Source organism: Aythya ferina (genome assembly GCF_964211825.1).
Source record: "Aythya ferina genome assembly, chromosome: 17".
In the NCBI taxonomy this organism is placed as follows: Eukaryota; Metazoa; Chordata; class Aves; order Anseriformes; family Anatidae; genus Aythya; species Aythya ferina.
The window spans coordinates 3,442,016-4,018,731 of record NC_140316.1 but is presented as its reverse complement, the minus strand read 5'-3'; the positions used below and the strand labels follow the sequence as shown (position 1 = coordinate 4,018,731).

General features: G+C 43.8%; 1 protein-coding gene and 4 long non-coding RNA genes across 15 annotated transcripts in view; 4 read left to right on the top strand and 1 right to left on the bottom strand.

Moving 5' to 3' along the window:
- The window catches only part of LOC311446080, a 42,548-nt gene extending 35,272 nt beyond the window's left edge, over positions 1-7,276 (top strand). The window contains exons 7-8 of one of the 2 annotated variants that reach the window (XR_014698744.1): positions 1,436-1,694; positions 6,343-7,276. This is a non-coding gene — a long non-coding RNA (uncharacterized lncRNA). Of the gene's footprint in view, positions 1-1,435; positions 1,840-6,342 lie in introns of those variants that run through there. The other variant, XR_014698745.1, reaches the window with a different exon arrangement.
- LOC311446083 lies at positions 448-2,047 on the bottom strand. The gene is made up of 2 exons (XR_014698748.1): positions 830-2,047; positions 448-585 (listed from the first exon to the last, which is right to left on the bottom strand). It is a non-coding gene; the product is annotated as an uncharacterized lncRNA (long non-coding RNA).
- Positions 7,277-10,143: 2,867 nt separating the features above from the next.
- On the top strand, positions 10,144-16,146 carry LOC311420577. Of its 3 annotated transcripts, none has more exons than XR_014684377.1 (5): positions 10,144-11,110; positions 11,341-11,699; positions 12,242-12,355; positions 14,185-14,412; positions 14,928-16,146. It is a non-coding gene; the product is annotated as an uncharacterized lncRNA (long non-coding RNA). The 3 variants fall into 3 exon arrangements; XR_014684378.1 differs by having other exon boundaries at positions 14,555-16,146; XR_014684379.1 differs by having other exon boundaries at positions 10,157-10,232.
- Positions 16,147-94,323: 78,177 nt separating this feature from the next.
- Positions 94,324-98,456, top strand: LOC311420617. The gene is made up of 3 exons (XR_014684431.1): positions 94,324-96,151; positions 97,008-97,095; positions 98,204-98,456. It is a non-coding gene; the product is annotated as an uncharacterized lncRNA (long non-coding RNA).
- A 24,846-nt stretch (positions 98,457-123,302) lies between these two features.
- Positions 123,303-555,790, top strand: GALNT9 (polypeptide N-acetylgalactosaminyltransferase 9). Of its 8 annotated transcripts, XM_084491673.1 has the most exons (15): positions 123,303-123,470; positions 248,856-248,952; positions 268,057-268,247; positions 318,830-318,909; positions 350,413-350,560; positions 437,416-437,596; positions 461,473-461,639; positions 463,805-463,979; positions 475,721-475,918; positions 485,252-485,369; positions 540,913-541,098; positions 544,564-544,701; positions 547,389-547,484; positions 554,748-554,915; positions 555,455-555,790. In XM_084491673.1, exons 5-15 carry the CDS (start codon positions 350,545-350,547, stop codon positions 555,599-555,601), a joined length of 1,590 nt encoding a protein of 529 aa, XP_084347799.1. In that variant the 5' UTR covers positions 123,303-123,470; positions 248,856-248,952; positions 268,057-268,247; positions 318,830-318,909; positions 350,413-350,544; the 3' UTR covers positions 555,602-555,790. The 8 variants fall into 8 exon arrangements, with proteins under 8 accessions (XP_084347799.1, XP_084347800.1, XP_084347801.1 ...); XM_084491674.1 differs by lacking the exons at positions 123,303-123,470; positions 248,856-248,952; positions 268,057-268,247 and adding an exon at positions 313,738-313,933; XM_084491675.1 differs by lacking the exons at positions 123,303-123,470; positions 248,856-248,952; positions 268,057-268,247 and adding an exon at positions 411,419-411,573.
- The last annotated feature ends 20,926 nt before the right edge of the window (positions 555,791-576,716 follow it).

The window sequence follows — 576,716 nt, the reverse complement described above, 5'->3', positions numbered from 1 at the left end:
TTCAGTGCCATTTATGAGTAAGGTTGGCTGCGAGCCGCTCACAGCTCGTGTGTGTACCTGCAGGCAAGGTGAGGATGTACCTGTGCGCAGCAGAGGTGGCACATACCAAAACGAGCAGGCCTCTTTCATGCTATTCTTTTAATTCCTTTTTGCTTTGGGATGGGGAGAGGTGGTGTAAGAGGTGGGGAATTTGCTCCAGTGTGCCTGAGCTGCACCCTGAGCATCATTAATCTCTCTTTGGCTGGAGGTCAGGAATCTTCCTGTACCCTCGCTCCTGGTGCGAGGCTCTGCCTCCGCAGTGGGGTCTCAGCAACCTCACTCCTCATCCTCAAGCAAGTACTGACAGCCCCCTCGTGTTAAGTTTTGTAAACACTAATTTGTGACATCTCCCGTGACTTAAATCAAAGCACTCAAGTAAAAGTAATAATACCACTGTTAAAGGGAATGCTGCAGGAGGAGACGTCTGTCACCTGACGCTAAATGGAGACGATGCCAAGCGTGTTTCGGGAGCTGTTCCTAATGAGGAGGCACTGGGGGATGTAGCGCTGCTTTCTCAGCCCTGAAGCTATCGGCTCTGCGGCCTGCCTGGCAGAAAACAAGAAGGAAGAACATTGCTTATTTCAAGTCTGTTTTTGCGTTTTGCTCAGGTGCAGATAAAAGGAGGAGAATGACCTGGCTCCTGCAAGCACTCATTTGAATTGCAGCTGTGCAATCTGCTGCTGCGCCTGATCAAAGCGACCAAAGCCCTGTTTGTGCTAGGTGCTGTACAATTGCAAAGGTTTCTCCCTGTCCTGTGAAACCTGCAGTTTAACAGGCAGGACAGACTTACCTTAAATCATGCCTACAATATACAGCTCCTTCCTATTTGTCTCTCTTTTCATAGCCAGCCTGTTTGCCTTTCCTTCAGATTTGCATTGGTTGAGTTGCATGCATCATTCTTCCTTTTCCTTTGTAATGCCATTAACTCTGTCGTGTTATATTAACTTTTCATGTCTGGCAATAATGGAAACAATAGAAGCTCAGTGGTGTTAATTGTCCAAGAAATTTCTGTAAGCATTGTCAGTATAACCAGAACACAAACTCCTAGGCAGGTAGCTGAGCTGGTTGTACCCATCTGCTGTATTCAAGCATGTTGAAGGATAAAGCAAGCCTCTGTCAACATAGAAGAAGCCCAAGCAAAGTGGGAAAGCAGACAGGATTACCACTAAGAGAAACATCAAGTTGTGTAAATTCCCAATGCCATGAGAGGAGCAGGCAGCAGGAGGAAACGCCCAGAGGCATTGCTAGTGTCTGAGCTGTAGGCTGGGAGCAGGTGGGATTCAGCCAGCAAGGCTCACTGTAGAAGCCTGGCATGTGTCTTGGTGGGGGCAAAGCTAGCAGAAGACTGGAGTTACAGCTCTCCAAATCACTTCTGCTTCTACTCTCCTCTATTTAGCTTCTTGGAAGTGGTATCTGTTGGAGAATGCAGAGCTGGATGTGACTCCAGGCTCCTGAAATCCGTATCACCAAGTCAAATGGACCGACATCTCACCGGGAGCTTGGTCTGAGCAGTGATCCTCCCAGAACTGTCCGTGTATCCTCTGACCTGAAAGTGTAAGCAGTGACTGCTCCGTGAGGCTGCTGGAGTTGCTCACACACCCACCAGCCTGAGCCCTGGCCTGGCTGCAGCTCGGCGGTGGCGGCGGCGCAGTCAGGTACGTGGGATGGGCACTGCCGCCCATCCTGGGGCCAGGGGCTGGCTTGGAGCTGAGGTGTAGAAGACTGGTGCCACATGCTGCCTCTACCTGTTCCTAGTGCTCACAAATCATTTATTAAAAGGTTATAAATTTGGGCCGGTGCTGTAGGTGTCAAGAGTGTTTCCAACATTTTGCCTTTGCATTTCCTTTTTTTTTTTTTTTTTTTCTTTGTAACTGAAAACCCACACTTTTTGGATGCCTCTATTCCTTGATTAGGGGAAAGCCAATCTAGTAAGTCAGAGTGCTTCTACCATGGAAATATTTAGCACCAGCTCTGGCATATTTATGTTGGCTCCCTGATTAGACAAAGTGCCAGCCTGTCCTTCGCAGCCTTAATTATCACAACTTCAGGCCAGTGTTGCCTGCTTGCAGCATAATCCCACGGCCTAGAGTGAACTCTGAAAATGCTTAATTAAATGACATTCCACAACAGATTAAAGAGTCAGAAGCAGAAGATAAAGCAAATGGGAGGCTGTGACCAAAGGAGTAGCAGGTGCTCTTCCCTTTCAGGATAACACTTCTGACTTTGATTATTTCACCTTGAGCATGTTAGAAATAACAGCACTAATTGATAATGTTTGAGGGTCTGTACTTGGTTGCTCGCATTTTCTGTGCAAAGCGGTTCAGAGGTGTCTCATCTCTCCTGGCTGCTCCATCAACAAGCTCTGTGGAGCCTCCCTGATCTGTGTCAGCTGTGGATGCCTCGTCTCTGCAATCATGTAAATTATGACCTGACCGTGAAGCCCACTTGTGTGAGCAACCTCTGTATGCCAGGTCATTGCCTCTTTTTTGTTTGATATTAAAAAGAAAACCAAAACCTCTCCCTAAAAAAAAAGCGTGCACATATTTGGAACAGGAGTGATCAGCTTGTGTTATGGAGTCCCCCTGGGAGCCACAGCCTACGTCTAACCACAGCATATCAGCATACGAACGCGGCAGATAATGTTACACTGCATAGATTAGGGCTCAAATCTTCAGCAAATCTGTTCGTAGCAAGAAAATGACAGCAAGGGGGGCATGTGTGGTGCACTGAGCATATCTCATTCAAAGGCCAATCTGTAAAGGCAGTTAACACTAATATTGTGTTTTATCATATTACTCTTCAATTATTTGCTCCAACAGCTCTCTTGTCTTAGCTGAATAAACTGGCTGTGCAGAAGCTGACCTGGAGTAATTTCCTCTTTGCAAAGAGAGGTGGATCATGGGTGGATGTCGTGATGTTTCTGCGGGTTTGATTTGTGTGCTTTGTGTCCTTCTCTAGTCCTGTAACGTAATTTCAGCAATTAAACTACAGGAGGGGAATGAATTAAATGTTCGTGCTAACACAGGAGCCATCATCGGGAAATAAAACACAGAGGGTGAGGATGCTCCCAGCCAGAGCCCTCGGTGGGTGGGAGGTGATGTGCCAGGGTGGTCAGCACACGAGGGCTGGAGGGGGCTGTGGCTGGGCACCATGGGGGGGTCGCATCCACCCCCAGGGACCTGAGCCTGAAGCATCTCTCTTATCTTGCAAGTGGAAGGGCTTTAGCGGTCCCAGCCTAATCCCCAGTGCATATTTTGCCCACGTTACAAAACATACCACCTGATTTGACATGACTGGAAGATTTGGGTGAATGGAGGCAAGGATTTTATTTTATTTTTTTTCCATTTGATAGCAGAAAGAACGCGGATTATTCCCAAACTGCATCAGCTCAGATGTGCAGGGGAGTTTAGCACATAATTTTGCTCTCTCTGAAATGGAGAAGATAGATATGTATTTTTGCTGAGCAGGGCTATTCAGGTGGTGAGCTCTTAATGCCAGGGCTGGCAGGCTGCATGCTCCTGCTTTGGCTGCTTCAGCTGCTGCCCCATGACTGGTCCCCGCGGGGCGCAGAGCAGCACCGTGGAGCACATACCAGCATCAAACCAGCCCTAAGCCTCGTCTCCACTGGGGTTCGTCTGCACGCTGAGACGCTTCCGCAGAGAGCAGTCATCTGCCTGAGTGCAACATGACTTTACTGAGCACAGGGCATTTACCAACATTAACATTTATCATCTGCTATCACAGATTTCCTTTTTTTTGCAAATGCAAAGTAGAAGAGTTTAAAAGAAGCGAGTGAAATCTTACAGCAAAAACCTCTTTTTAGGTATTCCATGGAGAAATAACCTGTGGCAATACATGTGGCGTTAAGGATTTTTTTTACTTAGAGGTGTTTTATGCTTGGAGCCAACAAGTCTGCACTGATTCCTATTCAGAGCTTTACAAGTGATAAAAAGCATCAGTGTAGATTTGTTTCCTTTATTCTATATTTACAATTTTTCCTGTAAATAAACTGTAAGCCCATCTCGCTCCAGTCCAAAGCCCCAGTTAGAGCACTCTCTGCTTCCCATGACATCTCTGCTCCATCTTGCAGTGTGCAGCTCCTGGCTGCTTTGCTCGTCGGCTGGGTAGAAGATCAGCCTGAGTCAAAGCCTGGGGCTCTTGCCCCTGCTTAGCCTGCATAAGGCTTTTTTTTTTTGTACGATTGCATGTACAAACTCGGCCTCAGCACTGGGCTTTTATCCTGGCCTGCGTGCAGCACAATGTGCAGACCCCGTCCCAAGGCCTCTTTTGTGGCTGGAGCAATACAAATGTCTTTGGATCCAGCCTTCATTCTTGAAAGCACTTCTTTGAACTCTTTGGACCTTCACATGTCCTCCAGACTTTCGTTTAATGCACTATTTTGGTTTGCGTTGTTTTGTTTTAAAAGATTTCAGGTAAGATTTCAATGAGCTGGGGATGTATCAAAGTATAAAATACTTGCTTGAGTCTTAATCAATCCAAACTGTTCTCTCAAGAAGGAAACATAAAGGCTGTTAAAGCAGGCCAGACACTTACAAGGCAGCAGATGTTTCTCTTTATTGTCAGAACAGCAATCTTTATTAAATACCAAAGAAAGCCCTATAAATCCGGGAAGGCGGTTGGGTCTATGCTGAGGACACCTCTTCCTCAAGCCAAACAATCTTTCTCTAAGTCTTTTTTTTTTTTTTTTTTTTTTTTTTTTTTTTTTTTTTTTTCCGGCTGATCCTTCAATGGCATTGCAATGACATGAAAGCAAAAGGGAAAAACGAGTATTTAACCATGGAAATAACCTGATGGTTTAAGCTTGAGAAGAGACGGGAAGCGAGGGGAAGAGCTGACACGGTGCCTTTCACAGCCATGCTTCCTTCCTGCTGGTGCCAGGACGAAGGCAGGGCTGTTCCAGGGGGCCCCTGGAGATGCCCCAGATTTAGCAGTGGGCTGGTGCTCATGGCCACGACACAGTTAATATCTTGGCAGATCTTCTCCCAGAATGTGTCTGGAGAAAAGCAAACAACGTGTTGTTATTGCCTGGGAACAGCAGGGCTGGGCCTCTGCAGGATGGGGAAGGCTCTTCCTGGGCGAGCGGGAGAGCGTGGGGTGTAATGAGCCTGGTAGTTTTCATTAGCATTACTAACAGCATCTTCCACTTTTAAGAAACAAGAACGAGATTTCATGAATTAATAAAAGGAAGATTGTGATTGACTAAGCAAAGGGTGTGCCAGTCTGTGCAGCTGGTCCGTCTTAACTAGGTAATGTCCATAGATACGGCGTTAATTCAATTCTCAGTTGAAATACTCCAGAGGAAATGTCAGATCAATAATGTAGAAAAGGGCAAAGATTTGCTAAGCCTGGCTGACTTGCGTATGTTAACTACCGTGAGAGAGATATGGATAAATGCTGAACATTAAGGTGAGTAATCACAACTGTCTTGGGTGTCTGAAAAAATTTTCTGCATAAAAGCTATACAAAACAAACGTGTTTCGGGCGCGAAGCTGGGAGTTAAGGCAGCAGCTTCTTATTTCACGCACAACTCCGCAGCTAACATCCCGGGGGTTGCTGCTTTTCTGGAAGAGCACAACAAGCCTTGCAGACATTGTCCCACCGTCCCTACCTGATGCATAGTCTCTGATCCTGCCCCAAGCCAGGGCCCTGCACCAGCACAGATCTGAGCCGGCGTGTATACGCACCAGCACTAGCTCTTAGTTGCTTTAAGCCTTGGTTTGCAGCATCTGTTTTGTTGCTGTTGTTGTTTTGTTTGGGATTTTTTTTGCCAGCAGGTTGTGTGGGTGCAACTCCTACTGGCTGCAGCCTGTGGCCTGGGAGATGCTAAGGAGATGAGAAACCTTACGCCTGTGCTCTGGAGCTGCCGTGAGCTCTGTTTCCTTTGGAGCTTTCTGCTCGGTGGTGTGGGCTGCTCTGCCCAGCGCCAGGCAGGGCTGGATTCACCCCTCAGCGTCCAAACCTGGCTGGTCATCCTGGCTGGAGCCCATCACGGCCTGGAGATGAGCGGCATCCTGAGTGTCACTGGCTGCAAACACTTAAGGGATGGGCAGGTTCAAGGCAAATGCCTCCTTCCCTCACCCACAACCTCCTCTGTGACCAGAAGCTGTGCCAGCGCAGTCACGGCTAGCAGCCCTTCCCTCCAGTGAAGACAAGAGCAGACAACTTTTTTGGCCTTTGGGCCTGAATCTCAGCAATATAACAGTTGCAAAGAATTTCTTTTCACACAATCTTTACTAAACCATTCAGAAACCTTGAGATTTTTTTTAATTTTTTTTTTTTTAGATAACGTGATGTCTTCCAGTACCAAGAGCAAGAGCTCTCCCTGAGACAGTGCCTGTGTGGAGGCTCTGGGAACGCTGTGATTTCAGAATTGCCAAAACAAACAACAGGTGCCTGCACTATTTTGCAAGTAGGAGCTCCTCAAATGTCAGGCTTTGGCAGAGCAGATGCTTCCTTACAACACCAGTCTTCTTACCCCAAAGGCCCCTAGAAACTTGGGTGGTGTATTTACAGTAAAGAAGGCAGAGTTGGAAAATATTTTGAAATCACCTTTGATGAAGAAGTCTTTAATGTGCCTCCCCAGCTACTTGTTCAGCTGCTTAATTTCTGCTTCTAACAGAAGTATGGATCGGTATCAGGTTGAAGAACAGCCGGAGAAGGCACACCGTGACTCAGAGGACTCATAATAGCCTTTTCCCTTGGGGCTTGGCTTACCTGCTCTGGAGAAGTGTGCATGGGTGAGGCTGCACCGAGGTCGCTGTACCAGTACAAACCTGTGGTTCAGAAACACGGCGAGATCGGAAAAAGTGCTTACAGCCCTGCAATTAGTCCTTATTCAGGTGCTGCACGAGCCGCGCTGATAACCAGAGTTTGCTGTGGGGGTCGCTAACAGCAGGCGTGCTGCGGTGGGCGAGCTGAGCGGTGCAGCCCTACGAGTGGGACCTCTTTACTTCTGCAAGGGATAAAACTCCAGCCTCTGGCTGCTTTGGGAGCCAGCAGCACCATGAAGTGATCTCCCTCTGCTCCAAAGGGCAGCTCGTGCCTCAAGAGCCTCCCAGCTCGGCGCTGGTTTCCTAGTGGGGTGGCGATGGGCAGGATTTGTCCCCTCTGTGCCGGGGTGGGGAGAGCAGCACCGAGGGGCCGGGGTGCTGGGGGCTCCCTGTGCCTGCTGGCCTCTGGCTGGGCTGCTCCCAGTCACATTTTAAGAGGAAAGAAAAGAGCTGACAGAGCTGGAACCGCTTTAAGGTGGAACCGAAACAATAGCTTGTGGCCGTCTGAATCAGTTCCCTTGTTTCATAAATTTGACTCAGAGCTGAGCATTTCAGAGCCTCAGAAAGAGAAGGCTTATTTCAATTTTGGTTCTAATAATGGGCAAAGGTCACGGCAGCTGGGAGGAGAGGGGAAATGAAAGGCATGGGCTTGGCTATTTTCTCAGAACCAGCTTCACCCGTTCCTGGTTACGATCTCAGCAGAATAACAACTTGATATTAAGCAAAGCCAAGAAATGAAATTAACACATGCAAAATTACATTACAGCCATGGCAGGAGTCCTAGTGCTGCGCGGTGCAAGGCCTCCTGGTGCAAAGTGGCAGGGGCAGCGAGGAGGAGCAGAAGGCTGGGAGCTGAGCATCTCCCTGCTGCACCCAGGCTGGCCCCGAGCTCCTTGCTCCTCTGGTCCCAGAGATTTTCTTTGCCTTCTTGGAGCTGCCTACAGCCTGTTTGCTCTTCATCCACCCCAGGAAAGCAGAACCCAAATACCTGCATGTGCTCACTTCCAAAGCGCTGTCCCTAGGGACTGCCCCGAAGGTTTGTGACAGCAGCTTGCCTTGCAAAGTCATTAATCCAGTGCTGGTGGCCAGGGAAGCCCAGCGCCTGCTGCCCTTGCCAAGCTTCCTAGAGAGCCTGCTGGAAGTACAGCACATCCCTTGCTGTCCCCACACAAAACATGGGCAGATGTATGGAAACAAGGAATGGGAGAGCAGGATGCATTTCTATACATGTTAGTAAGAACAGGACACCTCCTAAGAAGCAATTATACCTGCAGAGGCCAGAAGAGCTGGAGGAACACAACAGCCCTGCAGCCACGGGGAGCCTGCCCAGCCTCCCTGCTGCTGCCCCAGGCTCCGGGACACTGATGGGTGCTGCTGGAAGCTGTCAGCAGTAACATCAGCTACTGCTCCTGGGGAATTAACCCAGCACCAGGTGCTTTTGTACCTCTGACTGCCTGTCTGAAGCCATCGCGTGGGGCAGGGGTGGGCAGATGTACCAGGCTGCCATTTCTCTGCCAGACTCGACTGCTGCGAGCCGCTGCCAATGAGCCGATGTGCCAGCTTTGACACCTGTGGCTCTGGTGTTGCAAACCAGGTTTGCAGAGAGCCGAGATGAATACGGGTTTTCCCGTGATGTGGTTAACAACATCATTTACTTCGGAGGCTCCTGGGACAGCGCTGACACTCGCTTCAGCAGCTGAAGTGTTTAATGTGTGCTCCAAGATGCTCTCTAAACACAGATAGGACTGAGTGACACAAATGTATTTGCTGAACATTTTAGGGTTAGCACGCTCCACAGCAGCACAATCAAATAATTGTGAGTGTTGGAAGCGGCTCTGTAAGAGGATCATGATTCTGTGAGTGCTCATGATTATTAAATACATCACAAATTTCCCTCTCTGTATTTTTCATACCTTCTTTCTCAAAGTATTACTCACATAATTTTCCCTCTGAAAGCTATTACGAGTGAATCACCTCTAGCTTGAGCGAGCAAACATGACCAAGTGTTTATTCTGTTCACAGATGGGCAATTTTAAGCCCAGATCCTGACCTTAAGAAAGTCCCCGAGCAAGGCTGGTGGATAAGCCCTGGCAATACACTGGTCCCTGGAGCATCGTGACTCAGAGGCACATTTCTTATTAAAACGTTTCTGCTTTTACCTCGAGGCCGTCGCGTCCTGCTGACCAGCAGCCGTTTCCCATCCCAGCCCAGGCACCAAAGGGACCCCAGCCCCATCACCCTCGCTGCTGTCAGGCCGAGGGCTGGGAGAGCAGGGAAGTTCTGGCTGCTTTCTGTAGGCAATGAATCCAAGTCACTGCACGTCCACATGCTGCTCCAGTGGGAGGAATACAAGGAGCATCCCCAGGGCAGCTGGAGGACAGGGAGCAGAGGCTGAGCCTCAGCTGTGCCGCCCCCGCCCTGCCTCCCAGCCCAAGTTTGGTAGGATTTGCTCCTTGGATCAAGCTCTTTTTTTTTTTTTTTTTTTTTTTTTTTTCCATTCCTTTGGCTCCCAAGTTCAGCAAATTCGTTCTGCAGTGACAGCTAATGGAGGGCAGTGTGTGCTGCCTGTGAAAGCCTCTTTGTCGCCTGCTGCTAATCGGAGCCGTTTTGCAGCCTCTCTGAACGCTTTTGTCTCGAGTTTTGTTTTCAGTTCAGGTCTTGCCACCGATCTCACATGGTTTCCTGGCTGGCAGAATAATCTCTAAGCTTAGCAAACAGCAGGCTTACAGCTTGTCAAATGAGCAGGTGAGGGAAACCGCACGCCCCGCGAAGGCAGGCAGCGGGTACAGAGCTGCACGTGGGCTGGGGAGCCCGGGGGTCAGGGCAGGACTGGAAATAAAAACCAGCAGAGCAAAGGCTGGTGGCCCAAACCTCCCTATGGACAACTTGCAGGGAGGAAGAGACTCTGGCAGGAGACCAAGAGCTCTGGTTGCTGGTGCTGGTGTTTATCTGTAGCAGCGAGGAGAGATAAAAGGGGAGAACAGCAGGCGAGGCGAGCATGGGGCTGGGGAAGTCGCAGCCTGCACATTGTGCATTGCCTGGCCATGGGCAGGGTGGGCACCGGCTGCTCGGCAGCCCCCCGAGACCTGAACATGCTCAGCCCATGGAGGCTGGCCAGAAGGAGGCTTTGTCTTAGCTTGGGAGCAGGGGTCCTAAAAGCTCCTGAGCTTTGGAAGTGGGGTTTAATTATTAGCTAATTGGCTGGGGTGTATCTCGTTTGTAATGAGCGAGGAGAGCAGGGACAGGTGGCTGTGGTCAGCAGAAGAGGTTCTGGCAATCTCCTACTTAAGGCTGTAGAAGAAGCCCCCCAGGCTGGCTGGCTGGCTAGCTGGGATTTCTGGGCTGCTCTGGGGTGTGCTCTCAGCCTGTGGGGTGGCTGTGGGCTGGGGTCCCTTGCTTTGGGTGAGGCTTTGGTGATTGTTTGGATGGAAAAGAGTAAGGTAGCATGCATTACCTTGGGGAGGAGAGGGCTTTATAAGCTAGGTAACCCACTTTTGGGAGGGTCAGAGGGAGAGTAAATCCAAGTGCTTGCAATTCTGTGAGCCTCAAACTCCCTGATGAGGCTGCTGTAGGGCAAAGTATGGGTAGTCCTAATCTCATGTTGGTTTTTGCTTATGGCATGTAATTTAACTGTTTGTTAGTATAATTTTTGCATGATATAGCTGTGAGATGCTGTCTCTATAAAAGCAGTGTAAGAGTGCCCTGTGCCCAAGGGGCTACAAGGTCAAATCCCAGCTGATATCTTACAGGAGCTTTGGGGTAGCTGAAAGGGTTGAGGCTCTGTCTCAGGATGTCTCTCCTCTTGCCCTGCTGTAGGTGTGCTGGATAGCAGCTAACCAAATAATCTATCTGTGCTCCAGCCTGTGCTGGACAGATGAGAATATCAGCAGTTGGCTATCTTATGGCTCCCACGTAGATCGGCCCAGTAAAAGTTATGAGGGCGTGGTGATGGGATCAGTGTTAAAACATGGGGAAAAGTTGGGGAGGGGGACAAATCAATAGGATTGACTTCAGGGCTAAAAGACAGCCACTTAGGGTTCAGACCTGGTAGCACTCTGTAGTATTACAGGGTGCCCATAGGGGTCTGCCTGAAGCTGGGGTGGATTTGTTGATCTGCTCTTACCTTCTGGGATGGCTGATGTTAACTGAGACTTGTGAGGTGCCCAGACACTGCAGCGATGGGTGCTGTAGAAATTGGAGGCAGTGGGAATACTGGTATTCATGGAAAGCTTTTATAAACAAGCCCTGGAAAAACATGGGAAAAAACTCTTCATAAATAAGTAAATAACTCTTCATAAATAAGAAATTCTCTCTTTTTTTATAACTAGAAACTTTAAAAAGTAACTATTGGCCAAAAATGTACTTTTGTACACTCTTTAACAACCCCCTTTGTTTTTCATCTTATCTGATGGTAGAACTGATCAGAATGAACACTTTCTGATAACAGCTGTGTATTTGCCAATTGTTTAAACAAATGCTTGCAAGCTCTCCCTTCAATGTTTGCCTTCAGGGGTGGCAGAGGACAGGAACTGCCTGTGCCCGCAAGCTGTAAAGACCCAAGGGAAGATGCACAGGGCCTGAAGGGGAAAATACCTCATGTACAGGTCTAGGCTGCAGTTCAGTTCCTGGCAATGATGTACAAAACCATGAAAAGGAGTATATGGGGCTGGAGGAAATGGAAGTGGTTCCCAAGAGGCACATGGAGCACATTTAAAAAGCAGCTGTGTGCTTTGGGAAGTTTTGCAGCAGCATTGCTCCCCTGCAGGATGGATACTCCCTGCTGCCTGGCTGGTTCTCCTGAGAACTGGGAGCTTCTGACCTGATGTTGACTTTCTGCAGCTTGAATCCTGGTCCTGAAACAAGCCTCAGGTGGGTCTGGAGCATGGGTGAGTCTGTTTGTCTCCAGCTTTGGGTCAGCTAATTTTGCTATGTCTTTTTGTTTTGCTCTCCAAGCTTCACCATCGTAGCCTGTCAGTATTTTTAGCACAAGGAGAGACAAAGCCTCAGATTTGGATCTTGGAGATAGGTGTGCAAATGAAAGGTTTGTTCCTGATAAAACGCAGAGACTAGCACGGGGAGAGAACAGTATGTGCCTGAGCCACTGATGTCACATTTGTTTGATATGTTCTTCTGGATGGCAAGGGTAGGGATGTGTTTGCACACGTTGGTATTTGGCTGCCTCTGGTTTGCTTTCTGCAGAAGCAGTGATATGAAAGGGAAAGGTGAAATGGGAACTGGGAAGCCTGAAGCTTGTGCAATTAAAGAGCAAGTCATTATGCCATAATCTAATGGAAACTAGTGGTACAGTAGGTGCCAGTAGATAAAACTTCTAGTTTTGGCTTTGCTGCAGATCAGCGGGGTAACCTTGATTGGCATTTCACCACTCCTTCCTTCTGCCTGTGCTGCTTCAGGGTCTGTGCCGCTGCTTCTGATGATGTGAGCTGTCTGGGTGAGGAAGAGGTTCTTGAGCTGTGATGCTCAGAGGCATTGTGGCAGCCCCAGCCCAGCTGCATCCTTTTTATGGGGTAAAAGTGTTTCTTTATCCTCTTTCTCCTTGCTAGAGCTGCTCCTATGGGTTTTCTGGGGTGTTGCAGTGGGGAGGGCACCGAGCATCCCAGCAGGGACTGGTGTTAGCAGGAGCGAGGTCTACAGGGCCACCTGCATCTCATCCCTGTGTCCTCATCGGTAGCACAGAGCAAATCCCTCACAAGTGAAGTTCCTAAACAAACAAATGTGGAGCTATTTATTTCTATTGTTGCAGAAGTGCTGCGGTCTCAGGCAGGATTTTGTATTCACTGTTTGCATCTGCAGCCCTGCTGTGCTGGGGGACGCGCTGCCTTCCCTTGCTCAGCCTGGCCACTAAAGCACTGCAAGAGGTCCCCTCCTGAACCCCCCCCCCCCCCCCGAGCCCCTCTTTCCCTGCAGCCCCCAGGCCGTGGAGCTATGCTGGCCACCTGCTGAATGGGGCTGTCAGAAAGGAACACGCTCTCCTCTTTGGGTGGAGGGAGAAGAAAAAGATGAGCAAATGCCGTTCTCCCTTGGAGCTATAATAACACAGCAGTGCAACTGAGGATGCAGCTGTGGTTCAGAGGGGGTTTATTTTTATTTTTTTAATACCCCACTGGGAGTTCAAACAATGTGCCAGGGCTACGTTGCCTTTTGTGGGGAGCGGCTTCTCTCTCCACCCTCTTTTTTTTTTTTCTTGAAGCATTTTAGTCATTCCATGGCAAACATAGCTCATTTGGATAAAAGCCTCTGCTGTGACATCCCCAGCCTGGGTATGTGGGGTTGTTTGTTTCAAAGCAATAGTCTGGGAGAATTTATTGAACTGCCCCCCCATGCCTCCTGCGTAAATTAATGAAATGGATGTCCTGTGGCACTTGTTAAAAAGCAATATATCCTCTCTCTCATGGTTATTGCTTCGAAGGTAAGGGGGAGAAGATGCCATGGTTTAGTTTTGTGGTAGGACAGCAGGAGAAACTCCTTTCCCCCTGGTGCTCAGCCTCTGGTGCAAGGTGCATCCCTGCAGCAGCCCAATGAGCCAAAGATGACCACAAAGGCCTGATCCTGCTGCACGTCCCAGGTGTGCTCACACCCTGGGCAGCGTGTTGTAAGGGTAGGGTGGCACCTCCAGTAGCACATATCAGGGCTGTGGCTGAGGCGCGGAGCCTGGGCTGGCTTTGTGCACCCTGTCACCTGGTGACAAGCATGCGGTGGTGATAGCCCACACTTACTGGTGCTGGGGTATCTCAGTGCTCTGCAAATCCTGATTAAACAAATGTCTTTTTTTTTTTTTTTTTAAATCCCCATATTGCCAGGATGTGGTAAAGCTACTTTCTTAATCTCTCATGCTGAATCAATGGCAGGGCTGCAGATAGAAGCAGGCGCCCTTGAGCTGCTCGCTGCCTTTTGCTAGGCTGCTGACTCACAGCCAGGGCACTTCTGAGCCCTCGTGGCCTTGAGGGATGCCTTGCAGGCTGGGGCAGCCAGGGCACAGCTGGAAGAGTTAACTGGGGACAGCAGGCACAGCATCTGCCCCTTCTGCATCCTCTTCTGCAGAGCCATCCTGCATTGTGGCAGTATCACGGCATGAAGGGGCGTCCTTCCCTCCTTGCTCCTTACCCTGACCCTAGGAGTACCCCTGGCCTTCCTTCTGACCTGGGGCTCAAAGTGTGGTGTCTGGTTTGGGTGAGATTTGGCTGTGAGGGGGCTGCAGGAAGGCTCAGACGTATTTAACTTCTACTGGAGCTGTAGAGCAGAAAGGGCTGTGAGGATGTGGTTGATAGGCACTTAAGCGCTGCCTTTGAAACCACAAACCCCAATCTCTTTTCTTATTTTGTCATTGCTTTTGCAGGGATAATGCAGAAATGACTTGGTTTGTGGCATTTTCCAAGAACCAAACAGAATTATGGGCTGGCTGTAAATACCATGGAGGCTGGAAGGGGCCCGGGAGCCAGGCATGGGGATTTGTGCTGGAGCACTGTGGGGATGTCCCGTGCAGCATGGGGGGAGCGGGGGCAGAGCAAGCAGTCAGAGGGCTGGCAGGAGCCTCGCTGCCCCCATCAGCTGGTGGGGGAAACAGGTGAGTCTCTTATCGCTGCACCCAGTGTATTTTGCAACTGGGTTTTAAGTCTTCCTGTTGCAAAGTGCATTTGGCACAGCAAAAACCCACTTGTGCTCAAAGAGGTGAGATGGACTAAATGCCACCTTGTCACCATCATCAGTGCAGGCGCTTAAATCGTCGTGTGGCTTTAGCACTCGGCACTGAAGATATAAATCACAGGGGTAAAAGCTTCTCCAGATGTGGGCTCTGTGCAGATAAGGGTGTGGTTTCATTAACTCTTCTCCACATACCACTGTTCTAAGCAACACCAGCTGCCTTGCTGTGCTCACCCACCAGTGCAACCCTCTTGGTGGTCCTGTCCCTGACCAGCCTCCCCTCCCCATGTACGTCCTGCATGGGGAAGCCACAAGGACTGGTGCTTTGGGGGCAGGAAAATGTTTAATTTGTGCGTACTCACTAGAGAAAGCTTCTTCATCTGTCTCCCTGCGCCACAGCACCCACCAGGAAGGGTTTTCTTTAATTCTCTGTCACAGGGAGGACCTCAAATGGCCGTGTGGGATGTGTGCTGGCTTTTCCTGCTGATACCATCCTGATGGTAACTGGGGCCTTGTGGTTGGAGTCCTTGATCCAAAACTTGTCATAGCACGTCACAGCGGTGGCTCTGTCCTTCAGCCTGAGTATTAAGCCTGGTGACAGATGCCAGCCCTCCCAGCTCCGTCATGCTCCCTGGGGCAAGCCAGCCTTTTGCGTGCTACTCAGGTTTTTAGTGTAGTGTCGGGGAAAGGCATGAGCTGCTCTTCCCATATGGGTTTGCTTCCAGTGTGAGAATGCAGAAGCTAATGGGGAAACATGCAGATACAGAGGGGCTGGGCCATGTTTGGGGGAAATCCTGTGCCCTGGAGCTGGGGTGGCATGTGCCAGCCCTGCCTGGCTCCTGGGACCCGAGTGCCTGTTGCCATGGTGGCCCCAGGGCTCGGGGACTCATCCTGCCTCACCTCTGTACCCAACAGCGAAGCAAGGAAGATGTTTTCTTTGCCTTGTTTATTCACTCTGGGAAAAGACCCATTCTTGTAAATTTTATGAAACAGAAGGTGAAAGCTGGAGTGCCTTGAGGCTGTAAAGGAGGGGAGAAAATGGTTCAATTCAGTTCCTAAAACAGTGCTGTGTTTAATTCATCAACCTAAGTAGGACTCTTGAACCTCTCTATGCAACAAATTATTACCTGGTAACACCAGGGAAAAGGATTTGCAAACCTTTCCCAGGTATCCAGAACATCACAAAGCTCTGCAGAATTACAGCCTGAAACTTAAACCCCAAACCACTTTTGAATGGCAGGTTCTAAAAAAGAGCTTAGGAGCAAAATGCCTGAACATGCACATTTTGTAGGTGGATGAGCAGTAGTGAAGTGTGGCGTTTTCTGCCTTTCAGAGGTATTTTAGTGGGTTGGCTGATCCTGGCCTCCCAAGGTAATGAGTAAGGCTGGGAAATGATACCTGTGGCTTCAGGTGGAGATTGAGGAGAAAGGTGGCAGGAGGAGGAATGAAAGAGCAGGGAGCTTTGTGGGGACTAGAGGTGGAAGTATTGGTTACTTGGGTGGAGGGACTGGGCAGGAGGTTAGCCCTGTTGGTCCTGCAGTAGCAGGTGGGTGCCCTGGAACCTCTCCCATGCCCTGTTACCATTGTGAACCCAGGAACATCCATAAAGTGCTGGTTTTTAAAATTAAAAAAAAAAAAACTTTTTTTTTCATCTCTATGACAACTAGAGTTAGAGCTATCTTCTTTCACTGAGGGGTTTCTTAATGTCCCTATGTGTTGGAACCTTGCTCGCTCTGCCCGTCTTTCCAGAGAGGCCTCACTGTTCTTATATCCCAGCAAATAAGGATGGGAGGGGGAAGCTTTCTTCTCTGCTCTGTCATAGATTAGCTGGTGTTGCTGAGGCCAAAATCTTTTGCTCCAAAAATCCTGATGTCCTGACTTATTCAAGGCAGATTCTATGAAATTTTCCCTCTGAAGTTCAAGCCTTAAATAATAATAATTATGTTTTCCCCTTGGTTTGTCAGCACTTAAGGGGACAGCACCCAGTATGGTTTCCTTCTGGTCTGTCCGCCAGCTGCATGGGCTGGTATCTGATGGAGACCCCTGAGCTTTCACTTCATTAAATGTTAAAACCTCATCTCATTTGAAGTAAGAATCCTTGTTCCTCTGTTCCTGTTAAGCAGATTTACAGCCCAGCTCAAAGGGCAGCCTGTGATGCTATGATGTCATGGGGTATGATAAAATTTGTGCTTCACTCCCTGGTGCTCACCTCAAGCCTCTTCCACACACATGCAGACCCTAAGATATTAAACCAGCAAACGGTGTCAAAACACAACCAGGCTGCTGTGATATACAGCACCCAGAAACCCTCTCTCATGTTACATCTCCTAACCTTGGTTGCTTTGATGCTGCAGCAAAATGAACTGCAAAGCATGGCACTGGTGGATTTATGGCGGGCAAAGCTGTCTGTGATTCATGCAGCCCCAGAGTAAATATTCCAGGGAGAGGGATAAAAATGCAGCTTTCTGATCTGTTGGGCTCAAGCACCTTCATGTTTGTGTGTTTTTTTTTTTTTTTTTTTTTTTTTTGTTTTTTTGTTTTGTTTTGGTGCAAAGTTTGGGCCACAGCAATAAAATAACCCCCAGGTCTTTGGGTTTCTCCCCGGGTCTTTGGCTTTTGGAGCCATGGAGACCTTATGTTTTTCCAAGAAAGATGGGCATTGGTCAGCGACTCTTGGCCTTTGGTGTCCTCCCCATGGGGAGCTATCGATGAAACTTGAGTTAATGCCTTTAAGTCATTCAGAGCACAGCTCAACCCCTGGATCTCACGTTTTAACTAAATTGGTAACAAAACAGATCTGTCTGAATTGGCATGAGCCCCTTTGTGTGGACACTCCTAAATCAGTTTAAGAGTGGCTGGTATTGATTTTAACTTAATGTGGTTTGTTACTGAAGTAAGCTGGATCAATAGTGCTAAATAGGTGCAATTTCTTGTGTATGCCATGGGAAACGTTCATAGAAAAGAATCTCAAGGGGAAAAGGGTAAGATTTGTCTTCCTGTTGCTTCTCAGTGAGCATTTTCCATTTTTTTTATGGCCACCTTTAGGATCCCTCCCTGAAAGATCTCTCTGAATTGAGCTTTTTACATGGGAAAAGAGGATTCCTGGATCTAAATCCATCTAAACATAGGATTTCCAGTAGTGCAAATCTGTTCCGCTTACCACCTTTACCTTTGGTTCAGGAACCTGGGCAGGGAACAAGCACAAAAAGCTGCCCAAAGGCCAGGAGCTGCAGGAAGGGTTATGTTGGCTGCAGAAAGTGGCAAGAGCTGGGCTTTGCCATGGACTTTCTGCATGGCCTTGGGCAATCCATGAGGGTGCTTGGCATCACTTACCTGGGCTGGCTTTGTGTGACATGCTTAGAGATGTTCTTCCATTAATGTAGTTGAAAAGGGCGCAAAAATGCCTTTGGGGGAACCTTGGGGCCAAGCTTAGAGACCTGATAAAAAAATCTCTGCCTGGGTTGAACAAGAGGAGTAGGATTTGGGGGCCTGCCAGGAAAAAGGGAGCAGAGGCTCGCTGTAATGAGAAGCAGCTTGGTCCCCTTGTTAGGATTCAGTCTGGGCACTGCTGAATCCAATGAGGATTTTTGCCTTCAACCTCTGTAACCAGCATCTAGCTCTTACTGTCAACACTGTGGCTTTCCTTCACAAGCGTTATGCAGCAAGTTTTGCTTTCTCATTGTCTTTCCAACTCTGTGTAGTTCACTGCCGTGTTATTATAACCATCTGAGTTATAATAAATAAAACTTGGTAGCTAACAGCAATTATGGACCTGCACTGGCCATCTTGTATTAATTCCCTTGCCAATGTGGCTGGTGTGGAGCAAGAGCCTCCCTGCCCTGATAGCCTCACCAAGCTGTCAGGGGCTGGCCCAGGAGCCAGGCTGGTCCCTTTGTCCTCCTGCTGTCTCCTCCTTTGCAGCAGGATGAATCCAAATATTCACACTATAGCACCTACTGACGGACCACCTGTGTGTGAGCACTTGGTTTCCAGCAGGTCTGTGGTAGGTTGCCCTTCTTTCCCCTTTTCTGACTCTCCTCCAGGAAGGTATGCAATAGAAGTACCCTTGTATACTTGGCTCATTGCCATGCACATCTCAACCAAAACCTCATTGCCATTCCAGAAACAAAAGGTCTGTGAACTTGCTTAACAGCACAGAAACCACCAAACAAGAAATAAAGCCCAATTAAGAAAAACAAAGGAAGAGGCTCAGGATAATAGTTTGTTTGGATGAGTGGTTTCATCTGCTCTGGTTGTGGGCTACGCAAACCTGGGACTAGGGCTGGTGCAGGCAGCGAGCCTGGTGGGATGCTGGCTCTGATGGAGAGGATGTGGATCGTCCCTCCCAGGTAGGGCTGTGCCACCAGACCCCATCTGACCCCTTTACTCCTGCTGGTGAAGGTGAGCCACGAGACAGGCTGGTGTTCTCCACCACTGCCTTGGCCTGAAGCCTTGGCCTGAAGGTGGGCTGCCTCTCCTTGGGCACAGGCTGTGGACAAGTCCTCTGTGTGGTTCCATCTCACCATGGATGGTGAGTTCAGTTGTCACCTGCCCAGTGGCTGTGACACCGTGGCTGGTGGATCTCCTGCCAGGCTGTTCCTGGGGATGGCTCCATGCTTGCAGGTTTCTCCCACGCTTTCCCTTGACTTTTCCCTTTCTTTGAAGAGATGACCACTTCAAACAATAGTTCTGCTTTCTGATGCATTAAGACTTGGAAATTTGCCATTCATCACAGCTGTGTGTTTGAGCTTGTGTGATTATTTTGGGAAATGAACCATGGTAATTTGTGTGTGTATGTCTTATTGGTGAGCAGGATGTTCCCTATCTACCTCTCCCTGGCTGTGTTTGCATTTGCATTGGTTAATAAAATGGATAATGCTCAATGACTTTCTGATGGGTGAACAAGATTTGGCATACAGGATATAGTGGCTTTTCATGAAGGCTAAAATTTCATCTGGGGAGATTGAACCCTCTGTGGCAGCCATACACAATCCATAATAACAGAAGCTTTTAACCCATCCGTAATTGCTTTCATATAGAAAATGATTGCTGTAAGTTAACTTCATAATTCCGAATCAGCAGCTCTCAGTAGGATTTCAGATGCTTTAATTTGCCCTGAATTATCTGTAGAACTCATTGCATTTCATCTATGCTCTTTTCTGATTACGTTCCTTGTCACTCTGACCCAAACTTTGCCTATTTAATTCCCCCTCCCCTCCTTCTGCAAACAGACCCCTTTTCAGCAGTATCTCACTGGTGGGTGACGATGGTGACTCGTGGACAGGGTGGATGATGTGCTCTGCAGCTTTCTCCCTGGGTGTCTGGCAGCTGCTTTAAGCCTGCAATAGGCTGGGGGTGCCTCCCTAATGAGGGCCATGCAAGTGGCTGCGGTGGCCAGCAGCCCCAAAATGAGCAGGGTGGCCACTCCTCGCCTTAAGGCAGCAGCCAGCTTGCATGATCCTGAGTGACAGCAGATGAAGGGATTGCATTACAGCTTGTCTCTAGAACTGTACATCTGTGTCAGCTCTCTGCTAAATCAATAAACAGGATGCTGAAGGAAAAATACTTTTAGGCTTCTTATGTCTTTATGCATCAAACTGATTGGGCAAGGAGCAGCTTGGGTAGTGGCAGGGCTTTCGGTATGCCTGGCTGCCGGTTTTTGTCAAGTCACAAGTAAGGGCTGGGCCCTGGGAGGTGCTGGATGTGCTCTGGGTGGCAGGTTTCCCCCTGGAGAGAAGGGCTGCTGTGTGGATTCCTTTCAGTGGTGGTGACAATGCCACTGGATGGAAATCTTCAACCAAGGAGCCTGAGGTACAGCATCAAGAAGTAGGGAGAAATCACTTTGCATGTTCCAACAGACTAACAAATTACCTATGGAAATGCACTTGAGAATATTCCTCAGTAATTGGATTTCAGCTGTTGTTTCAGTGTATATGCCCCCAGGCTGTGAAGGTAAAAAGGACTCCACTGAAATGCTTTGAAATGTTCTCTGGCACCTACAAAATGTGTTTACTATTAAAAAGTGAAACCTGCAAGTCAGAACGCTGCTAAGTGCAGCTTAAAAACAAAATTGCACCCCTGCAGCACAGCTCAGGGTGATGGAGCATCTGGTTTAGCCAGACAGCCCCAACCCAGAAACATTCCGGTGACTGGAGTGGAGAAGTCCCGCTGCTGTCTCCTGCCAATATGTGGGCATGCCCACATTGTGCGATGGGATGGAGAGCAGGAGCCCTCTGGTTTGTGCTGGGGAGTCTGTGTGGCTGGGTTGGGTTGGGAAGCAGTGTTTGCAGGATTCATTCTAGGTGTGCTACTGCTCAGCTGCACCAGTCCTACCTCTGGACCCAAAGTTGCTCCTTACATGTTTGAAACACTTAAAGTATCAACCTTGATTCTGAAACCACAGAAAATAAGGAAGAGTACGTAACTCTCTCTCTCTTTATATATATATATATATATATAAAAGAGAGAGTTACATATAAATATATAAATATATATATTTATATATATAAAGTTACATATAAATATATATATATTTATATATATAAAAAATTAAAAATGTTGGTCCCAGTTGTCTCATTACAGGCCATCAGTGGCTGCATGCTGTGGTCATACGCTCACACCAGGTATTGCTCAGTTTGTTTAACTGGACACTTGTACCGAGGTGAAAAAGGATTATTGTGCCCCAAGAGGTGTATGTACAGTCAGAAACCTAATAGCAGTTTTATTATGTTGCGTGCTGAAAGGCTGCTGATGTTGATAACAGGAGGGCATCTCTGGGGAGCTTCCTGTAGGCATCTCCTCCAACTTGTTTTGCATGACAGCAGAAACATCTTCTGTAGGATTATAGATTAATAATAATAATAATAAAGCTCCCCTAAAATGTGAGAAGTGGGTAGAAAAGCTTTATGTACGTCACACCTGTTGAGAAGCAGGGAAACATTAATTTTTCTCTATTAAAATGAGACTTGGGCTACTTCCTGAGCTGAAGCGTACCTGCCTGTGATCAACCGTAACTGGAAGTGACTGAAAATCACTGGCTTTCCCCCCACATTTCCCTTTTGGCTGGAGATACTAGCCAGCTGTTGAAGTCTGCGTGGCTCGATCTGGGTGTTTTGGCTCTCCTTGCCCTTTGCAAGGAGCCGAAAGCCAAGAAGGGCCAGGCAACTGCCCTGGTTTGCTTCGAGGCAGCTATGCAGAAGGAAATAAATCTGCTCCACCGACTGAGGCAACTAGTTCTGTGGGTTTATAAATGCTCCAATTGAGTGTTTTGACACGGCAGTCAGATATAGTTAATCTTTCCCTTGACCTCCCGATACCGGCGCGCAGGCTGAAACCGCTAGTTAAGCACGTCCGTCTCCTGTTGTACCATTCGCGCTCCAGCGCACCGCCTAATCAAGTGTAATATATCTCTGGGTAAAACACACACAGTGCTTTTCACAGCTATTTAAACAAAAAACAGACTTCTGTGCATTAGTTGCATACACGAGCCACGCAGGATCTCTGTGCCAGCGGTTCAGAAAGGAGTTTGGATGGGCTGGGTGTGAGAAAGGCATGGGAAAACCTGCCTATGCCTGCCCAGATGTGAAAATCCCCCCTTGCTGTCATCCCAAGGGATGTGTGTGCTGGTGGGTGCAGGGTTTGGTACCTCTAGTCCTGTGCTGTGGTGTGGGGCAGGTGGGGTTGGCTCTGGGTGAGGCCAGGAGGGCTTTGTGCAGGGGCTGCTCAGACCGCCTTGGCTCGTGTCCGGTGGCAATAAGCCTTTCCCACAGGACAGGGTAGCTCAGGAGGCAGTCATATTGGGGCAGGGTAATAAGCTGGAAGGATTAGAGACGTAGTATTTATTTGAATTGCTGGGCTTTTCTGTCTGACAGCACAGTTGGATGTGTAAAATATGCTGTCTGCAGAGATCTGGGGAGGGCTCTGATATTTCCATGAGATCTCTCTCTGCAAACCTAGTGAGGTCTATTTACTTTTGTTACTTTTCTTCCAGGCAAAGCTGGGATGAGTCTGGGTATATTTTGACAAGGGATATATTAAGGGTTGTTCTATTTTTAAAAGCATATAACCAGGCCATGTCAGAGGGTGCCTGTTAACAGTGACTGCTGAGGTGAGGCTCACGATCCATGGCAGCGTGGAGCTGGGGAGCTGCTGAGCTGCGGGAAGGTGATGGGCAGGATGCTGAAGGCATTTTGTCTTGGTCTGGTGTGGGTGGCTTGGACATAGCACATGATTTTGGAAGGTGAGACCTCACTAGTAGTCCATGAGCCTTCACAAGACAACACAGGGTGGCATGTAAGACAACCAGGAAAGAGATAAATCATGTAGGAGAACGAACAAAGAACTAGGAGGAGAAAAAATAGTATTAATTCAAATACTGGAAAGATTTGCAAATGACACGATCATGCCAACAGTGCACAAGATAGTCTGTGACTTCTAAAAGAAGATGCTGAAGTGATTTTTTTTAAATGTTGAGGAGCAGAGAGGATGATCTCCTGATACCCCATCAAGCTTTTTTTTTGTCCTATGATATTTTGCTACTTTTCCCCTGAAGGATTCCAGATGGTTTCCCCTGTATTTTTCTAGCCTCCTGTTTGATCTCCCTAGGACATCAGTGGGGGTTCATTGATGTGTCTCTGCTGAAATTTGACAAAGCTTCTGTTTTGGAACTCTTTTATAGAGCAGCTCATCCTGTTAAATATTGAGAAACCACTCTGCACAAGATAAGATACATCCTCACCCACAAAAGTCTCGAGCGCTTAAGTATGATGTCTCCCCCAGGCAGTACAACACATAAGTCCCATACAAAGGTCTGTGAGAAATAAGACACTTAAATCCCTTTTGAAGCCTTGCCCTCACAAGCCCATCTGCAGCGCCTGTTAGTGACCTGTGCACCTCCAACCTGTCCTGGCCAAGCGGAGCTGAGCTCTCCCTTGAGAGGCAGAGGTGAGGCTCGCTGTGCTCCCATTCACAGAGCTCTTTGAAGGTGAGCATTTGCGTGTACCTGCAGCAGCAGCAGCCTATCTTGTGTGCCCCTATTAGCATTCAGGGCATGCTCGACTAGCAGCTCTGTGGCGGTGTGTTAACCGTGCTGATAAATCTTGTGTAAAAACAACACTCCACCGCGCCGTTAGAGCTCCTTCCACCTGGGAACATCAGAGCACGACACAAACGTGACTTGATCCTCACAGCAGCCGGGCTGTTTTCATGCCTGGTGCAGGTGGGGCCGCTTTGCTCCCCAGGATTTAGCTCCTGGGGTGCCTTGGCAAGGCGCAGTCTGCACCACGGTGATGCCCTGGCCCTTTATCAATATGTCTATCAATAGGGGATAATCGCTTTGTGCTTGGGCTCCCTTCTGCCTCCAGGGCAGCTGCTGGGGCTGTGTGGTGCCCAGGGAAGGGAGGGCTGGGTGCTGATTCCAGCAAGCAAAGCTGGACGTTAGCAGCTGGAGAAAAAGATACAATAGTGCATTTAAGCCTGTCTCCCATGCTATGAAAGGTAATTGGATGCCATTACAAAATCAAATAGCTGTGTATACAAAAGCAGTCGTGCCCGTGCTGGAGCCGGGTGCAGGCATTGTGCTGAATGCTACAGGATTGTATCGTGTGTGTGCCTTTAAAGGCTGCAGTCCCTCTTAAATGTATTTACCTCCCTTAGACTTTGAATCCAAAGCATCCTCAAAGTGGCAGGTACCTGTTATTAAACCTTTTTTCTCGTGTCTTGCAATAAGTAACTTCTGTTAGAGGGTGGCGGATGCAGATGGAAAACTTCTGTCAAGGAAAGCAGTCACCAAATCACCAAATAATTTAGGTTGTAAGGGACCTCTGAAGGTCATGGAGTCCAACCTCCTGCTCAAAGCAGGGCTGACCTCCAAGCCAGACCAGATTGTGATTTAAATGTGACGACACTCACTTATACAGCGATAACCGTATATAATGCTTGAGTGTGTTGGTGCGTTATTTGGTCGGGCTCTTCTGGGTAAAGGGATGGCTGGAGAAAATGGACTGGGATTTCTGAATTAGTATCTGGATAGTGACCTGGGGATATGTTATCCTGGCCCCCTTGCACCTCTCTGCTCAGTGAGGTGCCGGCTGAGCAGGGCCTGGGGGCTCATTCTGGGTGCAGAAGGGCTGTGGGGTCTGGTGGCAGCTCTGGCGCTGTCACTTGTGTGTCACTTGACAATTAGAGCGAACGCAAGCAGTGCTGCAAGGAACACAATAATTAGGTTTGACAATAGCAGTGAGAAACAACTTGAGTAATCTGTTTGGGGAGGGAAAATATTATTTCCATTGTTTGCTTCTTGGCTTTCACTTTAAAATTAGGCATGGGTTTCCAGCTCTCGTGTGGGAGTAGACATGCTTCTTGTATCTAATAATGGCTTTAATAAGGGAGTATTTTAGGTGCTGCTGCTGCAGAACTTGTCACTCGGTATGAACTGGGGAAAAGTTGCTGCATTTTTTTAATAATTGGAGAATCTTCTGCAAAGTTTTACCCCAGTCTGGGAGTTTGGGTGGATCTGGGTAGAGAGGGTGCATGAGCAAGTTCATCAGAAGGGGCTGGCTGCTCTTCCTGCTGAGACGAGGCATTAGGGTGCTGCCAGTATGTCCAGCTGAGGGGCTTGCCTTGCTCTTGCTGCATTTTGGGAGGGTAGAAGGGGACATGCCAAGAGGATGTGTTAGCCCAGTGCAGCCCTGTGAGGGAGTGCAGCCAGCAACAGCATCAGATGGGAGCAGGGACAACCCGACAACTGCCCCAGAGCCTCTGCTTTGGTCCCTAAATAAGGTGGACTAAAGCAATGTCCCAGTTCCGGCAGGAAGTGCATTGTCCTGGCTTTTCAAGCTCACTCTGATAAGGTCCATCCAAAGTGTGCCATGGTACCAGAGGAAAATAAATTTCCTGTAAGAGCTTTTAGGTGCTCATTATAAGCGGCTGGAGTGAAATGGGCACTCACAGGGCTCCCAGGAAATGTTTTCTCCCTGCCCATTGCTCAGAGCTCTCCTGCAGTGGAGCTCAGTGCCGGTTTTGAGATCGCTCCTTCACCTCCTGGCTTGGGCAGAACCGGCCACGGCTGAGACTGATGCAGCAGCTCCTGGTTCCTGCAGAAAGCTGTGAGTTTGCCATTGTTCTTCAATGCCAGTGGCTATTCCGGGACCATTTTGCGTTCAGTGGCCACGAAAATGCATTGCCAACTTCTGATGCTTCTGGCAAGGGGGGCATATCTGCCTCTGCTCTGTCATCACCCATGGCTCCCCAGGTCTGCTGTTTTGAGCTTTAGTTCTCATACAGCCATAAAACCCCAAACAGCCCCAGGATAAAATACACTTAGAACCTAAAAAACCCTCATAATTTACTCCTTTTATCAAGGGCCACACTATAATGCACAAGCTTTGTTGCATTGAGCTTCACTGTATAAATCTACTAGTATGTCTTACAGCTCGTTTCCTTTAACACTGAATATTAGCATTTATTATTTATATAATGCAAACAGTATGCTTAGTCTAGTCTAATTGTCTTAGTTACTGATGATATAAAACCATGATCATTATTTTCCTGGCTTCTTAAAGCCAGAAGATGGGATGTTCCACTTCTCAGCAGCTGACCCATGTGAGCTCGTACATCCCGTATCCAGCAATTGAACCCCTCGGGTGGCCCCAGGAGCAGCACTTTTGCTGCAACCTGGTTAATCCAAGAGCAGTGATCATCTTCTCTGTGTAATCCAGCCTCTACTTGTGGAATACTGTAATGCTGACTGTATTTTGGCAGTACTTGTGAAGGGTGGGAGATTGGGTTGATGGTCTTCTGGATAACTGCACATGGGTCACCATGGCTGTATGAATAGACACCGATGTCGCTGTTGGAGCACTTACATGCATTGCTTGGGCATGAAGGATTAACAAATGATGGATTAGGCAAATTAATCTATGTTATGTCAGGACATTACACAAGGTTCAATTTAGGTTGATAGATTTATTATTTATTATTTATTATTTGCTGTTTTGTGTCAGTAAGTGGCTCTTCCTAATGTTGTGATGTATTATAGCAGCCCATGGTTGAGCTGCTCTATGTAAGGGTCATCGTTTCTGTAATTAACCCCATTTTTCATGGTCTTTTAATACCAATACATTAATTTGTGTTGTTCTGGAATGTGACAAAGCAATGCATTTCCTTAGGTTAGGTTTTCTTAAGCTAAAGAGCTCCAAAAGGTAAGACAATGACCACAGGCTTTCAGGGTACAAACATAGATGGTTTTCCAGCAGGCTGCCTATAGCTGAGTTTCTCTGACCCAAGAATGTTTTCAGGTAACAACAGAAAACCTAAAATCTTAAATCTGACCTAAAACCTAAAATCTGACAAACCTAAAACCTTAAATCTGACACTGCCTGCAGTGTCAGATTTAAAAAGAGACACGAAGCATGGGACTTTGCAGTGATACGGCGACATAAAGCCTTCGGTGAGAGGTGGGCAGCTGCATCGCAGGCGCTACTGGATTTTCTTTGTATGCTCCATGTCGTACCATTGCAAACAGATCTTTGTGGCAGAGAAAATCCAGGTCTTGTAGATTGCAGGGATGGCCCTGAGGATACCCAACAGCTAATCTTCGGAGTGTTTTTTACAGTGTGTAATCCCATTTCCCATCCTCTGAGCTATCTGACTTGATTATCCCATCGCTCTAGCTGAGCGGGGTTTTGGGTATATTCATGGGGACTGGGGTTTCTCCATGGGACCACCTCCTTGCATGCTGCCCACAGCTTTGCAGACTGCAGCTCCCATCTGGTAGCTTTGCACAAGTTGGCTTTTGGGTGTAAGATCACCGAGCTGTCCAAGCTGGGAGCTACCCCATTGCACAGCTGCTGTTGGCCCTACTCCCAAATAATGCAAATAAGCAAGAAAACTCTTTCTTTCCCCATCTTGGTGCAGGCATTGCAGCCAGCTTTTTCTGCAGCCAGCTTTTTTCTGGCTGTGTTGCTGCTCACTGCCTGCGAGGACAGGGGTGGCAGGGTCCTGGCTGGTCACGTGCAGGCAGCTGCAGGTTTCACTCCCAATTTCCCCATTTTTATGGCTTAAATCAGAGCCCTAAGGCTGGCAGAGCGCCCTACTTAATGACACCACAGGATAATCATTTACAGCAGAATGCAAAGGAAAAGAAGCATGTTTTTAATCTTTACAAATGTATCTAGATAAGGCAGGAGACAGGCTTATCTTTTGCATTACAAGAAAAGGGTGAAAAAAGCCTACACCAAGGAACACTGCCGTATCGTCCTTGGCCTTTTCTGCAGCCGTTGTCTTTCTCTCTGTATCTCACACTGCTGAATTAATGTGATATGAACTCTGAATGCTTAAGTGATCTATTCATTTTAATTAGCTTCCTAATAGCTTCTGGACAGCGATCGAACGCAGCGCTGGGGACGGGGCTGTTTACTTCCCAAAGTGGAGGGCAGCAGTGAGATGCCTGCTGGCTGAATTCCCCAGCTCAGTGCATGGCACTGGTCTTGAAGCGAGGGTGGTCCATGAGGGAGGCTGCTGGGGCTCCTCACTGCTGCTCAGCCACATCGTGCCATGGCCTCTGGGCCTCCATCAGGAGGTGTTTGGACCGCAGGCTCAGCAGCAGAGGCTGGGACGCGGGGGTGAGGGAAGCAGCGCCGCTCCTTGCTCCTCACTGCACCTGTGTGAGGCCGTGAACAGAGAGAAGTCGAGGAGCTCTCGAGCAGCCGGGGCCGGGGGCAGAGGAATTCGCACCGCTTCCCGAAGCTGTGAAAGATGTGGGAGATGAATCACTTCTGCGGCAACCTTCGTGGCTGCCAGACTCCCCGAGATGTTCAGCTCCGCTGTGCGCAGTGCGTACTTGAGGAAAAGAGAAGGGATGTTCTCTGAGTCAGGGGAGAGTCTGACGCACAGAGACATTTTCAGGGGAATAATTTACATATGCATTCCCTTTCTAAAAATACCAGTCACAGTATTGCCTCTATTTTTGAGTACAAGGCTCTCGAGGCTGGTAGGTGGAAAGAAGTGTGAATCTTCACTCGCATGGATCCAAATACCAAAGGTCCAGTGGGGCTGCAGCGTGGGACACCTCGTGCTCTGCTCAGGGGCAGAGCTGGGAGATGGCTAAGATCCAGGTCAGGGGGAAAAGGAGCCTGACAGTGTCCCAAGATGTCACCAGTACACGGTCTCATGAGTGTAGTCTGTTGGGCAGGGGTGGAAGTCAGCCTTTGCCTGTTCCTCTCTGGAGAAGGCAGTGAGCCCCGATGGGAGGGACACAGAAACACGAAGATGTGCTTTGTTTCCTAGTGTGACAGCTCAGGAAACTGGTGAGAAATGATGCCTGATGCACCACAGAGATTTCCCTGGAGGTCACTGAGTACATGTGGTGGGCTGAGGGGCCTTCCCCATCACAGATGCCTACGCATCAGTCTGTCCCTGCAGCTGCTAATGCTGGAGCCCTGCAGCCCCATCTGTGCCTGGGTCAGAGCATGCCCCATCTTTTCTTCATCTGAAGTGGTCTTTTCTTGTGCCCTTTTTGTCACAAGAGTGTCTGGGTACCCCAAGCACAGCATGGACCCAGTCTGAAGGGCCAGGGCTGTCCCTGGTGTCCATCCCTAGTGTCCTTCCTGGGGGAGAGCCAGGGCTGCAGGATAACATCACCTCCTCCCGGGATGCTTAAGGCAGAACCTCTGTCTTCATAATAAATTAAGTAGCTCAATGGAAACACACATTTATCTTGAACTTCTGTCATGTAACATCCTACAGAAACAAAGCAGTCGTGCTTTGATGTAACTCCAGCAGTTTTCTGCTGGGAAACCATCCCTGAGAGACCTTCCCAGGTCTCCCACGTGGGATTTACCTTAACCTCTGGGGGAGAAGAAAAGGTACAAGCTCACCATTAATGAATGTAAGCTGGAAATAAAACAGGTATTGCTATGACCAGAGGGGTGGGTTATGAAGCAGCTGCATGGTAACATTGTGGCTGAGCATGTGTGGAGCCTGTGGGGTTTTATGATGGAGGCTGATAAATTTATGGGGGGGATTATACCTGCTGTTGGCAGGGACTGGGCTCTGCAGACCCACAGGTCCCTTCCCTGTCTGCATCCCAGCAGGATTTAGCAGACCCGTGCTGGTACACAAAGTCTTTGCAGTGAAGGTGTGACAAAGAGCAGTTTTTGCTCAGGGTTGCAGTGGCTGGTCTGAAATTGGGCAGATGTTGTAGGAGCCTGAGTAATGCAGAGAGAGCAGAAGATGCAGGGCCTTGCTGACAACAGGGGAAATGGCTGAAACACAGGAAAAAGCTTTTTTCTCTTTCTCTGTTGCTTTTGTTAGTATACTCAGGAAGTCCCATTAACACCCACTCACTCCAGGAACATGCGTTTTGTACCTTAATGTGTCTTCTATGAAAAGATGTTACTGAGGAAACAGTCTGGTGCTTCCTTGAAATGGTGTGGCAGAAAAACACCGCCCTGAACACGCAAACAAGCTCGCAGAGCAGGGCTGAGATTGATCGGTAGCACTCTTCTCCCCCACTGCATCTGCTTGGAAGTGTCTTGGGAAGCAGTGAAAAATGCCAGCCCCCTGCTGTCCCAGGCAGTATTTTGGAACCAGCTGTGTTATGCTCAGGTGCTGACCACGAGCAGGACGATCCCAACCAAGCCACGGTCCTTTGGAGGAATGAGTATGGCTGGGGAGTGTTCTGCAGCCTGTGGATGAGGACAGGAGGGAGGATATCAGTGAGCGCTGACCAAGCCAGCGGCAGAGAGGATGAGGGGTAATAGATGGCACCCTGAATGTAATAAAAATGGTAGGCAACCTGCCTACTCATTCATATCCAGTATTTTTCTAAGTGTTGCTGTTTTTCTGCATCCTGTTAAGCTTTTTGATTTGTTTCCATCTGTTCAGTATAGATCACTTCTGCAGTTTACTTAAAACACAAATACCCTTTATGAATCTCTACAGATGGTTTTCAAAGACTTATAGAAAGACAACGATAAGATCAAGAAAATCTTGAGTGTTCGCCTCGGGGGAAAAAAATGGGACAGTCGCTTTGCCTTGCAGCTGCAAGCCACGTCAAATCAGACACTTTGATATGTTTCATTTTCCGTCTGAAGTCTACATCTGAAAGGCAGCCTGGCTTATTTCAGTCAATGTGCAATTTTTGTTAGTTGGGGCTCTTTCTCAGCTTCTAAAAAAGATGCTCATTTGCATCCCAGAACAAAGGCAGCACTTTCCCCCCCTTAATTTGGCGTGCCTTCGCCAAGAACTAATCATGCTGCAGAGTGTGGGGTGCATGTGTGGTGTTCGAGCTGTTCCCCTATGGCCCAGCACTTATGGGGTCTGTCCCCTCTGTGGCTGATGTGTGCTGAGCTGTCCCTGCCTCTGGGCCGTGCCCTGTTTGTGTATTTAATCCCACAGTCACTTCCCAGAGACTCCTATTGAAGCAGGGTAACTGCTGCATTGCTGCTGCTCTTCATCTGCTCCAGGGTCCTTGGAGGTGAAGTGGGGCTCACACTTCTGGTCTTGTGTTTTTGGCCTTGTTGGGTATGTCCCAAAGCCACTTGACATCGAAGGGAGTCTTCCCCGGGGCTGTAAGGGACACAGACATCAGCTTCTGAAGATTTCCTTCAGACAGAATCAAAATATTTGCAGAAACTCGAGTGTTTGCACTGCAGATAGGGAACGGGCGAAAAAGGGAGCGCATCCACCTTAAAAGTACAGCATGTACCTTATTACTAAGAGCTGATTGAAAAAAAACCTGTAGGAGTCATGCACGTTAGCACTGGACTTTATGTGCAAAGACAAGGTGTGTATTGTTTGCCCAATTAAAAAGATAAAACCTGTAGACCGCAGTCAGCGAAATGAGCTGTGAAATGAGTGATGACTCGCAGAACAGGCAGGTGCATGCACAAAAGCATATGCAAACTGCTCTACTTATCTACAGACAGGTTTATTGCCTGGTCATCAATTTACACCGAGGTTGCTTCAGAAATTTGTGGCCTGCCTTTGTGCTGTGCTCTCAGATAAGCTGTAAAAGTAGCAGCATTGCCCGGGCCGTTGCTTTTTTGGGGTGGGAATGGTTTTCAAAACGGGAAGGAGGTGAGAGAGGTTTGGGAAGGTGGGGATGAAATTCCCTGGATGCGGGGCTGTGAGCCCCAGGAGAGCGCGTGTGGTGTGAGCAAGAGTCGTTGAGAACTAAAATACTGACTTTAAACCGTGGTATGATAGAAATTCCAGCAAGTTCTATAAATAAGGACACATATGCAGTGCTGCTTGGTGCGACGCTAAAACCGTTTCATGGGGAAGTCAGCAGATAAGAATGTTGCTCACCATCTCACACGCTGAATGCACAATCGGTGTGGGCTTCCTCTTTCCAGCCTTCTTTATAGGTCAAAGACTGTACGCTTCCTACAAGAGTTTTACGACCATATAAACCAAGCTTTTACAGATGCACATGTTTGGCTTAGGGATTTAGGATTTGCCTCAAACAGATAATTTCCCAGTTTGCATTTACAGAAATTTGTGTTTCTAGAGCTTAATGCATCTCATGGGCTTGTCTATAAGACTTTCACAAAAGACATGTTTTGGTACATTATGGACTTTTTATACCTAAAAATGATAGCCATATTAGATTATTTTGCATCTAAGTAGTGAGTCTGTGAACCAAGTAACTGTTGGAAAATTTCAAGCTGCTTGAATTGGGCATGTAATCCACTATAAATAACCTAATCTGCCGAAACTTCTCAAGAAGTAACTCTGATTTGGTCATTAGCCACTAAATGCGCTGCTCCTGATCTCAAGTAACAGACACATGCTTTCAAGCGAGAGGCTCAGGAAATCCGAAGTCCATAAAGCAAACACATCTGGTGGCTCTGCTCGCAATGGATTTCACACTGCAGCCCCGTGCTCTGACACTTGTCTCCAAAGAACATTCATTTCAAAAGCAAGGGTGAGAGCGTGGCTGGAACAAATCGGTTATCAAATTAGTCTGATTACAGATATATATATATATATTTTGTGGCTCCTATTCTGTGAAATTTCCTTTTCTCAGTCTTCAGAGTGTCTCAGCTTAAAGCTTCAGATCTAACCACTGCCAAACTTCCAGATTTTTTCAGTTTTGTCCCATCTCAACTTAAAGGAAATGTGACTGCATCCCAAAGAGACCCTCACCTAACACGAGGCAGGAAAGGAAGATGCTTGGAGTCACTGTTCTTCTGAAACAGGGAAAGGAAAAAGACTGCAAAGAAAGGGATAATCTGCCAGGTTGAAATTTCAGGGTTTTGTCTTTTGGCTTGCTGAACAAAGTTTTACTGCAGGACCAAGGTATTTTTCAACTGGTGTAGCTCAAGCAGGATTTTTTTTAGTAGATGTAAATGTGTATGCATGCATGTGTGCGTAATGCAACAGAGGTCCCTAGAGACTGATGTCGTACAAAGAGGGAAATATAAGCCACTCGTTATCAAGCTAGTACAAGGAAGAGTATTTAGTTGCTGTGTGTTGGGAAAAAAAAAAAAAAGCAAAAAAAAAAAAAGCATTGCTGTTGCCTTGTAAAGGAGCTTGTAACATTTTCCTGCCTGGCCTGAGCTGCCACATGCAATGAGCATCATCCCTGCAAGCAGGGGGACAGTTCCCCAGCCCCCAGCCCTTCTCTGCCCTCTGGAGAGCAGAAGACAAGGGGGACTGGCAGCAATACGGCTCTGAGGTGTCATCAGATCCCTGAAATGTTTGAGCTTGGAGCTCTCACTGACGTAATACACACCTGTAGGTACGTTAATGGCATCGACCTTGCACTTTAAGGGCTTGTAATTGCTAATTATTATATAAGTATTGTTTTATCCATAGTCAAAAGAGCTTCTGTTTCTGACAGGTGAAAACTGCCATTAAAATTAAGAAACCTGAAGCCCCCTACTTTGTTCTTGACTTTGCACGTACTTGTCTGCAGCAATATGCTGTGCTATATTCTTGGAGAAGTTATGTGCCATTGCTATAGCTCATTCCTAGCCACTACAGGTTTTTGATGAAGCTGAGTAATGACCCCAGCTGCAAAATACCGTATGGTATTCATAACATGGGGATGTGGTTCTCGTAATGAATTCAATTAAGCTGTGTGTTAAAATGCACAAGGCGCAGTACCGTGTCCCCCACCGGTCGCAGTGTTTCCAGCAGCTGTATGCCATTGTTGCCATGCCCTTCACTGCCGAGGGTCACGTCACCGTGTCTTTGGTTGTCTCCATCTGTTACCTACTGGTGGTTAAGGTGCTGTGGTAAGTTTTGGCTGCAGTAAGCTACGTGATAGCAAAATGTTCATGTGGGGCGCACAGTGTGAGCTGAAAATTTTCATTTTGCCTTTCTGTTCCTTACCTTTTCTATAAAGAATGGAACTCTGCAGTCATCAGCTCCTCCCTCCATGTGCAAGAACGCAGTTTTTTAAATCTATCCTTAGCTTTTAGGACCTCTGGGGAGTCCTCACAGCAGTGTTTGAAGCAAATCCCTCATGCATAAAGTAATCATTTTTTTCCACTCACTTTTCAGAACCCCCTGGCAGCTCCCTGCTGGGCAGGGATGCTCTGCCTCTGGAGGGGCCGTGAGCACACTGACAGCACAGCTGTGTGGGGAGCACCTTCCTATCCCTTGTGGATGGAGGAAGGCACTTCTTCACCTGGGGAAGGGCAACAACCAGGTGGTGCTGGGGAATAAAATGGAGTCTTGCTGCTGTAGAGAGATCAGATCAGAAATTTGCCTTCAGTGAATGTGAAATTCACCAACAAAAATAGTCCCTGGGATATAAGTTCATTGTGTCTGCAAGAGGGGGGAATGTATGGCATGCGTATTTATTTCTAAGAAAGTAATAAAGTACCTTTGAAAGGAATGTTTTAAGATCTTCCAACAATCCACCAGCTGTTTGCAATTTTGTTCACCTACTAGAAGTGAAATGAGGGTTGCATAGCATGCTGCTGCAAGGAATTAGCTCCTTCAGACGTCCTTCTCAATCTTGACACCATCTTATTCAACACCTGTCTTCTGCTGAGAAGTCCTTAACTGAGGAATCATCTCTCCATCTGGGCCCTGTCTGTCCCTAAGCAGCCCAGCAGCCTTTTGCAGTGCCAGCAGCCCTGCCTCCTGCTTCTCCCCACCCGCGGAAGCTCCTCGTCCCTTGGCTTTGCTATAGGTACCTAGGCGATCCATTGCAGGTCACCAGCTGTCTCTTGGAAATATTTTGGTGGCAAAGCTTGCCGATTTCAAAGATTTAACATCATTTTGCCCCCAGCACTTTCCGTTACCACTCCTCGGTGCTGTGAGCTCTGCTCAAGCCCTCTGTCCTAGCAACCCCCAGTGGGTCAGGCAGCTCGCAGACCTCGCCCTGGCTGCGCGAAGCAAGGCTGTGCCTGCTGGCACAGGGGTGACCCTGCCATGGCAGTTTTTCTGGTCGCTGATGTAATGGTGCCCGGGTTGCGTAAGAGGCGTTATTCACAAGAAATGGTCTCTGGCATGCTTATGAAACAGGAGCAGTGTGTTGTTGTGCTCTTCTTTCTTTTTTTTTTTTCTTCCCCAGAAGCTCTTAAGGTGGCTGGACTTGCCAAACCCCTCGTTACAAACAAAATCCCAGCCCCGTGTGTGATTGTCTGGCCTTGCTGTAGGATGTCCTGCAGTGGGCACATGGCAGCAGGGCTGCAGCTGCCCTTCGCCCACAGCACCAGCACCCAGCCTGCTGTCTCCTCCCTGCCAGTGCTGCTCCTACTTCAGAGGGAGGGGGAGGAGGTTATTTGTTTAAAAGTAATGCTTGTGTGCATCTACTGGAAACAGTAAGAGTGAAGAACAGAAGTCTGATTCCAGGCTGCTCTGCTATCTGCTTTTTTTGCCCAAGAAAAAGCTGAGATATGGGCAGGCCCAGGGAGGACTTTTTTCCTGAGTGATTTAGGCTGGTGTTGCTGTGTGCATCCCTTGGGAATCTGCCTTTGGTTCTGAGCACAGTGTGTCCTTGGGGAACCTGTCTTTGCTTTGGAGCACAACTTCTTCCATGTGGTGCTGAGGCACAGCTTTTTAAAGTTTGTTCACAAGCTAGCAGCATCCTAGGGACTGGGTGCCTTCAGCTGGCTGCAGTGCAGCAAGGAGCACGGTGAGCAGTGCTCACTCCCAGCATTGGAGGGAAGTGGGGAAGAGCCAGGGCTGGTGTCTGGCATGGGTGCTGCAGAAGAGCAAGCCCCAGGGCAGTCCCTGGGGAAGGTGCTGGCAGGAGCTCACGCAGCAGCAGTGAGCCCAGGCTGGAAGAGAAGCGAGGCATGGCGTGTGCACCTGGTGCTGCGCTCCTGGAAGGCGCCTTGCTCCCCTGCATGGAGCCGTGCACGTACCTGGGAAGCGTGGTGCTTGCTGAGAAGTGGGGTGTAGGAATCGCTACCTGCCCCACTTATTGAGAGAGGTGTTTTGATAGAAACTTCCAGGCAAACTGAAAAAAGTCGGTGGTGAATGTCATGCTTGCTCAGGACCTTCAAAGTGCTGCAGCCAGCTGGTGCTCCACTGGTACTGGGTGGTGCTGCAGGTGGCAGCCCTGGGTCCTGGGCCAGGTCTGGGTGAGCCTGGGCCAACTGCTGTGTTTTCAGTGCACCAGGCCTCTGCCGCAGCTCTCCTGCACACACATTTCGGGGTTTCCATCCTAAGTCTTTTCTGTCTGTATGTGAATAAGCAAGGTGAAAACAGTCTAACATGAGCATTTCTCAATTCACCAAATGCATTTCTTTTTCCCCAGTCTGAATCATAGAGGAAAAAAACTGTCAGAGCCTCAGCTAAGAAGGATGTAAAACTGGTATTATACCTCGTAAAACAAGTGGTGCAAAAGAGAGCTGTGTATAATGCTGAGTGGGCAACTCTGCAGCTAAAGTGCAATAGATTATTTGGAGCTTGAGCGTTGAGGACCATCAGTCATGTGGTTTCCAAGAAGCTGAAGATTTACACTGAGAAATGATTTGCAGAGAAAAACTCTGTGACTGCATCAGGAAAAAAGGCGCATTTGAACAGAGGCCTGTTAACTGGCATGGCCTGGGCAACGTGCTTCTAAAATGTTTTTCTTTTTTTTCCCTAGATAAACAAATCTGCATGGTTTAGCTGAACTCCTTGTCCTGCCTCCAAAGTTAATTTGAGAATAATGAATGAGAAGTTGAAAACCAGGTTCTAAGTGGCTGTCTCATAGTTCTCCCAGAGGTCCACAGGCATTTAGCTAGCTACTATCTCTGGTTTCTCTTGCACAAATAGAGTTTTTCAGTACGACAGGAGCACAAGAAAGGCTTTTTCTCTAACAATTAATTTGCATGACAAGACGTGGCACAAAGGAATAAGCAACACAAGAATGGAGCTTCATTTGTCGCTTGTTTATTCTTGAACCACGCTCTGTGCACCTGACACATTTACTGGCTCGATTCTGTATCTAATGTGAGGAATTGGCACAGCCTTACTACTGTGGTTAATTTTAAATGCAACAAGATCATGCTACGGTACTTGACACAGCTCTAAGAGCAACATCATGACATTGTTGACACTGAATGTTTACTAATGGCATCTGCTGCCAAACTCAAATGTAAAATGAGTGGGATAACAACAGCAGCATTTAAAAAACTTCATTCAAGGGAGCACTTAAAATTTTATCAGGTCTAACTGGCATGGCAGACCCGCAGATGTGGAGAATATCCAGTTTCCCTTGCTTACTCACAAGTTTCAATGTGCAAGCCAAGCAGAGCTCCATCCCCTGAGGCAGGAAAACCCAGAGGTGCAGCATCAGAGCACACAGGCAAACATGCAAACATCTGTCCTGGCGGTGCTGCAGCACCTTGCTGGGCTAATTCATGAATTCAGATCCTGCCTGTCTCTTCTCAGCTAAACCTCAGATATTGGGCTACTCATGGTCTTAAAACTGTTGCATAGATATTTTATAATATATATACCTTTAGCTGTTCAGTCAATAAAATAAAATAGTATAAAATGAAAATCAGAGTTCTATAAATAAATATGGTCGAGTTAATCAGTAGCTAATGATCTGTTTGTGAGGATGTAAGCAGAAAAGAATTACTCTTTTCTGTGCTATTTCTGTGAACGCTTCTAAGTGTGGGTGCAGTTATATTGGCTTAAATCTTCTCCGCAAATACAGCTATAGTGTAAACATTTTATACAAATATAACTTCATTCACACTTTTGCTAACACAAGCTACTTTGCTAAAAAGCACTCCTGTTTAAATATTTATACAAAAAATTGGTAGGTTTTAAAACACATACTTAGTTCTGACACTGCAAGTCACTCATTTAATTCAGCAGAACTGGGTATGAGGACTCCTATTCCTGGAGGTGGTGAGAAAAGAATCGTAGAAAAGATTTGTTTGTACCCGTGTTTCAAATCCTGCTCCCTCGCAGTATTAAACTGTGGTAGAGCTAATCAAAATGTTTTGAGTCCTGATGGGTTTCAAATATCTGCATATCAATGGCATTTGGATTTTAAACATTCTGACTGTTGAAATTTTTTATTCAGGGAAGACTTTTTTTAATTTTTATTTTTTTTTAAGTTTTTCTACTCACAGAAATAGAGTTTTCAGGACTTTTGGTACTCATTTGTGGCCAAAGGATAACAAAGAAGAAAGAAAATATATTCTCTTTTTACAACCTGTAGTCCAAATCGTGAGCAGTGCTTTGCTGTACAACCTCAATTTGTACATTTGTGATGATGATAATAAGTACATTTGTGATGATGATAATAAGTTCCTCCAGTTGTTAAGTATGGCTAATAAAGTTGAAAAACACCTTTTGAAAAATGATTAGGTAGATAATAAAGTATGTCAACTTGAAAATATGCATTCTTCATGTGATGACTGGAGATAGTTTATCACTTTATGAGTGACACATCCATTTATAAATATTTATTCTCTCCAGTGGTACTGATAAATCTTTTGAGCCTATAAGCCCATTGATACATACACAGTAATATCATTTGTCTTTCCAATGCATTTTATTTATTATTGACTAATTGCCTGCCAGATTGTAAATATGATAGGGGTGGCATTGTGCTTTGATTAACTGTATGTTAAAGTACCCAGAGGAATTTAGATTTAGCTCTGAGCAAAGACATCCAAGGCAATAAATTGTATATTTTGAAATCAGCTATGCAGTATGGAGCTGCAGCACTAGTTAAACAAGCTGAGCAGAGGCATTTTCCAGAGCAGTTTATTTTGATTAATGGGTTCCCAAAAGCCTCTTGCTGCTGTTTACAATGGATTTGCTGTAATATTTACAATAAACTGGGGTTAGTCAAGAGAGTTTTAATGTACTTCAGCAGGTTACTTACACTTCACAAACCAGGGGCAAGAAGCACCGTGCAAAGTCAGACTGGAAGATGTTTTGTCCTTCACTGTGAGGTCTTCTTGCAGCAGGCATTTTTTTCCTGCTCTCCCCAGTCCTGTTCCCTCTCAGGCGTTTTCTTAACCAAATGTTTAGAACTGGCTTAACACATCTTGAGCCACCTCTGTGATGACTGGAGATAATTTATCACATTAGAGCTGACAAGCCGTTTATAAATATTTATTCTCCGCCGTGGCGCTGACGAATGGGCTGAGCGCGCGGGGTGCTGGCGGGGGCGTGCAGTGCGTTCCCCTGTACCACGGCACCGACACACTGCTGGGAATGCAATGAGGGCAGCGCAGGTTCTCAGTAATGCCAGCCAGCTCTTCTCAAGCATCCTGGGCGATGAGATTCAACCTTCTCCATGGTACAAACGCTGCGGCAGCAGGAGGTTTCCAAGCTGGGAAGCTCTTGGCACCCTCTACAAACACACGCGCTTGCTACTGTTATAATTTCCATATCTTGCAACTGGGAAGGCCAAGTGTTATTATCCTGCCCAGGCAGAAATCCCTCAGTGGAAGTCTCCTGCTTGAAATAATGCAAAAGATTGGAGGCATGTTAACAGAGTGCTGTGTCGCACCCTGCTCTGCCCGTGAGATGCCTGCCAGAAGCACACGTGCTCCCAGCCCTGTTGCTCCCTCCCTCTTTTCTAAAAATTGAACTAGTTTGTCAGGCCGTATTTATGCAACATGTAATTTGACAGAAATCCTATTGTAATTAGCACCCGCTAATCACTGTCAGTAATGTTATTTAGCTAATTGTACCTTGGGCAGTAAAAAAACAAAGCAAAACCAAGCCCGGTACATAATTTTGTCCAAATAGGTGAAACAGCAAAATGTGCATGTTCCCCAGAGGGATGTGGATGTGTGCTGCCATGTCGTTTCGAGTCCTATGGAAACAGCTCCCTGGGGGACCTTCTAAACCTTCTCCAGAGGTCTCATAACCTGAATTTGTGGGGTTGTTTGTGGGTGATGTGTGGTGCTTTGCAAATAGGGAGAGCTTTGCAGAAGGACTGATGCAGGAAAACCCCAGGACTGGAGAACTCCAAAGGTAAAATGGAAGCAGGAGCCAGAGATGGACATTGTCCCAGAGGATGACTTAAGTCAAGGAAGGATTCAGCTTTTCCAACTAGGAGAAATGATCTTGCTCACATCAGTCTTTACTTTCTTCTTCCTCATCTTCTTTTTGGTTTTAAATTTGTTTAAACCCTGATATCTTAAAGAGAAAAGGAGTACCATTGACCAAAGCCTTTCCTCCATGGATGCAGGATAATCTAGCTCTCTTTGATTTCCATTATGCTTTCCAGTGGATCTGAGATGTAATTAATTAATTGATTTTCGCTGCCAGTCCCCTAATTAACACTAAATAAAAATTCATGCCAGGGTTAATAGCTTTAAAGGTTGGAGGCAAGAGCGTCTGCTGTGCAGGTCCGTTATCCGTTCTGCATTGCATTTGGGTTATATTCCCTGTCATGCTTATAATTCCTAATCAATTGAAAGTTAATTTCATTCTTAACCAAAAGGAAGCCAGAAACTGGGTACTGTTATGTGACTGTTTTTGTTTTATGGCATTTACAGGGCGGTGTTTGTAGCCCAGTTATAACACCACTGGATGAACTGGTGTAGCATGAGAGGGGCCTGCCTGGGGTAACACGATCTCCAAAACCGGTCAGATTTATATTGTGGATAGGCCCTAAACCTTGTGCTCCCTATACTTACTGTAAATACTGATCTCTTTGCTCTTTATTGTGTGGGACAATTACCATGTGGATCCATTACTTAGTATTTGTGCAGTGCTTTGAGGATATGAAGTGCCAAGTAATATTACGTGTAGTCTAGTGGAAGTTTACTAACAAAAGGTCAGGTCATTTTTATCCATTATCTCTTACTAGACAATAAAATTGCAACAGACTAGACAGAATTATTGAAAATATTGCTTTATGTGTTGGTAAAATGAATTATCTGAACAATCTCACTCCCTCATGGGAACACGCATGTTGAAATGCCTCTGAGACCTACTGTGAGGCTTGCTGAAGATGGCCAGCCCCCACACTGCTAATTAGGGCTCCTGGCTTTTGATATGCCGTTAAACCCTTGAAAAAAGTCCCTGTGAAATTGATCTGAAAAACATTATCTAGTTGCTTTGAAAAAGTAAGAGAAATCAGAAAGAGAGGCTCTTTCTTTCTTTGTGATTGCTGCTTTCACTTCTATGTCTCCATGGCTCAGCTCAACATCTTCCCTTCCCTGGCTGTATGTGGGAGAACCACTGAGGCTCTTTCTAAAGTGTCTCAGGAACATATTCAGAACTCACATCATAAACAGTAAAATATGGTCCTGTTTGGCAGAAACAAGATTTGATAAAGTCCTCTGCAGAGTGGCTATGTGATGTTGTCTCCACCATTTTCAGTCAGTGATGAATTTAGTTTATGGTGTGGAATCGAAGCTGTTCAGACATGACTGAGTACATCCAAAGCAAATATCCCATAATTCTAATTGCAGTCTACTGTGTTTGAGCAAACATGGGAATATTCATGTTCAAAGGAGTTTTGCTTTTTCCTTGATGTTGCTAGCAGTACTACCCTCCTGCACTGTGGAGGTGTTAATCTTCATAGGTTTGCTTCCACTTTCCACTGCCCTGTGCTCTCACATGCACTTAAGCAACGACTGTGTTAGCAGCTGTGCTGCTGATGTGATGCATCCTCAAGGCCCTCAAGTTACTAGCCTCAAAGCAGGCTCAAATCACAGTGCCAAGCAATGGGGAAGTCCAGCTAAAATCCCTGTTAATGCCTCCTCTTGTTGTCTTGCATTTGCAGCACTGAGCAGACTGGAGAGGGAGAGGGAAGAAAAAAAATAATTTCAGATAAATGAAGAGTTTTTTTTATTTATTTTTATTTTTTTTTCCAGTCCATCCCTAAAAGGCTTTTTGTTTGTTTGTTTTGTTTGTTTGTTTTTGTTTGTTTGTTTTGTTTTGTTCCCTCCCCCCCCCCCCCCAAACTGCAAGGTATACTGCATGCTCTGTCTCAGTTGGGAACACTATAGCTAGTCCCTAAATATTCAGCTTTGTTTTTGTCTTTCTGTGTTATCAACTTCATTCTTTGGTCGAATTGCAGTATCCGTTCCGTGCTCTTACTTTAATAATCTGCTGCTCTTCTGCTTCCCTGGGCAAATATTGTACTCGGGATGCTGCCAGCCTTTAGCCTTGACCATACTAATACATAATGCAGATGATAAAAGCCAGTGTAACAGAAAAGAGGTCCCAGGGAGAATACAAACCATGACAAAATAAGAAGGAAGCAGATGGTTGGGTATTAAACTGCAGTAATAAAATAACATCTGGCAGAATATCACACACATGCACTGATGCCCATCTGAAGAGTGCACTGATTTAAGTAATATGCTTCTCATTTTGGTGCAATTAACACCAAAATTTACATAGCAAACAGTGGCAGAGCACACAGAGGCTTCTTTTGAAAAATACAATCAAAAAATGTCTTTTCTACAAGGAGATTGGCCATAGCAGACACTGATGGCTTTTTATACTGTGGTGTAAAGCAATTAATGAGTCATACCTTCCTGCTGGCCAGAGAACCCATTATTCTGTTTACATACAGTCTGGCAGATGTATTTGTTTGCAGGGCTGGAAATTAAAAGATAAAAGGGAATAGCATTTGACCAAGTGGAACATCGCTCCACCCTGTGCCATAGAGAGAAAGATGCTGTACAGATTAGGTAGATCTATAAAGCTCTATGCAGACAAACCTGTCCACCTCAGATCCTCTCCCACGTTTCCCCTTGTGTGAGCTTGGGAAGGAGAAACCTTGGGGCTGCCTTTTTCAAAGGAAGTTGGAGGGAAGATGCAATCCCCATCTGGGTTAACGAGCCACATGGCAGCACCAAAAACCCTGCAGGCAACTGGGTCATGTTTTTCACCAGCCCTGACCTGCATCAGACAGGCAGGTTTACAGTTTGCAGACAGAGTTGCTGTTTCCTGCGGCTGGAAGCTGCCTCTGGATTTTGCCTTTCTGAGCAGTGGGATGCGGTGTGGTAACCTCCCAGAGCAGCCCCAGCAGAAGTGCACGTTACTGCCGTGTGGAAACAAATACCTGATAAAGTAGACAGTGGTCCAGTCATCGAAAGCCCATAAAAATATTTGCGGGTGGCAGTGTTAAGATTATCAGTGTGGTGTCCTGGGTGAAGCAAAAGATGCCCTGGGCTCTGCCACAGGCCCAGCTGTAGAGGACTGGACTGCACCGGAGCCTGGCATTTGTTTCAGCAAAAATGTCATTTCTATTTGGAAACTTCCAATCTAACTTAGAATAAATGCAATTTTGTTTTCCCTGGGAAATAGAGTTTTGACATGAAAAGCAGCATGGAAAGGCTTTGCCTCCATATATCTGCCTGTCCCCGGGGAAGTGGTGGGAGGCAAACATTTTACCTCAGCCCTGCTCTGGCAAGAGGGCCTTCTGATAGAGGGGAAGGGCACGGAGAGCCCCGGTGTGGGGAAAAGGGCATGGTGTCAGGAAAGCTGCTCACACTGAAATTCGTAGTGTGATTGGCCTTTGCGGGGCGGACCTGGTATGCTGCAGCCAGGTCGGGCAGGCCTACCGCCCTGCTTCGTGGTGCTCGCAGGAGGGCCTGCTCTCCTGCTCTCACTTCTTTTGATAAACGTGACAAGAGTGCCATTGGTTTCCTTAGAAGGAATGAGTGGAAACATGTCCAAAGTTATTTTTTTTTCCTCCATCGCTGCACCTTTATTCCTTTTTTTATGTGTGTGTGTTTTGTGCAGTGTGTGTGTTTTGTGCAGACTCTGCTGGGAGTCTGTGTAGCCCCATGCACAGAGACTCAGCTTTTGACGTGAGCCCCTGAATGCCATCACGTTTTAAGTGAGAACATAGTGATTTCCTTCCATCAAATACAGTGTTTAGGTCATCTGCTTTCCTCTGGCAATCTTCACAAGTTGGAATAATAAGGGTGCTCTCCTGGCATATGTTTTTCTTAGAGCAGTACCAGGTGTAGGACACTAACAGAAAGACCTGAGGGGCATCTGAAAGCTAGAAGGATATTTATGGGTGGAAAGGGTCATTTGTATTACCAGAAATGCATTCTGCCACAGCACCTCTAATGAATAACAGGCAGAATTCTGCAGTTTTAGGGACTGTGATGCAAATAAGCAGTTTTTTTTTTGTTGTTGTTGGTTTTTTTTTTTTGGAGTTAATTTTCTTGAAATCTGATTTCCAGATGTAGCAGCCTTAATTTGGTTAGTTCTTTGCAAGGGAATCCCATGGGAGTGTGAGCTTCAGTCTCCAATAAATCAGGAGAGCAGCGGGCACCTTGGGCCAAGTCTGGGGCACAGTGGGAACTGCTCTGTCCCAAGTGGGCTTTGGATGGGCTGACCCAGGGACCTTGGAGTCAGCGAGCTCTTTTGGCTGCAAAGTCTCATGCTAAGTACATAACCTTTTCTTTTTGCTGGGTTTCTGCCAGGTTTAAACACTTCATTCCGGTCCAAAATGGGGCTCTGATTGTGGCTGAGGAGTGGGCAATGGGGTGAATATGGAAACAATTGCAGTAAAAAAAAAAAAAAAAAAAAAAGCCTGTTCCAGCTAGTTGTACTTTGGTTTTGCATTTCCCTGGGCTAGTTTCTGAAGATGGTTTAATTTCCTATGTGCTGCTGGTGTTTTGCTTATATTTCTTCTCGTCAGCCTCCCTCAATGATATCCTAGTGCCTGCCTTCTCAACAGTAATAATAATAATAGCTGCAATATATTTAATAGCTACCCACTGCCAGCCTTGCTCAGCCTTCTCAACAGATTCCCTAAGGTAATGGATGTATAATGCATTTCCCAGCTGGAAATCAGACCTTGCTAGGATCCTCTCTCTTGCAAAAACTCCTTGCTGGCAGCCTCCCCGGCTCTGTGTGAATGAGCAAGGCTGCAGAAGAGGTGCTTTCCTTTCTCCTTGCAGGTGTGAAGCAGAAGGCTCGGAGCACAAACAGCCACCTGGGGCAGCACCAAAATGACCTTTACTCTCTGTGCCAGTTGGACATTGCATCCTGTCCCCAGCCATCCAAATCGGCAAGGGCCACAAGGATGGATACAGCAGAGATTTTGGTACAAGAAACAGGACAAAGCAGAAAATGGTGTTGAAAGCTGAATGGAGGAAATCTGCTCACTATTCCTGTGGTGAATGTAACCCATTGAAACTAGGCTAGTTAGAAGCACCTCTGCTCTTCCAGTTGCCAACTTGACCTTTCAGAGGCCCCAATCTGACTGGCTTCCCACGTTATCCTAAAAAATTACTGGGGAGCCACAAACAGCACAGTGCTGCGTGGGAGAAGGCAGTGGGAGATGTGGGGGAATAAATGTGTGCACCCGGAGAAGGGAAAAAGTGATGCAGTGGAAAGGCTGCCCTGACCTTGGGCCAGCAATAAGGGAGCAGCAGCCTCACTATCTGGTGTGAACAGTGAGCAGCTCTTTTGCAGGCGCCAGGGCTCGGCTGTGGTTTTGAATATTGTTCTGCAGTCCGGCTGGGCTGCTGGGAGTGAGCCATTAGTTTGTAGATGACCCCAGTTAGCTATTGTGTGAACAATCCCTGAACGGCACTGTTTAACCTTAAAAATCGTGATCTCTTTGGGAAGAAGTAACTAATTCCATTATTCATTTATGTGGCTTCATATGCAAGCAAAGAAGGATTTGAAGCAATTTGCTCATATGGATTTCTGCGCCTTCTGGCGTCCTTCAGGACAGGATTGTTTTGCAGGGCAGAGACTCATCAAATGACTTGCTGAAGGTTTAATAAAAAAAGGAAAAGAAAAGGCCATGGTAGAGTTGGGAAATGAACCCAGGAATGTTGACTTTGAACTACATGAAACCCATTGCACTACAGTAGCATGCTCAGTACGTTTGCTTGGTTTTCAGCCACAGCTTTAAAGTTTGGCCAACAAAGTTAAGAAGTCAGGAGGGGGGTAATTTTTGTTCTTCAGATGAAGAGACTGAGAAATCTAAAAGCCTGGTGCTCGCAATAACTTATACTGCTCTTTATTTGATGGAGTGACTCATATAGCACATAGCTTCAGGAGCAGGTTTGGGGAAAACTATAGCTGAAAACACAGCCAGCTGTAAAAAGCTAGCCATTTCCTACACAGTATCTACTTCAAAAGAATAAAATAGATGTCTCCTTTTTTCTATCCAAAAAGTCACTGCAGAAGCAGCTTTCTTTTGTTATCTCCCAATAAATGTGTCTCTGTAATAGTGGAATTTACTGCTGGGGGTGTGTGTTTCTCACCACTGCTTCCCCTTACAAAGACGCTAATCTGTCTTTTGCTGGAGAAGGCAAATGATGTCATGTTTCCTGTATTTCAGCCTACTTTCCAGCTGCTGCAGAAAGGCAGGGCTGTAGGTAAACATCTTACTCTGCAAGAGCAGAGCAGGAGCTGCTGGGCTGGGGCCGGGCTGGGCTGGGGCCGGGAGCAGACCGAGGGGCACAGTGAGCCCCCTGTGCGAGCCTGGCTGACTTCTTGTCACCTGCACAGTGACCAGTCCAAGCACATGGGGACAACACGGTCACAAGGTGCTCAGCCCCGCAGGTAGTACAGGCAGAGGCTGGTCGGCAAGTCAGGACGGTCTGCTTGGCACGGGCAAGCACGGAAAGTTTGCAGAGCACTGCCTGAACTAGTCTAACCTCCAGCGAGAGCGTCCTTGACATTCATTAAGGCTAAATTCACTCTCACATTTTAATCAATGAAATGGAAAAACAAGAAAATAGGAATGCATAAGCAAGCCTGGCTTTTTGTTTTGATTTTTTTTTTTTTTTTTTTTTTTTTTTTTTTTTTATCAGCAGTCTAACAAGCCCAGGAAAACACCCGCCTGCATGCCGGATTTGCCCAGGCAATTATCACAAATGTAGATTGAATAATTATGCATGCGAAGACCCGTCTGGTACCTGCCACATGCAATGACTCTATCTGTGTGCAGGTGCATGTGTCTGCGTACACCACTGCACGCTCGCCTTCAGCAGCAGAGCCGCGATGCCTCTGCCCCCCGAGTGGAAAACTGAGCTCTTTCCACCACATCGGCCCTCCAGGATGCTGGGGGGCTGTGGGCACTGTCTGGGGGCTGCTTCCCCTCACCAGTGTTCACGAACATCCCCCCTGCCTGCTGCAAACCCTGCTGACCCGCTTGAGCAAGGTCTAAAATCTTATGCCTCGCTCTCCCCCCCGTTACTCACTGAATTTACGCTGTCCCTTTCCCCAGGGGAGCTGCGTGCAGCCCCACGGCTCTGCTGGCTGCAGCTTTGTTTTGCTGTAATTCTGGCCTTTGCTTGTGTACCAGCAGAGCATGACTTTCCTTATATATTATACTTTGAGAGCAATACAAGAAAATAAAAATGAGTAACAGCTTGTTTCCCAGCCCTGGATGGAGCAACAATTTTGATGAATGGACAGACTAGTTGCATGAAAAAGAGCATGAATAATTTGCAATGAATAATATTCAAGTGTTACCTTTTTTTCCACTCATAAATTGCTTGCAAACTTTTTTTCCCCCTGAGCTGTTAGTCACCAGAGCAAATAGCAAGCAACGTGTTGGAAGCATTTGTTTTCTGCCACCCCGAGCTGTGGTTAGACGCTGGTCACTCTGATTGATGGGGAAGCTCGTACGAGCAAGTTTCTTTGGTTGACACCTCGAGGTTCCTGGGGCTTTGAGTATATTTCTTTCACAGGCAACAGCAGATGCTGAAACAGCTGTTAGTTTGCTACTGTTTATAATTTATAAATTATTGCTTCCACAAGTCCCAACCAACACTGGAGCTTGACAGAGACCCAGGTTAAGAATGAAATACTTTGTTAAAAATATCTATAGCTTTTTATGCTGCTAGAGTCACAGTTCACCATTTTTCCCCATTTCTCTGGAATTTTGCTGGGGCTGGCAGGGTGAGGGTGAGGCCACTCAGCTCCATCACTATTTGTCTTGCTTGCATTAGCATAGCAGGTTGCCTCCTCTGACCTGCTCCATCTGAGCTGGGATCCCCTACCTCTCTGGTCTTCCATTTCTTTCCCACTGACCTGTTCTAATCAGCTGAGATACTTCCCCTTTTTCTTTTGCTTGGACTCAAAGCAGTGTGAAAGAATGACCTCTCTTTCATGTGCATGATTGCATTTTAAACTTTAATAGCTTCCATACCATTTCTTAAGAGGCACTCTGCTCAGCTGAAGGTCTGTACATTGCACTCGGGTACAGGGAGCAGCCAGAACATGATGGAAAAGCACAGTCTCTGTGTCAGGTCTCCATCTGCATGATGGACACTTCACATTTAAGCTACACTTCTTTCTGCACTGAACATATGTGAGGTTGTGGTTCATCTCATAGAGCAGTTATTGACATCGTGCAGCTGTAAAGAAATCTGCTTTGCCTATGAAAAGACTGGAGTATAATGTAGCTAATGCTAATCAAGAGATATCTTAATAGATGCCAGCAGAAGAGGCTTTGGGGAGCAAATGTGATGCAGCCACAAAGCCTTTTTGCTCTGCCAGAGTCCCTGTGAAGGGCAGGGGAATGTTTAATTTCTGTATGCGTGTCTTCAGGGCTGGCAGCAGAAACCAATGCGGCTGAGATTAGATCAGCCCTGCTTATTCTAGAGGGAATGCATTTTTTTTTGGAATGCTGCAAGTTTATGAGTTGTTTCCTCCTGGTGCATCTTTGACTGGCTACGGCCTTTCTCACATTAAAGGGAGATGGCTTGGATACACAAGGAACGATCTGGGAAAAGTGCCTTGTTAACACGGATCCCAGAACTGGGAGTTTAAAGCCCAAATTACTTCCTGGTTGTGAGATATGTGAATTATTAGCTCCTGGGTGGATAGCTCTGTTATGAACTTTGATGTTATGAACTTTGATGTGACAGTAGCTGTTCAAAGCAGTGGAAAAAGTATGTGTAAAGACCTGAGAGATCTGCAAAAATCATAAGAGCTTTTCACTTATGGAGTCTGTCTTTTTCTCTCTTGGTGGAGTTGTCTTAGAGGCAATTAACTACATCTAGGACAGGGATGAGCTGAGGTTTCTTCTTTGCATCTTTTGCTGGATTAGCCTAGATTGCAAGGCTTAGAAAGAAATTTGAAGTGCAAAGGGTGAAGGAGAGGTTGGGCCTTGAATAATTTTAGACCATTCCTGGCATCAGGGGAAAAGCAAGTGAACACCACACTTAAAATTAACTGCTTATTGCCTAAAGCAATCGCCATGTTCATAAGTTAAGCGATTATTTGACCAATTATTTGACCAGTGATGCTATGGCGAGAATTCATCCATCATTGAAAAACTCTTCTCTGGACAATCCTTCCAGTATTGAGCCTGTTTTTTCCACACCCTGGTGTTCCCCAGCACCTTGGGGATGAGCTGCAATAGTCTCGGGGGTGTGGGGAGATGCCCCTTCTGCGAGTGGGGTAGCAGTGCCCTGTGGACAAGGGCTAGGGAAGAGCAGCTCACTCATTTTCTGACCATCCTGGGAGGGGTGCAGAGGGCTCTGCTCGTGGCTTTGGCACAGAAGACAGGAGCTGAGGCTGGAATCCAAGTCGCGATGGATAAAATGCTGGAGAGGTGGGCTGGTCCCCACAAAACCCTCCAGACCACCTCTAAGCAGCAGCTGGCTTCGCTTACAGCCCCGGCTGAGATGAATGGCATTCCAGGGCTCACCAGCATCCCACCACTGCTTCTCCCTTTACAGCTGCTGCCTGGTTGCACCAAGTGGTTTAGCCTCTTGCATTTGATTTTTGATGCAGATCCAGAAGTGAGTGTGTGTGGGAGTGGGAAGAGAGGGTACTCGTTAGAACCGCACTTCCCAGTGCGAAAGCTGAGCCGAGGGTGAGCAGGGGCAAAGGATTCCTCCGTGACCACTGCTTCCTTTGCCGTGAAAGCTCGTTCTGCGGTGCAGCGGGCACAGAGAGCCCCTTCCCACCCAGCGGGGAAAATGCCCTAGTAGCACGGCACACACCCACAGAACAGCGCTGCAGGAAGAAAGGAGGTGGTTGTACGAGATGTAAAGATAGGATGCACAGCCCCGTAGGAGGGTTGCGTGAGCTGGATTTCAAGTGGGAACCAAGAAATATGCCTGTTTGGCTGGATTCTTTGCAACTTTTTTTTTTTTTTTTTAACCACAAGCATTCAGCACTACTGATGGTTTTCCATAATTTCAAGACACCTTTGCCCTGGCTGCCAACAATGAACAATCTGGCTGGCTCTCTGGGATTTGTCCAAGGGGCAATCCCTTCTGTGCTCCCCCTTGCTCTCAGCCCTGTGGTTGGACAGTCTGGAAAAATTCTTTGCAAATCTCCACCTTTGGGATGGTGATGCTTAGCCCGGCTCTGATTCTTTCCTTCTTCTCTTTCTGAATGAGAACAGCTACAGAGAAGACAGCATCCATCCCCAGCGAACTGGCGCTTGTACCCACCCCCAGGACAGCCTCTTCCTGACAGCCTTGTCACAGTCGTGATGAATTTGTTCTGCCATCTCTTTATTAGGTCCCTGTGTAGAACAAGGAGGCTGGAGAAATCATGAGCAATCCTTTAACCTCTCCTCTTCTGAGACAGGAGTAATTCTGTACCCAAGCCTTTCCTGATGGGCATCTGTCCAACGTGCACGAAAGGGCACCTGGGGGGAGCAATCCTTAACATGCCCAGGACAAGCACATGGTAAGAAGCAGTCCATGGTGTATTTGTCATTTCTCCACATATTAACTTTTTAATTGGAAATTTATTCTCTTTTCCACCGCAGATTGGAAAGCAGAAGAGCTGAGTCATCCCCTGAGAAGAAACCTCCCACAGCAGATGTTGCACCATGCGATCCTGCTGTCTCTTGCAGTCACTGCTGGAAGAACGCCTGTGTCACCTGAAGACCTGTGTGGAGATAACACAGTCCTGTTCCTCCGGTCACATCACTAAAGCAAAGATAAATTCCTTGTTCGGTGCCTGGTGCACTGCAAGTGCCAGTAAATCCTTCCTGTTTGGAAGCATCCCTGCCTATATTGAGACCTTACCTTTGAAAGGTGATAATGTGAAAAGCATCCTGCTACATTTTGTAGTGAGGATCTATTTATGTGTGCTATGTGGGGGACGTCCTGTCGTTTTCAACACTGTGACCTCTGGGTGACTTTTCTGAGCTTTCCTCTGGCACTGAGCAGAGAGAAGGCAGCTTTATGCCAATAATCTCAAATGAAAGTTTACAAGGGCTAAATTCAGTCCCTGTTTCTGTTCATGTATTGCCTGTGATTTTAAGCAAGTCACTTAATTTTCTTGTTCCTCATCTGTAACATAACCCTGCATTTTCCCTCCCTGAAGCCTGCCTGCTTTCTGCAGATCAGATGTTGGTCCAGACAGGGCTGTCTTGGCAGCAGGTGCCTCAGCAGACTGCTGTAAATCACTCAAGTAGAGTCCTGGAATCACAGAATATCCCGAGATGGGAGGGACACACAAGGATCATCAAGTCCGACGCCTAAAGTACCTTTAGCAGTTACAGATACTGCTGATACTTCAGTTTCCTCCAGTTCTCTACTAACCAGACCATGAGTTTCATGACATTTTCTGCAATATTTAAACCCCAAGTCCTTGACTTAGCTGATTATGTGAGAAACTTGGCTCCTGTTTTTTTTTTTTTTTTTTTTTTTTGGGGGGGGGGTTGTCTTGTCTTTTAAAGGTACATCACTAGCACCAGTGCAAAAATGATCCTGAAAGTGTGAATGTTCCTCGTCTGTTACCTGATTTGTTTACCTGCTGGCACAGTACACGTGTTGGGTATGAACAAGTGGCATATGGGAAAAGTAGTATACATATTTAAGTAATTTGGAGCCCAGAAGTAACCACAAAATCAGAAATGTCTGATTTTGTGTTTCCCTCTGGGTGTTCCAAAACAGCTGCAAGAGTTAAAGTTCTGTATATGTGCTGTCCTATATTACAGGAGCTACATTCATATCTTTCATTCTCAGCCTCCGCCTCCTCCTATTCAATTTACAGTCTAGACTGTTTAAAAATATCTTGTTACTGCCTATTTTTTTTTTTTTTCCTATGGAGAAAGGGCACTTGTGAGACAATGCTCTCAACTGGAGATTACACAGATTTGTTGCATGTTGGTGCACGATAACAGGAGAGGTTCCAACAAGCTCCAATATATAATAAACTGTGAAAGCATAAATTGCATATGATTAAACCTTTGATGGTGGGCTGTTAGGAATTCCCAGTGCAACATGCCACGCCGCCTTTTACATCAGCCCTAACAATGACAGTGCCAGACTCATTGGCTCCAAGGGGTTAATTATACATTATGGATGAAACAATGCAAGGATGCTTGTTAATACTCAATTATTTGCATGGTAACCCTGGGTGACTCCCTTACTGCTGCTGCCAATTTGCAGTGCTCACCTGGGGCAAGATAGGCTTGTCATTCCTCACCCAATCCACTTTCTTTCTGCCCCTCCTTGCTGTTTTTTTTTCCTATTTGCAACACCATTTTGCTTGTCAAGGTGTCTGACAGGTGAAAAGCCTACCTGATTATTGAAATTGTAAGGTCAAAAGAAATTTAATCCATCTGCATTGGTTGGCAGTGTGCAGCTGATGCTGGTCCAGGGCAAAATAGAGATGAGGGGCAGGTGAGGTGGGCAGGCATGTGCTGATGGGCAACTACAGGAGTGATAAAGCAGTGGGTGACGAAAAGGGTCAGAGAGGAAGTACTTTGGGTGGTGATAGTTATCTGCCTGACTCTTAAGCAAAGCATTGACTGGGAAATCTTATATTTAATCCTCCAATAGATGGGGTGCCTTGTGGGTCTAAGTTTAACAGTGCAGGTCCCTCCTGCTCTTCCCTGGGAGTGCAGCAGGGCAGCTGGGTCAGGAGGGGTGCATGGGGCTGGGCAAGGTGGTGCTAGAAGCCTGGCTGTGCTCCTTCAAGCACCCAGAGCCTGCTTGTGGGATTAATTGCTTTTAAACCCTGCTGGGATAGTTCAGGGCTGCGTGGTGTTGCTTCCCTGTGGCACTGCTTCCCTGCAGCATGTGTGGGGTGAGGATTTGGGAGAGAAAGCTGGGTGATAGCTTCCAGCCCCTTCCCAGAACATCAGAAGCCATCCCCCTACTTTTGGCAACCTAACTCCAGGTGCCTGAGCACCTCTTACCCACTGGAAGCTGGAGCTGACACTGGAGAGGTGAGCTGGGATAAGATGACAGGCTAAATGCTGGGAGTGGAGCGGAGGTACCATGTCCCAAGGAACCTTTCTGGAACTTTTGAGTTCTCTCCTTTTCAAAAGAATGTAATTAACTAAATTAACTTCCATAAACCTGGGATAAAACCATCCTCAGCAATTGCAGGCTTTGTTGTTGCTGTTGTTGTTCTTTTAAAAATAGCCTGAATGTTGCTACTGTGTTCCCACACCAACTAACCCCTGCTAAAATCACAGCAATGTCTGCCTTACGTCTTTTCTAGGCTGAAGGAATATTTGAGGTTTCAAAGATACTTCTTTCTTTAAAAAAGACTTTAGGGGGGAAGCCTACTGTAAATATGGCTCTGACCTTATCTGAATTGTTCCTATGCACTGAATCTAGCCAAGGACTCTTGAATAAAACAGACTTGAAGTTTCTAGGCCAAGTAGGTTTTGAGATATGGCTCCACGATAAATTGTTAGAGGAATATTTCAAAGACTGAATTGCACCTCATTTTTCAAAGTCCCATATCTCACAAACACCTTGTCTGATCTGCCACAAATTTTGTCAATAAATTATCCTCTGGCTACTGATCGCATATGCAAAGTCTTCAGCAAAAAAAGCCACACAAATCTTTGCTCCCACCTTAAACACCTCCCTCCTGGCAATATGTCCCTTCCTCTCCTCAGTGCTGGCAGAGCTTTTTTGGGGATATAAAAATAATCCTGTATAACCCCAACTGCCTAGTGCTGAATGGAAAGTCACCGAGCGTCTGGTCCCAGCTATCTTCCTAAAAGCTGTGGTTTGCAGGAACATAATTGTGGAAAGCTACTCCCAGTTTTGAGTGGGGCTGTGTGGTTGCTCCGAATTGTTCCATCCAGCAGCTGGTGGAGCAGTTTGGGGCTGTAACTCCTCCTCCTCCAGCCTGGCCCCCTGTGGGCCAGGAGATAGATGCTCTGGGATGGCTGTGACATGGCCTGGGCTCACAGCCTTGTCCCCTGCATGTTGCAGGGCTGCTGTGTGGGGCCAGCCCTGCGGGCATGAGACCTGGCAGGTTTCAGGGCTGATGGTGGCCACATTCATGACTCCCTGGCTCTGCTTTCCCGAAGATTGAAAATATAGAGGTTTGTACCACCTGTGTAAGACCTGCAAAAGGAGAGAAAGATGTGACCTTAACTTACAGAGCACGGTGTTTTCAAGTACTTTGTTATGGGGAAGTTGGATAAAATAGGAAGTTAGAAACTAAGTATTTGTAGACTCTTATTTTGTGGGTGAGCTCCAGGTGAAAGGAGAACAAAGAGAAAGGCAAGGGGATGTGAAGCATGAGCTATGAATGAGACTAGGATGGCAGTGGTGAGTGCAGAATTGATATTGCTTACTGTCATCCTTCATGTTTTTTATTCACAATAATTAATCTCAAGGTGTTATGTCTCTGTGGCAAACGCGTTCTTAGCAGAAAGAACTTGATAAATCTGTACTTCTATTTCAGAGACGTGGACAAGCATTTTTTTTTCCCTTTCTCCCCGTTTGTACATTTGCAAAGATAAGCCTCTTCTTTTCTGGTATCTGCATTCAGATCTGTGTGGGAGTTATTACCTGAACTGGCAGGGCTAACCAGCAGCAATGGGACAACGACCCTGTCCTTGTAGTAATTTGTTCTGTGACATTATGAGGATTCAAATGAAATAATCATTTAATAACAGAATAAAGAAATTTTGCATGTCTATACTTACAATGATTATTTCCTTTCCACTGGTCTTTTCTGGTCTTCCTTTGGTTCCTAAGGAAATAGAGTAACAAGATTTTTTTATTATTATTTTTTTTATTTTTCACCCTACAGTCAGATCCTGTCTGAAGCCACTCAGATTTTCGGTGGTAAAGACTTCCATTAAAGTTCATAAAATTAACAATTTCACAGGCTTAGATATCCCATACTAAGATCCACGCTCTTCTGTGAGAGACTTGTAATAAGTTTACAAAAATAAAAAAATCTGAGGAAATATCTGCTGCTACACTGAAACATGAAGGAGAAATTTGGGACGCTCTCATTAAGACCTTGCTAGTCCCTTAAAGTACTTCAAAGCCAACACTTCTAAAGAAGCAAAAGGTAACTGACTTGGGGAAGTGTTTTCGTCTCCATTCAATTATTTCAGCAATCAGGTTAGTGCTGAAATTGAAATCCTATCCATCCTCATTACAAAGATATAATCAATAGCTGTAATTTAGAAGTTGGGGAATATCTTCATTAATATCCTCTCTTAAGTGTGGTTTAAATGTCATTGTATTATTAGCCAGCGATTATTTTCTCATAGCATGAGACTTGGGGTAAATATTTCAGAAATATTATATGCCCTGCTAAACCACACCAAGCTGATAATCATCTAAGAAATTGGTGAATAAACAAGCACTTGAAATGCTTTTTCACCAGACAATGTTGTTCTTCAAGCTGCTGCCTGACAGCAGTGCTTCTTAGCAGAGCCATCACTCTGCATTTACTTATTTAAAGTAATGCTTTTTTTTTTTTTTTTTTTTTTTTTTTTTTTTTTTTTTTTAAGTGCATTTCCCCAGCTGCCAGCTCAGGCTGCTGGGGTGGAAAGGTGGTGCTCCAGGGCTGGGGCACAAACTGTCTGCTGGAGGTGGGCACCTGGGAGCGGACCCAGGGTCTGAAACCCCGTTGGTGAGCCGTGTGCAGCAAACTGGGCTGAAATATGTGTATGTGGGGGTCTCTCCTGTCCTGTTGACATGTGATTGCTGCAGGACTCTCAGTGAAGACCCCAGGGTGAGGAGGAGTGTGAGCAGCAGGATGTGAACTCCCATGAAGACTTTGGGGGCAATACAAGCTGGGGGCTGACACAGGAGCACTTTCTTTGCATTGTGTGTGCCAACCAGGCACTAAAGGGAGTGGGAACAGAGAAGCTGGTTTACAGTTTACGAGAAGGTTTGTTGGCCACAGAACAGAGAGGTCAGGACTGATGTGGAGGTGTTGTGATGGTCACAGCATGCCCACAGGTGGAGGCTGTGGGGTGGCAGAGGGCATGGTGGTGTTGGCAGAGTGTATCTGGAAGCTTTTGTGGGAAACTGTCCTACGCGGGTTGTGAGATCCAAGAAACCCCCTGATGAAGTGAGCATACAGTCGTCTGGGAAAGCTCTGCATGAGCGGGACTCTGGCCATGGCCCAATCCATCGCGAGCCATGGCTCTTATCTCCGCAATGCATGGACGAATTGGCTTTAGAAAAGGCTCTAGGTGATATATTTCCTCCCTTCCACTGCATATGTAGTGGGAGTTGCTGTGAGCAAGCTTTGTGTTTGTTGGTGGCATGTGAAACAGTATCTTCCAGGAAACTTCAGAAATATTTTATGAAGTGTAGTAATAAAAATATCCATGTGGTGCAGCCCATGCAAAATAACATGCTTGGCTGGAAGTGCTGTGTACAGTTCCTATAGTGCACTATTCTTCCACAAAAAGAAAAAAAAGAGAACTTGTGCAGATGGATTTCATCTCCTTGGTATTTGGATATCCATTACACAGCCCCAAATAGCTTTTGTAGGGCAGTTGTAGAAGTAGTTATCCATGGCAAACCTTTCCAGCTCGGATCACGGGCTGGGCTGTGCTCAGGTTGGCCCTGCCAGGATGGATCCGTCCCCGTGCTTCTGGCTCTGCCACTGGGGAGCCCCAGCAGCCGCGCTGAAGCCGTTAGCTCGGGGCTGCAGCTCTGCAGGTGGTGCTGGTGGGACAAGGGGCTGGGGGCTGTGGGAAACCGCCTGCAGAGATACGGGGAAATCCTGCAGGAGAGGCTTTGCTTCTGCTTCCTGGGAGAACTCTACTAGTGGGATGATCTGGGCCACCTTTGAAGAGAAAAGAGAGATTAGAGTGCTCTCTTGGAGTATCTGAGCAATATTAATTAGGTGATACGGGTTCTGCTTTGTAGCTCCTGCCGCTGTGCTCCGTAAGGGGCTTGCTACGTGCTTGATAAGAACCCTTATGGGGCGGCCAGCACCTTGCCTTTCTGCTGGTCTTCTGAGGTCTTGGACAGAAGGCTTGACAGGATGTGAGCAAGGCTGGTATGCCCAAGGGACAAGCTGGGCAGCTCTTCAGGGCTGGCATTTCTAGATCTGATGAGGGATCATATGCAAATAAGCCCTAATGAATGTTAATTACTGGGAGAGTTGCATACTTTGCTTGATTCTTTTTTGGCAGCTTGTGCAACTGTGTTTTTGTATACCTGGCACTTGAAGCAGTTGATTTCAAAAAATAATAATCCTCTGTAATTACAATTGCTTTATTAAAGGTTGCAGGGCTTATATGATCTCTGTAGTGAATCTTTATGAATTCCTCTATCTAGACAGTCATCTCCTGGCTCTTTCTCCAAAACAGCACTGCATGGGTTGCTCACTGCTCATACGAGCTTACTTGCCAGCCTTTCCCAGCCTGGATCCCATGATTTCTAGTAAGATCATGAGGACTGTATTTCGCCCAGGATGTCTGTGGGTGGAAGCCCAACTGTCAGTTTGACTTAGTCCTGATGATTGACTTTGGAGGTAGCTTCCTGCTGCACAGCACAGCTTCCCACGGTTTGGCTAACACTTTGGGTATCAGCTGAGGGCTGCAGAGCAGAGGTTTGCCCTAGTCCTGGGTGCAGTGCCCCTGAGAAGTCCTACGGTTAGAGAGTCCTTTTGTGCCCAGCCTCAACAGGGCTGGAAGGCTCACAGTGCCCTTTGCCTACTACCTGGGGGCAACTGCTTTATACCCACACCCTAGCCGTGCAGATGGGCAGTGGGGAAGAACTGCTCTGAGCATCTGAGACAGGAGCAGGTCACCCTGTGCCCAGCCCCTTGGTGCAACCCATTCTAAAAAATCTCTGTCCCCAGACTCTCCTGCCGTGATGCTCCCCTCTTGTTTTTTTTCCCATTTAGCTCCGTGACCTGCAAGATCCCCAGCTGTGCTTGCTTGACCTGGCTCACTTCTGTGGGCTGCTTGAGCAGTTATATTTTTTCATAACTCAGCTGGAGGAACATCTGACTTTGCTAAGCTCTGCACAGTGAGCTTGTCCTGCGTGGCTCTGCAGGAGGGTCATGCGTCAAGTTTGGCAGCACTGGCGGCGATGAACACAGCAGCGATAGCAATTGGAGCCCTCGTGCCCGTTTCCACTGGAGCTACAATCACTGGCTCTGTGACAAGTTTCCTGTCCTGACTCATAGCTGCTGAGTAACGTTTGATTTTATCTCCCTTTGAAGGGAAATGGCATTTGGTCTCAGTTTTCTTTTGTTATTATTTTTAACGTATCACAATGCTTGATAAGTTTTGGTTCACACTTTTTATTTTTGCTGTTAACACTCTTCCAGTTTCAGGCTGGCTGCTGCAACAGCATAATTGTGTGTGAGGCTGTGAGTTGGAGTAACTATTGTTGAAATAGCTGGAATAACTATTGGAATGATTCGATATAGCAATTCCTGTCTGTCCTTCCTTGTCTCTGGCCAGTGATAAATGATCTGGGGGAAAGCACAAAACTTGCACAATGGATCTATCCAAAATGTGCACTCGAAGGAAGTTTTGTCCCAAAGTAGGAGGCTGCATATTCCTTAAACACATTTGTGTTTGTTACTCACACTGCTGATTTTGTGTTTTAGCAGCCTTCTAAACTTGTATAAATCTGGTCTTAATGAATTAACCAGCTCACAGGCAGCAGACTCAATGTGCTTTGATTTAACTAATGGAATTTTCTGCAGTCAGCTGGGTGGGAGACAATGGTAAAAGCCCACTTGGATGAATCTCGCCTGGTGATTTGGGTGCTGAGTTTCCGTGGTGCTGTTACTGCCTCAGGACAGGGTGCCCAAGCTCAGGGAGTGAGCGGGAAGTCTTGCTGGGTTCACGGCGTGTATATACCATACTGGTGTGTATGTGCCATACCATACACATACTGGGGTGTGGCAGGGTGTGGTCAGGGTGTGGCTCCTGGGGCCTCTCCCACCAGCCCCCTGCCATCCTGCCCCGCGGTGGCCCCGCTTCCCAGCGGCGCAGGGCATGCAGAGCCTGGCCGCCTGCCAGCAGCAGCAGCGGCTTTTCTTTCCTGGCTAATCGCTGATAAAACAGGAAGGCCTTGATCATCCCTTCTGACATGAATAACGATGTTATCTCCTGTGATGTATGACCCAGAGCCAGATAATGTCCTCTGGCAGGCCTTTTTTCTCATGAGATGTAAAATACAATGATTATGTTACAAGGGGGAGATAAAGTGGCACAATCTTCACTAGTTCAAATAACTAATTGAAGCAGGAACTGGTGGAAATGGCTTCCTTTGTTCCCCAGCCATTGTTGATATAACAGCGCTTATAATGAAAGCCGAAGCTGTTGCCCTCTTTTTTTTTTTTTTTTTTTTTTTTTTTCCCTTCTCTATTTTTTTGCCTTTTGAACTCGAGTGTCTTCTCTCCTGCTGCCTCCTCCCTGTTTCCCTGGGGGAGCCGAGGACAGCGGTGATTTCTAGCAAGGGGTCCTGTTTTCCAGCAGGTCTTGTGTGTGAGCGTCGGGAGGATGAAATCAATAAGTAGCTCTCATTCTTTGTTTCCCTAGAGGACTTTTGAGAATGGAAAAATTGAGACCAGTGCTCTCCAAACCATAATTACACTTTTTTTTAATTTTATTTGCTTTTTTTTTTTTTTTTGTGAAAGCAACAAACCTAATTACCTGGCAGGGTTGGTCACTGGGGGTGTATTGATATCTCAGTGAGCATATAGTACTTATCACAATTGAGTTCAAATATTAAAAAAGCAGAAGGCAAGAAGAGCGCCCCCTCCCCCCAGCCATGAAGTAGCTTGTTGTAAAAAGCAGGAGGGACGACAGCGTGGCTTTACACAAGGGGTGATGCTGTGCTGTTGTGGTACATCATCATTAAAGGTGTTGGGAGGATTGATTCTTCACAGCCTGCTCTGATCATTAAAAAAGGTGCTATGACACACGGTCTTTCCTCCCGCGGGCAAATGAGCCTCTTTGGACCCGAACCGGCTTCAAATATGAAACAAGGAATCTTTAATATATATTTATATATTAATGTCCACACTACTTAAAGAACAGCGTTAAATATGAGACTCCTGTCAGAGGCTATCTATTGCAGCTTTACAGCTGTGGCGGGTGTGGCACTGCTGAGGAGCAGGCTGTGCTCTGATCACTGATAACCTGGCCAGATGAAGCTGAGAGGGACGTATCCGACTGGGTGGCAGACACACAGAATTTAAGAGGCTTGCTCCTATTCATCTAGGAATATAGCAACGTCGTAACGAGGTTAGACTTCAGCTCTCATGATCCCAGACCATTGATGCTGTACTGTCTGATGCCTCTGACTCAATTAATCTTATTGGGATTCATCTTCTAGAAAAGGCTCTGACTTGTGTGATGCAGGCTTGCTCTGGCTCTACTTTGTCCTTGAGCTGAAGCCCCTGTGAGCACCTACCTGCAGCTGGTGCTCTCTTCCTCCTTGGGGCCAAGTCCTGTAAAGCTCAGCTCCCACAGCTGCAGGGAGCCAGGGATCCTGCCTTAGGCCCAAATAGGTGATGAAAAGCAGGCCATTGGCTAACTGAAAACCTTTAACTGGGCTTTGCAAGGCATGTGCATGACCCAACTTTGTATTTTATCGGTGGATAACACAGATGTAAAAGGCTCATAGCTCATCAGTGTGCTATGAGGTTTCTGTGTGTGACTGGGAGGTGGCAGGAGGGCAATGAACCATGGGGCTGCTGCAGAGGCACCTGGAGCAAGATGAGTAAAGGGGTGGGTGAAAAAGATGCAGGCCAGATACAGGGTGGGCTCAACACCTCTTTGAAGATTAAGCTGAGCTCCCAAAATACTGTCAAAGCAGGGTGAGAAATCACAGAGTTAGGCAAGAGCAGGGCACCTGGGTCCTATTTATGACAGAGCTACTGTGTGACCTTGAGCAGCTCATTGCACCTCTGAGTCATGGCTCTGCTTCCCTAGCTGCAAAACGAGCATTACAGTAACACCTACTTCGCTCACAAGGGCATCATGCGGTGCAATTTGATAATTAATCGAATGTAGGAAAACATCTTCTGTGGCATTAAGGCCGCAGTGCAATGCTCTGCTCCTCCCAGTGCTCAGTTGCAGGCTGGGAACGTGGCTGAACGCCTTGACTCCAGAGGGTGCTTTGTTCCCTGTAAGTGCAGGAAGAAATATTTGCAGAATTGGGACCCCTGTGCAAAGTTTTATGAGTTACCACATGGCCACCGTGCAAATCAATTACTGCAGCAGGTCTGTAACGAGACTAACTTACAAAACAGTTACTGATTCTACAGCAACTTGAGCAGATGCCAAAAAATGTGGCCAATAATTAGTGACTGCCCGACGGATCCAGGGCTTCTCGGCAGCTTTTGCTTGGAGCTGGGTTCACCATGCAAGCGATTCTGGAAATGGTCCTGCTGGTGAGGTCAAATTAGCTGTTGTTTTTTAAAATATTTGTTTCGTGTCAGTCTTTGTTAGAATCCCAGTTTAAAACCTTTCAGGTGTAAGTACAAAGCTTAAAAGCTTTTCCACAGCTCCACCCTTAAGAATGGGTTTAATCCTTTTAACAAAGCTCTGATCTGACAGTTTATTTCGCTCTAGGCTTTAGCTTCAGTGGTTGCAGCCAAAACCTGACAAGTTCTTCTTGTTAATTCTGAATCTATTATCCAGTGACAAATGTATCTCCCACTTATATGTGACACCGAGAATGAAATGCATATGATCAAATTTCTTATAGCTGGAGTGGGGCTGGTTGTTAAGAACATCTCCATATCTTTGCAATATGACAGTCAATCCAAACCCATTCTTTTTCAGTAGCATGTCTCAGCCTAGTTTGGGACACTCATGATGGGTTGCAATCTGCTGCCATACTCTACAGAGATTAAAGAAAGGCTAAAAATAAACCTGTCATTTTCCCTGGACACTTTCTTGTGAAATGCAGAGAGATACGTCACTAGAATGCAAAATAAATTCGTATGGATTTTTTATCATATGTTTTTTTCATATTTTTTTTTTTCTTTCTTTATGGACAGATGGAGTCACTGTCGTTCCTGGTTTCTCATTTCTAAATACAGTGGTGTTATGTACAGCCTTCCACCTGAAAGCTTGTCTTGGAAGCCAAAAGAGAGAAAAAATGGATTTTAACAATAAAGCCAAAAAAGTTATTAATTTCTATGTTTGCCAATACACAGGATGCAGATAATGTATTTGATGAACTCAGATCCCTTCTCTGCTCATAAAATATTGGCATGCTGATGAAATTTATATTCTGAAATATAGTGTGTGTGACATGAGGCTGCTTTTTTCCTTCTTTTTTTCTTTCTATAGGATTGAGCTTTTACTAGTGACAGACTCACGTCTGCAGGAGGATGGTGCCCCAAAAGATTGCAGGGCACTAAGAGCTGGGAGAGCTCTGACATGGTCCGAGTGACCCTGTCACTTGTTTAGTCCCCCTCCAGTCAATCTCTTGCCATCTGGCTTGTGTGTGTTTGACTGGACCAAAACCACTCAGACCAGTGCCATCACCATCTGGTCCTTTAGAGCCCTGTATTTTCCAACCCCCATTGTTATTCCTGGGCTCTTCTGCAGCCACGTCGTGCTCCCTTAAAGGCTGGTGACAGCAGAAGATGCAATGCATTAGTCACTTCTGGGTGTTTTCCTGAAAGCAGCTGCCTTGGAAGTGGCTGTCCTGAGAGCTTCCCCTTTGCTTGTTCCTGCAGCAGTGCCAGGAACCTCACGGCTCTCACAGATCGGTCTGTGAAGGAGAAGTGCTCGCAGACGGGGTGTCTCTGGCCAAAGGTGCCTTGTGTCGCTGCAGTCAGAGGCGCGATGGTGATGGAGAAAGTCAATTTCCTGTTAAATTAGCTTGGCTGTTTCTCTAGGAAAGGTGGAATTTTAATGAAAGTGCTTATTAATGGATGAGCCCAGAGGGAAGAGGATTTGTGGCGAGGCCAGGGCTTTATAAGGAAAGCCTTACCTCGTAAAAGGCCACAAAAGATGCTTACAGGACTGAACTTGGTCTGCTCGGGAATCGGCTGCTACTACAGAGGGACAGTCTTCCTTTTCCCATAAAACATGCATTAAGGGTGCCAACTAAGTTGGTTCTTTTTTATATCAGTCACAAAAGCAGCGGGAGGTTTAGTTCCTGTCAAACTTTATGGGCCATTTACAAGGAGGCCTTCCCCAAAGTATTTCACAGGCCAAATAAAAATAAATGGCACTGAAAAATTTTATAACACAATGCACAAACTGTTGTGGTAGTGGGAAAACATGTGCTGGAGACCTCTTCTCCCTCTCCTGCACAGAGGAATTAAATTGGAATTTTAATTATTGTAGCTTGTATGGCGTTTTTCATTTTCAAGCATTAACGTAGTCTCAGGGTTGCCTTGGGAAGGAGGGAGATCTGGTTTATAGAGATGGGAAATGCGGTGGCAGAGGTGCAGCTCCGTGTCCTGGTGAGGGGCAGCAGCCCCACAGCTACAGCGAGGAGACCTCAAGGGTGGGTCTCAGCAGGGCTGGGCAATACCTGTGGCACTGGGGCAGCTGGGTTCACACCTGCTGTGCTTGAGGCTTGAGTGTCCTCTCTAGGTGCTTGTACGTGGGCTCACATGTGCTTGCTGAGCCCCTAAGACCAATTTCTGCAAAAATCTGGGCTTAAGCTTGGAGGCTCAAGCCTTGGTTCAGGCTGCTGAGGCTGTGCAGCTGCTGGGGAGGTGCTTTTCCCCGTTACTTCACTTTTCTACTCAGAATGGGAGGCCAAAAGGAAGGAGCTAATTTCAACCCCCTCTAGGACCAGATGAAACATTTGGAGAGGAACTGAGTGGGTCGGTTTACTGCGAGGAGCCTGCTCACAGGAATAGCTCCGTTTCCTTCCACAGAAGTTTTATCCTCTGCCGAGCCACGGGGAAGAAAACACTTCTGTCTCATGAGCAAAGCAGGATCTAAATAACTGCTTTGAGAGGAGCAGCTCCTGTGCATATTTTTAATAGAAACGGGTTGAGCAGTCGCTTCTGCAGCGAGCTGTCTGCGCTGACGGGCGTGCTTCACAGCTCGCTCGGTGAACTGTTGCACTGCTGAACCCGCCGTACCTCGGTGCTGGATTTACCGCACCAACAGCTTTATCGGAGGAGTGAAACAACAGCTTGCTGCTACAGGAAGGGAGAGGAACAACCTGCCCTTCAGCAACCAAATGGGCAGCGAGCAAAGATGTTCTCCAAATAGTCTCTCTTCCGCGTGTGCTCTCGGCAGCCCTGCTTGGTAAGGTCAGGTGTTGGAGCAGCAGTGCGATCGCACCATTGCTTCCTTAGATTGCACACTTCAGAAAAATTAACAAGGAAATCCCTTTACTGACCTGATGATGTTAGAACTGCTGCTGTGGTGTTATTTTTTTTCCCCGTGAGGATGGTCCAATGCTAGAACCAGTCCCCAGAGAGGAGGTGGGGTCTCCATGCTCACTGATGCTCAGAACTGACCTGGACCATGGTCCTGAGCCACCTGGTCTGATCGGAGCTGGGCTGAGCAAGGCGTTTGACAGGGACCTGTAGCTAGTTTCGCCCTGCCCTGCTTTGCATTTTAGGCTATTCACAGATGGAGCGGCTTGAATGATTTTGGCTCGGCAGTGATGCCCTCAGAGCAGGAGTCCTGGCAAGGGCAGGCTGCCTCTGCCTCAGCACAGCCCTTGGCTCTTCTGCCAGGGCACGTGGTGCCACGCGGGGTCAGGAACAGGAGCTGGGATGAGATGGATGTGGGGAGCTGATTTAACCTGACAGTAAATAAGTTCCTCTGAGCCAGGACAAGTCAGGGCACGAGAAAGGTCTGGCTGCAGGTACTAACGCTTTGATGAGGAGGGACTTGAAATGCATCAGGCTGTGTTTCTCTCTTTCTTTATATTTTTTTAAGCATATAATGAGGTTAAAAATTTTCTCAGTGTGCTGTTGTTTTATGACTGTGATGCTGAAGTGCTCAGAAGAAAAAAAAGGTGGGGTAAAATCAGGAATGACTCCAAAATCTTATTGGGAAACAAAACAATCAGAAAGTGGGAGCTTTTTTTTTTTTTTTTTTTTTTTTTTTTAAACAAACAAAAATAAATAAAAAGCAAGCAAACCAAGGCAAAGAGGGTTTATTTGTTTTTGGCTTATTTTCATATCCTCTCCTGTTCCCATCCTTTTCTGTTCTTTCCACCCACAAGATCTTCTAAAAAATGTTAATTTTTCAAGCCTCTATTAATCTGCCATTCTGTTTGTGACATATCTGAGTGGTTCTCCTAATGCTGACAGGCTTAGTTTGCATTTGCTATGATGCTGTACCAACTCTGGTTCAAAGTCAAGCTATCAACAACAGGACATGGCTTTGAAATAAGCTTCTGGGATAAACAGAGCTGTAAACCAGTGTTCGTGACAATTTTGCATAACAATGTAGAACAGGGAGACATTATTCCCCATCCACAAGTACCTGTAACTTCGTGGGTTTGATTCAAAGCTTTGAGGCAGGGATGCACTAATTGAGAAGACCTGAATGCCTTAAAACATACAAGTATCCGGTTGCTTTCTAGCTTCCATGACAGGTTCTGAGAAAAAATAACGACTAGTAATGTAACACAAAAGACATTGTGCTGTAGAAGGGACTAACTAGATTCATTTAATTTTGAATTTGTTCTGGGTAACATCAAAGTAACTAAAACTGTTAATCTTCCTACCTGAATAAGATGTCTGCTAACAGGGAGATGCGAGGGAGGGAGGTGCCTATTAAATGAGTTTAATTAAGTGAAAGTGACAGCATTACCCGGGGAGAAAGTACTGCCTTTAATTTCTTAGGCAGTGTCTAGTCCAAGGCGGGCAGTAACGCCCTGTCTGCCCGTGCTCTCCTCCGAACCGATGGCGTGTGCAGGTGCCTGTGCTGGGGCCTGGGTGTGCTGCCTGACAGCACAGGAGCCTGGTGGACCTCGGGGCCTGGCTGTGTGCCCTGTGAGCTCAGGGATGAGCATTGCCCCTTGCACAGTGCTCAGCTGCTGCAAAAAGCATCACCAGCCCCAATGGGCAGCACAGAGGTCGGTGTTGGGTCCTCATCTAGCTCCCTGCAAGAGGTGGAAGATGAAAAAGTCTGCTCTCCTTCTGCTTTCATCTTCTGTCTCCTGACAAGCTATTAGCTCCCTGGCACTGGCAGGCAGAATGGTGTTTTCTGCTCTTGAAGGTGACCAATATTCACAGCACATGGGAGTTTGTGACCTTGCACGATGCCCATGCAGCCACAGTGATGGAAAAGGGTTTGGAAGAAGTGGTGGAACCAAACCTACAAGTCACCTTCCTCTTCCTCACCATATGTGTGCTTGTCTACGGGAGATGTCTGGTGGTTCTGCCCAGTTTTATAGCCCATGGCTTTGTCTGCTCTTTGCCAGCATTTTTTCCACAGTGGTAACTGGGTTTTCTAAATTACAGCACAGCTAAATGGGGGATAACTGAGCTTTGTGATGTAGCAGGTTTCCCTGTGAATTGCTTCCTGCACCCTGCATGTGCTGAGTGTGAAACAGATGGCTGAACACCACTCCTCATGAACGGGGCTTGCGGTGGCCTTTGCACCTTCCTCTTGGGAAGTATGCCCTGTTGATTGTAGGGCATTCTGCTGAAACGGACTGAATCACTCAAGGACCTTAACTCTGCAGTCTTTGCTTTTATGGTTAGATTTTTAAGTTCCATCTTGGAAATAACAGTAATGAAAACGAGTCCAAGGTACTAAGCAAACAAGAAAACCCACACTAAAGCCCTGTTTTTACATAAGAATTATTTTGAACTATGCTTTCATTTTGTGAGAATATCCCACAAAAATATTTGCTTTTCAGTAAATTGCTGAAAGGCTTTTGAAAATACTCTTCCAGTAGAAAGGCTTTTGAAAACACTCTTCCAGTAGACAAAAACATTCAGAGAGAGAAGTTTCCAACTTTTAATGACAAATGGACTTTTACTGAAGAAACTCTTCTCCTCACAAATGCTTCTAAAATTTGATAAGTTTGGTTACTCAGCATGTGTTGCAGACTCAGGGTCTATTAATGTGAGTAAGGGTCACAGGATCAGGTCTTACTACGTGACTCATCTTTCCTGTCCACACGAGGCAATACCTTGAAGAGTTGTGCCTGACTGGGCAAGATCTGAGTAGGATTGTTTATGCTGCTGCAACAAAAAATGATGGAAGTTAATTTAAGTTAATATAATCTCTGTAATCACTGGATTTATTGCCCAGGAAAACTTAAGACCTTTCAGGCTCTTCATTTTGCCAAAAGCTGAGATCATGGTTTCTAAACTTTGCTGCTTTGTGCCGATATGCAGGTGCTAATCATTTCCATGCTGCCGAGCCATAATTTGCTGGCCTCCTATATAAAACATATCAGCTTTTCACAGTGCCCTCTTATATATGCTGCTTTACGAGGGAACTATAACTAACAATTAAACCAGCATGTAATGTATTATTTTCTTAGTTTATGGAAGATTGTTTTATGGGGCAACATATTAACAAGAGGTGCCTGGAGGTGCATGGTTAGTAGTGTCCTGCCCTTCAGTAGTTCACATTCACACACAGATATGAACATATGATGCTCATCGATAATCAGGTTGCAAATGACTCTGTTGAGTAATTGCAGCATTATTCTTCCCTAACTGAAGCTTCAAAGTAATTTTGGTGGTTTATAATTACAGACTTAGCGGGCTGTAATAATTTCCAAATGTTTTGGAACTGATTTTGAAGCATATCTGCAGTGTGTAGTTATGGTAAGTCTCAAAGGACCAGATCCTGGAGAAATTATTTTGACAGGTAGGCTGGGACACTTCTTTTTAGTGAAGTAGAGCCTGTCGGGGAAATCTTCACTGATGTCTGAGACTTACATGAGAGATGCGAGCTGGTCAGGATAAAATGGTACTTTTGAATGGGTCAGAGGAGAGAAAGGAGAGGTATGCAGACATTACTGAATTTGTGGGACTAGGAGCATTTTAATTACTATTTGGGTGCAAGTTCTATTAGAAAAACACAAATTTTCCCTTTATTTTTATGCACAAAAATTACTGACAATATAGATCTTAATGTATCTCAGTGGATGAATTTGAAGTGAGGCCATTTCATTGATTAGAAAAACTTTCTCTTCTACAAAGTTTAGGCTTGTGGAGCTTCTGCTCTCCATGTGTAAAAAAAAAAAGAGCCTGTGGATCAGCTTTTCAAAGGCAGTGAAATGGTTACTGATGGTGATGAGTACCTTAAGGGGATTCTCAAAAGCACCTGAGCTGATCAAGTGACATGAATGACTAGCTCATTCCTGGCATTTGTGTCTAAATAAGCCTGGAAACTGGGCCTGAGGGACAGAGAGAGGAAGGCAGTCACCCCAGTTGTCTCACCCTAGTGACCTAGTCTCAACATTTTTCTCAGCACAGCTTTTTATGGCTGACCACAAGGCTGCATATATTAATGCACTTGTCATATTCATCCACTGAATAACCCTCAACTACTTTTCAGGGAGGTAAGGCTTCAATTACTGTATCTAGGATTATAAAATAAAATTATTGATCTCCTTTGTTTCTCAGACTGCCTGAAAGCTATAGGAAACTATAGGGGGAGAGCTTGGGAACTATTAGACAATACCTGGAAAAGAAGGGGGAAAATGATCTAACTGGTTTTGGCCAGGCAGTTTTTTAATTATGAGTCTGACTTGTGGTATGGAGATGGAGCTGAGGAGGTTCCTGGCCAGCCCAGAGAAATAAGATCAGGTTAAAAATCTTTTCATTTGAAAAAAATATAGGATCTGGGGGTAGGAGTAATGTGCAAATGGCAGCTGACTCCAAAACTGAGCAGAATTGGCAACCCTCTGGCCCTGTAGCTCCAAAACATGCCTATAACTAAGATGGGTGATGATAAGTGCAAGGCTGGTGACAAGGGACGAGTGTGCTTGTGCATGGGGTGAGCGAGGCAGTGCTGCCCAGTGTCATCAGGATACCACCAAAGACAAGATGTCATTATTCCTGAGATACCCACTCTTCGTTGTCTTATGGTGGACCTCTGGTCCAGCAGAGGAGGAAGAGTTTGCCCATACACATTAGTGTTTCAGCTCATGGTATAGAGGTGGTCCACAAGTTGCCAGCTAAGACCTGTCCTTTGCTCCTGGTTGCTCCTGCTTTGTGCAAGACATTTCTAAAATCAAGTGCAAAGTGCCTTTGTGTCCTGTCCTGCAAGCTTGTATAAGTACTGCATCACGTTCAGACTGGTGCTCAGGGATATCATCTTGCCTCTTTGTGTATATTTTCAATGTGAAAACTAAATTTTATTGGAAACAAGACTCTTATTTAAAATAGGAAAGAGAGCAAAGAATTTTTATCCTTTCATGAAGTTGATCCAAGCCTTCAAAGTGTTTTGGTAATCGTGTTTATGGCTAAAAGATTGATTATTTGAGTCTGTGCTAGAGTATACTTTTTAGAATGAAGTAATGGCTCATTACAAACCAGCTCAGGAATGCTTTGAGTATTTTTTTTTCCTTTTTTTTTTTTTTTTTTTCAGGAATTTTTTTTAAAGCTGGATGAGGAGGGAAGAGTGTGAGGCATTAAGTTTAGCATTTCAAAACATCTGGATCTCCTTTACGGTTTATTTTTTAATGTGTTTTCCATGAGCCTATTTAAACAACCACATGGCTTGATGGCAAAATGAATGCAAGTGCAGTGTGTGGAAGGGGACCCTGGATAAAAGTTTGGCTTGCTAACTAGAGCCAAGTGACACGATCTCGTTTCTGGTAAGGTCGTGTGGATTCACAGGAAGAGCCCATCTTGGCTGCTGCTGTTCCTGTTCTCTGCCAAAAGCTGTTAGACATAAAGCAGGCAAAGGAAGTACTAAATTACAGAGCACCTAATCTTTATCCCTTTGTTTAATCTCAAATGAGTCTCCCAGATTGCATAAACTAGGAATGAGAACAACACGTAAGGCCAACCGCGAGATGGTCTAGGACCTGCACTGGAGCAAAGGGGCTCCTGTGGCTGCAGAGGGGAGGGAACAGGGCAGGATGGGGATGGTAATGCCTTTTGAAGCCGTGCTATTGCAAAGGTGTTGACAGCTGCTCTTCTGACAGACTGTGAACACACCAGCAAGGTGTAGTAAGAAATTGCATCTGTTTAGCTCCTGTTAATTTTGAGCAAACTGGTTTTTTTTTTTTTTTTTTTTTTTTTTTTTTTAGCAGAGTAATAGATATTGTTATAAAATTCAGAAGGCCCCCATTGCTGATAGATGCTGGCATAGGGAGTGAATTAACCTCAATTCTGTTTGCAAGTGGTCTTCTTTAACCACCGCTCTCTTTTCTCATAATCTTCTCTCTCTCTCTTTCCTCACACCTATTTTCCCACCTTTTCTTTCTTCCAACAGCATATTTTCATTCCGTTACTGCTTTCAATTTAGCCCAAATATTAATGGTGTCTCAGGTCTTCAATCCTGTGCTTGCATGAGGAGAGTGAGGCTGACTAAGGTATGACAAGGGGCAGTTCTTACTTGGGGTGGTCCATCTCCACTGGAGTTTTACAGCCTTCCCTGAAATCCCTGCCATTCTTTGCCATTCTGTCTTAACAGTGACATGCAGTGGCAGCATGATGCAACAGAGGCAGCTGCGGACATCATACAGTCTTATTACTGTATCATTTTTTCTCATCAACGTGTCAATACCTTACAAGATACTGATGCATCTTGTATCTTTGCATGAACTTTCTGAGGATTTCAATGACTGTCCCAAGCCTGCAGAGATGGGCACAGGTCAATGCAGGCTGAGTATGAAGAGAGGCATGTAGGCAAAAGAGACAGAATCCTTTACAAAGCAAGGACATTTTTATTGTTTTCCAGAATATAAGACTAAATATTTTTATCCTCTTGTTATTGTGATAAGAAATTATCCCCTCTGTTCTTGTTTTGTATGATATTGTTCTCGTAATCGTTTCCTGCATTTTATGTATATGCACATATTCACAATTTTACTACAAATATTTCTGTTAAGATCCCCACCAGTTAAAAAGTGTTAGCCTTTGGTGGGTAGGACTCATATTAGATTTCTTTGTACCTGGGAAACATTTTTGAGGTCATTCTTCAAAACCTCTGTTTCCCAGGAAAGTCTGGAAATTGTGTTGAATTAATTTTTAGAGAATTGGACCCTTGCAAAAAGTTTGTGGGAGGGGTTGGATGACAGTGTTAATATAGGCAGCAAAGATAAAGGATAGATTCCTCAGGAAGGAGAGGAGGGAGCCCCAAAGAAACATGACGTGTGAAGTTGAGGGAGGGTTATGCCGCAGAAGGGTAGAGAAAAGCAAGTGTTGATACTTCAAGATACTTCTTTTAGGATGTGTTCTGTGCTTCAGGGATATGTCTGTTCTAAGTGCATGGAAAATAAAGGATGTTAGTGCATAAATGTGAAAGGGGTAAGGGAGATGGAGCCAAGGATAGTACTATTTGTCTTCAGTGACTTGTACAGGTTTCTGAACTGAGGAGCAGAAGGGTTAACCACTGTGTGTATTAAGACTACAAAAAGCTTTTCAACCAGGAACATAAATTACTGAAGCTGCTATTCACAAAAACACATATCAGACATAAAACAACTGCCACAGCTTTTCAGATGTCTTATTGTGCTTCGTCTCATGGTGATGACTGCAGTGCTCTGGGACTACTTTTCAAAGTATTCTCTTTTGTATCTCAAGAATACACAATGGCTCAGCCTTGACATCTATCTTCATATGTAAGAAGACTGATAGGTCACTAGTGACATAGCTGCAAACATATTATCAAGCATCTTCTGATTGCTTCCAGGCAAGTGTTCTTGTCCTGCATAAGAGACAATATTTAGATGCTCCTTTTCCTGAATATCTTACTGGATTTTCATATACTTTGAATTATGGCAAGAACAAACATCAAAGACATTTTTCCCCCTTGGCTTTGTGATTTGCAGGGAGTCTGAGATCAATGTTTCCAGCGACCATTGGATTTCTTCATTCCCAGCAAGGTCCCACTCTAAAGAAAGCAGACAAAAAGCCCCATCCTAAAGAGATGCTGAGGTCCAGATCTGGAGAGAGAATACTCAGCTAATCAGAAATTCATGCACTTCTAACCCTTCTGTTTAAAAGCAGCCAGATGATGCTATGGTCTTTACCAAGATGAACTAAACAAACAAGAAATTAATGTTGCTGGACTAGGATCTGTTGTTCCCTTCCCAGTCCCTGCAGCCAGGCGCTGTTGAGCCATCTAGCCAGAGTGATTTGCACCTTGGCAGCCTTCTGTCTGTCTTGCATTCATGCCTGAGAAGTTGCAAAATTGTCTGTACATTATTTATAATGATTTTTTTTTTTTTGAGTGACTGCTGACACAGACAAAATCCACCCTGACCTTTCTGGCTGCAAGCATGAGATCAGTGCATGGGCCACGTGCCATGGTGCTTAGTGCATGCAAGTGTTTGGGCCATAGCAAGCTGTAGACAGATACTTTGGCATGTGGCTGAGCACAGGGACAGGTGGAAGGTGCTGACTGACTGATTTCCCACATACTGCAGCATGGGCCGTAGTTTAATTATATGTAGATCTTGCAGTGAAGCCAACTACGGCAATTCCTGCCTCAGCTGCGTGTTCTGCTCCTGCCTTGACATGGCAGTTTGCTCACCCATGTGCATTTGGAGCCTGGACCAGTTTAATGACCAAGATCACCGTGTGGATCCACAAAATGGTGCATTGGATAGACACTGGTGTGTGGCCAGTTTGGATTTTGAGAAGAGTGAGGGATTTTCCATAGGGATTTCTCCTTCGGCCAGTTACTAAACTGTGACCTGAGTATCAGGGCACTGAGATCGCATCCTATTCCTGGGCAATGTGATGCCATGCGGTGCTGCAGAGAGGTAAATAATGACAGAAACTGTCATTAAAGCAGCTATAGGCCAAGGAGGTTCCCCAGCTCTAGCTTGCAGCAGAGACTGTCTCTTAGGAAATAACTGGGGCATTTACAGTAATCACAAGAAGTTCATAGGGCTTTAGTCCTAAATGCCCTTGGTCACACAGCTGAAATAAATGGGAAGGAGTTGTGTAAAAAATTTTGTCAATTCGTGTGTGCTTGGAAATGTTGCTTTTTCTCTATGCTGCATCAAAACAGAAGGGGAAGAATCATGGCAGTGTTACCAAGTGTGGCAGTTACTGAATTTCACCATTCGGCTAGAAATTCAGAAAGAGAAGATGCGTTATCCGACAGCTCATTTCAGAGATCTTCCTGATAGCATTGTCTTTTTAATGAGAAAGCAGGGAAGGGGGGAGGTTGCTGTGGTGGGTTTTCGGCCCATTCCTCATGAAAGGCTCCTCAGAGGCCTGCAGCCATATCTGGGCCCGTGCTGCACACCACCAGCTGGGTCTTCTACCCTCATGTGCTTTGGCAGCCTTGGGTGTCTAAAATGCTTCTTCCCAGGCTCGTGAGGCTGTTCAGTGTGTGTATGCAAAGCTGCTGGCAGTATCATGCTGAGATCTGCTGGAAACTGGGACCTGGGAAACCTTATGCTGAGAGGAAAAATATCCTAAGGTGACTTTAATTTTCAGCATTCAACTAAATAGCTCCTACTCCCCCTCATGCCTTTGAGTTGAAAAAAAAACAGGTCTCCATCAGAAAGCGAGGCCAAAATGAAGGGCAGGGCTCCTGTTTGTTTTGTGGTGGAGGCATCCAGTCTGCTTTGTTATTTAGTAATAACAGATGAACGTTGTTGGCTCCACCTCTGTGCGTTCATCTGCTCCGTGGCAGTTTGCATGTTCCTGCCGTCTGGCTGTGGTGTCTGGAGTGGGGTGGCTCCAGGGCCTCATCTGAGCATGGCTGTGGGTCACAGTCATGGAGATGGTCTGTAAAGGGAAAAGTTGGTCCATAAATAATTCCCACACCAGGAGCTTAGCAAGAAGCAGGTCCCAGAGCAAACACAAGCAACTGGCCCTTCCCAGCCCTTGCAGCTCTGAGGCTGTTCATGCCCAGCTAGGCCCACCTGTGCTTGTACCAATAATACCAATGATTTTACCAGCCTCATCCCTCAGGCTAGCTGTGGTTCTTTGCAGTTCTTCAATGAGCTGTAGTCCCCCCACTCCTTTTATTCTTACAATAAACTAAATAAAAATCCAGGGTTAACCACAGCTAAGTGACCATGAGAGGCTCTGAGCTGAAGCCTGGGGTCTTGGTCCTTTCAAGCACTGGCCCTCCTGTGACTCTCTGGCTTTCTAACTCTCTTGCACATCTTCAGCTGTTTTTATTTATTTATTTATTTATTTTCCCTTCCAAAATTGCCTCCTTCAAACGAAATTAACCTCCTTCAAACCCAGGGCCTAAGCCCCACCTGGTGACTCTCACCTTAACCCCAGTGGATCAGAAAAGCTGTGTTTTATCACACATCATCTCTCATAGTAAACTTCTGAGGGTGTGGAAGAACCAGAAATAAACCATTCCACCTTGTTTCCCATTTTTCTGTGCTGCTCTGAAGTGAAAGGTGAGCCTGTGAACATTGCTGACACCAACACTCATCCTACATGTCAAGGCCATGAAAGCAGCAGTGAACTACCAACTTTCCCAGCCCAAAAACTTAGATCCACATAAGCCTAATCTGAAATGCAGACAGATGACCTCTCTGCACTGAAAAATAAGCCTTTTTGCTTTTGTGCATTAACTCCATCTTGTGTGCTGATATGACTCAGCCATAAAACTAACTCATAAAGGCTGTATGTGTATATACACAAGGGTTGGTTTGAAATCTGTGTTCACTCATAACACTCGGGAGATTAGTTGCTGGTTCAGACTGGTGGCACTGTTATTTGCTCATTGCTGGGAGGCAGAATGGATTAGGGTTTTCTTCTCAGTTAGATCCAGGTCCAGCAGGTTTCTGTGCCTTACAGGTGTTGGGGATGAATTCCCATTCAGCCTCCATTTCTCCCAGTCACTGCTGAAAAAATCAGCCTGAAACAATGACTCAAAGCTCGTGGAGTTTCCACTGTGTTGTCTGGGAAAAACCCTTAGAAAGGGGATAGTTTGTCTTGGTGTTCGAGTGCTTGCACTTAAGTACAGAACCATAAGGATACCAGAAAATAATAAAGTTTTGATGTGGCTCTCATTTGGAGCTTAACTAATTTTACAGCCAGGCTCCAAGAAGATTGCATCTGCATGCTGCTGTCTGGGAGGATTTTGAAGTTGAATAACACTCGGATGAGGCAGCACAGTGGTTGTGTGGGATGGGGAAGGCTTTCTCATTTCCACAGACAAATCAGATGTTTCCTTTCTGCAGAGGGTGACTGATTCTGCAGGAGGATGGTAGATCTCTCTGGATGGTGAGGGATCACAGCTGTGGAGCTTTTATAGAGGCTCTTGAGCTAAGGATCAAGTAATTATAAACACTAGGGAGTATTTCCACCAAGCTGAACAATGAGTTGAGATGGCTTTTGGGACAGGCTCAGATAAGCAGCTGGTAGCATAAGAATGTGATGAAAATAAATAAGATATTGTGTGAGGACTTGGTGATGCACTGGAAAGACAACTCACCCACAATTCACCTGCTGCATTTGCGGCAGGTGAATAAAATAACATGCCTTCAGAAAGAGCATGAGGTCAGTTTTTTTATTATTATTATTATTTTTTTCCTTCTCCCCTCCTGTGAGGGAGAGACTAAATCAGAAGCCTACACCTTTCATGGAAGGCAATCAAGCTCTTTTTCACCAAACATTTGGATGTCAACATGAGCAGCTTGAGCCTATGTAAGATTATAGACTTTTTCATGTGTCAGTCAAAATATCCTGGGGAGAAAAATGTCACATTCTTCCTCTGTGTTACTGGCACTCATGTTTTGTAAAACACATAGCTTTTTATTTAAAATAGATCTGCTGATATAAAAACTGAACACAAAATATCAGGAAGTTGGCTGGTCTCTAAAAGGAATGCCTGCTGAGAATGTAAAATTAATTTGCTGCATGTGAAAAATGCTAGCTGTGGGGACAGATGACAGAGAAGGTGTCTGAAAGAGAATAGCATGGATATGTTTCCTCTGATTCGCCAGGCAAAATAGTCCATTTTTGTTCACAAAAGACTGTTTCTGGGGCTAAGTTGGTAATCTGCTTTTTATTCCTTTTATACTTGCTTTCTCCTTTCCCAGCATTATTTTATTTTATATATATATATATATATATATATATAATTTTTTCCCCAGCACAAAGCAGTTCCACACTTCTCATGCAAGAACAGCAAATAGGTGAAGGGTCCCAGTTTTTGCCAATGACAGGTGCCTCACTTAGAGAATAATTCTGTTCTCTGTGAAATGCTCAGGGTCTTTAGGTAACCTGTTGGTCTAGGTTTCCACCCCATGGCAGAACTCTGCTATCAGGACTCTGTTATGTAGGTCCAGCTTAATAAAAACAAAAAAAGGATGTTCTTGAGGTGAATTACTTGTTCAGAATAAATAAACTAGAGCATCAAAGGCTTTTTGTTTGTTTGTTTTTCCCCTCATAAAGCAATTGCATAGGATGTCCTAAAAATAACTTTCAGACCACACCCAAGACTACAGCAGAAACATAATCATAAAGCCACAGCTTAATCTCTATGATGTTCAACTGAATTTCACTTATGGGTCAGAGAAAGCCATGATTCTCCTGGTCTACACTAGATGTACACTTGCACAAAAAACGTGGAGGCAGATGGGTGCTTAGTTGTAAACTTAAGACTAAGAGCAAGGAAAAAATGCATCCACATTAGTTTCCAACATAGGAAATTTTCTCTTAGAATTTCAGTTGTATGCTTCAGTCTATCTCCACTACTAACATCCATGAAGTCCAGACTAGAGGAGAGGTACCAGGAGATCCGAGCAATGGTTTCATGGTTCTTAAGGCTTCTTGGTTGAACTGAACATTGCTTCAAATTGATTGTTAAATCAGGGAGCGTGAGTGTAGCTCATTCCATTATAATCCCCACAAATTGCTTTGTAATCGAAAGCTTTTGTTCCAGTGTCAAGTGGTTAAGCACCAAGTTAGAAGATCTATTTTACAAGACCAGACAAGATCTGACAGACAGCGGAAACTTAACTTTCAACAAATATAACAATCAACATGAGAGAACCAAAAGGTCCTCATTAAGCACTGCTGTTTTTAATTAATTGGTCCTTCAGATTTACTTCTTTAAAGCTGCTAACAGCCTTAAGCCTTTCCTAGATTAATTACAAAAGACGAGCAAATCACAATAATTAGTTTAGCCTCAGGCTCTTGCTAGGCCTCTGACCTATGTGCGTAGGTTAGCTCCATGCAGCATAGACAGGGGAAGCAATTTGCCTATTTGCCTTCTTGTCGTGTTTCTGAATCAGAATTTCTGTCAGGAAGTGTTTTTTTTTTTTTTTTTTCTTTTTTCTTTCTTTTTTTTTTTTTTTTTCCTTCTTTTCTTTAGCTGTTGAAAAGTGTAATTTTCCTTCCCCTAATATATTCTTGTCACTTAGTTTAAAAAGATCCCTCTGCTGTAACGACTCCCACTTGGGCTGGAAACCCTCCTTCACCAGCAACAGCTCAGTCAGTGATGATGACTTTCAAGGCTTGTAATTCTTGGCTTATGGGGCCTACAGTCTCAGGGAAGTATCATTAAAAATGAATCATGCTGCTCCCCTGGGGATGTGCCTGCTTCCCGGGATGCACATTAATGTGAATCCATCACCCCTCCCTTGCCGCAGAGGGCCAGTAAGTCAACAGTGCAATGTAAGAATGAATTTCAGAGGAACATGTATATGTAACTATTCATAAAGAGAGAGGGAAAGACTTTCTGGGTGTGCCTGTAAGAGGCAGGTCCATCACAGCACTGAGAAGCTGGTGGACTTTAGATCTTTTCCTGTCTCATCTGTGCTCTCATCTGTAACTCTATGCAGACCTTTGGGGCCATCTACATCCCTTTGGTTTCAGTGAGTCTATTTACAATATAATGGGAAGCCATGCAGACCTTTGCTTGGAAACTGTGTGCCTTGGTTTCCCTGCCTGTAAAATGGGCACAGTATCATCCCTTGGAGATTAGTTATGTGTCTTGACTTACTCATTCTGTAAATTACTTTGAGATCCTAGGCTGATGGGGAGATAAGGGAAAATTATTGCTGTCTGTGCTCTTGATTAGATAATCATCAGCTTAATTTCCTGTGAGTTCAATGAGACTTATCAAGGCACCCAAGAATTATGCTAAGCTGTGGTTTAAGAAGTGACATCATCAATGTGCTGTGCTGCCTGACAAAATCAAGTGTAACCATAGATAACCACTGATAAATGTTGTTCTAGGGCTTCTGCTGCACCCACTGGTGGTGTCCCTTGGTGTGGCTCTGCCAGGGCATGAGTATGGGCACATGGCTTCCTGCTCCCACGCACTGCTGCCTGCAACGTGCCCTGCAGACAGGAGTCTCCAGCCACTCCAAAACCTGTTAGTCCTGAGGCAGGATACGGTTCTGCTGCCAAGAGAGGAGGATCTGCTGGAAAGGCACCTTCTATGCACAGTACTGCTGTGGTAGCACACCACACTGCTGCATTTGTCCCTCGTGAAAACAAAAAAGGATTCAACATTTTCATCAGAGCTCCTGGGTCCCCTCTTCCAACCTATGTGTCCCCTGTCACACAGCTGCTGGGTACAGGTTTTAAAAGGTGTATTTTTACTTATTTATTTATTTAATTTACTTATTTATTTATATCATTCTCAAGATATTTTCTTTCAGGCCAGCACAGATGCATATGAACTCCTGTGTGCTGAATTGCTGGGTATTATGTCATTGCTATTTAGAAGTTGTAGAGCAGCATCAGTGCACTGCTGAGCCCCAGCTGATAAACCTGTGCTATTTCCTGCTGCCAAAATTCCCTTCCTAGCCAAGCAAAAGAGGTAGAAACTGATAATTTTTCACCTGAAATAGGGAATGGCTATGTTAGGGTCAATTCTACCTGGAGGAGACTTTGCTCACCTGTAGGACAGTTGGTGTCATTAATGTCACATCCTTGGTTGGGCACTGGGATGGACATGGAAGTTAGCCTTAAGGAGGAAATCGGATGACGCAAGCACCTTGCTTCCCTCTCCCTTGTGCTCCAGGAGGAAGATTGTAGCCCACACAGCAAACCTGCTTCCTTTGTAATGCTCAGAGGAAAAGAAAAATGTCCTTATCTCTCCAAACTGGAAGTATAATGGGAAGAAAACAGGGGTCTTCCTCTTCCTTCTAGTTATCTTTCCTTTGTTCCTTTAAAATCCTCTCTGTTCCTGGATCTTAACCTCCCACTCCGAGGGCAGGACAGGGCAGGCTGATAAGGTGACTCTGGAACTGCTGGTATTGAAGCAATTATTCAGCAGCTGCAGCCCTTTGCAGCTGAGCAGAGATTACCATCTCTATCCCTGGGAAAACTGTCTTCATGCCTCCTTAATGTATCCTGGCCTGTGGACCTTATTTATGGCACCTTCTGGCTGAATTACCGAACTGCCGCAGCCCTGGGATCTCTACTGCGCTTTCTTTGGACTCTGTCCTCAAAAACAAGGTCATTTTTCCCCCCTGTCTATTATGTTTAATCCTGTTCATGGGATAACAACACTCCCACTCACTTCAAAGAGCTGGTCCTGTGTATTTTCTGTCCTTTGAGAATACGTGCAGTGTGACACAGGCAGAGACTAATAGTGCCAATAGATGCTTTGCTGTAAGTATGCTAATATTGCTTTAGTTAATAGCTCATATTCATAGCTAATTTGAATGCAGTTGGGGAAATAATGTCTGCAAATATTTCCATGGATTTTAAAACAGATTTGCCTGTAGTTTCTAGGCACAATTTGTTGCAGAAAGCAGATTTTGTACTTTATCTCAAGTTTTGTAAACCTAGCCTATGAGTGTGATCAGTCCCTGAGACTAGGAGTGTGACCCCAGATATTTGTATTCTCCCTTGATTCTGAGTTGAAGAAATGTAAAGAATCAGAAAATTGTCACCAGTTTTGAGCACTGAAGTCAGGCAAGCTTTGATGCATCATCCAGAAGTTAAAAGCAGAAATGAGGGTCATCTTTTGGGGGTATTTTTTTTTCAGTATTTGTTTACTGGTACTGTCCCAATAGCTGCTACTCATCATTTTGAACCATGGATACTCTCAGGCAAGAAATTAGAGAGCTTGCAATAGCTCTTTTCACTTCTTCTATGAATTGTTGCTGTTATCCAGTGTATGAAACAGGTGCTGTGATATAGCAGCCTGCTGCGTTGCCCAGCTCCTGCTCCCACTGCTGCATGGTTTTGAGAAGCTCTTTCCTCTTTGCTCTTCATCCCATTTGTTTTGTGCCACAGTTTTATTATTAAGCTGTTGGGATGGGAAGGAAGGTGTTGAGAAACACGTGCAGGGAAAAAAAAAAGGCAAGACAAAATCACTTCTCCAAAACTTTTCTAGGCAAGAATTTTCACAGGTTGAGGAAAGAAAAGCCAGATAGCGTTATCAAACACTTCAGCAGAGAGAGAAAAAACAAATTCAGCAGAGTCAAAAAGCAAAAAAACATTAAAACAAAAGCCCCAAATGGTAACCATGGCAGCACTGCTGGCAAGATGCAACTGACAGAGGAAAAACGTTTTTTATACTTTTCCAAAAAAGCAGCATTTGAAAGACCTGCAATGAGTAGCTGAGCTTCTGCTCACATTTACACCTGGCTGGGTGCAGACCTGCACCTTTTGCTGCTCCTTTTCCAGGCACACACAGAGGGGGTTGTGCTACGGTGGCAAAAATGGGAAGAACAGATCTTTTTTCTGAGTTATGGATTTAGCAATAAATGATAACAATTTCCCCTTTATATAAGCAACAGTTGGGGGTAGGGGGAGGGAGCAAAACAAAACCTTTGCCTCATTTCCTGTTGTGTTTTGAGGTTTCTTACCAACACTGAAAACCACAGTTCATTACGGGAAGTTTTAGTGGTCTGTATCTGACAGTGTTTTAAATCAGTATTTGGCATCTGCAAATGAGACACTTTTCCCTTGAAGCAGGAGGGGAATTTCACTCTTTTGTGTGTGTTTTGTTTGAGAAACTGTGTATTCACATTTCTTGTCAAGTTTCTCATTTATAAGCATTGCGAAAAGCTATACGAACAAAACCAAGAATGTTTTGGATGGTTTTCCTTCAAGTTTGATGAATGACACTTTGCCATTAACCTGCCTGCTTGCTATGTGTTTGGGAGCGTGGCAGTTGCTGGTCTGTTGTCAGCTTGGTTTTATATCACGGGCTCTTTGTTGAGACATTAGTTTTCAGCAATGCACTTGTTCTGGAGAGTTATGAGCTTGAGGTGCTGGTAAATTTTTATGAAGCTAGTAGGTTTATATTTTATTCCATCTGAGATGTTGGGAAGGCACTGTGTGAGGTGCTGTACAAATACACGGGTGATGGTGCCTCCCCAGCATTCACTGTAGTCTGGAGGATTGTGCAGGTAAATGCATCTCAATTTCTTTGGGTGAATGAATTAATGGAGATTGCATTGCTGTGGCAGTCGAGCACAGGCTCCAGTTTACCTTCAGTTTGCTGTCCACATGTGATGCACTGCAGTGTTTCTGCCTGTGTTTTGGAGAAAATGGGTTTGGAGGCTGTAGCTGTCTGGAGGAACCACCACCTCTCTCAGCGGGGCAGCAAGCCCAGGTTGAGCCCTGACTACTCCAATGCCTCATTTGGGATTGGAAAGAACCCTGTTAGTCTCTACTTTCTGGGTGCCAGTCTTCAAAAGCAACAGGATTGGTGGTAATTTGGTTTGATGAAGTACCCCAAGATTCTCAGATTTTGTGGGTAATAAGTAAACAGTAGTGGAAAAAGAGCACAAGAATGGCAGTGACACTGGCCGGCCTCATCCTGCATTGGCTGCATGTTCCTCTCCAGGCAGCCAGTCTTTGAGCAAGAAGCCTCTTCCAGACAGGTATAAGAGGCTTGCACTATAAGGAAACCTCTTTCTATGGCATTTTCCATGAGAATGGGAACGCTCCCAACTTCTTACACTCAGGCTAGCAAAAGCCAACCGGCGGCACAGGCCGGTTGAATCTGGGCAGATCCATCACTCTGTAGTTGTCTGGTGGCTCTCCTAGCAGAGGATTGCATGGTAAGACCATCCCTTTTGGTCAACTCATGTATGAGCCATGCAGATGGGGAGGTTTCCATCTGATACTCACTTGCTTGGATTTCCTATTGTATGGGATTTCTCAGCTCTGTCACCAAACCCAGCATGATATGGATGCCTTTGTGGCCAGTGTGTCGCCTTCAACCTCCTGTCGTGCTACAGTTCCTGCTGCCACCTCTGCATGCACAGTCCTTCCAAAAGGTCTCAGCTCCTGATGGCTGTGTGGGAATCAGGCAAGGACGGACTGATTTCTGAAGCAGAACAAGCTGGTGGGGTTCTGCTCTGGTTGTCTGCAGAAGCAGCTGTTCCTGGCTTGTGCAGCCCCATCTTTGGTGCCCATAGCATGTTTTTATCCCCAGGGAGTTCAGGTGAAGAAATGGAGACGGAGGAAGCTGGGGAGGGCAGAGCATCTCTCTGAGCCTGACGACTTCAACACCTCTCTCTCTCACTTCTATTTTTCCAAAATCCTTCACCTGAAGTAGGAGTTGTTAGTCTTGATAGAAATCACAAAAATAGTTGGTGGCAGCCCTGCTTAACACCACTCAGTCCAATGGACTGGTGCCCAATTTAGAGAAGAAAATAGAGATTAATTTGTTCTATCTTTATTCATTGCATAGGGACAGCAAGGCTAAGCTAACAAGTACAAATTAGATCTCTCCTCCAGCCTGAGGTGAACAGAAATGCGAGTGCTGCTGTAATACAATATGGGTAGACTCATGTTTTGGAGAAAAAACATTCCACTGTTCATTGCATCTGCATTTAACATTTAAGTGTTTAAGCAGGGGTGGTTATTATGACAGCTTAAGCCTGCCTGGCCCTCTTTATTTCCAGACAATATATTCTAAATTGCCTGCCACAAGTGAGGGTATAGGAATTTCCCAGGGCTGCAGTGAATTTTCTCCCAGGAATAAGGAGCACGGTGCTAATGATCCCCGGTTCACCACCGAGGCTCTGCTGGGCAGCTCTGATAGCTTTTCACATGGCAGCTGCTCTAGCCATTGATACGGTATTGGCAGCTCCTCGCAGCTACACCATCTCACTTCTCACATCAAGCACACTGCCATGAAAAGCTGTCTCTGGGTCAAAGCCTCGAGAAATAGGGAACTGGCTATTACTCAGAGGTGATGGAAGTGAGTTTTCCCCATTTCCTCCAGCGGACTCTGGATCATGCCCTGAGCAAATATTAGTAACCGTAAGAAGCTGTTATGTGTCCTTTACTACTTCTTCCAGTTTGCAGCCAGTCCCACTGCCTGGGCAATCATGGGGAAAGCCATACCTGATGCAGGTGCAGCACAGCATTGGATGAGCAGGCGAGCATGCTGCAGGGCGAGATGGCTTTGCCTCTGCCTGCCTATGGAGACTGCGTGAGCCCCTGAGGAACGAGCTCCAGCTCTGTGGGCCTGGCCTCAGCTAAAGTGCTTTAAAATAAGGGAGGCATAAAACAAATGGTCTGAGCGCTTCCATGTGCCACCAAGACCCATTAATTCAGTAGTGCAGGGAGAACTGCTCTTGGGCACCCTCACCACCTCCACCAGCCACTTCTAGAAGGGATTAACAGAGGATTTAATTAATAAGCATGGTGCTTCTCTTCTCTTCTCTTTTCTTTTCCCATTTTTTATTATTTTTTTATTTTTTTAAGCACAGCATGTGCTACCTGGGCATTACCCTATGTAGTGTTCAAGCTAATACCTGTGTACTTGGGCACAGAAAGCCAAGCTGAGCTCTATTTAAGCATGGCAAGTTTGAATACACCATCACACAATGCTGTTTCCCCTTCTAAAATGGATGTGGCTGGTGTATATGAGAGTAAGACAAGAGGCTTTAGGAAGGAGGAGGGAAAGGTCACAGTTACAACCTCATGCTGCCCATGCTATTTTCTTTGATCTCTTCACTTTAAAAGGGAATAATGCAAAATCATTAAGTCTAACACCCCTTGAAAATGCAGCGGGCTAACGAGCCCTGCAAGTTTTCCAGTTGAAACTTGTAATGTCCTTGGGTTTTGTGCCAGATAACATGTTGCTATGCCACACGCTGCCAAGGAATCCAAGTACTCCGAGTGCAGGGACACTAAAGATGCCACACAGAAGGCTCTGCATGCTTGCTGTGTTTTTCCATAGCAACAAATACGCCTGATTACAGCACATTCATATGCTCTATATAATGAGTATCCCATAGGAAATTTACAACCATGCATCCTGCATCATAATTAGAAATCAGACCCGGGCAACTGAAATGAATTCCCCAGGCATAGGATGTCAGATGTGTGGTGTGCTGAGAGAGTGGTGGGGAGCAGAGGGAGGAGAGGAGCGGGGAGGACAGCGGGCGGCTCCGCAAAATGCCCTGGCTACAATCTGTGCATCCAACCTTTGCTGCTGAACTTCACAGCTGATTCTGAAATACTTGTGCTGGCCTTCTTGGTGCTGTTTGTGTATGTGTATGAGCAGGGAGAGGTGGGTTTGGGGTTTATATCGTTGTCTTTTTCTTTTTCTTTTTCTTTTTCTTTTCTTTTCTTTTCTTTTCTTTTCTTTTCTTTTCTTTTCTTTTCTTTTCTTTTCTTTTCTTTTCTTTTCTTTTCTTTTCTTTTCTTTTCTTTTCTTTTCTTTCTTTTTTTTTTTTTTTTTTTTTTAAACAAAAATACATTTTTCCAGGCTAATTTCTCTTCTGCTCCCCTCTGGTGGGCAGAAATTGAAACCAGCAGCATTTAGACTTCAGTTCCATGGGCAAGGCATGTGCTCCTCGGGGGTTTTTGCTGTGGCTTGGTCCAATTGTTCCAGATGTATCACTTATGATATTCTTAACTACTTCAGACAAATTCAGTGATGCTCTAATGAAAAACTAAAATACACAGGCATACTTTCAACCAGGCAAATTTAATAAAGAATTTTATTCACCTGACAAATCTAATCAATTTTCACCAAGTAAGGCACCGTTCAGCCTCAAGGCTAGGAGTTCACTGCATGTGCTGTGTATATATCTTTCCAGGTTCAAAAGACTTATGTTTTGTGGCTAGTGCTGAGTTAAAAATGAAATGTTACCAGCAGGTCAAAAACTGTTTTCTAGCACAGCAATTGTGTTGGTTATTCATACGGTTCAGTCAGCGATGATAGCTATTAAGGTATCTACTTATATTTGCCATTGGCACCACATTAAGGTGTTTTCTTATATCTTCTCCATCAACCTGTGTCACTTCAAGTTAAGAACACGCGCTACCTTTGACCATAGCCTGACCTGAGCCCACAGGTTGTCACTATATCTGAGAGCAGAAATTTGTTCACAAGCGGTAAGCAGCACCTCAAAGGGGAGACCCAAATATATACTATATATATGCCATACATATGTACACTAATTAATATTTATTATACCTTTCTAGTCAAATCAACCGGCTTGGTACCGAGAGTTAATTTTGTGAGGCCTTGACATACTCATGGTCAGAGGTGGGCTGGGAATTGTGCAGAGGAGAGACTGCACATTGAGATTTATCATGTTACATCCCCTGCTATTGCGGAGCTATGGGAGAGTGAATCAGGTGCCCAAATGTAGGTGTCTTGTGACATTTTAGATGCCCTAGAGCATTTGAGATACAGCCATAGACTTGGCATCTAGGACACAGGAGACCTGTGCCCTCTTGCAGCAGGTGCACTTAGATGCCAAAATAGCAATAGATGCTTGTCAGGTACTTGAACTGTTCCCCTGTATATACAAATGACTGTATTTATTCAACAGAGAGATTGAGATCCCAGAGATTGAGCTGAGTAATTTTTATTTCAATGGCCTTATTTAGGATGGGCTGACAAAGTTCACGAGGCTTCCAGTTCTTCCTTTCAGTACTGAAAGAAAAACAAGAAAAAAAAAAAAAGACCCAGCAAGAAGACCCAGCAAACCTCATGCTGCCCAGCTGAGCTGCATTATCCCTGTATAATGACTCTAAGCGATGCTGTTATAGTCTTGTGGAAGTACAATGTTTCAGACCATTACTATCGAACAATGCACTGTGTGTGTGTGAGTATGTGTGAAGCAATTGCTGAGACTTGCTTCATCTCATTTTTTTTTTTACTCAGCCACAAACCAGGTTTGGATTTGGGGCATGCAAAGGGCAGCCTGAACCTGACCTTTGAAATGACAGAAAGATTGCTGTGGCCCCTTTATTATTTCATGGGTGCTTGAATGCACACAAAGCTCACTTGCAGGCTGCTGTCAATAGTGAGCCTGGAGGATGTGGGGCTGGAGACCAGGGAGGAAAATTTTGGGCTTTGCATGGGTCTGGATGCAGTTACCGTCTTGGGAGTGCTGATTCACATGGCTGTGTGTGCAAGGTGAAAGAAAGCAAGGCTGGGTTTGTGGGACTGTTACTGCAACAACTTTGGTGAATTCACAATTTCATTTGTTATCAACAGAGTCTTTTAACTCAGGCTCAGTTTAGTGGTAAACCAGCCCTTTTACAGTAAGCACACCACCACATTCCTGTATTCTTCTCTTTGGAACAAATAAAAATGAAGTAAGCCCTTTTTTTCTTCTCCTTTCCAGGCCCTAATACCAATGTTTCTGCCAGTCCCATAGCACTGTGGTATTAATGAAATCACTGGATGATGCTCTGTGAACTGAAGTTGCCAAAACTCTCTGTTACAACCTTCAGATTAAGTGCTGCTCATAAAATCCTGGAGGTAAGGCAGCTGGGCAAACAGCCTAGAAGCCAGCCCAAGTTAAGGGGGGGCACTTGCTGGGCACCAAATGCCATTTGTGCTCTGCGTCCAAGTGCTCCAGCTGCAGAAGGCCTTCTTTCACAATGCCTGTCCCCAGGGAAGTGTTATTCAGTCTCTGGAGGGAATATTGCAGCAGTTCTCATGTCATTTTTTTTTCCCTGCTGTATATCTGCTTTCCCCCAAAAGTGGCCAAGTCAGGTAGAAGTGAGTTTTCACCTGGAAGAGATATTGCAGAATCAGCTATTATCTTGCTTGGCACAGGGTGGCAAAGCATGATCTTTAGGCTTTTCTTCTCTCTCCTTGCTTACAGATTCCCAGGGCAAAAGGACAGGTTAGTAAATGGCTGTCATGTAAGGGAAGAGTAATTTTCACCCTCAGGTTTCCCATTGCGTGGGGGCCAGCGGGCTCCCTTCTGCACGACACCAAATCTCTCTGTGATTTATTGTAACTGAGAGCATACAGCTCAAAGTTCCTCTCTCTGTGCTCCCATGGGGCTACAAGTGAGGTGTATTCATTTTCAGGGGATTTCCTTGACTATGGACAATAAAAGGGCCACTCGTGTCAGCTGGCACTCTTCCTGCTAAGGTCCATGCAGTGGCTGGCACAGGTCTTTGGGGCTTTTCCAGATCCCTGCTGCAACGTGATGTGTTGCTGAACCTGCAAGTGACTGAGCTGTTCTCCTTCTAAAGGCTCCAGGGCTGAGTTTTCCTTCTCAATAGAGCATGGATAAGGAGGGGTGTTGAATCCTGGCTTAGGGTGACTGGATTGACAGACGTATCCTCCTGTAGTTACTGCAATGCTCACTGGGGCAGCAGAGCAGATTTTAAAGTTATCTACACATGAAACAAGTTTGGTGTAGCAAGAATAGATCAGAGCAGGAAAAGAGAAATGAGTAAGGAGGAGGGGATGGGAAATAGACTGATGTGTCTTTGGCGGGAAGAAAAGGGATGTGTAAAACAGGCACAGGAACAGTAGATCAAAGTAGCCCAGCAGGAAGAGGAGAAAGAGCAAACTAGTTATTGCATGAACAAAAATACCATCGTGGATGAGACATGAAGGGAATGACAGGAGGAAAGGAACAGAGATTGAGAGTAAAAAGAAACATTTTCCTCTTAGAAAAGAATAGAAGAAGAGTAATAAAGGATAGGAGTGGGAGGTGAAAGAGAATTAGATAAAGAGGAGGAAGGCTGGAAATAAAGACACACTAAAATGGTGTCTGCATGACCCCAGGGGAAGAGCAGCAGCGAGGAGATTTGAAATTCACTCTGGGCAGCATGTAGCATATCATGAGGCTCAACTCGTACAGGAGCTTTTTCTTTCTTTCTCTCTCTCTTTTTTTTTTTTTTTTTTGGGGGGGGGGGGGGGGGGGGCGGGGTAGTGGAATATATGTGTGTATTTTTGTCAGGGTGGTGGTTACATGGGATGGGGCTGCAGGAACTGGAGCTCTGGAAGAGGGAGCCGCGGCTTTAGTGTTGAGAGAAAGAGTCCAGGGAAGCATGACCAAGCTGCTGTGGTTCAGTGAACCAGGCAGCATGTGATGACATTTCCCTTAAATCCCTGCCTTGTGATTAGCTTACTCCGAGGGAAGCCGAAACGTCAGCAGCTGCAGCGGCTGGCTGCACAGCGCCCTGCGGGACGCACCTGGGCTGCCTGCCCTTTTGGAGACGGGGTCGTGGGAATCAGAGTGGCTGGGAGGGGGAAATAATCCCAGAAATACACCTTGAAGAGCAAGGAAATTCCCCTACCTCTGCACTCTCTCTCCTGCACCTGCTTGGGGGGAAGTTGTATTTTGAAGGAGTTTTGGTGCTTCAGCAGCCAGGTTCCTGCTCGTGTGGACAAGCAGCTGCCCAAAGGCAGGGGACAGAAATAAATTAGTGAGGGCACATGGGAGGAGGAGGAGGACAGGGCGTGCAGTTCTGGCTCTGTGCTGGGGACTGGCAGGGGAGTGCAGGGGCTGTGGCAGCTCTGCCTGGCCGTTTGCTGCAGTTACCTTGCTGGGCCTGGATCTGGCACCTGCTGCCCTCCAGGGCTCAGGACAGCAAGAGGGGCAGACGGCATCCTGCCAGCTTCCACTGAGCAAACAGCACTCGCAGGCCAAGAGCACTGCTGATAAAGCTTATTAAAAAGACAATCTCCCAGCACATGCTTTCCAAATGACACCTGCTTTTCACACCCCAAATTATTATTATTATTTTTTAAGTTTGTCTGTTTGTTCACAAGATTTGCAAAGGAGCCAAAAAGTATCACACTGTGCTTGCCTTCTTGCCTTCAGTGTCAGCATCGGAAGAAAAGCAAAAGGCATGGGGGAAGCTGATGCCAAGTATGAACATATCAGTCCAGCTTCAAATCTTATCTGCCACTATGCTGCCTGGAGCTGTAGCAGCTAGAAGGTTGGAAGATTTGTGTTCCTGTTGTGGCCTTCTCACACTGAGCAGGGTTTGAGCCAAAGCAGACAACTCACTTGAAACACACGGTTTATCTGTAGCCAGAACTTACTTGTGGGCAGCAGGTTCCAGTTTATTGTGAGCTAAAATTTGCCTGGACTTTGCAATGAGGACAAGCCCGATGAGCCTTTACTGAAGCCTTCATACAGTACTCAGTTCTTGTGAGTTCCTGCCTGGATTGCTGCCTCTTGCTGCCTGTTTGGGGTGTCCAAAACCTGCTTTTTGACAGCTGGAGAAGCTCTTCACACTGCCCATCTCCTGGGGGCTCATGGGGCAGATGTGCCCTCATCCATTATCCTCAGTACCCATTGCTTGGTGGACCAGCCTGCCTTCTCCACACTTGGAACCAGCTCTGTTAGTTTGTTGGCTCTAATAATGTTCATTTGAAGCTCTAATGGATATCCACGCAGATAACATGCTAATTTATTAGTTCGGCTCAACAGGGTTGCAAGATGAAAAATGATTGCGGAAGACTTTTAATAAAATTCAGAGGGATTTTATAGGTCTCAAGCCACTTTTAAAATGCAAAAGAAAGCCGAGTATTACTTTGTTATCCCACATAATTCTATCCTGCCTAATGAGGTCTGGAGCTAATCTTCAGCACTCTGCCCTGGGATCAGAATTGCTGGAGCAGGTAAACACTGCTAAGTACCGCTCTGCATCTTTGAGTTTTACTTGCACTGTCACTGTGACTTTCTGTTCCTTTCCTCTTATGAACTTTTCATAAAGCTCAGAATAGAGATTATTATGTAAAAATATAGAACTGGCTTCCTGTAGAGACTTGCATGCAATGGCCTCCTTTTCCTCTCTGCTGTGTGTTGGCCTGGGGGAGAGCACACGTCTATTTTCACATTGCTTCTCCAAAGGGGCATAGAGAAACCAACCCACAAGGGCACACTGCTGGGCTGTGACATCTGTGACACTCATGCTACATGCTCAGTTAGGGCTGTGTGTTGCTTTTTCATGACAGCTTCACCTTTCTTGATCATTTTTTTCAGTTGTCTTTTTTTTTTTTTGGGGGGGGGGGGGGGCGGGGGGGAGGGATGGGCAGCAGGAAGAAAGGAGGGGTATACAAATTTGGGGGAGAAATGACCTGCATAATCCAGTTCAGGAGAGAGCAAGAACTTCTAATCTAAATGTGGGAGGAATATTTATTATCACCTGCTGTGTTTTTTTTTTTTTTTTTTTTTTTTTCCTAGTAGAGACAATCGATGCAGTTTGACAGAGTCAGTGCCAAGGAGGACAGAAAATACAGGCTAAGACTACCAATTACTATAAACTGGTAACCCCACTTGATTCAGTGGAGTCACACTAATCTACACCATCTCAAAACCTGCTTCCCATCTGAGAAGCTGTAATAAACTTTGTCCTTGTCAGTAGTATTTCAGCTCAGATCTCGCCACTAAAAACAAACAAAGCATTAAAAAAGTCAGTCTTGTTAGTGGGTCCTCTTGCTGCTCTTACTGTTATCCCCTGCCTATATAGGTAGTGCTGCAGCTTATTTTGGACTAAGTTAAAAACAAGGTAACCAAACCCCAGTTCTTAGAATAGCTTGGAGAAGCTTATCTACATTTCCAGAAAATTACACTGTTTCACAGCAGGCTCCACTTTGCTGGTTTCACAATGTGTACACACCATAACCAACAAGAAAGCAAAACTAGATGAGTTTAGAGTTCATTATTACACTTACTGATTTAATATGGTAGCACATGTATGTCCTGTGTTCAGGACAATTTTTTTTTTTTTTTAAATTTATTTAAGTATGATGACATTACTAATTTTTTTCCTGACCGTGTAAGCAGTGCTTGTCTCAGTAATCAGCAGAGCATAGTTGCTTACGTGGTTTGGATACTGGAGACAGTTTTGTTAACAGACTGACCCAGTGATTCATTTTGGTCCTATTATTCAGTGATTATAGTGTAACCTGGGGAATATTAGCCATAGCCAAAGCAGTGGAGGTTGAGGTGACCACTTACCAAGAAAATGTAGCTTTCAGGGTATAATCTGTTTACAAGCATTTAATTGCAGTAAATGAGCCAGGCAGAAGGTGAGGAAGCTCTGAAACACAGAGGAATAATAAATTGACTCATGTTTATTTAAGCATTTATATCTTCTGAAGCTGGGCTTAGCCTGAGGATACATGGGTATTAAGACATTTTCGTAAAGCCCCTTCTGTATCACACTTTCTCACCAGTACTTTAATCCAAACCCTTTCTCCCCTTCTGATGGGTTCGGTGCACTTCTACACCATTTTCTTCGTTTCTCCCCTGTGATCTCTGCTGGTGAGTCCTGCACATTTCCCTCCCTCTCCCAGCCTGTTCTTTGTGTCTCAGTGAAGGCTGCTCTTGCAAGCTGGTTTATCTTCTCCCACCTTGTTTTAATTCAAGTGTAGGATTTCTGTCTCAGTGGCTGAACATATAAACTGGGATGTATCACTTTAGGCCAGCTGAAACTGGTACTTTCCAGAAGAGTTTAATTAATTAAACATATCCCAAACCCAAATTAATTTTTAGCCAAGACGTAAAATGCCTGACATAAAATGGATTATTTTGTTGAGTTTTCTTATTGATGAGTCCACATTTAACATTAAACTAAAATCTAAATTAATTTTTTTTTCTTGCAAAATGTCAACATTTTCATTTTGAAAAATGTCATAACAAAATGTTCTGACATTTTGGAAAATCCATCTCCTCCCATACCAATTTCCCTTCAAAAAAACTATCATTAATTTGCTATTCATATAAATAACCCCATTAGTGTTTTTGGACCTGATTTTTCCAACCCAACCCGATGCAGAAGGGCTATTTTTAGAAGGGCATCTGCTCTTTTGGGTGGGCTGCTCGTGTGATTGCAAGCCCTGCCACACTTCAGAGTTGCACCTTGCACTGAAGGCTGGGTGTGGGAGGGACATGCTAAGGGGAGAGGTGGTGCCGTGGCTTGGTGGCTCAGATTTTGTGGGGGGTAACTGCTGTGGTGGATCTTGCATAGCTGCGTTGGTTTACCTGTGATTGTTTTCAGGTAACTGTGGACGAGCTTAGCCTGCACCTTACTAATGGGCACTAATAGGCCTTGCTGGCCCTCGCTGGCCCCACAGGGCATCCAGGAGTCCACTTTAGCTTAGCCTAGAGCCCTCTTTCCTTCTTGTTAGTGCTGTAGGGTGCCTCTAGCTTCACCACAAGGGGTAGTTGAACCCATGGGACAAGGAAAGCTGTAGTGGGCTATTTTGGGGTACAGGGATGGGGGGCAGTGAGGAAGGTGAAGTACACAGGAGCACAGTCATATCAGAGAGGAAAGGCCTTCACCTGCAGTATGTGAGTGCCTTAAGAGTAACTCTGAGTGGGCCTAGGGGCTGGGCCTGGTCGTGTGGCTCTGAGGATGCTTGGGGAAGCGTGGCTGTGAGGCTCCTCTCATCTAGGGGGCTGCACTGTGGAGCAGCAGAGTCCAACACCAAGTGCTCCCACCTTGGGGAAACAGCCTTTGTTTCCCTGAGTATTGACCTGGAGTCCCAGAAGGTGTTCTTGAACTGTTAACTGAAATGCCTTGGGCTTTTCTGTCAGGTAAGGAAATACTGTTAATGCTTGTCTTGCAGATGAAGAAAGGAAGTATGTTTCCCTGGCTCTAGCTGATTTTAGCAGTTGCTTTAATTTTTATGATTTTTTTTTTTTTTTTCCTGGTTATAGCCCAGAAATATGCTTTTCCCGTGATTCTCATTTACACCTAGTTGAACAGCACCATGCTGCTCCCTTCTCCCCTGTTGCAGTCCTCCCTTGCTCCTGCCTGCTGTGCATTGGGATTATCTGCACCGCGTCCCTCACTGCTGTGCTCAGGCGGATAGGATGTGTTGTAGCTGTCTACCATTGGTCTAAGAACCTTTTCAGTTTGTTTTACATCACACTACAAGAAGTGTGTTCACTGCCCAGCAAATCCCAGTAACGCCTCTGAAGCTGTGACATGTTGTGGGCTTCATGTTTCAGCTCCGCATCCACTTTCGTTCCTGTTGTGAGAGACAAAGAAGAGTGAGCAGTGAAAGCTGTCGCGCACATTAGTTATGATTTGATCAGCCCTATTTATGATTTCATGATTCAAATGTCTGGCTTGGAAAATGGCAGTGCTGATGGGCTTGGTTTGCTAACAAGCTCACAGAGGATGCCTGCTGGAAGCACTCACACTGGTGAGGTGGCAGCCTTGTGCTGGCGCAGCCAGCAGCTCTCGAGGGAGCTGAGCAAGGTGACCCACGCAGTGTCTCATTCCTGTGATTTATCAGAGACCCAGGTACACTTTCTCCCTTGACATTGTCTCCTATAGTTTATGCCATCTCTGCAGTCAGGGCGAAGCCGTGAGCAACATGTAGTTTTGAGATTTCCTAATCCCTTCTGGTGCAGAGCCGATCCTCATTGGCATGCGCGTGTTTCACGGGCTGCAGAGCGTGGGTGGTCTGCACGTGGGGCGCGTTAAGCAAACTGACAGACACCGGCACGCTGCTAGTTGTGGCTCCCATAAAAGATGCATTGCACATATGGTCCGAGTGTGTATGCCCTGTTTGTATTCATTTATCGATCGGCCTGGAGGCGGCTGCAATAATTAACTGTAACGAACCCACAAGACCCAGGTCTGTCGGATGCAGCTCTCATTTATAGGAGCCCTCAGCCAGGGTGGGCTATGAGCGGCCGTGCTGGTCAGGCAGCGCTGGGAGCATCGGTGTCTGGGGTAGGAGAGGTTGGTCATTACAGTCCCTTCCTGACATCTGGCATCCCAAGCATTTACGCGTCTGTCTTAAGCTGTGGATTGTTCCAGCGTCTTGCGTTAACCCTGGGCTTAGTTCAGCTCCTATTAAAACTTGTGAAAAGATTCCCATCGGTTTCTGTTGCAACTGGGCTTCCTAGTTTGCCTTTCACTGACTGAAGAACAGATTGATCACACGGGATTTGCAGCGGAAAACTAATCTGTGCCAAAAAATGTAGACAGCTTTGCAAGAGCAGACATTTCAAATTGCTGGGCTGCAAACTACTTGGAGCAACTTGTAAAACCATCTGAAATTGAAATATTTTTCTCATTTTGAATAGTTTTTTTTTTTTTTTTTAATTAATCTGTAAATGAAAATACTCTTCTGATGTTCAAAGAGGGTATACTTGATTCGGGCTGAGATTTTATGGTGTGTTTAAGACTATCTAAGTGAAGGCTTCTGGTGAGGGGAAAATCTGTGTCTTGTTTCGTACAGGGTCTGGCTCTTGTGGTGCTGCTTTTGGGTTCACAGTTCTCAGACGGGACACTGACCCTAAGCATCTGTGTGAAGGTTTTCATGTGTGTGTGTGGAGAAAACCCTTCTGGAGCAAAGTAACCTAGATATGTTAGTGTACGTTGGCGTGTTTGTCACGTGAAGATGTTGCATATATAAAGGGAGCTTTCTGAGAACCAGCAGTGGGGTAGCAGATGCTGTGGCAGAAGTGCTTGGGGCCGGGCAGCTGCTGCCGTGTGCCGGCTGTACGTGGGGAAGTGACCTGAGCTTGCCTGGCTGCTGGCTCCTCAGCACTTGAGGCCTGCCATGAGGCCTGCGGTGGTGAAGGGTAGTACAGAGGAGGGAACTGAAACAAGAAAAAAGAAGCTGAGGGAGTATTTTAAAGAAATGGGTGTTTCTCTCATGCTGTAAGAGGCTATGACCAGAGCTGGGCCAGTGGCCTGCTCCCAGTCCCCTGCACCCAGTACATGACTTCTTTCGGTTCCTTCTAGATCCTTGTGAAGCAGGAAGGCCCAGCTACGTCTGCTCCAGGTCTCATGGTCACCTTCAGGAACAGCGGCTTGGCCCTGAATTGGTAAGGAGCTGTCCCACTGTCTGCATGTTCCCTGCTCAGCAGGAAGCAGAAAAAAAGCAAAGGAAGGTCGTCTGTACAGCAAAAGGCACCGAGAGGACCGTGTGTCAAAGCCAGGCTATCATTTCCCATCACCTTGCAGGCTGTGTGGGCGTTAGTGTCAGTTAGTCTCTTAGACTGCAGTGAAGGTCATCTGAACTTTAATATGATTCATCTGGTGTTTGTTGTTTTTAAAAACTCTGCTAGTGAGCAAAGCCCCACAGCAATATTTCAGGGAAACTCAGACTGTGGTGCTGGGCAGAGCATGACTGTGACTCGGGCTTCCCGTCTGTAAAGCAAGCTGAAGGATACTGGCCTTCACTGTGAGGCAGGGGTCTGTGGAGGAAAGCTACATGAAGGGTGCGAATTTTGATATTCCCAAGTGTTTGGAGAAAGATGAGCAGCATTTGGTCCCCCCTGCTGTAAAACCTCTCAGATGAAGCCTGTGTGGGTGGAGCTGGATCCCACAATACCTGCCTAAAATAGGTAGGAGCCTGTTTTATGTCTTCATATATCCCTGCACAGATGCAGCAGGAGTAGGCCTAGGAACAGAGAGAGAATTCAGGGGTATCATCTCTTTCAGCATGTGTCCAGACCGCCTTAACGTACTCCCCTAGCATTTACAGGAGGACTTTTCCTCTTTTTTATTTATTTATTGCCTGCCTAATGGTTTCAGCCTTATCGCAAAGTATGATAGCAGCATATCACTGAAGTATAGCTTGCAGACTGCTACTGCAGTCACAAGTAAGTAGTAAATAGCCCATTCAGAAAAAATAAATGCAACTTTTATCAGTGTGTCCATGGCACCGTATGTCCAATTTGGGATTGATCACTCATGCAGAAAAGCTAATAACGCTAAGTACTCTGCTTTCAGACTCCATAGTCAGAGATAGGATAGGTGACCTCTGCTTGCCCCACAAGCCTGGCACTGTGCAGCTTCATCTGTTGCCAAATTTTGTTTGTTTAAAGAAGGCGGTAGATGTGGAGAGCAAGAGATAAAAGGAAGAGAGCAGGATAAAGAGTTTTAGCTTAATTAAGAGAACTCCAAAGGTGAGGAGATCTGGCCCCTCCGTCTTCTAAAGCTGTACCCAAATTAGTGTAATTCCTCTTTAGGACTGCTGTGTCAGACCTGAGGAAGATAACAAATGCTTCTTGACTGAGGGAGAGGCAAAGAAAAACCCAAATCCTGTTGTATGGGGTTTCCAAACATTTGCACATCTGACTGCAAAGAACAGTCTGAAAAATGTGAAGCATCTGCAGTGCCTTGCCATGGCTCCTTTCAAGAGAAGCTTTTTCCACTGAATGAACAAATGGTTAAATAACTCCTGCCTAGATTCTTCTTTTCTGGACTTTAATGGAGAGAGCGAGAAGTTTCAGCCTCCAGATGCTTGCTGTTTGTAGTAAGGGGTTGAGGTTCATTGGTGATTTCTGGTCTGCTCCTATGGACAGGGTATTTCTGGTTCTGGGCTGCCCAGGATCTTTGAATGTTTTTGTCATTTGGTTCATTTGAATGGAGGTTTTAGATTAGGGTATTTTTGGCACACTGAAGTGACACGTAAATCAGGTGGAATTTTGTACTGCAGTGTTTAAAGAAAAAAGTGAAACTCCATTCTCAGTATTGCTAGACATTACTGCAAATGATATACCTGCATCAGCAGTTTATTTGACAACGTAACTACAGATTGATGACAACTATATATATATATATAAGGGGAAAGAAAAAGAAAAAAGGAAAAGAAGACATTTTGATTATATGTTAGCATCCTCAAGAATTAGAGAGAGAAAAAAAAGCTAAGAAATGAGATATGGCTTCAGTCTTTGGAAATGTTCTGTAACAGTAAAGGACTAAAATCTTCCCTTAATATAACTGAAAACTGAGGTCTCACTTTCTTCTAACTTGGTACAGGTGCTGAGAAAAGGACAGTTCAGAGTGACAGTTTCTTCAGAGTTCTGCAAAGACTTGGATGCTGTGGGAGGAAGCACAAAGGCATAAGGTTGGTGCTCAAGAAGAGCATAAGTGCTGCCAGCAGCTGTGTTAATCTCTCTAGGATTTTACAATGTGTAGATTAGCTCTCAGGAATAATGGAGTTTCTTAATAAACAGTCAGTCTCTTGACCTTGCTTTGTGCTGTCAAACAGTTGGGAAAATTAAAATAAACATTACCCATTCTAAATTTTAAACATAATGAAAGAGAGAATTACAAGGTATTGGCCCGCCCTTTCTGCAAACTTGGAGAGTTGTTGCCAAAGGGAAGAGCGACGTGAACCTTCAGGAACTGTTCTGGACGCTGCTAAATAGTGGTTTTGTGATGGGGAAAAGTAATGTGTTTTGGCCCTTGCTTCAGCATGCTGGAGTTACAGAGACCTAGAACAGGCAGAAAGCTTCTCCAGTGCCTAGCTGCCATGGGCACTATATCCCACATCCATTTCTAATCTTGAAACCACAGTGTAACCCCGTAAGGGTGAAAGTAGGACATTTTCCAGTTGATCCATTCTGGACAGTTTTTTGCCTGTGAATTAATACGGAGGTGCTTGATAGAAGCTTATAATAACTGTTTGCCTAAATATTTCTGTTGGATTCAAGAATCAAATACCTGCTTAAAACTTCCTTCCAAAATTGTCTGCACGCTTCTTGAACTCCATTATAATTGATCCCAAATAGAGAGTCTCGTGTTGGTAACAGGTACCATAGGAAACCTTTAAACCTTCATAAAAACACATACCAGGCAACAGCTAAGACTGCAGAGATGTTACTATAAAGGGCAGCATTTTAAGGCATTTGGACTCCTTTTTGGCTATTTTCTATTACAGCAACACAGTGTTTCCCTTATTATTTTTGGCTTGTTTTTCAGTGGGCTAAATGGCCTAGAGGTACCAAGAGTCTGGCCTTTATATGAAGAAGAAAGCTAAGATTTAGAGCAAAGATTTATCTCCATGAGCTAGGGAAAAATTCCCTTCTTTATGATGGGTCCAGCCCTTTAAAGCCTCTGAAAGGAAACCAAATATCTTTAATTCCCAGGAGACATCTCAGAGGATCAGAGCTAAACTGTTACTCTCTGAACTATCAGATACTGAGACCTCTGCATGACCCTTTGTGTTTCAGCATCTAGAGGCTGTGGATTCCCCAGAAGAACCTATTTCCCTGATAACTAGAGGCTGAACAAGAGTGCGTCGTTACAGAGGTTTAAATAACCCACATAAGGTCAGCTGCTGCTTAAATCCTTACTACCAGGTCTGTAGATATTTTTGCTTTGTTTCTAAGCAAGCTGAGAGTCCCGGTGCCAAAGGGCAACATGTAAATTGTGCTGTTATTCTGCAGTGTGCAAGGTAATAAATGGTGCTGTCAATTGTTTTCACTCAAGTGACAGATTTATTCTCTTCAGAATGAATAACCAGGAATGGCTATTATTGCAAAAAATTCACTCTGTATCATCTTATGCCTGTTTAACAAATAATGCTGAAGTCTAATTGCCTTACTACATGGCCAAGCATCTATGACTTAATGTTTTTTTTATTGAAGATGTGTAATTTACCATTGCTTTTTGATGTGCCATCAGATCAAATGTCTCCATGAATCACATTTGCAATCTAGCACTGCTTGTCCCAAAGGAATGCTCTTTGTCCCATTCTTTTCTAGTGATCTGGCTAAAAACAGTCTTTTCCAACACAAACTATTAAGCTTCTGTTTCCCAATTTCTAGACTGAAATTCCAGCTCCTGACCAATGCATTGAAGTTTAGTAAATGGGTTGCATGTGGGAGTGTACAATATTTTATAGTACTATCAAGGAGTGGTTTCAGATCTCAATAGCTCTGTTTCCAGAGGAAACCTGGTGTTAGCCTGGAATTGGATCCTGCAGCTCTGCCCAAGCTCCTCTGAAATCTGACTGCAGCCCTTCCGACTAGAAATTGCTGTGGCTGGTTAACACGTCACCTCAGGATACAAACCTTATCACTGCTTTCAGATTTCGTGATTGAGCAAAGCCCCCTCTTTTCTGTAAGCTTGTTATCCATTTTTTCCCAATCAATGTTGCAATCATTTCAATGTGTTAGTAAACACGTGAGGAGGTTAGAAAATGTCTAAAACTGAAAAGCTTACACACAGCTTTTGCTCCAACGATGTATTTTTGAAAGAGCTAATTGCAGGCAAGTGTTGTTGAATTTTAGCTTGGTTTCTTTTTAAAACAATACAGCTCCCATGTGCCAATGAGGTGACAGAGAACACAGACAGAACTTCTATCTGCAACAAACTTCTTGCTTGCTTGTAGCTATTAAGATCCATTGTGGCTAAGAGTGCAGTGAAGTGGTCACAAAAAGGTCATCAGATGGGAACAGAGGTGTCACAGACAGTTCATGGGCCATCCACTACTGCACTACCAGTGCACTACAAGCTTCCTCTGCTATGCAGAGTTGGGGAACAAGCTGGTTTTGTACTGGTGTAACGGGTTGAATTAGACATGCAGAGATTTAATTTGAAGTTGTTCTGAATGGTCACGTTGAGCTCCCTTCTAGTTAAAAGGTGTCTTAACTGGTATAGCTTATTTGATTCTTTAGTTGTGTTTTTACAACACCATCAAACTACATTAGTCATCCTGGTGTAGTTACAACAGTATGACTTTTCTGGGGAGATAAATTTTTAGCAAATGCTTACCGCCAAGCTTGCATTTGCATTTCTTTTTTACAATAATGCTTCATTAATAGACTTTCTCAAGCAGTAAAAAAGCCAAGGTCTGGTTTGCCAGTTGATGGGGGTTAAAAAGGGGAAATACAATGGGGAAATAAAAATAGGGGATACAAGTAGGACAGGAACTGTGACTTGCTTCTGCTGACTTCTGGATGACTTTCATGCACTGCTGGTGGCACCCTGAGCGGTGTGCTATTGCTGTTGTCATCCTGTGGGGCTGCGGGTGGGACACCTGAAGCCCCACGACTGGGAGTGGAGACCCTGACAAGTTAGAGGAAGCATCTCTAAATCTCTAAGGGTGCTGTGTTGAGAATTCTCACCCAGCAAGCTGTTCTTTGGCTAAAGCAATTTGCTAGCAAACCCAAGGCACCAATTGTTTTGTTCTGTTAAAACAAATCTCCAGGAAATTCAACTACAAACTTTTCCTATCACTCAGCTCTTATCTTTCTCTATTGCAATAACTACTTGATGACCTCAATTGGGGCCTTGAATCCAGTAATCAGTTCTTCAAGTGTGCAACAAAATCTTTTTTTTTTTTTCCTTCTTCTAAACAACTGCAAGTAAAAAGAGGTCATCTTGACCTTTTGTCTGTTTTGACAAGCCAAGGGCCTTGCCCTCCTCTGCGTGCTGATGTGCTCTTTGAGGGTCCAGTTGGAGGATGTGGTTTGCATCTCCAGGCTCCTGCCTTGGCTGGGAGATGTCTCATATAACTGTCTGGCAAAGCAAAGGAGGGAACTATATCCATGGCCTGAAAGGTAATACGGGCTGGTTAGTTTTATTTAGGATACCACAAAGAAGTTCAGCTGGTTGGTTTGCATAGATTACTTTTAGCTCCTGTTTAGCCTAGGTGAGGCAAGTAAATGATCTGAGTGATTCATTTGGGAGATGGCGTGGTATCTCCCTGATAGTTTAGCAACAAGAAGCCACTGATGCTGACACCTCTTTACCTGGCCATAAGCCTCTGCTTGGTGTGGAATGGGTTAAATTGCAGCCAGTGACAGTGCAAACTCCAGGGCTGCAAAGCATTTGTCTGAGCACTGGGACTGTCCTTATCTTTACAGTGAAATATTATCCCTTCATGGTTAACAACTAGCAGCAAACCTGCTCATTGTGGAAGCAGTTTGGCGTAATTAGCCGGTTAAAGAAGTCTGCCTATTGATTAACTGAACTAAATGACCCATAATTAACAGCGCAACTGTGGAGCTAATCTATTTGGTGGTGCTTTCCTTCCTCTTAAAGATTTGGAACCTGCAGGTCTGTTCATTATTAGGAGATGGGTTGGTGAGGAGTCCGCATCATCTGGTAATTGAGTCAGTGTGCCCCGCGGGGCTCTAAAGCACACGCTGATGCGTTAAAAGAGGCTTGCTGGCGGACTGCTTTTAGTGCTCGGACCACGGAGGTACCAGCGTGAGTCCTGCTGGCTCTGGGCATATTTCTTTCCTTTCTGAGGGTGCATGGGAACACCTGTTCCGGATCACCTCTGGTTTATTGAGGCTGGGAGAGTCAGCTTCAGCCCTACTAGCAGGCGCAGCCTTCTGTGCACTGAGTCGTGCTGCCTTAGAGGTCCCTACTGGCTGCAGGGAGACCCAGGCCAAGCTTGGGCTCTGGTTAACAAGACAAAGCTGGAGCTGAAGTTGTGTGGAAGGCATTCGTTTGGTTAGCTTGCATGTTATTTCCTTAATAAAAGCTTCCCATTTATAGTTGCGACTTACTTCTAGCATGATGAGAAGTCTCTGGGAGACATATCCAAGCTGGAGCTTAACTTAAATAGTTTATAGGAGTTTATTTAGAGCTGAATATTACTGAATTCCTCATTGCTGTCTCTGTAAAATGCTACTTTATTCTCATTCTTTTCCAGATGTCCTATGAAAAATGATGCTGAAGTAAGTTCATTGCTCTGCCCTCACTTTGATGTGACGTTATTAAAACTGAAAGCATTAATTCCCTCAGCCCGTGGTGAGACCACCCAGCCTGTTTTGCAGTGGCTGGTACCACTGCTGTACCAGGCTGAGTTACTGATAAAGTTAAGTTACGGTTTCAAGTAGTTGGAAAGAAAACAATGATGTTTGCTGAAACTCAGGACTTATCTGCCTCCTTTTCCCAAGCAAAACAGAAAAACGGAAGTAGGAATCTGAGTGGATTGGTTCTTGGAGAGTTGAGTTTACAGCTAAGCGAGATCTTAAGCATGAGACTTTCTGTAGTTGGGCCCACTGGAAAAAATCAGAAATATTTAAACTGACTTTACTGGGTGTTAGAATAGGGCCCCCAAATCCTCATCCTCTCCCGCACAGTGAAAGGCTTAGACTGTGTGTTTTCCTGGCACAGAAAGGGGATTCTTTCCCCAGGTTATATCCCCTAATCTGTGAAACTTTTCAGCCCACCACAATGAAAAATGCTGGCCACGGCACTTGCTCTGCCTGTGTCCTCAGCCTGAACCAGCAAAGGAGCCTTTCAAGAAACAGCCGGAGGTCTTTGTCCTTGCTCTGGTCCTACAGCAGTGCCTGCTGGTGCTATGGGGAGGGCTGCAATCTCCGTGCAAAGGGAGCATCTGCTGGAGACAGCAGCTCCCCAGGGGCATCAGTATCTGGGGCTGGGGTGAATTTAACAGGTCTGCACCCCACAGGGGATGAGTCCAGCTAAGCATCTGACCATGATCCAGGAGGTGGTTGTCGTCATGATGGTGGGAAGTGTGGAGCAGCAGGCTGTTCTCTCTGCCCAGCTGCAGGAGGCTGCGGTGCCATTCACATCACCTCCCAGCTGCACATCCCAGCAGTGGCTCACACATTTGTCTGACTGCAAGCCTGCTAAGCAGCAGTGAATTAGCTCCCGGCAAAGATGCAAGAGAGCTTGGTGTTGCATGACATCTCCCAGGAGCTCTCCCTGGGCTTCCCTTGTCAGACACCAGGATCAGACCCTGGGAAAGCACACAAGATTGAAATGCCTGCTGCCAGCCAGCAAGAATGCCCGGTTGTAATATTGCTGGGAGGAGATGTCTCCTCTCCCCTCCTTTGTAGGAGTTGTACTTCTTGCTGTTTTTATGGTGCTTTTTAAAGTTCAGGTTTGCTGCATGTGGTGTATGAGCTTTTGTTTCGGTGGATAGGCAGTTGGCGACCATTTGATTTCAGTAGTTTGCAGAGCCCCCAGCAAAGCTTGAGCAGGAGATGTTTTGTTCTTTTTCACTACATATGTAATTTATGTTATTAAACAGGCGATGATTGTATCAGCAGTCAGTTTCTAGCAGATCACTTTTATACCTCACGTATCACCGTGCAGCTTACAGATACTCTTAAGAGCGCCTTGCTTGCATAACATAGCTTTAATAGCTATAACAAGGCAATTAGTACATCGTTCCACTTGAACTTTAACGTAGTAATTGGCAGTAAGTAATCCCACTCCGCTGCTGTACACAGCCCATGTTGTGAACAAATATCAGAGCAGCCCGACTCATGAAAATGGGGGAAAAAAAAGTCACAGCTGCTGATGGTGGCTAACGGGGTGGATTTGGCATTGATGCTACATGATGGCTGTGGGCACCAGAGCTGCTCTGTAAGTGCCGGGAGACCTCTTGCTAGATACGGCATCAAGGCTCACTGAGTGCATATGACTTGAGATGAGTGGGGTGCTGCTGTGTGCATTGCTGGGGGGCTGCTTCAGCTTTCTTGTGTAGGGGGGAGGTCTCCTGATGGGAGGTCCTGGTGTCGTGGTGCTTCCTGTGGGGCATGTTCCTGCATCGGTCAGAGCAGCAGTACACTCGGCAGCTCTCCCGGGACCCTTCCTGCCAGCCTGAGCTGCAACAGGGTGGAATCAAACTGCCATCCTCATCCCTGGTAACATAACCGCTGCGGTAAATGCTTGTCCTCTGCGGGTGGTTTAGCCTGGGTGCTCTGCACCTCATGGCAGGCACTGCATGGTCACACCATGCTCTGTGACCCAGGGGAGGGGACACGTTTATCCCCCAGCATGGTACTGACAATCTCAGGAGAGATTCATCCTCCCTGCTTAGCAAGAGATTGGTGTTGCAAAAGGGACCTTGAGGCAGCAGCAATCCTCTTTGGTAGCCAGTGACTGGGAGCCCTGGGACGGCCAGCAGAGCCGAGAGCAGAATGAGGCTTGCCTCTTTCACAGCGTGGAGCACTTAACCCCAAATGCTTCTGAGTTTACATGTGAGTTTCCAGTCCTGTTGCAGGGAGGTTGGAGGGAAACGCAGGCTGTAACACAGCTCTGTGATCTGAGATTTGACACCGAAGCTGTGTTCTAATGCCTACAGGGTACGTACACCCTGTATCGGGGAAGCGCTCACTTCCCATGACGGATGGGGTGGGTGCCAGCAGGCAGCTGCTGCGTCTGGGAGCTGAGGTGCTGCCCGTGCAGGTTCCTGGCCCTGCAGAAGCTGCTGCACGTGTCAGGGGAGCTCTTCCAGAGTGCCCTAACCATGCCCACGTGCCTCCAAAGAGGAAAGGAGTGGGAGGGAGGAAATGCTTTAAACCCTGATTTCTACTATGATCACATCCTGTCTCTTCTACCCTTCTGAATATCTGAAATTTAGGTTGTTGGGGCTTTTTTTGCTAGCGACTGTGTTCAGCTTGGTGAAATGTATAGGCATGAAAGACCATTTACCTTGGGGAGTTTGTGATCTGGAGAAAACAGGAAATGATATTTTGGGCAGTACTGCAGCAGTTATATATATTTCTTCTTGACTCTGTGCTTTTGAACAGAATCAGTTTTTTAGGACCAGATGTATAATGATTTATTCTATTGTTTTGTGAATTTTTATGACGTGGACGTAGTGAAAATGCTTCCAACTAAGGAGGGTGAGGAATATATTTCCCAAACTTCTGAGGTAATATGCAAGCACTGATTTTGATAGCAGTTACAGGAGGTTTCCCCCGGGATGATTATTGGCCACGTGCATCGTGGTAACGGTGATGGAAACCAGAGTTCCCAGTGCTGGGTGCTCAAGCTGCAGCATGAAGGATGCCCCCATCTTCCAGAGCTTGTGCTCTGCGACAGCGGCTCTGGGCCTGGGGTGGGGAAGGCACCAGGGGCTGGGTGATGGGTGGGGAGCCCCCAGCACCCCGTGTCTGACTGCAGCCCGCGAGGAGCTGCCCCCCTGCACTGCGTGCAGCCCTGCGGGCCCGGGGGATGCACTGGCTGCGCTCCCGCCGCGCGCCTGGGAGAAAGCCCCGATGGCCAATTTAAGAATTTCCTGGCCCCATATCTTAGGAAAGCTCTGCGAGGCAGCGGGTCTGCGAGCAAACATCAGGTGCACAGGGGAGTAAGGGAATAGGAAGGGAAATGTGTCCAGAGCTCCAGGCGCTGCTCTCCTTCAAACCAAATTCCTCCAGCAGCTGGATCCCCCACTGCTCCTGTTCATAAAAAGCAAATGACTTCTCAGATTTATTAGTTACCTCCAGGTGCAATTTATCAATTCCAGGCTGGGCCCTGCCCAGGCAGCTGGGGAGAGGCCTGTGTCTTTGATTAATGTGCTATCCCACACAATGGTGGCAGATTTCTTACCGGGATTTAATTCTAACAGATTCTTAAAAATAACAAGAAGCATATTCAGCAAGCTGTTTAAGAGGACACAGAGCCGAAGCATAGTTCATTCTCGAGAGCTTTGAAGTCTTTGCAGAAGGAACTGAGGAAACCTTCATTGAAGCTGGGGAATGGGCAATAGATAAATGGAGAAGGGGGGAAAAAGGGAACGAATCCAACAGCTCATAATGGAAACAGGAGACTGCTTTCTAGACAGAACAGGAGCAATGGGAAGCAAGATCTCAAGAATAACCAAAAGGTTAAGGACTGGGCTTTTGTGAACAGAAGGGATTCATCTAAATGATGTGAATTTTGGTTATGAAGTCCTTGTGAAAGGGTGGAAGAAAATAAGAAAATCTGGGAAAATCAGTAGCAAAAAAGAAAAAATCCTCAATCTTTGGATTCTAGCATGGAAAATTGCCGATGCTTCAGTGCAGCCCTTCCTTCTTTCCTAATGGTGTGTCCTCCACAAATATGCAGGACTACATCACGAGCATGCCTTTTTCCTTCTTCAGTTTCTTCTCCTTTTAGCCCCAGCCAAACCCGAAAATGTTATGTGCAGACGTACCTTTTGGAGCCTAAGCCAAGATGAATTCTTGATCCTTTGGCCCTTTTTTTTTTTTTTTTTTTTTTTTTTTTTTTCACAGATGGAATTACACTCGCTTGTCCCTCCTTTTCAGCTACACCAAAGCAGCTTTTGACCAGTTTTATGTCATTGCAGGCCCACATCAAGGCAAGGGTAGGGTGGGTGGTTGTTTTCCAGTGGCATTAGGATGCCGGAGCAAGGTGGTTTACAACAATCCCACCACCATCATCCAGCCCCCTCTGTGCCTGCGTTGGCTGCTGATGGCCTTCCTAGGTGCTGCAGCGTGGTTGTCAAAGTGTTTTTGCACCCTTGTTAAGTAAGAACATCACAACCCAGTTAAAGGGCAGCACACTCCAAGATTTCAATGCATATTTATGCCAGCTATTTTAGGTATCTCCTTTCAGATCCTTCTGTATGGTCAGTGCAAAATAAGATGCACATCTCTGGAAGGTGACTCACAGCACCTAAAATAGATGCTTGCTCTCAGACATCCTTTCTCTGCACTAATTATAGAAGGAGGCTGGAGAAATTAAGATCCTCATTCCAGCGTGTGGAGGCTGATGCATGCAGGAAGGACCGTTAATACTCTGTTTTCCTCGACACAGTGAGAGATGCCTGGGGTGCCTGCAGGTTTTCTGCAAGGCGGCTCGTTGGTTTGTATCTTCACTGAGGTTCTTCTGCAAGCTCTGGAGAAAGGTGTTGAAGCAAGGAGCACGGGGTGGATTCGCCCCATCGTGTGCATTCTTCAGAGCAGGGATGTCACAGCTGAGGGTGGCACAGCCTGGCATTTCTCCCTCCTTTCACCCCCACTTTGCATAGCTGCCTTTGGAGCCACAGTTGAAAATTAACAGAGAGTTAGCCATTTGTAAACCAAGCTGACAGGAAATTGCTGGCTTTGTGCTGAAGAAGTCATTACCTTAAGCTTTATTGCTGTGTGCAGAGTTTACTTGTGACAAAGTAAATGTTCAGAGATGTCTGTAAATAGGGCTGGGATATTGCTGCGTTAACAGCTCCGTGGTAAGCCATCAATCAGCAGAGCAGTACGCAAGGAAACATTAAATGCCACTGCTGTAAGCGCAGAGCCTCCTCCAGGCACACGCAGCCCGCTCGGTGCCAGCGAGCTCGGGATCGCAGGGTGTCCCCTGGCTGAGCAAAGCACACTTCTCGGAGTCTGCCCGAGTCATGTCCGTGGATGCACGTGCTATAGAGGCTGTTTGGGCCTAGGGGTGTGTGGGCTTTGGGTTTTATGCAGGTTTACAGCAGGCTCCTGGCTGCCCTGCTCTGCGTGCTGCCAAAGGTGCTGATGTGTTGGTGGCTGGCTGCTGGTCAGCTCCCCGGGCTGCGTGAGCTGAGCAGGGTAACTCACAGCCCCGACGTGTCCGTGGAGGCTGTGATGCTGTCTGGGGCTGGGGAGCAGGGAGCGCTGGGCTGAGTAGGGCAGATAGAAGCTGACAAGCTACCAAAGACACCACTTTCATGGATGGTGGATGGATGGATGGATGATTCGTGCAATCCACGCATTGCCTTTGAGCTGGGGTGACAGCTGGATTTCCTTTGGGGTCTGTTGGACTAAGGTTGGTTTTTGTCCTTCCACGTTATGGAAGAGAAGGGGAGAGGGGCTTGTTTCCATAGTGCCAGCACTGACCTCATTTAAAATACACGAGGTTGAAGGATGCACCAGCCGGACTGCAGGAGCAGCCATGCTGAGGGGGGATGCAATGCACGTCCTGAGAAGTGGCTGATGCCTGCATGGTAGGAGTGTGTTGCAACAACCCCGGTGGTGCCCAGGGGGAGCAGCCCCCCTCCACCCGCTGCTCCCGGCTGTGGGGTGGAGGTGTCTGGCAGCCAGGCAGCTCCGGCTGCACCTCCTGAGTTCTCCTCCAGCTCGCGGAGCTCTGGCAGGCGAGCGATGTGGCTTCCTGGCTTATCTGTGTTTTGTCAGGGTGGCCAGCAGCCTGCCTTTACGCCGTCTGAGCACTTCAGGATGTCTGGAGCTTTTTATGCGCTCCTATTCTCAGCCAGCCTCCCACTTCTGATGTCATTTTTTTTTGGCCAAAACCACAGCAGCCCTCTGCAAGCACGTGTGTCTGGCTTCTTCCTGCCTCTGCCCCTCGTGTGAGCGATGAGGGCAGATGGAATAAAGGTGCCTTGCTGGAGGGCAAAGTGGGGGAATTTCCCAGGCATTGGCTGTGAATGGCTGGACCCCGCTGAGCTTTGGCAAGGGGCAGTGGCCAAGGGAGCCGCTTTTATGGTGCCTGCTTCCTCTGGGACAGCAGAGCTGCTGCTTTCGTGGGCTTCTGCAGGTGCTGCAGCTTAGGCTGGTGTGGGAAGGGAAAGGGAAGGGTTGAGAGGTGACAACATAAATCAGGCGCTGCTGCAGATTTCCTCTTGCAGCCCTTGCCTGTCCTGTGCCCTGATGTTGTAGGGTTTTGTGTAGGCCAATAAAGCCACGTTTCCCCATAACGAAACACTGATACGGGCCTGATGGACTCTGCCAGTGCCAGAGACAAGGGCTGTGGTGTGTTCCTTGCCCAAGCCCAGCCTGGGGTCATGCATCCTGGGGCAATGCAGCGAGGCAGCCGCTGCCCTGGGGACTGCGGTGCCAGCAGCTGCTGGAACCTTCCTACTGAGAGTGCTCAGCTTTCCCTTCCAAAACTCAGCTCAAATAACCGGAGTTTACCTGTTTGAAAAATACTACTGCAGTTGCAACATTAAAACACAATGCTTGTTGGGTTGTTTTTAATTTTGGGGACAACTTGTGTGGTGGAACTTCAGTTGCTTGTTATCAAAAGCAGTTGGAGAACAACCCAGGGTCTCTACTGCTGGGTTGAACTGAGCCGGTGTGTGTGTGTCTGGGCTGGTGGCGAGTTCAGAAAACTGTACCTGGGACTGGTCTGAGGGATCTGCAGTGGCTCCTTCCCTCCCTTGTGGATTCTCTGGTGTCTACTCAAGGCTGAGCACACGCTGCGGCCTTTTGTTCAGTTGAGGTTACTCATAACATCTCTCTCCTTTACGTGGATGTCTATTTTTATGAACCTTTGAGGAACTGATTTGTCTCGGAGGCTGTTATCTCTCTGTCAAATTCGGCTGAAATTGCTCAATGAGTTCAAAGTTGCTGAGGCAGACACAGACAGTGTGAATGTATGAGCCGTAGGAAACCAGACTGACAGGTTGAAATGAGAAACACTTTAAAACTGTGAAAACAAAAAACCTTCCCAGTGGCCTGACCTGTCTTTTTGTCCAGATTATTGGCTCTTAAAGCCTCCTGAGATCCTGATAGCTCCCCCAGCCTCCCCGGGGCTCCCAAACCCCACACCACAAAGCACAGCACTACCTAAGCTGATGCTACAAGGGATGCTTGGGATTAGCAAGAGATTTGGCACCAGCTTCTCTTGTGGCCTCTCAAACCTGGGAGAGTGGAAACCCACGGCCTGGAGCCCACCCGTGCTGTTACTTACTCACCCTAGGTAGGAGATCACATGAGAAACTTGTCTGATTCGTGTTTCCTTTGCTAAATGCCTTTGAATGGAAAGGGACCTGACACCAGCTAATTAGACACAGGCGCCTGTTAGAAAAATACTGAAAATAATGAATCTCCTTTTACTGGTCCCTGCTGCTGTTCCAGTAGTACTGTCGCATCCATTCACAGGAAGGTTAATCTTTCAGCTGGCTCTTGAAGCATTTCATGCAGGGAGCTACATAGCATCAAAAAGAATGAATGACCCTGTTTCTCTTCCCTAGCGTGGCTATCAACCAGAGCTGTCTTTGGCACAGCTTGTAGGTTGATTTCTGGTTGAACACTAAAGGCAAAATTCATCTGTCCAAATGTAGACATCTGATTGTGGATGTCTACATCTGAGTTAGTTGTCTAGACTCTTGTTTATAGGAAAGAAATGGGCACCCCAAGGACATGAGTCATTGTATGCTAGAGTAGATGTCAGAAATAGGTCAGATGAATCATTCTCTAAATGGGCCTCTTTCTCTCTGGTGACTGTAATCCCGGCGTGTCCTCAGAGCCACCATGCTGGGGGTGAACAGAGAGCAACTGAAGTATGGTGAGATGCATCCCATGTCAGATACGTTTCTGAGCTGCTCTTCTGTTTGCACATCTTTATGGCATCTTCTGCCCACTTCTTCCTGCTCTTCCCACTATCAGTTAACCTGGGGCTGAGTTGCCATTTTGTCTCTGTACCTTCCACTGCAGTTACATCAAGGATGAGCCCCAAGCACCTGCCTTTTCCCTCTGTGTCGTCAGACTGGAGCCACGTTTATTGCAAACCTGCATCGGGGCTTGAGGCTCTTTATCCTCTCGTGCATCTCTCCTCCTCCCCCTCTATCAAAATGCTGCTGGTGTTACACGGTCCCAGCTGTGAGGTCAGGGATGTGAGCCTGAACCTGCTTCACCATTTTCCTTCCACCTTGCTGCTCTTGGTTGAACAAAAGAGATGTGTAAGACTTCCAATGGATCCAAATCCTTCCAAGTGGGCTTGCAGCCTGGTCCTAAAAAGGACGTGCAACATTATTTTAACAAAACTAGTATTGTGCTGATACACGGGATTGTGGGAGGGGAGAAAGAAACTATTCATAACACATGGTGCAGGAGATAAGGGAGAGAAGAAAAGTGACGAGTGCTGATAAGATTTTAGCTGCAGGTGTTTTCTCAAGTTTTGTGGGTTTCCTTTATCTCCCAGCCAGACTTTCCAGATAAGCCCATTAGTCAGGTTAGCTGAGCAGCAGTGTTATCTAGGACCTCTGGCCTCAGCAAAATCCTGACTTTTATATTTTCTTAAATGATATTTTATTAAAAAGTCCTCCCAGTATGAGTACTAATTGGATGCGCCTAGTCTCTTGGCTTGACTCTTCCCCTCAGTGGCGTGGAGACTTGCCTTGGCTTTAATTGTTAGATTGAGCTCTGGGTCCACATGTCCAGCTCTGACCTTCATGAGACTCAGCTCCTTGGCCAGAGCTTATGAAGGTCAAGGGAGGTGGAACCAGAGGGCTGGGCAAGTGCCTTAGGAGGAAAATAAGAAACGGTTCTCTCCCCGTGGAGGCATGAGCAACAAGAGAGGCTGTTAGGCAGCAACCGCCTTTCTCAGCGTGGGAAACAGCTGGGGCTGGAAGCCGTTGAATGAGGTGCAACAACCCCTGAGCAGTTCGGCTGAGTGCTTGAGTGAGGAACCCAGCTGAACTTCCCACCGGCGCTGAGTTATGTATCGCGATGCACGGATCCCTGGGCACCGGGCACGCACGAGCGCTTGCTGGAGATAAAAGCTGGTGAGACCTGCGAACTGAAACCACAGCAAGCTTCACTCTGCTCTGAACAGTTTCCCACTAGGAAACCCCTTGCCGCAGCAGCCAGCCGTTCTGTCTGCTCTGCACAGCACCATCCGTCGGTGTGTGGGGTGCGAGAGCACCTTTGCAGCAGGAGGCACTCCGGGAGCCTGCTCCCTTCTCAGCACTCGGAGCTAACAGTAAACAGAGCTGGGATGACTCAGAGGTGCTTTCCTTTCCGTCATGTAGTTCAGAGTGTGCCCATGTTAATAATGATTGAACATCATTGTTCATCTGACAATGCCTAGTGCGCTCATATGAAATGAGTTGGCAATTCCTGCCCAGTTCCCACTAGGCTGGCATCTCTTTTGTAGAAAGACTAGTCCTGATGCTCTGACCAGAAAGGTTGGCGTTGGACTGAAGCAGCTCCCCAGCATAAGGTCATACCTCCCACTGGATTGTGGTGCTTGTCAGGACAAATCTCTGCTTGCACTGCACCACAATTCCCACCTATTTGTCTAATTCGGCTCTTCCCTTGATATCTGACAGGCCCTGGGATCATAAAATGGTCCGTGTAGGAAGGGATCTCAAAGCCCATCCTGTTCAACTATTCCTTGTCCTGTTACTACGCTCACTGGCAGAGTCCTTCCCCAGCTTTCCTGTAACCCCCTTTAGGTACTGGAAGGCTGCTCTAAGGTCCCCCCAGAGCCTTCTCTTCTCCAGGCTTAACAGCCCCAACTCCCTCAGCCTGTCTTCGTAGGAGAGGCGCTCCATGCCCTTGGTCATCTCCGTGGCCCTCCTCTGGACTCATTCTAATGCTTCCATGTCCTTCTTGTGCTGGGGTCCCCGGAGCTGAACACAGCGCTCTTGGTGGGGTCTCACGAGAGCAGAGGAGGAGAATCACCTCCCTCGCCATGCTGGCCACACTGCTTTTGATGCTCTCTGTGTTTTCTTCTTACATCCAGAGTTAGCTTTACAACTAAGGCTCAGCAAACCTCTTCCAAATGGATAAAATCCAAATGGATTTTATTTGTTGATGGAAATCTTCTCCCTGTAATTATTCCAGTATTCGTGCTTGTCCAGCAAATGCAGAGCTAGAGAGTTTTGCTAATGTTCAGAAATGTCATTACTAAAACTGAAGCAGATGGTAGAGTGGGATTCTAGCAATAATACGGAGATTTCCCAAGATTGTGAAGCACCATAATGGCTCACCTGAGAATGCTACATGACTTCAACCTCAGGAAGAGCAGTGGACCTTAGTCAGGGATGACCAACTACCTAATCCTCCTCTGGGGAAGTAGGATGAACTGTGTGGCTTCCTGGTGTCTGTTCCAGTCCCAGGAAACCCAGCTGAGAAAGCCAGCAGATACGGAAAGGGGAGTAAGGTGTAGCAATGGAGAAGAAACGTTCAAAGAAAAGAATGTGTTTCCGATTCAGAGCTGATTCCTCAGCAGCAGTTCTGAGTATCTAGCAAACTGTCTTCAGGAGTTTGAAGTCCTCAGGCAGCCCCTTGTACCTGCAGGGATACCTCATTCTCAGGACAGGCAGAAATCAAAGTGCAGTTTCCTTAAGGCAGAGCTGTGGGGTGTTGCTTTGTGTTCTGCCTGACCCATGTTGGGGCAACGTATGCACACCACTGCTCAAAATTCCTTCCAAGCATTTAGGTACTTCAAAAAAAGCAATAATAACATTACGTGGGGAGCAGTCGCTGGGCTCAATCCAATCCTGGGTTAATTGGCATTAAGTGCTTTTCAGTTCTCTCTCTAATGCCTGGTCTGCGTGTTGCTCATTTCCTCTCACAGAGAAGTGAGAAGCACATGCAGCGGAAACCGAGCAAGCCAATGAAAATGATGTGACAGAGGGAAAGAGAGGAACGTTGCAAACAATCACTGTTTTGGCTGATATTTCTCCTCCAAATATGGAGGAGAAATATTTGCGCAAAATAAGTATTCCACCTTTGATTGGATTTCCATAATATTTTAGTACTTATTCTACTTCTGTATCATGTGAAGAAGAGATCTGGGTCTCCTGATGCTTTGACAGGGATGCAGGACTCCCATTCTCCTTGTACTGGGGTACCTGGCTGTGAAAAGCCGACCTGGGGTGAACTGGGGGCAGAGGACGCTCCTGCAGTTGGTGCTGCCTTATTTGCCAGGTGGCTGTATTTCCCCAAAGCAACACATTATCAGAGCAACGTCCTTCCCGATCTCCTGTGGTTATTTAAGAGGCAGAGACCACCACGGTAAGGGAAATAAGGGCAAGGGTCCTGTTGCACGACCCAACCTCCTGTTGCCGGGTGAAGAAGGCACCAGCAGAGCACTCGGGGGTCCCAGGCTGCTGCAGGACCCCGGGGAAGGCCGAGCCCCCGGTGGCAGGCTGCTGTGTCGGGCTGCCTGGGCTGCACCCACCCCGAGCAGCACGAGTGGCGATGCTGCTTGTAGCGACATGGCATCGGAAATCCCCAACATGCAATTGCACGAGAAGGTCACAGCTCAGTCAGAGCAGCGCATTAAACATTAAACGCTCCATTTGTACGCGCTGGTGGCGTCATGCCAAGATGAATTCGAAATGATTAAATCTCCAGCCGTGTCGGCTCCTTTCACAGCAACATAAAACATTTTGCTCCGCTAGTCAGCGCGATGATGTTGTGCCGGGGACAACAGGCTTGGGCTCCGAACTGTGCTCATCTCTGCGATTTGTCATTAAAATGCATCTCGGGCCGGGACGTGCTACTGGGGCTCCCAGAGGCTGGGGCTGCCACTTGGTTAAGATGCACAGCGGTTTCCACCGGCCAGATGACTCACCTCAGCCTCCCTCGTCATCGGAGCGAGACAAAGGCAATTGGAAGGCAGAGAAGAAAATAACAAGCTGTTGACCACATCGTAAATCCAAAGACGTGGCAACAACGGGGTTTAGCTCGTTCATGCAGGAAACATTGTAAATGAAACCGCAGTGCTCAGATTCAGGGTTTGCTGAGAAGGAATCTCTTCTGGTAGCTTGCACCTGCTAGATATAAAAAGAAAGGAACTGGATTTCTCAATTTTGCAGGAGTCTTTTTTCTTTTTTTTTTCTCCTCAGAAGGCAGCGTATTTATAACTCTAGTAAAAATGCAAAAAAAAAAAAAAAAAAAAAAGTAAATAAAAAGAACCTTACAAGAAGAAGAAATTGATTTCTGGATCTGATCAGAGCAAAGCTCTTAATCTTTGCTTCTCTGTTATAGAATCACTGCCTCTGTGGGCCTGGGACCTAACGCTTTATTCAGTCCATACTCAAATGGAAGACTGCCAGGAAAGGGAAGGATTTTTTTTTCTTCTTCCCTCAGGTGAGTGAATCCCACTGTTAATGAGCAGATTTGCAGATGATGTGCCAGAGGGTGGAAGAGAGTTTTAAAGCTGGTCCTGGAGGTGCCGGGTGATGTACACAGGTCTCATCCTTCACTCCACCCCCCTGGATCTGGTCCTTGGCCTTCTCCTGACACACTCAGCTCTGCAAGATCACCTAGAAAATTGCTTGCTAATTGCCCAGCTTTTGCTGGCCTGCACATATGCCTCAGGTGGATGCGGTTCACCGTGTGAATATCAAATCTAGCCTTGAGGCCAGCCCATGGAGGATCACCAGTAGTGTCCAGGTGGTGCTGCCATGAAGAACGACGCATGCTGAGTGCAGATGGCGTGCCCACGTACGGGGCTGTGTGCGTAAGCAAACCCATGCCTTGTGCAACCTCATGAACCATTTTGCATAGTGGTCCGAAGACCAGAAGACGTGTAAAAGCAGATATGCAAGCACTCAGAGTGGTCCAGATGTTCAGAAAGCTGAGCAGCTGACCTCCGTGTAACACATGGAGCTCTTTTTATGGATCAGTCCACTTGTTTTGTGATGTGAAAGCATAGCAGAGGGAATCCTGCTTCATTTATAACTCAAAGGCTTTGGGGCTTTATGTAGCAGCAGAAACAAGGTCTGCAAAAGTCTCTGGGAAAGCCTGCAGGAGTCCACTATGCTGGGATGCTGAGTCAGGCAGAGCTTTGGAGAGATCCCCCAAAAAGACGGAAGGGCCTTAAGCTTGAGGAGAAAAAGCAAACAGTCAGACAAGATTTTATTAGAATGAAGACGCTGAACTTTGCAAATGGAGAACATGCAAAGTAGGTCTCTCTGCCCCCCTTGCAGATGTGTTTTTCCTTCCAGAACTGGTTTAACTCAGTGACTGCAGCAGGCTGCCACTCCGGTCCTAGGAGCTTCCCTCCACCGGGACAGCCTCTGCCTCCCTCGCCCAGCGCACTCTGGTGTCCTGCAGAAAGCTCCAACCCAGGGCACCGAGACCATCATCCTCCCAGTGACCCCTTCCTGAAGGAGAAGAACATCATGGAGAACACAGAAGGAAAGGCAAAGCCCATGTGCTGGCTGCCACGCTGCTGCGATGGGGAGTACACCGCAGTAGCATGTTTAGGAGTAGGGTGTCTGGAAATTTGGCAGGAAACCTCCTCTGCAGACTGGCGTGTGATCAGGAGGTAGTCAGGCATCAAAGAAAGGGAAATTGGCATCGAGATCTCACTCCTGTGGCTGTTGTCGAGCCAGCCTGGCACGGTGCTTCCTTCGCCTTGCTGCCAGAGCGCTGCAAAGGCACCGGCTCTCCCCTCGCCTCGCTCCTGGCACTGAGAGCTCGCGGGTGCCTCAGAGTGCCTCGGTATTTCAGTTTCCTATTTGTTAATAGGGCCAGAGGCTTTGAAAAGTCCTGTCTGACTTAATCCCTATCGATCACAGATCCATGAGCTCTGATGTGAAGGAATTTTAAATTTCCAGCCGCTGGCTGTTTAACAACATCTGACTTCAAAAGCTCCAGGAGCCTCCTTCTCCTTTTAAACACTCTTTGCACTTACAGAAAATATAGTTGGTCCCTCATTAATGTGCACATCTCCCCTAATGATACAAGTGTTTGTAGTGCAAACGCTTGGTTCTAACGCCACGTGCACATATTTCATTCATGCAATCAATAGGCAATAAGCAATTTCTGATCTTTATGGAACTCATTCGCTGCAAAGGCACATAGTGCAGTCTCACAAGGTAGGTGTAAAATGGACGTTCCTGAAGAATGGAGCAGGTCTGTGGGCCAGCAGCTCCCACCTGCTGGGGCTGGGGCACCCAGCCACCCATGGGTGCTGGCACCTCGTCCCTCTGGGACACGAAGTCTGGTCCCTGCCGCTCTGGGAAAGGGGGAGCAGAGGAGCCACCAGAGGGGCCTCTCAAGCACACGGGGTGACAGCCTGAGTTATTGCCTGTGTCAGGGAGCGTGAAGAAAGCTGGAAATGATTATGGAGCGTATGGGGGAGCTCGCGTAGCAGAGAGACTGCAGAAACCACGCTAATCCCCTGGGAACTCAAACCCTATAATTTATCCGGGTTTATGTCTGAACTTACCTTTGCAGTCATGCTTTTGGAAAGGAGTTTACTTAAAACGGGGCGGATGCATAAATCTCTGGGGCTAGAAGAGAGGCTGAGCAGAGTCAGCTTTATACATCAGAGATTTGCATGCCTTCACATGCAGCCATCCTGTGCTTCTCATGGCAGGGCCAGAACCTGCAAACTGGGCAGCTTTGTGCCGGGCTGGGGGCAGCACCGTGTGTCCAGCGGGTGTCCAGCTGCAGGGGGCGAGCAGAGAGATGGACCTGGGTGATGCTTAATGGAAAACGGTGGGAGTGGGTGTTACAGCCTCCTGAAGAGTTATTTTGGATGTGAATGCTCAGGGGAGCATTGTGGAGGTTTGTGCATAAAACTGAGAGTTGGTATTTCTGTTTTTTTTTTTTGTTTTTTTTTTTTTCCGGGGTTTTGTCAGAAAGAGAAAATTCTCACCTCCCCAAGCCTCCCCTTCCCACATTAGCAGGGCATCTAAAGAAAGTGAACTAAAAATGCATGCAAAGTACAACTGCACACCTTCCAGCTTCTGAAACAAACCAGGCGGGGGTCCCAGACGCAACAGCTTTCTTCGCTGACCAGTTCTGAGTCAGCCTCCTTCTGGAGAAGTCATGAGGCATAGTGAAACCCTGTGGTCTCAAACTGTTTACAAACTGTGCAGGAAGGCATCGGTCCAACTAAGTTAATAATGTTTTTTTGGGTAGTGAGACACACTCAGCTGCGCAGCCCGAGACAGAAAACCCAAACCCCATGGGTGGAGCTGACCGGGAAGCGGCACTGAGCCACGCGGAGCTGCGTGCCGCCCTGGGACTGCTGCTGGGCTTAAAGCAGGTCTCCAGGGATCCTGAATCACGCCTGAAGCAGGCAGGAGAAGGTGGCACTGAGCTGATCCACACTTCTTTCCCCTCTAATGGCAGTATGTTCAGATATATGTGAGCAAAAGCCAGCGAGATACAATCCAATTGCTTTGTATCGCCGCTGAATGCTGTGGGTCAGGATGAAATAGTTGCAAGGCTTCCTGAAAAGGTGATTAGGAGAGACGGCTTCCTGCGGTGTCTTGGAAGAAGCTTCCTGGAGTCACGTTTATGCTGGATTGTGTCTTTAATGGACAAGGGACTGTGGAGCTCCAACGTGCAGGCTGGTTCCTGCAGCTCTGACAGTCCCTGCAGGGCGCAGGTCTCCTTCAGGCTGTCGGTGTGTGCACACCCTTGCACCAGGCGTGCAAACTCCTGCGCTTGTGCCAGGCTGCTCTGCCCCGAAGGTCGAGTTTGCTTCTATTGTGCATCATTTTCACGGCCTTTGGTTGTCTGTCTAGACCTGAGTTTTTGTGCCGATGAAACTTTTGACAGGTTGTGAATAGCAGAGGCCTTATTTATTCATGTCAGATGGGACCCAAACATTCCTGGTTTCTTGTTTATCCTGCCAAAATGGTGAACTGAAAAACGGACTTTTTCTTTGACCTTGGTTTTGGCTTGTGCTGTAGATCCCCAAAGACTGAAGCAAAGAAGAAATATCTCAGTAGTAACTGTCTTATTAACAGAAAGTATTTGCAGAAGGAAAAACAATGTGTTCTGGCCCAAACCCACAGCTGCGGCCACCAGCTGCGACAGCCCTGTTGTTCCAGCCTTGCCTTTACTACATTATTTCAGGGGTAGCTTTAAAGAACCGAGAGAGGAGGCCGTGGGGAGCCTGGCTTAGAAAAAGGCTGCTGCACTCCACAGAAAGCCTCTTGGGTCGATGAGGGACTTCAGCAGCTCTGATCTAAGGGCTCAGCAGCCAGGGGGATGATTTGACACTTGGCTGTAGGGTCCTTGCACGCAGGCCAGAGGATGCTATAAAAGCTGGGGATCTGCTGAGAGATAATGCCTTCAGCAGGAGAGATGAACCATGTGCCTGCCAGTCACAAAGGTGTATAAAACCTCTGGCCAGTCCCTAAACTTCTCGTTGGAGATCATTAATGCTTAGCTTTGGTTGTTCTGTACTTAAATTAGATTTTAGATATTGGGAAGTGTTTAAAAGCCATTGACGTGTATCTTGTATGGCTGGTTCACAGCTACCACTGCTCCTCAGGTTGTCTGTGACCGCTGTGGACTCGTGCTCTGCGTTGTTCTTTCCACCAGCACCCGGCTTTGAACTGAGGACTGCTTAGAGCGTTCAGTGCCTACTGAGCATGGGAAAATCCTGCTGCCTGCTGATTTGCCTGACCTACTCCTCCGCTTTGTCCACACGCTGTTGACTCTCCTCTTGGGAGCTAATTCAAAGCAGGTGTCAGGAAGTTCTGCTCTGCTGGGGTCTCCACCCTGGTGGCCTGGCCACTTGGGCTGAGACAAAATGATTGCACCCTTTGGACCACAGCTGCTCTTTGCAGAGTTTGGGTGCTGCTTTGTTCATGAGCTTGCTCTTGAACATTGTTCTGATAAAACATAATAGAAATAAACAAGTGAAAACACATTCCCCTTACCTCCACCCCAATAAAACCTGTTGTGTATAGCTTTCTCTTACATAACCCATCTGACTCCAAGAACAAATGTCCCTAATTTCTTCTGGATGTTAAGCTTTGTGGAGATTTAAAGGGCAATTTCTCTCTCTTTCCTCTAGCTCTCACAAAGTATTACAATAAGGAACTGCAGTGACAGACAGTACTTAAAGGTATGGTTTAGAAGTGATTCATCTGTGAAACACAGTGTAGCATATTTTATTGTATTTTAGCTAGTAAAAGCTGTGCATTGTAGCCTGGCCCTGTCATACTGCAAGGTAAATTATACTTATAGGAATCTCAGCCACCTAGCTGAACGTAAGTACCCTCTATACAAGAGTTAATGCAGTAGATTTGTTCTTAGACATGTATTTGTAAAATATTTAAGCTGCATGAAAAGGGCATCTGTAGGAAGATATGATTACAGGATCACATAAGTGTAGCACGGTGCTGTCATATTTTAAGATTAAACAGCAGTCATTAGGCGTTGATGGCTGACACTGCATGCGAAGAGGAAGGGGAGCCCCTTCAAAAGCTCGGCGGGCTCTGGGCCAGGGGAGGACAGGGAGCAGCCTGAGCCTCGCAGCTACTCCCCCAGCTGCAAGGTTGCCCCAGCTTGAAGGACTGCGTGTTTACTGCTTCTGGGACCCTCCTACGTTGCCTTCTTACAGCAGGAGAACAGAGCTGTGGGAAATTGCCTGCTTGTTCATGCTTTACGCTTGCTACATTGCAGGCAGAAAAGCACAGATGATCAGGAGATGCTCTTCTCAACTTTATAGCGTAACTTGTCATTGCGGTGCTGCTAGTGCTTTCCAAATGCACACAGCGATTTCACAAGCTCTCCAACATAGCTGGGCAGTGTGTTGTAGCCTCCTGGCATGAAGCAGTTCAATCTGCTAGTGCTACAGCTTTGAGCAAAGCAGAAAAATGGGGTATTGGTCCTTATTGCAGAGGGGCTGAGTTAGACTTGCAGAAAACAACACAGACCTCTGCACTCTGACCACAAAGCTCCTCTGAGCTTTAAGCAAGCTAGACTTGAATCTCCTATAGGCTTGAATCTTACTTATTTATTCACATAGTGCTAGCAGTTTTCAGCCAAAAGGAGAGGAGGATGTGTTCGGGTGCTACAGTATGAGGTAAATTATTGGAATTGTTTGATTGCAGATGCCTAGCCCTAAATCACACAGTCTAAATAATCTCCAATTCATGGAAGCATTTTAGCAGCCTTCCATTGCCTTCACAGAACTCTGAACGCATGTTTAAAGTTAAGTGCATGCTTGAGATCTGCTGAATCATACAGCAAATAAAATATGCAGAGCTGGTCTTTAATATAACCTACTGATTCATGTAAAAACTACACATTTCCCGCAAAGCCTACTTTGAGTTAATTAATGGGCATTAAGGACTTACATTTTTCTAGCAGAGAAGGGCCCCAAGGGATCACAGCAATTTATGTTCAGACCCTGAACGATACCAGTGCAATCTTCCCATGGAGACAAAGCCCCAAGCGCTCCCTCTGTGATATGGCTGATGGATGGGTTTTCGCTGCCTCCGACACCCCGTGGGTCAGGAGGGAGGACCTGGCCTTTGACCCGTCCCTTTCATCCGCTCGGGCTGGGAGCGTGCCCACTGCGTCACCAATTCTGGGGAAAACGAGGGGTGTCTGCACCCTGGCAAGGAAGGAGGGGAGCAGGGGCTCTGCCCTCTTGAACGTGTTTCCAGCGTTTAGCACGATCACACCACCTCCCGTCGCTGTCATTACCACCTTCTTCATGAGCCTGATAAAACGAGGCTACGATCCGTGTCTGCGGAGCATGCCGACCACACGAGTCACTTGCTATTAATTTATTTTATTTCAGAAGCAGAGCCAAATGAACTGGGGTAGTTGGGTGTGACAGCAGGAGACAGGCCGAGTGCCAACGGAGCAAGAGACTGCCGGCATGCTGTGGCAAAGTGTCCCAGGGCCTTGCTAAGGTGGGACTGTGCTTGTGCAGCCCCTGCCACGGGAAGGAAGGGAGCACTCCTTCAGGTAGAAGGGACAAATTGAAGGCATCAGTTCCCAAGGCACCGGGAACACAGCTGGAGCTGACAAACGCAACGCAATTTGCGTGACACCACTTCAGTGCCCCAGCTCTGTTTGGCAGCCAAAGCTTTAACGAAATGGAGCTTGGCAGCTGTAGGCTGAACAGCCCAGTGCATTCACAGAAGTCAGAGGGAACACCAGGCTGGAGAGACCTCCTTGATCAGCAGCTCTGATCCCATGGGTCCCAGATAACCATCTCTATACGTTTATCAGGCTCCATTTTAAAGCTACACAGACTGGATGAGGTTTCTTTGTCCTTGTATGTTTGCCTCCATTACTGCTATCCCAGGTCTGTTCCAGGAGCTCACTGCTGGTGGCAAACTGGTTATCTTCCAGTCTGATTTTACTCGGTCTTATGTCAACGTTGCCTGGTAGCTGTTTCCCTTCTTTCTATACATCCTCCTCAAAATCATTGCTCAGCCCCATTCCCAGCCCTGCATGGTCCTCCTTCTGCTGGAAAAGCAGGGAAAAGGCAGGTGAATGTGTGATTGTCATGGGCAGCACCAGAGCAATAAGTTGGTGGTGTGGTAAGACAAGCATGAGGAGTGAGCACAGCAAGGGTGAACACTTGGGGTGCTGGTGATATTACTTGGTCAGAAGGAGATTTATTAAGACATTTTTGTGCAGGATGTGGAGCACCTGAGCAGACTTGAAGCACAGAATTATGCTCAGCAGTTCTCAACTATTTGGCCTTGGGAGCACCACATTTCAGCCTCCTTGTCCCCATCTGTGAAAAACAGGATAATAATAGTCAGTCAGGTCTCCCCAGGGTATTGTGGGGGTCGAGCAGTCAACATCTGTAAAGGGTGTGGACCACTTAAAGCATTAAAGAAATTATAAGTATCATTATTATTAATCTTCCTGTGCCTCAGTTCCCCATTTGTAAACTCTTACCTAGTACATTTTGACTCCTGTTTCCTCATGGAGCTCTGCCCCAGGAGGTCTTGGTTGGAGATGAGCCCTCCAGCCACTACCACTCATAACCAGAGCCTGCTTGGAACAGACCCTCGGAAGAGCCGAAAACACAAAGTTTTGCTACTTTGACAGCTTTAATCCTATTTCTGAAATGTATAGTTATTCATGTTATAAATTCATGTTATCACTGCAGAAGAAAACAAAGCTACTGACCCTCTGGGTGCACACATGCACAGTGTAGGCACCACTTTGATGACCAGAGGCTGGTGTCTCCCAGACTCCTTTGGTCACGGGGCCTCTCCGCTGCCCTCCTTGAAAAGTCTGACTCTTCTTTTTTTTTTGGAGATTTTCTAGTGTCAAGTTTATGGCCTTTACCCACTTGCTTTAAGCCCATTCTCAGTGCAACTGTTGACATCTGAATTGATTTCCAAGACAGAGCTGCAAGTGGTCTTGTAAACTGTTGTCGACAACAGTTGCAATTAAAGAGTAGAGAGTGCAAACACAGACCACAATAGCAGCCTGTAGGAGTTACGCTGCTGTATCAGCTTTAATGTGGAGAAGCCCTCAGGGCCATATCAGTGCTTACAAGGGCTTCTTGCTTGCTTTCCTTCCCCCTCCTGTCTTTTGAAAGGGACAAAAAAAAAAAAAAAAAAAAAAAGGCTAGCAAAGCTTTTCCTAGGGAGAGCCAAGGAGCTGATAGTGCGAGAAATGCCACATTCCTGCATGACAGTCCCTGTAGGGCCCCTCTGCACAGGGAGAGGGGGCAGAAAGGACATCTCCCTTCTGCAAAACACTCTCAGGGCAAGAACATCAGTGTGTGGTCCTGGGCATTGTCCGTCTCGCTGGGGCGGGAGGGGGGACAAGCCAAAGGAGTTGAAGACATGGAAAAAGATTGCTAGGGATGGGCCTGCTGGCTCCCAAATTCTGGTCACAGCAGAGACTACCTATATCTGGAATTGGCTGCAGGATAGCTGATTTCATATTAAAATAACCCATGACTATCAGCTTATTTTGTCTGACATGGATCATTTGACATTTCAGTTCATGCTACTAAGCGCACCTTGGAAGTGGGCCTGCTGCAATTTGCCTGCAGCAAGAACAAAGATCTCCAAAGAGCTCTTGAACCTCTGCCAGCTGTGAAGGAGAGCCCACACCTTTCTGCATGTAAGCACTGATCTCTTCACCTGTGTGGTCTCTCCTGCTGTAGCTTCTCCCAGAACGGGCGCCGCTCCTCCCTTTAAAAGGCAGCTCTCAAGCAGCTGGGATCTTTTCTGCATCCTCACTCTGTGCTTGGATTCTGCATGATGTTTCTTGCTGAGAGTGGACTCGTGGGGCCTTGTCTACAAACAAATACATCCAGTGTGGCTGGGAGCACAGCCAAAGTGCTGTGGGAAAGCAAAGGAGTTTGAACAGCGTGGTAAGAATGCGAAGGGTAATAATAGGATTTCTGGGGCTGTCTGGGCTGTGGGAACTGGGAATGCTTCTGTGCTGGGAGAGGACTGATATTTGTTGTCATCTCCCGAGCCCTGGTTTTCCTAGAAAGGAGTTGAAGCCACCTGGAAGGAGGTCGTAGTTCTTTCCATGAGTGTCTGGGCTGTGCAGATAGGGTTGTAGGGTACACAGCAACCCTGCTTGATAAACACAATGTTATAAGGCCCCAGGATGATGACAGGTCACATACCTGTGTTACCTACCCAGGTAATGCTTCCTGATTAGCCTTAATCCTGTCATCAACCCACTCCATGATCATTAATTTCTAGCTGGTTTCCTATATGGAGTTCAAGAGGAATGATCTGGAAGATTAAGGGAGTGCCTTGTAGGTGGTATAACTTTACCCACCCCTTCAATGATACATCCCATCTGTCCTCCAGGAGGGCAGTGGTGAACCTCCTCTTCCAGTGGCACAGGTTTAGGAAGTTAACCATCTCAGAGCCAGGTCAGAAGGATAAGAAATGGAGCAAACCTCATGAGACTTGAGCCTGTGGATGGAAGGTTGAGGGATGGAAGAAGGAGGGTCTCTTTGGGTGCTGATTTGCTTGTTGGCTTTGTGCTGGTGTAGGGAGGTGTAACTTTGCTTCTGCACACTTGTTGAGATTTTTTTGTATTGATGAATTTTTATTTTTGTGCGCTTTTCTTTGTTGTTGTTGTTGAAAATATTTTCCTGAAATTCTTTGGCTTGATTTCTGAACTACTCCAAAATAAGTTTTTGGGGTTTCAGGTCTGTATGCTTATCTGTCTTGTCCAAAGCTTGACTGCTTGCAAACTGTATGCGGTGAGCTGTGTGTCACTGCAGTTCTCCCTGATCCCTGCTTGCTCCGTTAATCTAGCAAGGTTGTTTTTCTTGAGCTTGGCTTGTTTGTCAAGTGAAGCATCATATGGTGCCTGGAGCCAGGATGAAACTCTTGAAACTCAATAGTTTGCATGCTGCTGCTTCAGAAAGCTCAATTTACTTGGGATGAGTTATTCCGAAGTAATATTTTTCTTTCCTGTTTATTTTTCCTGACAGATCTTCTGCTCTCCCTGTGCCCTATCACATTAAACCGTTTATGCAGAAAGCCAGCAGTCTGGGTTTGTCCTCATGACTTTACTGGAACCAGTTGCTTATTCCTATCGTAATTCTGCCAGTAAGCACTTCAGTGAAAGAAATGATAAACTACTGGCTGCAGTTGCTACATTTCACTGCAGAGTTATATGTGAAATTGCATCCTCATTTTAGGTTAATGGTCTGATACATAAATGCTGAAAGCTATCTTTGAGTTTCATCCCGTGAAATGCTGCAGAATCCAAAGTGAGGAGCGAGTCTGTGTACTGCCTCCTTTAAGGAAGGGAGCCACGGGCTCTGCAGTGATATCTGTATCTACAAAAGCTGATGATTGTGGTTTTGCCTCTGAATAAAAAAGCAAATGACACCCAGCTGGGGGACAAAGGCAAATATTTGAACCGACTCCTTTCTGAGGCCTTCTCTTCTTTGTTTCTTCCAGCACAGACATCCATGGACTACAAAGAGAAACATTTCTTCCTCACTTCACCAGTGGTGTTGGAAGCATCCTCCAAATACTAATTTAATTTTCCTTCCACAACACTAGAAATAAATGTAACAAAAGGCTTCCTTCTTTGCAATGTTTTTCGTCTAGACTGCCATATCCAAATGTCTCTTCAATCTCTTATATCTTAATACTTAAGCAAAGAATTACTCATGGGACCATCCTTTTTTGATGTGAAGGCTGTCCCTGTAACTCCACCGCATGGAGACCAACTGGGAAAGTAATCTATGCAAATTACATCTACTTTTCTGGTTGAATCACATTCCCTTCACTCATGGTAATGAGTCACTTGGCATGAAGTGGACTGTTACTATGAATGGAGAGCATATCAGGGCTCTGCTTCTCAAGAATTACTTCTACTTGCTGAATCTCATTTAGGCCTGGAACCACAAGGGGTGAGGCTCTGCTGTCAGCCTCTCTGTGCTTCAATGACTGCAGTTAATCAGATTTTCACTGGTATAACAGGGGAAAATTGGTCCCAAACTCTTGTTAACCTTGGACACTGAGGATGATGGCTCACAGGCAGTCATCAAAGCTGTCTCATGCAGTTCCCAAATACTGCCCACATGGTCTTTTTTTCTGTAGTAATACTGAGGCTAAAGCAAGAACTGATCTCAGTGAAGAGGAAGGCAGAGGTTCCATCCCATGTGCGGTGTCTGAAAAAGAAATGACTCTCGATGCAGCCTGCCTGGCTTAGGGGGACTAATTCCTGCAGTCAGCTGCCATCTGAAAACTGGTCCTTTTTGTATCTCAGCACTGGAACAGAACAACCTAAATTGAATTACCACTCTGGAAAATCTTATTTTCTTTTCCTTTTTTTTTTTTTTCTTCTTACATACTAATTAACCCAATGACCAGATGGTGAGGTCTGGTTCCTAGACTAAAAGCACAGCCATCAGAAGAGCTAGTATTTCCTGCTCACATCTTTGTAAGCTATAACAAAAGAAACTCCTGCGGGCACGACAAGTTACGTTTCCCCCAACCTTACCTACACTTGCATAGTTTTTTCTTCAGTAGACTACCTAATTCTTATTTATTGTAATGGAAACAGATGACTGACACTGAAATATTATGACACCACTGATTGATAGTAGAATGACATGTTGCAATGTCACTGTCTTATGAGAATAACTATCCCATATTACATGGGTAGCGAATTGAAACACATCCTTTAGAAAGATGCCTAATCTCATTTTTAAAGCTCTGGGTGATGGCAAGGTCCCTATCTTGTCAAGAAGGTCTTTAATTGTCCTTACTGCTAGGATAGTGCATTTTCTTTTTCTTCTTCTTTTTTTTTTTTAATCTAGTGTCATTGACTTGCTGCGTGACCTTGGATGAGAAGGGATGGATTAGTTGTTTAAAGCTAAATTGATCTTGGAATTTATGTAGTAATATACCCACTCTGGAGAGCATCCAGGGTTGTTTTAAATGGGTGAACCCTGGATGGAGTTCCAGGCTCAGTACTTATTTTGTGTGTGTGCAATGTGGGTATCACTTTGTGATATTGCTGGCCTAGGGTATAAATTTTGTTAAGCAGGTGGCCTGGGCTCAGTCTGTGCCTGTGAGAAACATCTCAATGTTCTTCAGACAGGATCTTCTGTGAAGCTGTTTTATTTGTGATTGCAATGGCAGGCATCCTGTTGATCAGGAGCACATTTTAGTAAACATGTCCTAACCTTTTATTCCCTATTACCCGACACCTGATCACCTCCCCTGTTTCCTCATTGCCTGAGTACTACAGGTTCGCAAGCTACTTGACGCTTCTCTCTAGCATATATGTACAATTTTTCTTTTCTTTTCTTTTTTTTTTTTTTTTTCAACCCTTTAATTTTTCCTTTCTTATGTTTTGAGAACTTGTGATTTTTGTGTTACTGTTCTCACACAGCTCATCCTGTTTTTCTCAAGCTTCTACCTAATTTTGGAACAGTGAGGCCTTCTACTGTCCACTTATCATTTCTTCTTTATCACTTCTACTGTCCACTTAGCATTTCTCCTTATTATGACTACACAACTACCTTGGAATACAGAAGAGTAATTCTCTACTGCCAAAACACAACTTTGTTTCTCACAGTGCCTATAACAGTAGGTGAGATATTTGATCAGGTCTGTTGGCAGAGTGGCAATGCTGCTTCCTGACTTTTAGGAGGAGCAGTGAAGATGAACCTCTGAAGGCTTCTGAAGCTGTGATGCCGTGGTATGTGATCCTGTAGATACCGAAGAGTAAAAAATACCACGGTTATGTTTCCACTGAAGCTGTATGTTAGCACACCCTTAGCATACCCAGTTGTCTCATTTTGCACTGCTTTGCAACAAATTTCACGGCGAATGCTAAGTATAGTCTGAGTGACAGCCCAGGTGAATCATCACACATCTGTCATCGGAGTAGCATTTAACTAATTAGGAGATAAATGACAATGCCATTAAGAACATATTGAGACCAGTGAAAAATATTCCAGCGATGATAGAAATCACGCTCAGTAACAGTCACTGAAATGGCTGACAGGTCTGCGCCGTTCTGGAGTGTTACTCAACGTGGGGGGAGCCCAGCAGCTTTAAAGCAGCATCTCTCTGCCCTGATCTAGACAAATTACCTTTGTCCCTTGATCCAAACAAACTCTGATCTCTCTGCTGCCATTGAACTCACCTTGTCTGAAACATAATCTGACTACTTTATTCTACCTCTGTACTGGGAATTCACTCTATCATTAGCATTTCAATCTATTTAATTCACTAAGGGTCGCTGAGCAATGTAACTGAATCCATGCTAAGCTACCACTGGCAATTTAGCTGTCAGATAGTCTCACCTTCTATTTTTAGTTGCACTCAAATTCCTTGCTTAAGGGGGGGGGGGGAGGGGAGGCACACTGAATTTCTGGATTAGCTTCCCCGGATCCCCCTCTATTGTATCACTGTCAGTTATCTTTTAGTTCGGAGTCCTGTTTACATTGTTCTATTATACTAATTACAGCTTGTCAAAGGTATGGACAGAGCACTCAGGCGTTTTATCCACAGACCAGTAACTCTGGGACTAAGCCCCTGCATTCAGAGCTGCAAGCACTCGGTATTACTGTCGTGATGTAAGTCTTTGTTAAAGACTCTTTTAATTGCACAGCTCATACCTCCAAAATCTTGAGATTTAATGGCTTAAGTTAGGCACTGAATTTCATCCTTTGGTTATCTGTGATGTACTCCATAGTGCTAGGTCCTTCTGCTTGGGCAGGCCAGGAATAGCATCGCCTCTGTCTTTCACTCCCTGCCTCCTGCACAGATTCCACTGCATATTGTATTTATTTTCTCATGCCACACCACTCTCCCTAAGCTCTATGTTCTAATGATCTTCTTAGCAAGCACATATGCTGCAGCATATATTTAGTTTTGAACCAGCTTATGGATCTCCTTAGGTGCAATTCAGGGCAGGAAGCAATTTGTTCTTGTTAATGAAGCTGTGTACACGTGCACACTCTGCCGGTGTCAGCTACAGTTTGTTTGCCTGTTGCACCTGCTTGAGCTCTATATTTAAGTCATCTTGAAGTGTAATTCAAAAAATAAGCAGAGAATGGTGAAACACATGTGCAGAGGCCTTTTTGGGGGGAGGAAAGCAGGCAGGTTGGGCATTTATGTTGTAAAATTCATCTCTTAATTTACTGTTATATTCTTTCACTGGTTATTTCACTGGAGATTACAGCCTTTCAGGGTAAATATAGGAAGGTGGTAGCATGTAACAGAATATTTGAGTAAAAGGTCAGGGACTCAGCTTCACTAACTCTTGCTGATCAGCCCCGTGGCTCTGTGGTCACTTAATGCCTCCCCGTTCACCTTTTTCAGGCTTTAGCTACCAGCTACTATCTGGCCTTCGAGTCCTGAAAGTGTGCGAGGTTGAGAAAGGATACTCTGGGAGGGGGTGTGTCACATTCAGAGGTAACTGGTACAAGGCTGCCCTGCTTCTGATTCCAGCTCTACCTGCCACTGTATACATGTTTTCCTGTGCAAGTGCTATGCAAAGGTGAGGAAAGAGCTGTGGCTATTCTCTAGGAGGATCATTGCTGGGGAGGAAAGCAGAACATTGATCAGGAGCATCCGTAATACCCAATTCAGGTTGCTGATGAATGCATCCTGACTTTGGGCACATACCTCCTGTTAATACTAATGGGAATGTCACACACGAATGCTGGAGAATATTGCCCATTATTTTTGGTCTCAGAGCTCAGAGTTGAGATTCCCAGAGAAAAATGGCCATTTGTTGTGTATTGCAGGCTGCAATTCATTACATACAGTGCACGGTGGCTGTTATTTACCTTACAGAACTGTAATGTGATAAGGAGTCTATGTAAGCCACTTAATGGTCTGTCTACCTTAAAGAAAATGTGTACCTGATCAGGCTCTGATTTATGCCACTTTCACCCCAGTGCAACTGTATTGGCTTCAGCGGTGCTCTCTCTGATTTATGCTAGTCTTAGTTGGACTTTATGAGTTTATGTACTTTATATAACTCAAGTACGTGAGGAAAATGCAGTCTAATAAAAAAAAAATCTGTCTGTGCATTGTGGCTGTATGTTCTTTGCAGAGCCATTAACAGGTACTACAAAAACACCTTCTGCTCCTCTGCAGTGCCTGTATATTCCAGGGGGTTATGCCATGTCTAGAGTTGTAACTTAGTGGGTTTGTACTCCGCAGATGTGCTGCCTTCTTGGCACAGTGGGGTGTACAGCTATGTGGCAGGTATGGTAAACCTTGTAGGATAAGATTTTGGCTGTGGTAATGGGGGCTTGTCATTTTTTGCATGGCAGATCAAGTTCCTTGCCCTAAAACATATGAACTCCACGGAGGTGTTATGGCCCTTCAGCCTGAACACAACTGCCCTCCTTATCTCTGTTGTCTTGCTGCATCAGCACTTCTTAAAGAAGTTTAAGAACTTCTTTACAGAAAGGGTTGTGAGGCATTGGAACAGGCTGCCCAGGGAAGTGGTGGAGTCACCATCCCTGGAAGTCTTCAAAAGACGTTTAGATGTAGAGCTTAGGGATATGGTTTAGTGGAGGGCTGTTAGCGTTAGGTTGGAGGTTGGACTCGATGACCTTGAGGTCTCTTCCAACCTAGAAATTCTGTGATTCTGTGATTATCTTATGGCTTTGGGCAGCAAAACAGGCTGTTTATGATGTTTACTTGCAGCTGGGATGCACAGTCTTAGATGTAGGACTCCTTGTGCTAGCAAATGTATAAACAAACTAGGAAACGGCTCTGTCCCATGAGCCTATGCTCCCATGAATGAGAGTTTCTCCAATTGCCATGGCAGCCTTTGTCTTGCTGAAAAGGACGTGATCTTTCCTCAAAACTCTGGACCTGGAGAGTCAGTCTGGACTCTGGTGAAGATGTTGGATAGATGTCCATTACTGCCATTGGATTCCAGGTCAGCTCATCTTCTGTGGCACACTGGGTTGCTGATGGTCAGCCTTGATACCTAAGACCACTCTAGTTGATCCTTGTTTCCTTCTTCATCTTTCCTTGTGAACTTTGCCTGCTGTCCTGTTAAGCTCCCAAGCGCGTTTTCATCTTATGGATGAGAACTGAGTACACTCAGGTGTCAGCTATGAGTACAGAGGCTGAGTGAAGGTCTTAGGGAGAATGGCAAATCCACTTTAGGGTTTGTCTGTACTGCAAAGGCAGCATGATAAATATGTCCCTGAGTTATGTGTCTTGGAATTGTAATACTAGTATCCTAGTTTGGAGAGGTTTCTGGGTAGCCTTTACCTATCGGTGTGATGGCAGACTGAGATACTGCCATGTTCTGTTGCAGTTTTTCACCAACTGCATTGGCTCTTTCCATTTAAAAAAAAAAAAAAAAGCTGCTGTGGTATAAAATGGAAAGTACATCCTTAGCATGGTAAAACAGCAACTTGAAGGCTTGCTCTGCCTGTACTTAGCTGTAATTTATGCTTCTGCTTTCATAAGGGGTCTGTTTGCCCTTGATGCATGTGCGTAAGTCCCATTAACGTTAATAGGGGTTGAACGCAAGCATTAGCTGACGAAGAATTCCCTAAATGCTGCCTTCAGCTCTAAAGCCAAGATGTGGTCCCTGCCTTTGTCACTCATCAGCTCCTCGCAGCCTGGAGCTGCTCCTCCTCCTCTCCGGCCATGTAGCAGCCAAGCAAGGCTTGTCAGCACGGGGCACCATGGGTGTCCTCGCCTTAGGAAGGCTGGTGGGAGATGTCTGAATTCCTTGGAAAAGCACAGGCTGCCCAGGAATGGCAGAGGTTCATCAGAACAGGGAGTTTCTCCTGAGCTGTCACTGTAATGAGCTCCAGCCCCTGGGTGGAGGAAGAAGGGGTGGCAGGAGGTGATGGGGAGAGCAGCAACTTGTTTCAGGCAACAAATCAGTTCCTAACTCCGCTCCAGAGCCATTTGCATAGCTGATGTTGGCCTGGGGTGGGCTGGAAATACAAGGCATTCTGTAGACAGCTGCCCAAGGGAATGCTAATTAGCTGGCAGGCAATTAATAATTAATCAGACTTTTGTTCATTGTGAAGACAGTGTTTTCTTTGGCAGCTCCATAATGTTCAGTTTGCCTTACTTTTCTCTAGCAGGCTGATATCATCGTGCTGGAACCGGGCTTCGTGGCGACATGCTGCTCCCTGCCCTTGGCATCCCGCGCACCCCGGCCACATGTGCAGCCCAGGCTGTGACCTCAGCGCTTGGCTGGGCTCTGACGGCCCATTTAACAACAGAGGCTGGAAAGGCGAGGGGAGTGCTGTGCTATTTATAACCAGCTGGACAGTTAAATAATTCACATGCAGGCACATGCAGTGGCCCGCGCTGTGCCTTGCACTCAAAAGGGGAGAGGAGCATCGCATCGCCCCCGTTAGACCTGCTTGACCTTATCGAGCATGGGTTCCCAGCCTCCTTAGCACAAAAACACAAGTGCAAACAAGCCTCCAGGAGTGAAATCCCTGCCTTGCTGATGTCAGCGGGACTCCTGGCTCTGACTGCAGCGGAGCCTGGATCACACTTAGCTGCAAGGCACAAGTTGTTCAGTGTTTCCTTTCTGTTTATTGCTGCAGAACCTCTTATATTTTTTCTTTGTGACAATAAAACCTGCTTATGGTGCAAGTAGGAGCCCAGTATGGGGAGTGTCAAAACTTCTGGCAAAATAGGAATAATTTCAAGAAAGTTCATTAGAGACAGGAAGCTCCGTGTATGGCTGCTACTCTTGATTTGGGGCCTAATAGGGCAGTTTCACAGGAAAATAATTCATCCCTGTGGTTCAGCCCAATCCTCCCCTGAGCAATCCTGTGGATTGGTTCACATCTCATTTAAAGGCCAGTACTCGTCTGCTCCAAATGTTGGGCGTTTCCTAATTCTCGCTCATTAAACAGGTGGAGCCATACCTCTGTTTGTTGAGGAGACATACATTTCCATGAGCAAGCCTTTTCATTTTCAAGTGGAGCTAAAATGGGAGGATTTACTACCATTGAAAACTGATTTGGGCATAAATATTCTGTCCTGGTCTTGAGATGCCTTTATGATTATTATATTAAAATTTCATGACACCAGTGTAGAGCAGGGAGATACTATTCACATCTGACAGATGGGGAAGTGCTGGAACAGTCTATAATAATTCACCTGCCTGTGTACCCAGAAAGTCTTAGATACAGGGATTAAATGAATTGAAGACCTTGAACTTCTACAAATAAAATCATTCTTGTGTTCCTATCTTCTGAGTCTGTTTGCAGTTATCAATGGGTAGTGCTTAGTATTTCCAATGGGGACAGGGTTTTTTTGTTTGATTTCAGGCAAATTTGATAAGGGCAGTGAGTTCTACAATTAGGGAAATGTACCACACTGTACAGGCAGGGGAGACCCTGCTAAATCCTTGTCCATTGAAGAAAAGGCATGAACTCTGTCCTCTGGGCATGGAGGAATCCACAGAGGAGCTCAACTTTGAAAGACAAATGCGCAGCAAGCCAAGCTTCACTTATTCTGTTGTTAATAGGACTGCTTGTTTCCTTTGATTCCTACGTGTTAGCTCAGCTGTGTTTTGGGACTGAACAAGATCTTTCCACTAGTTCAATTTCAAACACATGGTAAATGACTCTGTGCCTGGAGCACCCAAGACTCCCGGGTGGTCTCTGTGCAGAGGCTGGGGCCGCTTGCTTCTGAGATCAGGCGAGACGTGGCTCGTTTGTGCTGCCGTAGTTAGCACCCGCTGGATCGTAGCAGAGCTAATTAGTGCGAGGAGGAGGAATCCCTTGGGTGTCCCAAGTCTGAGGTTCTCACCGTGTCTCCACACCCTGAATCATGACATTTGTTAATGGAGGCGTGTGAAGTCTCGCTCAAAGAATGCGGCTTGTGAGGACCCTTGGTGGCTTTAATGAATCATTTGTGGCCTGGGTGACTCAGCCAAATCAGGATGACAGCCAGCAGCTGGTCAGAGGGCTGAAGACTGAGGCTTTGACAGCACGCATTGATATCGTGCTAAGAGCGCAGCATTTTTCAAAGGCCAGATGTAACCCGTGTAAGGGTTGCATACTTCTGAAAGAGCATTAGTGGAACACCAGGAAGGAAAACAAGTCTGGCATCTGAGATGTGTTTCTCTGGCCAGAAGTGCAGGCAAGTGGGTGGAAAGGCTGGACATCCAATGTTCGTGTTTGAAAATAGAGCTGATAGCACACTTGAAAAATGTGACCCTCTGCTCACCAAATCCCACTTCTTTCTCTACAGCTGCATGATATCTGCCTTCCCTCCCTTCCACGGTGCTAGAAGATGTTCCTGTGGGAGGTAGATGCCCTACCTGCTTGAGAGTGCATGCAAAATGGCATGCTGTGCTAGGTGCAGTGCAGAAGTTCAGTTTTCAGATAGTACAGAATTGGGATGTCTTATCTAATACTGCTGGCAGACTCTCCTGAGAGTCTGCACAGCAAAATTCACCTGCTTAGTATGGTGAATTTAAATCACTAGAGCCACACGGGCAAAACTCTCCTGTGCAGAATCTCATTCTGGACTAAAGTCCTTGAGTAATTATCCTGTAATAAAGTCACTTAAATTTTAGAATAGAGTGTCCATGTGGAGAAGTTATACAGGCACAGCTATATCAGGCTAATTATTTTGTTATAGCTATGTCAGTCAATTTCTCAAGGCCTCAGTCACATGGGAAAGTTGAAATGATGTATTTTTTACAGTCTGCAGCAATTCTTTATTTTTTAATGTCCATTAGTGCTTGACTAATGCTGAGTGATAGTGGAAATTCTCCAGAACAAAGACAGCTCTCACGATTTCCTCGTGGTTATCACAGGAATTTGGATCTATCTTATTAAAGCTAACATGTAATGAATTGCTAGTGATTGGGGGTTTATAGCTCAATCGACTGGGAACTACGGAGCTATTGTTTACTAAATTCAACTGAAATAGTTAGAAACCTAGAAATTTATAGAGAACATCCTTATTTATGTGTTAAGTATCCTCAAGATTTTTAGAGTGCATACTAAAACAGATTAAGACACAAAATTCCCTTCTTCCCACTCAGTATTGGAAGAGGTTGATATTTCATCAGAGGACTTCATGACTAAGCTTACCAGTTTCAGGGGTGTCGGAAATAGTCTAGTTCCTGAGCTAGTTGTTGCAAGATATATGCATTATGATTCATTATTAATTGCAGTGGAAATAGTACATTAGGATCAAACTGCACCTGTCAAAGGACAATTGCATATCTGAGATTTCTACAGAGATCTGCCTGAGCTAGCTTGAGTCTGGAGATTAAAGCATAGTAGGAGCTCAGTGACTGGATCCCCTCGTAGCTGTCTGGAGAAATGCTAGATGTAGCAAACAGGTGCCAACTGGATTTGTCGCAGTCTCATGTGAATCTAAATTGAAAATGTGCCGGAACAGGGAAGACCAAAGATCTCTGTGCAATGAACACACTGTGGTTCCTGTACACTGCTCTCAGCACACAGCAAGCTTCTTGGGGATCTGAGGCTCGTGTACAAGGAAGCAGACCTGATAAGTGCTTAATTGAAAGTATGACTCAAAATGAAACCTGCCTGTAGTCGTCAAGCCTGCCTTACAGCTAAGTGTTATCTAACTACACGTATAATTTCTCCCTTCTCAGAAAAGGAAATGAGGTTGGTTTTGAGGTAGAGGACTCCAGCATGCACGACCAAATGGATGTAGCAGCTGGGATGTTCACAAGGACAAGAACACAGTGCAGTCTGCAGGGCATCCATGTACTGCATGCACGCCTGGATGGATGGATGGCTCGTTTATCCCGTCACTATTTCCCTGGGCACAGACCATTGGGTAGCAAGGATGCTCCTTTGCTAGCCTCTCCCAGTGCCTCTATGCCTGCAGGAAAACTGCTCTCAACTCCAGTGCTTTGTGATATTTTGTGACCCCTACTAGATGCGGTGGGGCAGAACCACCTGGTATAATGTCAGTACCTCCATGTGCTCACCTCTTTGGCTGTTTCTCTGATTTAGGTTTATGTACACATGGCTGAAAAAGGAAGGTTTGTGTTGCAATGTATGTGCACAAGAATTTTTTTTTTTTTTTTAAAAGGCCCTCTTCTTCCAGGCTGCTGCTGCTGTAAGAAGGCGTAATCACGCTTTAGAATAGCTGGAGTTATAAGCTGATGGGGCATTTAAAATGTTATCTGGTTCCAAACATCAAGTGTTCCAATTCTGCCTTAAGGGGACATTAGCTGATTGTCAAATCACAATGAGATTCTTATCACTTTATTTTAATAAACAGTTTTCATAAATGTTAACATTTTAATGGATGATTACATTCATATTTAGCTAGCAGATGCATTCATTTTGATTGATGTTATTTCCATGAGTACCAAAGGAATTAAATAATGATTTGTCACTTATGGTAAAGAGCTGCTTTTAAATAAACAACTTTATTTGCGGGGTTTGCTTGGATGGCGATGCAGAAGAGCATCGTGCCATGGTGCAGAGGTGAAGATCAGGGGTCGGGGGCAGCAGGGGGCGGTGCGTGGGATGGGGCCGTGCTGTCCCACCTCGCTGCAGCCCCTGCAGTCGCTTTGCCAGCAGGAAGGAGAGGCCCCCACCCAGCACCTCGTGGAGGTGGGGAAGGGTGAGGAGCAAGTGGAGCCTCCCCTCCGCCTTTCGGTGGGGTTTATGGCTCTGTGTCACCCTGGAGGGGCTACACGAGGTAGGATGGAGTGGGGGTGACCCGCCGTGGTACCCGGAGCATCCCTCCTGGCACCGCTGACCCCAAGGAGCGTGGGGAGGGGGGGTTCGCCCTGCCGTGGGCTGGCTGCCGGGGCCGGCCACCCTGTGCAGTGCTCTGTCCCCCTCTGGTGGCAAACCGGCCGGAGACCGAGGGCTGAGGAGCTGCAGGCAGCCAGCAGGGCTGGGGGGCTGAGGGGGTGCGTGTGGTCCTGCAGCTGGGGAGGGGGCTCTGGTCCCCTGTGCCCCCAGCTCGCCCCCAGCAGTGGTGCTCGGAGTGTGACGGGGCTGGAGGTGCCCCTGCCCCATCTTGCTTCGCCTGCTGGGGACCCCCATCCAGCGCCAGGTCCCCCTGCCCTCCTCCGAGCTGTAGGCTCTGGCTGCCAGCCCAGGGGGAGCGGGTGCGGAGCCTCAGGGAAAACTGAAGGCATCTGTGGCAGGCTCCCTCCCTGCCCAGGCTGCTGGGCTGGGCTGAGCAGCCCCTTTGGAAGCTTCCTCCCAGACCTGGAAAGGGTTTGGGGTTTTGCTCTGCTTTGCAGAGCTGTGTACAGACCTGGAGGGGCACCTGGGGGAGCACGGGGGCTGTGGGAGGGCAGGGGCATGGCTGCTGCTCCTGCCTCTGCGTGGACCATGGAGATGATCCCTGAGAAGAAGCCACCAGGAATTTTGGTTGGACTGAAGACATCCCGAGACCTGCTGTGAGGTGTGTCAGGGCTGCTCAGTTCCCTTCTGCCTGGGATGTCATGTTCTTCTCTAATTCTTGCTGCTCTGCGTGTTTCAAGAGACCTGAAGGAAACCTTTGACAACTTGTAGATGTTTTGGACTTTGATTGTTTCTCTCTGTCTCAGAGTGAGAAGAGAGGCTGCGTCTTTAAGAGGCACAATTAAGCGAGAATGTTTTTCTCCTTTCCAGAAGCACTTATTAGGTTTGATGGATCAGTTATCTGATCCAGCACGACAGATGGATGCAATGTTTTTGTCTATGACTAAGCCTACAGAGGTTGCATAAATAACTTCATAGTAAATGTTCTGATTCCATTGTGTGTGTATACATGGAGGTGTGTGTGTACTTTTTTTTTTTTTGATACACTGAAAATCTTTCTGAGGATCCTTTGCCACAAAGTCCTTTAAACACCCCCTTCTTTTTTGCATCTGTGCCCTGATGTCTCTGCACCGACTGCGTGGATTTAGCCTAGCCCTTGCGGTCACTGAGCTGTCTGAGACTTTCTGAAAGGCAGCTCCAAAAGCCAAACCAATTCCAGATTATTGTCTGCAGAGCCTGGCCTCCAGATCCAGGCGAGCCTTCGGTGCCAGTGGTGACGCTCGCTGTCCCAGCTGGCTGGCTCGCGGTGGGAGGGTGACTCACGGACATGGACGGCACCTTCCTCTCCCTGCCTGGTGCAGTCTGGCAGCTGGTGTTGGGCTCGCTGGTGTAAATCGCTCTCGTCTACTGCTGGAGCTTGTCTGAGGCAACTGCATTTGAATAGTGTGCTTAAATTCCTGGAGTCAAAATCCAGCTTTACATGCACTGCAAGTATGAGGAGCTATTTGATAAGCCATAGTAACCTCTTTTGTGTGTGTTTGTGGCTTTTAATTTTATTTTTTTTTTAAACCTAACTGTGGACGTGTTAGTCTCATGCTTTTAAGCATTTGGTTCCTGTCACATATTTCTCTACTGTTATGTGTGTATTTTGCCCTTTTCTGAGAATACACCATGGCATCTCTGCTGCTTGGTGTTCTTACGCACCGTAGGCAGCAGGTGAACGTGAAGCCAGGTGATTCTGAGAAGTGGTGTGCACAGAGCAGTAGGGCAACAGGAAATTTCCTGGGTCAGCAGAAGTGACCTGGTCTGTTGTTGTCCACTTTAATAAGCAAGGCACCTGCTGAGGCCCCTGCTGAAAGCATCCTACCTTAAAGCATGGCTCGTTTCCTACAGATTGCTCTCTTTTCATGGGATTGCTGTAGACCTTCAGAATCACCAGAACAAATCTTAATCTACCGGATCTCCTATCTAGTAAGGACAGGCTATAGCAGTTGTATGGAAATTCCATTTCTGCAAAGTACTGAATTTCTTAGGTCGCTAAATATCCTTATTGAGAGGTTCCCAGGCTGGGCCCTGGGAGCAGTTGCTGCCACTGCCTCCTTTTGTAGACACACATCTGAGGTGCTTGGTGGTGAGGCTGCTTTTTACTTTGAACTCATTTATCAAGAAATACCAGTTGAAATAAAGGATTTCTGACTGTTTATAAAACAGTTTTCCTGTGAAACCAGTTTCTATACAAACAGTTTTTACATAGATACTTGTCATGTTCATGTCTAGGGCATCATTAAAGATCTTTACAAGAATCATTAACAAGTCTTGACTGCTCATTTTAAAAGCTGCGTTTAGCCATGAGGAAAGATGGATTTTAATAGCTAATTGGGCTGTCAATATAGGCTTTATCTTTATTTTTTATTTTGTCTGTTTTCAAAAACCACCAGTAATGCTAGACAGGGGAGAAGATCTATTCCAGGTAGGTGTCCTGCTGGCTCCCTATGATTTTCTGTAGACTTGGGTGTGTAATGGACTTTCCTGGACTGGGACAGACCATCCAAGACCATCAAAATAAATTGTAAACTGAACCCCAAACACTTAAAGGAATTCAAATTTAAGGGGAGAAAAAGAAATCACAGGCTCAGTAGCAATAAACATGGTGAGGATAAAAAGCTGATGCAAACTGGAAGTTTCGGCAGTGCCTTTCTGGCACACCTTTGAGACTAGCAGGTGCCATTTCGTTTTCACAGAAGAAGTCCAAGATCAAACATTATTAAGTTAATCCTGACCTGTACTTCAGCCACAGAAAAATAGTTACATTGTGGGCTCTCCAGAAAGTCCACGTGGCAGATCAATCTATGCCTTGGAGCCACTTCTGGTGGAAGGCTTTATAAACGCCAGCTGCAGAAGTCCAAGCTATTTCCCGCACACTTCAGGGGGATTAGCTGATGTGTGCTGGTGCAGTGCTTCGGCGGTGAAGAACAATATTGTCATACTGTTGGCAGAGTTAGCCCTGGATTGGAAAATCGGTTGAATAAGGATATCCTTGGTTTCTGGCTCTGCTGTTGCCCTTGAACAATGCTTAGTCCTAAGAGAAGGTTGAAAAAGGCCTTGGGCAGCTTGGAGGCACTGAGCTCCAGCCTTCAAAGCCCCTACTCAGCTTCTGTCTTGTGCTTGAGGTCCTTGAGGTGGTGACCCAAAGCAGCACGTGGCTGCGAAGCTTCCTGAGTGCATGTACGAACTGAGCCCCAGCCTACGGGACACGAAAAAGGAGAAACAATTCCAGCCGTGTTACTGAGACTCACCCAGCTCTAGCAGTAATTCAAAGAAAGGTGGTGTGAAAAGAGCTGACCAAAGTGTTGTCTCCCGGGAATTGAGTTTTGTACAGACTAGATGGGAAATGGAAGGAGAGAAATTACACGGCGATAAGGAACTAATTCAGTCTTGGAAAGTGGTTGTATGCCTCCAGAGGATTTATACATGGGGTGAGCCAGGAGAAAGGAAAATGAGATGTTTGGAGGGTTGCAGTTGTCACGGTACTAACAGCAGTAGAAGACTTAAAGCAGACATTAGAGATGTTCACAGAAAAAAATCAGTGTGAAGACCGGCCCAGCTGACTCAAGCCAGGTCCCTTCCACCTCCTATCATCTGTGATTAACTTAAACTTTAGCTCTGTAGTTTGTCTCGGCTGTTCATGACATATTTCTTGCTGGGAACTCCTCAACTCCTGGTGGCCAGAGGTTAACTCAGATGAGAGCTGGCTTCCACTGAAAAGTGCCTACTTTCTCAAGACTAGGTTTGTGCTTTTAACAGATGTCTAATTCTCTTTTCCCTCTAGGCCAGGGAGGTTAATTGGAGGAAAGTGACTGTACATCGGGCCCAAGAGCCTCCTACAGAGATACTTGGCACAAATAAATCAGCCTATTTTTGATGAATAACAAGGCCCCAAAGGCTCTAGTTCTTGCTGCCTGCACAAATTGCAGGTATAAATTTCACAGCTGATCACAGGGACTCCAGAATTCAATTAACTCTCTGCTCATTTAAAAAAAAATGCTGCCTGCCTATTTAATTATGAGTGTCACTGATACTACACATGCTGTTCAGGAAAACTCCAATTAATAAAGCATTGCATCATTAATATGAGTGACAGCATGAAGCCTGTGACTCTCTCAGGAGCCTGTCTTGACCCTCTGCAGTGACAGACTTGGGTTTACTGGAAAGTGGCATCCTTTTCTTCAGCCTTAGGTGGTGCTGAGGGAGCTCTGGGGTTGTCTCCAAGCTTACCAGGCTGTACTGGGGGCACTGCTGTGGATGCTGGTTGGGGTGTAACGTAGTGCTGCTGACTGACTTAGACTACCTGATGCATGGGCAGCCTTCTGGGGTCCCTGATTTTGGGGATGGGGGCTGAATAGAGATGCTCTGGGCAGAAATCAGCAGGGATTAAGTTGGAGAAGACATGGCTACAACAACACAGCAGTGTTCTCCTAGCACTGCCTCCACCACATTAAAGCGCCTTTCACTGCCAGGAAGGGTGTTAACCAAAGCTGTACAAATAACCATGTCTGAGTAGAACGTTTCATTTTTGAGTGTTCTTGATTTTAAATTTAGCTCAGACTCAAAGAGCTATCAATAAACAGACATGTTTCATTTTGACTTTCTAAGGCGTCTCTTGTTTTAAGCCCCAGTAGATCTGACCTGCTCGTTCTCTGCCTCTGTCTGTGCTGGTCCTTCTGCTCTCTGGATTTCACACCTGGACAGTCAGGTAACTGGAGTGGTTTCCAATTTTTGCTGCTGCATCTTCCCACCTCAGGAGGGTGTCTGTGCCAAAGGGCTCTTACTACAACCAGAAAATCAGCATGATAAAAAAAGGCATTGGCCTTTCTCCCCAGACTGTTCCTCCTTCCTTAGTCGCTATCTGTAACCCACCAAGATTATAGTCTAGCATTTTCTTTACTCTTTCTGTTTCTCCCTAGCAGCTCTGTTCCTGACTACAGCAGTCTTCTTTCCAGTAGTGGCAAAAACAATCTTGCTGCTCTCACCAGAGGCAGACGTCACCCCAGGTTTGATGTCATGGTTCTGTTGTTGCTCCAGCTCCCTGCATCTCCCTGAGATGTCCACCCTCATCATCAGTGCATTCACCAAATGCATGTCCAGATGTTTTTTGTAAAAAGTTGCTGGTTTCTTTGGTCACTTTACCTTTCTCCAGTCCTCTACCTTAAGCTGCTTCCCTTCTCGCTCTTCTACATCCTGCTGTTCTCTTGTTGGCCAGAAATACATCTTCCACTGCCTGTGTGCCATGCTTAAGTGAGACATCTTCACATGCTGCTTCCCGGAACAGGCTTATCCAGTAAATGGCAGCAGGACCACCTCTCTTGTCCACAGTGTTATCTTAAAACCAAAACCAGGAGAGGAGCTCTCCCACTCTCCTGTGTGCGTCTATTTCTGGTCCCTCTCTTGCAGCTACTTGAGTGCTGGAACAGGGAGTGGGTGTCTTGTTCAAGTGTATTTTTGCTTGGAGAATGACTGCACAAGCCCTAGAGCTGTTCCAGGGGATGTAGTGAGGCCAGCATCTCTGATGGTAGCAAGAGGTCGGATTTAATCTGATCTTTAAGCTGATGCCATCTGCAAATAAGTGGCTGGTATCCAAGGACTGCTTCTTTCAGGCTACCTGCTTTCATTTCATACTTACTTTTCCTGCCTCCGTTGGTTTATCTTCAACTGAAATAACCTGTGCCCTGGACCAGGAGCTGCCCATCTGTCTGCTGTTTGCACAGCCTTAGGCTTAACAGGACTCTTACCTACAGCACGTGTCCTTAGGGCAGTGCTACAGCACAGTGGTTGGGTTAAACATGGTTTACCCTACCTTCCCTGTTTACCCTACCTTCCCTGCACGCTATGAGCTTGTGTTGTCGCTTGTGCTGCCACCTGACTGTCACCGAACTCCCCTGGGAGGTGGTGAGAAAGCCGTGTCAAGCAGCTGTAACCCACGTGAACCAGAGGGCGGGTGGCTGCTGCTGCAGCCCTTGTGTGGGGCCGCCTGGTCCCCTTGCTCCAGCCGTGCAAGCTCAGGAGGCCGCTGATTCCTCCCTCACTTCCTCACTCAGGTCCTGGTGCTGTAACACAGCACTTGTCTTGAAGAGACTGGCTGCCCTGGTGGAGACAAGGGGGTGGGATGCTTCCGAGAAAAGCTGACACTTTTCTCTTCGCCTCCTGTTGTGGTCTTCACACAACTTGCTTGCTCTCCGTTAGCTTTCATCTGCAAAATAAGGATAGAGCAAGCTCTGAGAAGGTGTGAACTTCTAAATGAGTGTGAATGGTGTGTACAGCAGTTGCCAGTGATTAGAAGTGGGTCCAAGTCCTTGTTTTGGCAGCACTGAGAAGTGTAGGCTGTCCCATGGGAGGGTAGCAGGCTGTTTCTGGCTATGACAAGTCTAGTACCTGCTCAAACTGTTCTGCAGAGTTTTGATCATTACAAAATGACATTTTGCAATGAAAAAAGCACGCTGTTAGTCTTCCTCACCAGCTGTAGCTATGCATGTAGGCTGTTGCTGTTACATTCCTTATCAGACTACAAGGCAGAAGCACTGACCTTCCTGCCGTCTGTCATCTTCTGCCTACCTGTGGGAGCCAGGGACAAGGAAAGCAGCTCACGGCCTTTCACCTGTGCCCCTGGAACAGCAATGACTTCACTGGTGGAGCCACGCTGTTTGTGCAGCCTTCCCACACATCCGTCTCTGTGAGAGCATCACTCATCTGCAGTGAAATTCCTTGTGATGCTGCAGGAAACTGAATGTGAGAGTGCAGCTCAATGATATGCAGATGGCAGCTCCCAGTGAAAGGCTGAAATGCTCCAGCAATTCCTGCCTGCAGCTTCCCTGGCTTTGAAGCTGGACTCTCACAAGCCAGGTCGCACTCTTCATCAGGCTGGGAGAAGGAGGCACATACTGCATGCGTGTGGGGGCCTTTCCCCTTGGTTTGATGCCATTTCTCACCCCAGAGATAAGCTGGCTGCCCGTGTGTGCCTATAAATTGAACTTTCTGTGGAGTGCTATTGACCGAGCTCCTCCAGAGCAGCTCCACGGTGCCTGCACTTATGGATAGAGCTGATAAGGGCTGCGTTATAACAGACTGCACTTGAGCAAGCCCTGGAGGCCTGGGATTCTGGGTCAGTTTGGATTGGCATCTGATTCGGAGGCTTGTCTGAACCTGGGGATGGGAATCAAAAGCATGTGAGCACTGGATTTTGCAGGAGGCTCCTGAAACTTGTGCTCCTGTGCTGAGGCTGCTCTGAAGGTATTCACTGTGTCCCTTTCCCAGCCTGAGGTCAGAAGGGAAAGAAGGGCAAAACCAAAAAAGTGACTGAGAGGGTGCGTGGCCGGAGCCTGACCTTTGTGTTCCCTCCGTATCTGCACGCTCAGGGTGTGTGTGTATTTCCTCTACACGTCTGCTTATTCTAATCAGCATCAGCATTTCGATGAAACAACTGACCTGAATACTTACCCAAACTGCAAAGATTTGGGGCTTGGATTTTGATGAAGTGTGTTTCAGTTCCCTTTAATGTTTCCACAGCTCTGCAATATCTGGCTGCAGCTGGGATCAATAACAAAGGTGCCAAAATAAAGCAGGAGTGGCTCTTTTTGGGCTTTTCCAAGCCTGACACAAAGAAAATAAGAAAGCAAGATGGCCTGTAGTTAAGCAGAGAGTTTTCTTACCTCATGGTGCAACAATCTGCCTCAGATGAGTCCAGCGGTTAAAATAGCACAGAGCATCCTTTTTCCTTCCAGCTCTTTCGGGGATCTCTGAGGATATTCACTGGACTTTATTTGAAATATTAATCTATCTTGGACACGTTGGGCCCTTCGGATAAATGCTGAGGAAAGGCACGCATTAAGAAGGTCTTCTTTAGAGACAGTGAAGTAGTCAGAGAGTTGTGCTGCTCTGGAAGAGCAGTCACCCATTGCAGCTCCCCAGGAAGGTCCCAGCTTGTAGGGGTGCTGCTCAGGAGGCACCTAAAGTAATCACCACTGGCATCTGACAGATGCACATCGCTGCACTATTAGAGTATTTGTATGGGCTTTTTAATAAGGCAAACAAAATGTCTTATGGGCCTTTGGTTTTAGTCCAGTGCCTGGGGTTGAAAGGAGCTGTCAGCTTGTTCACTGAGCTTGTCCTGGGCCCTAAGCAGACTTTTTTCCTTTGGCTATGCTTTGCTTGGTGTTAACCAGAGAGTTCTGTGTTGGGAAGATGGGCTTGTGTGTAAATTCTCCTAAATCACTGAAATTGGTCCTGTAACTTTCCTTTGTCTGTTCCTAGAATATGCTAAAACAATCCCTGAAGATCACAAATAAATATCCTGTGTCAGGGCCTTATCATGAATGAACCCAACTCCTCTCCTGCATGAAAACCGCATGCTGAAGTGTCAGTTTTGGAGGGGATGACAGAAACCAGAATCCAAAATTATCACGGCTTGTGGTTATTTTGAGCCTTTTTCTGTCAGCTGAAGCTGAATTTCTTCATACTTTAATTAGAAATCTTAGCTGGCTGGAGGACGGAATGGTTTCTCTGGAAGCCTTGGCAGCGCACCTAAATAAGCAGATTTCACATCCTGCTGGTTTCCCCCTATAGGATCCTACATTACTTATTGTACTAATGCATGGGGGATGAAGGATTAGGGTGTCTGGCCACAACTGTGGAGGTAGGAAGCTGGTTTCTGCTGAAGGCTGGTATGTGCTGGCCTCCTTGCAAGGTGGGTTGCTCAGGTTTGGGGCTCAGAAGCTAGCTCAGCATTCGTAGTTATAGAAGTTGGAGCAAGTTAGCTTTCTGTGTGAAGTTACTGTTGATACTAAATACACTGATGATTTAAAAACATCTTGTGATATGGAATACAAAGGGTGGTGGGAACCTCTGTGTTTCTCCCCATTTCTTTTTCCTCCAGACTTGTTTTACTTTCCAAAAAAGGAATGTGAACTTTGCCATGCAGAACCAAAAATGCTGGTTGAACATCAGGCGGCCAGGTTTTGCCAAGCTTCATTTTTCTCACCCTGAGACCAGGGCTTTGTCTTTCTTATAGTAGTCTCATTTATTGTTTTGTCAGTTTAAATGTCATGGATGACTTCTAATGATCCAGGTTAGGTGCTTAAGTTCTCATATTCATTGACCTTGCAATATATTTGTTTGAAGATTTTACTTTTGTGTTCTTCCTGTAAAACCTCTCGTCCTAGATGGAGGCTAATTATGCGGCTTTATTAACTGTTAGACCTATGAGAATAATATCCTGGATCAAACTGTGTGTACTGTGTAGTTCATACAAGGCTGTTCATGCACAAGGCTGATGTGAAGGTATATCTGGACACACACAGGAGGTACAGCAAGTGGCTGTAGCTCACTCAGCAGCAAAGTCTGAGTGAAAACACTGGTCTTCTGGACATGGTGGTTATTTCCGCCAGAGCAGGTAAAGCGAATATCTGGTTAAATTGCACAAGAGCTGGCCAATTACCCTGGTGCTGCTGCAAGCATATTCTTGAAAGCAGGACTTGGCGCTGCTGGCTGCCACCTCACCACCCTGGCTTCATGTGCTCTGCTTCTTGGCACTGAGTTCCTACTACTGGGAATAGGGTGGAATAATGCTGGGCAGCAAATCATCTATAACCCAGTAAATTTAGGAGGTGGAAAGGGCTTTAAATGGCTGATTTAACCGGTCTGGAAGAGCCACAAAATTCTGCTTGGAGCCAGAGTGGGGTAAATAGCCGAGGTGTCCCCTTCTCTGCCTTGTTCATTCATGCTTCTGAGGGGGGAACTGGAAGTCTTTCAGACTAAACAAAACTGCTTGACCTCTCAGTACAGCCTGCTCCCCCTCGACACCCCCTTTTAAACACACACACAATTCACAAAAGCTTTTGGCAGTGCCAATATTGTGATCTTTACCCCACTCCCCAAATTCACTCAGCTCCATTTAGTACACTTTTCTGGCAAAGATAGCCCGACTTCACGCTGTGGAGAATATTTGTTTCTTAATAGAACATGGAGCAGAAGTGGAATTGTGCTGGTTGTGTATATTTTGCCTTCTGAAGATTAGCCCCAAGCAATTATCTGACTGTGGCCTGTGCCAGAAAAACACAACAGAACAATTTTAGCAGTGCCAACGAAAACTCCAGAATGTGTTGCACTCAAGAGTGTAATTTTAGATTCTGTTTTCAAGTAGTATTTCTGTGACATCATTGACTTTAGGAAAAATAATACCCCAGGGCTTGCTTTACAAACAGGATGGAGCTTTACGATTTGGCAGCTTTTTGTAGGCAGAAAGACAAATGTTCATCACATAAAACCTCTGTGTGATAACAGGCTGTGCTTCCTTTCAGAAGTTAAAAGGAATAAGAAAAAGTTAGAATTGATGAAGAAAGGAGGTTGATAGGCACTTGTCTGCTGCCCTCAGGGCAGGGATGCTCAGATCACCTGTAGGATAAGCTGAGCTGTGTGAAGGTTTGTTCTGGGATCCAGAGCACTTCTGGTTAAACTCTGTGTGCAGAGTTGCCCCGGGCAAGATTTGGGCTTTCAGAAACACAGTCCTTCCCACTTGTGCTGCTTCTGGTCCCTAGTCATCACACAGATGTACTCAAACCCCGTGATGCGGTGGTCCCCTGAGTGGGCTCCTCTGTTTGGATGCCACCTCTCTGGTCTGCTCATCAATTGCTCTACTGTCAGAAGATGTTTCCATTTTTTTATTTTTTTTATTTTTTGTTTTTCTTCCTGGAGTTCCCTGTTGATGGTAGGACTGGAAGGGACCCCATGAAGCTGTCTGATCCTTCTTCCTAGCCTGCATGGGGTGACCTGCACTTGAAAGAGGCTTTGCAGGTTGCTTGGCAGACCTCCAAAGCCAAGGTGCCACAGGCTCCTACTCAAAACCTTTGTTCTTTCTGTTAGAAAGGGTTTTCTTCATTCTAACCCAAACTTCTCTTTCTGTAATTGTAATCCCATGGCTTCTGCATTCTGCACGCACTGCAGACAGGATGAGGACTTTCCAGCCTGCAGTGGGGCATTCTGCATTTGACCCTTGCTGGGACTTTCCTTTTTTCTCCCACCCGTCCTGGTCCCTTCCTTAGTGTGAACAGTCTCTGTGCTTTTATTTCTTCTTCTTCTTTGTGGGTAGATGTTTTCAGAAATCTATCATGGTATCTGCACCAGATGCTTTGGGCAAATCCCAAGTGAATTAAAGGAAAGTCAATGTCTATATGAGCCCTCTTCATTCTAGAAGCCTTTGTAGGCTCAGTGTGGTGCTTTCAGGTGTGTGTGAACCTACTAGTTTCCCTTCAGTAAGGGATTTCCTATAAGGATGGTGTGCTCTGGCTCTAGGGCAAATCGTGCTGCAACCTCTCCTTTGCCCTGTGCCCCCCCAGCATACGCAAGTGGAAAACTGGTGGCGTGAACCAGGATGAATCATTCGTGGCCTGGAGAAGGGATGACACCAGCTCTGTCAGCAGCTGGTTGGTTCAGCATACTCTCAGGAATTCACCAAGTTCGTAAAATCAGTCAGATTATACACACATTTCTTTCGCAACCAGCTCCATGGTGTCCTTTCCAGCACACGTTGGTGCATTTGGCACGGCGTGGCTCTGGTGTTGCTTGACCACAGTCCTGTTTGGCAAGCTCAGGTCTGAATCAGTAGGCTCATTGTTTGCTGGGGTGGCCAGACATAGGCATCAGGTTGCCTCTGGGGTGTGTGAACTAACAAGCTCTGTTCCAGAAAAACACGTGAAGCTCATGCTGATTTCCATGAAAGTGAATAATTTGCTGTGAGCATGAAGAGGGAGGGGCCGTGTCTTCCCCTCCATGTGCGCAATGTCCAAAAATCTTGGGCACTGCTGTAATATAAATAACAGATCCTCCTAGTCTCATCAGTTTGTAGACTCCCTTGGGGAACTTTGCATTCTTCTGTAAATATGAGCTTTGTGGGAGAAGTCTGATGCTACATGAGCATGTGAGAATTTCCTTCCCAGTTGGCATGAAAAGGCTATAAATCTGTGCAGACGCAAGCCCTTCCCCCTCCCCATTCTTATAAAATTAATGGGAATTCAGTTAAGCCAAAACAAAGAGTGGTTTCCCTCAGGCAAAGTTGTCTTCTTTTGCCTTTTTTTTTTTTTTTTTTTTTTGTAAGGGGTGGGGGATGGAATTTTAGCATACAGCTAGAAAACCTTATTTAAATCTGTGCTTAATAATGCAGTAAGTGTCCGGAGCAAAGGAATTGTATTTTCTGCTCTGCTTTGGCCTTTCAACTTCCTGGGAGTAAAGCTGAAAACCAAGCAGGGAGTAATGCCAATGGAGACTAAGGGTGAGCTGGGCCTGTGGTGGTTTGCATGACCCGTGATGGTTTGAGTTGTTTGGTGGTGGGACACTTTCAATCTCTACCTCTGTCAGAGATCAGCTACTTCACTTTGTGGAGCTTTTCTTTCTCCTTACTTTCTACTGCTGTGTTGTAGAGATGTTTTACAGAGACAGTGGCAGACAGCTAGTAACAGATCACCACTAAATCCTTAATTCTCTTCTGTGCCTCTAAAACCCCTTTGCACAAAGTGGTGGCAAGTGGCAGCATGGTAATGCAACTTTTTTCTAGTCAAATCCACTAGAAGGTCTCTGGGCCAGTGGGAAAAAAACCTCCCCCATGGGCCTGGCTGCCTGAGTGTATAGCTGGGGCCATCCCAGATCCCTGTCTGTCTCTGAGATCTTCTTGCCACTAATTTCTGGAGGAGGAACTACATGCAGAATTATTCTTTACCACCTTACCTGGTCTGATGCTTCTTGGAGGCTTGGAAGAAGGCAGAAGACTTCTGTCCCGCTGCTCAGAAACTGGACGAGGCTGGTCGCTGTCAGAACAGCAGCAAAAGTCAGTTTCAGCCCAGTTTGTCAGAGTTGTCAATGACTGCTGCCTCCAGCTTTAGGAGCAATGCTAAACCTACTGAATACAACCTTCACTGGTAGCTGAGATGTAAAATCCCTGCAGACTCATGGGTATTAAATGTTAGGCACTGTGAGCCATTTTTATGGCATGGGTTTGCATTCAACATTGCAAGGGATTTATTTATTTACTTACTTAAAGTCTGTGACAATTTTGTTTGTACTTATTTTCAAATGGACTTGGAATCCCAGGTCCAAGTGATGATGGAAAGGGTTTCTGTTCACTTTTGGGCATGCAAAGGAATGCCTTCCAGGGCTTCAAATAATGCTCAATAATTTAGAGTGATGTAGAGGTACCAGCTATTCCATAACAGCACTAAAGGCAGCTGTAGGGCAGGGGGGAGCGTGGTCTGTGAGGAGGTGCTTACACCCAGAGGATCAGAGGCACAGCTGCACTGTGGGCCTGGTAATGCCCCAGGGATGTGATTATCTCTTGATAACAGAACTCCCCGCACGCCTCAGCGCCTGCTGGCAATGGCTCTGCAGAGAGTCGGTTCCCCTGGAGCAGGTCCTCCGGTATTTGGGGACCTGAAGCAGCTCTTTGCCCGGATGGTGCCTGAGATGTTTGCTTAGAATCATGGAATCACAGAACACCCCGAGTTGGAAGGGAGCCATGAGGATCACCCAGTCCAGCTCCTGGCACCACACAGGTCTACCCAAAAGGTTAGTCCATGTGACTAAGTGCACAGTCCAATTGCTTCTTAAATACAGGCTGCTCTTGAGCCATCTCAACCCAAAAACCTTGATAGGTACTCTGAATGTGATTGTTTTTTTCCTCTCTTTCTCTCTCTCTAGACTTGATCTACAGCTATTCTCAACACAGCTCACTGCTAGAAATAGTTGCTGAGAGCAGTGTGATAAGGCAAGTTTTTATCTTATTTTATTTATTTATATTTTTTGTGTGTGTGCCTTCACCTTCTGTACCCCGTTATTGAGAGAGTTTTGATGTGTTTGACTGGGAGTATGGGATTCTTCACCTTGAGGCACCAGTCCTGCTGGATCCCAAATGCGCTAATGCTCATTTATGGCAACATCAAGTGGCACATTGCAACTGAGCTTTGATCCTACAGCAAGGGCTCATCCGCTAAATGACTGCAAGGGTGGTAGTGTCCCTAAGGGTTAGGCTCAGCATATGTTTGCACAGGGAAAGGGCGGATATCTGAAATTGCTCTCAGCATTTTCGTGGATGGGTTATGGAGGGAGACAATGCTGTATGCTGCTTTTGGAAGAAAAAAAAGCAACAACCCAAACCCCAGTTGATAACCCAGGGCTCTCTGGGCCTGTTGCACATTCCGTTTTTAGACAATTCTGTTTTCTCAGTCCTCAGAGAGGAAGCAAGAAGTAAAGCTGTCTGCCTGATTTTTCTTTTTTGTCATCCTCTTGCAGTGAATTTTTGCTCTAGTCTGCAGACAGAGGGAAGAGCTGGGTGGGTGGTGATGAAACAATCATCACTTAAAACTATTTGCTGATAATGAGTCACTCTTCACGGAGTCCCAATCTGTTCTCCCTTCTGTCAAATACTCAGAGAACAGCGACTCTGCCTGCTTTGCTGCAGGATTCTTTCTGAAGGATGGATTATAGCAGGAGGAATTGGTGAGAAAGAGGAAAGAATGAATGTGCTTGTGAGGGGAATTAATCGAGGTGCATCTGTGCCAAGCCCAAGTATGAACCTGCTTGTAGCTCAGATGAGGAGCTGCAAGAGTCATCCTCAGTCTATAGGCTGCGTGTTCTGTGGCTGGCATGAGTTGCTTATGCTTCATCTGGAAGTGGTGTTTAATGCAAAATGTTCAGGCTGGGTGGTGGGACACAGGGCTTTCTCCTCAAGATGGGGTGGTATCAGATCATTCCAAAGGACAAAGTAACCTCTTCATTCACCACCAAACCTGAGGCTGGTAGGGAAGAACCTCAATGGTGAGTTGTTCTGCGCATTGCCTGTTGCACTGATGCTCCAAGCCTGACCTGTACATTGTGCAATGGTACCTGTACTCTGGCGTCAGTACAGCCAGCAAGAAGTAAAATGAGGCTTGCATGATACCAACAGGCAGCTATGCTGTGCCTTCTCCTGCAGTTCCAATTGCAACGATTTATAGTCAATATCTTGATAAATGCCATCTGGTGTGTTAAGTGCTGTCTGGCTTGTGCTGTGCTAGGATGGCTATGATGTCTTCCCTGATATGATTCCTGCAGTAATAGACCAGTCCTGTAGATTTCAATGAAAAGTCAATTTTCTTGTAACAAGGTTTAATGGGAAGTTTATTGGAGTATTGATAACAGAGAATGCAATAGATACATGTCCTCAGAGTTAATACACTGTAAGACATTAGAGCATACATTGCATGTTTATCACTGTCAAATTCAATTAAGATTTTAATTATGAATAAAAAGAGGTGCTCATTCGAGCACAGGGAAGTAGGTGCAAGGGAAGGGCTGAAAATAGGTGCTGATGCAGACCGGGGACATGAAAGGCCCAAAATCAAAAGGAGAATCGAGAGGTTGGTATTTTGTTCTGAGAGAACCACATGGACCTGTGCTATGAACACAGCACAGGTGTTTGTTTGTTTGGTACCCTCAAGGGAGCCTTCTGATGTGGGGGTGCAACTTAGGATATGCCCAGGGTGTGCTGCTCTCCATCTGCCCCATCACAAACCCAGTGAAACCTCCCACCAACGTATTACTGCCTCTCAGATTATCCTGATTGTACTCTGCTGCTTCAAACACAGTAATCCTTCTTGCAGATCAGCTATAAGGTAATCCTCCTTTACAAGTGAGAGCACAATGGGCCTTTGCCATCAGACATGATGTAATCCTGCTGCATCAGATAGAGCATTCTTCCTCCATCACGTGAAACACTCTCCTCTGGCTCCTTGCACCAGGCTGCAGCCCCTTTCTGCAGGATGACTTCCACGTCCATGGAGTGTGATTCTTCTCTAGGCTCAAAGCAATAAACCCCTTTAATTCCTTGGTGTGCTCTGCTGTAACATATGTCCTTAGAAATGGTAGCAAAGGGGAAATCTCTGCGTTGTATGTGATGTGCTCTTCAGAGCAGAGGCCCCTTTCTGTTACGCTTGTGCAAGACTTGGCACATTTTGGTGATGAGAAGCCGTGGGTGTCACTTAAATAAAAAAATAGCTGACGGTCCCTCTTGCTTGTAATTCTCTACAGAGACTAACTTCTCTGTTCTGCACAGGCCATTCAAATGTCGTGAAGCCTTGGAGCTGTGCTGAGAACAGGTGCTGCAGCCTTCGTGTGCTGGCGGCTGCCTGGTGTTAAACAGCTGCCAGCTCTCCCAGCTGCACCCTGCTCCCCTCCTGGTAGCTCAGGTGTGTTTGCCCTGTCTTGTGCAGACTGTTGTTTTATAATCCTTCTGCTGAGGATGATACAGGAGAGCTGTCTGTGCACGTATGTTCTCCGTAACCTTTCTCTAATCCTTCCTGTGGGTCCCAAACACTGTAAATCCTCTTCTCTTTAAGTACAGGCTCTGCTGGCTTCATGGTTGGGGAGGGGAGGAGCTGGAGATGCTGTCATGTGGAAGGAAAGCATGTATCCTATCGCTCCCCTAATCCTCCAGTCTGTTAGAAAGCAGCTACACATCCTGCCTGATTGAATACCTGCCTTGTAATTCAATCTAGGGGTTCCGCTGCCATTCATAAATAGATTACATTGCTCTGCTGCGGCGTGCTGCGAGGCTGGCTGCTTGATCGAATGGGGGCTTGGTGTATTCCACCAGGCAATGCAGCAGGGCTTTTTTCTCTCTGCCCCTGTTGTAGGGAACTGGAGGAACTGAGCAAGAAGCTAGTCGGGGTGCTGGAGAGCAGGGGCCGCCACCCTTCTTGCCTTTTGGAGACGCATCCCCAAATATTCCCTGGGCTTAGAGCTACGTAACGCATCCTGCGGCGAGAGCTGGGCAGGTGGAGTACCTGAGGTAGCTGGCGGGGGCAGGCAGCAGTGGTTGCTCAGAGATGCCACAGCTCCACTGTGCGAGAGGATTGACGTGGTTGTGCTGCTGCTACGTCGGTGGCAGCACAGCAGCTGGGGGCCTGCTCCAGTCAGCACCTTCCTGCTGCGGCTTGCAGGCTGCGTGGGGCTCCGGGGGAGCTCTTGCCGTGGAGGAGCACGGTGGTCCTTGTAACGGGATCTAACTGCATTTAGGGTATGCTGCTACAGGTCTAGATGTTAGTGATGAGACGGGTGCTGTCTCTGTTTTTAATTTGTCCTCTTAACCAGAAGTTTGGCTTGTACAGGACTGACCTCTGCCTCCACAGAAGTGACTGCACAGCAGAGCGGGGCTGGACTCGTGTACCTTGTATGTCTGTATTGGCACCGACTGGCGCTTTCTTGGTAACATCAGCACAAGTTTTTTGGGCTCAGTGAGCAGAGGATGAGTGGGTGTTTCTCACGTATGGAAGACCTTGTCTTCAGAATGAGACTGACGTTCAGAGCCAGCAGGAAATAATCAGACTTTAGTTAAAAAAAAAAAAATAAAAAAATAAAAAACAAATACACAAATAAAAAACAGTGAAACAAAGAAAAAAAGTGACTTCTCAACTCTTTTTTTCTGAGATCAGAACCATGAGGTGGTGTTTGCTTGTGAGCTCCTCGCTCACTTTGAGGCCCTCGAGCTGCTCTAGACTCAAGGCTCAGTGGAGGTGGGGACTGAACGGGGGAAGCTGGCAGTGCGGTGCTTGGTCCCCCATGTTCATCCCTCTTGGTTGTGAAGTGGGTGATGCTCTTTTCTTCAGGAGAAGCTCGGCGGCTCCTTTGGAAAAGCTTACCTGGGCACCTTTTTGTGTAGAGTGAACCGATCTTGCTGCAGTGCTATTTTTCCCTGTTTTTTATGTTCATTAAATGCTGTGTATTCATGTGGAGGCTCTAAAATAAATCATTGTTGCAGAAGTACCTTTTAAAACTTGTCAGCTGTGTTTTTTTTCCCCAGTACCTTTGCCTCTCAGGACTATAAATGGCTTCCTAAAGCAGGGGAAAACCATTATTAATTACACTGCCTAATGAACTCATTTGGCTTTTTGCCCAGCTTCCAAAAACAGCACTAGCACCAGGCTGGATACTGTTGTCTCACTGTAATTATGTTTATATGGAAAGTTAATTTTTGTTTTCATAAATTGATTTGAGGCTTCTGGAAGCTATTTGGAGATAATTAACTTTGCCCACACAGACCTATATAAGGGCATTTGTTTACAAGGTAGTGCTTGGTGCTGGAGCATGGAGGTATGTTCCTGGGTTCATCTGGAACTATTCAGTTAGCAGCTCTGGGCAGCTGTTTCCAGATTAGATTCCTTCTTTGTAGACAGCAATAGCAAGCAAACAACAGAGCCTTGGGATTTTGTAGACTGGTAACAACCCTCTGGGAGGACCCGCAGTCCCTAGCCACAATCCAAATGAGCTGCGATCCAAATAATTCAAATACTGCAAAAGTCAGTGCTAGCATCACAAACTCCCTTGATGGGAACAATAAATGTGACAGTCCCAAATGGAAAAGGCCTGCAAGGACGTGAGACCAGGCCTCTGCAAATAAGTAGCTGTTATGGCAAAAGCACTTCCCATATATCTTTCATAGAGGTGGGGATGAAGAGCAGGCAGCAGAAATGCAAGGTGATTTAATGGGACCTTCACCGGCAGGACACACAGTGCAATATTGCAGAATTGACTTATTTGTTCAGCCAAAGGCATGTGTCTTTGGGTTCCTGGCCCCTGTGCTGAACTCTGCTTTCAAATCAATTCATTAATGAGCTAATTAATTATGCATGGGGATCTGTTAGAGAAATGTGTAATAACCTCGGCATGCAGAGCCCTGCTCCCAGCACATGGCTACAGAAGAACAATAGAGGAGGAAAAAGCGAGGTCTCCTTGGCACTTCTATGCCTGTTTGGGAGCTCTTGTCTGACCCCTTAAAATGTAGGGGAATGAATTTGTGGGGCACTCTGGGTCAGGACTAATCAACAAGCAGCAGAGGGCCTGGCTGAGCGAAGCAGCTCACATAGGTCAGAGCTCATGGTGCTGATTTTTAAAGTTACAGAGCTCCTGTTTCAGTGTACTGTGGGATTTTTAATTTAAATTACAAATAAAAATAAAAATTCCCGTAAGCCCTAAAGATGTACTAAGTCTTTATTGCACACTTCAAAAACAAGGGCAAAGATCCATCAGAAGGCCTTCAGGCTAGATTGGCATAAAATGTGTCTCTGCTTTTGCTGGGGAGGCAAAAAAAATGCTAATGGTATTTGGAGTTCATAGTTTGGGGTCTACGGGCGATCCTGTCTGTTCTCATCTGTCGTGCTTGTAACAAAGGATGAGCTTTCCCAGCCCTTGCAGAATACCAGTGTCCGGCCTGCAGCCAGGCTGCCAGCGAACTCATAAATTCTGGTTTTGCCTATTGAGCCTTTATGTTCCTGTCTCTTGAGCAAATCCCCAGGGTCAGTGTTTTGCAAGTTTTATCTAGTGCCTCAGCCGGGATCAGGAGACGTGTACAGATCGGAGGTCAGCGTGCTGGCACAACAGCCCTGGATGAGATCAGAAGAAAAGGAACTTCCAGAAGATGCTTGTGGTGTTTCATCTGCAAATCACATTGCTGTCAAAGAAGAGGCAAAGTGAAGTGTTAGCAGAGAAGTTGCAGGTTGCCAAAGTCTGATCTTCTTCCCTCCCCCCTGTTCCCATCTGACGCAGGGTTGTGCTGATTGTTGCTGGCAGGGGACACATCGGTGGCGTGGGGTTCAGCTACTTCTCATTCACCTTTGGGACTCTGCCGGTGACCAGGCAGCTTTGCTTATGCTGTTTCTTGCTTTGCTTGCTCCGTATTTGAGCAAAGCGGGTGTTTGGGTACCTCCTTACCCAGCACAAGCACTTTGTTGGCTAGCACACAACTACTGGTGTGTTTAGCCAGCTGGATCAGCACCTGGACATCCCCTCTCCTTTCCTGTGGCAGAAAGTAGCCTGAGGACTTTGCTGACAGCTCTCTTGGAGACACGAACCCACGTGGCGTTGGCTGTCTCAGCCTGCCCCTTCGGGCCAGCTCTCTTCTCAGATCCTGTCCTGGGATTAACCCGCACCACCAGAGGTACTGCAATTCCAGGCTGGAAATGTCGGCAGCAGCTGAAGTGGAGCCTCCCCTAGGATACCCTCACTTTGGACACCAGGCTGTAAAACGGGTTGAGCACACGTGTGCACTGAAGACTTGGAGCAATAATGTTAGAACAAAATCCCTGTAAGCAGCTGTTTCTCAGGCAGGGAGGAAGAACTGTGAGTCTGAGTGGCTGCTCCTTCCTCCTCCATCTGCCGAGCTCTCCCCAGCGATAGGTGAAGGGTTTACCCTTCAACTCCCCAGTTATTTGCTTCCGTATTTCACGGAGACTGTTTATTGTGCACAACAGGCTCCTCCATAGCTGTGTTCCCATGCCAACCATTCTGCAATATGGTGTACACGCTCGGTGAAACAAAGCAGCTTTAATCCTCAACCTTTGGATGTCTTCTGCCCATCGGGGCCAACCCTCCGAAGAGGAACCCTGCTGCTCACAGAGCGCAGCTCCGGGTTCCGGTTAATTGGTCCCAGTCATTAAGGGAAATTCAGTTTATGTCCACTGGGATTGTGGAGGGAGTGGGATTTTTAATAGCAAATATCTACAGTGTGTATTGGTTGTCCTCAGGTTTTTAAAAAAAGGGGGGGGGGGGGGGGGGGAAGCAAAGCAAACTTTGAGCAGAGGAGAAATGCTTCTAATTACTTGCCTTTGGCAGAATGGGTGCCCTGCTCTTTAGAAGCTGTATTTATCTCCTGTAAGAACCAGCTCATTAGCTCTATTGCTCACACAGCTAATCAACAACATAATTAATAATTATTTATATGGCACCCATGGCAGAGGGCTTTGGATCACATAACAAAACATCATTTCCTTATGATCACTTGAGCGTTTCTAACAGTCTCTTTTGTCTCTTTCTCTCTTCCACCCCTCTCCTCTTTCCCTTCTTCCCTCCCTCCCTTGCCTGTTCTTGGCCTTTCAGTCCAGTTCCTGAAGCATGGCACAGGTTTCCAGCTAACTTTCCACCAAGTGTCTCCCTCTTGAGCTGTGCCCAGTGCTACAAAGCTGTGGAAAGCTCCCTGGGAAGCTCTGTGCAGGAGGCGATGTGCAGCTGCTCGGAGGGGACACAGGGGAACCGTGACCCTAAGGAAGGTGAAGGGCTCATGGGGAGGAGGAGGACGTGAACTCAGGCAGTGCCCCAGCATTTGGCTGTTTTTGTGGTGCTGCTCATGTCACAGTGCCTCATTCCCTACAGGATTACTTTTGGAGAGCATGTCCGGTGTCAAAATGCATTTGGGAAAAAGCTGAAAACGTGTTTGGGGTGACTGGTGAGGAGAGGAGGGAGAAGCTGGTGTCTGGTCAGGTACACTTTTGTGACCTGGAAGGGGCATGCCTGCACAGAGGAAGTGTGTGCATCTTAATATTGTTACCAAAATATGAGGTCCTGAAGCAGGTTGTTAGCGGTGTGTGACGTTGCCCCCTGCCAGCAGGCAGACAGGCACGTCCTGCTGTGGGACAGCCACCCCTGCGCTCTCCCTGTCTCAGTGCCTTGGAGCTGGGAACCAAACGGGACCAAACATCTCCACGAACCTCAGCATGAGGCTGGGGAGCTGCTTTTGCTGGCACCACATGTCGCTGAGCAGATGGGCTTCTGCCTTTGTACCCGATGAAGTTTTTCAGAGAGGGTGGCTTTGGTGTGGCATTTCTGTAATTGCTGCCAGCACAGAAGAAACAGAAGGGGAAGCACCTCCAGCTCTTTACTGCCTGCTTTCCCCACTCCTCGTGCCCCCATCCGACATGTAAACGAGTACTTGCCCACAAACTGCATTGATGGGGGGTGGAGTGGAGAGGCAATAACATCAGATTCACTGCAGGATGCAACAGGTAAAATTCTGGTGTGGGAAAATAATGGCGGAAAAAATCTTAACGGAGTGTATTAAAATGTAAGGGGGCAGAGGCTGCTGTATCACTGTCAGGAAGAGCTGAAGAACACAAGGTCCAGGTTGGCTGTAGATTGTTTGAGCATGGCTTGCTGAAGCATTTGATGTTCCCTTTCTCCCTAGGCAGGTACCAGCAGGACTGTGCTGCTGGCTGGCTGCTCTGCAGGGCTCCGTCCTGCCTTTGCCCGTGGAGGTGGCACTGCAGCGAGCTGAAACCCCAATGCTGGTTCTGCCCTTTTATTTACTGACACTGGCTTCTACATTTCAGCTGCCACTGGATGTAAGGGACTGCTCTTCGGTCAAACATAGGGGGTCTGATACAGCACCTTTGGCCTCTGATACAGCAGTGAGGCTCTGACACTTTTTGTGCTGCCTTTCATTTTTGGCATGAAAGTTGAGGCAGGAAGAACAGTTTAGGGTTAAAATAAGAAAATAACCTGAAAGGTTCCAGGAATGTGGTCCTTGCCCCAATCAAGTTTTCACTTCCTCAGTACTTGTGGCTTTTCCTTCTTTGTTAAAGGGACTGTTTCCCCTGAAAAACACAGTTTGACAGATTGCCCAGGCCTCGTTGGCAAATCTGATACAAGTTGACTCATTTCTCCTGGTTCAGGTGAGTGATCCATCTCTCTTATCCATTGATTTTTCTGTCCTTCTGTTTTGAGATTTATGGAACGAGATGTATCAAAGACCAAATGCTGTTTCCAACCCCTTGAAAGAGTGAAGCTGTTAGTATTTTGTGGCTTTGGCACCCTCTTCTCCCTCCCTCTGTGCTTCCCCCCAACCCCAAAAAAGAAGAAGGGCACCATTAGCTTTTAAAAGCTGATTACATATCGCAACAGAAGTCATCATCTCTAAGAGAGTCTACTGCATATATATATATTTTTTTTGGGGGGGGTGTGGTCTGTCTATCCACTCTTGACATGGTTGTCAAAAATGCTTCCACAATTTGTGAGCTAACAGGCACGGAGCAGATGGGAGAATTGTGAGTTGCATCCTTTTATTTTTTAATTTATTTTGCATTAAACAATCCGTTTTGTAGCTGATGAATAACGACATATTTGGAAAGAAATGTGGTTGAGATGAGGACAACATCTCTGACCTTGGCCACATGGGTTGTTCTCTTTTCCTGGAACTCTCTCTCTTGCACATGATCTGCCCCTGAATACTTGCTGTGCCTTTTGGTGATATTTCCTCCCAAACATTGATTATTTTTTTTAACTTTTATTTTTGTTTTAATACATCTAACAACAACAGAAAAAGTTAAGACATTTGTGACCAGGAACTTCAGCATTTGATCTGTTCCTTCACCCTCTGTTATGAGTAGCTTTGATTGAAACATTAGGGTGGAGGCTTTCTCTTGCTGTGCTGATAAACTAGGTCTTACTCTCTGGGCTCCTGTGTCATTGTAGATATAGCTAAAAATAGGCTGATTTAACGTAGAGATCTGATGTTTTTAAATATGTGAGAAATACCCCTACATCTCTGCTGTCTCTGGGAAGTTTAGCTGCCGCCGCATCGCTGCTGGATGAATGAACGTGTGCCCTTTATCTGGTTGCCACTTCCCCCTTCTTTGGTGCTTTGTGGTGGCATCAAGTGTACATGCTATGCACAGATGATGTTTGAAAGGCTGAGTGATACATTACATTGTTGAGCAAAATCGGTTGGCATGTTTATCTGGCTTATTTCATGAGCGTTTGAAGAAACAAAATCAATAATATTTATGTAATGCTCCTGTCAGCCGCTTTAGCCTCTCCCTTGCAACTCTGCTTGCTTTTCCTGAAATGAGTAATGAAATGTACTTAATCATATAGTGTGATGACCACCGAGCAGCAGCTCCAAAGCTGTTTTGATCACTGCAACGTACAGTAAATGTTTAAGTAATTTTCATGTGCAAAAGAGCATAAATTAGCGTAGTGTCTTATTTGCAAACAAGCCTGGATGGCTGTGCTGGTTTCATATGTTTACCGTCAGGAATGATATCCCTCTGAAGGGAGTCGCTTTGTTGCAGCTGTTTTATGGTGCAACCTGCAGAGAAGGTCCGGGGCTGAGTGAGAGGAATCCAGTGCAGGGCACGGATTCATGGTGCTGCCATTGCTGTCGTGGTGTGTTTTCAGTAAATCAGGTTTTCACACCACGTATTAAGCTGACAAGACCTGTAGGACTTGGTAGGTGTTAATCTTCACGGAGTCCTGGTAGCTGGTGAGGTTATCAGAACCCTTCTCTGCTTTAGTGATTGGCATGCACTTTACCTTTGGTGTTGTAGAGTAAAGGACAAAAGACGAGTCTGTCCTTAGTATTTCATGGGGACATCTCCTTAAGTGAACAGATGACTGAAGGTGAAATGTTGCCACAAATCCTGACTCAGATCTTCCTTTAGCAAGGTGTTTGCTTTCCACTAGACACCCCTGGCTCCTGAATGATGTCCTGACTCTCCAGAGTGTGCTGTGCCATAGTTCTTGGATTATAGGAAATGCTGGAACGATACTGTGCAGGTTTCTTATTCCTCAGGAACATCAGTAGGAATCAGGGGTACGTCTGCGTGTCATCTGAGGTGCAGGAAGTGTGAATCTGAAAGCATGGAGAACATCTGGGGCAGAGAGAACCCCTGTGTAAATAGGAAGGGGGAGAAGGGTGCTGTGTCCTTCATGGTGGGGGACGTGTACTGATACATGACAGATGTTTGAAATGCCTGCTTTCATGTATGTGCATGCAGTGTTGCTTTTTCCTGAGCTTCTGGGAAGGACGAACTGCTAATTTTTACGGGGCACTTTCTGTCTAACCCAATTAATGACCTACATTGACTAAAAGATGATTTCTTTGCCCAAATCAATTTAAATGTAAAGTACTGTGTTTGCTGGCTTGGAATCATGTTGCCCAGTGAGTGTTTCCTGTAGCTTGCTTTTTACTTCCCAACACTGTAAGAAAGCCATGGGGCGTTGTTGGTACCTCTTGCCTCCTTACAGCAGGTACTGTTAACAACAACATCTAATCCAGAACAGGCTTGCAGTCATAAATCTAGGGAAGAATATGATGATGCGGTCTGACAACCTGACTGCCGCCAAACAACTTTTGTTTTTAACCTGTCGGACAAAGTGTGATGTGCAGAATTAAAGAAACCATCACGGAAAAGATCTAGTGTCTTTGCTGGGCTGTGTGCTGGGAAGCAATCTGCCTGCAGCAGACTTGGGCTTTGCTCCTCTGCCTTCCCTGGGTGGGGGAAGCTGTCCTGAGCGTGAATGCAGTTGGGTGTGCTCTGCCGTGAGCGTCCATCTCAGGAGGCTGCTGAGAGCTCCCCAGTAGAGTACAGGAGCAGAAACTTGACGAAATGGCGGAGTTAAAGACTTGTGCTGTAAGTATCTTGTGCTTGCTCTGTATTTGAAGCAGCCTAAGGGCCTGGAGAGGCAATCACTGGGACCTGCTCACAGGCTTTTGCTTAGTCACAGGGCTTCAGTGAGGCTTTGAAGACAGGTATTTCTCTGAAATGTGTGTGCTGCAGGATATCCAGCCCTCTGCTCTTCTGAGTTCTCCTCCTGTTGTGAAGGTTCTCTGATGTTCCTCCCGGGGTGGCTGCATCTCTTTGAACACGGCAATTCCCTTGCATCTCTGTGAAGATTACACCATTTTCTGTCTCCTCATAACAGTAGGGTCTGTGTGCTCAAGGGATGGGATGATTGCTCATTTCTGGAGAGAGAAGGGACAAAAGCATTCACCAGTCTGTAGGAATGAAAGAAGCGTCCCAGTTTCTACTTGGGGATGAGCCACAGATCACAGACTCTATTTTTAATTCGATGCCTCTTCATTTCTGAGTTCATCCCTCCTGCAATTGGATGTAGAACCTCAGTAAGACCTAAAGTGAGCCCATCGTGGTTTTTGTTTTGTTTTCTTTATTGTTTGTCCATTTGTTTTTTAATTAAAAAAATGGAGATGCCCAAAGAGAAGAGCAGTGTCAGTGTAGGCCCACAGAAACGTTCCCTCTGAGGGGCAAATGGAGGAATTGCCCTGTTTCTGATGTGGCCCTACCAGGCAGCTGAACTGCCTGGCCTCACTAGCTCCCAGGACTTCATGCTCCAAGTCGCATCCCAGGAAAGGAGTGGTGAGCACATCTTCCCATCCTGTTGGAAGAACATAACAAGGCAGCTGATGGAAAATCCATACCTATCTCCCCGTGCAGACCTCAAGCCCCACGGTAGATCCACACAGAGGCAGGGCTTTGCTCCTGCTTGGTATTTCCTGTGGGGGTTCGTGCGGGTTCCTCTGAAACCAGCTGCATTTGGTGTGGTCGTGGCAATCTGCCCGAGCGGATGCCTCTTCTTGTCCCTTTATGCTTCAGACAGTGTGGCCGACTGAAGCAAGTTTTAGCTCATTGTGATAAGCGCTGCTTTATAAATGAATCTCTCCTGGCCTGGAGCAACATACGCCTGCTTTGCGTTCCCTCCCAGCTGGTCTGTCGCCTGCCTGAGAGGTGGGAAGGGAGGTACAGAGCCCAGCCAGAGCTTGTCTGTGTGCAGTGGACTGGTCATGAACAGCTGCGTAACACCACCCAGTCTCCCTCCTGAAGAGCACTCAGGGAGGGAGCAGTCTCCTCTAATTGTATTTAAATTGTGTGTTGCTGCTGTATTTATTGGTGCGTGGACGTGGCTGTGTTTGCAGTGATACTGGGAAGAGCCTTTGAGGTGTAGGAGCTGTTAGGCATGCTATGGCTTGTGGTATGCTTCCCTTTTCCTCCCCATCTTCTGCAGGAAACTGTTAAAACTGGTGATTACTTTCCAGCAAAAAGGTGTAAATTAACCTCTTGCCCTCTGCCTCCTGCTTTTCCTCCCCGTTGGCTCCTGTGACTTGTGAGCCCTGTGCCGTGCACTGCTGGGCTGCTGCGTGGTGGAGCTGCAGCATGTGCCGTAGCCGTGCGGCTGCACGTGAGGGATGCAGCAGGAATTACCCCGTGTGTCTGCAGGGGCTGTTCTGCTGGCCTCCCTCCCCAGCCCAACCATCCCCATTTTAATAGCAGAACCTGAGCGGGAAGCAGCCTCCTATATCGTGTCATTTGTTTATTTACAGCCTGTGCTTAGACTGGGGCTGCATGTGGGAGCAGTGATGTTATTTATTTATTTTATTTTACTCTTTTTCCCTCCATGAATTGTTTCTAGAAGAGAACTAAGACAACCTAGGAGCTGTTCTATTACATGCCTTAGAAAAATCTGCTGCGTGTGTCCCTTTGGAACTGCAGATAACAGGGGAGGAGGTGACAAGTGGATGCAGTTCTTGCTCTGTGCAGGAGAGCAGAGCACGCTGTGCTCTTGCCAGTTCATCTTTGCTGTGGCAGACAGCAAATGGTAAATAGACTTTTTTGCCCAGGAGGGAACATACCACCAATATGTTGTTCAACATTTGCACTGCAGAAATGATTAAAGTTTGTTCCAATCTCAAGTATGTCTTCAGCGCTGTAGATAGTGGGGAACTTCTCTTCAGGTCACAGCCCGCTAAGTGGATGTGTTTCCTAAAATACATACATCACCTGTCTAGCCTAATTTTTATTATTTTTTTTTTTTTCAGCGACCTGTAACAAAGTGAAAGTGCTTCATAAATGAGCTCATGGGTTGGTGCAGGTCAGTGGTTTTCAGCTTTATGAATCCCTCTGTAATGAATCTCAGCCTGCCCATCAGGTTGCTTTCCTTGGTCCATCCAGAAGCCGTCTGTGTGCTGCAGCCTGAGAACCGCCGGGCAGAGCCCACCAAGGTCCGCCGGCAGGTCAGGGAGGGTGAAGAGGCAGGGATGAAATCAGATTACAAATATTCTTGGCAGCACTGCCAGCTTGTTACAGATTGCCTGTCTGTTTACTAGTTATTTGTCTTCTGCTCCTGATTGCAGTGTAGGAGCAGCTGATTATTATAGAAAAGATGTGGGATATTGTACTGCAGCAACTAAAACAGAGTGGGACTTGTTCTTGGCATGATCCAAGGCCTGTTAAAGCTGGTAACAATCTCCACTTTCATCGTGCAGCCTTGCATAACACTATCCTTCATGTGACACGCTCTGTTGGAACATATAAAGAGTCTGGTGGGTGCGTGTAAAGAGCCACAGGCTAAACAAGTCTGTGCAGTATTTACCAGAGGCTGCTTAGCTTCTCCGAAGCTCCTTGTGCAATTTGACTGCAGCAGGAAGCCCCGTGCTCCACCTGCTTTGGTGGATCAGCTGCTCACTGTCCTGTCCCTCAGCTAGTGGGAGCTGTGGCTGGGACAAGGTGAGCAGCACAGGATCCCATGCTTATGGGACATGTGGCATGTGTGAGAGGCTGGAGGGATCCAGGCAGACTTGTGCCTTGGGTAGCTGTGGTCAGAAGGGCAGCTGGCAGCAGTCCCCTGGTGGAGAGCTGGAGGAGCCCTTCCCCTGCCCTTGTGGCGTGGAGTGAAGGGCTGGGCAGGGGAGAGCTCTGCATCCTGCCTGCTGCAGTTCCACCCTGATCTGTGATGGGAACTCCCACAGCTCCGGACACTTCTGCCTAGCAATGTCCATAATCACTCCCAATACTTTTCTTTCTTTCTTTCTTTCTTTCTTTCTTTCTTTCTTTCTTTCTTTCTTTCTTTCTTTCTTTCTTTCTTTCTTTCTTTCTTTTTCTTTTTCTTTTTCTTTTTCTTTTTCTTTACCCTCTCCTCTTGCTGAGCAAGATGTGACAGTGAGGAGACAGCTCACTTCTAAGGTGGATGGATTACGTTATGATTTTTTTTGAGTATGGCTCGGCTCTATTCACTGCTGAGCTGGCTGTGGTTCAGTCCCTTGCTGTGACTCCCAGTTCCTTATCCCTGTTAAGGGCCCTTTATCTCTGGCTGGGCAAAGCTGGCAGGTTCAGGCTTGGAGCCCTGCTGTCAGGGCTGTGATTACAGCAGGGTGGGGACATGCCTGAACTGTGCCAGATGTCAGGATCTGCCCACCGATGACAGCAGGGCTGGGAACACCTGCCTGGGTTGCACGGGTGGCCCTTGCTGAGCTCTGTGCTGCTGCTGGGTGTGGGCCCGCTCAGGATGTGCCTGTGCTCCGTGGTCGGTGGCCACGACAGGGCTGGAGATGCAGATCTGCACTGTGAGGCCATCTCCACGGAGGTGATGTCACAGACACCACGGGTCCGCAGTTGGTATTTGAGGCCGGGTGTGCTACGAGCTCCCCCAGTCTGTAGTCATCTGGTGCTGGAGCACCGCGTGTGACTTCTTCCAGGCCATCTCCAGAAGGACAGGCTGAGCTCCTGCAAGGCGAGGCAGTGCGCTTAACCTGCCACCACTGCTCTGGGCCAGCAGGGTGAGTTTGTACAGCACCAGCAGAGCAAGCAGAAGAGGACTAAGGTAATAAAAATGTCTGTAAGAGTAACCTTGCCCTGTGGGGAACTAAGCAGTGCTTGGTTTCCCCAGCGAAGTAACATGATTTTATACAAAATACTGATCATGACAGCTCCTAACCGCAGGGGCTTTTCAGAGGCCTCTGGGGATTTTGTGCAAACATCCATTTCTGGTGAAGCAGCTCCTTCTAAGAGCACAGCCATGCAAAAGAGGTGTCTGTGAGCGTAGGTGCAGCGTGGTTAAGGCGCTGTGATGTGGGGCGCACGAGGTGCAGTGGGGTGGAGGAGCTGAGTGAGCTGTGCCTGCACCACGCGCTCCTGTCCCTGCAGCTGTGTGTCCACACGCTCAGCTCTGGGCATAACTGCCCTCGAGAAAGTTTTGTAGTGAAAAGCAGCGCTGATGCTCTCCGGGGGTCACAGCCCAGTGCCCTGATTCAAGGCTGTAGAGAAAAGGGGATGAGTGAGCCCAGCGGAGGGTGAAGGTTTGCCAGGTGGCAGCGAGGATCCAACCCTGCACACAAGGCTTGGAAGTTGGAGTTGTTTCTTTCCATTGCTCACCTGCAAGGTTTTTATACTTTTAAAAGAAACAAACAGCACCTGGTTCTGGAGAAATTTGAGGAGCTGGATAAGCTGAAGCCAGACAAAATTCTCCTTTCCTTAGTTGCATAGTGGGGAAACTTTTGAGGTATTTCTCTGTTGGAGTCGTCCTTGTTCTTGCTTGGATCTACAGCCTCCTGCTGGCTTTAGGTGTCTGACACATTGCAGGCTGTCTCCTTAGCCTTTCTAAAATAAAGATATTCTTTGCCTGTTTGCTCATGGGTCTACTCCAGAGGTTTAAATGATAGAATGAGTTCTGGTTAAATTACACTAATGTGCAAATATGTACTGATTTCATCTACACAGCGCTCTTACAGCTTCCTCTATAAAGCTGTACAAACAGCAGTAATCCATACCTCCCTGGACCTCATTAGTCACCAGCCATGTCTAAAATTGTCAGCTTAGGATGGTGAACTCTCTGAGACACCTCTGTTTCCAAAGAAAAGTCGTGCCCTTAGGGGTGTGATGCTCTGCTACAGGTGCTGCAGAGGTAGCGTAAGGCCTCGGCTGCTGCAAAATCTGCCTCCTGGCTTCCCAGGCGTGCCCTTGCCTACTTGCTGAGCACCATCAGTTGTGTGGCTTTGCTGTAGCATGTGTGAGCTTGGTGTTAACTCCTTTGCTCCACGTGCTGGATGTGCAGGGAGGAGGGCAGAGGCTAGGCTGACTCATCAAGCAGAGCTGAGTTTAGTGGGTTGGAAAGACAATTTTTGAGACAGCTTTCACTGGGTCCAAGGCTTTTGGTACATAAGGAAGGAAGGAATAGTACCCTGAGGGCATGACAGCAACCCTGGGGCATGGCATTCTCACTGCAGACTTCCCGAGCTGGAAGCAGCAGGTTAATAACTGTGCCTCTCCCTTTGCCTCTGCTGCTCATCAGCTGACCAGGAGTCTGCTCCTCCCTGCAACCCACAGCACATTAAAAACAGACCTCTGCAGCAGCAGGAACATGTCCTTACGTCCTTTCAGAATGTGTCTTAGAAACAAGGCACTGTCTAGGGTATATAGCAGAGATGGGATTTCTTGGAATACAAGGTTGTGAGTACAACTGGGACAGCAATGCAGGTGAACACAAACCACCTATGTTTTGGTGTGGAGCCACTAAGGCTGCTGTCATCAAGCTCCATGCCTTGCTGTTGAACTTGGCAAAAACATTTTTTGTCCCAGAGGACCTTCATGTGCTTGTTTAATATTGCAGGCAAAGGTCAGGGGCTTGCTGCACTGAATTTAATTATTTTAGTACGTGCTTTCTTTTTTCTAAGCCAACTTTAAAGGTAACAGTGTTTTTGTGTCCTGGTGCCTGAGGAAAAAGCTGCCCATTAAAGATGTCTCAGTGATGCAAGTGGGCAGTTCTCTAACAAGGATGGAGCCTTTGTTTGGGATACCAAAACACAACGTCAGTGGGTACTGTCCCAGCTCAGCTCAGGCAGCCAAGTCAGTGAAATGAGCTTTGTGGACTTCAGGTCATGGTTTATTCTTAGAAGGTCATGTTCTCTGCCTCACTTTTTTCTTGTGCTTGTATACACAAGTCGGTAGAGTGGTAAATCTCTTGAGAAGGAAAGCTGTAGGAGAGGAGTGCCTGGAGCCTAAGTCCTGTGGAATCTGGGATGAGGAATTTGTTTAAGCATCTCTGCTTTATTTCTAATGACCTCTGACTTCCTCAGTGCCACAGGTGACCCTGGTGGGTAAGAAAAGCCACTTAGCAAAGAAGAGCATTTCTGCAGAGCAGTACTAAGATTTTTTCACTCTTTGGCTCTTATATCGTTGTACTATCTGTAAGCTGGATAAAAGCCTCAGAGGAATGATTGTCTGAGCAAGATTGAATCTGGAAGAGAGGCTCATGGATCCCAGGAATAAACTGGCTGTCAGAATGCAGTATTGACTTGAAGAAAGCAAGTCCTTGGAGGCACTATTGACTGTCATTACTGATGTAGTGGAGACTGCCTAAAGTGCCATTTCTTGAGTGGCATCATTTTTTGCTGTACTTTTCTTTGTCTCCTCTTCTCTTTCTCGCTTTTGTAGAGGGTGGGCAGAAAACCAGCACTGCCACGTGTCATGAGTTAAATGAAAATACATGCTGAGCTGGAGCCTGCTGGTTTCAAAACGAAGGGCAGGGAGGGGAGCCTGAAGGACTAGTTCCCCTCAGTGCTTACTCATGCTGGAACTTCAAGTGTTTCCAGTCCTTGTTTGCAGAGAGCAGACTCTCCCCTGTACTCACCCAGAGCCAGCCTTGTCACTGCAGGAGCCATGAGGCTTCTTTCTCCTGCCCTTGTCAGACTTCATCCTCAAGATGAGGGGTCCCGTTTAGGAGATACTGTACCAGGTCACAGATGACTTAGGAGAATCCTGGTGTCTGTGATGGGAAGTTCTGGAGAAATTTGAGGAGCTGGTTAAGCTGAAGCCAGACAAAATTCTAAAAGGGAGGAGGGAGGGTGAAGGGGTCTCAGTATTATTTTAAGCTTTGGCAGAAAGAGCTACGGGGAAAGCAGAAACAGGTGCTTCCCTTGTGTTTGTTACTATTACTCCTCCATCACTTTCAGTCTTGTTGCTGAGCCTGAAACAACAGGGGAAAATGCTTATGGTCCTTTAGAACCATATTAGGCTGGGCAGTGAAGCACTAATTGATGCAGTCCCAGCCCAGCCCAAGGGGTCATCTTGGTGTTTGGGGTGAACATGTTACTGTCACTTGGTGGACATGGACTTCTCACTTTATTTATTTGTTTATTTTCAAGAAAGCCCATCGACATTGCTTTGGTGACATGCAAAAGTGGAGCTTTAAATTCTCTGGCTTTAGTAATCCATTTCCTGAATTTTAAAATCTCCCTTCTCAAAAGCTATTATTTCTGATTGGTGTTGTGTTTTCATTTGTCTGTTTTCAGACAACTCAACTGCTTCAGAAAATAATGAATTTCAGCTGTGCATTCCATAAAGCAGCATCCAAAAAACTCTCAAAAAGAAGCACATGGACACCCTATTGTAGCCGAACAGCACAATTCCATTTACTTTCTTAGTTTCTTAATAATATAGCCTGAGGATCAGGAAAGAGATAATGTAATGTGTTTGTACACATTAGTGTTTTTCTTCTCCAGAATATAACTTTAAAATTTTAACTCTTAATGGGGTGCCTTTTGAGAATCGAGTGCCATATTAGTAACCAACTGACCTGTTTTCGTGTCCCTGTCTAAAATTGTGAAAGGATGGCCATACTCAGCTAATGACAAGTAACACGTGTACACAATGATTCTTAGGATATTAGATTTAAAAAAAAAAAAAAAAAGAAGCTGTGTTTCAGGAAGAGGAAAACAGACACTCCCAAGGTAACATGGGAAGGATGGGGAACAGATGGTGCCTAGAATATTGGAGCTACTGGGTCACACGAGGATAAAAAGGCAAGAAAGAAAGCTTGAGAAAGTGCAAGGCAAAGATCCCACCTTGCATTACATGATCCTTGCTCCCAATGGCATTGCTTTGAAGTGACGTTGCTCTTGGGAGGGTGTCTGGCACTGCAGGGTGTCCCAGCTGAGCGTCTGGCTTCTCCGCCTCAAGGACACATTGTCTGGGACACTGAAGTGACTCAGTGTTTGGATGTCCGGACATTGTTTGAGGCAGAGGATTTGTTGCGTTGTTCTCCACAGAGATGAGTGTTGGATAGCCCTGTTGTCCAACTGTCTGATTAGGACTGAGGCATAGACAATCCCTGGTTCACTTGGCTGTGACGCTAAGGAGGGGAAGGAAGCACTTTGAGGAGACCCTGTTCAAATTGCATCCTTGATCCGAGAGGCCTTTCCCTTGTCTTTTTCCACCAGTAATATATTGTTTGGAAGTAGCGTTAGTACCCATTTTTGAAATCTCTTTTCCCTTTCTTTCCCCGCCTGGATACAGTTAGGCTTTACGTCCTCTTCTCTCAGGCTCACTGTGCCTCTGAGGCCTTGCACCCGGGGACTGCTTGAGGCCTTCCCTGGGAGCACCGTACAGCGTGCAGTCCTGCTGCTGGTGCTCACCGATCACAGCTCCTGTCCGTTGTCTTTAAGGTACTTCTCAAGATGTTAATTCTGGGTTTTGGAAGTGCTCTGGGATCCAGGTTACCTGCAAAACCAGCTCTGCTGTCACGGCAGCTGAGATCAGCTGCAGTTTAGCTGGACAGAAAAAAATGAAGTGAAACTTTTTTGGTCCTAATTAGAAACACCGGGGGAAAATAGTGGAGAAATGTATGTTAAAAATGTAACCACTGCTGCCTGTGGCCTAAGAGCCAGGGAGATACTCAGTCGAAAGGCTGTTGGGTCTCAGATCTGTTTGCTCACTGGTAGGGGCTGTGGTGACCGGCCGGTGTTGCACATGGGCTGGAAGCTGAGGGGTGGATGTGTTTGTGGGACAGGGAGTCAAAATCAGGCTGCCAAGGGAACGGGGAAGGTTGGTGACAGAAGTGGGAGTTGCAGGGAGTCACCTGGAGCCCTTGGCTGAAGGAAGGTGAATGTCGCTCAGCAACAAAGGCACAAGACAGCGGACAAAGCACCTCAGGAGCTGGGTGGCTCCCTCTCAGTCCTGGCGCTGATGGTCTCCAGAGGCAGGTCGTGATGCTGAGGCAGGCCATGGGCCTTGCACCCAGCAGGGCAGAGCCGCTGAGCACCTTTGGCTGCTCTGAATGAGGCCCTAATGCAAAACATTGGCTGCGGGAGCAGTTTGTGGGATCCCTGCCAGTGACTGAAGGCAGTGACAGGGCTGTGTTTAAACCATCCCTGCTGTTTACTTCTGGAGAAGGCTGACAAAGGGGAATTGAGTGGACGTTTGTGGGAATTAGATACCTAACTCCGCTTTGTGCCTTTGAAATATCTCCATCCTGTATTCCTTTTCCCCTGAAGGAGAAAGCTTTGTGCTCAGCTGTCCCATTATGCTGCAGCAGACAAGGAGATCTATTTAATTTAAGTGCCTCTTACTTCAGTTGAAACACATTTGCAGTCAGAATATCATTTGTGTTCACTGAGAAGAGTCCTGGAAGCTATAGGCCTGTGTGAGAGGTCCAATTTATAATTTAAAAAGAGAGAGAGAGAGAGAGAAGAGGTGAGTAAAGCTCCCCCCATGAGCTCTGGGAGGGATTTCCTACGTGAGGCCAGTCTTGACCTTGAGCATTCCCAAGTCCTTTCCCTGGGATGCTGACCCAGTATTCATAAATCATTCAAAGCATGAAGTGATTTTTTTCTAAAAGGAAGGGGGAAAAAAAGTAATTGGATTGACATAAATTAAAGCTGAGTTAACCTGTCTGGAATAATTGGATTGGTAATAATGGACAGCACTGTGGACTGAAGTAGGTCACAGTTTAACCCAGAGGCCTGGAGAAGCTTTTTTTTTTTTTTTTTTAAACTCTCCCTCCCCCCTTTTTTTTCCCTCTTCTTTTTCCCCTGGGAGCACAAAGGAATGCAAGGGGCTGCTGGGGAATCACTTTGGGGGAATGCTGGTTGCAAACTCAGATGTTCCTGGGAATAAACTGCTTAGGTTCACTGCTGGGAAGTGGCAGACAACTGTGACAGAACCTGTATTGTGCATGGCTGCAGTGATAAACCATTTCACAGGGATTAATCCTACCTCCTTTCTGTGCTGTCCTTCTGTGCCACTGATCAGAAAAAGGCCGGAGGAACTGCTTTTCTGCTTTTGAATCGGGGCTTTCTGGTGACAATGAGAGATTTGTAAACACATGTTTGAGGCTGCACTCCTTCACTAGTGTGTCTGCAAATGCCTCTCAAATTCTCTGTGTTTAAGTTTTATTGGTCTCTTCCTACTTCAACAAAGAGAACCTATCAGTACTGTTGAATAAAATCAGGAGTTTTAACCTTGAAGGAGGTTAAAGCTGGTTTACTTTGCTCTGCTTCCTGTGAAACCTTCAACACTCTTTAGCTGCTGGTTAGAAGGGATGAGCACTGTTGAAATGCATCCAAAAGGAGCCCTCCCACCCCTTGAAAACACCCCTTGAAAACTTGGGAAGTAAATCTAGGATATTGCTCCAGCGTAGTTGCACGGTAGTCTCCCAGGGGCTTGACTGGAAGCTTTGCTGGTGTTTGACACCATATCCCTCACTGCAGTGAAACCCAAATCTATCAAGGCACAGGTGTTGTGCTAGGCACATGAGAAATCTCATCCTCCATTGGGGTGAAAACCTTTCCAAAGGAACCACTTCTTCCCTGTCTCTCCTGTAAAGGTCACCTACAGGCTTCCCTCAGAGTGGCAGCAGGCCAAGAGTGCTTACTGCTCAGGGAGCTGAAAAATGAGCTGTGAAGAGCTCCTCTAGGGATGAAACCCTCCTCTGATCCTGGAGCAAGCAGAGTATTGGGAGTGTGTGCTAAGGAAAGGTTTGTGTCGCTGCAGCGTACCCTGGAAGGGTTGGGATGGCTGCAAACCATGCTGGAGGTGTGACTGTATGAAGCTGAGGTGGGGGTGAGGAGGACATGCAGAAGCCATTCTTCCTTCTCTCTTCTCACCAGGACCACTCAAATCTCATTTGTGCTATTTGCTTGGTTCTGTAGAAATAGCTGATGATGGTTATATGGTTGCAAGAATTGCTTTGTAAGTGAAGTTAACTGGGCTGTCTTCTGTTCTTGTAGCCTTCTTTCACCTTTTCAAAATTGCAGAAGTTGTTTTGATTGTCATATGAAAAATACTTGCTGTGAATAGATTATTTGGAAGATCGATCTGCATAAACATGACCTCAATCACAGCAGCGTTACCTGCTTGGTGAGGAAAATAAGCCTTAAAGAATTACATCTAGTCACTGCTGGTCTAGAGACTTCCATATCTCAGATCTCATCTCACTTGATGATTGTTGTAACTCTTCTATGTGACCTCTGTGGGCCAGACCTTGATGCCACTGGATTCAGTGGCAAAATCCCCTGGGCTGGTGGGACACTTGGTACAAGCAGCTTGGCTGTAGGTACTGCTACGAGATGGCAACACGCAGACAAAGAACATGGTGCTCCTGTGCCACAGGAGCTGTGCTGGGGCTCCGCTTCCCTTGGCAGGGCAGAGTGTGGGGAAGGATCCTGAGTCCCAAACCAGCCTGATGTGGGCAAAGGGCTGTTCTTTTCCAAGGTAAGGCAGGACCTAGGGAGAGGGACTGCTTCCGAATCGCCGTCTGCTCGGGAGCAGTCCAGCTGGATGCTTTTCTTTGCCTACAGCTTATGATAAAATCACAGCGAGGACTTAAATAATTAGGAGATGCCTGGCTTCAGAGCAGAGAGTCATTTCTTTCCCTGCTGACCTTGGCTGATTAGCAAATATTTGGTATCATTTGTGGAATCCTATCAAAGGAGCCTAGAGGTATTCATCTGCCTAAAAGCCTCCGGAGGATCTCTTCTCCCCCATGGGGGCACAGCCCATCCTTGCTCTTCAAAGCAGGTTTTTGATTAGCTAACTGGAGATGCATGTTAAAGATACTGCATTTTTTATGCCTTTTTTTTTTTTTTTTTTTTTAACCACCCTGTTTCAAAGAAGGGAGAAACTTAACATCATGCTAGTCCCTTTGTGGCAGTTCGGAAGTTAAATTTACCAGGACCATTATCTTTAACAGCTGCTGCTGTCTGACAGATTGAGTTTATAGTCAGTCTTATAGGCACTAAAAACACTTTTATCCTTGTGGGTCCAATTTCAGAGCTATTCAATTTATTATCTCTAAGAGCTTAACAGCTGTTCTCCCCACTCCCTCGTACCCCCTGCCCCTTACTCCCTCTTCCTCCCCAAAGCTCAAACCTAAGGGTGACCCCTTATTCCTGGAGGTAGAAGCAGCAATGTGCAGATGCTTTCCCAGTGACGAGTGGAGCTTTACTGTAGGCAGCCAGCCTCCACTGACAGATGCATCCCCTGCTCCTCAATTTTGCCTGTTAAGCAACAGTGTCGTGCCAGTGTCAGGCTGCCTTGGCCATGGTTCGAGGTGTTCCTTTCTCTGTACCTTGGCAGAGAGGGAAGCAGCCGCCACAGGGACTGCAGAGAGGTGAAGAGGCAGCAGTGCTCTAATTGGACCACTTTCAACTTTATCTCTGGGCAAACAGAAAATTAAAAGACTGCTGTAATAATTGGAAAAGACATGCTCAGATATGTTTCCCCTGTGAACCTTTTCTTAATAGCTCTGAGGTGCGCGCCTGGTAATGGGGAGTTCCCAGCCTGCAAGCTGCTCTGCCGTTTGCGATGGCTTTGATGTTCTGCTGTTTGTGATGGCCTTGAAGCTCCGTGTTTCACCCCATAGCACCCTGTAGTCCCCTGACCAACAGTCAGCAGCCATTGAGTGGAATCTAGCTTTTTCTTCCCTGGGCTACTCAGATCTCTCATGCTTCTGGTGGCACTGTTTTCCCAGGACTGGAGGATGATCTTCTCCTCTCCTAGTAAGTAGTAAGGCTAGTAGTGTTTTCTACAAGGGTGCAAGAATGCCTTTCTGCATTAGAACGGTCTTCTGCATGAGGCTGGAATCACACCCAGAAAATGGTGTTTGGTTACACACTTAAGAAGCAAGCACGTGGTGTTAGATCTTGGTTTACCAAACAAAGACCCTAAAATGAAGTTGCACTGTCTTATGCACAGTGTAAGTGGCCCCATTGCTCTTAAACCATTTTTTGTTTTCATTTCCATCCCTTCTGCCAGTGTGTGTTGGGTGCTCTCCTTATTTATGTAAAACATTTAAAAGCCTGTAGTTTGGGGAAAGTAAGGAGGGCAGGAAAGGATAAGGACAACGCAAGAGTTAGGACTCCATTTTCCAGCTGTTCTTTCCTTGTAAATCTTCGACTGCTTACAGCTGCCATAGGTTGTCCTGGTGGTTATAACTATACATGCTTGTCCCTTCCATCCCTTATTTTTTTTCATCGTTCCTCTTTGTGATTTATGTAAAGAACTGTATGTGTATTTCATGTGTTATCAAAGATGTCCATTATATACGATTGCCAGTGTTGAGTATTTCTGCTCAGGATAAATGCAAAGAAGAGATTATTCTCCAAGGGAATAAATGATAGGCAGATGTTATAATTATAAAATTAAAAAGTGCCCTAGGAAATCATCAGAACTGAGTGAATGCTAATTTTACAGTCTCCAGGTATGCACAGAACAGGTGAAGAAACACTTCAAATACATGCAGAAGCGAATGGAAAGTGAGAATTACTTTGGCAAACTGTGGGTGGTGAGCAGGTTAAACTTGCTCTGTCACAAGAGTACACTGAGGGCTAAAAGTCTGCTCTGGACCTTAGGAAACATGGATTTAACTTCCATCTTAGCTGTAGACATTCCCATTTGTTTCTCTCATGTGGTAGGAGAGAAGGACTAGGATCAGGTGTTTGGTGTTTGTGTGTGTGTGTCTTTATGAAAGGACAATTCTCGCTTCATCAGCCCCAGGTGAGGGACTGCAAACCTGTATGTCCTCTGGGGTGCCCCTGTTCTTGGCGGGCATCACTTTCTCCTGTTTTACTTTTCCTTGGTGTTTTTAGAATATTTATTGAGTCTTGGATTGGGGAGTGGGGGATGTTAGTGCAGGAATGATGAAGTTCAATGCACCAGACTGTTGAGGGGAGATCACAGAGGTGAGGTTCTGTGCTGACAACTTCATGCACCCTGGAGTACTAACTCCAGCAATGTTTTCAGTCTGTCTGACCTGTAGGCACGTTTCTCTCCTGGGAAAGGTGGGTTCCAGTCTGCAGAGGTAGGAGAAAGACCTGAATATTTGTCTTGTCCTTGCTGAGATTCTGAACACCTGGGTGGAAGCCTCTTCACTCTTCATTTCCACTGCCTTGTTCTGGTGACAGCCTGTGGGAAAAGGGATAGTTTTGTGTCAGGTTACTCAATCTAAGGCAAAGGATTAAAATAAACCACCCTGAACTACGCTGTTGTGTGCCCAGTCTTCCACCTCTGTTTTGTATAGGAGCTGACTCCACGTGTAAAGCTCTTGCTCTGCTGTAACCTTGATGACCCTCCTAGCGTGTGCCTCAGTTTCCCCACCGAGTGGGGATGACGTGGCTTTGGCACTGCCTCTCATGCAGTCCCCACACACCACTGCAGCACGGGGTCTGCCATGTCAGTGGCCCCAAGAGGAGCCTGTTCTTGCTGCAATTACTTTCTCAGCGATGGCACATACTTTCCCTACCCCATTTTTCACCTGCCCCATTTCCTCACTTTGCTCTTGGCTCTGCAAAAGCATTGATTTATCGTGTGAGTAGGCACTGTGGAGACGAGATAGATTGTGAAAAATTGCTGAAAATTAGTAGGAAGAATTCTAGGATGGATTTCACTTATTCCCCTGTAACGGTGATACATGATCTATTACACCTTGGCTTGGGCTAAGTTTCACTGAAGCTAATGGGAGGCTTCCTGTTGACATATGTAGTCTTTGGATCACACTTGTGGAGTTTTGGCACTTGTCAAGCGATAGCAAAATCTCAGCAAGTCTTGTGGCATGAAGGAGACTATTCAGATCTGTCACTGAGTGTCTGTTTCATTCTTTTCATCTTCTCTTCTGTTCTATTCAAGTTCTTGTGCTGCTCTTGTTCCAGTGGTGCCTGAGTGCCCTCCAATGGTGCTAACGCTCCCACAAAGAGATAATAATGATACCTGCCTGCTTCAGAGGGTCCCTTTCTGCTCTGCTTCATTTCCCTTCCACCTTGCAGACAGCCCGATTATACCCTGTGGCTATTCCTACTCTCTTGTCAGCTTCAAAAAGGAAGAAAGAAGTCATTAGAAACCAACGAAAATGTTAATTGTATCATAAATCTCTGAACAGAACAGCATTTCAGCAGTTTATTCTGATCTGAGCGTGTGGCACTGCAGTTAAACCTGCTTTTCTTTTTCCTCCAAGTCTCTGAGAGCTGAGGAAAGATGGAGGAGACAGCCTGGCTAACCACAGCAATCTGCAGCATCACGCGGGTGCAGAGAGCCAGCGCCTAAGCCTCAGACCTAATTTAGAAGCACCGCCTAAGCAAATACCAAATTGATTCTGTAAAGGAAAAAAAAAATGCTTTTACTTTATATTCAACTAAAACAGGTGCATTTGTGTGCCTTCATGCCTGTGTCTTGTGCTTGTGGCTGGAAAGGGCTGAGGGGCTGCTGGGGTAGCACAGGGGAGGCTGTGGGCTGGGAGCACCAGCACCATTCCAGCCTCTGCTCCCTGCCCGAGGCTGGCCCATGGGGAGCCCTTTTCCGCAGCCTCTCTGGGTGCCCTTTGGTTCTTTTGCTTCTCTTCCTCTTTCAAACAGATCCAGTTTCCAACCGTGGCCAGCCCCTGGTCGAGGGGAGGGAAGAGGGTTAATCCAATCCTTTTATCTTGCCCTTTGTCTAATTAAAACCACAACAAATGGCACAGTTTAGGTTTAAATGTAATTGTGTTTAATGAAACATTAAGGGCAATTAAAGGAGTTACCGTGGCAGCCTCCCTATACCCTCCAGGGTTATAATGGTCTGATGAAGTGCTCTTATTGGCTCTCTTGGCAGGGGGCTGTTAATTGCATTAGAAACTGATAGTGGCTTTCCTTTAATACCCGAGTTTCTCTGGTTATCCAGCTCGTGGCACTGGCCTGTACCCGGCTGTGGGCTGCTGGGGCTGGGGGCTGCCGGGGTGCCCCTCTCCTTGGCAGAGCCCCCAGGTCTGGTGAGAACGAGCACCGGGGCTGGGGGCACCCAGGGACGGCCCAAGGTCCCCTCCTGCCTTAATTATTATTATTATTATTATTATTATTATTATTATTATTATTCTGTCTTTGTTATTAATGAGAGGTAATGCTCATTAATCTGAGGGTTACCCAGCAAAAGAGACACTTAATGTATAAACGTCGGTGATTCATGCTCATAAAATGTTATACTTCTGCTATCAACCTCACGCTCCTGTAAAGAAAGTCTCAGCTCCTGATTTGACTGCTGAGTTTTCACCTCCAAGACATTTCCGCCCTCCTCTTTAAAATGCAGCCTGAATTTCGAGCCAGCTTCTTACACTTCAGGACTTTGACTCATGCCTGACTCACGGTGTTTTTAAAATACAGCTGGGAGCTGGCAGGAGCAAGATGTGCTGAGGGACACCACGAGGAGCTGCTCTGGCCTTCCCGGGCTGCCCCAGGGGGAGCAGGAACAGGATGCCCGGCCCTAATTGCTTCCCTGCTTCTTGGAGAAATAAGCACTGCTAGAGCAGCAAAACAAACAAAGGTTTCAAAGCTGGTGGTGTCGGCAGGCAGCTTGGCGGCTCGAGGTTTTTCTTTGTCTCCCTCATCTCTCTAGCTGGAAGCTGGGGCTTAAAACCAAGGTTAAGTGCTGCCTCCTGAGCGTGGCGCGGGCTCGACAGCAGCATTGTGGCAGCAAGGCTGCCTTCACATCCCTGACAGGATGACTGCTCCGTAAATCTCGGTAAAAGATGTCACAGCAGCACGTGTCCCCCAGAGACTGGGAGGGGAAGGGAGTGAAATATGAGAGAAACCTGTCTCTAGAGTCCTGCCATCTATTTCTCAAGTCTTAAGAAAATGCTGCCACCAAGCTGTCTTCATTTTTCTCAAGTAAATATGGAGGGAAACTTTTAAAACGAGAGGCCTCTTTTATTTTTTTTCCTGACAGAGGTTATTTTTAACACCAAAGGCTTTTTCTTTCCCTATCAGCACATTTTCCACTTGTGCTGTTATTTAGAAAGCACCTACTTGTCCCCACCTGCTTCCTGCCCTGCTCAGTGAGTGCTTCCTGAGGCATCAGGGAGACCGAGCCATTTATCTTGACCTCCCAAAGCCCATCGTGATGCTCTGGCCTTGCTGCAGACACGAGGGGTAACAGATGGACTCTTATCTCCATCGTGCTTATCTCCAGCCGAAGCCTGTGGAGACCTCGGGACTTACTTGGACTCACTCAGACCTGTGGTTAAGCAGGAGCTAAATCCCGCTAGCTCTTTTTTTGAGGGTCAGAGAGTTGTGGATTTGAAGTAATAGTTGTACTTTTGGGTTGTTGCTTTCCTTACCAAGCTCACCACTGACGACTGCTGAGGGTTTGTTTCAGGGGGTGTTTGTACCTCAGGTGGTGCCTGATGATGCAGTGCGTACTGTGCCACCCGATGAACTCCCAGGGCCGCTGAGCTCTTCAGCAACCCTGGTCTGATGCGATGGAAGGACTGGTGGTCTTTCTCTTTGCCAACACTGAGATGGGCAAGGGGGCATATTAGTAGCTGTTGGTGTTCTCCATTAAAAAGGACTTTTCCCCTAGGCCAGAAATATTCTGAAAGTGTTTCTACTCAAATCTTCAGTTATTTCTTTTCTAAACTTGTGGCTGCTGGGTGTCCTGACTTGATACCGCCTTTGCCTATTGGTCCCTGGCAGTAAGAAACCAGGGGAAACAAAACATTAACCTGAGCTTTTCCTGCTGTGGACCTTGGCGTCCACCTTGGGATGCTGCTTGGTAGGTCTGCCAAGGGCTCTGCCCATGTTGTGAAGAGGTGTTTCGGGCAGCAGTGCCAAGACAACAGCCTTCTCCTCCCTTGTCCCTTCACACTTGGATGGTTTTGTGGCAGCAGGAAACTTTCTCTAAGGGGAACTGATGTTGCCATTTGCTTCACTGGGATTAAGAGACTCTCCTCAATGTCTGGGGTGACCTCTCCTACTTCCAGGGAAGCTGTAGGGCTTGTTGTGTTTCTCTTCTGTCTCCCCCCCCCAGGAACTTGAAGGCTGTTGTTCATCAGTTCTTCCCACTTGGGCTGTTCTCACAGACTTCTCAATCCACCCTTCACAGCTTCTCCTCGGGCCATCACGCTCCCACCACCCTCCTTAGGATGCTGCCTGCAGAACAGAGGCGTACAAAAAGCACACAGAGAGGACAAAACCCACCACCTCCCTCGCTGGGGACTGGGTACGCTGAGCCCCATCAGCACCCAGCAGTGTCTCTGACAGTACCCAGCCTCCTCCACATGCTCCTGCAGTGGTGCTGCAGGGACAGGGCATTCATGCTACTTAAGTAAAGCGTAATGATTTAAGTTTTATTTAATTTAAACAATAAAATGGCCATTAAACAAGTTATGCATTGACCACCTTATCGTGCCCTCTAGCGCTAATCCTGATTAAGTGTCTTTATTACTTGGCTCAGTTGGCCTCTTTTAACTGACAATGAAACACTTGATAGCACGAGTGCAAACTCCTTTCCTCTTGGCAATTATCTCCCTTCCCTACTGAGTTCTGCAGGAGGAGGGAAGAAGAGGGGGAAGGCGAAGGGAGAGCGGGTTGGCCAGGGGAGAAATCCAGCAGCACCTGATCCGTTTATCACATAGATGTGCCGTAGTGGAGGCTTAATGGAGATTTAAATAATTCAGAGCACTCAGCCCCGCTAAAGCTGTATAATGAGCCTTCTGCACCGTGAGCCGCTGCTCGGCTGAGCGTTCGAGCAGGGAGGTCGCGTGGTTTTTTCATGCATAATTAAAGGGATAAAAGGGGATTTAGAGCAACAGTGTTACAATGAAGCATGCGGACAGAGGCTCTGTTTGTATTTAACTTGGAAATGCCAAACTGTCGTTGCCTTGCAAAATGAGTTTCCCTCTTTCCTTGTATTTTTTCTTCCCCTATTCCTTGCTGACCCATCCCAGCTCCCCTCTGTCCCACAAGCATGGGCGCTGTCTCTGTGGGGGATTCACGGTGAGAATTATTTCCCACATTGGGACAAAAGCTGTTGGCCCCTTGGCTATTCAAGGTCTTTGCTGGAACAGCCAGGCATGAGCTGAGAAGCTTTTTCCAGCATGTCTCCCATCCCCTTTGTTCCTGCCAAAGTGAACAGCTCCAAATGAAGAGAGTGCAGAGTGAGAAGAGAGGCTTTGCCTTGTCCTCCTCCCAGGAAATGGCAGAGCTTGGCTTTCTGCTGAAAATTGTTCTCAACCGCTTCTCAAAATGTGTATGTCTAGGGTGGTGGTAATGATAATTAATTGCCTTTCGTTAAACCCTCATCACAGGTATAATCTGCTGCAGGAGAGCTTTCTCAAAGCAAACAGGTCTGACGTGCCTGCATTACCATAGGTGGATATACCTCTCACTGTCAGATTGGTTGTTTCATCACAGCTCTTCCCAGTAATGGACAAATCGCCCCACATCCATGTGAAGTGGAGGTAAAAGCAAGCCAGAGAGCTTCAGAGGCCCAGAGGCTAGCATCTGTAAAACCCAGCTGCAACAGGGCCTGTGCCCACAGCCCGGCTATGCCGCAGCTCTCATCTGCTATGCAGGACGAGTCCTGCCGCACTGGAAATCAGAATGCATCCTTCCCTTACCCTGTGAAACTGGGGATTTGTCAAGGTGCAGGGAAGAGTTACCAGAGGTGGGTTTGTACAAAGACATATCTGGAATATATCTACTCCGGTGCTTCTAATGGAAGCAGAGATGTGTTAATGCTGAAGCGCAAAGAGCTCACCCCTGGTGACCAAGGAAGATGTTTGGGATAGCTGTAAAAGTCATCTTGGTTTTGAGTGGAGGTTAAAGAGGCTGGGATGTCCAGCCTAGCAAAGTAAAGTTTGAGAAGGGTTACTACTTCTCCTTGAGTGTATGGTGAAGGATGTGTCCATCAGGGAGAACCATTCTTGCAGCATAAGATAAAGAACAAACTTGGAGTGGGAACTTGGGTTCCAGTGTCTCTGGAACCTTGCCCAGAGACAGTGGTGGGGTCAAAAACCATACATGAAGATGTGAAGAATGGGATTATGTGACACTTCTGCCTGCAGGGTACAGGGATCGATAAATCAGGAAGTCCTTTCTGGCCTTCTGTCCTTAATAAACCCTTTGGTAGGGCTGTGGGAAGGAGCTGTGGCAGCTCCGGGCTGGCTCCCTGTCCAGGTGTGCACGTGTCCCTCTGAGCTCTGCGGTAATCACCGCCTTCTCCACGCAGAAATTCAGAGCTCTGTGGGATGTACAGCTATGAGCACAAGCCGCTGCCAAGTTCCTGCCACCTTTTGTCCCTTGTATGTCGAATTCATTATTTTTCCTTAAACAAAGCAAGAGGGAACCTGTGGCCATGATGTACACTGTAATGGCACGTGTCTGTCAGTCGTTCATTATGGGCTGGGGAGGGGAGGCGGTGAGACGTCCTGTACAGTCACCGTAATGGAAACATCCATCTTGTCTCCATCAATGCACACTCCATTTAGGAATTTCGAAAACACTTCTGTCAAATATCACTCTCTGTGCAATCCTGTTAGCAGGGCTGATGAATGGAGTCTCAAATTAAGACCGATCCCTCTGATAACCACAGTGCTGTAGGAGAGTCATCTGCTCAGCCAGAGCTATTTATTATATTTGATTAACTGGGATGGCAATCTTCACAACCCACTGTAAATTGTATTAGGGGCACTCGGAGGCCCAGAAATGCAAATTAGGCTTCCCAAAGCACATATGCATACATATAGCTTCTCTTAGCAGAGGGCAGTTTGCTTGCACTCGTTCCAATGTTGTTTTGAGGGGGATGTTGATGCCTTGCCTTGGAGGGGATGGCGAGAAAGGTTAGGATGCCATTAGGAGGAAGGCTAAGATAATATCCTAAGGAATTAATCTGAGTTAGTGGTTCATGGTAGGAGAAACTCTGACTTGTACAGGAACACCAGCTGCATGTCTTCTGTTTGCTGAGGCCCTGCAAGGTAGCAGCTCAGCAGGTGTGTTGGGGAGCACTGGGCTTTCTCCCTCATGGGAGAAACCTCATGGGAGACTTGCCTGTGGTGAAGTTCCAAAGCTGGGGCAGGCTCTTCGCTATTTTATTTTCCCTCCTCATGTACAGTTTGAATCAGACCAAGCCCCTGGTATCACCAGCTGGCCACGTGAAATGGAGCCAAGCTGGAAGTTGATGGCTGGCTCTTCTGGCCTGGCAATGGCAAAATGAGAAGCATAACCTCAGCTGTAGGTGTGTGAATGGCTGTGCTGTGCTGTGCAGCTTCATTAATAATTATTGATTGGCTGCTCTGAGCTCTTTGAATAAAAGGCACTGCTAAATCACACTGTTATTCAGAGTGATGTTAACGGGGATGGCTGAGGTACCTCTGTCTGCAGGGGACTTCAGTGTTAGCTGCACACTCATGGCGAGGGAAGGGGCCCGTCCCACAGGCTGCTCAGCGAGTAGTGCATCCACCAGTTTCATTTATCTGAGGTGATTAATTCTGCCATGAAATAGAGAAGTTTATTAAGGGCAAACAAAGCAGAGACTCTCTGGGAGCTAACAAACAGCTCTGCTGGTGGTTTGCTTTCTTTTCCTGGCCGTATTTCATCTGAAGAACAGTTTTCATAACGGCTCACTAATTTCTGCATTATGTAGTCATTTGCTAATATGTGCTATATAATATTCTACTATCCACTGATCTGTGGGTTATGATCATCACAAACTATTATTCAGATTACTTGTTCTTTTTTTTTTTTTTAACAAACCCTTCATAGATGGTTAATAAAACTTTCAGAGGATAATGTTGACATAAAATCTGAGCTTCATCTTATCCCCATCTTTAGCTCCAGTACCTGTTCAGTCAGATTCCTACAACATCTCTTTCCCTTTGGTGCCTTTCCCATTGAATGTGTTTCCCTAGGATTTTTATTGAGCCAAGCTGTTGTGGTGATGTGTGGCTAAAAGAAAACCTTGATAGAGCTGGAGGTAACTGGCAATGAATTTGAATCTTCTTAAGCAGTTAAAAATAAAAATAAAAATCCCAACATGTTGAATGAAAATCTTATCTGTCCGTGATAAGGATCCCTTGGTCCCTGTAATATCATGTAGTTTGTTTCTTCCAGCTTCACAAGTGCTTTTGTTATCTTTGCCTTTTTTTTTTTTTCTTTCCCTCTGTATCACTTTGATTTTTTTCCCCTCTTCTCTTTCATCATTGTTGCTTGTAAATCCTTCCCCTGGTAGAGATTAGAGCAGGAATGAGTGATGGATGCTGTCAGTAACCAGAGCTAATTTTACCCCTGATAATGGCTCTGTGATTTATGCAGACTTGGCGGTGCTGGTGCAGACGTGTACCCAGGGGCCGTCCTTCTGTCTGCGCTCAGCTCGGAGCCATGCCACGTTGGCAGGGCAGGATTTTAGCTGCTGGGGAGCGTGCGCTTTGTGCTGGCAAATTTTCATCCTGGGAAGAGTCTCTGCAAGTGCTTCTCGGCAGCAAAGAGCTCCCTCCGTGCACATAATGCAACCGGCAGCCACCCGGGGGTTTCCTCGCAGAGCGCTCTGCCTCCTGCAGCCGTGGGGTGCGAATGAGCTGGACCCGGCTGATGTCCTGCTTCTGGTGGGAGGGCTTCATGGCCTCCAGGCACGCACTGTGTCGACAGCACCGAAAGCCTAATTTAGTACCACCTCTAATACGGCTCTGGGTGGTATTTCACACCGCCGTGCCCCCGCCTGGAGCTGTGGCCAGCACGTTGTTGGCGTGCTGCGGTGCCGGGCCTGGTTCCCAGCCACTGCTTGTAAACACCGATAACCGAGAGCACTCGGGTGCTGCCACCCCAGCCTCGCCTGCCCCTGAGACGTCTGAGCTGCCGCTGGGATTGCTGGTGGCTGCGGGACCCCATCAGAGTCTCTAAGGATGAACCCCTTGTTGCTTTCCCTTTCTTGTTATCTGGTGCTGCAGAGAGGGAGGGATGGCAGCAGGAGTCCGCAGCTTGGCTCTCAGTTATGCAGTGGGGTGCAGCACTGCTGGACTAGCTCACTGAAGGGCTTGGAAGCTGACACAAATGTCTTTGGGCTGTTTCTCCTGCCTGGTTGTGCCCTCTGAAGAGGATAGTGTTGAATTCAGCCCCACTTGAAGTTGATGCTCAACCGTTCATTTTTTTTCCTGGCATTCTCACAGTGGGCTGAGTGCTGGGTGTGGGATTTGCGTGGCAGATGAAAGATGGCTAAAATGATGTTGGAAGTCTGAAGAAGTCTTGAAATACAGTTGGCACTGCCAGGCTCCAGTGCAGATGGTTGTGCTCTGCTCATCTAAATGGCAGCTGCAGTTCCCATGAGGAATATTCACTTTTCTGCCCTGTACTGGTGAGCTTAATTCCTGCGGGTCATGTTCCAGCCCCGAACCAGTTGCAGTGACCTTGGTTAACTGCTTTTCCTTGAATAAGGACCTGATGAAATACCCCCTGTTATTTATTTTCTTGGTTACTGTTTTCTATTTATTTTCTGTATGGTCTTGTGGGCAGGGGAGGACGCAGTGCCCCCCCCCCCCCCACCATCTTTCTTTCCTTTGCCATGACAAGAGTGCATCAAGCTTCTGCATTCAGCTCCCTAAGAGCAGAAGGGAGACACAGCTATTTTGAAGCCTCTGTTTGCAGTTCAGTCTATGGCTTTTGGTTGCCATAACCCTACCAGGGCTCCATCTTCTGTAACCTTGATTCCCTTTGGCAATCATTTTCCATCAGTTTGTCTTTCTTGCGCATGGAGGTGCCTCAAGCTAGCTGCAGTACACTGCTTGTCTTCCTTCAGTCCTTACTCATGGCTTAGACATCTCGCTTTTACCACTTTGATTCAAGCAATAATTCAGGAAGACCCCGGAGTATAATGCCATGGCTCCTACAGAGTAGGGTGTGTCACTGAGATCATTTTGCATTTTGTCTTTGCGCCTTCAGATGCTACTTCTTTCTCCCTACATATGCGAGATTTTCCTCTACACCAGTGCCACCAGTTCACATTTTGACTCCTCTTGCAGATGGTATTTTGACATCCACAACAGCACCTGAATGGATCCAGTGCAGTGGCTTTCTCCAGCGCTGTCCTCACACTGCTAGTGATGAAGCAAAGGCAGGGCATCCCTATTTTCTGTGAAGGATTTCAGGTGTAGCAAGGTTTGTTCTTCATGAAACTGTTATTAGTTAGAGAGGTGGAGGAAGGATAATTGTAAAAAGATGCAGCACAGCTGTTCCAGCCCTGTTTCATTATGGGCTCGGAGCAGCTGACTTCCTCTGATTGCTGGTGATTTTCTCAATTACGGCTGGAGAGAAGCAGGGGGTGACTGGAGTGCAGATGCCATCTGTGAGCCCGTGTCTTCTGCGCCTTGCAGAGCCCCCGTGCACAGAGCCTGCAGTAAGGAAAGCTCTGGCTATGAACAGGCGGTGCCTACTTGCAGGGCTTGGGTGCTAATTCAGTGTGGCTTTGCTAACTTTTAGGTATCGCTGATCCATATAATTACAGCCTAGTTCCTCATTAATAACTATTTTAGCCATTTCTCCCTCGTGCCTTCCTCAGCAACTTCTACCTGCAGCTTAGAATGATATTCCTCACCTCCTTTCCTTTTTTGTGATGTCTCTTGCATTTTCAATCATAGCTTTGCAGTGAGCAAAAAAGAAAATCAAGAATCTGCCAAAACATTCATCATGTCTTTTCTTTTCAAAATAGCATTAGAATTCAGGCCTGTTTCAGTGCCCATGCATTGAAAATTATGCAACCCAGAGCTGGGAAATTGAAAAGTCCTGTGAGCACTGGTTTGAATTTTTAACCAAATTCCTGTCAGCTGCATTTCTTCCTTTTATATGTTTTCCTTCTATTAATATTCTAGTGAATGAGTTTACAAGAAACAATGAATTTTAAACAAAGCTTGGAGGACTTTTCCAGAAAATGAATTTCAAGTCATAAATGTGAATATTCTCCCTGGGTTCTGAGCGAACCTGCCATTTGCAGAGCAGACACATGATGTTGATTCCTCCATCCTAAATCAGCCAGAACAGTCTGCATTTTGAATATTTCTAAAAAGCAACTTGGGGGGAGAAAGACATCTTCCTTTGGTTTTGCACCTGTAAAAACAAATGGGGGAAAAAGAAAGCTGGGGCAGAACTCAGGGAAGGTTTCCTGGGTACAGATTTTACTTGACAGAGTAATCTGAAGGGGAGGAAGGCCACAGCCTGTAGAGCTTTCATATTTCTGTAGGCAGTTCAAATTGAACCTAAGGGTTCAAGAGCACAAAATTTTCTCAAGAGTGAGACAGAAAGAGGGAAAAATAAACACTGTAATTACTGAAAAGGAGGGCAAAATCTCTCCATCATCCCCAGCCAAATGCAAAAAATGAAGTTGCAGTGGTTATTGTTAGTATTCATCATAAGTCCTAATGAACCTATCAGCTCTTATCATGGGTATTATTTTTGATGAAGCACAACTCAAACACAAGTTTCCTCATTAAAAATCTCCTTTAATATCCCATCCATTTCTGAGAGGGACCAGTAGCTTTGCTTTTAGAAGGAAATGAGTCCCCATCTTTCTCAAGCAACATCTGGCCTGGTTTTGTGAGTTTCTGGGTGACTTACAAAACTAAAGGCTTGTATCTTGAGAGGTGCTGTGCCCCTGCGGGTCCTTCTGGAATAATTGCAGATTAGGCTGGAAGTGCTGGTTGATGCTGTAGTCTCAAAGGATCACTCTTGTTTGCATTCTGGACGTCTCTTGATGAGCTAGAGAGCATGTGGTTAGATTTTTCTACTTGGTTTTCATTTTCTTTCTACAGAGGAACAGTTTGTGGGTTCTACATCCTGTCTTTTCACCGCAAGTTTGTAACGGATTGGTGTGGGGAGCCAGCATCCCCAAAGGCAGGACTGAAAGAGCCTGAAGCTACCGTGGCGGTCCTGGTACACGGGTGCTTGAGCCATCATTTGACTGCCTTAATTTCCAAAGACCGCTGAAGATCATTATGTCTTTCTCTTAGGCAGAAGGCATGTGAAAGGAGCAAGGGTACAGCTCAGAGGTGAGGCTTGCTGGGGAAGACGAGCTGCTAAAAGCTGGCTTCTTCAGCAGCAGGGCCGAGGTCGCCTGCTGTGAGGCAGAGAGGAGACGGGGCCAATCCTCCCCGCGGCTCCATGCCCTCTGCCTGAGCCGCAGGCAAACCCAAGGTGCCTTGTGGTTTTGGCATCGGCAGGGCTGCGACCTTCACAAGTACAAGCACACGTGAAAAACAGACCTAGTCCTTGGGATCCAGAGCAGAAGGGTGACGATGAGAAGCAGTCAAACCCTGACATGATGGCAAGTTCAGAGCACATAGAGGTGGAATCGCTCAGTGCCAGCATCCTAGCGCATGAGTTCCCACCAGGACTTGTTAGAAGGCCGCTGGCGTTTCTTTTAGGGGCCCCACATGAAGTGCAGGCACTGTGGGGCTCTGACTGAGGTGTCCTGAGCTCACCTGATGTTCCATGATGGTGGGCGTTTCTTGTTCTCTCTTGTGGAAGGGGCTATGGGTGAGCAGTGTGGCCCCTTCCCCTTCTCCTCGGCTCTGCACGGAGGGGCTGCAGCAGGCACAGTGTTTGGTTCCTCCCTCCACTGCTTTCCCACGCTGCTATCTGCTGCTTAAAAACTGAGAAGAAGCGATGGGAAAGTTGTGTGGGATCAGAGGTTTCCTCTGCTGGAGGAATGAGTTACTGGTGAATCTTTGAAACCCATTCTTTCTAGCTCGTGTGGGAGGCTTTTGGGCCATGCCCGCCTCCTCTGCAGTACTTGCAGCCTGCTCCCAGAGCCAAAAGCTTCTGCAGCCTAAAGGCCACACAGTTTCTCTTTCCAGGTTTCATTGGCTTCTGTGATAGCTTTTGGTCCGAATACTGCATTTCCTTCTTCACTGGAAATTAGAAACTTGCTGCCTCTTTTATTTTTTTCTCTGCAAATGGAGACAACCTGTGCTAATGCCATGTGGGTTCCCAAGCTGATGCCATTAGATTGGATTTGCCGGGGAGTCGGGCTGCTTTGAAGGCAGCCGTTGTGCTATCATGTCAGAAGGTAATTAAATAGACCCCAATTCTTTTAATTACTGCTCGCTTCTTGGTACATGCTTGCATACAAGGGTGAAGTGAAGGGTATGGAAATAATCGCTGACAGATCACAGCTGGAAATATGCGGCACCTCGGATAAACACTGAAACGAAGGCGCTGTGCACAATCCGGGCGGCTCGGCTTTACAATTACTGTGAAATCTGTCTAAAGAGATTGGGGCATGGAATTGGAAAACACAGCAGTCTTTCTTCTCCGAGCACAGGCTCCGTCCCTGGGGAGCGGGCTGTAACACAGGTTTCGGTGATTGCGATCACAGCCGTACCTAATGCACAGGATGGGTTTTGTTGTTGTTGGCAGGAAACCTGAGGGCTGAGCAGATTAGTGAGACGCTGCTCACTAGGCAGGGGCAGCAAGGTGAAAAATGCAGAGACCTGCAGCTTATTAGCGATACAGGTTCACCATGACGTCCCTTGTCATCATCATGCCAGCAAGGCTGTGATGCTGAAGTGGTGGATGAGCCCTGGTTCGGGTTCGTGCTCTCCTCTGCATGGAGGCTGCAGCTGGAAAGAGGCAGAAGTGACACCAGATCCTCCCCTGCCTGGTCCTTTACCCCCAGCAAGCCAGCTGGTAGGAGCACCTTTGTTTTGTAGCCATGCAGCAGTTGCTCGGAAATGTTGCACCTTTGAAGCTGTTGGTGGTTTTCCTCCTGAAAGCAGGGAGAGGAGGCTTCTCTGAGAGCCCAGCGCCTCACAAGGTGCTCAGAGATGTAGATCCACGAGCTGTCTTGGTGGGCAAGGCATAAATGCTCCTAAAGCATCTTTCTGACAGCCAGGTACATTGCTGCTTGTTTCCTTGCCGTTACACTAGGGTTTCTAGACAATCATCAGGTGCTGCTAACTAAGTGCATTTCTATGATGGGGCTGGTGAAGATGCGAGGCAGGCAGGTGGCAGAGCGGCAGCTGGAATAAATGTTTCAAAGAAATGACCAAAATCACCTTTGTGCAAGCAGCTAGGGAGTAAAGCTTGTTTGTCTGGGAGCCACTTCTGCTTTATTAGCTTCCCCTTTATCTGTCATTCTGGTTCTGAAAGGTCCCCTAATGCCTCATGGGGTTAATAAGCCAGGAGTGGAAGCAGGAGACTTCATTTTGAGTCCTGTGCGATTTACAGACCGGGGAAGTTGCTGATTGCCAAGCATCTGGAAGGCAGCACAGCAAACGATGCCAGCACGGAGCTGTGTGCAGCTTCTCCATCCGCTCTGATGTGCTCGGTGGCACCAGCTGAGAGGAGTCTGGAGACACGTCTGCTGGGGTTGGGGAAATAAACAGATAAAGAGATGGGAGAGCTCTCTCTCTCCACTTATTCATGGCTTGGTATAAAGGATTAGGCCCTGCTAAAAAAACAAAACAAAACAACAACATCAACAACAACAACAACAACATTGATTTTCTTTCTCTGTGGTGAAATGTATTTGTACTTTGGAAGATGGGGTGGCCCATTTTGAGCCCTGTTCTATGGCTTATGGGGTTAAAGTAGAACAATACCAGAGAGCCAGGGGTTCAGAAAGGAGCAATGAGAGCAGCTTTACCTCCTGAACCTGCTGACTGGCCACACAAGCACAGCTGAATTGGCTGATTCTTGTAGGGGGCAGGAATCTGGGCTCCAGCCCTCACCTCTGGGCTGGTACCCAAGGACCTGCCTCTGATGGGCAGAGTCAGCTCAGCACCCATGGGCAGAGCTGCTGGCTCTTGGGGCATGCTGGCAGACGCTGGGCTCTCCTGTATGGGATGCTCATCCCCTCCCCACAACATTTCATGGTTTCCTTCTCTGTGCTGCACTTGTATTGCCTTTTCTTTCGCTCTTCTGGGATTTGCATTACTCATATCCTCAGAATCCATTTCCAGGCAAGACATATGGGGGACTTTTGCAGGAAATCATTTTTCGCCCTCTCTCTCTGTTGAGTGCATTCCCTCTGTTTTTGTTTGCTTGCAGCAGCTGAAATACAGTCTCTGAGACTAAGGGGAAGTTATCAAAGAAACTTGTCTAATTCCCATGGGAAGTCAGCTTGATATTGTGCCTTGGAATCTTGCTAATCTTAATGATCTCCCTGGGTTTATCTGAGCAGATCAGATTAGGGCTTCTACAGATCTCAGATGCTGTGTGTATGCAGGCACTTCCTTCTCAAAATACCTCTGCTTTTTACCCTGCACGCGTGCCCACACCACTACACGATTCTTGAGGGGTCTGCTGTCTTGGTAGAGGTTCTTCCTCCTTCATCGAGGGGGGTGGTCCTTCAGGGGTCTTCCTGGGGTCAGGGTGGAGATGTCTGGAAGCAGAGTCGTGAAAGCAGACTCTATATCTCTTTCCTAACAGGGGCCACATCTGTTTTAAATAAAACCCTCTTTAGAGCAGGGTAGTTATGGCAAGCGTGTGTTCCTCCTTCCCACTCTCCCCATTGTTCCTAGCAGCTTGGTGCAGGGACAGAAAATCTTTCATGTGTTTGGAAAGGGCTTCCAGGACCCTCCATCCCTTCCCCAGAGATCAAGGTGTTTTTCCCTGGATTCTTCTCACATTTCTTGAAGATAGAAGTGATATTTGTTCTCTCCCAGTCCTCAGAAACTACCCCAATTGCCTCAACTTTCCAGAGGTTATGGAGTGGACTTGTGGTGATGTTGGCCAGGTCCCTCAGCACTCACAGAATCCCATCAAGTCTCAAGCCTCCATCACCTGGTATTCCCACCTCATCTCCTATTCAGGTACTGGCTGGGCCCTCCCAAGATCAGACGAGATCCACAGAGCAGCTGCCAGAAAGGCTACAGTAGACGGTCAGGTTTACACGGTGACCCACGTGCTGCCATTAAAGCCCCAAAGCACAGGGCCGAACCCGCCCAGGAATGCAGCCAAACTGGGCACAAGGTCCTGGATTCTCATCACAGGCAACAGACCGTAAGCAAGCGCTCTCTCCATCCTTGCATTTTCGACAGAGATAGGCCTTCTGCAGTTGGGTGGCAGTCCTCAGCTTCATTTGAACACCCAAAGACATATTTTAAGGAACTAGAACTGGAAGTGACCATCTGAAGTCCCTTGTTTGTTCATGAATGCAGGCCATTAAATACTCCAGAGCACATCTGTCTTTGTTATGCATGAAATTAAAGGGGGGGGGGGGAGCTTAATTTGGCCTGACCCCTCCCCAGTGCCAATGTTTTAGAAGTATTATTTACTGCTGTGTAGTACTACGTGCTCAGCTCCTAAGCTAACTTTGGATGAAGTCAATTCCACTAATGGCTATGGAACTACATCAGTTTACACCTGCTGGTGACCTCAGCCAACATTTATGTAACATCTTAGCTCCCATGTAAAACTGATTTTTCGGGAGCTGACTTGTTAGCTAAAGAAGCAGCACCGATCTTTAGCAATGCTATTATCCTGCTCAATATAGCACTTTTATTGATCGGTGTCCTTAATGTGGCAGAAGGAATGTGGTTCAATTTTTTCCTTATTTCTATGCATCTCGCCTTGCTACAGGCAGTTGGTATGCACCGAGCATTCGTACTTACCAAAACCCATCCTTGAGCTACCACCTTGTCTTCTGCCCACCACTAATATACGTAGAGAGTAGAGCTTTCTAGTTGCAAGTGCATTTGCACAAGTAGCACAGAGGTAAAAGCACCCATGGTAGCTGCCTCGCTATTGCTGTTCCAGAGCAGCCCCCTCCATGAAGAGTGAATTAGGACAATGAGGGGGAAAGTTTGCAGTATGTTTCCTTGCCTTACCGGTGCAATGGAAAAATGTTTGGGATAAGTAAAGAAAGCAAGAGTAGATCATCTGGAGCTCTTCCCCCATATCTGTCATTGCAGAGCTGATCAGTCCTGAGTGGAAGAATCATTTATCTTGTGTGGGCCTCAGTCTACCCACAAGCTAAATGAGTTTAATAACATCTCCAGTGAGGTTCTTGTGACTGTGATATTTTAAAGAGCTTTGAGATCCTCAGATGAACACGCAGCATGGGAGCAAAGTGCTACTGCCTTATGGCTGCTAAACCACTTCTGTGTTAGGCTCTGAGGACTCTCAATTACTTCAAGATGCTGAGATGCGAGCGCGTTCTGGTTCAGTGCATTGCACACGGACATCAAACATCCTCTTATATTAGAACAAGAGGTTGGAGCAGGAAAAGTATGTCTGAAAAGTGCCGTATATCCTCTCCAGGTACAAACCTCAGCAAAGCACATCTGTTCTTTGGGTTGGAGGCTATGATTAGAGTGTAATTAGACCTTCCACACTAGCAGTGTATTATGGTGATGCTGAATTTAATGGATTCTTTGGGGTCTTTGCTCCCCCCTCCCCTCCCCATTTCCTCCTCAGCCAGACATTCAGAAAGCAGTGTACATTTCCCCCGTTCCTTTCCTGCTCTGCAAGCATGGTTTTTGTTTTCGATGGTTTCTGCTTAATGGTTTCTTCATCCTGTTTAAAGGGTTTGTGTGCCGTATGTTAATCTACGTTAGCGGAGTCACAGGTTTCTACCAAAATGGCTCCTGTTCTTAGCCCTGGCCTCTACACAGCCTCTTTGAGTAACTCTTAAATGGTCTCTGGTGGGTCATTTGCAAGCAAACCCTTCTGACTCCTTTAGCTCTGAGGTTAGGCCTGGGAGCAGCAGCACCTTGCTGTAACAGTGGGGTCTTGTTACAGGGCAGCATGTCCTGAGATGGAGGCGTAGCTCCGTGGTGAAATAGGGGCAGCCAGCAGTGAATTACAGGGACTGTGTAATGTTAGGAAAGTGAACGTGCTCTTACTGGCCTCCTGAATGCAGTAGTCAAGTTCCTGAGACCAGAACCTGTGATGACACGTCCGCTCTCATGCGGAGAGAAAGTAACTGCTCATTCACTGTAAAACACTTACAGCACATCTTGTAACACTGCCTCCATCTATTTTCTCTCTATTTTTGTCCTGTTTTTCTTCTTCCTTTCCTCTTAGGTTTTCATTTCTCTATGGGGAAACTGTTACCTGATGCTGGAAGTGCCAGCTTTTACTCCAAAGGGTGTCCCTTCCTTTAACGGTCTTTACTGTACACAGGATCATTTGCCTCTAGGTTGGGCAGTGATGTGCAGACCTGTTAAGACTGGTTTCAGCTGATGACACTTTAAGCTGTTTCTTCATGTAGAAGAGGTACATTGAGGGCTGGGGGTACTGAAGCAACACCAGCGAACCTAAGAGTTACAGACTGCTTTCAGAAAATCTTGTATGCATGTGAGTTGCCCGTGGTCTCCTTGCCTCCAGCAGCAGCAAAATTCTTTCCCATGCCACCAGCTGACATAAGTAAATGGGGACTGTGCAGAAGTAGCCTGGGGAATGGTAATTTCATGTTTCTGCTCCAGAAAAGCCTCTTGGATGGAGACCAGGGATTAGTCACACTTGTCATCCATCTGTCTTTAGTGCAATAACAAATCTGAGAGGAGCTCAACCTCGCTCCAGCCAGCCTTGGTTATAAACTGCAGGAGTGGCACCACTTGGTAGATCTGCTGGTGAGGCAGCCATAAGGATCCAGCTGAAGAAGGTCTGCTGGGAAGATGTTCATTCTTCTTGGTGTGGGAGAAATAATCTGAGCCATCTCAGAGGGATCGCATTAGATTTTATCTTCTTCTGCCCATCCATCTTTGGTGTGTGCAGACATGGGGTTTACTTTGCAGTTGCAATCAGAAGGTTGTTAGAATGCCTCTGTTACAGCATGCGAACTTGGATAAATGCCCCTCTTTCCTTGGTGGTCCAGGTACTGCTATGTAAGGCAAGCAGAGCAAGAGAGAGTAATGTGACAAATCTACCCCTGCTCGACTGGAGCCGTGTCTGCATTATGTGGTGTGGGAGCACGTCGCTTAGTTTGATACTGCTAATGAAGAGGTAGCTGTGAACTGATGATAAGTCCAAATCTGCAACTTTGGGCTTGTTTGATTTTTAATTTAAAGAATGTAAGACTGTATCTCCAGGCTATACTCACATCGCTACACCCACAACTCCTCTCTACCTGTTCTCAAGTGGAACCCTATGAAACTTGGTCCTCTTCTCCCAGTTCTTGGACGTTCATGGCTCAATTTCACAGCATGGCGTGGCCAGAAGGGCTGAGATCTCCAGGTGCGTCATGAAGGCAGGAGCCCTTAGAAGCCGGAGGCTGAGCAGGGATATGCAAATAGATGGGAGAGGGCTTGCAAAGTGGCGATGGTTTCTAGACAAAGACAGCATGCAGTAATCCCTGGAAAGTAAATGGAAAAATAGATTACATTTGTTCTCAGATCTGTTCAATAATGGAACAGGAGACAGCTGCTGGCCTGCCTCCCCTGGGTCCCTCACAGGGGTAGACAGCTACTGCATGATTGTTTGCTACTGGGAATCCTGTGGGGCACAGCAGGGCTTCTGGAGAGCTGCCTGGTGCATTGGGAAGCAGCTCCTTCCTCCTGCCTCAAGGTCTTTTATTTTAATTTATTAATTTATTTTTTTAATAAATGTGCCCTTTCCCAGTGGAAACTCCCCTTTGTAGCATGGCATCCATGTGGCTGTGGTCACAAACACTGTAGCCTCGAGGCTCAATATTCTCTATTTGCTGTGTCAGCATAGCTCCTCTCGTGCTCTGGGAATCACTGTGCAAACCCACCAAAAATGCACTGTTTGCCTCAGAGAGCCATCAGGCAAAGCAAAGGCTGTCACCTCGTGCCGCACAGGGAAAAATGAGGCACGGGGTTAGTGTCACCTGGGCATGAAGGCCATGCAACAGGCATCTCCTCATAACCTTTCATTTGGTCAGAACTTATTTTGGTTGTTGTGAGGACGTCTGAAGGTGAAGACAGGTCATCATCACGACTTGTTCTGTACCAGAGATGCGCCGAGTCCCATTTCTTTTACCACAGAGAGTTTCAAACAGGAAATCTCAATATGGTCATGTCTTGGGTGACAGCCAGTTTCAGATCTCTGATCTGTAATGAATGTTAACTGCTTTATACATTTTTTTTTTTTCTTGAAACAATCATTGCTAATCTTCCAGCCAGTGCCAGGAGGCACCCCCGACCTTGTGCCTTGGTGCCTGCAGCTGCGCTCTGAGCGCTGCTGACCTAAAACTTCCATGGTTTTGACTGCGTACGTAAGTCACTCAGCGGAGTCTGTGACTCCAACACTTAGCTTAATCTTTGAATTAAAAGGTCAAAATTCACCTTTGCTGGCTTTTACAATGTGTCATCAAAAAAAGAAAAAGCTTTTACTAGGAAATGTCTAAGCAGTACAAAGAAAAATAGTTGTAAGACTAAGAGTTCTTTGGCTTCCTTTGCTGGTGCTCTTTTTTGCTTTTTTGCTCTTTTTGATGATGTTGGTATATTTGTATGAGGAATTCTTAATTTCCCTTCCACAAAACTTCACCTGCCAATGCTGCTTTTTCTTACAATATTATATCGCCTCACAGTGGTTTACTCTGATATTTTTTGCACTAAACACTGAAACATGTCTCCTGCAAAAGCTGGCTTTCTTTCAAGAAACTGACTTGTTCTGTTTTTAGGGTGAAATCGACGAAAGAAAATGTTATCTTTTCCTCTAGCACTTGGTGTAATTGGAAATGTTTCTGTGTTCATAGCAGGATGTGGAATGCCTTGAATTACAACCAGTATCCACCCATATTTTTGACTGCCTGTCACCTAAGCAGTAGCTCATATTTAGAAAGCGTTAGTGACAAGCATCCATGGATTTTTATTTATTTATTTTCAGTTGGAAAAATCGTGTTCTTATACCTTTTTAACTTCAGAGCGTTTCCTTTCTGGACATGGTTTACTTTCATACTCGTGGTTCTTTCTTACCAATTAGGTGGCAAAACACATCCTCTCTAACTATTACAGACAGGGGGGAACTGCTGGGAGCAGCTGCCTGTGGAGGAATGGCTATCCCAAAGAAAGGTGACAGGAACCAAGGTATTGATGCCACCCACAGAGATGCAGCAAGGCAGCATTTTGCCACGTGCACTATCTCAGGGGCAAACCCAAGGATAAGTGACACATTCCATCAGAGTACGACAAGCAGCCCAGTATGCAGATATCCTTACTGCAGGGGCTGGGGCAACCTCGGAAGAAAATCATTGTGGGGTTACTCAGCACTTCATAACCTGGGGCATCTGGGAATCATCAGGTGAGATTTTATTTTTGTAAGTTACTTTTTCCTTGGTATGGGTACTCATCTCAAGAGACTGGTGCCAGGTTGGTGTCCGCAGCATCCCTGCAATGGAGGGGAAAGTGGAGTCAGTCATTGGAAGAGTTGGGCAAAGGGCACTGCTGATGCTGTCATGCTGCTTTTTATTTTTTTTACTGGGGATTAGAGAGAGTGTATCTTGCAGGAACAGAAGTCAGTGTTTATATATGGTGAACAAAAATAATCTCTTCTTCTGAGAAGCACTGCATTGGTAATATAAAAAGAAAGCAAGGGCCACTCATTATTTCCATCTCTGCTTGCACCCGGGACAGCATACATGGTAGAAGCAGGGATTTTTTAGGAGCAAAAGAGATTTTTCCATGGCTCCCAGTTCATCCAGTGATGGGGAAGGGCGAGGGAGGCATCTCAAATGTTCAGTTTTCTGATGTGCACCTCCAGGGAGAAAGACAGTTAAATGGAGATGTGAGGACTTGCCTTGTCTCACAAGGAAATAGTCTTCTTTATGTGTATCTTGCCTGTGTTGATATTTGAAAGCTATTTTGGGCCACAACAGCAAATTTAATCCACGGTTTGTTCTCTCTCCAAAGTATTGTACCGTAAAAACTCAGATCAATTTTGACAGCTCCGACTATTTAGATTGCAGAGAAAAGCCAAACAATGAATCACTCTGAATATTTACAGTTGAATTCATCCCAGGGTACCTGTACCCACCTCTCTCTGAAATGAAAGCATTATGTGAGATATGAGCAAAGGCTTAGAGGCTCCCAGCTATTTTCTCAGCCAGCATGAAGCAGCGTAGCTGTATCGCCAGGGCTGGGATGTGAGGAGCAATTGAGGGCTAATATTGCAGAGGGTTGAGGAGTTCAGTGTGGTCCGTGCACTCCCTTTGGGAGGCTTGAGGACTTGTTTCACACTTGCTCTGCTGAGAGTCAAAGCACTTGAACCAGAGTAAATATAGCTTTCTCACCTCCTCGGAACTGGAGCTGGCTGCAAATGTGGAAAAGATGTGTTCACAAATAATTATATAGTAGTCAATTTTCAACAGTCCACAGGCCAAAGAAAAGAAAAGAAAAGAAAAGAAAAGAAAAGAAAAGAAAAGAAAAGAAAAGAAAAGAAAAGAAAAGAAAAGAAAAGAAAAGAAAAGAAAAGAAAAGAACAAGAACCAAATCCAAACCACTGCCAGCAAAAAGCACAAAACCCTCACCGTAAGACCATAAGCTATTGAACAAATTGGAAAATCTTGTAAAATCTTATCACGTTATTACCTATGGCCATGATTGGAGATGCAGGTATCTGTGCTCAGTTCTCACTCCATTCTTCCTGCTCTCCTTAGCAGAGCCGTGCCATCTCCCTAGTGTCTCAGCTGGGTAAGCTCTTTTCAGGTTTTTGCCTGTTGCCCACCACTGCTGTATCTTCTCCATTAAATTGATGGCAATTGCCAAGTCCTTTGCAGCTTTTATGGGCTTCATAATACTTCCTCGCAGGGAGCTCAACAGTCTATATTGGCTATCACTGTCATCTTCTGAGATATTGCTGTCATTCACTTACGCAATGTCCCCAGTCCCAAAGGGCCTACAACCACTGTGCTAACTATAAATAAGTGCGGGGATCGGTCTGTTGTTAAAATGCAGCCATCTCCTGAGTACAGAGGAGGGCTGCTTGGCCAAGTTAGCGGCAGACAGCATTTTGCCTGTTTCCTGGGGGACATGACTAACTTTTGGTTGGAAAGAAGGAGGAAGAACTCTTCTTACAGGCTTTCCATCCTGAGGCACACTGTGAGCAGATGTAGGATGGACATTCAGAAGAAACAAAGGGTGTGCACAACCTCTTCTTATCTCATTTTCTCTCTCTTTGTGTGTGCCTGTGCATTAGCTCTACTCCTGTGCTTTCCCAGCCTAGGATTTGGGAAATATCATTTTTCTTTTCCCAAATAATCTTCAAGCCACAGCTGGGGAAGCGTGCAAGTCCCGCTGCTTAGACCAACATTCAGAAGATGTGCAGATTGCAGAGATTCTGATTTTCAGGGTTGCTTGTCCAGACGTAGGTGCCTGAATCCACAGTTCAGTGGGAAAACCATAGCAGCCTGATTTACGTGGGCCTTGAGCATTACCCAGGGACCAGAGGGGCGTTTGCCTGCCGGACCCATTTCCCTTGGCCTTCTGCAGAGGGGGAAGGGGCAGAGCGACCTCCCAGTATTATTGCTTGGCTTGGCACCACGCTAACTTCAATTGTCTGCTCGAAAACCACGCTGCCTCTCTTGCCTGTGGCAAGGCAGAAAGCTCTTCCTCTGATGGTCCTTCGGTCGCTGTGTGAGAGTGATTTGTTGCTCCAGGCAACAACGTATTCTGGCTGTACAGTACAACCATGCACACAAGTGTCTTTCATCTGTTGCCTGTACTACTGCCCGTGGGGATTGCTGGTGCTGTCTGGCTATGTTTTCTTGTGTTCCCCTTCCTCTCCTGGCTGTTCTCTGTGCACGCCTGTGCAGTGCACCTTTGGGGCTGTGACTGTCTGTGGCAATGCAGCATCTTGCACAGCAGCCCTCTGGTGCTAGACTGAAGCCCCGGATATCCGTGTGGTATTCAAGTCCCATGTGTAGCTTGGAGCTGTAGTGAAAGACCTTTCAAACCTGTCTCCTGGGCAACTGAAGCCCCAGAAGCAGGGATTATAAATTAAACTAGTGTAGAGACAGGCTACTAGACAGACAATAGCCTCAAATCTCCCGGTGTGCTTTTTCCTTAATCCAGCTCCTGCCTGCAGAGGCCGTGGGTAGCACAAATGGCACCGCCAGACAGGAGGCCTGGGTGGGAGCAGGGTGCTGGAAGGGAGAGCTGAAGTGACAGCTCAGATGGAAGGAAAGGAAAAAAGAAATCCCCGAAAGTGTGGGTGAATTACTGCCACGCTTGTTCTAGGCCATTTATGTGGGGAGAGGGACTCGTTCAACTTGTTGGTGCTCGTGGTTTTATAGGAGCTGAAGTCTCACCTCTGCATTAAAGTGCCAAAAGGGAGACATATATACGTCACCAGGAAACTGTAAAAAGTGCTAATAAAGGGCTTGTCATTCCCACACCAGGAGGGTGGGAAAGAAGGAGAGCATCATCACCCTGTGGGTTGAACCGGCGCTGAAAATATTCCTCTGGGGACAGCAGAGGCTGAGGTGTAGGCAGGCTGTGTGCATCTTCTGCTTCTCGTGCTTAGAGCATCCCCGCTGCTTCCGACGGGGCTGGGGGGTGGGTGAGAAAACCTTCCATCTGCCTGTGCCTCAGCAGCAACAGCAAGCTGTGACTCGACGGCAGGAGCTTCTCCCCGGCCCCCTTTCTACCTGCCCTGCTGCTGTGCACTCAGGGATGGATGCTGCGTGCTTTCGCATTGCCTCCCCTGGGCAGCTGCAGGGAGGCAGGGCAGCAGCAGACCACTTGCTGCCCCTGGGAGCCTTCCAGCCTGGAAGCAGCAGCTTGCGGGAGCCATCAGCAAACTGCTCACTGCCCAGAGCAATGCCTGCAGAGCAGGGTGGGAGCAGTGCCTGGATGGCTGTCCCCTTGTCTAACACCTCGCTGGGTGGCACAGCTCAGTGCCCAGTGGTTCCTCCAGGTGCGGTTGAGGATCGAAGTGATGAAATCCAAGGGCAGTGCTCTTTGATGCAGACTTTGCATCCAAGGAAGAGCTTTGCTTTGTGGAGCGTAAACAAAATGCTTAATTTGCAGCCATTGATTTATCGTGCTGCTTGCTAAAATGATATTACAGCAGGCTGCAAACTGGTTCACATCCGCTGACACCAAGCTTCCACAGCGTCCGTGCCACAGAAGATATTGCTGCTCGCTTAGAGCAGTGCCAGCAGCAGTCTGAGCAATGCCAGCTGTGATGGGAAATAACAGGTCACAGCCCTGGCTGCCACAAGCCTGGGTAGTTCTGCCCAAGTTGGTGCTCACTCGGGCCTGATGAGCCGCAGTGGATGGATCCAGCCCTCTTTGTGCTTGGTGAGATGTCCTTTTCACAAACGCTATGCACTTGCAGGCTGTATGCTGTGAAAATTGGGTGCAGCTCCTTTTTGTGGACTGGTGCAGATGAAAAAATATTGTCACAGATACAAAGAAATCCAAAGGAGGAGGCATTCACGTGCTTTTTTTTTTTTTTTTTTTTTTTTTTTTTTTTTTGTGTGTGTGTGTGATATCATAGAGGTTTTGCTCAGCATGGATTCCATTTTTAGGGTTCATGGAGGAGCATGTAGTCCATGCCTGCCAATACTGGGTGCTCATCTCTGGATCTGTCCTTATCGGTCTGCTCTGTATTTCCAGTTTACCCTATACATCCACCTGGGACTGTATAGGACTCTATGGGCAGCACTTCTTTTTCCTACTGCCCCCATCATTGTGCTACCCTAAACCTCTTGGCCGCTGCGTGTATGTAAATTAAATAAGAGCAACAACAAAAATTCTGTGCGTGGCTGGTGATCAAAGGTGAGGAGCTTGCAGCTTAACAGGCATTTAAAGCAACACTTGAAATTCTCGTTGATCTTTTATCATTGCTGCCTGTGGCTGCCAACTCTTTGGAAAGTCTGTGTATTACGTTTATTGTGGCTCCATTTGTGACAGCTTCTTGGAGACAGAAAGGGAACTCATGGGGCAAACACTGGATGGTGGCCAAAGAAAGGCAATATACACGAGGAAGAAGCTACAACTCATTCAGTACTATCATAGCATCAGAAAAAAAAATATTGATGTTGGGAGAAAAGCTTCCTGAGGTCAGTGGTGAGAGATGGCTTGTCAAACATGCTGTCGGTCCAATTTTGAGATGATTCCTTCTCCCCTTCCTTCTGTGGGCAGCTGCTTAGTTGGGTGAACCTCTGAAACGTGCTCTCTTGTAAAATGCCAGATTTGCTTTGGTTGGTTTTATATAATGAGCTACCTTAGAGAAAAATGGCTATGATTTGAACCATGTGAGCCTTGGTGGCTCAAGGGAAGTCTCTGAGTAACAGCTGAGCTTGCTGTGCATCCTCCGTGTTCCAGGCAGTGAGGCAGGGGACTCCATGCAGTGGGTTCAATCCAAGCACGGGTGGATTTACCAGCTGGGTACGAGGGGTTGGACCCACCTTGGCATTTATCACTGCAGACCCCAAGCAGATAAATTCAGTCATTGCCTCTCCCTGCTGGGGGCAGGAGAAGGCAGCAAAGCATCTCCTCTCCTGTTGGAAGAGGCGGCTGTGAACCAGCATCAGAAGACCTCCAGAAATGCTCTCTCCTCTCCTCAGGGGAGGCAGTTTCATTACGCAAAGAGGCTTTGTGGCAGCGGGGAGCTGGGCTGCTGTGGGAGAGGATTGCTGGCACTTGGCTGCGCCGAGCAGGCTGCCTCTCTTAAATCTCTGCCCTGTTAAACGGGATTGGCTTGTCTGCGAGCAGGCAAAATGCCCTCCTAGCGCATGGGCACTGGCGCAGGCGGGTGAGGCCGCCAAGGCCTCATTGCTGATCATTAAGCGTGTTTATAAAGGCAAGGCGAGGAGCCAGCAGGGCCCCACTGATTCAGCCCGAGCCAGCGGCAGGGGGATCAGTCTGGGTAGTTCTCCTCCCAGCTAGAATAACTTCCAAACCGAAAAAGCCTGATGCAAGTCAGGTCCGGGGGCTGGCTCTGTGCATCCCTTGCGTCCCTGGGGCTCTTTGGGCAGGCATCAGCACTCGGGATGCCTGCGGGAGCCCAGCGCGGCTGCTCCGCACAGCAAGTGCCCCAGGGAGCTGGGAGCAGGCTTGGCGGTCAGCTCGCCGGCTGTTGTCATGCCGCTGGTGACATCTGCTATTGCTGACACTGACAATGCGCCGCGCAGCAGTGCTGCCAGCTCCACAATAGAGCAGCTCATCTGGGTGGAAAAGCTCCGGAGGGAGCCAGCACCTGCTCTCAGGAGTTCATGAACTTGCTCCGGTTTCAGTGACAAAGGCCAGAGCGATTAGATGCGACAATGCCGGGGGAAAAGAAAACCTCGGCAAGAACAAAACCTTTCCCTGCCATCCCGCTACTGGGTTTTCTAAAGCAACTGGGGTTTTGGGGAGGCCTTTGAAACTAGCACACATGCCCTCAGTAATCACTGCACATGGCGTTTTGCTGTGCTGTGCTCCAGGCCCAGCCCCAGCCTGGGCTCGAATTAGCTGTGGGCACGGGGGAGAACAGCAGCAAATGCCAGCTTTGCCTCCCTCGTAGAGGAAGGCCTAGTCTGGAAAAACCATTTGGCTTCAAGTCAAACCTGCCACTTGAACTTTCGGGAACTATTAGTAGAAGCTGAGTAAACGTCTCCCTTCCCCTCTAATCCATTATTTTCTAGGTTTTTTTGGGTACTGGCCAGCAGCAGAAATGCTGAAAATACTGCAAGGTAAAAATCTGGATCTCCAGCACCATCACAGGCAGAAGGCAGTAAGGAGTGGTGTCTAATGAAGATTTGCTCTTGCAAAACTTACAGCCCGGGGAGGCTGTTACAAAGCTAAAGAGCAATTGGTGCTTGTTGCTTCATTGGGCTTGTGGCACTAGGAATGGAAGAATATGTTCCTGTTAGGGCTGAATGCTAAATGGAAAACAGTTTTATTTTTTTTATTATTTTTTTTTTCCAAAGTACTCTGTGCCTATTTTTTCCTTCAAATGATAATTTCCAGATTTCCCAGTCTCTGCTTTCCTGGATGTGGTCTGGGTGGCCGGCTCAGAAATGGCTGGATTATTGTCACTGTTTAAAATAATTGTGCTTAGGCTCTTTGCCAGCCTGAGTGAAATAATCCCCTGTTGCTTTGGTAAAGGATGTGGGTGTTTAGGAGCCCCTACTCCTGGAGCATTATCTGGGGCTCAGAGTGCATGCAGCACCCCCCTGAGCTCTTGCAAAGCACTGGACATCGCCAGAGAGGGGCCAAGGATCCCCTTGTTGCTGTGGGGACACCATTGTGACATAGAAGAGTGGAGAGGAGCCTTCACCCAGTCTGGAGACCCTCAGCCCGCCCAGTGTGGTGTACACAGCAAGTGCAAAGTGATTTCTTCATGCATTCAATAATGGGAAGAAAGGGGGCTTGTTTCCAGCTGTGAGTAGCAGTGGAAATCAGATGCTCCTTTGGCAAGGAGGTAGCATGGCTCTGTGCTGAACATCTGCGAGTGATGGATGGCACTTGAAGAAAAGGTGTCACAACCCACAAGGTACCTGAATCGCGACTACAAATGGTTTCTTCTTTCATGCATGTCTTGTCCACTCTGGCAGCATCTGCATGTGTAATTCCTGAGGTTGAGATCAGTCAGGCTGGAATAACTTATAAAGCATCAATGTACCATAGGGACTTAAACTTCTTTCCCTCTGCAGCCTTAAAAGGAAGGAACTAAAGGCAAGATACACAAACAGATGAAAATTACTGATTTTATTCTCTATTTTTACCACTTTTTATTTTTTTTTTCTTTTCCCAGAATAAAAGGATCCGGGTAATTTAATAATCCTTAAGTGTTCTGGGTGGGGAAGCATGAGCTGAAATGCAGTCAGTGTTCAGCACTTTTGAGAACCACGCTCTGTTTCTGGTGTCTGGGGACCGTTTTAGGACTGTAACTTTAGTTGGTTAAACAATTGGCTCCAACACATTGTTTCTACCTCATTTACTTCACATTTTTCATAGCAATTTTTTCTGCAGACAGTGTAATATAAGCAAACTCTTATATTATGTAAGTTACGGAGGTAAGACAAGTATGCTGATCCTTCCCCATCCATGTCCATGTCACCAAGTGACAGCATTTGTTATACTTGGAGTGTGTGGGGAACAGATGGCGCTGAATCTCGCCTTCCACCGTCTCTTCTTCTGTTAGGTATAGCTGACCACTGGTGTTATATGAATCCTCCAGATCCACTTTAGTGCTTGTGTGGTCTCCTGAGAAGTTCTGGCCTTCCTTGAGGACAGCCTGGGCAGCGTGGGGTTTTTCTGCTGCTACCCTTGTGGAACACCAGGATCTGAACAAAGCTACAAGTCCCCTGTCAAAAGGAATAGAGAGGGAATGGAGAGTTGGGCCCTGGTGTTTCTCTAGGCCAGTCTTGATGACAGTGGGTTTAGGGCAAGTGGACAGGTGAGCCAGGGCAAGAGCCTGGCCAGACTTCATGGGCTCATGGACCCAAACCAGCTGTCGCTTCTTCATTCCTCTCGCCCGTGCTCCTTTTTGTCACCATGCTGCTTCAAAGCAGTGTTTAACACCACTTCCTCAGAGGGAATGGCTTGGCCTCTCCAGAGGATGGGTAAAATAAACTCTTCAAGCTCCACCTGCTCCAGGCTCACTCCTCAGAGGTGGGATATTGTTACCGCAGGAAGGTGCGGGCTGTGCTGCAGACAGCTGCCATTCACCTCGGCGGAGGCCTCCTGAGCGTGGCCCTGGCTGCCAACATGTTGCCTGCCCCAAGAACCTCTCCTGGGGGCATCGGCATGGCTTGGGGCTGGGCACCAGCTCCGTGCTGGCGTGAGGGGCGGGCTGGTGTTGGCTGAGGTGGTGGGAGCCTTGATCTAACTGCTAGGCTAGGCCTCAGAGCCGCCCCTGCTGTCACCAGAGCAGGGACTTGTTGTGGGTGACGGCAGCTAAAAACCATCAGGTTTTGTTGGGACGTCTGTTCCCATGTGCCTAAATCACCTCTGAAAGTGGGATTGAAGTGAATAAGGAACCTCAGCACTCCTGTGGCACTGTAATTTGTCTGCTTGATTAGTGGATAGGAAAATAATTAACCGGGAAATACTTTCCTGTCATTTGGCCTATTTGAAAGTCTGGGCCTCTGGATTATCCTGGCTCTCTCAAGGGTTAGCAGTTTCTCATGTCCTTGAGAGTAAATGCCAGAGCGTTTGGGCTTGGCGGAGGCCTTGTCTGCCTGTGCCAAGGACTTCAGAGTGTGCCTGAAGAGCAGAGCAAGGGGGAGAGCAAGAACAGAGGAGCCATTCTGGCACACGTCAGTATTCCTGGCGGTGCTGCTGCCATCAGCTGCTCTATCGGCTTTCACAGCCCCTGCTATAATTAAGATCTGTCAACACTGATAAAAGGGAGAACATTCAGTCAACTAATTAAGTATCGCTTTAATACTCTAATATTTAAATTCAGGTTCCTAAATCAGCAGAATAATAAAATGTTTTATGTCTGCTTAACTGGCAAGGGAGCAGAATGTGAATATCTCGGTGGTGGATTTAATTACCAGCCCATGCTGCCCCCACAGAGCAGAGCTGGTTTTGCTGCCAGTGAAGTGGAACCAGGATCCGCTGGGGGCTGTGTCCTGGGAGGAGCCGGGGAACCCCAGTGGCACAGCTGGGCTGGGGAGGGCTCAAAATAAACCTCAGGATGCTCCAGAGGGGGACTCACTGTGCAGAGGAAGGGAAATGGCTCCTGGCACTGGATGGAAGGTGGGCGGCATCTTGTTTAGGCTCGCAGCCTGCAGTTCTCTGCTTTGTTTTATTAATGTCAACATGTAAGGATACCTGCTAACTTGTAATGGAGGTAGCAGAGGTGGGGGACAGTATGTCCTTATCCCTGCTGTTGGCACCTTCACAGGGTTTCTTCCACCTGTAGGCTGGAGGCAGCATGGATGTGCCTGGTAGTGCGGCCTTGTCTGGCCCAGCAGAGCCACAATGGCACACTGCGAGTCCATGCAAACAGTGTGGACTTAGGGCCATATCAGTGCTGCACACATATCTGCACTGCTTTGGTCTGTTATTGCATCATCTTTGTGTCATTATTATTTGTTGATTGCTCCCTGGGTCTTGGGTGCAGGCCTTGCTCACACAGTAAGCCTGGACCAAAGGTAAGCATTCAGCTGTCCTGCTGGCACCCTCCGTGTAGTTCATGATGATTTATTTTTTTTAAACTTTTCCAGGGTGGTAGCTGCATCCCTACGTATTTCCCCTGTCACAGTAGTGTGCCCATGAGATGTACCAGTCATCCCATTGTGGCACAGAACAGCACAAGATCAGCTTTCCATCACAAAAGCAGCAAAATGTTCTTCTGACGATTTCCTAGGCTTTGCAACACTCAGGTCACAAAAGTCAGCTTGGGATGTGCTTGTAGGCAAAAAGTTTGGTTGCTCAGTGTATCAGTCAGGGCCCCAGTGATGGAGAAAAGAGCTGGAAATATATACGTCTGAGTTGGGCCAGGTGTTAAATAGAGCAAATGCTTCAGTAGGCTTGGCTTCAATATTAACTTCACTTTGTCCTTCTTGTGGATATTATAACAAGTATATTAACAGGCAACAGCCTTCAAGAAGAAAGGAAATATTTGTTGAAATAAGTGTCCAAGAGGGCTGCAAATTTGTATTCTAAGTATTTGCATTAGAAACTTGATTCTGGCTGTACTTACCCTGTGAAGAAACACGAACAGCCAAGCAGACCATGTGGCCTGTTAAAACAAGTGAAATTTTGCAGTTAGGGTAATTATGCTTGCAACAAGTTCATTGCTGCTAATGCTGGCTATGATCCGATGGTGGGCAGGTGAGAACTCCGGAGTTCTTTTAAGGCTTGGAACCATCTCTCAGAAATGGCATTGGCTGGAAAAAAAAGGTTTGAAAAAAATCAGTTTGGAAAATCCCATTCTGTTCACACATAATTTGCAAACAGAAAAAGAGGTGAAATTCATCAAGGAAATGATTCATTACAAATGATTTGTTCAGCTGTGGTAGGGAGGATGATTTATGAATATTGATCCATTTGTAATTGCAAATATCTCCCTGTGGAAGCAGTGCACTGTATGAGGTGTGAGGTATCTGAAACAGACTGAATAAGTGTTTTTTTGTTGTTGTTATTGTTGTTTTTTAATATTGCAGTTAGTCTGCATATTCCAGAAGGCTTTGGTCAAGATTGCAGTCTTCTTGTGCTGCACTTTTCACACCTACTGTATGAAGGAACTCCTGGTTGAAAGAGTTTTCAGAAAATACTTTGACTTTTATTTTACTGTTGGGCCACAGAAGTATTAAATGACTTGCCCAAGGTCAAAGAGAGTCTGCAGCAGGCTTTGGAAATGAATCAGGGTTGACTTAGTCCAAGTCAAATGCTTTGGTTTGCATGAAATAGTCCCAGAGCAGGAAATATTAGCAGTTAGTGTAAACATTATATATGTCTGCTACAGAAACCTCACCTTTACAAACAAGATTTTATCTGAACACTTGAACTTGGAGGAAGTGGTGTGAAATCCTGTGTAATTTGCCCTCTTCCAGTAGTAAAAGGAGCGTCAGTCACATCCAAAAGGCAGCTCAACTGCTATTGAGGTGGGTGAGGTTGAGATGGACAGACCTGTGCCCCAGTGCACCTCACCAGGAGGTCAGGCACAGGGCAGTGCTGGAGCTGTGTTCAACTGAGCTGACGAGGAGAAGGCATCTCTAGAAAAGAGATGCCACAGAGCTGGTGTGCAGCTCTCGCAGGGTTATAATCCTTTCTCCTTCTGGTGGCTTTGCATTGGAATTATTTTCTGTGTGTGTCCAGCGTGGGTGCTTTGTAGCAGGCAGCTTTCTGTCCGTGCTGCCCAGGTGTTTGTCCTGAGCGTGCAGCTCAGCAAGTGCAATGGGATGTCTGGCAGAAGTGTGGGGCTTATTTGTTTTGGAACACAGAAATGTGGCAATTTCATACCCTGCAGTTCCTTCCTGACAACTCGTCCTCGCACATCACATTGCAGTGAGTGACAGCAACCAGAGGCTATTCATAAGGGTGGCATCTCAGCATGTAATAATCATAATTACATGAAATAATAACTATCTAAAGGGCAGCACAGTGAGTGACAAGCCAGAGAATATACCTTGACACCTGCCAAAGTTGTACTAAACACACAGAGAAATTTTCCCCAGGATCCTGTCACTTTGTCAACTAACAGAACCAGCCAGAGTTAATAAAATTACTCCACCAAAGTCAAGCAGGGTTTTTTCCCTTGCTGTCAGAGGCTCACTGCTGTAACAGGTTCAGAGTCATCAAGGAGTTTGATCTAGGTCTGGCAATGCTTTTGTTGTTACTATTTCTGTCTGTAATTAATTTGAGAAGCTTCTCCGCATGGAGTTTAATCTGATAATTATTAGCAATAATAATAATAATAGTTGATAAAGTGGAGGTGGCAGCAGGCTTTGGGGACCTGCATAAAAAACCCTGGAAAAGCGTGGCATTTTCTTTGCTGCCATTCCCTCTAACACTTAATTCTGCATGTGTGTATGGGCTGGAGTCCAGGATGAGAAGCACTGCGTAGCAGCTTGTAGCACTTAGTTTTTATCCTTGTGTGCAGCAGTAGGTGACCTTACACTCTGCAGTGTCTAATCCTTTCTTTACTGCAAACACGGAAATTGCTTGTGCAGATCCCTTTCCCCTGGAAAAATTCTGAAAAAACAGGAAAGTGTGTGTGTGTGAGAAGGGAACGCACTTAGATAAAAGTGGACCACTGAAACTAGAGTAACAGTGCTGCATATCCCACAGGACTTCACCTTTTTATATCATCTGCACGTTACCCCAATCCCCTTTAAATGAAACAAATCCTGCTGGCTATGCTCTAGAGCGTTATGGCTGGGTGCTAGACCTGCTGTCTGGAGGTGCCTGGCTCGTGCTGTGGCTGGGGTCAGAGCAGCCATTCCCAACTGCTCTGAGCGTCTAGCAGGAGCTGTGATGCTGGAGGTAAGGTCTGTCAGAACTGTGGGAGCACAGTAGGAATGAAGATGCAGGGGCATTTTCTGCACAGCTCCTTCAGTCTTGATGATGTGCATTTTTGATGTCTCTTTACTGCTATTTTAATTAAAAAAAAAAATCACTTAAAAGTTCTTATGGAAAAATTAAAATTGATGGAAGGACTATTTTTGCTACATGGTTGTGAGAGGTGGTGTTGGGCCATGTCTTGCTATATCCGCCGATACCATCCCTTGCCTCCTTGAGAGGCTTATCTGTACCCTGGCTGGATGCACCAGTGGTTTCCATGGGAATGGACGGGCTGTGCAGGAGGACGGCTGCTCTCGCTGCGGGTGGCAGTGAGCTGATGGGGAGGCTGCAGCCCCGCGATGCCCTCAGTGGGCACTGCTGCCCCGCACACCGCTCCCAGGCAGGTTGTGGGCACTGCCTGCCCCTGCAAGATTTGCTGCAGGAGATGCGATCTTTAGGAGATAAATGCATGTTCCAGTGGAGGGCTGAAAATAAATGTCTGTGCAGCCTGTTGGTAATTAACAGTGTGGTGAGAGGAGGTGAGCAGGGGTTATTTATTTATCCATTGTTTTATTCCTGCAATGAAACTGCCGCAGGGGAGAGCCGGAATGCAGGCAAAGTTTGCTTTGCTATCACCGTGTGTCTCTCCAGTTTGGCTGGTCACAGCGGTCTCCTTGCTCAGAGGCTGTGGGCCGCATCCTGCTCGCAGCCCCACAAGTCCCACGAACATTTTAGGGGCCCGCAGCACGACCTGCCCTGCTCTTGGCTTCCCAGGTGGGATGTCCCAGGAGGAAGAAGCAGCGGCTAATGGGTCAGACGGAGCAAAATGCTCGTTACCCCGTTGTTTGCTCTGCGAGGTGGCACTGCTGGAAGCCTGTGGGTTTCCCAGGAGCTGCTGGGCTCTCGGTGCAGGTGCCACCTGCCGGGCTGCGCTGCGGGGCTGCGGCGTGCAGGGTGAGGGAGATTGGCAGGGAGCGGCCGGGGGCTGCTGGTAATACAGGGGGTGGGGGAAGGCAGAGGCTAAAACACAGCCCAGCCTGCATTCAGGCAACGCAGATGACAGTTATTTTGATTTGTAAATGTCTACCTAGTTGGAAAAGCTGCCATAAATAATACGCAGTTGTCAGCCTGGCCTGATCCACGGGCTGTGCCGAGCAGGGCTGCGCTCAGCCATGTACCGATGGGGGGCTATATTTTTCACAGTGTACGTACAGGGTAAACATGCAATCTTCTCGCACATGTTTGTCATTGACAAATCCCTGCTGCACCTACACTATGTCATTACCGTGTTCAGTCGCTTGAGCTTCACTTCAGAGGGTTTTTGTTGTTGTTGTTGTTGTTGTTGTTGTTGTTTTTAAATCACTTTCCTCCTTGTCCCTCAGCTGTGGCAGGGAAATCCCCCTTCCCAATCCCCTTTCCCACAGCCCTGCTTTTGTATCTGCTGCTCTAGCACCAAGTGGCTGCTCGTTTGGGTTTTGCCATAGCAGTCAGCAGCAGTGTCAGCACTGGGAGGACATCTCTGGGTAGCCCCAAAATGTGCCATGCTGCAGATTGCTTCACCCCACGCTAGGGAGCCACATAAAACCGAGCCATTTCCAGGAAGATACTTGACTGTTGCCAAGATTTTACCTGTTTGGTGGATAAACAGAGCGCTTAAATCTTCAGGACTATCAATATTTATAGATTAACCTCTTTGAAGCCTGGGAGGGAGTGCTGAGCATCATCCACCCTGCCCTCCTTAGGCTGCTCCAAGCCGTATTTTGCCACTGCCCCCAGCCTTTCCCCTGTTTCTGTATATGGTGTTTTAGTGCTGGATCGTAGCCTTCCAGAGCAGTGGGCATCTCTTCTTGGTGTATGGTGGTGGTGCATACTGGGGCTGCTGGGTATCTCTACAATGCACACGGTGAAATGTGTTGTGTTAAAAGGAGTTTCAGCTTCTTCTAGTTGTGTTGTCCAACATCACCAACTGGTCTGTGAGCTGGAGTTATGGTCAGGTAATTACTGAGACAGAAGAGAGCAGGAGGAGTTTTGCTATTCTCCATCAGCAAAGAGCTCTGAAAATTGCACCCAGAGAGTCACTGTAGCTCAGTTGTGGGCTGTTCGTAATCCTACAAACGAATTGCCAAAAAGTCCCCTGAAAGTTTGGGAAACATTTGGGGGCAACCCTAGGTGGGTTGATGGCTTGCCATCAAGGCCCATGTGTTTCTCACAGCTTGGTGTGGCTTTGTCTGGGCATTTGCCTGAATTGATCCTTGAGCTCTGGGCTCAAGCAGATTTGCAAGAGAAATGAGGGGGACACAGGCTGTAGCCTGAGCTGAGCGCAATGTTCACATCCCCTTGGGAAGCCAGGCTGCTGGGGGTTTGCACAGCTGTGACCTCCAGTCTCATAAGGAAATCACCCCGTTGAAGACACACACGTCTTCTAACAGTCCCTTCTCTCAAGGCTGAAATCGCTACCAGTAAATGCCCCATCTGAAAATACATTTTGCACAGTAGTTGACTTTCATGCGCCATTTCAGCTGGCCAGTCTTCCTGGGATGGCAAAGCAGGACTTGCTGTTAAATCAAAGTGCCTTGTTATTTTCTTTGCTCCGTGATTGATATGTCTCATCGTGTCACCAGCCTATATATAGCTTCTCCCTACTGGGAGACATAGTGGCTGCTCCTGGCTGTGTCACCTCAGGTTGGATTAATTAACCCTGACATCATACATTTCCAGGGACAGAGATCACGTTCCCTGCTGCCTGTAAACAGAAGCCGCGTACAGAATAAATGCAGGCAGGAGGCAGTGGGGAGGCTGTGTAAACACGGGTGGTTTGCGCGGAGCCAAGGCATTTCCAGTGCCTACTAAAAAGAGCAGAAGCCAACTTTTCATCTCCTTGTTTTTCTTAGGGCTTAGCGAGGAACCAGTAAGTTCGCTGCAGCTCTGATTACAAACATTTGCTCTTTTCTTTAGCCCCGGTGACTCTGCTGTTGGCTTGGTGACAGCGTTTATCCAGTCTCAGTGGTTCAACAGCACTTGTCTATTCTCTCTGAGGCCGAGCTGTCCCCAGTGCCTCGTAGGAACAGCCAGGCCGGGGTTTCTGCTGGGGGGCTGTTTGGGGTATAGTGCCGGGGGGAGAGCTGTGGGTGTGGGGCCGGGGGCAGGCAGGCAGCAGAGGGTCTGCCCACCAGCTCTGGAAGGCTGTAATTGCTCTCCCAGCTGTGGTAGTAAAATGAGGGATGTTTGAGATTTGAGACATCAGGCTGAGAAGTTTACCTTAACTAAAACAATAATAATATGTCTTTCATCTAAAAGCTGGCAGCCTGCGATCGTTTCCAATCCCTACTTCAGAGCTACGATAACACCAGGGGAGCCACTGCTGCAGGCTTCACCAGGAGCCATCTCTCCATATCCTCACATTCACTGCTCGAGTCTTCCTTAGGTTTGTGGCAACTAGCTATTCCCGTAGGATGGATCCTCCCGGGAATGGGCTTCTGGCTTTGTTAACACTGAGACAAGGGCTTTTCCTCACTTCTCTATTTATTTATTTTTCTATAACAAGATATAGGTTGGGCCTCTTGGGAGAGGACAGGGGGGCGGAGAGGGAGATGCTGGCTGGATGTTCTCTCGCTACAGCCATAGCTAATAAAGCTTGTGCCTGTCCTGCCCTAAACCATACTTGTGTGAGGAAGTTCCTGGAGCCCCCAGGTCTCCAGCACAACCTTCTGCAGGGGCTAAGGCCGGGGAGCAAAGACCAGCAGCTGCTCCAGCTCTGCAGCTGAAGCCTGCAATCCTGCTGCTGTGCCTCTCAGTCTAGTAGTTTTCTGACTCGTGTTCATCTGTGTTGGCATCGCCTGGCCTCTTTGAGAACAGGGGGGAGCCTTGGTGGGAGCACTGGTTGGTGGGCATCCATGTGGGCTTGCCCCGGAGCTCTGTGAGAGTTGCTTGAAAAAGTGGGAAATTTTCAGGCTCCTGCCGTGACCTACTGAGAGCTGAAGTGCCTGGAAGTCTCTGCATAGTGTCCCATATTTTAGAGGTGGTGCCTGGCAGTCCTATACCTGTTGTGAACTGGTAGTGGGCTTTTTTGCAATCCAGTGTGGATTCTCCTCCTCTCAAAGTCAACAGGTCTTTCTGTGGATCCCTACAGGACCAACTTTCATGTTATGTCTGAGCATTGTGTGTGATGTCTCATGTTTGTGTTCAGCTTCTTGGGACCTAGTTTTTGCTAACAGTTCTGGAGCTGAACATAAGGACGTGAGGGAGCAAACCCAACCCTCTGCCTTCAGAGCAACTTTATGCTTTTCAAAAGAGCATCTGCCTCTGTAAAGAGTGAAAATGGAGCATTCTCTTCCCCTGCTTTATGTTTGCTGCATTTGGAACCTCACAGACTAAGGCCCATTTGTGTTGATCCAAAAAAGCCAGAAAGGGTTTATAACCTCATCACTTTTTCCCTGTTGTGCTGACTCTTGTGAGCCTGACCCTTTGCAGTGTGGTGCACTGCACCATAAGCAACGTAAGCCCAAGATGCCTGTTCCTCTCCAGGTTTGGACTCCACTCTGTTCCTATAGTGATTTTTTTCCTTTCCTGGCTCGTTGGTATTGTTCCTGCTGAGAGCTGGCAGCTGAGCCAGCAGTGAGTCAGGGGCAGTGGGAGGCAGCTGGGTGGAACCGTGCTCAGTAGGTTCCTCCTGAAGACAGGGATCTGCCCGTGCCTCTGCAGGACTGCTCCAAGGTCACCGCTGGGTCTGGGGCTGGCGATGACCGTGATTTCCCAGGACTGCAGCTGGGAAGGCTCTGTGCAGGCCTGTGCAGGATGTGTGATGAGGAAGCTGATGGGAGGTCGGGACAGGGGGGATGCAGCGAGGGGAAGGTGGCAGATGTGGTTCTGGAGGAGCGTCCAGCTGCGGTGCTAGCATCCTCGAGCATCCCTGCGCCAGCTGGGTTCGTATGGCTTCTGGGTATGCAGGGAGGGAAGGGGACAGGCACCTGCGGTCCTTACAACCAACAAAACTTGCCCCATGTCAGGGCTTTTACAAATGTTAAACAGAGACAGAGTTTTCAATAGGCAGGTGGGGCTGGGGTTTCGGTCTGGGTTGGTCCCCTGGCTCAGCCCCGGCTTGCCTGGGTGACCTTGGCACGGTTACCGTAGGTGACCTTGGCTGCTGGCTTTGCTGAACTTTGGCTTCAGACTTTCCAAACCAAGTGTGTTTTTAGTTGGAGCAAAAGCGCTTTGTTTTTTATTTGAAAATACTACTGAGGGATGGCAGGGGGAGAGAGCATGAGAGATTAAGCCTGCTCGTGGATTGGATCAGAGTACAATATTTTGTCTCCCACTGTGCTACCAGCTGTACGAGACAAAAATGTCAGAAATCCTGCAGCAGGCAATTACAGCCCGACGGCAGGCTGCTTACTGCCTAACCTCTGCTAGTTTAGGTTTATATCCCCAAACAAGGGGTTGTCTCTCTCCCAAAGCTCTTTGTTCTCTGCTTTCTTGTTAGGAGTCTGAACTGCCTCCGTGCCTCTCACTGCGACCCTTGGAGGAGAGGTGCGTAGTGGGAAGGAGAGCTCAGCACTGGTATTATGCTGGTCCCGCAGAGAAAAAGGGCTTGCTGTCAATCCAGAGCATGCTCCTTGTAGCATCTTGTGAGCCTCTTCCTTCTCCTCACACTGTTGCATGTGAGATTTATTTCTCCAGCCTCCACAGCGTGCGTTAGCTCTGCGAATGTCTGGCTGGAAAATCATCTTGCTGTTCCATGCCTGTATTTTGCAAACTTCCCTGGGCCTGTTCTCTCTCTTTTATTTCTCTTTGCAATACCTTTTATCCTGGAATGATCTGAACTTAATTTAATTGCCATTTGCTCTGTGCACATGAAAAAAAAAAATTATCCCAAGCTCCAGACAAATCCCTGTAGTACCCCCTGAGTACCTCCCTTCAAGCTGATACATTTCTGGTCCTTATTGTTCCTTTGTTCATTATGCTTAAGGCAGCATTAAACAGGAATGAAGGTGTGTGTAGCTGAGCCAAATTGGAAGCTGATGAGTAATAAAAAAATTGCTCTACATTTGTGTAATGAGGGGTGGAGTAAAATAGCCTAATGTTGTGAAAACACAGCCAGGAGGAGAGGGGATGGCTCGTGTTATTGCCGATAATCACTGAAGGCATGCAGCACAGATCAGCCCCTGTGGTCTGGGGTGAAGTGGATCCTCTCTGTGAGATGATGTCCTACAGAACCTGCAGCAGACAGCAGCGATGTGACAGCGGGCGCTGGACCTGCACAAAGCAAGCTGCGGGACCGAGTGGCTGCAGTGGTGCCTGCTGTGCACCCTTACCGTGCTGCTTTATCCATGTCCATCCCCACACCTCGTGCACCCCAGCCCGTCCCCTCATGCAGCTGAGTGTCCGTGTGTCCTGAGACCTGCAGGACAGACACAGCGCTGCCAGGGAGAGTAGAAAGGAGCCCTGGGGGGGGAGACCTGCCCTGGTGCACACATGCCTTGTCCCCCCGCTGCCCAGAGCAGGCTGAGGCAGGCCGCTGGATGTTGCTGTCGCTGAGAGCAGCACAGGGCAGGACGTGCCCGCACAGCTAACGTACTGGAGGGAGGGCTGACAGCAACTGAAAGTTCATTAGCACTCGCCTCTAACCACAAACGTACTCACTGCGCCGCCTGCACAGCACCAAAGTCTGACTTTGCAGACATTTCCCAGCAGGACGTGTGGCAGAAGGAGATGACATTTAAATGTATTGATGGTATAAAGCGGAGGCCTGGCTAAGTGCCATCGGTTTCTGCCCTAGAAATATCTCAAGTGGGCTCTGGCCAGTAGGACCAGTGCCTCTGTGGCCTTCCCATCGCCCCTGATGGCCTCATCTCACCCCGCTGTGCTGGGGGCACCGCCACCGGGCTGGGGGGAGCCTGTGAGCGTGTGCGACCACCAGGCCCGAGGGTGAGGTGCTTTTGCCAATCAGCACGTTTTCTTTATTTTTCAAGGTACTTTGCAAAAGCACTATCATATATAATTGGTTCTGGATTGCTGCACAAACCTCATTCAGATAACACTTGTCACCTTGGGAATAGCTAATGAGACATAACGAGCCAGCATCAGTGTGCCCGGGCTGAAGGGCTTTACGTGCATCTCTGTTTTGTTATCTTTGTGTTTCTGAATGTCTTGAAGAATAAACATACACATGTATTTTAAGCAATCGCTTCCTTGCACAGATCTGTTCTGTTTTAAATCATTAAGTGTGTTCCTTTAGCAGATCAACATTATTGTGCTGCTCTTCTGATGCAGCGCCAGATATATTTATTTTCTTAGCTGAAATGATTTCCTCAGCAGATTTGCCTTTGAAAGGACACTGCTCTGAGGGCATCTTGTTTAAACCTATGCTCATCTAGCTGCGACTGTGCTCTTTTGATAGACACCTTGCAGATAGGGAACGATTCATTATTATGGGAAAACAAATGTTCATATTCGAGCCATCTTAGAAGTACATCAAAATCTGTATGAAACAGACTTTAAGCAAACGAACTATAAAATTCTGGTTTTGATTATCTCAGAGAATCCCTGCTGAAAGTAATAAGGCAGCATCAGGCAAAAGACATTCTAGGCTCAATATTACCAAGTATTAATTATTGTTATCTCTTTGCCAGCTGATAGCAGTAGTTGTAGCCCTGCAATTTAGCTTTCCAGCAGAAAGAAAGGTATTTGATCAAAATTAGAAAATAAAGCTTGTTCTAAATACGTCGGACCTGAAACAAAAGCTGGTGCACAGGGGTTTCTTCCCCCAAAGCACAGCTGAGTGTGCCTCTGCTCTAAGGAAGTGGCTTCCAGGTCAGTCCATGGCAGAGAGCAGCCCTGGCTCTGCTCCTCCTGCAGGACATCTCACAGGACTGCTGAGGGCAAGGAGGGGCCACGGGGTCAGGCGAGGGGAACTTCAGGTCTTTTCGAGTCTACAGCGTGCTCTCCAAGAAAGGCAGCTTGGATGACTTTGTACAACAGTGACATCTGGTGATACCCATCAATATTTACTGTCTCCATCAGCCTTTTTTCAGAGGGTGGAGTTGCAGGCTGCAAAGTCCTTGCTGCTTGGGAAGTTAGAGCAGGCACGGGGGCTTGACTCGAGACCAAGACCTGTCGGGACTGCTCCTGGAAGGCAGCTTGCCCTGCTGGGGCCGGGTACGGCGGTGTTTTGTAGGCAGGGGCAGGATGCAGACATGTCAGCAGCAGGAAGGGTGCTGGCTGCTGTGGTGGGAGTGGGTGACAAGCTGCCCCGAGCTGCCCAGGGTGGAGATCTCCATCCTCCTCCTGAGCCAGCCGGGGCTGCAGCCCCCGCGGGAGTGCAGCCTGCTCACTGCAGACCTCCTCACTGGTGGCGCAGGAGAGAAAAGCCCCGTGCCTCGCTGCGGGTGGCACGTCCCGACTCCACGAGGACGAGGTGACGTGTGAGCAGAGGACAGCTTCTGCTTGCCTGTCTTTTCCCCTCCCCAACAACCTGCAGCAGGTGGTCACATTCCTGCCCCTTTTCCTCAGTAATTACAGCCTCTCCCTGCCTTGCTTTGCACCCCTGCCTCTGTGGGGGAAAAAGGCTCATTTTCCATTAAATGGTCATCAAGGGTGTTTGCTGGCCCATCTGTCTGATGGGCTCTGTGTGTGGTACACTTGTTTGTGACCTTTTTTTTTTCCCTCTTCAGTATTTGTGCAAATTAAAACAATTCAGAAGAAGGGGTTTCTATGGGTTAATTCAAATACGTGGAGTGCTTGAAAGAAGTCAGGTTATTCCCTCTTTTCAAGGGATTAAAAGTGGCTTTAGGCCTAAATCCTGGCAGTGCATCCAGACCACCTTCCAGGAGCAGTGCTCACAGGAGCACTTGGTGCCTGCTGCTGTGTCTCGTGAAAACAAGATCGCTGTGCTCCTGGGGGCAGGGCCTTGGCACTGTCTTGTTCTGCGTCGAGCATATAAATGATGCTTAACAAAGAGCTAATAAGAAAAGTGATGGTTTGAATATGCTAACATGGAGGATGGAGGGAGAGGCCTGTAGTGAAGCTGAATTCGATTTCTCTAATATTAGCTATTAAACATGCAAAATAAGCAGAGTTGATGTGATTATTCCATACCTCTTTCCTTCCAAAGGATAGAATATGAACGAAATCACCCCTTGGAGAGCAATAGTAAGATAATGTTTTCACACCATTAGTCAGATGCTAAAATATCAATACACTTTTCCTTGGCAATACGAAGCCAGAAACAACAATCAGACGATGGTAACAGCTTGTGTGCTGCCCAAGGAGCTTCTTTCAGTTCTTCTCGGAGCCTTGCTGTGCCTGAGGAGCTGCGGCCGCTGCAGGTCTGTTCCCAGGAAGTCCTGGCTCTCTCCAGGAAACCCACACCTCTGTGCTACTTTCTCTGGTTCGTGTGTGCCTGAAATTTCTCATGTGACATTGTGTTTTACATCCTCACCAAATACCAGGAAATCTTCCAAAGGAAAAGCTTAGGCTTGGCTGTATTAAAATGCAGACAAATCCCTATGATCTCAAGAAGAGAGAGAAAAAATATCCCTTAGGTAAAATCAAGGCACAGCTTCATACAGATGGCCAAGGCTCTGAGAGTCCTGTTGAGGAACCAGAAGTATGCCCCATGTTCAGTGCTCTTCAGTTTTAAGAGACAGCCTGTTCAAACCTATCTGCTAGAATTGAGAAAAATGTGTTAGTGAGAGCACATCAAATACATCTGCGGTGCTAGATAAATTGTTCGTTTTGAGAAAATGCATATCTTACCCTGCTGGTGGTGTGGAGAGGGCTGATGCAACTGGAGATAGCACTGTCCAGGGACAAAAGAATTAATGTAAACTCAAAGGCAATTTTTTCTTCAGTGATTTCAGGGAGGCAACGAGTGTACCAGCCGAGTCACAGGAGTAGGACGTAAAGGAGAGCCAAACAGCTCTCGTTTTCCATGGATCTGTGCTGGCCTGCCCATAGGGTGGGATCTGGGGAGGCTGCATGGAGGAGTAAGTTGACAGCGAAGGTTGGGAGCAACAGTACTGAAGTCAGTGGGGCTGCACAGATGCAAGAAGAAACTCAGGTCCTTAGAGTTCCCTTACTGCTTTATTTCTGAAGCTGCTGGAGGATAGGGAGAGCTGTAGAGAAGGTCTGCAGTGGTCTTAGTCATGGCTGATCCTCCTTCTATGAGAAACTGCAACTTCTGCACCAGGATAATGATGAGGGGTTTTAATATCCTAAAAATAATCTATTTTTTTGCAAAGAGAGGTGCACGTGGCTGGAAAACTAAGTAGAGTGATGGGTGGGCTCCCCATGGGAGTTACCCTACCAGAGACTTCCCAGAGTTTTCTGCAAAGACCAGAACTCTTCAGCTTTGCTTGGTGAGAAAATTATCGCAACATGTTTCAACAAACTTCTTAGTTACCCAAAGTGTGTCCTGCTGCATGCTCCTGAGTGTCCCCTTGCCTCCAGGTCGCATCACTGGCTGCAGTTCAGCTTACCTAAGCTGGAGTCAGGATGCTTTGGCATGCCTGCACCAACTAGCTCAACCTGCTCCTGGGCTCCTCTTCCACCCATAACACCTTCCTGGCCAGGGAATGAGACTTGTTTATCCCTCTTTGCTCAAAACTCTCATACCTGGATTTCCTCAGGAGCCTCCAGAAGCTGCCTGTGCTCCTGGGAAGCTGGGGCTGTCCCCGGGTCCGTGCTTCCCTGCATTTCACCTCCCTAACCCCACTGGTGTGCTGGAAACCAAAAGTTCCCTGGCAGTCCCTGGGGGATCCTTGTTGGCTTTTATGGTCTCTAAAAGACCTCTGCGTGGATTTGTAGTCATTCTACGTGTACACGGGGCAACACTAACATAACTGGTAATTAATTTGTTTTAATTGTTTTTATATAATCCCCGCGAGCGACCTCATGTTTTGTTTTGCATCTGTTATGTTTCTGACTCAAATTTTAATGCCTTAATGGGAACGGTGCCAACTGCTGTTACACTGAGCTATGAGCAATCTCCTGGCACACTTCCAGTCCTTTATTGTGGAACTAACTATACAGCACTGTAATTTAACTAGCAAAATGTGGCAAATCACTATTATTAATAACAATAAATCTATTTCTGCAGGTTGACAGCATTAAAATAACAAATTACTCTGCAAAGAAAGCTGGTAATTTTGGGTGCTTTCCACTGCGATCATTGCAGAAGTGTAATATCCATTATTAAGAGCCCTTTGGTGTCTCATGAAGGAGCTGTTCGCACATGACAATGCATCACGGTTCTTACTATGGGGGAGGATACCGAGGTCTTGACCTTGGCTATTTCAGTAATCCATCGTTTAAATTTAAATGTTAATGTCAGGATGGGGCGGGTTAGGGAAAATTGTCTCTCTGCCCAGTTCCCCCCTTTTTTTAATAATTCTGTCTCATCCAGTTAGTCAAATCTTAATGCCTGAGATCTTCATTTCTCCCGCAGTCTTCCCTTCTCCCCGTTCCGTGTTGCTGTCTTCATCCTTGAATCCGTGGTGCCCTGCAGGGCACAAGTCCCCGTAGGCTTAGCGGAGTACTCGATTTGTGCAAGGCTTTTACCATGAGAGTAGTGCCCACCAGACGCTCATATTTTTAGGGGTTGGCAGCTGAACTCCTGCAGAGCACCACTGGGTTGCAACAGCCCAGGCATTTTCAAAAAGACCCAGCTGAAATCAGGGGTTAAATCACTTCCAGGCTGAAGTTCCTTCTGGAGTTTACTCACTGAACACGGAGGTTAACCTTAAGCTTTTTGAGTGGTCCATCTCTTACATTTGTCCCACACCTTTGTTGGGCAAACCTGGACCATGACCATAGTCTGGGGCACTTGGGTGAGGCAAAACTAACTTTCTGCAGCTGAGCTGAAGGAAGCCACGTCAGCCCCTTCATCTCTGAGCAGCTGGGGATTGCGAGGGGAGCGAAGTGTGTGCCGGCTCCTCGGGGTGCAGGTGCAGAGCTGGGGGCTGGGGGTGCCGGGAGGGAGGGAAATGGGGGTGTGGCAGGGAACTGGTGACTGTATGGGAGTCGGGGCTTGACTGACTTAACTGCTTATTTACTTTGGTTTTGTACTTTGGATTGGTGGAACAGGCATTCTAGTAAGCTTCAATGGGGGTTAAAACATCACAGAAAAGGGAACACTGGAGTATCTGCCTTGTGAGTTGCAGGCACCAAAATCTTGTTGTAAAGGCAGACTAGTGCAGTCTGCAAAGTTACTTTTTGATCAAGAACTTATAGCATACATGAGGTTTTACTCGTTCTTTTTGCCTGTTATGTCAGGGCAGTGTGAATCTAAGCCCATTGAATAATGAAGAATGACTAATGAATTACCAACCCACTGGTAATGAAGAGGTTGTTACTGGTTGTTTCCTCAGCCCCTTTGTTCATCCAATGAGTGGGCAAAAAGCTTTAAGTTGTCAGTTATGGAAGGGGAACGTGTGACGTGAGTGTCCGTGGCTGCCATCTCTACTAGCTGGTGAGGGTGCTCCCTGGCTCTGCAAGCTCTCCTGGCATAAGTGGGACAGCCCTGGACACAGGCTCTGAGTAACAAGTCAGGGTGCTGGAAACTCTGCTGGGCAAGCAGGTAAGTCTGGTGCAAATTGCTAAGTGATGACTGAACAGAGCATCAGCAAGTGTGGAGAAAGGGCAGACTCCGTGTCCACTCTGGTGCAGCTGAAGAAGTCACTGCGGGGTGGTTTGCAATGGGTTGCCACGTTCCCTCTTAGATCCTTGCATGCAAAGCGAGTGGCTTAGCACTGCTGTCGCAGCAGGGCACTGTTAGTGTTGTGACTGGGGGGTTTCTTTAGTTGTCTAGTTTCAATTTTGCAGAAGGAATTAGGAAGGGAAGGCTGGAAATCGCTTCCACTCTTCATGCTTGCGTAAGTGAGAAGAGATTCATTTCCTCACCCAGGAGGCTTGCAGCAGGACAGCACCTGCCTTCTGCCACATGGGGCTTATGTGTCTGGGTGGGGGCTTCAAAGTTCCCCAGATAGAGCCCAAGCCCACAGGTTTCTTTAGTGGTAGCTCCAAGTGCTTAGTCAGTTTTCTTAGCGATTCAAGTCTCTCCTGGGTAGCTGAACGGACTCTGCAGGGTTTAATCCACAGCCTCTGCAGCGAAGGTACCAGCCGTGCCATACGGAGCTGTTCAGAGAGATGCAGCCCCTTGCGAGCACTAATAGTAAAATGCGGCTTTGAGCTGTTATCCAGCCTAATCTGCAGATCAGACTGTGATAATTCAAGCTTAGCCAGTTCCACACCAGCTGCTGCTCTCCCAGACAAATGCCTGCAGCTCCGAGGGGTGGTGGTGTTGATGGGCTGCTGAAGGGATTTGGGGGCCCCAATTCTCCTTAAAAAAAATCCTGGTTTATTCCCATTATGTCAGTGCTTTGCATCCCACCCTTTGCTTTCACCTGAAGGTCCTATGGCACTTGGCAAGTGAGATGAAGGCCCCTGACCCTTTGAGTGGTTTCATCCTGCCGATGCGTGAAGCAGCCAGATCCTTGGCACGGTGCGGCGCGGCGTGGTGATGCCTCCAAGCTCTTGCTCCACTCCTGGAGCATTTGGTTGGGAGTGTACCCCAGAGGTGTTGCCCAGCACGGTCTTTGAAGAGTCGTGACAATTTTAAAGTGTGTTTGCAGTGAGAGCCTGGCTTTGGTGATCTACTTGGTACTGCACTGTTTACCCGTCTGGTTCCTCCTGGCCTGTCCCTGTCATTCAGGGGCACGGGCACAACTGGCAGCTGTCCGGCAGGCAGACTGCTGGGGGATGAAACCCTTCTTCTTAAAACTCTTTGGTGTCGTAGACCTTTCACTTTGGGAAGAAAGTTCATGTAGGCCCTTTACTTTATAGAGCTCCTCCATGCAGGCGAGCATGGTTAATTGAAATCTGAGGATATTTCCACAGTTATTTGAAATTCTGTTTTCTGCAGAAGCAGAGATATAGAGGAAATGTGCACTGCTGCAAAACTGCATTAAACAAAGAGTTGGCAAGTCAGAAATGGCGTAATTTATGCCTCCAAAAGAGTGTTTCATGGTGATTAAACTAAAAAACAAAACAAAACAAAAAACAAACCACATGCACCATTAATGGAGTTTCTCTTATCTTAAAAGTCAGAGGCCAATGATATTGCAGATGAAAAGCATTGGATTCTGTGACCAGAAAGGTTACCTGCAAATTAGCTGCTGCTGCTATTAGTGACAAGACAAGGAGATATTAAAATAATGAACCCAGGTGCAAGCTACCTGGAACTGCTTCTAAGTGCTAAGGGCTCCCCTTTTAAAGGTCTCATTCCTTACTCAATCTGCAGCAGGGACTTGAAGCAAGATGGTGCTCTTGGGACAATCCCATCACTACCGGCAGGGTGGCTGTCTTGATGCATTTGCATGTTGGGAGTATTTTGGGTGGGCAGAATGAGTGGTGTGTACGTGGCAGATGGCAGGGTGGTGGCTGGACGTGGGGTGGGTGCATTTACTGCTCCTATTTTTGTTAGGGGACTACTCATGCAGAACCAAACCAGCAGAAAAATAACTTATTTTTTTTCTGCAGACAGCCATGGTCATATATTGGCTCTATTTAAAAACATCTGAGTACCTTAAGAGTGTGGTTTATTTTATTGGTTGGTTAATATCTAGATGATACCCCTTATCAGGTTTGACAGGTCAACTTCACGGCCTAAATAACTGAACAGCATCCTTTTAATGCTGAATTTCTGGCTTTTGTTGGTCTGTCTCATAGCTGGGGTGTTATCTAGCCTGTGGAATTTGATTTATTTCTGTGCTGGCATGTCCAGAAGAATCCGTGTAAAGAAAACAAACGGCATGTCCCCTTCACAGGAGATCTTGGCTGCTATTTCTCTACCCACTAAAAGCTTTATCACTCAGCCTTGTTATTACCATACTAAACGGAACACTTCAGAGCTTAGCGGCTTAACAAGATAAAAACATGCTTTGCGGTTAATGTGGTTACTGTAGGCATGCACATGGGGCCGGCGAGGAGAGCTGCTCACTTCCTGCTGGTGCAGCTGCGGATCGGCGGAAAATAACTTTGATAAAGCCTATGAAGGCAGGCAATTCAAGATACGTTTGAGCTTTATCGGGGTAGCTCTCTGTACGCAGACCTAAGGTGGAGGAAAGGCCACCCTGCCATGTAATTTTGTATCCAAACTAAATTTGCTCTCCACCATGCTTCGTGTCTGTGTTCTTCCTCCGGTCAAGTGCTGTTGACTACAAGGGTGTTTTCCAGTTCAAAGGGACAGACTGGGATTCCCCAGCTGACACTATGTCTTGAAAATAGTCCAGGAGGCTTTTTTTTTCCCTATGAGTAAGGAGTCTTGTGTTGTCTGAAATGTGTAACACTGCAAATTTAGGAAAATTCTACTCTCTGTGTCATTTACCTTTTGGAAATTCATGACTTTGTGTGTGAGCTGAAGGCAGATGTCTGGATTCTGAGCTGCTAAAACTTGATAACAACTTGTTTTCTGGTGTTTCCTCCTCCTGGCGTCCAGTTTTGACTCCTCGGGATACCACCAAAACACACCCCTTCTCCTGAAACACTTCTGAAGAAGTGAGTTTGCAAGTTTAGCTCTGGAATCCTTTTCATAGACCTTCCTATAATTTCTGAATGTATCTGGATTTTCTTTAAAGCATTAGGAAATACAATACTTAGATCTACAGAAGGCTCCCAAAGGCAGCTTTCTATTTTGAGCGTAAGAAGCAGGAGCCATTATGTATGATTTGTCTCTTTTTTGGTTGATCCTGTTTACGAAGGATCATATTGTTACAACAGCACATTCAGTCCTTTTTTCTCCTTCCCAAAACTTCATGGGTCTGGCTCCCTCTGTGAGACCTTTTTCAACCTTGCTTTGACTTTTGCTTGTTTTTTTATGGTTGCTGTTAATAGTCTATTTTTATTGCTTCCTTCCTCTGTCCCTACGTTTTGTTTCTCTCTTCGTTTATACTGAAGGATAAGCTGTCTTCTCACAGCACGAGCACATTTACTATCCCAAGACTGCTTAGACATTTTTAACCAAAGATTTTGTAAGAAAAAGAATATACATTTTCTGGGACACTGCTAATAAGGACGTTTCTGTGGCTGTCATTGTATACTAACTTCATATCAGATAAAATTGCTGTGAGCTGAAAGATAGCCCAAGCTGGTTGTAGGTTGCACAGTGTTGCTTCTCTGCTCTTTGCATCCCCTCTCCATCTGGATGGGGCAGGACAAACAAGTAACGAGCATCGGGATGAGAGGGATGGTGCCATGTTATGTCAGATCATGCAGCTGCCTTCCGTCTGTGCTCTGCAGCCCTGATCGTTTCACATTGCGATGCACGTTCTTCTCTTACAGGCTCCTGTATCTTAATCCCGTGTTGCTTGTGCTAAAGCTAGCAGTTAGTTAAATAGTACACAGATGTGTACATTTCAGTGTCAGAGTTAGTACTTGGAGCTATAGTTCAGTTTGCTGTGGAAAATATTTTTCATGCACGCAGCATGCAATAGAAAAGCTGTTTCCAGAGCACAGTTCCTTCCCAGTAATTACGGCAGTCTCTCGCTCACCAAATGCTTAAACTCCCTTCTAAAGGTTGCAGTCAGGAAGGAATAATAACCAATTAAAATATTATTGACATTTACCGATAAGGCAAAGTCTGTGGTGTAGGCAGCAGGAGCAGGTGTTGCAGCTGGGGGAAAAGAATATTCATGAGCTACCTCTTGAAGCTTCAGCCTCGTGACCTGCCTAGGAACCTTGGCTAAGAATTTATTAGTGCAGCCATTAATTATCTATTAGCACTTTAGATTGCTCTTCCTTGTATAAATAGTTTATGAGGTGTATTCAGATGTTTCATTGTGGACCCTGTGCAATGCCACGATCCTCCCCAGCCTCCTCTGGCAGGCTTGCCCCAGCTGTGTGAGGACCGCAGGTACGTGACCTTGCATGCTCACAGGGCAGCATCTTGCTGTGTGTGAGACCTTTGAAATTGTTGTGTGATACAAGTCAAGCTGCCTCTCTGTTCACTCAGCAATGTACATCTGGTGTGCTTAGAGCTTTGGAAATCTAAAAACACCGTGTGATATGTTATGAAGAAAGACATCTGCCTGCATTCTCATGAGCTGGTTTGAGAGGGATCCGCGCAGCACCCGGCCCTTCCTGGGGAAGCAGGAGAACAAATGGCACTATGGTGAAGAGTTGGTGTCCCACGGCCTGCACACAGCCCCCTCCTCTGTGCTATTCTCATGCCCACTCTCAGCTCAGCACTTCTGTTTTCAAGCCTGATGGTATAACACGTGAGGAGTGGAGATATTTCTGTGAATCACGTGTGCTCTGCTCATTGCTAGTGGCTCCGGAATTCACATTCATGGAGAAGTCCTGCCAGGGATGTGCTTGCCACATCAACATCTCCAGTTCATGCATTATGCAAAGTGTTTGCAGCAGTCAAATGCTGAAACAGCTGAAAACATTCAAATTTAGTGCAAAATGTACACTTCGTGTTATCTATACTGATTGCAATGTATCTTGTTTTAATTAAATAAGTATGGGATGTAAATTTTAAAAAGTCGTAATACAAAGTAGTCAGCTTGTAATATTTATGTAAGCCTCGTGTTTCATAAGCATTTGAATTCCATACTGTTTCATATTTTTGCTGTTGGTTTTTGCTTTGGTTACATTTTGATGCGTATTCAGTGAAATTCATCCTTCTTGTTGAAGACGTAGATGGAGAGTCCACATTTAGCTGCAGAAAGCTTGCTTTGGCATCCGTGAAGTTTCTTCTTGCAGACTGTCTGACACGGGAGTCTGATGTCCCCCTCTGCTTACACTGGGTAGCATCTCAGCTAAGTATAGAGGAGATTGGTCTTTGACAAGGTACTGAACTCATCCAGGAGGTGAGAATCAATTATTAAACCTGCATGTGAAACCTTAGATGTGTCCCTGGTACTTAGTTGGAGTTGCTATGTGTGCTCCAAGAAGCAGTAAGGTAGTTACAGGGAGGGAGGTATGGCTGTACATGTGGTGATCGATCCGAGCCCACCTCTAGCTCTGATCTCACTGCCCTGAAGCCACCTGATGTCACTGCAGAGTAGGTCGCACAAACAGTTTCAGGTTTGCACGGTTTGGGGTATCTGTCTCGATTCCTTTGTGAAAATCCTGCCTTTTCCACACGTTGTCTCCTCTCCTCTGCTGAGGAGCATCTGAGAAGCCCCTTGAGGCACTGTCTTCCTCTGGGTGGCAAAAGTCTCTCAGGTGGTAGCAAAGGCCTGGGAGTGCCTTTTGGGGTCACTAAAGAAAATTTTGGTTGGAATTTGAATGTTTAATAAAATAGATCCCGCAGGAAAAAAATAAATAAAAGAAAAAAAAAAAGAAAAAAAAAAAAAGGAAAGTGAAATAATCGCTCTCTCTGGAAATTTCAATTATCAGTCAAAATATCCTGAAATCAAAACCTTACTGACATTCAGCCTCAATTATATAAAAAGCATTGGGGATATGGAATATGTTCATATAAATGAGGTCTCTGATAACTGCGGGAATTTTCAATGTACTTAATGGATGTCAAGAGACTTGACCCTGTTTTGAATACCAGGGAGTTTTGGATAATTGAAGTTTGGATAATCTAGGTTGAACTGTAGAATTTAGCAAATTAAGACAACTTCAAGAACGTGTGTGAGTTAATTTTAGTTCTGACAAATGAGACCAGTTTAACTAGCTTAGAGACTAAGGCCGGCGGACAACACGCAGTGGATGCAGTTACCCAAGGCATCCTGCACAACCTCATTAACGCCGTCCCATGCAGCGTGTGGAAGGATCCGTGTACAGAGATGAAGGGTGATTTAATTTCTCCAGCCTGCATTTAGCACATGCTGTCAATAGGGCTTTCAGCTAGCACAAGAGCGACTTCTGTGATGGGGATTTGTGTCGTCCTGAAAGCGAGCGGAGACGTGCGAGTGCTGGTAACGCAGCAGGCTGTGTAATGGCTATTGATGGTAATGATATGGCTGCGAAGAGGCAGAGGCAAGGGAGAAAAAAGTGCAATTCACCCAAGACTGCAGTTGTCTAATATCCCCGGTGCATGAGTTCATTCTCCTCTCCTCTCTTCTCTCCTCCCTCAAAATACATGCTTTAAATGAATATTTTAATATAGTTCTAGATTTCCAGGAAGGGGGAGGAATAAATTATTAAGAGTGAATTACTAGTACAGAGGTTTACGGATACGAGGGATACAAGATTTGTGGGGAAACATAGCGTCCTGCATTACATCAGCTGACAGCAGTTGCAGAAACCTGACAGGCTCACAGAAACATCTTCATCTGACAGGTCTGAACAGATTCTCTGCCTGGAAGTTTGTTCATTTTCTCCTGCCTTCTGGTAATGAGAAGCAGTACCTCTCTCTCCTTAACACCTTTGCTCTGAGTACTAGAAATATTTCAAAGGGAGAAATACTGAGGGGCAGCAGGGCTATTCAAGTGACAGATGCTGCTGCTGTGTCCAGGGGACCCCGGGGGCTGTCACCATTTCTTGCTGAGCTGCAGGTCCTGGGCAAGACCCTTGACACCAGTAGGAGTCTGTCCCCTAACTTTGTAGCCGTCTGGGTCTTAGTGTGTCTTCGAGTATAACGTTGTGATGTTCCTTCTTCCTCTTCTGACTGGGGAGGGAAAAATGCGAGACAATGTAGTGCCTAGGCAGCAAGAGAGTATTTAGATGCAGATGATATGAGAAGCAACGATGGAATTTTTGACTAAGGCATATATTAAATATTTTGGCTGGTGCATTGTGTATCTCAAAATCTCCTTCTCATCTTTCAAAAATATGTTCTCATTCTTAATATAAGCTTTTTTGGCAATGGGAGGGTAGTGACAGCATGGCAACTAGCGAAGGCGTACTTCGCGAACATTTTAACTTGACATAGGCTCCGTCTGTCTGCAAGACTGTTTATCAGAAAGCATAACTGCTACATAGCATCAGTGGAAGGGTGCTCTGCAAGCAGCGTGTGTTAATTTTATTACACTAGCAGCTAGAACATCACCCTGGGGCTCTATTGTGCTTGGCTTTGTATAACCCTTTACCTTCTAAATATTCAAGGAAAAAAAAAAAAGAAAAAGTGAGGGAAAAAAATGAAAGCTTTTTTCTCTTTTATAGATGGGAACGGAAGCATGGAGCCATCAAGCGACATGCACAAGGTTAAATAGGAAAGTAGAGAATATGAATCTCCCCAGCTCCTGACTAGGGTCTTAACCACGTAACTGTCTTCCCCACTTGGATCTCCATTTGAAACCCATTGCATTAGAGTGGATAGAAAATTAACCAAGAAGGGTTATCTAATCCTGCACTGAAAGAGCAAAAAATGATCAGCTATGGAGAGAGGGCTGTACTGAAAGATGAGAAACAGCAGAGCTTCAAATATGTACTCTAGAGAATACTCGTGAGGTATTGGAGACTTGTTGGAGAGCTGGTAGGAAATGGAGAGTGCATCAAAGCACGGAGGGGAAACACGAGGGGTAGTTTAGACCATGTGTCGAAGGGGGCTCCTTTAGGAAGGAAAGATAGGAATAAAAGAAGCAGTTTTAATCTGGAGGTGTCCGATAGCTGGAAAGATATTCTCATCCTTAGAGCTTTATTTCAGATAGCTTTCTTTGCAAACATCACCAAAAAAGGAGACCAGACAATGCCAGCTATTTTCTACAGCAAAATTACCATATAGAGAACCACAGAAAATGCCTTAGACCACAAACTGTAAACAAGCTGAGCCACTGGCAGTCTAAAAAACCAATGTTTTTTTTAAAGTGTATGCTAAAACCAACTTTGTTTACTTAATTGCAATAGAACATTGTATTTTTCCTTAATAGAAAATTGAAAAAACCTGGAGGGCAATTCTGTGGTTTGCAATAAATAAACACAAATGTGAAATCGAACACTACCCAAATTATAAAAGCTTAGTACATGAACCGCCCCCCAGTACAAACTTGTCAGTCAAGTGCCAACTGTCAAGAGCTGGCTACTTTTCATAAAGCGCAGTTCCAGCCTTTATCTTAATGTCAGTGCTTTGTTATGATTGACCTTCTTCTGGCTGGAAGCCCACTTAAACTAAACAATGCGATTCTGTTCTGAAGAGGGCGAATAGAGAATGCATTGTTACTTCGTAAAATGTCTTTGGATGCAATCCCAGATGGGAAGGAAGCGGTGTAATTACTGTACTCAATACAGAGCACTGTAGGGGCATGTGAGGCAACCGGTCTGCAGTGAATGAGGAGCAATCCTACACCTCTGCTGACTGTGAGGCTCTACTAACTGGGCAATTTTCATATTAGCGTTTTATTTGTTCTGCTTAAGCAAAAAAATCTGCACTTGACCACTGTAAATCAAAAATTCAAACCAGACTTCCTGAGAAAATAAGGGGGAAAAAAAAAAAAGCATTCACAATGGCTGTTTGAGATGGTGAGCACAGCCGTCTAAGCCATCTTTTTTTCTTTACTTGTAGAGAGTAAGCCATGTTCTGTGTCAAATCTGACAAAATTATGCGAATTCATCTTCTGATTACAACTCCATTAAATATAATCTACGCTACAAAATGTGTCTGGGCTCAGTGCTAGAATCTCTGCTCCTGAACTTGTCACAAAGCAGAGTATAAATGGCCTTTTAACACGTGTATTTATTATGGTACGAATTTCCCCAAACACTGTTTTTATAGACTAGCATGGAAAGCACATTCATTGCAAAGCGTTGCTGTGCTGTGATGAGAGACTTCTCTCTTAAGTGGAAAATGAACTCAGTTACGCTATTGTGATTCAGCTTTATCTTAAAAGCATCTCAACAGAGGAGTGGGGAAGGAGGTGAATTATTACAGATGCTGTATCTTCCCTTTGTGAGAGAAGGTTTTTGCCATGCACGGCTCAGTATTGGAAGCAAAGGACTTGGGAGAAATTACTATTGCTATTTTACAGAGAAGTAACATAGACATATAACTACTCACAGCCACTTGGGAGGCTTGACATAGCCAGGAACTGAGTGCAGCCTCTTGAGATGCAATCCAGGTGCTTTCCTCCCCAGGAAAAGCTCCTGTTTGGACAAAGGCTCTGTTCGGTTGAGTGCCATCCAAAAATGAGACAGGCAAGGTCCCCGTCCCAGCAGAAACTCGTGAGCTAAGCCACACGAAATGAAGTGCAGCCTCACTCAAAGGATATGAAGTGCAGACTGTTCAGGACTAATCCAAATACCTAGGAGGTTAGTAAATACAACCTAAAGCATGGCTGTGCCTTGCTAGTCTTGTGGAGCTTGATTCAGTCCAAGAGCTAAAGCAGGTGCTGCTCTTCAGCCACACACCTCGTTTTCTAAGCTTGTGGTTTTGCTGCTGCTTTGCACCACCCCTGTGATGCCTTACATTGGTGTGATCGGTATGGCTGGTGGACTTCGGGTTGATTCAGTGACAGTTATCTTATGTTGACACCAGGTCTATCTACCAGTCTAAATCTACAAAGATGTTTCATAAGCCCTTGCCTGACTGTGACGTCCTCTACATGGTGTGGCACTTCTGTCCTTTCTCATGATGAATCATTCATATTTTGAAGGGGAAAACTATAGGATTTTCATTTAACTAATGTGCTTTCTGGGTCTCTCATGGAACTTTGTCATCTAAAAGTAACCTGGAAAATGTTTTACTTCCCAGGATCTGTGCTGGAAATGCCATGCATTAAATGGATGCCTTGTTTCAGTGTTAAAGAGGTAGCTCCAGCAGCTTTCTGGAACCCTGATGTGTTTTTGAACAGCATCCAAAGTTTGGGTCGGGATAGACAGGAAGCCAGATGGGGATGTTTCTGTATTTTCTGAGTCAAATTGCCTCACATGCCATAAGGATTTTTACTCTCTGGAGAGCCCAGCTGCCACGGAATCAGACCTTTTGCTTCCTGCAGTGCTGACAGATCTACCAGCCACGGGGCCGAAGCCATGTTCTTGCGTGGTGGAGCAGACAGGGCTCTCCTGCGTGTTTGGATAGGTGTTCGTTCCTGGAAAACTTCTGCAGACATGTACATGGTCCTGCAGGAGTGAAAGGTTTGGTGCCACACGCAGCTGATGGATGTCTTCATGCATGCAGTGATTCCTTGAGACGATCGCTGGCTTAGTGCTTAGCTTTCCTCGGGGACCATTTTTCATTATATCTGGTGTTTTCTAAAGGCCCGTATACTTTGACCAAGGAGTTGGAAGTCAGCCATGGTGATCGAAATTAAATGGAAAAAGAAGGAGGATCTTTAAAAATATTTTTTAGGATTTTTTTTTTTTTTAATTTCTGTAACAGTTTTACAGATGTCATTGCTGATGTGCACAGAGGCATTTCAGCAAGGAAGCATTCTACCGGCATTGCTGGGTTTGTTTTTTTGCTGGTGGAATTATTAGATTAGGGAGAAGAATACAGCTGAGGGAGGGGGGATGTCAGTGGGAACTGGAATTTGGATAGATCTGAAGGGGCGACTCATTGCCTGAATTGCTGCTTGAAATGAAATTGCTTTTGACTAGTCAGAGAGAGCTGCTGGCCTCCAGCACACTGATCATGTCTGCAGTGCTCGGGCTGCTCTCCGGGAAAGATCAGAAGTCCAAAGGCTGCACCGTAACTGCTCTGCTTAGGCTGTGGGTTGGTTGCACTCGAACCATGACATCTGGAAAGGAACGTAAGCTCTTAGCAGTGATGCTGAGGGCATCAAATGCTCTGGGTGACGTTACTTGCCGGTGAAACAAAGGTGAAGTTGATTGAGAAACACTAAAGAGAGTGAGCGCTTGGTGTGTTTGGTGCTTGGCACTGGCATTTCGTGCTGGGTGCGTTGCTGCTGGTTGTGTTCCTCGGTGCCTGTGGGACGGCTCCTGCCAGGGCTCGCTTCGGCCAGGCCTTCCCAGCTCAGCACGGGCAGCTCCCTGCATTTCTGCTGGCACCTCGTGGTTCGACTTTTACAGGGGTTTGGTGCCTGGTGCTGGACTGGGCCAGGTGGGCTCCGGTGGGTGAGAGCAGCAGCTGGGGACTCTGCTCGTTGACTCCAAAACCAGGCGCAGAGAGCTGAGCTCACTGCACGCCCCCTTGGGTGAGATGCGGGGGGACGGAGCCGCAGAGCAGGCAGTCCTCGGGAGCTTTCTGGGAGGGCACCGCCTGCAGCCTGTGCTGCACCGAGCACCTGGAAGCTCCTGGAAGGGCGTCCTGCAGCTCTCCGTGGGCACGTTCACGTGTGCGAATGGTCACACTGCCACCCTGCTCCGTGCCACAGCCACCTGCTGGCCTGCTCCGATCCCAGGTACAGGCAGGGCAATGCCACGCACCAAAGTGTGGGGCCCAGCAGCTGGGAGAAGGCTCTGCCTCTTGTTAGCACAGCCGCATGCAACAGCAGATGAGGTTTTTAATTCCTGTCCCCTCTTTCCATACTGGCTCGTTACGAGCAGCTAACTCCTTCTGAATGGAGAGCACTGGAGTGTGATTTGTTTTTTTTTTTTCTCTAACCTACTTTAACTAATTTTCAGGATGCTGGCAATTGGCATGCATTATTTATACTGCTGCAAACCTCATATTTAGGATGAGAAATCCTGCTGCCAGGCTTCCTGCTTCTAATAAGCATTCCTTTCAGTGAGTTATCTCCTCGCTCAGCCCAGGGCTGCTCTCGCCAGGGACCCAGCTGGCGTTACTCGATGACTTTGTGGTGTGGAGAGCCTGACTGGTGCAGCTCGAGCGCTGCTCATCAGCACAGACACAGGCTCCTCCGCCAGCGACGGCAGCAGGATGAGGCAAAGGGAGAGGCTGCCGTGGGATTGAGTGACAGAAGTCCTGATTTTCTGTGACCTGCTGTCATGTGCTGCTACTTGAACCTGCGCAACCTGAATTTAAAATGCTTCCATCTTCCTCCCCCTGCCACACAGCTTGGATGACAACAGAAGGTGAAACAGTAGGACGACCGGTGCAGTCCCTGGAACAAAACGCTTCGAGGTTCCTAAATCTGTCTCTGTCACACTGGATCAATTGCCAGGGCCTGCGCTGCCACCTCTTTTTGTTCATTTGGAAGATAACTCATTCCTTAACAGCTGAAATGGCTTCTGACAAACCTTCCCTTTGAAAACTGCGCTCAAGGACACTGCTCTTTCACTGTTTGCTCAGTCAAAAATATTCTGGGGAGGATTTCTTTTTCCCTTCTCGTTTATCTGAGGCAGCATAATAAAATACCTTAGATAAACAAATTTATTCTTGGAGGGATGTTTATTAAGCGCTGGCAATCCCTACGATAAATAATTTCTCTTGGAGGAAAAAAAAAAAGTGGAAAGTAGGCCAAGGAAATGATGGCGGTGCCGGGGGTGGCGCAGGACACGAGGACGCTCCCGCAGTGCCATCTGCAGGGGACCCCAACAGGGCCCTGGCACCGCTCCTGCGGCGATGGAGGGGCTGGGATGGGGTGGGGAGGATTTTCCATCATTAGGAGCTCATTTTCTGGGGATTTGGGAAAAGCACAGAGATGCCACGTGACACAGGAGGCACTCTGCAGACACTCGGTGAAAAGTGTCTGACGCAGCTTAGGAGGCGTGCGGCCAGCTGGAGGAGTGGCACGGGAAATCAGGCAGCAGCGTGTGACCATCGCGAGTCGTTGCTCTTCATGGAGAGACCCGGGCAAGGTTTCAAGGAGGGAGGTGTGGGGGGAAACGGTTCGTGTCAGTTTGAGACAGATATTTTTGTTTTCAGTCTTTTTTCAGTGAAATGAAAACCACGAAACTTTCATTTTGGGTCAACCCGAAGTGTCAGCTTGGATCCAAAATGAAGCGTTTTGTTTTGATTCAGGGTTATTTAACGCCTGATTTCCTCTTTCCTATTAACTTAGGTGACTTTTAACATGAGGAAAAAACACTTCAAACTGAGAAACCAGAAAGTTTCTTTTTGAAAATACTAAAGGGAAGAACAACAGCGTTCCTGAATCAAAGCTTTTCATTTGAACGGTGTCTGAAATGCAGTGTCTTGAATCGTCTCCTCCTCTAGGTTTCCCTCCTAGCAGCAGCCTTCCTGTCCCTCACCCTGTTTGCTTCAGTGACAACCGTTCACCAAGTTCATCTGTGCAGTTAGATAACTTTAAAACTCATTTTCTCAGCAAATTTATTATCTGTCAAACCTCTGATCTCTTTTCTTGAATGGATACTCCACTTTCCTAGTGAAGAACTGAGTTGCAAAGTGACACGTCCCAGACTATGCTAAAAAATGCACGGCGGTTCCCCTGGGACTTGGTCCTCAGTCCTACCTTCCTGCAACCCCTCTTTCCTTAATTGTTGTAAGCCGCTGGGTAATAAAACATAGCTGTCGTGTAACAAGACTGCACTGGGATGCGATGTGCTGGTTGTGGAAGGAAATTGTGTGTTTGTTTTCTTTGAGAGCCTCCTCTGATAGATGACATCCACTGTGCAGCAGGGGTCAGCTCCACAGGTCGCTGTGGCCACCAAATGCGGCTCAGCTCCAGGCAAGTTTTGGAATGGGAGAGGCGAAGTAGATATTTTCAGACTTGCATTTAATGATTGATTTTTCAGGTTTTCATTGCTGGCTGGGGATAGGGCAAACTCCAAGAAAGCATTTTGGCCTGCGCATAGGAAGAATGGGCTGAGTTTGATAGAGAAGGTGTGAACTCCAAGAAGGCTCAGATCCGTGGAAGTATGGAAGGCTTAGGATGTACTTTCCCAGTGGCATTTTCAAAGCTACTGCTGGAATGCCAAAAGCCCATGGAAATTTATTATTGCAGTAGAAGTAGGTCTTCCTTGCTATTAGCTCTGCAGCAGCTTGATTTGGCCTCCTCGCAGGTTGCTGGTACCTCTGCACCTTGGGGAGGAGTGGGGGGGGACGCAGGATGCCTCTGTTGGGGATGCTGCTTGAATTGCAGTTTGGCTATCTGCCGGCTCCAAAGTTAGTCAGCAATGCTGCATTCTTAGTGTCACCACCACGTGGAGCTCTCCCAGCTGTACTGGGGTTTTGTACAGGAAAAGTCCTTTTTCTAAGGAAAAGCTTGGATCACACCAGTTACACCGGGCCCATCTGAAGAGCCACTGCAGTGAAGGATGGAGACGAGCTGTTCTGACCCTGGTGAAGCCATGCTCAAGCTTCAAGAACAACAGGGGAATGGGTTTTGGTGAGAGGGAAAAACCAGCTCTTTAAGGACAGATGAAGTTCTTGTAAAAGACAGAAGAAACAGCCTGAATTCTTCTCAGTGGCTTTCAAACACAATTTGCTTTCAATTTGCTTTATGTAAATTGTAACTGGGGGTTCCCATGGGTCAGAGTGGGACAGATCCTTAGTGACGGTAAAACAGCAGCTCCTGCTGGGGGCTGTGTGCCTGGAGACTCCAGCAGGCAGGACGTCGGGCTCTCCCCTCCAGAGAGACGCGGAGCAGTGGGGAGGCTGCTGCTGCTGCTGCTGCTGCTGCCGAGACGGTGCAGACAATCACACGTCTGGGAGTGTTTTCAACTTTCAGGTGCTGAGGTGGAGAGGGAAGGGAAAGAATCAGAAATGGAAAGAGATTAATTTGCGAAGCCTGTCTGCATTTTTTTACATAAATTCTGCTCCGCATCCAGACGCGTATGGCACAGGCTACAAAATCCCTGCTTCTGCTGTAGGCAGAGCAGAGGATAAATATATATGGATGAATAAACAAGGCAAGTAATCCAATCTCGTTGCTAGCATTCAGTTCCTGCACTGTTGCTCTAGGCAACCAGCTTGAGTGGGGATATTGTCTATAACCTTAAAAACTGATTATAGGCTACTTCACTGCCTCATACTGTCTTAAAGAGGATTAGAAGAGAGTGTAAAGCTGGCTTAGGCACTATGTTAACAAAGCCTCAAAGGCATCTGCAGATTTCCTTGTTCATGAAGTGATTAACTTATTTAGTAACTGTGGAAAAAATGTGAACATTCGGGGAGCCAGGCTGGTAATAATTAAGAGATGTAATTCTGCCGTCGCGAGCCTGGCTCGGGCTGACAACTGTCTGTGTGTCACGCAAACACATCGCGCTTTGTCGCAGAGGCGCGGGGCTGGCTGGCAGTCGGGCTCGTGCAGGGTCCCTCCATTGTTTTCCAGCCGGGGGAAAGGAGTGTGAGCGGTGCAGAGGGGGAAGGAAAGGAGGGGCCCTGTGCCAGCCGTGCCTCTCAGCACCCCGAAGTGCTGCCTGGTTTCCTGACGGGTGCATGCTCGAGTTCTGCACATTGCTTTAGACAGCACAGGCGAAGTGTTTCAGATGAGCTGCACAGGGCAGCTCGCCCGCCAGGTACCTGTGCCTGCCGGAGGAAGCACGCCCCGGCACCTCGCTTCCTGTTTCAGCTGCTTTTAAACTTCAGAAAAAAGAAAGGCAATCAAAGCAGCAGAGCCAAGCTGAAGTCTGCTGGTGAGGGACAAGCACGAGGCAGCTCAAGGGGGAGTGCCACATGATTGCAAATGGGAGGTGAACCAGTCTTGATTTCAGTTTTTGACAGTTTGACGGCAAACCTCGGCAATGCCTTTCTTGATGGCAATGAGGCCAAGAGGCCCCGTGAGTGCTGCGATGGGGATGCGGCTCTCATCCCAGCTGAGCTAACAAGCCTTGAGCCTCGGTGCTGGCCTGCCCCTGGCCAGGTGGGTAGCCTGGCACTGGGCTCAAACAGGCCTGCAGCATGCTTCCGAACGGGAAAATCCCACCAGGTTGTGGTAGGAGTTAGCTTTCCCCAGCTGTATGTTTGGATAAAGACTCATCTGTACTCCCTCTGCTCTCCCTGGAAGCTTGTTTCCAGCTTTTGAGATTCCTGAGCATTTCACTCCCCCCACAGGCAGGAGCAATGACCTCTCCTGTCATTGCCCACAGGCCACAGTCCATAGTTTTCCATCAGTCTTTCCCAGATCGCATCCTTACCTCCTCTGAAGTTTTATGGAGCTTGTCTGCTCCGGTCTTTCCATAGTTTTTCTGGATACCTGGCCACATCCTCTCATAGCTGCGTGTAAACTCACATAGCTATTTGTGACTTCTGTTTCACCTATGGCTTCCCTACAAACGCATCCAAGACATGTGTGAGAAATTGCTCGCTCCTTTAGGTTAATTTCTCAGGGGAGTTCCAGCACAGGCATAACTGCATTCAGCAGTAATGTTTGTACAGGTGATAAGCCATGACTGCACACTCATGTAGTTGAAGGCAGGGGAGCTTTAATAAAAATGTCCAATTGGAGCCATCAGTATGCTGCACAGTTTCAAGTATCTGGCCTGCACATGAAGGAATTTTCCTCCTCCGCTTGCTAGCCTGGTGCTGGCTGTAGGCTCTGCCTTCCCTTTTTAAAAACGATTAGTGAGCTGTGACGGCAGTTGCCGAATTCGATCATCACCTCAGGGTTGGATGTCGCATGCACTCTGTATCTGACAAATAAGGCTTTTTGGAACTGAGAATATGCAAATACTGCTGGATGTCTTGGCTTGTGTCTATCCTGAAAGTAAAACAAGTGGGCTGAAATAATGCTCAAACCAAGTCTTCAACTTCAGTGCGTTCTCAGTTTGTGAAGATCCTCAAACACTGAGACTAGGGTTAGAGGAATGAGTGATCTTAGAAGTTAAGATAACCTGGTCCCTAGCACTTCTTGAATGGAGCCTCCGTTTTTGTCAGACCTGACCTGGATGAGCTGCAAGAACTCTTCTATGGATGTACAGCCCATACTTCACACTTGTAATTTAAGTTTTCCACCAGGTCGATATTTTGTTGTTTAATGAGATGACTTCATGAATTCCTACAGAAGTTCCATGCATATATGTATTCTTAATGGAAAAAACGGAGTTGAGAGAATTTCTTTATAGCACTTGTCTTTATAGCACATTGTCATTTAAATTTGAGCTCTTTTTTATCCAAAGCTTATATGCATATAAAGCAACAGGAAGATGAGGATAATGCCTCCAGAAAGGAAAGATATTCTGAAGAAGTAATGTAAGAAGAGCTTCAAACTGTGAATGATTTAAAGCAAGGGAATTGAATGCTTCATACTAAATCAATATGGGAAGGTGTGAGGTCCCCGAGCTTTCTGTTGGTGGATGGAGATATGTTTTGATCTAGGAAGAGTGAAACAGCACTTTGTGTCTTCCATCTCTCCACTTGTTTTGCTGTTATTACTTCAACCCCATATAAAGGATGGGATTTTCAAAGTCACATTGCCTTGACCTGCTCACTTTGTCACCAAACTCAACTGAAACGTTGAAAATTCTGCTTCTCTTTCTACTTCTGTCTTCCTCAGAAGAGGGAAATTCAAGGCAATGAATGGAAAGACAGCACTATTGGTTTAAGGAAAACAATTAGAGACCTATGTGTGTCTCCCCACTTAGCTTTCTGCAGGAAAATGGATGCTTTCAATGTTGCTCTAGTGTTAACAGCTCTTCTAAATCTGTCATTGTAACTATGTGCGTTTGATTCAGCTTCTCCAGAAGAAACCGAAGTAGCTTCTTATGGATGAAGAATCTCCATTTTAACCTTTACAAATGTCAATTGTTCTAAGCTTATACACAGTACTTAGCATCAGGGCTAACTCACCGATTATTAACAGCATCCCTTGCTACCCTTGAAAATATATTGTCAGTAAGTGTTGGCTGGAAAACAGCTTAAGTACTTGGTTGTTGTTCCAGTCCTATCTGGTTTCCTTCCCTCCTCTCCTCCTTCTTCAACCACTGTGCATTAACAGTTTTCCCATAATGATATCATTTTATCCACTCTCCAGCAGGCCAGAAATACTTACTAGGTTTAGTGGTTCCCGGGTTATGGCATTAATTCATCTGGATCTTCATCTTAAAAAACACTATGGTAGGTGAGGTGTTGGATCTTTGATTCATGGGCGCTGCATTTATGTGCACCGGAGACTAGCCTGCTCCTTCCACATGGGTCAGGGCAATGCCAGAAGGCAGTTACTATTTTGGTTTGGTCTAAGAGGCAACTAAGCCAAGAGAGACTTCATATCTCAAGATCTGCTTCTTTAAGTCATAACCCTTAAGTTAATTTGCTTATTACATGGGTGAATTACACTTGCTGGCTTCAAGAGCTTGCTGCTTTCACTGTCCATGCCTGATACTTATAGAAGCTTTGGGAGGAAAATATTTTTTTGCTGTATTAGTGAAGGGAAACTGGTGGGAGATTCCAGCTGCAGAAAGCAGAGGGAAGTGGTACAAAACAGTTCATGCTCCACAATTTGACCTGCATCCAAGAAATCCACTGCAATATCGTTCTCCACATACCTAATGGTGCGTGGTTCCTGCTGAGACCTGCACGCAGCGGGGCTGAGTTAGCTGCAGGGAGAACATTTCTCTGGGCACGCAGCGGGGTCTGTCACACTCAGACATCTCCCGAAGAGCGATAGCTCCCTGATGCGAGGGCTGCTCAGCAGAGCGCAGAAACAGTGGCCTTTGCGTGTTTCATTACCAAAGTCCTGGAATAACGCTTTAGGCCTGGTTCAAAGCCACATTTTTAATGAATGAGTAATTTTTTTCTCTTGTTCTCTGTCTAAACTGCTAGCTCCTCAAAACACGAAGGGAAGAGGAAGGGAAATTATTTACCTTCCAGCTTGCTCTTCTGGCTGACCAGCAGATCCAGAGGAGGAGGCTGACAGGCTGAACATGTCAGCGGCTGGCCGCTCGGGCAGGGAGAGAGATCGCGCTCCTTCCCCTGGAGAAAAACAGACGTGCTCTCTCCACCTGTGAGGAGAGTACCAGTGTAAATCATTTCATCTGTTTCTCCTCTGGGGAGGCATTTCTGTCGAGTTTTAAAGCCATTCCATGGCTGAAACTCAACCATTTGTCCACGTTCTCCTTTGGCCGCAGACGGGGCTGCGGAGGGAATTGGGGGCCTTCCAAAGCAAGCAGCCCGTGCCCATCATTCCAACAGGCTGCAGCACCTGCGGCTGGGGGTGGGAGAGGGGGAATATTAAAGATGTTGAGCTGGGATTTTTTTGTGAGCTGACAGCTCCTTTTTGGGGATGAGCTGCTGCTCTTTTGGGTGTGCTTATTGACCTGCACGTGGTGTGGTGTGCAGGAAATGGTTAAACAAAATGAACCACACAGTCTATTGGGGAATGAGTGAGTGTACCGGGTACAAATATCCCCATCTGTCATGAAGAACTGGTCCCCTGGGTGGCCACAACAGCTCCCTGGCTTTGGGCTGCTCCTGATCGCCTCCTGGTTCCACCCTGCTGGAGCTGCTCCTTCTCCAGGAACCTAGAGGTGGTCTTCAAGTGGGAGTCACAGGAGCTTGACCTCATTGAATTAGCTTAGTAAAATGGTGTGGTTAGAAAAAGTGTCTTTCTGTGGAAAAAAAGTTGTGCAAATTGCTCATGTAACTTGCAGAAATTGTTATGGTCATTTATACAGGCTCTTAAATGTATTTCCACAGCAACGTTAGCCTAAAAAGGATTTCTTGTGTCAGGAAAACTGTTCCCTTTCTGCTGTGTGTGATCTCACTCTTATTTCTCTTATGAACTCACCCCAAAGCAAATCACCATATTTTCATTCAATGTTCATGGGGAAATGGCTACAATGCAGATATTTAATCATCATATCCTCTTTTAGCCATACTTCCACCTCTTATGCATGCTCTCTCTATTCAGTATTCTTTTAAACCCATTTGCTCACTTGAGGCTGTGGCAGCTTCCCGAGCAAACACGTTATTTCAGTTGTTGGGGTGTACTTTGTGCTTGTATTCAGTGGTGCCGAGGCCCTGGCTCTTCAGTCTGGGAGATTTGGACCAGATGAGCTTAGAGGGCTTTTCCAACCTAAATGACTCTAGGATTTGCTCACCCTCCATGAGCAGGTAAAAGAATCTGCTTTTATGCCCTAAAAGGGCAGGTGTGGGGAGTAGGAGGCCTGGATATCTTTTTTACCATGACAAACATTTCATGTGGCCTTGGCATTCAATTTTCATTACTGCATTTCCTCCCCCTGCAATGTGCATATCGATCTTTAGCTAGTTTTATCAGTTGAGAACAAGTTTTTTAGGATACAGGTTTTCTTCCTATGCATATATATAGCTCTGTCGTAATTAGGGTCTCTGGGTACCGCCCTAATTCCCACTATAACATCACCAAATTATACTTCAATAAATTACACATCATGGATATTAAATGCTCAGCTCAGTTTCAGTGCAAAATAAAAAGCCCAAATGATGGTAACTTAAACTGGCAATAAAATAGCCAGCATTACGCTTGTAAATACTTAATTTGCAAATGTTTAGAGAATTAGGCACCTGCTATAAATCCTTATCGTAGGCTCTGCACCCTGTTGGTAATCGGTGAGCTATATCTCACTTCATTATGCTCGAATATGTAATTTTCCAAAAGCATAAATGTGGCCTCCAAGGGCACACACATTAATAGCATTCGAATGAACCAATTTGTTTCCTACCCAACATGTTTATCTTCCAGCTCTTTGCTCTGAGTGCCAGTGGAAAGGTTAATGGCTCACAGTTCCCTGTCAAATGATGCACTGATTTAACCTCCGCAGTGTCTGGATCTTTCATTGTCTTTGGCCTGCAGTGTGGTGAAAGTTAACAGCTGCATCCTGCATGCTAGCATGAATGTGAGAGAGTCTTCTTTAAGTTATTGCACATGTCCAGGATTAAATGGGATCCCGTTTCCCTCTTGCTTGTCGTGGCCCTGATTCATTGGGTATGTGATGCTTTGGAAGTGCTTGTGCTTGCTTCAGCAAAGTCTTTATGCCATTTTAAACACACTAATAGCCACTACAGCAGCTGGGTCTAGTCCCCTGCCAGAAGTCAAGCAACTCAAAGCTGAATCCATCCACGGCATTCCCAAAGTCAATGGAAATACCTGGGCAGGAGTGAAAGGAATGCACAGCCTGGATGGCCCTGTAGTCTGGATGGGGGAAATGTTGGGTGGGGCAAGGTGTTTTCAGTGATACCAGAACCAACAGGCAGCAGACCTAGTTAAGGTTGTGCTCAAGTTTGCAGAGTTTTGTCAACCAGGCTCAGTTTTGACAAACTGAGGGGCAAACCTTGTTTGTAAAAAGCAAATCATATGCACAGATTTACCGGATTCTGATGAAAAATGAAGTGAAACATGCTTTTTCTCCCACTAAGATATATATATGCATATATATATATATATATATATATTTTTTTTTTTTTTTCCTTTTGCAAACCCATTAAAAATCCAGAAAGGATTTTTGAGGAAGAAGCCACACAGAAGACACTATGGGGACTGGTTCATCACGACCCAATAGCTATCAGTCTGGGTGCAGTCTAGAAGAGCTGTGAAGGCTTTCAGAGACGACACAGTCACCTCTGCATCCCAAGGGAAACCAGCCTTCCCTGGAGGCATGTGCTGTTGAACTCAGCCCTCTGGGGCAGCACTTCTGCTGCCAGTGGTCAGCAGCTGCACCTGGGAATGCCATTCCCAAACAGGCCGTGATTTGCTTGCCCAGCAGAGGAGCATTTCTGGATGCACGAGCAGCCAAATCTTGGATCCCACATTGCCACTCACAGCTGAAGTGTTGGCTGAAGTAAGTCATTAAGCAAAAGCTGAGAAGTACTAAATGTGCTTACAGAACTGAGGTTTGGTTTGAATGGTGAAACAGAAAGGAAAATGAAAGAGATGAACATTGTTTCCAGATAAAAAGAGTTGATATTTTTGTGTGCAGATGTCCAAGTAGCTGAGGATACACATTTAAAAATGGGTAGAAGTCCTGATGCTCAGAGGTATCGGACCCAAGTTCTACTAAAATTAATATTCAGCTTCTCCAAAAATACAAATGTTTCCCTAGGTGCTTAAATATGACTGGAAGTGTGGAGTTTTCAAGGGAACTCTAGTGAGTGGAGAACAGAGTCATGCTGAACGAAATTAGGCACCCAAGTTTGAAAACTGCAGCCTAATTAGATATGCTCCAATTGTTACTATTATTTACTACTTAACAGCTGTCATTGAAGGCTCAGGACAGCTTTGTGCTGGATGCCATGAGTACACAAAACAAGAAAAAAAATATCCTGAAGGTGCTTAGAATCTCTGCTTGAGAGACGATGAATACATGCAACTGGCTGGGAAGTGAGAGGTGCTGGGAAGATAGCTGTGAAACACATTTGATCAGGTCTCAAAAGAATTCGGTGTTGTCTGAATCTGGACTCTGAGCTATTACAGCAAATAAGCAGCATTAAGTAGGCAGGAATGCCTGTCTCTGAGCAGAAGGAAAATTTATTTCCAAGCTTGGGTAATAATTACCATGGTGAACTCAGTGAGTTTTAAAGGAAATAATTAGGCCACAATTACATAGGGGGGGAAGAAAAGCCAAAACCCAGCAAAGCAAGCTCCCTCTTCCTCCGTTAACCTTCTCTCGCCTTCTTTCTCTGCTGTCCACTTGCTGTGTTAATCTTGAATTTGAATGAAAATTTAAGTGTATCTAAATGTAGCCTTGCCCCCGTGGAGGGAGTGGATGTGTCATCAGGGATCTGTCAGAGTCAATAACATTTCCCCTGCAGCCCCAAGCTGTGCCTCGAGATCTAACATTTCTGTCTGAATTATCAGCTAATGCTCTGACAAATTGCCTGTGATTTTCTTTTTTTCTCCCTGAGTGGATGTGCCTGGTCTGCAGATTAGGTAAACACTGCTGGCCCTGGTGTGTAGCGGTGGCTGATGGTTTCCAGCCGGACCTTTCTGTCAAGCCGGGAGCAGGAGGTGTCAGGGCAGCAGCCGGGCAGCCGCGGCACTGCCCGTGCTGGCTGCAGGTGCTCCGGGGTCTGAGGAGACTCTCACAGCTACGAGCCCGTGTTTAGGAGATGCCTGTCCACTGTGACAGCGAGGAGTGATGGAGCTGGAAGTTGGGGATGTGATGGAGGGCAGGAGCAGCAGGGCTGCAGATGAGGTCTCTGCTCTAACTGAGCAGGGAAGCAAAGCTGGACGGGCGTCAGCAGCAGCCGTTTTGCTAAGCAGGGAGAGGGCACCGGCTTTTTTTTCTTTTTTTTTCTTGTAGAAAGAAGCATGTATTTGTGACTTGGGCACCTCCCTCAGAGGCTGAGGACATCTAAACGTGGCGCAAAGCTACCAGGTGATTTTGCACTTGTACAACAAAGTCATCTTTTGGAGGAAAAACTGTAGGGAAGATGCTGCAGAGGCACCCGAGGGGTTTGTCTCTCTGGCCACAAGATGCAAACACCTCTCAAAGCAAGAAAGCCATCAGCATCGGCTGCCTCTTCTCAGGCTGCAGGAGATCCGAAGCATCTGTTTGTGTACTTGCTGTAGAAGTGATTTTCCTTGGAACATGAGCTGGTTTTTAAACACTGTGGGCGTAGTGACAGTCTATAATTCTGATCGTGAAATCAGATCGTGAATGAGGGAGAGGTAAGAGAAACTCGTCTAAGCTGTCATTGTCAAGATTTACATTAGCCATCTTAAGTCTCTTCTCTGCAGGTCCGGGTGGGTTTACTCTCCTTCCTTGGCCTTTTCCCGATTTGTATGCAAGTCCCTGATCCTGTAACACCCCTTGCTGCTTGTACCTGATCAGCCCTCCCAGTTCCTCTGCAAACCTTTCTGCATGTTTTAATTTCCAGCTGTAAACAAAAGGCTTTGCCCTGCCCTTCCCCTTGCTGGTTGTTACTTGGCACAATAATACTGGTTCTGCTCTGAAATATTTGGCAACTCAGTGAGGGAGCACTGTTCCTTTAGGCTGAGAACCGCGGCGTCCCTAACTAATTTGAAATGTGGATACCAAATTCCCTTAGGCTTCCTTTGAAAATTCGAGTCTTTTACAGGACTGAGGAGTAGTAAAAGTAATCTGGGAAATGTGACATTTTGCATTGACTTCTCTAGAGAAGAGTCTAAAGGAAAATAAAACCTCTGGGTAGACAAGAGCTGTGCGACCACAGACGTGCACCATAAAGACACCTGGGTGCTTGACAGATGAGCGGTGGCACCAACCAGAAATGTTCATGTATAGTTCTAGGAAGCCAAATGACTAGAAGGTAGAGATATTTATGATCTTTCTCAGGCATTCATATAAACACGCACAGCGGCCAGTAATAGAAATGCTGTTCTAGAATCGCTGAGCAGGCTCAGACTGGGCATGCTGTTTTATTATATGCACTGAAAAGATTTAAAGAGGGAGGGATTGAAAAGGAGAGACAAAGGGCTTTGCAATCTACAGTATCCCACTTAAAGTAATTATTATTTATAAGTAATTAAAACAATGATACTTGTTATAAATATTTGGAAATTGATATACCATATACATAGATAAAATTATTACAATAAAAATGAATAGTTTAAATTCCTATTTCTTATTAAATAATATTTTTAGATATGAATTTCCTAACAGACTGCACGTTACACAGTAAATCCCTTTCATTTTCATGTAGCACTGTGTGTGTAGACGGCATGTGGATAAAATCTTTAAAGTCTCAGAAGATAGATTGCATTTTCGATAGACTGGAGATTCAGTAGTTATTAGATACAGCAAAGGCCACCTGTACAGATGAGGGGAAATGAATGGGTCATTCATTTCAAGAGCCCCTGTGTGTGGCCAAGGTTTGACTAAATATAAGTAGTGGATGGCTCTGGCTCAAGACTTCTATACTGGTGTAGGGCAGCTGGGTCCTTCTTAAGGCCATATGCTGGGAACCTCATCCAGGGCTCATTTTGGTTGAGAAGTGCAGTAAATAAAAGCATGCTGAAAGTTAAGAAAAGCAGAGCACAGTGTGGGAAAGGACGGACACCCAGTATTGGCCTCTCAGGCTGTGCGACGTGGAGGAGATGTCCCAAAGGTCCCCCAGAGCCATGGGCAGACCTTTGGGGAGCCCCACCGTGGGACCCTGTGGTGTGAGAGAATGTTTCTATGGAAAGCTTGTATTTTTTTGCTTTGAAGAAAATATTCAAGCCCCTTTCTTGGCTGAATGGTCTAGCTATTCCAGATCTAGGGGAAGGTGGAGGTGCTTGGATGAGGATGGGGACTGCTGATGCTGGTGAGCAACGATGGTTCTTCATTCTGCCTTTGATACCATGTGTAGGTAGAAATGCAATAAAGAATTTGTCAAGTGCGGTGCATTAAGGCTATTCCTCTTGCCATTAAAGTTTCATGTACAAGTTTCATGGACAGGTCTTAGTCCTATTTATAGGTATCTTTCTTGCTTTCAAAAATATTATTAAACTCTTTTGTTACAGAAAGCTACTCTGAAAACAAGCTGAACTGGTAAATAAAACATATGCTTGCTTTTGCTAGCATTCTTACCTCCACAGAGCAATATTCTGAAGAATATTTTTCCCATATATTTTTGTCACCACACTATTGCACATGACTATTTAAGCAGTAATCCAGTTTGAACGCATCCTACAGCACTTGCTTGTCCTGTTGTTTGAGGTGGGAATCACAGAAGTGAAGTGGACAGAGAGCACTAGCTGAATCCTGACCCCATGTCCAGAAGGGAAACAGAGGAGAAGAGAGGTTTATTCTTAGGCTACTTGGAGTCTCATGCCTTTGAGCTTGCAGCTCCAGCCTTGTCCCCCATGTACTCCTCTGGATACTGCATGAGGACCAAGCAGTCAGACAGCTCCCACAGCGTGTACAAGGCGACGATGGAGGAGGGCAGCACTGCTAACAGCCCTGCTAGGTGAGCTCTGCAGGAGAGCAGCTGGGTGAAGGGCCAGATGGGGCCAGAGCATGGCCTCGGGGTTCCTTTTGGATGTGTGGGCCATGCAGAACTGGCGTTAGAAACATGGGTCCCATAGAGTGGACTGAGGAGGGGGAAAGGAGAGAAAATTTTGGAGGGAGAATATCAGTTTAAGGGTGAAGTATGACTTGGAGTCTCTTCAAAGGCAGAAGTTTCTTCTGCCCTTCACTGGCTTTGCTGAGCAAGAGATGCCATCGCTTCAACCATGTCCCAGTCATACCCCTCTTCCTTTGGTTCAGAGATACAGCCTACGGTATCTGCTACAATGGCATATGATCCAAAAAAAAAAAAAAATACTTAAAATACTTGCTAATTATTTTGTTAATCAGGGTTTTCTGTTCTCCATGTTATTAACAATGCAAATTAAAGCAGGAATCCACAGTGCCCAGGAAGCATCTGCTCAACAGAAATGAAACACTAAACCAAACCCCCCCTCTGTGGCTTGTTTCCACCCGGCCATGCTGTGCCTGCCTTCAGGAGGTCAGGAGCAGCTGCCCCCTGCCCCACACCAACATGGGGCAGATACCAAAAAGCTGCACTTTGCTGCCCTGCCTTGCTCCCTGCAGTAGTTTTCCATAGCATATCCTGAGTTGAAAGCGACCTCAGTGCACATTGACTTTCTAGGTGTGTATTTCAACCTTGAATTTCATTCTTTCTGTTCCTAGGTCATTCTGAAAAGCAGCACCTTCACCTGAGAGTGCAGCTGGCCCCTGAGTGAGCCCTCCCTCCATTGACTGTTGGCTCCTTCCCCACCTGGCAGAGGTACTTTGCCTTTCAGTTGATGCAGTGCTTTTAATCTGTGTTCTGGGCTCCACTTCCAGTTCACATTTGATTATTGGAGTTTCTTCTCCCATTGTCTGCTCTGGTTGTGTTTGTTTTTATTTTGTTTGGGTTTGGTTTTTGCTGTGAACTTTTAGGGTTCAAGACTGAATCCTACTGTGTGGCCTGGATCGTTATTTGCTGTGCCTCCAAACTGCCTGTTTGTCCTTAAAATTCTGTTTCTCTGCTAGCCTGGGTGGAGTGGCTGAAGGCAGCATCTCTGCCAGCTGATCATACCTTAAATATCTTAATAATAATGTAATAAAAATACTTAAATATAATAATAATAATACCTAAATACCTTAAAAATTTTGCTGCTGTGGGTTGTTTGAAAAGCTGGCATCAGCATTTCTCCCTGCTAGTGCAATTAGTTTGGGGACTTTCTCTTTTTTATTTACAAATGAAGTGACAATAATCGTGCATATCTATGCCCAGCATCAGACATATACTGCACCACCTGGTTAACACTTTGCAAGATGTAACCTAGGGCAGTCGTGGGGAACACCTCATAGCTTTCTATAGCACGTGTAAAAAAATCTCTATGGAGAAAATCCTTGTAACTGTGAGAACTTGTGACCCTAACTCTCTGTACGCTTCTATCATTTTTTACACAAATATGCTTGAAAAATCTATCTTTAGCGAAGTCTATAGCCCATAAAAGACAGCCTTTTATCAGCTCATACAGCTTTTTATACCAGGAAAGCATTTTGGATACTTTTGAAGCAAGAAACTAAAAAGAAATGTTGATATTTTTCTATTTTTATAATATTTAGTAGCTCTCTCCAAGATGTTTGAAAACCAAATTCCTTCTCTATTTGCTTGTTAAGCTCTTTCCTTATCTGACAAGGTGGGGATAGTCTACTCCTGTTTCTGTTGCTTACCAGCTTCAGGAAGCCTGATGGCGTGTGTTGACTCTGGAGTTACGGGAATGGAACCAGCTGCAGCAGATAACATCTTATCTCCTGAAGGAGGACATAAACAACCTTACTGCAGGGCCTGCTGCAGCCCCTGGCTGGGGTGGGTGCTGGGCAGCAATGTTTTTCTCTGCAAGTTGCCTGTTTCAGAGATTTTGTCACTTGTCTGCTCAGTTCCTTATGCCCAGGTTTTTCAGAGATGAGACGCAAATTGACACAACTGTTAATTTTGCACTGTTACCTCTGACAATTGCTATTCTTTTGGCTCCTCGTGTGCCTAAGACTAGATCTGAACTTGCTGACATTGATTGTACCTAACAATCCTTCTGGCTTTCCAGGGATTTATGTCTATGTTCAGGGAATTCCAAAGCAGAGGTGCATGCACCTGTGTGACCAGATTTTCTTGAAGCCCTATGTTATGTATGGGATTCAAATACGGGAGGATCAAGAGCTCTTCTTACATTTTAAACTCCTCTGTGAGGAGCTGGGCTAATCTATGAGATTGTTGCATAGTGTTGGTGCTTTGATTTCCCTGATCATCTGTGAGTGCTTTAACTAGTTCCAACTCTTTAACTTGTTTAAAATAAGGAACCTCATTTTGAAATGAATATGTCTCAGTTTATATCCAACCAATGTGGGATTTTTATGATATTTTTACATTTGGAGCTTCTAAAACCCCCATAAAATAATTTCACAATATTGTGACTACTCTGCAACCAGAGAGGGTTGTCCTTTACTAAAACACAGTAGAATGAAACACCCGCCTGCTGGAGATTAAATTGTCTACTAGTTTGTGTGAACTCAACCCAGATTAATCACATTTTAGCTCAGCTGGAGAAATATCCATGAATTATGTTGCCAGCTGAATGTGCAGGGCTACACCTATTTTTCAAAGGCAGAGGAGAAAACTGCTCTGGGTGACTCAGTTACAAGTCAAGCAAGTTATTTTCCATGCTGCCTCATAAAGAACAAAGATAAGAACTATAGAAAATGAAATCAGAAGGTAAGGGAATACGATCTCACGTTGGCTGAAACTTTGCCCACGTTGCTGTGCTCCAGCAGCAGGTACATGTGCGTGCCTTCCCTCTGCATTTGGTGGTGCGTAGCTGGGAACGCATGGCAAGCAGCCGCCCTTAGCTGCTGGTGTTTTATCAAATGCTCTGTTTCGTGTGTTTATGCTGTACCTGGTACCCCTGCATGGTGTTGGGATGGAGGTGGACGTTGCTTACACCACAGCTTGGATGTGGTGTGAGCCATAGATATGTGTCAGGGGCTTTCCTGCTGATTCCAGCCAGGTCACTCAGGAGAAGCCATTTGGAATAGAATAGAACAGTTCAGTTGGAAGGGACTTTCAAAGAACTTTTAGTCCAACTGCATATCATCTAATCCAACTGCAATTGGCAATATAAATCCTTGTGAATGCTAATTGCAGCATGCAGCTACATGCACTGCAGGGCTGGGGATGTGGCATTCAAGCTGGGACGTTGAACACTGCCTTACTTCTTGCCTGGTGCATCAGTGCCATCATCAGGGTGGCTGAAAAACAGGAGTTCCACGTGACTAACTCTGCTGGTATCTGCGCTGAAGCAAAACTGGAAGACTGAGCCATGTTAATGAAATAACATGAAGTGCGCCTTTCAAGATAACCACGCAGCTGGCAAACAAGAGACTTGGCTGGGAATGTGAGAGGCTTTGTTGAGATCCTTGCCCTGGGTACTAGCTGCTGGCTTGCTGTGTTGGACCTGGGAAATGGCTGTGCTTTGCAAAGTGCTAGTGGATTATTTTTTCTGTGTAGAGATGGCATTTTCTCAATGGAAAAAGTATGTGATGAGCTCCAGTTTGGCACCAGAAAGGTCCAAATGAAGTAACAGTCTGGCTCACCTGGAAGTATTTCTGGATTTACAACTTTTCACAGCCCCCTGTACCTGACGGGATGAAGCAAGAACTAAAGAGCAACTTGTTCTCTTCTGAAATAGCACAATTACTGCAGTGAGTGCACTGCCAAATGTGGACCGAGCAAGTCACAACTGTTAGAGTTATAAAAAGAGATATGACAGTCTCTAATCTAAATCAGATCTTAAAAGATCAATCAGTGATTGTCCCTATCATCAGTAGTAACTTCATCTCACTCTGAGCTGCTTTGATGCCAGAGTAAGTCTGACATAAGAACACAGATCTGAATTCAAATGGGGAATCAAGAACGTATTTCTGGCTTGATTTTGCTTCTCAACCTGAGCTATAGGATATGTTTATTAGAAATGTGTTCCTAGCTTCTTTGATAGTAATTCAAAACTCCCATTGTCTGTGTGTATTTTCCGTGCTTCTTGCCATAAATTAGTCTTTTTAAGGTTTACCACTCAGGTATTTTTAACTGAAGAGGTTAAAACAAAAGCCAACAAACAACAAAATAGATATATGTCTGGCTATCAGCCCACTGAAGGGCTCCCCCACGCTGGGTGCAGGGGACCCCACTCCATCCCCCACTGCTCCCAAGCCTAGCAGGGCTGCCAGCAGCGCTTGCCCTGTCCTTAGAGAGCCCTAAAGAGAAAAAGTGATCCTATAAACACAAGCACAGAAAAAGTTACCGGGTGCCTGTGCTGTTGTTTATACATTTAGATACTATGATTAAATTACATACATAATGCATAGTGTTTGTAATACATTATTAATAATAATAATACTGTCTTGTATTATTTGGCTAGAAGAGGCATGCTCCGAGTGATGGTTCATTGGTCTATTCACACACAATTTTCATACATCTCTAAAGATTACCATTTTAACAGCTTTCTGTATGGATACTGCCAGGCAGTTACATTTAACAGTGCATAAATCTAATTCCCTCTGCACTCAATTTTCTCAGGCAGCAGAATCAATTTAAATCTGTCAGGATTTTATTCTAAAGTCTATTAATGACTCCTGCCTTTTTCTGTATTTTTTTCCTCTGTCTCTCTCCTAACAATCTCACTGTTTCATGAATTCATTCAGCTGCAGAAAAAGATGCCCCACTGATACAAACAGTCTTTTATCTCTTTACAACAGAAACCTAATTAGGTGTGAAGGAGACACAAGGAAGGTCACAATTAGCCCTCCAGCAATAAAGGTTAACAGTTGTGAAATTCCGTAATAATGCTGTTGAACTTTGTTATTACCAATAATGATGGCCTTTGACAAGGTCACGTTCATTATTCCTCACCCCCATCTCACCAGCATGGCTTTGCAGCGCCTCCCCTTCCTCTTCCCTTCCCCTACCCCCTCACACGTGTGTGCTGGCTCCTGACACAAGAGCAGCTCACACCTCCTCTGGCCGTTCGACCCGTTGGGTAGATTTCAAGGCATGCTTTAGTATTTTCTGTATTGAGCTCATGCCGAAGGATTGCTTGCTATGCCTTTTAATTATTGATTAAAAAAATAACGTGTGTGGATTTTCTTTTCCACGCTCGAATGAAACGATTCTGCCCAATTAAGAACTTAAATGGAGGTGTTAACAAGAAAGTAATAGGCGATGTGTCCGGGTAATACAGCTTTTCAGGATGGAGTGGAAACAATTACGTGCCTTGCCATTACAAGCCAATGGATCTCTAACATCTTCAAAAGGCTTCTGGGGAATAACGCCACGTCGGGTATCATTTGCTGTATCCACTCTTAAATCTCTGCAGTGAAACGGATCATAAACCGAACCTTTCAAATGACTCCTTATGGCCTCCTTTTTATGCCAGTTTTATGCCTTTTGAGGAATGCTGTGAAACAACGGGAATCCACCAGAGATGTTAATCTCCCTGTTGATTTTTAGTAGGTGTCTTGAAGGAGAAGGACCACATCTGTGACTGCTAAACCTGTACCTTAGTTCTCAGGTTTCCTTTACACTGCAAATGCGGTTCCACAGTCATTAATATCAGATCTGTGCCCTGCTGGATCATCTTGCCCCAGTCAAGTGTGGGCATATGATTTCATTTCCATTTTAAGAAGCGGAGCATGTGAAAGGGATTTAATGCCAATTGTACACTTCCCTGCCTGCAGTTTCAGTTTGGGTGATCCCTCACGTGGTGGAAACTGCCATGGTACAAAGAGCACAGGCAGAGTGAGAAGTGTTTTGGGCCAGCCAGCAGCACTGCTTTGCAACTGGTACACCAGATTCACAGGGCATCTGGCCTGAGGTATTAGAAAATGCCAAAGCTGTAATGTGCTGCTGTTTCTTCTGTGTTTACTTGATTCTGAGTTATATGCTGAGAAAAAAAAAAAAATCCACTTTCTTTTGTTGCATTGAGTAAGCTTTCACTCTTTCACCTGCAGTCATGAGTTTTTAAGGGTCAAGGATTTCATTTAAACTTTATATTCCAGTTCAGCTGGAATTTGGACAACTGCTCAGGGGTGCATAAATTGGGAAGCGCCTGTCCTAGGCTACCTGTAGACAGAGAGAGAGGCAAAGAAAGGGGCAATTAATATCTTATACGGGCTGCCTGCCACTCTCCTTCCCTTTCCTTGGAGGAGTCTTGGGTGACTACACTTGTAATTCACATAAGACGCCTCGGGAAGATACTTTATAATTCTTAACCAGCAAGTGTTAAGCTTTTAGTATAGAAAGCAAAGTCACAAGATGTGCACTAAGGGTAGAGAACCCGAAATACCAAAGATTCAGTGTACATGTGTATAAAAAGCTATAGATGAACAGAGTTGTTTAGTTCTCTCACTTCTAACACTCCTCAAGGCAGATTCTTGTCTTCTCAAGTGAGATAGCATTGGATCATAATTGGCAGCAATTGCTGCCTCCCAGTAAATCTCCAGATAATGCTGCATTTGGACTTTTACTGGTATTGAGCCATATCCCATTTAGTATTGCAAAATATTTGTGAATATGCCCTGTCTGCCCAGCCCTCTGGTAAAATATCAATAAAACAGGATATTCCTGAGATTATTTATGCCTTTTAGAAAGGACTGGATGCTTGCAGAGACAGCTGCACAGCTTCAAAAGCAGGTGTGAGTAGCACGTAAGGGTACAGAAACATCAGAGCCTCCGTGCTGCCCACAAATGCCAGGGTTTGTGCGGTGCTTGACAAGCAGAAACACGTAGAGCAGGTGGTTCCTAATTCATGGCTCAAGGCTGACATTTTTCAGCATGCAGACACAGATCACTGGACACCTTCAGGGTGTTCTGCCCGTTACCTTGCTTCATTGACTCCCTGCTCCCAGGTGCACCAAGCACTCAGAGCCCCACGTGAAGCTGGTGTAAGTTGGAGTCGTGCTGGTTTGCACCAGCTGAGGATCAGGCTGAACTATCACTATTCAACTGAATGGAAAGAGTGTGCAGAAAGTGGGAAAAAGGGTAATGGAGACAGATACCAACAACTGTCCTATTGTTAGGTTAAGGAAGGAGTAAACGACCTGTCAGAAAAAAATATATTTACACTTCAGTCTGCCAGCTTGAAGTCGTGTGGCTTGCATTTTGTTACCAAATTTTACTAAATTTTGGTAACACGATCCTTGATACTTTTAACATCTAGTTCTGAGAATAGCAGAGTGTCACATCGCAGGCACAGAGGGCAAAGTCACCTTAGAATGAGCATTAAGTGTTGGGAATCCTCTGGTCTGTACAGCTGATTTGTTGTACGCGCCGCCAGGTGCAGCTCCTGTGTGGTGGTGCTCTCCTGCACCCCTCCGATGGAGTATGCAATATGCAAAAACTTGGAGAAACGACTTGTCATAGCAGAAAATTGTGAACTTTATACATTAAATAATTCAACTATATGAGGAAAATTAAGAAGTTTAGCCTCCCAATTGTCTGCACAGCAGTCTCTGGGCATTTATTTTGCTAATGTTTTTGTGTTGCCATTCCTATCCAGTTGGTAGGAACTTTTATTTTCATAAGGCAACAAATTTTTTATTCATAAAGCCAAGGACGTGTCCTTGTACTTCAGCAAGAAGTTTATCAAATGATTGACATTAAATGTCAATTTTATCAAAATATTGATTGAAAAAAAGTTCTTATGCTTCTATTGTTTCCTATAGATGTATCTAATCTCAGCTTTATCCAGGCAGTGCAATACATTGCTTGCCAGACTAGAAAATGATATATTAGCCATCTGGGCAATGGGCCCAACCCTGGGCAAGATTAGTGCTTCAATTAGCTGTTGATAGCTTTCCATTAGAATATTGGTTTCAAAGAGCACTAAACAAGAATGTTGTGCTTTGATTTTCAGATTTAATTACTTCCATCAGGGCTATAAATGAACTCATTAGTCTTAGTGGCTCTAAAACCTAGAGACAATAGAATGTTATTGCCATTGTTCTTACGGTTTGTGCAAACATTACTTTCAGAATGCTATTAGGGATGGCTATCAACCTTTCCACTCTTCCTAATGTAGCTGGCTGGCTGACCCTGCACAGCAGCTCTGGGGTAAACGTGAGCCTGATTTCATTACTGAGGTCTGCTGCTGGGACGCAGTGCCTGCTAGCAAATAGCAGCTTGATTTGGGGGGGGTCATTACAGACAGATAAAGTTACTGAGGACATGATTAAACTCACACATTGGCAGTTTTGGCTCCTCGTCAAAGTTTTTGTGTTCTCTTTTCCTTTCTTTCCCCTCCTATTTCTTTGTGTTTGTTTGTTTTAATGTTTGCCAGAACTTCTGGGGATTCTTGAGGCTTTGTTATTATTATTTTTAATCCACTGCACTGTGGTTTCACGACACCTTTTTTCTTAATTTTGCAAAAGAACACTCCTTTTTGTTTATTTTTTATTTATTTTTATCTTTGTCTTTTCCCCTCGACCCAAGGAGGTGGTGCAGTGCTCCACAAACATAAGTTCTCCTTTTAACATGATCTTTGCCCTGTTCCTCCCAAAATAGAATAAAATGGAGAATGGGAATGCAGCGAGGCGGATGCTGCCAGTCATTGCCCGCCCGCAGGACTGGAACCCCCTGGGGTCGGCTGCTGTTCCCCAGCAAAGAAACCTGGTCCTGAGCAGCTGGAACTAACTCTGAAGTGAGCACTGATTTGAGAAGGTCCAAAGGCCCTTCCAAACAAAATTGTATAATAATTCTGGGAGGAAAAGGGAATCATGAATAAGCCCCGTACTAGGGAAAGGGTAAGGGGTTGGTGTTTCTTGAAATGACAAAAACCAACATAGTGTTAGATTATATACATTATATATAATATATATAATATAATATATATAATTATATATTAGATCAGCAATATACCATGTCATTTGTTAAAACCCTAAGCCTTGCAGAGTTTTCTTTCATCTGAGGTGTGTTTCACTTGGTAGAAGTCCCTTTGTTTTTCTGGTTTCTTTCTTCTGTGGAGGAAGGATGTCATGTGTAAATAAAGGATATGATGCTCTGCACTACTGACATTTATTAAATTAAAGCTGTAATCAGTACAGTATGTCTTAACCATAATATTAATATGGCTAAAACAGTAAATGTTATCATGTTCAAAGCCTAACACCTGTTTTATATTAGCATTTGGATAGTTATTTCATTTTTTGTTCTAATAGAATAGTCTTTGATGAAATCCTAAACTCAGCTGTAATTTTTAGCTCCTAACCCTTCATAAACCCCAGAATATGATTCAAAAAGCCTACTCTTAGATCTTAAATAAGTTTCTGCTAAGTTTTGCCAGACTGTTGTGAAAATTTTGGAAGCATAGGGAAATGAATACAAATGCTGCAGCCCTTGCCGGGACCAGGCAGGTCAGGATGTTGCCTGTGACTTCCAGCAAGCAAGTCTCCTGTGATTTAGAGCAAGGGGACTCCATCCTGTCCAGGTATGGGGGTCACACGCCTCTTTCCCCTTAACTCCGTCCTCTTTTGCTCTGCCCTGTGGTTTGCTGGGAATCTTCAGCAGGAATGCCAACTTTCAGAGGGCTTTAGGTGAAATGAGCAAGAAGGGGAAAGCCCATGGGCAAATGGAAGTGGTTGGTTGCTCCCTGGCTCTTTGTGTGCTGGCAGGGGGCTTGAGGCAGCCCAGTCAGAAGGAAAGAAAACATCCCTGTCTGTTGTGGTAGAGCACAAAGCTCGTGGTGGAGTCAGCCGGAGTTTGGATGTATACTTGGGTGTTTTTTTTTTCCTATCTAAGCACTTTCAGCGCCTGTCTCAGTAGTTCTGGAGCCATTCTCAAGTGTTTAAAAATAGAACGATGTCTCTCGCTCCATCATTCTCTCCCTCCCTTGTTGCCTTTCCCGTCTTTAGGGGAATAGTCTGATGGATGTGTTTGTTTTTCTGGATATGTTATGCTGAAGCGATGGGAAGAACAAGAGTGGGGAGTCTTCCTCCACGGTCCCTGTTTTGTCTAGCAAGCTTTCTGCTCTCCAGGGTCAGCTCCTGTAAAAGCTAGACTACTTCTATTTATAAGACTATTTGGACTAGAGAAAATCAGGCAGATTATATACAGTTGTCAGAGTTTCTGCCAGCAGACAAAAGCAAGATCACTCCGTTGGCTTCTGGCAAATATTTCTAACCTGATTCTGTTCTGCTTCTCCTCTCCTGCTGTACCCTGCACCAGCCGTGCTCTTGCAGTCAGACCTCGAGGCTCCCACCTCCCGCCGCAGGCATGCCCTGGGGGAGTTGTGCAACGAGAGCAGAGAGGCCTGCTCTGGAGGAACTTCGCTTTCTCTTCAACCCAGCCGTGATGATTTCTTGCAGCTGGTTGGTGCTCACAGAGTGTTTCACATCTAGCACACAGCAAGCAGGGGGGAGATGCTGTGCTGCAAATGTGATCCTACCAAGTGTGGGAGAGGACTGTGAAAACCAAGACAACACAAGTAGCTAAGTACTGGGCTACCTTAAGTTAACCTGTAGCGATGGGATAGCCCTCCCTCCCATCCCTCTGCACAGCCTGACTGCTAATGTAGGCCTTGGAAGATGACGCAAGTTTAACTGAGTGAATGAATTAGCTGAGCACCTGTGTAAAACCCACCAAAAACCTTACTTGAAGTGTAACCAGCCTTACGTTTGGGCAGTGTTAACTTAAAAATTCTGAAATAAATGAGAAAGAACCCAAAGTCTAGTGGGTTGTCACGTTTGATGTACAGATTGTCCAAACACTGCTTCCTTTCAGTGTGTCACAAATCATGTGGGACTGAGCAATAACTGACAGATGTTGGAAATGTGAGATTTTCTGCGGCAGCCTGTTGCCTGCAACCGCTCCGCTGCTGCTCCAAGCAGTGCTCAGCCGAGAGCACGGCGGTACCCCAGCACCGCCTGGTGCTGTGGCTCTGAGACATCTCCAGTGAAATCACTCAAGAGCTCCTGTTTCGTAACGACAATACAGCAGTGGTTTATTTGAAGGCTGAGCCAGCTTTGTATCAAAGCCAAATATGTCTGGCTTGGCACCACGAGCTAGTGCTGGAGCCAAGCAGCTGGAGCAGACTGTATGTGTATTTAAAAGAACAAAAACAGAGAGACTCTTAAGTTATCTCCTGTATGAGGTCAATCAGAGTGCCAGAATGCAGTGCCAGGTTTTGCATCAGGCTTTCTCTGGCCTTATCCCTGCATACCTACAGAGCCAAGCCCAAGGCTAAGGCTCCATTCTCCTCTGATTTCTCACCTCTCCTTATGGCTTTCTCCTGGCAGTCTGCTAATTGTAGGAGTTAAATCCCCGTAAAGTGGTAGTACATTACCCCCCCCCCCCCCCTTCTCTTTGGGCCCAGGTTGTGCCCATTGCAACTGACACCACCACAAGGAACAGGACTCTAACACTTTCTGTACAGACTTGTCCCAGAGCTGTGTCTGTCTGAGGCCTCAGGGCTCCTGTCACACAAAGGTGCAAAAATGAGCATTTGGCCTCAAGATTTCAGTCATATTCTGGTGAACCAGGGGTCTGCTGCTGGTCTGCTGGCTCCACTGAATGCTGGCTTTTAGGAAATTAATGATTATTAAGGCTGTGTCTGCCCTACATGGCGATGGCAAAGGGGTTGTGTTCTCTGAGCTCTTCTGCATCCAGCCTGTGAAGAAGTGTTTTCTGACAGTCAGACACACTTCAAGAGCTGAGAGGGCTCTAACGTGAATCCCCACAAGCGGGACAGTTTGCTGCAGATGTCTGCTCTGTTTTATCCATCCTCCTCTGTGGCTGCAGTAGCTCAGCTGTCTGCGGAGCAGCTGCCGAGGCATCATGTTATATGGGCCAATATACCGAGGCTGCGACTGCAGCACCCCAAGGAACGCTCTGCCACCACCTGGGTGACATTTTAGAGCAGCCTTTCCATTCTACAGTAGGCATGAACACAATTGCTTTGGACTTTTATTTTATCATTCCATGACTGGTTAATTTTCCACTATATCTGTTCACCTTGGGGCCAAGATCAGGAAAGTCCTCCTGCCTTCCCAGCCACATTCAGGAGGCTCAAACCATAGTGCAAGACACCTTTCATCATGAGAAATTCAGCTTTTCTTAGAAGCATTAAATTTGATTGCCCTTGGAAAGGTTTAATTTCATTCAGTAATTCATCACTAACTAAACTCCTTTTCCTGGAACTAGGATGTGTTCAGATGCCAGACAAAATGGAGCCTTTCATCCCCTGGACTCCAGAAATCCTTCAGGGATCTTTGTCTGAACCATGGCAGGAGAATGAGAAGGAATTGTTTGAAGCACAAGACTCTGTGAATTCATGGCACACTTTTTCTTGTCTAATTAACAATTTTACCCATGATGTTAAATTTACGTGTGCTTATAACACACCACAAACAAGATATCTGGAAACTCATTTCCAAAGCACTTTCCATTATGCAAGTAGCAGGAGATGTGCCATAGCTTTTCAGTAATTGGTTGGTAAATTGTTTTGTCTCTCATCTTTACTGCTATAACAAAAACCTGTTGGCCTTAAGTTTCCATTTTTGGGGGGCTTTGTTTGCTTATCTGTGCTCCTACCAATGAACTTGCATCGAGGAAATAACCCAGACAAACATTTTTTGACCTGCAAATAGCTGCATGAATACAGGGTAAAACTTGTTTACTGAAGTAAATCTTGGAGAGATTCTAGTGGCGAGTTGAATTGTCACATCTGGTGGTCATTCACACTGTCTTGCTTCAACATATGTGACTAATGAAACCACCCTTCATTTTGTGCAAAATGTCTTGGGGAAATGCTCAGCTGTCAGCTCATTTCTTGCTCTGAATTTGGAAGGGAATTGAGGTGGACCCAGCTAAAGGTAATTACCTCTAACCTGTTTCTGTACTCACTGAATTGCCTGTGAGATTCACAGCCCTTGAAATGAGAATTCTGAGACCTTTGCATAAAATGTTTGTTTAAGACTCTTTACAAAAATGAGGGAATGTGATTGAATTGGAGCGAAGGTGGGTTGATTTTAGTGGTGCTGCATTAATTTTGCATCAGCTGAAGTCTTCGTTCTGTGCAGCTGCTGGAAGGCTCATGTCCACCTACAGCAGAGATGGACACTGAATGATGTTAGGGACCAACCTGGGGCTCTTAGCCATTTCTGCAAAGATGGTGTGCAGGCAAGGAGGAGGAATAGTGGTAGCTGAAGGCTTTGTTTCAGCATGGGAAGGACAGATAAGGAGGCTTGATTGCTGCGTCTCTCGCTTAGGTTTTCTCCCCTTTCCCAGTGAGGCAGTGTGTGGGTGAGACCACACCGTGCTCATTGCACGTGGAAGCCTTAATAATGCAAGTCTGGCTGTAAATAGCCACACCCTTGGTGTTCAGGCTGATGACAGCTCAAGTTTTGAAGTAAAAGCAGATGGCTACTGGGAAAGAAGCGAATTGTTACCAACAGAGACCCCATCTCTGTCGAGACCCCAGGGTAACCTATATTATTCAGTGGAGTGGGGGTGCAACAGTCCCCTGTAACTGCACTGTGGTAATGCATGGAAGCTCACCGGGAGTAGGAAAGCCTTCTGCTTTGGACTCCATGGTCAGGGCTCCTTGGCCGACTCTTTTCTTGGCCATAGCCAGTTGCCAGAGCAGCAGCTGCAGGAGCAAACCTTTTGTTTCATGAATCACTGCCTGGGTTTGTGAGGAGCAGTTGCTATGCAGCATGCACTGCAGGCATTCATCTTACCAGAAACACTTGCATTGAATAATGCAGGAGAGAGCTGCTGGGCTTCAGACTACACAGTACATGTGTGTGCCCTTGTATCCCAGTGAGGAAACTTTTTTTTTTTTTTTTTTTTAATTTTATTTTTTAAATCACACCATTAGGTCAGCTGCACAGAGAGATCTGTTGGTGGGGCTTCAGACAGTTGCCTTGCAAGACAGATGAAAGTGTCACCAGCTTTGGCTATGGCACTTAGCAGGAGAAAAACCTTTCAAGGTTCCTGATTCTGGCAACAGTGGGGTTGTAATGATCACCAGATGAGCATAGAAAAATATAGGAAGAATGTGTGTATAGGGTTGTTGTGCCTATTATCTCTGGGCAGGCAGCGGTGTGTGCATTATTTATGTATGTTTAGCAGAAATGAGATGGGCATTAATATTCTGTTTCAGTCTTAATTAGTGGCTGATAAAAGCACAGGTGATACTTAACAGTCTTGACAGTGTAATTTATCTAAAGTTTCCTAATAATATGGTTACAGCAGTCTTGGAAGGGCTGCTTTAATGACTTTCACACGCTTAAGGTTTGATACCACCAATATCCAACATGTTGGTTGCTTAGGAGACCAAATTAAACAAAGCCTAACATTTATTTCTCTCCTTCTTTGCTGCACAGAGGATTATCTCACTATAATATTTTTCTCTATTAAATGCCTAAATTTTAGGTGTTTATAAGAATGAAAAAAAATCCCTAACGATCCAGATCCCCTATTAACTCAGCAGATGGTTCCTAGAGCCAAATTAGGGACCTGTGATAGAACAATAAAAGCCTTGCTTTATACAGCACACATGTTCGGAGCTGGCAGTGTTAAATGAGACCTCCATGCAATCTGCTCTGAGAAATAGCCTTGCTGGCATTGACCTCTTCCTTTGTATAATTCAACACCGTGTCATCAATCGCAATCGCACAGACGTCTTTGCAATTTAGCAGACCTTGTATGGACTGACTTTCCCAATATTTGTTTAAGATGAACTATATAAACTTGCTATTAGTAGTCTGCAAGAGCGAGGGAGATAACAGTGTTTGCACTGGGCTTCACGTAGTACAGCACCTGGGCAAGGTGCACCGAGCACGTTCCTACCGACTGCTCTTGTTTCAGGGCTGCAGGAAAACCTCCAGCAGCTTAAGTCAGGGCAAGAGCACGTCTTGCCTGGGTTGTGCAGAGGCCCTGAGGTTAGTGTTGCTGAGTTGCTAAATATAGGTTGTTTTTGAAAAGTCTCTCAATTCACCTGAGAAATGCAGCCAGCAGAACAGGGTTGCAGTGGGGTCTGACTGATCTCATCTCAGCTCTATGTCCATACAACCATACTGATCTCATTGAGTCTTAGGCTTGCTTTTCACTGGCTTATACAATATAGGGATACAGTCCTTTTGGGGCCTAGCCTCAGGCCTATGGCCAACCCCAGTGCAAGTGTGGGGTTGTTGGGCCTCTCCGTGCTTCCACTTCTCTACCTGCTACAACGGCAGGCTGAACTCATCCTGGGAAATGCTCTGTGATGGATAAATTACATCTCTGAAAAGTTGTTTCTTAGCCAAAAGGTTGCCCATGTGGGATTCCCTTTCTCAGGAGTAAGTAAAGTGGGTGTGTGATGGGGAGATTATGGAGTTTCCAAACCTACCCTGAGCTTTAGGGAATGGTGAAAAATCTCCCATTACTAAAGCCACATCATTTCTTACCATTGGTAGTAACAAAATGCCCATTTCTTTCCTCCTGCACAGAAATTCTGGGATGGGGAAGAATACGGTAAAAACCCTTGCAGCATCAAGACCGATGCTAGCTAATCTATGGGCACTATTTCATCTTTCATTGAGTTTTTCTTTTCTTTCCCTGCTCTCTCTCCATCCCCACAGTATCTCTGCATTGATTTTTCACTCTGCCTGTTTATAAATGTTTATAAAACATTTAGAGAGCCTAGGGAAGAAAAGGTCTCTAAGTACTTAGTGCAAGAAGAACTTTAACACCGGGCTGCTAAATTGCTGGTGACGCCAGGCTGTATTTCATGCAGCGCAGAGTCCTGCTCCTAGAGTATGGTGCTGCTTGGGTGGGGATGGTTAAGGCAGGAAAAATCCTAGTGTCCTGTACCTGTGTTCTTGTCACACATCACCGAACTCTAAATGCAAGGTATTTTCAGGGTTCAGGTGATTTAAGACTGAGTTTTCATTCCCCAGGTGGCCACGGTCATTCTTCAGAGTGCTGGTGGAATGGCACCTGCAGTCCTTTTAAAAGGCTCAAGTTTTTTTTTTTAAAGCATTTTTAAGAAGCATGGAGGTGGGCCTGGAGAGAAGCATGTTAGGGATCAAGTGCACATGTAGGTGTGCTGACAGCAGCTCCCTGAAGTTGGGCAGTGGGGGGTGTCTGACGAATAGTGGCAACATTAAAGCCGAGTGCAGCCCACCTACAGCCACAGCACTGCAGCTGCCACTGCAGGGAGACGTGAAACAGCGCCGAAATTTGCAGCTTGAGCAAAACCAACACACAAGGAGATGAGAAAGGAAACAAATACACATCATTCTGCATTTACAGTTTGCTCCGGCTAATGCAGTTTATGTTTGTATGAAATACTAAGTGACCTCCTTCTCTCCCTTGCCCCCTACTGAATGAAGTCGACTTGATGTAGTAGGAATGGAGAGGTTACCTAGGCAGTAAATACGCTTATTGGCACCATCACGTTGTTCACTAGAGAAGCGAAAGCAACCAGGGTCTTCATGGAAACTTACGGAAAGATGCAGGAATTTGTATCCAGACACTCCAGCATTTCTAGTAACTGGTGTGTTACTACAGAAGCTCCTGTCTTCTCAGCTGCATTTCCCCATCTCTGCTGCATTGCTGGGTATTTGTTTGCATGCCACTTTGGCAACCTCACAGCACCAAGCCACATAGCCGTGTCCTTAATGAGGAAAGAAAACTGCACATGCAAAGGTGGAAATCACCTCTGCTTTGCATGAGTGCAGGAGGCTCCACAGAGCACCCAAGGTTAGGTTCAACCTGTTCTGTGTCAGATGTTACTTTCAGTGTACACTTTTGGCATTACTGAAAGGTAAAATAACCACTGCCTAAACAGGGCTGAGGAATGAGAAGTAACCTGAAAAGTTTTGTTTTTCCTTTTCTTTTTTATCCTCTACCATATTAAATGCATCAAATGGGGCACTTTTGGAAACACCGAGGGTTGCCTGGTCCTCTGCTCCCCACCCCTTTTCACCTGGCTTCATCCAATTCCTCCTCCTCTGGCCCAGCAGCTAATTAGGAGATGCCTTTTGCTCCTGCTCGACTGAATGTTATGAAGGTAAAGTCTTCAGGGCACTGCATTTTATCGGAGGCTTGGGTAGCGAAGATACCCATGCAATTATACTGCTCCAGCTAGGGGATGACAGGGAAGCAGCAACTTCTGAACGCCGGTGGGTGGCTTTGTGTCAGAATCTGCCTATAACCACTCCACAGAGAAAGTTAGTGGAGTCAGTACCTTTGAAGTAGTTTTCCAGGGGAAGCTCTTTTTCTGCTGAAGCTGAGATGTTTTGCAAGGTGTCTATTTCAAAGATGTTTTGGCAGAAAAGTTTGGAAGTGAATGTTTGTTTTGACTCCCTTGTTTTGTTTAAGCTGTTTTTTCAGTGTTTCTGGAAAGTGGTTGCTTGTTTCTAGGCAGAAGCATTTTGATATTTTTGTTCTGCAGAATGACTTGAGGTTTTGAGTTTGTTCTAATTCAGGGTAGCAGCAACTCTGAAACATCAGGATTCCCTCTAGGTTTAGAACTCCATCTTCCATCCAGCTCCAGGTAGGATACAGCGTCTCTTTTATAAGCTCAACTTGCAATTTCTTCTGCTTTTACCTCTAGGTCTTTTAGCTTGGCTGTTGGCTGTGAGAATGTTTGCAAGCATGCCTATAGGACAAGACTTCTGATCTGGGGTTTGCCTGGTTTTATGGCATATCGATTACATAAATAGCAATTAAGTGTTATGCTTTTGCAAGCAAAACTCTTATCAACTGCAGCACTAGTACTAGGCTGAGCTTTTATATTACATGTGGTGATGAGTGGCACATCTTGGTTCATAGCAAAAAGGATTGCAGAGATCTCAGACCTGTGGTGCAGGTAAGGCCTGCAGAGCTGTAAGACTCAGAAAAGTTGGTGGAGGAGGGAGCCACTTGGTTTCTGTAGAGCGAAGAACTCTGTCCAAGACCTGGCAGCAGGGGCAGACACCGTGTACGTAGACTGAAAGAGAGTTTGTGCTCTGAAGAGCTGAGGTTAACACTTTTCCACACTACTGTCTCCTAGAGAAGACATCTGTATGGGCAGGATCTGGCCCAGATGTGCCTGGGTCTGGGGAGATCCAAGGCATTTTCCTGGATCTCACTGCTATTTTCTCACAGTAATTTGTCTGTTGTCCTTGTGTCCCTCTTTTTCTGCACACCTTAAAATGGCAGAAACTGCGAGTGTTGGTATTCTGGCCGTGGGATTTGGAAAGCTAAACTGGGAGGAGGCAGCAAAGGGGGCTGCTGTCCCATGCCACCAGTGTGTGGCAGCTGAGATTTCCCAGGGACATCTTCTTGTGCTGCTGGTCCCAAAGGGCAGGACACAGGGCCTCTGAGAGCCCAGATGTTCCTTAGACTTTCATATCTTTGCTGTATTCTGCTGAACCAATAAAGCTCAGAATTATTGTGATTTAGGTAATCCCAAACTTGAAAACAGCTAGACTTACACAGTCAATAAAACAAAACTGTCTCTTCAGCAGTGCACTGACAAGGCTTTGAAGGAAGACACACAGAGAACCTCTCCACTAATATTAAACTGATTTGGCCATTTTTATTCTATAAAGGAGGCTGGTTATGAGATTAAAAAAGACTCATATATCATGCTGCCTCATTAATTTTCCATTTGGGCTCAGCTGTCAGAGGATACCATATTAAACTGCTGCCTGGAGTAGTCTTCGGTGGCAGAGAAATGATGTTTGATACCCTTTGCATTTCACAAAGTCCGTATAAAAGGTCTCCTTGATTTGCCATCCCTATTATTTTCTGTCAGAGAACCCTACACGGCCTCTCCAAAATAATATCACCTCTCCAAAACCCTGAAGGTCTATTTGTGGTTTCCATGGTGACAAAATGACCCATAATATTCTTTGACTACTTCAGTAAATGAAGGACACAACTGGGCCTTTGAAGAATAATAGATTTTTTTTTTCCTTAAGAAAAGGCATACTTGTGAGCTCAGAAAGGGGGGAAAAAGGGATGAAAAAGATATTAAGGGAAGAGATTTGGCTTGTAACTCAAAGGGCTTTGTGTCAGCGAGTACGGCAGACAGCACTTGTTGAAAAATAGACCTTGAGCCATCTGGTACCAAAACAGAAGCGGGATATAGCCCTTGTGATGACTGAGATGAAGGAGCTTTTGCTGTAACTCATTTTTACAATAGCTGTGCTACTTAATTCTGAATTCGGTGACACACAGGGCCGGGCGCTGCAGGTGCAAGCGTGTGGTTAAAACATTTTCTTGCAGGAGCTGTCAAAACCCCGCTCGGTGCCGCGTAGGAGGGAGGATGGGATTTTCCAGTGAAGCTGGCCTGGGGGGAGAAGTGGGTGGGAAGGAAACAGCAAGGCCTTTCTCAGGGTATTTGCTAGGCTTTGTGCAAGAGCTGTTTTTCTGCTTGTAGCACTGCTAATGATCTGCCTGTGCTGCTCGGAAGGTGCTGAGCAGGGTGCGTGTGGTCCGGAGCCGCCACTTATCTGCTGTTTCCTCCCCGCCACGGGGGACTGGCCAAGCTGCTTTGCCTCTCTGGGACAGGAACCATCCTGTACTGGCTGAGGAACAATGAGCCCCACGTCTCTTGGCTCCTTTGCATTAAAGCAGTAAGGGATTGTGTGGACTGCTTAGCCTTAGGAGAGCAGCTGCCCCAGGAGCACACACAGCGTGCTCTGCAAACAGGTTTTAAACAAACCCGCATCTGGCAGGGGGAGAAACAGACAGAGAGCAGATAACAGAGCTCACCGGAGTCTTTGTTGGGTATGTTGGGGGGAGAATGCAGGGCTGCTTTTTTCCCCCAAGTTATTTTGGGATAATGCTATTTCTTTAGATGTGCTATCATTCAATTTTCTTTAGAACGTGTTTTCATCCTGTCCGATGCTGCTGCCCGTGATGGTAACCTGCTGGCCTCACCATGTGTTGGACCATACCTGGACAGTGATTTGGGCAGAACTCTGGAGGAAGGACGATTGAAACACCCCAGCAGAAGAAATGTGAGACTCCTGGATTGCAGCAGCAAGCAGTTCCAGGTGGTTCAGGTTAGCCTGGTATGTAAAATCCAAGCTGCTGAATTGCCCAGGCACTGAGGGGGCTGCACTGCTGAGCAGGAAACCTCAGGATGTTCCCAGGAGCCTGTCAGTAATTCTTGCTTCTGAAGTTATTGAACCTCTCTTGTGGTGTTTCTGGCCTTCTGGGTGCTTTCTAGCAGTTTGCCTCCCAATCCTGTTGAAACAGGAAAGTAGAAAGATGACTAAAACTTGAAACTTAATTCTAGAGTGTCCTGGTGGTTTGCAGATGTCTCTGAAATGACTTTCCCGGCTGTTAACAGTGCGCTGGCCTTGCCAGAGGGGACCGAAGAGTGGTGCAATTGGTTCCTCACCATTTAGCCTGCATTTTGGTGTTCTGACTTGGAGGGCTTTCAGCCTGAAAATAAATCAATGAAGTCTTTATTTTCATATCTAGAGATATTTGAGTGACTGTCTGCTTGCTTGATACAAGACTTTAATTGAGGTGACTTAAGTAATACGAACAGAGAAAGAAATGAGGCAGAGTAAGCCAAAAAACAGCCTAAAACCACATTCACCAACAGCCTTGACAATCTGAGGCAAAATCTTGCTTGGTTCCTCTGTTGCTGTGCTTGCCTTTGGCAGGGATGATTAAAGTCTCTGCTGCTTCCCCTCTAATGTGAACAAAGCCCTTTAGAGCCCTGTTCGAGTTTCCTCTTAGCATCATATTTGGCTTCCTTTGGGAGTGACCTTTTACTGCCCACAGCCCACCTTCATCCTGTTAGAGGGCCTGCAGAGAGTTACTAAGTTAAACATCATAAATCCCACTATAAATGATTACACAGGGCTTTTCACTAACAATCTTCTGTGGGGATATCAAGCTTGATAGAAGCATAAATCATTTAAAGAACATCTGCCTAATGAGGGGTAACCTGGAACTGCTTCCCTGAGCCCGAGTGTACCAAGGGGAGAAAAACCTTAGGCAGTTGGACTATTTCAGCTAGTGCCTGCTGGATGTGAGTGGTTGATTTCTGTTGTTATATCCATGCCTTGCTGGCCACGTGGGACTTACCTGTGTTCCCTGACAGTGACATTTGTTTTGCCTGCAGCCCATGGTGGCCAAGGCTGGGAAATGTCAGGTTTCCAACTGAGATTGAGAGAAATAAGCTTAGTTTAGTGCCTGGTTACAAAAAGAAAGTCTAACTGTGTGTCTAGACAAAAAGCTCTGCAGAGACAGACAAGACAGAAGAGGAAATCCAAGCAGGTGATTTAGAGGCATGCTGAACAAAGATGTGCCATGATCTAGGAGCTCAGGTTTATGAAATGGTTACAGAACTGGGGAGGCAAATGTGTACTGAGAAGGGAGGTGGTTTCAGAAGTAGGTAGAGAATGCATTCTGGATTTACCTTATCAAGCTTTTGCTTTGAAGTATCGTGGGATGATGCCTTGCTTCTGTTGACATGGGAATATAGGAAGGTGTTGAATGCAGGTCTCATTGTCAATGCAATGACTGCATTAGTCAAGGAAAGAACAAGATGAATGTGTGGGATGGGGTGCAATAAACTTAAAGATCAAAACATGACTAGCTGTCAAGGGAATTGTTGGTAAATGCAAAGGGTAAGTTTTATAAGACATTTTGACGAGTTCCTTGGGACTCTTTCAGGCTGAATCAGGGCTAACAAGTCTGGAGATGATCCTGCGGGTGAAAAACAAGCTCAGCACCTGAAAAGTCCTTTCTGTCTCTTCATTAGGTGTTCTGGTAAAAGTTTGAGTTTCCTGTTGTCAGTCATAGTTACACTAACCTGTGACTTTGACTGTCTGAAAGATACCTGATGGCAGACTGGTTGGAGAAAGGATCAGTGGATGAGGAGTAACAAATGGAAGTTTTTCCTTTTAAAATCCCTGGATCATCAGGTGTTGTGGTTTAATCTGGCTGGCAATGAAACACCACACAGCCATTCACTCACCCTCCCCCCTCCCTCTCTGGGATGGGGGAGAGAAATGGGAAAGTGAAGCCTGTGATTTGAGATAAAGACAGTTTATTAAGACAGGAAAATAATAATAACAGTAATGATGATAATAGTACTACTACTAATAATGTGCACAAAACAAGTGATGCACAATGCAATTGCTCACCACCCGCTGACCGATGCCCAGCCTATCCCTGAGCAGCCGGCCCCCCACCCCAGCTAGCCACCCCTATGTATTGTTTAGCATGACGTCAGATGGCATGGAATACCCCTGTGGCCAGTTTGGGTCACCTGTCCTGGGTCTGTCCCCTCCCAGCTCTTGCTGCACCCCCAGCCTGCCCGCTGCCAGGACAGAGCGAGAAGCTGGAACATCCTTGGCTTGGTGTAAGCACTGCTCTGCAACAATTAAAACATCAGTGTGTTATCAGCACTCTTCTCATCCTAAACCTAAACAAAGCACCCTACCAGCTACTAGGAGGAAAATTACCTCTATCCTAACTGAAAACGGGACGTCAGGAAAGTTGTAAATAGCTGCAAACAGCAGTACACTTGGAATGCAACTGAATCACTCAAGCAACCCAAATTTGACTTCTAGATGCTCGTAGCAAGTCCCTGTGTTATAGTTTGAAGCTGCTACTCTCTGCTGATAGATTTAGCAAAGAGGTAAGTAGCAATAGGAGCAGGATAATTTTTTAAGTTAATGCTCTTGTCACAGAGAACTGACCATGAGATTTCAGGAAATTCATTGCATCTCTCTATAAATCTTGCTGTATGTGTGGCTTGTTCATCATCTTATGGTGGAGTCATTGTTGGGTGTTACTTCACTCTTTGACCCTCAGAGATGGTGCCCTGGATCTTTCTGCTGTGATTAGAACTGAGACAGGAGGTCAAGAATAGTTCAGTCTTTTCCCTGTGCTGTTAAGGATGAAGTCAATAGGAAGTAAATATTATTGACTGCTTTTTTCATTCAAAAATCAAGATTCATTGAGGTGAATCTGAGGTCAATAGAAGCTCTCAAGAGGGAGGATACCGATAAATCATGACACTGAATAAAACAATATTTGTAATGCAGCTAATTTTGGATATTGAACACTCTTCAATCTAATTTTCTTTTTTTTTTAATTGTCCTGTTAATCAGAATGGTAGACTGTATCATTTAAAAAGACTTTTAGTCTTATTTATGCCAGCTATATATTCTTAACTACAGTGGATTGAGTTTGGCCCTGGTATAAAGACATAGTATAACGATTTAACTTGGAAGGGATCTTGGAGTTTACCTGCTTAAACCCCTGCTTGGAGCATTACCAACTTTCTACGGAAGCTCAGTATTGTTCTGTGTCGTGATGATCCCAGCCATGGAAGCTTTGCAGACACTGAACCAAACAGCCCTTTCTCAAGGATTGTTCTAATCTCTCTTTAACCCTTGGGCCTAACGGAGCAACCAAGACAGTGTGTGTGAGTAAAAGGATAGGATCAGCTTTTAAAGAAACAAATCTGCCTTTGTTTTGTTGTTACTCTTTGGCCATACACTCATTCTACCTCTGAGGTTAATAAAATGATGATGAAGCTAGATGGCTACTTCTGAAGGAAACAAGTGAAGAGCAAGTTTATGTATACCTGTATGTAGAGCTGTTAAAGCCTCATACTTGAGAAGAATGGGGCTCTAGAATACCTCATTCAGGGCTGTAAAATCTATGAGGAAATATCACACAGTACGTTAACTTAGCCCACCACTAACGTCCTGCTGGAAGGTGGAGCATTAACTCTGCCTCTTGGAGCAACGTGAGCCTACGATTTCAGAGTTTTCTGAGGGTTTGAGACAGTAGTTCGAAGATGCCTCATGTTCAACAAGAGCTAGGAATCCTCTCTTGAAAATCATGCCACTTGAATACATTGCATTTGAGGCACCCTAAAGCTAAATAGACTATAAAAGGGTTGACCTCTTTCAAATCAAAGGGAACTTTCTATGCATCTTGATGAAGGGGAGTAAGGGTAAGGCTGTAAAATACAGATTACCATGGGGAGGTCTTCTAGCTACTTCTAAATGATTCAGCTTGGATAGTAAAAGCAATGTAGCTGAACTTGCACAGAGTTCAGGTAGGGATAATTACTCTTGATAGGTATATTTGCCTGAATGGAGCTCTTTCTTTGCTTGTGTTAAACCTTAACTGGGTGTAATTGGGTTTCTTTATGGCTTTATGCCATGTGAGTGTAAGCAAGGGGGGGATGTTAACTAGGAGATAAGATGCATTTTGGGGAAGGAGACACAAACAGACTGGGGGAGAGGTACAATGCTTGAAATAGAATCCTTGGCAGGTATGAATTTTTTATAGCTTCTTTTTTCTTTAATTGAATAATGCGATATAAATTAGATAGTAATCTCACTAAAGATTTCGCAATTTGTTTTTGGCAACATTTCCTTTATTCCTACATACATGTACATGGCCTTGATCAGCGTGGCTGTGATCTGTGGTTGAGAACTGTGTACCTTCTCGCAGTCCAAACCAGAGTAATTTGATTAGGTTGTCAGCTGGTCTAAATTGCTGATACTTCACTTGGAGTCAGCGGAGTTGCACCAGATCATGCCAGCTGGGAATGTGACCCTCGTTTTTACTCAGTCACATTTCTAACCCTTGCTACACTCTTAAATTCCTGAGCTGAAGCCAGCCATTGCGATAGCTTCAGGGAAGGATTTTCAGCAGCATCCAGCCTTGGCCTAACGCAGTCAGGGGATGTTTATTGGGTTGCTGCAGCCAGCCCAGTCAAACGGGTTGGATTCAATTAGGCTGCTGCTGTAGCACTGAGGATCTAGTCCTCCTCTGAAGTATATCAGTTTCAGTCTGCCGAAACCAGCAGGGTTGGGATGGTTTACAGCTGCCTGAGGATCAGGCCTTGTGTCTGCATGTTGTATTAACAAAACGCGGCTGTGAAATTATAAAAAAAAAAAAGACACCGCCTTTGCTGTGGGAGTGTATTTTCTTCCCTAGCTGCAAATGGCAGGGTCTGGTTTGGCTTTTGGGGTGGCTCTTGAGAAGCAAGCACCACTGCTCCAAAGGCGTAAAGCATTGCCTGCTGGCTGGTTTCCTGATGGCCTGGCGGGGGTCCGCGCGGCCTTGCCAGGTGCCATCAGAGCTCATGGGCTGCTCTGCGCTCACACGGCAGCTGATGGGCACTTGGTTCGCTACTAAGGAGCATTTCAGCCCTGCTGCAGGTGGTCAGCTGCCCACTGTTGCTTTGTGTTTGTACAAGGGAAAACTGCAGATTGCCTGTTAGGCTGAGATACCTGATTCTCAAACCAGATGTTGCACTCTAGGCATGCAGTTACTGGTTCTTCTTTTTCTTTCCTTTTTTTTTCTTTTTTTTTTTCTTCTTCTTTTTTTCTTTTTTCTTTTCATTTGCTAGGGGATATTTGGGATTTAGGTATGTTGATGCCAGTTACTCAATCAGGAAGGAGGAAGAAGGCATGCCGTTCTGGTAGGCTCTCACTAGGGCATTTGCTGCAGGACTGCCAATTCCAGCAGGGATTTTGAAGAGGAAATCATTATCCAAGCACATCTTCCTCAAATCTGCCTCCTACTGTTGCATGTGAGAGCATCTGAAGGTTGTTGCCAGAGCAGCTGAGGTTCCAAGTGCAGCGCTCCCCACTGGGCTCTTCCTCCCGGAGCAAGGCTGAGCCCCTGCTAGGAATTAAGTCAGGAGGTAAGGTGCTTATGTCAACTGCCTTGCCTCTGCTCTTTCAGCTGGCCAAATGGAAATGATTCACTCACTGGTCTGTGCAGAACCCTTGTCCTCCCTCCTACCTGAAGCATTCTGTGGCTTTTACCTCTTCCCCGCCGCGCTCTTATCTTCTGCTGCTTGGAGAGCTGGAGGTGCTGGTGCAGCGTTGCGTTTGGCTCAGCAGCCGGGAGATCTGTGTCTGAAAGGGGGTGGCAACATGCCAGCCCCCGTCATGCCTCTTGCGGTGTGAAATCAGAGTGGGTAAATTCCAGCTACTTCAGTGGAAAATGGGAGCGGTTCCTCTGCTGCCAGGGAGGGCCTCTGCTGCCTTAAAAGCACCACCAGCCTCCAAATAATTAGTGGAAAAATTGGTGCGCAGCTATGTATAACACCCGCTCATTCCTCTGATGCACGTGAATTTGTGTGTGTAACGGGGAATCCCAGCATGCTTGTCTGTTAATAAACCCCAAACTGCTCAGCTTCGCGAGCTGAATCTGTAATGTTTGTACTAATTCAGACTTAGCTAATTCCAGAGTTTCATGTTGTCTATTTTGTTATTATTATCCAGTGCTTCAGACTGGGCACTAATAGCTGATGAAAGCTTTACAACTGCTGAAGCCTTACCCTGGTTTTTAAATTGTTCAATTCTGTGTGAAGTGGGGCAATACGAGAAACCAGGTTAAGCCCTGAGACAAGGGATGCATTAAAGATGCTTTTTTTCTCTGGCCTGGGGTTGGATGTTGAAGCAAGCTGCATCTGGTGTACTGCTTTAGCAATTCTTTGCCTGAAGTGCTGTGTTCCTCACTCCATCGGTTTGGTTCATTTTAGCTTACAACACACACAGCCTTCTGCCACCGAATCCATGGCACATCTGCTGCAGGAGAAGCGTGCTTGGTTCTGCGCCTTGGCCTGATTCCAGGAGGGTGAAGTAGACCTAGAGGAGAGCCTGGAGTCTCCTCTGGCAAAGAGGTAACTGAAGAGCTGTAATAAACAGTGTGAAAAAGGAAAACTGAACAGGCAACAACTACTTGATGTTTCTTCTAGGATGTGACTTAAGGAGCATCACATGAAACCAGCAGATCTGAATCAACACAGGGCACCCTTCCTCGTGCAGCGCACTGCAGAGCTGTGGCTCACCTTGCCACGAAACGTAAATGGTGAATTCTCATGTGGCTCAAAAAGCAATTGGATGAATCCAAGGAAGAGATTTCCATTGGGGGCTGTTAAATACAAAAGTTTTCATCACCAGGCCACAGCCTGGGGACACGGCTAATATGTCGTGGCAAAAGGGGCTTTGGGGACTGCTCCTATCATTTTGGCTAACTTCATCAGGTATCTGTCAGACCACTGAGAAAGGCTTCCAGTGCCAACCTACATACTGTATCAACAAGCCACTGCTTCTGCTCCCTTTGCTGCCTGCATAAAGGTCACACATAACGATGAAAAATAAATAAATAAGCTAAGAAAACCCCTCTGCCTCCCTCTCAGGTCATTCAGGTTTGAAATAAATCTCTCATCTTTCTATTTCTGAACCCACAGATGACTTAAGCCAAATTGCATTTGGAGCCGTTATCCTCACACTTCTGTTTTATTTATGCTGTCGTGTCTTGTGCTAACACTTTGTGAAATATTTATTTGCTTCTGGTCTCCCACAGCTTAGCTGTGGATTCATGAGGCTCTCGTGTTATGTCTCAATTCTGTGCAGCTGCATTCTGTCAAGAAAGGAGAAAATGAAGACTCGGCTCTGTGTTTTACATTACAGCAATATACTGCACATCACCATAGCTAATGTCATTCAACAGGTGGAGGTTTGGTTTGCCTGTCAGGTACGTGGCTCGCAAAAGAGCAATGAAATATACACACGGTAGCCAAGCCTTATTGTCTGGTGAACAGCTCTTTTGTATTTGCTTCCCAAGCTGGTCCTTGTGTTTGCCCTACAGGTTGTGGGTAAGTAGCACAAAAGAGTTTGGGAGGGGATAGACATATCCTAAAAAACACCAGTGCAGGATTTAGTGCTTCCAGGGATGAGTTGATTATAAATTTCAGATTCTGTCTTTAAAAAAAAAAAAAAAAAAAAAAAAAAAAAAAAAAAAAAGAAAGAAAGAAAAGAAAAAGAAACAGAAAAAAAGAAGAAAGAAGAAAGGAAAAAGAAAAAAAAAAAAGCTGTAAATACCTTTATCTTCTGTTCAGGGCTGAAAGAGTGTGGACAGAGTCGAACCAGTAAACATCTGAAATGGCTTCCCCAGGCACAGGGCCAGGTTCCCACACCTCAGCGTGGAGGGGAAATGAGCAGCAGCAGCACTCTACCACAGCTCTGCTGCTTGCAAGGCAGGATGGAGATCTGTGTGCTGGGCTTGTCTCCTCTTCCTGCCCTTTGTCAAAACCACCAGTGTCTTGGTTTAAAGTCCTACAAGATCAATTTGCAGTGTTGGGCTCGAGATATTGGCTGACCAAAGGTACTGAGGTGCAGCTCTGACATTCAGCCAAGCCAGTAAATTCTGCTAGAGAGGAACTGTTCTCATCTTCAGGTCCCAGCTCAAATCCAGACCAGCAGTGACTGGTTGTCATTTGAGCTAAATTGCTGTTTAGTGATCAGTGAATATTGCGCAAATGATTCTTAGACTGGATATGGATGGACATGTGTAGTCTGAGAACCACAGACAGGGCTGAACCCCTTTATCTGAGCAGAGTCACCAAGGAGTTAGCTGGCACTGACTGTAAGCTGCCTGCATCTTTAGAAACTGTGTAAATTAGAAAAAATAATAAATATAAGTGCCTGGACGTAGCACACAATGTTGGAGATCTTACTGTTGCAGACTTAAGGCTGGCAATCTGATGCCATCACTAGAAAACCTTTCAGAGTCTAAACCCAGTTTTAGATAAATACATTTTTATATATGAACACATGTATGTGGGAAAAGAGCTGCTAAGCTGCTGTTGCCACTTCTTGCTGAATTATACCAACAAGCTCCTTCTGGTGTTAGCTTTAAGTGACATTTACTGTGTAAATGACACTGACATTCAAGATGAGATGTTGGCTTTTGCAGCGGCTTGCTAATTCCTTGTAGGATATCCCAGGAGGAGATCCTGCAGCAAAGAGCTGCTGCTTTTGCAACAGGTGCTGCTCTGGCCTCCTGTGCTGTTTGCTGTTAGGGGGGAGAGCAAGCAGGCACAGCCTTGTTCTCACTTCAGGGCTCTTTGCTTCCGTTCGTGTCTGTAGGAAACCTGGGGACCATTGACTTGATCGCTGGGTTTCCACAGTCGGCAGCAATGAATGCTTCTTGTGTGTGCAGCAACAAGGCCAGCACGTGCTGGCTCTGTTTGTTAACTGCTTTGTACTCAAGATGGAGTGAAGTTCAATTGATTGTCTTTAAAGGATTGATCACTTGAGAGATGGGATAAGGGAATGGCATTACCAAAAATTGCTGCACACTGATTGCCCACTGATCCGTTAAAGGATTAAACATTTGTATTAGGTGATGTGTAGCTTTGCCAGAAGAAATTGTTTGTTTGTTTATTCTTTAGCCAGACGAGAAACATTAATAGCTGTGAGCAGAGTTTTTTTGAAGGACAAATTGGAGTCACATGCATAATTCACGCCAAATTTTGGGGAGATCTGGCTGCAGAGCTGCTCTTTATGTATTTCAGAAATCTCTCCTTAGTCTGTATAATCTGTTCATAACCCCTTTTTAATTAGCTTGTCTTTCTGGAAGAAGAGACCAAGAAATCATGTTCAAAGATTATTGCTCTATCTAGCAGCTGCTAGAATAGACCAGTTAATGCTGCAAAGTCTCTTTCCAGGCCCCAGCAGCATGTCTGGTCTGCGTCCCCCAACTAATTTGGCTGGGGGACCTAAACTTTCCCCAAACTGTTGTTCAAAGCCATTTCTAGCCAGTGATGCTCTGTGCTATAGCACCAGCTGGTCATTTATCCAGATAGCCTAGCTCTGAATTTCTTGGCAGAGCAAAATATTTGAAAGGGAAAGAAATGAGAGGCTGGGGGTGCTACAGAAAACGAATGCCAAGAGCATCTGTGTGCCAAGCGGGAGATAATGGTGCTGCCCTCACTGTCCTCAGCACTCCGTCTGCAGTTTGTACCACAGCCATATTCCTGCTGCTTGGGATCAAGAAGGAAATGTCAATCTCTCAGGCAGTATTTGAAGATAGCCTAAAGTTGTGGAGAGAAAATCAAAGTCTATTTAATGGGAAGCTGAGCTTCTCCAATGGAATCCGGGGTGTGGATGAGAAGCAGCTTTGAGGCTGCTTAGATTATTTTTGCATCTATAATAATAAATTCAACTTGGTGCTGGTAAAGTCAAGTGAATGTTGGAGGTGGGAGCCTGAGGGCTTCAACACTTGAGGGAGAATGGGTGGCGTTGGCATGAGGAAACAATTCCCTAAAGCAGGTGGGGGAAAGCAGTCCCAGAGGCTGGGGGAGGCTGAGGAAAAAGGGGGACTCGGGAGCTGGTGGCTGGGAAAAATACTGGACTGAGTAGTGGCTGTGTATGGAGCTGAATAGAAAGCAGCTCCCTTTTAACATCCCTCCTGTCTTAGATGAGGAGAGAAGAGAGAAAAGAAGGACCAATCTTGGGGGGTGGAGGAAGAGGTTAAGCAGTACTGCTTAAGCAGTAATTTTGTCCTGGCTACTGCCATTACTGCAGCACTGATCTGCTGACATAGGAGCTGTTATGATGACCCCATTTACTGCACCACAGATGACTGAGAGCCAAGCAGTTGGGTTTTTGCTCGAGCTAATTTAGAGCTAGTGTGGGTGGGTGTGCTACGGCCTCCTGGGCTTTTCTCACACCTGTGGAGCCATGTGCGAAATCTGCCTGCAAGTTATTCCAACTTGCAAAGATGCACTCAGATTTTATAACACTTCTTCTCAGGGTTTGAATGCTGAAGGTCTGAGGTCCATCTCCCTACTTGCCAGCCAAGATATTACGGTCAGTCTATATAAAGTCAGATTCTGTGTCGACAAACCCTTTGAGCAAGGGTCTCTAGGAGCTGCTGGGGTGTTTGGTGTTGTTGCTGACTGTGGTAGGGCCCTGGGGAGCTGGGTCAGCTTTGCACCCCAAGTGTTCAGAGGGCATTTTGACATCCTGAAGTGTCAGGCGCAGTAAAACTGTAGCTATAGGTCACAAAAGAGTTGTTACTTTTAATTTTTTCCTACCATAAAAATAGCGAAGAGGAGACTGGGCACTGTCAGTCACCACCCCAATGGAGACCCTTCAGGTTGAACAGGCTACTGTCAGGCTGCTCGGGGGGGAAATAAACTCCCCTATATCCTTGCTCTCAGCAAGTCCTTTAAAACATCACCACATCCTAAGCACATGAGCTAGGAAAAACAGCTGCCTTCCCTACTCCTTCTCTGTCTGATGAGGTTAATAATAACTTTGAATGCATATGTACAGCATTAGCTTTCATGGTAACATGCATAATTCAAATCCCCCAAAGAACAGTAGAGCTTTGAGGAAGCAAACTTCCTTAATGTACTGGGCAAGGATCCAGCTTTTACCAGCTGTTGAGGGTTGATGTACAATTTTTGGTTAAGTGAATAATTTATCATGGATATTATCTGTAGTGTATCACATCCCGACAGTTTGTAGGCCTGTGCATATGGCTCTTGAGATGCCACAACACTGCCATATGCTTCATGGCCCATTACCACTTCAAACTCCCTTAAGATGTTTTTCCCCTATGTTAAGCATGTTAGAAGTACAGTGGGACCACTGCCTTGATGCAAATGCTGGATGGATGCTTTTTTCTATACTAAAAAAAAAATAAAAATAAAAAAGAGAAAAAAAGACTTGCTATTCAGAATGTCCCCAGCCTTATTTGCCTGTGAAATACACTGCCTGGTGCTCCATGATGCAGACGTGCATTATAAATCCTGCAGCACACCTGCCCTGCTCTCATCCCCAGCTACCACTTGTAACGTGTTCGTGTTTTGTGGTGACAAACCTACTTACTGTAGCTACAGCCTACTGTCTGTATAAATCAAGGCCGCTTTAATCAGGCAGTGAGGCTGCTCTGCCGCCTGTGTTCACAGCACCAAAGCAGAATGGGAACTCCCTGACAGCTTCTGCGAGAGGTATGTGATTCTGTGTCCCAAATTCCTTCTGCAGATGTCCCGTTTCTCAGGCAGGAATACAGTGCTTGGAGCTGTTGTTAAGACTTCTGGCAGTCACAAATTGGAGCTCAGCAGGTCAGCCCCATCTCGTCCACCTGTGGCTGTGGCACTGGTTTGCAGTGCTTCAGCTTGGAGGGAAGGATGGGGGAGATGTGAGCGGCTCCATGCTGGCCTGGGTCTGTGCGAGCTGACACTGCTGTGACTGGTGGAGGAAGGCTCAGAACAGAGGGAATGTGCTGCCTTAGGAAACTGTGATGTCCTGGCGAGCCAAGATCTTTGGACCCTCTTAGTTAAGGTGTTAAGTATCCAAATGCACTTTTTTTTTTTTTTTTTTTAATTAAAAAAGCATTTTTTTTACTGTGTTCTTGTTGTGGAGAGAAGGAATGTTGATGAAGCTGAAGAACTCAGTTTGTGTAGCAGCTACAGTGCAAGAGAGGGAGAAAACATCTGGGTGGTTGCTCAAGTTGATTGCTTATAGAGGAAGCAACTTCACATAATAAAGACTCAGTCAAGACAGAACACAAGCAGCTGCTTAGCTGTGATTATAGCTGTGTGTCCGTCGTAAGGACCAGTGAAGGTTTTTCAGCTAAAGAATGTGCTACTTATAAGTTCAGTGCCCTCGTGTCCTGAAGAAATAGCTGCATCTTGAACTTCTGTGTGGTGTTACTGGTCAGCGGTCACCAGGCTGATGGCTGTAGCTTTGCAGTAACTCAAACAATCCCTGCAGGAGTACACTTCTTGACTTTGACAATGCCTCAGGAGAGAAGGTGCTTCTAAGAATGGGAGCCATCACTGATGCTGGATAAATTATTTCCAATTCAATGTTACACGCATTTTCCCTTCAGAAAGAAAATACTGTCTTTTCAAACAGATTGTTTTTAAGATACATTTATTGCTCTCCAGTTCTTTCCTTGTGTAAAGATTGTGTGTGGCTTTCTCTTCTGAGTGCTGCAGTCATGTTGCTCTGGTTGCCTGACATGCTATTTTTTTTCCTGTTTCCTTCTTGGATTAGAATTTTTATACTTTCACACTTTTTTTTTTTTTTTTATTTCTCCTTAGTGTGAATATTGATCTTTAAAGCATTGCTTTGTCATGCTTAAACATTGGAGATCTCATGGTTATTGTGCTCCAGTCACCCCAAATCCATCATGTTTGCACTGACCATCACATCTGCTGACCTGCTGAGAACAGACACCCCTGAGTCCTGCTGGCAATGGGAATTTTCCTCCTTCCACACCTTTGGTGAGGGGAAGGCAGCATCTTGCTCATGTTGATTATTTCTCTCCCTTCAAAATGATGCAGGGGGAGATGTGGAGGGTTGTGGTCAGCTGACTCCTGCTAGGCTACAGAAAGGCAACGGATCCAGAGGAACTGACCCCAACTGAAGGAGCTGGCAGACATCTCTGCTGGGAGATGGGACTGGTTCTGAGGGCACAGCCCCCTCCCTAAAAGAACCAGTTGTGGATAAATTGCAAGGTGAGGAGCTGGGTTAGCCCTGCTAGGGTTGAAATCTGTGCTTGGCTGAGAGCTGGTCATGTCCAAGCTGCTGCTCGGACCAGGACAAGGCTGTGCCTGTGGAGCAGTGATCTTTCCTGGCTGGGATCAGCTCGGCGAGTGCACTGCTCCATGGCAAAATATGGTGCTAGCGAGGGAATGTGCAGCCAGTGCATTGATTAATCAACTTCCAAAGGGATCTACTCAAGCATCCCATTAACCTCATGGCTAAACATGTAAGTGTCTGTGTGTACACTCATTAAGTGTCTGTTCATAGCCCTGGAGCTGGAATAGTGCTTTCTGGACTTCTAAGTTTATATGTCCTTGTGGTCTAGATTCATTTACTCTGCTGCTTTATGCTTCTCAGTTCCACCCATCATACTTTTGTCTTCTCCCAGGTAAATATATATATGTTTTCCTTTTTCATAATTTGTCATAGTCCTTCTACATTGAGCTCCATATGTTGAACCTTTACCTAGTGCCTGCATTTAACAGAGAGGTTTGGAAGTATCTATTCTGTAAAAGGATTTTGTAATAGGGTCAGTGGTGTGATCCATCTCCACCAGAGTTTCCTTAAACAAGACCTCCAGAAACATCATCTCATTTTACACCTCTAGCTTTGGCGAATGGAAGATAAACACTCCACCCCTCCAAAAAAAGTCACGCAGGAAGGTATTGCTTTCTTCTAGTGTTTCTGGAAGGATTAAACAATGCTAAGGATAGGATCAATATTTAAACAAGCAGTTCTTGAAGCCGGGGCTCCTTTTAAGATGATCACACACTGAGCTGAATTATGAGCAGACCAGTTCCCATTTTGTACAGGGAGAATTTAGCATGTCTTCTCCCATAAGCATTATGCTCAATAGATTCTTTTGGAACCATCATATCAAATTAAGATGTAAAATGACAGCAAGGCTTTCATTCTTTGTGGCAACTGGCATAACAGCTAGAGGAAAAAAAAACAATTGCTTCCACTGAAAGTCCAAGAATGACATCTAGTGGCTTCAGGTGAGACTCTGGTGAGTATCTTTTAAAGCAATGCATCAGGATTTTTGTTTGCTCTTGTGCCACATTATGCCAGGTATCCAAGATCTAAATTTGAATTGCTCTCACTCAGCCATTAAAAAAAATAAATAAATAAAAAAGCAAAAACAAAACAAAACAAAACCCACAACAACAACAACAACAAAAACCATGCAAGTTCAATGCTTGTTCCTGAGGTTTTCTCTGCTGCTCATTTCAGTGATCACAGTTTCAGTAAATCTCATGTAAGCTTAGACACACTTTTTGCACTGTGGCTAAATGAATGCCATCTGTACCATAAAGCTAAACAAACAGTTGTGTTTTCTTTAGTTTCTTTAAATCCAAAAGAAAGCAAAGACAAAAACCATAGATTTTTATTTTTTTTTTTTCCAGCACAGATGTATCTGATAAGACCAGAAAAAGTAAGAGACAGAAGAGCCCATACACAGTGGGATGAGTGTATAGGCACCTGTTTGGCATGTTCTGGTTGCCTTCAAACTCAACAAGGTGAAACTTTACCTAAAGTTATTTTAAAGGTAATATTTTTTAATTTTATACAGAGTAAAGCCAAGAGCAATTTTGCAGGACACAGAGATGTGGAGCAGTGTATTCAGTGCATCTTTGTGGTTGAGGACAGTCAATAACTTGGCAGTAAGCAGCTGTAGCATTTAAAAGGAGGGTTTGTAAAAGCAGATCAAGATGTTTGAGAGTGTTCTGATGTTCTCTACATACAGTGGAGACTGATAAACTCTCTGAGGACAATGACATGCCTCTGATGTTCGTGCATCTTAAAAGCCCATAGGATCAGATGAAGGTAGTATAATATATTCATCATAGCAAGCTTGATGATGATCCTGATATGGCACAGCTAATCTTGGCTGTTTAATTTGTTACACACATCTGTGTTGGAATTAAGACTCCCCTTACGCTGCTGAACTAGCAAATATAGCACTGTCTTCTGCTGGGAGTGAAGAATTTGAAGGCTTGTTAGCAATTGGTTGCACTTCCCCTTTTGGGGGGGGAGGGAACAGACACCTGCTTTAAACATGGAGCGTGTATGTGGCTGTAATACCATATGATGATATAAATAGTTCCTGGTATAAATGCTCAAGCTTCCTTTATTAAGGGAGAGTTTAAATTGATAAAAGTGGTGTCCTTTTATCTTTTTACCCAGCAGGCAGCAAATGAAGTGGGTTAATATCTTTGGAGTAGGAACTGTTACAAAGGGAAATTTTGATCAGGGTATAAATCTGAGAGGAAAGGACTGATAGAAAAATGAGTGGGAACGTGGAGGGGGGGAGAACAACACACAAAAAAAGCACACCAGGTAGACATCTTGGCAGCAGAGACTCAGCTTTTAAATTGGAGCTTGGTGCAGAATATCAGAGACTAATAAGTGCTTTAACTTCCAAAGGACACTCACAGTCATAGCACCATCCTCATTCAGGCTCCAAAGGCTGCCCAGAGGGATTGCAAAAGGACAAATAAATAAATAAATAAATAAATAAATAAATAATCTACCCAAAATCCCCAAAACACACACAAAACAACAAAAACCTGCAAATTCACTTCTTTGCTCTTGCAGCCCTCACCCAAAACAAGGGAGGCAACCACACTACTCAGTGTCCTTTGGAAGGACAGTCTGAAGCTTAGTGGCACAAAGGCACCACCTGGTGACAATGTTGGCTTTGGAACAGAGAAGAAAATTGAAGGAAGGCAGGAGAGTTGAGCTGGAGGAATTCAAGTTGGAGAACAGCTGATGAACTTAGTGATGAACATCCAGAAATAAATTTGGATGCGGATCTAAGCACTGCAACCCAGGAGTAGCTGACTTGGTTGCCGCACTTCGAGGCTTGTCAGCTTTTGCTGCTTTCTCCCCAGAGAGAGAACAGGGAATTTAAGAATGGATTAATGTCAACATTTAGAAAAGTTTCTTTAAGGTTTTGTTAGGAAGTTTTATTTTGAAGAGAGCAGTAGTGTTAACTTGGGATCTCTAATTTTTGTGTAGTGGACAAGCTTCAAATAACTGCATGCTTCCAGGTATGAGTGTTTTATTTATTTTTTTTTTTTTCCAGCCTGAACTCTTCGCTTTTTGCTGAGCAGAGGCTTTTCAGTAGTTGCTGGACAGAAACACAAGCCTCTAGCAGGGGAGGTTATGTTGGGGTGGGGGCAGCTCTGTCCCTGGCAGCCCGGCCACCTGGGACTGGAGCCCAAGGAGCAGTGGGGACCCCCGAGGAGACTGCGCTTGGTTTCTCAGGGGTCTGGTGCCGAATAAGAGGAGGGTTTCCTTTCGTCCCAAACCAGAGGCTTGGGGGCTGTGGGGAGCTGCTCCAGCCTCTAGGTGGCGGGGCTGCCCTACAGACGAGGGCTGGGCTTTGGGCGCCTGCACCCGCAGGGGGGCGAGCGGGCTCCGCCACCGGTGTCTGCTTCAGCTTCTGGCTTTGTTTTAATTTTCCCTCTGGAATGAGAAGTAATTTTCAGAGCAGATGTTAAACAGAAGGGTCCTTGTTTTCAGTTTATTCATTCTGGGTTTCATCTGGGGTGTTATGCTTGCAGTGCTTCTGAAAAGCCGTGGGGATAGGGAAGCTGTGGCACCAGCACTGAGGATATGTATTTTGGGTGCCTTCGTTGACTTTAATTATACCAGGTGTCTGAGTCATGAAAACTTGTTTGGAATTACTACTCGTTTCAAAGCTAAAAACCATACCCGGTCCACCGGAGAGCGGCTCTGTGTTGGCAGGATGCTGCTCTAGGTGAAGGGCCACCTCGTCCCTGGGCTGCCCCCTTGGAACTCAGTGGTGAGGCCATGGTTTCTGCAGGACACCTTCCAGAGCACTTGTTCTCAAAAAGTGAATATGGAAACCTTGTTTCCCAGCCTTCACAGACATTTAGCTTGAACTCTAGTCTTTGTAAACCTCTGGGTTCCCTGTAGATTTAAAATGAAAATGAATAATTCTCTACACAACTGTCCAGTATAGCAACAGAGCTCAGTTAATTTCTGTGGGAGGAAGATTTGCATCCCAAGACTCATGCCCTTTTGAAAGCTCCCAAGCAAACGGAGCTTTCCTGAAGCCTGAGCTGTTGGGCCTACAACCATAACTCTTTCTATTTTGAGTTTCCTTATCATTCCCTGGTGAACAGCATAAAAATCATTTGGATTTCTAAAACATTTGTGTGGAAATCTACAGTAATTTTTATATCTTCTAAAAAGAGTCCTGTTTGCTCATGCAGAACCAAGGATACACTCACTTTCCCAGCGGAAAACAAGTAGTTTGTAACCTATTTGTTTAACCTAATTGGTGTTAGGGATGAAACAAAGCCCCACAAGAGCTAAAACCCAGAGGACTATGGTAGGGTAACCTAGATGGAGTCTGGACACCAGGACAAGGCTGCCACGGGGTGTGGCTTTGGATTTTGGAATACCCTGCTTCAGTTCCCTGTTCCTCAGCAAAGGTTCCACTGTCCCAGAAACATCAGCAAATGCTGCTGTGTTTGTGCTTACACAAGGTGAAACCCAGTTTCCCTGGCAAAGCTCTGTAAGCAGGCTGAGGAGTTCAACCATGCTGAATGAAATCCACTTAAAAGCTACTGTGGCCAAACTGAGTTGAATGCAAATTGCAGGGAACTGTTCTCAGACATGTTTGCTCAGCTCTTTATGCTTTGTATCACAGCATGCTTCTACTATATAATGACAGATTGCTTTTGCTACATAGCTCTTTCTTCATGGTGGTTGAGAGCCCTCCATCGTCTCCTTCTGGTGGGCAAGTACCAGCATCACTGCAGTTTGTTATTGCAGCTAAACAAGGGGTTGGTTTTTCCTATTGGACTACTTGATAACTATCCATAGGAATAGTCTTCTAAACACTACCGGTACTTTGTGACAAAATGTCTAATGCCAAATTTTCCCTCCTGAACATAAGTGTGGTTCAAGTCAGGATGCCTCAACTGTTACAGAAGTAATACTCCAGAAAAATATTCCTGCTCATCTTGAGAAGAGTACAGTGCTTTTGGGTGCTTTAATGCAACTTACAGATAGCATAAGCACCAGCAAGTTGTAAGAGGGCTGGAAAATACCCTATATACAAATGAAATCCAGGACTTGACATTGCAGAGATACCTCTGCAGAAATCTGGCAAGGTTTACTCAAGATATATATATATATTTAATTATTAGTATGGATTAGAAAGAGTGCTGAGTTTCACAATTTTTTATTTTCCTCTATATATTCACAACTAGTCTAGATAACATGCTGATTAACATGGAATGATGAAAAGCAAGCTCGAGCAGAACAGTGCTTCCAGGGTATCCGCTGAAAGGACTTCCCTTCAGCATCAGCCAGATGGACGGAGTGGATGGCACAACTCAGACTCGTAAACAAACTCAGCTCCATCTGGCTTAGAGATGAATTTCATTCCCAGCAATGTAATTCTCGCATCAACTTCCCTCTACATAATCCATCTTTCCCTCACGTGTGCACACAGTCTTTCTGTCATTGACTTGTAAATAGAAAGGCTTGCTGTGAAGCTAGAAAGCACTGTGCTTTCCTGCTCTTCCCGATCGTCATTTCCCTGCCTTCCTGCAAGTAAAGGCAGAGTTTTGTGCTCGAACAGAGCATTTCCCACTTCCCAGAAAGGTGTGCAGGGGGAGAGGAAGTGGCTAAGTCAAACTCCTTGCACTTTAAAGCATTTTGCTTTGCAGATTTTTTCATTACCTTTTTTGCAGTTCACAGTAGCCTGACTTTGGAAATCTTATTTAAGATGTTGTTTTTTTCTTTTCTCCATCATTTAATGTTCTGCTACAGGAAGATTAACTTGAGCTGAGCAAAACCTGGTTTTGCAGGGTGTGCTGGACATTTTGCTGCTTTTGGTACTAGATGGGAAAGCAATGCAAACATGGCTTTCTATCCAGTACGTCTCTGCTTCTTGCAAGGGCTGATGTATGAAGCTGCAAACTGGCAGCAGACAGAGTTATACCCTTTCCTTTAGGTGATAGAGCTGCTGCATCTATCCCATGTCTCTTATGGAGACATTTTGTGCAAAAAGAGACCTGAAAGAGCCAAGGTGGCTTGGTAGGCCCTTGTGGGAGCGTCCCTGACCCAGTGGGAATGTCCCCTGTGCCCTTCCTTCCCTGGCAGTGATCAGTCCATCTCTGTGCCTGCACGTTTCCCCTAGCCCCCCCTGCTCTTTGGCTGCCCTCTCTTGCAGTTCCCTTCCTGCAAGCTGCCAGTGTAGGGACTTGTGCAAGAGTTTGGAAAGCCATCTCCACCATGATTAGTCAAGTCAGTTTAAACATAAGAATAAAAATCATGTTGATGTTGAAGTCCAAGTTAAAAAGTATTTGCTTAAACAGACATAAGTAGGGTGGGCAGTGCGAAGGAGCCTGGGGGTAGATTGTGCACAGTTAACTTTTCCAGCCAGTACAGCCATCACCCCAATGGGGTGCCTAAATCTCAAAAGACAGAAAAGCCATCCTTACTTCAGTACATCTGGTCCTAGCTGTGTTGTTTTCCTCCTTCAGGGCTTGTACTTAACTATCTTATTTCATGTAGCCTCTTTCTACCTTGTTGTTCTCATGCCTTGTTTTTCTTTCTTTTTTTTTTTTTTTTTTTTTTTTTTTTTTTTTTTTTGTCTTCCCCTCCAGCAATAAGTATTTACCCCCCATTTGGCTGAGAGCACAGTCTGGGCATGCTGGAACTCATGTCAAACTTCTGAAGTGCCACTGGTAAAGCAGCTCTGGTATTATGACAGAATGACTCGCATCTGTCTGTGGCTATGTCGTCTTTTAATTATCCTGGCTAACATATTCCTTGGGAGTGACTTGTTCTGCCTGCAGCAAGGTTAAAAATTATTGGTATCTTCTCTTTAAACAGCAGATTCCAAAAAGGAGAAAGCAACACAAATGTGCTGTTATGACCTTAGCTTCTCAGCTCACATCCTGGATACATTAAATAATGCCCTGGTCTAACTCAGTGTGCATTTAATGAAATGCCATGTAAATTATTTAAGATTGATTTTAATTAAAGCCAGACCTCTGACAAGGCAAAAGTCAGATATATTGTGTTAGCTAGATGGAAGCTACTTGCAGATTCATTGCTGTCTCTTTGTGCTATACCTGTTTGTGTAATTCAGCCCTTCTGCATCCTCTTGGGAGAATGAAACAGTGTAGAATTCATGCTTAATTTGTTCCTAAGCCTTGTTGTGTTCTTTCTAAAGTCAACAGGAGCTCTGTCCCTGGTTTCAGTAGGTTGGTGCTTGTGGCTGCCTTCCCTGCAACGCCTGCTGTTTGCTGGTGGGAGAGGCCTTGCCTGTTGCTACCCCTCTGCCATTCCTGCTCCATATATTTTTTACTGTTTGTTTGCTTCCCTTGATGCATTCCTTTATTTCCCTAATAATGCTTCTATGTTCTCTACCTCTATTTCAGGACAGAGATTCTCAATTTTTGCAAGAGCCAACAGGTCTACTTCTTTCAGCGTGAGTGGGAATACTTGGAGGAGAAGCGCTGTCTCATTGTATCTGTATTTGTAGGAGAATTGACTCTGGATTTGGTTCTCTCCTTACATGTCAACACCCATGTCCCCACCAGAAAATAATTTAGGAGCTTTGTTTCCAGACAGTTCACTCCGGCAAACTTGATGCAAAGGTTGGTGTTAGTTACCGGCAAATCAGGGCTTTGGTGTTAGAATCAGGAACAGCTCTGGACATTTATCCTCTTGGCAGCGCTTTGCTCCTGAGTGGATGCAGTGATGGCTTCAAGCTGGCAGAAGTAAAAGATCCCACATTGCCTGCACCGGCATCTCCTGAAGGGCTCCATGCTGTAGGGACTTGTGTGTAGCCTTCAGCCCTCTGTGAAGTTTCCAAGCAGCTACAGGAAGAGAACTGGGGCCGTGCCTGTTGGTTCCATGATTCACTGCATGGAGAAACCAGCATCTCACCCCACTGCTGATGCTTGCTGCATCCACTGTCCTCTTTTTAAATATTGCAGGGAAATTTCTTCTTACAGTGACCTGACAGAATCAGTCACTGTGTTTGGCAGAGTAATATATATATTTATATAAAATAGAGAACAGCGTTTCAGTTCAAAGCTTAACATAAATAATACATCAGGTTTCCTGGCTAAGCTGTGGCTTACCATCATGCTGAGGCACAAATGTAAGGGGGGGGGACCCCATTATACAGAGCTCAGCAGGCTTCCATCTTGTTACTTATACATAAACTGAGGGCAGCGTGCCCCTCTGCTCGCATTATGAGGTGATTAGCATGTTGTTTAACATCAATTATGCATGTTCCATGTTTACAGACATGTTAAATTATGCAAGCTGTAGTCTTTAGACTTTTTATTTAATTTGTTAAAAGAAAAAAAAAAGACAAAGCAAAAGTTCAAAAGTTTCAGTTGATGGTCTTGTCTCCCTTCTCTCTCCGCACCCTCTTTTTGCTTTCTGGGCCACGTAAGTAAATGAGGTGCTTCCCGGCCTGTCCCCACGTTTCCCTGCCTCTCAGGGATGTGTGGCTGAGGGCACCCCAGGGGGCTGGTCGTAGCTGCAGAGCAGGCGTATGGAAAGCTTGTCTCTTTGCAGAGTAAAGGCTCTGTGGCTGCTCTTGCGTACTTTTTCTTACAGCAGTGGTTGGCCAAAAGAAATCAGTGAGTGTGGGTGGAAGCAGAAATGCTTCCCGCACACCACTTGCCTTGAGTACCAGACCCAAAGCAGCTTCCGTGCTCTCTGGGCAGGTGAATGCAGCGTTCCCAGCACTTGAACTTAAACAGGGCCTCGAGCACTCAAGCACCATGCCGTATTTAACGACCTAGTTAGTCCCTGTACTGGAGGAGGCCTTTTTACAAGTACTCTTGTCCAAAAGTGCCAAAATGTCCTGTGTTCAATGACACTTTAACCTTGCGCACAGGCCTGCTGAAGTGGGGTCGGGAACCTGACCCACCCAGCCTCAGAGGCCAGGGACTCAAATTTTGAGCTGCTGTGCATGTTTACCTCAGGAATAAAGTACATTTGCTTGTGTTTCTGAACAGTATTTCATCCCCAGGGAAGGGAACGGTTGCTTCCAAAAAAAATTTGCTGGCTTTGAAATTCACAGAAGGAATATTTGTTTGTTTCTTTTCATCTGTCTACTCCATCCAATTCTCTGTTAATGCTTACAAAGATGGGTTTGGAAAGCCATGGCTGAGGGGAAATGCTGTGTCTGGAAGAATCCGTCCTACATGACTTCACATGGTCATAAAGCAAAAAATACTGCCCAAGTTTAAGACCTGTAGTAAAAATCACAAGCTACAGCTATGCTGTGCTGTAAGAAAAGAGCAGGAAGGCATGCTGAGGGTTGTAGGTCCCGGCAATAACAGCAGCATAGTGAGGTGAAATTCCCAGGTGAGGACCTAAGAAAAGAAACACACCCTCAGTTATGAAAAATCAACAAAGGGGGGGGGGAAGAGAGACACAAAATCTGGTGATGTGTTTTAACCCTTAGTATGCAAGCATCTGGGATGCAGTGCCTGCACCCTGCTCTATGCTGCTGGGGTGATCGTGCACAGTGCTTCCCTGGAAGAAGAGCCTTGTGTGTTTTCTCCTTAAACCCTAGCCAAAGCAGTGAGAGGTGCAATGCTGTCAAGCCAGAATGTGTCAGGTTACAGCCGATAACGATGCCTGCTGGGACCAGCACATATCTGGCTGCTGCTCTCTTCAGCTAACCTCCATACACAGAGCCATCCCAGGGATGAAATAAGCTGTGCTTTTGCATCCTGTGCTCACAGCAATAGGAAAGCAACCCTTGAAACTACCATCTTTCTCCTGAGGCTTTATGCAACTGCTGAGCCGATGTCCACATCTGGACAGCAGGACATGCTAGGGCTGGTTGGAAGCCTGACAGCCAGGCACAGGGGCATGTTGATATGAGGCTCTTTGCTGATGTTACAGATATTAACAAAGAATATTTTTGAAGGGGTAGGAGGGTCCATTTTATTCAGTATCAAACCCAGTTAGGGTGACTTTTATTTAATTGTGTAAGATGCATCTCACCCGGGTACTAATATTAAGCAGGAGGGCTGGGCAGTGCAATGAGATTGCTCACTCAGCATTATTTTGATATTGTATTTCATTGGCAAACAGATAAAGAGGAATGTGGTGCTAATAGTCCGTTTCACTATCAGCATAAAAATCCAAAATAATGGCCAAAAATGCTAACTTAATGCACACAAAGAGCTCATAATCCCAAAACAACGTGTGACACCAGAGAGAGACGTTATGTTGCAGGCTATGATTTGGTGAGAGGAAGACGGGATGTCCAACATAATTTATCATGGTCACAGATATTAAATGTGCAGCAGGATCAGCAGTGAAGCAGATTCAGAATCTCATTTTACAGCATTGTCACGGCAGCTCCTGACAGGCTGCGTGTACATGCTGTGCAGTCAGCAAACATACACCTGTCTGGGTAATAGCTACGGAGGGAGATGCACGTACAGCACGTGTACACACATCTCACATAAACAGATGGGGAGGCTCATAAAGTAAGTTTATGGAAAGGAGAGATTAAGCTGGAGAGGCAACAAAATGCTCCAGGAACTTAAATGTGAAATATACGTTGGCAATGGGACAGTGCTTAGAAAGAACAGAAAAATCAATTATTGTTTAGCTGCAGTAGAGGATATGGATCATTTTGCAAGAGCTCTTAGAAAATATCTCAAGAATAGTAACATCACTTCAAAGGACCTCAGAGAAGCTGGTTATTCCGTGAATTACAGTTCCCAGTGACATATCAGCACCTGCCATACTGTGCGGAGAGTAACTCTGTGGAACCAATTGGGGATGGATTTGAATACATCAGAAGTTATTTTATGAAGTTAATAGTGAAACATCTCTCAGGATCAAAGATCCAGGATCTTGAAAATTGTACTGTATTTCCCATATCTTGCAGGTGTTTTTAAATATGAAATATTTTTTTTGATGCAAAAAGTCTTATATTGTAATGAAAGCTGTGACATCTGCTGTGACATCTCTAAGACTTAAGGCAATTACTGGTAATTTTGGTGGACAGAGCAGCATTTTCAGTTTTGCTCCTTATATTTATTTTAAAAAGAAAGTGAGAGCTCAAAGGGTTTGGGGGCACAAAACTATAACTACCAGCTAAATGGGTCATGTTCCTTAATATCTCTTTTGTAGAGATTCTTTATCCTTGAATGTGTGTATGGTAAATTGAGCCCTTTTGGTTTTTGATTTGAAGGTACGTGCTGTGGTGATGTTTTGTGAGCTTTGTCAGGCGTGTAAGAACAGTGATGCATCATTCAAGAGAGAATTTGCAAGATTGCTATCGTATAGATAAACCATATAACAAAACTGCTAGCTTTGCTTTGCACCTACTTAATTAAGTGTAAAATGCACTTTATGCTGCTGATCAGTTCTATTTAACCTTTTCTATACATCATACACTGCTTCAAATTAGGAGCAGTATAATAGACTAGCAGGAAGTTCTAAGGCTAAGGATGAGCAGAGATGCCTCTGGGGACTCATCTCTACAATTTTCTTTTGTCTTTGGCTCTGAAGTTTAAGTGCCGCTGCTTTCTAAGGTCTCATAAATGGGATTCAGGCAGTTTTAAAGAGAAGCTATTTCTGCTTCCAGCTCACAAGAAAATCTGCCTCCGCGAGTCCAGAGAAGGGCAACGAAGCTTGTGAGGGGCCTGGAGAACAAGTCCTACGAGGAGCGGCTGAGGGAGCTGGGCTTGTTCAGCCTGGAGAAAAGGAGGCTCAGGGGCGACCTTATCGCTCTCTATGGGTACCTTAAAGGAGGCTGTAGTGAGGTGGGGGTTGGCCTGTTCTCCCACGTGCCTGGTGACAGGATGAGGGGGAATGGGCTTAAGTTGCACCAGGGGAGTTTTAGGTTGGATGTTAGGAAGAACTTCTTGACTGAAAGGGTTGTTGGACATTGGAACAGGCTGCCCAGGGAAGTGGTGGAGTCACCATCCCTGGAGGTCTTTAAAAGATGTTTAGATGTAGAGCTTAGGGATATGGTTTAGTGGGGACTGTTAGTGTTAGGTCAGAGGTTGGATTCGATGATCTTGATGTCTCTTCCAACCTAGAAATTCTGTGATTCTGTGATTCTGTGATCATTTGTGTGTTATTTGCAATGTTGGTGCATCCTGACTGGAGCTGAGAAAGAGGCAGCTGTTTTCTGAGCCTGTGTGTGTTTTCTGCACAACATTCAGAGGCTCGCAGAAGACAGCTCCCTGTTTTGTTTTTATTCAGTTTATGTCATCATAGAGTCCCTGTTGTCACACCAGTGGGACATGAAAGCAGCTTCTCATGCAGGTAGGCTTCAGGAAAAGTAGATATATTCCTCTGTCCAGCCCTTGAGCATCGAGCACTGAGCATCACGTGGGTCAGATACACCAGTAAACAATCAAGATTAGGGTCTTCTTTAATGAAATGAACCCAGAACAGAGATGATTTCTTTGTGAAAAAACATACATAAATTTAAGTGATACTACAAAACTAAGCAGTAGGCTAGGTCCTAACTGCTCTTGTAAAAACACAGGAGAGTTGATCTACAAATACAGCATTGCCAGGTTTGTCCTCAGAGAGCAAAATGTATCATCAAGTTCCTATTTTAGAGCTTTCTTCCATTTCCCCTGTTCTTTTTCTAGGTAATTGCCATCTGTAGCATACAGCAGTGTACTTTGCCTCCCAGTGGATTCTCCTTAGGCAAGGCAAACTTTAAGCGTCTTATTTTTGAGTCACATACACTGTGGTCTTGCTCCCTGCTGTAAAATGGCTCCTAGCTCAGCTTTGCGTGTCAGTGTTTTCTTGCTATTCTCAGATGTCCTTGGGATCTGCTGCTGACTCCTACAGACAGCGTAAAGGGGAAAACAATGCCTTTCCTGTTGAGTCTATTTTGTCCTTTTTGTTTGTGCTGCTGACACTCTTCTTTTATTCTCAAGATCTGCCTTGAATTTTGTGTGGGCACTTCATAAGTATGTGTGAAACGCGGCTGTTGTGATCCGATCAGACCTGCTCAGGTTTTGTTCCACACCAGTAACCGAACCCCTCGCCAAGGGAGCTGCATGTGTCACTGTGACAGACCGGTTTTATACTGATGTAAAAACAGTTGAATTATGCTAGAATAGACCACGTTAGTGCTCTAGTGAATCTGACCTTTGTGGTTTGGTAGCCCGAGGAAACAACAACTGAACACATATAGGTATCTTGGCAGTCATCTCAATTTTCCATTCCCTTTTTTCTTTGGGATAGGGAGGGGGAATCTGAGGCTATTTGAAAAATGAAGCCTATGTAAGAAACAAACAAACCGCCTGCTTTGGTATTAGACTCATCAATCTTGGTCAGGCATTATTGCCAGAGGAGAACTGGGCTGGAAAAAGTATGCATGTCAGTATTCAATCATTACCTCCATTAGGTACTGGTTGGCATTGAGACACATTAAATACAGGAGTGTGAGTAGTAGCTGCTCTGGCTTTCTGCATGTGGAACACCTGATATAGTGATAACAGGTTGAAAATGTTCTCAGCAGCTCATTTATTTATGTGTATGTGGAAAGAGGGGTTGGCAGCTGGGCAGAAATTAACACTGTAAAGAAGAAATCTGGTCATGTGCCAGATCTCTTGGCACAATCAACAACTCTTAAAGGACTCAGCTCAGGAAGACAGGAGTGGAGCTAGGGTCAGTTGAAGCTTTTGCAAAGTAACATGGATATATATATGTGTGTGTGTTTATGTATATATGTGTATTTGGGGCAGAAAATAATGATAAATCCCATTGCCCAGTTTAGAAGCTTGTAGAAGGAAGTCAATGTTTATTGAAAAAGCTCCACTGGAATTACACCTGCAGATCTGAGTTTTAAAGGAATGGTTCCATGGGCACGGTAGGAGCCAGGATGAGCTTAGTGTAAATAAGAAAAGAGAAAAAAACATAATATCAATGGGCTTTTTAAAATTTTTGCCTTGAAACTTGCACAGAGGTAGGAATGAACACTGTTAGCAGCCAGTGTTAAATGATGGTAAGGAACAGCATGCATGGGCCAGCAGTAACAGAAGAAAGTCTTCAAGCTATATCGCACGTAGCCAGGGTTTGACTTGCTTTCACATCAAAGAAGCAAATTTTGTGGTATGACTGCTCCAAACAAATGGTGTTCTGGCATCTGCATTATAGCTGTCTTAGCATTACATACGCAGATGTAGGAGCCTACAATTGCCAGCAGCAGAATTGCCTCCCTTCAAGGGGATATAGATAAGGTGACCTGCTTCCTCCTCAGCACGTTGCACTGCTTAAAAAGTACCAGCATTACCTTAAAAAATCCTTCCGTGGTTTCCTTGATGCTGTAGCTGTGGGTCACGGGGATCTTTGGCTAGAGCCAAGCAGAAGGCTGAGCATGGCTGTTCCTCATCGTAGAGGATGTTGCTGGATTTTAGTTGAAGGATTTAGATGGATTTTAGTTAAGTCTTTCTTAATTTGTTTTCATATCCTATTGTACATTAAGATTCCTTTGCCAGGACCTGAAATGTATATATACCAGCTGGTAACATTGGTACCTAATGACACCTTCTTCGCCCTGCTGTTCCCACTGACCAGCTGGAGCATCAGCTCCTTCATTAATCATGCATCGTATTAATGCAGCTCTTCACATAAAAACATGTTTCATCATCAAAAGTCTTTTCTTTAACAATGCAGTTTTCCCTCTTCAATATGGTTTATGGTGTAGCTTTTATTTTTGTCTCCTTACTTCCAACTTTATAATGATGAAACTGTGCTATCACACATGGAACTGGTTTACTTTGACAAAGTGAAAGTTTGGAAGCACTTCTGAAGACTGAACTGGGTACAATTTAATTTCAAACAAGTGTTTTTTGTCTCAGTTTCCTGACAGCTGGATGCCAGGGATGCCTGATCCTAACCTGGGTGTTAGGACCATATTTCCCCACTGAAAATCCATCAGGGGACACCATGTGTGCTAACATTTGTTCGTCAGAGCCCTCAAGTCTGGCCGTTAGCAGTGACACAGCCACATATGTTGTGAGCATGACTGGATGAGCTCAGGGATGCTGGTATTTCATTCTCATCTTTGCCTTAAGGACTCACACAAAACTAGGCACAATGTTTGTAAAACATCTTGAGAAATCAGGCTAGAAAGTTCTGTGGCACACTTTACCTCCGTCTCTTGTTATTTTTATTTTCTAAAATACCTTTCTGCAATAAATGCAGCTCTCAGCTACTCCCTCCTCATTGCACCCTCCTGGGAAGTCCTGCACCCAGGTGCTCTGAGTGATGTACCCTGCTTGGCAGTCTCTGGCTTTCAGAGAGGAGGCTTCGGATCAGGCTCTTTAACATCAATCAAAGGATATTTGGATACCGAATAAAGAACTCTTATCTTAACTCAGCCCCCCGGCCCCATTTGGAAGCAGCAGTCAGAAAGTACCAAGTCTGAGCTTCTAAGCTGCTCGGTCCTCTGGGAACCCATCTCATATTTACTTCCAGTTCTGTTTCAGGATGTACAGTCCGACCTCTTTATGTTGTGCTCGAGATCATAGAGAAAGAGTCAGATCACTCTAATTTGAGACAGGCTGGGCTGATTTGTGGAAGGCTCTCCCCTGCAGCACCAGGACATGTGCAGTCAGTTGTTATTCTCCGGCTGGCAGGGGCTGCAGACTCTGTGGTGTCTGAAATGACAGGCACGGAGACTTCAGCCGTCAGTACCGCTCAGCATCCTATGGCTGTTCTCTGACACGCTCGAGTTGCTGTTGTACTGAAGGTAAATCCTGTTCTGCCCACAGAGTGGATTGTGATCCATCAAGTGCGAGTGACCTGGATGGTCGGGAAAGTGAACGGTTTGAAATGAATGAAAGAATTCAGGTAAAAGTGCTGCGTTCACACATGCGCTTGGGGCCCTTTCTGTGCTGTGAAATCCTTCCCCTATAAAAAGTGAGATGAGGTATAACGTTTTTTTGGAAGGGGAATTAACAAGAAACACAAAACCCTGTGGGCGAGCTCCCCAGCACATGTTAAGCAGTCTGTCCTCAGAGGCTGGCTCAGTGAAGTGCCAGTTTCCTCCCATCCAGACTGAGGTTGGACCAGGTATAGACGAGCAAAGAAATTCTCAAGATTTTTCTACGTCAAGATGCAGCTGGATTGGCATGATCCCTGAGGAGCTCTGGCTGCGGTTAAAGAGTGTTCCTCTTGAAGTTGCAGTGGTTATGAATGCCAGTACCTAACGCTGAGGCTACCCAATACTTCTGTTACAGGTATTTATTGCTTTCTCCAAATTTTAATTAATTTCAGTGAATGATGTCCTAGGCTGATTTATTAGAAAGATTCAGGCCAAGCAGCAATTCCAAAGGCATGGTCTGTAGGATAATTTATAGAGGGCAAGGGCTGAAAGAAATAAATGCATCTTTGGTGAGTGGCAGTTGCAGGGCTCATACACTGCCACCTATTTATTTTTTTGAACCACATGAACAAGTTTTGATTCACGGAGAACATGGTTTATTCTGGGAACTTTTATGGTCTCCTCATTTCTGGACAAGAGCAGAAGAGGACAGAACTGCTCCTCTGCTTCCAGACTTTGGCTGGTGCCACCTTTCTGGGGGCTGCAGAGTTGTCCTGTGGGTGGACACTGGTTGTCCAAGAGTGGCTGTTACACTCAAGAAACTCAATAAACTACCCTGCTGTTTGGCTGTCTCTTTTAAGACCAGTGTACATAAGAAGTAGAGAATTGTGTGAGAGATTTATAGTTAATTAAGAAATAGTTTTATAATCTAATTTAACTTTTTTTTATAATTCACACTAATGAGATTTATTCAGTCATTTCTATATTAGGTCCAGGCTCCAGCTTTGACTAAAGTTGCAACTGCGTTCATCACATCCATATCAATCACGCTTATGAATAATTTGCTTATGATATCTGAGGATGCCTGGAAGTTATCAGAAATTCTTCTTTATATCTGGTTTTCCTGAAGAATGTTCTCCATTTCCTGAACTATAGCTGCTTGTCTTGTCTTTGTCCCTGCTGAAATGTTTCAGGTGGCAAAGCAGAGGCAGAAATGTTGTTACACAACTGCACATCTTGACTCACAGTCTGCTGAAAAGGACGTTTTAGTGAACTGCCCAAGTCTTGAAACGATTCATGCTGACTGTTTGGGAAATACTTTCAAATAATGAATAAATTTGCCGGAATTGGGGATGGCTCATGAAAGATTAATGACAGAAGGGAAGACCTATTTTTTCCCCCCCTTAAGTTTCAATGTCAGGTCTTCAGTTTGTACTTCTCTTGCTTTTGAAGTTACTGCAACAACGCTGATTCATTCCGGAGGAGAATTAAGCCTGGAATAATTTTAGGGAGTGTGTTACATTGAAGTCTGTGGAATGAGGTGCAAAGCCTCCTAGTAGTTCTTCAGGAAAATATTACTTCTGATTTCCAATTTTTGCTTTTGTTTTAATTTACCACCACATTTTCTTTGTAGTGGTTAATTAAAGCTATGGTGTTACTAGAAATTATTTCCTTCTCATAATTAGAATGTGATGCTCGTTATATTAGCCTGTTTTATTGTGGCCAGTATTCATTTCAATGCTTAATCATTTCTCCTCCTATCTGCTCATAAACTTGCTTATCATTTAGCAGTGTTTTTCTTGGCATTGGCTTTGATGTGTGTTAGTTTTCCCCCAGTGTACAACACAATCACCTTTGCTCTGGGTTATATTGGGGCTAGTAATGGAAAAATCTGTTTCTTAGGACAATTAATGCTCAACCCTCCTAGTTAAAAGTAACCGAGAATGAAGTCTCCTTAGTGTTGGAATCTGGGAAATGTAGTTGTCATATAATGGTGCAGTGTGTCACATAAAAGGATGTCCTTTTGCAGGGTTAAAGAAAGGCCAGGGGGAAGCAGGATCTATTGGGAGCTGCCTTGTAAAATATTTCTGAAGGAGTCAAAACCAGGATAGCCTGACAGTCCCTGAGGAGGATGGCAGTTTCAGATAAGTAGTGGGAAGGCTGCACCTGGGACTGAGAGCTGAACTGCAGTGACAGGACTTGGGAACACAAGAGAGAAATCTGAAGCACAAAGACTCAGCTGCAAATGCCCAGCGGGAGCCGTGTCCCATGGCAGGGGCTCAGGGTGTCAATATTCAAGGGGAAGTACTAGGTGAGTCTGACTCTCAGTGAAGGTGGTGCCAGGGGTCGAATGCCATTTGCATTTGAAATCTGTGCTGCCTGGGAGTCAGCAAAGTGCCTTGTTGATTCAACGGTGGCATTTCTAAATCTGAGCTAAGTGCTCCTTGGCACAGATTGTTTTGTTATTCATAATGATAGGCTGGACTGCCGCAAATTTTCAGCTATGCTTTTTTACCCTAAGCCATGTTTGAAAGAATTGGTGTAGTTTGGCTGGTAACTGCGGAGCAGAAAGAAAATGGTTCCTTAAAAATAGCTGAGCCTACACTAGGGAGCTCATTATTTCTGCTGTACTGAAAGACACTTCATTCACCAAGACAGGCTTCCATCAAAGAAGCCATCAATGCAGCCTGCCATCATCTGTCAGAATGCCTTGTTCTCTTCTCCATAATTAAAATACAGTGTGGCCTGTTCATTACCCCTTGGCAGCACGTTCCCCACTGCTCGGCGCATGCAGCCCTGCTGAACACAGGGCCAAATGCTAAGAGAGAATTCGCAATGAGCTGCCCTGAGACTGATACACAAGGGGATTATAATTCCCCTGTAAAAGTGTCTTTGAGCTGCTGCAGGGGAACTACAAATGCATCATTTCAATCCTTGCATCACAAATCACTCGCTCCCACTTCACGTTGTGCCGCAGAGGGAACGCTGAAATGGATGTGACTTACCATGGGCTGTATTTCGGCGCTGTTTGAGGCGATGCACTGCTCGCTGTCTGATTTCCTTGGTTTCACTGGGCACCGAGGGATGCGGCGCTCTGTGAAACCAGATGGAGCTTGTGCGAGCTGCCGGACTAACCTCGTCAGCAGATTTGATGGATGACAAATATTGAGCAGGAATGAAAAGCGCTGCTCTGTTGTGGTAGACAAAACCTAAACAGATCTTAAACACTTCTGTGATCTCCTAGATTCTGGTATCTTACTATGCAATTTAGCTTTTAATGCCTTAGAGATGAAATTGTCTGCAGTACGAATTAGAGGATGCCCATTACATTAAAATAGTCAGCATTGCATGGATCATTTCTGCAGCATTTATTTCTCTAGCAACCCAAAAGTCACTGCCAAAAGAGCAAACTTCTTTTTTTTTTTTTTTTTTTTCCCAAGTAGAATTCATTGGTTTGTTCCTTTTGTAAGTGGAAATAATAAAGACAGAAATCATTTTCTTCTAGAAAAAGATAACTAGGTTGACTATAATTTATTTGCAATACAGCAGCCCATTTTTTTTATGCGTATATCCTGAAAATTATTAGTGCTGCAAAGTTTTTACAATTAAACTTTCCAAATGAGGAACACATATTTAAATGACAAATATCTGCAGCAAGGACTGACTGGATTTGATTGGAGAATAAGCTTAAGGCATCAGTACACTTTTTTCCTACAAAGTTTTTTAACACAAATGGAGAAGGTGAAAAAAGGGCAGAAGAGGTTGTAGCATTTTGGAAATGTGAGTTCACAGCACCGATCTCCAAGTACAACTTAGATGTAAGGTGACAGCAGCAAAAGTAACTTCAGTTGTCCAAAGTGAGCTAAATGGGAAAATTGTCACTGATAACAAATGTAGTAATGAGAGTGCTGAAATTTACTTTGCCTTGATTATCTGCCATGCGATTAGCTGCACTTTGCAAATGCCACCCAGATCCAATTAACCAGCTTCTCTTTCAGTGTCGCTTTTTGATCCTATTGTTCTTACATGTGTTGTGGATATGTTTGCATTTCTACAATGCTACACTGCTGGTGCAGGAGTTATACGTTGTACTAATGTGTGCAGCTCCCTTTTCTGACACTCAAGAACAGCGAGAATTTGATACAAACGAAGGGCAGATGTTTTTTTCCACAGAAGTGATCCCCAGAGAGTCTTTTCTAAAATGGGAATCTACCATCCAGCTCTCATTTTTCAGCTAGCCATGTAGCTGCATTTATCTTTCGTAAGCTGCAATTTTCCACTAGGGTTGTGCTCCCTGTTTTCATGCTGGGTAAGTGGCCCAGATGGCTGTGCCACAGATCTGCACTGGTGCAGCTCTGTCAAGATTTGGGTGTTGTCAGACAGCCCTGAAACAAGGTCAGGTGATCTGTAATTTCTACCAGGGAATCTACAAAACCCTATTGGCATAGTAAATCAGAGATGTATCTGCCAGGTCCACTTTGCAGCCAGTGCCACTGGGAGACTGTTCTGGGGGCATCTGCATGGTGAAAAGGGAGAAGCACACGAGCAGTGTCATGTCGTGAGCCTCAGGAGAGACTGTTCACGTCTGGCCGAGCAATAGGCTTCCAAATGCCCCCTTTCTTAAACCAGCAATCTCTTCCTGTGTGCTCCACGGACCCTCTGCAAATCGCTGATTACCTTAGGCATGCATGAAGCCCAGGTTAATGAGATGTGATCCTTGAAACACAGAGGGATGTGTGTTTGGTTGCGATAGCAAATGACAGAATTGGGCAGAAAGAGCTGAATATTATTACTGTTTTTTTTCCTCCTCTTCATGCCTCTGACATTGTCCCCCTCATACCATTGGGTAAGAAGCTCACAATGAGACCTTTGTGTCCCAAAGCTCCTTTACAGATGTGTGGGGGGAAAAAAATCCCTTGTACCATAGAAAAGCAAAACACATTATTTTTTTCCTTTGCAGATAGGTCAGGCTGCTTTGCTTGCACCTTCCCCTCACTCTGAGTTATTACAGAAAGTGGTATCTGGTGGTGTGAATAATGCTGCGCTCCTGCCAACAGGCACAGAACACATTGGCCATAGATCTCTTAAATGTCAGAGGTATATAAGGAAGTAATTGGGGATAGTTCAAATCCAAAAAACAAAGGGGCTGAAGTGCAAAATCTGGCTTCGCTGATGTTCATCCTGAACTTTTATGGACTTCTGAGAAATGAGTGTTCTTGAAAAGCAAATTGCAATTACAGTTTAGCACTGATTTATCATAAAGCAGCTTAACGAGGAAGTTCTGCCCAGTGCTTTGTGGGCTGTTACTGAAATGCAGCATTAAATCTTCCAGGGACTGTTAGCACCCCCACACTGCTGCAGGCCTCTTATCAACAAACAGCTTCTCCCTCGCCCAAGAGAAACCACAGGCAGGAGGCACCAGGAGGCTATGCAGAAGTCATAGCACTGTGCTGAACAGACACCAGAAGTTTGCCCAGTTAAAACTGATAAAATATTTCCATTTTTTTCCTACATCTATTTATATATTATTTTATGTACTGACGGTTGCAGCCCAGTACTTGAGGTCTGTGCAGGAGCACTGTAAACTCCTTGCCACTCTCGGGTGGTACGTATTGCTCTTCTTTAGCATGAAGTAATCATGATTATCCAAACCCTTCCCAATGTGTAGGTGCTTCAGTGCATTTCTGATCCTCCTTTGCAGGAAAGTCCAGAGAAGCCTCCAGAACATCCCAGTCCTTTGGTTAAAAGGAAATCTTGGCTTATAGTTTGTTCTCCTTCCCTTTCCTGTCTCTAAATGTGTCACAGCATCTCCTCCTACTTACCCATTTTTCTTACCTCTTTTTCTCAAGGCACTGGTGACTGCTTGGCATTTTTCTTCTTCTCCCAGGCCCCCAAGCTCCATTTCTCTGCAGCTGTGACTTTACCAGGTATCTGATTACTTGTAGCTGGTGACTTGCTGCTGAAGCACTTTATTTTACATCTGTGCTTACTTTACATCTGCGATTCTTTTCTCATTGCCCCCATACAGTTGACCATGGGTATCGGAATAACGGAAATGCCACATGCCATATTTTCTGTCCCATCACGATGCATGAGAGGGATGTGGCTGACAGTGGGACCCCGTTGCTTTGTAGTGTAGCCTCTGGTTAACTGCTCCCTCTGCACGTGAACCCAAATGGTTTATGCTGCCATGTTTTGCTCACTCACTGTCGGTGATGGTGTCTGCCTGCCACCTTTCAGGCTGTGCTTACTGACACCATGAAGCATCTGAGCAGCATACACCTTTATAGCACAGTGAATGCCTCTGTGACTGAGGCTCCTTTTTAGTGTTGCTGGAGCAGATATTAATGGTAGCAGTGTAGCTGGGGTCGGGAAGCAAAGCGTGGCTACAGCAGAGCAGGAAGCTGCTCATCGTTTCACAGTAAGAATTTCTTCCAACGTGATAGCTTTGGTAACTGTTAGAAATAATGCTCTCTTCCTAATTAGAGTGACTCATGATAACTCTACCATCCTCCAGATAACTCTGCAATTAACTCGTGTCACTGCTATAATTTGTTAAGTATGATTTAATAAGAAGAGACTAATTTTTGCAGCTCTGTTAAAGGCACATTTGGTTTTTCACTCCATAGACTCAGGAAAGACACACAATTTTTGTTTTATTTCAGGCTAAATGAAATGTAGAAATCCCATGAAATGTAATGGGTTCTATTACACTGGGAGGAATCCCTCGTGTTTCATTTCATGTCCTTGTGTTCTATTAGGGAGCGTACTTCACCAAAAGAAGCTGCTTAAAGAGCAGCTGGGACTGCTCGTGGTTCAGAGAAGAAAGAACAAGAATTTTAAAAGGGTGGGTGAAATGAAAATACATACATAAATAAATCCACAACAATAATAAAGCCACCTACAGGGTTGTATCTTAAGGGTTAATTCTTTTTTAGCTGAGCTATGAGCAGAAGTGGGAGAAGACTCTGAAAGCAGCTCCCACACCTGGGGTGCTGCCTTCCTCCCCCTGAAGCCAGTTGCACCTTTCAGATAGCCACAGGACACGCACTGTAAGCCCTGGGGCCCTGCCAGTTCGAGCAATAGGCCGTGTACTGCTATCTCTAAGTGGGAATAAGAACCTGAATCTTTTTCAGTGGAGAAAGAGATTGTGTTACTCCGGTTTTCCCTTGCACCGAATGACATTTTCTAGTGAGACCCAGCCAGTGGCTGAACTGGCAAAAGTAAAAATGCCAGGCAAAAGCCATGATCTTTGGAAGGCCTGACTGAAGCTCAAAGATTAAACATGCAGCAGTTGTAAGGATGAAAGGGGAAAAAATCCTCTAATGGCATGAAGTAATTATTGTATTTTCTCTGTTTATAATGCTGCCATATAATAAAAAACAACACTAACAACAACAACAACAACAACAAAACTCGGTAACTTGGGTTGATGCTGTTGCAAATGTTTTGCATAGAGCTTCAAACTGTCCCAAACCTTTCTACCAAAAGTGGCAAAAAGATCCAGATTTGGGTTCTAAGTTTGGTTACAGTTTATCATCATTGGTCTAATTCAGACTTTTGCAAGTTATGGAGAAATGGGGAAATAGGAGCCGAGTCTATGCACTTGGGTAATTCAGAAGAGTCAGAGTTGTCCAGAGATAAGTTTCAGACTTGTTTCTAGACAATGGAGTTGTTTATCTTTCTAAAGCCCCGAGGCAACAGTGTTGAGATGACGAAGGAATTAATGGGTTTGCATCTCCCCATGGCTACGGGAGAAGCCTAATGGATGCATCAAAGTGCTATAGGAAGAACATTCTGCAATCATAAACAACATCCTGGTAATAAAAAGTAAAGAACCCCGATTAAAGATGTTGTACCATTTTATTGGAAGATGTGTAAACAACAGTTTGACAATATACTTTGTTTATGGAATTTATTACAGCCCAGCAAAGGCCTTGTTTATATTCCAGAAGAGCTGAGAAGCTCTCCTCACATGGCTCCCGTTGTGTTGAGAAACAGATCGCTTTTTAGATGAGTCTCCTTGGCACTGGGTATATCTTCCAATGCTTCTTTTTGCTTTATTTTTCAGTGTCTAACCCCTCCATGGACCTGCATTTTTTTTATTTTTATTGTTATTTGTAGGAAATTTGTCTTTGTTCTACAGAACTGGAAGGGAGGCCCAGGGCTTGGCAGAAGGCATGATGCGGCTTGCCCAGTGTCATGCAGGTGACAAAGGTGGCAATTCAACCAGGGTTAGTTTGTATTCTGTGCTTTACTCTCCAGACAAGTGGTCACCAGCCTGTGTCTTGTGAGTAAATGTTGCCTTTCAAACTTGCCTATGCTCATCTGAAGCTGTTTCTCCTGCTTTGTGGATTAACAGGCATAATATGATGACAACTGGCAGTATGTTACTTGACCAGACTGGGAGGAAAGTGCTCTGTCTCTTTCTGAACTCAGTGGGTTGAAGATGTCTGGAAAAGTCTTTCAGAAGTACCTGTGAACTACTTTGTTTTTCACCCATTAGTGGTGAACTTCCAGTACCTACACTAGGAGAGCAGTCCAGCAGGGTTTTGCTTAGGCAGTTTAGGGATGTGCAAACCTCTAGACTGCTCTACAGGTGGCATGTGGGATGTACAGCTGCTGATCCATTCCTTCTGGAGATCGAACTCTTGTAAATTTGCAGTGGTATTGTGCTGCCAGGAAACAGATGAGGAGGCTGATTGACACGCCCTTAGAGCAAAATACTTGATCTCTGTCTCTCTAGGTCAAGACTGAAGCAGACAGGTAAAACTGTTGAAAGGAACTTCTTGCACCCCAGCCCACGAGGGACCTGCACCGTGCAAAAGCAATGAGATTCCTCTGAGTGAAATGCTTATTGAGGTGGGCGTCGGGTTCTTGCTGTTCTCTTGCACGGGTGAGAAGCAGCTGCAGACAGACTGTGCAGTGTGTCAATGAAGAAGCAGACTGAATCCCCTGCAGATCAGCTGCTCCCATTTCGTCACTGCTGCAGGATGGATTCGTAAGGACCTCCACCAGCTGAAATTGGGTGTCAGCTTGTGTCTGTCACAGGCAGGAAATGGGGCTGCTATTAACATTCTTCTGTTCTTTCTAATAAATCTCTTTCCACTTGCCAGAAAAGAGGCTTTTGCCTCTAGCGGTTTGTTCTTATTACAGAAAGCATATTGAAGAATTAGAAAAGGTGTGGGAGAGAGTAACTAGTAGGATAAAAGGTCTCGGTGGTTTAGAGCTGTGTGGAGAGGTTAAGAAAATTAGGCTTGAATTCATTAGAAGACAGGAGATTAAGAGAGGACATGATTGAGATGTAAAATCCTGGATGGGGAAGGTGGATAGAGCCGAAGCTGTGTGGGAGCAGGTTAGAAACAGGAGCATATGAACTGAAAGAACAGGGAAAACAGAGATGAAGGAGGATGGAAAAACTGACATATCGAGTGGATCTTTACAAGTAATTGCAAACAATTATTTTTTGCTGCACAATATTCAAACAAGGATAGGCAAAAGAAGAAAGAACTGGAAAACCTGGGGAGACCAAGAGGGAAGCACAGATAGGATGCCACTTCAGAGCCTGGTGTCAACACAGGCTTAGCTGTTTTAAGAAAAAGAGATCCTGACATGGCAGCAGGTGGTCGATGTGCATGCTGTTCCAGAGGTGACTGTTTTTTACTGGCTCTCACACAAACATGTAAATGTGCCCGTGTTTTCTGTAAGACCAGATCCCTCTCCTCACCTCCAGTGTGTTGGTGTTACATATGGACATCCCCAGCAGTTGTGCTCAGTGGTTTTGGTTTTATTCCAACTTGCTCAGCAAATCTAATCAAAATCAAATGGCTGCCTTTCACAGATGCTACCCAACTCTCTACGAGAAGCTGTTGGAAGCTAAATAAACCTTTTTCTCACCTGAACAGAAGCCATTTTAGAGCCCCCAGGTGATCTCGCAGCTCATGAGATTTAAATTACAACCAGACCAAAAAACAAACAGGTTCTTAGATATCACAGCAGTTTTAGCCCTGGTTGTTGGGTAGGTCAGAGATGGTGTTTCCAGGGGCTGGCGTTTCCTGATTCCTGGAGCTGGCACTAGAGGGAAGGATACGGATGCAACTGCTGGGCATCTGCTGGACACAGGTGTGGAAAGTAGGAAAATCTAAAGCCCGGAAAGATGTGCTGGCCTTATCATCAGCAGGAACACTTCAGAGGGAACCTACGAAGAATTCAGTTTGTCTGTTTGATTTCCCAGCTTGTGTGCCATTTAGGACAAGGGTTGCAGACACCACCTACATTGGGCCAGCATTACTCGAACAGGTGACAGCTTCCATTTTGAAACTGCAAACGAACAGTAACTGCAAGGAAAGTCTCCTAGAGGAGTGAAAGGGCTGCTGCAAAGACATGTTAATCAGCAGTCCTTGTCTGTGCTCACGTCATGCCTGCATGGTGCATGCTCATGACTTCGAAAATGGCCATGCAACAAAGAGCAGCTTGCTGCAGGCGGTTCTACTGTTAATGCTGGGGAAGTGGCCAGAGCCAGGCCTTCTGTTTAGGGGGCAAGCTGCTCCTGCACATCTCTTTCTTGTCTCTGTGGGGTCCTGCTGCAACTCCCCCAATTGCTCCAGAGGGGAGGCACTCGAGTTTTTTACCTTAAATATGGTTTGTTTGGCTGAAGTGCCATAAAACCACCTTGCAGGACTATAGTTTTATTCTCTCTGAGGGAATCCGAAGGTGGCCCCCAACTACCTGCAGCTCCGACTGCTTGCCCATCCTGGTTCCCTCGTGCACTCATCACTCCTGGTTCAAGGAGGTAGCAGTCAGTGTAAATTGAAGTGGTCGCTGGCACAAACCACAGCATCCAGCTCCCTGTCTGAATACTTTAGCTCAGGTATGTGCACAACTGCAGCTGAAGGATACCTTTGGCACCCCTTTAGCTTCTACTGGCTTCCTTCTGGGTCAGAAGCCCAGAGGGAAGCCCATAAAACAAATGCAAAAAAGAGAGTCCTCATATATCCCTCTGGGTCATGTTTGCTCTCGTGCTTTGTCCTCTCTCCAAAGATGGAGAGATTAATATCCTGTTAGCTCAGGGCTTCTTACTGCCAGCCTTATCACGTTATTAAATGTAATGCTGGATTGCTACTGGGTCTCGGCTGAATGACAAAGAGCATGGTACAGAAAAGGCTGAGAATCCTGGTGCTATCCTGTAGCCCCACAGCATCCTTCCTTGGCTTGTGCTGGCTTCTTGCAGCGTTGAATTGCCATTCTTCAGAGCCAGAGCCCAAGCTCTCTCTGGGAGGGAGGTATTCAGACATGTAATTGCCCGTGTGTATGAGCCTGGGGGAAAGGTTGCGTCTTCTTTCCAGCATCTGCCTGGTGCACAGTCTGGATAAATAAATAAGCCTGCAGCCTCTAATAATAAAATATGCTTATTGCTCCAGCTCTTCTGCTGAGTTATAACTTTAGAAGTCAGCATAGCCTCTGCATCTTCTGTAAGAAATTTCTGCAGCTGAGGCTTGTGACACAGCTGTATTTTACATGGGTGAAGCTCCAACTATAAATTGCACCACATTAACTGTTGAGCTCTTTGCTTCTAAGGTGTCTCTTTAACATTTGGCAGCACTGAAAGAATCAGGAACAGAGGATGAGAATAGGAGCTCTGTATTTTCAGGTCAACTAAAAGAATCAGGCTGTGTTTTTTCTACTTTCTCGATTCTTAACACCAGTATAGTTGCAACTACAAGCTTGAGTCCTATCTGAGAGAGAAGAGGGGATCAAATGCCTTTAATCAATTACTGGAAATGCTGTTATCATACTCTGAATGTCACTTTTATAGGAGACAAATCAGTCTGTATTTTTATATGACCCCATACTGCTTTTATTCTATTAGTTTCATGCCCATTACCCTCTTGCTTCTTTATATCTGACGAAGCTTTCACTCAATAAAATTTACGAGCTTTTCTATATGCTACCATTCATATCAATACAAAATCAGCATGACTCTGATTAAGCATAAGATCCCTGGCAACACTGACTGTTTTTATTGTCTATCCCCATCTGGGATTGCTTTTGGAGTTTATCAGGGAGCTGTAAGAGCCTTTCAGCACCTCTGGCCGGCTGCTTGCCCTCGGTCACATCGCTGAGCCTGGCTGCTTCGTCTGTTGGTACAGGATACGTGGGGGTGTTGCTTTGGGGGCAGTCTATGTGCAGCGTAGGTGGATTCCATCTCTGTTGGACTATATAGATGATCTTTATCACAGATATAAATAATAAATATTGCTAGGCTGGTAGGAGAGCTGTATTTCTATCTGCAGGGCTGTGTGTGCAGACCTGAGTGCAGAGTGAGCTGGGAAGTGCTGCGCTCAGCTCCCAGTTCAAACTGGTCTGGTGTTTCTTGGCACTGATGTTCTCCAGCTCTGCCCCTGTTTATTTAGTTTCCGGAGTTAAATGCTAGCTGTTAATTACTTTGCACATATGCTGGGTTTTCATTACAAGGGGGAGGCTGCCTGGCTCAGCGCAGCTCTGCTCTGCTCGTTCCCTCCAGCAGCGTGTCACGCTTTTGCAGTGGATCTGTGTGGTCACAGTGCCCTGTTGGATGTCACTGGGTCTTGCAGGACCACAGCCTGCTCCAGCCTGTCCCCTTGGCATGGCAAGCACTCACTGGAGCTCTTTCCAGAAACAGAAACATAACACAACTGTTTTTCTGCACACCAGAAAAAGATCAGCCCTTCTAACAAAAGCTTTTCACGGGCCAGCAGGCTGGGAAAATGTTTGATTCTCTTCAGGCAGAAAGCCATCAGTCCTGTGCTGGGGTTAATTAGTGAAATTCTCATTAAGTCACTGCACGGTGGTGCTGCTTTGCACCAGATGAGGTGCTGCTCCACGTGGAGCTGGTTGACATGGCGGAAAGTCATGGTGGCTATGAGCTCAGAGAAAACCAGCACAATCCTGGTCCCAGTCTGGTCTGGGTATCTCCCCTGGTACTTTATTTGTATCTGTCTAAATATGCAAATCTTACTATGCATATGTTATATTATCTGTACCTACCTTTGCGGTGTGATGAGGGGTTGCTGAAGCCTGCAAGAGCCAGCAGCAGGTGGGTAAGCCCCATACTGGCTGCTGTGGGGGGATCCCCTGGGGAGGAGGAGTATGGGCTTCATGCTGTAATTCAGTCCTAAGGGAGTGGGTTAGGAAATAGGGTTATTCCCCCTTCCACCTAGCGAACACAGCGTTTATAGGAAAATCTATCAAACATACCCCAAATGTAGTCTTTAAATTTTTGAAATATTTAAAGCTCTTTTCAACTCTGGTCATAAATATATATGTTCTTAATATAGTATCTTAACATTTCAACTTCTCTGTCACTTTAGTCTCCCAGTTACCCCATACCCACACAGATATGTTATTTCACTTTAATGTCTGAAAATGTTTCCAGATTAAGTGAGTCATCCTCTGAGTCTACACAGACATGAGTTTAGTGTTTTAGCTTTCCTGCGTGAAATCTTTTTATTTATAACTCTCTCCATTTTTCTGTCTTGATCCTCAGTGGTATCTACATTTAAGTACAGTAAGCTTAGAGCAAAAAGTTTATGGGGCAATATCTCCATCTGTGCTTGTTTGTTATAGAGGTGTATGGATCAGCAATATTAATTAAAAAGGGAACATCATAATATTGTTAAAATGCCATTTTTTTTGCCCTATTTCTCTTCCTCCTTTCTCTAGCTAAACCAGTGCAGTTATAAACTTGCTATTCATTCAGTACAAACACTCAGCACATCACAGGTTTGAGTTTATTAGATAAACAGAGTCAAAAGTATTTTGGTCCTTTATTGTCCTAATAATAATGGAGAAATCTTGGTGTATTCAAAGCAGAAGTGCCTAATAGTGGACAGGCATGGGGGAAGCTAATAACTTTTCAGTTAGTAAAAAATGTTCCTCATCACATGCAGTTCAATGGCAAAGTGTTATTCTTATCAGGCACTTACCTGCCAGGACTTCTGATTTTAATGTCTAGGTAGGTTGAGCTGGGAGGCAATATTCTGTACACTATGGGTTAAACAGCCTCTTACATGGCTACAACGTCGATGAGCATGTTGGCATTTTGTGAATAAACTGTGTGCTGTCCCTTCCTGGGGTCAGATGCACAAGGGATGAGATTGTCCCAGCTCGATAAGCTGATGGTTGTCACGATATCCCCAGACTTGTGCGGGCTAATGCCAGCTGGCTGCGCAGAGCTGGCTAATCTGCATGCAGGAGAGCCCCTTCCTTGTCATTTAAGTGGGGAAGCCTCTGGGATGAAATGCAGAAGCTGTTTTAATGCTCTGGAGCAGTGCTGCGTGGTACTCGGCTGCAAGAAAATCAGTGCGTTGGAAAGATGGACTGTCAGAAGGGAACAAAAGCCTGATTGTGTGGAGTGATGGACGAACTGTGATGGTTTGTCACCACATCTCTGGAGATTGTTCTGGTTTTTTGTCTCCAGAAAATGAGCATTTCGGCTTCATTTGCAATCTTTTGCAATTTCTGACAAAGGGTGTCACTCGGCGTTTTATTGTCACACTGTAAGGCCACTAGTGGCTTTTAACCTTCTGCAGACTGAGATTGCCATTTTTGGGGGGCTCTTCTGTGGTGGATCACAACAAATTATTTGACCCACTGAGCACATTGAGGGTCCAGCAAGTGTGCAAGTATTCCTGAGTGTTCCTGAGCAATTTAAGAGAACCTGCCCATGTAAGGAATTAAAAATAGTAAGATGTACACAACTGTTGTAGAAATTTTAGAGTGCTCGCCATCATCACAGCTCTGGAAAAAATAGTTTCAGTCTATCTAGGGCTATGGGACTATCAGCTTAGGGTTGCAAGGGTAAAAAACGTGACTGGCTCGAGAGATATGATGGAAAGTGCTCTGGGAATGGACTCAGCAGCTGAAGAGCCCTCAGATGCAATGAAGATAAAGGTGTAGAGAGGCAAGTCAGTGACCCTGTAAAAAATTGCCTTTTCCAAGTCATCTGTGAAATCAACAGAATGACGGTTCCCACCTCACGGTCAGCTGGTGCTTAAGAACTATGGAAAGCTTTCAATGCAGATTCCTTTTTTTTGGTTAGTTCAGGTAGGAGGAAGGCAAACTGAAGCTTACGGTGCCTGTAACTTTCAAACACAGGTCTGCATGTGGCATGTAAAAGGAGATCAAAGTCCAGGCCTTCAGAGGAGCATCTCAGTAGAGCAGTGCTCCATTGTAGCCTACGATATCATCTCATTTTTTGTGTTAATGAACAACTATCCTGTGTTTGCTTAAATATATATATGTATAGTTCAGCTTCTGAGCCTTAGAGCTGCATCTGTTCTCAGTACAGTGTTGCCTTAGGAGGGGAGGATCTTAGCATTTCAGAGGATGGGAGGAAATGAGGCTTGCAGATGTAAACGTGAAGCATTGCAGGGGACATGGCGTGGCTACCGTATCTGCAGCTAAAGGACATTGCTGGTTGCCGTACCTTGGGATTTACTCACACTAGGCTAGGTTTTGCTGCCCTCATTTCACGATGCAACTGCATGTCCTTCTATTTATTTTTTTCTTCAGCAATTACATGAAACAATTTCCCTCATACCTCTATTTTGTAATAGAAATTGGACTTTTACTAGGAGGAGATGCGTTTCCTTTCTGTGCTGTTCTGTGATGAGCATGGTGGGAGTGTTTGTCTCCCCCAGCTGCTTTCCTTGTGGCCAGCTGCAGAACGATTGGTGAGGCACCATCTGGCTTTCCCTAATTTTCACCAGCTGTAGGTATAATCAGCAGGATGATCACAAAAGTCCCTCTTTCTTCCCTACAAAGACTCTGGAAAACAAACGCAGCGATGCATGGATGCGTAATGGGAGATTGAAAACAAGCCGTGGTTTTCAGTAGGGTGCAAGACCTGCATGAAATTATTCTTGTACCAGTTTAAAGGCACTTGGGTTAATGTGCACCCAGTGAACACACTGCTGATGTTCAGCTGCTGCAGCCTGTCTGGAGCTGGTATTTCTCAGTGCCATTGTGTAGGGGAAATGGAGACATGCACAAGTACTCTGAGGTTTCATGTCTGCCTCCCAGTACTCATAAGGCACAAAGAGCTTCCTTTCTATTTTATTTTTTTTTTCATACTCAGATGCATTTAGATTATAATATGTTATGTAAGGGAAAGTTTTCATAAGCGTATGGCTACTGAGAACAGCATTACCCCATGTAAAAGCCAGCAAGGATTAACATAAGGGTTAACTTTTGCTTATCTTGAGGCCCATTGGATCAGTAACAGCAGCAGGATTAAGCCCTGCCCATGCTCCTTGGTAGTTGTGCTCTCTCTGCCATGCCTGCCTCATTAGGGCTGATGCTTCAGACGTGCCAAGCACCTGTAGCTCCTATTGCCTTCAGCTGCTAAATCATTCAGTAGAGCAGATCTTCCAGAACAGCCCATAGGTAGAGGGGGAAGGTTTCTTTAACTGCTTTTTACTTTGGAGTTGACCTGGATTTTAGGGGACGTGAGCGCAATGTGCTTTTTCAATGCCAGCCCCTGATGGTGTGAGCTTCTACTCCTGCTGTTTTGTAAAATCAGGTAGGACACCAGGTTCCCAGTGGCCTGGAGCCCTGCTGGATGGGGAATGGAGGATTGTCTGGGACTGGTGAAATTCTGTGGGACTGAAGTGCTGAAATTGCTTAAAGCCATGTATGCTGTAAGCTTCTGTAGTGTAGGTTTGTAGAACACCCCACTTGCTTGTATTTGAATTATTTAAGCATTGCAAAGTACAAATAGCTAACAGGGCACCTTAATAATAGATTGTAGGGCTAAGGATTATGGCAAACCTGCCTAGAGATGTAGAGGAGTATCAGTCTGGAAAGAGGATTATTTAAAGGCGTGTAGTGTTTATGGTCAGCTATGCGTTTCACAGTTTAGTTTATTTTGTACTTAAAGCAGCCAGTTGCTTTCTCCAGTCAAATCCAGCAAAAATAATTGTTTTAGTAAAAATAAAATGGCATATTTCCTTCCTGCGTGACTGAAATTAATATGGTCCAGATAGCAATTTGTGAATGTTCCAGAGGGGATAGATGTTTCCCTGTTGCTTAATTGTTTTAATAGGGGTTCTGGGAGATGCGGGAGATCCTGCACTATCCCATGACCATCTCTCACTGGAGACCAGAATTTCAGATGATTAAGGGGCAGAAATGGTAACTGGGAAGCTAAATGTCCGTTCACAATATGTGGGAGGGAAAGGGGTTAATGTGAAGTGTTAGCAGGGGTCTGGTGACAACAATACGTGACTGGTATCTGAGCCCATGCTGATTGGTGTTTTGCTGCAAATGTTTCAGGCTCCTGAAATGGCACGGGCCAGGCTTGGCTCTGATCTCTTGCAGGGCCAGATGAAACGTGCAGTTTGTCCTTGAAACACCACCGACGTAGTGAAAGAAACGCATGTGTCCCTGAAGAAACAGTAGTTGAACAAACCTGGAGATTGCAGCTGTGGGTAGGGTGTGTTTAGTTTTAGCACTGGGAGGACTGCAGAGATCTCAGCCTTCAAAGTTGGCAGGTGACTCTTCTGCTAAGCATGAGCTGCTCACAGGTTAGATCTATGGCAAGATCTAGAGCAAGCAACAGTTAAGGAATTGATTACTGTCATGTGAAGAACCATCACATTTTGAGAAGCAAATACAATGTAGGGGGAAGTGTACGTGTTTGATTTTGGTAAGACCAATGTTAGTGCTCAGTTCTACTCATATCCAGCCTATTAATCCTGCTACTAGTTCAAAGTAAAACTAACACAAAAGCCAAACACAAAACCAAAGGAATCCCTCCATTGTGTGCAGCAGAAATAGCTGCATAAAAGCTGTTCTGTGGAATTTGAATTTCTGATTAATTAGACTGCAGTGTTAATTAGCGCCGATAGTCCTGAGACAAATCCGATAATTAGCGAGGTGTATATCCAGTGGGGAAGCCCGGCCAAACACCTGTCTGAGAGTGGCTCCTGGATGTAAATGAAGGACTGGTCATGGCAGCACAGGTTCTTTGCTGGTGGTGTGCCTTGTCCTGCCAGCTGTGAGTTTTTCAGTCTGTGTGTAAGCAACTTCTCTGAACTCATTTAAAAAAAAAAAAAAAGTATGTTTTTCTACTGGGCTGGCAGTTCTAGGTATTAGCCTAGCAAAGGTGGAAATGCTGACTATTGGTTTGGAACATGTATTTCCTCTTCTCCCTGAGGTTCTCATCTGCTGGGGAACTCTTCATGGTGTGTTGTTGTTGTTTTTTTTTTTGTTTGTTTGTTTGTTTTTGTATTCATTGTAATACTAGTAAATGAAGACTTGTCTCTTAATTAAACACCTTTGTGTTTTGGCCCCTTTTCCTCGTTTTGCGGAGGGGTTTAGCTTTTGGTCTGATAAGTTATAGAACAGAACTTAAAGGTTTTAGCTTATGGGAAGTTTGGTGTGAAGCGGTAGCCAAAGTGTGTGTCATTAAGGAAAAATGTTTGAACACAGCTCTGAGCACTAATTAGTTGCCCTAGGAGCAGAGAAATACTGTCTTCATTCCTACTGAAGATTGTTAAGAACAAAAACTTCTGTGTCCTGAACAGATACAGTCTGCTCAGAGATCATTGTCTTTTTCTGAAAAATGGGCACGTTCAGGATGAAGATTTCACTTAGTTAAGGATGTCACTGGTGGAATACTGATTCAGTACTTGAATGCCCAGATGCCCTCTGGAGCAAGGTTCATGCACATTAAATGCCACAGGTCCCTCTGTGCAGGGATCTCGCCAGCAATGCAAAGCGTTGGCAGTTTAAGTTCAGGTGGCAGGAAAGGTGGGGGAAAAAGTAGGAGCTTCAGAGCAATTTATGCCATCTGAATTTGACACTTGGTATTGACATAGCTCTCACCTACTTAGGGTCAAGAGAAGTGATGCTGCAAACCAGAGTTTGAAAGTGCTGGAGGAAAGGGGATTGTTGCTAGGGAAATGGGCTTATTTAGTAATCTGTTTCTGCCCCTATCCGCATTGAGTTGCACACAGCCATACTGAACTTGGTACAGATAGGGAGGCAAAACCCATCCCTTGGCCACGAGCCAAGCAGACTCAGCAGGATCTTGGAGGAAAAATAATGTGCCAATCAAGTTAGCAAATAAAAGTGAAGATTTGTGTCTTTCCTCCTCTGAGAGCTGATGGTTTTTAAAAAGTCTTGTGACCAGAAACCTTAAAATCTTCCCATGCAGGTTGATGGGCTCAGGAGTGCTTCACAGCACTGCTCTGGTTCCTGTGATTTCCAAGAAAATTCAATCTAGCTTTATAGTGTTTTGTACAAGCAAATAAAAATACCGTGTAGGACACAAGTTAAAGTACTATGAAAAGCATCCATGGTGTAAGCTACTATTTCATCCTGTCAGTCCATTCTGGGGATGGAGATTTATCTTAGAAACTACACATGAGAAGATATTGTTAGGTGGGGCAAATCAGTGTAAGAAAGAAAGCAAAAAATGTTTTGGGGCATGCAAGCCCAAGGCTGCTGCTGAAATATAGGCCAGCTCTATACTCCTGTGCCCTCATGTGAAGGGGAATTGGGCACTGAATGCCTGGCATGGTGATGTTTTAGACTGGCTGACAGAGGTAAAAATGTTGAAGGAGGGCAGTCCTAGGTACCCACAGAGCTCTGTCGCAGGTAGAGACCACAGTCTCTATCAGAATAGTATCATGGCCAGGCCTTATGTGTGGCTTATCCGGAGCCTAATCAGCACTTCCCTTGCTGCAGCTTCATCTTGATTAAAGTGTTTCCATGTTTTGAAGCTGCACTGGTGAAAATGGCTTGAGCACCCCCAGACATCCCAGGGGTTCAGGCACAGCTGAACATCAGGGCTGCTCTGCCTGTATGGCACAGAGGAGCTCTTCTTAAGCAAGCTGAAGGAAGGGTGGCAAAACAAAGGTCAGCTTGGCCAGGAGCCAGGCCTGGGAAATGCAGCACTCGGCTTGGGGGTTGAATGCCAAGCCCTCTGCCACCACAGCACCAGCTTTGGTGCTGGATGATGCTGTGTAGACACATTCTTGGGCCACAGCTTTACCTTTATGTGTCTTCAACATGGAGTTACCTTGTCTCTGGGTGTGTACTCAAAGCTCTGCCTTCCTACATAGACAAAATGCTGATCCTTACTCCAGAGCAGAACGTGTGCTGAGATTTCTCTCTGGGTCTTTGCTTTCAGCTGGGCAGGGTTGTGTAGTTGCAACTGTTGGCTAAATGCACCCACGGCTATCAGTGTAAGAAAGCAAGCCGCTGTAATCACAAAATCTATAGCTTTAAGGAAACTAGAGTCAGAGTGCAGGTGACCCCGTGGACCCACAGTCTATCATAATAGTCTCTTCAGGTCGATAAATGCTGTGAACAGTAAGCCAAATCTTTCCTTTCTGACCTATCTCCATTTTAAGAAGGGCAAATGCTAAGGTTAAATGTAAACAATGCCCTGTTGATGGGCATGATGAAACTTCCCACGTGCAAGGGCTTGTGGTTAAAGTGATGGAGAGCTGTTAAGTCATGTCAACAGTGCTGCCCTGGAGCTATCTAAATAGCTGACATCTGAATCTGAGATTTTTCTGAAGGTTTCTTGGTTTGCTGGAGGCCTTTTGCCTTTTGGGTGTTACCTGAGCTCTGAAGGAAGAGCAGGAAAATTGTCAACTCTTCTTGGAAGAGGCACCGAGGTTTTTCTTGGTGCCCCTGCCCAACCTCAAACAAAAAAAAAACGGGGGGGGGGGGGGGGGGGGGGAGAAGGGTTTCTCCATGTCTATACACATCATGGTGGGGGACCTCCTGCAGGGGAAAAAGTCTCCAATACTTGAAATTATCTTGCTCTAGAAGGTAACTTGTAACAAATTCTCTAGCAGAGGCACAGGAATGGGCATTCTCCTTTGATGCTCTTTCCAAGCAGGGTTTCCACAGAGCTGAAATATGACATAGGCAATGATATATGACATAGGTGATGAAAAAAAGAGCAGTTAGGAGACACTCAGCATATGTGCCCCTTTGTAACACACAGTGATTTAAGTGCACAAACCTGAATTGTCTATTCCTGATAAATATCTTCAAGATTGCTGGATTTGGAGAGTGCAGAATTAATGCTTCCTTATGGGAACTGTTTCAGCTTAATTTAGACTTGTGTAATTCAGTGCGTTAGAAGTGGCCCAAAGTGATATTTCTGGCTTTGTTAGTTTTGCTTATTTTCTAAATAAAAGGGCAGTTGCCATGCAAAGTACCTTTGAGAGCCATCAACGTTGGAAATATCAGTAAATAAATTTTGAGTGTTCGTTGCCTGTCTGGAATCACACTGTAAAGTGTTCAGGAAGGGGGCTGTCAGTTTGTTTTCAGACTGTATACAGAGCACGAGCTGCTGATCTGCAACTTGTTTCAAGCAGAACTAAAGAAAAGACACCTTCACTTGACATTAAAATGAATTCTCCTTAACCACCTTGTTCTTGATGCCTCTTTCCAGATCTTACATGATGTCACAAGCAAGTTTGGACGCATACCTGAGTGAAAGGAGGACAAGTGGGAGAACTGAAATTTCCATAGGTGAGTTCAAAGCAGCATCCATAGGAGACCAGGCAGTGAAGGTCCTCAGAAACATAGTCAATATAATTTGTCCACTCTTGGGGAGGTGGGGGGAAACAAGTTACGAACACGTGGTGATTGCTTTAGGTGTTTGGCAGGCTAGATTTGCTCCTGGGGCATCCTGTGCTAGGACATGGTTTGGAAGGCCTCTCTCCAACTCCTGCTAGCTCATGTTAGCTTTTATTTTCCCCTTTTGAAGACATCTAGGAACCGACGCCTGGAAGGTCTGGCTAATGACAAATACTTGTAATAAAAGATCACTTGAATACCTGTGGTTTCTGGCTAGGTCCTTTTAAAGTGAGTGCCTTGGCTGCTAGGCACTTGGGTGATGAAACAAACTATTAGCTTTTTACTTGCAATTTAATTAGGTATGGAGGGCTGGATTTGCCTGACTGGAGGATGCTGGAAGTGATCCAGTGTTGTCGAAGTCCTGAGCTCATGTATGCATTGCCCTCAGGAAGTAATTTGGAGAGGTTTTACTGGAACTTATCCACCAGGGAAAAGCCCTCCATTGGGAAAAGAGGAGCTTGATTGAAGATGACTGAACGTTTATAGCAAGGGTTTGGTATACTCCTCGAGGGGGGTGTGCTCTGTCCCCAGGGACACCCAGCAGAGCAGAGACAGCCAACGCAATATCTACAGATTGGCTGTGGGATGAGCTTTTACCAAGCTCTCTGTGCCTGTGTGCCTGGCCTTAGGATATCTGCATTCTGCTGCTGAGATGAAGCCTCTGGGTACCTGGGCAAGGCAAGGGCTTTTGCTAGCAGAGGTGTCTCTTTTTTTTTTTTTTTTTTTTTTTTTTTTTTTTCCAACTTGGTATTTGTGCTTTCAAGCTTCTTTCAGGTTTCAGTCTAATGGTCTTTATTGAGACAGAGGCATGCATTTCTCCCTTTTATTTTAGGAAAACTGCTTGTCACTTCATTAGACTCCTTACAGCTGAGTGATGGGGAATTCAATTTTCTTCTTTTCTTTGCTATCGTTGAAGAATCCTTCCTCATCTCTCGTAGCACCCCATCACACAGGAATGACGTTTGTGCTGCAGAGATGCTGTAGCACAACTACTCAGCTCAGTACTAATAAGCCTTCTCTTATTTTGGTTAGGTGTCACCCACGTTCTTTCCTCCTGAGCTATAAAATCTTTGATTTATCTGTTGCTTGAACAGCTTAGTGACTTAATGCTACCTTTTTTTTTTTTTTTTTTCCTCCTTTTTAAATAATCCTGGAAGGGTCAGAACAGGGACAACACTGGAGGTGATGAAGGCATTTCACTGTGTGATAGTGAGGTTTTTGTCACTCCTAACCTGAATGCTGAGTAGGGTCTCATTTCTCAGCTGGTAAGATACTTGAATGGAGCATCAGTGGACTAGTGCACTCGAGTAAGCAGGGCAACACTCACCTTAAAAGTAGAGATTGCTCCCCTCTTTCTGAGGAGGAAGAAGGTTTTAATCATACAAGTTTTATGAAGAAGTCAGCACCTGCTGATGTAGCAAGAATACCAACAATTAAATTTGCACGAGGGGGAAGGTTGTCTATGCTAGTACTAGAGCACTTAGGAAGAACAAGGACATCACTAAATTCTTTGCTATTTGATTCACATATGTCTTTCTGAGGAGTAACAGTATGGAATCCACAGCCGCAGGAAGGAGAGGGAGCAGTATAAGTAAGCCTGTATCAGATCTACAAGAACTGTGTAGTCAGAAGAGGGTGAATTTTTTCAGTCTGGCTGCTCAGATGACAAGAAGCCAGTTGTCTATGATGTTGTACTGTCACTGTCAAGCGTGAGAGCCAACTGAATAGAAACAGGCAAAACACCAACCATCAGTAGTTAGTCATTTATCTTCAGAAAGTTTAGCTGTCCTTGCATTAGTGGCATGTGGCTGAGGATGATTATTGACAGCAGGATGAGTCTAAACAACACTTCAGCTGTCTGCGTCAGAAAACAAACCCAATGTGTAACCCAAACAGTTCTGAAAAAGGAGGAAGCTGCAAACATTTCAGAAGCTTATTTTTCTTTCTAATTATTGCTGTTTCAAGAACTTAGTTCTAGACGTTTCTATAAAACAATATATATATATTTTTAATTTACATTCAATTTTCAAAAAAAAAAGTTCAGTTCTGCAGTGTTGAATTTTTTTATCATTGGATTTTTCTTTCTTTTCAAAGCAACGATGAGGTTGCAAGAGAGATTTTCCAGTAGAAGATTTAAAGCACATTCAGTTGTCAGCATTGTTAATTGGGGAGTAGCCTTTTACCAGTGCATAGCTTATTTTGGTATCTTAGAGCCTCTCTTTCCGCAAATATGCGCGTGCGCACATAAGCATGTAGAAAAGAACTCCAAAGAAAGGAGATACAGGGAGTTGGAGGTGAAGCCAGTTTCCTTTTCTAGACTTTAAGGAATTTGGGTTCCCTTGTTTATTGTGAGAGAAGTGAGTTGTGAAGCATTGGGATATTTCTTTCTAAACAATTCCCCGTTGTATTTCGCATTATTTAAAAAAAAAAAAAGGGGGGGGGGGGGAGGGGGGAGAGAGAAAAAAAAATTAGAAATTTGTTCTGTATCCATGAGTTTTAGAGGAACATCAAGCTACACGATCTGAAGCTTCAGTTTCAATGCTTACCAGATTGAACAAATTGTCCTTGGTGGTTTCCAGCCAGGCTGACTCCCTGCCCATCCTCATTTAGCCCAGTGCTGAAACAGAAAAGTTTCAGTTCATTTTTTTTTTTTTCTTACCCCCTCCAGTGATCCATCATTCCCCTTATCTATGAAATGAATAACTTCCATCAGAGACCAGTCTTGTCTCTTGTTACCTGCCCTTGAAGTCTCAGAAACTGAAAAAAAGAAGGGAGTATAGCAGTCCATTGGAAAACTTATGTTCCACAACTTTATATCACTGCAATTGTAGGGTATAGCAATTTTCTGCTGCTGTTCTCTAGCTGACCTATACCTATAATAGAAAACTTTCTCCTATATTTCTCATAGTCAAAAGTTGCCTTATCTTCAAGGAACAAGAAAATCGGTTCATTACTCAAAGAAAGACAAGGAAGTGTCACCCATGCTAGGATTTTGTGTTTTTTTTTTTTTTTTTTTTTAAGTGGCCAGTTACAGAACACAAATCTGTGGGGGGGGGGGGGGGAGGGAAGTACATCATCTTTTCCCATTCCTATTTTGTTTTCTAATTAATCTTGTCTATTCAAGCTTTATCTGCTTAGCTCATGTGGCGTTTGCTTTTATGGCTTAAAAATGGGTAGAGGGGAGGTGTGAATACCCTCCTTTGCTAATGCATTTTGATTGCTTTTTTCCCCACTGTTTGGAATGCTTTTAGAAGCATCAAGGCTCTTAATTTTTCATCTGACACCGGTCTACCACCGCTCTGGGTTATTCAGCTTGGTAAACATTTTGTCTGAAGGATTACATTTACTTTGAGGCACAAGGTGGCTGAGCTGAAAGTTCAAGCCTCTGTGATTGCATTTGATGAAGACATAATTAAGATAGGCTAGTGTTTGTGTGTGTGTTTAATAACTTCTGAGTCACCATCTAAGAAGGGAATGCTTCCTATCACTGCAAGACAATCATACATCAGGCGAATGTTTGGAGAAAACAAATTCCCTATGATAGGGGTTACACGGGAGTGTCCTTTACCTTAGCCAGATAGCTGCCAGAGGAATAGGTTTAATTTAAGCTCTGTTTATTAAAATTTAACATCTCACTCTGCTGTCTATGTTTCATGGCTAAGGCTCTTTTAATACTTGCTAGTTACTTAAGTCTGTCTGAATTTTCTTTCTTGGTAGTAATGCAGCTGAATAATATCTGAATGTAATTTATTTAGAAGTACTTTAACATGGAGGAGATGAGAAGTAGCTGTCCATGGCCCCAATCTCTTCTGTTTCAGGGTTTCTTTTGGACTAGTGCATTTTTCTTCTAGAAAAAGGTTTTATCAGAATTCAACTTTGCAGTAGGTGTCAGTTTGATGAAACTAGATTTTGAAAGAAAAATGGAGTTGAAATATTTGAAAAAGATCAGCTTTTAGAGCAAAGTCATGAAACAGACCTCTTATTGACATCAATTATTTTTATGATTTGTCAATTAAAATGAAGTGTGTTTAAAAATGCCTGTGAAATGCAGTTTTTAGATAAATTATTATAGTTTGGAACAGAAACTGCAGCCCTTGAGTGTTTCCTATGGAACAGAAACTCCAACTGTATCTGGCATTGGTGATACTGAAGAATAGCGTGTGCCTCATCAGTCTCCTGTGTCCTCGTAGATGAGTGCCTGTAACATCTCAGAACTGGATAGGTCCATGTAAGCGCTATTATTGTTTATTGCTAATTGGCATCATTGGTTGTAGGTCTCTCAGGAACCTGATTAAAGTAGAAAATAATAATATTCAGGCCTTGGTGATCCTATTTATCTTTCAGTGGGTTTTATTTCATTACCTTTGAGAGTATTTAAGGAATGATTTCTAGCCCTCCCTTGGTATTTCTGTAATCCATTAATGCTGAAATATCTTGGGAAGTCCAGGTCTTGAGCTATATTTCACCCTGTAAGTGTTTCTTGGAGCCATTAAAAAAACCCTTGGAAGGTGTAACAACAAATGCCAGCCACCATAAGTATACATGAGCTTAAATTATATATACCCCAATTCCATGTCAGACAAATCCCTCTCTGTATGCAGTATTGCTCTCTCAGCTTCTCTATTTCCCCTGCCTGCAAACTTCCCTGGGTAAAACTGCCAGGGCAAAGAGCACTACAAAGCTGAAACATCTCAGTGCCTGAGCACTGCTGGCCTGTCACCACTCTTCAATGCTTAATGCGGTGTTTAGAGGTGAGGTTGAAGATGGGTAGTACACCTGCAGTTGGCTCTGCTCTAAACAGCTTGGGTCTCATGGGCTGTTGGGACAGCCCAGTCTCCAGGTGCTGAATATGTGCCTGTGGCTCCAGGTGGATTCCTGGGGTCTGGTTTGCCCAGTGGCCAGCCTGTGCCAGCCCAGGTAAAGCCCTTAGAGGTGTCTGCACCCTGTGATTGTGCCATCCTGCAGCACTGCAGCCGCTCCCTTAGGAGCTGTGAAGCTTCATCCGTGTGCTGCTGGGGGGAAGCCAGCCTGAGAAAATTACTTCTGCACTTGAATCTGAAAGCAGTGCTGTTTCTGATCTGGTGGGGGTGGCATTTGCACAGTTCGTTGCCCGGTTTTGGAGTAATTACATCTTCAGACTGTTTAAAGCTCCCTTCAGGTGTTGATTATATCACTGCTCCTGTGTCACCGAAATTGTGTAGCTGTACAGACAGCCCTTAGTTGACTTGAAAAGGATGCACACGAAGCTGAGGTTTGGGAGTGAGTTAAATAATGCCGTACTCCAGTTGTGTCTGCACTGAGGCATCTGGAGCTGGCAGATATGAGTCTGTGGTGGTAAGACCTCTGCTGGAAGGCTTCTATCTGTCAGACCCAGAGAGAACATCTCAACAAATGGATGCAGATTCCCTGTGCTCTGGGTTTAGTCAGGGAAGCAGCACAGCAGGGAGGTAAGGGCATGCAGGGAACCCTGTGCTGCTCAGCAGGGAGCCTGGCTGAATGTGTTCAGCAGCGATGTCTCTGCGTGATTTAAGGAGATTTGACTAATCCCCACTTTTTACAAAACAGGTTAGGTAATGGTTTGTAGGCATTTCCATTTAATGGACTCATTTTTCTCTTCTCTCTTATGGGCAAGACTCCTGAGCTAGGTGACTTTTGTAAGAATTTCTTTGTACTCTTGGTTGTGCATGAGGAGATATTGTGAGGCATTGTCAGCAGTGTTGTCCACCTGGATTTCAGTCCACAAAAGTTACAGAAAACACAGAGCAGCCTAAGTAGTTTCCTTGGGCAAGGCAGCAGCACTTCTGAACCATAACTCTTCTTCCAGACTGGAGTTGGAAACAGAAATTTTCATGTACAAATAGAGATGCAGACGGTGTTGTGTCTCCAAAACCTTGGATCACCACCGCTTTTCTAACAGCTCTGCCATTTAATTCAAACTCTAAACTTTCTGTTCAATATTCTCTCAGTTCCTATTGAGCAGCCACTTCTCATCTTTCTATGCATTCTTTCTAAGAAAGGAAGTATATGGACTGCTTCAGGCATGAACAAAAAGATCGAAGTTGTCCAAATTATCATCAACCCTTCCTTTCCTTTTTAATAACAAGTCTTCTTTCCTCCCATGCTGGCAGCTTACACGCTGCTGAAATTCACAAAACAGTGCTTTGAATGCTGGTTAACTCAATGCTTGCCTTAAAATTGTTACACGACATCCACAGGCACATGATGGATTTAGGATGTTTCTCAGATGAAAAAAAATAATCTGTGGGCATAGAAGATTTTGAGTGAGAGGAAGTCCACTGGTAGTAGGAAAGGAGATGATGGTGCTTGGCTTATTCCAATGAGTATCCTCTTTATATTTTGTGTGCGTTACTACTTGTATGCCTCTATCAGATGTGTGTTTGTGCTAGTTTCATAGGTGAGACGTTGAAAATCCCAATATCACTGCTAAAGAGGTATTACTCTCCTTCTGCAAAGGCTGAACCTTTCTTACTGTAAGCTGCTGTCACAAGTGATAAATGATACTGCGAAACTTGAACTTGTGTGTGAGCAAGCTATCTGCCGCCACTTTCAGGGGTTGCTTTCCCTAACACGTATACTTCTTTCTTCACTCTCCAAACTTCAGCTTAGAAAGATTTAGTTTTTCAAGCTATATGTTCTTCCAGAGTGTCTTCCCATCCCCTTTCCCTTTGTATTAAGCAGCCACAGCCCTTTTACCTTGCAGTGAAAAAAACAATAGGTTTTGTTCAGAGGAAACAGCATGTGTCTTGTTTTGTGTGATGCTCCTTGCCCTTCCCTTCCGTAGAGTCTGTTGGGATGCTGGTGCAACTACCTCATAGGATGTTTGATTCCAAGAGGCTGAATATTAAAAAAGTAAGTAAATAGCAGTAGAGTACCTGTATTTCCAAACTGTGCAACAGTTCCTATTAGTTCAGATATCTGGGCCTTCCTCCTTCCTCCTGCTCAGGTACTGCAGTGCACAGCCTTGACACACCTGCCAGTAGGGATGTGAGCTGCCTTTCAAACTTGACCAGCTGGACACACACTAAGTAAATCTTGCTGGTATTAACAAGGCTTTTAGGGGCGTTAGACCAAGCTAACTCCCACAATCTGTCATTGCATCTTTAAATCATCGTCAGAACAGGAGCAGTGAGTCTTCCCAGAACTGTATTAATTGGATTTTGTGCTACTGGGAAGATGTGTGCTTTGTGTCTTGCATAGCAATTGTAGGCACAGCCACTGAAGATTTTTGCGCCCCATGTTTTACTTTGCTTCCTCCAAAACTGCCGTTCCTCCTGAAACTTTTAATAACACCAGCTTACGTGCCTTTGTGAATCAGTGTTTTGAAGGAGTAAACAAAACCGTACAAGCTTTCCAGCTAATGCAAATCAGCCAAGTTTTTGGCTGACTCTGTCAAAATATATTTCTTTTTTTAACCTTTGTGTGGTTTTCATTCACGATGGAACGCCTGACACTGTGGTGGCCTTAGGTCCATAAAACAAAGTAAGCGTAACTTATGCATCTGAAAACTGTCATCTTTAATCTTGATTTCCAGAGTGCATTGCTGACCAAAATGCAATTTTAAAAGCTTTATTCCCCCTTTTTCTGTCGAAGAGGTCTAGTCAGAAAATAGTGGAGAACAAAACCATTTTTCAGTCCAGATGAAGTGCATAAAAATTACAAATTGATTTTATAGTGCTTGTTGAACTTGCTTGTTCAATAATAAATTATTCCAGTTATAAAGTAACCAATGCATCCCTTGTAACTACCTACTCTCTGAACAGTGACAGACTACAACTTGTATTAATACAAACCATATTGAGCAATCAGTAGAGCATATGCAGTGTTTCAATGCAACATCAGCACCGAAATCATGATAAAATACTTCAGGATGCCAAGCTAGTCTGTGTTAGGGAGCTGGTAATTTAGGCTGGTCGTCAGAAATGGTCTCCTGGAGCTAGAGTGGAGTTAATAGGGGGGAGGAAAAAAAAAAAAAAAGTTGGCTGCCAATAAAAGGCTGAGTGGCAGTTTATTTGTCTGTTCAAATCAAGTATCAGATGCCAATTAAGAGGGTCTCCTGCAGTTGCTAATTAAGAAGCACTGAGGGATTGATTAGCCATTTACCAATGACTGTCAGTACAGATGCGTTTGTTCTATTATCTCAGCGTGTACTTTGGGGAATCGACTAGTTTCTATTAATGAATTTGAGTGTGTTCACGTGATGAGCATGAGAGTTTGGCATTAAATTTGTTTTAATATATAAACCATTCATTTTATTGCCTGGCCCATGCTCTTCAGGCATGGCTATGCTTTCTGTTGCTTCAAAGGAATTTGTCTACTAAGATTATTCTCCAAGGAGAGCAGCCATTCAGGTGTCAGCCATCTCATGGGTGAGGGTCAAGTTCTTGTTTGTTCCACTGGTCTCCTGCCAGCACTTTGGCCTTCCCTCTCCTGAGTCCTGCATCGTCAGGCAATGCATGAACCACAGGCAGCATGTGGTGAGCACTCTGACGTGGAATGACAAGTAATTACAAAACTCTGTTTTGAAAGGCACCAGGTGAAGATTTCTGGTTCCATATTGAGGCTTTAGCTAAAATCTAGAAGGATTTGGGGCTGTTGGCCATGTGATGGCCTTGGGGACTCCTCCACTGTAAGGTGACAGAAATCTTGAAAACCCCAAGGACTGTGCTGGAAATCTCAGTGCTACTTCCCAGAGTCCTTTTGAAGCTTATTAGGTGCCCTAAAGCCATGGGAACATAAGGCCTTTTGGTAGTTTGTGCCCAGGGGTCTCAAGTCTTCATTTCTTTCACAAAAATTTAGACAACTGCATTTTGATTCAGAATAATACTTTTCTCACTGCTTATCTTGAAAATTATTATTTTTCTGTTTTGGAAAAAGAAACTTTTCTGTATCAAAACTACTTAAGTTTTTCTAGTGAAAGATAGCTGTAGCTACCTCTTGCAGGAGAGCATTGTTCAGCACACCGCTTTTTGAAGCTTGTTTCAGACTTCAAACCAGTTTTAGCCCCATGTGAAAATCTCCTCTGGTTTGCATTTAATGTTTGCAGAAATTACATTTAGAATGAGATCCAGTAAGATCTTATAAATCTGATGGTTGAAAAACCTTTAATCTTTCCTGTTATTAGTACTAAAGGGGCTTTCAGAGAATAATAAAGCTATCAGTTTAAGCCCCTTAATTCTCTCGTTTACTCATTCCTTCTCCTGTTTTTATTTTGCTTTCTTATTGTTTTGATATGCATTTTCCTGTTGTTTTTCTATGCCATTTTCACCTTCTTTTCCCTGGTTCAAAGCTCTACATTTAGTGCTCTTTTTCCCCAGTTCTCCCAAACTCTTTGTAAAGTCTCTAGGCTGTTCCTCTCCTGTCTCACCCTTAAAGCCTTCACTCTGCTTCATATTCTCTGCTCTATCTCAGCCCGTTGCTGTCATGTCTCTGTGTCTACCAGTGTGGTTGCAGAGGGCAATCCACGATGGGTTGTGAAGCAGCTGTGTCCACCTTTCTGAGGGCTCCCTACATGAGGCAGCTGCACAGAAGCTCAGACACAGCTGTGTGGCAAGAAATGTACCAGTTACTAAGTGGTTTGGGAATGCACAGGAATATATCAGGCTGGTATTTTTGCTGTTTAACTAGTTAGGCTGCTCTCATTTTACTTTGGAAGTAGCTGTATGTAGCTACAGTTATTGCCATTGCCCTGCATGTTAGGAAACTGCTGTAAGGGTAGCTGTAGGAAAAGAGGTCACCCAGATGGCTCATTGGAATCAGGAATATCAGAGGAGGCAATGAAAATCAGCCTTGTCTGATGGTATAGCTTAAGCTTTGTGACTAAACTAAGGAAACTCAGGAATAGAGTCCTAATTTCTATGATATTTGCAATGAAAATGGTTATACACAGAATCATAGAATGGCTTGGGTTGGAAGGGACCCTAAAAGATCATCTAGTTCCACCCCCCCCTGCTTTAGGCAGGGATGCCACCCACTAGATCTGGTTGCTCAGGGCCTCATCTAACCTGGTCTTGAACACCTTCAGGATTGGGCATTCACAGCTTCTCTGGCAACCTGTTCCGGCATCTTACCATCCTCTGAGTGAAGAATTTTCTCCTAATCTAAATCTCCCCTCTTTGAGTTTAAAACCATTCCCCCTTCTCCTGTCATTATCTGATTGAGCTCTCCATCTTTTGGATAAGCCCCCTTTAAGTACTGAAAAGCCGCAATGAGGTCACCCTGGAGCCTTCTCTAGCTCTCTCAGTAGGAGAGGTGCTCCAGCCCTAGGAGCATCTTCATGGCCCTCGTCTCATCCCAAAAATTGTTTCTGCCTGGTTTCGAACCAGGGACCTTTTGCGTGTTAGGCAAACGTGATAACCACTACACTACAGAAACACTGTAGACTTGTGCTGCATAGAAGTGCTGTAAAAATAAGTTGTTGCTAAACAGGTGTTTGGGTTTTATGGTACAGTTGCACCACCTCCTGTGTGACGCCCTGCCATAGAACTTGTAGATGAAGTAGACAAGACTGATGTGTGGTCTCATCTCTTACCAGTCGGGGCCAATGCAGCTCCTCCTGTGGGTTTTGATGAGTGTTGAGTGATGAATCGGATGGGGGGATCGCAAGCCCTTTCCGAAGATGAGGCTTGATGGACTGCGTAGAAACCAACTAAGCAACCTGACCCACTGAGGTCTGACTCTCGTGTTAACCACAGATAACTTTTTTAGCATTTTCAGATCCAGTTGTTGGACATTATTAAGTGGACTGCATGAGAAGAAATGAATTGAATAGAGTGAATGGGAAAATAAAAGATTTGGATTAAATTTAAGACATGTTCTTTGTACTAGGTTTTGGTGGCTCTAAATGCATATTGTGCCTGAAATCTTTCTCATGACTTCAGTGCTTTTGTCGGCTTTGTATAATGGAGTAAAATGTTATAGCAAATGCTTTTTCATGGCTGTGATCCTTTATAATCATAGAAACCTCACTTGCAGTTGTAAAAATACAAAGAATAAAAAAAAATCACCAAATTGGATAAGCTGTGATATTGCAGAGGTCAGCCAGTAAGAAAAAGCATGTTTTTCTGTCTGTGATAATAGACACAGTCCATTCTTGTGTACCATTTTATTTCCATCACTCATAAAACCCAGGAACTGAGAAAATGGCATTTTTTTTCCTTTCCAGTAATACAACAGAAGTTGTGTTATGTATTAATTACATTTCTAGTTCTTTCTGGGTTTAGAATTGGTGAAAGTTGTTACCCATTGTTGAAATATCTCAGTGTAGTATAAGATGAACTTTGTGTGTAGCACAGATGAACTTTGAGTGTCCAGTGTATGATATATGAACACAAAAAGTAGAGCCAGATAGTGGAGAACGTGGATGATGCCCAGACCTCAGGATTCCGGCACCATGGGGTTGCTCCTTGGTCCTCCAGTCCCATCCCTTGCTGTCACCCCCATTTGTGGGGAGCCAGGAGGAATAACACTTATCCTCGCTCATTAGCACCATTGGAATGACAGCTAATTGTGCATCCATAGGCAGGCCTTTCCCTTTTAAGTCAGGGCTGCTTCTGCCCAGAAATGGTTGCTTTCAAGAACTAATTACTGCTGAATTTTGCATGATTAATGCTTACCAGAACAGCTACAGTGGGCATTTAAATGTTTTTAGCTCTCTTTCCTTTGCCTTGAGTACATCTTGACTTGTAATTTTATGTTTAAGGTTCTGCCTGAATTAGGCATCTCTGAGTCTCCATCTGAAATAGAAAAAATAATACTTCATTGCCTCATTTGAAAGTTCTGCTTAGAGAATTCAGGATTCTGGTGAATCAGCCTGATTGTTTATTAAAAACTCTCTTTATATAGATAAAATAGGAGGCTTTTGGCAATGCTTCCTGTTTTAAAGGAGGTAAAAAAAAGAGAGCAGAAGCCCAGTTATTACTGAGGATGAAGTGTAATTAATTGTATGCAAGGATAAGCCACACGTTGGCTTGGAGTGTGAGACAGATGAGTTCTGATAATGAACAACCTCATCTAACTTTCATATTGGTGTTTATGCATGGCAGTAAATATGGAAATGGGGGCAATGCAGATCTGTCCTTGGCACCAGACATACCGAGTTATATCTTCTAGATTTCCTCTGTACAGGGAATTATGTGCAAGTGTGTCCAAGGTACAAGCAACCCTGGTGATGGACATCAGGTACAAGAACATGTGCCAGGTTGCTTGATGCTCAATGTCTTCACAAAGCCCACTGCCCTCCCTGAGCTGGCAGCACTCAGCTAAGCAGGATTAGGCTCTTTCCGTTCTGTTTCCAAAATCTAAACAAGGTCTTGTTAAAATTTCTGCTCTGTATTTGAGGTTGGATTGGAAAAGCAGAGCAAGAGGAAGGGGGGATAAAAAAGAAAAGGATTTCTTCTTTGAACTTGTGAAGATAAGAACAGGCTTTAATGAGAGGAATGAGATGCATACTTCAGAAAGAAATTGCAGCCCTGTAATTGGCATTGAGAAATACGCTGTAATACCAGCTAGTGTTATCAGGGCCGGTACATCTGAGAAGGATCCGAGGATCAATCAAGGTCATGTATTTTGTAAACAGATTTTTGCATCTAGATGTACGGCAATCTGCCACATGTTCCCCAATACAGATAGCAGTTTTATGGTCTGTACATGCGGGTGCTTTGGTGCACGTGTCTACACAAAGAGGAGTCTGAATTGGATAAGTGACTGAAATATTAAACAAGTAGGCAATGGACTATTTCTGTAACCCAGAGTGACAGATTTTTGATGAGACTGGACTCTGTTTTTAAAATCCCTGATAGGCTTTTTTTCCCCTTAATTTAGTTTCAACGATATCTTGGTTTTAGGCAGCTGTCTAAAATATCTGTTGATCAATCCTCTCAAATCTGTTTAGGCTCTCCGTAGGTAGTGAACCGAACAGGGAAAATTGTTTACACAGTAAATCCATAACAGGGTGAGTCTGAGTAAGCAAATTGTTTAACTTTTACCTTAAATATTTGTGTGTTAATTTTCATTAAATGCAAGAGAAGCATTATTCAGTTTTGTCTCTCTTCTACCGTTAAAATAAAGTCGTCATGAAGCAAAAAAGCTAAAATACTGAATGTGAAAGCAGGTTTTATAAACCTTCAGGCCCTGAGGATGATCAGGTCTCAGGTGGTTTGATAGAAATAGGATGTAGACGTGGGAAGAACAAAGGCTGCATTGCTCGTGACTCACCTTGCCTCCCTTTGCTGCCTGCCAATCAAAGCCAGCGTGCTCAGATCTCTCCCACCAGTATTTCCTTCATGAGAAAGCAGCTGTAACAGAAGATGACAGCCCAGGCCAAAAGCATGCATCTGCCTGTGCACTTGTGTACAACACCCGAAGGCACGTGTGGCTCCAGATGCTGCCCAGCGTTACAGACAGGTAGGCAGAGAGAGGCAGGTAGCCTCAGCACCCATGCGATGTTGAAATCCAATGAGGTAATGGGCTGCTTGGGACCATCTTTATCTAGTTCCCGTAGCTCGCTGCTTGGATGGTTGCCATCCTCACACAGTGGTGTAACTATCCAAAGGGCCTTTGCAGTAGGGTATTTCTGAAATCCTAAGTGGCAGTCGCTTGTGCGGGAGCCAAGCTCACCTGAGCTGCAGTGGCTGGGAGCAGATGCAGTTCAGCCACGATTCTGACCCGGCCAACCGCCCTAGGGTGGGAGTGACTGAGGCTCATCAGACCTCATAGTTCCCGTGATGTTTTACGAAGAGGATGGGCTATTTCTCTGTAAACTTGTTGTTGGTATTTTCTCAAATATAAATATCATTTCCCCTCCAGATATCTGCTGGCTTCCATTTATCAAAGTGACAGCCAGCCAGCAAGCAAGCAAAGCTCTCAAAACGTATGATAAAATTAGCTGCAATCGATACTCCATTCAAAGCAATATGATTAAGCCTACGAGTTTAGGTTTAATTCTGTCTTGTAGACTGCAGATGACACTGTTTCAGAAGGACTTGATTTTTACAATAATCAAACGATAAGCACAGATCAATTTACAGTTCTTGTTGGCCAACTACACTTAATAGGAAAATAAAATGCTAGGGAAAATAATACTGACATCTCTGTTACAGAGAGACAGATCTAAGCTATCGCAGACTCCAGGACAAAATACCAGCAGTTTCATTATGCAATTTTTGAAGACTCCAAGTTATGATGAATGATGAGCCAAACTGATTTATGTTAATCACTGCTTCATGTTGAATTTAGTGAGGCAGAATGCAGTTTGGTATTTATAACTGGAATCGTTGTTTATAGGTGAATACAGTATTGACTAATCTTACTGCCAATTCAGTGAACAACTTGGACAAGTATCTAGTTTTTGAGTGTTTGAGGTAGCATGAGGTTGTTAGTGTGACTAACTTGTCAGGAAGTGAGCTGGTTATAAGTGAAAGAATTTTACAGGGTTTAGTTCTTTACCTTCATATACCCGATAGCTTTGTAATTTGGTCTGCCTTAGTGTTATTTTTCCCTGATTGCTGCTTTTGGGTCACTGAGATCTCCACAGAGTGTCACTGGTTCACTGCCAGAAGCTACTGTTACGTTTCAAACATTTAGCATGGGCTGTTATATCACCGATGTCAGGTTCTGCATCATTAGGGTGCATCTGGGTATGGTCTTGAATAGGAGAGCCGAGGAGTCGCTGGCAGTGCGGATACTTACTTTCAGGATCCCCTCCTGCCTCCCGCGTGCTCTCACGTCCCTGTGCACGTGGGCAGCTCCTTCCTTTTGCACTCCTGGGCGTCATCCATCCTGCCTGGAGAGCTGAGCTCGGATGCTGCCTTGTCATTGTCACCCACTGTTGTAATGCTGTAATGCAATGTCAATGAAGCCATAAATCAAGTCTGCTCCGTAACAGATACTTTCAGAAAGCTAACAGACCTAACAGTGCTCTCCAGTGCACTATCCAGCCACCAGGCTGATCTCTTTTTCCAAGCTGATACAAGCAAGATGCTTCCTGTTGTGAGCTGGGGGTGGCTGCTGGCAGAAATTTCTCTGTAAAGGTACTTTGTGTCTGCAGTTTGTTCTGCTTCCGCTTCCCTTTGATCTGTTACCCTGCTTGCAAGAGCCCTTCCTTGGGACTCTCTGATCAAGGTCCTGCCCTAGGTCCAGGTGGAGGTGTTCCTGGGTGGAATAGGGATTGGCAGCGATTGCAAAGGGGAGTAATGCAAGGGGTTGAGAGTAAAGGGTTCTGGTAGCTTTTGCTGGCAGCAAATCCTGAGTGTGTGACAACGCTTACAAAGGAAATATCAGGAGGCAGTGACATGTTAAAGGAAGCCTGAACTAATCTTTCAATTTGGGCTGTAAGAGATTGTTTCACAGTGGTGTGCACGTGTGCGTGCATGCTGTGTGCCTTTCTGGGTATGTGTGTGAGTAACACCTGCCCTCCGATTCCTCTAATCCCTTCCATTGGGGGGAAGAAATAGACCCTCGTGGTGTTAGGTGGATTTTGGGTACATTCAGAAGAAAAGCCATGTCTCGGCACATTTCCAATCAATGTGGTGTCAGACAGAGCCTTTAGGTAGCAAGTGTAAGAAGCCAGCAGCTGCTGGAGCTGTGGATCTGCCTGGCAGGAAGGCTGCATCTGGGCTGTGACTGCCCTGCCTGCTTGGACCAGGCCTTTGAGGAGTGGTGGTGGTTTTGTTATAGGTCACCTGCACGTGTTTTCTTCTGAAAAAATTTCTCCTGTTCAAACTATGGTCTAACTCAGAGCTGGTGAAACAGCTGCCTCTCGGGGAAAATCATCTGAAGGCATAGTCCTTCATCAGATGCTTTCGCCTGTCCAGCTAGGTCAAAGAAATCCAGCTACCGATGTGTGCTGCTGCTGGTAGCTTGGGCACATCAGTGTGTACGTTGTCCAAATAAAAACAACAATGGGAGCTTTGTTTGTCCTGGGCCAGGTTACACTGTAGGTCAACTTGCAGACAGCGAGTCCTGCTGGACTCCTGAACCTAGAGAAGCAGGTGCTGGGGGCGAGCACCATGTTTCTCATGCAGCTGGAAGCAGTTGTCTGGGTGACACAGACCGTGCAGCTGGAATTGCAGCCCTGATTTCGTTGAGTCCTGTGCACGTGTGCTGTAGTTAAGGCTGCTGGTAGCCTTGCAATTGTGTCTTGCTTGAGTCGACCCCTCAAAGCAGTGATTTCTGCTGAAACGCACACCAGATTTGGGAGCTTTATGTCTCATGTTTTAGAGTCAGCGCTTGGCGAGGACTGTCATTCGTGATAGAGGCAGCATCTCATCGCAGTGCTTGCTTCCTGGCCCCTTGGTGGTGTGTTTGTCAGGAATGAATTTGCTGTGCAGAAAGATTTTTATTTTAAAGTGTGTTTAACTTCATGCTCTTCAGCCTGACTTCAAAAGGTTTGCCCATAGCTCAGAACTACAAACGTCTTCATCTCCCGTGTCAGGACAGCCTGGTCCCTGCACTTTGCAAAGCAAATGAACGGTGCCTGCAGATCGCTCTGACACCAGGCAATGTCTGTGCTTAGGCTGCCTCGCTTGCAAGGCAAGAGGATGTGTGTGAGCCTCGTCTCCAACGTGTAGACATCTGAAGTGTACTGCACGTTACATTGAGTGCCTCACAGATGGCAGTTGTGAGAATCTGTCTGGCTGTATAGCTCAGTGAAAAAAAATGTTACAAAGATGAATTAATGACTAAGTGTTCCTTAGCTGTAGCTGCACAGTGACGAGAAAAAGGGAAGATGGCCTCGTGTTCACACACTCCCCCAGAGCTTGTCTCTCCGGAACATGGCTTTCCAAATGGCACCGGAAAGCTGTTAATGACTTCATCTAAAACATTGTAAATGGCAAAGGATTGCAAAAATTAACTCATCATCTTAAAAATCAATAGCATTTAAGATGTGTGTTCCAAACAGTGACAGCAGTAGTCTGAAAGCGTTCCCTGATTCAGCAGCTGAATGGAAATATCCATTAGAGAACAGGATGCTTCCTGCCGAGCCACCCACGCCTTTCTCTCGTTCGGAAGTAATTCATGTTCCTTCGCAGCTGGTAATGGCAACGATTCCTCTGTGTCTCCAAGGTCCTGAGACACGAGGAGAAATGCTGAAACGAGAACCAGCTCCAATGTGAGTGTGAAGGCAGGAGTCAAACAGTGCGCTTAGATATGGTGTCAGGCAGGTGGGATTGGCTTGGTCCCAGAGAGGGCTGGGAATGTGCTTAAAGGTGAGGGTTGGGGCTTCCAGACTTTAATTTTGGGCAGATTTTTGCTGAATTTAGAAGCACTTGGGTTTAGGAATGGGAAGGTTCAGTGGGGAGTTAAAATTTTGGTAAAGGATGGAAGGTGCCAGAAAGCTCCAGACACTTATTGCTGTAGGATGTAACCCCTGATACCATGGGGTGGCAGGGGCTGACAGCTCTGCCCGGGCATATTTGACCTGGGCTACCAGGTGTTCCTGACACTGGCCTAGGGTTTGGACTGTTGGGACAGTGGGGCATGACAGAATAAGAGGAAACAATGACGATTTGATCTAGGACTAGGCTTAGAAGTATGTTTCAGGACACCATAATAGATGGAAACTTGGTAGACATGGGCCAGGGGCATCTAATCTGTGCTTCTTGTTGAGTTTTGAAGGAGCATGTAGGCTACGCTAGGCTAGCTGATGCCTGCAGAGGTGTTCTTATTATGTTAAATATGGGACTGAAAATACAGGTAAAACTAGTCACTCATGTAGAGATCAGCTAAACAAATTTTCCCAAGGGCTACAGTAATTCAGTGCTTCAGAATGAAAGCAAAAATGAGCCACACAACAGCCTCTCCAGGTCACCCTGACCTTTATTTAAATTTATTTAAACCGTGGCTTGCTTTTTATTGTAAGCTGCATTTGTACGCACAGCGTCTATTCCCTTCCTTCCAGAATGATAAGCATGGCTGCTGGCCATAGGGTGCTATTCTGCTCCACCACATGAAGCTTTATGGTCCACTCATAAAAACAGATTTAACAGTAGCTGAGACCTAAATGCAGTAGCATTATTGCAAAGCAATCCAAGCTCAGAGGCCCTGCTTCAACAACCTCTTAAGAAGTTTGGCTAGACAGAAACCTGCGAGCAACCAGAGGAAATGGAGAATGACTCCAAATTTGGCTCAGTTTCAAATGCAGTTTAACACTGATTTCAGCTGGGTGAAATTCTCTGCAGGGATCTGCAGTAGGCAGAACCTCACTTCAGGCATCCTTATGCTGCATCACCTTAGTTTATCTGGGAGAGCTCATGTGCTCAGTCCTTGATGCATTAGTTGATTCTCTGCTGACCTCAGTGCTCCTCCATTACTCCCAGCAGTCAGATTCAAGAACAAAAGGAAGTTTCATTATTGCAGTTCAGCTGCAGCCAGAGAGAAAGAAGGGCTACAGATCCAGGGAGCAGCAGACAGTGAAAGTGTGTGTGTATATGATACAGTCTTCCTTCCTTAAAACACAATAGAATAAAAAAGCCAAGGAGCAAAACAGAAATTCCTGGCAGAATGAAAATCTTTAACCACTGGAAATCGTTCCCCTAGTGATCTCCATCATAGCAAATCCATTTCTAAATGCCAATCCTTGTTTCCCTTTTCATTTTTCTTAAGGCAGTTTATGCATGCAAAACTGCTCTCTCACATTTTCTTCCAAGAAGCCACCAGTGAAAGATGAGTCAGGGACAAGCACAACTTCAGAACAAAATGAGCCAACAGGTTCTGTGGGGAGCAGAGATTTTCCCCACCTTTTGTATCCAACCCTCTTTTGTATTTCTGGTACACAGGCCCACAGCTTTGTATTTCCTGGAAACTCTAATGGAGATCTAACATTTAATTTCTAGGAAAAACAAAACAAAAAACTCTACTCCAAGATGCCTATTATAGGATGGAAATATCTTGTCCTCTGTTCTTTAAGAGAATTATTCAGGAAGCCACTGCTGTTACTGCTGCTCATGGTAGGACTCAAGTGCTGTCAGGATAAGCTATGTCTCCACAATTCCACTGCAGAGTTTTGTATCTTGATTTCCCTGTTAGGGTTTGCAGTGTCCCAGTTGTGCTTAGAGGATCTGTTTGTTCTCATTGAGACTGCCCAAGGCATTATTTTCCTAATATCCTAATACACCATCATTATCCTTCTGCATCATGCCAATGCTGTGTGCTACTTGCGTGATCCTGAATACATGGTAACTTATTTTGTAGCACCTTAGTACTGAAAATGTGCCAAGCAGTTTGCCTTTTCCAAGAGCATTTAGATGCCTTTTGAACCAGGTGCATTATCCAGTCAGCAAACAGCACGACAGTCTCTGTAAAAACAAAGCCATTCGTAGTTCAAAGCAAAGTACCTGCATTTTACCCAGGGCGTATGAGTCAGCATGAAACCTCGCTGAGATTTCTTTATGTTCGTCTGGGTATTGCAATAAAACAGCGATACATTCGTATGGGTCTCCATAGTGCTACACTAATACATCTAAATCACGTACAAGAGCAAAGAGCAACCCCTTTTTTCTTTTTTCCTTAATTAATGGGCAAGCTTATGAAACAAGCTGTAGGATTAAACTGCATCTCTGTCCCAACTGCATCCCTCCAACTGCAGCTGAGCTTTGTAAGGTACAAGCCATTTGCACGGAAGGGTTCTTACAAGCCAGCAAGGGATCTCCTCACTCCAGAGCCACTCTCAAACAACCTTCATTTGGGAAAGTCAGGGATTAAAAAAGACAAGGGATGGGGCTGACCTGGCAGCTGCCCCATGGAGGTTGTGTTTGTCTCCAAGCGCGCCTCCATGGGAAGGCTTTACCATTCTGGAGGCAGCTGCACGCGAAGCCTGTAAGCACCCCTTTCCCCTAAATACTGGCAATGTACAGGAAAACCCAATCTTGTGAACCTGCTCTGCAGCCAGCCCTGGCTTCCCAGGGGCATGGAGGCGCAGGATTCCAGCTGCCTGAACCAAATGAGGCAGCAGGAGCCTTGAGAGCAGGCAAAGCCATTTAAAGCTCTTCTGCCTGTATCTTTTACTGCTTAACTTGCTATGGGGGTAGATGTTAATTTAATGAGTACTCATTAAATGATCTTCCAGTAGCTCAGATAGGTCCCAGCAGGTTCCTTGAACATGACATAGGATTTTGTTTTGTATTGTTTGGGCTTAATTAATTTATCTGAGGGACAGTTATAGTCCTAACACAAGAGGGTATAAAAAAATAACAACGAACAAAACTTCCTGGAGAGTACTTCTGTCTGTCTCCGCCTCTGCCCCTGCTATTTTTAGGGTGATATTTAAAATATAGTTCAGCTTTCAATGTTGATTTCTTTTTTTCCCAAAACCTCTGAGCTAAATTATTTTTAAATCTTAAAAGTAATAGCCTCAAACAAAGAAAAATAATTTTAAAGCAAAAGCAGTATGTATGGCCTAAATCAATTTGAAGTTAATCAGGATTTATTTGGGGGGTTTTGCCTGGAAAACAAACAAACAAACAAACAAAGACGCATTTGGCTTGGGATCAACCTGAAGTTATTTCCTACCACATTTTTTTCAAGTTTTCCCCAGGAGATGAATTCTTCACACACTGTTATCAGGGTGAGTTGGGATAGAACAATTTCACCTGAGATGCGCAGTTATAAGCGACGTGTGACATGTCTACAAGTAGCAGTTATAAGCAAAAAGATAGGCTGTCCATCTGAAATTGAAGCTCAATAGAAAGAGGGGGAAAGTAGTAGTTTTGAAACAAAGAAACTGCGCAAGGCTGGTCACAGATGATGCTTTTCAAGGCTGTCCCTAAACACTAATTACTGCCATTACTAGAGAAGCCATCTTGTGCTGGTAGTAACTGAGGACTAATTGATGAGGTACACTAATGAGGTACAAGCAAGGGCTGCTTGTACCTCATTCGACCCTTTACCAATCCAATATGAACAACAATATTTACAATTTTTAGGGTTGAGATGGCTGCCAACAGGCTCTGGAGAGAGGCCCCTCTGTGGGACATGGCCGTGGGCTCCAGCCCACTCAACCTGATGCTCCAGCACCCCTCTCCAGAAACCCCTTTTGTTCATATCAGGCAAAATACATCTTTAACTCGTGAATTTTACTAGAGCAGACAAGCCCCTCAAAAGGCAGTCAGGTCCCTTTCCTATATGGCACAGCTCTTTGCTGTGCAATGTCCTCTGGGCTCCAGGCCCTCCTCCGTTAACAGGCATAGAGCAGAAATACCCCGAGGTCCTCCAGCACTCTTTGTTGGTCCTGCTGTTATCCATATCATAGAATGAGAAAGCTCAGATCAGGCAGAGAGTGTATGAGCAGGATGCTCAACAGCTAATTTTGTGTTAAAAAACAGATTTTTCCTTATTTGGACTAACAGCTTATCAGAGTGAGTCAGGCCTGAAGAAATGAAACACCATGTTACATGGGTTTACATATAAATTAGCTCAAATTTTCTTAGAGACAGACTGGACGTTTTCCATTAGCATAGCAAAATTTTCCAGTGATTGGGGTTTTGAAGGCCAGCGCAGCCTCTGCAGTGAGTGTAGTTGCTGATGTTAGAATTGAGTTTGTGTTGGAGACGAGGTGTGGTCTGTAGCTTTATTAAGAGCTGGACTGTTGTGCCTTCAAATTGAAGGCAACACTATTTAAATAAACTCAACACTCCGTGGTACGTTTATTTCAGGGAAATACGGAAACAATTTCAGACCCCTCTGATAAATAAATAACATGTCAGGGATTGCAAATTATATTTTAAAGGAAACTTTGGGTTAGTGTTTTCATTTGTCTGAAACAGTCAAAGTGAATCTAGCCAAGGAAGACTTCAGGTAACAAATATCTTAAGTCGTTTGCCTGTGGTGTTGAATTGTGAAGGAACTGAGCTTTCTGATGGACAGATAAATTGAAGATATTTACTCTAGAGCAGTCAGGACTAGGATGAATAAATCTTTTCATGGAAATCTTTTTCATCAAATAATTTTTTCATGGAAGAGGATGTTCCATGTTGTGAGTTGCTTCTGAAGCGCCTAATCCTGTAGTGTAGGAGTTGTAGGACAGTGTCAGCTGCCTCCAAGGGTCCTTGTTCAGCACTTTCACCTTGCTGTGGATGTGAGCAGTTTATTTTATGCTGGTTGGTACTGAAGGTGTCCAGCAGTTACTGCACAAAAGAGGCTGGGCAGGCAGAGAGAGAGGGGAAACTGAGACCTTGGCCATGGTATTTGGCAAGTCGTGGGCTGAGAAGAGTAAATAAGCAGTGTTTCTTGGGTGGAAGATGAAGGCTCTTTCCAGAAAGGCACAAGGAGACCACCAGATATGAGTGCAAAAGTGATTTTTATCACAGGTTTTATATATTAAAAATACAAACTGGGGGTGACTAAATTTCCTAAGGGCATCTAGAGTACTTAACATAATAGATCTGTAGTTTCTGTCCAATTTAATGAAGCTGTAAAATGTGGTTTATAGCTGACTTCCTTTTCCTCTGCTCTGTGTTGATCCCTACATAGTATGCCTGCAGGAAATCATGGTGTGCAGTTTTTTTTTGTTTTTGGAGAAGAGATAACTGCTCTTGATTTTGTTTGAAAAGCTCCTGATGCCTGTTTCTTGTTTGGATTTGGTTTCAACTGATACCCCAGACCTTTTCCCAGTTGCAGAAAGGGAAGGGTGTTTTCTTAACTTTTCATATCCCTAGAAATAATTGCTTTGAGTTGCCTGCTCCTAGTACTTCCAGAATGGAACTGGAATCTGTTAGAATTCAAGGAAATCTAATACAAGTAGACAAGTGATAGTAGGAAATCAGTGCAGTGATGTTAAAATAAACAAACAAAGCTTTGTTAATGAACTCCTAACTCATAGACAGAGAACAGTTCTCAGAATTGCAAATTGTTTTCATACTTCAATACTCTTTCCATTATAAAGCAATTAACTCTCTTAGTTTTTTTAAGAACAAAAGCATTTGTTTCAAACATGATGTTTTTCTCTCTTCCCAAATATCTTTTTGCAGTTTCTTAGTCTTTACTGCTTTAGATGAAAGATTCCCATTCTTCATAGTGTCATGGACACAAGAATAGCTGATGTGAATTTTCATGTATTCGGTTTCCTAGAGTGTGGTTTAACATTGACTTATATTTTCTCCACTGAAACAAATATTTATTTCATTCATAAGCACCTGCATAAAAACAGAAATGCCTACATCTTCACAAGGTGGTGTGTATTTTAGCAATTTATATTATTTACCTTAAATCATGATTTCCTCTAAAAAACCATAGCAAATCTAGATTACCACTGTGATATACATTAGTAAGTTTATGCCACATCTTCAGAATATCTATTACATTTCATAACTGGAAGTGCTTGGCTTGGCCATCTTATTTCAGCATCTTTTACTTTCACTGCCTGCTCTTTGATCTAATCAACAGCAATCAAAAGGGGAGAGGAAACACAGTATGTGCAAAAGGTAACAAGGTGCTGTAATTCATTCTGTGCTTGGAGAAATGGAAAATGCACCAATACTTCAATGAAAATAAAATGTGATTTACATTTCTTAATACAACAACGACTATGAAAATCCAACAGCTAAAGTGTCATGAATACGATTTTTAGGGCAGGCTTGTACCGAACTGAAAACATGACTTCAGTTCCTTTGGGCTTCCATGAAGTCCCTTCATATTACTGGAATGTAAAGTGCATCATAAATACTGAATAGTTAGGATTGAATAAATTATAAAAGTATTTGGAGCTTGGAGCATTAATTACTTGTGAAAACCCTTTGCACTGAGAATTTTAGACTGTTCAGGAGATTAGCGGGTAGTCTTAAAAGCTGCTGGTGAATTTCTGGGCCAGCTGAATTCATTGGCTGTTTTGTCATTGGTGTAACAGGGGCAACGCTTCCACCAGTGGGATTTTACAACCAGTGTGCTCCCTAAAATTGAAAATGTGCACCTGCCTGTATACTGAAAGTCTATGCTCGTTATATCCAAATGCAGCAAATGATGGGGCTGGGCTTACTTTTTTATTTCTGTTTTGGTTTTAGTGACCTTCCTTGAAAGGGCTTACAACAGAATTTGGAGATCAAATCCCATACTTAGATGAAAGAGAGCAAGGGGCAAAGAACCCCTGGCAGATTTGTATTCGAAATTTCATTTGAATTGATTTGGAAATGGGATTTGAACTCACCTCTTCCACCTCAGGTCAGTGATTGCTGCAATGGATGATTTAGTCATTTGCTCTGATTTTTTTTTTTCTTTTCTTTTCTATACCTCCCCCCCCCCCCCCCCCCCCCCCCCCCCCCAAAAAAAAAAAAAAAAAAAAAAAAAAAAAAAAAAAGGCAGGCAGGTATAAATATCAAAATTTTACAGGATGGAAGAAAAATCCTTTTGTGTCCATGTCTCCTACTTATTGTTTCTTCCTGAGGAAAAATTAGTTCATAATTTTTGATTTTCTTACAGACAAGCTCAGCAAGCCTTTGTTTTAGGTGCTCTGTTAGAGAAGGTGGCCTTACACTCACTTTTACACTTTTACTCTTTTTTTTTTTTTTTTTTTTGATCAAAAAAAAACAAAAAACCACCAACAAACATTTACTAGCAAAAAAGATGTATGGGAGATACAGAAGTCCTACTATAAATTCTGCTTTTTTGGCTCTTCTTTTTAATGCCAAAAAGCTTTGAAAAAGCACTTGGAATCCACAGGGGAGAGATAAATTAGACTCCAGCTGACATGACTGAATTTTCAAGTACTGAATATTTTACAGTTAGATTAGATAATGCTAGGTTCCACTAAGCATAGCATCAGGCTCTTTGGGGGTTTTTGTTTTCAGATGCAATTTGAAAATTGAAGCTAGCAGCCAAAACCATAGAATATCTTTCCCTCAGTAAGTGACTCACTGTCTTGCTCAAAGCTGGTGTAAGACTTTTCAGAAAGTTTGGAGAAATTTGACCTTTCCTAGTGTTCCATGTAAGTGATCTCAGTTTCCTGTTTTTTTGATTAAGGTTCACCTTTTTCTCTGGGAGCAGCAGAAAAATAATGCAAAGGGTCACTTTGCGCTGGCTGCTTTCTGGCTTGCAGTGATGAGATGGAGCCGCTGTCTCTGCCCCATTAGCAGGTGGCTGTGGATGGGAGGTCCTGTACTTCTCCTCTCCTGGATGATGTGGGCATGTTTCATCCTGCTCCTTCTCCTCATCACCCTCACAGTTGTGCTGGGCGCTTGCTCTTGGGCTGAGAATTCTGCTCTGTTGTGCTGCGGAGATGTATTTGGTTAAGGAACTCAAGAAAATGCAGCTGAATACATGCATCATTCATTTACTTTGATCTTTTAAATATGGTCACAAATGTTTGAGGCTGAAAACACAAGTACAAAGCTGTATGTTTTGCAGTCAGACAACGCAGGGTTATTAGGCTGAGACACATCCTAGAGCATCGTGCTATGAATTCTTTTGGACAGAAACAGGGTGAGGGTGAGTGCCAGACGTCTGCTGGTACGGATCAGTGAACTGAGCATAATTTTATTCTACTCTTTATTTTCATTCATGCAGTTTGAAATGGAAAAATAGAAGTTAATTCTGGAAATCTTTCTTGACAATGGTGAAACCTTGCAAGCTGGAGTGAGAAGGAGCTGCCTGGACCTTGCTAAGAAATATTTCTCTGCGGCTGCATTGTGGCTCCAGGGCAGCTTTGAGGTTCTGCTCTAAGATAAACCTAATGTGATCTTCCTGGTGAAGCTTTGCGGTTGCTCTGGTGTTGGAAGTGGAATCATGTACCCTCAGTCACATGCTGATAATCTCTTCTGTACAAATGGTGATTCATCTGATCTGTTAGTTTGCTTGATACGGATCTTGCCCTTTCGTTTGAGAAGAGGCAGTGTATTTTTCAGGCTTAGGATTGCAGTAGAAGAGGCTGCTGAGCTGAAGGTCAAACTGTTTTTTTCCTTTTCCTTCTAAAAGAAAAGACACAGCACTTATTTCAGTGTTTTAATGTTGAGCTGCCGCAAGGCCCTTGTGCCCTTTATGGGGTAACACCTTTGTAACACGTGACACTGGGGCCATCACTGGGTTACTGGAGCACAAAAATTGGCTGGTGTGACCTTGTGTCACTGCGTGTGCTCACAGAACAGCAGCCTGTGAGCGTGTAAAAACATGTTTACTCCTCGACTGGTCCCAAATCCTTTACTTTCATGATTGTTCTAAATTCTCTTGGATTATTACTTTTTATAGGCTGAATTACTGCTGCTTTCAGCAAGGAAGGAAGGAGTTGGCCCCTGAGGCACTTTGGAGCTCCTCACAGGAGTGCAGTGAGAAAGGTGTTACGTCCTGCTGCGGCATCAAGGCTGTGCATAGTCCTTCAGCAGCAACCACATCAGTATCCTGCTCTTTTTTTGTGCAGCTTCCTTTCTCAGTCTGCTTTGTCTGAAATGCCGAGATATGAGATCTGTAATCCCGCTTTTTCTTTCTCCATTTCTGCTCCAATTTTTCATAACAGTTGCATGTACACCAGCTCTTTTGCTGGTCCTCTTTTTTAATTCCCCCCCTACAGAATCATCTGGTCTCTTACATTGTGCTGACATGCGGAAGTTTGGGGGGATATTTGCATATAAGCCAAGCCTTACGAAATGTGCTGAGAGGTGTAACCTCTGCTTGGGCAAGCTGCTTTCATTTTCTCACCTACCAGTCCTCCTCTAATCTGCCCTCCCTGTCCCTTATGTTTAAGGCACCTTCTGTTTCTCCAACAAAGCAGTTACCTTTTTCATGGCAGTGGCAGTTTGTTACACAGTATAGTCACTAGAAAAGATGTCTCGAGTCTTTTCCTTATGCATGGCTGAGTCTTTTGGAGGTTGTAGAGTAAAAGGTGGTGAGCAACTGCCATGTACCCACTGCTGCACAGTGAGCAGCGCAGCTCAGCTGCCCCAGGCAGGGATGGATGTCTGTGGTGGGCCAGTTCTAAGGGAAGGAAGAGGTAGGGAGTTTTGTGAGCCTAAACAAGGGTGAGGAGGTACTGCTGTATTTTCATGGAATTAGAGAGAGTAAGATTAAGGATGTTTGTGCTTCAATTGTTTTCAAGTCACTTTTTCAAGTCGAGGGAAACCTTGTAGGAGTGACAAAATCATATACTGAGTATAATTGCAATTATCACACATACTCAAGACTCTTGCAAGTCTAAGAATCTGTAAATACAGTGGAAAAATGGAATAATTTATTTATGTTAATGCTTGGCATTGGACAAGGCATGCAGTTGCCTCGTGTTCTCTAAGTGGGCTTTAAGCATTTGCACAAATGGAAACAAAGATAAGAGTGGTAAATTCTGCAGAAATGGACCAAATAACATGGTCCTGTATTCAGTGAAAAAGATCCTGCCACTTGCTAGGAGGGGAGCTTGATCCTACACTGTGCCCACCCAGTCTCCTGTAGCATCTCCACACCAGCTTACATGGGCTGTTTGCTGTAGGAGCAGGAGTGGAAGCTGCACTGTGCTGCCAGCATCAACGGGTTCTGGTTCCTCAGCTGGAGGTGGAGGAACCGCTCAGGGTTCAGTGCTACCAACCAGCACAGTGAGAGGTGACAGGCCATGACACGCGGGGTGCTCCCACAGATGGTGATGTGCTTCATTAAAGCACCAAAGGACTTGGGGAAAGAGAGGCAGGATTACAATTACCCTAAGTTTAGTATCAGATGGGACTGAAATGTCCAACCAAAACTGCCTACCAACTCTGTCAGTATCTCTTGTATATGGAAATAGGCCTCGTGCTGCTGCCAGGCTTTGTCGCAAATTGGTGATTACGGGGTGTTTATGGGGTACCAGTCTGTGAGCATCCAGTTTAAGCAACCTTTTTTAAAAGAAAAAGAAAGGGAGAAAAAAAAAGGCCTTCTTTCCTGAAAGTGCTGCCAAGCTGCTTGCCTTAGGATGTTTCAGTGTTGCAGGCACCTCAAGCTACTAAAGCTTTTTGAAAATCTTGGCTGTGAAGTCTGAAGCTGTGAATATATAATATGTGATGGCACAAGGCCCAGCTGGAGTCCAAACACATACATACAAAAGCACATGAGAATATGAACAGTGCTAACAAGATATAGATACTGTGCTCTGCTGCTGCTCTCATCCCAACTCCACAAAATGGCAGATGGAGATGAAAAATGTACTTTGCTCGTTTCTTCTAGCCTTAAGGTTAAATTCTGAACTTCACGGGACTTTTCTGGCTTCCTCTGTTTTTCATCTCCTTTTTCAACTTAGTGTTGCCCTTTAGTTTTATTATCATGAAGGCTCCGAGAGATTCTGAATTTTATCTGTGGGGAAGCTTATTTGTTTTTAAATGATTTTGAATCTGGAAGTTGGGAGATTACAGGCAGCTGTAAAAGAAATTGCCTCCGAATAAAGATGAGTTTCTTGGTTACCTGAAAACCCTAATAGGTTCAAAATAAGCATTTAAGGTATTGTAGTGGGTTTACGTGGCAAGGTTTTGGTAGCAGGGGGCTATAGGGGTGGTTTCTGTGAGAAAGATCTAGAAGCTGCCCCATGTTTGGGAAGGGCCCCATTGTTTTCCAGATCTGAGCCAATAAGCGATGTTGTTTGCGCCTCTGTGAGAGCATATTTAAGACAGGGAAAAAAAAAACGCTGCGCCACACAGCAGCCGGGAGAGTCAAGGGAGTGAGAAACAGCCTGCAGGTGCCAAGGTCAGTGTAGAGGGAGGGGGAGAGGTGCTCCAGGCGCTGGAGCAGAAGTCCCCTGCGGCCTGTGGTGAGGACCATGGTGAAGCAGGATGTCCCCCTGCAGCCCATGGAGTGCCACGGTGGAGCAGGGTTCCACGCTGCAGCCTGTGGAGGAGACCACGGTGGAGCAGGTGGCCCTGCACCAATGGAGGCTGCCACCTGTGGAAGACCCCTGCCAGAGCAGATTCCGGGCCGGACCTGTAGCCCGTGGAGAGGAGCCCACGCAGGAGCAGGTGATCTGGCAGGAGCTGCTGCCCGTAGGGGAGCCAGGTTGGAGCAGTTTTCTCCTGAGGGATGGACCCCGTGGTACGGACCCATATCTGGAGCAGTTCTGAAAGAGCTGCTGCCTGTGGGAAGCCCACGCCGGATCAGTTCATCAAGGACTGCATCCCGTGGGTGGGACCCCACAGCACAGGGGACGAGAGTGACCGAGAAGGAGCGGCAGAGAAGAAGTGCTGTAGACTGATCATAACCCCCATTCCCCCGTTCCCCTGCGCCGCTCGGGGGGAGGAGGTGGAATAGGGTGGATGGGGGGAAGGTGCTTTTGTTTTTTTTTTTCCTTTGTTTTCTCACTTCTCTCGCTTGTTAGTTGTAGGCAATAAATCTTACTATCTCCTTATGCCGAGTCTGTTTTGCCCGTTACAATAATTATTGCGTGATTTTCTCGTCCTTATCTCAATCCTTGAGCCCTTTTCACATATTTTCTCCCCATTCCTCTTTGAGGAGGGGGAGTGAGAGAGCGGCTGTGGTGGAGCTCGGCTGCCCACTCGAGCGGAACCACGACATATGAGGTATGAGGTTCTTTTAGCAGGCTGATCCAATGGTTTTACACCTTGAGGCTTGTTAAAAAATGAGGGGGACTTGGATTTCTCCATCTCTTGTAGGTTGTCAAATTAGTCAGATGGTGAGCTGGGGTATGATAACACACAGGAGCTGTGCTAGGTAACAAGCAAATGAAGGAGGGCACTCACCGTGCAGCACTGTTTCGGGCAGCTTTGGATCTAGAAATCACACAGCACATGATGAGGGAAGTGGGTTTCACTTCTCTGCAGGCACAGATCAGGCAAGGACAGCTTCAAGGTCGATGGGCAGACTGCGAAGGGGAAACCCAGCCCTGGGTGAGGTCCCCAGACACAACATCACACTCCTTGGGGCCTCTGCTTCTCACTGCGAGCTGCTGAGCACACACGGATGGGGAGAAAGAAAATAGCCTGCTCCAGTGGAAATTTTAGTCCTGCCATTACATTGCCATCATTGGGAAAACCAGGTTGTCAAAGTTTGCTCATAGGGTCATACCAACCCTCATTTATTCCAAGTTTTCATTTGATATAAACTTTAATTTGTCAAGGAAGGTGGGAGCAACAGCAAAAGATATGGTTGTCTTACAGATCTTTTGTTGCAGGAGACAGGTATTAATATAATACTTTTTAATGGATGGTTAAGTTTAATGTGGTTAAGAGATGATCATTTTCCTGTGCTGTGATTGGGAAGATGATATATATAAAAAAGCAGACTAGAAACCCTGGGGAAGTAATTTTTTTCCTATTTTTTTTTCCTTTTCTTTTGCCTTCCCTTTTTTAATTTCTTTTTCTGTATTTCTTTTTTTTGACATGTCACTGTCATCATTTTGCTTTTAGGGAGAGATAATTGTGAAGAGAAAAGTTTTTAAAATTAAGACATTTCCAAGTTTGCCTGCTAATATTTTCTAAGGAAACTCCGATTGCCTGTGTTTTTCCATTTCAACTTCGGTGCTGTGCTGTCCCTGATAAGAGACTTCAGTGGTTTGAATGAACACCAAAGTACGAGCCTAAAGCAAGAAAACTGGCAAAAAAAAAAAAAAAAAAAACAACTCAAGGCTGTTTTTTAATGGACAGTGTTTGTTCCCTTCTACTCTGAATCTCCCACGACTGTGATCAGGAATTCTAAGGACAGGGGTACCTGCCTCGCTCTGCCAGCAGACTGGTGCCAGTACAAACATGCACTCACAGTGGGTGGAAAAACATTGCATTTGATCTGAGGGATCAAACATGTTGGGGAGCCATCTGATCTCAAGGATATCTGCTCCTTCCTTTCCCTACATTATTTTTTAAAGATGCATCCGTAACCAAGCTTTGTCGCTGCTCTGTAAACAGCAGATCTGTTAGCAATGCTGAAAGATAAAGAGATAGGTAAAGAAAGAAGGAGGAGGTTGTTTTAGCATTGTTGTATTGTTGTCTGAGTATTTATGCCAGGTGTCTGCCAGACCTCTTCCTTCTGATTTGGAGGAAAGGGACCTCAAGCATTAACTGATTTAAAAAAAAAAAAAAAAAAAAAATACAAAGAATTAACATGCAGGTTATAATAACTGTTTATTTTAGATCTATAGCATATAGTAGCTTGTTGAGAACCCAAAGCTCCTCTTTTGTGTCCCAGCCCCAGTTCCACCTTGTCTCCTCTCTGGCAGAGGCTGGTGCTGGCTACCTGTGAGTAATTCCACCCTTGGTGCACAGGAGCAACAGAGCTATCAGGGCAGCACTTTGCCAGTTTAACAATCGTCCAAAACTGCCAGACAGGGCCTTGAAGAATCTGGTCTGAGATGGACATCCCGTTGCAATGCCTTCTCTGCCTTTGATTTCACAGATGCCAAGTTAAAAAATGAATTTTTCCTTTTTTTTTTTTTTTTTTTTTTTTTTCCTGAAAGCATAAGAATCATTTGCAATTCAAACAACTCATCTTTTCTTTCAGATTGTTAACAAAATTTCTCTTGATGGAACAACTTCCTGGTCAGCTCTGCCCAGTGACAGTGTGATAGAACTGCAGCATCTGGAAGTTGTGCCCCAGCGACATGGATGCAGCTTTGCGGTCGGTGCTGCTGTGATGTGGATTAGACCAGGTAAGACAGATCACTTTGTGCACTTTTTGCTTTGAGGATATACACACCGTCCGATTGCCTTTATGCTGTTGTACTTGTGTGTGCCTTGAAGTACTTGGAGCTGAGAGTGAGGCCCCCCTCCATCACCAGGTTTCTGCTGTAACAGCTTGTCTAAATATTCTTTCAGAATGGTATTCATTTATATATTTATAACCCCTTAAAGGAAACAACCTGTACAAATGTTGGCCCACCAACCCTACTTAGATGAAATATTCCAAAAACGTGCTGAGAAACTCAGCAATTATACTTTTCTATTTGCTGCCTAATTCTGCAAAGACTTATTATTGCAGAGCTACCAGTTGTCTTATTAAAATGCTATCTGCCTGTTGACAAGCTCATGAGAGCCATACACAGTCTCTGGGCAGCTGGGAGCTGAGCAAGCCCTGGCCCATGGGAAGGGCTTCTGGATTCCCCTGGACCTCAGCACCACAGGTGATGGTGCTCAAGAGGCTGCAAGTACCATCTATACTTTCTGTCCTTCTTGAACATCTGAATTTCTTTAGGCATTTGTCTGCCTAAAACTGATACTAAAGCTATGAATACATTTCTGCTGCACCTCCATTAGAAACCCAGCACAATCAAGCCAGAGATTTTATTTTATTTTTTCAAAGTCCTTCAAAGGCAAATTCTGTCTGATCAATGTATCAGGGTGCTCAGAAGAGGTTTCACTGTGTGTATAGCACCGTAATTCTCTCTAGCAGCAGTGCGTAGTTGAAAAGGAAAAAGTGTAATTTCCTCAGTCTGTACATAGCAGCACCACACAGTCTACATGGGATGATTTATCATGGGCTAAAAAGCAGAGGTTTTTCAGTCCTTAACAGTGCGGGTTTCCTGCATAAATCCACCAGACGGTCACTGGACTTCCAGGTTGCTGTAAAGAACTCACATGCAGGATTTCTTCTTTTGTGTTGTGAACATCAAAAGTTGACTTTCTGACTGCACAGCAGAAATACTCTTTGCTACTTACATGAGCATAATTTTGTTATGAAATTACTGAAGTCAGCAACTAATTTCACTGCTGTCTCAGACCTCTTTTAAATGAACAGGTATATTCATCAATCATATCCTTGCTGCTTCTGGTACTGGCTTAATCAATATGTGAAGGGGCTATTTAAATGCATTCCAATTACAAACAACAAAAAGAGAAAAAGTATGGATAGGAAAAAAAAAATGGTAGAATGTGAAGTAGAAGGAGTTTTAGAGACAGACATTGAAGTGTGATGTAACTCTGCATTAGGACTTTGTCAATCACTGAGAGTGAAGGATCGTTTACTGTTACCCTTCCATCCAACGCTTTCATGATGCCTGTGAAGGGATCACTTTGTGCTAAGCGCCAATAGTACACGGCTGTCTTAAAGGGCAGGGGAAACACAGACACAAACACAGTACTCTGCGATGGCCCTCAAATGCTCGGATGACAGGTGTCTTGCTCAAGAATTCTATGTACCCCAAAATGACCCAGAAGGGGATGAAATAGGATCTTTGGAATAGTCGCGTTGTGCTGGATCTCTTAGACTTCACCATCTCTCAATATATATGAGTATTTTGTTAATGTAAATGCAATATTGTGCACTTGTTACAAGGGACAGATTTTGTATCTGTGCATTGGTCACAGCTGAACTCTCCCAATGGGTGCCAGTACAACCTTCTGGCCACAATAAGTGAGACATTTTAAAATCCTGGTATTGAAGGAATTACTGTGCAGTGATGCTTAAGCTAAGAGGAATGAGAAAACCTCATTCTGATACTGGATGGTGCTCTAAGATAACTCGTCTCCTGTCGGCTGGATGACTCTGGGCTTATGTGGCTTTAGCAGAGTGTCGTTGCGGAGATGAGAGCTGGGGTCAGACATCATTGAGACTTCACAGTGGATCAGCCCGGTGTTTTGGTCTGCAGTACCAGACCAACAGTACCGAGCTGGACATATCTTGTGAGCTCTTTAAAGGGGGCTTAACTTCTTCTCTGCTTTTACAGCAGCTATATTTTTACCAGCACCTGTTGCTACAAAGCACAGATAAAGGATGCTGCCTGGTATTTTGGTTCAATTTAATATGTGCGTGGCTGAGGAGATCGGGGCTGGGAAAAACTTGACATTGAAACAGCCACATTTCTCCACAGAATGGTTTTGCTCAGGGCTTTAGACTTTCCTGTAACTTACCAGCGCTCTGCAATACATACCTGAGGTAACTTGGATTAACAGCATGTATTTATGGCACTAGCTTTGTATCTCTAATCTGAGAAATGGTCTTTCCTGCAGCAGTGGGAGTCTGCCAGTGTTAGGGGCTTCAAGGTATGTCCTCACAAAGAGGCGCACCCAAACGTGTTGCTAAGAGCTCAGAAGTAGCTGCAGTCTGCTGGAATGCCACAAAAATGAAGAAGGATGCAAGGCATTAAATAATTGATGATAGCTGGTCTTATAGAATTTTTTAATACTACCCAGTTAAAATTCAAAAGGCCTGTAGGGTTTTACCCATCACTGGAAAGTTAACATTGATCTTTGCATTCCCTTTTTGCAGCACTGAGGACATTTTTGTTGTTTTTATTGACTTATTTTCTACTGTCAGCTTTTAGTCTTAAGCTCCATAAGAATGAAGCAGCTCACACATACTTGCAGACAAAAACTACTAGTCACTAAAAATGTGGTTATCATTTGTTTTAGAAAATTAATTAGAAACACAAGTCAGTGCTTTTCTATTGTGATTCATTTTACAGAAATGTATATTCAGGCTGTGATTTTGTCAAACTTCACTCAGAACAGTTCCCAAATCAGTTCGATATAAGCTTTGTGTGCAAGCTCAGTGGTGCAAGAGTGAGACACAAAGTTCTTGCTTGAATGATGCTTTTGTCTCTACCTCTTTGTGTTTAAAACTTCCTACCTACACAGTTAACAAAACAAAGGCTTAGTAATTTTTTCTCTTTAAGTGTGCCAGTTAAAAGTCACATTTATTTATTTCCACCTGTGAAGGCACATGTACAGGCAATGTACTTGCTTAGTCACAAAATCTGATAAATCCCGTATTAGTTGGAGCATGTGCTTTTACAACTAGATATATTTCTTTTTAAAAGTCAAAAGACACCTGACTATTCACAATGCCAAGGTGTCTCTTCTGGACGTTGTGTAGCACAGCCACTGCATCTTAAAGAAACCTGAGATTTGCAGATCAGCTTCCCTGCAGCGGAGACAGCAGTGAATCAGTATATTAAATGTATCTTTCTATATTTAGATATAGATGCCATTGCTGGAACAGAGATGATCACAAAGCAAGTGCTTGGGTAATTCTGATTCCTAGAAATGCAAGCCCAGAAGCTCATGACACCCTCTTGGGAAGCTTCCCCAGCCTAAAAATTGCTTTCCAGTTTAGAGAGGGTAGGCAAAAATCCCCAGAAAGCAATCTCTAACTGCCACTGATTTCCTCATAGGGTGAATGCAAAGGAAAACTTAAAATTTACAGCTCTCTTCGAAGACTAAAACCTAGCTCACATGTCAGGAAAACAGTTTGAAAAATTATGTACACTAATACAATAATTTGTTGACTCCTTTCTTAACACTACATTAATATTAAAAACTTACTCAGCTTTGAAGCTAGTTAGAATTGCAACCCTGTTGTGTTTGAAAGAGAAATAATTGATTCCAACGCAGTGTTGGGCGTGATATTCTTGAGTTATGGTTGCATCCACACTACCACTTTAGTTTGGATCAGGAGCGTGCTTTTGAAGTAAATCTCCCAATCTTTTTCATATACTATAATTCACACGTAATTGAATAGGAAGACATGCTCCAACTGCTAAGGGGAGCTCGGTCTGTGGGATTAGTCTAGAGCTTAATCTGGAAGAAAACAGTGCTGAAACATAGACAGGACAGGCAGGCAGCCCTCAGCACAAACCAGTCACTCATACAGGGCAGTCTTGGTTCTTCTCACAGTGCGCAAGGATGCAAACCTTGTGCTGAATTCATTCTTGCAATTGGCTTCCCCTCCATCTGTGCTTGCACAGTGCGACTGCAGCCTCGTCTCACCACTGACCCTACACCACATGTAGGGTCTGTTGGCTTGTGTTTGACCTGCAGAGCCACCATGTCAGCAGACACAGGGTTAGAGAGCCACCACTTAGTAGAAGATGGCAGCAAAAGGGGCTCTGCTGCTGCCACTAATACTTCCTTCCCTTCTGTATGTGGTAATAAACTGGCCCTGAGTGATGTGAGATCCAGGGTAAGTGAAGACATCTCTTGGTAGTATTTGTCCCCCATACCATACCTCAAGTCCTTTTTGTTTCCTTTCGAAAAATGTCTGGGGCTGCTTTTCTTCTATTTGTGTATACTTTTAATATCTGATAAAATCAATGCCTCTGAGGAAGGGTTCATTTTTCTTCAGTAGGGTACAGCTCTGCAAGACCCTGGGCTGGCAAAACAAAACCAATACCAAAATATTCCCTCCTACTGCTTCTCCTAAATCCCTGTTGATATGTGGGGGACAGAAGAGCAGAATTGCTCCCTTCAAAGACAGGAACATTCAGATGAAGAAATTTTAAAGCTGCACGTTTGTTTCAAATGGATTCTATTTAGCTTGACAGTAGAAGAGCCACAGGGCTGAATTTTATTACACATTTGTGCAACAGGCATTAAATGGTTCATGTTAAGAACATATTAGATTGTTTTCTTTTTTTTTTTTTTTTTTAAAAAAAAGAAACAGACACCCTCAGAAAGAACAGATACAGAAAATGAGGAGTATTCCTATGAGATTTTTGTGCGTTTAAAACCTGAAGATTGAAAAAAGAAAGAGCTGAATGTAATATAAAGAATTTCATCAGCTCTCCTGTCTGAGCTGCTTCCACGTTTTTTAGTGTTTTGCCAATTCAGAAGGGCACTTGCCTTACTTCAGAGTGCTGACAGTACCGTCCTTGCTTTGGTGTTTGTCACAGAGCTGCTGGACCAAGGCCTTCACGAAAAAGCTGGCCAAGGTAATGCTCTCAGGGTGTTGTGAGAAATCCACATAGTGCAGCAGTCCTGAAGGATTAGGGTGTCCTCCTGTCTTTCTGCAGCCTCTTTGGTTCAGATATCCTCACATGTTGTCCCTTGTTAGAGGTGAGAAACCTGCCTGTTGATGTCAGTGAAATGGTGGAAGTGGATCTAGCTGAACAAGGAAGTGGGTAAAACGTGCTGTGTTATAACTCCCTGACTTCAGTTTGAATTAAGGGAGTTTTTTTTCGCTGCAGGTGAGTGCAGCATTCATGCACCTTTAACAAAAAAAGGAAAAATATTTCTATTCAATATAGGTGCGAGGAGGTTTTCTTGCTGTTGTCCTCACAGTAGTAACGTTAATGCTGTAGCGGAGTCTTCACGTTTGTCACTATTTGGTTGTTTTCAAGCCTGGATTATTTGAAGGATTTTTGCTTCATATTCTCCTGCAATAGCAAGGAAATACTTTCTTCAACACTGCAGCAGAGAGCGTGCTCTGACCTGGGGAGTCATAGCAAGGCAGCTGCACAGATTGCTAATTGTGTTGCCTATAATCAGCTGCATTTCATAGGCAACTTATAGCCTGCGTTCTTCTGTTCCCATCTGGCATTATGTACGCATTCTTTCATTTCTCCTTCTGCCTTTTAGCCACACAATATTAACTATATTATGGATGCTAGGGTGGAAGAATGCCATCCTTGGGAACGCGTGGGAGGGATTGGCAAAGAGCAAATGATTGGCATTAATCATGCTACAATTAGATCTCCTTGTTGGGACTTCGATATGTCTTTGGGTGTCCAGGTTAACAAGCTGCCAATTTCTTGTCATCAGCAAGCTCTGTGCTCATTAGTATCCAGCCTCCTCAACACGTGTTTGCTTTTTCAGCATGTTCGAGAATAACCCAGGATATACTATCCTGTATGCTTTCTATCAGTCTTATACACCCTTCATTGACTTCCTTGTGATAACAGATTGGTTCCCTGGTGTCAAAGTTAGTGGTGCTGGAGCTATACAGACAGGTTATCATGGTTCCCTTGGCTTATGGACATACTTGAGAGCACTGAAGAGAGCCCAATGTGTTCAGAGGACAAAATAAAGTGTGGGTTCATCTATTTAGTTACACAATAATCCCTGAGGCAACGTTAGTGGGGAGGCTGAACAGAGCAAAGGCCCAAGGAAGGCTTCACAAGGTCCAAAAGCAAGTGATGGCCTCCCCATCCAGCAGTCTTTAGCTGCAGCCAGGTACCTTTCTGAAATACAAACTTGGGACAAAAACATGTTCTTAGAGCAGTGTGGGAGCAGTTCAGTAAAACAGAACAACCTTGCCTGTTCAGAACAGGTGATTTAGCCTCGTCTAAACTTGATGTATTAATAACACTAAAAGAGAAGGTGATACCTTCCAGTGCTGTAGAGAAAAAGTTTCCTCGCAATAACTTTCCTGGAGCACCCACAGTGCCATACTTGAAGAGTAATTTTTAATCTTAGCAGATTCTGAATCAACCCGGATCCGTTGTGAAGCAGGAAGCCAACATGACTCATGGTTTTGCACTGGAGGTGTCTCAGAGCAACGCTGTTTTGACAGCAGCAGTATGGCTTTTGTATTATCCTTTGCTTTATCAGAGGACTTGTATCTTAGGTTTGTTATTAAGACTTCATTTCACTATCTGCAAGCCTTGTCAGGTTGTGACCATTTGCTCATGCGAGTGGCTTACAGCAGCTGACAAATGCTGTTATCTAGACTGGATTATTTTCAGAGGCCTTGTGCAGGTTCTGTCAAAGTTGTGGAACTGGGCACAGATTGTGCAGGCATAGACAGGTCTAAATATGTTACTCCTATCTTGACATCTTTATCCAGAATAAAGGTTTGCCAATATGAAGATCTACATGAGCTTTAACACTATTGCAGACTTACAGCAATGGCCTTAAAATGTCTGAATGTTGTTCCTTTGCCTGATGTCCCCTCATGATTGTTTTATAGTTCCTCTTGTTTGTCTTACAAACAGAAGTCTGCAGTTGTTGCTGTGTTCTGGGAGCCACAGGGCCGTTTAGTAGCATGGCCTTTGTCCTGAGAAGCTTGATGTCCTGGAAAACAGGTTAGAGAGTGAAGTGGGCACTACCTGTGCGTGACTGAGGGACACAGGTATCCCATGCGCAAGCTAGTAATTAACTTGTGACCTCCAGGATTTTGATAGAGGATCTTCTTTAAAGGACCTGTCTTTTTCTCTGCTATAAGTGTTTGGTTTTTTTTTGACTCATTTGTACTGGCTGTTTAGTGACAATGGGCACACAAAGCCTAGAAATAATGTCAGAAATATGCTTTCCACAATTTTGTTTTGTGGCTGGACCTGGCTTTGGAATAAATGTGATGGAAATGATTGTAACATCCTTCTGAATCTAAGGCATAGCTAAGCATCAAGTTTTAAAGCATCCTCTAGAACTTTCTTTTTTTCCTAGGAACTTGTATCTGCAGGATGTGTCTGTATTAGTTACAGTAATAGCTTCATGCCTCAGGCATGCTTCTCCAAGTCTTTGTTCACAAAACCAGCACCTGAACTTTTACATATGCACGTTCTGGTTGCACAATCCGGAACCAGTCTAAAACTGAAGTCCTTTATTTATCTGGATGGGTAGCACATTTCAGCAGGCTACTCTAACTTACCTGTCCTGTTCTGACACAGATGAAAACTGAAGAAAACCAGGCTGCAAATAAACATGCTCTTCTTATTCCTGGAGAACCATCGGCTGCGCACAGATGGCCATAGGAAAGAGTAGGCACTTCAGGCTTCTTAATGAAAAAATGAAGGAACACGCTGGTTCCTGTTCTGAGTGATTCATTTGTTCAGCTACACTTGTCTCCTACATGCACTTTATATGCTTCTCAGCGTTGTGTGATACTTAACAATAAGCATCTATTGCCTATTCAATCTCTTAGTCATGGCAGAATGAAAAACAAATCTGAACTCCATCCCTCTTCCATCACCAAGCTCATTTCGTCTTGGCATTCAGTGGACCCTAGAGGAAAGAGCGGAGTGACTTGGTCATACTGGAGCAGTAACAAATCAGGTGGGATCTCCACATGTGATAGTCCAGGAGGGTTTGAAGCCGTGCATCTGCTTTAAAGAATCAAGCCTCAGAATGAATTGACAGTCATGTCAGATGGGCTGCACTGAGCTGCTCGAGCAGGTGATAAAGCAGTTGCAACACAGACAGCTTCTCTGAATGTCCCAGCATTGTGTGTGGCCAGCTGAATCTGAATAGGAGCTGGGTGATGCTAAGTCTGTGCTGTCTGGCCAGCCACGAGATATGCCATAGATTTAAACTCAGAAATGTTATTAGCTCTTGGAGAGAGTTGATGAACAATTTAAAATAATTAAGCAAAGGAGAAAGATTTAAAAATTCAGAAACCTGTGATTTAATTTACTGAAGGATTTTTAAAATTTTTTTAAAGAAAGACTATTTATGTGCTCTAGCATCATAAACTTGATCTATTTTATTGTACAAATGTTTAAGTGGTCTTTTTGTGGAGAAAATACAAGAAAAAATGTTACTGTACATCATAGACTTAATTATTTGCCACAGAATTGCCAATATCTCATTTTTATATGTTCAATTTTTTGAAAGGTTCAGAAAATACATAAAAGCCAGTGAGTGCAGCATTACTTCTATGGCTGCTTATCATCAAGCCTCACTTGCTTCAATGGGAACAAGATGAAATTTGAACAGAAAGACAGCTGTACTACCTGTCACTGAATGATATTTGTTACTGTGTATGTTCTTACTTTACTACAAATGTCTGCATGGGAAATGCTGTGAGATGCAAGCAAAGCACATGCAAATTGTAGATGAAACCATGCAAAACAGATTTTCAAAATTAAATATGACATGCCATGATAACTTCTTCGGTACTGAAGGAAAAGTGTGCAACAAAATGCAGAAGACTGAATAATTCATTTGTTGATCATTTGCATTGCAGTGGCAGAAACAGAAAGTCCTGGGAAAGGAGGGCATCGTGTAAAGTTCAGCTCAGGTACAGAATGAAAAATTCCTTCCCTTCAAAGCCTTTGCAGTCCTGCTGTCTGTGCCTGGGAGCCGGCAGTGGATTGGTCCCTGGCTGTGTGTTGAAACTACTGCTAAAATAAAATTCAGCTTCTCACATTCTAGAAACAAAATTCAGAGGTTTAGAAGTTTTCCAAATATTTGATTCCAGCTCTCTCCATTGCACCGAGGGGCTAGTTTGCTTTGTGCACTTTCCGTTGCTAGTTTTTATGGACAGACTCAACATCTTCCTGTCTTAATTATAGGAGTCATTAGAAGGAAAGATCAATACTTAGGATAATAAAACTACCCAGATAATTAGAATAATAAAGCTCCAAAGATAATGAAAGCAATTAAACTACATTTCTGGGTGGCATGAGGATATGGAGTAATCTTGGTAGATCTGGCATGTTGATTGTAATGAAATTTGACTTTGACCTCAGAATTTCAAGCAAGGAACAAAAAAAATTTAATACTAAAAAAAGCATTAATTGAACGTTACCTGTCATCGTCTTTTGGTTTGTAAATGTCTGTTCACCTGAAAAAATATTTAATTCATTGTCTTCAGGGTCAGATGGTGATAATCTACTTTTCCCTTTTGTAATGCAGGCAAGAGAATCTCACCCACAACCCGAGCTTTAAGGCTTGTAATTTCTGGTGACAGATGCACCTGCCAATACAAGTTAAATTTCAAAAGGCCTCAGAGATCTTTCAGGTTCCTCTAAGTGGGGACCAGATACTAAATAAGCTCAATTTCTAAAGCTCACTGCAAGTCAATTGAAATGTGTGATTTTTCTTGAAGTCAAAATGATCTTTTGGGAGTTGTTTAATAGAGTGAAATAGTTGAGCTCATCTTCCACCTCCTTTTTCTCCTATTTATACTGTCTTGTGATTATAAAATCAGCAGTCTGCCTAGGCTTCTCCAGCCCCTTTCCTGTTGAACCAGGTAAAAACTGGTGTAAAACTGGTGAGATCCTGTAGAGATATGGAGCACGTTGGTGTGGCTCCTATCACAAAAGCTTGGTGGCCAAGTTGTACTTGTTTTCTTTTCATCACTTCTGGTTTTTGTGTTTTGTTTGTTTGTTTGTTTGTTTTTACAGTTCTCCAAATGTTTCCACTGGACTTGTTACTTTTTTATCAGCTTTTTTTTTTTTTTTTTTTTTTTTTTCAAAATTCAACCACTTTTGTGAAAATAACGTCAGTCTGGATGTGCTGAGATATGCTGGTAGAAGACAAACATTTGTGGCTGAAGTGGTGAAGGGGAAAAGCAAAGTAGTTTTTCCCTGTAAAAGCTTTGCCTGACAAGGGCTCCTGCTGGGCCTTGGTTGTTTGTGTTCAGTTTTTTGCTTCCCTGCGAGCCAGTACTATATCTTATTTATGAAAAGCTGAACTTGGGTATTTCACTGGGCAGTGATGAACCATCCCTGGCACTCTGGCCAGCCACTGCTGCATGTGGCTGCATACTGGGACTTGCAAAAACAGGAGGAAGACAGCTCACATGTCATCCCAGTGGCTGTTCCTTCTGTTTTGATGCCAAGTAGGAGTAATACTGCAGAGAAGTAAAAGAAAGTTAGGAAAGGTTTATTGTGCAGTCCTGCTGAAAAGGTGCTTGTGTGAGCAAAGAAAGTAGAATAAATTCAAGTTCCTATTAGTGCAACTGTAAGAAAAGTAAAATTGATGGTTAGAGCCCTTAAGAAAGCTTTGGTGTATCAAAATCCAATTTGGGGATGAAATGTTAACCAGGGGAACTGGAAGCAAAAGATATGTTTGTGTGACTTGATGAAAGAGGGCTCTTGACCTGTGGTCAGAAGCAAAACATTGAGCTGCTGGTGTTGCAGATTTGGTTTTAATTCTGTTTCGGTTTTATTTTATGTTACATTTTGTTTTATGTTATATTATTTGCTGTTCTCTGGTTAAAAAGAATGCATCCTTTCCCCTCACAAAAAGAAGAGCTTCTTTTTGCAGAGAATTACTTGAGGATTTGTGACTGTGGAACAGTGGATCAATACTTGTTTGCGAAAAGCTTCAGTTAAAGTGGGACAAGTGGAGATTAGCTAGATGATCTGCTGGTTGTCCGTCACTATAGATTTCTTGTTGTTCACTGGAGAGGTTTATCTTGCCCTCCCTGTTCAGAGCCAAGAAGTGATCTGAGATGAACTGTGTGGCTCAAAGAAATTAAAAATAAAAGCTGCAGGTGCCCCAGCGCCGATTGGAAAGAAAGACGTGTTTGAGGGAGCAATGTGGGGCAACCTTGAGCTTGTTTGTGCTGTGGATAAACTGCCCCTGCTTAAATCTCTCCTTGCATCAGAGGAATCCTAAGCAGGCAGAGGTTACAGAGGTGGCACGAGGTTAGTCAACCTCCAGTTCTGTAGTGGCTGCATAGAAATGGCCCAAAAATAGTGAAGAAGACTCCAGTCTTCTAGTCCTCTGTGTTTTTTTGTTTATTTATATATATATATTTTTTTTTTCTGGTGTGTATGTTTTTGTTGTGTTTTTTGTTTGTTTGGGTGGTTGGTTGGTTTTGGTGGCTGGACCCTTGTGCCCTAAGTAGAGCTGTGTTTAGAGGTTTAACCTTGTGGCTCTCACTGTGGGAGCGAAGGTGGTAGAGGATTTCCTCTGAGAGTCAGTAATGCTCAGGTGGGAGTGAATCATGCAATATTTTTAATCTGAGATTCTAAAACTTCCATACAGTCATTTTTATACCAGTTGGATTTGTTCCAGTCTTTGTTTGTGTTTCAACAGGGGATGGCAGGACTCTGTGGTTTTTTCAGTGACATAGACGTATTAAGCAGAAGCGTCTAATTATCTTTATTGATTAACCTTACCTTATAAAGAAGTAGTGGCTCACTAGAACAGTCCATATTCTGTGCACTGCAGAAAGAGAAAATGATTAATTTACTCCCTGCTTTCTACTGCTCTGTATGCTATGAGAGTAAGTGATGGATAAGGGACAGCCTGCACTGTCTTGGGTCAGCACAGCAGGTCAGATTCATTATTTACCTTCTGAATGTAGAGTGAGAATTTCCTCCTCTTGCGAATCATGACCCCAATTCACTTGTTTACAGGAAGAGGTGGATTTGGACACACAGCTTTGTTCTGCCTTGGATTTGTATACATACAGCTAGATATATAGAGCTGTAACAGGGAACTAGGACCTGCGACTTCTGAGATGAATTAGAAAAGCTTTCTGCTAAAAGTCCATAGATCTTTGCTGTTTGTTTCTTTACTTTTCAAACTGTCCTTTGCTGTGATGCTAAGAAAAATTGACCACAGCCAGAGTGATATGTGCTTAGGCCTCTTATTTTTGTCAGCCAGTACTGTCCTGCTTTCTGCCTTGTGATCCACCAGTTGTTCATCTTCCATTATGTTTGGAGCAAAGCTCTTACGTTGGCATGTATTTGTAAGCCTCTAGCACACAAAGATCCTGGTGTGAAGCATCCTAAACACAGTCAAATGGTGCAGTCTGACATTTAGCTGACTTCGCATATGTCTGCACGGGTACCGTATGTGGGTACGTATGGTTTCTGTCCACATTTGGAGACGTCTGTCTTACAGAAGTCAGACAGGAATGCTCATAGTACATTTAAGCTGTTAGTATATTGTTATATTTATTGCAATGCAAACAAAATGATGTGAGCAATAATCCACGAAATCCCAGAAACAAAAATGGTAACCCAGGAATTCTCTTGGCCAGCGTCATGTTGGCTGAGAGATATAGATTTCACAGTATTCCTTGGTTTATTTTTCAGCCTCCCTTTTGGTCCATCATCTTCCCATGCATTATCTGTAGGGTGTAGGCTTTTTCTGCCCAACACAGTAGGTTTCTCCTCTAGGCCTTTCCTATTGCTTTTTCTTGCTTTTTCTTCTTCCACCTTTTGAGTTTTTTGTTGTTGTTGTTGTTGTTTTTGTTTGTTTTTGTCCTAAAAACAGCTTAACTTGTGTTTGTCTCAAACGGAGTTATCTTCTTATTTTGCAGTTCTGACTGTGTTGCACATTAAGAATGGCTTCCTCCCCTCCAGTCCATCCAACCAAGCCCCTCCACTGCAATAATTTTGTTTTTGCCCTGCTGTCATCTCCCTCATACTTCTGCATCACCATTCCCTTCCACTTTGGCCTTACGGGGGCTGGTGTACTGCAACCACTGTTGCTCCAAATACTGCAGTCTCCTGGAGGTCTGGCTGTTCCCCAGCATCCCAAATCACAGTGAGGGGTATGGAATGTGTTTGTGTCCACTTTCTGTGGGAGGGGGAAAGAAATGCTCTTCTGATAAGTCAGATTCTTTTTGATATTGGTAAGATAAATGTGATGGAGTTGATTTTGCCTTTGAAATATTTCCCTTTTATTATATCACACAGTACACTGACATTTTAATGTGTCATGCTGCTGTTTCAAAATTCAGTCATTTTGTGTGACACATCCTTCTCAAAACAGCTTGTTTTTCACTGGTCCAAGCAGTGTGATTAAATGTTCCAGGTTACATGGAATAGCGCTTAGACAGCTTGGCTGGTGCCTTTCCCAGCTTGGTATTCCCAGCTGCTCCCAGCCAGAGCAACACTGGTTGGCTTTCCAACACACCACTTCCTTCCTGGGACTGAAATCACTAAGTAATGCTCCCACACGTGTTTATAGTACAGCGCAGGCAGCACAAGCATATGCTGAGTGTGTGACATGCGCTGCCTTATTTATGCTAGCTGTGGTTTGTACATGATCACGAATACAAATGGACTGTCTCTGCTATTACACAGGAGCTGTGCAGCAAACCCACGTTTCAGTCTGGTAAATCATGATGTAACAAGCTGGTGATGGTGGCTTGTTTTTATTTTAATTTTAATTTTGAGGATGCTGCTTAGTGGTGATTTTCTGTATTTTGGGAACTGATGCCTATAGACACGATCAAGGAGCTGTCTGTCTCCACAGCACACATTACATCTGCTTAACAGCTTTTATCTGTTGTCCAGAATAGGTTTTTTGACTCTTAAGGAAGCATGAACACTAAGTTCATGTTGATACAATCCTGATATGATTCCTGACGTAGTCCAATTCATGCATATCTTGCTTCGTTTTTGTGTTACATTTATTTCAATGCATATACACAAGTATGAGATCATAAGATTGAGTGATAAAGTGATAAGCAGTGATAAGCAGTGAATTAATTGTATTTATCACAGATCCTGCATGTAAGTATTACTCTATACGACAAATCTTGCGTGCTCTACTGACATGAGAAGTAGCACTCGTGTGACCAAAGAATAACAGGAATTTTCCTTCTGTGGAGGGAGATGCTAACCTGACTAGCATTGCTGATAACATATTCACTTGCTTTCAAGTCTTGATTATGGAGGACAGCTGTGTGTGTGTTTTTCCCCATCTATTAAAAGAGAGAGTTTTTGGGTTTCATCTTCTGTTTTCCAAATTTAATCCACAACATTTGTTCTAGATGATTGTATCAAGCAGTATAAAGTAAACTTGTGCTAGATTAAAAGCTATTTTATAGAGTTTACACTTTGCCAGTTTTATAGACTAACATAAAACATAAAGGTATCTTGGGATTTTTTGTTCCTCTACAAGAAATTGAAGATGGTTTTTTTAGCTGCTTGAAAACAGAATGCCGCGATGTGAATTAGTAGCACAACCATTTTCATCATGTTAATGCTACTCCGTGGGGCAAATTCTGCCTCTTGAGGGCCACCTGAAATTTTGTAGTATTGGAATAATTATGTTCAATTACAATGTGTAATCCAGGGCTTAATTTAATCCATGGATAAAACATGTGCTTTGTCTTCATCTTCACTACCCAGCTGTTAAATGAAACAGAAGGGAAACATTTATCACTGAGGAAATTTGTTTTTGAAAAGTTCACGCTATAGCTTTGTATCAGACAGCTTGTGTAAATTGGGGGTCTGTAAGTTTCATTAACGGGCCTTTTACTATGTGGGTGGCTATCCAACGTGCATAGAAAGCTTGGGTGGCTCTCTCCACCATTCCTCCAAAGACAGATGCTCCCAAAGGCTGGCAGGATGGGAAGGCCCCTCATGGAGCATCCCATAGAGACCCTGGACAGTGTCTCTAGACACCCTAGAGACACTGCAAACCCTCTCAGGGTCTGTCTGCCCTGTTTTGCCATCACATCTTTCTGCAGTCTTTGTATTGCACAGGACAAAGCATCACTATTGATTTTTACAGCTTGATGAATTTTATTTCTGCCTTCTTGCAAGATCAGCATAAAGGGAAAAAATCACAAATCGTTGCACAGTACTTGGGGAAATTTTCAGACTCCATGAGAGTTCTTCACTTGTCTCTCTGAAATGTTAAAATGTGGTTTGCACCATCCCAGTGCTAATAATTTTTTCTCCTGAAACAACATTGTTGAAAACAAACTGTTGGCTGGTTTGACCACTTGCAGCATGGAAAATCAAACTGTCATGAACTATTGCCTGTGCTTTTCATCTGTTGAGTGAAATAGGAACACCCACCAGTTGCTCTGGCTGGCGGGGCTGAAGTAGAAGTTATTGAATATTGCCACTCTGAGAGGTGCCTTCATCCCATGATCCTGCAGGGATCATCCTGAAGTCAGCATGAGCTTTGAGTCTTGGAAACCTCAAAACCATTTCAATTAGAGAAGGCTTTATGCTGCATGGCCCAGGCTGCCATTTTATGGCCTAGGAAAGCATGGGCAAGGCTGATTTTTAGCTGGCACTTCACTGGGTAAAGGGGAAACCTGTGCTGACATGTAAATATACCTGGTATTCTTCCTGAGAGAACAGCCTGGCGGGGGGAACACAAATAAAAGAGGAAAAACCTTCCCCCAAACTATAAATTAATGGATCAAATATTTCTAAATGAAATTGGAACAGCGTCTGTGGTTGTATTATCTTTTGCCATGCAGAGCTGTCTTTGAAAGGGAAAAAAGCTTAGTGAAAAGTAATTTCAGAGCCTTGACTGCTTTTTGATTACAATTTGGGATTACTGTTTTAATCACCGCTTATCAACTAATACCACAAACCTCAGAGCATGACCATCTTTCTCAGGGGAAGACAGATTTAAAAGCCAATTTTCAGCAATCCGTCCTCTTTCTCCCAAACTCTTCCAACAAATACAGAAGGATAATAATCTGTGATATTGCAAGAGACCCTATGCAATGCCTCAAACTCTCTGCATTCTCAGATTCCTTCTGAATTTTCTTTAGCATTGTAGAAGTATTTTTGTTCAGGAGAAATATTGTCATGTGTCTAAGCAAGCTCTTGTTTCAGGCCAACCTGAGTACAAGATACCAAGAACGCTCTCCCTTTAACAGGCAGATGATGGATTTTACACATGCAAACTTCTCTAGATGTAAGTTCATTCATGAGCTTTGAAATGTATACTTGACATGATATTTGCAGGCAAATAGGTAATGCAAAGTGGCTTCATGTGCAGGCTAAAACACTCGCAGAGATGTGTCTGAGCTTGCAAATACATCCATAAGAGAGACTGGAGTTAAAAGTGGATTTAACTCAGAGATAGCAATGATGCCTGGTTCTGCCATTGCAGGAGCTGGTGCCAGCCCTGGGGCTGAAGCGGGGCGGGGGAGGAGGGAGTCCTTGGTTTCTGCTGTGCATCAGGAGGGCCGTGGCTGTAGGGGGTTGCAAGGAGAAAGCCCCCTGTTCAAAACATGTTAGTGCGGTGCTCAGGAAGGAGGTGAAGTGGCTAACATTAATCCTGCCCCTTTCCATTGTCTTTGCTTTGGTGACTGTCTCACAGTAGTGGTGTGAGCCTCTGCTACAGGGTACGTGGTGCACATTAGCTCCTCCAGGCCCCGAGTGCTGCACTATTTAACAGTGAAGACAAAGCCTCCCTCTTCACTCTGAAGAGCTTCCATCTAATGAAGGCAGATGGACTCATTCTGACCACAATTAGCTCGTCTGTGTCATTCAAATCATACTCAATAGTGCCAGGAATGGATGATACCTATTAGATCATTTTCTTCTCTGTAAAAAGCTGTACCTAACCTGATGCAAGATGTATTTTCTTATCAAAGAGACACTGTGCATGGCCTTTGCCAAAAGGCTTAAAAGATGCTGTTAGGTGCTGGTTTTATTCAAAGGCTAATATACGTTTGGTACAAGTGCCTGCAGATGGAGTTTAAAGAAGGCAGTATCACTTCATTCCAATGTTAGTGCTCCTGTGAGAAGATGCCTGTGCAGGAACGTTTATAAACAAATTCTTTAAAATAAAAAATAAAATTAAAAAAAATAATGAAGATGGCTTTGAATGAGTTACTAACTGTTAATACAGTGATGGCTGAAAGGGGAGCTGCTGAACTGGTGTGTACCCAGCTACCTGGAGGAATGCTGATCTCCTCACTACTACTTCAAGTGGCAATATTTAATAAAATAATTATTACTGTATTAATATTTATAATATTCTGAAGTAAATCTCAATCAAAACCAAGTGCATTCACATTCACTCTGGCATAAGATAGATTTACCAAGAGAAATCCCATCTCAACCTGGGGTTGTTTTAATTTCCTAGTTGGAGCACATCATTAACATTGTTGATATTTACAAAGATGCTTCTTGGTAGAAACATGCTGTGATAAAATTAGCACTGGTGGGAGAGGTGCAACCTCTGAGCAGCTTTCCTTTCTCTCCCAATTTGTGTTTGGAAGTTCTCTGCTGGCTGGGTGGGCAGAGGATGGTACATCCAGCATCGTGCTGCTGGAGTAGTTCCCCATCTGTCTACATGGTGAGCAGCTTTCAGTCTCTTGAGCAGGCAAAAAAAAAAAATCCTCCTTCCCTTTCCCTCTCCAAATCACTGGCTGAGCTGAATGCTTTAGCAAAAAAGATCTGCCTGACCAACCCAAATTCGGATGCCTACCCATGTTGGCTGTTGCAAAGCTGGGCATCACAGCCTCCCAACCCATAACGCAGGAGTGCTGGGGCTTCCCTGAGAGAATTCGGGGTGCCAGGGGTCTGGCCTGGCGAGGAGTTTGGAGGGGCTGAGCCGAATTCCTAGCCTTCTACAGGAGCCCTGGAGGAGAAGACAATTGTAAAAGACGTCATTAAGCGATCAAGTTGTATGTATGGCACAGTTTGCTTTCTGTCTGCTGGAATGTATGCTGTCCATCTGCTGCCTCTCTGCTCTCAGAGCAGTTGGGCTGCTCATCAAGTGATCGTGCCTAGCTGGTGAAAATGGCAGTGATTATAGTTTACTTCCTAGTCTGCTCTTCGTAAAGATGGCTATAAAAAAGGTGGGGAACTGGCACCATCGGGTGAACAACATTGTTGGTTGTGTAAATTAGTTTTGTGGTAGAGTAAGGTTTGGAAATGACAAAAGGATTCTGGGTTCCTATGTGGACATAGGGCTAAAAACAGAGCTGCACCTGTGTAAATAGTAGTTTAACTTGTGTCAGAATTTGTCCTTAATATGTTTCTCTGGTGATTGCCTTAATTTGAGGCACAGATGAGAGGAAGATGTTTGTGCTGATTTGATTAGGCCTGGCAGCTGTCTCTCTCGCTGTAAGGGGTGCTCACAGAATATTTCTCATCCTCCCTGAGAGATACCACAGTGTCATTTCAGAGAGCTCTCTCATTTTGCCTTAAGGACATTAAGATGTGCGATGTTGTAAGGTTCAATTTTCAACAGCAAGTTTAAAGCACGACAAGCAAGATCCTAGGAACGTTTGTGAATGCAACTAGGGGACACATGATCTCAAACCTAATTTTTATGTTAGAATAAATACAATCAAATATTCTTTCAAAAGGGAGTGAAACGTATTGCCTGCAGTCAGAATAAGGCTGGTCAGAGTTTTGGAGTATGGAAGTCCTGAGTTAGTCTGTGCAGCAGACTCCTGTGATGGCTTGGATATGGGGAGCCTGGCATTACTGTGCCCGATCATTTGTGCCTGCAAAATTAACATCATCTTCATCTGCTCTTTCTGTCAGGCTAAATTAATGTGCTAGCTTTCTCTCTCTCTCTCTCTCTCAAAAAAAAAAGAAAAAAAAAAAAAGGCAAAAACCTCTCCACCCTACTAACAAAATATATCAATGCCAGCAGCCCCTACACATGAATGAACCTCAATAAGCAAACCACTGTGCATGGGTGGCAGAGGAGGAGAAAAACAAGAAATTGATAAAGAAATATATTTCACTTTCAACCTTCTGAGATGCTGGCTTAAAAACAACAGGGAGAGAAAATCAAACCAGTCCTTTTTTAAAAAAAAAAAAAAAATGAAAAAAAAATACAATGACATTGATGTCCAAACTTCAGTGGATTTTCTTTTATTCTTTTTTATTTATTTATTTGGCATTGTGTGTCATCATTGTCCCAAACCCAATTTAGACAGAGGGCTTAGGGCTGTGGGAACCTTTAGTGGTTGTTATTCTGAAGCTCTGGTCATATTATACTCAAATATGGGTTGATCTTAGGCTGTCTGTAAGCATGATTCCCAAACACCTTAGTGCTTGTAGCATTCTGCTGAGCCATGGCACAGGCTGGGTTAAAGCCCCTCATTTAAGATAGCTGCAGGAAATGATTAGGCACACGTGGTTGTCTGAAACACCAAAGCAAAACAACCCCTGAATTTGGATGCTTTGCTAGTAAACACTGCCTCTTAGGAAGACAAGCTGGGTGGGCGCTCCTTTTCTGTTAGAAAACCACAAGCGTGATGATTTTTCCCCATAGTTATCTGTCCCAGAAGGATCCTGTGAGCTGCAGGTTCTAGGCCAACAATCAGATGAGATGGGTCAAGGGAGAAGAGTTCTCTCTGGAGGGAGAGCAGGGCTGGTGCGTGCACAGGTCTGAGACAGCCCTGAACAGCAGTGCGGGATGCTAGGACAGAGGTGATTCAGGCAGCAGATGAACTTAAAAAGCTGGGTCATAAAATAAGACGTGTTTTAGCCTGCAGTTTGTGGGGACAGAATGTGTTCACTGTGTCAGAGGAAAAAAGTGGAGGTAGAAGGTTTGGATTCTGTTAATACCAATTTTGGCAGAAGTGACCTTAAAAAGATGGGTTAATCTTCCTGTGTACTATTTTGTGTTCAGCTTGAGCACGCTGTTTTATGAAGCAGAAGCACTGGCCAGTGGACTTCAGAAGGGATGATGAACAAGCCTAGATTTTCTTCAGAAGAGTGAAAGGAAAACAATCCCTTTTGTTACATCAATTCTGGAAGTCGAAATGTGCCAAGTGCTCAGGCCTGCTCTGTGTCCAGGTCAGGAAAATGCTGGTACCTATGCACATATGCATTTCTCTGCAATTTCTGAGCACTTTCCAGGCCTGTTTTTCCTCTACTACCAGTGTGCTGTACCAAGACATGAAGACCAAAAGCCAAATACTTAAAAACTTAACTTGTCTTCAGATCGTAGTCTGTGTGTATGTTGATTTTGCAGGTGCCTAGCTCCCAATTGCAAGTGTCCATTTGCATCTTTAGAGATCTGAATACTGCTTTCAACCTATGTCCAGGTGATTTGCCCAGTTTGCAGCATCAGTTCACTGCCTGTGGGTGTCTCCAATGGCAGACTGGAAATGCCAACTTTATTATAGACGTCCTGGGGTGAGCTGGTGCCATGTAGCTGTGGCAGGGGAGAAAGGAAAGGAAAGTCGGGGGAGCCCTTCACACCTTCCTCCCATTTCTTGGATAAGAAGGACATCCACAATACACTCAGTTTTGAGAGCTGCCTAGCCCTGTATAGGGAGAAGTTTTCTGGGCTTCCCTAGGTTGTGGTCATCCCTTGCAGGGTTAGAGCATTAGAACAAGAGGGTTTTTGCCATGTCTGTCTAGTGTATTACCAGCACCATATTTGATTTATCGTGCGGTGTAAGGTTTTCCCCATGCATCTGTAGAAAACATGGAATAAATGACAAAGACTGAGTGAAATCATATCTCCCAAGCTGCCCCTGAAAACATAATTAAACCCACAGGGTCTTGTTTGGGGATGGAAAAACAGCAGGGTATGAAGTACTGAAGGACCAATAAATAAATTATTGGTGCTCTTTGCTATTTCAGTGTACTAGTAGTCATTTGGAAAAATAAATAAATAAATCCAGATCTATCCTTTCTGCTTGACCATTTTTTTATTATCAGCTGCTCTGTGTTTTAACCATGGCTTCCTGTTGAAGGAAACTGCACTGGTGAAAAGAGAGTTTTTAAGGGTTGGAATTCGACTCATAAATATACAGGGAGCTTCTCCACTGAGCCTGAAATTCATTGCTCCTATTTTTCATCTGGTATATCTTATCGCGCAGGCTGAGCGAGGGACTTGTGGATGTGGCTTGGAACACAATGCAGCTGTGCACAGGCTGCCTGCAGGCAGGGGTGGCTGCAGGGGCCAGAGGGCAACTGCAAGTATGAGGACAGAATACACCGACATCTGTAGTTAAGCTCAGCATGCAGAGCCGGTTAGCTGGAAAAGGCAGGGCCATCCTTTACTCATTGTAATCCCATGTCTGGTAACTAATCTGCACAGGGAATTGTGTTTTAGCCTTCCAGTGCCCTGTGTAAACAAGAACTCACAGGTGGTCCCCAGGCAGCGAACTGGGGTGAAGTGACAGAATATCCTGAGTTGGAAGGAACCTATAAGGATCATTGAGTCCAAATCATAGACTCGGTTAAGGTCACACGGGAAGTCTATGTCAGAGCAGGGGTCTGAGCTGTGTTCCTGTGGGGTAGGTAAAAAAGCATGGGGCTGAATGAGAGGTACATGCTCTCATCGAGAGGAAACTTCACAGCTTCTGTTTTACGTGCAAAAAGCTTTCCCCCCATATTTCTCTTTAGGGCCTTTCCTTTTAATGTTGTAGATACAAGCAGAGAACATGCACTGCTTGCTGTTGCCACATGGAAATGAATAATGGTTTTGGGTAAAGACCAAACTGAGTTTCCAGAAGGCTGCTCTTTCCTGCCCATTCATCTGTGTGATGTATAGAATGAACCCAAAATATACTGGCAGGAGAAAGGGCTGTTTAGTATTCAGAGGTTCAGAGACATTAAACAACGTTCTCTTCACCTAGGAACAAAATTATTTCTTCAAGAACTGTACAGAGAACACTTTGCTTTCAATTTACAGTGTGGTCTGCTGGAACATATTGCAGTGGTGAGAGTCCTGTGGCAGGAGCGCTGAATTTATACCATAAAGGCTCTGAATGCCTTCTTGCAAATCTGCCTTGTCAGTTGATGTGTTGGAGATTTAGGTCAGGAGAATTACTCTCTGATGCCTTTTTCCAGCATTGTTACTGTTTCTAGAGGATGAATATTTTATATGGCAGAAGATTAAGACCTAGAAGACCTATGGTTTAAAAAGTAGATGTCTCTCGGATGGTGGGTGAGCTCCATTGAGTCAACTGTTTAATGTACCTCTCAATTTTCCACTTTTAAAATTGGGATAATCTCTTCTCTCAGACCTTTTCTCCAGCTTGAATAGTTTGAAAGTTGGCAAATTGCAAATGTATACCGACCTCTAAAGTTCTGTGTCTCTTGGACAGGGTAGAACATTTGATTATCTTGTTTCTAATTTGATCTATTTAATCTTTGTCTTTTTGCTGTGACTGCTAATCATAGCAGTCCTGAATTCACCAACTCATTCCAAATTTGCCAGCAGAGTAATGAAATCTAGTCTATTCTCAAAGATCCTTTCATGGGTTGTTCTTTTTATTTGACTGGTTCTGGTTTGCTTTGGCTCAGGTCTTAAGGAAGGTAAGAAGGAAAAAGATAGGGAAAAGATGGGAAATGAGAAAAAAAGTCAGAAATCTTCATGGTAATGTGTGCTTCTTCTGCTATGCTAGTGACTTAATCTGGATGTTGCTTGCTTATAGAAAAGTCATATCCAAAGGCTAATTTCATCAACATGTTTAGAAGCAGCAAATGGGTCTGGTAGGTTAGTCTCTTAAAATAAATAAATATATATAGTAAAAGGAATTATGCCAGATTTTCTTTATTATTGTTATTATTGTTTAATTTGAACCCTTCTTAAATTCTGGAGCAATTTTGTTAATGGTCTGATAGCTGGCATGTGCCCGTGCTGCCTCTCGTCGGATTGAGTGAGGTGTGCAACATGAGCAAAGAGAACACACACAACCCACTAGGGACACAGAGGTTTTCACAGCAATTTTGTGGAAATCCATAACAAATGCATTGTTAGGTTGGTTTATTCTTTCTCTTTCCTGCTGTGTAAAGTATTTGATATTCAAATTAAAATGGTGCTTGTTTAGGACAATTCAGTTATAGAATAAGCCTGGTAATTGGTGCCCGTGGGACTGTTTACACTCTGCTTGGTGTAATCCACTTATGGAAAATTAATGAAAGTCGATTTCCTCCTCCATTGTAGCTGTTTTAATATGTACACTTTCTGCATTGTTTCCTCTCCCAGCTGAAGCTTCAGCTGGTTATTTGGGGACAAAAGCTCCAGCAAACTAACGCGCTCCCTGGAGAGCTCTTTAGGGTTAAGGGTTTGGCAGTGCAGAAGTCGCGTGAGCCCCGCAGTGCTATGACTCAGGAAAACCCTCTGAACTACAAGACATCCCTGCTCCCTGCCAGTTCTGGCTCCCCAGGAGGACTGTGAGGAGCACTTGGCTACCAATTTAAAGCTTTCATGACTCTTCCCAGGCTGACCTGGGGCTTTATCCGGCTGATAGATGGGAGCTGGCTGGCTGTCCCCTCTGGGGCACAGCACCGACCTGCACCTGGGTGTTCAGGCCAAGTGTTTTCCCCCTTCCATAGCTCAGGGGAACAACCCAGGGAGGGGAGACCACCTTTACTCCTTAAGCATGAGGTCTGAGGCTCGTTTGAGCTAACTGGGATTGATTTTTCAGCTTCCTCAGCTAGCAGCCCAAGCCTCTTTGGTAATACTGAGGGGAAGGTAGAGGGAAAAGAAGAGTGTTATAGTGTGCCTGTGCAGTCTGTGATGCACTCAGTATGCAGCATTTAAGGTGAGGTGATGCCAATACCATTTCTTATGAACTTGGAAAGACTTCCCTTGTCCTGTAGGCTGGTAAAGTGAGGACACCTTTCAAATGGCTGAGTCGAGCCTGAGCACTGCTGTCACTGTGCAGGGATTTCCTGCTTCCCATTTTGTCAGATGAGGGGAGAAATCAAAAGAAAAAGAAAGGCCAGTATTATTCCTTTCCTCAGGAATATTTTGTAGTTGTTTTGCAGGGAGCTGACTGCAAGTGAGGGCTGCGTGTGAAAAAGGAAGCATTTCAGTAAGTAACTGTCCAATTTTACAAACAGTGCTAATGTGCAGTTTTGGGCTATGGAAGCTCTGAGTCAATACGGCCAAAGCAAAGAGCTTCAGTTCCAGAGCAAATAGCAGCAGCAGAATTGGGAATACCGAGAGCAGAAATAGCATCACTTTGTTATTCACAGTGGCTACAGAAAAATTTGCTGAGGAAATATCAAATGCAGAGAGCTGGAGGTCAAAAAGGAGAACAAAATCAAGACCAAGAAATTTCCAAGCTGCATTGCCTGAAAGAAAGCGAAATGAAATCATTGCATCTTTCTTCAATAGTAAAGCACCAGGGGTAACATGCAGGAAATCTGCTTAGTATGACCTGGGCCTATTACCTAGATGCCATCTCTTCCCTGCTTTCCCCAAGTTCCCTTCTCTCCTTCAGGCAATGGACAGAGTATATATATATATATATATATATATATATATATATATTATTACTTGTAAGAAATGCCTTTTTTCTTTCTGTGCTCAGTCAGGCTTCCTATCTGTACTGTCATGCCTTTGAATTAAAATCACTGTAGCTTTCTCTTACTGTCCCTAAAATCCACATGCTTCTCCCTGATCCAGACACAAAAGAAATGCTGAAATGTTCTTTCTGATTCTCGTTTTGTCCTCTCTCCTGGGAACTCCTTCAGCTGGGACCTGCTATTGCTCGAGTCTCAGCTGCTTGATATCACCTTTGGAAATGGAAGATATATATATATATATATATTTTTTTTGCAATATCAGCTTCTGTTCCCTTTTTTCTTCTGTGTGCAGCACCAGCTCTGGACTTGAGGAACCTGCTCTTTCAGTCTTCTTAAGATCTCTCTTCTCCAACCTGCTGCTGCTGAGAAATTACTTAGGTGAGGTTAAATTTTTGGACTTCAGCAAGGCTTTTGACACGGTTTCCCATAGGATCCTACTGGACAAAATGTCCACCATACAGCTAAATAAAAACATCATATGATGGGTGAGCAATTGGCTAACGGGCAGGGCCCAAAGGGTTATGGTAAATGGGGCTGCGTCAGGCTGGCGGGCGGTCACCAGTGGGGTCCCTCAAGGCTCCATTTTAGGGCCGGTACTTTTCAATATTTTTATAAATGATCTGGATGTAGGAATAGAGGGTATTTTGAGCAAGTTTGCTGATGACACCAAACTTGGAGGAGTTGTGGACTCAAATGAGGGCATAAAGGCCTTGCAGAGGGATCTGGACAGGTTGGAGAGCTGGGCGATCACCAACCGCATGAAGTTCAATAAGAGCAAGTGCCGGGTCCTGCACCTGGGACGGGGAAACCCTGGCTGCACGTACAGACTGGGCGATGAGAGGCTGGAGAGCAGCCTAGAAGAGAGGGATCTGGGGGTCGTTGTAGACAGCAAGTTGAATATGAGCCAGCAGTGTGCCCTGGCAGCCAGGAGGGCCAATCGTATCCTGGGGTGCATCAAGAACAGCATCGCTAGTAGGTCAAGGGAGGTGATTGTCCCGCTCTACTCTGCGCTGGTGCGGCCTCACCTCGAGTACTGTGTGCAGTTCTGGGCACCACAGTATAAAAAGGACATGAAACTGTTGGAAAGTGTCCAGAGGAGGGCTACGAAGATGGTGAAAGGCCTTGAGGGGAAGACGTACGAGGAATGGCTGAGGTCACTGGGCCTGTTCAGCCTGGAGAAGAGGAGGCTGAGGGGAGACCTCATCACAGTCTACAACTTCCTCGTAAGGGGTTATCAAGAGGCAGGAGACCTTTTCTCCATTAACACCAGTGACAGGACCCGCGGGAACGGGGTTAAGCTGAGGCAGGGGAAATTTAGGCTGGACGTCAGGAGGGGGTTCTTCACAGAGAGGGTGGTTGCACACTGGAACAGGCTCCCCAGGGAAGTGGTCACTGCACCGAGCCTGTCTGAATTTAAGAAGAGATTGGACTGTGAACTTAGGCACATGGTCTGAACTTTTGGGTAGACCTGTGCGGTGTCAAGAGTTGGACTTGATGATCCTTAAGGGTCCCTTCCAACTCAGGAGATTCTATGATTCTATGATTCTATGAAATTGACCAATAGAGATGGGAGGTGAAACTGTCTTTGTCCCCCTTCATCATGTCCCAAAATTTATTTGCAACTGTGAAAAATAACAGACAAATGTGCCCAAATAATGATGTGGAAAATATGGCTAAATGCATCAGTGTACCTGCATCTTTCTGTGCCTGGCCTACTGCTGTATTAATTCTTGTTTGGGAAATGTCTTGTTTGCCAGGTAGGGACACTGTGAGTATGGGCCACAGCTGCTGTGCTTTGTGCAAGTTCAAAGCCCAGGGTACAGGCAGCAAATGCTTTGCTCAGCTGTTGTTTTACTCAGCTCAGCAACATCTCACACCTGTTCCACAAACCACGCAATAAACCTTACCTGCACAACAGTGACTATTAAAAGCTTGATGTATTGCATGCAAGGTCCAGCTCATAACAGCCTGCGTTCCACAGCTCGTTTGGTATCATTCGGAGTAGCATCAGTCTTAGCTCCTGGCAGGAAGATCTTTGAAAACAAGCTTCGTTTTGCATCTCTGGCCTTTGGAAGATGGAGAAGATTTACGACCCGCAAATAATGATGATAGGTGAACTTGCATCCAAGGGAATGGGATGGAGGCAATGAGCTTGAGAGATGAACAACTCTGGGGTCATTTGGGTGTTCTCATTGGCATTATCAAATAGAGATGGATCAGATTCACTCTGCCTCACCACTCAGCTGTGCTTCCATGCAAGAGTGGCACCTCTCTGTAATGTCACTTTTTACACACACTGACGCATCTACCGGATGCCCTCAGAGGTGGGCTGAAGGAGAGACAAGCACCTTTTAACAACTGTCATTCAGTTTGTCAACACTCAAAGGGAGTTGGGAGGAGAAGGTTGGTGTTTGGGGAAAAATCAATTTTCAGCTGTACCTAGAATGTCCTTGAGAGGGACTGTCATCTCCAGGTGATTGACACCTGCTCTGGATTAAAGGGAACTCTATATTAACTTTCCTCTTTTTCTTTTGTCACTTTTGATGTCCCGGTGGGCTTTATTTTTTTTTTTCTTTATGCATAGTGAACTTTATTATAATTTCATTTGCAGAAAATAAAGAAAAGAGTTGTCTTGAGAACTATCCTTTTTCCACAGGATTTGAGTTCAGTAACTAAGACCTCCAGTTGTCCTTTAAGTAGCCTTTCTTGGTTCTTGCCATGTATTATTATTTTTTTATGGGTACCAGATGCAAATGGTAAATATTTGTTAATTTGGTGGAGATGTATTGCATCTCTTGCCACGTAGAGACCCAGCTGTGGAAGGTAGAGGACAGGCAATCCTGCTGCATAACCTGAGCAATGTTTTCTAAATGGGAATTATTTAAATAGGGTGTTAAGCTCAAATCCATTCTTGGTGAAGTCAGTGGAAGCCTTCTGTTGAGTGTGGTGGTAGCCGGGTAGTAACTTGCTGCACATTTGTTCTCACGATATGAACGCAAGGGCAGGAGCGCCAAATGGTTTTGTTGATATGGACTTGGTCAGTTCTCATCCTTGGTTAGCTCTCATCCTCAGAATTACTCAGGTGAACAGTTTTGTTGAAGTAGTATTGTGCACAAGGAGCTCTCCTAAAATTAAGTGGAATCAGTATATGAGGAAAATGAGGATATTTGGCACTGTAGCAGTAGTGCATCACTGTTCCCTGAATGTTATCTGCGAGTTACTGGGAACAAAAGAGAACATAAACCAAGAGTACCTGAAAATCACTCCACTGTCCATGAAACTTATGACAGATACTTTTCATTTAATTCATTCAGGAAATCAATATGTCTTCCAGAACCATTTGGCTGTGGTTGGCAGTGAAATGATAAATATACATGAAAGCAGAATTGGATTAATAATTTTTGACAGGTAATATAATGCAGCTGTTGCTGGATGATATTAACAAGAGGAGGCATGTTAAGTCCCAATGTCAGAGTAAGGCTAGGTGGTTATAATGTCTGAATAAATTTCATTCTGTGACTGAAGACTCTCGATAGCAGATGGGGATCAACAACACAAAGTTTCATTAAAAAGTCCTTTGTTTTGCTAATTCTTGACTCCTTTTACTGGTCAGTAGTCTGCCCATCGATCTTGGCTGACTGAAATAGAATTACCCCATTTTGTCTGCCTGAGCCAAGAGATTTGGATTGCACTATACCAAGTTGTGGAAAAGTGGGAAACTTTGCTCTCCTGAGATCAGCATCCCAAAGAAGGCTGTCGTCATCTGAGCAGGGCAGCAAGTCTCTTCCAACTTTCTGACTCCCAAGTGAGACCAAGATTTTAGATTTCTTTGTTCAAGGTTTATAAAATGGTTTTAAGTGCATTTGAAAGACCAAATGCCCTTTGTTTTTCTACTCCTCTCTTTCATCATTTTCTTCTCTCTGCTACCCCCACGTTCCAGTTCTCTCTCAGCTCTCACTTGTGTGGGAATTTTTGTCCCCAAGTAATGCAAAGCAAACAGAACCCAGATTCCACCCATAAAAAGACATTGCATGTGCTGTTTCTTGCATAAGACAGGTCTGGGATACTCTCATGTTCTTGCTATTTACAGAATGCTGAGCTCAGAAAATAACTCTACCTGGCTTCCAATGGGCCATGGTCTCTGCAGGCTTTGCTGTCCGCCCCCATCTCCTGCAGTGATATTAAAAGTACCAGCAACTGCTTGATCCTCGAAGATGCAGAGTATGCCAACATCAGGTAAGCAAAGCATTTAAGCAAGCATTACCATGGAGCCTGGGAGCAGTTCTGATAGGGGAGACACAGCTTCCAGCCAGGTGTTTACTTGCCTTTGGCCAAAGCCCCAGGTGTCCAGTGGCTAAGCAGTTCCAACAGAATTCACCCCTTGCTCTTATTCATAGCTGAAATTACCCCATTGTCACACCTCTGCAGTGCTTGCATGTAGAGCTTAGGGATATGGTTTAGTGGGGACTGTTAGTGTTAGGTCAGAGGTTGGACTCGGTGATGTTGAGGTCTCTTCCAACCTAGAAATTCTGTGATTCTGTATGTTTAGTGAAAGCTGTTAAGCAGCAGGTTTTGTGGGTGGCAAATTTCATTTATTTACCTGCCTGCAATGAAAAATTCATTATATACCAGTGAACTTAAGGATGTAATATTAAAAAGACATTAAGGAGGGAGAGCAGTTTAACAGAAGTATAGGCGTGTGGGGGCAGTAGGGCTCACCCCTGGGAAAATAAAATAGACCATTTTGCTCACTGAAAGGAAAACAGGAATTAAGACTACATGGGCCAAGTATTTCTCCTTTCTAGCAGTGTAAATCTGGAGATGCTGACAGTGATGAATTTGACTGTGACTTCAAATGCATGTTGAGCCCTTTCCAGGTAGATGTTAAGTAGAAATAAGCATATTTTCCAACTGATGGAAATTGCAGAAACTCCAAGGTCTACTTCTCCTGCCAGTGTAGAAATCAGGAGTTTTACATAAATTCTCATCCAAGCTTTGCAAAGGGCTGCAAGAGCTGTACTGCAAAAGAAAAGGCCAAAACAAGTCTTGCCTTCTGAAGGTCACTTGGTAAAACATTTTAAACTCTAATTTGAGACTTTGTAGTGCATTAAACACCATAGTAAGCACTGACAGACTATGGCACAAAGAAATAGCTGGACTTGTTGCAACGTGGTTAGCTGCTGTGCTGTCATGTGCCTCACCGAAATTTAGGCAGATTCCATGTAGCAAAGAAAGCTGTGTCTTGTGTCAGGCAGTGCTCAGCAAAGCTTTCTGTGCTATACCAGTAGAGCTGGATCACGTGGATTTTTTCTTAAATATTTTTTTTTGAGGAAAAAAACCTCCTCGCCGAGTTTCTCCAAGCATCTAGTCTAGCTGCAGAGTAGATGAGTGTCTGGCAGTGAAAGCATTTTAAAGGGAAATTGATTTCCAGTCATTTTGCAGTCCTTCGGGACATAAGGTACTGGATGAGCATATGACATGATCATCCTCTGTGCCTGAACATGGAATCTCTTCTTTGAGAGGAGAAGATATGACTTCAATAGTGTAGTTACCGTTTTCGTTAGACACAATCTCTCCAGAAAAATTCAAGCCTCACTGAGGAGCTGCAGAGTGCTGAAAGCAACTGATCAACTTGGAGACCAGCTGCTGTGCATTTCAATACATATTGGCATTTATTCTGTTAGCTGTTAATCATGAAATCCCTTTCTCCCTACATACACTTTTTGTCTGAAGGCTGTACATGTATATCTCAGGCAGCATCTGCTTCCCTCTGCACGACAACAACCTAGAGTGAGAAAATGGACAACACTTACTGAGATGAAGTCAAATGCACTGACACAAAATTGCCCCCAGCCTGGAGTGAGCTGGTGTGGTTTACCAGAGTTATAGCACCTCTGCAGTGGGAGGCATGCAGGCACCGATGGGAATTCCTCTGTAGAAGGTCCTGTCTACACCCAGCAAATAGACATTATCTCAATGAGGAACCCACAGTTTATAACTGTGTTCTCATGAACATTTTTGTTAGTTATGGCTGTCTTCTAAAGGCTGAGATTTGCAGTAATCTGTGAGGTGACTGGGACTTAAAGCATTGAATCAGATCCTTTCCTATAACAGCAAGAAATGGTTAACGCAGGGAGAGGCTGGAATTAATTGAATTGTTCAGCCGTAGCTCATCTTCTGTTCTGTCATGAACCCATCAGGGCTGCCATTTTATTACTCAGCCAGGACCTAGAAGAATATTTTAGTAAGACAGAGTAGATAAAGTGGCAAGGAAAATAATAGGTAGCACTGGAATTATACAACTCTTATTATAGCTTGTTTCAAAGATTATTTTAATTTAATTGATCAATTAGATAAAATTATATACTAGCATGCTGCTGGCACGGGCCCAGATGGGTGCTACCAGCATTTTTAATGTCTATCATATCAGCCATAGATATCTTTAAAAATGATTTACTTGATGGAAAAAATGTTTTTAATTAGGACATTACATGTTATCTTTACAGGATTATTTAAACTAGCGTTTGAAGTGCTGACTTGATAATGTCCCTGTAAAAAAAAAAAAATTATGCCAAGCGAACAACCCATAGATCTTGAGATAGACGCATTTTGACTAGCTTTACAGCATCACATATGAACCTTTATAATGATTAGAAATCAAGCCATATCAGGATGCTAACCTCCATACCCATACTTAATTTTCATCAGTTAGAAACCCTTTTCTCTAGTATGTTAGTCCCCTCTCCTTGTCATATTCATCATTATTCTTTCGATACATATCAACAATTTCAGCATAATTTTGTCATGCTAGACTTTGATTAAACATAGGATTTACAAATGAAGAAATTTTTGTTCACAGCTCTCTCTAATCTGGACAGATCCTCAGCTGGTTTTAACGAAACGATTGCCAATCCTTTCACCACCTTTCACTGCTGAGTGCTTTTCCTACTGTGAACTACTGAAATACGGAACATTTCTGATACTGCTTTTGTACAGAAATGGCATCTTTCAGCATGATTTCAAAGCTCTTTTGAGTAAGGCTTCAGCAGTCCTGTGTACTGGGTAAACACCATCACCATAAAAGCTAGTTATATTCAATTAAATGAAATGTTTTCAGGAAGTGTCGTCTTCTGCCTAGCAATATTTTGTCTTTTATTCAAGGGAAACAGACCAAACTCTTTTTTCCAGGCTTTGTCACCTTCCTGGGCTTTTGTGGCTTATAATGTCAGTGTTTTGCAAATGTACTTTTGACAAGAATGGAAAAGGCTTTGTTCAACTTTCCAATAAGATAAAAAAAAAAAGAATTTCTTCCTAGTTCAAATTGTGAGTGTTGTGCAGAAGCACAGGTAAGTGCTCTATTCCAAATGATGTTAGCTGAAGCCCACCCAGCCTTTGCTTCCTGAGCACAGTCAGAAGAGGAGTTCATGCAATGGGGAATCTGGGCTGAGCACTGGATGGCTGAAATGCTGAAGTCTTCCCTGGCCTTTAACTCTATGTGCTGCACTGGCATGTTCCCAGGAATACAGAAGATTAATATTTTCTGGTAACTATTTGGAACCGTTCAGCTGAGTAATGGGGGAGATATTCAACTCAGGAACTCATTTAGTCTGCTTCTGTGTTTCTACTTCATACTATAATGAAATGAGCTCCTGGCCAGGCAGTCAGGACAAATGACATGCTGTGGTTTGATTCCCCCCTGCCGTGCGCTTCAGGTGGTCATTTACACCTGTGTAGAGTGGATTCAAAGCAGTGTAGACAGGTTATGACTTTTGCCTTTGTATTATACACATTGCTATGAATAGGGTGCAGGGAGAATTTCCCAGGGGAGCAAGGTGAGTGCCTGCTGCTTCACTGTTATTCATGGGGTGTACTGCAAATGGATCTCATGTGCAACCATGGACCTTCCTGGTTTGTAACGCTCAGGGAAACTGTGCAAACATTAGAAGCCAACCTCCATCACAGGGCAGTCCAAACTGCATCCTAGGGCACTAGAGCCCAAAGTCCTGAGCCCGTCCTTCCTGATTTTGACTCTTTTTTTTAATCCAGCTTGCACAGGGTGAAGTAAAAGACAGATGTGCCAATATAGTAGTGAGCTTAAGTCCTGCAGATGACTGTAAACGTTTCAAAACAGTGGAGCTGTCTTAGCTCGGTTCTTGCTCCTTCAGTAGGAGATTCACATATGAGATGTATGCATATTTCCTGTTTCTTTAGGGCAAAAAATGTAGATATTTTCCCAGTCTGAGTGGTTTTCATTATTCTTCAGGGGGAAAGAGATGGCTAGAGGAGAGGAACCTGAGCATGAAGTTTTTGTTTCTAGTTGAGGTGTGTCATTCTAAGCTTGCGGTGTGGTACCATAAAATAGGGCAGACTGCAGATAGGAAACTGAGGTAGGGAGAAACTAAGTGAGGTATCTACCTTTGTTCTACAAGTCTGTAGCAGATGAAGGATTTGATGTTAATTTTTCTGAATCATACATTAACAAACTTTCAGTGGTTTAATGCTAATGAATAGCGAGGCTGTGCCCAGGCCCTGCAGAACAGCCTGCAGTCAGGCTCATTGCGCTCTTCCTGTTGGTGTGTTACCCCTCATCTCCCTGCCCTTGCTCCTCCCAAGCAGGGATATAACCTGGGAGGTGCAGAAGTCAACTCCACATAGGCAGACTGTACCTTCCTAAAAGCTGCAAGAAGGAACTGTGGAGTGGTGAGGCAGGGGCTATGGCCAAGCTGAGTTTCCTTCCCCAGGCATCTCCGTTAGTGCCAGTACTTACACGGCGCACTGAGCAAAGGCTCAGTCCAGGTCATGATTAACCACGAGGTGAGTGTCGCGTTGTGTTAAATTTGATGCTTGCTAAAGGCTGCAGGCAACCCATGAAATATGCTGGGACCCTGGCAAAAGAAAACACACAAAAAAGCCCTCGTGTCCATCTCTAAAATGATATCAGTAGCGTATCTGATTTATGAAAAATGTATAAATGTGACTTGGGAACAGCTTGCGCTTTCACACTAAATAAAATGAAAAGACAGAAGAGGGAACTCGAATGTCTGTGAGCATACTCATGTATACAAATGACTGTCATAAATCTTTTTGCATGATTGCTTTGCTTTGTGGCATCTCTTTGGGGAGTTCTGCAGGGGAAAAAGCCCTACAGTTCGGAAAACTGGAAAAAAAAAATCTGCTAAAGAAAATGGATTTGCTGATATAATTATGCAATTCATGTGGAACATGCTTGGTCTGCTAATCAGAATGGAAGGGAGAAGTACCTAGACAGTGCTGTTGGTTTAAGGGAATTGAATTAAAAGACCAAACATCCTGGGTGAGAAGGCAGGCCTGGCTCTGGGAGGACTTGAGGGCAGAGCCCTGTGAGTCCTGCTAGTGTCTCACGACAGAGCAAAGAAAATACTTTATTCTTGCAAGATGGGCTGGAGAGAAAGCAAACTCCTTAGCTGCTGTAAATCTGCCTTGACATTGGTGCTCATTTACATTACCTGCAGATTTGCTCAATAGCATCTTCAGTCTGGTTTTAAAGTCACTCCAGATTGTGGCCCGGGTCCTTCAGCCTGGAGCTCCAGGTAGGATGCAGAGCTCCCCAGAAAAGCAAGATGAACCCTGGGGAGTTCTTTGCCACAGGGATGAGTGCTGTCATGGCCACACTGTGTCCTTGTACCCAAGCTAATGCTCCTCCATGACAGCACAACAGCTCTGCCCTGCTGATGGCCTTAAAGCAGTGCTCCCCTTTGTCTCTGCACGTTGGCTGCTGGGTGGCTCGCTCTCATCTTCTTCATCTCTGAAGGAGGGAGCAAGGGAAAGGAGATCCATCAGGAGATGGCAGTGAGGGAAAACAAGCAGAAAGGTAATGGAAAACAAACAGATAAACTCTATTTGTCCTTGCAATGTTTTCAGTAATGTTGTGCTCTATCAGGAAAGCTCCGTCCCATGCAGGGGAAGGAGCAGCTTGTGCCATGGTTGCTCTAATCCTGCTCTGCAGACCCAGGCTAAGGAGGTGTGCTGTGACTGAGGGTTGTTCTCTTCTTGTGTGGCCTGACACCAGCCTGAGCCATACATCCCAGCCTCACTCACAAGTAATCTTCCTGGAGCCCAGGGCATACCTAAGAGGTATTTCTGAAATTAATGGTTTGCAGAGGAATTTCTGTTAGTTATCTAGGCTTTTGCAGCACACTTCTGGAGTCATTAAATAATATTTAACTACTAAAGCTACGATAAAGTATCTCCAGAAAGGATATTTAAATAGTAATGAAGGATTTGCTTTGATGGCATTGAGGAGTTTTTGCAAACTGTGGTGAAAGTGAGTTTGTTTTCTGAGCGGGACTGTGTGCATATGACAGAACAGCTCAGAGCAACGCTCATTGGTGCCCTCGTGCCTGACCTGAAATGACCGTAAATGATGCCAGCAAGTTCAATCAAGCTGATCTCTCCTTCTCTTCCTAACATCAGCCATCTGGCTCCACAGCCTTTGTGTTGTGCATGACCAGCCAGTCGGCCATCTGTACATCTATCTCAGCTCCCAGATCCCTGAAACTCCCTTCAAGATCAGCCGCCTTTGGGGCTTGAAGAGCTGCTCAGACTTCCATGAAGGTGTAACTCTGTTTCCATCATCTGCCACAGAAAGAGCAGTAACTGCTCAGAAAGGCTGCCGCCTTCCTGTCATTAAACTCAGATGCAAAATGGAAGAAAAGTAAAGATTGTGGTGAAGTTTCTCTTAATATGGGGGAAACAATTTCTCACTGCTGTGATTTATTTATGTATTTATTAGAGCTAAGCTTGCTTTACTTATACTGAAAGAATAGAAATTGTCTTGATATAAATTTGTTCCTTTCAGTTGAAAGCCTCTGAATTTTGAAAGTCAGTAGAGGCTCCCCTCACCTTCCTTCCAAGTATTTTGAAGAAAACAGAGCTTCATGCTAAAACAGGAACCACTGAAGCCTGCTCTATGTTCTCATCCTGGGCTCAGTTTTTCCATCCGTTCAAAGAATTTTTGCAGTTGGGGTACTCCCAGCAGAGCCCAGCTTCATCTGACTCTTGTTACCATGGGCATACCATGACTGCCTTGGCATATCAACCAAGGCATTTTCCAGAAACTTTACATTATTTTGCAAATTCCAGCTTCAGCTGCAGATAGACTGATCAGCTCTTTGGCACCAGGAACCCAGGCCCAGTCTGAAGGACCTGACTGAGGTCAAGGCAGTGACAGGCGGTTGCCTGTAAGCATTCATTTTGCCTGGGGAGGCATGTTCTTGCCAAGAGGCTTGTGCTAAATGGAAAGCATCATGTCCCAGTGCCCTGTATAACAGAATAAGAGGGAGAGGATGGGACGTGTACTGCTGTAGAAGCTGTTCTGCAGACATTTGAAATAATCTTTAGCTCAGAGAAAGGTGCAGCTGTGCCTTTCATTGAATGGCAACGAGGATGGTGAAAACTGCTTACCCCTACTTTCAGAGGCTTTTCTGCATTAATAGCCACCCTGCTCCCTCGCTGGGCTGTTGGACTAGTCATTGTTGACTCATTTCATGCACTCAGCAGATGAGCAGCGTGGAAACTGTGCCACAAGCAGCTCTTGCTGCTGCCATACAATTTTCCATGAGGTGTGTGAAGTTAGCAATTGGATGCAGCGGGATTTGCTGGGTTATTTTCTTGTGCTGGAAATCTGTCTAATCTGCCCTTTTCTCAGGCCTCCCAGCATTTTTATCAGAAGCAAGCTCTGCTGCAATTTTCCAGACACAGTTTAATAAGATAGAATAGTGTTTTATTACTATGATTATTTTATTGCTCTTTGTTTGTGTGACACTGATGATGAGTTCGAAGTGCTGCATAGAGCAGGCAACAAGCCCCACTCCTAAAAACAGCCTTTGGCTTATAACAAGTCCAGCCCTGCAGACGCTCAGGAGGTGGCATGCATGTTCCCTTTCACCTTCACAGAATGTACCAGCTCTCTAACAAAGTGCCTTGTATATGGCTCTCTTCAGGTAGATGCAGCTTATTTAGGGAAGGAATTTAAAAGATTTCAGCAGGAATTTTCTAAAGATCCTGAGTCATTAATGAGCATAAGAACCGAAGAAATACGGTGACTTCTGTGCTCTTGATGCCAGTGCGTGCTTCAGAAAGCCCAGGGCCTGATCCAGCCACTGTTGTTACACTCTGCCCTACCTGTGCTATTTAACATTGCTGATTGTGTGTGCTCGCTACCCCGTGCTCCTTGGGATGAACAGCAGTGGACCCTTAAGCCTTGTCTGTTGCAAGACAAGTTTGTAATTCCTTGTCCTAGTACTGTGACTTGTGCCTCAAAAGGTGATACCTTGGAGCACAAAAGCTGTTATTTGAAAGAGCAACAAAAAGTCTGCCCTGAGTTGTTCACCTAGTTGCTGGCAAGGAAAGCAAGTGCCCTTGTGTGTTCTGGGAGCTCACAGCTGAGACCTGCATCGTGTGGCACCACCAAAGCCCTTGAATGAAAGCCAATCAAAGGTGTCAGTTCAGCTGCCAAGCCTATTAAAAAGTCTGCAATGTATCTCTCCAGGTAGGAGAAAATGCTAATTGCTTGCTTCTACAATAAGCTCCTATTTTAATAATTTTTAACATTTAAAGGCAATGTTAATATATTCCACTAGCTGCCCTGAAAACAGGAGTCTTGTGCATGAGAGCCGTCCGTTTCCCCATTCATCCCTTGGCAGGGTTGAGCAACTGCACCCCAAGCAGCTCTTGCTGCTGTCGTCCAGCTTTCCATGGTGTGTGTAATGTCCCCAGCTGGATGCCAGTGGGGAGCTTGGCAGGGTTGGGAAGCATTGCTGACTTGATGCTCTTCAGCCTTTGTCTGTGTCTGTGAGCATCTGACTACACCAACACCGTATGGAAGAGTCACAGCTCACAGTCCGAGCTGAAGGAAATGGGAGCCTAAATACTTATCTGTGTTATACCTTGGGTACAAAGTTTTATTTTTGTAAATCTTTCATAAAGCTGATTTCCTTTGTCTATATATTTTTGTACTACCATGGGTCTGTGTTTTCTCCCTCTGGTTTCTGTTCCCCCTTCCTAAAACCACTGGCTAAGCAAATAGCTCAAAGGCAGGTGGTTGTGCTCAGCAGTTTTGGAGAACTAACTTAAAAGTCTTACCTATGGAGCTGTTAACTGTGGAGCGTGGTTGTATGAGGTCTGACTACAGTGGGATTTCTTAAAACCTTGTTTATGATATTATGCTATCTTGTGAGTTATGAGGGTTTAAGATCTCATTAAGAATGAACTCTTCACCTCACTGCAGCCCATAATGGCTTCTGTGTTGTTTCTCAGTCAGCCTGTGAATTGCTATGATGAAACCGCTGGCTCTGGTGTCCGCTGGATGGAGACTGCTCCAGAAAGTGACTGGGGGTTCAAAACTTCCATCTCCTGCCGCTGCTGCACTCTGCTCTTCTCAGTGGGCAGTGGAAGCAAATAACTAGGGAATTTATCTGGTTTTCCTCTTTAGATACTAATATTTGAAAAACATCCATACTTTATTAGCATGCAGACTGAGTGCCACAGTGTACTGGGTCTGGCTGGAATGTTAACTTTCCCGGCAGCAGCCCATACAGTGCCGTACTCTGTACTTGTAGCTGGAACAGCAGTGTTATCACACCAGTGTTGTGTCTACTGCTGAGCAGCAGTGGCACAGCATTGGGCCTTTCTCTAACCCTCCTAGGGGGTGGGCAAAAAAGTGAGGAGAGAAACATCACTAGGGCAGCTGACCTAAACCAATCAAAGGGATATTCCATACCATGTGGTGTCACACTCAGCAATAAAAGGTGGAAACAGGAAGAAGAGGGGAGGGGTGGGCTCTCGTTGAGAAGACGTCGGTCCTCCTCTCGAACACCGGCTGCGTGCGTTGAGGCCTTGCTTCAAGGACGTGGTCAATCATCGCTCATTTGTGGGAAGTAGAGAGTAATTTCTTTCCTCTGCACTTCCATATAGCTTTCATTTATTTTGTTTGTTTGTTTTCCTCCCTTTTTCCCCTTTTCCCTTTTCACAGAATCACAGAATTTTCTAGGTTGGAAGAGACCTCAAGGTCATCGAGTCCAACCTCCAACCTAACGCTAACAGCCCTCCACTAAACCATATCCCTAAGCTCTACATCTAAGCGTCTTTTGAAGACTTCCAGGGATGGTGACTCCACCACTTCCCTGGGCAGCCTGTTCCAATGCCTCACAACCCTTTCTGTAAAGAAGTTCTTCCTAACATCTAACCTAAAACTCCCCTGGCTCAACTTAAGCCCATTCCCCCTCGTCCTGTCACCAGGCACGTGGGAGAACAGGCCAACCCCCACCTCTCTACAGCCTCCTTTAAGGTATCTGTAAAGAGCAATAAGGTCGCCCCTGAGCCTCCTCTTCTCCAGGCTGAACAAGCCCAGCTCCCTCAGCCGCTCCTCGTAGGACTTGTTCTCCAGGCCCCTCACCAGCTTCGTCGCCCTTCTCTGCACCCGCTCAAGCACCTCGATGTCCTTCTTGTAGCGAGGGGCCCAAAACTGAACACAGTACTCGAGGTGCGGCCTCACCAGAGCTGAGTACAGGGGGACGATCACCTCCCTAGCCCTGCTGGTCACGCTGTTCCTAATACAAGCCAGGATGCCGTTGGCCTTCTTGGCCACCTGAGCACACTGCTGGCTCATATTCAGCCGACTATCCACCATCACTCCCAGGTCCTTCTCTGCCTGGCAGCTCTCTAACCATTCCTCTCCCAGCCTGTAGCTCTGCTTGGGGTTATTGCGCCCCAGGTGCAGGACCCGGCACTTGGCCTTGTTAAACTTCATGCAGTTGACCTCAGCCCATCGGTGCAGCCTATCCAGATCCTCCTGCAGAGCTTTCCTACCCTCAAGCAGATCGACACACGCACCTAACTTGGTGTCATCTGCGAACTTACTGAGGGTGCACTCGATGCCCTCGTCCAGATCATCGATGAAGATATTAAAGAGGACTTTTTTTACTTCCCCTTAGTTAAATTGTTTAGTTCATGGTAGTCTTTATTTAATTATTATAATTATTTCCCTTTAATTAAATTATCCTTATCTCAACCCGTGAGTTGTTCTTTGCTTTACTTCTCCCCCTCCTCATCTAAAGGAGGGGGAGTGAGAGAGCGGTTGTGGGGTTTAGCTGCCCAGCACGGTAAAACCACCACACACAGATCATTTCCATCTCAAGCAATGATTTTCAGACCTGTTTAGAGAGAGAGTGAGTCTGGAAAACTACCAAATTTAGAGACGTTGGACCTGTTTCCCATTGGGTTTACTTCCATTTGTGCACAAAAAGTGCAGAATCTACCCAGGAAAAATAGCACAGGTTTGAACGACTGCAGAGTGCCATGGTGGAGAGAATATGGCCCCACATTTCTCTATGCAAGACAAGTAGTTCACAAAATAGGAATTTGATGTGGTTCGTGTTTTTGCTTTGCTAAGCCCAGGGGCCTTGTCATGATGGTTTGGGAGATTGATGCTTTCTTTACAGCTCTCTACCTCCAGGAATATTGTGTTTTTTTAAGAAAAAAATAAAATAAAAATGGTGAGAGAAAGGATTTAACTATGCAGCAGTTACTATTGCAGCTGTTGATCAGGGGTGTATTAAGTGTGTTAGATTTTTTTTTTTTTTTTTTTTTTTTTTTAATAATAGGTAAAGTAATGGTTGTTTTCCTCTAATCAGAAAGGTTTTTCTCTTCACTCAACCTCCAGCCTCTCAATCACGGTCTTTTTTTTTTCCTTTTTCCCCCCACCCTTTTAAGTACAATCAACAGCGACAGACCAGGTCTACATCAGCTTGATATTTATAAAGTGGTCCAATCATAGCTTCACTTCTGGGTAGGAACAAATAAATTCATCAAGCAATTGATGCTTTTGCACTGCTGTTATGATAAATGTTGCCATCCATTATACCAGTATGCTCAGCCTGCAAGGAGCAGAACTAACTGAACGCTGCTGCCTGATAGGAATGACAACAAGACAATATGTGTTGCCTCTCTTTATGTTTTGTATTCGTAAACACAGCTCTCCAATTACACTAATTTTGTTTGTTTGGATTAGGCAACAGATTAAGAAATGCTTTTAGTTAACGCTGAAGCATAACACACATTAATATTTTGGCAAACATGGCATAATTCCCTGCATTGGGATGGAGTCAGCCGTGCGGTGAGTGTAGGCTTATTTACTCTCAAGTTCCACCAGGTCCATGCCATTGGAGCGTGCTGGGGGAGCAGCCACTTGCCTGGCTTGGATCTCTTCTTACTGCAGCAAAAAAAGAGACCCAAATGCCACCTACCAAGTGCAGGACAAGGACAGTGCATGTAGTGTTCAAGAACTACCTGCTTCCCCAATTGTCTCTGGATTTCTTTGGAAAAAAATGGTACTGGTGCCAATACCAAAAGTGTTTGTTCATTGTTGTGTTCTGAGGAGGTTGCGAGTGGTATTTCTTAGGAGATTTTCTGCTGTTTCAGCTTCAGACTTGCAATAATAAGGTAGCAACTGGTTTTTATTTGATTTCTACATTGGATTCAGTCCTCTTTTTCCTTTATTCCCGTGTAGTGCTTATTGTAGTCCTTGTGTGATGTGATTACAAAATGAAAGATTCATTAGAGTGGAGGAAACCAAGCTAGCAGATAGCACACTGCAAAATGTAAAGCATATCTGACGGTATTTAAGTCATCCTTTCTTTGATCACAAGCTCTGAAGAAGGAGATGTGTTGTGTGAATTGAAGGAAATTAATTAATTCAACAGGGAGAGTTCTGTTTCCTCTTTAGAAATTAATAAAAAGCTAACATCATTTCACAATTTGGCATTGTCCTCTAAAATATCTAGAAACGAGTGCACTGTACAGCTGCAAGTAGAAGTAAGCATGCAACATCTGCCTTTTTTGGTCCAGTCTTTATGTACCAATAAATGTTATAGCTCTGATTTATTTCTGATTCTGAATTTCTCAGGTACATTTGATGCATGTTTATTGGAGTTTTAAAGTTCAACAAACATGTATTAACCCCATACAAAGGGCTGATGTAGAATTCACCTTGTGTTCAAACCATGCTTTAGATATTGAGATGCATGCAGCAACTGAAGGCAGCACAGTCCTGTCCTCAGTGTGGCACCACAAGAGCTTTATTTGTCATGTCTGTTGTCTTCCTTATCCCATTTGGTTGCTGTTCAGACACAGTGATGGTTGTTTGCTCTTTGTTTCAGTGGGAGTGGAGAGAAGCCAGTCCTCCTTTAATGCATGTTACTGGTATGAATTTTAGGGCTGTCTGCAGGTAGTGTTTGGGTCAAGAACTGGGCAGTTCTTGGCATTGTGTCAAAACCAAACTTCCCTTTGGGTCTGCCTTACTACTCCTGCAAGGAGACTGAACACAGATAAGAATCTGGTCTATGGAAACAGCTGATGTTGTTCATAAGGCCAGAAATCTGTGTGCATGAGGTGGGTGCTGGCATTGGGAGTTTCTGTAGCTGGTTCTCTGTGGGATCAGCCCACTTTTCTGATCCAGCCAGAATCAGTGGTGACTTGGAGAAAGCTCTATAGGAAAATGATCTCAAGTTTTCAGACTGGGAGTGTGATCCCCTGTGATTCACATATCGCACATTCATCAATTTATTGGGTGGACAATTTGAATTTGGTTTGTTATTCTGCAGCTTGGGTCACAGTTACTAAAGCATAAATGGAAAAACAAAAACAAAAAAAAAACAAAAACAAAAAAAAAATAACCACATTCTGCAACATCCTTATTAAACACAGAGCATGGTCTGCAAGCTGAAAGAAGGAAGACTGGACCCTGTAATCTACTCTGCAGAGAACAATTGTGCAAGGATTTATAAATGACATTTACAAATGATCAGAGGAATGCCATGCTAATAACATCCAGACAGAAAACTCACTGGAAGATAAGAAATGGGTTTCAGTCCTCATAGCAGTTCATTGTCTGCGGCAAAAGTATTTTGTCTTTTTAGCATTTCCTCCAAGTATTCATCTGCTCCCTTATCAAGAACTCAGGTTTTTATCTGGTGGATTTTTGAGTTTCCAAAGGTGCTTTTTTTTTTTTTTTTTTTTTGTGCTTGCAAGTTGAAGGCTGGTTATGGGCATCATTTACTCTGTTATCCTGCCGGCTACTTCTTTATCTGTTATAATGCACTTAATGAATGCAATTATGTCAGGATAAAGCAAGTATCTGATTTACAGCCTCTGCTAAAGAAACAATACAAGAGTCTTGGTGCTGCTCCAGGCTCAACATCTGCTTTCTGGATGGTGTAGGCACACTGCTTTCCTTAGATGGGACTCATGGAAGCAAGCAAGAGAAAGCCTTGACTGATTTTACAGATTAGAAGGACATACTTTGTGCTTTTGTGGGCTTCTGTATGAATGGAAAGTGCTGGGATTTTGTAATCAGAGCCAGTATGGAAGAGAGTTTTCTGATTCCTGGCAATCCCAGATGTTGCAATTACAAGTTTGCGGGCTCACAAACAAAACAAGAACTTCTATGCAAATTTCACATCCTCCTCACTCTCCTCTCTCTCCAAACACAATCAAGGAAGAAGCTTTGATAAGCACTGCATGTTGAAATTAAATTCAAAATTACTTTGTCTATTCTGTCTATAAGATTTATTTTCCCTAGAAGTGTCAAGTATCTTTTCAATGATTTTTTTGATTGAATTACATTCTGCTTTCTGATATTGTGGATTCCTGTATTTTCAGCTGTTTCAGGAAACAAAGAACTTATTCACATGTCATTGGCACCCTTTGCTACCACACTTCTTATTTTGTGCAATGTTCAGTCTGCTACTTATCTAACTGTTAATTAACCACAAGGTTGTCACGTGTAATACAAAGAAATGTTAGTCTGATTTTGAAGAGAAATCCTTTTTTTTTTTTTTTTTTCATGAGTTGTTTGTGGAGCCAGTGAGGGACAGCACACTGGTTCTCCAGCAAGCTGCTTTGCCGTGACCTTCTAGAGAGATGTTGCTTCCCAGACTGCTAAACTAAATGACCAAGCCCTTTTTTTCTTTCTAAGTTAACTTCTTCAGAAATACTTGAAATAGGCTTGAACACTGAAGCTGTTTAACAGGAGATGAAAACCTTGCTACAAATAGAGGCAGAAATGATGGTGGTACAGTGTACCTGCTGCGGAAGGACTCCATAAAGCTTTCTTGAATGAGGCACCAAGGAATATCATAGGAACTCTGCATTTCCAGAGAAGCTATTTTAAGTCATCCTGGAAGAAGCAAGTGGGATTTTGTACTTCATTTTCCATCTTGCATGACTTGTTGTAAAGAAGCACATCTTAAATACAGATAATTGGGTGAAGAAGGAAGAAAACAGTGTCTCCTTAAATACAAGTAATTGCTGTCACATCTAGGTACTTCTGAGACAGGTAACAAGCTTTGTTCTTAAATTGCTATGCAGCTGTGGTTTGCACTTGCCCTGGGAGTCCTGTTTTACGTTTCCTTTCCACAGCTTTCAGTAGCAACGCAAAATAGGCTGCTAAGCTGAATCTCCAGGCTTGACTGCCGTGTTCGGATGCCTCAGTTTTCAGCTGCTTGTTGCAAGACAGCATGCCCTTGGTGCAGATGCACCACAGCACGCCCTCGGTGTGCTGCCAGATGTGGCAGCCCTCCCTTTGCACTTGCGGAGCTGTAGGATGCACCAGCATGATGTGCCTTCTGCACATCACGCCTTGCGGTGTCTCCATTGAGGGGCAGCAGGTCAGGACCCCAAATGAGGAGGCCTTGTTTGAAAACCTCCATCTTCCCTGAGCCCCCTAACCCAGCATGCAGAACTGGGGGAGGTCAGTGTTCTGTAGGGCGTTTCCTTCTGCACCTTTACCTCTTAGTGAGGGACCGACTTAACTGAGGTTTTGCTACCTTGCCTTGCTTGCTTCCACCTTTGAACATAAAATCCCTATTTTACAAGGAAGAAACTATGACTTATGCAATAGAAGAGTGAAGACCAGATTTTTAGCTAAGGTAAACATTTACCTAATATTAGCAATGAATGGGGACTGATTCACCACATCCTCACCTGAGTTTTTGGGTGGATTTTTCTGTTCAATGCATAACATAGCTTTAGGCTGACTGTACAGTGAATTATGGCAGTACCTCTTACATCAGCTAAAGGGATTTATTCTTCACCCAGCACTCTGCTCTGGCCATTGTTGGCAGCGCATTTAGACAGCTTCACAGGGAGGAACCAAACAAAGGAAACAACCTTTTAAATGCAGGGAAACAAGGAGGCATACTGTGGCTAGTTGTGAGCTGTTCTGCAAGGGGAACCAGGCAGGTAAAGAAAAAGCTGTTTTGAATTTCAGACTGATTATAAATGACAAGTTATCAGGGAGCATAAAGAAGGAGCTACTGTACATTTCATAACACTGATACCCTTTGTTAGACTACAGACAAAAGTAGGCTTTGACTTGAGACTACAGGAGAATACAAGATGAGAGTCTATAAAGATGGAACATATTGATCATCCCTTTATCTTTTCAAAGCATTACTCTTTTGTCAAGGTTTCCTATTTTTGTATAACATGATGTCTCTATCTTCTAATATTTTGAGCATCTCAGTGCACTTTTTTTAAAAAAAAGGGAAATGGTTGATTTATATTCTCCATAATGACATTTTTTTCTAAATATTTCTGAATAATGAAATACATGAGCAAACCAAAAAGTCATTTCCCAAACAAATTGATAAAAATGGGTCAGTTCCTGGCCTGGCAAGAAAGCACGCAGCTTCATGTCCCTCAGTAAAGATGTATTGATTTATATGAACTGAGTGAACTGAGCATCTTTCTCACTAAGCCCCACATCAGAGTGGGTTATTTTGGAGTGTGCTGGTTCCTATTAAATTTTAAAAGGGAAAACTTTAGTAGGAAAATTGGAGGTATAAAAATAATTGATTTGTTGTTGTTGAACAAGTGGAAACACTTTTGAAAATAAATATCCAGACTCCAAATTAATTGTTTAGACTTTTCAACTGAAATGAAAAGAAATTGAAAGTTTTTTTAGCATCAGAATTGGGTGAGCTCCATATCCAGCTGTCATTCAGAACTATAAAACCAGGAGTGGAAAGATGTGAAAATTTTGAAACAAGGTACTTTAACCCTTGTAAAGTTTATTTAAAAAGAAAAAGAAAAAGAGGAAAAAAAAAAAAAAAGAGGAAAAAAAATACAAATGCAGTAGGTGCTTTTGGCCCAGTTTGGGGTGTCTAAATTACATTTCTCAATGAATGAAATCAGCTCCTAGGTTAGCCAGCCTCTTGCCCCCATGTGTCTTTAGCACAGACTGCTCTTGAGTCATTGCTCTCTTCTAACAACATATGAGCACACCACTGGTGAACTTCCAGGAAATAAGGGTTGACTAATACTTTCTAATAAAATATAGTGGTATAATACTATAAAATGCAGACAACCATCATTCTAAGTGCAAACCTTAAGAAAAACTTTGTTTTCAGTGAGGAAATGATTGAATCTGCCCCAAATCAGGTAAGCAATCCACAGCTGCTATTAATCAAAGAAGAATTAAGTTTCCCTTGACTTTCTTGACTTCAAACATAAAACAAGAATAATCTGAAATATGAAGGGAATTCTGCAATCTAACATTCAAATACATCACACTCCATACGTTCACCAAATTGCTTTTCAGGATGCTGTACATCTCCAGCACACCAAGAACCTTTTTGCAGAGGCAAGTAGCCCAGCTAGAGTACAGCTCTGGTAGCTGGTGGGGATTGAACAGAGAAAAACAAAAACAAAACAGAATCACAGAATCACAGAATTTCTAGGTTGGAAGAGACCTCAAGATCATCGAGTCCAACCTCTGACCTAACGCTAGCAGTCCCCACTAAACCATTTCCCTAAGCTCTACATCTAAACGTCTTTTGAAGACTTCCAGGGATGGTGACTCCACCACTTCCCTGGGCAGCCTGTTCCAATGCCTCACAACCCTTTCAGTGAAGAAGTTCTTCCTAACATCTAACCTAAAACTCCCCTGGCTCAACTTAAGCGCATTCCCACCCCCGTCCTGTCTCCAGGCACGTGGGAGAACAGACCAACCCCCACCTCGCTACAGCCTCCCTTGAGGTACCTATAGAGAGCGATAAGGTCGCCCCTGAGCCTCCTCTTCTCCAGGCTGAACAAGCCCAGCTCCCTCAGCCGCTCCTCGTAGGACTTGTTCTCCAGGCCCCTCACCAGCTTCGTCGCCCTTCTCTGCACCCGCTCAAGCACCTCGATGTCCTTCTTGTAGCGAGGGGCCCAAAACTGAACACAGTACTCGAGGTGCGGCCTCACCAGAGCTGAGTACAGGGGGACGATCACCTCCCTAGCCCCCTGCTGGTCACACTGTTCCTGATACAAGCCAGGATGCCGTTGGCCTTCTTGGCCACCTGAGCACACTGCTGGCTCATATTCAGCCGACTATCCACCATCACTCCCAGGTCCTACTCTGCCTGGCAGCTCTCCAACCATTCCTCTCCCAGCCTGTAGTTCTGCTTGGGGTTATTGCACCCCAGGTGCAGGACCCGGCACTTGGCCTTGTTGAACTTCATGCAGTTGACCTCAGCCCATCGGTGTAGCCTATCCAGATCCTCCTGCAGAGCCTTCCTACCCTCAAGCAGATCGACACACGCACCTAACTTGGTGTCATCTGCAAACTTACTGAGGGTGCACTCGATGCCCTCGTCCAGATCATCGATGAAGATATTAAAGAGGACTGGCCCCAGCACCAAGCCCTGGGGGACGCCACTAGTGACTGGCCTCCAACTGGACTTGGCTCCATTCACCACGACTCTTTGGGCCCGGCTATCCAGCCAGTTTCTAACCCAACAAAGCGTGTGCCAGTCCAAGCCAAGAGCGGCCAGTTTCTTGAGGAGAATGCTGTGGGAGACGGTGTCAAAAGCCTTGCTGAAGTCAAGGTAGACCACATCCACAGCCTTTCCCTCATCCACCCAGCGCGTTACTTTGTCATAGAAGGAGACCAGGTTCGTCAAGCAGGACCTGCCTTTCATAAACCCATGCTGACTGGGCCTGATCGCCTGCTTGCCCTGCAAGTGCTGCGTGATGACTCTCAGGAGGATCTGCTCCATGAGCTTCCCTGGCACTGAGGTCAAACTGACAGGCCTGTAGTTAAAACGAAACAAAAAAAACCTGCCAAGCACACAAATATTAAATGAGTCCTTGTTCTTTACAAGTCTGGCTTCCCCAAATGCAAATGAAAAGTTATTGGAATTGAAACTATTCAGAGTGTCACAGGTGTGACCACAGGGCACGTTCATCTGAAGACTAAGGAGATTTATTGGAACTGCAACATGTTAGTTTTGGAGTCCTGAACACACACACACACACACACACCACTTCCCACCCCCACACCATTTCTTCCTTTCTGATTGTTAATCTTTTCTTTCAGGTTGGTTCAGAAAGTTTATATTTCCCATCTAATCGTGTAAGGTGCTTCATAAAAGTAAGAATAAATAGTGCCACAGTCTTTTTTTGACTGGAAAAAAAAAATATCACAGCTTTTAAAGGAACCTAATAACTATTTCTTTTTTCTTTTCAACAAGGAAGAGTTGGGGCTTTGCATTTTCACAACAGTTCTTATTTCTAAGAACAACAGGAAACTTAAAGAACCCCAGGGTTGCCTGAAGTAATGCAATATGGTTTTGTTCTATTTTTGACTTTGGAAAATGGGAATTTGCCCTCAAATCTAGTAAATCTGAGATCAGTGTTTTGTAATGTTTGCATTGGTTCTTTGGTTCTTGCAGCCAGTTTTACTGTTGGTTGCCTGAATTCCAGCGCTGCTTTAGAATGCCAACTGCTGCTGTCTTTGTTTTTTTGATGGTCCATTCTAGATGGTGGTAGAGTTACTGTAGTGGTTTTTCTGTTTATGCCAATTCTATTCCCAACCTGTGCTATCAGAAGAGCACAGCAGGACAAAAATTCTTATTTTGTCTTGCCTCCAGCATGATCTTCCTTTCAACTTTTCTTTACAGCTGTGTGAAAAGGAAATAGATTCCTTTGGCTGTCTTGCTTGAAAGGCTGGAGCACCTTGACATATTGGTACGATGATATGGGAAGTTCATGGTGTTCGGAGATCATCTTTCTCCCACGGGTGTTAGCAGAGGAATGCTTATGCTGTGTCCTGAGCTGTTGGAAACTGCCATACCTCCATTTACAACTGTAGGATCAGGCCATGGTGTGAAAACCAATGCAAGAGACATTTTAAAAAGACATGAACATTGGGATTTATTTGTGAATATCAATATTAATATTAAATTAAGTAAAAATGAAAAACGGAAGAAATTAGTGTGAAAGAGCAATAGAACTGCAAGAAATAAACAAAACATTAGTTTTTAATTGTGTTGTGCATTTTCTAATTCCCTTTTCTAATCCAGTATAAGCAGCTGGCTTGTGACAATATAATCCCAAAAGAATATGCAATTTTCTTCTCACAAACCAAATTGCATCCATCGTGGCAGTGTTAGTGCCTTGTTGGCTATCAGATATAGACTTTAACTCCTGAAAACAAATGGATCTTTCTTTCCTCTTCTCTGCACCATGGAAAGCCCAAATTCCCATTAAGGTAAGAATTTTTTATTCTGCTGAATTGTCTATTACAGGATTTACTGTGATTTAGACTTGATAAAAAGACATTCAGATACTTCTGTTGCCATTTTAAGACAGTATCAGATTTTCTGCAGTGTACCCCAGCTAGGGCAGAGAGAGATATCAAAGGACAAAAAGTAGATAAAAGTTACTCTTGCTGGTTGTAACTCACTGCACATTGAGGCTGACTTATGCTACAGCAATGGGACTTGAACACTTTCTTTGGTAAGGAGGCTTCCCAACGTAGAACCCTGCCTTTGGGTGTCATTCAATAGCACTACTAGTTGTCAGGCTGGGATTTAATGCTGATATGGTGTTGTACCTCAGGCTTTGTTTCAATGGAGCACTGCCCCCCATGGGTTAGGATACATTGGTAGAAGCAAATGGTATATTAACAGCAGGCTGTCTTTTCTTCTGACCCAAAGGTGATGTTGTAAGAGTTGCAAAGCAGTAACGACTTATAGGTGGAGCTAAGGCTCTTTACAATCTATTTGTCTGTCTATCTAGTGGTTTATTTTTGTGAGTGCTGGAGTCACCCAAGACCTCCTCTCTCAAACAAGCTGCCTGTGATAGTGTGTACATGAGATGATTTCTTCTTGTAAAAATCACAAAGGAAATATGTAGGGAGACAAAACAAAACACACAAAACCTTGTTTCCAAGTCTTTGCAGTAATAAGAGACTCTCTGCTTGCAAAGCTGTGAAGCTTTTGTGGACCACATTTGTAGAACTTGACTTTCATCTTCAACAGCCAGGGGCCATGTATGCATCAATGGATGCTGCTCAGTCTGTTGGCCAGAGGACTGGGCACTTCCTAATTGGCAACTGGCGACACAACAGCCCGGTTGTGCCCACAGGAATAAGAGTCTGTTACTGCTCCAAGTTAGGTACTTTTAGACTGCCGTAATCCCTGGAAGTCCATGGTTCAGTTACTCGTATCAGTTCTGAAAACCCTGAGGTGAACGCGCTCTGCACAGGTGCTCGTCAGCCGCATGTAAAAAATGATATTTTTAGTTGTCCTCTCTGCTGCAAGTCCAGGAACTGTGTGAGTCAGGAACAAGGTGATGGAAGGCATTGCTCAGAACTGTTTTGCATGCCACAGAAACATCACTTTATTTGAGATGAATTTGGGATTTGTTTTCCTTCATATTGTCCTCGTAGTTGCCTGCAGCATGCTTTGGAAAGCTAGGTGGGTGTAAAAGAGCATAGGCTCACTGATTCTTCTACTGGTTTTCACCGAAATGAAGGTTTTACCTGAGGAAAGTCAGACTCAGTACTGCTTGTTCAGTTTTCATATTTAAATTTACACTGATGCAGTGCACAGTTAGCAGCAATTACACGAATTTACATTTTCAAGGCAGAGGGTTTTCTCAGTGCTAAATCTGGTCTTTATATCCAGCTCTTTCAAGTGCATTAGTATTGCAGTGTTACATGGCAGTATTCACTTACCTAATTTTAGAGTGGGCTATTTTAAGAGTAATCTGATGTATTCATTTATGTCATACAGAGCGAATGTTATAAAGATGCACTATTCTTATCGCTGCTGCCCATTATTATTTATCTTGTCTATGCGTTGTCCCAGTTGAGGTCAGGGTGCTGTGCTAGATAAACTCCATTCGAGCATTGAGAACAAAACCAATTGGGCTGGTGCCACAGGGGAAGGAGGGGATTCTTAGATACAGACTGAAGACTTAATCGATAGAATGAATTTGATAGTAATCAGTAGTTGTGCCTGTGACTAGTTAAAGCTGTTCTGTGAATGTTATTTCTGAATCCTACTACCAGATTAATTTACAAATTTGCACTTTGTTTTCTAATCTCAGTTCCAAACCCTGTTGGTGCTTGAAATGATACCTTTGCAGTAGGTATGCCCATTCAGAGGGTTTTCTAAATATTATTTCCTTGACCCAAACCTGCAGAACAGGCAATTAGCTTTGTTTACCTCCAATTAGCCATGTAACAGTGATAATTATGTTTGTATTGGGTTCTGGACCTTTAAAAAGATACATTATTTGAGGGTCTGATTTCATAGGGTAGTGAATGTTATCACCCCTGGAAATACTTTATTCTTCCCTTGCCATTTTGTCACACTTTTGGCTCTCCTGGGGAAGCAATCGATGCCAAACCCTCTGTGGCCTTTCTTTGCTCTAAGAAGTTCCCAATCCATGTGTTGACCACAGAAGTTCTTCAGACCTAGGAGGAAAACAACCTCAGTTATTTTAGCTACAGACACTTCTGTCTAATTTGAGGGTTTTACTCTCTTGCTTTAGTTCTTTGTTTTCTGTCCAATCTGACCTAGGTTCTATTGGTAAATTCATTAGATCCCTCTACATCAATCTGTTCACTTCTACTTTCTTCTCCTAATCCAATTCATGCTATGGTTTCTTCTTCCCTGTGTTCAAGAAGGTGCAGTATTTCCTGTGACAGATTATTACTGTTTCAAGAGAATTCCCCTCACCTTTTGTCAAAAGTTGAATAACCTTTGTCTGTCACCTGAGTTATCCTTTAGTATGTACTCTGGCAGGGTACCCTACTAATTGTATTGAACAGAGCATTCTAACAAGCAGTAATGCTTGCTCAGTGCTATGGTGTCCCTGTTAAGCAGCAGCTGAACGCCCTATATTTTAGGCTGATGTAGGTCAATGCTAAGCTCCGTAAAGGCATGTCCTCCCAGGGGGTTTGTGCCTGAGGGATGGAAGGGAATAACCAGCACTAACCAAAGCTTTGCTCAGCACTGGGCAGCCTACACACTGCTTGCTAATCTTTGGTTTATGTAAATCAAAAGCAGCTCAATGGACAGAAAGGGATTTAATGTCATTAAATTTTTTGAATCATACCCTACGTATCCAATTACATGATAGTAATAAATAGCATAAAGGAAACTACAGACTTGATCCTTTCCGTTTCGTGTTTCCTTTATACAGGTGGAATGTGATCTGTTCTTCATGGCTGGTGTTAATGTCTGTATTTGGGAATATCAAACCACAGACACGAAGTATCTCCCTACATTTAGTATAAAAAGCAGCAAGTGTTCTGTGTCTACAGTTATATATCACAATGCAGTGACTAAAGATCCGTGCAGTCTGAAATGCTTGTGAGCTTGGCCAGAGGCTTTGAGGCTGCAGCTTCACTGTAGAGAAACTACAAGTTCCTACAATTACTGTAGGGTTTTGGTGAGAAATACATTTCCCTGAAAATAAGTAAATATATAAATAAATTAAGCTCTTCAACTTCATAGCTCAGAGCAAGATTAATTAAGAGGAAAAAATGCTTGATATATCTGCTCTTCATAGGATTAATGAATAATAGAGGATTTTTTCCCAGCATCTACAGCTAAAGGTTCTGAGTATCTGTGCACGTCATGCCTACGTGTCTCTGTCTAATTCCAGCTCCCCTGGCCGCATTGCCCTTTTGATGCCTGTAACAAATCTGTTGGTTTTTCATGTTCTCCCGGGTTTGGACTTTTATTTGTTTTTAAACTGTGTATGGGCTCTGAATGAATTGAGATAAAGATTAATAAAAACAAAGTCTGCCACTTCCTTTATGGCAAGCTGTCCCTAATTTTCAGATGGAGAAACTGAAAACTAGAGAAGTTGTGTGGTCTGGAACACGAAACAGCTTAATAATTATTTAAGCATTTTCAAAGGCCAAAAGAGTCTTAAATGTTCTTTTTATACTGATGGATCATTTCAAATGTGTTTAAAAACAAAACAACAACAAAAAACCTCATCAGTGTGTTAAATGAGACTTTGTCCTTTAATGGAATATTTGGAAATTTAATTCAAGTAGATGAGTTCGGTTTTTATCATCGTACATCTGTCTGCTAAGGCTTCTCACTAGCGTTTTTTTTCAGGATGGAATGTTACCATAAATCAGCTTTTATCTTTTTTTTTTTTTTAGAGTGATGTTTTTTAAAAATAAATTGAAGACTTTAATGCTAGAAGTGGTTTGGTTTCTATTTAAATATTCTGAAAGTCTCTTATAAAGGCAGATACAAACTGCACTAAATGTTCCTTATTACTCACACATGCACTGTCCCTGTGAAAAGCATCATACATCAGAGGTAGCAGTGATTCTTCAGATATGCCTGGTGACAAGCCACTGTAAAGCTAGTCTTTCCTAAAAATGTCAATGTCAACTTTATTTGCCAAAACATGTTTTCTTCTTTCAAGCTGCCAGTTGTTGTTTCAAAATAAATGGAATCTAAAAATCTCATTATTTTTATTGTTTAAAGCCAGCACTGGGTGCAGCTCTGGGGGTCAGGAGGTAACAATACTAATTTACCCTTGTGCTTCTGCACTTAGAATATTTAATCTCTTATGACTTTGACATGATGACTGGCTGTGTTTCTTAATTTTGTTGTGAAGATTTTGCTGGAGGGCCATGCATCTCTTAATAATGTGCATGAAGTCACAGACAAATAAGTAAATTAATATTGTATGAGGCTCTTTTCCTACAAGTGGATCAGCCTGGCAAATACTTGCAGAAGTCCACAAGCCTGTATACTTCATTGCAGAAGTGGGACTGTGATGATGATGGCCAAAGATGAACTTAAAAAATCTTTCTAACTCTTCTAAGCCACTGATAATGCACAGCTTTTTTGATGAGCTCTCAGCTGGATTGGACAGGGAGCAATGTTGTTCCAGCTATGGCTGCTCCTCTCCGGGGTCTGCAGGCTATTTTAATGCCAATGGAGAACATACAATAGTGCAAACAAGAGAGATGTTACCTGAGAAAGCCTTTCTTTTTGATGGTACTTTTAGTAAATAGACTCCTATTTAAAAGGATGGCTATATTAAAAAACACACCTTTATATATAAACTTGATCTGGGCACTATTTTCTCCTAAGATAATATTTGATGGAATACTGATAGCAAAGCTGACTGCAAATTCTGTTACCATACGGTTGACTGAGTAAGAGTAGGATGGAAATGAGACAAATGGATTCCAAGGGGGAACCACAGATGGAAGTCCATATCTGTCAACTGACACACAGACCCAGAGATTGATCTGTTTCTGGGATTAGGAGCCCCGTTGATGCATCATTGTTATAAAACAATACTGTCAAAGAACAGTGTCTGCTTCAAAGGCTGTACAAAGTATGAGGCTAGAGATGGTGACTGCAGCAGAAGAGGGAACAAAAGGAACCATTGGAGAATATTGGCCACCAAGAAAAGCAGAAGTCTCGGTATGCAAACAGTGCACCCTTTAGGAAGGATTTTGTAACTTTTCTGGCAAAAGGAATAAGTAAAGATGGATTTCAAGGAGTATAACGAGGTAATTACCGTATCTGTAATAACTGGATATTTAATTACGTTTATACATCTATTACACATTTATATGCTTTACTAGAGCTCTCATAAATATAGAAGCTGTCCTTGAAAACTTCTCAGACTCATTTCTAGCACGTAAGTCTTTCTCTGTCTCTGTTTTATCACGTCTGAAATTTCTTACAGGAAGTGATGATGGTTACCAAAACCATTGCTCTGCAACCTGCCATTCCCAGGCAGCAGCTGTCGAGCAGGTCCCCACCACTGTCCCTTTCTGAGGCATACACACACTGAGCCTTTCTGCCATTTGGTGGTGAAAGGGTCCTATGGCAATTTTTTCTGTTGTGTGGAGTAAATCTAACACCATGCAAGTAATCCTTTATTATGGTGAATGGTGATAATCCCACTTTAGCAAACAAGCACCTATTCTGAAATTACTGTAGGAGATAACAGAAAGTGGATGCAGTTGGACGGCACAAAAGTAGGAACTGAACTCATTGTTATTAAAATCAGTGAGAACTGTAATGTTTACAAATTAGAGCTTTGTGAAATGCAAGCATGTGGGTTGAATATTTTATTCTAGACAGTTATTTCTATTCTGTTTTTACAATGGCAGGTTAATTTTTTTTTTTTTAGTGCATGTTTAGATAATTGTTGGGTTTTATCTGCATGTTATTTACTACAGTGTGGTCATCAGCACAATATCACAAACATGAAAGCAGCAGATCTGCCTGCAATTGTGCTGGGTATAAATGCTCTCTGCAGAGTCAACCTGCAGTTTTAGTACTACAGCAGGAATATATGGGTATTGCATTTTCTTATCAGAGCGACAGGCACTAGATCACAGCGTAGTCTGCACGTTTGAAGAACTGCTTCATGTACAAGTGGGAATTGCTGCAGTTTTAGAAGGAAGCATCCAAAAATTCCATTTCAGGAATCTCTGTGTAACCGTAATTTGTTAAGTGAAATAGTGATGAGGCTAATACTGCCAAGATATACATATACACATATAATTTCTGAAATAAATGGTCAAATTTTAAGGCATCTCATTGGATTTCAAACCATCTTCAAGATTAATTAATATCCAGCACTTCCAGGCTAATCCTGTGAATACTTAGTCCTTGCATTGTGCATAATCCTTTGAGTGGGTCTGCTGGTTATGAATGAAAAGTTTTTGCATGCAGTAATTGGGACCCCAGTAATAAAAGCTTGTGGCATCAAGTCTGTAATTATTGTAGTTTAAAGGTCATTTTTACTAAAGTAAACACATTCATCTTGTTTGAAACCATAGCACCAGCACGTTGTGTTGTCATTCTGTTCTAAGTAAAGTAGACATTGATTATATTCAGGGCTGTTCAGTCATCATACACCTTTATTTTCTGAGCCAACACTAAATGTTCCCAGTGTAGTATCACCACACAGAAATCCCTTAAGGCTTTTAGGCTTACAGCCTTTTTAATGCAGTGAGATGGATACCAGGTTGGGGATTCCTTTCTTTGCCTTAACCTGGATGCAGCACTTTTATGCTAGCAATAATAAGCATTTGGTCAAACGTGAACATGCTTCAAAGCCTCTGCATCAATATGGACGGAGTGGTAGCCTGCAGTCTTAGGGACCTGGCAGTGTCTTGTAGCAAGAGGAATTGTTTGGCTTTTGGCCTTCTCATGCCGCTATAGCAGCTTGTTATCTTCTCCAGTGCTGCAACAGAAAAGGTAATAGTCCAGTTGGAAACATGTCAAATGTAAGACAGTTGAGGCTGCCTTATTTATTTCTCTCCAAACTTGCTAGCTAATTGTTCACAAAAAAATAATGAAATCCTTGTTCAAATCTTATTTCAGAATCTGTTGTAACTATGATAAGAAGGAGGCTGCACAAATAAGAGATTGCAATTATTCAATGTGTCGCAATACCCTTTCACAACAGGATGAGGGTTTCAGTTCTTGTTGATATATTCAATGTTGTTTTCTTCTAGATAAATACTACTAAAAACATAAAATACATAAAATATTAGTCTATAGTAAAACTCTAGATGGTTGGTTAGTAAATTCAGTTGGGATTTCATTAGGAAAATGGTAGGTGATGCATGAATAACTGCAGCTAGAATCTGCAGTTACAGATCATCACTGACAATATTTTGCCTGTTTGTTTGTTTTTTTTTTTGTTTTGTTTTGTTTTAATTTTAGAGCTAGCATTCAAGTATTTTAAGCTTCAAAGTATCCCTTCTACATATTACTCATTCTTGCAAAAGTTTCATGTCATGCAGTAGAATTATCACAAAGGAACTTCTCTTTAGATATGTTAAATTAGTCTTGCTGTGTCCTTTTGGAGAAGTGATTGGGAATGATTTAATTATTGTAAACTTATATATATATTGTTTTCAACATAAACTTTTTAAATTTCAAAAACTTCTAAGCAACTATTCAATCACTTTCTCTTCTTCTTGTTTTCCCCCAAGAGTAAGATCTTACTTATTTTATTTCATCAGCAAGCTGTTTCCTTTATCACATTCAGGAGATTCTAAAACTGAAATTCAATGGAAAACACCTCATCAAAGAACTGAAATTATATAACTTGATTATCTGAGTATGTACCCACCATACCTCGAACTGTACAACAGAAGAGGCATGGTAATTCCAGGGTTCTGCTATATGTATGGTACTTTGTGGGACAATCTGACATGGTGGTCTTTTATAACTTTTTCTGCCCACTTTTGGGGGGGAAATTGAACTTGGAAAATGTCTAGATGATGATGATTATCTTGGCCATATCCAGCTGCTGCACAGTCTACAGTTTTTACTAGCTGGTAAAATAAAATTTAATAATCTAGTTCCCCTGGTTGAGGTTTAGGTTTTCCCTAGCTTTAAATGAACTAGGGGTCAGACAGACCTGGAGTCTGTTACCATGACTAGTTCTCTGATGGGCTCTACAGATAAGACTATGATGGCAAGACGGATGCTTTACTAAAGATCATTTTCAAAATCTTTTAGTTCATTGCTGCTTGAAGTGAAATTTACTGTCTCTGACCACAGTAGCTAAGTACAGCAGGATTTTAAATGCAGAAGCAACTGAAGTTTTCCTTTGTATCAACATCTTCACACCAAGTTGACATGTTCTGCAGTAACCAAGAATCAACAGATGCACTTTTTTTTTTTTTAATATGCTGTTGTTATAATTTATTATTAGTCTTAGCTACTTGACAGTTCAATAGCAGCTCAAGAGTGTCCCAAGGCAATAAACCATCTTCATTACAGGAGGTGCCTCTGACAGACAGCTATTTTAGAATGTGGATTGGGTTTGTGGTTTTTTTTGCATTTGGTTGGTTGGTTTTTAGAATTTTTCCCTCTGGCTACCAAACATCATCTTCATCTTTGGCCATCTGTCCCTCATCCAGGTGCTCATTCTGTCTGAGAACAGTGATAGCAGAGAGACAGCAATGAGTGTGATCGGCTAGAGACTGTCATTGGAGTACACAGTATCTTGATGTTTCTTTCTAGCAGCTTCCTATTCATCTTGGTTGATATGAGTGAAAACATGAGCCCTATGGAGACGAATAGGAGTAAAAATCAATGAGAGAGAGTAATAGCCTACTGGAGAGAGAGCTGGATTTGCAATTTGGAATGGGATCCCGGCTTTGCCTCTGGCTTGTTCCATTGATTTGGGGCAAAGTTACCACTGCCTTTCCATGTTCCCCATTTGTAAGATAGGTCAGCACTCAGAGCTGATTGGTATGTCTTTAACAAGAGCATTTTCATTGAAATCCAAATGTTGCATATATTGATTTTGATCTAGTTTTCTTCTGGCAATACAAGCCTTTCTGAGTGAGGAGAAATTGGAACCTGATCCTTTTGGGCAGGAAACAGTGGTTTCAGCTGAAATATTTTTCTGTGAAAATATTTCAAAGCTTTTTGGGTTTGTTCCAATGCAAAAATAAAATATGTTTTCTGACCTTGAAAGTTTTCCAGAAACACTTCTACTGTCCTTCAGTCAGTTCTAATAGTATGTCATTTGTAAATTGTTTTGAGATCTTTGAGTGAACAGTGATCTATAAGAATTATTATTTGAATGGTGTGAGGTAAGGTTGCAGTCACATAAGTGTATTCTGATAGTCTTCTCTGCATGCTGTAGAGTCAGTTTAAGCTGACCATTTAAGAACATCTGCTTAGTAAAAGGGAGTAATTGTCATACCTAAGTCACATCGTGAATAAAATCATGTCTTTGAAAGAGCCCATTTAAAACTCGTAGTGTTGTGAAAGCAAACATCAAAACTGGTAAAGTCTCAGTGGTAGCAGACGGTGGTTTTCAGCTCTTGTGTCTGAATCTGGACTGGACAGCTTGTGAACTTGGAGTTTGTAATGGAAACAGTAATGTAACAGATTCTTAACCATATCAAGACCAGCAGGTGTTGCTATAATATATTAAATGCAGTGGAGACATCTAATAATCTGCACTTGAATGTTAGTTCAACAAGTTTTCTTAAATCAAAAAGGTATTTTTATAGGAAAACATAATGCTGTGAAAGCCTTTCCATAAGAATACTAAAGTAATTGAAACACTGGAAAATTGCAGGTTCAGGGCTGCTTCTGCTGAGCTGACTGAGAGTTTTAGTACTGCTTCAGTGAGAGAGCAGCTGACCCTGCATTTAGGTATTGAGACTTCAGTGTGTTTAAGAGTAAAATACTGTTGAAAGTAACCAGTCCTGTAGAGTTTTCTGTAGAGATATACTTCTTTGTGAGAAATAATGCTGCAGAAACCTGTGGCATCTTTTGCCACAGATTAGATTATGATGAAGTTCTAGTCTAAGCTTGTTCTGCTGCTGTTGATCTTCACAGTGCACAGGGTTCCTGAGTGACCCTAAAACACTAAGGGGAGAATTTCTCCAAGGCAGAAACATGATAGGTCTCATGTCTTTTCAGACTGCACCCTCAGTGCCTTGCAGAGGCTGTACAACTGGATGGTCAGAAGCAGGGCATTGGTGGAGAGTCTGCACTGCTGGAAATCCTGAGCAGGCCTTTCCAGGATACAGTAAATTCAGTGAGGCTCCTAACTTTTGCTGGGTTTTGAGCATGGCAGCTCCTGAAATCAAGAAGGAAGGATGAAAGGGAGGAAAAAAAAAAAAAAAAAAAAAAAAAAAAACAACACTCCCCCTCCCCTTCTTCCCCTCCCCCCCCCCCAGCAAAAACAAACAGCCAGGATTACATTATGATATGCAACCCTCTTAGAGGGATGTTATACAGGGAGGAACACTCTGTGGGAATGAATGTAGAAACTGCCAGCTTGAAAGGGCTCAGCTGCCTTGTGTCTACGGGTGGCTAGCTTATTGATCTTGGTAGATCTTCAACAGCTTCTGGCTGCGTAACAGGAAGGGCCTGAGCTGCTTGTCTCCACTTGTAGATGCTTGGCAAGAACTTCTCCTGCATGTGGAAGAGGTCCCAGCCATCTCACTCCCAGGCAGGAGCACCAGCCAGCGTTGCTGCTCATGGTGCATGAGCAGCTCTCCCAGTAGCTGGGGGCATGTGAACTTGTCTCAGTTCATTTCGAGCAGTGAGGTGGGGGCATCGTGTCACCGCAGGGTTTGCAGCAGAGCCAAGGAGGGTCTCTTTACCCCATCCTTTTCCAGGAGCTGCCCGTAGTGGGGCTTGGCTGCCCTTTGGGTGGGCAAAGAAGAGAAAATGGCCACGGGTGACTTCCTTGGGCGAAAAGCCCGCAGCAGGCCCTTCACCCTCGCTGGGGGGGGGAAGCGGGTCGGGGGTGGAGGGGGGGCGAGCCGGGGGAGTTGCAGCCCCGGCACGGCGGCTCCGCCGTGTGCATATAGATGAGCTGCCCGGAGCACGTCACTGCGCACCGGCGCTCTGCGTTTGGGGCGGCGGAGAGCGAGGGCGGGCGAGCGGGAGCCGCTGCCGCCGCCTCCGGAGGAGGAGGAGGAGGAGGAGGAGGAGGAGGAGGAGGAAGAAGAAGAGGCGGCGGCTCGGCAGGCAGCAGCCGCTCGGCTCCGCGGCCCCCCCGATGCCGCCCAGCCCGCAGCGGCGCGGCCCCCGCGGGGCGAAGGCGGCGGGCGCCGGCGGGCGGGGAGCGGCGCCGTGGTGCTGAAGGACAGCTCCGACCCGCACCGCTCCGACCCGCTCCGCACCGCTCCGCCCCGCACCGCTCCGCGCCCCGGCCGCGCCCCGGCGCCGGGTGGCCGCGCCTTGATGTGCCCCCCGCCGCCCCCGCGGCTCCCATGGCGGTGGCACGGAAAATCAAAACTTTGTTGACGGTGAACATCTTGGTCTTCGTGGGCATCATCCTCTTCTCCGTCTACTGCAGGATCCAGGATCGCTCCCAGGAGCTGGTGCAGATCGTCCGGAGCGCGGAGCGCCGGGCCAGGAGTCGCGGGGCCAAGGTGGGCAGCCTGGCGGACAGGGAGGCCATCCTGCAGCGCCTGGACCACCTGGAGGAGGTGGTCTACAACCAGCTCAATGGTACGCGGGGTCCCGCCGAGTCCCTGGGGAACGCACCCCAAGCACCCGCCGGCAGGGGAGGGAAGCCCGGTGTCCGTGGCTGAAGGCAAAAGGAAAAGGGGTAACAGTGGGGTTTTGATGGAGGAATGTGTGGAGGCTCCCCCCAAACTCTTGGTCCAAAGTCAGCACTTTTTAGACAGACACAAAGTTAAGGAGGCTGCAGAGTTCATGGGTTTAATGGCTGGTGGGAGTCCCCACAAACTGTACCAGGTTTTACGTTTTACCCAAATATATTAACTCTGCATGGGCAGGTGTTTGTATCGTGCATTCGTTTATAGCTGGAAGTTACATGCTTTGTCTCTGAATTACTTTAAAAACGTTCTGCTAAGTTCTTACGCTGTGTACTTTTAATGGTCTATTTAAGCATAGCATCCATATGTTTCTTTAATGACTGCCATTTAAATTTGATATTATCTTTGGCGAGGAGGGGAAGCATCCACCACTTATTTTTATTACATGCAGTTTTAATTCACTAGCCTTGAAAAATCTTGGTGGGTAAGCAAAGAGCCCTTCTACGTTAGTTAGAACAGGCTAAGCCATGCAAGTTGCTGTTGGACAAATTACATTTCATAGAGAAACTAATTCTTCAAAACAAGTGTATTTTTATTTCCATAGATTCATAAAGTTCTAAATGCAGAATGTCAAAGAAATAAGTATGTGATTAAATACATCAGTGCTTTGGACAAGAAGAAGCTGAAGGAGTAAACTTTTACAAGCGACTTTAATATAAATGTAACATTTAGTGTCTAGTACCAAATAAAACTTGCAGTGTAAATATGTTTAAGTATACCAAATGTGCTTCTAGGCTGCTTGTGAAAATCTTACTCGTAACATTGATTTAACAAAGGCTACTGCAGTCTTGGAATGCAGACAAATAGAAGGGTTAGTATAAAGTATATTTCCTATTACTACTTTCTGAATGACCGTGTAAATCCAAGTAGGTTAGACTGTTATGGGAATATGCAGTCTGAGCCAGTGAGTGTTACAGAGCGGGCATCCCCTTACATGCTTCCATGTGCACACGCCTGAGAATAGAAAGAGAAGGAGGACAGGAATGTGGAGTGTGCATGTTTGTCACAAAAATAAGTATCCGTAAATTAGAGGGAAAGTGTCACCAGCTGTGTTTCCTAATGATAATTTGGAGAAGTTCTGAAGAATGTAGGACTTAAGAGGGAAATCCTCCTCCCAAATTCAACGTAGCAATAGAGTTCCCAGACTAAATTAGCTCAGTCCCCAGGCTATATCTATCATAGCTCAACTGAATGATTGCATTTTTTTTTTCTTTCCCTGAATTACTTTGTTCCTGGCGGAGTTCATAAGTGAGACTTTGGGTGGATTTTACTAGCTCTGGGTTCATCTAAGCTCAGCATCCCCTGGAGAATCAGCAGGAGTCCTTAATGTCCTAGGCAGGCACCATTGCACGTAATGACTCTGGCTTCCCAGTAAACAGGAAGTTCTCCTGAAAGTATGTCTCTGTTTCAGTGGCTTTTTTCTTTTTTGTCTTTAATCTGGTTTGTTGGGTATGGAAATTCACAGTGCAATTACTTTAATTAAAATGTTATGTTGCTCCTTCAGGTCATAATAAACACTGAAGGCAGTTTCTTTTTCTTGAAAGTTCTTATAAGGGGAAAATACAGAAAGTTTTTTGAGCTGAACTGTTTGAATTTCCTATCCATTTCACTTCAACCTCTCTCTGACATGGTTGTTTGTTTGTTTTTATTACACTGCAGTACATTAATGCAGATAAATTATTTGGTCATCACTGTGAAAATATAGTTTTGCCAGTTTCTTCTTTTTATTTTAATTTTTTTTTCTTCATTTTGTGGCAACAACCCACCCCCAAATTCCTAAAAAAAAATAGTAGCTAATCCACTTAAGTCATCAGAGTTGGATCACTGTAAGGGAAATCAGGATCAAACATCTGTGTTTGGGTTTACCTCACTGGTGTTCCTTTTTTAATATCATGACTCATTGCTTAATGGGCATGATGCTGCTCTGGCAACATTGAGATTCAAGGGAGCCTGTCTGTGACAGTGCTTTACTGTGTCTTACAGAACTGGTATTGCACAAGCACTCTGCTCTCGAGCTGTGCAGTTCCATCCTAGTGTCAAGCAAGGTTCCTCAGATAATATCCTGTAGAGTTCTTCATCACAAGGTTAGAGAGCCATTTGATGCCTTCTTGGATGTTACTTCTTAATGAGGTGGGTCAAAGTCACTTTTACAGGGAGAAAGAGATATGGGTAGACAGATTTTGTTCATAAGAAATATGAATTCCTTGCATACACTGAACTCATACCAGCACCAGGAGCTTGTGCCCAGCACAATGTTGCTGTTACAACAGCTATCCTGTTTGCAGTTCCAGTTTTCTGCTCTTGGTTCTTTTGAGCTCTTCAGTCTTAGTGTTTTTTTATTTAGTTTTTCTCTCCTCTTTGGATAATTCCTGAACTGGTAAGACCTTACCTGGACTTTTTCCAGGGACTCTGCTGAAGATCCAGGAAAACACTTCTGTGAGAGACCAGCCCTGTAGCTGCAGAAATACCGAATTTTGTTTCTATCACTCTTATTTGTTTTCTTGGAATCAAAGAAACATTATTTGAAAGCACATTTTCTGCAAGGAAAAGCAAACACATGCAGTAACATTGGAAGTGTATCAAGAGGCAACCTAAAACTGATCACTAGAGAACTCATTAACTTTTCAGCCTGAATAAACTGAATAAAAATGGCGCGTAAAATGCTGGTGGAGGTGTGTGTAGAACACAGAGGACCATACGTGAAAGGCAGTAGAAAACTGGTCCTTACAATTATCTTTGGCAAAACAAGAATTTTTAGAAAGGAGTGAATGAGAATTGCCGTGAATCCCTGCAGAGTCACGCAGACATACACCCAAACAATAGTTTTCACTTGGCTCGTGCTTTGGTTTTCTATCAAGTTAGAAAAATCATATTTTGAAAGCTTTCTTTATACTCAGCTGCTGCTGTTTTGGCAGAAGTAAATGGCTGGAGCATGCAAAGGGAAAGGAAAGCAGTGAAATGCATCTGGAATTTCCTTGGTGAAACTTTACATAATCTGTTAGTATTTGGCTTTGGGTATCACATTTATTTTGAATAACTGAGTTATTCTAGCTATAGTTCTTCAATCTGTATCTCCTTTCATTTTTGCTATGTTATTTCTACTAATGAGTATCATTTATTGTCAGTCAACAGAGAACTAAAGCCAGACAGACTTAGTAATGATTCTTGGAATGGCATGACACCTTGGTATTTTCTTCCTTTGACTTTGTTTTTTTCCATGGGGAAAAAAATCAAAAGGTTTAATTGGCTGTTGTTTATTTTTTCCCCCGATCGGTTATGCATCTGAGTCTGTTGCTAATGATTTACCATAGAGGATAAAGAATTTTTGATGCCTCAACTACATCATAACCTTTCATGCCAAAAGCAATTGAAGGGTCAGACTACAATTTCACTGTAATTGCCTTTTTCCCTTTTCACTGTCTCTTTCCAGTAATACACAACAATCAATACCGCATGTAATTAGATTTCATTCAATCTGCAAAGATTAAGAGAGTTTTCATCTTCTCAATACGTATGCTCACATCATGTCTTCCTACCCTCATCTTCTACATTAGACCTCTTTAACCTGTTCTGTTGCAGATGTGGGGGGATAAGTTTGGAGAATTCCCTTGAATTTGACAAATTATCGTTCTCTACACATCATAATTTGATTTTGCTCTCTTTGGGAAGATTAAATACAACAGCAATTTCCAGTTTGATAAAGGGGTTTTATACTGCATATGCATTTCATTGAGGAGGCTGAGAAAAAAAAATAAAATAAAAATGGACAATTCACATAATTGCAGCATACAGGCTTAAAATGATGGAAATAGCAGGTCCTAGGTGCAGAGGACTGATTCATGCAGACTATGACTCCTGATTTTTAGAGTGTACTGAAAGCAAAGTGATTGCATTTAAAATTCAGCCTGGCAATCTGCATACTTAAAAGGTACAGTAGTATTTTTAAAAAGACAGTTTATTCTTTATAGGCTGGAGTCTGGTTGAAAATGTTTCCAAATTTCCATATTGAAAATAAGGGTTGGGAAGAGGCTGAAAATGAATTATGTGAATGTCCACATCAGATTTGTCAAAAAGAAGCTTTTACAGCTGGCAACTTTCAGTTGAAGAGCAATTCTTTTGCAGAAAAGACGCAAAGCTGTGTGTGCATGGGGGAAGATTAAGTGCGATTGCCAGCCTTGCATTAATGAAAGGGCACCTTTTTTACCCACACACAGGTTCTCATGTTATAAGTATTTCATTTGATTATGATCCTATGATAATATGCATCTGACAAAATTAGCACATAATTATTCCTACAAAGCAGCAACTTATTTATGGGGATTCTCCCAGCCGTGTACTCTCCTTGCACTGGTGAGAGACTTCTTCATATGCTCCCTTTTCCTTTTCCTTTTCCTTTTCCTTTTCCTTTTCCTTTTCCTTTTCCTTTTCCTTTTCCTTTTCCTTTTCCTTTTCCTTTTCCTTTTCCTTTTCCTTTTCCTTTCCCAAGATTGGACCCAGCAAAGGCAGGAATATAGAGTATCTATCACGGCTCTTTTTTTTATTATTATTATTATTTTAAGCTAGGCTGCAGTTTATCTGTTTTCCACACAGCACAGAACAAGTGTTCTTGCTTGTTCTGGATCAATTTCTCAGGGTGAGGTAACCGAGCATTGCCACAGGCCTGACCTTCTGTATTGAAAAGTGATGGTCAAGCCCAAAACACTAATTTCAATTTCACATTGGCTTTGGCTGTGTTAGTCTTGATTTATGTAGCTGAGGGAACTCATAGTCAGTGATTTCAGGAAGGCCAAGAATTTCTTGCCCAAAATAAGGTAAGAAAATATCATGATTTGCAATTTGGATAGCCCCTATGAAAATAAAATGTAACATTAAAAACAGTATTACTCCATTTAGGCACATTAGGAAGAAAATGTCTAAAGGTTTGGTAGAAAGAAGATGTAAATTTCTTTTGTTAAATGGGCAAAATTGCATTCAACTCTTCAAAATATAGACAAATATAAAAAATGTACCTCCAGTTCAGCAGCGCATGAGCAATTGTAAGTCTCTCCCTGTACTCTGTTCTGTGTACTGGCAACTATTTCTTATGTAACATTTCTGCTTTTTGCTATTTTATTTGGGAAGAAAGCTTATTTTGTCAGAAAAATCACGTGGTAATTGTATCATTGATTCATTTATTTGTGTAGAACTTGAATCATTTCTGCTAGATAGGATAAAAGCAATGTTTACAGGGGTGGAAGGAAAATCTTTGGCTGATGTGGTGGTTGTGTTGCCTTATGGAAGATATTCCAGTTCAGTTTATTTCAATTTCTGGAGTTGGAAAAGCAGATATGGGGCTGTCACCCAGTGCAGTGCTGCAGTGTGCTTGTGGCACACGCTTAACCAACAGACGAGTTTAGAGAATTAGAAAAACTGGCTTTAACTTTGATAATGGGTGGTGGAGTTGGTTTTGTTTGTTATTTGTTTTCTTAAAATAAGTAAAAGCTGGTAGCATCTAAACCAAGAGCATCATTTAAAAATGCAGTTCCAGGCACTGAGTGTATGGCTGTTCTCCAAGGAAATAATAAGATTTATGAAAGGAAGGAAAAGAAATGAGTCATGTTTAACGAATCTTCCTTTTATTAATGTCCCTCTCTAACCTTACTAATGGGTACTCAGTCTGTCCTTCTTTCTCAGTATTCTTGGCATGCTTTTTTATTATTGTTATTATTTGTGGGGTTTCACTTGCTAGTAATTTCCATTACTTATTTTAAACTAACAAACCAAAAGGGAAAAAAGAAAAAGAGAAAAGAGAGGCTCTGATGTTCTGGATATCAGGAAGGAAGGAAGACAATGACAACAGAGCAGCTTCCAACCTTGTTGTAGTCCTATTGATCAAAACTGTCCTCTGAAATAAGAGAATTTCCGCTTCTGAGAATGAAAACCAGACAGAGATCCTCCCACTGACCACAAGTCATCTTCTCCTGAGAGCACAGAGCTAATGCAGCAAGGGCTTAATTTGATGTGTAGATGACTTCTGTCTGGTTTTCCTGTAAACCTATAGTGCCATGAAAATGGTTGTGAATATCTGAAAGTCACACAGGTAATGGGCAAAACCCATTTCAAGGACAGGATGGCAGACACAAGCAGATTAAAGGTTGTATTTCTGCCCTATAATTTTTATGCTTTCTGGTGTCCTGAAATGTTCATGTTTCCCAGACAGTTTTGGGGATGTGCTGTAGCTCCACAACACTTTCTGGTTACTCAGCAAGTCCCATAGGCCATAAAAAGAGTTATGCATAGCAGGGCTGTCTCCTGAGCCAAGATTTGTTTGATTTATAGAACAGAAAAGAGTCATCAGAGAGCATTGTGACACATGTTGGTCTCAGGTCCTCAGGTTAGTTTGAGTTTAATGCAGAGTAGTGCAGTTAGGGATAAACTAGGGATAGTTATGTAATTTCTTTCTCAGTCTAATCTGCTAGGCCTCTGAGTACTTACTTGTAAACTCTCCAGTGCACTAAAGAGTATGGAGTTTTACCCCATGAAGATATCTTCAAAATCTTCGTAGATTTCATCTTTTCAGTGTTGGCTTATCTATAATTTATGTTGTATCTTTCATTCCTGACACTATCTGCACTGATAGCATACAAGTGTGTGATGAAGACATGGATAATCTCTACTTCTTCCCTGGCCTTGCTTTTTGAACTCTGAAGCAGTAGGAAAAGGCCCTTCAGTTGCATCAGCAGGAACAGGCTGTAGATATCTGAGGAGGCGGTATGTCAGAGCTGAGTTCTGCTTTCTTCTCCCTCGATTTGATGTTACTCTCCCACAATGAGGAAATATGGGCTTGAGTTTTTGTCATTCTTTGAACTACCTTTTTATTTCACCCGGTTTAGCTTACTTGGTTTCCCAGCATCATCCAGAGGTGCTTTTACAGGAGCTTCCTACCCCTCTTACTGCATCTCTCAGGCCCTTTCATTTCTGAATGATTGTATGTGTGTTTGTTTACGCCATCTTGATGAAACGTGTGTTGAAAGAGCTGTTTTAGTGACTACGGATGGGTAGGTTGGTCTTTGGAGTAAAAGGAAGAACGGATGACCTTGGGGTGACATTAACCTGCTTGCTGATTGCCATCAGGCTCAGCTACTCTGTGAGCTTTCTGCCCAGTCTTGCAAAGCTGTATGGCAAAGCAGATGTGGCTCTCTGCCTCTCCCTTTATTTCACCTGGCTGACTTGTTCTGAGGGATCTGCTGTCAAGGCAAGGATGAGCCCGAGACCATGAATGGGTTTGTATTCTCAGTGCATGGAGCCCTCCTTAGTGAAACACTGCAGCAGAATAGGCCCCATTCTGTGAATCTCTGACAAATGGCAGCAAGTGAATACACGGTGTTCTTCAAGCACGTCCTTCATTTCTGGCCTTGGAGGAGAGTCCAAGGGCAGCTGCGGGGTGGACAGCTGAGGAGAGAATAGACCTGATTCTGCTTTGTCATTGTCAGCAGTGTGTGGACACAGTTTTCTCAGGGTCTGAAGAGATGTCTGAGTAAACAAGCGGAATGTCTTTAGGAATGGTGAGGCTGTAGATTTCTGAGTATTTTAAGCCTTGCACCACCTTCTCTACAGCCATTTTCTAAAAGCCCTTTCATTTACCACCAGTCTGATTTATACTTTTAATACTTGAACTGTAATTTGCATGTCATCCTGGGAGAATGGGCAATTATTAAGAAAACTAAACCAAGGAAAAGGATAGGTTTTTGAAACAGCTTCTCTATCTAAGCATCACAACTTTAGAAATGGTTCTGTCAGGCAGAGGTATTTGGTGCCAGAGTGTGGCAGGAGAAAGTAGCCTATTGCACATCATCATTTGGAAATCACATCCAAAAGCTCAGTCAAAGGCAAAGATGCCCAAAATATGTAGGAACATGTTGAGCCTCTGGGATTCTTTATTGAATTTGCTTCAATCTTAACCTCCTGGGTTAAATGTTAAAGCAAATGCAAAAGTGGAAAGCAAGTGCTGTAGTGCCAGTGTCTCTCTTGGGTTGAATACCTGCTGCAAAATAGTGCTCTCTCTGGGTGGAGAGCAGATCCTTACTGCAAGCACACAGCTTGGACCCCAGAGGATGGCACTTAGGAGTTATCCTCAGTGCATTAGAGCACTTTGGGCTGCATCAGAAACTGGTGCAAGGTCACAGAGTCTCTAATTCCTGTTTCCCACAGCCCAGAGTAGCATCATAGCTGAGGTACTGTGATACTATCCCCAAAACAAAAGGGGTTTTGTTGCACAGGAGCTCACTGTTGTTTGGAAGGTACCCACCATGGCAGCTGAAATGCCCTCTCCTGCAATACTGGAGGCTTGCATCTCATTTCATCTCTGTGGCATTTTTGGTAGGGTGACAGGGTTAATTGGTTGGTTTTCAATTGGACTCTTTCTGCTGGTTTTGTATTTTATTTGGCAATGGGGCTTCACTGCCCTTTTAGAATTTGAATTTATTTTTTTTCCACAGCTCTCAGATGCCTCTAGGTTGTGAAGGTTTTGTAAATAAAAATGTATTTTTGTTATATGAACTCATTTCAAGCAAGCTTTGTGTTGTAGAAAAGACTTGTGGCATTCTTTCCTGTGCATACTGAAGGCAGTGACTAAAAAAATCGCCAATTGAAATAGCACTGTAAAACCTAAAGGTTAGTCGTCTTTGGGATTAAAACTTGCAGTTGCTTTATAGATTCCTTGTCAGGCAGATTTCTAGCCATCCAGCCACGTGTAAAAGGAGGCTACTGATAGCTGCAAAATTTTGCATCTGCAAAGCTCAGTCCCATTGGTGACTACAACAACCACAGCCTGCAGATCAAAATGATTTTGATACCTGTTGTCCTGTTGTCAGCTAGCCAACGAGCTCGGTGCATTCCCACGTTTGTATTACAAGCACTGCACTAGAGGTGCTGAGCAGGGACTAGTGCTGTTCACACCTCTAATAGGAAACACAGGCTGCTGCACAGAGCTGCTAATCCTAAAACACGATGATAGATTGCAGGTGACTCCATGTAACAGATGGGAGTGGAGTATAAGGTAAGAGTGAGCTGGTCACGTTCAAGTTATTAAACAACCTAATACCAAGCTGCCTGGCTGCTGAAACAAAATTTACACAAGCAGTGAGTGACTTGGGCTTGGAAAAAATGGGTAGCTGAGTGGTTTAGGAGTTTGCCTGTGTTAACCTTGCATTTGGAAACATTTGTTTGGTGGTTCTGTTATGTAATTTGTGTCACATGGAGAATCCCCTCAGTCCAGGTTGGTGGATTTAGGCTTCTAACTTCCAGCATAGTCACAGATGTGCGGATGGCTGAATGCTCCACTGAAGCCTGCTTATGTATTTCTTCTTCGTGACTTATCTTTTCTCCCACTTTTAAATGGTCTTTGCTCTCAGCTACTCCATTTTCAAATATACAAAATCAATCATCTTTGATTTTAAACCTATGCCAGTGTGATCCTCCTCTTGAAATAGATCCATCTGGCTCAATAAGTTTTCATTCAATGGAAAATTAATTCTGGAATGGAAAGGGCTTTTATAATGCTTCGTATCCAATGGGGCTATGTGTAAAACCTTTTGTTTTCTGAAAGAGTCAGCTAGGTATGGTTGCCATATTCACAAGCCTACAAAACCCCAAGTCAGGCTGCAGAGAGCCCTCTCGGATGGGTTCAGAGAATCAAGAATTTCTCCTGTGACTCATTCTGAACCTGACCTGCAGAATAACTGGATCCTTTGTCTCCCTCTTTCTGTCACGCATTAAAAAATTCGCAAAGTGAATGTTTAAAGTGAATGACAAATGTTTAAAGTCTTTCTTGCACAGTATGAAGAGCAAAGAGAAGATGTACAGAAATTGGAGAGAAATGTTCTTGAGAAAAAAAAGACATGGGGTAACTTTGAAGCTAGGGTGGTACAGGCTGGCATGCCAGCACAGGCTGAGCGGTGCAGCCTCAGAGAAGGTGCAAATCAGTGCAGAGGGCATTTCTGCACGTTATAGCACTTGGTGTTTAGGCATCTCTCAGCATCTCATTATGCTGACAAGAAGCTAGAGGAAGAATGCTGTTGTCTTAGATCCAACATTGAGATCCAACATTCCAAAACACTGGAGACTGTGGAAGAATGAAACTGGTGAAATACTTTGTGAAGTGTGTATCAAAATTATCAATGAAGTGAATGTGGGATTGGTGAACTGGAATCCGGATCTGTGCGTGAGTTCTGCTGGGACTGCTGTTGCCCTAAGGAGAGGTGGAGCTTTCTTGCAGCACAGCATACAACAGGTTGCTTTGGTAAAGTCCAGAACAGTTTTTTGTCACTGAACTGGAAGAAGATGCCTCTGATCTCCTTTATGGGTAATACTGCATGCCTACTTTATTTGTAATATTGCACGTCTACGGCTTTTCTGTGCCAGACATGAGCATCGGTGCATATGGTTGTGGAAGTAGAAGCTGATTATTTTCAAAAGTATTGCCATGTACTGATCTGACAAATACCCTGTTTGATAAAACGTTTTGTTTGATATGCTGCTGCTGAGGGCATGTGGATTTGGGAACATACCTTGCTTTATATTCTTTTCAAAGCTGGGGAGAGGTGGGGGACACAAGAAGCACTCCTACTATAAATAGTCAGATTACTTTCTTAATAAATGCCAGAGGAAGGAAGCAGAGTTGTATGGAGTGCTGTGTGTCCTATCATTATGGTGCTTCACCACTGTCTCTCTCCCTTCCTAGGGAAAAAGTGCAAATTTAGTGAATTGAGCATTTCCATGTGAATTTTCCTTACTGTGGTATCTTTACAGGGAAAGTGGTTTTAAATGGGGTTACAGTCATACCTTGTTATTTCATCGAGTCCCCAGTCTGTGGCCAAAAAACATGCTCTTTTATCTCGTAACCTGCTTCTCATCATCGCCTCTAAGACCTGACAAGAAGCATGTGTGAGCTTGTGGAGACAGGAACTGGGGGCTAAAGGAGCAGCTCCAGAGCTAACCTTTGAGAAAATATTTAGAGCTGTTGAAATACAAGACTCATGCTAGGGAGACCTGGGCTTCATTTCCTGCTGTGCCTTTGCTTTGCTCTGTAGCTGTGGTGCCAGCTCACCTCTCCGCTCTTTTTCTTCCCGTCCCCATATCTACTTAGCTGGGGGGGTCTGAGTCCACACTAATCTGCGCAGTGTCTTACCTAGCGGTGGTGTTCATCAGTGGGATAAATAACAGCCAGACGTCCAACAGACCTAAACATCCTGTAATTACTGTAACTAACCCTCAGAATAAGCACTTAGTTCCTTGAGCAGCAAAACCAAGAAAGCTGATTTTTGGGGGGTTGATGACCTGGATGTGAATTCTTGGGGGGGGGTCTCTTACAACTCTGATAGGTCTCTTGTAATTGAGCTTTCACTAAACCTCTTCTCTCCGTGGGGACATTTAAATTCTGCTTTCTTCCCAGATGTCTACTTCTGTGACACTTGCAGAAATGTGATTTTTGGAGACCTCTGACTGTCTGCCAAGCTTTGGCTGAAATTAGACCTAGTCCTCAAATTCTAACGAGCAGAGATACGGGAAGGGTATGAGAGAGGGAATATTGGTAGACAAATGCAGACAGCATTATCCCACAAACTGGTTTTCCTTAGCAAATTGGGCTAAAATTTATATCAGTGACAAGTAGGATTTTTTCTCATTTAAGCACAAAGATAAAAATCAAGTCTTTAGATTTTAAAGGAACCAAATGCCACTTGCTCTGTTAATTGGAGATATGTTAATGTAAACATATTTTCCTGTTTTCCTTCTTACTTAGGTAAATAACTACAGCAACATGAGACTAAACCCGCATTGCAGGAGAACCTCTTTTATTTTCAGTTTCCTGAAATGGCAGATGTGGGTCCCACCAGCCTGTCTTATCACCTTTTAGTAGTGACTGAAGGATTCAAATATGCAAGGATCAGGGAAAATGATGCTGTGTTGCTCTCTGCTAGGTAGAGTGAAACATGCCCTGCTGCTCACCTCCTCAGATAACCTTCCATGGCCCAGGGGGCTCAGCATGGGCTTCCAGTGGGTGCTGGAAAGCTCTTTCTGCTTATAGGAAGTGTGCCTTTGCCCTGAAGTTTAAGCAGAACCGTTTGATGCATCTGCTTTGTGTCCTTGAGCAGCAGCGTGTCCGAACTGTAGGCTCAGACCTCCATTTTCTGCAATTCAGATATTTTGCTCTGGTTCATACCTGTCTCTTCACTGAAGGATCTGCTCCTGTATAAAGGCACCTTATATCCCTGTCTTCACTTCTTTCTTTACTGTGTAATTTAGCATCTCATAATGTAACTATAAATACAAACCTGAGACACAGCGGGGACAGGAAGGTTCATTCTTTTACGGAGTTCCTGTGGAAAGAAAAGTTTGGAGAAAAAATGAGGCTCCGAAAATTTGAATTTCTTTTTACATGGCCTTTGTGTAAACCAGATAAGTACTGTTGCAGTCAGTGCAATTAGGGAGGTAGACTTGAGAAGCCTGACCCACACTTCCTAGAACTCAGCCATGAACTTACATATGGTCTGAAGTTTATATGCATGTGATGGCTTTAAACATGCCCTGTAGGTGGATCAAAGTAGCCTGCACTTGCCAAATGCACTCCCTTTGCCAAGCAAAGCCCACTTTGTCTTGGAGTAAGTTTGTCAGGGCTGAAGCAAGCTGTAGGTCACAGTCAATTCATAAAAATCCCAACATGCAATGAAGCCAATCTTGTTAATAATGAATTGGGTATTACAGCAATGCTGTTTTTTAAAGTGCCTGTATGAATGGATCGTAGCTTTCCCACTCCTGGAAGTCTGAGTAAATTTATCTTTATATCAACAATAAACCAGAAAGGGCAGAAATCAAACTATTCAATGTTTCTATTACTGCTTTTAAATAAAACACTGTGCCAATATTTTGCTTTAACATTGCATCCTTATTTTCTCAATTTTATTGACAAATGCTATTTATTCTAATTTTTCCTTTTGTTTGCAAAACTATCTCCTACTTTGATTTACTTTCTCCAGACAGTACAGTACCTAATTCTTTGTATTTTTCCCCACTAAATTCCTAATTAATTATGTGCAATACCAAGGCACTTCAAAACCAAGTATGATTCTCATCATTGTAGACTCCTTCTACTCCTACTCCCCTGGAAAAAGGACAGAATCAGACACTCAGTTGTGGCACGTCCTGTAATAGATCTGCTATAAATGTGGTTGCCAATTTATCTCACCATTGAGGACCCTCTGAATTGGAATGGTCTTCATCCATGGTAGCCGTAAATTGTTGATTTGTAAGCATTTTGGTTTAGATGCTGAGTCCTGGTCTGTGTTTTTGCTGTTTTAGATGTGTCCTGTGTTTGTTTTTGGACTGACCTCTCCTGCTGGTAGAAAATTAAATCAAATGTGTATTAAGAAGTTGATGGAAGGAGGCACTGCAGCCTGGCGTTGACAAGCAAGGCACAGCTGTAGTGTATGTTGACATGAGATACGAAAATAAAAGTGAAGGAAAAGGAGGAAAAGCAAAGATGTAGGTCCTTTTTCAAACCAAGTTTCTGAGCTAAACTCCATGAATGGTCACAAAGATATGCCTGAAAAAGAAGCAAACATAATTCAAGAAAAATACACATATCTACAGATGTAAAATAGGTAGGCTGTCAGGCAAATGACTGTGTTTTGAAGCCAGCTGTCAGTATTGCTGTGTAATGATGCAAAGGAAAAGTATGCCACCTGTAAAGATCCTGCACAACGATATCACAGTCAAAGGAAAATGGAGGAATTAACACTCTCTCTGGCTCCCATCAAAACCAGTATCCAGATTACCTGATTTTCAAGAGTGGGCAAGTTTCTCTGAAGAGATCTGATGGAAGTATTTACAACCTCATGTCCTTAGTGGCAGCTGATCTCTCCTGTCATCTGTTCCCAAGGAGGAATGCCTGATAATCAGGGTGAGAGGCAGCAGATTGAGAACCAGTGCTACTCTGACAAAACTGGGGAGCTTTTCAGGTCATTTGATTCCCTCATTGTCGTAAGAGACACCAGATGATCACAGAAACATAGAATTGTAGAATGGTTTGGGCTGGAAGGGGCCTTAAAGCTCATCTAATTCTAGCTCCAGGGAGAGCAGTGAATATAGCCAGCAGGTCTGTAGGCGTTGCGTTGTCTCTTTAACGTTGTTGCCTTGCCATAGGTGGACTTGGTGACTAATTTCACAGTTGTGGAAAATTGAGATTCTACTTTGAAGCATAATGTGATTTTTGAGTTCCAGTAGCGACCATGGCTGGATTTAATGCTGTCATTCTCCACTGTGTAAAATGGGTAGAACAACAGGGAGCTTTTCAGTCATGCAAATGGCAAGTGTTGTATGCAACTTTGTTATTGGGAAAGCTGTCTTTGCGATTATGTTAGTTTAATTTAATAGCCGGCTGTTTAGGTAAATGACTGGGGAGGCATATGAATGTCTGCAAATAATGTGGACAATGATTGCAAAATGATGCTGCAGGAGATGGGCTTGTCTGGGCCTTGTCGGCAGCTCACCAAACACCCTTGAGCAGGGAGAGAAGTGTCTTGCTTAGTCTTGGACACAATCCCTCTGAGACACAGCGTGTGCCTGGATGAAACCAGGGCTGAAAGGAATTAATTTAGCAGGCTTGGCAGTATCAGATGTGATGCAGCTTTTGATTAGATTAGCCTTTAATATCAGCACAATGGAACCTAGAGTAAGATAAGCCTACATAGGACCTAAAGTCTGATTTTTTTTTTAAGATTCCTTGTATTTAAAGATAATTGCTTCCTTACGTATCCCAGACCTGTGGGATTTACTGCTATAGTTAAGCTGGCCCAAAAATGGGCCAGTCAGGGATTTCTCACCCAAAATAATAGCAGAAATTAAAAGGGTATTTTTGATGTTTAAAGAGGTGCAGTCAGCTCTATAGGTACAAGAAAACGTCACTGCACCCAGTGCCAGCTTTGGGCTCCATCCCCAGTCCTTGTGTCAGAATTCCCACTTCCATTCCCTACCTCTGAGTCACACAAGCAAACTGCTTGTTTTTTTAAAAAGATCTTTTGCTCATTTATGGAATGAAAGCCCCTTAGCTTGGCTAGGAGCAGGCTTATTCCTGAAGCTAATTAAACTGTCCCAAAGTTTTAGCTCATGTCCCTTGGGGCTTTCAGTAGAAACCCCTTTCCCTTTCTCCAGAGTGGTTTTGTTATTGTGTTAATGATCACTTTCCCCAGGAGTTGTCACCTCTGTTTCCCTGAAAAAATTAAAGCAAATTTAATATATTGATACAGATGATCCATTTCATGTGAGTCAGTGACACTCTGACCGTGACAGTGCCAGAGAATTCATTGCTGCAGGAGGCCATTGAATCCAGTATTAGTGGCCAGGTTTTTAAAGGGAGCTGGGTAGTTTTAATCCCCATTTCTACCTGTCTGAATTAAGATAATGAGGGTAATCTAATATTATGCTTCAGGGCTTTAGTTACATGCCTATGGGGTTCAGAAGAGAACTCTGCTTCCAGGGACTGAGCAGAGTTTAATTGGCCAAGTGCTTTATGATTTGTGTTTCGCTTCCTCTGAAGCCTCAGGTATTGACTGCTGCCAGAGGCCAGATACCAAACGACACTCAGATTTTGTTTCCTTTTAATATCAATGGGCTGCCAGGCAGCTACCCCAATGTTTCAGCCCCCATTTTCATAACTCCAGATTTATGCCATCACCAGAGGAGGAGTTTTCTGGCTTTCCTCCAAAGCCCTAAAGAAAAAATCCATTTTATGTATTTCACCAGCACAAGCCACAAATCAGCTGGGATTTTAAAACTTCTAGAATAATCTTGGTATCTGTTATTTATTTAAAGAAAGCAAACTGATCTTTCTCTGTGAATGATCTTTTTGATCATTAAAATTAAAATATATATTAAAAAATCATAATCACTGATATTTGACTTAGAATTTTGCATACCTTTCTTTTCTTTTTTTTTACTCAAAATTTAAGTTTAGAAATATATCACATATCTCTCCCCTGTTTAAGGATTTCTGCTCTTTAGAAATTGATTTTACTTATATCCAGGCTCTAACAAAACTCTGGCATCTCCCTTACTATCTATCAGTTTGGGATCGACATCCTACCTCACAAATGGGCTTTTATCTTCATCTCCAATGTCTGCGTAGCTCCTATTTCTTGGTCTTTCCAGTCATCAATCTGTTTATCTCCTCCTGAATTATCTGCTGTAATTAGAATACATTTTCTCCTCTCAAGGGGAAACCAGCTTCAAATGAGTATTCTATAAAAGCAATTACTTTTGATATTAGATATCTGTACATAAAAACACAGTATTTCTTCCAATTAAAAAGGACTAATGAATTCTGTGCCCAGAGAGAGGAGTAGCCTATGCAGTGCTACTGTTTCTGCTGAGCCAGTGAACAAAAAATGAGGCTTGTAAAAGGCTGCCCAGTCACTTCATCCCTCCACCTCAGTAGTCTTCTCAAAGAAAAATGTCTTACAGGATTGTCGTCACCTGTGGACAAAGGTTGAGAAACAATTTTTAGGCTTCCATTTGAACAGAAAGAACAGCCTGTAAACAAGAGGTCAAAGTACAAAAACACTGCCACCTCCTAGTTCCTAGGCCAAAAAAGTTGTAGAGTAAGAGCTTCAGCTTTGTAAAAAGTTATTGTACTTTTTCCTTTTCAAACCATCAGCCATGGGATACTGTTTGTCCTCTCTGTGCTGCATCTTCAGAGGTACTTGGAGCTGATACTAGATACTAGGGGACATAAATCTTTCAAGCAAGGAAGCAGCAAACTTGATTACAACTATAAAAAATGAGACTGTGTTTTGGATTTCAGATAAATGGAAGTGCTGGAGCCATATAAATTGGATAGAGTTTTGTTCTTTACTCTCCTCTTTGTAAAAAGTTGGAGCTGGTGTCCCTGTGGAGTGCGATTTGTTGAATGTTTCTGTATATAAAACTAAATCACATTCACCTACATCATTCATCCTAGTTCAGAAAGTAACCACCTTTGTTATAGACAAAATTCAGATCAGTTCCCTGGGCAGCAAATCTTAGATATTAGGTAGGCTTGTTGAGAGATGGTGTCAGAAGAAACTGATTTGGGATATGGAAAGTTGGGAGACGCTGTAAGTAAATAAGTAAGGGCCAGACTGTGTTTAACATTTAGATTGAATCATGAGCCAGACACTACTGACTCCTCACGATGCATACTGCTCCTTACAAAGTTGACTGAAATAGTTTTAATGGTGAAATAGTTTCAAAGATGACTTCCTTCTGGATACTGTTTATCCATGTGCTTGCAACTGCACAATGGTTTACTTTTCCAGGTTTAATTTTGATGCACTGAGCTGCAAATACATTTACCGGTTTCTTTATTTCTTTGGGACAAAACAATTTTTGGATATTCTCCCAAATGATAATTTCAGAGAGCCACTCTTTAGCTATGATCATTTCTTCATTAACCAGGGCTTGTGCGGTACTGGTTGGAGCCAATGAAAGAAGCAGATAGATGTTCTTGGCAAATTTTGACATGTATCCCTTTGGCAAAAATGAAGTGTACAGCATGGGAGATGAGATAAAAGAAAGCACAGGCTATAAAACTTGTTCAGCATTTTGGCAGAGTTAGGGTGCTTTTACAGGAAGGTGAAGAGAAAAATACCATTCTGTGTGTGATGCCAGTATGAGATCCCATAGCGTTAGCATCTGCAAACCTCACAGGAAATTGCTGCATGGAAGATGCTTCAGTTTTTGCTGGAGTTGGATACTGAAAGAAACTGAGGGAGGTTCCTTTCTTAATTTCCATACTAACCACAATAGGCCATCATTGTTCTTGGTTTCTGGCTCTGCCACCATATCTTGTGCAATCCTGAGGAGATCCTTAACCTTTTAGCACCTCATTTCTGCCCAAGGATGGGGAGGATGACTTCTTGCAGCCTCAAGGGGCATTGAGAGTCCATCCTCAATAGTGTTTGGAAAGCATTATGACATTTCACTGATGGTTACAAAAGAGCTCCAAGTACTGTCTGTATAGTGGGGACTGCTTTGTATTTAGTAGCCCAGCGAAAGGGCGTGTGAGCCAACCCAAGCTTGTGCAAAACCATTGTCTTGGAGCACTTCAGGTGCTGAAGTATCCAAGATAGAAAGTTTTGTTTTGTTTTGTTTTGTTTTAATTTCAAAAAAAAAAAAAAAAAAAAAAAAAAAAAAAAAAGTGAGATTTTTCTGGTACTGAATCTAAAGCCCAAAATCTGCCTCACTTGGAACGTGGTGGATAACCATAGTTAGTGCCTTTTATTCAAAGATTTCAAAGCATTTTGTACAAGTAGCTATTGCTGCCATTGTGTATCTTCTACATGTCCCTTCTTTTTCAAAGCGTCTGTCTGGAGGGATGTGTCTGCCCAATTTGGATTCGAGACAAACTCGTGGCACCTTTTCCCTTGGCTGTAGCAAATGTGCCCAGCAGAACCTTGCTCATCCCCCACAGGATGTCTTCTGTAGCACCCAGCCTGGGCAACGTGTTCAGTTGGGCATCAGACCAGATCATCCCTGCACTGTGCTGGGTGTATGTGTGAAGGAAGGCACTGTTTACATGATCGAGCCTTTCTCTGATTTAAACATGGCATTTTGGAAACTATTTTCCTCATAGTTATTTTTAGGGCTCACTAAAATGGAGCTATAAACATCAAGACAACTAATGAGCTGAACCTGGTCTCGACTCTATGAACCTTTTTACTTTCACTCAAAAGATAAAACTGGAAATGCTAAAAGTCAGCTTTGTCAATCTATGTAGAGTTACTATTGCTCCTGATTTTTTTTTATTTTTTTTTACTGTTCTTTGTTAAACAAACATCTAAAGATTTTTATTGCCTTCCATGGTATGCAGGCAGGTTTTCAAGTGAGAAATCAGAGCTGCAAAAAGGAAGGATACAACTGTTATGTCGATGAGTTTTGTGTTTCCTGTTTAGAAGAGAAGTGTTTTGGGAGTTGCAGGTAAAACTACTGGGTGACTGTGCCAGTTTTTTTTTTAGAAGGATATGGTTTATTACCTCTTTTTAATGTGCTAGGAACCAACATAGTTTTCAGGATCTATTCTAGAGTGTAGCTGGTCAAAATGAAGAGTAGGTAAAGGGCCACAGGTGCTGAAGGGGAAGGTGACCCTGCCAGAAGTGGCAGGAGGGCCAGGAAAAAGCTCTGAACAGCTCTGTGCTATTGTGAATGTGGGCATGTAATTATTCTCAGTTGCTTATCTTTATTTTGAATTGGCAAAAGGTTAATTATGTCTGAGAACCTTGTCTAAACCTGATTTACAGCTGCCTGTAATTGTGTTGCAAAAATATATATACATATTAAAAAAAAAAAAAAAAAGACTAAAATAGTCTAAAATGTAGTTTGATCTTGCTTTTGCCGTAGTTTCTCACGTAAATCTCTTCAGTAATTTTCCCATTGTGTCAGGATTTATGGTGAAAAATAGAAGGTCTCTTTTCTTCCTAGAAAATTATGCATCCTGCAGAGTAATTAATCTAGTTAAGAAACTAAGACTGGTTCATTCTGCTCTCCATTCTCCCAGCAATTTCTGTCATATACAGAAATCTCTGCAGTGAGAACAATAAATTTGAAATGAATGACAGACACTAATTATTTCTGACCTCATTGTCATCTGCGGCATTGAACTGGGTATGAGTGATACCAGTGTACTGGCTGTAGATCTTCTCGGTCTAAAAATTTAACGAAAAGGCAGCTTTAAAAATAGCAGTTCATTGGGCACTGCTAGTGTTGTTCCCTCTCTCCCCTCTCTGCCCATCATAGTTTCAGAGCTGAGTCAGCTGGCAGTGGGATTGCTGTCAATCCTTCACCCTGACAAGAGCTGCCCCATAACACCAGCAGCACTGTGGACATACCCTGCTCTCAACGGCTTTGCAGGCTGGAAGGAATAAGAGAAATTCACACTGGAGAAATGGGTGCTAGTTACAGCCACAGGGAGACAAGTCAAATATAAGAGGAGGATCTGGAAGTCTGCAGCAAGCTTTAAAAGAAGAAGAAAATGGAGAAGATTTCCTGTCTGATCTGCTTGGGTTAAAACCCAGATATATGCTGGAAATTGAACCAGAGGCACTTCCCCATCTGTCTTTTTTAGGTTTTGTGCTCCCTATCATTGTAGGACCTGAACACCCAGCATATAAAATCAATAGCAATTGTCTCTCTGCCCAGCAGCAGTATTTCCAGAAATGTATCCTTTTCCCTGTTGTTCCAGTAGGTGAGACCATTGGGAATGAATTCTCCCATGGGCATCCCTGAAGGCTGCCTGGGTTTTCACTGAGCAGAAAAAAAAAAAAAAAACAAGCCCCAAGGCACAAATGACTTGCTCTTTACTGGCTCCCTGTCTTTGGCAACTGACCTATGCAGCCTGTGGGAGCATGGTTGTAGAGTGTTCTGCTCCTCCATGCCCTCCTGGGTTTCCTTCCCATGTTCTGCCCCCTGGAAGGTCTCTGAGGAGATGGTTCTGCTCAGTGGCCCCAAACCATGGGGCATGAGAGGGGTGAGGTCCAGCAGATGTGCTGGAAGGGGTCTTATCCACCAGCAGCCTCTGCCTCAACCAAACCCATGGACACTGCCTCCCATCACCTTTCTCCTGATCCCCTCTCTTAGGATATTTCTTTGAGAACATGCTGCTGAGCTGATACCCCTTTCTATTTATTTATTTTACCTTCAAAAAAGGCTGACCAGTGCAGGTGAATGTGTTTATGGGGTTTAGGGTGTTACGATTTTGACTTAGGTAGCCACAGGGTAAAGCACTCTATCGAGGAGACACTTTCTGAAACAACAGGCAACCTTTTGAGAACAAAAATGCTATGCAGATGTTATTGTATGTGAGAGCCATATCATGTCTAGCTGACCATCCAAGCATTGAATAACATTGCCTGTAATTGCTGCATTTAACACACACACATTTATAAATTATGCTGTATTCATTGTTCCTAAGAACTTCTGGAGACAATGTAGTGCTTTTCTTGCAGAATGGAGCAACACAATATAATTTGTCTAGTTGCTGCCATATCAATGTTAGTGCTTTGCTATAATAATTGCAGGTCAGTTAGGCTAAAATTTGGGTAATAGAATGGGGAAAAAAACTCAGCAATGTGTTCTGAGAGCAAGTCAGATGATGACTTTTTCCTAGAAGAAATCAGATTAGCAGCATGAAGAGCTAGAATATCAGATTTAGGAGTGAAGTAATTGTCATTATGTGTGGTTTGGAAGGCTATCTAGCTATTTCTCTCATTCGCAATTTGCAAGCGAGCTGCTTGATGCTCCCTGTGTGTTGAAAGTTTCATTCCCCTCTTCCTTGTGCCTTAAAGATGCAACATTTTGTTCTGTAAACTGCAGGAATGGGTAGCATAAAGAATGAAGTTTTCAACTACTGGAATTAAATCATTGCTTGAAGTCAAACAAGCATGCCACATCTTGGAGTCCCTTTCATCAAGCAGGTCAGTTAACTTCAATGAAGTCATCTTCAATTTGCTTTGATGTAACATCAGAACCCAGCCCAGATGATTCTAAATGATCAGCAAATAAATTTCCACGTTGCAGTCTTTCAAGGACATAGGCTTAATGAAGTATCTAGTTTTCTGGATTCTGTAGCTTCTGAAGTGCCTAATTTGACTCCCTTTTAATAAGGCCTGTTTGCACTTCGGGGGCTGGGGAGGAACTGCTGACTTTTCCTTGCAACTGAGCCCTCTTTAAATGCCACATGTAAGACGAGTAAAACAGAGGCATGCAGCATCTCTATTTTCCATTAGTGTCGTAAATCTAAGACTGCGTTATGCAGGAAGATGAGGCTTCTGTGGTTTTCCTTTTGGGAGAGGAGAGATTTGGAGTCTCAGACGTGTCATTTCTTTAATTACTTGAGTAAGGACTAGTTGTCAGGCCAGGGATGGCAACCTTAGACACTTCTCTTCTAAGGGAAGTAATGTTAAACACTAAAGCTAGTCAAATTGCCAAATAGCCTCTCATCCTAAAGTGGAGCAAAAGGGAGAAACATTATAATTTCCCTCAAAATGAAGCTCCCTAAAATACTTTCAGAAATATTTAATGTCTTAAAGTGTTTCTTTTCGTAAGGTCAGAGGAGTTTTGTTATTTGAAATCAGTAACTAACACAGCTCTTGAAGAGTTAGTCATGTTTCAGCACAAACCATGGCTGTCTGTTCCTTTGCTCTTCAGGCAGAAAATTGTTTTATTAAATGAATCACAGCCCTTAAATACTCAAAATATCACAATACCCATTTTTTGCTTACAGCTTCCTCCTTTGCACAACCCAGTTGTAGACGAGATTATATCAATTCCAAATTGTAAGCCTCCCCTGTGCTAGTTTCTCTCTGTCCCTGCAGAATGCAGGAATATAATACCAGCTACAGGTTGATCACTAACGTTACCCTAGTTAATTTATGATGATTGCTGAAAGCAACAATGGGAGGTTCTCAGAAATTTTCAAACCATTTTTACTGGAAGAAAGATTCATAAGGTACATTTCTACAGAGAAATGTGAGCAATAAAAAAAGAATAGTTTGGAATGCATGAAGCAAGTCTGTTCAACTTTCAGGGGGAAAATACTGATTTTTCAAGATATCATATTGAGTTAACATTAATCATTTAGAGTAGGAGCTCTTGGTGTGTTTATGCATTAATGGCAAACTGTAGGTATCATAATATTTGTAATAATTAAAACAGAGCCAGTCAGGACTCTGCACCAGAGGATTACAACCAGTATCATAAGTCCTGGCCAGATTCAGCATGCTCAGTTGTGGCTCCTAGTAAGCAGTGATTCAATGCAGTGCTGTGATTTGGATTGGTCTCTGAGTGAACTGCTGCCAGCGTATTCAACAGCAAACTGTGACTCATGAGCTAGCACTCGTGGTCAGAGGTCTGGCTCAACTCTGTTTTTCCTGAGAAAGGAGAAATCAGGCTTTCAGGTGGGCTAAGGTCAGTCTAGGATCACAAGACTCTTACCCCCCTCTGCTTTTGCACAGAGGAGGAGCGTGGCTGAGCCAAGTATGCAAAGATTTTCCAAATGCTTTTGCAAATACCTCAAGACAGTTCCCTCATTTCAAGAGTAGCATAGTGCAATTAATTAAAATTATATAGATATCTGACATAATCATCATAAACTTTGTAAACTTTTAGCTTTTTTTTTTTTTCATCTTTTGCATTAGATCCAAAATGTCTGAGTTTTAGTGGTTTATGTTGTTAATTCTGTGTGATTTATTTTATTTTATTTTTTTTACCAAAAGGGTGATGAGTTGGCATAGTTGCTGTGCTGGGACTCCACCCAGTCCCTCTGAACTGATATCTTGCATTCTTCTTGTTCATTTTGTGACAGTATACAGTTTCCTGCTTCTCTTTTGGGTTAGCTCTGTGCATTATTGGGGTAAAATGTGGTTGGGAGAGGAAGGCAGCCTACGTGGGCTGGGAGGAAGAGTAGTCACTAAACAGTGGGAGGGCTCTGTTTTGCGTTACCAAACACTGGGGGGTGAGTTATCAAAGGTGGTCTGAGATCCCAGTTTGGCACTGAGACTGACTGAAGAGTAGAGCTGTCTACTGATGCGACAATCCCTTGCCTTGAGTGTACCTCTCATTTTTACTGGCATTTTGTTTCACTTACAGCTTTGAAGAATTTAATTGGTGACTAAACATCAGCATCTCAATCCCAGTGGCTTGGTGCTTTGGTCTGCTCTCTTTGTGTGTCCCAGCAAAACTAAACCTTGTAACAAGATTCTGTTATAAAGCTTCATCTTTCCACTTTCCTGTCACGCCTGGGTAGCCTATGGGGTTTCTGCTCATCATTCTCTGCTTGATCTCACTTGCTAGTGACACCTGGAGCTCACCTCCCACACACCCCTGTAATGAGACCATGACTGCATGAGCTCCTTGTTTTCCTTTCTTGTCTACAATTCACTAGGCTTGAATGCTTACAGCTGTCTGAATTTTTCAAAAGCTTGGCCATGGCAAGGATATTTTTCTGTAGGGCTCCCTTTTTTTTCCTTCTTCCCTCCTTTCTTGTCCTGCTAAGACTCATGATTCACTCTGAGACAGTGGAGCATTTCAGTGTATGGTGATGTGAAACACAAAGAAGGCATCAAAGGCACCAATACAAGATGTCCCAGCTTGGGATCACTGCAGTATGATGTATGTATGTTAGTAGGGAATGCCTGAAATTCAGTACCAAATTTCCTAAGTACTGCAGGTATTTGGTCCTTTTATGTTAAGGCAGACTCTTTTTAGTATTTCATTTAACCCTAGCGTTAAATGAAATGCTTTTCTCATAAGCATCTAAAGTAGAAAATGCTAACTTTACATTCTCAAACCACTAATGAGCCACTGTTCTTCTGTTCTGTCCTTCTGTGGTTAAGCAGGGATGATGATGGGGCTTTAACAAGTGAGGACAGTGTTAGCAATGAGATGCAAGATAAATTCCTGTGTGAGGGGCTAAATTGTCACAGACCTTATTGTGACTTGGAGGAGCCATTTTCAGCTTTGTGCCGTCTTGTTTGTCTGTTGCTAGCAAATGTTGATAGTTTTTCTTTTCTCTGCCCTTCTCTCCCCTGCTTAATTATTTATTTGAAACATTAATGTATTCATTTTGAAAAATTCTTAATTTGGAAAATGGTGAGCAGGTCAAACTCTAATTGTTTTGTTCTGCATTGCAGATGATTTGGAGGATATTTATACATTTCAGTATGGTATCCCGAAGACCATTATAAATAACTATTTAGCTTATAATGACTTGTTGATAGTCAGCCTTTTGGAAAGAAAAGCATTGACATTAAACATAGGGTATTTGAGGAACTTATTTTTCAGAATTCAGCACCAAATTAAATGCCTGTTGCCATGGAATATGTTCTTGGCAACGTGATCGTATGGACATTTTTAATGTCTGTTTCATTTTGTTTTAAATGTATTTTTGAGTTGAGCAGTAATATACTAGTGAATAAAACCTATCAGATCAATTGTTGACTGGCTAATGTTTTAGCACTGAGCATTGCCGGGTTAATTGTTTTAGCTCAAGTGTGTCCAAACTTTCTGATCCCATAAACTTTATATAGCCAAGTATCTTACACAGTATACATTTTCCACTTGGCATAGAGCTGAAGGACAGAAAAAATCTGGAGCAATTCCAATTTCTCCCCATATCCCTTTTCCATCTCTCGTAAGTATGTGAACTTCTGCTGGACTTCATAAGTGAGGTAGTTTGTGTAATACTCAGTGGTGGTAACTGTCATTTGAACACACTCAGCAGGGAGGGTGCCTAACCCATAGAACGGGCCTATATGGGAAGTGCTAAGTTTGGTAATGGTTACCTAAGACCTCTTAATATGAATGTGTTCTGATTTTGTATGTTTCAAATGCAGATATAATGAGATGAAATCAAGGATAATTAGGCATTTTGAAATGTTTGGAAACAAGATTCCTGTTTCCACGGAATTATGCAGGAAAAAAGGGAAATTGTGAAAGCTGATAATTACTTCTTTATAGTTAGTTCATTTGTAATTATGCAGTGATAATGCAAGACGTATTGATATGGGGTTTGGTTTGAAAAGCTGAGGATAATTTCCACAGAGTCATGAGGGTTTCAGATCTGGGTTTTATGGGAGTTCAGATCTTGTTTTCTGAAAATTTCTGAGGTCACAGAAGAGGTTAGATCCGTTTCCTTCATGTTATCATTCAATTTTTTTCTTCCATTTAGGCCTCGCAAAGCCCATGGGATTAGTTGAAGGTCCAGGAGGCTTGGGCCAAGGAGGAATGGCTGCTACCCTGAGAGATGATAGCCATGAATCAGAGACTAAATATGAAGAATATGGCTACAATGCCCAGCTCAGTGACAGGATATCTCTGGACAGGTCCATCCCTGACTACAGACCAAAAAAGTAAGTTGAATTCCACATTATTATTACAGCAAGTGATTGTTCGTTGTTCTCTGGACCATTGATGACAATTATTTTCTCTACATCCCTTCATGGTTAGCCTGACAACATTTAGTCATAGAACCACTGGGGTTGGAAAAGCCCTCCAAGATCATCTGATCCAGCTGTCCCCCAACCACCAACGTTACCCACTAAACCATGTCCCTAAGTACCACATCCAACCTTTTCTTAAAGACCCCCCAGGGACAGTGACTCTAGTTTAGTGAAAATTAAGAAGACCAACTGCCATCTTGAGCATGAAGTGCTGCATCAAATGCATAGCTAATTCTCTGAGTAATGCATTAATACACACGTTCAAGGCCTCAGATCAAAAATTACTTGGGAATATTGATATTCGTTGGGTTTGGTTCACTTGGAAAAGGCCAGGTAAGCCAGCTGAGCCCACCATCAGAGCTGGCAGCCTTAGTCTGCTTCTTGGAGTCAGGTGCCATGGAAGGTGGGGCAGTGATAACAGATACTTTGTAGACAGTTAAAAACAATCCCTAGAACAATCCCTACCAAATCTGCCTTTTCTTTAGTTGCACTTCATGTTCTTAGATTTGATTAGTTAGAGTCCGCTGTATGAAACATGCAGTGTAATTCATTGGGGTTCTGTAACTGCAATTAGATTTTTTTGTCTTTGGAATGTGTGTATACTTTTATTCTAGTGTTACAGAATTCACATGCCTGGGTTATGTCTGACAATGGAATTATATGTTTAAGATTTGTACTGATTTATTGTGTTTTCTATAAAATGCCTTTCAAATCTTCTATGTTTATGGAGTTACCCATCTTCCAGATGAGACATTCTCTCTGTCATCCTGTGAATGACAATCAGTAATGTCTTAATGCAGAGGAGATCAGCAGCAATGCCTAGTTACTCTCAGGAGACAGAATTGAAAAGAATACTTAATTAATTTCTAATAATAATCTTCAGTTTTAAAAAACCCACTGGGGCTCCTAGACACAACTGAAAGTTAAATAAAAAAAAATATCTTATTAAGTGGAGAGAAAAGTTTAGCCAAGCAAAACAGCTGTGCTCTGTGAGTAGATTGCAATTGAATTAGGATTTTAGGCAGTTCAAGCTGCCAAAAACAAAATCCAGCAAAACAAAATTTCAGCTTAAGCACAAATTTCATTAGCCATGTTACATATTAATCTAATCTCAGAAGTATTGACTCAGCATTTGTTTTCTCATGATTCAAAGATCGAAGCCGAAATTCCTTTAAGTGGTATATTCTTTATTGCAGCGCTGGATGCACGGGGGATCTCTCCACCTATCGTGCATACCTAAAGCGGAAAGCAGTCTTGAATTTATACAATCAATCTATCAATATTCTACAAGCACCTATACATATGCATTACCTATCCCCGCCTTCCCTCGCTTCTTATGCTAATTAGCCTTTTGGCACCTTGCGCCTGCGTAGAGCCTTCCAAGAATTGTGGGCAGGGGTCTTTGGGACGTGGGCAGGGGTCTTTGGGAGGAAGACCCCGAGTCTTCCTCACAGTGTACTTTTCACCTTTGGTCAGGAATCTGCTGAATTGGCAGGTTTCTTAATTGCAAGAGCTGGTTGTTGCCAATTCTTCCCTTTGTTGTATCTTTATAATGAATTCCAATGTCCAGTTTTGAGATTTATAGTCCTTACGTTTGTTTCTCTGTCCGTCTGCCGCTTCCTTATCATGAGTTTCAGTGTCTTGTTTCGAGATATACAGTCCATGTCTGGGGATTGTCCTTGCCTCCCCAATACCTCCCCAATACCTCCTTAATCACTCACATGCTTGTTATACAAAAGAAAACCTAGATTAAAGAGGTGGCAAAGAAAAATAAAAGATACTGCTTATATGTCACATTTGTGTCAATGTATCGTAAAAATCTGCCATGAAATAATCCTGGAAAAAAGGTAGTCTGTGGTTATCATGCAAATATTTGAGCTGCACATCAGAGCTGGTTCAAAGTCCCTTAAAATCAGTGTGAAATTTTTCAAGTGAACTTCAGCGAGGTTTGACCTGGCCTGTTGTTAGCTGCTGCAGTCAGGTGGATAAGAAATAAGAATGCTCTACCAGGAAATAGAAAATCAAAGGTTGCAAAGCTTGAATCTAGTTCAGCAGCTCTGGGAAGGATGAGAGCGTTTACAATGCAGTGATATTTCACTTCAGGTTATACTCTTCCACAGTTCTACCTGGAAGCTTTGATGATTCATTCAGAGAAGCTGTTTGACATGCTCGTTTTGGTAATCTTGTCAGGCCATGCTGCATGAGTAGCTGTCTGAGGTACTGGGAGAACAGCCTTCCCTGTGGTGTTTAATGCTCTTGAGATGGTTCTAGTGAGACCTCGGTGCTGGAATTGAGTCTAGATACTTACGAGTTACAAGAAAACCCTTCCGATTAAAATTCCTTTGAAAAATAAGTGAAAGCTTGGGGAAGGCAGAAGCTCTTATTATATGAAGAGTTTTACCCACTTGTACCAGAGAAGATTCAGCTGTCATTCGGTTGCCATATTCTATTAGAAATTTCTGCTATCTTTCTCATGAGCAGCATCTTTATTTTTTTGTCTCTGACACCTACAGATGCACACGTAGTCAAATCCAGGCTCTCTCGGGAGCTTTCTCTCATGTTGAGAGGCAGTTTTCACTCCCTACTTGTGGCACATATTTGCATGCCAGAGGCCAGAACAGTCAACCTCTTCTTATTCACTGTGTAGTACAATGTCTGAATGCTTATTTAACAGGTGATAAGTGTGCATTGTAGCCACAAGGCAATGCTGAGTTTGACTTTATGCGCGGTTTAGATATTCTGCTCTAATTCTGTACTGCAGACAACGAAATCACCAGATCTTTGAGATAAGCTTTAGGAAATAGCTATGGGAAAATCACTCTTTCTTTGACTTTGTATGCAGCCCTTCTCAGTCTGCTTGTCATTTATATTTATATTATTCCCTCTATATTCCATTTTTAAAAAGGAAGGACTTTTTCATTTTTAAGTTGAGAAGCAGGGTGGAATTAATGCCCAACAATGCATGAAGTCCATGGCCAGTCTGTGAGAAAACCAGAAAAAAAAATCATCTGGATTGCTTAGACATGATTTATGAAAGTAAACATGATTTTTCTATACAAATACGGGACTTGTAATATACTAGGCTTAGTCTTCTTTTAGAAGAAATTTGATCAGAAATATTATCTTTTGGTTCATTTTGTCTTTGAACTCTTTGTTTATTTTTGAACCATCTTTGTCCAGTATAATCTTCTGGTAGAATAAGCATTTTCTCCCATCCTCTAGCATATCTTCAGTAAACACACAGCAGTATAATTGCTTTTCAGGAGGTATTTTCATCCCCACACAGCAAATTAAAAATAATAATAATAATGTTGCACTAAAGAGGTGCACAGTCAGGCAGCGTGACCAAGAAGGCTCCTAAATTGGAATCACCTCCGTGTCCTTCCACTGCAGTAAAATTGCAAGCCTGGGTGGGGAGTCAGGATGCTCTCAGGATGCTTTTCCCATGCACTCACATCGTGCTCTGCCTTCCTACCTGCTGCCAGTGCAGATAATGCTTGGAGCTCAGAGCCTTTTCTTCAAGATAGGAATCGCTCAGTCAGTGCAGGGGACAACAGCAGATTTTGTGCATGTTGTGTTTGTGTGCCAAATCAGAGCAATGACAGTAAATAGCTTGCTTGCGATTACAATTCACACGATAATTACAAAATTATAGTTTGATCCTAACATGGTGTAATAAATGTCTCAGCTTTTTCTTCTCCAATATTGCACCTCCCACAGTTTGAATGCTTGCCCTGTCTCTCTACAGAATGCAGACAACCCTGGGGAAAACAGTTCAAAAACATACTGTGAGTTGATATTTCAAGCTATGTTTAGTTTCAAGAGACGTGTAATATAGAGCTGTTGCAATTTTGTTTTATAAAACAATGCAAAGCCTCCCAACACCTCTTGAGTTTATTCGATGTGACCTTGAACAGTATTTTTCATCTTACGTTGGATTTCACTAAAATCCAATGTGCTGATTTTAAAGTTGTGCTGATGATCTTAGCATATTTTTTTAATTCTTAAAAGTGACTTTTTGCCTTGAAGCAGCTGAGTACTGTGCAGCTGAGTGCTCTGGGAAGATGCAGGGGCCAAGTAGCAGGAATGAAATGTGTTTGAGTTCAACGTGGAGCAGAATACTCAGGATTTGTTATGCTTGATGGAAGAATATGTACAAATGTTCCGCTAATAATTGTAGTATTGGAGTGACCTGAGATTCTGTTTCATTTGCTCAGAGAAAAGGGGTCAATATCTTGTTTGTATGTTAAAATACATGAAAATATCTGTAAAATAGTGGTCTAGTTAGTACTTTTATTAACTATACAAATTCCGGGGTAAAGTCTTTTGGCATTAAGGTAGATTTCATAAGTACTTCTATAAAAAAGACTTTTGCAGGATTATTTTTGTTACAAGGAAACTCATAATGCTTGTGATGGGATTATTTTCATCCTGTGCCATATAGGCACATACCAAGCTTGAAAAAAAATTCTCAAGTTAAGGAAATGTCAAAAGAAGGTAGGGGACAAGGAAAGTAGTAAAGGTCTCTGCATTTCCCTGCTGCAGCCCCATTTTTCCTCCCCATCTGCTAAATTTTTTCAAGGGCTATACCACCATGGAAAATACGTTGTGAATAGTTCAGTGTGTTTAACATCCTGATCTCTGTTCTCAGCAGTGATGTATCAGCAGGACTTTCTAGCCCTCACTAACATACCCTATTTCCTCTGTGAGGCGGAAGAGAAGCCTCTCTTGTAAGGAGCAGGTTGTTTTTCCCCTGGAAACACATGGCTAAGCTAGGGCTCGCTCTGTGATTCTCTGGGTTATTTAATGGTCAAATGTCATTGCATTCAATTCCATTTATGTTCGTCCATATTTAGAATGAGGGTTGTGATGACATGAACCTGAGTAATAAGTACAGATGAAGTTAGTATTGTCCAGTGGCCCTTCTGTATATGCATAGGGAAGCATAAGCACATCTGTCTGTATCAGTTGACTCTACTGATGTGTATTAGATGCAGAACGGCCTCGAATTCTTCCATGGACATGCTGTGAAATGTGCTAGGCTGCATGCATGTTCTTCTTACCATAATGTCAAAGGGACAGTGTTTGAATAGTCAAAGACAGGTCTGGAGCAACACAGCCAAAATTGACAGACATCTCACACTTGGCAGTAGAATTGCTCAGAGTCAGACACCTAAATCCCTGCTTAGTTGTCTGACTTCAAATGACTTAATTTGTTAGGAGTACTGAGAGCAAAAAGATAGAGTAGAGTTAGCTGGGGCATGCTGATTTGGTGCAACAGGTTCCAGGAATAGCTGCAGCCATACTTTTGCCTATAAAACCCTACAGGATTTCATTCAAAGTTCAGGGGAAAGGCCCCCAAAATTTCCAACACTCTTTACTTTGCAATGTGGCACCCTGGAAAACTGGGAAGTGTCAGATAACCAGATGTTTCAGATGTAACCATCTTCTCTCACGTTAACATCAATTCCCCTGCTCTTTTTGGTGCATGGGCTGGATTGCAAGAGGTTGAATTAAGCAGGTTGAACACCTGTAAATCTGGCATTCTCTAACTTTCTAACACTTGACTTTGCAATTTAAATAACTTCTGGGGGTTGTCTGCATGCAGGCCACATCCACACATACGCACACATGCACTTGTCAAAACCACTTGCTGTGATGCATTATGCATACTTCTGAGAAAAGTTAATATGATCCTGGAGCTTCCATAACGGCTAAATTGGCTTTTACAAGAAATTGTCGCCACTTGGTGAGGATCTTTAATTTAGCTGATCTTTTCTGTGCAACTTGATGCCAAGTGCATTGTGGCTGTTCAGTGCTGATAATAAGACCAATATATGGATTCAGTCTGCTGGCTGTATCAGCCAAAGAAAATATTTCTTTGTGTTATGGTCATGGATGTTTGTACTGAGAAAATTCAGCCCTAAAGAACAAACTTATTAATGCTGAGGCAACTCAAGTCTTTAGCCATAAAAAGCAGAGGAATCCAGGTCTTGAGGAAATTACTTTCATTTATTCAGCTCTTGTATAGAGGCGAGCATTTCTGTAGCTTGCTATAGACATTTCACAATAGCAAAGGGATTGCATCTCTGGTGCTCTGAAGTGTAATTAATGGTTCACTCCACACTATAACTAAGGAAAAGCTTTTTTAATTACCTATCAGAAAGGATTCTGGAATTGATCAAATAGTGCTATCAAGGGGGCAGACTTAGTAAATAGACATCTGATTTGTTCATTCAAGGGTTTAATAACAGTAGCTCGTCCAAGGCCAGTCACTAGAAAACAGCCTTTCTGTACGAGATTGCCCTTCAGTGGCTGGGGAGCTCAAGCCTTTGGAGGGTACAGGGAAGTTCCTGTAAATTTTGACCCTTTCTTCAGGCTCGTAGAGGTCTGTGGGCTCACTGTGATTTTTGAGGCATCCATCAGCAGCTCTCGAGCCAAATCACACATGCATTTGCAAGCTTTCTGTCACGAGGGCAGGAGCAGTGGTCTGGTGCTATGGCCCCTGCTCGAGGCTGCTGGAGCGGGCAGCTCCTCTGCCCATCTATGTCAGATGGCCCTGCAGGAGCAGGGCAGGGAGGCAGATGGCTTTCAAAGAGCATCAGCTTCTGGATCAGTGGATTGGAGAGTGCTAGACCTGTGCTGTTTGATTTTCTCCACCTCTGCAGCTTTCTCTGCCTCGTGACCCACTTTTCAAATCCTCTGGGGACTTTTGCACTGTTCTTTGCACTGCTTAGAGAAACAACAGAAGAATCTCCAAATTAAAACAGACCTTTAGGACTCTTCCCAGATTAACCAGAGCGAGATGTAATGGGCCCCTTTGCAAGAAAAATTTGAATTGGAACAGATCCATAGCTGTTCAGGAACCAGAATTTCTGCTTAGCAGAAAATGGCAACCGAAAACACAAAACCTGCAAAAACCCTACAAATATTCTGTATCAGGCTGAACATCTTGTGTAAAATGATTATTTTACAAAATTGTTTGGACCAATTACACATTTAGGTTCCCATGAAAAATTTGGTTTTAAACTAATGACTTTTCTATCAATATTCTCTACCAACTCTTTCAGATTAATATCAGGTTGAAGTGAAATTAAACATTAGTTGAAGGTAAACATTTCCTTTTTTCAGCTTGGTGTTTCACAATCACGGTGTAGGCAGAAGCATGTTTTAATTTAAGTGAGGCTTCTTTTTTAATGGGAAACTTTTCAATGTTGGGTTATTTTTTTGGCACCCATTGCTAATATATCTAACAAAACCCTCTTAAAATTCAAAAAGTCCATTTTACCCATTCTTCTTGCAATTATGAAGTTTAAGCAGGGAAAGGGAAAAACAGAGATTGAAAATGGAGTGGCCAGAATTATCTCTGGGCAGCAGCTTGGGCTCATTTACTGGACGGAAATTGTATAAGAGATGAAACTAATAGAAGTGTTTTAATTAGGTCCCAAATCAATGTCCAGATGTGTGTTTTGAACAGACCAAGAGAACATGTGTGTACGTGTGCTCTGGGACTTTATACGGACCTCAGCCAGCCCTGCCAAGTTGCACGGGTTGGACATTTTCCTCGGGCTGAGTCCCTGCAAAGAGCCCAGGCACCCTTGCACACACGCTGCCCTGCGTGCACAGCGGGCACTGCAGCTCCCAGGAGAGGTGTTCCAGGTGAAGCTGACTTTTGGGCTTTCTGTCATGCCCAAGAGCAGCAGGGACTGGTGAGCGCCGAGTAAATCACGGTGCTGCTTTCTCTGCAAAGAGCTGGGCTCTGACCAGCTATGGCACAGCATTCAGTGCTGTAGTTCTGACTCAGCTCATTTGGGATATCAGCTGACAACCTAAATTTGCTCATACTGCTGCCTCTGGGCCAGTTGTGCTTATTTGTGTATCCCTCTCTATGCCAAAGGCTTATCGCTGCATTTTGAGACGTTTCCTACTTGGCTGCAAAGGGTGGAGGCTGGAACTGTGCAAGCCCACAAAGGAAGGGGAAAATCACTTGCTCCTTTGGCTGGGAAAGGAAACTCCCTGCAAACCACAGATACTACCAGCCAGACCCTGCGCTTTACACTCAGTGCCCTGCAATTGTACTCTGCCTATATAGCCCTCACTGAGACCCATAGTCGTGATTTGACTCTATTTATAAAAGTACTGTAAGTCTTCTCCCAACCTCTGTTGGAACATTAATATAATGATACATTAATTGGAATGTGGACTTAAAACTTAGTCTCTAGCACCTCAAGTTACCATTAGGTCTTTGAATATTCAATTAGCTATTGAATTTATCCAACAAGAAGACTGTCTGAGGAAGAGACTAACGCTATGACCACATTTTCCAATAATCACAGAATCACAGAATCACAGAATTTTCTAGGTTGGAAGAGACCTCAAGGTCATCGAGTCCAACCTCCAACCTAACGCTAACAGCCCTCCACTAAACCATATCCCTAAGCTGTACATCTAAGCGTCTTTTGAAGACTTCCAGGGATGGTGACTCCACCACTTCCCTGGGCAGCCTGTTCCAATGCCTCACAACCCTTTCTGTAAAGAAGTTCTTCCTAACATCTAACCTAAAACTCCCCTGGCTCAACTTAAGCCCATTCCCCCTCGTCCTGTCACCATGCACGTGGGAGAACAGGCCAACCCCCACCTCTCTACAGCCTCCTTTAAGGTATCTGTAAAGAGCAATAAGGTCACCCCTGAGCCTCCTCTTCTCCAGGCTGAACAAGCCCAGCTCCCTCAGCCGCTCCTCGTAGGACTTGTTCTCCAGGCCCCTCACCAGCTTCGTCGCCCTTCTCTGCACCCGCTCAAGCACCTCGATGTCCTTCTTGTAGCGAGGGGCCCAAAACTGAACACAGTACTCGAGGTGCGGCCTCACCAGAGCTGAGTACAGGGGGACGATCACCTCCCTAGCCCTGCTGGTCACGCTGTTCCTAATACAAGCCAGGATGCCGTTGGCCTTCTTGGCCACCTGAGCACACTGCTGGCTCATATTCAGCCGACTGTCCACCATCACTCCCAGGTCCTTCTCTGCCTGGCAGCTTTCCAACCATTCCTCTCCCAGCCTGTAGCTCTGCTTGGGGTTATTGCGCCCCAGGTGCAGGACCCGGCACTTGGCCTTGTTAAACTTCATGCAGTTGACCTCAGCCCATCGGTCCAGCCTATCCAGATCCTCCTGCAGAGCTTTCCTACCCTCAAGCAGATCGACACACGCACCTAACTTGGTGTCATCTGCGAACTTACTGAGGGTGCACTCGATGCCCTCGTCCAGATCATCGATGAAGATATTAAAGAGGACCGGCCCCAGCACCGAGCCCTGGGGGACGCCACTAGTGATTGGCCTCCAACTGGACTTGGCTCCATTCACCACGACTCTTTGGGCCCGGCTATCCAGCCAGTTTCTAACCCAACGAAGCGTGCGCCAGTCCAAGCCAAGAGCAGCCAGTTTCTTGAGGAGAATGCTGTGGGAGACGGTGTCAAAAGCCTTGCTGAAGTCAAGGTAGACCACATCCACAGCCTTTCCCTCATCCACCCAGCGCGTCACTCTGTCATAGAAGGAGATCAGGTTCGTCAGGCATGACCTGCCTTTCATAAAGCCATGCTGACTGGGCCTGATCGCCTGCTTCCCCTTCAAGTGCTGCATGATGACTCTCAGGAGGATCTGCTCCATGAGCTTTCCTGGCACTGAGGTCAAACTGACAGGCCTGTAGTTATAATAACAAAATAAATCATCGAGCAACTTCCCAACCAGTGTTTGATGCGAGATGATCATTGGGATGGTTCTGTCTGCCTTTGCTTGATCTTGTACTGCCTTTTGCAGTAGGGTATGACCATGCAGTAGGACCACAAGAGTGCCCAGGCTGCACTATGGCAATGCTCGGCTTTCTGCTCTGCTGTTCACAAGGGTGGTAACCCCCCAGGGATACCAGAGTTTTCAGCAGGGCATGGCTCCTAAGCAGAGCTGGGCTCCGTTCTGTGTCCATGGTAGCGGCTCTGGACACATGGCAATATCTCACAGTTATTTCTGATATTCAGTAGAATTTTTCTCTGGCGTTTCCCATCAGATACATTATTGATTCCTTTTTGTTTAGTACTAGCTGGGCTTTCCAATTAAGTAGTGACTTTAATTATACCACAAGGCGTGCAACATAGATCTTGATTATTAACACTATTCCATTGGATAATGAAAGGAGGACTAGCAGGTCTAAATTAAACAGAATCGTAAAAATGAAAACCTTTTCCAAAAATTCATCTTACATTCAAATGCAGTAATTTTCCTCTTGTTACATTTTTGCAGTGTCTTTGTGTATATTAATTGTTGAAGACGAGTTCTGCATGACTGTCAGCATTAATAAATGAAGATTTAGTGGAGGCTGAATTTGATTAACTAGGGAGCATGAAAAATAACTGATTGCAATGTGGTGTTTAAATGCAGTAAAACTGGAAGCCATTCCCTGCAATTTGTCTGCACCAGAAAGTACTTTTGAATACATGAATAGCTTACCTAAGGTGGGTTGCATAACATTGACTAGAAATTAGTCATATAATTTAAAGTGGTCAACTAGACTGTCTTTATATTCAATAGAGGAGGTGAAGACATGGAAGCATTGCTGTAGATGTGTAGTATGTAATGTCCTCTGAAGGTCTCTCCCTCAGGAACCTAGGACAGTCAGTTTAAATGGAGTTTCTATTAAATCCAGTACAAAATGTTAACAACTCCAAGGAATGAAGAAACAGAGGAAATTTCTGTATTAGTAACACATATTGAAGAATGACCTTCCAGCATGGGCAAGCTGACAACGTCCCCATCCAGCATAAGGCTGGAGGCAGCATGCTTTTTAGCTGGGAGGAACAGAAAGGATGACCAAGAATATGCTTTGTATCCTCAGTGTTTCTTATAGAACATAAACTAAATGTGTCTCATGTGACCCGCACCCTTACAGGTGCCTTAAGTACAGTTTGAGAGTGTACTAATTTTCTGAACTTGAGAGTGACAGTATTTTCATAGCAGGAGTATTTTCCCCTTAAGAAGAGTAATTGTGGGGGTGCTGTCCTCAAATCGTGTATGCATCTGTGATGCAGAAGCACTACTGAGGTCCAGCAGTGACTTGCAGCCATCTGTCTGTAGTTGTGGGTTGGCAGTGTAGAGTTTTTCATTTCCCTCCCCTGAGTCTGTGGCTGTTGGCTGCACGCTATCAGTGTCAGGGAGAAAAGGATATTCCTGTAAATTTCTGAACTGTCATGTTGTGTTACATTCCCTGGTATTACATTACAGGATAAAAAGAGGTAACAGAACAAGCCAAGCAATGAATTCAAGGCTGTATTATTATTATTTTTTCCTTTTATGTCATCGTACCTGCATCTCTGTTACACTATACCTGGTATTCTTCTTACAGCTTTGAAGAAGTTCTTCCCATGTCTTTAGGTGAAGTTGTTCCCCTTTCCTAGCTTAAAATGTGCAAATTTAGTTCAGCTGACAATAAGAAGTATGTATTATCTCCAACTGCCTTCCTGATGTAACATTAAAAATTACCTAATTTTGGTACTTCTTTTAGTTGGATGGGTTTTACAGTATAAAAAAGTCAAGGTTTCAGGTCAAATAACATAAGGTTTTTTTAGCTGTTGTTTGTGTCTTTGCAATAAAAACATGAATAGGTCAAAATGTTAGACAATTTACTCTTCATCTGAAATAAAATGGAACTGTGGACTCCGAGTTGATGCTGTGTTTCATTTTAATAGTGTCACTTCTTGTTTTGCCCATGTCTCTTGTTTTGAGTGAATTTAGTGCTAATAAAAATGAGAGACTCTTAAAACTAGCCTTTGCCAAAAGTAGTGGACTATTGCAGTGTAGAAAATGTAAGCTCCCTGTCTTGGTTCGCCTGATCTAGGTGCTTTCCAAGGTTTTGTTTCTCTGAAACAGCACCTTCCGCTTGAGGTGCTTTATGATGTTGAAGTATGGGGGCTCTATTCTCTGTTTCTCTAGCTTTCTGGGAAAAAAAAAAATAAATAAAATAAATAAAAAAATCTTGTCTTCTGTTGTATTACCTCTAAACTTTATGCTATGGTCTCAAAAACAAACCAGAGTCAAACCAGGTCACCTTGCCAGGTGGAGGTCTAATAGGTGCTTCCCATGCAGTCTGTGCACGTTTCCCTCAACTTGTACCAAACCAAATGGCTGTCACAGTAAGAAACAATTGCTCAGCTGGAAATGTGCCATTCTGACCTGCATCCTTTTGGCTACAAGAAATCCTGCAACAGTTCAAAGTCCCCTCCTGGACACTTCTGAAGTGCAAGCCCTGAGGAGCAGGAGCACCAAGCCTGTGCCTCGATGCCCCTTTTGTAAAGCCAGCACCAGGCTGATCTTGGTCATCTCTGTTTTCTGGCTGCCTAGGAGTATATAAATGACCCTTGTAGAGCAGGCAGTTTGCAGTGTAGGTTACTAATGTTCAGAAAACCCACTCTCTGTGTAAGTGTATAAGAGAAGGAGATCAGTGTGTGAAATGTGGTGTAAAATCAGATTCCTGATATCTATGGTTCTTGACAATTTTGTGCGTTGGGAAGAATAGCCTTGTGAGCACTGGGGAAACTCAACTGGGAAATTTTATTTTTCACACAAAGCTTGTAATGATACCATAACAAGCTGAAGTATGGTAAAGGCAGGGTTACTGGGGACAAGAAGAGCATTCCCTGTGTGCCTAGTATATCGCGTTTTTTATTTAGTGTGCAAGTAAATGCTCTGTCTTAGAAAGATGAGTAGCCCAAGTTTGTAATTAATGAGTATTGGAGTCAAAGTTCCTCTTTGTGAAGAAAGTTGGTATGGGCTGCGATCTCTAAAGGTAAGACTCTTCTGTGTCTTACTGTGACAAACTTTGGTATATACATTATTAAATACTTGAAAATAACATTTGGAATATGCTGCAAATCAGTGTTTATCTCCCCTCCCCAGAAAGAAAGCTGGGAAGCCCTTGCTCAGCAGAAGGTTAAGGGTAGTGAGAGAAGAGGAGGCAACATTATTCTCTGTTTTCTGCAGAGAATTATAATATAGTCAATACATCATGTAGGGATCACTTAAGCAATAACAAGAAGCCATTCGATGGAGAACAGCAGAGCTGGCTACCATGCAGAAAGACATCTCTCTCCTAATATGTCTGGATTAAACAGAGAAAATGAGAACAATTGCCATGCAGCCAGCAAGCAAAATCCAGATTCCCTCGGTCTAAGCAGTGCTCCCACAATTTTTAGTGAGTGCGTGTGGTGGGATTTATTGATGAGGCATTAGACAACTTTAAATTACAGGAGATTTCATCTAATTGTGTATTGCTTATGCAGAAAGCTCTGTCTCTCAGCTCCTAGCAATGAAACCCCGTGGAGCTGCATTTTACCTGTGTGAGATGCCTCTGGATTGTCAACTAGTTTCTTAATTAGTTTATTTGCTTCTTTGCTCCAAGGGATGAGTATATTATTTATTCTATGCTTCCAGACTTTTGTTAGTCTGCATTTATGTATTTTGTCTTCAAAATGACCTAGCACTGAGCTAGCCTCTAGGGTAGTATGAAACATACCTTCCTGGCAGAGATGGTAGTTCAGACTTGACTAATGGTAAAATAATATTAATAGCAGCAATAGTAATTAAAACAATACACTAAAATACCCTTGGGTGCTGTTGCTAAGTTAGACTGTACCCCTAAAATTCCAAAGGAAAGGCATAAATTTTAGCTATTTCTATCCACAAAGTGAACAGTTGTCTCATTCAGCAACCGGAGTAAGCTTTCATCTCCTCCATGGATGTTTCATTAGGACGCAGTTCTCCCAGAGGGTCATGGTGCAGTTTACATTAAACTCAAGATAAAAATGACATTGAAGCTTTGCTCCTGTATTTTCTTCACTGCCTGGAAATAAATACATGACCTACAGCTAGTTCAGTGGCTTATTGCCTTGGTGTTATTAACCCAAGTGTACCCAAGAGGCGGGGAATTTGTGTTCTGTTTGCTCGGAGAGGAGCACTCGGCTCCATTGCCTGACAGATCAGGGAATCTGCGAGTCGTGGGGGGAAAGTTTCTCTACGAATAGGCTTGAGCAAATAGTCTGGATGAAACAAGTGGAATATGTCTGTCTATAGATAAGGGATGAAGAAGGGCATGGTTGTGAATACAGCTTCAGTCTGCTGGGCAGGTGGTTAATGGAAATGATCTGTTCTTCCACTGCAGAGCACTTAGTTCTAGGTTTCTTTCTGATGGCAGACTAATTTAAATCCTCAAATGCTGAGGGTGTGACTTTAAAATATCTATTGGCCTATAAGAAGCAGGAAAAACCACCAGACAGCACAGAGTAAAAAAGGAAATCTGTTCTAAGCAGACTGATTTGGGCAGGGGCAGTGTGTGAATACTTGTGGTGGGCAGCAGGCAGCTGAGCACCACCCAACCATTCGCTCCCCCCTACACACATGCATACTAGGATGGGGTGAGACAAAACATCAGTGTGCTATCAGCATTATTCTCATCCTAAATCTAAAACCCAGCACTGTGCTAGGAGGAAAATGAACTCTATCCCAGCTGAAACCAAACCAGGACAATACTGACATGCTACAAAGCCCATAGCTTCTTGGAATCAAGAAGATGCTATTGTATGATCCTGGCCTGCTCAAATTCAAGATCACACCCAATTACCTTGACTGGTCGAGGACATGTGTCTAATTTCTGTCATTCTGAGTGGAAATAAAAGCACATGCTGGCCTGTTTTTTTTTTCTGAATCAGGATAAGAGCTCATAAATATAAAAATTCCCTATATGTTGAACTGTTTTAATGCTATAAAGTGTTTGCCCTAGATGTTACTTCATGCTAGACAGAAAATGTTGCTGTGTTTTTAAAGAAATGTTTTTATTTCTAAATGTAACTAAAATTAAATTAAAATTCAAGTTTTCTGAAGTGCCTGAAATAATTAGAAGGTAAGAAACTGTTGTTAACATTTAACTTCTAAATGCGTGAAATTGTTCAATACTGTGCTGTTCACCTCTAGCTAGCCTCTAATTTAAACAAAAGCTGTAAAAGTGCAATTAGGCTCCAGTCCAATGAAGCACTTAAATATGTTCTTAGTTTTAAGTGTATGAGTAACCCTAGTGAAGTTAAGACATGCTTAACTGTTCTGTTTGAATTTTGCGAAGTAGTTATAGCACACAAGGAACCATCCTGCGAGTATCACTGAGAAAGATGTAAATGCCCCATCAGCACTTTGGGATCTGACTGCCCTGAAGTTTTTCACAAAGCTGTGTTTGCCCAGTGGTTTATTCTGCAGGGTCCTGACCCAAAGTCCACTGAGATCTTCAGATGTGCTCCATCGTCTGTCATTAAAGAGGCTTCGTTGGGCTGTTTCCTGCCCCTGGAAAATCGAGGGAAATCCCTGCAGCACATGCACCTTCATTTGTCCTCTCTGCTTGACTCTGAGACATGCCTTTTCATAAACAGGCTGCTCCTACTGCCAGGTTCTCTGCTTGATCTCATATAAAGCATCTAAACATCATGGATTTAATACTCCCATTTTCAGTGCTAAATCAATGTTCTTTATGCATTTGTTCTTGGAACACTGCTGTGTTAGAACGATAATTCTTCCCACATACCATAAACTTGGTCTGTTTTCACTCTGACAGAAACTGATCCATTAAAGGCAAGAGGAAAAACCCCGTGACCACAGCTGAAACATTTCAAAGCCATTGCTTTTTAGGCAAATAGGCTTCTGCATCACCTCGGCACAGAGAGCGCTGGGATTACTGGAGCCACGACCCGCCTCACAGCTGCTGGGATGGGGCAGCATTAAGTGCTTCTCATTACTTTTGCAGCAGACAGCGAAGGGATGGGTTTCTGCAGTTTAAGTCTGACCTCCTATTTGGTGGTTTACTCCTGCAACCATCCTGTATTTGTACATAGGTAGGAAGAAACATTCTGCTGCATAACTGGATTTGACCAGAGATTAAAGCTGGTCTTCTGTGAAAGACACTGGAGCCCATTAAAGAAAAGATTGTTTGCCAAACGTTGTTGTATGTCCTCCTGAGACCATAAAAAACATTGTTAGCTGAAGTAATAGCGGAAAATGATTGCATTCCTCTATCCTCCTCCTTACCACCACCCTGCAATGTGACAGCAAACCTGTAATGAAATCTGTGAAGAGCTATGCAGCAGTTACCTTGAAAACTCTTTTTTATTGCCCTACATTTCTAGATAACAGTGATACTCAGCCTCTGTCCAGCACCAAGAGCACCAGCTGAGGGATTGGGATAGTCAAAATTAAACAAAAGTACCTTGAATTTTTAATATTAAATACTTGCAGTAATTTTTTAATAGTCAGAGATAACTTTCTGTATTTACATATCATTATCTGAATAACAAATAGCTTCAAGGATATGGCAAACTGTTCTGTGCAAATAGAAAATGCTGAGTTTACTCTTATACATTATTTATTGAAAATTATTCCTCTGATTTTATCCACTCCACTATTTGTTTTCTTAATCTGGAATGAACTTGAATGGTGATGGATGAGACACTACTGTAAAAGGCGGTGTCTTAAGACATGTAGTTCTTCTTGGGGCTATCAGAAATGCAGCTGAAGAGCTGGTTTGGGCATAATGACCTTTGATGGCACAAACAAGAAGCAGTACCATGAGGTAGAAGCTAATTTTCTGAATGCACCCTAGAAAACATTTGCTGGCTTCTTGAATAGCTTTTTGTAAACCTTCTCTGTTTGAAATATGAGGTTGTAGAGGTTGTAGTTTTGGCAAAGTACTGAGATGAAAGTATTTTTTCTCTCCCATATAGAAAGTGTAGTTCCCAGAATCAAGTTTGAAAAAGTTGTGCAAAAGGTAATATTTTCTGAATATATCTTGCTGGTAAGAACTTTGAATTAAAGAACTGTTATTGGCAAATTGGCAAAATTCCTTTGGTTTTGCCTTTATTTAGTACCACTTCATTGTCTTCAGTGATGTTTACCTTTCACTTGAGCTCAAGTTCAAAGAGATCCTCAATCTCAAATCAAATCTTTGTAAGACCACCATTGTGGTTACAACTCCTGTCTAGCTTTTATTTTTAAAGGTTGTAAGCTAAAAAATCCAAGAACCAGAATCCCTCAGAAATCTTGAGAACCACTTGACAAATCTAAACAAGCTATTAATGTCTAATAAACCACCTAAAATTAACCAGAATACATGTTGCTTGAAATTTAGTTGGGATCTTTCTTAAATGCAAGTCTAGTACCGTTAAAAATAAAGTCACATGGGGGATACATTTTCTCTGGGGATTTCTGAAGAGCATTTGAAAGCAGACTTCAGCTTCTCCATTAATTTCCAATCAGCCTAATGCTTTGTGATGCAGTGTGCATCCAGCCACAGGCAGATCTGAATGGGCACACTGGGGGATAGACTGGAAATTTCTTACAGATGGTATTTCAAAACATATTAGTGACTCAAGTTAAGTTACAAAAAAAAAAAAAAAAAAAAAAAAAACAGAAGAATGTGAGCATGAGAGTTTAGCCATTTTTGCGTTAATAAGGGTGCTTGTTTTAAAACACATTGAAACTAGTTTTAGCATGCTTGTATGTATAAATTGATGCGATTATTAGACATGATGGCATGTTTATGGTATTATTTGCACAGGGAAAGCCAGAAATATCTCACTGAAATACAGGGACTCTTATTTTATGCATGTGGCAGCTACTTTTGAGGCATCTAACAGTCCTGAATGTAAGGGTTAGTAGTTTCTGCAAGTGGGGCCATCTTCATGCTGCATATGGTAACTATGCATGTAGATTTGCCCATCGGTCATGTATCGGCAGTTCCCGAGGCTTCTCTCAGGTTACATTTAGGAACCTGATACCTGTTAAAACATTTTTTGTTAAAGTTGTGCACAAATTACTGTAAAGCTGTGATTGGTCTGAACTAATCAGTTCCCACCACAGCAAAGACAAGTGAGCTTCAGAGAGTTCTTCGTAAGAATTAGTGTGCAAGTTTTAGAAAATATGTTACCTTTTTTTTTTTTCCCATTATTTGTTTCTGATGAATATTAAGGGAAGCAATTCATTGATACAGGAAGTGTTTGAGATTAGCACAGAAGCAAGGGTTCGGCCCGAAGTGTTTTCTTCTGATGAATGTGGGTAATTTCTTTATTACCTTTTGGGTGCAGGATGAGGAAAATTGCATCAAGGAGGCATGAGAAAAGAGCTGCTGGGAATTCTTGGAACACGGAGTAGATTTAAGATATATGTTTGTTTATTGTTGCCCTGAAAATGACCATTGATATCACTGTGGACCAGACTATTTTAATTGACTTGCCTTGACTGCCTTTTAATATGAAGCTCTGAAATACTGTGGGATGAGGAACAGACTTAGTTTGTACTGAAGAACAGTTAAGGAGGACCCTAAAAATTGATGGATATGGGAAGTCTGTTAATGCCAAATGTCCAAATACTGACAGGAGTGTCATAGTGCTTGCAGAGGTGGAGGGAAAACTATCTCAATTTATTTAGCTGTCACTCAAGGGAGGAAAAACACTCTCTTCCCAAACCCTTTGTTCATCAGGGTTGACGGCTTTATGGAGCTGCCTAGACTAACAAGCTCACAGCACCAAGCAGAATTGCATCATATCTTGTATCTGCACTTCCCCAAATAAATTCAGGAAAAAGGAGAAGTTGATTTTTCTTCTGTATGATAAATCAAAGTGAGGGCCATTCTGTAAAGGGAACACTAAGAGGGCATAGCCATAGTGAAAAGGTATCACCTCACCAAATTTTTGAGGCTTTTTCTGAAAGCAAATGTTCTTCTCCTTTTACCTGACTTGTAAATACAGTGGTCCTCTTCTCTTGAGATATGCAGAGTATCAGTGCACTGTGCTCCCTTGTTCAGTTGTCTTTTCATTACTTGATTCTTACAGAAAGTCATCCTTGAGCTGCAAAACAGGAAGAAAAAGAAAGAGCGACTCTCAAACTCAACCATTTACTGATTCTTTTTTTTTTTCCTTTCATATAGAGGAGAAAAATCCATCCTCAGTAGAAAAAGTGTTATGTTGTTGCACAGTTAACGCCTTCTGTTGAGAAGGAGAATTAATTAGGAAGGAGTTGGAGCCCTCTGCCTGACAGATTCATGATCCATAAAGCTAATCACTTTTGTAGCCTGTCATTGCTTTTTGCCATGGACTGGTCAGCACTTGAGTCCCATGCTGGGAAAGGAGATATTTGTAATTTGTCACATTTTAACTGTTTTGCCAGTGCAGAACAACAAAAAAGTAATGATAGCATATTTCTGCATCTGGAAAGTTACTAATACATCTAGCATTAGCTGCAAAAGCTCGGCATATTTCTTGGGGATAAAAAAAAAAAAGAAGAAAAAAAAAAAAGAAAAAAAAAAAGAAAAAGAAACTTCCTTCCTTCTTCTTCCCCTGCTGTGCCTTTAAAACATGAACACAGACCATTCTGCAGCTTTCAAGGCATGGAGCTTGTTGGGGCTCTTTTGTGCTGGGACTGCAGAGGAAGTTCTGCATGCCCAGTCAACTTTGTGAAGGAGGGAAACCCACAGTCTTCTCCATCCCAGTGGTTCATTGGAAAAACATGTCTTGTATTAAATACTTTAAGATTCATGATGCAGCTTTAATTTTGTTTGCATTTCTTCCTGAAGGGTAAAGCTGTCAGAAATCTCTAAATGTATTGCCTAATCCGTTTCTAAACTCAGTATGTTAAGGTCTACAAGCAAAACTCATTTTTGATGTTAGTGCATATGCAGAAAAGAGAGAAAGCAGGAGAAAGAGAGGAGGACATTTGCCTTTCCTTGGTAATCCCCTGAACTACCAGCACAGCAGTAGTGTCAGCTGTTTACAAAAAATAGTGCAACTTGAGCAGACTATAAGACTTGCTGATAAAGAGAGGTCACGTTTTTCTGTTGGATTGTATGCAAGTAGAAGAAATACAACAGTTGTGGAATGAAGGTATAAAGAAAATGAATTTTCTTTTCCTTTTCTCTACAAGCTCACAGGGCTGTCATAAGCAGACTGATGTTCAGCTGAAAAGCTTTTGTTTTCTCATTGTCCCAGTTTCTAATCTGTGACCTCTTCTGTGTTAGTACCTGATTTTTTTCCAAGGTTCTGGTCTGCCACCTGAAGCCTTCACTCCTGTACTCATTGCTCTTTTGCCTGCATAGACAGCGCTCGTATTTGGGCTCAGGGGGCTGGCTCAAAAATGTTCATTTAAGGAATTGGTTCAACGCAAGGGAAAAAATAAGTGAAAACCTTCTCCGGGGTAGAGGAAAATGATGTGACGTCAAGCTCTCTGTCATGTGCAAAGGAGATACCTCTGGGTTTCTAGCCAGGCTCTGCAGTAGGCAGTGTAGAGCAAGACCTCTCAAAGACTCTTCCCAAGACAACCACAGGATGTCTCTGGTTTGATGCTTAGTGTGTTGTACGAAAGGTGCCTGAAGGGTTGTTTCACATATCAGGTCTAATCCATCCTCAGCTGGTCCATGGAAAAGATTAGCTGTGGCATCATCAGCCTTTTCTTGGAACCTCTAGTCCTAAACCTATGCAGTGGTGTGTTTCTCTACAGAATGGACATCTGCCCTGGAGAGACGCTGCTCTTTGTGCAGCTCTGAAGTCCTTTGCTGGTGTGCACTGAGACAGCTTGCAATAGTAATTTAAGATCACAGTAATATTAAACATGATCCATGCCTGGCTAGCTTAGACCACTGTTAACTGATGCATAGGTTAAATTTATGCCTAAGTTCTTCCCCAGATCAATAGTGTTAGACAGATGTTAATTCGGCTTTCAATACTGTAATTGTCCTCCCTCGTTCGGTAGCCACAGTTCATAATGTGATCAGACCTAGTGCAGAGAAATAAAGAGCACAGCAGCACCCGCCCACTTCCCTGGCAGGGTGCAGGGCTGGGTGGTGCAGCTGTGGGCTCCCGGAGCAGGGCAGCCAAGCTCCAACTCCTCTCGAAGTGCTGCCTTAAACACCCCCATTTCACACGGGACATCTCTGGAATGACCTCTTTTTTGACTTTACACCTCCTCCTGACACTATGACTTTCTCAGCTCTGCACACAGGCACAAGGGACTGAATGCTCTGTTGCAATGTCAGTTGTTAGCACCCAGACAGAGCGAAGCTGCAGAGGTGCTGTAAGGTAGGCACAGCTGCACGTTGATGGTAGGGTAATTCTTTGTGTGACTTGCTAATGGCACTGTTTGGTTCTGAGTGTCAGCTGCTGGTTAGAGTTTCTTGGAATGAATTTACAGTATTAACTGTAAATTGCTGTGTCTGGGATCTAATTACTGAATACATTGGGAAGAGCTTGGGCAGCAATCCAGCAAAGCACTTAAGCACCCAGTGATTTTTAAGGAAAGGCCCCTGACTGGGATTGCTGGTGGTCTCAGACATCATAAAAAGTGTTTGTTAGTAGACCAGTACTTTCTGCTGACTGCTTCAGCACATCCATCTCATTTTCTGAAGTGACTTTAGGAGCTGGGAGTTCAAGGTTGACTGAAGTCTTCAGGAAATGAACTCCTGAATCATTGCTGTAGATTGAAAAGTTCACTCAGGGGAATAGCTTCTTTTGCTGTTCTTCATTCTTGCTGTAATAAGCTATGCCAGCTTTTAATCCACTGCTAAATCCTGAGGTTTGTCTTGGCCCATCTGGATGTTCCTGCCGTAGCTGTGTTACTCAAGATATTCTAATGTGTGATGGTTGGAGCATTCTCCAATTAAAGCATGATGCAGTGTTTCAGCTACTTCCTGCTAACAGAGGAAGGGGAGAACATATGGAAGGAAGGCTGCAAGGAGAAATTACAGGAGTGACTTCACCCAGGAGAGAGAACAAATTCAAAACAGCCTTTTAGCAAAAGCATCCAGCGTGGCTGGGCGATCCACAACAGGTCTTCCAGTCCGCTTACCAGGAAAACAGATACTTCTTATTCCAGAAAGATTCAGCAAAAATGTCTTGAGCCAAAGACAAAGCCCAGTCTGAACCACTGAAGTCTTGTGCTATTTTAGTGGTTCCCAGTCTTTTCCTAGGCAGAATACTTCAGTCCTCTGCACATGCCTCTCTGCCTCTGATGTCTTTGTTCATCCTACCTTCCCTCTGCTTGTCCCTCTTCTCTCCAAGTGCTGCTTTGGCTGCCCTCTCATTCCCACTGCACTTCCTCCTCAGTTTCCCTGCCACCCCCAGACTTCAGCATGGTTTCTTTGCTTCTCTTCTTCCCTGCCAGCTTTGAGCCCGCACACAGGATCCCACCAGGACATTTGGCCTGGGCTGGGCTCTGTCTTCTGCCTTGCTTCCACTGGCAGCTCACCTGCTCCTCGGTTACCAGCCTGATTTACTGCCATGCAATTTGCTATGTCCTGCTGATAGAAGTGAGGCTCTGAAGCAAATTGCTGTCAGATCAAAGATGTCCCTCATCAGGGGAAATCTTGCAAGGTCCGTGCTTTTAGCTGATGGCTCTTTCATGTTCCTGAAGTATTCTTAATGGACTTCTTTGATATGTTGGTGTGGTCAAGAGGAAAATCACATTCAAAAAGAAATCCAAAAAGGAGCATTCACACCTCCTGTAAATCTTTGTCTTTCTTCCAGGTGTATTTTTAGATTGTGTAAGAATGCAGTTTAGCCAGAAGTTTTACACAGTGGTCCTTTGTGTGGTACAGGCCACCAGCAAGCCGTTGGTAAGCAGCTATGGAAACGCTGTAATCAATAACAGGTACTCACGTCTCTGTGCAAATGGTGCTGAGATGAGAAGGAATTACAAATAATCATACTTTACTAGAATTCATAACTCATTTCCAAAGGTTACCCAACAGTCAAGTGGTTGTCACCCTCTCCACCCTTCTGACTGCTGGTAGTGGAGAGAAGTATGATTGTTATGCCAAGGTAATGAGCAGGAGGTCAGAAAGTTTGATAAGAGCAGGAAAAGCCATTCTGTGTAATACAATTAGCAGTATTTTAGAGAGCAGGTTCAGTAATTTCTATGGTAATTTGGAATGGCTTTTGACTGTGAGAACATGTAGGTAATTTTTTAAGTTAGTCTCTTTGCTAGTGGAAGAGAATTCCACTGCAATAAGGCAGTGTGGTGATACATGGGGCATGGACTGGGGGGCTCGGGAAGCAGAGATTCTGTGCTGTGCTGTGTGGCTTTACCAGCTCCCTTCTTCAGGCCTCAGTTTTTCCTCTCAGCATGGTCTTCGATAAAATGCGTAAGTGGGTAGTAGCTGCATACCAAGATCACATCGTAGATGGAGCAGATTCATTTTGCAAATGTTTCAGGAGGTGCATGTCTATTCAACAAGCACTGTGCATTTGTTACTGCTACACAAGCTACAGAATCAGAAAGGAGGCACATGCTCTTTGGGCAAAGGCAGAGTTTGCTTGAGTAGGTCCTAGTTTTAAAAGTACAAGTTCTAATTACAAGTTAGCAGGAGACTTTCTGATGGGTGCCCTTGGAGCACAGGCAAGCTATAGTGTTGTGGGCCCACTTCAGGATATTCTTGAGCAAAGTCATTAATACTCCTTTGTTTTTCAAGAGATGCTTTTAACCTTCCAGAAGAGAGATCCTTAAAAATGTGTGTGTGTACACATACGCTTTGTTTTTCACTTGGTTGGTGGAAACACAGCTGCTTCTAGCTATGTTGCTTCTTTTCAGCTTTTACCCCATCTTCTTTTGGGGTTAGAACGAAGAAAGTCTCCAAGTACTTGTATGCTGGAGGATAAGAGGATACTCTTCAGTGTATTTTGCCTCCCACTGGCTGCTTGGGTTTTAATTCTTTTTTTTTTTTTCTTTTCAGGTGCAAGCAGATGACCTACCCAGATGACCTGCCCCAGATCTCTGTGGTCTTTATCTTTGTCAATGAGGCACTGTCTGTCATCCTGCGCTCCGTGCACAGCGTTGTGAATCACACCCCCTCGCACTTGCTTAAGGAGATCATTCTGGTGGATGACAACAGTGACAATGGTGAACACGAGTAACTTTTCCTCTAAGTTCTATATCCTGTGTCACTAAGGGACATGAAATATAGATCAAAAGGAGTTTGGTCACTTCTAGCTTACATGCATCCTTTTTTTTTTAATGTTGGGATGAAACAGCAGTGGGTCACTCTGTGTTTAAACACAGCCAGAGGAGGAATTTCATACATGCAACCCTTGGTTTTGGGCTAATAATCAGATCTTAAGTTGGTGTAAATTAACGGACTTCTCTGAAGTCAGTAGAATTTGGAAGAGCTTGTGTTTGATAAGATGGTTCATTGAGCCACTTGCACAAACATGTCAATAAATATTAGCTATTTATATAAGAAATAAATATTATATGGATAAACCCTGCTGATTTCATTGGAATCCTCACAGAATGAATGGCATTTGTATAGGTGATCTCAATATAGAAACAACACTTTTCTCCAAGTTTTCAGATCCAGTGCAATACCATCATTAATAGACCAAAAGTTTTAATTCTGTTTCCAAATAAAAGTGGGGTTACAGATTCCTCTTGAAGATCATTTCTTTTATGTGGAAGCACAGTTTGCTCCTTTACACTCACATGTGTTGTAATGTCAGATTTCGAGTTGTGTTTGTTTGTTTGTTTGTTTGTTTTTAATTGGTAGAAAATAAATTAGGCTGTGAAAATGCAACAACAGAATGAGCACAAAGTGTATGCAACTTTCAGGTCATGTCATTCGTTAACGTAAAAATAGCACTTGTGTTATAGCCATCAAAATTCCAAATACTGTTGAGCATGTAGGGTGCTGTTAATCAGTCAGTATGTTTTATGGGATGGGTTGGAATTGCCTTTAGGATACAGATGACCAGCAATGTTGTTGCGTTTTGTTTCTAGAACTGTCCAGCTTCTCAAGTCCTATTTAAAAAGAAAAAAAAAAAAAAAAAAAAAGGCTCAGTTTTACCATTTTCTCCTCAGCTCAACAGCTTTTTAAATCTTCCAGTTTTCAGTTGCCATTCTTCTTCAAAATACTCAAATAGAAAAGAGGGTTGAGAGAACAAATCACTGAAACACAAATAATCCTCAGAACATATAGTTTTAAGAAAGCTTTTGTCCAATTCTGCTTTCAGTTACTGCAGTGTAACCTATGGAGTAATTACATGAGATTGCAAAGTGTTTCAGTCAGCATAATGCAGAAGAGAATTGGTCTCATTGTTTCTCAGTGAACTCTTATATGGCTTTTCTCTGTCATTCTTCTAGATAGCTGGAGATTTATCAGGTCTTTGATTTGGATGATAATGATTCTACTGTGTAATATAGATCAGAAGAATGAGGCTTCTAATGCTATGGAAGCTTCTACTAGTTTTCCTAATAAATATATTTGAGTAAAAGCCTCATTATGAATAAGTTGTAGTGTAAATGAATTACCAAACTAGATTGATTTAAAAAAAATACGGAGACTGTTTTAGTAATTTGCCTGTTTATAAGCCTATTGAAATGAAGTTGAATAAAGGAGTGAATGAGTTCAGCTCTATCTGTGGTTGAATGCCTGAAAATGAAAAAAGAGATAAGTCTATTTGAAATCTTCAAGATCCATTTAGTTTAATGGGGAAGAAGCCTTGTATTGCAGAATATTAATTGTATTTAAGGGAAAACTTAGAATTAAGGGAAATTAATTCTGATCTGAATTAGGTCTTGACCCCAAATCCACTGAGGTTATTTTTCAAACTCTTATTGAATAGCATAATTCAGACTAAAAAATAAAAAAATAATTAAAAAAAAAAAATCACCAATGACTCCCACGTTACTCTGCTATAAGTTCAGAATTGCTTCTCCAGAGGCTAGTTGCAGCCTAATGAAAATCATCAGAGAATTAGATGAGTAATTATTTAAAAATATGTAGACAAACTATCTCTTCAAAACAACACTCAAATCCTTCCTGCTGTATTAAAGCTTTGCAAGTCTAACAGTATCTGCTCTAATGTGCAGAGAATTATTCTGGGTTGATACCCCTGGAACTGGTCTGTCCCACAGCTGTGGTACTTGGTTTGTGTCTGTGAAAGTGACAAAGGGTTTAGGAATATGTAAGGACTTCTTTCCCTTTCTGTTGCAGAATAAATCAAAGTAAAGCATTACATTACAGAGCTATGTTTTCTTATCATTAATGTTTTTTGTTTTTTCTCCTGCAGTTGAGCTCAAATTTAATCTGGACCAGTATGTCAATAAAAGATACCCAGGTCTGGTGAAAATAGTGCGCAATAACAAGCGAGAAGGACTGATTCGAGCCAGAATCCAAGGCTGGAAAGCTGCAACCTCTCCTGTTGTCGGGTTCTTTGATGCTCATGTTGAATTCAACATTGGCTGGTGAGTTCTTGACTATTCCTACAGGGAGAGCAGTGCTATTACATTTTGCCCTATGTCTCAAGGGCTGTGAAAGACATTAATTCAGCAACTGGGGAGCTGAAGAACTGTATGGATGAGACAACTGTAGGTTGGTGTTTTCACATTAGCAATTATATTTGAATAATGTAATTTGGAGAGGGACTCTTTATCAGGGAGTACAGTGATAGGAAAAGGGGTAATGGAAAAGGGGTAAACTAAAAGAGGGTAGATTTAGATTAGATACAAGGAAGAAATTCCTTACTATGAGGGTGGTGAGGCACTGGCCCAGGCTGTCCCCAGAAGCTGTGGCTGCCCCATCCCTGGCAGTGCTCAAAGCCAGGTTGGAGGGGGCTTGGAGCAACCTGGTCTGGTGGGAGGTGTTTCTTCTCATGGCAGGGGTGTTGTAACTGGATGATCCTTAAGGCTTCCTTTCAACCAAATCTATTCTATGATTCTATGAATACTTATTATTATTGCAACACTGTCAACAATCTTCTCCAATGGCTGCAAGTTCCATTAAAAAAAAAAAAAAGTTGTTGTCTCTGCTCCAGTACAGCTTAGTGGAGAGGAAAGTAATTTAAACCACAATGAATGGAAAGCCTCCAAAGCAGACAAGTATGGAGATACCATTAAGGAGGCTCAGGGCTCGAGGCGGATGCATGCTTTCAAGTACTTTTATTTTATCTGCTTGTCATTTTCTTTTTCTTCTTAGAAACTTGAATATAAGTCTGACTTCTTTGTAAATATTCTTACATTTACAATTGAGGGAAACGTGAAATTATTTCCTATATTTTTAATGGGGCTTGAAATTAGCATGCCTTTCCTCATCCTCTTTGTTTTGGAAGGGAGAGGCATTGACTGTGGGTAGCACAGATTTGAGCTTAATGGACCAGATCTACAGTTGCAGTAAATCTTAGTAGCACCACTTAGTGGCCAATATTTGGCATTACTAGACCTCGGGCCTGAAGAAACTGATCTGTACAGTCAGCTGAAAAATGGCTGTTGGGACCTTCAGTATGTAAAATTTGTATTTTCCAAAGACAGGCTGGTATTTGATAATGATGATGCAGGGTTATGATGGAGCTGATTATACTCTGCAGTTCTGGGAGATAACCTCAAATTAAAACTAAAAATAGCTGTACTTGCAACCAGAGAGAAACTTAATTGCAAAGGAGTGGAGTGTTTATTTTTATATGTTCATGAATATCTTTTGAAAAATGAAGATGCAATAAAGTAAGCCTTGTAGGGCACCTGGTTTATATTCACCCTACTTTTTCCCCATCAAAGTCTATAATAGCTGTCACTGTAATTTTCTAGAAGCTTAAGAGCTAAGTTGTTTATTTATTTACTTTTAAGGCATCTGGATTTTTCAAATCATTGCAAAAGTTCATTCAGGGTAATATCTGCTACCAGGCAGAACCAGGCACTGAAGCCTGGTGCTGGTGAGATCATGTTCCCAGTGCTTTTTCTGCTCTGAACTGCAGTTTTTTGAGTTTTGCAGACAATTTTGTTACCCATTCTGTAAAGAACAGTAACCCATTCTGTAAAGGATGGTAAATTGAGGTTTTACTGATGTACTCTACCCAGAGAAACTAGGCAGTGATGTCGGTAGTCAGAAAAAGTTTTTTGTTGTTGTTAGTTTTTTGTTTGTTTGGTTGGCTTGGTTTTGTTGTTGTTGTTGTTTTGTTTGTTTGTTTGTTTTGATATATACATATCATTTTAAATTTACTTTGCATTAAGGTCAGGAAGAGTTGAAATCGGTGTAGAAAGAACCTGGACTACTCAGAAAATGAGAGTATACCCGAGATTAAAAAGTGTTTGCATTTACTGCGTCCTCCCAGGTGTACTCTCCTTTCAACAAGTCTCACTAATACTGTTGAGCCGGTTTGTGCAGCCTCTCTAGACCACTTGGCTTCTAGAGTAGCTGCAGAGGATAGGTGAGAATAGCAAACATATACCAGAAGTGTAAAGTATTGCCTTGTTTTGAGTCACATGTGGAAGCTCAGTGTGTTCTCTTCTATTTCGCCTGTTCCCTTCAGCCTCTGGGGCTGCTGACAGCCATCTCCATCGTTGTTCTGCCTGTTCCCTCCTAGTTTAACTCTGCCCATCAGGACTCACGTGTTTGCCTGTCATTTCAATTTTCATCTCATCTCCTTTTACAAAGAGGAACTGGAAGCCTTTCAAGCTGGGTTGCTTTCTTTTTTTCCCACCAGGTTACTCTATCCCTGCCCCAGAGCTGTACCAACTTGGTAGTCGTGAGGGAGTAGCTTGTTAAAGCTCTGCTGTTCTGTTCTCCTGCAAAACCTTATAGTGCATGAATATTTTCCTCCATTTACAAAATACACCCATGTATTCGGAGGCCGCATGGATTACTCCCACTCAAAGCTGTCTATGGATTATTTGTGAGGCAATTAAAAAACAGCCAATTCTTTTGCCACAGAAAAGAGCATTAACTTTCTGTTTGGTTTGTGTTCCATCTCACAGTCATGTACCTGCAGCGCAATTTTAGTCTTCCACTCTGTGCCTGCTTTACCTGCTTAATCAGTTGGCAGATTAATTTGTAAGGAATCAGAGAAAGACCTCGTCACTTTCTCATGAAATATTCAGAATTCTGATGACAACAACAACAAACAAACAAAAAACCTTTTTCTTTAAACAGTTGCCCCGCTATGGGTGAGCTTTTGCCTTATAACACAATGTAGCATTTACAGGCTCTCACAGCATAACTCTCCAGGGACACTTCTAAACTAAAATACAATCTGGTAGGATATTTAAAAAAAAAAAAACAAAAAAAACTCCACAACCTGGCAGGTTGAATTAACTATTGAATTATTTATTTTACTGTGCTTAATTGCTCTTTTTTTTTTTTTTGCTTCTCAGGTGTTGAGATGTGTTAGCATAGAGCAGAGATTTTCTATTGACCTGTTCCCCTTAAGGCTTTTGGTAGTGAGAGCTATACTGCTGCTGTGACAGCAGAAGTGGAGGTGACCAGCTAAAAGGGAGGCTGTTACTATTAATTCTCAAATGGAATTTTAAATGAAAAGCATGCGATAATTTTCCCGTTTAGTTCACATGTAAAATTCCACCTGCCCTGCAATAGAACCTCTTTTGTTTTTAATGGCTAGCTAATGTCAATAGAAGTCAGGGTCTAGAGCCCACAGCGCAGCAGAACCAATGGCTATGAAACGCTTGGAGTGCTCAGAATACACCTGTGAATATTCAGTGCCAGAAACATCCTTCCTCTTTCCTGGCTGCTGTGCCTGCAGGCAGAAAGGCAGTGGGACAGATGACCTTGCAAGGGGAAATACCAATGGCCAAGAGGAGAAAAGGAACAAGGTGGAAGGTGGACCCAAGAAGACCACAGGACATTCTGCAGCCGTCTTGTCCTTGCTCCTGGCAGGACTCAGCAAGGACAGTGGCACACGGATTTGCTTAAAACCCTTGTTGCTTGGCATGTGCACTCATTTAACTCTTAGAGTAAAGGAGGATCTGCTCTCCCTCTGTCATGTTGGCTCAGAAAAACCCATGAAGACTTTTTTTTTTCTTTTTCTAGTACCCTTGGAAATTGCTGTTCTCTGGTCTTTGGTCCCCATTTGTTTTCTATGTACTGTATACCTACAATGGGGAAAAAAGTAGGAGGTGTTTTTCCTCTGCCTGCATCTTTTTTAAACTATATTTTCCAGATAAAATCATGTTTCACAGTTGTGCTATGAGGAAAATGCATCCATCTGTCAGTCTCCAATTTCAGCCAGATTTAACAGAAGGTTAAAGGTCTGAGAGATGGTAAGTTCAGAGAGGAGCTGTGGAAACCGCAACTGAATAGCATTCAAATCAGTTCTTCTACAGAGTGGCTAATTGCATGATCCCAAACAAGTTATAGGAGGTTTCATAGTGAACAGAGCTGTTAAAAATACCCAAATACAGGGGAACTGTGGATAAAAGTTTCTACCAGACCAGCTGTGTGATGGGAAGGATGGTTGGAAGGATGGTTGAAGGATGATTGCAGGATACCAGATCTCATCAATCACGTTACTCGCAGACATTAGTGTCAGTCATCACTGATGCTTCATTATATTCTGTGTCCTGCAATTTGTAGGTAATACACCTTTAGCAGGAAAAGGAGGGAGTACAGTGGAATTTGAATGAAGTTTGGCTGAGAAGGGTAAATGGGAGCATGGTTTCTGGTGAGATGAACAATGGGAGAATGTCTAGGCTCGGGTCTGGAAGAAGCATTAAAGAAAGGCTCCAGTGAGTGGGAGTGTGGAAGGAGGCCAGTGTGTAACAATTTAATGGAAAACCACAGTTTTCACAGAAAATATCTCCCAGAGAAGTTGTACTTTCCTGTCTGAAGGTATATTTCAGCCTGCATAGTTTGATTTTCCCCATATTCCTCTGAAGATTTCAGCATTCCTGTTCTGCCTTCTGTATGAGGTTCACCCACTGCGTTTGGCACCATGCAGGAACACGGAGAGCAGACAATTGCATCCTGGCTGATAATTATCTTGTGGAAGATGTAGAGCATTATGCAGACTCCTGTCTTTGAGAGATGGGAAAGAATAACATGACAAGGAGAAGAGAACTTCCCTACTTTCTGTCTGGGAGCAGGAAAGCAGAGATAGCAGAGATGGGGTGTTAATTCTCTGGGTGAGAAAAAGGACACATTGAGTGAAGGAGGGCAGGACTCAATAAGAGAAAGGCACACAATATATTAGCAGTCATAAAGAGGGTGCTAGGATCCATAAAAGAAGACATAATGATAGAGTATTATACTTGCTTTCTAGCTTAGGAATTGCTTTTTCACATCTCACCGAAGTAGTATCGAAGCAATGAATGGAGTTATGCAGCGCTGTAGTAATTAAAATTTTGCCAGACAAAGGGGGAGTTTCAATAAGGAAGCAGTGGAGTAAGAGGATTTCATCAAAAATTTTCAATATACCAAAGAGACAGAGACAGCCTGACATGAGAAAGAGGATCTGAAATATAAGCCAAGTATCTATTCGTCTGTGCTACACACAGCCCATCATTATAGATTATCCCTGAAGTTGGCAGTGTTTTAAGAAGATAGAAAATGGGGTATTTAAGGAACTAAGAAAAAAAGCTAAAGATCAAGATCCCAGGTCTATGAATAACCCTTTGCAGATACTATTTCATTCTGTAATATGTAATGCAATTTGCTATAGTGGCCTTAAGCAATGGATTCTCTAGCAAGTGTGTAAATGAAAAAGGAAGTTGATTTCCTCCTAATTTTCTACTGGCTATGGTTATCCTAACTACTTTTTAATGGAGATGTAGTTACACTTCTGTAGGACAAAGTCACAAGTTCACGTGGCTCTTTGGGGACCTGGCAAGGCCTGGGACCTTCTTTCCTTCTAGCGAGAGAAGCACTGAAGCTGAGGGTGAAGTGGTTTGTAGTCCTTCCCCTTTGGAGGATTCGCACCCAGGAATGGGAATCAGGACAAGGATATGCTTCATCACAGCATCCCCGGTACCAGGCTGAGTTTGACTTGGGAAGTTTTAATTATGCAAAGGAAAGGACATGTCTTTATTGAAGGGGTTTTTCCTCATCCACAGACTCTACCTTCACTTAGGATCAGTGTGATAACTGAATGGGACATGTTTCAGATAGCAAAAGTGAACTAACATTGTCTGAGTGAAGAGGGCAGCATGCAGCAGATACCACATGGCCCTTCTGATGCATGGGGCAGCACCAGCTTGCATACACAGGAAGTGCAAGAACAGCACCTTCAGCTATTCATCTACCTAAACAACCTAGAGTGCTCATTGAGGCATCCTCATTGCTTTTCAGTGGTGCAGAAAAGAGCTATTCAGATTTGGCAGCCAAACAGCTGATCTTTAACTCTCCAGCAGGCTTTTATCCTGTGTTTGCTCCAGTCTGACTGGGGGCTGCAGGGCTGAAACCTCCCTGATAGAGATGTCAGGCAGAACAGATGGGGAATTTCTTCCTCATCTTAGAGACTGGGGAAGGGAGTGTGATTTTTTTTTTTTTAATAGTTATGTGTTTTGTGTTTTTTTTTTGTTTTTTTTTTTTTACTTCTGTGAGCACTTATTTACAGGAAAGGAACTCTGCATGAAATATTCCACAGTTGGCCTCAGTGGAGAATTCTGTATGTCTGTAGATCTCCTTGTCTGCATCTGAAAAATGCATATTGTCAGTGAAATTTGAGGCAGCATATAAAATCACATGCAAAATAAGCTTTCAGTTTACACATCCTTTTTTCTTATGTTTCTGAGTTAAGATTTTACTTCATAGTTTCTGGCTGTGCTACACCCAGAGTAAAATAAAGTGTTAAATACACTGAGCCATAACGTCTAAGAGAGAATACCATATGGTTGTTCATTTATGTCTTATAAGAACTTAAGGAAGAGTCTTCACAGAAGAAAAAGGAATTATGGTTTGTGGGGGAGGGGGAGATAAAAACAAAGTTGGATTTTTTTTAATATTAGTTCATTTTTTATTGGAGTAAAAATTTGAATGGCTATAATGGAGAGGAAAAAAATGTATGTTTATCTCAAAACAACCTAGAGAGCAGGTTATTCAGATATCCACTTAGGAAGGGGCAGAACATAAGAGAAACTTTCCCAACACTGAAAGGGTTATGAAAGGGTTTGGTTTTGGACAAATGCAGAAGAAGTGCCATTTAAGAAAAAATAAATAGAAAGAAGCTGGTGACAAATGCCTAGTGCAATCCTTCTGCTTACAAACTGAAAGTTATTCTGGACCTCTTCCTCAAATGATGCAGGTTGGCAAAGCTTCCCTGAAGTTGTGAAGTTCATTGGAGCAGAGGAGTCAGACAGCAGAGGTTCTGGCCCGTGGCATGCATCTGGTTTCTTCTCTTATATCACATGTGCTTATTCCTATGTTGTGCCTTCTTAGAAGTCTGCTTGAAGTCAGTAGGTGGTTTTACATATTTAAAGGGTAAATTATATAATCATGTGTGCTGAGGAGCTCATTACTAACTTGTTTTTATCTTCTTTTTTTTTAAGAAAAAAAAATCTGGAAGAAGCTGTTCTTTTTAGTGTTGTGAAAAATCAGACTTCCCCATTGGCATGAGCTCTGTTGCAATCTGATAAGGATGTAAGACAGCATAAAATTTGTGTTTGCTCTTATGTCTCCTGGGGTTCAAGCTGCACTGCGTTGGCCCAATATTAAACAGAGAATGCATATATGTTCAGAGACAGACTTACAACAGGATTAGAGAAGCAAGTATGCTCACAGCATGACCTCTGCTTTTGCTCTCAATCTTCTTAGAAGCTTATTTTGTTCTCTGGGTTAAATTCTGCCTTCCAACTCTTTTCTGAACTCTAATGTTTATCTTGGGAGCACTTTCTCTTTGAAGCCCACAGTACTGGCATTGCTTGCACTCCCTTAGAAGTCAACATGGATGCTCAACATCTTGGAAATTCCATTGTTTGACCTGCCTCTTATGCCACGGGTAGGCAAAAACATGAAATGCATGGGCTGTATTTAGATATACGCCCAACAGTCTCTGACAAATCAACACATCCTTTAGCTCCTGATGAGAGATTCCTTCCACAAATCCCCCAGGACGGTTTCTGCAGGGAGGAGTTACTTACCAAAGCACCTGCTGTGGATGTCAATGTGCCTGTGAGAAGCCCACCAGAATTATGGTAAAGCCATATCTGCCTTCTGGCTTTTCAACCATGTACTGTCAGTTGCAGGACTCACCTGGGAATGAGACATTTGCAGTGTGTTCCTATATTTCAGGAGCCGCTTCAGAGAAATAAAACCCAAGTGAAAATAGGCATTAGCTTAGCTGAGTCTATGAGAGAATTAAATTTACTGTCCTCTCTCTTCTGGCTTTATCCATTTGCTAGCAATATATTCAGAGGGGGAGGACAACGCTGACAAATATACACTTTTAGTGTGGATAGAAGGGAGGAACTTCTTTGTCACTCAAATTCTAGCCCAAATTGTCTGCTTGGTTTTTATAAGGTGGGGAAAAAACAAACAAACAAGCAAGCCTGGATGAGGCTAAGCACTACCTATAAAGCTGAATCTTGTGATTATATTTAGTTTACTGAAATCCGTTATGTCTGTGAATATGCCTGGGAGAATTTTTCCTCTTGCTTCAGTAAATAACTTGTCAACAATGTATGCTGCTCTGTTCCCATAAAGTCTGTTTCTCATATACAAGCTAGGAATCTAGTATTTTTTTTGGCATCTGTGAAAAAAAAAAAAAAAAAAAAGGAAGAATCTCAAAATTCACATCTGGCTTGTATACCTAATTAGGCAGGGCTGAATCCTGCCTCACTGCCAGCAGCGGCCATGTGGAAAGGAAATACTCAAATGCCATATTGCAGCTCATCAGCACAGCACGGCAAACTCACTTGGACTTCAGCAACCTCTTCCACTCAGTCCTTTTTGTCCAGGGAGCTGCCAGGAGCACCTGACTTCTCCAGATGCTCAGTGGAGAAGACAAGAGATGAGGAAAGCAAAGAAATGAACATTGGCATGTATGAAGAGGATGAGTAAATCCACATAAGAATGTAGCAGCTTAAAATAAAGGAAAAAAATAGAAATGGTGAGGAAAGATTTAAGCATAATCCTTTCAAAAACCTTAAACAATCAGACAAAGCCAGAATTACCACCAAAGTTGACAAAGGATTTGATGCCAGTGCAGCTCAGCCGACAGACACAAGGCCACCGTGCAAGTCTGCTGAGGCCAAAAGAGATACTCCAGGTCTGGACTTGGCTAGCAGTGAATAGCAATTAAAAAACAACAACAACAAAAAAACAACAACAACAACAACAAATCATATTTCATGGATTAGGCAATGTAAACAGAGTCTATTACCCTTTCCTGTTGAAGCTCATAGTACTACCTCATTAGACAGACTGGCTGTTACCTCAGGATCTTGGCAGGTAGAAAAAGCACAAGCAATGTTGGTGGTGCAGAGGGCATTTGCAGAATCTGGGGGCTTGAATATTCCTGTAGATCGTACTGCAGTGTGATAGGGCTTGGTGTTCAAATACCCCCTTGCTATTTCTGCTGTCCCTGGTTGGGCAAGGGAAGCTGGGAAATGTGACAGGGGTACAAGGTTTAGCTGAGAAGTCACTCCATTTTGAGTTTTGTCAAGTAACAGAAGAACTCTGCACTGGATTTGTTCATTTCCTGTGTGACTCAGTCTGCTCTCTGGAGGATGTAATCCCTCCACTCTGTGATAACTTCTGTACCAAATCTGCTAAAGCGATGTCCAGGGGCTTCAGAGATGTATCTTTGGCAACACACAAGGGCTTCTGAAATGTTGTTTGAGTCAATCTTGTAACAAGGCTCCTGCTTCAAGCACTCTGCAAGGACAGTGACCTCCTCCAAGGTCATTTTTTTCCCCATATCTGCAAGGAGGACTCCTTTACAGGTTAATTAGTGGCCTGTCATTAACATCTATACCTGTTGTTTGGTGTTTTGAAAACCTTCATTTCAGAGGCCAGAAAGGAGTGGGAGAGCCTCCTACTGATATTATGCATGGGGATTACCACAGCTGAGCACGGTGGCACCTGATTAGCGATGGGAGAAGCGTGGCTGGCTGACATCTGCCTCTAGGCTGATGAACTGAGATAATATTATGGAAATAACAAACTAGATTCATCTTTTTTTGCATTCTTCCCTGCTTTATTGGAGTTGCAAGAGTTTTTCTGCTGGACACCCGCTGTTTTTTAAAGCACTTAATCTCATAACTATAATCTCATATTAATAACAAAAGCGGCTTACCCTGATTTGGTAGGTCACATTGGCTTTTTAGGGAGGTTCATGTGTGTGGCCTAAGGACTTTATGAATTGGCATTCCAGATAATGTACTGCACTGTCCTGACTCTCTCTCAGGTATTTCTTGTCTCTCCCACTAAAAATAAAAATTAAAATGTTGGTTTTGCCTGGGGTGCTGCTCTTTAAATGCTTCTTTGGAGGCCCTTAGTGCCTTGCAGGAGTAGACTTTGATAGCAGAGGTACCGCACCAAAAATTGGAGGCCGGCAGTAGTAAGACAGACTTCAAAGCAGTCCAATCATGAGGGATGCCTTGATTTATTTTCAGAATAAATTAAGTAGAGTAAGAATACTACACATGTTGCATAAGAGATGAATATCTAATGCATAACATTCCTGGCCAGGCCTTCAGAGAGAAGACAAGGGGGATTTCTGCAGCTTGCAGTGGGGTCCTTCTCTTCCCACCACGCGTGTGATCAATCTTTTTATTAAAATTTACATGTTCTGTACTATTGGTGTTTAGCTGATTAAATTCAAATGTCCTTTTTCTAGAGGATTCCACATAAAACTAGCTTAACTCTCTACAGCTTCTTTCCAAATGAAATGCTGCAACGCCTTGCATTTTTTTTTTTCAGTCATGCCCTTATTTTACATGATTTTGTGATGCTTTATCTGCAGTAGCTCATCCTCGATACTCAAAGGTTTCACTGAATCTGTCTCTTTTTACAGAAGTGAGAGGGGTAAAAAAAGAGAAAGCAAACAGTTCATGGCCTCATGTAAGCAATATGGAGTTTGTGCACACAAAAGAGAAATATTTTGGCCATATTTGAGTAAAGAGAAAATGCTGTTTTCTTACAGATGAGATCAGAAAATTTGTGTTAGTTCAGACTGAGACAATGCAGAATGAAAATGGAGGTTGAATTAATTTCATAACTTGTCCCTTTCTGTTGGTCTACACAAGAAAATACACGGTAACAAACAAAATATAACAGAATATGAAACAACAAATTGAAAGCACAGGAGAATGATTGCCTTTTAACCAACAACAAAAGTATAATGAGAAAAGATCAGTGTTCAACTCCTACTACCCCTGTGAATCACAGCAAGCCACCCTTCCCTCAGAGAAGATACATGTGAGAGCTCTGCAGAATCTTCAAAGTTTATTTCAAGAGGAAACAGTTACAAAAGAACAAGCTGGTGTCTGTTTCTAGTGCTGCTTTGAGAAGTGCTTTCCACCCTTATGTAAGTTTGCTGCCTTTTTGGATCTGTTTCTCTCAAAATTCTTAGCAACTTCAGACTACCTTGGTCAGAAATGGGTGTTTGCACTGAAGCTTTTTACTTTCCTGAAATACTTTGGGAAGTAGGTGCTGTTGAAAGCACATTGATGTTTTAAAGCCTTTTGAAATGATGGCACATTTCCTGCAGCTTGCTGCTTTTGCACTATCTGTCTACTGAGACCTTCTTATTGCCAGAGAGGCTTTAGAAGGTATAATGCAGCCATGCTTGTCATCCAAGCTAGATCCAATGGGGTCAGTCCTTAGAAAACAAGATTAAAACCTTTGAGTAACCTTCAGATTGATTCAGTCCCTTTTTATTCTTCAGGTCCTATAAGCAAGAGGCATCCTGGTGGTGTAGACATGAAGAGATTTAGTTACTCTCAACGCTTGCCCATTGCACACTGAAATGACAGTGTCCAGGCATCAGAATAAGCGTTTGGGAAACGTTGTGTTGTTAAACCCTGGTACAGCTCCATAGAGGCAATAATTCGTGTGATGTTGGTATGTGAAATGTGCCACACTGAACCCTAGCTTCTGCTCTATGGCAGTGACCTGCACTCAATCCTGCTGCACTGCGTTTTGGGCTGCCATCTTACTGGTTCCTCCTCTCAGTATCAGAGAACTTTGTTTTATCAGACTGCAAAGAAGGGACTTGGTCTAAATGGGTGGCTGTAAAACATTTTCCTCTTTTTATTGTTCTCAGGGTGGAACCCGCACTTACCCGGATCAAAGAAGATCGAAAGCGGATCATCTTACCAGCGATTGACAACATCAAGTACAACACTTTTGAAGTGCAGCAATATGCCAACGCAGCCCATGGCTATAACTGGGGCCTCTGGTGCATGTACATAATCCCACCACAGGACTGGCTCGATAAAGGGGATGAATCAGCTCCCATCAGGTAAATCTCCCGTGTCACTTTGGTACTAAGGGTGTCTCCATGTCAGCTGTCTGCCAAGGGGGAATTCAAGTGAACCAAGGCTGGAGGCTTTTGTACAGGGATAGTAAAATGAAACTGAGAAAAACAGATGGCTCTACAAAGCAGTTGATGCATGTGTCACAACTCAGAGCTGCACTGCAGTGTGCATAGAAGTGAGTGTGCTTTAGTTGTGAAATGTGATTCAAGTTCATGTTGTGTCCCTTAGTAGGATAGCAAGATCTTTTTCATCTAGGCTTTTATTTTCTAAACGGACTGTGGCATGTGTAATGAGCCAGATAAACATTGTGTGTATGAGAAACGAAGGTATTTTGTATGTGATTACAAGGAGGCTGTCTTCACTTTGGGTCTGTAGGCAGCATTCTTGGACATCAGCCCAAACCAGAGCTTCCCAGCAGCACAAGTAGGAGATGTGTTAGCCTTGTCTTGTTGGAGAGTTGCTCTTTTTTTGGAGAATTTTACATATGTTCTGAGTTTTCCCCCTGGATGAATTTTAAAATAACACTGGACCATATAAGCAGAGTATCATTTTACTTTCTCTGTAAGGTAACATTTTGCCTTACAGAAATGGAATTTTCTAAGGAAATACTGTTTCAGGAATTGTGATAGCAGTTTTGAGTATTGTTTAGAGGGATAACAGGAACTGATGAGAAAGGGACTTTCTTTCCCCTTCATTTGAAAGTTCACATCTAGCCTTTCTTCTCTGGGGCAGGTGCTTGTCTTACAGCTCCGCTGAGAAGTGCCATGCTGGGTGAAGGCACTTTTTTAGCAACAGCTGAAACGAATGCTAAAAAATACATAGCTCACCTATGCACTTTTGGTTTCTCTGCCCTGTTTTTGAGCTTTCTTAAGAAGGATACAAACTGCCACCTTAGAGACATCTTCATCCTGATGTGTACCAGCTTGTACTGGATCTGGCTGGAATGTTAACTTTCCCGGCAGCAGCCCATTCAGTGCTGTACTCTGTACTTGTAGCTGGAACAGCAGTGTTATCACACCAGTGTTGTGTCTACTGCTGAGCAGCAGTGGCACAGCATTGGGCCTTTCTCTAACCCTCCTAGGGGGTGGGCAAAAAAGTGAGGAGAGAAACATCACTAGGGCAGCTGACCTAAACCAATCAAAGGGATATTCCATACCATGTGGTGTCACACTCAGCAATAAAAGGTGGAAACAGGAAGAAGAGAGGAGGGGTGGGCTCTCGTTGAGAAGACGTCGGTCCTCCTCTCGAACACCAGCTGCGTGCGTTGAGGCCTTGCTTCAAGGACGTGGTCAATCATCGCTCATTTGTGGGAAGTAGAGAGTAATTTCTTTCCTCTGCACTTCCATATAGCTTTCATTTATTTTGTTTGTTTGTTTTCCTCCCTTTTTCCCCTTTCCCTTTTATTTCCCCTTAGTTAAATTGTTTAGTTCATGGTAGTCTTTATTTAATTATTATAATTATTTCCCTTTAATTAAATTATCCTTATCTCAACCCGTGAGTTGTTCTTTGCTTTACTTCTCCCCCTCCTTATCTAAAGGAGGGGGAGTGAGAGAGCGGTTGTGGGGTTTAGCTGCCCAGCACGGTAAAACCACCACACAGCTCCATCCTAAAGTAAACTAAACCTGTGTTGTATGGGCCCAATGCACGTTCTGGCACAGAAGGTGATATGCTTCCCTTCCAGCATAGAACCTGAGTTGTTGGGTCCCAAGAAGTTTATTCCCAATCCATCCAAGCAACTTGAACCTTGTCCAACAGGAAGGGCCCAAGTGGTCTTTTAGGAGTGAAAGGACACAGACAGACTGCTCACATTTCTAAGACTGGTTGGCTGGAACCATCTCACAGGATCCGGCCCTCATACAGGAAATAATATTTCAGTCCACATTTGAGCAAGTGTTGCAAGTTGCTCTTAGGTTCACTCATATGCCCTGTGACTGCAAGACAGAGCTGTGCAGTGACATTAACCTTACTTATCACAGGACAGCACAGTCCTTCCTCACTGACCCTTTGCTCAGCTTGAAACCTCAATAAGCAGTAAAGTAATTACTTAGAAAATCGGTTTTCTTGGATAACATGCCCTGTCCTCCTGTCATTGTTTTAAAAGTGCAGGTGTTTTATATCTATTTCACTCAGCTTTGAGAAATAGATTATTGAAGAAGAAAAATTAATCAGCCAAAGCTTTCACTCCTGAAATGGGGGTTTCAGCCTTTTATTCCCGAAAGGTTTTGCACACTTCATTACTTCCAGTTTATATGTGAAATCACTGTATTAATTTTCACATTGGTTGTTCTCATATTTGAGTATCTTCTGTTCAGGAGAACATTGTCAAATATCACATAAGACTGAACCAAGAGGTTAAACCTCAGCAACTTCCTTAGACACAATTTTCAGGTAGCTAGTGCACCCTCTGAAGCGTGGAATTCTGCAAAGAACTTCTGGAAATTGAGCTACGGATCTTTTTTAATAGAGAATAAGGAATCTTATCCCTGTGATGCTGTGAGAAGTGTTAGTTTTCTTTCAGCTGTACGGGACCTGATTTACCGTAGGCTCCCCTCAGGTTTACGGTCAAGTTCTTGCCAGAGTTATACTGGCACTGAGTTGGAGCAATAAAGAAGTGAATAAGGTCCAAAAACTCAGGCCCTGAGTAGTGTTGCAATCTGATGCACATAAGCAGCTGGCTCCCAAGAGCAGTGATTTTCTTCTGAGCGGAAACCCTCCAGCTCACCAGTGCATAAATTGCACAGAGACGAGACCAGCAGCATGAGGAGGAGAGCACCTGACCCTTGCTGACAAACACAAGGAGCACCGAGATGTTCTCAGTATGGAAGGCTCTCTCCGGTAAATCACAAATTACATGCCCTAAAATGCAGAGATGTCAATGTTGAACCGTGAATGCTTACATGGCTCCCTGGGAACGTGTGCTTTGAAGGCAGTGATCAAGGAGAGCAGAGCACTCGCTTTATAGCCATGCTGCCCTGATTTCTGATGGAACAGCACCTGAGTGGATTTGCCAAGGCATTTGGCTGTGCTGTTTTGTGCTGTTGGGTTATGCCTGGCTATAGAAATACAATGCAATTTTGTGTCTTAAATGAGATGCCGGTGTAATTATGGTAATGGAAAGAATGGAAGTATGAGTGTAATTGATGGAAAGGCTCAGGAAGTCTGTATTAAGAACTGGGATTTGAAAGCATGCATGATAGGAACTTACTAACTGTAAAAATTTAAGGTACATTTTCAAAAGGAAGGGGAAATCAGAAAAGTAAGCAGATTTCTTTAAAAGTCTCTGTAGGTCTGGGACAGGGTTTGGTTTTGTAACTAGCTTTCCACACAGTGTACTGCAACAATGATTTCTGTTTCAGTCCAGTTTGGCAGGCAGGCAAACTGGTCCACATTGACAGCGTTTGGAGCCCTGTGTCTGTTCAATGCATTCATAAGACTGTTGTCATCACAAAAACTGCAAGTTCATTCAGTCTTTGCCTGTCTCCCCTAAAGCTTCCTTTGACACTGTCTTTAGCAAATAAGGGGTTTGTTTTGCATGTCTCTGTTTTGTAAAAGAAAAGGCTAATAACTAATAACCCTAAGATTGGTTATGTGGTTGATGTAGACGAATTCTTACTCCCAGATCTCCAAAGGGATTAAAAATTTTCAGTGGAAAACATGTGCCCTGGTATCAGAGAGGATCAGAGCCCTGGCATTTCTGATGTTTACATTGCATGAATAAATATCTCGATCTGCAGAATTGGATGAGATATTTAGGAAGTAGAGTCCAATTTCTGTTTTCTTCTGGGATTACACAACAGATGTGCTTACTTCTCCTTTTCTCGGAAGTTTGTTACTTGAAGCCTGATCCTCTACTTTCTTGAACACTAACAGCCATGCAATCCTATTTAGAGCCTTGCTGTGAAGGAGCAGGAACTGCCCCTCAAGTCCATGGGACACCATATAGGCAGTTATGTCAAGTGCACACCATAATATGCCAGACCAGCTGTTGTGGTCCAAGTGACAAAAGGAATGTGGCCTTGAAGTGCAAACAAAGGTAAAGACATAGCAAGAATGAAGTGTCAGATTTTGTAATTTCTGGTACAGTTCAAAGTCAGTTCTTTTTTTTTTTTTTTCTCCATGTTAATAGTCTGAAATTCAGAACAACCGATGTTCCCCTTGCTTCTGCAGGCAATCCATTTTGCATGTTTGACATTTAAGATGTAAGATGTCTCTAACATGAAGATTTAAATGAGGATTGGTATTTTGACACGCTGTGTCCATCACATCATTTTCCATTTGTGTTCCTGAGAGCACGCTGCCTAAAAATGTCCTTATCATCTGGCAACAAACCACGTAACAAAGGATACCATTTCAGAGGGTTTCTAATGAATTTGACTGTGCAGTGAAACAGGGTGGATTTTTTTTCTCTGTACAAAAGATACTTCTGGATTTTGGAACAGCAAGGAAGGTGCCTGGTATCCTGAGCTCTGTCTCGTCTTCCCTCGCCTGCCATGATGTTGATGGACTGCTCTGTTTGGTTTCATGATCTGCAGCCACTAACACTGGAGTCGTTAGTCAGCCTCACTCAGCCGAGTGTTGCACGGCTTTCTGTATTATCTTCCTCCAGCAGCAGTGGTGCAGCTCGTTGTTGCATGTTCTCACTTACTGCTTTAATATGCTACGGCTTGGTACTGCAAGGAACGTGTGTGTGCACTCACCGAGTCAGCCACTCCAGAAAGCACGTGTGTCTTGTGCACATACAGGAATGATTGTCTGGAATGCCTACGGTGAGGCTAAAGCTGCCTGCTTTAGCTGAGATTGTGCATGCCCATGTCACCTGCAAGTTAGATGTGCTGCTGTGTCGTAGAGGTGGGGATACAGCTGTCTATGCTGCCCTGGGAAGAAATCCATCCATGTACATGAGCTTAAGAAGGGGTTCAGCTGTAAAGTCTGCTGGGATAAACCATGCAGTCATGTAATAATACAACTGATGGCTGTTAATTGATTGATTTTGGCCATCTTTTGATTTGCTGGTTCACCGGAGCCCGTAACAGAGCAGTTTTTTTTTTAGTTGTCCAGGTTCTGACAGGTGTCCTGCCTGTTCGAAAAAATACACTTCTGCAGGGCATCAAAATGTTATTCTACATCCCTGTTTCCCTGCCAAGCATTCCTAGCCAAGCATTCTGAATTGCTTTTTTTTTTTTTTTTCTCTTGCTATATCTCTCCAAAGGAGTTAGCAAACCTTCTCTTCATTAAGCTTGTCAGGTTTTTTCCTGCAGCTCCTGAACAGCAAATTTGTCCTTGAGTTCTGTTCTCACAGCCTGGTGTGATTCTTTTATTGCAAAAGACATGATTTGTAAGAAAAAATAAATGCTTATGCAGTCTTCCCCACTTATCTGTCAGGTCAGGGTTGAGATGCTGCTTAGGAACCTGAATCAGAGCAATGTTCTGCCAGGAGAGGTGGAAAACTCAAAGATATGGTGTGTGATATGTCATTTCAACCTCTTTCTCCTTATCCCTGTGTATAGATTTATGTTTATGTATTTTTTTTGTAATTATTTTAATGTCTATATTTGTATATTTGAGTGCTTTTGCAGGTCAGTTGTCCTGGAAGTAGTTCTTACAGCATGCTCTGAAAACTGTTTCAACTTGACCTGATTGCACACAAAGTGACCTTAAGGCAGGGGGAGAAAGGTGTGTAACGAAGAGGAAACGCTGTGGTTTCACATGCAGTATGTCAGTCTGGTGCTCAGCCCTTTCTCCTTTGCTTGCTCCTGATGAAGCCCCCAGGCAGTATCCTTCAGCAGCCCACAGAGGGAAGGAGGGCGATGGACCTGGCTGGAGAAATGGGTACGGGCACCTGCTGCAGTTCTGCCAACAGAGCCATTCTCCCGGAGGTCTTGCTAAAATAAAACAGCCTTGGCTCAGACCTACAGCAAGTGGCTTTCACTTCTCTGCCCCTGGAGCCCACCAGGCAGCAGGCACTGCTCCCTTCCATGCAGTGCCTCTTCCCCCACGTCACCACCCACACAGTACCTGCTGCAGCAGGGAGGAAGGATTTGCTGCCATGAAGTGCTGCTTTCACTGCTTCCTCCCTTTCCCCAGGGCAATATGCAGAATAATCTCTCTCCCCTATCTCCCTTGCTACAGCCATGCCATCAAGCAATTTCCACAAATTGACTATGCTGTATCTTTCACCAGCGCAGAATCAATAGTATTCTGTGCTGCCTTCTAAGATTTTAACTGTAAAAGCCACTTTACTGTGTTTCCTGTTATCCTTTTGCTGCTGCTGTTGATTATAATTAAAGTTTATAGGATCCTCAGTTGCGTGAGAGAATATTGCACAGATCAATTAATTCTCTCAACACCTTTGAGGTGTTGGTAAAAAACAGTACATCTCCAACTGCTGGTTCATGATGCCTTCCTTCTAAAAATGTCTCTGTTTTACTACAAAGTCCATGACTAAAGGAAAAAGGTCATTTTCTATACAGCAGCTGTAGTTTAAGTTAATCTGTTTCACTTTGCAGCTGAGAAGTGCTAAAGGCATGCACCTTCTCACTTTCCACCCTTTGGCCAGGGGTAGGAGTTTAAGACATGTTAGCACAGTTGCTTTTGCTTGTATGTTTGTTTCAGACTTGCAAGGGGAGTGCTTGTTGTGCTGTATTGAAGCAGTAGATATACTGGAGCTTTTCAGGTGCTGGGGAACCAGAGATGACAGCCAAGTGACCATGCTTTTTGGGGGACACGTTTTCTGAACGTGTTTGCAATATGTCAGTGTTATGCCGCGGACTAATATGAAATAAAAAAAAACAGCTGGAAGTGCTTTTAGAAATGAATTTTAAGGCTTTTAAGCTGCCGAGGCAGTTTAAAAACTTTTACCCAGTATTATTATCTGTGCTTTGCAGCCAGAGAGGCAGAGGCTGAGGGAGGTGGCTCACTGAGGAGCAAGTGAATGACAGGGCTGGGAGCAGAGCCGAGGTCCCAGCCTCACAGCACTGTTGCCAGCTCACTGGGCTGTGCGATCACATCGCACTTAGTTTACAGTTGGGTCAGTCAAAGCACGGGGAAGTTAAGGGCCTGGGCTTGATGAGGGCTGAATGTCCAAAACTCTGGTTGAACCTGATGGAGGTGCTGACACACACTGTTCAGAAATTGCAATGTTGTGCTTCCTAGGCAATTTCTTCCTTTGCATCAGGATGCGGCAAGGGCAAAGCCTTGGGTTTCTCATTTCATTTTCCCTGCAGTGACCACACTCTCCTTCAGCTTCTGGGGCTGCAGCCGTGCTGCTGCACAGATGTGCAGTGACTGTGGGAAGCCAAATTCAAGTGGAGAAAAGCACTGAGGGTGACAATTTTTAACTGGCATCTCTGAAGAGCTGGATGTGGTCCCTTCTGCCATTGCATTGCTTTTGATTCTCATTCCTGAAAATATTTTTTTCTGAATATGCCATGAAGGCTTGTGGAGTCTGCCTGCATTTGCGTATACCAAATGAGAAGAAATAAAACCTGTGAGAGAGAGAGAGAGAGTGTTGCAACAGCAGTCCTCAGTGGCATTTGTCTGAGAGTAATGATTATGTAGTTGCATCCAAAATGTATTTTCCACCCCCATTCAATTAACAGGTTGGTGTTTTAATGGACAGAGCTGGCGGCTGTAAAAATCCCTCCCCAAGGGAGAGGGATTCCAGCACCTGAGAGCAGTCTGCAGAGCCAAGATGTAGCACTCCTCAGTAGGAAAGGAGGAGAAAAACCCTCCTGGGAGCATCCTGCTGCTTTAAGGAACTGCCTCTGGAGGATTTTTTTAGGGGGCTGGAAAGAGAGTGGGTCTAATCCAAAACTAAAGCTCAGTTTTAAAAAGCAGTGATGCTCTAGCATTCATCCACTGAAGCCTTGTTCTTAGCTTTAAATACATAAAAAAGCAAATGAAGAAAGTGCCTTGTGCTTCTTCTCCCCACCCCCTTCTCTTTTTGTCATGGTTAAAGCTTAAGAAATACCTAAATAATCCCTCAAAGGCTTATTTAATTTCAGAGCTACCGAATTTCCTTTCTTTGGTCATGCCCTTCTTTTATTTCACTTTCCAGACAAAATTTATTCCTTGGTAGCCTAAAAACCATTTTTCAATGATGCAGGATCTCAGCCTTTGTTGAGGCAAGTCTGTCTTCAGGCGTGGCTCTAGGAGCTATAAACAAGAAGACACATTTTAGCTAATAATTACCATTTACAAATTCCATCCATCTCACAAAAATCCCGGTATATAAGTACATGAATAAAGAGAAGAGGGATGTGTCCTGCCAAGAGCACCCAAGAGACTGATCCAACAGACATCCTTCACAAATAGCAGCACCAAACAGAGGCGTGCTGGTGTTTCTTGCACGTACAAGAGGGGGACTGGGGGGCTGTGGGAGAGGTCTAAGCACCGAGAGCTCTGGCGGTGCCCCTGCCGCAGTTTGTTTGTAGGGTTTGTGGCACCTGGCCTTAGTTTCCCCCAGCCTTTTGGAATGAGTGGCTGCAGGGAGCTGGCTAAGAGCCCCACTTCAGTCCCAGGTCATCCGTGAAAGCCTTTGTAAACATTGCTGACTCTCCCCTCTGCAGCTCGCAATCCAGGGAGTGCGTCTTACTCAAGGGGGGAATGTGAGAGTTAACCGAGCTATTTCAGCTTCTTTGTCAGAAACGGTGACGATCAGATGTGTTTCTATCAACAGCTGCCTTTTCCAATTATGCAGAGAAAACAAGAGAGGGATAGTGTGCACTGCAGCATGGGCCTGTAATGATCTGAGAGGCTGCAATGGCTTTCAAACAGAGAAAAAGTGCAAGGGAGAGACACTGAAACAGTACCAGTAATGTGAGCGCTACAGCAGAGTCCATTACAGCTAAGTAATAGGAGTGTTTCAGCAAATGAACCTTTTCAAGGGTACCAAATAGTTCCTGCCACAGGTCAGACTGCGCTCTGCAATGTCGGGGTATGCATTAGGGACAAAGAATTGTTATATCTCACCATACCTCGGCCGTTGCTTTGAAGCCTTTTAACCTCCTGCTATAGAGATGATGAATTCCTGGTGAGAAAAGGACCTCGTGCTAGTGCCAGTCCAGCAGCCACCTGCTGCTACCAGTGGGATCCACCAATACCTGGGTAAAAAGAGTCTTCTTTTCCCCAGCCAGGGCGGTTTTTCATGTGTGTATGAAACTGCCTTGTGAATATGTTTCTGAGATGCCACTGGTAAATATCTTGTGAATTATTTTCTGGACAAATTGGAGAAGCATTCAGCTATGTGTAAATTTGTTAGGAGGTGGTTTCTGTAATAGCTAATAACTGACTTTGTTCTTTTCTTTTGCCTCTTTCAGGACACCAGCCATGATTGGGTGCTCGTTTGTAGTAGACCGAGAGTATTTTGGTGAGATTGGCCTACTTGACCCTGGTATGGAGGTCTACGGAGGAGAAAACATCGAATTAGGCATGAGGGTGAGTAAGAAAGGAGACACTTTGTGCAATGTCTGTTTGCAAAGAAAAACAGGAGCCTGTGGCCCAGCAAAAGTGCTGCCTACCTGACTGCAGGCCATTGCGCTGAAGTAATTGATACTGCAATGCTATCTGGAACGGACAGTCCCAGTAAATGAATGTTCCTGGTCTTACTGGCATTGAGACAACTGAAAACAGTCAGAAATATGGTTCCTTGGTTCATTCTGTCAGTGTATGAACCCGATGAGACAAATTCTCCTCCTTTTCCAGTAGCTTTGTTTGTGTTTAGAGCTGTGCTAACAGTCTGTGTGTGCTCATTGCACCTAGATGATGTTGTCTGTATGTGGTCTAGCAGATGCAGTACTGATAGAAAACTAAGACCAGGCTGAGAGATGTTCTACATAATACACATGATAATTGTGGTGGTGTTTTAGGACGTTAAGGGTCTTTTTTACAGAATAAGAACTACGGGGTACAGGTACAGTCCTGAGATTGCTGTATATCATGTTTTCCAACATTGTCTTCCTTCAGACTTGTACTTTGTGACTTCTTCAGTGGTATTCTCACAGAGTCTTTGGGGCCAGCAGGTATCAGTCCGCACTGTGCTTCTGAGCCTATTTGATACTTGTCATCCTTTGGCCTTGTTTTTAAGGTGCTGCTTGCCAGCAAGTCCTTCTGAAGTCCAAGGAACCTGCCATTGCTTAGCACTTGAAAATTAGACTACTTAATGTTGCATGAACACAGTTTCCTCATTATAAAGCTGGCTGTTTAATTATTTTCCCCTTACTCTTTATTCCCTGCTTCACAGAAACACGTCCCTGGTGCATGTAATGTGCTCGTTAAAGCATATATTCTGCTCATGCTGAAACACTGAACATCAAATTAGTCCATCCTTTATCCAGCTCTTTTTTTTTTTTTTTTTGTAAAATGGCTCCAAACTCCTTCACACCAGTGGGCTGGGAGGGAAGGTCATTGTAGCCAGAGCATGTTTTTGCATATGGGTGTGTGTTTATTATTGCAGAATCGCAAGAGGGATGGGGTTTTTAATGGGACTGTGTGGCTACACTGCGTACACTTTCAGGTTCAGAATTCACACTGGGGACAGAAAAACTGCTACCACAAATCATCCAATTTTCCTTAAGAGGGTCAGGCTATTACCAGGATTGTGTGAGCTTTCCTTTATCATTGTGCAGGGCTTTGAGCTGTTTGAAACTTTTTCCACATGGCTGCTTCCTGAATAGATTGAACGCTCTGGCAAAACTCTGGTGTGGCTGATGAATAAGCCTCCTAAGAAATCTGAAAGCTGTCACTCTTCCTTACACGAGAAGAACTTGCTGAGTACGATTAGGGCTCCTGGTAAATGGAGGCAAAGGTTTTAATAGGATTATGAAATGGCACTTGCTTGAAGAGCCGAGGATTTGAAGTGTGTGAAGACAGGTTTTCAGGGGTAGGAAGCCTGTTAAAGTCTGTAGATACCAAGTTCTAGAAACCAGTTCTTGGTCTTTGGGGCTTTTGTTTGTTTGCTTGTGTGCTCACTTGTTGTCTTTCTGTATAAGGAATAATTAACCCTACTCTAAAAGTTGGAAAAGGGATTTATAAAAGTACAGGAGTATGATTGAGTTCATTCTGCAATAAGCTGTACAATGCATTGTATGACAATAGCACGGAACCATCCGTCTATGTTTTCTGCCTGAATCCAGCACAGTAAGTAACTCAGTGTGTGCGCCTTCTAATCTGCAAGTCCTCTGCTGATCCCCTCCTGGGTGTCTTTCAGAGCTGTCAGAAACTAGCAGCACGAAAATGCACAGGAACATCTTCCCTTCCCTGTAGGATATTTATAAAATCCCCGTGAATCTACAAAGACTTTTTTTTATAACTGCAGAATCTCAAAGTAAGTTGCAAAAATTCATTCCTTTCCTGAGTCCAGGTGTGCTGATCTGCACAAGGACCAGCGTCCAGAGGAGCAGCCATGGAACAAGGACAACTGCAGACCAGAAACTCGGACCAGGAGGGCAGAGGCTGGCCAGGAAATTACGAAGCCACAACCCTCCCACACAGTATTTCCTTAGCATTTCAGCACAGTGCCTATACAATGAATATTAGCTCAGCTTTCCAGTCTGGAGCAGAAGAAGCCACACAGCATGGATTTTATAGCAAATGTGTGACACAGCTGCGAGCCTCATGGTACACTGAATCTCCTAGGCAAATCTCCACATGATGCTGTCCAACTTTTCTCCGCAGCAGCCAGTGTTGAAGACTTGCTGTTGCTCAGAAGCCTTGTGAGGGTAACTGGGCTACTGCTGTCTTTCCCTGGAGTGTGGCTGTACTGGCACAGCACCTGGGCGAGCTGAGCAGGGAAGAGAGGCAGAGTACTGAGCATGTCCCCTGCAGCTGCATGGAGGGATGCTATTGCCCATGTGTGACTGTGTGTGAAGCAATGAAAGACACAAAAGGAAGGAATAAATGGATGAATAAAGAGCAAGAAATAATGGTGGGGAAGTGGTGGGACACGTTCGTCTGAAAATAGACCCTATTTTAAAACGCTATGACAATAATCCTTTAAACTTCTTTGCAAATTATCATCATGTTACTGCTAAAGGAAAATGGATTAGGCTTGGAGAGTCTGAATTAGATTACATTGCATCTAATGAACCTTCATTTAAATTGTTTTCATAATGTGGAATAGGGAAAGTCGGTGCAACTAATGAGCTGATTTGGGAGGATACTATTTGATAACCCAGCTAATCCCCCTAAGATCTATTGTTTATTTAATAATAAATAAATCTTGGATATTCCAGTGTTAGCTGTACCCTTTTCTAAATTCCAGAGTTGGGAATATTTATATAATTAACCTAAGCAATTTTCTGTATTGAGTAAGCCCCACATAAAATGATTGGGAGTACCACATCTGATGAAAATACTCTGGGCTCTCCGGTTCTTTTTAACTCACATTTTTTGTTTGTTTGTTTGTTTATTTTTGTGTAAATATACCAGTTAGAGCTGTGACATTCTCCTAATGGGGTAGCTTTGCAGTGAAGCCAGTGTCTGCCAGGCTAGGGAGATAATGCTTTGTTTGGGAAAAGCACCAGCCATTCTGGGAAATAAAAGGGAGGTGGGTATGTTTGCAGGCTAGCAACAGTAGGGAAATAGATGGACCCTTATATAATGTCATCTTGTAGTATATTTTTCAAAGATGACAGTTTCACTGCAAGATGGATAAATACAGGACTGCATTCAGGTTTGGACAGATGTTTTGATTCTGTTAGTGTTCCAAAACCAGCTTCTAAACCTGATGGGAATTGTCTGTGAACAGCTAAAAGCTGATTTTGACCTGGAAGTGTATGAAGTCAAATTGTGCCTGACTCCTGTGTGGATGGGGTGTGCTCCACAAGCATCAGCACCTTGCCTTGTTTGCTGCTCAGCATCAGCCACCATGCCACTGCTCCATCTCCTTGGTCCTGCTTGAATCCAGTGAGGGGTAGATAGCCCTGCTTGTATTTCAGCCTGGTTCAGCTATCCTTTAACCAACCTGGAAGCAGAGATGAGGAAAAATGATGGAACTTTCTCCTGCAGAAAAGCTGTGGATGTGTCAATGCCTTAAGGAGACAGCCTTGTCTCAGGGTAGATCATGTTCATCTTTGCTGCTTCTGGGCACCGAATGGTATCTCTGACCTGCAGTACAGTGAGATGGCCCAATAGAAATGGGACAGTCACCTAGTGCTTGATTTTTGTTCAGACATGTATTTAAAATATAGAGGAAGAGAGGGATCCATTTAGGTGAGGGTCCCAATTATGACCCTGTAAGAAATTGAGTGGTAAGCTCCTGAGTGGGAGCTTACAAACATATTTAGTTATTTGGAAAGGGATTATATAAACACTAAAAGCCTAGTTTATGTTTTGACCTAATACAAGCAGTTTATGATGCATCTTTTTATAGAAGACTCATTAATCATTTCACTAAGTATCTCTTCTCTTCCTCTGGTGCTGCAATGATAAGGTGAATGAATTGTTGTTCTTATTTCGTACACATCGACTGTAATGGTGAGTAGGAAGAGATCAAGCATTCATCTTAAAGGATGCTCCAGCAAAAAAAAATGAAATTCTGCTTCCACCATTAAGAATCTAAATAAATTAAATAAAATTGTTGTCACATCGACAGATGAAAACAAAACTTTTTCCCTCTCACAGCCAGCATCAGCCAAATTACTTTCTTCTCAATAGCACTGTAATATACCTCAAAGGAGGACATCTGCATTAGTTGATGAATTGTTTTCAGTGCTATCTCAGAGATTTTTAAAACAGTAGTAATAATAATTAAAGCAAAACAAAAACCTAGTATCTTACCCAATTTGAGATATCTTAAAGGAACCTGGAGTTTAAGAAGTCCTGGCCGGAGAGATCAACTGGGAATATCCATAGGTACCAGTGTGACAGATTAATTCTGTGGTGGATTCGGTTCTCCAACAGGGCTTAGATTATGTGGTTAAGAGTGGCCAACCCACCTAGCTGAAAGCAAGCCTGGGTTGTATATGGAGAGATACAGAGAGTCCCACCTTTGTCTTTATAGAAATATTGTTTGAACTGTAAAAAATCATGATGCAGATTCACTGGAATCTCTCTAACAGGAAATAGAACTCATTACCTAATGCACAAGCAAATCATACTTTCCAAATTTATGCTACATGACCTAGCTTTGCTTTCCTAAAAACCAGATGAGCTGTGTTTTCTCTGATCAGAAACGCTAATGGCAGGTAGTTGAATAGTGAATTCTTGACCTTATTTTATTACTTTTAGCTAAGGAGATTTAGATTCCTTTGTTCCTTTGAGCAGGCAGTGTTTTAAACACAGATTCGAGGTTGGTGTGCTGTAATAAAAATGTCACAAGATTTATGTATGGCAAATTTTAATTCTGAATTCTGGATGATGCTTTTTACCCTGGTGATTCATGAGGGCAGATGCCTTCTAGTCTCAGAGCTAAGAAGTAAGTGGGAATGCCGTTCTAGAGTTTTTCAAAATTTCATATTTTTTTCCCACACGCAGTGGTAGTGTACAAGTGAAAATTATACAAAAATGCAGGTTAATCAAAAGGTTTTACTTCAGTAAATTCAAAATACTTCATTTTTATTTTGACCTTTCCCAAGCTGTAATTTCAGTATAAAGTAATTCGGTTCCAGATGAAAAGTTTTAAAAGAAAGCCTTTCAGTTTGAAGACATTTTATCACTTAAAGGATGTTAACAAAAATTCACAATTTCTGACATCTGTAGTGCACTTTGTCCTTACACGTGCCTGTTCACTATGGAGTGCAATGAAGCAGCATTTCCACAGAATCATAGAATCATAGAATATCCTGAGTTGGAAGGGACCCTTAAGGATCATCAAGTCCAACTCTTGACACTGCACAGGTCTACCCAAAAGTTCAGACCATGTGACTAAGTGCATGAATTCCAGCATGAATTCCAGCATGAATTTAAATGCTATTAAAATTATTTGACCAGTTATGCAATGAACTCTGCATTGCCAGAGCAAAATCCTATTGAGTGATGTAATCCACTGTTAGTGAAGTCACCCCTATGTGCAGGTTGCAAAGATCTCTGTGATAAATCTCCTAGTCTCACCTTCCAGATAAGCTATGTAAGTAAAGTTGTCCTCTTTTCCATCTCCAGTTTAATTTAGCATTTTTACAGACATTTCCGAAGGTAACAGAATGTTACAGTTGTGAAGTCAAGCACTAAGAAATCACGGTAGGATTGAATTCATAGTGTCTGGATTACATTGGTTTGCAACTCCTTTCCCTCTTTAAAATAGGGATTAGAAAAATCTATTCTATGGCGACGTGCATATAAACGCTCAGCATCTTTTAATTCCCATGGAGGTATGTTGATTCAAACAGGAAGAAATTAGGCTTGATGTTTGTGTATAGCAGTAATGCATTCTATCTGGAGGAGGAGACAGATGTAACTGTATGTGGAGATGCTCTTACTGGCATTTTATCCCAGGCTGCTCAATTCCGGAGAGTCCAAAGTCACCACGAACCATGGCTGCCCTCATGGCCAAAGAGTGCATGTCCCAGTGGGCTGCGTGTGGCAATAAATGTATGAGCAGCTCGGAAAATCCGGTTCTGACTCCGTGGCTCTGTCCTCCCTGTAACTGGTGCTCATGCATCTGTGCAGCGAACCAAAGAGATGCATGGTTGTCAGCAAACAAGAAAACCATGAAAAGAAGGATGAATCCCAGGGTGACAACCAGTGCCAGGTTTCAAGCGACTGACATCAACCACATTTCAAACCAGAAAGGTTTGTAAAGGGTCTTCCCACACATGAAAGAGAGGACTACAAAAACAATGTAAAACAAAGCCAAACAGATGAAACATGGCCTTTGGCTCACAACTAAGTTAGAATATATATGTCTTGTTTTGTTTTGTGTTTTTTTTTTTTCTTTTTCCTATGAGATATGTTATATATTCCTAATTGTACTCAAAATAAGATGCACAATCTTATTTCTGGGGAGAGAGTCCATCTCCACACCTGCCTGCTACTTCTTTGAAGCAGATTGAGCCCTCCTCTTTTATAAAAAAAAAAAAAATCAAATTGAAGATAACTGTAACCTCAAATGGAAAACAATGTTTTCATCAGAACATAGTGCAATGGTGCTCTAGCATGAAATTGCCATCAAACTACAGAACCAGAGCTTGTGAATACTGTTAAAAACATTCTCTAAAGTGGGAGCATTGGAAATAGCTCAGAAAAGAGCATCTGGCCATTTGGCTTCAATATCACATCATGCTCCATTGAGTGTAACATTTTATGTTACAAACTCTTTCATGTACCAGAACATTATAAAAGCACAAGGCTCAGAGTTTCAGAAACAGACCAGCAGCAAAGGAACTGAGGAAAGAAAATGCTTCCTCAGTCATTGCTGCTTTCTTCTCAGCCACTTTCCTGGCGGTTTAATCTCCTGCAGGTTCCTCCGCAGTGTCAAGTGTGAACTGAATGAAAGTGAGGAAAAACGCGGAGAAGTTGAGAGTGCTAATTGTGTTGGGATTGAAATAGCTTTCCCTTGCCTAATGATGAGACTGAACCAAAAGCCTAGAGATGAGCTGCAGCTGGTCAGAAACTTTCTGATACAACATATTTTCTGTCACATATTACAGCTCATGCAAAGCTCCAAATATTTGGTAGGATTCTTAATTTTTATGATGGTCACTGAAAGGCTGGCTTGGGCTGTTGTGTGGTGCCCAGCTGTCTTCCCTTAGCTGCTAGGTGCCCATCTTGCAAATCTGGAAAAAGGTTTCTTTTTTTTTTTTTTTTTTTTTTTTTTAAGTTATTTTGAGTCTTTTTCAGAACACTGAAAAAAGGAGAAAAAAAAATCAGTATTGTGGAAAATATCTCATTTCCACTCCAAAATGAAATTCAGGCATTTCAGGATATCAGCTGTTCCCAGAGCAGGGAGATGCGCTACCCATGTGCTACCCATGCACTAGCCCATGCGCTACCTGACCTGGTGATTAGCTCTGCAGGTGGTTTTTGGTTTGGAGATAAGAGGCTTGATCTGAGCCTCTGGGCAGCACCCAGGGCTCTCAGGCTGGCAGGACTTTGTTCAGCCTGGGCTTTTGTAGTTGGAGTGAAGCCTTGATCTGGGCCAGTTTTTCTTATGTTCCTGACCCAGGCCAGCAAGCCCAGGTAAGTCCTGGATAAGCAACTTGGGGGTGAGACCCGTGGTGCAAAATGTTCTCCCTGGCCAGGGCTCCTGTGTGTGGCCATGTTGCTGGAAAGGTTTTCCCAAGTTCTGTCCTCCAGACAAACCACCTAATTTATGAAGATGTACTTCAGCCTCAGAGTAGGATCCTCCATCCCTGAGTATGGGGTCCTGTGATGAGATTGTAAGGGTTGCAAGGTATAAATTATCATCTGTTGAGGAGGTGTTACTCTTTTAGGAAAGCTCAAGTTGGTGTTATTTATGAAGTTGGTGTTATTTATGGCATTAAGCAGAAGCATATAAATCCTTACCACTGGGGAGTGGAAGAATTCTTGTCAGGTGAGCATGAGGGACACAGCTGAGCTTTGAGTTTGGGGATGGGAGCAGTTGGGGATTTTTTAATTTGATTAGATGGTTTGGTTTTAATGCTGCCCAGAAAATGGTAGGAGGCAATACCCTTTTTATTTATTTATTTATTTATTTATTGGGGGGAGGGGGTAGGTTGCTAAAGAAATGTCAGACAAACTAATAATTACCCTTATGATAGTGTTGCCTGAATAGAACAACACATAGAGCAACACAATACAGCTGTGTGATGGATTCTTCCAAGCTGAAGGGAAGGAGTACTGTGTGTAACCTCTGCCTTTGACTAAAGGCTTACTCGTCAGTGCCAAGACCAGTATCATTTGCAGCGTGGGTAATCCAGAGGAAAAATAAATAAATAAATAAACACCTGCTTAACACTGTTTACGAAATATAAATTATTTGCTGTTTAAGGCAGCAGAGGATTGGTTACCAATGAGAGGTTTTTAATGCAATAATTGTTTTTAAAATGTTTTTAAATTCCAGTGTCTGGGCACAGCAGTGGTCCTTGGCACAAAGAGGTGAGCAGATGAAGAGTTCATCCATCACCACCTAGTATTCCTCCTGCAAGTACACTCCAAAATATTTTCTCAAATGTGCCTCAGTTTTATGTTACCTTCCGTAAGAGTGCTGAGCATTTGCTTGCAGTCCTTCGGAAGGACAGCAGTCATCAATTGTCCAAATAAATAAATAAATTACTCATCCTGCAGAGCTATACCATTTCCTTCAATTCAATGTCCTTTAAAAGCTTTGTGGGAATGTTTCATAACAATATTTTGGGATATGATGTGTGCAATAATGTACCTTTAGATCATACTGTCTGGCAGGATTTGGAAACTTGATGACACCCATTTACCACACTTGTTCTGTCCTTTTTTTATTATTATTATTGTGGAGCTGAATACCAATACCTGCTTTGTTCCTGCACAAATGACGCTATGAAAATTACATCCTTTTAGTAGGGAAGGAAGGAACTGAACAAAAATTCTATTCAGATATTTCAAGTGCCCATTAAGAAGACCTCAGATTCTCTGTTAAATTTTGTTGTCTGCATTGGAAAAAATAGGGAAACAGGGTGACTGAAAGGCTTTATTAGTGCTCTATTATAACTTACATAGCTCCAGATGTAGTTTCACTGCTCACGTACTGCAGCTAGTTTAAATCCATGTAGGAAGATTACCTTTGAATGCTCATATGTCATTGATTGTTTCTCTTCCTTGAATATCAGATTAGACCTGATGGCAATGTTAGACAAATCTATGCGCACGTGCAGCGATCAGAATGTCAACTGCTCTTCATTGGCAGCTTCCTTCCAACATAGTGGAAAGGTGTTAGCTATTTCCAATAAAGGGAAAACAAACGCAAAAGGGCATATCTGTCATTTCTATTTGTATTCTAGGCTTAGAAAAAGCAGATCTCACTGAAAAAAATCATATTTAATGTGACATATAGAATTTATAGTGTGAGAAATGCAGCCAAGGAGAACCCAAAGAAGCATCAAAGCACGTCTACAAAATCTCTTAGATACAACTGCGTATTACGTATTCAAGTGTTTTGACTGTAATAAAATAATGTATTAGTGTGTTTCAGTAAAGCCGTAGCTGCATATTTGTACCTAAAATGCCATGTAGATGTTTTTGTTTCTCTAATAGAATGTCATTTATGTAAATATCTTTGTATCAACAGAAAAACAGTTAAATAGCTTTGAAACATGTCATGCCCATAATTCCTAGCACACTCTGGGGAGCAGGCAAATAAGCATGCCTCTGTCTAAGCAAGGGGAAACCAAGGCAGAAGGCTCTAAAAATGTCCTTGTACAATGTTTGGGAGTCATTTGATGACAACACCTAGGTTGGAACTATTTTAAATAGACTATTACATTTCCTTACCAATTGCTCTGAATTTGAAGCCTGAAATGATTCATTTAGGACACATTACATGTGCATTATAGGAACTATGTTATGTTCCATTAGGGCTTCACCGAATGAGAAGAAGATAAGGGTGATGGCCTTCAAAGGGAATAAGTAAATTCTTAAGCATATTCCTGAATAAGAGGGCAAGTGCACGCTTAAAGCAGGTCTCTTGATCAAATTTTTCCTGTTCCTGCTTCCATCTGCCCTTGCCACATTGTACTGGCAGGTTGCAGAGTTCCTGGTGTATCTCTGTTGCCCTGTTGTCTGTTCCCCTCCTGGGAGGGAAGGATGGATTATTTTCTGTTTCCTCCTTTGTCTCCTGACGGATCCCCACATGGGGCCAGTCTGGTCTGCTGAGGACAACCCAGGGTGTCCTGCTTGTGTTGCTGCTGGCAAGTCTGTGCCATATTTCTTCTTGACTCCTTTCCCTCACCATTCTTACCCCTCAGCAACAAATTCACTGACTTCTGAGCAGCTGTACTGTGGGAACATGCAGGTACAAGCTGCACTAGTGCAACTAGTGCCTCCATCTGGAGGGTCTGTGACTGCTCCATTGCTAAGGTGCTGTTTTCCTTGGTCCGCTACTCATCCCTCTGTGCTTCAGCCCTTCACACTTGCGATCGGTCCGAGTGTTTGTTGCATTGACATTGTGCCTTTAGCCTGGAGGCGCTGATCTGCCAGACCCAGTGAGGCTCTCAGAGCTGCTGACAAGTTCAGCTCCAGTTAGCTGTGGTTCAAGGTCAACCGAGACTTTAAAGTATGAATAAATGTCAGGGTTTGCTGGCACATCGATCTCAGTCTTTTTGATTACTGCCAGATCGCATGAATAAATTAGCCTTGACAGCTGCGATAAATTGTATAGGCTACTGATCTCCTGCAGTAGATGTTATAGAAGGACATGGGAGGCATGGAGGGGAAAATACCCTCTGCAGACGCTTGTATTAAATGAGTGCTCCAGGGGTGATATTTAGGCAGGAAGAGACCTTTTGTTCATTTGTGACTCAGTGCCAAGTAGGAATATGTCTCCTACCAAAGCATTAATCTGCTTTGTCAGGAGGAGTTTGAGTTGCCATGCATTATCAGTCAAGAAAGCTGCTGCTGCCTTTTCCACCAGCCACTCTACCCATCTGGGGCTGGCTCTCAGATGGCTTGGTCTCAGGTCTTTTGAGTGGTTGTAGGCAAGGGGGTCTCTAACCAAAATAAAACTGAAGTACAGGACACTGGAAGGAGCGCTTCACATGCTGTAACAGGGTATTTTATTTTGTCAAGCCATTATTTGTTTGCATGTCTTTGCTGTGCAGGGACTTTTACTTGAAAATCAACATACATGGTCACAGAAATTAACATAATTTATTATCTGTGCCTTCTATGTGATTTCTAATAGAACATAACTGAAGTTCTTCATTTCCCTCCTACATGTAGTATAAATATTAGCAATATCAATCATTTTTAATATATATATATTTGTTTGACTGCTAAATGAACATGTGAAAAGAATTTAAAGAAAGGGTTTCTTTCTTGATGCTACTTCGTGTCTGTAAGTCACTAGAAAGTCTATGAAGTTTCAATTTTATTGAAACTAGAATGAATTATTATAATCCTATTCAATGTAAGGCCTACTTGAAAGCCAGTCTTTTTGTCACAGCCATAGAGCTTGTTCTCTTCTATGCATTGTCATTCCGGTAATCAAGCATGCTCTTTCTGCAGCACCATGCATGCAATTTTTTTCCCTATATTTTGATAACTCATCTGCATGTCTGTGTATACACAGTTATACGTATGTAGAAGAGGTCATGGACTAGAGCTTGTTCTGGGCCATCCCCCCTCTCAGGGCTTCTTTGAAGTAGCTGGGTTTATATGGAAATACTAAACTTCATAACCAAAAATGCATAATCTTCTGCTTTTGGAGAAAAAATACTTCTGTATTTGAATGTATGGAAGTGTTCTACTTTATAACAAGAGATTTAAAGGGAGAAACTTTGTTTTGGTTTCAACCCGTTTTCTAAAATGAGACCAGATCTGTCTTTAGATTAAGAGAATGCTTTGCATAGCTCCAATTGCCATAGTTATAAATATGCAATCATCACTTTGACATGAGTTACTCCATTAATAATAGTCCTGTTTAAGTGATACATGTGCTATTGATTATGCATATTAATCTGTTGTGTATATGCCATACTCTTTGAGTGTCATGACAAACTTACACACTGAATATATGTTTGGTGGTAGAACATGGTGGAAGAGGTTACAAAAAAGCCTTTTTTTTTTTTTTTTTTTTTTTTCTTGCATAGGAATGCCTTTACTTGTGTAAAAATAGAGTAATGTAACCAGAGGTTGAGGAAAAAGAAGTTTGGGAAAACGTGAATTTCCTATCACAAGAACTTCACTGGGGGACAGGATGCATCGTGCACTGTGCCTGGGGTCAGGCACATATCATAAAAGCAGCCAAGAGAAAAGGAAAGAAAAATGGGGGTGTTGAAGGAAAGAAGGGTCAGCCACAGTGCTGAGTTCTGAGAAGCAAATTGCCCAATGAAAAATATTTTAAGAATGGTGTAGAAGCTCTTGCTAGACTAGCCAATGCAGGCAGGTGGCTCCAAGCTTTGAAATATGGGCTTATCTGATTGCTAGTATTGTGGGTCTGGGGGAGAGGTGGAAATGTTCACAAAGCAATCAGGAGGAGGATGAAGATTATGTTTTAAGGACCAGCGTAATGTTGTGCTAGACTTAGAAATCAGGCAACGAAGCTGTTTTAAGTAAATATATGAGAAAAGCAATTGGATTCCTAGAACTGGAACTTCTTGAGCACGTGACAGATGAAATGAACAGGGATTTGTTTGTAAGGGTCAGAGCATCTTTAGTTAAATAGCCTGCACAGATTATGAAGGATATCTTTTGCATGCCTGCAGAAGTGCTTTTCAGGATTTTCACTCACAATGTCTGTTGTTTTCAGATCTTGTAAACATTAATTCTCAAATGGCAAACCTTTAAAGCTTCAGAGTAAGCCAAAAGATGAGCCCTCAGGGACTTTATTTTGTGCCATACAATATACTATTGTGAGAATGGATTCGCATGATAAATTACAGCTGTGTGATTTGCATATATTATACTGCTCTGACTTCTCTGCTCTCTCCTCAGTAATCCACCTCTCCAACCAGCATGCTGTTTTCTCAGGAAGTTTAAATTTCACTTGCATTTACTTCTTGCCTTTTAAAACATTTTGCTGATTTCTGTTCTGTGGCACTGGGAAAAGGCTGGCACTTCTCACGAAATTTATTGCAATGCAAAACAAATAACTCACCCTTCTTAGCCCCGTGATGAATTGTTTAAAGCATCATCAAAAATAATATATCCTTATCTTCATTGCTTATGATTTTTTTCTCCTTTGTAGTAATAAATTCTCATCTCTTTATATTTGCTTCAAAAAAAAGGAATACCAGTCTGAAAAAGCTATCTCCATCACTTCAGTTTGCAGCCAGACCAGGAAAGACAACTGAGTTTTTCTCTCTAAAATTTGATCACTGAAACATTGTTTTCCCATACAACTTAGGCATTAGCAATTCATGCATATCCATTAGGTAGATTATGAACCTCTGTGGATTTTTATTAAAATATCACCTTCAGTGATTAATTCCTCTAAAGTTCTGGATCTAATTGTATCAGCTATTAAACATATTTTATGTGGTCAGATGTCAGCTCTCTAATAGACACATGCAATAACTCAGCTGTTCATTCTTAATAGATCTATTTTGACCTATCAATTAGAAAGCAGTTATCATATAGTAGGTCTTGAAATTTCATTTAAAATTAGATTCCAAATTCCCAAGCCAAAATGCATTTATGACAATCCCAGAAAAAAATATTGGGAATGGAAATTCAGAAAGCAATTTACAGGTTTTAGCAGAGACAGTTTTGAAACTGGCTGTTTGTTCTACTAGGTGCTTCAAAGGAACCTGACCTGTCTGTACAGGGGGAAAAGATATGGTTAATAAATCATGGAGCTGATGCATGAACACTCTAACTGTTGGGCCAGACCTTGTGTAAACTGACTAAATCCATTAAGTTCTCATCTGGACGCCTACCTGGGCAGCCTGCTCTAAGGGACCTGCTTTGGCAGGGGGCTTGGACCAAATGATCTTTTGAGGTCCTTCGAACCCCTGCAATTCTGTGATTCTGTGATTAACTTCCCTACCTCACTGTGCAAGCAACGTGGGCATTCTGCTGTCTCATCCTAGGAAGGATCTGGGAAGGAGATTTTTAACGTGAGGATTGGTGTGTTGTATGTTGAGTCAAGCTGAGATACTCTCCTCTGGGCTGCAGCAGAACTAGGAAGTGAGTTTCAGAAAGCAGAAATTGTGGCCCAGGTTTGTGGTAGTATTTGCTCAGGGAGTTGCTTGTGCTTTCATTTACACAGGTAGTCTACAGTGGGAAGCAAGGCAAAAAGAATTGCTAAGGAAAATGTAGCGCTCTTTTTTTTTCCTCATTAATCCATATTCAGTATATTTTCAGGAGGATACAGTGACATGCAAAAGTGGCATAAGTTACTCCCTCACTTTCCATTCCCTCTGCTCATTTTAATTAAGCACATCTTGTTGTCCATCTTACTGCAACCACGTTTCCTGTCACATCCAAGATAGTTTCTGTATGGAAAAAGGTAGAAAATTGTAGCAATTAAGATGTTCCTTAGACCTTCACGCAAGACCTTTTCATTCTCAATACCTTGCAGGGCACTTTTTTTATTTCTTTTTTTTTTTTTTAATCAAAAAAGCAGATAGGGAAGGAGGAAGGCTTCATTTTAGGGCCGGTACTTTTCAATATTTTTATAAACAATCTGGATGTAGGAATAGAAGGTATTTTGAGCAAGTTTGCTGATGACACCAAACTTGGAGGAGTTGTGGACTCGAATGAGGGTGGAAAGGCCTTGCAGAGGGATCTGGATAGGTTGGAGAGCTGGGCGATCACCAACCGCATGAAGTTCAATAAGAGCAAGTGCCGGGTCCTGCACCTGGGACGGGAAAACCCTGGCTGCACGTACAGACTGGGCGATGAGACGCTGGAGAGCAGCCTAGAAGAGAGGGATCTGGGGGTCGTGGTAGACAGCAAGTTGAATATGAGCCAGCAGTGTGCCCTGGCAGCCAGGAGGGCCAACTGTGTCCTGGGGTGCATCAAGCACGGCATCGCTAGTAGGTCAAGGGAGGTGATTGTCCCGCTCTACTCTGCGCTGGTGCGGCCTCACCTCGAGTACTGTGTGCAGTTCTGGGCACCACAGTATAAAAAGGACATGAAACTGTTGGAGAGTGTCCAGAGGAGGGCTACGAAGATGGTGAAAGGCCTGGAGGGGAAGACGTACGAAGAACGGCTGAGGTCACTGGGCCTGTTTAGCCTGGAGAAGAGGAGGCTGAGGGGAGACCTCATCACAGTCTACAACTTCCTCGTAAGGGGGTGTCGAGAGGCACGAGACCTTTTCTCCATTAACACCAGTGACAGGACCCGCGGGAACGGGGTTAAGCTGAGGCAGGGGAAATTTAGGCTGGACGTCAGGACGGGGTTCTTCACAGAGAGGGTGGTTGCACACTGGAACAGGCTCCCCAGGGAAGTGGTCACTGCACCGAGCCTGTCTGAATTTAAGAAGAGATTGGACTGTGCACTTAGTCACATGGTCTGAACTTTTGGGTAGACCTGTGCGGTGTCAAGAGTTGGACTTGATGATCCTTAAGGGTCCCTTCCAACTCAGGATATTCTATGATTCTATGATAGTTCAATCTAGCATTATAATTTTAAAATCCAGCAATGAGTAAAGAGTATTGTAATAAACTGAGGTAGATGTGACAGTAAGAAAAGGGAGGAGTGCTGATATGGTGACCTGACTGAATTGTTTCTCAAAAGTTAGTTTAAAGATCACACAGTCTTTTCCTTAGCCTTTTGATAAATGCAGATGGGGAAAAACTCTCCATCATTAGGTCATCAATGAAAATGATCTGTGTCCTGTTCCTTTGCCATTGGTGGGGTATCCGCTGCCCAAAGGACATAATGAAGGGAATGAAGAATCCAGATACGAATGTCCGCCTTTTAACCACATCTCTATTTATCTTCAGATGCTTTCACAACAGTCCCTGGGATAAACAGATTCACTGTCAGATCTGCCTTATGGTGCTCCAGTGTACAGAACCAAACCAGGAGTAAGGAAGGTACACATGTAACCACTCTGCTTGTGTGTCAGGGCCTAGGGTGAGAACCAAGAAAAAAAGATTTAAAGGGTGGTCAATTTGACGATGCTCAGTTTTCAACCCCAGAGTATAGGTGTGGTATGCAAGCAGTAGTCTTTGAGATCTGGCTATCTCCTTTTCTATTCTGATCATGGAGCTGGCAGTGAAGAAGGTGTTTTATGCAGAGATGAGCTACTCTCAAGCATGTGAGACAATTTTTATTTTTTTTTAGCTCTTCTTCTATTCCTAATTCCTTTATTTCTGGTGAGTCTTTAGACCTGCTCTCTACATTCTGTGTCCTTGCCAGTATGTCTCTTTCATCACTCTCCTTCCACTTATCCTGGCTTAGCTCCACTAGGCTTTAATGTTCCACACTCATAACTAGCTGCACTGGTGAATTATGGCTTCAGTGCTGCTGTGGGCATCAGACCTCTTAAGTACCTATGAGACTATCAGGAAAGCTCATAAACGTCTTTCACAATGAATGTATAAAGTAAGGGCAGTATTTGAAGGTTTGAAGGCTTTGTAACTTAAGAGAAGCCTTGGCTAGTTGAGTTTACTTCAGGAAGCAAACATAGAGGTGGGTGCAAATAAAACCATATCAGGAGCACTTTAAGTCATCAGTGTCTCTTAGGGGTTGGCAGTCAGCAATGTACTCTAGAATGACAACTTAGTATTTTTCTACGTATCCTTTGGGTAGGTTGTAGTGGCTTTCATGTGTTTGGCATCAAAAGACAAAACTCCAGTAAGGTATTTGTTAATGATCTATCTACATCTCAGACTAGTGCAAGATCACGTGTTAAATGTCATTAACCATGACAACATGGTATCTAGATTTTCAGCCCAAATTTCTGAGTTTTTATAATATATGGTAAACATTCTGCTACATGTGAGCATCATGAACCAAAGAGCCTGATAAATTGTTATTGGGGCTCATTTTACAACTAGTGCCTGGAAACATAGCTTGGCAATTCTCATTAATAGGAATTTAGCAAATAAATCTCCCTGAATTACTTTTAGAAAATTTACCCTTAATGTGCCTTACATTTCAATAGGCTGAGCTGTGTTTTGAAATTACATTTGTAGAGGGTAATGTGATAGATATAATAACGAGGAATATGCAAAACCCAGTAGGATGCATATTTCTACATGACACTGGAGGTTTACAGTACTTTTAAATCAGAGCATCCTAGAATACTATTAATGAAATCCCCTTTAACCTTAAGGGGTAATTTTTTCTAAGTGATCCACAGGGGATTTGACTGTTAAATTTCCATTAACGGTAATGGGATTCACAATATTACAAAGCAAGTTCTTCACTAGCTGTGCTGAAATTCTACCCCCTGTAGTAATTAATCATGCCTGTTGGGCTCCTTAATGGAAGTATGAAGCAGATTATCTGGCTAATCATGATATGTGATCAATTGACTCTCCTGCAATAATTGATTGCTGAGTAGTTATAACCAACTCAGCTTTAGGATTTTACAGATGAGTGGCAAAAGACAGGGTGTCTCTTTCATGGTTGTAAATGCCAAGGCTTCTGCAGTTCACAGATACCATGTTAGAAGAACTACAAGTGCTCCTTGTATTTTCTTGTATTACATCTCCTGGTGTAACATTTGTCTGTATCCCTCTGACTTTCATCCCTCCTATCAGGTCCTGCAGGTCATCCCCAATGAGGAAAGAAAACTCCTGATGTCCTTAACAGGATGTTGCTGGTGTCCTGCTGGGGTTCTGCATTTTTCTTTCTCCCTGAGCCAGGGGCTCCATGTTCCCTCACCTCCTTCTCTTCTGGGAATCTATATTTTCAAGCTGCTTTGTGAAAATGGAAAATCTCTTCTGAATGGTGTGGTCATGCTGGAATGTGTTTGTGGCAGCTGCCTTGGCTCTATCCTTTAGACTATTATTCTACTACCTGATAGCATAGACTCATTTACCCCATTTTGTTTACCCAATTCTGTAAGGATCACTCTCTGGTGTTGTGGGCTGGATGTAGCCTACCAAGGTAAAAGATAGTAAAAGGAAAAAACACTAAGTTAAACAAGGCTAGCATATCATATAGAGAATTCACTCCTTACTGATGCTCTACTTGAATGGTTAAAGACTAGAGGCTATGGAACTTACTTTTTTAAAAAATATGCCTGGATTAAATCTAAGCCACCTAGCCAATTGGTCTGGGGGCTCTTTTCTCACTGGCATTCTGTGAAGGCTTAACATATTACCAAAATGCAACCTTAGGCTGTAAACTCAACTCCTGAGGATAGTCTGTTGTGCATTAGAGTATTATGGTGAAAATAGAAGGCAAACATGCAAATCCAGGAGTGCCATAGAAAAATCAATAGCATTTCTTCAGGCAGAATGTTGATTTGTAGCCACACTGCATGGCTGTATCTTTTTCTTAATGAATTCTCCAGTGTGCTGAGGTGCACTAAACAACAAAGATAAATACTGTTGTGCAGAGGAGCGTAATACAGATTTATAGCCTTAACAGAATATGGAGTACAGATGTTTTGCATATAACCAAGATTGGTTTATGAGCTTTTTGCAAGCAGGGGTATCTATATTCTAAGGAGTGGCTTTTGTTGTTTTTTTTGTTGTTGTTTGTTTGTTTGTTTTTTAATGGAACTTGAGATGAATAAAGCAATGGGAAACTTTTCTGTATACATCTTGGCACCATCCAAAGGGCAGTGTCCTCTATGCACCCGACTACAAGTGATTCAGCTCTTCTTGAGAGCAATGTGACGACATAGGATGGGTGTTGAAAATGAAGTATCTTCAAGATCACCTAAGCAATTTTGAAGCAGAGATGTCATTGGAAACCAAAGACTTTTACAGGAGCCCTTAGGCAATTTTGAAGATCCCTCCCAGAATACATATTAAGTTAGCCAGGCACCAATATATAAATAGCTTTTCATTGTCCTACTCTGTCATTTAGCATGGAAACATTTAGTACCTTGATGGTTTTTCTATATATTCACAAGCCTGTTTCTGCAGAAATACTGATTATATTTTTTTTTTCTTTTTTACTGGGGAAAATAAAACAAACCGCTTCTATTATGCAATGTTTCCATGGGGAACCCTCCTAATGTACATAATATACAACAGCTGATGGCAAGTGATGATAAGTTGCTTATACCACTGGGAGCTCTGGAATGAGTGGTTTACAAAGCCGGGTAAGTAATGAAAGTCCATAAACAAGACACTCTGCAGAGCAGCAGAGTGACAGAATTTTGGCTCCAAACTTGAGGCTCTTGGCTGGTATTGGAAATCCATATAACATCCTTCCCTCCTGGCATCTGCTACTTTGAGAAGGTTCAGTTCATTACAATAACAAATTTCAGCTAAGTATGGTTGCAGTCCATGGCCTGTGCGAAGGATGGCCTTGCTACGGCATCTCCTAACTAGGTCTCACTCTACTGGGTGCTATAGGACAAGGCCTCTGTGGTCATTTATTACTCCCTGACTCGAGGCAGGGTACGTGTGCTGATTTGTAGTTAGCACAGGTGATCTTTGTAGCCTTTCTGATCAATCCAACCTAATTAAAGGAGTAATTCTCTGGTTTTAGGACCAATTTACCTTTCTGAGATGGTATGAATGCCTGCAGCTCAACTAATAATGAGGTAACATCTTAGAGCCAATTAACCGAAAATGAATCAGTAGAGCCCATTAGGCTTGATAAAGTTCAATAAGAGGTAGAACAGGTGTACTTTTCCTTGTTAGAAATTCCCATGTTTTATGGAAAGTTAGAAAACTCACAGCAGCTTCTTACACAAGAATGTCAGGCTCTGCGCTCCTGAAAGCAGTCCGTCTCCTTTAGTTTCAGACAGCATACTAATGGTTTTCTAAAGCTGAGCTGTACTTGTAAGGGGTTAGGGATTCAGAACATCATATATGTAATATTTTTCTCAATGTTATTTTAGCAAATGTTCTTGCAGATCAGCCTTCATCTACGAAAAGATTCTATTAATAAAGCCAGCTGTGGAACAGGAAGACAGAATGGTGTTATTTGTAACTGCAAAACCCTTTCAAAGCACTATTCATCATCCAAATAATTTACTAAATGGTTTCTGAGAAGAACTGTTAATTAACTGGCAAGAATGAACCACATTAACATTTGTTTATTGCACTGTCTGTTGGCCTTGGGGGGCGTGCACCAGAGGAGAAATTATATGAAGAACTAGGGGTAAATTTTAGCTGTCCCCTCCACAGGCAGAACACTGCAATTCATGCTATGAAAGCTGGTTTGGATTAAGGCCAGATGTGAAGGTGCAGTGCAGTAGCTGCTGAGACTCAGTTCTGCCCTCCTGTCGTCCCACTGATTCCCACTTGGCCTAGCAGAAAGCCCACTGGTACAGCCCCTCTGCCATAGCAGGAGCAGAGATGGGGTAGCACATTGAGGCTGAACAAGTAGGCCTCTTCCTCAAGTACCGGGAGCTACCTCCACAGTGGCTCTGGAAGTGAAGGTGTGTTATTTGTGGGTATCTAGCACTTTTGTGGGTATCTAGGCACAACAACTGGCTTTGTTGGGCCTGCTGTGCAGGCTTATTCCATCCAGTGGATGCCACCATGAAAGCAAGTGAGCTGTTTTTTACCATAACCACACAGGAACATTCCCTGGCAGAGAGAGACAAATGAAGTCAATAGGAGGATCCTTTCCTCAGATTTATTGGCAGAGCTAGGTGCCTGGGCATGCTAGATCATGAGGGCCCCATCTTGGATATATAAACACAAATCCCTCAAGGCTTTAATATGGAGTTGGTATGTTTTTTTAGGGTTTTTCTTCCTGTTGTTTTTCCCTACTTAATTCATAGAATATCCTGAGTTGGAAGGGACCCCTAAAGATCATCAAGTCCAACTCCTTGCACCACACAATTCTTAGCATTCTCCTATTTTACATTATCTAGCTTTGTTTCTAATATTTGAATTGTATCTTTTTTTTTCTGCATCCTAGCAGCAAATGGTTCTTATAAAAGTAAACTGTTGGAGCTGCTGCTATTTTCACAAGAGGTGCAGGTAGAAAGTCTTCTGGCAAGGGCCTAGGCTGTTAGTACTTTTCTTACAGAGTGAATTTGCACAGAGGCTTGTTATTCATGGCTAACTTCCACGTTACCAGAATGTAACATAAAATCTGGAATTGCTGTGTAATGGGAGACATAAGGACACAGAGCAGTGCTGGGTGACTATTGATGACTTCTTTTTTCGTTTTACCTGATGCTTTTACCATAAGTGTCCTGGCTTCCACTTCACATGGCTTGTGATAGCTTTGGGAAAACACTCTCAATACACCTGGGGTGTGATGTTTCTGTATTTCTGCTATATCCCTTCCCTCCTGACATTTAAACCAACAGACTTGTATTTGGTAGTCCAGTGTCAGTAACTCAACATCAGAAATGAGCATCTCAACCTCTCCTTATAATAACAGAAATTCTCTTGCTCTCCAGACCTGAGTGACAGCATATCTGTCATCTCTCTTTAGATTGGTAGGTTTTCTTTTCTTTGGTACCAAGAGGTTCCAGTGAGAAACAGTTTAATGGTCATATTTTAATTAGATATTTAATGCAATGCAAATCAATTTGACTGGAGGGAAGAAAACATTGTCAGTGTGATTAAATGTATGCATTTGTTTTTTCTTCTGAAATTGGATAGATTTGAAGCATCTATTCTTTCTACACTTTGGACTTTCTCTCAGTAGTGTACTTTAATAATCATTATAATAAAATAATAAAACCCACATTTTTTCCCCAGTCCTTCTCTCATTTGATTAAGTCACATGTATCCATGTTTCTGCCAGATGTTGGCTTGTTTGCGCAGATCATTATGGTTTGTTTGTTCAGTGGTAATGTGATATTTATATCAGAGGAAACACATTGATGTCATAGGGATTTCTGTCTTACATGCCACTTTGCCTATAACAAACTTTATATGACCAGAGTAGCTAACAGCAGCATTCAGTGTTTGTTTTATATGTTGGTTGATCCTGCATCACCAGGGTTTTGCTCCCACTGGAAAGACAGGCAGCAAGGGAAGGTTTGAGGTACTTGGGTGCCCTTGCAAGGCAAGCTAGCCCGAAGCTACATGAGTATATGGGATGAATGCAGTGAAAGGCTGTTAAATCAGCATAAATGACCAAAAAAAAAAAAATTGCATAACATTAGTAATCAGTCCCCAACATTTACAAAATAATGTGCATGCAATGCAGCCAACATCTCAGCTACCTCTGCTTTCAAGCTTGAGGTAGGATCCTTTTTCGACCTGTTGGCAGGCATTGGCACATTCTTCCAGCTCTGTTTCCTCTCTGGCAGAAGCAAAATACATCTAATCTCCCTGTAGTCTGTATCAACTGATGGCAGCAAGGTTGGAGATATATCTAAGAATATCATTTGGCACAAAGCATTGTGTATTTTGTTGTACTATATATATAGTCTTGTTTTGTTCTTGCATCCAAATCATCAGTTGAACAAGATGAAGTAATTTGGGTTTCAGTGTTCTGTTTGAAGCGAGGGAATAAAGAAGGAAAAATATACCCTGGGTTTACCTGAATACTTAAAAACAAACAAACAAACAAACAAAAAACAAAACAGACAAAAGAAAAAACACCCTCAGCACACAGTGTCTGCCTTTGTAATTCAGCCAGCTTAGAGAGGGTTAGTAAGGCCATGCATGAGTTTGAACAGGCTGTTCAGAACAGGGATAATAACATAATATAAACTTCGGGCTCACTCCACTGAGTTTTTTCACATGAAGTCATTAGATGGTTTCTCTCTGCATGTGATCTATGCTGTTCTGTTTCATATAATTTAAAAAAAAAAAAAAGTTAATTGAATATTTCAGATCTGTGAACAGAGCTCATAATTGTGAGTCTTAAACTTTGTTTGTGCAAATGGGGGAAAACAGCTATGATGAGCTGGATGATGAGCTAATTAAATAGATCTATGACATTTGCTTCAATAATGAGATCTAAATCAGAAACATAATGGTGTGTTAGTTTACAGGTTAATTTTTCATTAACACATTATAAATAATTCCTATAAGCAGGTGTCATGGGCAATAATTCTAGCCTGGTTGGTCCGGTCACGTGCACTAGCTGCATTTGGGACATTTAGGCAGCAGTGATCAGTGCTGCAGTCTTGTTAGCTGAGTTGTGTGTATTTGGTTGTTTGTTGTGTGCTTTTTTCCCTACTTTTTTTTTTTTTTTTTTTTTTTTTAACAAATCCTGGATGGGATTCAGTAGGCTCGCAAAGTGTGAAAGTTTTATATGCATTTGTCCTAAGTGTCCTTAGTGAAGTCGTTTTCCTTCTTGTCTTTTGTCTCAACACATTTACCAACTCCAGTTTTAGATTGCTTTTCCAACCATCATAAATGCATTTCACTGTTCAATGTTTCACTTCAGTGTTTCAAAAAGGTAGCAGCAAACTACTTACTTGTGTCAACACTAAAGACTAAATCACTCCTCTCAGTTACATGTCTGTGACAGATTTCAAAGTGTTTTCAGAATTTGACACATCTCTTCAGAAGATGTTGAATGAACTAATGTCTTGCTGATTTGACAGAGTGAATCAATTCCAAGTGTGAAGCTAGCGAATATGTGCAAAGTGGCCCTAGGTCGCTAAACCAAGATCATCTATATAAAGCCACTTTTCACCTGAATTAGAAGTTTCACAGTTGTTTAATGTTTATTTAATTGCATACATTCACTTTGATATATTTTAATTAAATCAATCTTAATCATCCCTGTTTTGGTAAGCCCTAAAATATCTGGCTCAAAAGGAAAAGTGTCGGATTGGTTCCTTTGCCACCAAAATCCTTAAATGGATTTTCTGTTGTGCTGGGCTGGTGGGAGCGAGTTAGATTCAGTTCCTTTGTCCATGGACAAACTCATGTACCAGACATCACCAGGACATCTGAGGGCTCCAGGATATTGATCTGGTAGGGAAGAACAAGACAGCATTTCCAGAATGAAGAATTTACATGAAAAAGACTGTCTATCTCTAAAAGCTATTGCAAAACACATGCAGTGGCTAATCATATTATCGTGGCTGAAGTAGAGCACGATAGGTTCTACCCCAGATCATTCTTTCTTGGGATTAAGTGCACATAGTCTTCTCCATAGATCACTTGTCAAATTGGCAAGAGAGGTAAAGGAATTAGAAAAGGAGGGTGGGAATATCATCTGCCAAAGGTCATGCAGAAGGCAATAGGGATGGAACCGGGATGATCAGAGAGCCCAGGCTTTCTGGACCTCCCATGCAGTCACACTGGTCCCAGTCTTGGTTTGTGGCTGTCAAACATAAAATCACTGAGGTGTGAGGCATATACACGATCCATGTGAGGACATAAATAAATCCAAGTTGTATTTTGCCTTCAGGGTTTTGCATACTTAAAAATGTGATTGTCATCTCTTTCTCCCTGATGTCCTTGGTTGTTTATTCTCATTCCGCATTTTGGCAATTTCAGTCTTCCTGAAGAACTTCCAAGCATCTGGAAAAGTAAGAAATATGATAGCCTAACCTCTGGAGACAAGCTTCTGTGTAGCATGAGAATCAGCTCAAAGTTCTGGCCTATCAATTTTATTCTTGCTAGTAGAACTGCAAACCCTCAGCTGAAGATGGACCAAAAAAAAAACCAAAACACATAACATTCGGACCTGTGAAAAATGACCTCTGCTTTACAGTGGTGACACAAAACTAAGTACTGAGTTATCAGCACATTCATCACTAGATTTAGCACAGTTCCTCAAGCTAACTTTGTTGTTGTTTAAAAAAAAAAAAAAAAAATCTGTGTGAGTTTTGTGCTACTATTTTTTTTCATGCACCTCAACTATCCCTTTGTGCAAGTTACTATGCATCATTCCCATTAGGTTTTTGTTTATCTTCTCTGTGTAAATCTGCTGATATTGCATCTTTTTTTTATTCCTGAGATGTCCTAAAGCTTTGTTATGGCCAGTGATAAAGAGATTATATCTGATTCTCATTTGAGAGATCTGCATGGTTTCCTTGAAATCAATAATGAGATACCAGCACATACTAGCTCAAGGTGTACACTGGGAAGCTGTGGTGGGTCCAGATTCATGTTAAGCTTAAATTTTATTTATTCTTCAAATTTGTTAAAAAGCCCTGTGTCAGATGTTTCTGCCTTACCAAGTTGAAAGCTGTTGATGTTTTTCCAGGCATGGTCCTTTTAGAACTGTAATCCCGAAGAAAGCTGAGAGGTGCCAGACTAACTATTCCTGTATTCATGTACCAGTGAATCATAACAGCTTGAATTTAGTGCTGGGTTTTCAGACAGCTTGGAAATGCATCATGCCTTTGGAACTCATGCTTCATGCATGTGCTTCTCCTCCACTTGCTCAGAGGACAAACCTCTCTAGTTTGTACCCTGCACCCATTAAGATGAGGCTGTGTAATATTTATTTTTGCTCCTATCTGCCTGCTGAAACTGCCCTAATGACATCTTCCTTGCTGCTGACTCATGGCTTTATTTTCAAATTGAACCTCCTTTCCAGAGTCAGAAGAAAGAAGGAGCAGAAGGAGCAGGCTTGCTGATTCTGCTTTGTTTCACGGTCTAGTAACAGTACTATGGAACCATGCAGACACAATTAAAGCTATGGCAATCAGAAAAAAATATATATATTAAAGTAGATATTGAGGAGGAATTGAGAAAGCAAGGAAAGAGGAGTTGGTATGTGGGGACTGAGAATCCACTTCAAAGTAAAATTGCTTCAGGAGCCACAACACTTTTTTTTTTTTACTTTTTTTTTTTTTTTCCTGTCTCTGCATTGTCCTTCTGCCTTTTGGAACATCCTCCAGCATTACAGTGGCTGAAGCTGCTGGAGAGGAACAGCATGAAAAAAATAGAAAAATAAGCGCTTTATAAGAAGTGGGGCCTAATACCCAGAGGCATCTTGACAACAAACAAATGACAAATCCCTCATACAAAAGAGAAGTACTCAAATAAGGCAGTATGCCTGCATGACACCAAATCCTGCTGAACAAAGCTTCTCTTGTAAGCCCTGCCCACTTGCTTGCAGTAGATAAATACTATTAAACCTTTCCAAAGAAGCTTAAAAAAAAATAAAAACCTTGCAATCTTGGCTCCCTGCCCTGTTGAATACCCAAGACATATTTTGACAGGCAGCCAGCAGAGACAATTCAGAAGAAAAGTAAAGGCCAGGTCCTCTGATAATGTAGATCCGTTTGGCTTGATTGCCAGCCCAAAAAATCAACTGGAGTGGAAACAGTTGTTTTATTAATGTGTTAGGTGCCGTCCTGGCCTGTGTTTTAGTGCCTCTCCCTTTCTCTCCTCCTTCTCAAGCCCATGTATAGTCGGACACATCTGTTTATTTATAATACTAAACACATATTTTATTTAAGGGAATATCAATAAAGAAGGTGAGATTTTTCCAGATGACGCTCAGTGACCTGGAAGTCCAAACCCCATTGAATTTCTGCTTGGAAATTTTACTGCTAGAAATTTGGCTGAAGTTCTGCCACATCCTCCCTGCGCAGGGTTTGCAGGACTGTAGCGTGTCTCAAGCTTGATTTCATATTTCTGTTGCTGCTTTTGGTGAGGTTTGTTCAAATGGAATAACCTGGAAGCCAGCAATGTGATGTTTCCCTTCAAACAAAAGCTTTGTGGAAGGATGCTGAGATATACTCTAAAATTACACACACCTTTATGGAATTTTAATACGTTGTTTCCAAATACGTATATATTTTTGATACTAGTCTAAAATGAATGACAGAAAAAACATGCTCCCAACAAAGAAATGGTCTGTCACAGACGTGCAACCTGCTTGCCCTTTCAGTTTTGTGAACAGTTACTGACACACTGGAGTGGAAATTGTAGTAGAAAGAAAATTATTTAAAATAATAATCCTTTGTATTAAATCTCTATTTAGAGTCTCAGAATAGAAGATAACAGTGCTTTGTGTGTACACTGGTAGTTCTTTAAATGGATGAGAGACACTTTGGAAAGCACATCAACTGTATTGCCTAGATGTCAGCCAGACGCTCGAGGAGACTGAAGATTTGCTGAATCTTTGGTGCTTTGCCATCAGCTCAACTTAGAGTGAGTCAAATTCATTCTTTTAGAGATAACTTCAATGATGTTTTAAATTTAAATCCCATGCAATCATACAAACAAAAAAGCAAGTAGGTCTTATTGTGTTTGGGAAGATAAATGAGATTTAAAAAAAAAAAAAAATGTAATTTGAAAATGGTAATTTGAAATTCCTGATATCAAAATTCAGGCCCCAGTTCAGCAGTGTCCTGGAGTACCTCCTTACTGTGAAACACTTAAGACCCCTTGATGTCAACAGGAATTGAGTGTCTGGTTAAAATTAAGCACATGCTTAAGGGCTTTGCTGCATGAAGATGAATGCAGGCATGCTGTGAAGCATCCTGTCTTAGCTTACAGAATGAATTCTTAAAAAGAAATAGCAAGTGACATGTTTGAAAAATGTTGTGGTGCTATTCTGCACAAAGACACAACAAAGCAGTTTGTGAGAAAACAGCGGGAAAGTGTTCTAACCAACATGGTCCTCCACTGAAGCTGAAGGAAGGGATACTAGGAAGGGCAACTAGGAAGGGATAGAAATAAAGAAGGGGACCTTAACTGAGGGGAGGAAGAAATATCAAACCCATTCTTCAAATTAGGTGGGAAATGATGTTCAAATGGGAACATCAGCTCCAGTGCTGTCTATTAGCTTCAATAAATACTGAGCTTTCAGGGAAGATCCTCACTTTGTTTCATTTATTTTCTCCTTTGTCTGTGAAGGCAGTGAGTGAGCATTTCATAGCAGGCACTGTTTTTCTTGTGGTGTGTTTGCAGTGCAATGATGCCCTCATGTGATGCTGTTCCGCCAGGAGTGATGGTGTAAACAGCCATGCACCTCTGAGATGCAGAATGATTGGAGCTTGTGTTCCTCAAGGTGAATCTAATCAAGAAACATTGTCTCTGGAGATGCAAGGGCCCTGTCCAAACATTGCTGGGCCTTGTTATGCTGGGTGGGTCATGCCATCCGTCCTCGGACTTAGTGGTGCTGGCTTTCTTGAGCAGTTCACCTGAGATCAGGAAGGTCACAACCATTTTAAGGACCAGATTCAACAGAGATATTTCCTTACCTTACAGAAATGTGCCTGAAAAATAAGGTTATTAATATTTGAGGCTCGTGTCTTACTGTTTGGTGGTTCCAGCAGAGTAAGGAGGACGCTGACAAGTCAGTCAGATCTGTCCTCTGAAGAACTACACAACAGCTGGATTTTTTATTTTTTTTTTTTCAAATGCAACATTATCCTTCAGTACAGATCTGCTGAGGAGGGATGTGTTTTGATTTCTGTCAGGCAAAACTCTGTCAGTTTGGGGCACTTATCTCTGAGTAGTATTTTCTTGCTATGTTCTTTAAAAGATGAAGCTCTTCTCTGAGGCATTGAAATACTTCACCTGCATTGCTACAGCCGCTCCCTGTGGAGTTTGTCACTCTCCTCTTTTGAAGTGTTCTGCAGGTTATATCAGAACAATAAGAAATGTGTTTTGTTCCTAGGTGTTTGAACCATAATTATTCTTATAAATTGCTGTGTGTTGTCTTCACTCTGCACTAGGCAGAGTCAGGAGACTGTCTACCCATCCACATTATTTATGTCTACGTGTGCATTGTAATGCCGTACTTATGCCGAGATGTGTGACTGGATGAAAAAGGGAAGGTATCTGCCGGGATCTTTGTTTTGTAAGTACCAGGAACAAAGGTGTGTGGGTCCATGACTCTATTTCCATGGAAAGAACAGTAGTAAAATAGATAGAGAATCATGCACTTGACAGAGGAAGCCGCAGAAAGAGTGTTTTATTAGTTCACATATGTACATACATACAAGAAGTAGGAAACAGAAAAAGTAATAATTTTGAGTTCAGAGGCCTCTCTTACAATTATTTTATCTCTAAACCATCATGGTTACAGCATCACTGTGGCATAATTTTATAGCAGGGTTGGCACTTGATTTATATCATTCAGCTGAGAAAAATGAAAGAGACATTTTATATGAAATTCTACAGCCTAGGTCTGCTTCTAAAGAGAGTAAGTGGAAATATCAGATCTCATCTTCCTGAACCCATTTCATAGTTATTTGGGTTTTGAAGAACAGCTTGTAGGAACACCAGTACCGTGGTGCGATGTAACTGAATGGGATTGCCAGAGTAGAGGGTGCTTGGTAAGAAGTGCCAGTAGGTTTGTCACAACAAATGGCTGTCACAGCACCAAGCAGTGACACATGGCCTGATGTCCAACACTGTCATCTCCTCCAATTCCTATCCAGGCTTCCTATCCACCACCCGTCAATGCCAAACATCTGTTTGGCAGTAATATGATTGCCACGCTGATATTGTAAGGCTTTCAGAAAAAGAGAAAAAGAGCAGATTCGTGTGAGTACTCCATGTTCAGTACCTTTTGATCCTCAGTTTAAAATTTCATAACTGTCAAATGATGTTACAATATCAGCAAACACAATACATTTTTTTAGAAGAGCTTTTATCATTTTAAAACCATGATGTTTCTCTGTTCCCCTCCCCCCTCCCCCCTTCTTTTCTTTCACTTTCAGGAATTAGATGCTTTATGTTTATAGATTCAGCTTCTGTGTTTCAGCTGAGGAAAATGTATTCTGTTTCTTTCCGTCTGAGTGCAATAGTGCTTGCAAGTGTGCCAGTGCTGCTTATCACTTCAGTAATGGGACAGCCAAGCACTTCCAGTACTTCTGTGTTTGCAGTTATGTTTTCTCACACCAACAGATGGGCCAGCATAACACAGCTTAGAGCAAGCTGTTGCCCAGGGGACCACCTAGCAGCTGGGGAGCCAAATGGCTTCCTTCTTTCCAGGGTTGCAAAGAGGCAAGAGAATCTGGTGACTAAATGACTTTCCCAAACTTTCTCCTTTCTTATTAATTCTCCTTTGTACCTACTTTAGAGTGAAATTCTGCTCTCCTAGAACTTGGTACCACTTTTCATTTTGTTATAGGAAGCACTGAGAAAGCCAGGCTGTGGAGTCACAATACTCGAGGGGAATGATCCTAACCTGGTGCAAGCAAGGCCTGTTTCGTGGCTGTGGATGGCTGAATATGGGAAAAGCCATAAAAGCTGTAATGTTCACTGCATATAAACAGCTTAAATTGCAGTCCTTGAAGATCAGAGACTTAGAGAAATACAATATAATTCATTCTTGGTGTAGATGTCATCTATTGCTGACAGAAAATACCGGTTTGTCCTAATATGTGTTTTGTTCAAATTGCTAGGAGTAGTAACCATTTCTTAGAATGGCACCTCAGTTAAGGCAGAATTATGTTTAATGGCATGTGCTCTTACACTTGTGATGTTCCATCTGATGAAAGGCAGTGGTTACACTACGACGTGCTGCTGCAAAGCAAGTGTGTGGAAGTAAAAAGTGAGGCACCCCCCTTGGCCATCAAGTTCTTGCTGTTCTAAGCTGGGGGATAACTGGCTGAAAAGAAATACATTTGTTGACCCTCTCTCTTTAAGGTGTCTGTTGGCACCTTATTGCCAACCATATTGGCAGTCTTCAAACTGAGGCACCCCAATAATTAGTGGTGTAGCATGGTGTCTAATAGGATATCTAAAATTGACTTGTAAGCTAAGCCTTCATTGTTGAATGAATGGCCTTATTCTTACTGTTCAGCTGTGTGAAGTTAAAACATCAGAGATAGTTTTCATGCCATAATTTTATACATTAGAAGTGATGTCATAGTAATCCTAATTATTGAGTCAGTAGTGGTTTTCTTTGTTTGTTTATTTGTTTTTGGTTTTGTTTTTTAATGCTAAGGAAAGATGAAGAGATTTCTTAAAATACTTGTTCTTAAAATACTTGTTCAGTGCCCACAGGCTTGGGAGCTTCTGGGGAGTGTCCTGGATCCACCCAGAGATGGAACTGATTCCATCCTAATGCTGCCCCTGCCTGTGACCTTTATTCAGACCGTCCTCCTTCTAGTGTGTTCTAGGTGTCCCTGCTTGAGCCAGGGGCTTGGACTAGATATCTCCAGAGGTTGCTTGCAGCCTTAACCATTCCGTGACCTTCCTTAGTCAGAGTTAGCATTGTATTCTGCCTACTTATCTGAAAGCACATTGTGAGTATTAAAAAAATAATAATAAAAATAAAAATCTATGCTGTGAAGGAAAAAAAGTATTTAATTTCTACATATCTTTTTCATCTTCTGAACCAGTTTTATTATTTTTTATCTGCCCTAAGTACATTGTGGTGTGGGGTAGCTTATTCAAATACTCTGCCTTAGGTAGAACAAAGGATTCAAGCAAGATCGCCTTCATCTCCTTCTCAGACATAAAAAAATGCCCTACCAACAAGGTTATGCTGTCTTCTTACATATGTATATTATGTATAGTTAATACCCATGAAATCGGTACCTGAATTTTCTACCGTCTCTTTATCATCCTGTGACATGTTTTTTGAGCTTCTTGCTTTAGAAAACACATTTTATTTTGACTTCTTTCATAGTTTCTATTAGAAGTAGTCATGGTTTGATATTAATGTTTGCAGTGCTTTTGACACAGTCTAAGGCATGAATATCTGAAAACAGCTCTCCTTTGTATATATTGTCGGCAGTGTTATGTAATTTCTTTTGCTGAGCAAGGGAATTTATTCAGAATATAAAATGATTGTAAATTCTTTTTTTTTAAAAAAATGCACTTCTTTTTTAGTAACTTGTGAAAGTTGTGAAATATTAGAGAAGTACAAGGCAGGTTTTTTTTGCTTTTGTCAATTAGTACATTTTTTGCTAAAAGCCTACTTTTGCTAAGCTCAGCAATTCAGACAAAATTGTTCATAACATATCACATTTATTAAATGCTGTTGCTTTGATTCTTACCCCTTCCCACCCCCTCCAGACAGATTCAGAATGTCCTTCACTGATTAAATGCCATCTCTAAATAACAAATTAACGATGTTATCTGGTTAATCTGTAAAGGACTTAAAATTCATCAAAACAAAAGATGAAGACTTACTCTTCATTTGAAATTGTGTAATCACGGTTATGTTGAATTGTGTTTTGATTAAGTAGAAGATGATTACATAGATCCATCACTCAGAGATGAAATAGTACCCAGGACAAGCACAGACTTAATTCCATCTGAATGCAACAAAGGTTTTTGAGCAGTTTTTGAGTTCCTGCCCACGTAATGAGAAAAGCTAAAAAAAAAAAAAAAAAAAAAAAGTATGTGTTTATAGTTGTTAGAGATTATTGCTTTGTTGCTTTGAAGGAGAAATCACAGTCCCTATGCTATTGGAAGAACCAGGCAGGTAGACTAATATTTTCTGTGGGGATAAACTACCCGTTTTGGTCATAGGCTTATGGCTTACTCATCTCACTTGTCATGCCACAGTCATAATTAGTATGATTTTCCACAGTGGATGTTTGTCATAAATAGGCACAGTAGCCCTGGAATGAGTAGAAGTAGATTATTCATTGCACGTGCAGTTTTCCATGGGTATGAAGGCTGTGCAGCAGCTCACCTCTATTTTTCTTCATTTTTCTTCTGTAACTGGAGAAAGGGGTGATGGAGTAGGTTGTGGACAGGAGAGGAAATGTGGATATTTTGTTACCAGAGTATAAAACATGGAAAACTTGTGATTTTCAACTGACACCAAGTATCTCAGGGCCACAGAAATGCAATGGGTTCCTTCCAGCCATGGTATCCAGAGCCAGAGTGGAGAACAAGGGCTGATATCTTACACTTTGTTTTAGGTGAAGTATTACATGATCTACTGTTTGTATTTGTCTTATGGTCAGAAGTTTGGGTTGAGGCATTTTTCAATCCAAAATGAGGTCACTTGAAAGACTTGAAAGTCGTTCCTTCTAGGCAGTCATTATGTCAATGAGGGCTTTCTTTTTTTTTTCTTTCTTTTTTTTTTTTTTTAGAGCAAGTTGTGTGGCTTTTCTTTTTAATTAGGCTGGAAATAGAAGTGCTGAGGTACTAACAGGCCAACTCCTATTCTTACCCCTGCCATCAGAGTGGTTCCAAAGAGCTTTTATCAATATGGTGATAGGCACTTTAGATATATGTATACACACACACATATATTTATATATATATATATATATATATATATATATTGTCAGTTGAGAAATAGTGTTAAAGCCTACTAACCATACCATTTCCCTGACAGTATAGGATCATCCTCTACAATTCAACTTCTCCATAACAAAGAAAAAAAAATCATTTTGAAGTGCATTTTATTTAAGAGAAGTTTAAAGTTTAGTAATGTGAAGCTTCTCAGTACAAAGCTGAGGACGTCATCTAAACTACTGTAAAAGGTCCTTATGACAAGCTGCAGAAATACGGCATTAGTTTTGTCAGCATCAGGCTCGTTTTCACATATGCTGAAAATGCAGGCTTTGTGGATCTGGCTGTGATAACAAATCAGGTGAGAAAAGAGGAGCACCACTTTTTAGCACACAAAAGCCATTATTGCAGCTAGCTGCTGCCTTTAGGCTTGTATGGTTTCAGACTAACTTCACTCAAGTCAATGACTTTATTGTAAATTTACAGCAGCCAAGCTGAAAGTACAATTTAGCCTTTTGTTGTATGAAAAGTATCAGAGGAAAAGAGTAAAGGAAATAGGGGATTTAGACTGTATGCCAATGATGCTTTGTAGGGCACGCTTTCTACAAAGCATCAAGAGAGGAGTGTTAAGCACTTAGGCAACTTTAAATGTAGAGAGGCATTGATGATTGAAGCATGGACATTTTCACAGGCGAGGAAGCTTTTTACTCTCTGCAGCTCTTGAAGTTCTCTTGGAAACATTCCTATGGTTCTATGAAAAGAGACAAATTGTTACAGTGCATCAAACTAGGTGCATAATGGAAAATTTGACTTGCACAAAAGATTTGTATAAGTCACTTAAGGCTGAGGTACTTGTGTGTTATTGGGCTTTCAGAAGTGAGAATAACCCTCAGAAGTCATTGCTACTGTTGTGACCCATCCTTTTTTCATTCACATAAACCATTCCGTTCCTTACTTTTCTAGTTAAAGCATATTACAATTATTTGATTAGATCTGTTACAAGGTGCTCATAGGAGTGAAAGGACAGCAAGTTCTCCAAACTGAAGTTACATTTCTCAAGAATGCTGATTTCCTCTTCGGGGTGGGTTACAGTACTTTCAGTTACAATGAAATCCAAAGATTTCCATATTTTTAGAAGTCAACATCTGAGTGCTCCAGAAAGTTCTTGGAAAGCGATTTCCAGTTTTCACAAATCAGCATTTTGAGGTTTCAGCTGAACTAAAAGGGCGAGAGAGAGTTTCTGTGCTTTTTCCAGCCTCACTCTTCTGACAAAGAGCAGTCTTTGGAAAGTTCATGCAAACCATCAGTTGGACAGTTACAGGAGCTCTGCTTGTGTCTTGTTCAATGTCTTACGTCTGTTGTGAAAAGGATTAGTAATTCTTCGTCAACAGTGGTTGGCTACAGTTTTGCCAAATCTGTCTGGGGAACCAGATTGTGTTGGCTGGTTTTGCAGGATCTGTCATCTCCACCCTAAGTATCAGCACTTACCTGAGGCTGCTGCCCACAGGCATGGAGCTTTTGCCCCTCAGGTAGCTTTGGCCTGACCTCATTACCAAGAGGCACTGCTTTGAACTGTGCCACTTTATTAAGAAAATTTATTAGGTATTAAGTTGTTTTATTGGTTATTAAATTGGTATAGAGAGTTACATTCTAGGCTACTGTAGCTATAAAGACTTCAGTGGCAATTCATGAGATTCGTGGAAAATTAGAGGCAGCAAGACTTCCTAGGTAATCAGAGGAAGGAAAACCCACTCACATTGTATGTACTGCCTAAGGTAATGACTGCTAATGAGATAAGCGAAATAAGTTCTGTTATGAAAACTGCATAAGTAGGACAGATAACAGGTCCTTCAGTAGGCCTTCTCATGGGTGTTTTCAGAAGCATGCTCACTTCTTTGACTTGGTGTTAAAAAGGTGATTTTAACTCCTGTTAACACTGCAGAGCCACAAGTGAGGAAGAGCTAAAGCCTAACTGGGTCAAGGTATTGGCAACGAATCATTAACAAGTCAAACACCTATGAGGCACTTAAAGAGACCCTTAATTTTAGGCGTGAGTGGTCAGTGGAATGACACAAAGCTGTATAATTAAGCAAGCCATCCAGCACTTGGCTGGATCTGGAACTACAGCAACTGCAGATTGCATTTCTGCCCTCAGTTATGCCACCCTGCTTCAGCAGTGAAGGCAAGAAGTGGTTTCCTAATGATCTCAAAGGATCTAAAAGAGACGATTTCTAGGAATGAAGTTTTCCTCATGTCAGCAGACAAAGGCAAAGTATGATCTAATGGTTAAAAATGGAAAGGAGCTTAGAAGTAAGGCCTGAGCTGGGATAATCCACAGAGCTGGAAAGACTGTCCATGGACCTGTTACTGCAGAGGCTTATTATGAGTTATGGAAGCTTCACCAGGATGCTGTGTCCCCAGGCCCTCTGCGCCCTGCAGGTTGCAGTGCAGCCACTCCAGAAACTGCATTTGGAGGTACCAGAGTGTCAGGCAAGTGTATCTGCAGCATTGCCCTGGGCTGTCCTCCAGAGCATTGCATAGCTCCTAGAGTCCTGCAAGACCACTCTGACAGGCTGGGAGGTGCCTTTGCTCTGCCTATAGAGGGAGTTGGCTGCTCTGGATTTTCAAAGGGGTTTGGGGAGCAAATTAATTCACCTGGCTCTTTCCTAGTCCCACCTCTTGTCTATTTTTTTTGGTTTTGCTATTTTTTCCTTGGTATCATATGGTGACTGTCCTAATGGGGTAGCTTTAAAATAAAGTTTCCACTTTCTATCTGAGGCAGGAAGACATTTACAGAACATCTGCTTCTGAGGTGTTGTCACATAGCATGCTCAGTTCTGGTCCTGGTGCCTATTTAGTTGGAGCTGTTGCTTACTGCCTACTCTCTAGATTATTAATATAAACACATGACTGTACCATTCTCAAGTGCATTAACTTTGTTCTGCTAGATAACTTGTGGTTTACTGCATATCCTTAGTGATGACAAGCAGAGGAAGGTGTTTGCTGTTATCTTGGACTACCAGAAAGTGATGCACTATGCATTCAATATTTTTTCCCTGCTGAAGGAGTTATTAATCTCCATATCTCCTCTCCTGTAGCTGTAAGAATAGCAGCCTGAGAAACCTAAGGAAAGTAATACAGTTTGAGGAAATTCTAATTCTGCATCAAAGGGTCATTGGGCTGGAGTTATCCCAGTGTTGGAAGCTTGCACAGTGGTTCTTTAATATATAAAAATTATATGTAATTTATAAAAAATGAAAAAGAAGAGATTGCTCATCATTTGAGTTTCTGTTGAGCCCTGGTATTTTCTTGCTTCACAATACTTTGTAAACTTGATATGTGAAGTTAAATCCCCCAACTTCAAGCTGGCTTCTTCAATTAAACTGGCTAATGGATGGTCAAGATCCTGACCGAGGAACTTACACAGATAGTTCCTGTGTATGAGGTTTTTTGGTAGGTTTAAAAAGATGCCTAGCCTCACTACAAAAAGCTTATGGTAATACTGAGTTTGCCACAGTAAACCAGTAAGCTGTCCAATGGTAAATTATTTTTTTCTTTAAAAAACAACTAAACCTATTAATTCTTAAGTCAGAATTTCTCCAGCATTAGCTCCCAATTATTAGAATTAATTATGTCTTTTTCTCCTGTGTTGAAGTGCTAGTATCAGGGACTTGTTCCCATTGAGCTTGTTAAATATTTCTACCAAAACTGTCTCTTGGACTTCTCTCAGAAAATAGATTTGGCTTCGTAAATCTCACTGTATGGGGTATTGTTAGATTTTTAAAAGCATGCTTATGCTATTTAGAAGGAGCGCTAGGGAAATACTGCTAATTTTTCAGCAGAAGACAAGTATGTTTTCTTGGTCCACTGGCCCCAAGCTCATTCTTCTTGCAGTTTCAGTACTTTGACAAGCGCAGATATGGATCAGGTTTGCCTACAGAGTTTTTTAGTGATCTCTGGCTACCTCCTTTAGACGCTTGGCTCAGTTGTGTCGCCTGTCTATGCGCATGAGTGCAGGCGGACATTGAATGCATATGACATATTCTCTCAAGGGAGTAGATGGTGCTACCGAGCCCTCCCCAAGGACTTCACATTGCATTTTGACATGAATCGTTGCAGATACTGGGAGACAGTATTCAGGCATTTTTAAAAACAGTGTCTCTATATTCTCATCACTTGTGTGTATCTGTCAACATGTGAACGTATTAGCCTCTTTTCTGGGGACTATCGCTAATCACTCTCATCAGGAAGGAGGATCCCAGTTAAACCCCACATTTTAATTCCCTGTATATGGCTTCTGCTCTACAGAAAATGGGAGGAAATATCTTTCTGCCCATGCCTATCTTTCAGAGAATCTCTAAAATGCCCCAGAAACTTTAACCTGTGCATGTAGCACATGGATGCGACTGAAGCTTCCACAACTGCTGTCACATTAACTTCTACAGTAATTCTAATTTTAAAAAGTACAACTTGCAATTTAACAGATTCATGCCAACATAAATTAGTCAGGCATTCTGTTTCCAGCAAAGCTAGGTAAGAATATATTGCCTTCTCTTTGTCTTCATCCTGAAACAGATTACCGTTCCATTAAACCTCAGCTGCATACTTCATCTTCCCAAATCTGTCAAAACGATACAGGATTGTATTTAAAGTGTTTAAACTAGACTTTATTATTTTGAATCATCGTTTATGCAGATTACAGAGTGTTTACATCACGAGCTCAAGAAGAAGGATTCTTTTGGGGATGGGGGAAATACACCAGAACCAACACAAACACCTCTGGGGTAAGCTCTTCACTTTACCCAGTCCAGTCAAACCACATAACCCACAGCTTTTAGCCTCAACAGTGTGACACAAGCAGCCACCAAGCCCTTTCCTCTGTAATGACACAAGGTACTCAAATCATTTTTTGTTTTAAACGCAGTGTCCTTTGTGTAATAATGGAATTGCTCGGCATAGTTCCGTTGTAGGGCAGAGGCTGTGACCACTTTGGGATGGCAGAAGGCATCAGTGACAGGAGAAATGGGAAAAAGAAATAGTTGCTGCCATCACCTGACAAAGCAGATGATAAGGCTGGAATTCCTCTGAAAATGCAAGTGGTGGAAGCAGCAGAGCTTGTAAATATTGACACAGGGCAACAAGGCAGGATTTTGATACACTGGACACTGTAGTTAGAGCTAGCAAAGAAATCCCCTAGGGCCTTGACTGTGGTTATTGCTTTTGTCTTATTTCATCTTTGTAAAGGTATTACCCTACTTGTGACAGCCTGGCTCTAAAAGAAGATGGAAAGAGATTATTTAGAGGCAACGGGACAGACAAGTGGATTGTATTCCACGTTACTCACAGCAAAGATGCTCCAGGGCAAAATTAAATGAACTGAAAGTCCAGAAAAGTGCCTCTATAAAAATGATGCAGAGCTATATGTTTTTTTCAAATTTTCTTGTAGATGATAGGCAAAGCAATGCAGCCTATGTAATTGTTTTTTATCATCTATCCCACTTTACCAGAAAAGGTTTTTTAACAGAGAATTTTCTTTTAACAGAGAATCGCCTTTAGCTTGAAAAGGAATTGTAGGAAAGACTCTTGATTAGTTCTTCGACAGCCCAAACTGACAACACAGGCTCCACAAATAAATAGTCAGATAAAACCCAGAGCTCAGTAAATGAAGAACACTTGTGACCCAGCAGGGATAAAACACATCAGCTGTGTGATGAAAGAATTACTTAAACCTGTGGCACTGTCCCTTTCAGTTCTTGGAAATCCAAAATTTAATGAAGCAAAGTACTATTTAATGACTACTACCATTCTCCAGAAATAAATATCAAACTGGAGTAACAGATGAGTTGGTTTTATATAATAATTTTAGCCAAGCTGTAGCTAAAGTGTACATTTTGGAGTAAAACCACAGCAGCTGTCTGGGAACATAAACTGCTGGAGGTTATTAAGTAAACTTTTGTATTTATTGTAATGCAATACTTTCCCGGTCACACCTGGCATCCTTCTGAGGTCAGTTTTGTGCTAATGCCCGTATTTTGTGACTGTTCTGTTAGACACAAGTCAAATGGTGCCATGCGTGTGTGTGTATTTGCTCTGCAATCCCCTTCTGCATCTAGCTGTACGTGGAATGCAGGGGTATGAATTCTCTGCTGGGCCAGGGAAGGGAAAATAAACATCAAATTGGGGTGAAGGGCTGAGCATGCTGTGTGAACCGGTCATCTAAGCATGCTCTGAAACCCTCATCACTCTCCTGGTAAAGAGCGAGACAGATATCCAAATTCTTCTAATCTTTTCCATAGCAAGAAGCCCACAGAGGCAATGGATTTTGGTAAGAACAGAGTCATCAGAGGTGGCATGGAAAACATCCCTTTCTATCTCCTAGAATATGAAATTGTGCTGCTGTTCTCCCTGCTCACAGTGGGTGTGTGCAAATCACCTCCAGGTGTCAGGATGAAAGTCCTCACATAAAAGTAAGGAACAACAATTCAAAGCATTTCTGACCTCTGCTGAGCTGTGTTTTACAGCTGTCTCCAAGAGCAGGGACAGAGCTGCTGCCGATTCCTAGTGGGATAATGTCACCATGTGGTTCAACGTGAGGCTGTCCAACACAGGGAAGCAGAACAGATTAGTTTAGGTGAAATTCTTTTAGCTGAAGATTACCTTTCTGTTTGGCTTAGCAAGACGTGCTAAATCCAAGGTGAAGAACATGGACTTGGTTCAAAGCGTGGAGCTTTCTTCTACATCATTTGTTTTCAAGTCTGTCCCTAACTGATGGGCATATAGAATCTGCTCAGATCAGAAGATTGGTATGTAGGTTCACAGCCTAGGAGTGAGGATTTGTTGTAAATGACTCAATTATGGAAGCTATAAAAAGCCAAAATGTAAGCTTCAGTGTTCTCTTAGTAATCAAGTAATGTTCTTTTAGTCTATAATGGGACAGTATTTTTTTTTTCCAAGCATTCTTTTAAAGAATGCATATTTGGCAAAAGAACACTTTGTATCTAAATTCATCTATTGAGAATAAACATTTTTAAATTACATTCTTAATTTTTTTCTGATATTGAAACACTTTGCATGATCTGAAATTAAATTTTGAGTTGCCAAGCACCTTGAAACACTAAGCACATCTTTGAAACCATATCTGTATTTATATCTATTTAACTTTTAGAAATCTCTTGCAAACAAAGAGCATCCTTTGTTTGCTCAGCACTTTAATAATATAGGACACTATCTTCCCAATAAGATGAAGCTAATATTTACAGTGTTCAATTGTGAGGAGGTTTTTAGCTCTTGGGAAAAATACTGCCAAATTTCCCACGTTCTTGTGCTAGACAGAAAATATTCTGTTTAGTTTAAGATAGTGAAAATATGAATGGTGTCACCATCAATTAATTTCTCTTGGTTTCATTATGCAACAAATCAAACAAAAAATCCTCCACACAAAAGAATTTGTCAACTAAAGCAAGCTTTAGCATTACTCCTTATATCTGGGGATAACTGTTCCTGAAGAAACGGAATGAGAAGAGCCAATATAAGCCTGTGCCTGGTGATACACCTCCTTCAAATTTCCCTGGAGAGGCAACAAACCTATAAATGTCACAGCCCACTTTGCAGTCCCAGGATTTGGATATTCTCCAGGGAATTGTCCATCAAAATCACAAACAGCTTTTTTGCATGTGTGATTTTACCCAAATCACATCCCTTTACCAGCTCCTTAGGCAATGCATAAAGCATTCTGTTCAGATGAAACAGCTTCGTTTGTCAGTCGTTTCACAGCCCGTGATTAATGCTGTTATCTGTCCATTAACAGTAGCAATAAAGCATTTAAGCAGAATGAATGACTAGGACATAATAGTGCTGCTCCTAAAATTCCTCTTCTTTGCCTATGTGACTTTGCTCCAAGATAACCAAAAATTGTTCCAGATGTGCACTGTCCTTCAGTCAGAAATGTGAAGTCCATGTATTGTAACCCTCGTATGGTTTTTAGCACTCTGGGGTGTTCTTTTATTATTATTTTTTTCGTTCTTACAACTCTAGTAGCTTCCAAAGGCAGCTGTGCCTGGGTGGAAAGGCAGCCCAAGTCAGAGGCATGTCTTCAGGGATGTGTTTCAGTGGTGGCCTTAGTCTAGATCAGTTCTGATTTTCTCCTTCTCAGTTACCATATTCCTGTTGTCTATGGGCAGCTCTCCTCCGTTTCCTCCCTATAGCACTGGGAGGTTTATGTGTTATCTGGGAAGGGAATCTTAATCTTGGGTCTGTCAGTTGAAGTAAATAAGTGTTCCCAGTGAACGTCATGCTCACACACATCTGCATTTTATGTCTATTAAGAATTTACTGGATAAAAGAAGGTGTCACCTGAATACAATAATCATGTGTTGGTTTAGTGAGCAGGTGCCTATTCCCACCAGATAGACTTGTCCAATATAAGGAGGTGATGATTTGTGTGTCTGTTTTTTTAATATAAATTACATGTTTAGCTTGCTGAGTTGATTTAGGATGGGAGTGTGGAAAAGGATGTCTGGAATTACTATAATGATTTGTCGGTCCTTCTGCTAGCTAAATTTTTCCTTATCACTCACCTCCCTTTTATTAGTTATCCTCCTAGAGATTAGGTTTTACCAAAAAAAAAAAAAAAAAAAAAAAGAATAATAATAATAAAAAATATTTACCTCCAGCCTGAGTGCCACTAATCGGAGTATAAGAGAGAAAGCTTTAATGCAGTGTCAGTAGACTGGCTGTTTTCTGTACTTATGAGAGATGGGTTCATGCTTTTCCTTATGGCTGTATTATCTCTGTTGTACACTTGAAGTGCTAAGACTTAGTGAGATTTATGGAACTATTAAGATTGGCTATCAGGTATATCTCCTAGATGATAATATTCATCGTTCTGCGTTCGTACAACTGCTCCCTTGGGAAGGTCACAGAGGAGGAAAGAGATAGAATTAATGCTCTGAAAAACAAGAGTGTTCCCTGCACCATCAATAACCCTGTGGGTCACAGGTGACAAACTTAAATTCAGAGACTGCTCCCAAGAGACGGGAACTGGCACAGCTCCCTGAGGGCTTAAAAACCAGCTTCAGAACTCAGTGAGTTGTTTCTGCTCCATTCGGCCATTTTTCAAGCTATGTTTGTCTTTTTTTCCTCTTATTTTTCATTGGCACTGCGCTGCAGATGGTTACATAGCAGGGCTGATGGAGAACTCCTGCATCCCATCTCAGGTATCTTCCTTCAGACGTCCCGGTGAATGAACATCTCTGCTGGCAACACTTCTCCACTTCAGGTGCTAACACTTGAACAAATCAATCCTTTTTATGTGCTAACCACCAAGAGGCCAACTGACAGCCTCATCTATGATGGCTTCATAACGTGCCCTCTTAGCTCTGTGGCTGCCCATGGTATGCCTTTGTACCCGTTAGGAACACCAAGTCACCGTGGCTTCTTGTCACCATGTTCAAAGCTGGATTCAAGCTGAGACCCCAGATGTCTTCATGGTCTAAAATATTAGTAATTAATCTGAGTTTGCAGTGTTTCTGTGTTAGAGAAGGCTTTTACTTTAATAGCCTTTGTTTGAATGTATTATTCTAAGTAGATCAGCATGCTAAAATTTGCATTGTAAAAGATTGTTTTGGAACAAAGCAGGATCTAATGAGCACATAGTAAATCCCTTGGCTCTGCAGCAGAGTCACAATAAGCATAATAGCTCTTGCTGAATGAATCCCTCACAGCCTAAAAGCTTTTTTCTTTAAAATAAAATAGCAACCCTGCAGGATTTAGTGCAGACAATATGCAAAGATCGTTTAAGGGACTGTGGAGGAAAGAGAAAACGAATGAGGATGACTCCACTTAGGGTCCTTTGAAAGGACCTTTTGTGATCACTTCATTAGCCAGTCTGTTTAAATATACATATATATATATATTAATTCAAGAATGACTTTATTCTAATGGAAGCATCAATAAATTCCACTCAGTTTTTTCTTCCTCCCTGTGGTCTCTGGCAGCTGAAGTGCCAGGAAGCATTTTATCATTTCTCAGACTTCTTACTGAAGGTTCAATGCGCAGTAAGTATTTATTCCTCTAGCAAAAGACTAAAAATGTGAACTAATGAAATTACACAAGAACACTGAGAACTCGCTTTGATTTAAAAACAATGAAATAAAAAGTTGAACTCTTGCATTTTACTTTCATCCTGACTGAGCTTAGGTAGTGACTGGAGATGCTGTTAGATGTTCTGCCTAATTTTAGGTTAACATCTTTTTCAGAAAAGGCACCTTTGAGTTACATGCTGTGTGCCTGCCCTTTCTGCAAGGTTAAAAGTAGTTTATCTCCCAGACATACTAGGATAGGCATCCTGTACCATTGCATTTGCCATTTGGAAGAAAATTGATTGAAATCAAAGTGTTGAGAGGTTGACCAAAGGGGTTGTGGAGCCTCCATCCTTGGAGACGTTCAAAAAACATCTGAATGTAGTCCTGGGCATCCTGTTCTAGGTAGGCCTGTTTGAGCTGGGGGGGGGTTGGATCAGATGAACTTCAGAGGTCCTTTCCAACCTCAGCCATTCTGTAATTCAGCTGTGACATGCTCTGATATGATAGACTCCGAACTTGTAATATAATTTCTTCTCTTGATTTCTTTCTGAGTTTGAAAAGCTTAAATTTGAAATTTGGTTCATTTATAGTATAAATCAAGTCCACAGGATTCAAGCATGGATGTTTTAATCCTAGAACCTGGCTTTATCAGGAGCCTTTAATCTTGTTTCAGGGTTGGACACCCATTTTTTGCTTTAAATTAGGCAGAAGAAATAAAGAAATGTTCACCTGAGATACCACATTAAAATGGGAAGGGCTTTGAAATGTAAAACAATCCCTCAAAAGCTTAAAGGCTTTCCCCATTTGACCACAGATCTAAAGCCCAAGCCTGAACCTAAACTAGGTACAGAGAAAATGCATCTAAATATGACAATCTTTGCCTTTACCTCTATCTCAGAGATATGTTTAATGTATGAATGTGATGGGATTTAACCAAATTTGCTAGTCCTTTACCACATTATTTTTTTCCCCCACTGGGGAGATGAGTTTCTTGTAGAAAAGAGTTATTGCTTTATGAACAGCGTCCATACGTGACTACCCTGGCTAGGGTAGGAATTGACTTCAGATCGAAAGCAGAGTGCCTGGCTATGTTATCTGTAGGAGCAGGTTTGTTAATATAGAGTCTTATAAACCTCAAGGGAATTTAATTATTTATGGACTAAATGTATACTATGGCTAAGTGTCACCTACTGTTCTTAGATTTTTCTTTTTTTTTTTTTTCCCAATAGGAAGTAAAAGGTTTAGAAAGCCATATTCCAGATACCAGCATGGTTAATAGGTTTCAGGCTTTGGGTTTTTTTTGTTTGTTTGTTTTGTTTTGTTTTGTTTTTTGCAGGCAGTGATTGAGCAGCAGAGTGATTGAGGAATATACTGATCTTGACATATGCTAGTGGAAATGGAGACACCAATGACAAATGTGGCCAAATGCAATGTTTTTATAAATGCTGTTTTTAGGAAGTGCCCCAGTTCTGTTCTCTGTTAGTTCTGCATTCTTCAAGAAGTTTCATGGAAGCACCATGTGAACACCTACACAAGTCAAGTAAGGCACCCCCTACTCTGACCTGCAGGACTCCTGCTCTTCTTCTGGCATCTGACAGTGTGCTGCAGCTTGGTTTGGCCTTCTGTCAAGCCCAGCACATCTTGTCTTCAGTCTCTTTTAAGCAGCATCCAAGCGAGCACTGTACTTAATGCAGTTGTGTGCACCAGTTCTTCTTTCTTGAAAAGTTTCAAATTGACTAGTCAGCATTGTTTGGTGTTTTGGCAGCAGGTTAGTAAAGCTTGGAGTCTGGCAGTATAAGTGTTTTCCTAAGAATTTAAATGCTGTGGGAGCTCAGCTGCAGATTTTCTGGTGTCAGCTTAACGTACGCATGCCTTTATCCTTTGCTGAGGCTTAAATTTAGAGGGAGATTTTCTCTGCAGTCTTTTGGGATCAATGAGAAGAAGCAACCAAAAGCAATCACGTGAATGAGAAGTGAGGAACAAGGATGACGGTCTGGTCTTTAATGCTGTTCCATGAATCCCAGGTGGATTGCGTTTTTCCAAGACCAATTTGTTGAATTTTAAGTTACAGTACAAACAGTGTCTGCATTGACAGCTTTGCAGAAATGACTGGTGGTGGTTCTATTGATTTGGGAAAAAGTTGAGTAAATTTGCAAAAAAGATAGAAAGCAATTTTCATCAGATGTATTCTTCAAATAATACATTATGAGGAGCATCTGGCTGGGACAATTACCAAACTAGAGATACCATACTGCATTTACTTTATGCAAGGAAAAATGTTTAGGGCTGCAAAACCCAACATATCTGGAATTACAGCAGGAGAAGACATCTGCAGCTTGAAGAGAATTCAGAGAAAGCAGAGTTATCATGGCTATTCTGTGAAGTTTAGGGGTATATCTTTATGTGATAGGGACTGTTAACATCTCATGAAGCATTTGAGATGCCAACTGCATGCATTTGCTAAGAAAAAAAGTCTTTAAAAACGAATAACGAGCCCTTGGATAGACTGTCCTTTCTTCCTGTTTCCATCCTTCATGCTGCCTGTCCTGTCAGACATGAATGTCATCTCTAAGTGATTATGCCAATGAGCCTGATGGCAGACAAACAGTGCTTAGCTGCTCCAAAGGCTGGCAGCAACGACAGTGGTAGATGTCAGGATCCCCAGAAGCAGGATCTGCTTCCCAGCCACATGAATCCTCAGAGATCAGGTTTGGGAATGGTGAGCAGGTTCCAGAGCCCATCAGTGAAGGCTGGTGTCTGTGTGAGCTCTCCTAGTATTTCTCTGACTACAGACCTTGACGTTGTGCTTAATTCCTGCTATGCTTTACTTGGCTGTGAAACCTTCTCACCAGCTCCTCTGGAAACGGTCTTATCGTAGCAGGTGTTCTTGTCCAGTATCACTGCAGTTATGGATGAATTTTTCTGTCTGAAAACAAGAATTGCAGAACCACTTTGGGTTGGGGTAGTAGTTTAGTGTTTGCCATCCCAGGTAATGCATATTGGAAATCTGTATCTCAAGCACAAACCTGTGCAATGTTCTGTTTCCAGCTAGGTTGAGCAGTGTCAGTCCGTTCTCGTTTCTCTGAAGTTCTTTGGGCAATTTCCATCCCCCATCGCCAAGACAGTTGAGAGAATATACAGTTTTTCACAGAAGGGAATTCTGCTTTACACATAAAAGCATCAACTTCTTTCCTAGGCATGCCTGTGTCAAAGGTGCACCATCCTTTGCAAAATGTGCAAAATATGGGTTTATGAAGATTGGATTATTGCTTGAGGTATGTGGGACACTTTTAATATTTTAAATCATCTTCTCCCTCCTGTAGCAGCCAGTCTATTAATTTATCAGACTTAGTCCTTTACACACACAATTTATATTTGCAGCAAGATAGCAGTTGCTGAGTGTGAGTTTCTCTAGACTATGTTTCAATTTCATCATTCTGATCTATTTTTTTCCTACAAGAGTGTAAACAGGAGGGTTTTAACTTTTCACTACTGTCACATCTGAGATCTTAGCTGGCTTCTGTGTAACCTCTAAGAAATATGTAAAGGACAACCTCTAGATTTGCTACTGAACAGCCACCAGAGAACTTTTAGAAATGTGCATGAGTTGAGTGTCTCATTGCAGGATCATTATGGTCCTATTGCCTTTTTTGTCAAAAAGCGATTTATCTATAAATATTAGAAAGCCCCAAGGGAACAAAACTAAGAGGTCAAACCTCAATCAATTCTAACAGATTTTAAGGGTTAGTTGAGTAGCTGTGAAATGAATTTTTTTACTGTCCTATAAAGAAAAAGTTCCATTTCGAATCTGCCACAAAACCTCACAGTAGATGACTTTGCAAGAGCTTCTGACAGCGTGCCCTTGAAATTCATCATAAGTTCCTCAGAAAGCAACCAGCTTCCATGCGTTCATCACTGTGGCAATTGAAATAATAGTAATAATCATGAGATAATACTAGTGCCAGATGCATTAGTCATGACTGCATCCACTGTATTCTCCGGATCTGTACTTCTTTAAGTTTATGCTATGGAAGCTGCATGAGCCAGGAACAAAACACGAGAAGATCCCCCCATGGAATTCAGCCCTCCCAGATCAGCAGTCTGCAAATGCTGCTGTGTGTTCCCAGATTCATAAGGCAGCAAGAGCAGTGGGCCTAGGTATTTACACATCTGTGTGATAAGACTGTTCTCGTGACAGAAATAGCTTTTATGCATGAGATTTTTGTCTCACTCTGCCTTGTATATCTGCTGTTAGCAGGTTATCTATAAACAGCTGCTAGGAGGAGCTGAAATCATGAAGTCCAGGATTGCAGCAGAGAAAGACACGATCAGTCAGTCAAGCAAGACCCCATCTGGGTCCTTTAATCTGCAGGCACTGGTCAGATGCTTATACTGTAATCTTTAAGAAAACACATGATCTGTGAATCTTGAGATGTGATTTATTCCTTTTTCAGTTATTTCTTTGACTGCCAAAGTCTCTCTGATGTAGGCTGTTTTGTCCTAACATGGAAAGACGTTTTGCTTTGTAAGTGCACTATTAAATAGCACAGATGATTTTGAGATCGAAGAGATCGGACTTTTTAAAACCATACTTGTAGCTGTCTATAAAGGTGATCATAAAAATGCTGTCAATGAAAAACATGAGACCACGTGATTAATTTTTCCATATGACGTGTCTGATTATGACAGCTCCCTAGTTTCAAACAGCTTCCAAAATTAACTGAAAAACAGAGAGAGAGCACTTTATCTAGCACATCTGAGTAAATATGACACTCTAGTCAGCACTGAGAATACATAGAAGAAAGAGTATCCATAAAACCCCATTAGAAAAAAATAAAATGTCAGGCTATAAATTACTCTGAAATATCAATTTTCAGCAAGCTACATAAATTGTAAATATCAGAGGTGCAAGATTCATAAACGTGCTATATTCATGCTAATTTGCTGCTTCTAGAGTGGGTGTTAGAAGAATTGCCACATCCGTTAAGGACTGAAGGATAAGTAGAGGGCTCCAGTGCACTGGGAGGTAAAAGACCTTATTGACGTGTTTCAAATTTTATTTGAAGGATGATTTCTGATTTAGATCTTTTTGGTCCATGGCTGACTAGAGAGAGGCCAAAGAAATAGCATCATCTTCCTAAGCATGTTTTTAATGTTAAGAGTTAGGTTTTTGTTTGACTTCATCAGAGTAGTCATTTTCCTGTAGCTTTGTGTACATGTGGACTTTATTTTACGCAGTGATGTTAAAGGAGCTGAGAAGGGCCTGGCAGTATCAGTTGTTGTGAATTTACCACCTGACTTGTGCATCCTCCTGCCCTTCAGGCATTGCGTCTTTTGCCAGAAAATACTTACTTTTTTTCACCTTGAGGAGCCAGAATGTGAGCACTCTGTCCGATCCCCTCATTTGGGTGGTCTGTCATCGTGCAAGGCATCCTCATCTTCAGGCCGTTTGTACTCTGAAAAGGGCTGTGAGCCCACTGGCATCCTTCATATTTAATGGGCAGATGTGGGGGGCATTTCCAGCTGGTAAATTAAAGCAAAAATACTCCGGTGGAAAAGGCTGTGTTTTGATAGTTTCTAAATCAGATCAAATATATTTTTTAATGTTGTTGAAAGATCGGGTTTTGCTATTTTTGCAACAAAGGTGTGAGTGTTTTGATTTAAACTGACCTTACGGTTTGGAGTATGTTTATATTTTAAAAATAAAAAATAAAATAATTAAAAAAAAAAAAGCTTTTAACACAGAACATCTCAAAAACATCACTGGTTCAATTTAAGCAGAACATTTTGGGATAATTGGGGGCGGAGGGCTAGAGGTGACAAAGTGCCTGTGTTTCAGATAGTGAAAATATTTAAGATTTATGTTATTCTTGACAATTTAGGTCAGCAAAATTTCTGAAACATTTGAAAATTCTTTCATGATTCTTTCATGATAGGAAAATCCTTTCCAGTCCAGCCACAGGTGTGTGGGGGTAGTCTGGAAGCCTATCTTTGATAGGCTTTGCTTTGAAAAATGAAAAAAAACTGAGATCACTGACTTCTAAGAATTCCCATGCTGGTATATCATAAACCATGGATATCTGCACTGTTTTAAAAACTCCTTCCATCTCATCTGTTGGCTTCATGCAGAAGAGAAGATCTGCGGTGCTCAAGTAGAGTTCAGAACTGTTTTTATGAAATATCAGGGTCCAGTTCCAGCATAAGAGTCCCCTTTTAGGATGTGCTGAATGTCCAGCTCTGAAGCGCTGCCCCTGGCAGAAACCACTGTAGAAATGCCAAGTGACAATCTGCTGGGCAAACAGAAAATGAAGGGACCTGCTGCCACATGCACATTGTGGAGCTGATTCTTGGCATTTTCATACTGCTGGAAGATGTAGGCCGTGATTATACCTTTCAGCAAAGGACCGCCAAAGGTGCTGCAGGTTTCTGGAAAAGGATAAAACACCAATCTGCTGTGACACCATTGCCAGTTGTATGGTACTGGTCCCCTCTGGTGCTGCCTCCAGAGAGTGTGCTAACAATGAAGCCTCGGATTATTCCAAATCTCATTAACTGCTTGATTTTAGGGAAAGTTCTTAGAGATCACGGTCTGTCTTTCCAATTCAAGTTTTCTAAATTCAGAGAATTAACTGTGTCCTCATACCAATCCAACTTTATTTTTTACCTTTTAATTTTGAGAACATTTCTGCTAAATTAAATATCCTTGTGCAGTTGGCTTAGTAGAGTGAAATAACGTCATATGTAACCTTCTGTAGCTATACTGAAAGAAGCAATGAATAACCTCTACCATTAATTGCTTGTAGTTTGCACTTACCTTGTCTCCTAAAAGCACACACAGGAATGGCCACAGAATATTGGAATTTTGTTGCCATTTTTGGAAGTAATGAGTCATTAGTTGGTAAACACACATTTTCATAAAAATAAATAAATAAATAGAATATTTATATATTTTTATATATATATATAAATGGCTGAAGGTAACGTGGGGTTCTTTTCAGTTTACAGGGGACTAACTCCAAGGAGAGTTAGAGCCCTCCCTGCAATCAGTGAGGGCCTTGCAGATGGCTCAGCTGAGCATTAAACCCCGTGGTGGTGGTGAGCTCTGACATCCGCCGGGCAGACGTGGCACTAGTGCAAATGTCTGACAGGCAGGGCTGCCAGCTGTGCCAGCACTGTGCTCTCTGTGTATTGCCATGACAGGAACTGATTGTCCCAGCAGTCCCTCAGCTGTACATCCTGCGTCAATGGTGACCAGGCTGCCAGGCTTTTGGGTGTGTGTTTTTTTTATTTGTTTGTTTTTTTGTTTGTTTGTTTTTGTGTTTTTGTTGTTGTTGTTTTTTATTTGAAACTGTTTTGTGACCAAAAGGGCCAATCGTTTTGAAGGAATTTTACATTGCACTTTCTCACCTCCTACTTTCATTCCCAAAATGCCTGGTTTTTGTCAAAAGTGTTTTTCTCCCTTTTTTTTTTTTTTTTTTTTCCTCTTTGCCCTTCCTTTTTTTGGATGTCGTTAAATTTTTTTAAATATTTTGGATGAAGTTATTTTAAGAACTTTTCTGAGTTTTTCGGAAGCTGATTTTTTTTCTTTTTTAACCTCACAAAAATTTATACTTTGGACCTTCATCAGGAAGTAAAAATGGAAAAATCTACTTTCTCAGAAAGTTTCTTCTTGTTTGGCAACAATTCAGACATAGGGATCTATTAGCCTTTTAAAATCATGTCCCTGACCTTCATTTGCAGAACTTTGGTGATACATAGCTTTAGGTCATGGTAAACAAGTTATGGTCTCATCTTGGTTTTTCTTTGACAAATACAATATAATTTCTGACTATTTTATTTTATAATGTACAATATAGGTATAGTACAATGCTTATATTGTAGGACAGCCATATCTCAGGTGCACAGGAATAGCTAATAATTAGCGTAGGTAAATCATTGTAGCACAAACCACAAACATTATCATTCCATGTGTAATTCATCCCTGATGTGGGTACTTATTCTTCTTAATACTTAATATGTCTGTTTATAGAAAAGTTGATTGAGATAATTAGCAGTAAAAATGCTAAGGTAACACAGCTATGGTAACATTTATATTGCTATCAATTTTGTTTATAGCAGCCTAAAGAGCAATGCTGAAATTAAGTACAATTAGCAAATAAATTGAGTGTCTCTTGGAATTACTTGATCATGTCTTAAAATGTTGCACAGTGTGATGCTCGTGGAGGAAAAGCCAAATCCCTGGGCTGCGGCAGCTGCACTGAGCAGAGAAGCACACGAAGTAGAAGCCCATTGGCTTCTCTGCTCTTGCTGCTCATCAGCTGGAGCTGTTGCCCTGTTCCTGGGGCATCTTCTGAGCCTGTATCTACCTTACTTTCAGTGCAGCCTCTGCTGTTTGCCTAGAATAAAGGTTTGATGAGTGCAATGCCAGAAACAAAGCTTACTGTTAGGGATTTGCCTCTCCTTGGGGATCAAAAGGCTGAGTTTGCCTTTCAGTGATGTTGCACCCCTGCAGGGAGAGGCTCAGAGAGACCGTTTGACTCCCACATTCTCAGTAAATGAACCTTGAAACGCATATATGTAATTAATGCTGTCAAGTCAATATTAGAGTTAGGGAGTACTCTTACCGCAGAAGATAGCCAAAGATATGGAAGTTTGTCTCTGACTGCCTGAAATGTGATTCGGGGGATTTGGGCATCATTTTATGCTCATGGGTAAAAATAAATTCCCTTTGCTGCTTTACCTGTCTCTCACCACCAGTCGGGTAGGAGTGAAGCTCTCATATGTAACCATCTCTCCCATAGATGTTTTTGTTTCAAAAATGCTTCATATCAAAAGGTAGCAAGAAAAGCTCAGCTCTACATTATTGATGCCAGAGGCATCAAGCTTGGACTTTTTGGCAGCTGCGAAGATGAGATCCTGATCATCTGTAAGCTGAGCGTTTCACTGAGGATTAGTGGTTACCTCAGGTGTGGGTTTGAAGTGTCTGCAGGTTTGCTTCACACAGTAAAGCACTTTAAGAACTCTGTTTGATAAATGTTGTATAAATGCATGTCATTATTTTTTGACATAATTTCTCAATTAGATGTGGAGAGAAATGGGTTAATACTGTTAAAAATGGGTTGTTCAATACAGTTTGGGGAATGAAAAGAGCAGGAGAATCAACCAGGTTCAGGGGCAACTGCCAACTCACCTCTCTCTCATCTGTTTTACACAGTAAAACCTTCTCCATCCTTTCATCTTTCATCATATTTCAAAGACTTCTTTTAGTCAGAGCAGACAGGCAATGGCTTTCCGAATCATGCATATCTTTCAATTCCATAACCAGCAGGGTAGCGCTCCTCATCCTCTTGATTAAGACACAAGACCTGAGCCTTCACCTAAATCTTATGTGACTACTGTAAACTACCGAGATCTTGGCCAGTTTTGGGTGCATGTATGTGGTTTTACTACTGAAACTCTTTTATTTTGTGTGAGATGAATCATTGGGATTGAAAGGGAGAGGAGAAAAGCTTTGCTCTTTACTTAACTGTGCACTGAAATGGATGAGGCGACAGTCACGTCCATGCCCCGCTGGACGGCAGCCAACCTCAGGGAGTGAAACAGGAGACCTCCTTTGGCTGGAAATGACCCGTAGTCAAGCAGCTGTGGTGTTCATCTGGAATGCAGATAAATGGTGGCACAACGATGTCCACCTGGTGTAACACAGGTATCTAACGGCCTCCTCGCCCCATGTGCTTTATCTCCAGTTCTCTTTCTCTAGCATTGGACATCACATCCTTACCAGGGAAACGCTTCCCACTTGTGCTAAAAGAGAAGTTAGGCATCCCCAGGAAAAAGAAGCAGTTATCCAGGGTGAATGAGCATTGTCACAGGAGGCAGAGTTTCCTTGAATATTTCCTATCTGTCTCCTTTGATAGAGGCTGTTTCCTTCCTTTTCTCTCTTTAACATATTTTCTCTTTAAAGAGCAAAATGGGGCTGGAAGGTACAGGAAAGAGGTGGCTGAATGTAAATGTAAGCAATCCAGCTGGCTGCAGATGGGGTGGTCGCGCCACAGTGCAAATTCACGCTGCCTGCTGAGCACCGCAGGTCCTGGCTGACAGTGGGAGCATTATCTGGCCTGAGGCTGCTGCTGCTGTCTTTTTTTTTTTTCTCCTCCCTGTTTTCTTCAAAGCCAGGTGTCTGAGTTCCCTGTGGATTTCATATGGGGAGAATTAATCACTAGTAAATAACTATTTGTGTTGAATTTACAGATGAGCTAAACTGTTTCCTTTAATGTTGCAGTTTAGTACCTTTTCCTTTTCAGGTTTGCATGAGCACCAGCATTTGAAGGTAATAAATCCATTGCTCAGATAATGTATTTGCCCTTGGTACCAAAATACATAAATAAAAATTACAAGGTCATTAACCATATCAAGAGAAAGAAAAATGTGCTGTGCATTAAATAGCTGACTGCCAGGATGGGTTGGGCAAAAGGAGTATACTGAAGTGTACTGCTCATCTACCCTTCTGATCATGAAAATAAATTATTTTCTTTCTTTTTCTTAGCACTTTCCCTTTGCACTGGAAACCCTCAGCATATGCCAGTCCAAATTTATGAGCAGTGTGTTTTTTGGCGTATTTCATTTATCAAATGCAAATTCCTGTGGCCAATGATTGACTACAGGACTGCTCAGAAAGCAGCAAATAAGTATTATATAACAATGTATTAAAAAAAAAAAACTGGAGGAGATGATTTTATCTGCCACTTCCCAAGCAATTTATCTTTGTCCCTGAGAAGGCAGGTTAGCTGCAGAACTGCCCCAGGTTTTTGTTCTGGAGCACATTTGGTCTGGAAATGGGCTCTTATGCTGAGTAAAAGGCAGCCTTGTAAAACAGGGGATCATTTCTTATATTTTAATATCTTTTATTTATTTCAACTAGGCAATAGTACTAGGTGCAGACCTGAGGGCATTGAACCACAAACGTCACTGACCCTGCGTGACTCCAAACCTCACTGATTCTTAGAGACAGCTCCTCCGTGTTTCCCACTATGGGGGTCAGAGAGTAAATAATCAACAAGAAAAAACTACCCCATGTTTGTACAGCAGTGTCCAGAAAGGTGGTACAGTCTCCACTTGGCCACTTTTATCTGTCCTCTTCAACCTGGGGTTAGCTGCACCAGGGAGGTTTCTCCCCGCCTGGGAAGGAGAGCAAGAAGCCAGCCTCACTGTTGCATTGTTGCATGCTCCTCTTCAAAGCTGAGAGCCAGGCATCACAAAGCACAGGGTAGGCAATATGTTTGCTGTCCTCACGTCCACTGCCAAGTGTGGCAGTGACCTCTGTTGCTAAATTGACACATTTAGGTTAATGGTTTTAGCAAAACATTCTGTGCTGATGCTCATGTCATATTCTTGGATAAAGTTTCCATGGGACATCCTGTGCTAATGTGGTAAGTCAGAGTGTGTTTCTTATTGAGGAAGGCAGGGCAAAGTGTGTTTGTGAAGGAGAACTGCTGTGCTGAAAAGCAGTGAAGCCTGCAGGGGCTAGGTTAGAATAATAATTATAACCGTCTCACAATCCAAGTCTGTTTCTATAATGAGGATGTAAGTATGTTTCCGTGCTTCTATCTGTTGGTGTTGTGCATGTAGATAGTGTTTCCTTTTCCTTCCTAAAGTCAATGTTCAAATCCTGTCATAAAAGGCTGTGGGGTGGAATAGGTCACCTAAGATGCTAATGTATGCTAAGTATGTAACATTAGGTTTTTATGGCAGTCACATTTAAGATATTGACAGTTTGTTAGTTGGTTTGGAGAGCTGATACAGTAACCCTCATACAGGAGCAAACACAGCCAGGTGATACAAATGATTTTTGTTGAATTTTCACTAACGAGAACAAGGTTAAACTAGTCTGTATGGTACAGGTTACCACCTTGCAATTTGTCTTCTTCCTAATGGTTCCAAGAACAGTGATGTTATGGGGAAGGACTTGGGTATTTATGACAACTACATCTTTGTACCTAACACAGCCAGCAGTATTCACCCCTTGTACTCATTTTTGTCAATTCAGGGCAGGAAGGGTTTCACCCTCACAGCAGGTAAGTCAGGCAGTCATTATTCAGTAGTACCCATCTCCAACTAGAGAACAACGTATGTACATCATCTCAAAAGAAGCAGTCACATCACCTTAAAAAAATAAAATAAAAAATCATTCAGTTGACTTTCCTCAAACTCTCCCAGGTCTGGCAATGTGGAGGAAGCATGGAGGTGTTACCCTGTTCTCGTGTGGCACACATCGAACGCACAAAGAAACCCTACAACAATGACATCGATTACTATGCAAAGCGCAATGCCCTGCGGGCTGCTGAGGTCTGGATGGATGACTTCAAGTCGCATGTTTACATGGCATGGAACATCCCCATGGCAGTAAGTACAGGCCATGCTGTCTCCTGAACAAAGGCAGAAGTGTGGATACTTGTTCCTACTTAGCTCTTAGAGGTGAAGGATATTACTGCAATCATATACAGCACTCAAAAAACTGAAGGAAGAGTTCTGAGCTGGTGAATGCTCAGTACAGAGCTCTGTCATAAACTTGCTTCCTCTGTGTAAGTTTTGTTGTATGCTCAGGAGCAGTGACACAGACTTATAATTTAACTGGAGCACGATGTTTCAGGTTTATGCACTTCCTCAGAAGAAGTCATTAATTTAGGATGCCATTAAACTTGGAGGTGTTCATATGCTACAGTGGTGAGGACTGGAGAATTGTCCATAAATAAATATCATGATTCATCATGAGGCTCAGTGAACCTCACCAGCATAAAAAACAAAGTATGTGATAAAAGAATCACATGTTAACTAGCTTTATTGTCTACTGGCTGAGAGTGGCAATGTGGATGCATCCTGCTTCTTGCTGTGTGTATGAATTCTAGATTGTGTGTGGGGACCTCTAGTAATCTATGTAATCTAAATATTATATAAACTGTAGGTTCAATTTATTACTTGATTCTGTAAGTATATCACATGCTGCATCTCCACTGAGCATAATTCTTCAAGAGAAGAGATACATGTTATATCACAGTCAGGTGGAAGCTGATTGCTGTTGTATCCTTCAGTGGTATTTGTATCCAAATTATTCATGTGGAGGGGCATAGGGAGAGCAGCTGAAGGGAAGCGTACTCTGTTCTGTGACTAGTGATAACTTAACTAAAAAGTTAACCCTTATATGAGGGATTTGGCCAAAGATGATTGGTTTGAAGTAAATGGAAGCAGGCAATGCTCCTACCTGCGCAGGAAAGTATGCCAGTCCAGCTGTGTCTTTGTGAACATTCACAGTTACCACCCAGAGTCCAACAAAGTGGTGGGAGTCTTGGCAAAGACTTCACCAGATTTAGTTTTGTCCTAAATACCTACTTGTGCTCTGATACCTAGGTAATATATCAAATCCAATTTTTATTAATTTCTGTTGTGTTTTTAAAAACATATATATATCTAAAGGAGCAATTTTTCTCTTTTTCTGTACGTGATGCCTGAATATGTTAGATACTCAGAGACTTGAGTTTTACTTACTGTTGTTCAGTATTGGACATTCTGTATTGTGGTGAAAGTTAGATCTCTGAAGGTGTGTTTTGGTTGCTACTTCCGGCATGACAGGTAATTGCAGAGAATTATTTTCCCTTAACAAGGCAATACTGCCTAACTTCTTTCCCACACAAGACTTCCAGGATAGTAGAAGGAAGACAAAGAAGTGTTCATTTAAGCTTTTAGGGACATTTTGGCCGTGTCTGCATCCATTTGAACAAATGGTAACTTTCTAACAGGAAGATGAAAAAGAAGTAATCTTGGTAAATATGTTTACTTGATGCTTTCTGCAAACAAATTCTGAGAATAGAAAAGACATTTAAATAAGCATTTACACCAAAACATGATTTCCTTTAATCTCTCTGAGATTTCTTATTGATGCAGTTTTATGCACTGCGCTATACAACAGTGCTTTAAAAAAAATAGGCACATCTACATTAAATGGCATAAAATCAGCAGAAATATTGAACATTAAAATTTACTTTCCATAAAATAAACTGATTGATAAAATGTACAACATAAAAATAACCCCATTAGCTCTCAGGAAAAGGAAGCTAGCACGTTACTGTTCATAGTTATTCTACTGTAGTATTCAATCTCGATGATTCAAGTATTTTACTGGTCTAAGCCATAAGAAAAACCTTCTACAAGAGAACTAAAAACCTTTCTGCCTGGCTAAAAAGAATGTCCCTGCATACTAAATCCTGTGGGCATCTCATTTCTGAACCATCACACAGTAACCCAGACTTGATGACTTCAGCTAGTACAGAAGTAAGCACAGCATTTTCATAGCTGCTCAATTTGCTGCTCTTGTGATTTGTAGAAATAGCCCAGTAAAAAAGGTGTTGTATTCCTTCATTGTGGAATAGGGATGAAGGGAGACGAGTAAAATACATGTGTTGCAGCATACCAAAACCCATCCAAATTAACCATTTCATAACTCACACCATCTTTTCCACATTTGGCTCCCTTCTAAGTTACTGAGGATCTGTGCATAATGTGTATCCTGATTTGCGGATGATCATTGGACATATCAGAAAAGTTGTGTTCCCATACCCCCTCTTCATCAACAGGTCAGCATAGCTTTCCTGTAGTTTACCTGTAGTTTTGTACACCCCTACTTATGATCTATTCCTTGGTAATTTTTATTATAAAGAAATCTTATATTGAATGATTTCTTGTACTGAGTGCTTCTGAGAATTGCTGTCCTTCCGTGTAGCCCAAAGTAGAATGTAAATTAACATTCATTTGAATGGATGCTACGTAGAGAGCTCATGACAAAGTACGCATCAGCAAGAAGCAGTGAGCACAGCAATCTCTTTATGTGGCAAATGGAAAAACCTGTTCAGTATTACACTTGTATTCTCTCCTGAAAACAAGGCATCTGTTGGGGATTCTAATAAACCCCAAGCTAAGATTTCCTGCTGTCTTGTAACCCTGCATTAGACATAATTTGTAAAACACACATTTCCTCCAGAAAGATTTCTGTATGAGGCACTTAAGATAGATCCCCAGTTTCAGTCCATTTGATTCTTATAATGCTGGAAAAACAAATTAGAAGAGGTAAGTTCTTGTCTGGAAGTTGAACTATGATAATTTATGCTGGCTTACATCTAGACAGTAACTGACCTGGCCTTTCTGAAATGGCTGGTTTTGATCGTATTGATTTGATTCTTTCAGCCTATGTTTTTCCTGGAACTTTTTATTCAAACATGAATTAAATTCTGAAATAGAATTGCAAAGGTTTTGAGTTTAACTGCATTTTATAGCTTAAGTCTGCAAACGAGCACCAGTTCCTATAAAAATTGAATGTTGGTCTATGCAAATGCTTAATGGAGCTTAATGACTTTTTGAGCAACTCTGCCTCAAAGTTTTAACAGGTCTGTTTTGTTCTCATTTACATTAGCGAATAGCCAGGACTGTTACTAGAGTAAACGATGATCAAGCTGCTGTCTCTTAGATCAGAATTAGAGCTAAAATCCTGATGAATCTGGAAGCAAAGGAGTACAGGTTTGATTGCAAACACTTAGAATTGTTGTATTTTCACAACATTCATACTGGTTTTTTAGTTAGATTTATGTTTTGTTTTGGACTTTTTTTTTTTGCTTGTTTGTTATCCTTTTTCCACTGACTTTCATTAATATTTATTGTCTACTCTCAGCAGCAGCTGTTTGATGAGCTGCTACTTACAAAAGAGCAAGTACAGAGGGAAATGCAGCTTGGTATACAATTGAACTCCAATTTGGTTTCGGTAAAGAAAACAACTGTAAAGTCAATGTGGTGACATTTCTTTATTCTCTTTCCACTTTGTAGAACCCAGGAGTTGATTTTGGAGATGTTTCTGAAAGAATAGCTCTACGACAGAGACTGCAGTGCCGGAGTTTTAAGTGGTACTTGGAGAACGTCTATCCTGAAATGAGGGTTTATAATAATACAGTCACTTATGGAGAGGTACTGTATGTCTTTGAAAATACATCGTGGCTGCATTACAGAAATCCTTTCATCTTAGTGGTGGGTATCAGGATGTACAGAGCAATTTCAAGTCAGCATGGTAGTAGCAACACAAATGCTCTCACCTACTTTTAATCAACGCTGGGAAGTGTGGCTTTGAGAAGCATTGTCCCTCCCATTGGGATGTATCAGATGAAATCATTCTCACTAACAATAATGTGCAACCACCTTGGCTTTCATTTTAAAATAGAGCAGCTCTGAGAACATGAATTTGAGGTCATATTTTCCCAAATAGGATGCCACAGACATGAACAAAACATCATCAGTCAAGAGAGCTGAAATAATTGCTGCTGATAAGAACTGTTAAATTTACTGAATTATTTTTAGTAAAGAAACCCATTTCAGGTTTTGCCAAACTTATTTGAACGATTATATTCACTTCGTTAATTCATTTCTGCAAATCCTCCTTGTTAGCAATAAAAAAAAATAAAAAAAATGTTCCTGTTCAGATGAAGTTGAGGCTACCATTTGGCACATCTTTATCATAAAAAGGAGTCAGAGAAAAAAAATTCTGCTTTGTGCTCAGAATCTGGATTTTCATTTCCACCTGTGCATCAGTAATGAGTAAGACCCTAGAACACCTTCTCTGAGATAGCTGAATGGACAGGTTAGTTAACCCTAATAAAATGTGGAATCCAAATGTGTTGGAAATGTGTAGATGTTTTGGTTCATCTCAGCTTTCTGGATCATTTCTTTCTCTTCTGTTAACCAATCAAAAATGCCATGTATGCTTGATCCAAATCTTTAAAGCAGTCAGATTTGCCTTCTGTATTATTTTTTAAGTCTGTCATATGCCTGTAGGGTAAAAGTGCTATAGGTTACATCTGTTAAATGGGGCAAAGTTTTAGGACCGCTCCTGTTGCATAATGTTTTTAAGATTCTGTTTTAATTGTCTGCTTGAACTACAATTAAATCCAAATGCAATAAATTTTAACACAAGACAACTAAATGGACATTCCTCCTTTCTGTTCCAGTTGATTGACTTCATATAAAAATAAGTCAGGCACTTCAGATATTGATATAAAGTGCAAGTTTTATTGCATCCTAATATAACTATCCCTGGCAGTAACCAAGGAAAGACATTTAGTAAATTCAACAGGGGCTATTAGTAACTGTCAGTTCTGAAAATGCTGTTAACTGAGAAGCACATCGGCAGTACTGCCAATGTTGTGTCAATTATACCAGAAGGTTAGAAAGCTGGGCTCTAAAAAGAAGTTTGTTTCTGTTGAGTGGTTGCATAACAAAGTTATTGAGTCCAACAGGAAGTTCAGCGATGCAGGTATGTATTCATTAGAATGTATAATAAAATGGAGCCATACAAGCTTTTTAGCTAGTATAAATTGGCATAGTTCCCTTCCTGTCTTACATGGCCATAATGGAAAAAAAAAAAAAAAAAAAAAAAAAAAAAAAAAAAAAGGATGCTTCATCCTAAATTATATCAAGCTTGCTATTAAATGTTTTCTCTTATGGCTATTTTTCCAGAGGAAAAGGTTTCTGAATTTTAAAGAGTTTAAGGAAAATAGATGTATCGAGTAGACATGAAACAGAATGAAACAATAGTAAAAATACATTTCCTAGTGACTCAATTCACATTTTTAAAGCTGTCATAAAGCTGTCTTCATGTTCTTTAGCCTCTATACTACCTGAGTCATAAAATAAACTTACTGAAATTTAACTGCTAGTGAACCCCCTTATCCCATCAGATCGCCTGCTATGTTCATACACTATAATATAAAGGATTATTTACTGATTTTTTCTGACACTTCATGAAGCAACTATTTCTGTGTTATTACAGTGGCCAGACAAATTGCTCACAGTCTAAACTAAAACTGACCTGTTGACTGTTCCAAAATGTGCATCTAAATAATTTCTTGTTTAAGAAACCTGTAAAATTTTTGTGTCCAAAATGTGTGTAATACTTCTAGCCTGAAGAGGAAGAAAGGTTTGTAATTTCATGAGAACTCCAACACAGTTTTATAGACTTGTCTGCTTGTCTGGGAAGATGCATGAATTTTTGACTTGGTTGGTTCGCTGAACCCAATCTGTAAATACACTGAAAGCACTCCAGTGCTGCTTATCCTTGCTGTATCCTTTCACAATAATGTATGTCATTTCTGTACGTGGCAAGGTACTATAGTCTCAATTCAAATAAAATTGTTTCATTTTTTTTATTTTTATATACAAAATACAAGCAAGTAAAAGTTTGCAAAAGCCAACACAGCAGCAGGTTAGTTCTAATACTGTTTGGTGAAGTCACGTTTCCAGCACAGAGCACCAAAATTTATTTCTACACTAGGGTAATTTGGAGCAAAATTTGGCCTGGGTTTCTTAGTGTGAATTTAATGGGGTTTTGACCCTTAAATGATTGATGAAAATAAAACTGACCCAAGTTAATAATTTTATAAAGACAGCAGGTCAACCAAATAAGCTGTCTTTTCTTGGAGCAACTGTATTATTGGAGTCCTGACATACATGAAGAATAAGAACATGTTTCTCAGAGAAAATGAGAATGGTTTTATCTGTTATTTGTGTCAGTAGTTGTACTGCAACTAAGTGATGGCTAGATTGGACTTGCATCTTACAGAATAACATCTAATACAACTGTTTTCCTTCTGATTTGGTTATAGGTACGTAACAGCAAAGCTAGTGGCTACTGCTTAGATCAGGGAGCTGAAGAGGATGACAAAGCAATCCTTTATCCATGCCATGGAATGTCCTCTCAGGTAAATAATTAAAATTCTGTAATTAATGGGATACCTCAAGAAACTTCAAGAAATTTTCAGTTTGGCAGTATACCTCTGTGTTGCAAAGAAAAAATATTTGGCCTTATTGTAGTCTTTTTGGGTTCCGTTTCCCAGGTAGTTCAACGTGGGAATCTATACATTAAAGATGCTAATAAAGAAAACAGAAGAATCATAATTTTTTTTTAGTAATGAGGAGATCCACTGACAAATAACAAATTCAGACAGTCTGAGCAAGCTCCTCTTCTCATTATGACCTGACTTATTCTAGGAATAGTACCTTTTTATATTTATTGTTGGTTGATTTACTTGTTGTAGGCTCCTGTCAGAAGTGCTTTAGCAATACTCTGATGTGTTTCCCTGACTGGGCAGAAAGTTAATCACATATTTAACATCAACTTTGAAGCGAATTGAGAATATGTTTTTAAGTCAATACTTCTCTGAAATGGAACACTTTCTTTTTTGTCCGTCCCTCTGTGTATTATTTTCTTACAGATGTCTGGTGATTGCAAAATGACATCTTTTCTTTCCATTCTTTATAGTGATGTTCTTTTTATTGTTTTTATTTTTTTTTCAATACTAGTGGGATATTATTTAGTTCTAGGATTTGAGCTTCTTCTGAAATGTAATTTTGGTTTCATTCGAAGTACCATCTGAATCAAAACTACATTAATGAACGTTCTCATGCGTAAATAAACTCTGACCTTATCACAGATTTAACAATTATCTGAAGTTCACCCATACGTGTATTGGTTTGGAGTCCTGGCTCACACATCACTATGGAGGCATAACAGGAGTTGTGAAATATAAATATTGCCTATTGTCCTTAATTGCAAGCTGGTGAAGAGTCAAACCTCATTAGAGCAAAGTGGTTAGACAGTAATTCCTACTGACAAAATGTCCACCCTTAGCAGAATCATTATGGGACACTTGCCTGATGCTTTCATAGCAAAGACAGAAGGAACAGCCTATGAGTAAGGTAACAAAATTGTGTTGCTTAATTAGATGTAAATGAGTTTTCCAAGAAGACTCTAGTTAGAGATGTCAAAGCACTCAGAGAGTTCACTCTCTTGCTCCATTCTAATTCTGACCAGAAGGCTGCAAATTTAAGTCTTTCTCAATTGTCCCTTTGCAACATCTAATCATCTCTTATCATGCTAGCATTGAGAGGAATAATGAAATAGATTATTCTGACTAATTCATTTTGCAGCTTAAGTGCTTAACCTGCTAGTTTGCCTCCATGGCTCCTGTTTTATAACGTATGTTTTGACTTAAAGAAGAAGAAAGTAGATGAGGGCATACAAGGTACTGTAAATTTATTTGAAAGGAGGTATGATGTGTTCAGCTTCTTCTGACTCATTCTTAAAATCTGGGGGCCTAAAGTAGCTCACCTCTCAGAGAACATCTAGCATTGACCAATTTCTTTCATCCCTTTCCAGCTGGCTTCAGGAAAAGCTTAAGGAACGGATTATTTTTCTTTCAGTAAGAAGCAATTACATTGCCTAGTAAATGATGCCTTTGGAATTTGGGACCCCTAGAGTAGACACTAGGAAGCTCTCCTCAGGTTTAAATAACAATACACAAGGTATGTGTATTTTGAAGAGTGTTCTCCAAAATTTTGAAGTCGGGTATTGACCAATTAAATCTCTTCTGGCTCACTTCTGCTATTGGTCTCCAGTATCCTGTCAATTTGAAATTCCCAAAAGAGCCTGAATGCTGTTTTTAGACTTGAAATTGCAGCCATGAGCTACAGCCCTCCTGCACTTGCGTCTTATAAAAGCATAGAAAGTCATTATTCCCAAATCCTTCAAAGCATTCCCTGCATGTAAGAATTATAAAAGTATGAGAAAGGCAAGAAGTTATTCTACCAAATCATCCTGCAGCACTTTCAATTTCCTTTTTTTTTTAAAATAAAATTAAAAAAAAATAATAAAAAAATGTTTTCACTCAGTAAGAAACACCAGGCAGAAGGCAAAGTTGATGTTAGATAAAACAGTTGAGTATTTCACAGACAGGTATAGGTTGGAGTCACTCAGATGCAGCCAAGTTAATTAATGATTACACAGCTGGAAAAGTTCTATCATCTCACCAGAATTTACAAAATTAATTCAGTAGGAAAACCACAGCTGCACAAACCCTAATCAAGGATATTCAAGCATATAGCATGAAAGGTGTTGACAGCGAACTTTTTATTAAATAAACATTTTTAAGCCCCTCTCGTAATCAGCCTGCGTGAGCATAGTTGTCTGTTATATTTAACTTTCAGTTTCTGACATTTTTCATAACAAGTATAGGGCATAAGAGACTCTTGCTGCGTTGAGATTTACGTTAGTTTTACGTGCCTAGAGAAGTGCTTGGTGTGTTCTAGTGGTTTGAAAACTGCCCACTATTCACATACAGTCTTGTTTTTAATACTCTTCAATTCTGACAAGCAAATAAGCATGGATTTTAGTATGCCCATGTTTCCACTGAAACCAACAGAAGTCAGTCAGGTGTATAGAAAAAGCTGGGTTAGGCATAAGATTACTGTTCATTCTGTGTTATGATGCTCTTTTCTTCTGCTTCTTACCCTTCCATTTTCCTTGAATACTGCACACCTCTGAATGGTGTTGTCATGCAATACTACTGAAAAAAGAAAACCATTCCAGTCACTGCTCCATGAACAAAATGCCCTTCCCTATGTGTATTCCCGAGATCATGTTTTTACCACTATAAATCACATCTTTTCAACTGAAATCAGCTTTTAAATTACTTTACTCTGACTGGGATAACTCCTTTATGGATATCCTTGAACGTGCTTAGCCTGAGTTATATCAATTTAGCTTCTTGAATTTGATTCATGTTAAAATGGTATAAGCCAACGGTTAGGAATATCCAAACAAGTTTTTTCATCCATCTAAGCTTATTTCAAAACTCACTTTACAGAGAAGTAGTGTCATTTTTATATTTATTCATGGGATCTGAAATTTGAGTCAAATCCCTTTCAGGGAAAAAAAAGGATTTGCAAATGCTGCTGGGAGGGCAATGGGAAACACCATCCATAGCCAGGAAAATATTCATTAAAAAAAAAAAAAAGGAGTATATTGGGAGTCTTGAAGCACCTTGTTTCTGCACGTGGCTTGGATATACAATCATCTGTAATAGCCATTGGGTCTATAGCTCTGTACAATACCCTTTTATTTTAAAAACAGCTTAAAGAAATGAAAAAAAGAGCAAACCCCAAAGTTGGAATCTGTTGTTCTGGAAACTTCTTGCGCTGGTTATAGCGTACACACAGGGCTCTGAACCATCTGAGAGCAATTATACAGCCTCGGTGGAAGTATTCACCGTCTCAGAGTCTGTCTTGAGCGCTGTGATGTAGAGCTGATTATACGGTAGGTGAAAGAAGAGAACTTAACAAAATGGCATCTGGGGACAGAAGGGCTGGTGAGCGGCCTCTTTCTCCACCCTCCTCTCCTCCCTCTCACACCCAGAGAAAGCGGAGGCATGGTAGCCCTGGGAGCAAGAACTCCCCCGGCACTGAGATCAAGCAGAAAGAAGGGAGATCTCCATGTTCGGCTTCCCGGAGCTCACAGCTACACAAACAGATGGAATAAAAGGACATGAAAGGCCTCACTTAAGCTGTCGCCTGAGGGCTGGTATTTAACACGTTAGTCGGTAGGGCTGCGGTTTCCCAGAGTTGCAGGCTGGAGAGCATGTCTGATCGCTTACAGCAGGGTGGATGAGAAGGAAATTTCTTCACTTACAGGGAGCAGTGGATGACATTCCTTAACAAACGTGTGAGTTTGGTAGCTGTTTTCCTTGTGATCTGCGTGTCTTGTGCTGACAAGTGCTCTGGACATTTAGGATGGTTCAGACTCTGATATAGCTCACTGTTTCAATTTGTGTCATCCTCCAGCTCACCTTAACCTGCAGGGCTGAAAGATTGTTCAAAGGTTTTCTTTTGCGTGGAGAACAGGAATAAGAGAGAGGGGTTAAGTTCAATGTGGAAATCTACTGCATCCATCTGTGCGTTTCCTACAAAGTTAACTGTTGATTTGTACTTTTTTTTCACTTGACTGGAAATCAGCAGGGATGGATTCTTTGAAGTCAGATCTTTCAATTACAAGCTGACATTTACCTATCAGATTGATGCTCCTGGAGGATCACCTTCTGTAGGCATCACTGCTTACTGGTTTTTAATCGGATATGCTGGCTTTGGTAAACAAGCTTTGACACCTCTTCCATTCTGCTCAGATTTCAGAAAATTGAAAGAAAAAATATCCTACAGGGATAGAATCAGGATTAGAACTTGGAGTATTTAACACAGCACTTAGTTTCAGTGTCCTCTTTGTGGATCCTTCAGTTCTTCTGAGGTAAAAGAGAAAAAGGAAGCCAAGGTCCATCCTCACGTGAGGCGTAAAAAAGCATTTCTGTTCTGTAGCTTGCAATGTGTGGAAACGTAGAAGAATGTGTGGAAGTCTAAGGCTTTCAGCTCATCGAGATTTGCACTGAATGTTTTTGTTTGTTTGTTTTTAATGGGATTGGATATCCCTTAATAAAGGGGACTTTGCCATTTTGTCTTGGCTGACTAGCAATGGATGGGGCATGATGCATCATGCCCACAGTTCTAATGCAAATGCAGAGGTTGTTATTTCTTTTTCAATATGGTAGTGGCTCTTGAGATTGAATTTGAACACAGCAGGTGTAATTTTCACTATTTTATTGACTCTCTTCCTGTTTTCTAGACTACAGTAATAAGCAACTTACTTTAATGCTTATTTGCACAGTTTATATTGTCTCTATGAAGTGATGATACCGAGTCTTTGGAGGGTGGCATTATTAATCATATATTAGTATTTTGAACCTTAATTTCAGGTCTGCTTTTGCAGAAACACACACTAAAACTTTACTACATAATGTGGTTTGAAATGAGATAGTGGTTTGCATGGGTTTTTTTTAGAATTTTCTTTTATTTTAGGATGACGGTAAGTTTTTATGACTGTTGGAACTCTCAGAAGAAAGTACAGATTCAGGAAAACTAAGTCCATGATAGTCTGTTTGTTTTATCATTGTACAGATATCAGTTTCCTGCACAAAGCCATCTTTTATTCTCCTGAGCTGTCACACAACTGCCACTTTCAATACTGAAGATAGTTGAGTAGAGTTATTGTTTCTGTTTGGGCCTTAGAAGTGGAAGACACGCTAGTTTCTGCTTTGACAGGCTTCTTTATAACACCGCCTTTCCCAAGTGCGTGGTTACTGTGACGTGGAGCACATCCAGTTCTGACTGCTGAGATTCTAAGGACAAAGAATGTTGCACACCACTTTAATATCTGTATATAAAATGTTGCTTGTTCAAAACCAGAGAAGGAAAACCGATCTGTCAGAGCAGGTAGCCTGTTATAAACGGTGGTTCTGATTATCTAGATGAGGCAAAGCCAACGAGGTTGCTAGCAGGTGTTTTTAGACCTGGAGATGTATAATAAAGATGGCAAGATGAACACATTTCCTAGCGAGTGTAATTTTCAGCAGTGCCTGCAGTTCATTTGAACTCTGCTGAGTAATCAGTGGATATTAGAAGCGTGAAATACACAGGCAGGTTTTACTTAAAAGCAAGTCCATTTGTCAGAGCCAGCAGTCCATTTGTATTTTGAATCATTTTGCTTCCTTGAGCTTCTTTTATATGTCCCTGGTATCCTTATGGAGAAAGGAGAAGAAAAAGGAAGTATTAGAGAGTATAGAGAGTGCCTCAACTAATGACATTGTGCATGTCAAGAAGATTCCTCCTGTAGTTACCCCTCTGCTTTCTCTGATGCAGGCTCTGTCCTAACTCTGCACCTCCCAGGGCTGCTCTGAACACAAGCAGCAGGTGGCAGAAATGAACACGTACTCGGTATGTGCCAAAGGGCAGCTGGTCTGGGACTGAGCAGACAGTGATCTTCTTACAACCAGAAAGACATGATTATTCACAGCATGGTTCTTGTGAGGTTAACAAGGATGCGTGTAGAAAGCTAGATTCTAATCCAAGGGTTTTTGATTGACTCTTAATGATATCTCATGCACTGGTCAGTGGTGTCTGTTAAATGGCAGGCATTTTTGACCTGCCTTCCCCTTCTCGTTAAGTAATTCCAGCCATTTAAGAGCAGTAAGACAAGATGGACAGTGAATTTCCAGGGCGATAATTACATTTCTTCAGTGGCTTGGATCTTCACCCTGCAGCACCAAGCCTCACACCACACCAGCCATGTAGCTGACTCTGTTTTGCAGTCTTTGGGTGCTGCATTTGACTACTTCTAGGGTAAGAAGAGCAAAACACCATGCTGGTGGAACGACTCTGGATTTAAACACAGAAGCAAGAAGTAGCTACCTCTGACTGATAAGACTGATTGGAGGGGCATTCTAGGCATTCTACTGTACTATGTCTGCACTAAACAGAGCCCTTCTGAATGCTTCTTAGGGGGGCAGTTATCCACAGATAAGGAAAACAAGGAGAAATGTTGTGTTTCTGGTGCTGTGAATGACTTGAGACAGGTGAAATGATCGCTTAAAATAGAACAAATATAACAATTACACTCCCTTTGTAAAAATTAACACCACTTGTTGTGTTGTACATGTTAAACTAATAGTGCCTGCTAAAACTTTTTCATTAAAAAATACATAAATGATCCAAAATAATAAATGGCTGTTACCTGAAGCATATTTCCAGCCAGTAGCATTTACCACCTCACCAAATTTCAGAACAGTTAAGGCTCATGCAAAACTGAAATATCAAAATGTGATTCTTTATTATGTAGGCCTGAAGGATATTTCAGCAAATTTATTTCCCTCATTATTTTTTTTTCCTCTTGTATTTTTGGATACCGGATTTTTTCAGTAACATTTATTTACAAAACCTAATTAGGGCCGTTGCTATCAATAGCCTCTAACAGAGCTCTTAAGACCAACCTGCATGGCAAATTGACATTGTGTCCTTGCTGCATCAATTCCTGCTGAGTGGGTATGATCTGCATATTGATTACTTCTTTTTCTTGATTGCCCTTCTGCCCAAAATATTGGGTGGGGAGCATGAGTGTGAAAGCAGGGAATACTGCATCCTATCCTATGCGTCCTACTACAAGTTTCCCCTGGAAGGTCCCATGGGTGCCAGGACAGCCACCTGGCAGCAGGACAGTTGTGCTTGGGCAGGAGGTGGCAGCGGGCTCTGTGTCCCCAGGCCGGGGCACAGGGCTGGGATGAATGCCTCTCCTCCTTTCTCTTCCCCAGCTGGTCCGCTACAGCTCAGAAGGCGTCCTGCAGCTGGGGCCGCTGGGCTCCACGGCCTTTCTGCCTGACTCCAAATGCCTTGTCGACGACGGAAAGGGCAGGACGCCGACCCTGAAGAAGTGCGAAGACGTCCTGAGGCCAGCACAGAGGTTCTGGGATTTCACACAGGTACAGAATAGCTCGGGGAGCCATGCAGAGAGGAGCTGGGGAGAAATAGTGGCTTGGAGAATGTTGAATGAAAATCAAGGAGGTTTTTAAAGGGATGTTCTAGGAATGCCCTGATGCTTTTTCAGATTCCCCACACACATTTTTTCTAGGAATTCTCTGATTTATTTCCTAGAAATCCCCACTTACAACGTCTAGAAATAGTCTGATACGCTTTCCAGGCATTCCTTCCACCATGTGTTTTTCAGATATGTTCTTACATTATCTCTAGGCATTTTGGGCTGTGTTTTCTAGGAATATCCTCTTACCTTTTTTATTAATCCTGTCCTTTACTCTTCAAAGGACGCATGCATACAGCCTTTGTGATCTTGTTATGCTGTTCAGAGATTTTCTGATATATTATTTAGTTCTTCTTTATATAAGGATTTTTCCAGGCATTTTATATTGCTTTCTATGAATTTACAGACCTAGCACTTTTTTTTGTTCAAGACTCTGTTTTGCTTTTTTATTTCTTCTTCTAACAATTTTTTTCTTTCCTTCAGAATGGTCCAATCATCAGCAGAGACACTGGCCGTTGTCTAGAAGTGGAAATGTCCAAGGATGCAAATTTTGGGCTTAGATTAGTCGTGCAAAGGTGCTCGGGGCAAAAATGGATGATTAGAAACTGGATAAAACACGGCCGACATTGACTGCTGGGGCTGAGAAGCTGCCTCTCCTGCCATTGCCCATTGCTCAGTGTGCCATATATTGCAAGGCATTTGTCTTAAAGCAAAACAGTTTGAACAGGACTTGGATCTAGGGAGTCCCCCATAGTTGGGCATTCAAAGGAGGGGGAAAAAAAAATAAGAAAAAATAAATAAAAGCAAACACATACATGCCCTATTTGACTGTTCCTTGCTCCGGTAGATGACCTGGGAAGCTTAAAAAGAGTTTTCTGTTGATTTGGAAATCTTTGGAAGAGCAGAAAACCACGGAAAAGTGTTTTCCTTAAGCTCTCCTAGGAGAATTATTAGACAGATGTTTCTATGAGTTGAAAGGAGAGATCCCAATACTGCCTCAAAAAGACAGTTCTCCAATGGGTAGCTTTTTAGCTTTAAGTTATTGACTGGTGCACAACTCCTATGGTGAATAATCATGTGCCTTTTTTATTGTACTTCGTATAAAAGGGAAATGGAAAAAAATCCTACCTTTTCAGCATGTCTGGTTCATTGTACTAAAAAGAAGACCTGTAAATAACACTGGAAAACATAATATAATATATGATACATTTCAAGGTTGATTGTTTAGGAGTTTCTATTTCTAGAAGGAGACTGTTCTGCATATGTTTACAGGTGGTTCTCAACCTTTGAGCTGCTAAAACAGCATTTTAGAGACCTCTTCGATAGACACAGGTAAATGTTGAATAAGTAAAATAACCACATGCTCCATTATATTGCCACATTTTATATTTCTTGGCTGTAAAGGCATCACAATATAGCACTTGCATATTTAACTCTTTTGAGGCAGCAAATGTCCTAGTAGATTGACGGATTTCTAGAGGCCTTTGTTGGCCCACAAGCCCCGAGTATAAGTGCAAGGCTCCCGTCCTGCAGTGCTGTGCCTGCAGGTGCACTTTGTCTTGCTCCAGCAAGTGTCTGGGAGCTTTGGGTGGAGAGTGCTGGATGCTCATTACTTCTGAAAATAAGGTGACTTAGGTGCCCGCTGTGGAACTTAGCAACTTGAAGCTTCCATTTTGTAATCTATCCTGTGAAAATGTCAAATGTGAGCAAACACGCTTTGTGAGCACCATCTAGACAAATTTCCTGAATAAATCAACAAAGTATTTTCAGTATTTGAAAAATAAAACCCTAGCACTATGAGAAGAAATTAGAGCAAGAGAGAACTAGGCAGCATATATAAGTAATGTTATTCTGAAATATAGATACTTTACTGTAGTCAACCTGGTGACAGCACCTTTGCGAACCCAAATTTAATAACGTTTCCAGTGGTTCATGCAGTGTCTGTGCACAGGTAGCAGGACAATGGCAAAACCTTATCCAAAAGGCCATCAAAGTTGATGACCAGCATCAAGGTCAGCAGGCTTTGGGTGGGGGTCCATGGCAAACAGCTTTTCATTGAAGAAAATTCAGTCATACTGAAGGAGAGACAGGGACAATACCTTGTATTGTTTAATATTTTATAGTACTTTTAAAAAATGTTTGGCTTTGTTTTACTGGGGCAGAAAAATAGGTAATTGCAGATGCTACAGTACCATGAATCTGGGTGATCTGTTTCTTGAAGAGCTTTTGCCATTCCTATGGCATGCTGAACAGAATAAGATGGAAACAAAGATAATTTTGGGGTTGTCCTTGGATTTACATTACTGCCCATTTTCAGTGCCCAGTACAAAGCGTTTGAATGTAGCCATGGTGGGACTGAGGATTGGTCCTGGCACACTTCGAGCCAGAGGTCATGTACTGCAAAAATCTTGCAAGAACCAGGCTTTCGGTATAAGAAGGAAAGCAGATTTTTGTGGTAGTTAAATGGCTCTGAGATTTACAGAATAATGTAAAAGAATTCAAAAATCCTTAAAGGTAAAAGAATTCAAAAACCCTTAAAGGTGAGGTTGGTTTTCTCTGTGATTGTCAGGTTTTTTTAAGACTTACTGAAACAATTTCTTATATTTAAGAAATAGAGCTGTTGGGTTCTTTTTACTTTGGTCTTTATCTGTCTGAACCACTGCTTTGACCGTGGAATTAACATGGTAAATCTGCATGTGAGAGGGTCTTAAATATTCTCTCATAAAAGGACTAATAATAAAAAAAGCCTTGACTATTATCTGTTTTAACCAAAGTCTACGGGTCTCTTTTCATTATTTTATCCTTAGAATAATCTGAAGTCCTGCTTAATGTTGTTTCAAATTTTTAGTCATGTTTCCCACAGTGCAGCAGTCCAGATCATCTGAAAAGTACTTAATATAATTTAATATGCCTTGTAGTAGAGGAATTTCTGATGAGAACAGGGTTTTCAATTGATGTTCTGTTTAAGGGTTTATAGCATTAAATACTAGGTCCTAGGACAGAACAGTAGAAGGCAAGAAGAGTATCGGGTCTTGCACACTGCTGTGTATATGTCAGGGATAGCAATCATGTCTGATCATAGTTTTGTAAGCGTATCAGGAGTCTGACTCCTGTATGAAAAAAAAACAACACCTCTATCTCCTTTGAGAACGATAAACTATTTTCCAAGCTGACTTTATTCTTGGCTGGATTAAAGTCATTTGTTCCTCACACAAAATTGTCCACTAGCTTTAGTGGTTTACTGGTTCTGGAGGCATCACCTCCCAGTGGAGAGCAGCAAAGAGTAGGAAGAAAGAGTTTAATAAATAAACAAATATATAAGTGATTGAGTCATCGAAGGACTCAGTGGATTCCACTAGAATTACATAAAGATCTACGTTGTGCTCATCCATGAGGCATGAAAAATCTTCAGGACTGTTTCACATCCAAAAACAGTTAAACTCTGGTTCCACGGAAATGATTTAACACAAAATTTTGAAGACTAAAGCAGTTCTTCGTGCATGCTCTGAAACTGTTGAATCATCTCTGTCAGTTTAATGAATGATTTGGGGCTTGGCATGTCTGAAAATCAGGTCTTCACAGTCTTTTTGAAACTATTTACATCTCTTTTCATCAGCCTGGTCCTTTTTAAAAACTGTGTTTTAGTAGATGGAAATCTCACTTGCTGTATGACAAGGGGCATAATCTATCTGACACAGGACGGCTGAAATTTTAAGTATTTAAGCCATAGCTAATAAGGTTTAATGAAATAGCATCAGCCCTAATCTGTTCGTTAGATCAATTACACAGCATGTAATTCCTTCAGTATCCACCATTCAATTGACATGATTCATTTAAGAGCCATACCAGAGCCCATTATGGCCTGTGGTAGGACCCAGTAAATTCCATTGTAAGAACTTAAAAAGTTGTGGTTCAGGGAGAGACAGATGTATTATTATTCAGTTAAGACACAAATACCTTTGGGTTTTTAGTTAGTTAGTTTGCTTATATTGTGAAAACCTTGGGGAGGAAGAACAACCCTCAAAATTCCTTCAACTGAAAATTATTCTAGCAATGATGTTCCATTTTTAAGATGGTATTGCAAAATAGTGGAACTGGCTAACAAGATGCATAGAAACCAAGACAGGATCACATCTTCATACATCTATAAATACGGATGCCACCAAAACAATATTCTCTTGGGAAGAAATCACAGACTTTATACAATTTTGTATTCCTTCATGAAGAATACCCATTGAAAAGGCCACCGTTGTTTCTTTTTTTGTTTGTTTGCTTCTTTTTTTTTTTTTTTCTGGTGACATTAGTGGACTTAGGGTGACAGCTGTGATTATGCGTAGTTACAAAGATATTCATGAAACAATGATGCACTGAGTATATTCTCCTAGAGCTGGAGTCCACTTACCTGATGAACTAAGGGAATTCAAGGCGTAAATACTGAAATCATATTGCTGGTAATTCTCAATGAATTTAGCACAAAGCACATCAATATTTACATCTAGACAAATGTAATAAATTAGCTTCAGATTCTCACTTAACAGTCTCCCTATTTTCCTCTGATAACTGTTGAAAGTACCTTAAAATCCTTATGATTACTGATAACTGCTGAAAGTATCTTGCAAATCCTTATGCCATGTGAAGATTTTAGCTCTGTCTCTACAATGCCCCCATCACGTATGGCATCTGAAAGAGATTTACAATGACCTCTCTAATACATTGTAATGGATTTTAGAATGGTTTCACAAAACACATTGACTTATTTTTTAAAAGTGTTAAAATATGTAAATAAATTATTGCCCTTGTGGATTGCCCTAAATAAAAACAATGTTTCTTTGCCCAAGAATATATACTTATAAATTTCCCAGTGAAGCAATACATACCAACCTGATTTCAAAGAACGGAATTTCTGAATCAAGAATATACTTCAAAGACTCATAGAAGAACTTACTACTCTTCACAGAATTGCAATTTTCTATTGGCCATCAAAAAGTGTTGCCCAATTTTTAAACTCTTTGTAATAAGTTTAATTAAAAAAATAATAATGCAGTAATTGGAAGGCGAGTTGTGACTGCAAATAATTTTTCGTTATGTGGCACATCATGAAATCAATTTGTATTTACACTTGAAAAGTTAATAAATTACTATGCATTTTACTGCTGACATGCGCTGCATTTTTTATTATTGTACATTTGGGCACCTTGTATTAAAATTCAAAGGTGTCACACAACTAGAAAAAAAAAAAAAGCTAGAAAAGCAAATAATATATGGATGTTTTGAAATGTAAATTGCATGTAATCTGTTCTAAAAGGTAGTTAGCCCATTTCTAAGACGAGCACAGCACGCTGCTCAGTGGATTGTGAGCTGTTTGAAAGGGGACGTTCTGTGCATGTATCTCTAGATATTCATTACAGATTTGGCCCCTGAAAATGCATGTCCAAAATGAGACTGATATTGTTACAGGCTACGATTGCATTGTAACTGCTAGACCTCAGGGAAGGCTTGTCTTGCAATTCCAGTATAAAGACATACTAAGATAATGCTTGCAGGTACCAATCCACACAGTAATACAAGCTATGTTCATATATATTCCCTTGGGAGCAGTAAGTGTTCCACTGGAAGCATTCATACGTAGATTTAAGAAATCTCCATTAAAAAATTCTGACCTTCCAATCAACGTTCCTGATCTCTTTGAACTGTGGGGAAAAAAAAGCTACTGAACCACAGAGGAAGCTGGTGATGAAAGTGTTCTCTTGCTAGGAATTTTTTACTGGGGCTGTGTTTCGATAATTGATATCTCTTCAAGCACGATTGGTCTGTCAATGTTGTGTTACTGTTTTAAAGAACACTCCCACAGCCAAAGAAATGGAACAATTTATACTTCCCAAATCACCTAAGTTAGTGAAGGACAGAAGGACTGATCCCACACCCTGTGACCGGGCCTGTATCAATACAGAGGCCAAACGTGCAGATCATAAAATGTCATTGCTCTACGGAAGCTAATGGAAATTGGAGAACACTAGTAATTTATAGGCCTAGCCTGTTCCAGCTGACAGCAGTGCTATTGACTTGATATTTTTTTTGGCTTCCAAAGTCACTTTCATCTTCCCAATGGCAACAGAAAAGGGATATGGAGTCCTTACACGCTCCCTTCCGTGCTGTCATACCAGCGGCCTATGCAGCCCAGCACCTCATCTCTGAAAACAGCCAATAACTGATGTTTAGAAGAATGAAACAGGAGACAGGGAATATGTCTACCAATCATCATATATTGCCCCCTAATTTCAAAAGGTAAGGACTCCCCAAGCCAGAAGCTATACATACCAACCATTCTGTTTAATAATTACTGTGGGCCTTGCACGTACACACCTAATCCACTTGCACCTCCGAAAGTCAAAACATCCTGTTCAACAAATAGCACAATTGCCGTGTGAGTTTCTCTCACTGCTTTTAAGCCTACTGTCAATTCATTCCATAGGATGCCCTGTAGTTCTCTTATAAACTGTGAATAATTGCTGCCAACTCTTCCTTTTCTCACCTCATCTTAGTTTGACCTCTGTCATCTCCTGTTAAATATATTCCAGAACTGACTGAGCGTCACACATTTTGTATTGCTAGCAAACAACTTTGTAGAAGTGCAAGCAGATGCTCTGTGTCATACATTGGATTGGGTGATAGCAAAGTGAGAACCGATCGGGTTACTGAACTGCTCAGCTGTATAAAATATACATTACTGGTTTAAACACTGATTTGGGAGCTCAGACAGACTGTTTCTCCTCTGTTAGCATGTATGCACAAAGTTTGCAATTTGCGATCAAAGAGCACAGAGCAGCTGGAAAAGCACCTGACACCTTCTTTCATTCTGGTGGAGGCAGGAGAAATGTGCCCACGTCCTGCTCCTCCTGCCAGGAAGGAGGGCTCAGGGCCCTCCCATGGGTTATGGCTGTGTAACCAGGCTGCAGACTGCTTTCCATGTTCCTCACTGTCACAGACAGCTCCATTTCTGTGAACAATATCCAGCGAAATTAGGTTAAAGTAAATATTTTGTCATTAGTTCTGCACCTGACAATGTTTGTACCAAAGAAGTTACCAGAAGCCTCAGATTATTTTCTGCAAAGACGGAATATTATCTGTGAAGAACGAATATCATCAATTTAGCCACTTTTTTTTTTTTTTTTTTTTTTTTAATCTAAAAATCTTTATGAGTCAACTGTGGGTCATTTATATGTGCCCATAGCTGAGCACTAAGTAGCAGAGAGAATGGCTTTTCAGTTTACACATTGCTCCGCAGGTGTTTTTTGTTTTGTCAATCTGTTGATCATGTAATGCAACCAAGCACCTGCATTAGGCATATTTTGCCTCCTGACTGGTTAGTAGAACTTTAAAAAGAAGACAATAAGCACTGAAGTAGTTTCTTCTCTGTAATGGTAAGGTAAAAGCAAAGGAACAAAAATGTTATACTAGAATTTACCAAAAAAAAAAAATCATAACCCATGGGGGAAAAAATCTAACTGGCAGAAAGTTCTTCAGGAATATTTCTACTTCAGTCTTGTAACTGGGAGTTATGGAAATAGGATGATAAGGGAAGGGCAAAGCATATTGGGATTTCCTTGAATTGAAAAAAATTGAAGTTAAATATAAGAGTGAGCTGAACTGTCCTTGAGCAAGCAGGACTCAACAGACGGCAGTTCACCAGGTGATCAGGACCTGGGTTCTCTGCATGAATAACTGAGCTTTAATAAAGGGATTTCAACCAGAATTCAGGAAATATTTTTCTCCTTTTGCAGTTTATTGCAGTGAAATTTGTCCAATCTATTGACAGAGCTCCAAAACACACATGGGTTGGTGCTGTGGTGTGTCTGCAGTGAAGCATTTGCCAAAAGCTGTGGAAATTCTCTATGTGCTTCAAGTGTTGGCATTCTGTGCAGAAAATGGTGCCACCTATCAGCAAGAAAGAGGAAATTAAACCACAAAATGATTTGTTTAAACTGAAGAAACTGCTATTTTCATTGTGACTGTGATGGTTTTCTATTAACAAGCAATTAGCAGGATGTTTGCCTTGTTCAGAATGGTTATGGGAAAATGAGGTGCCGACCTGGCTGGCTACTCTCAGACTGCACGAGAAGGTCGCAGCTAGGCAAACGTGGGATGTTCTCATCTTGCTGACCAAAAGGGTAGAGAGTACCTGCATCAAGGGTGCAAAATGCAAATCAACCACACCAGCTGAGGTCCAAATCACTAAAGATAAGTAGTTAGATATTTTTATGCATCTGAATCTAAACAACTGTGGATTTTTTTTTTTAATCTTTTTACATAATATAGATCATTTTGAGTCACTCTTTTAAGTGTAGGCTCACAAGTGATATAGGTGTTTTGAAAATGTTATTCCTTGTCCTTTGGAAAGGTACATTTTGAATGATTCTGCTGGAGTTTTCTTTCAGAATACACCCTATATATCCAAGGTATGTGCTTCCCTTACAGTCTCAAGCAATCATAATACTGAGGCCCAGGGTGCTGTATTGTGCTGCCTTCTTTTTCGGAAGACAAATTAAGTTCAAAGCTTCAGCTGGGCTCCTGAGGGGCAGTGAGGGATTCATGTGGTGTTCAGCCTTTAGCAGAAAAAAAAGTCACGACACTTTTCATCTCTTAGGAGCTTGCTTTACATTTTGAGCTTGGAGCCAAAGTTCTTTTGTAAGTCTGAAGCGGTAGCAGACTTTTTTTTTTTTTCTATCAGGCCACAGTGACATAAGGGTACTGTTCTTGATACCAGTATCTCCCTGAGTTTAGATGAAGGGGACTTTCGTATGATTATTAAACCTACTTAAAACATAATTCTAAAGTTTAAGAAGTACTTTCTTAACTTCTTTGGCAAGGCAAAATAATGGACTGTCAGTGGTTTCTTTTTCCTTTTTATTCCTTTTGAGATGCATTGATAAGTAGAGCCAAAACTTCAGTCTGAGGTAAATGTGCATGGATTCACTGTGACTCAATGAATTGTTCTTTCTCACACCATAAGAGGTTTCTTCCTAAACAGACATAAAATTGCTGGTTGCTTAGAAAAATAAGGCTCCTAATTACTTAATTTTTGTCAGATCTGAGCACTTTGTGATAATTTGGAGGTCTAATTTGCTTACTGGGCTCAGAAGGACCGGCAGGCATCAAGTTAATTTAGTGACTCTCGTCTCTGAGGAAAAGGAAAAAATACAGGTTTTAGGATTTATTTTGGTTTTGTAAGCATGAGAAAGAACTGCTGAAGTCGCAAGCAAAAAGTAGTTGCTGATCATAATTTCTGTTTTGAAATGTACACTTTGGTTCCCTCGAGCATTTCATAGTGAGAAAGTCTAAAGAGACGCACTATCAGAAGTAAACTATCAGAAGCTTATCACAGGATCTGCAGGTATTTCTAAGTGCTGATATGATTCTCATATATCTGAATGCTTCACAAACACTAATGAATCTATCCATGCAATATCCTTGTAAGGTATCTTCCCCCTCACAAGGAGGAGGAATTGCAGCACAGGGAGGATGAGGACTGATTTTGTCCTAGCTCATTTCCTCAGCACTTAACTGAGGAGCATAAGGCAGGCTCATCATCACTCATGGCTACATCTGGAACGAAAAGGGGCCCCACTGGAGAGGAGGTCTCTTCTTTTTCCTCTATCTATCTTTCTCCCCCAAAATTGAGCTCAGGGTCTAAAGCCACTAAAATAAACAGTTTGGTTAAAGTGGTTCACCAATGGAAATCTTGAACAAAGCAGGGTGTTGACTGCCTTTCTTGAGTGAAATAATGACAAGATGTACTTCCTCCTTTATTCATGCATGCAGGTAAAAGTGGCTCACGATCTTCAGTGGAGTCGTTGGATTTAAAGCTGAGCAGACACAGTTAAATCATGGGTAAAATGGATTTAATTGGATGGAACATAGTAGGCAAGAATGTGTCCCCTCAGACCCACAGTTAATCATAATGGTAACTTGCTGGCCTCTGGAAGAGCTAGTCCACATTAACCGAGTATATTTATTCAGGTCATACCTACTTCAGTTTTGTTGAGTAGCACATTATTAAATCCCTTCAAATCTTCCTCCAAAGAGAAGTGTCACCTAGGGACAGTGGGTTTTTCAGGAGTAGCTTCGTTTTTATCATGAGATGGAAGTCAGCAGATGCTTCTTTGGATGCCAGTTCTAAATCAGTTTTTATGGTTCTATTTCTGGCATCATTACTCCAGATTTCCAGTCTCGCTTTTCACCATCCACAGCAGTTTCTTTGTTCTACAATAAATTCAAATCACAGTCTTTATATCCAGCCCTCTAATCTGAATTGCTCAAGATAAAAACCTCACAAGGAAAGCAGATTAACACTGGAATTTAAACAAAGGGGGGAAAAATGCACCAAAAGGAGGGAGATTTCCAGATCTAGTTGATGATTTATTTCCCCATCCCAGTAAGCATTCAGGTCTTATAGATAAGATATATAGTTTATGTGGAGAAGGTTTGTCCTAAAGAAGCCTCCATGCACTAAGATTTGTCGTATATAAAGAAGTATCTAAGGGCTGAATTTTCTGCAGGCTTTATATACTGTACTGTGTATTTCACTAAGAGACCTTTTGAAAAATCTTCCTCCTCCTCATGTTAATGTGCTGGTGAAGTCTGACTTTGGTATAAGATTGTAATTTTCTTTGTATGTATATATCATTGTGATGCATCTCATGCACCTTCTGTATAGCAAAAGCATGTTGGAACCAAGCAGTAGAAAAGCATCGGCACCATCATAAAACTGGAAAAGAAAAAGTGAAGACTGAGGAGATTTTAAACTATTTTTAATATTTTTACATGTTTTTTTCCTCTGCCATTCCTTCCTTCCTGCCGTAAGGTGAGAATCTTGCAGCCAAAACAAAGTTCTGTTTTAGTTATGTTTTGTTATGCCTTACCACTTTTTTTTTTTTTTTTTTCCCCCAAAAGCTTTCTTACATCAAGCCAATGAAGTAACTCTAATCTCAAATGTGTAACCACAAATTACAGGAGGTCAGGAAGGACTCACTTTTGCTTGGATGGGATTTATGGTCCATAGGCAGTTCATGGGTAGGGAAATGCAGGGTACTCTTCTATACAATCCAAAACAATTTTATCAGAACTGCTAAATAAAAATCTTAATAATCTGCAGCTAAACAACTGGGTGTTTTTATCTTGGAGAAGAAAAAAAAAAAAAAAAAAAAAAAACAGCGCATTTAAATTTCACCATATGCACAGTAACTTGCAGTCAGTAATTAAATTCTCACAACATCCTTTCGCAGTGCCAGGCAGAGCATATTGGCTTAGGGTGGCCTGGATGTTGAGTCTGAACCAAAATGATTTCTAACAGCAATCAAATACATTTTGAAACGTGCTCATAAAAATGCTAGCTCAGAGGCTCAAAGCAATAATGATTCATGTATTAGCAAATGAACCTGTCCTCTGCAAGCTAGCCCCTGAAATGTAATAAGGGATCAGTCCAAGGTAAGATGGAAGTGTATTTATTAAGATGCTGAGAGGTAATATTTTGTGATGGGAGTTTAGGGTGATGTCAGTGGAATAGCTATGGATGGAGGTGTTGGACTGGTCTCTGGAAGCCATGTTCCATCATGGATGCCTTTATCAGATCTAAACCCACAGAGGGATTTAGGTAAAGTAATTACCAGAAGTCTCCCTGTCCAGTCGGTGTAACCCAAGTTTACCTTCTTCAGCTGGTGTATGAGCAAGGCAACTGAGAACTGAGGTGGCAGGGGATACCTGTGGCACTGCCTACCAGCTGAATTGCCTCAGGCAAGGCAGGCAAAGGCCTGGGCACAGGTCCTAGCACTGTTCAGATAAATAAACCAACCACTTTCTGCTATGACCTCTGGACATGTCCAAAAAGAGAGAATGTGAGAGATCATGAACATCCAAAATAAATATATATATTCCCCAAAGCCTTTTTTTGGAGCCTGACAACACAAGCTGCAGCTGGCCAACTCCTTTCTCTCTCACTGTGAGCAGGGAATGGCTTCATGTTGCTGTTCTGTCCTGCTGAGGGGAGACACAAGGGCTGGTGTGCAGGAGGAACGTGGGGCTCAGGGTGCTCCCCTCACATATTCCTCTGCTCTTCTGAGGAGTGGCAACATAAAGAAAATAAAAAGGAGAAGCTGCCTAGAGAGAGAATCAGCAAGGATTCAGGTATTTTATGGAGGCAAAAAATCTTTTTTAATAAATACCTTTACAGAATCCCCCCACTCTGTGAATCAGAGATCACAGTCCATTTTATCCCGCTGGTTTTAGTTTGTAGCTGGAGGCCATTCAGCTAACTGGCTTTTAGTGAATCACGGAATGAAGGGAACAACGGCAACATACTTCAGAGAGCTGTGACCTTTCCAAGTACAACGTAAAAAAAATGCCAAACTGCTTCCAACACGTGGCCATGGCCTTCAGCAAGAGGCTGCCAAGGGCGTTCCCCTCACAATGGAGGGGCTCCTCGGGGACGCGCTGCCCCCATTTTACCCTAGGTGGGCCATTGGCAGGGGCCTTGCCACAGGCACTGCAGCCACCCTCTTGCAGCACTGCCACCTCATGGGCAGTGAAGCTGTGGGCAGGAAGAAGGAAGCTTCTAGAAAGAGGGCTCAGGGCAGCAGGCGGGGACTGGGGCCCTGCTGAGGAGAAGTGGAAAGGAGGTGGTACCTGAGGGGCTGAGAGGGAAAACACACCCTGAGGGAGCTGTGTTCCTTAGCCTGTATGGCCTCCTGGCTGGCCTGTCTCTCTGAGGTGCACAAGTGCCCTGAGGAAACTGTGATTCCACAACTATGTGCCCCAGAGAAGCTGGGGAAACCCTTTGCAGCCCTTTCCTCCTCAGGAAACAGGCTTCTAACACTGCAGGCAGCTGCCTTGTGAGGCACTGGGTGCTGTGGTGTAGGAGGCAGAGAAAAAATTTTGTTTGGTGCGTTATAATGGTTCCTACATATTTTCCATGGTCTGTGGGCAAGAGCAAACGTAATGCACTTCATACTCTTAACACACTGAATTCACTTTTCTAATGCGCAGATATATTTATTTGTCTTTCTGAAGCTTGTGAGTCTCGGTTCATAACGCTATTTTATGCCTTATGTGCAATATCCCTTTCATTCCCCTGCAGTAGCATCCATGTTCTCACAGGTGCTTAAGATGCAAGGCAACATTTAGTCAAAGCTTCAGGAAAAACAACAAAAAATAATTACTTCCTCTAAAAAGAAAAAAGCATTTGTGTGTTTTCAAACTGAGACAGCAACTAATACTGGCAGAGCCTGGAATTCTCTCACATGAGACTGCTGTGAGATCTGAGGAGGGAGAGATTTAATCAGGATGAGGGGCAGCTATCAGAACAGGCTGTCATGCCTAGAAAACCTCAAATTATGCACTAATTATCCACCTACACTGCCAGAGAATAAATAACTAATGACTTCAGCTTACTGTGCTAAAGATAATTCTCATTGTAGCAAGTTTGCTGTCTGCATGTTTTTTGTTGTTTGGGTTTCCTTGGGGATTTTTTTTCCAGTGTGTTGGAGGTGCGATAATTAGAAGTGTTCTTGTTTGGAAAGAATGACTGAGCAGGCTTTGAGGCTCGCAGCCTCTGGAGCAGAGGAGTCAGAGCTCAGGGCAGTCACCTCAGAGGTGATGAGTCTTGGTCATTTCCTAACTCCCGAAGGCGCTCCCTAATGATGTGCAGCCAGATTGCTGCTCCCAGTGCCACGGACCTGGATGTGCCCCGCAGACCTATGAGGGAAATCTGTCACAAGGCCGTGCAGCTGAGATGAGCCACCTTGTGGCTGGTGGCACCTCAGGAGGGCATGTTCGGTTCTGCGTGTGCGGGAGGAAGTAATTTGTGGCTGCGATTAGAAGTGGGGCAGCCATGGAAAAACAGCTGGTGGGAAGCACCGACAGCAGAGCTGCAGACCATAGTGCTTTGTTCTCTTGTTGAAGCTAGTTGACACTCATTGGTATGACTATTGCATTTTTTAATAGAAATCCCATTTTCCATAAACATACTATTTTCAGTAGTAAAAATGATATAAAAATAGTTTGTAACAATGGTGAAGATACCGTTTTTAATTACAATTCTCCATCAAATAAAGTCAGTGCCCAGTGTTTTCCTTACTGCATCTGCTTGCTTCGTCTTTTCTGCTCCACTTTCTTGCATCCCCTTTAATCACGGGATGGAAAAACAAATTCAGGAAAATAGGCCTTGTCCTCGCAAACCAAGGAAAATGCTGACAAGAAGAGTCTTTGTGAGTCAAGGCATTAGAAGTATTGTTCAGAGCTGTAAATTTCTGGAGCTGTGATCAAAGGGCACCAGACTAGATTATGCTAATGTATGTGAGTGAAAAATAATGTCAGGAGGAGTTTTAATATGGATTGATGTATCCCTCAGACCACCTCAGAGCAATGAACTGTAAAAAAATAAATACAGATGTTTTGGCTGTAAATGGCTTTCTTTTTAGAGAAGAGGTTTTGACCCTGCATCCTTAAAGTATGATCAGTTTTTACTATGTCTGACACTAGCGTCTCTTACAGCCTTAGCTTTACCTAGCAATAACACCGAGAACAACAACAACAACAACAACAACAAAAACCTTTGCTGAAGCTATCTGATACTGACTGGTATGGCTATTGCAGTTTTTAATAGTAATTCCATTTTCCATAAAAATACCATTTTCAATGGTTAAAAATGGTTTATAAAAATGGTAAAGATATAATTTTTAATTGCAATTCTCCTCCATCAAGTAAAGTCAGTACTGAGTGCCCATAAAGTAGTGAAGGCTTTTGTGAAGTGGCTGCCATGCTTCAAAAATGAAGAGGAAGGAATACAACATAGATTCTTTGCCTGGTTATTTCTGCCGCATTAATAAACGCCTCAATGCTCTTTTGTCTAACCCCGAAGCAGATCTCATTAGCTAACACCTTCCACCAGTCAAAGACAAAGGTTAAATCCCAGGATGGATGTGTGGGCCCACATGAAATTAATTCTGACCCTTTGCAGTCTGAGCTTTGTCCTTGGAGGCCTTGGGGGGGGAACAATAGCTTCGTGCCCTTGTTCCCAAGGGCTAGCAGAGCTCTGGTACTGATTCAGCAGTCTCTCTTGGTGAGGTTAGGATGATGGCAGAGTTTCATAATCAACTCTTAATTGCATACTCATTCTGAGCTTGGGAGCTCTTTATTTTTTAATAATACCTTCCTGTTTATAAGTACACTTTAGGTGCCATATTGCTGCAGAATACTAATTCACTTGAATTCGTAATTGCTTTCCTCCTCTGAGACTGGAAATGAAACCTAAGTCTGGAGTAGATTGTCCAAAGATTATTTTAATTAAATAATGGAGACATCTCAGGTGAGATGTGTTTAGTCTCTGATTGTCTTTTTAAGTGGAGAGTAGTTTATAAAGAATTCGAGTTGGGAGAAAAAATGAAGAATGGACTCTGATGTGGTCTATGGTCAGTGCACAGCTGTGCAGATACTAGACTTTTCTTTGCAATCTTTTTTTATAAATATATATATATATATTGGTTTTTTGTTGTTTTTTTTGGGGGGGGGGGGGGGCGGTGGGGTAGCATTTATGTGCTTCCTTCTTTTTACAAATGGGAGGGTAGAAGACCTTCTATTGTGGAAGTTTTAGGTTTTCTTTGCCTCAAGTTTGAGGCAAGGCTGCTGGCAAAAAGGGGAATTATGAAAAGAGATGTGAAATTAATTAAATTGACACTTCAACAAAATACCTAAATCATTGCAATTCTCAAAGCAGCAGCATAAAGCAAGGTTGTGATGTTTTGCCAAATATTATTTTTTATGAGCAAAAAAACCCCTAGAGGCTAGGTTTGATACAGTATTTTGAGGGGGAGGTATTTGTTTAGCTGCAAGCAGCTTGGACATCTTTCTCCTTTCCTGTATCTGTCAATAAGGAACTGCTCCTGGCATGGCATTTTTATTAATGAATTATTAGTAAGATTTGAATTCAAAATCTGACATAGCTTGTTTGTTTTCTTTTTAAAAATACAGAGCATGCTATAAAACTCATACAAATCCCTTCCAGCTCTTTAAGGATCCCAGATGTTATTAATTAACTATGAAGGATCTGTAATATTTACATATTAGATCCTCTGTTTACATGTTGTTATCTCCTTTCCTATATCTTTCTTCTCTCTGCTTTTAATTTTGAGTAATTGACTGAAGCTGGTGTGCTTGTTAACACCAGGAATAAATCTCCCTGGATTTGAGGAAGAAGGGAATTAGGAAAAAGATGAGAAACAGAAGGTACAGTCTTACAAGTCAGTTTGTGTGTTGTCTTTTTTTTTTTTTTTTTTTTTTTTTTTTTGGAGCCGCTGTTTCGGTTTGTGTTCTAATTTCTTAATAACTATTGAACACTATCTTCTATAAGCAGTCTTGATGATGAAATTTTGAAACCACTGTTCTTGCTTAGGGTAAGCATCTGTTGGATGAAACTCGCTCCTGTGCAAAGGAATTAATGTAAGGGTTCAGACATTCAAAGCAGGGCATTAGAAGCAGTTGGCTCTTAACACTGGCCTCATGTGCTGGGATGAATTTTATCCATGTTTCATATATTTACAGTCCTGGACGTGTCCTATAAAGTAATGAGAAAAATGGCCCACATGGGAAAATGTTATTGACTGTTTCCTCTGCCCTTCAGTGATAAATACTGCATGACTGTCTGCTCATCCTCTGAATTAAAAGAACAATCCAATATCCATTTTGGTTTCTACATTGTGTGCCAGTATGACAAGCTCTTTCCTAGTCTTCATAAAAAGCAAAATCCAGAGAGGTTTCTTCTGAACACTGGATGAGAAAATAAGAGTAATACCTTCCATAGAAAATCTCTTGTGTTAAGCTGTTGTATATACAGTTATGATTTTCCTTTTAATTTGATAGTGGAGATGCTTTCAAAGCCATTAACGTAGAAAGAATTTTATACCTTGCACATCTTTCTACCATTAAGATCCCCAGGCCAGCCCATGAAAAATGTAGGCTGTGAAGACTTGGAAATGTTTATTTTGTCTGCTTGCCCGTTTGCAAACCATGCTGCAAAATCCTCACCTACAGACATGCTCTCTTGGAGATTTTCAGAAATATATTGACAGTACAAAGCAAGATTCATAGTTCGAAGCCCCAGTTCTTAGCTGCAAGCGATTTTTTTCCTTTAGAGGAGCCCTGATGATCTCCATGAGCAAAATCAATGCAATTAAATGTTTATTTTCCCCAGAATATAGGCAGTCTAGTTAGTCTTAAACCAAATATTTTTCTTCCGGAACCCCCTGCTGTAATTCCACTGCTCTGTGCAAACAATCCAGATTTTATACCTTAACACTTCAACATAAAATTTCTCCAATTATTTCCACACCTTGAAGCACCAGCAGCTGAAAATAAACAGGGCACTGGCAGGCTTTTGTTGAAACCCACCATCTCATGATTTCACGGCTTATGACATTGTGTTTGAACTGCGCTTGTAAATTGTCACCAGTGGGTTCCTTTGGGCAGGGGACCGGATTGACCGCTTGGTTCCCTGCTTTGATACCCAACTGTGACCCCTGTATATTCTCCTTTTAATGTTCTTTCTCCTGAGTTTAATACATGCTATTATGCCATTCTGGCCAAGTCCTTAATACCATCCCTATTGATTTCCAGGAAATAAATGTCAGATGAGGTCTGTATGTCACTGTGATCCAGCTCTCCTCCACATGCTGGTTAGCTCAGGTGAACAAGAGACTCTCAAAACAGAGCTGGGAAGGAGCATAATAACAGCATGCTTTGTGGCCTCTTCTTCTCTTAGGAGAGACAAAAGTAATGCACGTAAATGATCAAACCCTGTACAAACACTGAAGAGTGTTTCAATACCGTGAAGTAGGTGTGGGTTTTTGGAACGCTGCTGGGACTGCGGGAGGTGATACTGTTCATTCTCACATATGGCAGATTCACCTGGATCCCACTGTACTGCACCGCTGTGTTTGCACAGGTCCAGCTGATGAGATCTGATTTATTTCTTGCAAATCAGCCCAAGGAGAAAGCATCAACGCATCAATCTTCCATTTTGCATCTCATTATAGCAGAATTTTATTAAAACAGAAATATTCACAATCCCTTTCCTCACTATTATACATTGGCAACTTTGGAGGTACTGATTTACTGCCACTGTGATTGCGGTCCTTTCTTCATGAAATACAGCAGCTGGCAGAGCCTAGGTATGCATTGCACTGGTATAGCTGATCCATTTTATGTTAACTACGTGTCCTAATTTTATGTCCACTGATCAGCTTTTGTTTATGGCATTAGACTGAGGCTTGCCCTACTGGATCCAGGGAGCCCTGTAGCCTTTGTCCTGCCACATTTTCCCACAACATGTCAACAGTGAAGTGGAAAAAAAAATCCATATACTTAGTAAAGCAATTTCAAGTCTATGTAATAAAAATGTAAAAGCTAAAACAAAATCCACATAAAATGCCAAGTTGCACTTCTGGAGTCCAGGGGGAAACGTATGCCATATATTTATTACACATACATTTCATTCTGTAATTCAAATACAAATATGTAGAGATAATAGCAAGAGAAAATACTTCATCTGTGTTAAATCACAATGTGTTGTTTGATAAGGACAAGGACTCAGCATTACTAGGTGAATTTTTAACAGCAAACTCTAATTTGGGGAAAAGTTAGTTGTAGGAGAAAGAGTGGACTGTAACAGTAATATCGGGTTAGTAGTATTTCTGTATCTTGAGAGTTTGTAAGGCAGAATATGATGTGCTTCTGTATTATACCATGGAAAAATACATAACCAAGAAGCTTAAAAATAAGTTTGATTTCACTTAGCATAAATATTTCTGTTCTCCTGAAACTGTTTTGCAGACTATAGCAGTACTGAGAAAAAGTTGTCTTCTGTTCTTTTCAGCTCATATCTGCTCTTGGTTTTGTTGTGGAAGGGAGGTGTGGGGGGAGTAGCACAGGTGCTGCTTTTGAAATAAATTCATTGCTCACCTTAGTTAAGTTTGGCGTTTTCCATTTTCTTTCAAGACCTGAGGTTCATTATGCAATTCCATTTTAATTAGTACTTTTATAATTATTAAACTATGCAGACATGATTTGCAGAACTTGAGGATATTTGGGTTTGTTTCTTTTTTAGGTACTTAAAAATTTTAATGCCATCTTCTTTGTGGCCATTGTGGTATCTGGTATATAAGGAATAAATGTGCCTCGTGAAATGCTGAAGAGTGGGAGTCTGGCCAAAAGGCACAATTCACTGCAAAATATCCTTGAGGAGAGAAATTGGATTATTTAATTTAAATTAATTCACCTAATGCCTGTCATGCAGAGCCTTGCTAAAATTCAGCATAATCATTTCATGTACAAGATGTGTGTCAGACAGGGGACCTGATTATTAAGTAGGAATTTGCCTGTAACTCCAAAGCTTTCAACATTTTTTCTGGCATCTTGCTTGTGCCTGAATACACCTGAATGAGGATTCAATATTTGGAAGAGCGGAAGCCTGGAGATTCCTTTCACCTTTGGCAAGAACTGGCTAAGCTCCAAACTGCCTATTTAGTGGTTGGTTAGCTTTATTTACTGTCTCCGTCAATAAAGCATTTACAGCCACTGGTTGGCTGTTTGCTTGAATTGTTTTAAGCAACTGTATTATTATTTCTCTTCTTGCAATGGGGAGCCATTCCCAGTTCTCCAAACCCACACATCATCGTTGTCCTATGCTATGCAAATAGCAGTGCTTGGGCCTGGTCCTCCCCTACAGCCACAGCAGCAGCACGTTAGACATAGGCACACACATTTTGTAGCAGTACATCAGCAGACCTTGACCATTGTATCAGCCATTGCATTTGCAGTTCTAAACAGCAAGAAGCATTTATAGTTAATAATTGTATTTTATTATAAGACTAGCAGTTACAAAGACAGACGGTTTCTCCAATACTGCCAAAGCTGTTCCATCTAATGAGAATGTATTGCCATGGCAACCAATGGCATTCAGTTGTTGTTTTTTTATATATATTTTTAAAGTAATTAAACTCTCTAAGTCAATTTGCCCTTACTTGTCAGATTAGGAAATGGTGTTTATTGCTTTCTGCTGAAGCAGGGAGGTAGTTGGAGGGCCAGCAGGACTGGAGCTACTGCAGGAGACATCAGGCCCTTTTTTATGAATTATTCATTTTCTAATCTGTGGAAGGTGTGGGAAGGCTCAGTGATGGCTTCTGAAACCTTGCATTCCAGAAGGATCAGTGGGGTGCCTGCTAGATGAGGGCGTATATTTAAATACAGAGGCTTTGCTATGTGACTAGGTGAATGTACAAAATGCTGTCAGACATATGTGTGAACGTGATACAGGAAAACAGTATCTGACAGAAATGTGAGTGAAATGAGAGAGACGGCCCAGATTCCAGCTCTGATATGGCAGATTTGTTTACCAGCCTTCATATGCTATAGAACACGAAGTCTGCCTCCAAGAGACATGGAGGCCTAGGAACCTAATGGAGGGAAGGGACAACCCCAGTTGACTCTTGTAAAACACTGAGCTCTAAAAAGTACCTAATTCCCTTTTTTGTCACATGCACAGAAATTACTGGCTGCTCAGATCATTCTCTACTCAGAGCAAGCTTTGAGGATACCCAGAACAAATAGGCCAGCGACACGGTGGGATGGAAGAGAGAGGCCCATCTCAGGCCTTCTTTGATTTTGCTTGAATTTCCTGAAGTTACTGTATGCTTTCCCCCTTCTTTGTCAAACCACATCTTAAAAACTACAGCTGTCAGACACCAGATCTTAAGAGGTTTATTTTAGCTGCACTCTGCTTGTGCCCTTTAGCACAAAGAAGAATGAGTCTACAAGAAGGACATAGAGGTGCTCGAGCGAGTCCGGAGAAGGGCGACAAAGCTGGTGAGGGGCCTGGAGAACAAGTCCTACGAGGAGCGGCTGAGGGAGCTGGGCTTGTTCAGCCTGGAGAAAAGGAGGCTCAGGGGTGACCTTATTGCTCTCTACAGGTACCTTAAAGGAGGCTGTAGCGAGGTGGGGGTTGGCCTGTTCTCCCACGTGCCTGGTGACAGGACGAGGGGGAATGGGCTAAAGTTGCGCCAGGGGAGGTTTAGGTTGGATGTTAGGAAGAACTTCTTTACCAAAAGGGTTGTTAGACATTGGAACAGGCTGCCCAGGGAAGTGGTGGAGTCACCATCCCTGGAGGTCTTTAAAAGACGTTTAGATGTAGAGCTTAGCGATATGGTTTAGTGGGGACTGTTAGTGTTAGGTCAGAGGTAGAAGACCCATGACTAAAACTTTGTCATGTTTAGTGGCTGAAACTGGAAACCCATTTTACTTCAGATGTGCCTGAATGCCAGATTTCAGTTTTTCATACCAAAGCAGAGTTGGAGATGAGTAGTCTTAGTTAAAAAGGAATTTTTTAATTGTGATGCTACTGAACTACCTTCCTTAAAATAAAAATAAAAATAAACTTATTTAACTTATTTTTCCTTTAACTGTACATTTTTCCTGCTACTTAATGAATAACTTTGTTCAAATTTTGTGATATTTTTGTTTTCAGAGGAGATACCGGATTTTGAGAGATTGGTGGAGGAAAAGGGGAGTTTACAAATACATCTCTGAATTTCTTGTATTTGTACTTGCTTCCCATCATGTGTCCAAAGGCTTACCCATACATCCACAATCTATGCCATTTGTTTCCTTCTCCCCTCCTCACATGTTTTAATACACAAATGGAGCT

Bases quoted from the DNA above. Each gene is read 5' to 3' on its own strand.
- GALNT9 (XM_084491672.1), top strand. From the start codon at position 411,333: ATGGCGGTGGCACGGAAAATCAAAACTTTGTTGACGGTGAACATCTTG. The intron at 541,099-544,563 runs GTAAGTACAGGC...TCCACTTTGTAG, and splicing joins CATGGAACATCCCCATGGCA to AACCCAGGAGTTGATTTTGG. The intron at 544,702-547,388 runs GTACTGTATGTC...ATTTGGTTATAG, and splicing joins ATACAGTCACTTATGGAGAG to GTACGTAACAGCAAAGCTAG.